This window comes from Falco cherrug, chromosome 7, assembly GCF_023634085.1.
Source record: "Falco cherrug isolate bFalChe1 chromosome 7, bFalChe1.pri, whole genome shotgun sequence".
In the NCBI taxonomy this organism is placed as follows: Eukaryota; Metazoa; Chordata; class Aves; order Falconiformes; family Falconidae; genus Falco; species Falco cherrug.
In genome coordinates, this window is record NC_073703.1 from 59528117 (window position 1) to 59960843 (window position 432727).

Sequence of the window (432727 nt, forward strand, 5' to 3'; positions counted from 1 at the left end):
CTACTCAGGCACTGAGCCTGTAAAGAAGTAATGCATGCTTAAATGTAATGGATTTTATCTCCAGTGAATTCCAAAACATTAAAGTTTTTCATGTTGTAAAGTTTGCATGTTTCATGTGGTTGTTCTGCTATTGCAGAAGAACTGGTGTTTGTGGTCTGAGAATCACCTGTTCCTCCTGAAAATCAAATTTTTGAGCACTTATAATGTATGACCACTTATGAATTGATAGCATTCTTGTTACCGTGATGGCTTGTCAGTTACTTTCTTTTTGAAGTCTAATATATCTTCCAAGTTATCACTGAGGAAATTGTTTAGTATTCCTCTTCCATTATTGCTCTAGGCAGGTTTCCTGAAGGATAATGCTTTTGTTACTGCTTACTACCCTTTTCTCAAGAACATACTGAAATTTGATAACAAAGTGTATGTTCTCCTTCCTATAAATCTGAAAATTATTGATTCTGATGAAATATTGTGAAATATATTGCAATAGTTCAGCAGAGGGTTGGGGACAATTAAGAGGTAGCAAAGTCTGTAACTAAGACAGATAATCTCCCTGCATACGAAATTCTTCATCGTCTTTCTAGCTATATGCTCAGACTTTCCAGTCAGTAAGAGGCAGTGCAGGACAGGGAGTATGCACGTGTGAGGTGTAAGGGTATGGTGAGATGTGGACTTTTGAATAAAGGAAGGTGAGTTTTCAATCGAAGGAAAAGCTTTGATCTTGGAAGGGGATGTAGGAAATGAAAGAGAGTAGTATCCTGAGCCTCGAAGTGTCAGTGGTGGAAGTCTCAGTGCTGAAGTGTTGATCCTGAGCGCAAAATGATCAAAGAGGAGGAAGAGGAAATTATAACATGAAAAAAAGGGAGTATTTCTGAAGAGAGAGCTCAAGTTTTCCTAGAGATCTTAAGTTAATGACTTGAAAATGATGGGAGATTCTGAGCTAAGAATGGTTGAATTGCATTGTTGAAACTGAGTGCACAAAAAGTAAAATAAACCATGTATAGAATTGGTGGTGTACATGTTGATATAAGGGGGCATGACTTGAGCTAGATTTGAATGAATGAAACTCAGAGTGGAGACAGGGAAGGGGTGACACAGTGATAAAAATTTATCCCAACCTGTCCTTACTACAAAGTGTCCCAGTTTTCTATTTTAGCTCTGAAAGTGAGATGAAGAGTGATGAAGAGTGCCTCCCCTCCCCCCGCCTTTTTTTTCTCCTGGATTCCTGGCCAGCTTCCCTTTTCCTGTGCCAGAATGTTTCCTTGAGAACCCCTGAACACAACACCCCAGTTTTTCACTTTAAAAATATGATCAGTCTGCAAGGAGATAGAAAGAATCTGCAGATTGCTACTGACTTACCAGCTATTTTGGCATCATTTTCCACATGACCTATCTTGGGAGATACTTTAACTCACACTGTGAGGGATGCTTCGGAATGGAAACCTCAATCTTTAATGGTTGATTTTGCAGCACCAGCCAGTCTCATAATTTTGATCTGAGTAACATCTTGGTCCAATGCTTTTCATATTTGCTATCTTTGCTTTCAGCTACACCAGTGTAAATATGCTAGTATTCAGTTAAGCGTCTCAGTTTACAATTTATTCTGAATTTCGGTCTACAGTATATCATGAGGTACAATAGAGGTTCAAAATACACACTGACTTTCTAGAATGTGGTTACTTTTTTGGTAACCATTCACCTTCATTTGCTGAATGGATATTCAGTATCCTATCTGACAAATAATTACTGATTTTCAGGCAAAGTCATTCCAAATACCTGTCATCACAGCTAGAAATCTAGAATCTCACCAAAAATCCCTGGATATAAATGTAGATTTGATGCTTTAAAGATAGAAGAGTTTGGTCAGAGAAGGAAATAAAACAATTGATCTTTGACAGAAAAGATAAAGTAGATTCTGATTTCCTCTTCCCTACTTATCTGGGAATTACTGGGAAATTCCCTGTCAGCCTAGGTCCAGTAAGAAGGAAATAACACAATCTGCATTCTCCTGGATCCTCAAACATTTGCCATCTTACTGGGATGATGGTGCTTCTCCCTCTTTTTGGCAACAGAGGAAAAGGAAAATAACTTTCTTCATCCATTTGTGTCAGAGAATATATTCCACTACCATGTAAAATGCCATTTTCCCCCATAATGAGTAAGCCATAGTATTTAGCTTCCTAAAACAGCCTCTGGATGGAAGTGCAATGTGTTCCAATACAGTTTGCTTTCACATGTGCAATTTGTTTGTGACTCATGAATCCCCATCAATATGCCTTCTGTAGAAGACGCTATAAATGCCATCAATCCTTTATTTGTATTTGAATCACATGTATAAGGCACTAAGATTTCATAAGATACCAAGCAGATTTTGAGGGGACAGCAGTTTTCACCTCCAGAACACACAAAAAAAATAGTCATTTATATGCAAGATTTTAGTGAAAAGTCAATGTGAAAGAGCAACAGAAATTCCTGACAAAGCCTCCCTCCCTTCAATCCCTCCCACTGCCTCTCCGTTGTCATCCTTAAGTATCACCTCTCCTTTCCATCAGGACTGGCACTCAAGAATACCAGATGGCAGCCTCAAGATTGTAGCACCCTTTAATGTCTGCCCTTTACTGTCTGGCAAAAGTGTTGACATTTCTGCCTTGAATGAGAACTGAAAACATTTAAAAATATATTCAACATGAACAGTCAGTGTCTAAGATGTTGTTTACACACTGCTAATGGGCTTTGACTTTAATAGAATGATCCTTAGGTCTGCAGAACCCACAGTCAGGTGTGAACTGGGTATTTTCTTCTGTTATTTCCATTACATAAGAGAAATAAACAGCCTTGCTGCCCATGGGCTGAGGAGCTGCGCATGCTATTTCTGTCAGCAAATACGAAGGCACTGTTACGGGTTTTCTTGCAAGCATCAACCAGGCTATGGGATTACAACCTCCTCACACAGCCTCCAGGAAGCTCTGCCTCCTCCTCTGGGAGGGGATGGTACAGGCTTAGGGTCAGGAAGAGATCAGGCTGGTAAGTTTAAGGGACAGAAATAAGTTCATGTGCTATTAAACACTTGAGTCTTGAGCAGTCACTGGATTTCAGTACTCACCGTCACACGCCTTTGTCTTTAGTTGTGCACTCGTGTTCAGGAGGTAAGTTGTACAAACGCCTCTTCCTCACTGAAAGTAAAATTAATTTATTTGACCAGCTGAGCACAGAAAGAATGGAGTGCATTGTTCATTTCTAAAAGTAAGCTTCAGGGAAATCTCCAGTGTTCTTTTTTTCTGAAGGACTCAAAATAGGGACCTGGACCCATAAGACCGGTATTTTCAATAAAACTTTAAACAGTCTCAACTGTACAGCACAGCAGAGTTCAGGAAGCTCTCCCTATGTCATGGTATGGGGCACTGGCTGAGCGCACCCCTGACACTTCTGAAGAAAGCACTGCAACTCATTTATAGCACAGTCTTATATCTGATGGACATTTAAAAACCTGTTTGTGTCCTCTTCATCATAAGGGAGTTATTACTATAAAGTTTTTGAGACAGCATTTCATCTTTAACAGGGTTGCAGTTTTCTTTTTTGTTGTTGCTACTTTGTCTTTAAATTATTCCCTGTTGTTAACAGGCAGAAATTTCCCATTAACAATATATATGACCCTTTAATCCTCAAATATGTGGAACAATCCAAGACATATGGGTGACAGAATATAGGACATAATTTACCAGCAAATCCCTCGGATTAATGTATACTGCTTAAAGATTTAGCACAGAAGGGCTACACATGTCTGGGAAATGAATACTACTCTCTGCTTGCAAACCCTGTATTTTGACAGACCATATTGTCTTGAGATAGAACATCAGAAAGAGAATGAATAATTTAATCAGAAATAGATGAGACAAATAGTGTAAGGGACAGTACATGGATTTCCTTCTTGAAAGCTGAAGTCTACCCATGCTTCACATGACTGGCCAACCATTCCACACTAAATGGTGAGCTGATCGGGAGCAGGTTTCTTCCTGTTACTTTCTAAACCGAATAAATAAAACATTGAGCTTGCTAGCAGATGCAGTGAGTTGTTCTGTGGATTTAAGGAGGCACATAGCTTTTACTGCCCTTGTTAAAAGTCTGTAGGGTAAGTTTAAGATTAAAACTACTCCCTATGATCTGACATTTTTTTCATCAGTTTTTTATTCAACAAAACAATGAAATCAGCAGGGTCCATTTCCATAAATATATTATGTAATTTACCTCTTGCATCCCAGCTTTTATCTGAAATAATATTCTGTATGATTTGTTTATTTGAAAAAAATGGAATACTGTTGTACTTCACTAAACATCTCCCTTCTCTTCCTCAGTGGCATGAAGAACTGTAGGACAGAGTTATTTTTAGATGGATTGAGCAGAATGAGAAAACCTGTGTTTTATTTAGGAAAAAATACGTATATTAAGAACTAAATATGAATGGTCTCTTTCGATAAAAAGAGATGGAATAAGCATGTGGGACACAAGTGGCATATGTCAAAGCGTGTTGTTCCTGCATCTCCTTACTGTTCTTTCATATTTTAAACGCTGTTTTATTTCATCTTCACATTAGAGCATGTTGAGTGATAGGGTTAGAGAGATCGAGTGGTTTTAAATTTGAAGTCTAAACCCTGTTTATTGGTATTTTGGTGACATCTAGTGGTGTTAAAGCCGCTAGACACTTTTATGTCCTATGCTGATGTAGCAGGATCGTCACATCATGAAGAATGTCTGTGACTGTGGGTGCAAGGCCGGCATCTCGTAAACTGCAGAAGAAAAGGCTCAGCAACAGTTCTCTCCTCTTTTTTCACTGCCTAATCATAGGGAACTGCGAATTGCTGGGACTTTCAAATATAAAGGAACTGTTGTTCTTGTAGATTATTTTAAGATTTGCGTCAGATTCCGCTGATATTGTCAAGAGGAGTGGTAGCGAAAGAGAAGACCAGAACCGGGGTTAGATGATCCCATACTGAAACCCTGGTAGCCAGCCTGTGCTTCAGTTTGTTCCCCCCCACCGCCAACAAGATAAAAATATTGTGTACAAATTGTAAGCGTTTGTATGTCATAAAGCAATACCTGGTGCTGACAGAAAGCTGCAGAAAACATGGTGGGTTTAGATTTGTCTAAATGAAAGAGAATGAATCTCAGCTGCCCTCGTTGTGACTATCAAACCAGTTTTACATATGTGAGATGGTTGCCTTTGTTAGAATTCACATCCCTATCAGCAAAATCAGTCTCAGGCCCAGTGCATGCAATAAAGTAAAAAAAGAAATCAAGCTGTGAGAATTCTCTTTTCTCTCCCTCAGAGAATTAGTGTTGAATAGAGATACTTTGGTTGAACAGCACTATTTTCTACAACAGAAACATTTCATTTTTATGAGGAGTTGGCAAGGGAGGAAGAGGTTATATTTTGTTGATTAGAAAACACAGTGGCTCAATAAATGATGTCAAGCTACTGGCTTTTCTGCTTTTGTTTCAATAGTATGAATATGTAGCGAGAGAGAGGGAGTGTGCATGTGTGTGCATGTGTTTGAAAGAGAGAAAGAGTGTGTGAGACAGGTGGCAGTGGGGTTGCTATAGCAATTACTTGTCACTAATGATAGGAGGGTAATTACTGCAGCAAATTCCCACATAGCTATTCAGCACACAAGTTAGACTATTTCCTATCCTAAAATATTCTTTCTGTATTTGCAAGTTTACCTTTTTTACCAGATGGCTACAGGCTACACTTCTAAAATTTACAATAGTAAACCCATAAGTTCATTAATTACGGTGTCACTGGAATCAGAATTTAGTCACCCCATCAATTTTGATGGAGACAGTAAAGTTCTGTCTTTTGGGATCTACTTTTCTTGAGACACAATGCAAAATTTTGTTTTTCAGCATGCTTTTTGTAAGTTCAATGTCAAAAACATACTGAGGTCACCTTCAATGTTGCATTCAAGTAATCGAGATTAGTATGTGATTGAGTCTGACTCATCACTTAATTGCAGAAGATGTAAATCAGGTTTTTCTGCAGTGAACTAATAAAATTAAACTATTAATAACTGTGCAAACAACTACAAATCAGGCCATGTTTGGAGGAAAATAGACTTAGGCATTGAAAGAGTCATAGAGAGAGCTTCATTGCAACATGTTCATTAGTATATTCTTCCTCTCTTTCCATTATTTGTAGCTCAATAGCAGCTTACCACCTCATGCAAATCAGAAAAAAATCTACATTGCATTTCATCTTTAGGCTGGTTCATTCTGAAGTGTGTAAAACATTTCTAAAGGAATAAATATATATGCAACTTCTTTGCTAGCATATATAATGAAAATCTTCGTTTTGTGTAATCATCACTAATAAAATGGTCTCAAAAGGTGTGTATCTCATTTCCACAAAAACATGGTGTTACCTTGGCTACAGTATTTCTTATTATTCTCTTTTCCTTAATGACTCTCTTTATCCTTTTACCTGCCTTTTACTAATGAAAATATGGATTACAGACATTACCTTTTAATTAACTGGTGACAAATATGTGGAGTTACAAGCTGTTCTAGAGAGTTGATTTTTTTCCCCCCAGCTGCCTGGACTGTGATGATTTGAGGGAATACACAATATTTTCTGTCCTGTCAAGAAAACCAAGTAATGGATTTCATAACTATGGGCTGGAAAGATAGCACCTAGGTCTCCTACGCGGATGAGATTGTCTATTGTGCCGTAATTAACAAATGTTTGATGCACTCCAATTTAAATGAATTTCTTTCTGACTCACTTGTAAAATTTAAAACTGTGCATCTCTCTGGTTACAGATATTAAAAATAGTGCACATCTGCTTACCTAGGCTTATTTCACTTTCCATCCTTCAGGCAATTTACCGATAAATTAATTTCTCCCACTTTTGTTTCTCCAACGTTGCGTTTTATTAACGTAAGGGAAGAAAAAAAAAAAAAAGATAACCGCTCTTTGGTGTACTAATATTGCTAAAAGCACCCCTTATAAAATGCAACTGTTGGAGTTATTTTTTTAGTACAACTGAGTTATTTCAAATCATAGATAAAAACAGGTTAACATGCTGGAAGTTAAAATCCACTTGCCAGCTGGTGACCTTGTACAGTAATTAAAATAATACTTGCTATAACAACATGAATAATTGTATGTTTAAATGCGGATTTTCACTATTTCCTTTCTTTTGTTTATACCTCAGGTAAACATTTCATAAATGTGAAGGTTCATTTATAATCTGCTTCTGATGTGTGAATCAGTAAATCTTATGAATCAGTTTCTCTTCAAAGACAGCACTTGAATTCCCAAGGATTTAATGAAAAGCACTTCCCATTTTTCTCACTAAAAATATATAGCTTGATGCCAATTAAAATTCAGTGCACAGTGTATCCAGTAACCCTGATGATCAGTAAAAACATGTCAGAGAGCAAGATGGTTTCTCCAACTGAATGGAAATCTCAACAAGCAGTTAACCTACAATAGGAAGAAACTCATTACTGGGATAGCTTGCTGCCTTACAGCACTTGAAAAGCTGATTAAAGAAATAATGACGGAAAACCATATAAAATCCTGGCAGAAGCAGTAGGAAGGATAATGACAGATATTTCAGTTTGCACCGATACTTATTTTGGCACAGAACAGCAACAAAAAATAGTGATCAGACCACTACATGTTAGGTTAATGTACAAGAATGACAATTTCTCCCCCAAAACCCCACATTATTTTGATCGTTTCAGCTCTTTGACTCTTGATGACTTGAGCTCAAGTCCCCAAGGGAACGGAGGTCTGATCAGCAGGGTAGCTGATTTCAGAATAAAGAGAGAGAGAAAATGTGTAAACTTGGTGAAGTGCTCCACAAGCTCCAGCTTGCAAACCTCACAGACATTGCAGCCCATCCAGCTCGCAAACTCGCACCTAATACAACATGCTGTAAGTTGTGAAGAAATGTGTTTAAGTATAAATAGTCTCTACTGGCTTCAGGAAGTAAAACTGTTCCCTTAGTTTAGTCAACACATTGCTTGCTGGGGAAGCTGAGAGGCCAATGTCCCAGGCTCACCAGTGATTCCTCTCTGTAAAATGAAAGCTAGCAATAATTGTGTGTATAATATTGTCTATTAGGTGGTGCATAAAGGCTTGCATTGTATGTACATACTGTAGTTGTATAGAAAACATTACAGAGTGAGCCTGCTTTTAGCCTGATGCCTCATACAGTGGTAATTAAGGAGAACAGTCTTTTGATTTGCTACTATTTGCAGTTCTGCAGGAAAAACTGAGTTTAGGCTATCTTGTGCTGTGCATTGTTGCCGTGTTTAATCTTCTAAGTCGCTAGGAACAATTACATACGACACCTATGGGGAATTTAATTGCTTAGCTCCTGCCTCTATGGCAATTGTAATTATGGTGCAGTACTATCTGGGGGCAAGAAAAAAAAAAAGACAAAAAAAAGAAAAAAGTGTGGTGTTTTTCAGAACATAGCACTGAATAATACTAAGGTTAGATCTATACAACAGCGTAGCTCCAAGAATTAGCTTCCAGAATTAACCCTGTTTTTCTTTTGATGAGATGCCAGACAAAATAAAGCATTGGATATCGTAAATATCCTCATGTAAAGCTTTCCATTCAAGCCTATCAAATGCATCTATCCTCCCAATGTATGTGGGAGTTAGCACAGCTTCTTTTTTTTCCCCTTCATTCTCCAGCTGAGGAAACTAAGGTACAGAAATGTGCTGCCTGATTTGTCTTTATGAAAAATCCAAAGGAGAGCAAATTAGTCTGTGAGAAATTTTGAATTTCTAGCATTTCCAAGCTCCTTTGACTTTTCATGGATGCAGCTTTGAAAGAAACATAATGGGCAAAACACATGCCCTTTTAAGCTATAAGAACTTTTAAAATTCTGTAAAATGGAACATAATAAATAAATGAATAAATGTTGCTGCGCACTATTCTGCTGATAATTCCTGTTGAGCAGAATTGAAGATGTCATTGTCTGAATCATCCTGCACAATCCCAACCAAAGGAAGTTGTAGACAGGATTATCCTATTGCATTCTGAAGGAAATTTTAAAAAGAATCCAAAGAGCACTGCTGTATTAGAATTTCTTTTATTCCTTATAGAAAAGAAAGAATCATCACTGCTTCATTTGCAGTAAGGCATTTTTATTTCTTTCATCATCTAGATGATTTTCAGAACTGATCTTGATGGCAATTCAGTTTGAAATTAAACTCTCATTGGGAAGCCCTCCAGTGGCTTCATGATTTAACACTCTTAGAAGTGGTGTACAGATCAAAATCAGGACAATACTCCACAGAATAGAGCCCATTCTGGCTGAAGAACTCATGACATTTAATAATAATACGGAGGTTTATTTGTCTCAAGGGAACCCTAATGATACAGAAGAGAAATTCACGTTTTCCCGCAAGTTACCTGTTCACCTTCAACATCTGCCATAGTCCCCTTTAAATGATATACAACATGGCCAAACACGTGACCTATAGATAACACTTCTTTGGTACAATTATACTGTACAAGAAATACATGTTTAAGATAGCTACTAGGTTTTTCTTTTTGCAGCCTATCAAGCGTAAGTTGAGTCATGCCAGAGAAGGTGTAATGCTGTAATTGCCTGAATGAATCTTGGTAGCATTTAGACAATGTGCTGCAAAGGTGAAGGTGCATGGTACATACCCCTGCGGATCTGCTGCTGTGATTAACCTGAGAAATTCTGTAGGAGAAAGAAAGTAACTAAGAGAAATGTGTTTTCTTCAGATAATTATTAACTTCTTTTGATACTGACATCAATAGAACTGACAAGATCTCTTTGAAAGTCAAGATTGCCTTTCTGGAAGTTTTGTATTCTTTGTCATTAAAAGAAAAAATACCTACATTGACATTTTAAGTTTTCCCCAGGTTTCATATTAAAAAAGCAAAGGAGTTGAAGGAAGACCCTTTGAAGGCCACAGGGAACAAATTTCCTAAAAGAGACACTAGAATTTTTTTCCACACAGTATATGCTGCTTTTTTTTTTTTTTTCAGTTAGTATCTACACATAGTGATGACAATAGCTTGTCATTTCACTGAATTAGCAGTTCCATGTGTGAACTATCCATATCCATTCTCCCCACCTTTTAATACGTTCTAGAAGACTTCTTCTGGACTGGTATAAGACTGGTCAGTGCAAAAGACTCTGAACATAACTTGTGTGTTCAAAAGCCATGTGATAATCTCCCCGAGAAGTCACCACATAGGGACTGCCATTTGAAGACTTCTATTTTGCCCCCATCTGGCAAAACAACATTGCATAAGTCACTTGAAGTCTTTGTTCTTTGAATTTCTCATTTGTAAAGATATTATCAAGCAGTATTTGCAAATCGCTTTGTGCTTCTGTTGTAGGTTTAAAGTCGTTTTTGTCTTTACTGCACCTTAAAACCATGTTCTGACTTTGTTTCCTCCAAATTTACATATCGAACCCTCAACCAACCTCAAAGTGCATCCCTTGTTTTATAATGGGAACAGTGCAGGCATAGTACAGAAGACAAGAGACTCCAAACAGTGAATCTGAATGCACTTTTAAACATGCTTTTCCATTGCAGATATTTGCAAATGAAACCCTGTGATGCAGCATTTAATTCCCACGAGAAGTGCTATTCTCATTATATCTTCTGTCTGTATACAAGCTTCTGCTGTGTTACTTGTATTGCCATTTGCAGCAGGGACTCAGAAGAGAGAAAGGATAGAAACTCAGACAGAATTACTAAACTGTAACACAAAGATAATGAACTCTAATGCAACAGGACAGCAAATTAAAAGACTGGGAAGTTGTTAGCCCTTGTAAAAATAGGAAGAAAAAGAGCTTTATTCCATACTTTTGAAGCATTCTTCAAAGCTCAGAGAGCCTACTAAACGAAGCAGTCCAGTTAATCTGCCTAGAGCTCCTCAGTTCAGCTCTCTTCACAAAAGAAATCCAACCAGACATTTTTAAGAGCAATTATTTTTTTATGAAAAGGAAATAACTAAGACCTAGAAAGACACATTAGGGGCTAGAAGACACACCAGTCAGGAAATGGTTTAAGATCCCCATTCAGCTCAATTTGTTTTAAAGTTTTTCAAACCCTCTGAATACAGCAAATTCTACAAATAGCCAAGTGGCTGGGAGACACAGTGCATATTGCCAAACAGATTTAAATGCGAAACCAAGACTCTTGTTTCCCAAAGCTGTGGAGAGCGATTACAACCCTGTCTAGTCTTAAGGCAAAGTTAGTCACTGCTGGGTTTATGTATTTCCCTACCAGAGTCCTAATGTTCCCCTTCTGTGCAAATATACCTACAGAAGAACAAACCCATACAGAAATTTGGTAGCTCCAAAACCAGCATGGATTTGGCAAAATCCTGCCCTGGTTCACAACATTATCAACCACAAGCATTCAAGCATCACGGAACACTCCCTGCCCTTTGCTTTGGGACCAAAATAATAATGATTTAAAAATATTAACTTAATAATACGTTTTAGAATTGTATTCACTTCTCATTTTTAAAACTCTTGTGAAAATCTAAATCGTATGTTAACTTTTTCTTTTTTTTTTTTGAGAAACATGAAGTCTAGGAATTTATGTGTTTATTAAAGCAAATCCTCAGATTCCCATCTATCCAAATAATTTTAGCAGTTGAAACATACAGAAATGCACCACATACCACAAGACTGTGATAAAATCTGAACGATGACAATGTTGGATCCACGGGCTGCAGTTTAGTTTTATTGCTTCAGAAGTTTATGGGTACTGTCATGTGAAAGGGCACAAACCTGTTGTAATTCTGTCCCTTTCAAGGAACCAGCATTCTGTAAATGTTCTGACACTTCTGATTTATGGGATTGAGTGAATTTTCTTTTTTTTCTGGAAAAAATAAGCCATCTGAATCTCTTATCTGGATAGGAACCTGAGAATTGAAAGAAATTAATGAAATGTTTCCAGATTTTTGTGGAGAAAAGGGCTACCACCAGGAAATCAGATACTCAGCTGTGCCTGCAAGTTACGGAACGCTACAACATAATCTTTCGGCAAAATGAGAGAGACTTGCAGAGTTTTTTGCAAGGCCTGCAAGACAGAATAATTCAGAATATTTCTAACAAGACTATTGATTGCAAAAGCACATTTTCTTTCCACTTACCCACATTTCTGATTTTAAAACCCTGCACAATAATGGTGAAGTATATGGAGCTGAAAAAAACAGTAAAAGCTGCATGCAGAATCCCTGATATGTGATCAAAGACAAGCTATTTGAGAAATTTCATAAGCAACCACAACTATCTGAAGGATAAATTAAAACCATCTGCTGAAAGATAATATGTGAAATAATGTCTGTTAAATAAAAAGCACTAAATGGGCATTAAAACAAAATATGAATATAGGCAAATGGCAGATTTGTTCCTAATTTCAGAGATTTTCAGCAAAGCAATGTGTCAGACATGCAGTGAAAGCAGTCAGTTTTCATGCTTCAGCACAAGTTGCACCACACAATGCAAAGAAATGCAGAAGTGTGTTAATAAGCACGTAACTAGAAGACAAAGCTGTTGTAACAACCAGTCATACAGAAGAAGATTCATTCTTGGATCTCATGTAAATGTACAAGACAAAAGTTTTTTTCAGATAACATAGTTGTGATATTAGAAACAAATTAAAATTAAAGAAGGATTAGGAATGATGATGACTTGGTGGAAAAAAGCATGAATTATGCCTCTCATGCATCGGTGCAAGTTGCAAATGCACAGTGGCATATTTCTGGAACACTAGCCATCCTTCAGACTGTTAGACAAAAGTTTCCAAATGCAAAACCCAAAGGTGGGCTCACATTATCTGAAGAAAAAGGTGGGAAAAAATCAACTTAACTTAATGACTTCCAAAAGTCATGACATATCATAGGTATAACACTGAAGACCCTGTGAAATGCGTGTATTAAATTTAAGATCTCATAACCATGCAGACTAAGTAAAAGCTGACTGTGACTGAATTCTCCATCATGTGACTGGAATATCAGTGTTTACCACAATAAAATAAAACTATTTAAGAAGTGTTAAAGAATAAGAGCTTTAAGTAGGTGAACACAATTCCTTTCGACAAAAGCACTGCTATTAAAGATACGAGAATAAGCCTTCCACCCCAACAGGCAGAACAGAAGTGTAAGACACTGGTGTGAAAACAGAACTACAGCAAGAATGACAATTGCATGTAGAAGAGATGTTGTGACTTCAACCTTTCGAAGTAATGGTTAAGTGATTCATTCCATGGTCATGACAGCTATTCTTTCAGATCAGTCTGGTCATGCTCATTCCTGAGGATCAGTCCTACAAAAAGCACCAAAGATAAAGAAAACTAAGGCTAATGCAGCTTTTCAGTTCTTTCAGGACACTCAAAATACTACTGCCAAGGCTCCTTCACTGACAAATTCTTAACTATTCACAAACAGTGGAAGTCATTGCACACACAGCAAACAAACACTACAATCGAAACCTAGCTGAATTAATTGTTTGGATAATAAACCCCTGGGATTCAATATTTAAACCCTATAAGCAAACGTCCAGTGAGACACAGAATCACACTGGCTAAAAATTGTCTGTCTCCTGGAGCATGCTATTAAGTGATTTTATCGGGCATTTGTTGCTATTTTTATTTGGCATTATGTTTTGTTTTCATTTGCATTAAATGGCAAATAAAATCAAGTCCCAATTTCAATTTTCAATTAGTTGTATTGAAGCATTAAAATAATTAACTGTTTCACAAAATCTAGTTTCATCTGAGCCAGGTTTTGTATCCTTTTTGTCATTATCTTTTCCTATCCTTCAAAGAATGTTACAAGAAAAATGTTTATTAAAACCTCTTTTTGTTCTGCTAACCCTGCAAACTAAACATGTTCCATTTATTTTTAAATTAAGTGAAAATTAGCCAGGTGTGATAGATAAGCTTTCTATACACAGGTCTAAATATTGACAAAAGGAGACGTGTCACTGGAAAAATCATCAGTCTAGCAATTATCACGTTAGCATGTTAAGTGGAAAAAGATGTGAAACTTCCAAATGTGTCAATACAGATTATTTCATTTCCACCAGCTATCAGCTATACTGTGAACATCAGTGCCTTAATGTCTGCTCAGCAGCAGGTCGGCTTTTGCAAGCAAATACCTTAATGTGGCATCCAGAATTGTCAGATCTGTAGCAAAATCATGTAGATCTCCTTCAGAAATGGGTTGCCAACCAAATACTGTACATTTCTAGAAGGCCAGACAGCATCGGGATAGAGCCAGAGCACAGGGACAGGAACGAGCAGTCAGCCAGGACTGTGTCTCTCACAGATGTGGCAGTGGCTTTCAGTTCCAGATCTGGACGGACAGGGAACAGGGGAGAAGGAGCTGGTCACCATTTCCCCAGAGAGGAAGTAACAGCAGACATCAAAGCATGTTAAAACCCTTTTAAATAGTGGGTCCAGAAACCAGCTGTGATTTTAACAGCTGGTTCTGTCAGACTAAATCCAATCTCCTTCAGTACAGTCCTGATCCTTTTACAATCCCCTACCCAAAACTGAAACAGGACTGGTAGCTGAAAAAGAAAGCCTTTTCCTCACTTTCTTCCAACCTCTGCTACTCATTTCAGACCCCTACAGATCAATAATTTCTCAGCTGAGGAATGTATTTGCCATTTTCATGAACTAGTCAATGGCACAGTACTTGCAAGTCAGTTTAACGTTTTCTATTGATTCTGTCCATCAAAGAATTTTTCAAGAATTTAAATTAAGGTGTCTTCGTTAATGAGTAGCAGACAAAGTGAGGAAGGCAGAATAATGATCTGTGTAGTTGAACAGAGTACATTAAAAATATATATTTCTCTTTACAATGTAAATAATTTAATTCATTCCAAGAGCCCTGAGTGGACTGGTGCTTACACTAGGTTTGAAGTTGAAACTCTCTCTGGTGAATAACAGCACTGGCAATTTTGTGGCAGCTAATGAAAGCCAGAATCATAGGATAATAGCTCTCAGGATACATTGTTTTGGAGGGGGAACTCATAGGAAGTTCTCACTCCAGTGTGACCTGCCAGCATGAGATAAATATCCTTGAGACCAATTAAACTTTCTTTCAAGGATCTCATAAAATCTAGTATTTTTTAATATGATTTACAAAAAAAAAAAAAACAAAAAAAAAAAAAAACAACTTTTCAAAAACCAGTGGTACATGATTTGTGCTCAAAGCATGAGACATTTTTGGTAATGATTAATCTGATATGTACCAATATAGGGTTAGCAACATGGGCAGTACCTCCAACAAAGCATGGGGACACCTACAGAGGCAATACCACCGATTTCAGTGACCTTGGATCAGACAATTAATGAATTACTCCAGGTCACATTGTGCAATTTGTATGGGTAGTTTTGTTAAGATCTGCTTTACTATTGTGTTCCTGCTGAATTGTGTCCCACCTTTGCAGACTCCTCCAGGAAGCACTGTAGAATGCATGTGGGTGAGATAGAACTTACGATGCAGCTTGATGACAGAAATGCAGTTACTGACATGCTGAACTTGTTTATAACAGCATTCATTGTACCATAGTTTAATGGATCTTTTTAGGTGAAAATGAACAAAATCTTCTTAATTTTATTTCCACTGATTTTTCCTTAGAAGCATCCTCATTTGATATTTTAAGCCTCTTTTGCCTCAGAAGTGCAAGCTGCTGGTGGGATAGTGCAAACGTTTTTCAAAGCTTGAAACTACTTTCCCACAGAAACAAACCTGCATATGCTAATTTTTAATAAGTACTGGCAGATTTTTACGATGTAATACCTTCCCATCTATTTTGTTCAACAATTTTACTATTCTTTGACTTCTAGGCAAGAACTCCCAAGCGCATAAAATGTGACAAAAAGATGACATTCAGATAAATACAACCATTTCTGTGTAAAATGCTTCTATGAACAATTAGAGTTTTGTTACTTTTTGTTGCAATTAGTTTGCACAGTATTAAATTTAAGATATTGCAAGCATCCCATTCATCCCTTTTTCAATGTTCTCGGGAGTCCAGGGCTTGCAATCTCTGAAACAAATAAAAAGTATTTCAAGATAAAATTTCAAAAGCTAATGAGAAAGATATTTTAAGATTTCCTTTATGTCTTTTTTTTTACTCTCCCTTGGTGTTCAGCATCATGCAAGATTTGGCCCCAAGTCATGGAGATTTTAGGCAATAGTTTCCCCATGCTTAAATTTTAAAAGTAGTTGCCATAGCAACTGCCAGACACAGCATATGGTGTGTCTGTTACCTCCAAGATAACAGAGCAATTTCTAAAGAATTTTCTTTACAATATGTTACGAACCTTTGTACTTTTTACAATTTTTCAGAGTGCAGTATAAGGTACTGTTGTTCCCTGACATTCTCTTCAAGATGAATGCTCATTTTGTAACTCCCTCTTTCATATTAGGCAAATATTTCCCTCTCCTCCTTGTCTTTTTATTCACCCAAGATTCAGCAAATCATGAAAGAAAACAGTGGGGAAAAGGAAACATCTATTAAGTTTTATCTAAAGATTTTACTTAGTTTTGCTGCAGTTACCTTTCCTTCACAGTGACAATCCAAAAGGCAAAAATACAGAAGAAGACAGAGTACAGAAAAAGACAGAAATTTTATTAGAACCTCTTTAATATATAGGTGCTGGGCAGTCAGACATTCTGCAGAACTACATGTAGCCTTCAACCCTTTGGCTCCCATACTCTCCCACATTCTCATCTCCAGCAAAGAATTAATATCTGTGCAAAGTGGCCTCAAACAAAAGGAACTCAGAAACACATCTGTCACCTCTTGTTTGGTAGGTAGTACATTCTCCTTGAATAGCAGACCTATGTTGCAGACCCTCTTCCAAAATGGCTTGACTCTACTGTGTGTAGTTCCTGAAAAGAAACCCCCTAGGACAGCCTGTGAGTAGGATGATGCTACCTACCTTCCTCCAAACATCTGAGAAGATCCCACTGTCCAGCAGAGCTCACAAGAGTTAAGCATTTCAGTGCTTGCCTTGTTTTGTAGAAAAACATACAGATTCGGGAGATAAGGGCAATAGGCCTTTATTCCTCCTTTTGCCCCTTTGTGGTTGCATAGGCTGAGACAGGATTAAAAGAATTGTTATTAGGATACGTAATAACATTCTGCTCTGTAATTCTCTGTCCCCTGAGTCTTCATTCTGACAACTTTCTGCAGTTAAGGTACCTTCTGCATAGATCTTCTAAAAATTAAAAAATAAAACCTCACCAAAACAGGATGTGTGAGTGCATGTTTAATTCTCCCCCTGAGGAGAAGCTAAGAAAGAGAATGAAGAACTCATTATACACTTAGCTTAATGCACAGCTACAAGGTGCTGACACTACCCTGATGAAGATAGAAGATAGTATAACAGAATAAAATAATTTTAAAGGGGGCTTTGCATGCCTGGGTTGGTTTTTTTTTTCCTTTATTTACTCTCCATTTACTATGGTTGCTTCTCAGGGAGGGGGTAATCATTCTGTAATTGGAATTGCATGTGATTATCTTCAAGAAATACTTGGCCAAATGTTTTGCAAAGAAGTGCCTATATTTAACAAGTTGCATGGTTCATTGCAGCAAATTATAGTGTAGACATATATTTTCTAAATCCTCCTTTGCTGCCTGGGCAAGGGGAGAAAGAGACCAAAGAGCATAGCAGCAGGTACTATTGCTGGGCAAGTGCAGCTTTCAGTAAAGCTGAACGACTGTGCTGTGGGGAAAACGTAGAGAAATTTTTGCTGCTAAAAAGGGACTACTGACAGAGGGTTTTTTCCTAGTAATAGCGATTGAAGTTAACTAATGACCATAGTTATAGGAAAAGGAATGGTAGTAATTTCAGGTTTTAGCCACTAAATGGCATATAACAGAAAGAGAAGGAGGGTCATGTGGGAGTTTCACCTCATCTCAGTCATGCAGGATCAGTTTATTAGTCCAGGGCATTTAGCAGAAGAAAATTACTTGTGATGTCCTGGATGATGGAAGGCTGGTGAGAAAACACAGTAAATATGTTAAACTAATAAAAAAAAACATTATATTTTTTTTATATAATGTAGATGTTGAGATGAAATGAAAATTCTATAATGTAGGGAGATATAGCTGTCATACACCGTGCCTCACTTCTATTTATGCCATAGATAATATCATAGTACACAGGTAGATCATGCGTTAAGGTCATTTCAATATCCATGAAGGTAGTGTTTCTCTTAAATTGAAATTTCGTAGGTTCTTATGGCTTGGCTTAGTTTTCCTTGCCAGCTCATGGGTGGCATTATCTATTGCATTAGACATACACTTGACACTAGGGCCTTTATAGTCCCTAAAGGAACATTTGATCTCTCTCCTACTTATCACTTCCTTCTTCTAAAACAACCTCTTTCTACTTAATTCTGAGTCTTTCTAGTTCTGCTCTTAGCAATCAACCACAATCTCCATGGACACTGGCTGGCTGGTACGCCAGGCCACATGGCATACAAGAAGGGGCTGAAAGAATTGGGCTCATTCAGTCTTAAAGAGAATAAGCAGAGGGGAGATCTTACTGGTCTTATTGCTGTCTTCAGCTACCTGCTAGGAGTAGGTATGGAAGCTACCTGCTAGGAGGGTATGGAAGAACAGAGCCAAACTCCTTTTAGGGTGCACAGTGATAGGATGAGAGGTACTGGACACAAATAGCAACATGGGAAATTCCAGTTAGGTGTTAGAAAAAATATTTTCACCATAGTCAAAGAGTAGACCAGGTTTCCCAATGAAGTTGCGCCATCACCACCACACAAAACTCAATCAGGCAAGGTACTGAGTAACCTATTTAAGTTGGACTTGCTTTGAGTGTGGCCAGGTGAGCTCAAAAGGTCTCTTCCAACTTAAATTATGTGGTGCTTCTGTGAATCGATTCAACTCCAGTTCAGGAGAACTCAACAGACAGTGTTTGCCGTTGAAGAAACTATGCTAATTAAAAATCTGTGTATGCCTGACAGAATAGGTCCCTCTTGTAAGCGAAAGGGTGTGATTTCTCCAAAAGTAGTTCGTGCCACAGAGGGAGAGGTTGGTATTGTTTGCTTCTGCATATATTTTTTTCTATATTGGCATAGAGCATGTTGAATTTAGTAGAGTTATTCCCGATGAAAATATAAATAGCACAGAATCAACTCCTAAATACAAATGCACCAAAAATAAAATAACTGATAAGTTTCCTTTCAGTATGGCTTATTTTATTTCAGGAAACATAGAACCCAATGAGTTCTATTCAAAGCCCCTCTATAATTAAGTGTAAGTGAAGTATATTGCTATGGCGTATTAAAGACTCCATGTAAACATATTTTCCTCCTGAATAGTTATAAACAGGCACACCATAACCTCATTTTTAGCTTTTTTCCACATTATAAATTCATTTTTTGCTTTGCAAAATGTCACTTTCTTTCCAGCAGGTTAATCCCAGGAGGTCTGGTAACTACAATTACTCCATTTAAATATTCCACATATCTGTCAAGACTCAAAAGAATTCTGTAGTGTCAGTTTAAATATAAATATATATAATTCTAGTTAATAATCGTCACTTCAAGTCTGTTATGAAAACTGTATTACTCATTCAGAGTGTGTGTGATGTTGTGTACATATACAGCATTTGTTGCAGCATTTTCATTGATTTATTGGTTAAAAAACCAGCCATACTAACTGCAACACATCAATGATCTCATGCAGAAAACACTGCTCTTCAAAGGTAAACTTGTCTATAAGCTTTTATTCTAATAACTTAATGAAACAGCAGCAGAAAGTTCCTAGCTTTTTATAGAGAGAAAGCTGAAAACTTATATAATACTGTAAAAGCAAACATATTTGATGCTTTTCATTTCTGTATCATTTCCATCTAAAGAAAATATTTTAATTTACCACTGACCAGAGCTTTATTTTTTTCTTGGTAGGAGACAGGAAGGTTTGGGGGAGTTGACAATTTTCTGCCACCTTATAAATAGCCTGAAACACTACACAGTTGAAATACTGTGTAGTGTTAGAGGCTTAGAAACTAAAATGTTGATCAAAAATAGATCACAGTTTATTTTCCTGAAGTTGAATGCGCTCATCAGGTCTTTATTTACTTAGCCTGATAAAATAGCCTCTGCAACACAGGTAAAACTGTAACTGTTTTTGCAATGGAAGTTTCATACTATGAAATAGAACGAATATCCTTATGCCCAGCAAACACAACTAATACCAATGAATAGCATTTTAAAGCTTTTAATCTCCATGACAACCCACCTCAGATTCTTCAATAAAATGCCACTTTACATGCACACAAACATACTCATTTATGCATACCTACCATGTGTTCATAAATACCACCAGTGCTGTGCATCTTAAAACTATATATAATACCATTGATGTCTTTCTCTTGGAAAACTAATCCATCTGCACTCCAGCTAAAAACTTAATTTGTATCCTTCTGCTTATATTAATTGTCGAATAAACAAAAGGCAGAGAGATACGCACAAAATGTGACTCAAATGTTTAAGGACATACCTTCAGTTTTTGCAAGCCTGATATATAAATAAATGGGAAGAATTACTTCAAAGAATTACTTCAAAGACCTACACAACAGCATCACAAATTGCACAGCAGAATTATTCACACTACTTTCTCTGTCTCAGAAAGGAAATAGTTGACTTAAATATTATAGGCAGAGCACTCACTAAGCTGTGTGAGTAAGGATCTAATTATTGATATGAGTCATATGCTGATGTAAACGTGGCTTACACCTAATACTGGAAAAATCACAACAAATGTTTAAGAAACTGTCCCAGGACCAAGGTCCAATGTAAGCCACTCGAGGAAATGGGACGTTACAGAGATCTTGCCCACATAAGGGACACAGGTACCTGCTGCCATTGGCCCAGCTTGCGATTTTGCACTCACAAAATCCACTAATTACAGTCCATGACCTCGCCTGTTTGGTGGTTTTAGGGCTGGTTTCCTGGACTACGGATGCTGCCACAGCTGTAACTTACCCGCTGGGGGATGCACGGCATGAGTGCAGAATGTAGTATTGTCACAAATGGAAGAAAAATGCCTGCTCAGATTAGGGATGGGTCTGCTAAGCTCCCACATGCGTGACCTGCATGGATCATTGTAGTGGCAACCCATACCCTTCTCCAGTCCACGGCTTCAAAAGGCAGCATGGCCCCTGCCCCCAACCCTTGGAGCTTCTGCTCCAGCAAACCGCTCTAGCATTTCTACATCATGTATTTTAACAACCTCTCATATTTAACACCCCTACCCAATCACAACAGACTTTATTAGGGTTAATTGCACATCTTTCAAGTACAATTTGTACCTGTTAAGCTACTCTGCAAGTAAATGGATGAGGAGCTGAGCAGATCTTTTTTTCTTGCCTCCTCCCAGGGTGTGTCACAGGGTAGCCTAGCCATCAGTATCAGTTTTGGGACAAGCACTTTTCTCCACACAGGCAAAAAGAGAAGAAAAAGCCAGAAGCAGCTTTCAGCTGTGGGAATAGCCTTCTCTTCAGCATCCCGGGCCATCCCTCACTTTGCCATCAGTCTGCTCGTCACAAGACCATTTATCCCAATTAGTATGGTTAGTGCACAGCAGATGACATAAAACTCCTGCAAATCTCCCTGAAAGCGCAGGTGAAAAACTCAGCAGAGAGAACTCTGAAATACCGCCAGGTACCTTTTGTGACAGATAGGAACAGAAATTCTCAGCATTCTTCTTCTCTGTTCCTTTCTGCAATCCCTGCAGCAACCTCTGCTACAGAACAGCAGGATACAGGGATTTACAGAGGAACTAAGGCCACTTCAGTGTATCTGCATTTGCACAGTATGTCCCAGGCAGTAGTCCCAGGTCCCAGGACCTTAAGGGCTTAAGAAGGGCTCGAGGGCATGTTGAAGACCTTCAGTGTGCATATGAACGGCTTGGCCCTTGGAAGAGGCTGAGAAGGAGTTGTGGATGCAGGCTAGTTGGCTCATACTTTGCTAAAAGACAAGTAAGAGAACTGTGTTTCTGGAAACATGATGGGGCAGGGCAAGGAGGGCATTTGGATGTCTTGAAGTAACCAGTGCTACACTCTCTGGCTAGTCTGCAGGCATGCTTAAGCCATAATCTATCAGGTATCTTAACTCTGCCTATTTATTTAACATTAGCTGTGAAGTGTGGAATAAAAGTGCCGGTTTTAATATCAGCACTAACTTTTGCTGTTGCCTTAGGTGTCCAGCGAAAAACCCAAGCTTCCTGCAGTCCAAGTAACTCTCCCAAAATGTATCAATACTAATAATCCTGCCTGAACCAAAAGGCTCCAGTGTGGCCACCCCGCTTCCTATGATTCTATCCATAGTGAAGACATATTGTGCATTCTAAAATGGCATCACATTATACAATGAATTAAAGGTAACTTGCTTAAGTTTCATGGATAGATGCCAAATTAAGGGTTTTTTGCAAACTTCAGTACATGAAGTCTACAAGCCAACAAAATGAGTCTGTCAAGATGTATTCCTCAAAATGTTTTGCTCTGCCCTGTAACTTCTTCATGAAATACGTTCCCTGCTTGAGAAACTTCAATAGGAACTCTTACTGAGACAGAAACTCACCTGCCTTTTAATTAGACATTTATGCTCATCCTAAATCTGGCAAAAGGACAGAAGGTCTAAAAGGCCACAATTGAGTTCTTTCACTAAAGAAGACTTAAAATCTTTTCTTGTAGTAAAAAAGTAGAGTTGCAGGGTGACAGTTATATGCAAGAGTTTACAAGGCAAAATGAAACTTTTCTGAAAAAAAAGCCTTGAGATGCTTCCTCTTCTGGCCTTTCTCCATTGAAGGCCACTTGCATCACTTCTAAGTTTTCATTATCCTCCCTCCATTAAAATGACGACCTAAGTTACTAGAAGTCATTGTATAATATATGTAATCTCCTTTCATGCATGTTGAATGCCACATGCAGCCTCAAAATACTAATGCTTGATTATACTGTCTAGGCTGAATATTTAAATTTCATATCTAAAGCTTCCCTGAAATGCTTTGTTTTGCAAGCTGGTGTTGATGGTGCCAAAAAGAGCCCAGCTACACTATTTAGGTGCTCATTACTCAAACACAACAAAAGGTAGGAGTTACCTTTTCTCTGCATTTCTGAGATGCAGAGAGCCTGAGGTTGGCCTGTCCCAACTCTAGAGCACAAATCATTGCAGAATATAAACCTGTAGAGATTAACCTTATTGTTTCCTCATTGTTTCTTTAAGACACTGTTCAAATCAAATCAGAAAGAGAGTGGGTTGGACTTTTCATGGTGCCTGGATATAGTTCAGAGTACATTAAGAAAGTCCCAGGTTCAGAGATACTAATTTGTATTAATCACAATGGATTTTTTTTTACACTACAGCTACCACATTGGTAACTACTTCATTTCAGATAAAGAACCCTGTGAACAGGTAGCAAAAAAATTTTTGTTGCCTCCTGTGTTTCCAATGGAAACCCAATATAGGGACCAGAGGTTTTACATGGAATCAGCAGAGCTTTTGAGCTGTCGGGACCCCATGCCGGTTATTAGAAGATCTGGCCATGCAACTCATAGTAAGAATAAGCACCTTCTTCCTACTGAATGAGTTTAAGTGTTAAACCAATGCTTCACTTTTTTTAAAAAATGGTTTATATGTTCATTTTATAACTACTGCATCATACAGTTAATTCTCAAGTCAAAAACATTGTTTGTCTAGGATCCTAACGACATTTACAGGGCCTACAATTAAATAAACAAAAGATACTTTACCACCTCTCAGTCTTGTCCCTGTAAAAATTACATACTGTACTTCTACAGAAACATATCTTTTCTTCTGTTTAGTTTATTACTTACAGAGAAGAAGTTTTAGGTATCTTTTTATGTCTTGTAGCTGTAGTCTCTAAACTATATGTAATTACTTTCAATGAAAAAAGAAAACTATAATGGGAATAGCTTTATTGTCATATTTTTACTAGTGGGTGTGAGAAGTGATTTAACTTACAGGTACTGATTATTTAATTGTATTGATATAGAGCATACAGCCTACCATGACTAGTGAATCATTCAGACTGACAAGAGGAGGTGTAAAAACTCTTCTTGCTTCTATTATGCCACATCCATCCAGTTTTACAAAGGAAAAAGCTTTATTCATAGGTGGGGGTTAGTAAGCCATTAAAGTTCTTGATAACAGCTACAAATGCATAAATCAAACACGTCAAATCCATACGGTATAATTCTGAAATTAATTGGGTAATGAAACACACTATTCCAAGAGATGACTATACCATCAGACGCACAATATAGCTGACTCTGAGCCTACCATGGTTTAAAGGAATCTTTGTAAACTTTACAAAATTAGGCTTATACATAAATAGCTTATGCTAACGTGTTCCATTTAATTTGTTAAAGTGTGACCTTTATTCAACACAATCGTTGCATAAACCCATTTACTGGTTTAGAAGTGAAAAGACACCACAAACTATTAAAGTCTTAGCTACATCATTATGTATGAAATAGTACTGTGTATTGTTAAACCTATGGCCCTTTAATCAAGCAGTAGTTGATTAAACGAACATGAGTTTGGTCTCCAAAATAATTGTGCTTTGGACAATACTTGGCCAAAAATCATTAGCAGAATTTAGACAAATTCTTGGTCTGGCTTTCAGCAGCCTGGATACAAAAAGCTACCTATAGATATGTTCGAATATGACTGAGTTCTACAGTAATATTATACAGGAATAACAGGGCTCAGATTTGACACATATAACAAAGCACAAGCTTTTGGCTCTAAAAAAACCTGCTTTTCTTTCCTTCCTCATCAGTTTTGTTTATGTTTTTCACTAAACACAAGATGACAAAAAGCAAGCAAGAGATTCACATAAATGTCTTTAATTTCTTTTCAGTATCACTTTTTGATGAGGATAATTAAAATAAGATGAAAGTCATCTGTTTTCTTTAAACAGTTATAATTTTTTATAGTTAAAGCCAACAGACTCTAAAGTTATATTTTTCTCATTCTTTTTCCTTTAGTATTTAAACAATATATACCCTTCTGGTTGTGTGGGGTTTTTTTCACTATGTAGTATACGTATCCAAAATTGTTATCTTATGTTTTCAGTATCATTAATAATTCCTTTTAAGTACAAATGAATATTCTAAGATGCTGAATAAAAGTAATATCCTGAAAGCATTAACTAATTTGTCTAGTAACAGAAACATTAAGTGTAAGATGAGATTTTTCTTTTAATTACTTTTTTTCTTTTTTACAAAATAAGGGAAGAGCCGTGTTAGATCCAGTACTGGTAGAAGAGTTCTGAAATGGTGATTATATTCACTAAATAGTGAAAGAGTTCCTTTTAAGTACTGCCACGTGCTTGTTTTTCCAGAAACGAAGTGGGTTTCTTCAACAAATTACTAAAAATCTGCCTGGTACTTGTAGTCCAAGATGTTGAAGGGAAATCTTTTCTCCTGGTTTTGTTTTGTACAAAAGACAGCCACAATGGGTCTGCCTGGGGACAAAAATCTGAGAAAATGAAGAAGTTGGGAACAGTTGTCTATGCTGCACAACTTCAGAAGTGACACATTAGTCATGACCCATAGGGAGAAAGCTGGCACATCTGAACAACTCTGGTGAAAACAAGTTATATTTTATGGAATAGAAATGAATCAAATTTTTGGCTGGCTAGCTACCTTCACATAAGGAAGCTAGATGATACTAAGTAATGCAACATGAAAAAATTACTACAATTTCATTTGGGTGACACCTGAAGTTAAAATAATCTGGGTTTAAGGTGAAGTTCGCAGATCCTGACAGAAGAATCTTTGTGCTTGTAAATTTAGCACAGCTTACTTCTAACAGCTAGGATTTCATGACCGCTGATAATTCCCCATTTGCTTTTCAGAACAGTGCATAACAGTATTTTTATTTAAACATGAACTAAAAATTGTGTGGCAATTCACCCTATTTATCAATTTATAGTTACTAAAAATGATGAAACCACTAGAATTGAACTTACCCTTTGAAATGATGGGACTGAAGAGAATCATAAGAACAACTCTGAGACCTGAATAGGGAATGTAAGCGTTGATACAAGATGTTTTACGTCTGATAAAGAATTACATTAAAATATTGTTATTCAGCATCAAATTGTAAAAAATATTTTTAGATGAGGTGAAAAATCATAAAATTGTAAAGCTTAAAGAATAGATAATGCAATTATAACAAGAAACAGGTGAGCTACTTAAATTATCATATTCCACTTAACAACTCAGTGATCATAATCATTTTGCAACTCTATTATAGCGAGCTATGAAGAACAATTTAGAAAACCATTGACTCCATCTAGTGGTGATTTTCTCTAATTTTCACTTGCAACTCTGCTTCAGTAGGCAACTCTGTTCCAAGCTTTGATTTTAAATTGTTACGCTTCCAGAAACAACAGATAACAACAACAATCCCCTTGATTGATATATAAACACTTTTAGGCTTTTTATAATATTGAAGTAAAATCAGTTTCTAAACCTATGCTTAAGGGAATAAATTTTAATCTTGGGAAAATCAGTTGGTAGTTATGTCCCCATTGCTTCCAAGAATGGTGCTTAAAATATCGGGCAGAGAAAGTCAACATCATTTTTCATACACTACAGTTTGGGAAGTGAGACAGGGGAAAATGAGACAGATTCGGTCACTGCCAGAATGTGGAAAGGAGCCCCAGCCTCCCCGGCTGCTTGGCCCAGGGTGTCCCACAGAGGACCAGGAGGAAGGAGGCAGGCTTCTCCCTGGAAGTCTTTGTCTCAGATCCACACCAGGCTAATGATGACTGGTACTCTGTCATGACATATGAAATGAAATGGTATTTTTTCCTTTCATAACTTAAGTGGAGGGAGCCATATCACAGCAGCCACCACGGCTGTTACAAGTAACCACACTTGCAGCCTGCTGAGACAATATAAAGACTCAGACTTCAGAATGCGATCTGCTTACTCAGTGCCCACAAGTGTAGAATTGAATCAAAGTGGCAGCATAGCATGAAGAAATTTACGCTGCCACTCCCCAGTGATCTACCTTATTCCATAGAAAAAAAACAACCCAGGTCAAGTCCCCAGGGCAATAACTTTCATTTTTTAAAAGCATTTAATACAGATGAAGTAATTTTGGATATTCTTGTTTATATAACAGCTAACACGTAAGTCTGCTTGTGAGGTTTGAGAGACTTGGAAAGCAGCATGCACCAGGCTGCCATGTGTTTATTCAGGGTCATTGAAAGGAAAACTAAGAACATAGCGATCAGATCAGAATCAAAGGAACTAAAGACAAAAATGATTTTCATATTGTGAAGGTTTGGGGCTTTAGGGGAGTGTGGACATCAAACAAGGTTAATTTACATTTATATTTTTACAATACTGTTCAAGTAATATGGTGGACCTCAGGAAGGAGGCCCAGTATTCACCTCCAGAGTTTCTATTGCAAGGCAACAAAAATGTCCCAAATACTGTTCTATTCTGTGTAAAGTCAAATAGATAACACTTCCCAATTAGTAACTTGGAAAGCTATCAATAAATCATAAAGTGGTCCACAGCTATGAGAAAAAATATCAATTACTGATAGAAGCAAACATCATTCCATACGCAGGATGATTGGAGTTCAACTCTAGTTTGATCTACACCTAGGACATAAATATACCTAGGACATACCTAAATACCTAGGACACTGAGTGAAGGATTAGCACTACGGTGAACTGTGCTTTCAGAGGTAAAATTTGAATGTTGAAAGCATTCACTGGTGAAATTATCCAAAGATTTTTTTAAGTGAGTAAACTGGCAAACAGAGTGCTCTCCTAAAAGAGTATAAACAGTATATGTCAATAAAGAAGCTCACTTACCCTCTGCTGGTTTTAATTAACCACAGTCGATTCACAGAATTTGTATAGCTAAGCCCTCTCCCACTCAAACCTATCTTCCTTTAACAAGAGTACTAATGAAAATTCATTGGATTGAAAGAATTCCTAGCTACTAGCACTCATTCTCCCAAGTCATTACATGTATTCAGTACACTGCTTCCAAGACAAAGCAGTATTCTACATGCTGTCCTTGCCAACACCTGTGAATGAATAGAGCATCTTTAAATAATTAGCTAGACAACTGAGAGTGACTCTGCGGCTAAACAATCAAAAAATGCTGGAATTTCACAGGACGCTTATCTCTCAGACACAATTACCAAAACAAAAATCAGAGGAAAAGTTCCTCTTTTCCAATTTGCCAGCGATGTAAATACAAGGTGACTTCATGGCTTCATATATGAGCCAACTGCAGCCTAGCAAAAGGTCAGTCATTCAGGATATCTTACATCCTCTACAGCATCTAACTGATAATTTGGTCTGAGTAGTTTGATACGGGTGAGAGTCTGCTTCCCTTCTGACTGATCGCAGATACGATGTAGATCAATACAATACATGCAGAACTTGAAACAAAAACAGTACTACGTTTCTCATGGTAAGTGATGCAACAGAGTTGTAAGAAACACAGCTTTATTAATGTATTTGAAAAAAAAAAACACAAAAACTCGTGTCAGGTACAGGCACTTTTCTATCTGCCTTTTTATTTATACTACAGAGCTGGTCCCCAGTGCACAGCTCTGATACTGTGGTCTCAGCTGTACATGAGAACCACCTTCTTGTCCTGGTTTTGCATGGGAGAGAGTTTTTCTTAGTGTGAGAATAACGTAGATGTTTTAGTTGTTGCTAAACAGTGCTTACCGTAAGTCAAGGACTTTTCAGTTCCCCGTGCCCTGCCAGCGAGCAGGTGCACCAGAAGCCGGGAGGGAGCCGAGCCAGGGCAGGTGACCCGAACGAGCCAAAGGGATATTCCGTACCATGGAACGTCACGCTCAGTATATAAACTGGGGGGAGCTGGCCGGGAGGGGCCGATCGCTGCTTGGGGGCTGGCTGGGCATCGGTCAGCGGGTGGTGAGCAATTGTATTGTGCATCACTTGCTATTTTTCCCTTGGCTTTTACTCCTCCCTTTCCATTACAATTATTGTTGTTGTTATTATTATTTTATTTCAATTAATAAACTGTTAAACTGTTCTTATCTCAGCCCCTGTGTTTCCCCTTTTTCCAATTCTCCTTCCCATCCCACCGGGGTGGGGGGAGCAGGGGGGAGTGAGCAAATGGCTGCATGGCACTTAGTTGCCAGCTGGGGTTAAAACGCGAGACACAACTCAGAGAAAGGACAAATGCCTAAACAGAGGAACGGACTTTTTAATAGGAGTAAATTTCTATGCTTCCAGTTTAAAAACTATCAATTTTATAATAAAATTATTTATTTGTAACTATTTTCATATTTGAAAAGAAAAAAGGCTGTACTCCCTTGATAGTGATCCAATAGAACAATGTATCCAAATAATCTCCTGCTATTTTTAATCTTTTTGTCTAGCCAATTTTCAGATCTTGGGCAATTTGCAGAATGTGAGAAATATGGATAATCATAGATTGTGGTAGTGAGTTTCAGCTCTAAAGTTCTGCAATAACACTCAACCAAATTTATTTGTGTTCTCCAAAGGTCTGCCTCAGTAGAATAGGAGGATAGTGAATTAAACACGGAATATTTATGTGAGGGTACCACAGCTGAATTCAGGTGCAGAATATATGCTAATCATTAAAACAATCAAGATTTCAGGTTGTCCAGCCATTTCAGAGCTGAGAATTTAACCTCATCTCAGTGCTTGAGAAGAAAGATTGCTGAATTTTAAGGTCAAATTTCCTTTCTCTGTAAATACAAAAGAAATCATCGGTAACAAATGCAAAAATCAAGACTTATACTTATTTGTCACCAGTGAATAATATTTCCTTGGCTAGTGTTAGCTGATCTGGTATTTTCCTTACGTCTATTCACAAACTCCACGAACGCATTGCCTAGGCCCTTCCCTTGCAGACTCTTTACTGTGGCAAACAAAATGTAGATATCAGAGCACCACCACCACCACCACCACCACGATCCCCACCCCCCCTCCAATATCTCCCCGCTTTTTACTTAAATGAAGTACATCAGCAGAGAGTTCACTCCAGCCATCAGCATTTTTCTTCTGCTTTTGTCAGACTGCAGAACTAATTGTTCATGGTGAAATTCCTACATTAGCATCTAAATCTTTTGAAAAGGACTGAAGTGTTACAAACCAACAAAACTGCAAGAGGCAGTCTGGATCTTGGAGCTGGGTTGACATTCATATGTAATTCAAAGACATTTGTGCAGCACAGGACTATTAGGTATCATGCTGGTTTCACATGGGAAGGATTTGCGTTTTTTTCTTGTCTGGGCCTGATGAAAATGAAATGATGATGCACTGAAGGATGATCTACCATTGTCTGGGAAGCCAAAATTAGTATCTTGATGGTTTGTCTAGATGCTTGAGAAATTTCTGCTTCTGCATCCACTAACTGCTCCCTCATCTGAGTGCTCTTGGATGGCTTAAGGTTAACCCGTTTCAGTGGACTTGTTTGGTCACGAGTCGGTAAGTAAGCTGAAATACTGACTGAAATACTTTGGTTCAAAAGATTTCAGCTAAGTTTGCTTACTTCTGCTTATCTATAAAAAGTTTAAGATTTCCATAGTAAACCAAACAGAAAAAAACAGCCCTTAAAGGAACAACCCCTGCCCATCTTCAAAATAAGTATGTTATTTAAATGCTCAAAGAAAATGTTTTATATTTTACATAACCTTTACAGATAAGACACTTTCTTGAGGTGGTTTAGGAATTTCATAAGCAAGGCTACCTATCTCCCAAGCTATGCAAAATATTTGCTCAAATGAACATCTCAAGAAACCTTAACCTGTTTTAAAGATTTAAAAAAATACTGAAAGACTTCAACTTTTGAAGAACTAAGTAGCAGTAGAATATCAAAACATTTTCCCAACTACCTATTTTCCTTAAAGCTATTTACTATACAAAAAAGAGACAGTTTTCTTTTGGAATATTTTTTGAGTCTCTGAAGCAAAAGTATTTGTTTACAGAAATGAATTAAGAACACTGAAGAAGCTATATAAGACCACATCTCTTTAAGAGTGTTGTCCTGTCCTTTAAAAGTCTTACCCTTTGAAAAGATATTGTGGCTGGCTGTTTGCATCTTAATCAAGTACTTCACCAAGTATCATCAGCATCACCCACAAACTGCAATTAATGACTACAACGTGCTTTCTGCAAGGCAAGTACTAACCAACATTTAAATATAACTTTCAAACATAAAACAAACCATAAACTATTCAAGCAAAATAGTACATTTACAGCTACAGGCTAGAGTCTGCTCATTTGGAGTGGGAAATTAAAAGTGGAAGTCCTCCAGCCTCTTATTTACAGGACAAAAAAAGGAAAAACTTCTTTAATCAACCTAAAAATCTCCATGAACAAGCAAGTAAAAAAACATGGCTATATAAACTACAACTGGTGATCACATGTAGAAAGGTAATTTTAAGTGTTTTTTCAACTTCAGGAAGGGTAACTGATGGTGTAATCAATGCAACTGCCCCAGGCAGAGTGCCCGGCCTGCATCCCAGTGCTCAGGCACATCAGAAGAGAAGGAGCATTCAAACTTTTAGCTTGGGAAGGAAAAATTTTAAGCGATTTATCTTATGTCCTGTCTGAAAGGCCAAGGAGTGGCACAGAGTGGTAGTGCATTTATATAGAGGCATTAAGCTCCTGACCCGGAATGAACACAGCTCAAGCAGGAGCAGTGTCAACCCAGCCACTGCTGCTCACCTACCTGCTCATGAGCTAAGCAACCCGGTACAGGAGACCCGAAATTGCTGCCTTGTGAGGAAATTCCTGCTGCCAAGAGATGGGATGTTTGAGTTCAAAAGACACGAGAACAGTCAGAAGTGATTTCAGACAAAAATATTCAAACAAGGACCAGAAAAGATAATAGGGGAGAACTAGGGGAAAAAAACCTTGTGCTTTGTGGTGAACAGTGAGCTAATACTTTTCAAAGTGTTATGTGAAAACAAAGGAACCAAAAAGTCCATGATTAATTTTTTGGTTTTTTAAAAAAGCTAAGATAGTCACCTTTCTCCTAAAAACAATTAAATCAAAGAATAAGGCCCCGATTAGTTATTCCATTAATTTTATTAATATATAACTGAGTAAACTGAGTATAAAATGCTGCCATCATGGTTAGGTCCTAAAAACTTCACAAGCTATGCCACGACTGAGCAATTCCAATGTGATTTTGGAGTTCTAGACAGTCTACTACCTTACCCCAGATGTTTAGAGGAGGATCCTATTGCTTGGCAGTGTTTCACATAAATACAGGGAAATGTTTGAGGCCATCTGGTGTTAAATAAAATCCACAAAAACCAGCAGAACACACAGACACATTCAAATGTTAATCTTTCCTTCAGAGCTTTTTCTCCCTTCTGGGTAGGACTACCTGAATGACTGATAAACTGAAAGAAAACAAAAATGTTCAGGCTTTTTCTGATCATAATAATGATTTAAAGAAACCTAATGGAACACATAATCTGATCCGAAATGGAATATTATGTATTTGAAAATTATCAGCATACAGCAAAAGAAATAATGGCATACGCTACGAAAGATGGAGGTAGTATAATAACAAAACCATAACTTCTTTACTCAGTAGAACATTACTTGGGACATTTATCCAGAATGTGGCAGCCTGGGGTTTAGCCCCTGACTCTTAAAAGGCAACATTAAAGCTCATCATTCCCATTGGCAGTGTGACACTTTTAAGTATTAATCAGCAAGCCAGACAAGAATGGTACTCTACACTTCTTGAAAATGTGAATTCAAATCCATGTAGGAGGATGGAATCTACTCTAGATTTTTCATATAGGAGGTAGGTGCTCAGTTATCGGATAAAATGGGATACCCACCATACTGAGGCACATTTAGGAAAACCAATGTAATTTGTTAAAAACAACTTTTTTTTTTTTTTTAAGAAAACCAATAATTACCTATGATTGCCTGTCTCTACCTTTTGCCCTATTTCACATCCAGAGACACCCTACTTTTTTCAGAAGTAGACACTGTAAGGATATGTGGAATTTTAATTTTTTTTTAAAACGTAAATAATTTTTTTCTGAGGATATCTGACTGACAGGTGTTTAACATGCAAGACTAGGACAACAGGCAGAATTAAGCCCCATCTGCAGGCTTATCACAGACCCAGGAGACAATGCCAAAGACCAGAAATCTCAGGCCAGCGATGGGCCATTAAAGGAACCACTCAAAGCCTTGAGGAGATTCAACTAGAATTTTCTAACTGATTAGGGGGATGGTTATCACAAGTCACTCAGGGAAAAACAAACTTATGGGATATTTCAGGGCATTTGTATGATTGTGCAAAATACATCATGGGATTTTTAGGGGAAAGGCCAAAGATGGGGAAAAGGTGGGATGAAGGTACATTGAGGACAAACAAGGGCAGGAAAACAGAGGGGCAGTGGGGCAGCGGTGGGCAGCTGTGCGAAAACAAGCTTATGGGCAACACATCTGCCAATCCAAGTCCTATCTTGTTCCCCGGTAAGCTGTCTGTTCTGTCTGTGTGTGCTGCTAGCAAACTTTAAGCCAGGGTAGCTAGCGAACAGGATAAGTGGTCTGTGACTTACCTACTGGAGAGAGCTGGGGTCTGGCCTCAGGTACTGCAGAGACTCCAGATTTGCCAGGCAAGTTCTGGGAGTGGGGGGAACACAGGTCTGGACCAGGTACTGGAGAGACCTGCCAGGTTATGACAAACAGCCGAAGGAGCAATGTGAAATAATCCAAGGAACTGATAAGGCCAACAGAACACAGACATAACTGACCCTGAAGAGTCTAAGAGAACACAGACACAGTGACCCTGAAGAGTCAATGCTGTGGAACTAGGGTAAGAACAACATTTGCAGAGGCACCAAGTGCTGAGACTACTTGAAAGTAGTCTATCCTCATTATATTATAATAGGAAAAGTAACTCCCCTAGAAGCAGAAACTTTGAACAGGTAGCCCCCCCACCACCACCACCTCTGGAGTGTGCATATCATATATAGTATCACGTAAAGAGTTATCGCCAATCATGTTGTATGACGACTAACATCTCTGTTTGTTAGACTATATAAACCTCCTAAAGCCAGGAAACGGTGTGCTAGCTGTGTGGGCTTCCCACCCAGCACCCACCTCTGCGCAGACATGAAACTAACCAGCATCTCACCTCTGTGTCCATCGGCTTTCGCACACCAGGGGAAGAACCCTGGTTTGGGGACAACGGTTACGGGGTGGTGAGGTGGGATATCTGCTGCTGACACTGCCTGGCAGGTGGGTGTTGTACGGACACCGGCCCGGCGTTCCCACCAGGCCGAGGGACTGCAGCCCAGCCAGAGCAGACGGGGAAGGTGCTCGCCCATGTCCCAGGCCCACCGCAATAAGCGTCCCCTTGACACAGCCCACCATTACAGCGGCCTTCAGATAGCATGAACGTCGCATATAGAGCGGTAGCTGGGGAACGCTGTGTCACTGTAGCAAATGTCCCTGTGGCCCAGTGGGTTTCCCATCAGCTATGGGAAAAACCCGGCAGCACCGCAGCCTCACGGGGGGCAGCTTGGGACCCTCGAGAACAAGCTGCAAAGGATAGTCATTTAAAACAAAACAAAATGGATTCCTCAGAAAAAAACTTTATTGTTTCCTTAGGCAAGTACTATCTGGAAAAGACTGCCTGGTCTTAGGGGTCTGCAGGAGGGAACAGTTTGCAGAGGCCCTGCACCTCGTCGGGACAAGATGATGGGGTCAGGCCAAGCTCCCACACGTTACCCTGTTTGCAGGGCTCTGCTTCTGGGCGGCGGCGCCCGTCCCCCCGGCGTTCCCAAAAGCCAGGCAGCCCCGTAAAACACCGGCACCGGGGCCCCTCCCGCGGTCCCCCGGGCCCTGCCGGTCCCGCCCGCCGGTCCCGCCGGCACAGCGCCGCCCTCGGAGCTGCCACCCCAACCGCCGCCGGGCCCTCCAGTCGAGCACCGATCTCCGGGATCGCACGTCTCCCCCCAGCGAGCCGGCGCGCCCGGCGAGAGTAGCCGAGCGCCGATGGCGCGGATGGAGCACGCGGCGGGGGGCGGGGCGAGGGCTGGCTTCCCGCTTCCGGGAGGACGGCGGATGTTGGTGTTTGAATTTTCTGTCAGTTAGCGTGGGCGGCTCGGCGTGGGGCGGCCGTCAGAGCGCGGTGTTGACGGGGCCGCTTACGGGGTGATTAACGCCTTCAGCAAGGCTGCCTCTCGCTCCGGGGTTGGCTGAGGCCGGGGGTAAGGAGGCGAGTGCCGCCTTTCGGAGGACGAGGCGCGGCGGGTGGGGCGCTGAGCCGTCGCCTGGGCAGCGTGAGGCGCCGCGGCAGGGGAGCGGGAGCCCGGCTGCTCCGTGAGGGGGCCGAGCAACGCGCAGCGGCTTCCCAGTCGATGTCTGCGGAGCAAGCCTGGCTCCCGCCGCCTGTCTTGGGGCAGGGAGTAACTGATCTGAGAGCTCTCTTCACCTTGCTTCTGGGAGGAAAGCTGGCGAGGGGCGAGCGGCGTCCCGCTGCAGCCGCGGGAGCGAAGCCGGCTGGGGGCCGCTTTCTCCTCAGGAGCTGCCGTGGCCTGTTGCGTCGTTTAAAAAGGCGCCGATCAAGTTTCGTGGTTGGAACCCCTGTGAGACTCGGAACAGTAAGGGGACGCCGGCACCTTGGCTCGGGGCGGGCTCCCGGGCAGCGGCGGGGGTCCCGCTGCTCCCGCCCCGCGGACGGGGACGGGGGCGTCGCGTTATGGGCGGCGAGAGGCACTGCCGGCACAGCGCGGATGGATGGGTCTGGGAGGGCTGCTTCGCCTGCGTGCTGGAGAACACGTGTGCCCGAAACCTTCCCTCCTGGGGTGGTGTTTTGTTTTTTCTTTTCCCATTCTCGGGTTAAAAATAACAGTTAAAACTACCTTTTGTTCTGGAGTAGTAAAGAGCTGTAGAACTTAGCAAAACCCAAGTATTCACTCTGAGGATTTTCTTAGCCTATTTAAGCAAAGTAGGTAAATTCCGGTTTATGTTTCGTTTTTTGTAAACGCTGGGTGATCATGTGCGCCTGTTTTGCCTGTAGACTGATTAGGAATTGCTTTGTTCCTGTTGAGAGCCCTGTAGGAGTCATGTATAGAGCTCCAGTGGCTGTTCTCACTTATCTTTTGACATGCAAGTTTAAACTCTGGGCTCACCTTCCTGAAAGAGTTTAAAGGAAAAGTAGAAGAAATTGGGCGGGGTGGGGGCGGAGCGATCTGGCGATCTGTTTTGTTTTGTTTGGGCCAGGGAAAAGAAGGAAGGTGCTTTTCTTGTTTCTAGGCGCATGCATGCTTTCCCCTACCTGGTAGGGCTTTTTAGAACACACCAAAGTGAAAATCTGGTCTTGTGTGGTTATATATGGATTGGGTTTTTTTTGTTGTATTACCGTCGTACATTCAGGACTCTGGAACTGGCAGTGACCATTCTTGGGGAAATCTCGAAGAGAAGGGAATGTTTGTGAGCTGGGTGCTTCTCTTTTGCTCCCCCTGTACCTGATTATGTTTATTTTTTGTAGTTTAGGAAGAGGCAAGTGTGTTTCTGGGAAAACTGGAACCAGTTATGTAATCTGTGTGTCGGTGCTGCATGGTTCTTCACAGCCTCTTGACCTAATTTGGTTGCAGTGCCGTGTGTTTTCTGTTCGTTTTCCTTTGAGACCATTTTCTGGCAACGGTCTTTTGTGCACAAACTTCCTCGGCTGTCTAAAAAAGTGCAGCGGCGCAGAGCTGTTGCTTTATGCCTGGGACTGCTGCCTCCATTCAACTCCTTTCTTAAAGCTCCAGTAAAATGGCTGCAGTACTTTATTTGCAATAGGTTGGATTAGCCTGAGGTTTGCTTGAAGCCTGTACCTGGCAGTCACCTAAACTGCAAGTAGCAAAACTCCCATAGCTCTGAGTCTGTCAGGCTGCTGCGTAGGGGCTGGGTTTCTTGCCGGCTGCCTGCTCGCTCAACCGTATGTGGGAAATTGTCCACCTGCCTGTGAGATCAAGCGTGGACCTGCAGGCAATCGCCCGGGATTCTTGTTTTGCAAAACTTTAACGCAATGCTTTCTTCAGCTTCCTAAGTGAAAGCAAGGCAAAGATCTACAGGTGTGTTCCTAAAGGCGCTCTCCTTTGCGCTAGAGGAAGAATAATCACCTTAGTGCTGGGGTGAAAAAACGTATCTTCTTTTTTCCAAGGTGGGCAAGGTTGCATGGTGTAACCCACGGTAAAAGGCCAGCTCCTGGTATATCGCTGTTGGGGATATAATTTTTAGGAGTATGTGATATTCGAAAGAAATGCGGGTTTGGTCAATGTCTCTAAATTACTCTCTGCTTCAGAATGTAAAATACTTAGTTCTAAATAGTGTAAGTACCACTGGATGCATGGCCCAGTTTTGGATTCCTCACTTTTTTTTTTGTTTGTCTTGGATCAGGATTTCTTTGACTAGGCCTGCTTTTTCTCCAAACAGTGGAGATTGTCTTCATAGTTATGTCACTATCCTACCTAGTGAACTTTTTATTTCGGTGTTAATACAACTTTTATTTGAAAAGGTGTCGCTGACACTTCTTTAGTCATCCTTGGATCGATGTTTTTGATGTTTAAAAGACACACAAATTCTTCTGTACGCTTAAATCTATACATAACTAGCTGTTGCACTGGACTTTATTTTCTCTTTTGAAAATAAAGTATCATGGTAGTTTGGGGGAATAGTTAAGAGTTTCTACTTGTTGCATTGGTCTGGGAATATTTTTTCTGAATATTTGCATCCTGCTTTCCAAACCCCTGTGTCTCACAGTGACAGCGGAATTATGATATTCTTTTCTTCTTGATCCCATTTTTTTTTTACTGTGTTGGGTTTTTTTTCAGTTTAGAATTAAATGTTAAACTAGTAGGTAATAGTGGTTGTTAATGTACTAGATATATTTAACACCTCATGTTTTTTTCATGACAGCCAGCCAGAAGAACTCAGGATGAGTAAAACCAAACTTTTTGACGTTCAAAGTCCATGTAAGTAAGGTTTTTATTAAATAGTTACAGAAATCTTTAATCTGCATATATACCACCAAATATAACTTGCTTTATTTGGGTTCAAAGGGCAGGTGGATTTTCAGTAATGAAATTGTGTTGGAACCACTTGTCTTGGGGAATGAAAAAGAAATTACTTGTAAACTTCCTTGGATTTGTCTGCTGTAATTGGAATATTTAAAAATAGTCCCTTCCACAGATGTTTTAAGAGCGTAACCTTGGGAATTCAGCTGCCAAATCACACACAACTGTGTTTGCAGTGTATGATTCCAGACTTTCGTAGGCTGAAGCAGTACTTCTATTCTCATCACTACTATGGTTGTTCTTGATGTTAGAATATTGAAATGTATCTTTTGAGAACTGAAGGGAAGAAATGGCTGTGGAAGTATGTTAGTGGGCTAGGAACTACAGAAATGGGGAAATCCTCCAAGGTTTTAGTTGACTCCAATGTTGTCTCAAATCCTTGAATTTTGAAACTAGCATATTTTTTAAAAGCACTGGTGGTATACATATGGCTTGATGTAGTCAGGATACCATTCATACACCTTGTACAAAGGTTATCACACATAGTTACACAAAGAAACGGTTCAGTTTCTTCATGGATTCTGCTGTAGTGATGCCTTTATGTACAATACTGAAAAAAATTAGATGACCTATTTAACATGCATCTGGACATTGTTGGCCATTCGATAATTATCTTTGGGTGTTTTGAGAAGAATGTTTCAGTTAGCTCAGTCGGCTTGTGAATTTAGCTTGGGTGATGGCTCTCTCCTGAATCAGCAGACGGGTGGAACTGATGAAGTATTTTCTTTTTAGTAACTAGAGAAGGAACAAATACTACCATTTTCTGTATTTACTATGGAATTCTATTCTGAGAGGGGTATCTACTGTCCCATAGCCAATAGTTCACTACAAGATGCATATGATTAAAAGAGATGAAAGTTACTGCTCTACAGTTGATCCTTAATAATTCCAGTACATTCACTGTGATTGTAAATATGGTCCTATATTTTAGTCTGTGTGCTCTGTGGACGACCAGATGACTGCCCTAAAAAGTATGGAGAAAAAAAGACCTATGCGGAATATAATCTCACTGTTCATAATTACTGTTTGGTAAGTATGTGGTATTGATCTTGGAGCTAGTCTGTTTTAACTGAAAAGAAAATAAAAATAAAGGCAGCAAACATTAAATAGTAATTACTTGTCCAAATAAATAAATTCCAACAAGCCTTTATTGAAAGCTAAATTCTGTTCGTGATCCATTTATGAATTACTTTGTTAGTTCTCACAACCTATCATAGCAACGAAGGTACATGTTAAGAGAAAGGGAACAGATTGCACCTACATATTCGCTTCTGTAAGAGAAGCGTAGTTTCAAAATTCGGAATGTGAAAATTCCACCCATTTGTGGAAAAAGTAGAGAAAAGTCGTCTTTTCCTTGTTTCTCATTAGTTCTTGTTTGGGTCCGAGTTACTCTTACACTACCTAGGACATTGTAACATTTAAGAAATAGTCTTACTTTTCAGTTCAGTAATATGCAACTTACTGATCTTACACAGCTACAGTATCACTTTTTAGTAGAAGCTTTTAATTTTAGCAGAGCTATGGATGTAGATGACAGCTGAGTATCTTTTGTTATCACACTTGGCACTTTCCAAGATTCATATTCTTAAAGGTATACTTAAACTGCCTTTCGAACTCCAATTTTTTGCAAGTCTTTAAAATAATATGACTACTTAAAAAAAAAAGTCAGTTTTTTTTGTTTAATTAATACAGTTTGAATTTTCCCCCCAAGTTTATAAAAACAGTCTTGAAAATATCAGGAACAATTTGGGGTTTTTTCTCAACCAGTTCTTTAAATATTTTGTTGATTGCAGATGGCTTAATAGATTGAATATTGAATCCTTTAAAGTGTAGGCCGAGCAATGGTTTTCTGAAGTTACTTTTTTTTATTCTTAAATAAATTTTAAGCATCTGGAAGGAGGTGTAGGTCTGTTCATCATAGTTTTGTCGCATACATAAGGCTGGATGAAGTGATAGGAAAATGTCCTTTCCTGATGGAGCTAGGAAAGGGCATGCTTGCAACACTGAGCCTTATGATTTCTAAGATACTTTACTGTAAGTCCTCTTGTAGATTTTGGTCCCTGCTTCTTTCTTAAAAAACAACCAAAATCCCATGATTTCACTTAAATATGGTAAGTATTATATAAGAAAGGGGTTCTTCTAGAAGGAAGCCAGTTACTGGTGCAGTTTTGTTTTTTCTTCCAAATGTCTCATGCATGGAAAAAATATATTTTTAATTGGGTTTGGTATGAAATTTTACATTTAGTTGACTAAAATACTGATAAAGCTCTAGTTAGAAAATGGTGCTCGTTGAAATTAAAAGGAGAATAGTAAAACGGTATTGTAAAGAATATATGAGGCATCAAGTTTTAAAACTAGTTATTTGAAGTTTGTGATGTAACTGCCTTGCTTAGTAACTTAATCAAAGTTATCATCAGGCTCTTCTGACTTGCCGAGTTACTTGATTCTGGTTTTTATTTTAATCCTCTTTGAAAGTGAATTACTTCTCCTCTTAGGTTGCACTTCAGTACAGATACTTCCTACTGTGCCTCACTATCTCTGCAGCACAATTGTCATTCGCATTAACTAAACTAACTTAATTTTATTTTCTCTGAAGCTCTGTATGCTTATGCTGTAAATAATTGATAATTATCTGAATATACTTCAAAAAGGAAGGTAAAATACACCACCTTTGGCTCTACAGCATTACATAAGACTTTGTTATGAAATACTTATTTTTCATGTTACTGTGTCATATCAGACAAAAATATAGAAATGCTTTGGATCAGTTTTTTAAAATGTTTGCACACAAGCTTTGTTAGACTGATGCAGTGTAGGTAATCAAATCTTTAGGCAGGTGAATGTTTTAAAATACTTAACTGTTTTCATAGCTGATGTCAAGTGGCATTTGGCAGAGAGGGGAAGAAGATGAAGGTGTAGATGGATTCTTAATTGCAGATATTAGAAAAGAAGTGACTAGAGCTGCAAAACTGGTAAGAATGAAGTCTGGTATTTACAAGGGGGAAAAAAGTAAGTGCACTTAGTATTGTCTTTGGGGGTTGTTTTGGTTTTTTTTCTGTAATGGGAAGTGTGCAGAGCCCATTCAAGAATGTGAATTTTACATTTAAGTAACAAGTATATTGGATTATTGGAAGCCACAAGGGACAATAAAACCTGCTGAAGTTTCCTAATATTTTTATTTCCTGGGTATGTTGCAGATAAATGAATAAGGGGAAAATACATATGCATAGTACCTCATGATGTTATGCTGAGCCTCAAGCTGACCCTGTATCATTTCACAGATGCAACTAAACTATGGGTGCTGGTAAAATAGCTTGTAGTTTGGCTTACATATCACAAGTCACATGCATGTAAAACAATGCATAATCAAGTCTGTGAAATAACTATATTTGAAATATATATATATTTCATATCGGGTCTTTGAAATAGAGCTAAAACACAGTAGTCTTGTCACAGTTACAATCTATTGGCTGATATTTTTTTACACACTATGTAATTTTTTCTCTTGGCTTAATTCCTGTAATTTTATTTGGACTTTATAGATATTAATGTTCTGTTATTTCTAAAACAAATTATTTCTAGAAATGTAATATCTGTAGGAAAAAGGGTGCTTCAATTGGATGTGTAGCTCCCAAATGCAAACGAAGTTACCATTTTCCTTGTGGGTTAGAAAAGGAATGTATTTTCCAGTTCATGGAAAACTTCAGGTGAGTTCTGGGATTTTGTTACTTTCTTACTTTCAATTCATTATATATATATACAGGAATTAATTTGTTTTTTCATGGGTTGTCATTATATAGGCTATTAATTATAAGTGATGTCATGAGAAAAAATACCTGATTTGTGGAAAACATGAAGGCCAAGCAGTTATATTGCATACTTAGGACCTATAAACTAAAATCTCAACACTTCTAAAGATATAATTTAATGCTTCTAGAAGTAGTCAAACATTAAATTCTAAACTCTAAACTGCAAAATGGTTGGCTTTGGTTTTTTTATTTACCTACCTCCTGTGCTGCTGTTGAAAGGGCAGTGGTTTGACTGCTGTTCTCTCTCAGCTTTCAGAACAGACTGTGCCATTCTGTTGTGTTTCAAAGCACAAGACTTCTAGATCTGCTTATTAGCGATGGACTTAAGGAGACGTGGGTTTAATATCAAATGTCTCAAATGTTTTATTTTCTTTCATATCATCTGTCCAGCATCTTGGCTGTAGTCAAAATACTTCCAAGTGCGTTTGATCATAGCTTTATTCTGCCTATTGTAAGCTGAGTTTGTAAGGTGGGTGGGTTGGAGTCTGACAGGCACTTAAACTTCTTAAATAAACTAACTGTATTAAGTCAAGCACATGTAAAACCAATACATTTTCAGGAAGGCTTTTTAGACCTGCGTTTCTTGGCTGTCTTAGGTCTTTGAAAGTGTGCTAAAAATTTATCAAGCTACCTATACTCTGCAGAATCAATATGCAAACTCAAAATTGCTCCTTTAATGACATGATAACATTAAAAATATAGGAAGAACTTGAGGTTCTGAGGACAGGGAACATGTTAATAGGACTAAAAGAAGTTTTGAGCAAAAAGGGGGTATATGAGCTCTGTAATTTACAGAGTATCAGTTGGTAATATGCTTCTTCCTTACTATTCTGTTGATTTGCTCTGTTAGATACATAATTTGTTTACATGTGTATTGTGGTTTAATCCTGGTAGGCAGCAGGGTACCCCACAGCCACTTGCTCACTACCCACAGCTGGATGGGGAGTGAGTTGGAAGGGTAAAAGTGAGAAAACACATGGGTTGAGATAAAGACAGTTTAATAGGTAAAGCAACAGCTGCATGTGCAAGTAAAGCAAGGAATGAATTTACTTCCCATGAGCAGGCAGATGTTTAGCTGTTTCCAGGCAGGGCTTCGTCATGTTTAAGTTACTTGGGAAGGCACATGCCCTAATGCTGACTGTGTCACCCTGCCTCCTTTTTCCCCTAGTTCTATTGCTGAGCTTCATGTCATATATTCTTTTGATCATTTGGAGTCTGCTCTCTGGGCTGTGTTCCCTCCCAGCTTCCTGTGCACTCCCAGTCTGGTTGCTGGCGGGGCAGTGGGAGAAACAGAAAAGGCCTTGATGTTGTCTAAGCACTGCCCAGCAATAACTAAAACACCCTTGTGTTACCAACACTGTTTTCATCACAGATCCAAAACACAGCACCATACAAGCTCCTATGAAGAAAATTAATTCTGTCCCAGCCAAAACCAGTGCATGTCTGCCTTTTTAGCTTGTTGCCAAGCATTTATTAATGGGAAATTAATTTTACTATTCTCAAACTTTATTACGAAGGTTCTTAAAATGTTTTGATAAGGGAACCTTCAATTATTATTTTTAGATCCTACTGTTGGGAACATAAACCAGTCCAAAAGCTTCTGAATAAAGAATCTGGAGGAACTTCACAGTGTACAATATGCCTGGATTTAGTTGAACAGCTTCCAGCGTACACTGTACTGAAAAGCCCTTGCTGTAAAAATGCTTGGTTTCATCGAGAATGCTTGCAGGTAACACAGATTCACCTTTTTTCTTTGCACCCACAGAGATAACTCTTCTGTTTTGTTTAAAAGCAATGGAATGGTTGCTTAAAATTGGGTAAAATTGCTTAGTGTTAATATAGGCAGTAGGTATGGAAATACGCTAGGTTTGAAGGGCAATGCTATAATTGTGTTTTGGAGACTAGTGTCCTAAGAAAAGGATTTTTTTATGCTATTAATTTTCTGCCGCCCACCCCGTTTCTACATTTGTGATACACTTCATACTTTTAGCTATTTTTAGAAACTGAAGCCTAACCTAGGTAGTTGCCTTCTTGCAAGTCATTATTAAATGCTAAAAATGTAATTTATCAATTGTCACTTCTCTTTGCCTAAGTCCAGAGCTTGAAACAGTTATAAGGTTCTCTTTGTAAACTCATTCTAGATCTGAAGAGGTTGACTGAAAAGGATTGTGCTTTTGTTTATGAACCTAATGGTAGCATGTGAGCTCTCCTTTAAAAGAAGAGAACATGCTCACCATTTGCTTCAATGTCAAGTGACATCCATATCAGCTTAACATCCACGCCAGGACAGTATCCATGAATATTATAGATATTACGGTATTATTTATTGGTATCTGAAGGATGGTTGTAATTCAATAACTGGTTTGGTGTGTTCTTGTGTTTTTTTCTTGACCACAGTATCAAGCTTTGAGTGCTGGGATATTTTTCTTTAGGTGCACAGTATGTAACAACAAGGACAAATTTCAGAAAGAAATGTTGAGAATGGGCATACACATTCCAGAAAAGTAAGTGATTTACTAAATGATCACTTCTCTATAAAAACTCTGACGGGGTGTAAAAAAACACTTTTAACATATTCTCTAGAACTGTATCTGTTAATATGTGAAACCTTAATTCTACCTTCAGTAGTAGGGTATTTTGGTTTGATAAGGAGTAACGTGTTTCCTTTTAGTTATGCATCAGAATTTCAAAGGCCAAATAAGTAATCTCAAACATAAAGCAGGAAGCTCTGAAAAGACATTTTTAATGCCATTTAAAAGATCAAAACACTTCTTAAATACAGTTTCAAATTAACTTGAAGGTTGCTGGTAAGTGTGTTTTCTGTTCCCAGGTTCTTAAATAATGTGAATTTCTGTCCAGGCAGTATTATAGTTGACTGATTTGCTCAGCCATACAGCTTCCGTCTTCTCCCAAAGGATTGTTAAAGATATGTTTAGCATGAAAAACAGCTCAGAATTTTAGAAGCAGTTAAAGTTTGCACCATTTTTGGTGGGGCTCAAAATAGGATGAAGTGATCAGAATGATGTTTCTTTGTTATAAGTATTATTCTTTAATAACTATTAGTCTTTTCAGAGACTACCATTAATTCTCTCTGGAGACAGAAGCTCAGGATTTTGGAGAGGAAGAAGAGTCAGAATACTTGATGAACTTTGCCATATTAGTCTGGAAAAATCTGAGTTACTTTTCATGAGACCATTTTCAGTGGTAACCTGAGTAGACTCCCAAAACAAACATCCATGTTTGCTGTGAGAGAGAAAAGCGGAATGATGTTAAATGGAGCAAACATGCACTGAGATCATCTGAAAAATAATAAATAATCACAAGAAAAAGCCGTGAGTTTTATAGAATTAGTCTTGTTCCTAGACTTTTTTTTCTTACCCCTAGCTGTTGCCTAGAACATTAAATGATTGAAATATCTTCATCTGGTTATTATATACGTCTATTCCAAAGATGGAGTAACCCATTTAAACAATTGGAAATACAGTTGTAATAACGGAATTTTTTTGCCTTGTTTATAGGGATGCATCTTGGGAACTTGAAGAGAATGCATATCAGGATCTACTGCAGTGTTATCAACACTGTGACAGTAGAAGATGTCTCTGCAAGAAAGGCAGAGACTATAATCAACCTGATAGGTATGCCACTTTTGCAGGAACATATAACCTAGGATGGATTAATTCTTTGGTGTTTTTTTATTTTGTAAACTTTATTTTATTTAAATGCTTTAAAACTTTTCAGCATCAGGTTTTAATGTCAAGCCAAGACGCAGTGTCTAAAGTTTGTTCTACTCCCCATAATCTTATTTCAATACTAATTTTCTCAAATCAGGTTATAAAAGTCAAGAAAACCAAACCAATTGATTATCAGTTACCTTGTCCTTGTTCTCATTTGATACAGAGCTTAAGCAGAATTTGTATATCCACATAACATGTGGAATAGCATGTCTAAACTAATATTGCGTATCTCTCATTTAAAGCTTAATTCAACAATGTAATAATTAGAATACTTACTACCTGTACAAGAAATTCACGGAAGTACTAGACTTAGCTGAAAATTAACTAGTTGTGTAAAAATCAATCTAGCTGTGAGCTATCCATTTCCATGCAAATGGCAGAATATTGCTGATAGCTTAATGAGAGGTTTAAGGAAAAATTAAGCAAGTAGTAGAGCAGAATAAAGCCTTTTACATGATCACTTAACTTGTTAATTTTCTGCGTTCTTTCTTTTTTTGTGTGCTTCTGAAATGTGTCTCTTGGCATGAGTGTGCTCAAAGCTGCAGAGCGTAGTCTTTGGAGACTTGTTTCTGTAGTACTGTTGTGATAGGTTACTCCCTGCGGGCGTCAGCTTTGCTTTGTGCAGATTTGACCAGACATTCCTTGGTTCATTCATGGTATGTGTGTACCTCAGGATTTACTTTGCCTTTAGGAGTTGTACCTTAGGCTTCCAGTATTTGAACTAATATCAGTCACATTGTTCCATTGTATGTTTAAGCAAAGAAATAAAAAAATTTATACAAGAACCTAACATATTTAAATGCTGTCGCTACTTAAGAGTCTTATTCAGAATGTGTGTTTAAAAAAAAAAAAGGCAAACAAAAAAAAAGATATGCTCTTTTCAAAAATTTACTGTTTGGCAAAGCTGAATGGTGGATACCATGAAATACTAAGGACATTGCTAGCTAGCAACATGAAGGGAAAACAGGGTCTGCAAAGCTGTTGGCTTAGAAGCAGGGAAGCAACTAACTTCAGCCTGTTTAAATACAAGGTGCTGGAGCACAGGTAGCTCTTTTTCCTCTTATTGCAGCCAGGAATTGTGAGTACATCTTGTCTGAAGAAAGTTTGCCTTGATGATGTACAGTCCTACCAGACTGATAAAATTGTGCTTTATTCATTTAGTGTCTAGACTACGTTTACTGTTGAATGTACTTCGTTTTAACCAGCCTTGTTCTTCCATCTAATTCTAAATACATATGTTTTTAATTTTAGTAAATGGGAAATAAAGCGCTGTCAGTATTGTGGCTCTCGTGGAACTCATTTGGCCTGTTCAGCTGTGAAGTCATGGGAGCTAAACTGGGAATGCATGGAATGCAGAAGTATCATTTCAAAATCAGGTAAGTTACGGATGTGACAGTGGCTTCTTAAAACGATAAGATTTAATACTATGTATTTTACAGATAGAAGATTAATTAAATTAATGTAATTTAATCATACAGGGAACTATAGGAAACGGAAGAAGCATCCTTTGGCGACCTCTGAAAAGACAGATGGGACAAGTTGTTTGCTGGAAGAACCATCTCCAAAGTGCCCTCGGCAGTCAGCTGGGTCGCGACGCAGTTTTCTTCAGTGTGTAATTTTCTGTTTTCAAGCAGAAACTGATTATACCATAAAATACTATTTTAACATGAGTTGATGGCTTATTCCATAGGAGAAACTTCTTACACTAAATAGCAAATTGGTTAAAATTGGAGTAAAGTTTAGTGATCGAACTTCTGAATAAGCTGTGAATTCCATATTTTTTGCTATAGTTATTTGCATTTGATGGCATGTAATTCAGTTTTTACTTTGATGAAATTGGATCTGTGTAAAAGGACTCAACAATTTAGAGGTAACTTTGAATGTACAAATGGCAAAACTTGCTGATAAGCAACCTTAGCTTTATTTTTTTCCATGTTAATAGTGTACTAGAAATCTAGCTTACAGAGATTTTTATATAAATAACATTTTCCTTTGCTGTAATAACTTTTCAAGTCTGTAGAAATTAATACATTTAGGTTTTACTCATTGTATCAGTCAGGACTTGAATCTCATATATGGGATGCAACAAAAACAGGATCCTAAACCACAACATAATAAAATACTGAATTATTTTTACAATTCCAGCTCGAGCACTGGGCTTCATGTAAATGAACGTATAAGTGAGATTCAGTACTGAAATAGGAGGAAACTATATTGCTACCTTTAAATTAGAGATGTTTATGCATTCTTTCAATTGTATCTCCTCTTAAAATACTGTTTTGGTTTATAGATCACCAAAGATAACGTGCCGGAACAATTTGTCACCCTGCTCACACCTACAGCTTCCAGCATCCAACAGAGTGACGATGCCCTTATCTCCACTGATGTCAAACAGGAACTGGTCCCTGAGGAAAAAGTATTTTCTTCTATTTTTCTTAAACTGAAGAGTAATCTAGCACATGGCTTTATACCATATTTCCTACAGAACATGGGGGTGGGTGTACACATATACATACATATGTGTGTTTATATATATAGTGGCTATTTATATGTTTGTATGTGTATGTACATAGTCACTGGAGAAATCGAGTGAGTATACTGAAGAGCTGAAGTAATAAAGGTTTCTGCTGTTTATAAATGCTAGAGAGAGGTGAGGAGAAAAGAATGATACCTATTGAGAATTTTTAGGTTAGGTAGTGAGGGGATCAAATCCCAGGAACAAATTTGTCCTTACCAAAACATGGCTAGCTGTTCTTTAGAAAAGGGAGAATAAAAAGAATCCTAATTATTCTCTTCAAATTAGACATGTCCTGAATTTTCAATGTTTTTGCGTTTGTACCATAGGAATAGTTTGTGATTATGCTAAAATCAGTGGTAAAATAACATGTTTTAATACAGAAAGTTCAGTTTAAAGATGCAAATTTTTTTTGTCTTGTTGTGTATACTTAATTTATGAATTCTACCTGTAATGTCTGCTATAAATTCTGTTAAGGGAATTGGTTACTTCTAGTAGGTAGGGTATTTGAAATAGTTTTGATTGCACATTAGGAAACAAATAAGGGGTTTCCTTAGATGTCTTTTAAATGAGAGCTGCAACATATCTCCCTATTCAAATATATTTTTTATTATAGTGACAAAGAGTAAATATTAGTGAATAGTTGACAGTGTATTCTAATTCAGTTGCAAAACATCTCTAACATAACCATGGTAAACTCTTCAATTTCTTGCTTGTTTCACATTGTTCAAATGTAGAATGATGGTGTGAGTTGTTTGGTACTACATTGGTGTAACTGAATTAAGGAAATAACTGTTCATTTTACACCAAGGTAATTATTTCTACCTCTTGATTTTCCTAGTTCTTAGGGGTACTTTAAAATTTTAAAAAGTGCCAGTACAGAATTCAAACTTGAAGAATCTACACTAAATATGTCACTGATATAATTTAGGCAATATCTAAATGTACTGAAGTGTTTAAAGAGGTTTTTCCTAGTAGATTTTAACTGTTGCTAATTATGAGCAATAGACTTCATCTGAAAATAGATGCAATTTTCTTTTAGGCAATTAGGAAAGCAAAGAAGGCAAGTTTCTAGTATACTGAAGGAGTTAAAGCTACAAGTTAATACAAAAACTACAAGGCTTAACATCAATCCAGGAAATATCTGGAATAGTGCTTTAAAGGGATTTAGACAGCGCAACTTCAATCCTACAGAAACCATTGAAATAAAGTTCACAAACTGGAAAAACAGATTGAAGACAGATATTTCTGCATCAAAGCACCGTTTCTTCCAATTATTAATGCTTCACCTTGAGAATTCATCATTGTTTGAGGGCTCCTCTGCAAAGAACTTGTCCCTTGATTTTCAAGGTAATTAAGTGCTCTGTTCAAAAATACATTAGGAACTATGTAACTTGACAACCATGCTGCCTGAAGATTTAAAAACCTTTCAGTTCACAATTACAGCTCTGGTGAATAGAAATTTTTTTCAAATTTTTTTTGCTTTTCAATTCTACAGGGGGTGGGGTGCAGATCTGTCATAAAAACAACAAAAAATTGTTTAGTTGCAAAAGTTGATGACAACCAAGGGAAAAAATACGGGATGTAATTAGAACTTTTTCATTAAGGTATTTGTTCTCTACAAGTTAATTTCTTTGACCCACTTTCTCTGTCATTCATTTTTCTTTCCTCAAATTTTTAGAAGATTATCTCTGATAACATGCTCCCTAAAGACCCAAAGTTAGCTTCTTTGAGTTCTTATGTTTCAGCATTAAGTGTAACTTCTTCCACAGAGTTGAGTAGAAGAAAACTCTGCTCCTGTGTGTAAAAAAAAAAAAAAAAAAAAAAAAAAGAGAGAGAGAGATAAATACTGATATTATTGTTTCAACAGGCAGGAGATGACAAACCTCATTTGTTGCATCTCCTAAAGTAAGAAGGAATCGCATTATTTATCAGATTTTCTATGAAAAATAGAGGATTATTTTTATGCGTATATAATATTTTTATTTTTCATTTGCAGCTGTAAAAGAGAATCTTTATTTTGAAGCTGGTAAAATGATTGCAGTTTCTCTGGTTCATGGTGGCCCATCTCCTGGTTTCTTTTCCGAAACACTGTTCAATTGTCTGGTATATGGTCCAGAGAATGTGAAGCCAGCTTTGGAAGATGTTGCTGATGTTGATGTAGCAGAAACAATAAAAATGGTAAAGAAAACTAAACTACTTGGCAAATTCTTGTTCCAGACTATATTTGGAGATAAAGGGCTTACTGAATGTAACTTCAGTTCAAATGAAAAAGCTTTTTGTATCTATACATATATATATTTATACATGCATGCATGTAGTAAACAAATGCCTACCTTTTATCTTCTGATACAGATAAAACACGCAAACAGTCTGTCCAGCCTACAGTCTACAGTTCAAGACTGTTACAAATTCCTTGCTGCTGCTGGATGTTTAAGACCTGTAACAGCTTTGTGTGATAAGAATAAGCTGGTGGATGACCTGTTGATCCATCATGTAATCAAGAGAATTATTTCACCCCTAGAAAGGTTTGTTTTGTTTAAGTTTTTAGACTTCTTGGGGTTTTTTTCCTCATTGAAATACCAGATATGTTGCTAAAACTAACTTTCACGTGTTCTTACCTATTCTCTATTTAAACCAATGAAATGTACTGCAGTTTTCAGTGGATTAAGTAACACCTGTTAACTAGATAATTTCAGTCTTTCAGTTTAACTATTTCTCTACCTACCTGCTCTGTTCCATTTCTTGGTCATGTTCCTTTTTCAACCTTATGAAGAAAGCAGATACACAGCTGTAAACTGTAGCATGACAAAGACCTTTGTGCTGCATAATTTCTCTAGTTTGTTTGTTTTTAATTCAGAATTCCTCAAACTTATAAGTTTTAGGAGTGCTTAACATACATTTAGAGTTCAAATGAGTTTTCCAGAGTTCTAATCAGGGAGTTCGCATGTGCTGTTAGGAGGGTGATAATGGCCACAAGTGTAAGTTGGCCTACTTAGAATATAAGGAATGCATTGGTGTTTTTATTTGAGGTAGTGATGCCTTCAAATTGCTGGGAAAATTGCAGCTGTTGACTACTTCTTGATGGGTTTCTGACCTTACTTCCAATGTGCATTCTTCATCTGCTCACTAAAAAGTCATTGAACGTGAATTCTTCCAACAAGTATAGTTGGATTTGTACTTAACACATTTATGGTGTTCTTTGACAAGTCTGAATCAAGTGAATCTGCAAGAGCTATGAAAGCTAATTTTGAATGTGATGATTTTTAAACAAAGCTGTAAGTTTTCTTTCAGTCAGGGCCCTCTCTGGCATATTTGACCAATCCATGACATATTTTAAAACTAGTCAAAGTGAAAGGTAGTAAGTAGCCTGCTTGTTTGTGGGAAAATGTAGTTTTGTGCAATTTTGGAAATGAGTTTAAAATGTGCAAAATTGAGCGAAGCAAGAATTTGCTTGTTAATATCAAGAACTGAGTAAGTAGAGTTAGTCACTTCAGCTATTAATGTTCTACACCAGTGACTACACTTTCAATATCTGTTCTGAATTTTACTGATTCAGCCTATCAATATATAAGAAAATATGAGTTAACAGCTTAAGTAAAATTTTAATTATGATTTAATGTGGTGGTTAAATTGTAAAGCCAGTTGCTTGAAATGTTCTTATCCAGTACACAGTAACTAGTGAATTTTTTTCAACCCATAGCGCTGTTTAGAAAAAATAAAAATAGTTAAATCACAGAATCAGATTAGTGTAAATAAATAAATAAGTAAATGCTTCCTGATATTCAGACATAACCTGCTGTGTTTCAGCTTGTGCCCATTGCCTCTGGTCCTGTCACTGCTGAAAGGAGCCTGGCTCTGACTTCTTTACATGCTCCCTTCAGCTTTGCACACACCCTTCAGCTACTTCTATATGTTGATAATTCCACCTGTGCTTTTTCTTTCTCTAGGCTAACCAATTGCAGCTATCTCAGCCTTTCCTCACAGGGCTATGCTTCAGTCCTTGAATCACCCTGGTGACCACCCTACGTATCTCTTGAACTGGGGAGCCCAGCACCTAACACAGCATTCAAAGTGTGACTTTACCAGTGCTGAGGAGAGGGAGAGGATCATCTCCCTTAACCTGTTGGCACCATGATTCCTAATGCAGCCCTGGACACTGTTATCCACATTTGCCATAGGGAGAAATAATAGCATTTAAACACATGCAGAAGCCAAATGAAGGCTGTCTTTTAAGATGCCTCATTATGCCTAAGGACAAGGAATTTAAGCTGTTTTCTAAAGGGATATTTGTAAGAAAGAAATTCAGTATGTTCTTACGTAAAAATTAAACCATGCTCGTATAGATAACTACCAGAAAATACAGTTAATTTCTGCATATCACTGGTATTCCTTTCATCTGCCTGAAAAGCTTCACAGAAACACTTAGATTGTTAAAATGGGATTTAACACATTTTTCCAAGATGGAAATAAAATGGGACAACTATGTACACCTTATTGCAAGGCTTGGGAGACTGCAGATGTGAAAAATTATTATGTCCAGCCTTAGACCTTTACAAAATGCAGAATACAATTAGTTACCTACTGGCTTTCTGATGCATGCTTGGTGGTTCTTTTTTTCCTTCCCCCCAGTTTTAGGCAAGGTTTGGAAACCCTGGGTGTACTAGAGAAATTTCAAATGCATCCGGATGTGTTCTCTAGTATATTGTGCCACAAACCTGAAAGACTTTCAGCAGAAGTTCTTTGTGATCTCTTTACAATCCATTCCTCATCAGATGTAAATGAAGTTGAAGGTGTCGATTTTTGGATACATTATTTGCAAGATGTGGAAAGTAAGTCATTTTTTGTTCTTCTCCCCCTTGTTCAGGGTATTTAGCTGCTGGTATACATGCAGGGCTTGGTTTTTAAGAGTTCAGTGGGGTAAATAAATGAAGGTTTTAGAGGTTGCTGTCAGCTCCTAATTGTTCATTCTTCCCCTTCTTCCTTACTAATTATAATTTCTGAAACTGCCCAGTTGTAATGCAACTTGAGGGGGTAAATGTCTGAAAGCTTGGTACCACAACTCCTATGAGTTTTTTTGGTTTTGTTTAAAAACAAACAAAACCTGTCAACAACCTGAATGGTACAGAAAAATCCTTTAAATCCCCTCTCTTCAGCTTTGCTGTGAACTTACTCTTACTAGATAGCGTGTGTCTCAAAGATAGAGAACAGTGGTCTCTTCTTGTAGAAGAGGGTTTTTCCTATTAACTTAAGATTTTTCAGAGCTAATCTAAGTGGGTTTTTCTTGTTAACATTTTTCTTCTTTGGCCATATAACTGCATATCCATTCAGCATACTAATCTGGGGGTTCCTGATTTCAGGGTCGTATCTCTCCCCCCCCCCCCCCCCCCCCGACATAACATGCAGGATAATGGCTTCTGGGTAATAGGCAATAAATGACTTAATCTAATCCTATTTTTATTTTTTTTTTAGGTCGTGAGTCTGTAGTGACATTGGAGGATGTTTTGTTCTTTGCAACAGGCTCTTTTTCTGTACCACCTGTTGGTTTTGATCCTGAACCTGCTATTAAATTTTTGCATAGAAGGTATCCTGTTGGAAACAGACTCCTTAATTGCCTAGAGCTCCCTATAACACAGACGTATGAACAGTTTAAAAAGATAATGGAGCTCACAATCAGAAAAACACTAAGAGGTGGAAGTGAATAAATATTTTTTGCTCCTCAACTGGATGTTGGAAGCTTCAGTTTTCTACAGGAACATCTGCTTGCAAATGGCTACCGTATTTTTGGACAGTATGCTTAGTTTTTTCCCACTTTCCCCCCCAGAGATATGCTAGAAGTAGCAATCTTGTATTTCAATTTGAAAATTGTTTTCAATCATACTTTTATGTGGTGAATCATCTTCCTATTTGAAGGTGACATTGAGTCAGCAATTACTTGCAGAAGTTCTTCAAAATGTCTGCGTGTCTTTACTTTTGCTGTGGACACATTAAATGTTACCAAACTCTGTAACATTCTAGCTATTTCCCACAGGTAAGTATGTTGATTGTATTATATACTTCAGAAACTTAGTTATCAAAGTAAAATCGGGTACATTTTGAAGATAACTGCTGTAGAGCTTCCTCTCAAGTAAAACTGTGATGGAGTTCAGTTTTTCCATGTATAATTTTTCAGTAATTATTTTTATATTGATGATTCAGTTACATGTTGATAATTCATACAAACCTGTGAAAATTAAGAAACTTAAGTGTTTTACAGTCATTGTGATTAGTGTAGTAAAATATAATTAAGCTTTGGAGAAAAGCTAGGCAAAATAAGAAGGCACAAGAACAAAATCTGGTTGAACTTGAGTTTCTATTAAACAAAATCTTGGACATTTGCACACATTTCTGCATTCTACTGCTATACGTGATTTTTAAATTATCCATATAGCAAAAAATACTAAAAATTAGAAGTAAGTCTTGACAACAATAAGTGGTCTTTCAAAATGTAATAGAAGAGTTAATATTGTTGAGTATGAAAGTATAAGAATTTGTTGTTCATTAGAACACATTACTTTATGGAAGACAAAAGTTACTATTTTCCTAGGAATATGCACCAAAACTGTTTGGTGAACTAAAGGCAATCTACCATCGAGCTTGTCAATGCTTCACCCTTCTCTAGCTTTTAGCCTAAACATTTCCTGTTCAATTGTAGGTGCATTCTGAGGAATGCCAACTGTATAAAATACATTTCAGTTGTGCAGTATTTGTATAAATACCATTAAGACATAAAAAGAGGAGTGAAATTCCTACACAGTAACTTACCAATATTAGTAATACTAAAACTATGAAACTAAAAGGACATTTAAGTACACTTTTTTAATGTATACAAGTCTCTTTTTTGAAATTACTACCCCCCCTGTCAGTTTGGCCACCTATGCTATGTCCCAAACATGGGATGTGCTATAGATGTATATAGATAGGTATCTATATGTATATACCCACATTCTTCAAAATACTGCAAAGTAATCATATATTTTTTGTTGTTAATATAGCTTGGATTTAATTGAAAACACAAGCAGGATTGCTTGACTTTTGAATGCCATGGCAAGAAAGTACATCCACAGTAAACTATAAACGGACAGGTGCTTCTAAAAAAAGCAAACTGATCTGGTTTCAGGTTCTCGTTTATGGTTCATTGCAAGTATTCCTCTAACAAATTGTATTATGAAATGCTAACTATATAGCAGCATGCTGCAACTCACCTTTAGTAGCAGTCAAGACTCAGAAATTTGAGACCATGCTATAAATGGTTATATACAGAGGGAGATGTGTATTTAAATTACACAGTTAATTTAACAATAGGTAGGTATTTTGAATTCTTTCTTAAACTGCTACACTTTCTCTTTCTTTCTTGCTCTTGGGAAAGGTGCTAATCTTTTTTTTTATACAGACCTATTTCCATCTCTGGGTAACAAAAAATGCATGGCATTTTAATTTTTTTTATTATTATTATTTCAAAGTCTCTAAATTATTTTAAGGCTTGGATGAGATTGGACTTAGCAGATTTGAAAATAATGAAAAATGCCTGATCTAAGTCCTGTCACTAGAAACTTAAGAATATTTGGAATTAAGGCACAGCTAGTAGTGTTTTTCTGGTTCTGAGCCAAAGGCATATTAAAGTCTCCTTTAAAATAAATGTATGAGCTCTTGGTGAATGTAACTTGACTTGTTTAGATACTAAGCATTTTCTCATTCTCTTCTGACATTTTTTCCTCCAATAATATTCCATGTTTGTAATCTGCATAATCTTTGAATGTCACGCTGCCAATGACTTCTTTATATTGGTACCCTTCAGAATGGTCTATTATCATTGCAAGGAAGGTGGTTTGTTACAAATTTATTTGCATTATAAGGATTTGTGTTGTATGTTCATATTTTTAAAATATAGCAATAAGTCTCCTACAGATAGAGTTACTATACTCTAGAAACGAATGGTGTACCCAGTACAGTATTCCTTTTTCTTGCCTGGTTAGAGGTAAATGTCTTCTATAATATTATTTTCTTTTTCCGCATAGGAAGTACAGAACTTACAGAGGTAGCAAGCAGAGTGTTGATAATTTTAAGGGATAATTCTTGGACTTCTGGTACCTGCAGTGGCAAGGGAAATTTGTTTAGAATAGAACTTGGAACTAAATAAACAGCATTTTAAAACGTTTAGCGGAGAAAGAAGTAATGAATTAATGTGAATATAGGGCTTCAAGAACTGAGATAAAAATAAGCTTCACACCTTCTATTGCTTATTAGTTTTGAAATCAGCAGTTCATGGGCTTTAAAGAAAGGTAGAACTAACCTATCCATCAGCTCTAAGAACTGTTTTAAAACTATCTGCTATGCAGTGCTATATCGAACTTTGGACTTTGTACAACTTTGTAAAATCCTCTACTCTCTAACATTGAAAAGATTTTTCTTACACAGAACTTGTTCCCATTTTTTAATACTTATCTGTACACATTCAGGACAAGTTGTCTTTCTTGTCCGTTTGATCAGCTTTATCTAGACATCGTAATCTTTTGTTCAAGCTGTACTCATAAATGCTACTATGGAGAGGAACTTCCTCTATTCTGCTTAGTTTCAATGTTTATTTATATAGACCAATCCTAAATTTACTTGTAACTATTCATTAAATTTCCATTGAATAAGTGGATTTCCAATCCATCAAAACAGAAAGGTGCCTCTTGTCCGGAAACCATAAGAGCAATTTCTGTAGCTATAATGACAGTCAGCTTTTTAATTGCTGTAGGCAGGTCACTGAAGTGCAGTATTATTGGGTAGTTTTCATTTTACAGAAACTTAAACCTGAGGCACACCTGGAAATTAAGAAAGTTGCTTACTTTCAGTATTTCTGTAACAAAGGAAAATAACTGCATATACATTAGCTGTATTAAATATATTTTATAAAATTTGTCAGGGCCACAAGAGAACTATGGCAGACTGGTCTGTATCTGGCCAGAGAACTTCACCCCACAGTTACCAGATCAAACCCTAAGGTTCCATCTGGAATTAGCATGTCAAATAAGCTATTTATTTTCTAGAGCGATCGCTTTCTATAAACAATAGATGACTGTTAGTGGTTTTAGTATGGTCTCCCTAATAAATACTTTTTTAACAATTGTATTTTCTATCTGTTTGGGAAAAAAAAAAAGAAATTTTTTACTCGCTTTCACACATGCAAAGGATGTTTATTAGAAAAAGCTGTTAACATTTTTAACTGCTTTATGAGTGAAATGTACATAGTCAAGAGGAGAAGAAATTAATACCAGTTTATACTTAAGGTCTAAATCATCATGTGCTGCACCTTTGACTTTTTTCATTAAGATGTTCAGTCTTGGGATTGAAAGATGAGGATTTTGAGAGAGGTACGTTTAAAATGTAAAGCAGAGCTTTAGTCATTAATTCACACATTCTGTCTGCCTTTTGAAAATGGTATCAAAAATTTCTCATTGAAATACAAGGAAATGCAACTCCGGAGACTACAAAATATGCTTTTAAAGTTTATCTTGATTCTGTATTCTATAGTAAAGCATTTTAAAGCTCACGCTTTACTGTTAAGGAAGTGAATTGCTAGTTGGATAAAAGAAATCAAAATGCAAACATTTCTGAAATGTCGAACTACACGTATACAGAAAAGAATTGTCAAAATATTGTTTGAAGAAAACCAAACCTTCTGATTTTTTGTACTGCAAGCCAATGTTTTTTAAAGTTATGGTGATTAGAACATTTTGCAAGAAAGTATAATTCTGTAAATACTTCTAGCTCTAACTTGAACTGCAGGATCAGTGCATGAAAGGTTGCATCTTTGAGCAACGTTATACTTGACAGATGTAGCATCAGTGTTGAAATAAGTAATTGTGGGAAATCATTGCACTTTGAACATATCCATGACAGTAAAGTGTTAAATGTCTGCTTCAGTAAATATGTAACTTTGGAGTTTTCTTTCTGGTGATTTAATGGGTTTTAGCTCTAGGAGTGGTTCTGTAGCTCTATTTGGGTACTGTATATACTTGTATGTGTATATAGACGTATGTACATCTATAGCATGTATCCACACCTGAGGTGGGGTAAGTGGGGCAATTTCCCCGCCCCCCCCCCCCCCCCCTTCCCCGAGGGGCACGGCTGGGAGGACCAGGGGGAGCTGCACCTCGGGCTACCCGAGGCCGAGACAGCAGGCTCCGAACTGTCGGCTTTGTCAGTAGCTCTTGGAAGCTGCTGACGGCAGCGGCGGCCAGCTGCCTGCTTCTGAAGTGTCGGTCCTTCTTCCCGTAGTTCAACCGAGCCCCTCAGCGCTGCTCCGTGCCTGCCTTTCCGCTGTTGCCCTAAGGCGCGTTGCGGTTACCTCTGCTTGAAAATTCAGCCTGAGAGCAGAGCAAAAACTGTTAAAAGTGGGGTTTAGGTGTTAAAGGGAGCGGGGGTGGAAAAACACCACCTTTTGTCCGCAGCTGGGGAAAAGCACGGGCCAAATTTTAAATCGTAAGGTGCAGTTTCTCTTAAATTACAGCTCGCTCCGGAACAGGGGCCGGTGCTGGGGCCCGCGGGAGCTGCTGAGGGCGGGCGGAGCGAAGAGCGCGGCCACGGGCGAGCGTGCCGGCGTGGCGTACGGCGGCGCCTGGGCACCGGAGCAGGAGCAGGCGGGGCGGCCCGGACCCGCCTCCCGCCGCCGTAGTGGCGGCCACGTCGCCCGGCGGCTGCGTACGCGGCGGTGGGCGGTGCGCCGCGCCGCGGCCGGGCTGGCGGGGCAGGAAAATGGCGGCCGGCATCCGGGAGAAGCAGACAGGTAAGCGGCTTCCCGCCGTCTCCGCCGCGGCAGCTGCGCTTCCCGGGGCTCGGGGCAGGGAGGGAGCGAGGTCAGCCTCACGCTGCCGCTGGCGGCTCCTGCCCGTCGCCCCCCCGCCCTCTCCCCCGGCGGGGCCCCGGGGCGGGCTGTGGGCGTCTCCGCGCCGCCTCGCCTCCGCCGGGGGATTCGCGCCCTCTCACCCGGCTCGGGGCTGCGGCCAGCGGGACGGCGGCCTTCCCCCCCCGCCTGCCTCGGCCGTCCCTGCGGCGGAGGAGCTGGGGCGCCGCTCGGCTGCCTCTGCGGCCGTGGGCCTGGCCGAGCGGGGCTGCGGCGGCCTCTGGCCGCAGCTGCTGCTGACGGGGCTCGGCCCCGCTGTGGGGCACTGGGCCGCGGGTGCCCCCAGCCCGCTCGGCGGCGGGGCCAGCCCCGGGAACGTGCCCGCGGGAGCCGCCGCCGCCGTGTGGGATCGGCGCGGGAGGGTCTCGCCGGTGCCCGTCCCCCGCGGCCGTGGGGCGCAGGGTGCGCGCTCCCCCGTGCCAGCGGCCGTGCTCCCGTGGCGAGGGTGGCGGGGAATGCCCGTCGCGGGAGCAGAAATAACGCTGCAGGTGTGCCGCTCCTGTCAGGACGATACAGGGGCCTCGCAGTGTGCACTGACCCTCAGGGAAACGGAGAATGCGAGGTTTAACAGCTACCGCTAACTATGCGGGGGGGGGGTTCTGTGGATAAGGGGTTTGCTGTTGCCCCTCCTTGCACATTGCTGTGGGTCTGTAATTGACTCTTCTCTGTCTTGATGCTGCTTTGCGGAGCCTTGAGCCACCGGTTTGAATGTCCTCCCAAGGCACAGAGCGTGTGGGCTCCGTAGCCCTCTGCTACCCTTATTTTGCCAAAGTTTTCGTCAGTAGTTTCAGCTGTAGTCTCGCCACCTTTTCCTTGGTAACTGCAGTGTCTTTATGGTGGTGTAGAGGATTCTGGATGCATTTATTTAACATGAAATATTTGAAATCGTCTGCCTAAAAATCTCAGTCTGAGTCTCTGTGTGGACCTTAAATATTTACTAATATCCTCCATCTTTTTGGACCAGTCTACTTTCTGTAATCTCATTCCTGTGGCTGTCTGCCATTAATAGTACTATTTGATGTTCCTTTGCAATCCTGTACTTCTCTTTGCTACCTTCCTAATAAAGCTCATTGTCTTTGAGTTCTTATTTCATACAGCTTTATTATTCTCTGTTGTGCTTCACCTGGTTACTCGATTATTTCAGGCAACCTTTGCTACTGAACCCACATTGTCTTCCATCAGTGAGGTCATTTGCAAGGAGGTGGATTGAATAACTAAAAGATACTCAGAAAAAGGAAAAGATATATTATCATTTAGTGTTTGTATTACCATTTATGTGCACTGTCTGTTGTGACCTTTATCCTGGTTCATAACCAGTCAAAGCACATAATGGTGCAAGCACAGTAAAAACCTGATCCTTGCCCCGTAGAGCGTTCAGCCTAAATGTAAATGAAATGGCAATATAAATACAAGAAAGGAACCCAGAGACTTGCTGAGTGTTTGTCATGATTGTCACGGCACATCACTGGTCTGATTACTGTCTTCCTTAGAGAGCTTATGCCAAGCTTTAATTTAAATGGTAAACGCTAAAAAGCAGCTGCTTCAGATCCAGTAGTACCAAAATACATAGCCCTGCAGCTTATACAAAATTGCTCATATCACTGAAATGTATGGCAGTTGTCACTGGCGATGAGGGAGCCAAGGCTTCAGGAGCAGTCTGTAATCAACTTTCAGGACTGCTCCATGGTGTTTAAAAAAAGGAAAAACGTATTAAGCACGTGGTAGGGAAGGCTGGATTTTACGGAGACCCAGCACTCACTGCCAGGTTGGTTCCTCCCATGGTCAAGTTTCACTGCTGGTAACGTGATTTGAAAAGGCAGTACACAGGAGGAGAAAGCAGGGACAACTGCAAAGGAGGACATCAGAAACGTTACCCAGGCACGGATGGATGGTTTTAGGAAAGCCAATATTTGACTGAAGTTGAGACTTGTAGCGTATGTCAAAAGCAATGAGAAGAGCTTCTGCTGTGGCATTAGTAGCGGAAATATTAATAACTAAAAATGTTGGGTCATTGCTAAATGGAGCTGGTCATTTAGTGGTGATGGACACAGATAAGGCTGAGGTACCCAATGCCTTCTTTGCCTCGGTCTTCACCAACAAATTCTCCCAGGCCTTTGTGTCACTTCGAAGTCAATCATGGAGTGAATCCTCTTGGAAAATACTTCTCATCATGTGAAGGAGAAGGCACGCATGGATTTACGTATGGTAAATCACACCTGACCAGCCTGATTGCCTTCAGTGATAAAATATTTGGATGCGTAGGCAACGGGAGAGCAGAGTATGTAATTTACCTGGACTTCAGCAAGGCTTTTAACATTGTATTCTTGGATCCAAGTGAGGATGTTATGGGCTGGCTGGTGGGACAGCTGGATGCTTGAAAATACGGCTGGATGGTCAGGCTCAGAGGGTTGTGATCAGACATACATACCTGGAGGCAGGTAACGACTGGAGCACCACATGGGTCTATCCTATGACCTGTTCTGTTTAAAATCTCTATCAGTGACTGGGAGGCTGTGTCAAAGTGCACTCTCATTAAGTGTGCAGGTGACAGCAAACTAGGTGAATCTGTTAATACACCAGAGGGCAGAGCTGCCACTCAGAGGGACCTAGATGGGCAAGAGGAGTGGGCCAGCAGGGACCTTAGGAAATTCAACAGTGGCAACTTACATAAATGCCTGCACCTGGAAAGAAGGTGTGCAAGGGACTGGCAGACCAGAGAGCAGCTCTGCAGAAAAGGCCCACAGGGGTTGTCTGTGGCCAGCGAGCTGACAGTGAGCCCACAGTGTGCCCCCATGTAGCAGCATCCTGGTCCATATTCACAGGAGCACAGCCAGCAGATCGAGGGGAGTGATTATCCCCCCACTACTCAACCCAGGAGACCACATCAAGATGCCATGTCCGGTTTGTGGCTATCAGTACAGGAAAGATGTTCGTTCATCAGTTAGAGGGAGTTCAGCAAATGACTGCCAAGATGGTCAGGGGCTGGAGCACTGTGAAGTGAGGCTGCAGGACTAGGGCTTGTTCTGCCTGGAGGAAAGGTGGCTTCAGGGGGCACCTAACAACAGCTCTCCAGTACCTGTCAGGGGGACATTGAGAAGATGGAGCCAGGCTCCTTGTGGTGGTGTATGGCAGGAGAGGGACAACACGCATAAAATGAATTGAGGTGTTCAAACTGGATATAAGGAAAAACCTTTTCACCACAAGGACAGGTCACAGTGTGGTTGTGGCACCTCCGTCTTGGAGATCTGACTGGATGAAGCCCTGAGCAGCCTGGCCTGGCATCGCAGCTGACCCTGCTTAAGCAGGCGGTGGGACTGGAGATCTCCTGAGGTCCTTTCCAGCCTGAGCTGACCTATGATTCTGTAAACCCCAGGGACCTGCACTGAGTATGCTTACAGGATTCATTTAGCCGAAGACTCAGAAGTCAACCGTTTCTGCGGCTGTCCATTTGTGAGCAAAGTGGTATACATTGCCCTGATTTCTGCAAGTTTTGCCTCTGCAAAGCTTTGCACTTATTTTGTTTATGAGTTTGAAGAGAATAGCCACTAACTTTGATGCAAATAGTCTTTTACTGCTAGTCACAGATGGGGCAACAGCACTTAGTGTATTGTTTATTAAGGTAAATTATAAAACTCCTTGCTTAATAGATTTATAAGCTGGAGGTGGGTGAAGGAATTTGCTTTGGTTTTCTGTGTTGAATGGGAAGTTAGGTGAAAGCACATTCCTGCTTCAGAGAGTTTTCTTGCTGCAAGTTGGGGGTATTTTTGTGCCCCTTGAAGCAGCAATTTCTTCCTATGAGTTCTCAAAATGTTTCAAAATGTGTGTCAGTTTCAGTTAGGTGTAAAGGTATTTTTTTGTTTGTGTGAATAGTGTTGTTCCTGAGGGGTATGAAAAGCAGATCAGGGGAATAAATCAAACTAGTTGCTACTGTACAGAATGCACCTTCAGGAAGATACTGGAATTACTAAGGCAAGCTGCAACAGAATATAGCCAGTATAACTGCAGGGAGAGATTCTTTCTTCATGTTTTGGGACTCACTGCTTTTCCTTTTGCAGCGTCTTCCAGAGCCTGTAAATCCTAGCTGATGTGTGCCACTTGTCAGTCACAGCTGCATAAAAATAATGCAAATGTGATTTGTTGCATTTATATTTGATGATGGTTTTCCTCTCAAATGAAATGTGTAATAAAATCCTGCTAATGTGTTTAATCTCTGTTGGCAAAGTGGTAAAGAGACTAAAGCATTAATCTGCTATGTTTTCCAGTGGCTTTGAAACGTATGCTGAACTTCAATGTCCCTCCTGTTAAAAACAGCACAGGAGAACCAGTATGGAAGGTAAGAAGTATTTTAACAGGAATAAGAGAATTTATAGTGTTCAAAAAAGTTCAGAGTTTCAAATTTTAACCAACTCTAGTATCTTCTCTATTATTAACCTCTACAAAATAATTTTTCATGTGTTGTGAATATACAGAATATAGTATCGGAATTACTGAGCAAAATACATATGTGAGAAATGGGCTGCCTGAAGACCCAATGACTGATCCTTTTGCAGTATTTTAATGAGTAACTAAGTAGAACATTTTTAAGAAGTACTTAGGTCTCATTGGTACCTATTGGCAGAAACTTGCATGATACTTTACAGGTATCTGACCCACAGAGTCAGAAAGAAGCCCATAGAAAGGGAAGAGCTAGTGGTAGCTTTGAATTTAGAAGCAGCTGAGCTCAAGCTCCCTTTGTTAGCTTTAAAAAATAACTAACATGTAATTTGTGAGTTTTTGCTACCACAGAGCATATATTCTGTCTCTTCATCTACTCTGTTGCCTTTTTCCTCTCTGCTTCTCCCTGTTTCCTCTCAAATGCAATCAGAGAGGTTCTTCACTTACAATAACTAATTTCTGACAGCAGATTCCTGTTTGACTGACACATTTCAGGGGGTGGAAGTGGTTATTTTCCCCCTGCCTCTATCATTGGGTTTCTTTTCATTCTTTTTTAAAATGTATTTATTAGTAAGCACAAACGGAAGTCAATGACAAATTAATGATTTATTATACATTGATAAACGTTTAGCACTTTTCAGGTTAAGTAGTAGTTCCTTTAACCTGAATTCCTGTATCCACTGTATCCTGTATTCTACAGTGTTCACTTTTTACAGCTCTTTGTAAGAAGATGTGTATCTATTTCAGGTTCTCATTTATGACAGATTTGGCCAAGATATAATCTCACCTTTGCTGTCAGTGAAAGAGCTGAGAGATATGGGGATCACTTTGCATCTGTAAGTACTTTTAAAATATTGGGATTTTTTTTCCTAAAAAGACCTTTATTTAGTATTCCCCAAAATCATGAAGAAAACATTGAAAATCATTCAATAAATAACTACTAAAATAAAGGTTATACCCTGACTTGTTACTAAAACCAGATGGTATTACTCAGAATCAGGGACTGGAGAGAGAATTCCAAACACTGTACAGCAGGATTTCTAAGTACAGGAAGCCCCTGTTCAAAAATAAAAATTATCCAGTAGGTAGTTTTTTGGAGTCTGTCTGTACAAATCCCTCTGTATTTACATACGCTAAAATTATTTTGGCACAAGCTGTTTCATGGGACTGTGCATGTTCTTTGCTTGTCTGTTTACATGTAGAATTTAATTGTCTCATCAAACATGAAATCTTTAGGTATTATTTTAAGAGATTTCCCATTTCTCTTTCTCCAGATTGCATTTATTTAGTTCATTGTCATTCCTTAACTGTGATAATAGTTGTGGAGAAACTTTGAAGATACATTTATTTTTTCCAAAAGTTTATCAGCTTCTACTAAGTGAAGACTAGAAATGGAAACATAGTTTAACATGTTGACATATCAGCAGAAATGTGAGAAAAACTTGTAAGCACTTTGGCTTTAAACAGGAAAGGCAAGTTTAATAGTATGAGATATGCAGGTTTTTTTGTTATCATGTTAACAATTAATAATTGGTATATGAGCTTTGTAGATACAGTGTTTTACCTACCTCTGAATAGATTCAAAAATCTATTTTTGAAGATTTGTGAAGCCTTTTCTGAAGCATTGAATAAACATTGGAGACGTCTGTTAATATACTTAGCCAAAAATTACACAACTATGATTTTTCATGATTTTTTCATGTCTTGTTCTTGCTAAAAATGTAGCCGGATATAGGGAGAAATCATAGGAAATTAAATGTGTCTGTACAAATAAATAATTTCTTTAGCTTTTATCATTTTCCACAAATCAGTGGAGAAACACATTAGAGATGTATTTTTCCTCCTTTTAGGCTTTTGCATTCAGATCGGGATGCTATTCCAGATGTTCCAGCTGTTTACTTTGTAATGCCAACAGAAGAAAATATCGACAGAATGTGCCAGGTAGCTTGCATGCTTAATGTTTCAAATGAGTGGACACAACTGAGTGTGTGAAGCAATTCTGCACTCACCAGGGTGTGACTGTTCTATATTTAGTTCTTGTACGTGTCTGAACACCTTTGTTTATATTTTTTATATATTAGCACATATTTATAATAAAAATGTTACCCCACATTTTTACCTGCAAAGCTTCAATTTCCCAGAAAGTAGAAGGGTAAATATGTCTTCTCTGTTTTGGAGAGAGTGTTGGGAGTGAAAAGACAAGAGGCAGTCGGCACAAATCGAAATATAGGCAATTCGATTTAAACATAATATAAAAGCTGTTTTAATGAGGGTGGCTGAACACTGGAACAGATTGCCTGAAGAGTTCATGGAATCTCCGTCCTTGGAGGTGTTCAAAACTTGAGTGGACAGAACCCTGATCCACCTGCTCGGTTTGACTCTGCTTTGGGCTGGAGGGTTGGACTAGGCTAACCTCAGTTTTTCACATTCTCTGGGAGGAATTGGTGGAAGGTTGACATCTTCGCCAAAGGAAGGAGAAAAAGCAAAAGGTATTTTTGGTCAGTGGTAAGGTGTGCAATAGAAATTGCTGTCTGGTAGCTTAAATTTTGTTTCCTGTTTTTTGCAATTCTGTGTTAGGTTGTTTATATCTACTTACATAATCAAAACACTGCGTACGAGGCTGTATGAACAGACAGCTAAACACTTCCAAAAAGTTAGTTTGACTGTGGATAACTGGAACTTCACATCGTGAAAGTATGATTGTTTTTTAGTTAGTCAGAAATGTATTAGTTCTTCTTCAGGAAAAAGGTTGTGGTTTTCCTTCCTTTCAGGACCTTCGAAACCAGCTTTATGAATCTTACTATTTAAACTTTATTTCTGCCATTTCAAGAAGTAAACTGGAAGATATTGCAAATGCTGCCATAGGTGCTAATGCAGTAACCCAAGTGGCTAAGGTAAGAAAATCTCCTAGGGTCTAATGATAAAGATACTACCATTACAGGTGTTACTGCATTCTTACTTGGCCACTTGAGTGCCATACACAGCTTTTCTGACTGAATCACGAACAAAATAAATGTTTGGCTAGGTTCAATGGCACACATAGATTTAGTGGGGGGGAAAAAAGGAAATCTACAGTCGTCTCACTAATGCAGTTTAGTACCATTCTTCAGCTTAGTCAGGAGTCTAGGTGCTGCAAGACCTTTGTGCTAAATGATAAAAGGGGGAATACAGTGGTTTCAGAGAATTCCCGATCTCATCAGCTCAGTGAGTGCACCTGGTGCATATATGGTGGGGTGGGATTTTTAGCTCCTAACTACATGAAAAGTGTGGTATGAGTGCAGTTGTCATTTTAAATAGACATTATACTGTAGATGCTGTTATACAGTGTACTCCTATACCTTTATAATTTAAAGGCAGGTGTCAGGTACGTATCCTCTTAACTTTTGTTGAATGCCTGTACCAAAACCTGCAAATTACTAACTATAATTATTTTCACATATACTTAAATTCATTCACTACTTCTTACTCCTGGTAGGGAGTACTACTGGCATGAGAGAAAGAAACTGTTGTGAAATGAAATGAAAATTACGAGTATTGTTTAAGCCTTAGGTCTTCAGCAGGAGTAAATTGGTGCTGCACTGTGGTGCAGCACTGTGTTTACTTTGCTAAATCTGTTTTTCTGTTGTGATGTCCCATTAAAATTTTATGCTGTAGAGAGGTTTAATTTTTTTCCTGAATGTGTAGGTATGTACAATAAAACCAGAATTTGTCAGCTATAATTTCGGATTGTGTAGATATTGCCCTCTTTCCTGCCTGAGAGCTCAACACTGTTTATGTTGTAGTCCTTCATATTAATAAAAAATAAACCTATACTATTATAATGTCCTCCAGGTTACTTTTTTCAGTGATAACTGGCTACTAAAAATTTGTCCAGAAATAACTTGAACTGTTTTCTTTTAGCACTTTTTAGGTGCTGTGAGGTTTTGTGTTATCACTCAATTCTTACGCAGGCTTTTTAATTCATACATCGTATCTTGCGTTTCTTTTAATAGTAGTTCTGTGAAAGATTCAAAAAGTAGATGGGTTTGTTTATGCTTCACTCTGGACTGTTCTGACGATTATTCCTTGATTTCTAGGTGTTTGATCAATATCTTAATTTTATTACTTTAGAAGATGACATGTTCGTATTGTGTAACCAAAACAAAGAACTGGTTTCGTATCGTGGTAAGTAAAATTTGTATAAAAATTACACTGGAATGTCTAAAGTTGAGATTTACTTTTGAAGTTGCAGCTAATACCAAGCAATGATATTGTTTTGCTTTGATCTACTCAGAATTCAGGATAATCTTGTTAGCTGTGTAGTTTAAAGTCATGAAGGATACAGTCCTTAGATATTAATTTCAGCATCTTTACTACACAGCTATTGTAATATTGAAAAATAATTACGTATTTTTAAATAACAAGTTTAATAAAGCAAAACTGCAGTATAGACATATATGGACAGTAGGGCTTTTTATATTTGGAATCACATAGGAAAAATTTCGAATTGTTTACACATGTAGATACAGACATTGTGGGTGGCTGCTGCATTTAGGCAGCACTATCTAGTTATAATCCCTTCAGCAGTTCTGCAGGAATTCAGTATTTTGTTTCTGTGTGAATTGTCAGCTGGAGAGTTACTGTAAGGAATGCAAAGCAAGAAAAATGACTTCAACTGATAGAGTTTCTAGACAGTGACGAGTTGGTACCTACTTTTCTTATTCAAGACATGAAAATGGGGTGTGCAGGGGGAGGTAGATAGGATCAGGAGTTGGAGTAGCGCAAGGAAGAATCTGGGAAAGGGCACTCTGGAAAAGAAGAAATGCTGATTGCTTCTGCAAGCATGTGAGCCAAGCATATCAGCTTCTTCATAAAGTCTCAAAGTGGCAAGTGAAGTCAGCTTCATGAAACTTTTTTTTGTTTTGTTTTGGTTTTTTTTTTTTTCATTTCTTGGGACTTCTGTTGGATCTGTTTTGGAACCTAGCCGAAAAACTAAGTGGCTGCTTTTAGGTCAATTACCTCTACAGCTATGGTGCTAAGGCAGCTCAAGTCAACATATATACGAGCTCTCATAATTGTCCACATAGTTTTCCTTCCACCTTTGCTCTGATTTTTGTGCTCCCTGACCCATTCAGAATGCTAAATCAAGAGAGAACTGTACCTGTCCTGCCCCTCTTACTCAAATGGCTAGCTGTTATAGGGTGGGTTGTCTTGCTTCCCCTGCTGTAGTTTCCCTCATCTTCTCCTGCTTTTAAATCAGAACCAGTAATCTTGGAGCTGCAGAGTGTTTGTTCAATTGACTCATTCATAGAAAATACTAGCTCATTTGTGTGATCCACAAATCCAGTGCAAGGGAAGCAGCAGAAGTGTGTAAGTCAGAGACAAGATAGCCCTTTTTTAGCAACAGCTCCTCATTGCTGTAGCATGGTCCCAGTGTCACACAGTTAATTCCTGCTTTATTTGGATGCACAGAATACTCACTAGTGACCAGGTAGAGATGAGAAGTCTCCATATGCCTAACATTTATCAGTGAGATTTTTCTCCTCGCTGGTCCAATTTTGGAAGTCTGTACCTTTCTTTAATACCGGATCCATAATACTGAGTTCTGTCTCATGCTGGGGATTGATTCTGTTGTCAGAATGAAGGGCATTTTTGTTTGAAAAGCAGACTTTTTTTTTTTTTTTTAATGAAACCTGCTGTTAAGAGTTTTAGTAATAATTGTTTTGGGATGTGTTTGTGTGTAGGTAAAGATACTTGACTGAATCTCATAAGATTCCTGCTAGCTAACAAAATTTGAATTAAAATGACTGACAGTGTTTTGCACCCATCAGTTTCTGTGTGCTTTGCTTTCCTGTCTTGGGCTGCTAAAATTTGCTACACGACACGTGGTTTCACACACTGTTTAAACCAGTCTAGAAGTGGGCTGTTTCCAAAAGCTGACCGAACAGAAATCTGATCTCCCATAGAAGGTGATTAATTTTCCCGTAGAGTGCTGAGCCGATCCATCTCGCTGTGTGAGTTCTAGATCTGACATAGGCAGGCAGTAGGAGTGCAGAGGCAAAGAAGAGGTGGTCTGGGTTTGCCTTTGGAAAGTAACCCTAGCAGGAAACTGCCGGTTTGTATATAGTGTCATAATCTATATAAGTCAATGTAAATCTGATGGTGATGACAGGCAGCCTGCTGTTCTTGCAGCGGCAGTGCCATCTGTGGCCATGCATGTAGCCAAATGAGTGAACTAAGAATAAACATAACAAATAACAAAAAAGGTTAATTTTCAGTTTCCTGGCTGTATGGCTGTGTTTAGAGAGAGGTAATGTCACGACAAATAAGCCTGATAACAACACATTCTCTCTGTCCATGTAGTGATGGACAAGAAGTGGTGAGCTTAAACTGCAACAAGAAAGTTTCTGGTCAGATACTGGGAGCAATTTCTAACTTTAAAGATAGTGAAATATTAGAACAGATTACCTATAAATGTTAGGGCATTTTTATGACTGGGAGGCTTTGGAAATTGGTTTAGGCGGAGAAATAACATGGGCTTAACTCATCTTTGGGAAAGAGGACTGACTACATAATCCCTCAGGCTCCTTCTGGTTCTGTTTTTCTGTGAATTTGTAGAAGGAAGAGTAAATGCGTAATACTGCCATAAAGTCAATGTTTCTGCCATCCTGTTTGATGCTATTCGAATGCTTCTTTACCAAGTTTGGATCAGTTTTGTAAAACAACAAGAAAATGTGTAGGAGACACATTTCTGTATTTGAAATTCAGAAAGTGGTGAGAAGCTCACCACTTCTTGTCCATCACTACATGTAGCTTACTTTTCTTTAATAGATGCGTCCCCCCATAAGCTTGTTACAGTGGAGAGAGAGGATTATATAGAAAAGGTGATAGAACAGCTCACTGAAAGATTATTAATGGAGTTTTTCAAAGGTTGGCCTAAGAAGCAGTAATATTGAATATTTGTGTTGATGGCTATGGTACAAAAAAAAGAAATGTACTCATAAAATGTACATGTTACACAAAATTAGAAGGCACCAACAGTATGCAGATTACTGGAACATCATAAATGAGTATCTTAAATATAATAGTAGAGAGGGAATTAGATTTTAAAATTGAGAAAAGCAAGGGAGTAAAAATAAGATTATTTACCCCCTGTAAACTGGGAGACCATTAATTGGAGATTAACTACAGAATGATAACCCTAGTTAATTTCAAAGCTTTGTCATTACAGAAAAATACAGATATTGGAAACAGTCTGCCTGTCTTCGTGCTGGTATTTCAGAAATTTGAACTTGGAATAAAAAAAAATGCTGAGGGGGGTACTTCTATTGCTGCTCTCATCCTAGCAGCCTAGTAAAAAGTTTGACTTACTAACTATAGCTGCTGGTAGAAATTGCTAATATAATCCATCTCTCTAAAGTTCTTAAGAGTACAAAAACAGGGGAGAAAAAGCACCTTTAAAGTTGGAGAATGATTATGGCTGGCCATGCATATATCTGGAATGGGAGGCTTATTAATGTTCAGATCTTTGAAGTTCATTTTTGAAGAAAGAGTATAAGACAGGTAATTACGTGAGAAATGTTTAAAGGTAAAATAAACAAGGATGGGATTTATGGCGTGAGAAATGAGACAGTGCTTGACTTGACACCAGTGATAAGATTAGGTTTGATGTTTCCTTTTGGCGATTGTATTCTTGTCAGTGTTAATTATTTAATAGGAGTGTTGCTATGTGTCTCTTGTTCAGACCTAAATATGTGAGGGAAGTCTTTCCATCTATAGCGTGAAATGTTTTAGAACTTGGGAATTATCCCTAACCTAGAGACTGACAGTAAATTTATTTAAAATAAAAAGAAAAAAGAAAAATCTCCATTACAAGAAGAGGGATTTAGAATCTTTAAATATAAATAACTGCATAGTGTAATTCTCTTTAAATTACATAACTGATACTTGAAGATTTTATATCTGAAAAATCGTTTCCAAGTGGATGGCCTTTTCTCTTGCATAACATGGTTTTCTAGGAAGTTTTAAATAACACAATATTAACACAACCCAGAAGTTACAATATGCGTTGTCAGAGATAATTGGAAAAGATTGTATAGTGTTTGACCTTATACAATGAGCAATAATTGAGTTCTCCCAATTTTTTGATTAAAAATAGAAAAAAAGGAGAAGAAAACTAATGGATGTGCTAGGAGGGGCATTTCACAATAGGATCTGTTCTGCAACAAAAGCTATTGGCTATTAACAGCCATTAGGAAGAGGATTACTTTCTCAGTGTTGAAGTGGCATAAACTTCTTTACGCCTATTCTTAACTCTTTTCCACACCTTTCTAGCCATTAACCGACCAGATATAACGGACACAGAAATGGAAACTATAATGGACACTATTGTTGATAGTCTCTTCTGTTTTTTTGTTACACTAGGTAAGTTTTCAAATTCTAGCATATTTTCCATATGTTTTCCTTTTAGAAAAGATCCATATTCAATGGGATACCTAGAAGTTTAGTCATTTCCTATAGCAAATTAAAGGCAGAATTAGATCTGTGACGGAAATCTTAATAGTTCGCAGGGTTGGTTAATGTTCTTGCTCAAATTATTGCTGTGCTGAGAACACTGAAACGCAAAGATCCGAATTCACTGTTTTTACAAAATCCTAGTTTGCAATGAAGATCAATAGTGCTTTGAGTTTGAATTTGCAGTTCTCAAAAAAACAAACCAACCTTACAGAAAAAGAAGAAAAACCCCTCACACAAACCTGCAGGTTTTTTTATACACACACACAACTGAAATAAGCAATAGGAAGATATGTTAAATTTACTTTTTTTATTGTGTTTTCTTAATGCTTAGGTCATACGTTTTTCATAGTGATGGCATTTAATCTTAAATTCTCACTGAAATCAATCAGAGAGAGCATTCCTACAAGGGGAGCTGGGGATCGCTGTGGGGCAGTGTTCAAGAGATTCCCTTGGACCTATTGAGTTCTTTCAGGTGTTGGTGTGATACAAATTAACTCTCTTATACTTAGTCACTTCAGCTCTGTGGTATTGGAATTTTCATATTTATATAAGGAAGGGAGAGACAGTAGCTAAAGGTTTTGAAACCTGAAAGCCAGTGGAAAATGTGCCTTTGGAAATAGCATTAGTCTGCAGTGAGTTGTAACTGATACATTGTGGTGGTGTTATGGTACTTATTATTCTTGTTCTCAAGGGACTTATAACCTTTTGAAACGTAACTTTTGATGCTTCTATATGAGATAGTTTGTCCCCTCTATAGTATATTAGCTGTCTTTCTAGTGTACACTATACTTCTTGTAAATTCCTGTATGAGGTACTCACTTTTATTTAACATTTCTATATAGTACTTTTTGTTTCATAGATAAAGACTGAAAGAGATTAATACACATTTGTATTTTGCACTTGAAAAATTTCATCTCCAGAATGTTACTAAAATTTGTTTTATGAAAAGTACACTAAGTTGTAATTTAAAAATTGTAATGCAAGTAGGAGTCAATATATCTTTTATTAGGAGCTATTCCTATAATCAGATGCTCAAGAGGAACTGCAGCTGAAATGGTGGCAGTGGTAAGAAACTATTTTCTAAACAAGTATTATTGTTTTAAAACTTTCCTAACACCTTGTTTATTTTCTCAATACTAGGCAAAGATCAAATGTTACTGTATCCTTTTCCTTATGAAGGAAATAAAACTGGAAGGGAGATACACCAGTTTTCCTTTCTGGTTTCAATTCCATGGAACTTACCTGTAGAAATTTTAATATTATGGAATCACGATGATGTGAATGATCATTCTTAATCTAGAGTTTATCAAGATTTTCTGATGGGCATTATAGTTACAACCATTAAGCTGTGTCTACACAGTTTAAAAAGCTGCTGTCTGGCCTGGGTTTTCCTGTGTGCCTCACTTAGAAATTTTTATCTATCTTACTGGGAAACCCCATAAGTACAGGCATTTTTATTATATCAAATTAAACTGACACTGAACTTTATCATCAAGCAGGGATGAAATTACCAAACTAGATCACAATTAAAAATCTCTACAGCTGTCTTCATTAGGAGTCACTGTGCTTAGTATCTTCCATCTTCCTCACATCTTTCTTGGACAGTGAAGCCTTAATATTGGTTAAACTTAAGCATTCAGTGCGCATGCATTCCTATTAAGGGTAATCTCATTTTTATGGAAGGCTTAGTGTGGCAGTGTCTGACAGCCCCAATTTGCTGCTGCTGCTGTGGTTCCCTCTTGGTGCCTCCTGCAGGTGTTTTCTATCTGCATGTTTAGGAAGAGGGTTCTCATTGCCTGGGAGGACATTAGTGGATGTAAAGGAAGCATCTTCTTTGTGGTCCTAGATACAAATATAAATGCTGGAGGGAGAAAATAGAAGGAAGAGATTTCTTTCTTTCCCGTGACCTAGACTTCCTGCAGCTAAGACATTTATAAACTACAGAACCAGCACAATAAATCTTTAAATAAAGAGATTAGGAAACGATTGGTTTCTTAAAAGCTGTTTTGTTTTTTCCCCCTTCAGAAATTAGATAAGAAGCTCAGAGAGAACCTAAGAGATGCCAGAAACAGTCTTTTTACAGGTGACACACTTGGAGCTGGCCAGTTCAGGTATGGTGTTATAATAGCTGTGTATTTTTGTTATTTGTATTTTAGTTGTCTGAAACATCTCATTGGGATGTCACCACTATAATGAAAACTATATTTACAAGAGTTTGTTCAAATTCTATATTAAAAGAATGTGCATACTTCTAAGGTAGTTTTCCAATCTTTTAGCTTAACCTGTTTGAGAACTTTTATAGCTAGTAAATGTGCAGTCCTAGGGCAGTGAGACAAAGATTATTTAGTGAACCAGGTAATTTTGTTCACCCTCTAAACCCAGCAAGAACCAAACTCCTGCAAATACACTCAGTTTACAGGACCGTGATACGCAGTTGGATGTCTGAATGTGGCTGTTGGCAACCTTGAGCCTATTAAAAAGAAGGAAATGCCAGTTTTCTCACTTGTGAACACTGTTACCAGTTGTAGTTACATCAAGAGCAAGTGTTTCTCAGCTGATCCCTGTATCTATCAGAGAAGGACTGCTTAAGGACCACCACCTGGATAATTAGATAATTAAGGACTGTTAAGTCATGACGATTTGAATCCTTTGAGGGGAAAGAGTGGTGAGAAAAGACATTGTGATGCTTGTATGCTTCTGATAATGTGTTCTCGATAGCCTCCCCTGGGTAGCCTTGCCCCCAGATAGTTGAATACTCCACAAGCTGCCTTGGGAAAGTGTATTACAGTTTACACTGTATGAGAAAATAGGAGATGTATTGGGAGTACTGTAGCTGAAGGAGGCAGTTAGGATCTCCTAACTGGATATAAAAGTCATCATATTTTTATCTCAAATTGAGAGCGGAACCTGGATAAAAGACACAAAAAAAATCAAGAGTGGCAAAATGGAATGAGATTGAAAGGTATTAGGAGAGAAATAGCTGTGAAATACAGTTCCTTGGTTTTCAGGGGAACTGAATTGTAACCGCTGTCTTTTTTCATTCAGAGGGGTGGCTTGTTTTCCTGAGATGAGAAATGATGAGTATAGCATCATTACCTTCAGAAAATCAAAATACAAGGAATGGGAAATATGGGAACTTTTAACCAGTTAAATGGCTTCGGATGTTTAGTTTGGTTTTCAGACTCGTGACTAAGGCTCTTGAGATTATATATCTACGTGAAGATAGTTACTGCAAGGAAATTCAGAGCGTGGAATTAACGTGCTTTTATTTTGTTCAAGTAAACTGTAATTTAGCCATCACATTTACCATAGGTTAGTGTACTTAAGGGAAATGGTTGCAATACTGTTCTGTCAATTCACAGCCTTTCTGTCTTCACTATAAACGTTTCATGTAGCCGTAACCCAAAACATTTAGGCATCTCTGCATTCTTTTCCCACAAAATTGTGTATTGATGGAATTACCACAGTGCATCTCAGAAGATGATAATTTTTTCTTTATGGACTTGTATATACTAACAAAGAGGAAAATTAAATTAAAAACCCTTGGAAGAGAGATCTTATATTTGAGGTTTGTACTGGGGATTAAGGTCGAACATTAACCACTCAAACAGTTGTTTGGAACTCAAATGTGTATCCAAACAAAGATATACTAGTTAATACCTAAAAGGCTGGTTACTGTTTAGTGTTTTGACTTCATCTTAATATTTATTAATTGGTAATTTCACTTAGTACAAAATAAAATAATCTTTTTATCATGGGTAGGACAGTGGTTCATGGAATTTCTGGCAGTGATCAGCCCCAGATGCTTTGGGGGAGGCTGGAGGAACTCTGCAGTAGGCAGTTTGGCTTTTAACTTGAAATATGATGTAGAAGCTGGCTGATACCACTCAGGATGTTACTGGGGTGTTTTAAACATGTTTAAAGAAATACTAATACAGTGTCATCTTTTCAGCTTCCAAAGGCCCCTGTTAGTCCTTGTTGACAGAAACATAGATTTAGCAACTCCTCTACATCATACTTGGACATACCAAGCTTTAGTGCATGATGTTCTGGTAAGAATAAATCAGATTTTGTTACCAAAATTATTTTTTCACTCACTTTGTTATTACACTTAATACCAGATTCTCTCTTAATCCAAAATCTGTTTAGTCTGTTTTATTTGGAAGTTGTTTAACAAAATGCAATTTGGAAGATTTTCTCAAGAAGGTTTATTTAGCAATAACTTTTGAATAATTAAAAAGTTGAAATCTTCGTATTATCAAACGATTGGTAATTCAGCAATCCCAGCTTTTTCTTCAGTAGTTCATGAATCTTTTATGTTGTGTAAATGCTAAACTCCATTAAGCACAATTCAGTTTTGGCAAATAAATGCTTTTAATGAGTTTTTAAACCGATTTTATTATGTTTGAATTTCTGAAAATAAGTTTCTGGTTTTCTCCACAAGGTGGTGTAGGTGTTCAATACAGAGATACCAACTAGTATATGACTGCTGTGAGGACTCTACAATAGATTTAATAATTTTGGGGAAATTCGGATAGCCTTAAACAAGTTCCTCAAGTTCATTTTATAAAACCAGTAGTAGAAATGTACTTGAATGAAAACAAATGCTATTTACCGAAGATGTATGTGTTTCCTATATAGTTACAGAGTAAATAATAAAAGATAATATAAGTAAGAAGAATTACTATCTGGAGGCTTTTTTATACTGTAGAGTTAGTCATGCAAATCCTTTCAATATCTAGCTTTGAAAAATAATTTGATTTTATTATGGAGACTGTTAGAGGAATATGTAAAATACGCACATGCATCTATGTGTTTCTATACAAAGCTGGTTGTGAACTGTATAGTCATACATACAGTGTTGTCAGAAACTTGCATTGCTATCATGAAAGTATTTTAACATTAATGGGATGTTTTAGGACACTTTTAAATTCTGCTTTATGTAATTCATCCATTTTTCTTAAACTTAAGGGTGCTTTTTGCAAATAAACAATTTTTGGCTTGATTCTTTTAGGAAAGGTATATATGAAAAAAACACAGTTTGCACTGTTTTCTCCAGTAGCTCTTGAACTGGCTAGAGACTTGCAAATATAAGTACTGAATTGCTACAGGTTTCTTTTGAAAAATCAGTGAAAGAGTAGGGGATGAAAACCCGAATTAGAGTTTTTACAGGTGTAAAATGCTTTTGCACAAGGTCTACACTTATTTTGGGTTTGTTAGCTACCAGCCATTTAATCGGCAAATGTCTGCTTACTAGATAGTAAATCCACGCAAAGCTCTACGTAGTTGCCTCCTGCTCAGGTACCAGGTAGAGAAGGTAGTGTCGGGTGGCTTCAGGCATGTCTTGGGGTGGTGCTTCGGTGCATCGAGATGCACAGGTCAAAAAGGTAGTGGAAGCTGAGGACTAGTGCAACAAACATGGAGGGGGATTAGAATAACACTAGAAGAATGCTTTGAGGATCGTGGGACATTTATCTGGACTGTGTCAGACTTCTCTAGTTTCTCTGGAATAACTTGTTAAATGGTGCATGTTGCACCTAGTTTTTGACTGAGGTGATAGGATTATGAATTTGTCTAGTGAAATTGTAACCAAGTGGCCTGTGATTCCACGTCAAGGGCAAAAGTTTAATTTCAAAACCAGTAAAGTTATTCACCCTAAAGGCAAGCGTGCCAGGTTCTTCATGTACTGAGCATAGTATTTCATGAAATAACCACAGTAGCCTTTTGAAAGGCCATAAATTGTAACTGTGCAAGTGTTACCGAGGTGACAATTATGTAAACTGTACTTTGAAATAATTTTTTTCTCATTTAAGCTCTCTATTACAATAGTTCAGGAATTCTGTGGGGGATTGAGCTAAATGTTAACTCAACCACAGAGTTGTGTGCTGCATCCATTTAGATTATAATTGTGGTGTTTCTACACATAAACAGGCTTGTATGAAGAGATTCCCATTTCTGAATAAAAATCCTTTCAGGAGTGGACACAGAAAAATGGGAAGCATGGATATAAAGCCTTATAAAGACAAAATGGGGAGGTGAAAAGAGGAACACTAATCATTCAAAGAATCATTTTGGTAAAATTCCTTGTAAATGCCAAAACTAACTTGGAAACTCAGGTCACTGGTGAGTTAAGTTGAGCCAAATCATAGATCTCCATTAAAAATTGCAGCTGAATTCACAGTCAAATTATTTTTTTTCTTTAAGTTTTTATTGAACATATGTACTTAAAAAATACTCTTTTCACGGAAATGTTAAACACATCTTGTAAGATGAGGTTTGTGCTCGTTGACTGCATGTGCTTTCTTTGAGTAGCTACTTGATTTTGTTTCTATTCTGGCATGGATCGTTTATAGTATTTTTTTTAAGTGTGAACTCTGCCAAGGGATAACTAGAAACATTTAAAAATTTATTTCACAATTTCACTTACAATGATCTAGTTCTGTGCACTGTAATTAACATAATAAATTAACATAATACAGTGGAGTTTTATTTCTGGAAAAAAATATCTGTTCTAGAAGATTTGTGACAAATTCTGTTGAAGATTTTACTCTTTGTCATTTTTTGCCAAGTAAAGAGCACATTTGAAATTTTAAATGTTCTTGAAAAGGGTTGGAATAAAGTCAGCAAGTGGAGTACTTACTAATCTTTGTGGCAAACCAGAGGGCATATATATGCTGCAGGAAATACAGAGCTGTCCTTGGCAAAGAGAATGAGGGAAAGAACCAGAAGACATACAGGGAGCAGTGTGGGTGATATATTGTGTCATCTAGCAAAAAGATGTAGTGTCTATGTTCGTGCATCTGTGGAAGAAGAAAAGCTATATGGAGAAATAGCAGCTTTGTTGCAAACTGTTGCTTTATCATGCACTCACTATTTTACTAGTGTTTTAAAAAATACAGAAGGAGCTGTGAAGGTGTAGCTAAATAGTCCTCACAGTGGATATTCCGGTTGCTGATGCCATGAGCTTCTTTGTGGCTTTGACACGTTTGCTGTAGTTCTGTAAGTGAAATTCAGCCTTGGAGACCGTTTTTGTCTGCAACATTTATACTTTTTAGTTTTGGCCAGTTGTTAGAGCTCAGTTATTGCTAAATAATTTATTTTCTGTACAAAAAAAAGTGTTCAGAGTTCAGTGTCAGAAGATAGCTTGCATGTGAGGTGACCAGATGTCTTTGCTTGACCTTTATTGCTTTGTTTGATGCTTTTTCAGTAAGTGTGAGTGATTTTGGAGTTGTTACATTGTTGCTGTTATTACCTAGTTAGTAAACTGATTCCTGCCCTCTTATGAAATTCTAATAAATAGCTATGATAATATTTTTTAGAAAATGATTCTAGAAGATAATTGGCTAAGTATAAAAGATGATTAAATAAGGAAAAACTGTCAAATATTTACTTAAGATTTCTCTTCTTGCAGGATTTCCATTTGAATAGAGTTAACTTGGAAGAATCAACAGGAACGGAAAGTTCTCCAGCAGGTGCTAGACCTAAGAAAAAAAATAAGAAATCCTATGATTTAACTACATCTGATAAATTCTGGCAAAAGCATAAGGGCAGGTAAGCTGTGTAGGTACAGAGTTTACATGAATTTAGTCAATATAAATTCTAAGTATTCTTCATATTGTGGTAGTTCTATTTTTAAGATTCTTTGAAAATATTTTTGAAGTTTGTTTGGTTTTTTTAAGGTATATTGGGTCTAGCTGAGGTGGAGTTAATTTTCCCCACAGCAGCCCTCATAACGCTGTGCTTGTATTGGCAGCTAGAAGGCTAGTGATAACACACCAGTGCTTTGGCCGCTGCTGGGCAGCGCTCGCACAGCATCCAGGCTGGCTCTCCAACATCCCCCCCGCCACCTCCATCACCAGTAGGCTGGGGGTGGGCAAGATCTTGGGAGGGGACATAGCCAGGACAGCTGACCCAACCTGACCAAGGGGATATTCCATACCATATGATGCCTGCTCAGCAATAAAAGCTAAGAGAAGGGAGGAGGCGGGAGGGGCATTTGGGTTTTTTTCACAACGTTCGTTTTCTGGAGCAAGTGCTATGCATACTGACACCCTGCTTCCCAGGAAGTGGCTGGATATTGCTTGCTAATGGGAAGTAGAGAATAAAATCTTTTGCTTTGCTTTGCTTTCATGTGCAACCTTTGCTTTTTGCTTTATTAAATTGCCTTTATTTTGACCCATGAGTTTAGGTTTGGGTTTTTTTTTCTCCATCTTATTTTCTCCACCCCCTGTCCTGCTGAGGAGGGGAGTGATCGAGCAGCTTTGGTGGACACCTGCTGTCCAGCCAGAGTCTACCCACCACATAAGGAATGATCATTGTCAGTATTCGGTGTCCTTATTAATTGTGTGTTAGCTTTTTGTTACAAGAGCACAAAACTGTTCTTATCAAAATTATATACAAATATTGAAAGCAGTGAATCTGTCTTAGAAAGTTCAAGTAAACCTATAGCAAGATGTCATTATTTTCACTGATTTGATACTGCTGCATGATTTGTGTATTGATATTTCTGAAAACGTTTTCATGATCATCTTGATCATGCAGCCTGTCTGGTTCTAGTGTTTCAGTTTGTTGATTTAACTGAGCCTAATGCGGAGTATTGCATTAGTCCTTTTCCAGAGGTGGCTGAGTCTGTTCAGCAAGAACTGGAATCCTACAGAGCCCAAGAAGATGAAGTCAAAAGACTTAAAAGTATCATGGTAAGTTTTATCACCTGTATCTGCTTTATGTAAAGTGTAATAGGACTTGTGGAGATGCTCAGCCCACTCTGTCACCCCTCCAGAAAAAAAAAATTATCAGCTCATGCTGTATTTTAGGCATAGTACAATCTTAAAAGTAGAACTAGAAGTACCATATTTCATGAGAAGGTTCAATTTCTTGCATTTATTGGTGTTACATTTATATAACTCCCATCTTAACTGTAAAACACAATCCAGACATTAATACCGTTCTGAGAAAATAGGTCCTAAATGTGCTGACTGTATTTGCATGTGAGATCTTCATATTTATTATGACTATTGTTATTCCTCTTTCCAAACCCTTCCTCAAAACCCAGGGTATAGAAGGGGAGGATGAAGGAGCAATAAGTATGCTTTCTGATAATACAGCTAAGCTAACTTCAGCTGTCAGGTAAGGAATCAATAATGCATTATTGTTTAACTGGGAACCATTTCTAATTCTTTCTGTCATTTCACTTTTAATATTGTTTGAAATAAATAACTTTAAAAGTAGGCTACTTAGTTCAATAATAGAGTGTAAATGTTTTATAAATAATTCTGGTAAAATGCAATGCAATGTCCTAGACAAATACTTAACAGATGTGACTTCCACAGCATGTGTATGAGCCCTGTACACATGGCTTTGGAGTGTTTTCTCAGCAAATCTGAATAAGTGCATCATAGATTTGCTTACGCTTTTTCACCAGAAAAAAACAACTGCCTACTTCTGCATTCCTTTGTTAAAAAGATTGCTAGTGAAATCCACTTCTTGAAGGACCTGTTGCTTTGCACAGTGTGTAATTAATTACATTTTGATTAACATATTTACTGTAACATCTGTTGGCAAGATTATTGTCATTAAGAACTCTCCTGCTTTTGGAGACTTAGCCGCCACGGATGACACGGGAAGTCTGAGATCTAGACTTGTTCCTCATTGTAAATCTGTTTTTCATTCCACCGATGCCTTGGAGAAGGGAGATGTTCAATTCGCTGCCTTTCGCTAAGACCCCAGTTGGAAGAAGGAACAAAAATTATTCTGAGGATAAATGGGGTGATAGGCGCAGTGTCCTGTGAAATCCAGCATGTGCCTGCATTAGTTAGCTGTCTCTTTGTGAGTTTCAAACATTTTGTATGCTATGCCCTGGTTAGAATTTTATTGGAGTTACAAAGGATTTGGGATGGATCAGACCATTTCAAAAAAGTGAGCAGGTGTTTCCAAGCTCCATCTTATAAGGTTTTAAAGTTTTGTACTTCTCAGGATGCTGGTTTTCAGGTCAAGGCAGCAAGGTATGGAAGTGAAAAGGATCAAAAGCTTTAAAGTGATAGCAAGAAAAAAAAATCATATAAGTAAAGATTCTGAAGTTTTACTATTCCATTAACCTCTATGTAAGTTTTCTGTAATCTGGCATTATCAAGGAAAATTTTATTGCCCTTCAGAAAATAATGTAACACGGTAAACACTCCTATTGCCATGTTTCAGTTCTAATCCTTATGATTATGCCGAGAAGACCAAATACCATTGAGAACCTCCATTCAGGCATGTTTCTGTTGGAAAAATTAAAGTGTGCTTTGCTGTTTTGTTGTCCGTCATCTGAAGGGTATCTTCTTCCTGCTAGCAGATGATAAAACAACAAAACAGCAAAGCCTAGCTTAGGTCTTGGGCTTTACAATTTCTAGAAAACTTTGGAATATGTATTAGTAATTAAAAAAGAGACTTGAATGTAGGGGATATCCTGTCTTTTTTTCCTTCTTTTTATTAAATGCAGCCCTTTACAAAGGCAGAACTAATCACCTTGCAGCTGTAAGGTCATTAATGGCCAATCACTGTATGTAACATTGATTTTATAATTGCTTAAAGGAGGAAAGAAAGTGTGGTTACTTTAATTTGATGGTTCTTCAGGACATGCCGTCAGTGTCATCAAGTGCCTTCTCATCCGCTTATTATTAAACTAAGACACTTGCCTGTCTGGGTGCTTTTGGATGTGAAGGTGTATAGATCCTGAGCAGTCTTTTATACATGTGATGCCCAGGTGCGATGAGTGAAAATCACTGCTGATCAGTAGATCACAACGCCTTAAGTAACAATTTTTCGACAAAGTAAAATTAACCATTCAGTTTGCCATTGAACAAAAGATTTCTTTTGTCACGAAGCCTGCATAGCCATGTTCTGTGCAGAAGCGCCTGTGACAAATTCCAGCATGTGCAGAAGTTGTGTGTAATTGACAAATATTATTATTATTTAATATAATTTCTTAATTATTTGAAATTAATTGATATTGCTTGACAGATACTAGTATTTGACAGATATTGACACTTTTATATGTATCAAAGATTAACTAAATGTTGAGTATATAAGCCGTAATTCTAGTAGATTATTTGTTCAGGTAAGCAGGGCATATACCTGTTGTTGATCATAAGGTTTCAATAGGAATATTAAATTACCCACATTATCTGGCTTTTGCTAGGCAAGGTAAAAACCTGGTTTTATTACATGTGGATAATGTCCTTCTGTTCTGAGAATCATTACATCTATACTTCATGATTTTTAGTTCCAGTCCTACTGTGTTCTGTAATTTTTTTAGTTTAATAATCTTTAAAGGTCCCTTCGAACCCCAACTGTTCTATGATTCTATACATTTTTTTGTACCGACTGTACACAATACAGAATTCAACTAACAGTGCAACTCAGCAGGTTAGTTTGTATTTAATCTCTTCAGCTCTCTTCCAGAACTTCTGGAAAAGAAGAGGCTCATTGATCTTCATACAAATGTTGCAACAGCCGTTCTGGAGCACATAAAGGTATGAGTGCTCTCCAGCTTCAATTTTCTGTTAGGAGTGCTCCTTACTTGGAGAAATACATTTGAGCAGGTGAAGTAAGATGAGAAAGTGAGCCTTCTCAGTTGTGCTGCCTTTTACAGAAACCACTATATAACGTTACTTAGGGTGGGAAGGAATGAATTTTGAATACCTCTGCATGGAAAGTGAAGTAAACAGAGCAGTTTTTTTCTTCTCAGAATTTAATAGTATACCCTCTTTTTTTTTTTTTTTTTTAAAAAATGATGGCCACAACCTTTATTGTGGGTTGAAGTCTTTCTAAAATAAGTTTATGATTGAAGTGTTTCATTTACAAATGTGTCATAGCAAGTTATGACTTAAGTCTAAGAAATTTTCTGTTCTGTATGTGTTTATCAGAAGGGTACTGTGTACTGTTCACCAATAAAAATAATACCCAGAGGTGTGGCGATAATGATGCAAGTTACTAAACTGGTCTTTCCAGCAGGGTCTGTGTTAGATGTCTTGTGCATCATTTAAGCACTTCAGAAGGATGTTTGTCATCTTTTCTGTTTAAGTCTGCTGCTCTTGTATCAAGAGAACTTGCAGATGGTTTCAGTATCAAGTAAAGACCATGGTTACGACTAGAATAACTTGGAAGATGGATCTGTTTTCACAGTATGAGAACAGAAATTATAGATGAGGCTTTCAGAAACACTGAACTTCTGTTTTTGAAAGTGATTCAATCACCAAGTCTCACTGCAAATCAGTAGTTAGAAATTTTACCCTGTGCTATTTATAGCTTATTTAAGGTGAAGTGTTTTGAAGCTAACTTTAACATTTGTAAAGTGCTTAAGATCTGTCCTCAGTTATTACTGCTACTGAATGTTTTTAAACTAAGTACTATAAATGGACAAAGGATTAATTCTGATTTTTAATGATTATATTAATTTCAGATATTAATAAAATTGGGGAAGAAATGTAAACATGTTTCTGTGTTTGGCTTATGACTGTAGAGGCTAATTTATGTGCTTTTGCAGTATTAGGCACGCCAGTTTTCATACCTGGCAATTTAAAAGCAGTATGTTAATACTGTTGGAAAAAAATAGAAGTTGACAATGTTGATACTGTGTTTGATACCTTGTCTGTAAATTCACTTTTCTAAGAAAAGTACTGAGATGGTAAGTAATGGCAGGCCTACACCAGTAGTATTTTATGTATTGATTGTTGGACAGAAGTCAGGTTTCAGAGGAAGATTTGGAATCGCAGTAACATCAGTTTTGATCACCAGTGTCCTTTTGGACGTGAACAGGAGTCAGATGCTTGGTCATTGTCCACTGGGTGACAGTGACACATTTTTCTGTTACCTGGAGGTGGAAGGAATTCCCTTAGGGTCCCCCAGCTGTAGCACTCTGCTAGCCCTTAGGCTCTCTCCCCCGACAGGGAGCCTGCTATTAAGGGAGTTCCCACCATGTGGGGATCTTGTTTCTCCATGAATGGTTCTTAATTCTGGTATTGCGGAGTGCTCCGGCTCCTTACCTTCTTACGGTGTAGCTGTCAGAGAAGGCTGTGAGACAAGTGGACGTATGGTTTCTTCAATATGTCGATGATACGTGCATCTCTACCATCTCTTCGTTTTGAAGGCAGCGCTTCCTTCATCTCCAGATAGCTGGGAAACTACCTTAAACTCAAACTAATGGAGAAGCACATGGGGTTTTTTCTGTTGGAATTTAGCCACTCTACAGCCTTTTCACTGGATGAATGTTAAGTTTCTTCTGACTGCTTTGTCCTGTCCATATTCTCCCCTCTTTTCACTCTCCAGTGGTACAAGAAGTATCTTTCTGTCTTGAGCTGTGGAATTTTAACATGCAGGATGACATACTACCCAGTGGATCGCTCCAGTACTCTCAAAAAGGGCAGTATCTCAGCCAGTACTTTTAAAAGAAATTCTCATGGCACCTTGAGGCCGTGGTTAATAGGTTTTGTATACAGTTAAATAATTAAAGCAGAATAGGATAAGAGAATTTTTTTGGCAAGCGCTCAGGTCATGATGAGCTAGTGAGACACCATGCTCCTCTTCAGGTTACTATATTTTCACTTTTAAAATAATCTGGAAGCACATTCATATTTTAAAAGACTGTTTGCGTTATCGATTATGGGGTTTTTACTACATTAAGTATTTGAGCATTTTTCTTCACTACATATAGGAGAATCAGCACAAAGAATGCTACAAGACCTGCTTTAGATATACTAAGAATATAATTTTTCTTGTGGTCTTCTTTTAGTGTTCAGTTTACAGCTGCTTTCCACATTCACTTGGATCATTTTCTAAGACGCAGCAACAGGAAACCAGAAATTAATCAAATACTTTGTGGTCCTGGCAGTTTTCTGGCATATCTAGGTGTTTAGCAAAATAATGGAAAGAATGCATCGCTTTTTTCATAAGCTGAACCATCAAGAATTTATTGTCAGTGCTTAAATAAATGCATCCTTGTGTTGCATTGATGTTTTTTTCTCTGAAGAAGCTGGTGACTGAAGGACTGTATCGAGCAGATAACAGATTTAGGAGTAGATTTATGGGTATCTTTCTAGCTGCTTTAGTGTTAAGTAATGCTTATTATCTTTGCATGTTATTCTAATATGAATACTAGGATTACTAGTATGTTAAATCTTGTCACATGAAAAAGTGTACATGTACACTTTCCTAAAATTATTAGTTGCAGAGGGGGTAGTTTAGGTAACCTCTCGCTAAAATTCTATGCATGTGAATTTAAGTGGCAGGGTTTCATGTGAATTATCTGTCTTAGATTACTTACACTTGTTTGGTTTAAGTCAGGGGTCCTCAAACTACGGCCCGCGGGCTAGAAACGGCCCCCCAGGGTCCTCAATCCGGCCCCCGGTATTTACAGACACACACATCCCCCCCACCGGGGGCTGGGGGTGGAAACCAAGCAGCCGCAGATGGCTGCCTGCCACTGCATCCACGCACCGGCCCCCTGGTTAAACAGTTTGAGGACCTCTGGTTTAAGTCTTGGGGGTTTTATTTCTGCATAATTTTTTTATCATGTATCTCCAATTTTGCTTGATCTCAAGGCCTGATGCTTTGAATGACCCCGTTATTGGGTTAGCCAGTAGCCTTTCAAACGATCAAATCATATTTTGTAAAGGAATGCCATTATTTCAACTACTCTGTTTTAAATGAGGTCACATTTTTGTCTGGTATGCGTTTGTGAAATACATATGTCGCAGTGGTCCAGGCTGTTTTTCTGTAGTTCAGAACTGATAGAGTAACTTTGCAGTAAACGGGCTTTTTCTGAGATCAGTTAGTGACCTTTCCACAGCATCGTTCTGTGCAGTGCACTCGAAGGGAACCGGCTGCAGCTGCCACTTTCACCCTTCTCCCAGAGTTTCTCTTCCTCTTTCGTAGGAGCACAGTATAATTGCCTGACCAACCTCGCTCATTCTGGGGGCTGTTATTTCTGGTTGCTCTCCGTCAGAGAGATTACAGAGAGATTCCTCTCATTAATTTCTTAGAAAATGTCTCTTCTTTCTGTATGTTCTCTTTCTCTCTCTAAAAGGAAGAACGATTGTACTTAAAGAGGGTAGGAGAGCCTCCCACAAGGCCTTACAAAAATGGCCCTGTAAGAGATTTCATTGGGTCTTGCTTTCACTTCTCTGCTTAAAAAAGAAGGAATTTTCTGTTCTTTTTGGAGTACAGCGCTTAGGGAGAGAGTCCCATGCACTTATCTATAAAATAAATTTTGGCTTATGAACAGGCTGTTTCTAAAGGTGCTAAGTTGAAAGCTTTCACAAATATTTAACGAAACAAAAAAAAGAAAAAGACAAAAAAAAAGAAAAGATAAAGCAACCTCAAGTGTAGCACTTTGACTGCAACACTGATCCTGTCCCTGATTTGGCAGCCAAAAAGGTCTCCTGAATGAGGTTGGTGTGAAACAAGATGTCAGGAGACATCAGAAATCAAGAGCAGGAGGCAGAAAAGGAGTAACTGTAAATGTAAATGCATCTTCATTTTATTATTGGTTTTTTATTATTTTTCTTCACCTTGCTTGCCAGTTTGGCACCCATAAGAACCTCTTCTTTGCTGTCTTTTTTTTTTTTTTTTTTTATTGAACCTACAGGACTCTTTAGCTCCTGTTCCCAGCTTTTCCTCTTGGCATGTCTGTGAGTTTGCCATTGAGTGAGCAAAATTGCACTTAAATTAAAGGGGACATCTGCTTCTTATCAGCACTTCTTAGACAAGTTGGCTCTTCGGGAAGTAACTGTCTCATTGATGTGGCATATCTGGGAAATCTGTCAAAAGGTAACTAGTAGTGTTTAAGGCTATTCAGTAATCCATATTAAATTTGTTTAGGTGTCCTTCTAATCCCTAGCAAACCAGCATAACAAAAATACTGCCCTAATTAGCATCTTCCCTAGTAACCTCTCTTAGTTATCTAGTGAAGGAGCATCTGAATAGACTCACCACATTGATCCATCTCTTTAGTTAGTGCTTTTGTTGCATCAAAAAAAAGTCTCAATAATTTTATATTGCTGCTATATTGCTGCTTAGCTCTGATGTCTCTATTGCGGATAGAAATAAAGGACCTGAAGTTTTAGGATTTTCAGTTTGGGGTTTTTTGTGTTCCCCCAAAGAGTGCTAAGCTCACATTTCAAAAGTAATTGTGCAAAATTTTTCAAGAGAGTGGGTGTGCATGTACCATTAATGTTATAGCAAACACGCAGCCAGTGAGTTTTCTTTGCTGCGGTTATTCTGCTTTGTTTGACAGTCTTAGTCAAACAGTCACAAAGTTGCACAAGGTTGAGAAGAATTTAGTTTGTGCTCCAAGTAAGTTGACATACAAATAAAAGTCTCTCATGTTTGAATTACATAATTTTATTTAAAAGTTGGTCTGTAAACAAATATAGTGAATTAGTGAATTTTTTTTGTATGTTTTACATTTTTACATGCCATCTGAATAAATTTGTCTTAAGTAGATCACCAGCTAAGATAATAAGGGCATTGCCAAATTCAACAGTAGTATATTTATCTTAATAAGATTGTTTCCACATTTCAAGACAATTCTTTGTTTGGTGGATGCCTTTTGTCTGGGAAAAGTTTTTTAAACTTCAAAACATTGAATTTAGCTCCATGGAAGGAGATACAAATGCAGTTAAAACACGGAAAGCAAGTGAATGTATTGGAAGGACTAGAAAAACTGTAGTCACTTCTTTGCAATTATTTTGTTTTTCTAAATTTAAGGAAACTGTAACGCAAATAGTCTCTAAGATGCTGTGGAATTGAAGTCACAGAATGTATCTTGACATGCCAGATACCAAATTGCATCTGAAGGACTTGGAAAAAGGCTGGTAGTTCAGTTCTATGCAGACTTCATTAACCACTGATAATCACTTTAACTTTGGCTAAATACAGGATTAATCCAAGGTTTTACGGTAGCATAATTACCAAAATTTGTCTGTGGCTACTCTTTTAACATGAGTTCAAGGTAAATACAGCTTGAAAGACACTCTAGCTCTTTTTTTTGTTGTTTTTTTTGTCACTTCATTCACTTTATATGTAGTTATTGTCACTATGACAAAAAACAGAAGACATTCTTCTGCGCCTAAAAGTAGTGAATGGTCATTCTTTGAGCACTCTTCATGGTAATTTACTTTATAAGCTGTAATTACAAGCTTCCACAAAGGCTGTAAATTAAATTGCTGGTCTGCAAGTGACAGCTCTTCTCAATGAGTTTAGTAGATGATGAATGAGAAATATAACTAGTTTGTAGCTATCTGCATCATAAGCTGATTGGCAAAGGCTTTCAGAATTAAAATATTCTTGTGACTTACCCCTTATTTTGTATTCTCATCTCCAGCTCTTTTTTGATTAACTTAAAATAGTCAAAAGGTGAAATGTACTTAGGCTAGAGAAATGCCTCCCCCACCTCTTTTTTTCTTCCTTTTTTGGGGGGAGGTGGTGAAATAACTTTTTTTAAATTCCATTTCCTTATTTGTGATTTTAAGAATAATTTTAGTAGAATTCAAAAAGATGTGAAAACCATACTTCTAAAGTGTTTATGTTGCTGTCATTACAACAACCACTGCAGTGGGTGAGAAGGTGCTATAGCAGTTTTGCCTGTCTTGGCATTATCAGGCAAAATTTCCTTAATCTCTTAACCAAAGAAAAGCACCCGTGACTCTTGCCTCACTCTGGCAACATCATTTCAGTCTCCCAGTGGGCATGGTGTGGAGCTGTAACACTTCCAAGGCAATGAGATGGTGATCCACTCTGCCGGTCTCTTTGAGCCAATACATAGCTGAATGTGTCTGAACACCAGGGTGTAGTTAGTTACCAGACATCAAGGTTTTGTAAGCTGTGTACTTGTAACATTGTTGTGATGCTATATTGTAATCTTCAAACACAAATAATGCTCTGTGATGTAACGGGAATTTTTAAAATAAGTTTTGGAATGCATTTTTCTGTCTGCAGATGGTAAGTTCATCATATGGTGGTTGAGCAGTGCAAAGCTTGGCTGTTTGTGCAGTTGTATGGCAGTGCAGTCATTAGTGGCCTGGCCATGTGGTATCTTCCATAAAGCTTTTTCCTCATTAATTTTGTGCTATTGCTGTGCCATCCTCCCTAAAAAAAGGATTTTCACAACTTGATCTACATGTGTCATTGTATAATGAGAGACTTCTTTTCCAGAGTTAGCAAGATAATCTAATTATGAAGTCCTCCATCTTTACTGTGAATGAATTATTGCAAGCCTTTGATCTGAGGTAGTTACTTCGGTACCAGACCAAGCTGGCAGTTGCCACCTTTTCTCTGGGATGATGCCTTAAGATATTTAGGGATTTCCCACATTTATTTGCATTGAGTAATTCCTTGTTGACTGAGGCTTGAGGCTCAGCTTAAATTTGACATAATATTCACTTGACCATTATTTTTTCCTATAACAGCATAACACTAAGTACGATGGCATGTAGTTTTCAGCTGTGGCAAAACCATAGTTGAAAACAGAGCTCCTCTTGCAGTTTAATATTTGCATGTCAGACAACCCTTGCTTAACTTGTGTTTTCACTTTTAGTACGAGAATTGCATAAGTGCCAATTTTCTGAGAGTTAATGAAAACATATTACAATGCAAGCATTAGTTATTTTTACCGATTTTATTTTAAAATAAAGCTTTACAAGCAATCTTGATAACTAAAACTATATACACCTTTCTAAAGAGGAAATAAATATTCTTTCACAGTGTTAAGATGTTAACGCTAACACTTACTCTTTTAACAGAGTCGAAAGCTGGATGTGTATTTTGAATATGAGGAAAAAATAATGAGCAAATCCACTCTGGATAAATCTCTTCTGGACATGATTTCTGACCCAGATGGTAAGTACTGTAAATCTGAACTTAGTATGAAATTTGTTAAGGTGTACAATAAACCTGTACCTGTTGGGACTTCAGGATTGATGAAGAGCTTATGTGCAACCTGTGCAAGACTTGCAAAGAAAATGACTTTGAATTGATTTTTAGTAGCAGTCTAGAGAGCTTGGTACGTCAGTTGGGTAACAGCCAAAATATTGGCAACTTCTGCAGCCCCACTAAAATCCTTTCCTAACTCCTTGTTTCTGAAGGTCAAAGGATTTTAACTTTTGTGCTTCTCCAGTATTAGTACAGCATGGAGTCGTGTGGTCTGAACAGTACTGATTCTTTAAAATCCTGCTGCATGTTTTACAGCACATACGTACCTCACAAACAGAACGAGAAAGGGCATTTTGTAGAATTTGGTTAGATCAAAGTGTTTTACTGTAGGTAGCTTTTGCCTGTGTGAGGAAAAAGATGGATGGCAGGAGGTGAAGGGAAACAAGACATAAATTGGCCGGTCCACTGAGACTCACCTGAAGTTTTGCGTGCGTTAACCCAGCTGTGGCATGTCTGTTTTCATTGTCTGAGAGCAATGCTTCCCAGCTTCTGTTTCACACATGGTTCACACATAACAAAGCTTTATACACTGGGTGATACTCAAGATGTGCTATTAGCAGGAGTCACTAGGTCTGTCTGTAAAAGGTTGAGACTAGAACGGGTTCTGAACTTTTCATAGTATCATAACATCAACTCTTGTTTCAACCTCTCACAACCCGAAGTGTGTCACAACCCTCTGACCAATTTCAGTATGTTCTCATACCAGTTGCCTAGAACAAAATAACCTGCAGAGCAACACTGTAAAACTTAATGGCTTGTCTGTATATTGGCAAGTACATTGGCAAACCTTGAGTGTTTAGAGACCCAGGGTTCCTGCTCTTTTTCCAGTATGTTCTTTAAGAAAATGTTTCCTTACTGCATGTTTAATGTGTAGTCTTGTAGCTACATACTGGGCGTAATGTCTGCTTGGAGTTTGTGTAATGATTCATATTTATAGAAAGAGTATATATAAATCTGCTGACTTTTAAAAAAAATCTTTGATTAGTGTCTGTGGTATAGAATCAAAAGGCAGTAGAGGAAATAGTACACAGCTGGTAGAAATCTGAACTAAACTTTTACTGATCTTATATTGGATCAAGTCTAGAAACACTTTCAGAAAATCAGTCGTGCATCAGTCTGTATTTCGGTACAGACATTAATTGTTAATATGAAGCTAATAAGAATATGTGTAATCTCTGCTTTTCTTAAGCATCAGTACAAACTAGTCCTTTTCCATGTTCAGAATTAACTGTTCCTGTACTATTTCAGCTTTTATGTTTGCATGAACTTAGATATGGAAACAGAAATTATTATGCTTGCTAGTATTTCCTACTGGATCAATTACTTACATGAATCCACATTTTCTATGCTTTTTTGGATTGCAGTATAAAGCAAATTGTTTTCCAAGGCTGTTGTATCATAGCAACTTTTCTATTAGCGAAGTTCCTGGGTGTCATGCAAGAGAACAATTAAATTTCCAAGCTAGAGTTTTCCTTCTTAAGCCAAGTATTCAGGTGTTCCTAGTAGCACATTAGCATTTCATATGCATTGCCTAGGTTTAACGTAAGTTTATATAATAAAAGTATTTTAGTTAAATCACAGCAAATATTTCTGGGCATGCTGTCTTGTAAAACTGGCCAGCTTCCTGTGTGATTCACTGAGAAATACCAGCAGAAGACATTTTGAAGAAATAATGTGTCAAGTTGTGCAATGTTTTCAGTGTTGAACTACTTGTTTGCATTGTCTCTGGGGATACTTGTCCTGTGGACAATGATACCTGCAGAACTTTTCATAAAAGCACTTACGCTTGACCAGTTAACAGCTTCAGGTTTCAGCCTCCCATTTCTTGCTAGGTTGTACCGCTCGGGGCTGTTAGCTGCCTCCCAGTTCAGCGGATAGTATCGTGTCCTGGAGTAGCAATAAAACAGGAGTCTCTGGTTTTGCTTTGCTCTAGTGGTTAATCAGTAGCCCTAAAGGCTGTCTGCTGGCTTTTGAGTGGAAAATGAAATTGTCCTGTTCTAGGTTTACCAAGTTAAATTTTCTTCAGAACATTTAGCACCCCCCCTTTCCACGCAGTCACAGACCATAGCCTAGAAAAAATAGTGAACATTTTACAGGCAGCTGACCTGGGTCTCACAACCATTTATCATGGCTACGATTTACATCAGTAGTACATCAAGAGCAAAGTACTTTTGCCCAACAAGGTGGTTTTCCTAATATTTAGTGAAGTGTACACAGTACAATTGCAGACACTTTTTAAAAAATTTGTTATCTTTTATTAAGACAAAGTATCACTTACACTCATGTGTAAGCAAGACCATTTACACTACTGTGAGCACACACCTCGTAGGAGTTGTGTAGACATGGTAAATGGGCCCAGCAAGGAAAATGGTGGAAGAGCGCAACCGTATTCCAGTTGAAACTGAAACTTAGTGGTCAGCAAAGCAGGAAAACAAACTATAAACTGGCATGCTGGAAACCGAGTTTCCAAGTCGGTTACAGAAACCAAAATCAGTTACTGTACACTTAGAATGTTTAAGTGCTTTTTTTATTCAAGTGAACTCCAAGTGGATGTCTACCTTGAAAGCTGGCTTTTGGTTTAGGTAATTCAAAGTGTCTTCTGTTCTTGATCTTCTAGCTTACTGGTATTTGGTAAAAGTTAATAAAACTTACTTCCCAGAAAAAAATATACCGAGTCATGAATGTTCATTATGACAGAGTTTACTTTTTAACTTCTGCCAAACTAAATACATGCTCACATATAAACACAAGTTGCAGATTAGATGAGACAATCCCCTGCTGACATGATCCACATTCCATAGTGGGAAAAAACCCAAACCAAAAAAAACAGAAAAAATCTTTTTTGTTACCCACAGGTACAAGAAAATGTCTTTTTTTATAAAACATTGTTCTATATCTAAAGCTTCTAAAATGAAGTATCGGATTACAAATTTGAAGTGTGTGTTTTGAGAAGTACTTCTGAAATCTTAATTTGAAATTACGGTCTTACTAATAGTGATTCTCCTCTAGAAAAACGTAGATGGTGGTGAAAATCTGCTGTAGGAGCTTGTAGTCTGAGTAACACAGGAAGGACCACATCAAAATTCACCCCTGCCTGCTCAAAGTGCTGATTGCCATTGATAATGCTTCCCAGGGGTTTGTAGCAGTGTTTTTCTCCAACAAGTGGTGTGACAGAAGGTGATTCAGGAGGTAAACTCCTTCCTGAAGGCAGTTTGGAAGTTCAGGATTTTTTCCTGACCAAAAGTTCATGTAAGTGTTTTTGCAGCCCTCGAGTGTTTCAGTACAGTCAACCACAGAGCTGCATAAACAAATTGTAGAGCTAAAGAATAATGTTTTGTGGCTTTTATGATTCTTCTATAGTCTCCTCTTTCATGGATTTGCTCCCTGCTAATGCTTGCAGTCCCTGCATAAAATAAGACATAATGCCACTATGTAACTTACTTAGTATGTTATTCAAAAATAATATTCACTACAAGCAAAAGGGGAAGTGTAAGTAAACTTTCAGAAAAAGTGAGCCAGTCTAATCCAACTTTTAATAAAATTGCTATACACTGAACAAGGCTATGGTTGTAGATAACAACTATTATCATGAGAGGTCTGAATGTACATATATATATTGTTACTGAGGAACAAGTAACATAGCAGCATAGTTACAATTGTACTTTCTTGATTTTTTTTTTTTCCCCCACTTCAGCGGGAACTCCAGAAGACAAAATGCGATTATTTCTTATCTACTACATAAGCTCAGCTCAGGTACCTTCAGAGGTATGTATGTCCTTTACAGCTTCCAACACCAAATTCTGCCACACAGGATTTTTCTGTGTTGTTTCAACTCTAAATAGGTATATCCGCTTGTCTTTGAAGCGAAGTATGAAATGCCCAGGAAATACTAAAACTTCGAATAAATTTTGTAATATTATCAGGGAATCTGCTTACAAAGCTTTAGCCACCATTTCAAAGGATATGAATGACCAGTGAGAAGGAAGACTGTATTTTGAAATACTTAGTTCGGAGTTACTGCAAGACACCTCTTGGCATGCTTTCTATTACTCTGCTCCGCTGCTCAACAGAAGTAGATAAAACAAAATGTTAATATATGACTCTTTTCATTCTGCTCTTCTATATTCAAGAATAATTGGGTCAGTTGAATAGCAGATGAATAAAGGAGAAATGTTTCTTGTGCCAGTATCTGAATAATTTGGGAAACAATATCTTAATATTTCTTTTGAATTTCTGATGATTAATTTCAAGGAAGATTTTTATTATACTGTATAACTATTATGCAGTATAAAAAATATGTTGGGTTAAGCAAAGAGAAAGTATTCTTACAAATGTATATTAATTCCTCTTCATTTTTATTATTTGCTGTTGTGACGTTTTACAGAAAACAGTGTTCTGTTAGGTTTTTTTAAAAGATGCTGGTATAAAAGACTGTTCCCATATCTGAAAGTGTACAGGATTTAATTCCACAAATACTGTTAAGTTTACTGAGAGCTGCTCATAGCAAGTTGCATTTCAAGTATGAAATGGTAGGAGATTGGATCAAGGCTTATAATTACTTTTTAACTTTGGTTAATGTTACAGCTTTACACTGCTTATTTAATAGTTAGGTAAGGATATCTTGTCTTTCCAAATAAAGAGAGTTAAGAGTAGTTTCGACCTTTTGCAATTATCCATTTCATAATTTCAGATTGATTTGGAGCAGTATAAAAAAGCATTGATGGATGCAGGTTGCAATCTTGCTCCTTTGAGCTACATAAAACAATGGAAGTAAGTAATTTTTTTTTTTTCCTGCATGAGGCTGTAACTGGGTGATTTTATAGAACTCAGCATTGTTATCAAAGAATTGTGTGTTATTTGTCATACATAGTAAATAATCCTTTAACCTTCATTCTGACATAATTTTTTGCTGCCATTGTTATGATAAGTGCAAATCTGATTTTAAAGCTGAACTCCAGAAATGCCAGAACACTGTTGAACATGACCCATAGTAGTGTACTTAATGATCTGACAGAAACAACTTACTGAACTGAATGAAAAAAGCTGTGCTCGTTAAGAATCCACACTCTTTTGGTTCATACCAAAGGGCCATGCTGCCTATCAGTTATTCTAGTTTTACATGGTATCAAAATAAAGTCTTTGTCTTTTAAGTATAAAACCTAATTTCTTTCAGTTCCTCAACTACTGCATTTCTAGACAAGAGGGATGCATGTAATAAATAGGTACTTCCTGAAAGCGTTTGAGAAGTAGAAGTTTTTTTGCTTTCAGATGACCAGGGCGAACATTCTGCAGCGGTATGCGCCTTGAGATAAGCGGTTGATTTCTGTCCCTGCTTTCACAGGGCTTTCACCAAGATGGCGGCGGCTCCAGCCAGCTATGGAAGCACTACACCTAAACCTTTGGGGTATGCTTTTGATTAATTTGCTGTAAGGCTGTGGGTTCTTTCAGCTGATTTTAGCAGTACTGAATGTGTGTTTAGTGCTATACAAGGCCCAGAATAAACCATTCCCCCGTTTGTAAAAGTTGTACGTTACAGACAATTACAAGCACTTGTCTCCCCTTAACAGTGCATAGGACTTACACACAGGAGAATAAAAGGGTCTGTGACTAAAACCACCAAGTAACTTAATAAAGTGATATCTGCACCTGCACATTAAATGTGCTCTCGTAGGAGAAGAATTTGGCAGCAGGAGGTGGATCCATGACAGCCATCGTTTTGAGCCTTATTTAGTCAATGGCAGAAGATAAGTACGTTCCTGTGTATTTACAGCTGGTTCTCTCCGGGGCTTGGAGACACTCAGGGATTGAAGAACATGCTGCTTTTTCATTAGGATGCTCTGGACTGATTGTCGTGTCTTGCTTGTTGAAAGGTGTAGTTATTTATTTCAAGACATGAAAAGAAAAGATAACGACTGTGCTAGGGGTGCTCAGATCCCATAAGGATATGTCACTTGGGGATTTCCATGCTTGAGAGGATTTGAATCCTCATTGCCAACTTTACTTTCAGGAATGCACCGTCACTGTCATAAGCAAACTGTGGCGCAGTATGGTTAGAGAGAACTCCAGTGCTGTCTCACATGGAAAAATTACCGTTTGGTTGCTTGGAGACACTGAGCATCTCTGTTAACTCTGGTGATTAGGACACCCACTTGAAAGGAGCACTCAAACTGTTGCATTACTGAAGTGGTAAAATAAACTGTTCAACGGCTTAAAGACTAGAACTCAAGACTCCTATTGATAGGTGAGGATCCAACTGCTAGCTTACAGGTGTATTGCCATACACTCGACTGCCCTGTGCTTTGAAGAATATATTTCATGACAAATGGAATGACTTGGTACTTAAGTTCCATTGACTTTAGTGGGAATTGGGACGTCAGCATAAAGCTTAAGAATGCGTATTTAAAAAGGTGGTCTCACATCATCTCTGTTTTGGTTTTCAGCCTGTTTTCACGTGTTATGAATACAGGATCACAGTTTGTAATGGAAGGAGTGAAGAACTTGGTACTGAAGCAACAAGTAAGTTTAAAAACGAATTAAAAAAAATCTTATCATATGAGCATTGTGAACATTTAGAAAAACAACTTTCAATACCTCTATTGTATTAATAAAATCAGGTTTACAGTAAAAGAACGAACAGCCTCTGCTGGTGGATAGATCTACCACTTTGTAGCTTCCGGTTTTTAGACAAGTAGAAAATAATGTTCAAATTGTCTTTGAATACCTCCATTTGTAAGGGATTAGATTCTAGTATGTGCAATTAAGACTGATTGCAGTATTATAAAAAGAACAGCTGTGGAATACTCAAAATAGACTAGACTTTCATAAATAAAAAAAAAACCCTCCGTGTCTTTACTTAGAACAGCATGTATTAAATATGTATTCCAGAGTGACTGAAAAGCTGAAAGTGTTCGTTTTCTGTTCAGTTCCAGTTCAAGCATTTCTAGTTTTCCCATGTAAGTAATGTACAACAACCATAATCTTGAAATGTACTTGAAAAATCACAATATGTTTATAACAACATGGCCACCTTCAAATATTTACTTAACTTCAGAAAATGTTTCCGAGTATAACTTGGATGCAAATGTCAATGTACACCCTGCAAAAGAAAACAAACGACAAAAAAAAGACACTGATTGTATAACTCGTAGCTGAAATTTTGAATTGTGGTTCCCAGAAAACTACTTCCCTGTAGAGGACACATTATTTTCTTCAATATGCACTTTCATTAGATGGCAATAAACATTTACAGTTAACAGTCTTAATTCTGTAATATTTTGACATCCAGATTTCTAAGAAAAAGACCATTTGTCATACTGTAATTCGTAGTGGAAGAATCAGATTTTAAGTTAGAAATACAGCGTATCAGAACTAAACAAAATGAAATGTTACATCTAATGAAAGGTATGGCTTTTTGACTTCGTTAATCTTATAGTAGCCATTGTTTGTTTAGTCATCCTGTTATACACGTAATTTACGCATGAAAACTATCAGCTATCATGTACAAATTTAAAAAAAAATGGTGTCTGTGGCGTTTGTAGGGTAGTCAACAAAAATAATTCTGCAGGAATTTCACTATAACTACATACAATAAGTTGGATCACAGTTACAAGTCAGTGGTGTGTCACGAAATATGGTTGAGGAAATATATATGCGGCTTGATTGTATGTTATACAGATCTTCAGATAAACTGTTACTTGTAACAATAGATAATTATATTCTAGATGAGACTTCCTATTCTTGTATTAAACATTTTGTCATTTATTTTAACGTGTGGCTTTGAAAAGTTAGTATTACTCTTGACAAAATTACTTGCTTTCTTTTGAGTTCTGAGTAAAAAGTCACAATGCAGGTGTTTTCAGAATATTTTTTTTCTGGCTTTTAGTTCCTTCTCCAGGTGTTTTGGGGTAGCCAAACAAAATGCTGTTCTTCCTCATTTTTTTAAGTCTGATGTAGGTTTGTGGTATTCCTGTTAAAGTTAACTTTTTATTTCTCATTCAGTCATTCAGGGATTTACATTGGTTTTTTAACTAAGTGTTTTTCAGTGTTATGTGTAGATCATCCGTTGGAATGTCTTTTTTTGATATATTCTGTCAACAAAGCACATTTCCAATTCTGTTGCTATGTAAACTCTCCCTCAGTTTATTATAACTAAAGTGGTTTGGCTGTTTCATACTTGAGATCTTTTGTCGAAGCTAACATTTCCCGTCTTAAATAAGGAAAAGTCATCTTGAATCTCACCTCAGTTTATTCCTTTCCAGTTCATCCAAGCTTTTGTTGCCAGGATTGCAGTTTTTTACCCATTTCTTTGACAACAGTAGTTATTTTTAAGAATCATGCCCTTAATTCTCATCTTCAGCTTTACAATTCTTTCCTTAAATGGCAAAGTATTTTTTTTTAATAAAAATTCATACATTGTCACGTCTCCACATATTGGTAATGCCGAAATACAACTCTGTTCCTGTCTTCACACTTTTTTGCACTTCATCCCCTAGCTGGATGTTCCTCAGATGTTTGCATTTGCTGTACAGCAAGGTAATTTAGATGATGATAAAAATGGTCAACCTTTACAAAATATAAGAGGAAAAATGTTTAATGTAGTATTTCAAATGCTCTGTAAACATTCCATAAATAACAGTGGGGCTGTGAATAGTTCTTAGTAAGCATTTCAGCATTCCATTAATTTCACGTTATTTTTTACAGAATCTGCCAGTCACACGTATATTGGACAACCTTATGGAGATGAAGTCAAATCCTGTGAGTATAACTGCCTTCATATGGAAAGAGGTGGAACAAATGAAATGTTGAGGCTGTGATATGGAATATGCCATGGCTTTTTTTTTCTCATGATAACGCAGTTAAATCTAGTCATGCTGTACCTCAAGAATAGAACCGATTTTGTAATTACTTCGTAAGATTTTGTGCATAGGAATAATTTCTAAACAATGACAATTCATTGCGTCTCATTGGAACTAATGTTTGTGAGGTTTTTTCTATTCTGAGCTTCTGTTACACTTGTGCTGTACTGCGTTTCTGTTGCTTCTAAATTTCTAAAAGTTAAACTGTGGGCTGAAGTTTTCTTTGCGTCAAGGTGATTTTGGTTTTTTTTTTTAAGAGTGCAGTCTCAGAAGTAAAGTAGTTACAGAGAGGCATGTTAGAGAAAAATTAGTTTCCTGCATGTTCAGAGCTTTGCTGTTTAGAGGAAAATATTTTAGTACTCATGTAGTCGCAGTTTGCAAGCAGAGTTAGTTTTGTGTCAGAAAAGCCCCCTTTTTTCCCCTTGTTTCTGTGAAAATTTACTCAGACTTACGTAAGTTACAAACTTTTGAAACACTTAAATGTTAGCTAGATAGTCAAGATATTTGCTAGAATTTACAGCTAAAAATAGCCTGTAGTCTTTTTATGTGCATAGCCAAAGCAGTCTTTTTTTATGCTATGTATTCCATTCTTTCAGAACTCTTGCATTACTCTTTGCACAAACTTGTTCTGAAAAATTTACCTGTTAAAAGTCATTCAGAAAGCTTTCATATGTTTGCCATATCACATCAGTCTTGCTGTTTTAATGATATCTGTGTCAGACAGAGGCACACTTGCAGGATCTCACCCTGGTTAGTAGATTTAAAACATTTTTCTTAGTCCACTTTCACTTTCATGTATTAACAATATGTAAAGGGAGGTAAATAATGGTGAAATATGAGAATGATAAACACACAAATAATCCTGTCTTGTCTTAAACAGTGCTTGGTGCATAATATATATCATGATTGTCAGCAGAAGATCTGCTTTCTCTTAAAGAAATTGACAGTGTTTTCAGTGACAGTGCATTGTTGTTCTATTTACAAGACTCGGAAAAGATGTACAGGCTAATTTTATCTATTCCACCAGTAGAGGTCACTCAGAACACTTAATACAGAAAGCTGACGTTAAAAATTACAGATAATTTAAATGCAGGTAAAAAATGAAACAATTTTTTAAAAAGTAAACCTTTTTTTTTTTAAACAGTTTTAAAAGTAAAACCAAAAGGCTACAAGTTTAGGACTTGATGTGGAAAAGTTTACAAGCTGTACAGGGTTTTTTTGCTGACTTGATACTGTCACATTTCACTTACGCCACGATTACTTTGATAACTTGGAGAAAACATTGATCTTCTCACTTGAAAAAGGAGAGATTGACCCAGTCTGTAAGACTGTGGCTTCATGTTTCACTGCCGTGTCAGAGACTGGAATTCACTCCCCAAAGGCAGTCCTACTCCTCAAGCCATAGGAGATCAGGCAAGCCCTAAAGAATGATTCTCCTAACCTGCAGGAAAACTGACAGCAACTGTTTGAGTAAGTTTCAGCTAACAGAAGCACCCGCGAGTCATTGTGGAATATGTTTAGACGTGCTGTATCATCAACAGAAGGGAAATTCTATCTGGAAGAGGTCAATATGTAGAAATACACCACTGTGGCCTCTGTTCATCTTCTGATGTTTGAGGTCTTTTTTTATTCCCCAGAATAGGAAACTTGCACTGCAGGCAAAATACAAAGGGAGGGGGGAAAAAGCTTCAGGTTTCCGGGAATTTTTACAGCACAGAAAAAAAAAATCTCCTTTGTCGTTCATTGAATCTTACTAGCCACAGTGATCAGTGTATGAGACATACATACAGATAAAAGTTGTAATGCAAAATTAGAACAGATCGTTGAGAAGTCAAATCATTACTACAAAGCATGTAAATAATTTATTTTCTAAATATAAAAATGCAACAGTAAAGTAAATCTATGAAATGTACAACTTACACCACCGACATTCACAAGTAGTACTGTGAGTTGAAATTTTAAGCCTATTCAGAACCATATGGTGTGCAAAACTCTTGTAGGGTTGTCTGTAAATCATTTGTGTGTTACTTGTCCCTGATGCTTCTTTTGTGTCACAAGGACAGCTACCAGGGAGGACAAAGGAGTCCATACCTGTGCTTTCCAAGTTTTTCAGAAGCAGGAACAGATGGGACAGTTCTTACGGTCATAAATGCTATCCTGTAATTTTAAAAATTTGTCTAGATTGTTTTAACTATAGTTATACTTTTTCTTGAAATACTTATTCAGAAACATTCATTGATGGCTTTAAAGAAATCCACTACTTGGGGTATTTTTAATAGTAACATTTATTGGTCGAAGCAGGGTTTTAAGCAATTGCTTTTGGATAATGTTTTTGTAAGGAAATGTTCTGTTCATAAATCTAATAACATAGTTGCTTTATTTTGGTATTGCTAAATAGAGATTGATTAAAACCTTAAACGTTCCTAACACACAAAAAAAAATCATACTGTCAAGTACACACAAATTTTAACCCATAGATACGAAACTGACCACCAGTTTCTATAGAGTTTTGGAGTTTAAATATCTTCCTCAAAATGGTTTGAACCTTGAGTAAGGACAATCTTTGATAAGTAAACCTTTAATATTTTTATGGCAAAGTTCCAAAATACAGTATGTACATTTGTATTGGCTTAAGAGGTAGATAAATTGTATTTGTGATCTATATGAATGGAAATATATTTCTGTTAATATCATCCTTTTCAGTGAATATGGTATCTTGCAGGCCTAGGATGTATTGTATTATAACCTTTCATGCATTACAATGAAAAATTCTGAAAATGGGGTATTTCCTTAATCCAAACCAGTTATGTTAGCTTCTGCAGAAAAACAAATACAGACCCAAAATCAAGGATATTTCCATGGGTCTTTTTTCATTTTAAATTGAGGTCTTAAAAATTAAGTTTATACTTGCAAAAGTATGAATTTTATTCTTGAATTGCTTCAGGAAGTCACAAATTCAGTTGTGTGTAAGGAAACTGCTATACAGTTGCTTTTATTGGCAGACTACCTATTTCTTAATGCAAATAAAATCTAGTAGGGTTTCTTTCCCTGCACTCTGAGACCTGATTTTAGCAGGAATAGTATATTTAAACAACAACAAAAAACACCCCTGGCTTATCAAATTTCTATTACTTTACCTCCTTTTGTGTGTCTACTTACACAAGCCCACAGCGAAAAAACACAGCAGTAATACATTCAAGAGGAAATGTTTGTAATATTGGGGTAAAAACTGTGATTTTAGTTCTGGCATTAATCTGTAATTCATTCTAACAAGTAGGGAAGCTGCAGCTCTTTATCAGAGTTAAAAGGTTCTCAAATACCTCTCAGTTTTATTCTAGCAAGATCAGTCCATTCCCAGTTCTCTCATTACTTCAAAGTCGCTCTACCACCTTATGTACGAGAGTGCCAAAATCATGAATGCTGGCAGGCTTTACAAATGCAGTTGAAATTCCTGCTGGAGCATATAAAAGCATTTTACAGAGGTTCAAGGTGAAATCAGATCTAAATTAAATTTTTTAAAGAGCCAAACTTGAGTATAAGAGACTTATTTTATGTAATTACATAAAACTCCTTAATAGCAAATAGGTTTATTTTGTGTGTGTGTAACCACCACGTCTAGTAAATATTTTGTAGTATTAGAGATAGTTAAGCTTTGTAAGCTCTAATAAATTCTCCAGATAATCTGTCTACTACTCAAGAAGAATTATTTCTGCTCTACAGAATCATCAAAACACAGAGCTCTTGCATGTAAGCACCCAGATGAAATCAACTGTAGCCTGCATGCAGTTTATCCACAAACTAAACTTCACAGTACCTGGATGAAAATGCAGAATAGAAACAGAAGGAAGCCAAGTAGCTGTCAGAATGAGTTACTTAGAAGTTTTGTTTTTCATCTGTAATAATTGGCAAAAATCCTTATTGTTGCCAATAAAAATATTGGAAATGCCTCAGTGTTTTGTATGAAGAATTTTTTTTTTTTTTTTTATAGTTCAGTCAGACTTTTCAAATTCTTGTGGAACTCATTTCTTCTTCAGGAGCTTAATTTTGGTTTAATAGTAGTCATAAATCATGAAATGAAAAGGGTAAGTTATGTAACAGTAGCAGATTTTGATCTGTCTTGTATTTGGCATTTATTGCCATAGAAGCGTTTTGTTTTATAACATCAAATCAATAGTAGAACGCTGTAACCTGGAAAAAATTAGTATTTATAACTAACCATGTGATATTCTTCTAAAGCTGGTAACACCTTAATTTTTCTTTCTGCATACTGCCTTTCTGTTGGGATTTATTATGCAACCAATGTATTTTTTGGAATGTGTAAGTCGATTTTAGATGAACCAGAACGAAAAAGCTCAATAGGACCCTTCATAGCTCTCTCACTGTTGTTTATTCTGTACTAGCTCAGTTATGTACAAATACTATAAATATTAGTGGACATCACAATTAATTTTGAAAGATGTGACTGCTGAACGGGAAATGGCATTAGTTTGAATGATGTTTAATGTAATAGGTACAAGCAGAAATTCCAGTATTTTAAGATAAAAACATACTTTTTAATAGGAGACAGATGACTACCGGTATTTTGACCCCAAGATGCTACGAGGCAGTGACAGGTGAGTTTACTATGAGTTTTCCTTCTACCCTGTGAAAAGACTTAACAAAAATCTTGCAGACTACAAGTAATTAATTTTAATCATTAATTCTAAGTCAGGACAGTTGGTGTTGAAGGAATTCACAACAGGAACTTGGATCAACCAGATAAATTTTTGTTACTCTGCAAAAGAAATCTTTTGTTCCAGTGACTGAACACACTGCTAACATGTACATCAGTTCACGCACAGGAATGTGTACTCTTACTTAGCAATAATAAATGTTAGACCTCTTTATATTTTTACTTCTTAATTTCTTTTAAGCTTTCTGATTTTTCACTGTTAAAGAAATTTTGGTGCACTGTCCAACGACTTTTTAATTTATCATTTTTGAAAGAGTTAAAATTTTACTACAACCCTTCTTTAGTAATTTGTTGAAAACTTCTTAAAAATTATTAAAAACTGACTGCATTTGCTTTTGTATTAGGTAGGTTTTATATTTTTATATATAATATATACTGAAATATTTTATATTTCGTATTCATGTGCATGTGAAGGGGGAGTTAGATATGGTTTATTTTGCTAGTAAAAGAGAGGAAGAAGAATTACACTTGGAAGTTTATAGATTTATGTGGTTTGCTTTATATCTTTGACCAATAACTGTGGCTGCTAGAAACGGAGAACATACGTAAATTTAACATACCTTCTAAAAATAATTTTCATTGAACCTGTGGGAAAACAATCAACTCATTTAATTGCAGGGGTTTATTACAGGAGAATATGGATAAAGTAGGGCCAGATTTGGGTTTAGTTATTGGCATTAAAATCTGTACCCACTTCCTCTATTCTTGAAACATGGGAAGTTATTTCTGATAGCATAAATAGTAATAGGAAACAAATTTCAGATAATCATATATGTTTTACTGAAAAGTACTGTTAAAGACTACATAATTTCAAAGATAAGCGGATTTTGAAAGCATCAAAGAAAAGTGCCAGTATTTGATTTTTCATTTTAATTGCAGCTTTCACTGTTTTGTTAAGCTTTTATAGCATTTTTGGAGGATTTTGTGCAAAAGTGCAACGATTTGTTTTATTAAAGCCAAAGGGCTTTCCTCATGTAAATGTGCATTTTTACCCACTCTGTGGAGTTGTTATGTTGCTTTAACAATATAAAGATATACATTTATAGCAGTTCAGGAATGTGCCATTCTGTGTAGCTATAGAAGTCATCATAGTGAAAAAACCTTTAATTTCTGCTGGCGGTTTGTTTGGGTTTTCTACATAAACTCAAATTACATTATTTAAATCATACTTGAGCATGACAACAAAACTCTAGTATAGCCATATAGCAGTTTGTCTAATTCCACCTTAAAATATTTATATAGCTGATAATAAAATATAGGTTAGCTGGCTTGACAAAATATTACTAGCTTAAAATAACAATATCTAGTAGTATAATCAATGGAATGGTGTTAAAAAGTGACCAATGCTTTTTCTAACCTACTTCGGTTTTAAGAAATACTGGCATTTCTACCTATTATTTTTTAAATAGAGTAGGAACTGCATTACTGTAATTCAGTTTTAGCAAAACAGTATCTTTGTGTCCTGTGTAAAGCCCACATCAAGTATAACCAGGCCTTCCCCTCTGACACAAAATGTATGTAGATTTGTCTCACCATACTCGAACAACAAGAGAGATGGGCTAACTGTTCTGCTTCTGGGGTACCTGTAGTATTCGTGACAGATCAGAGCAACATATTAGAGATAGCCATTCCCTCCTAAAATCAGATTTTCTGATACACTGGAACCTGTGTTGAGTCAGTTGTTGTTGTCAGTCTCTCAGAGAAAACTTGAAATAAGTTGAAAGGAAAAAGGCAGTGCTTTTACTCTGTGTTAGGACGTAAGATGTATTTGACTGCCAGGGGCTGCAGGCCAGCACAGGGCAGTAAGGCAGCGGTGGTGTGTGAGCAAAGGGCAGGGAAGCAGAGGGACCCTTCAGAGCTTTCTCTTTGCTTCTTCCCTTTCTCCTGAAGGTGCGAGGTGATGCAGAAAAAGAGGGTTCTCCCCCTCTCCCTGCTACCTCCCTGTGCCTAGGACTGTGTATTCGGATGGAGAGGAAGAGTCTGCACCACCCAAAGTGTAACTTACCTCTTCCTCCTTAGATCATTTTAATCCTAATGTTCTTGCGTTCTGCTGTCAGATGTCACAGCATACCTGCTGCCTGTAGTAGCGTTTGAGATTTTGAAGCATCAGTGTGTACTGCAAACTGGCTGGCTTACCTAGTTAAGATTCCAATAGGCTGTGTTACCAAGCGTCATGAACTGTGCTGATGAAATTTTTTACTCACTGTATTTGTTCCTAGCTAGCAACGCTATAGTTAGAGCATTGTCATAAAGCTTATGATTCAAACAGCCACCTTAAAACTGAGGCAGTAAAACTCCTATCTACTCATGTATTCAGTCCTGTAGAATTTCAAACGTAGTTTTCCATAACAAATAATTCAAATAAAATACTTGGAGAATGAATGCAGAAAAGCAATTATTGTTCTATTTTATATCTTTGTCTAGTATTCCATAGTATTCCATAAACATGATGTGTACATGATACTTACTTTGCATATTTATATTAATGTCTAATCAAATTTAAGTTGTAATTTGTTTGTGTTTCTTTTTATAGCTCAGTTCCAAGAAACAAAAATCCATTCCAGGAGGTAAATCATGTAGAAATAATTTTCCTATGTTCATGAGTTAAAAAAATAAAATCCTGAAGCACCAGTCATTTTTGATGACAGTGATTAAGAAAACGGAGGTCTTGTTTGCAAAAACCACTTGGACTAATTATTTCTAGTATTAATTATAATTAGCTCTTATTCTGAAGAACTCTTTATCTTCAAAAGACTATGTAAGCATTGACTAATACTGGAGAAAAAAAATCCAGAAAATTCTTCTAGAGGTATATGCGGGGATTTACTAGTATCATAATTGGGGGTTTTAATTTGCTGAATATCCATTTTCATACCAGATCTTCAGAATACTTTCTAGATTTAATCTTCCATCTGGCCTTAAACAGCAGTGTTGACCACTGATATAAGTGACAGTATTTTAAAAAGTCTCTTTTTATACAAGTGCCAGTAACTTCCAGTATTTTTCAACATAAATATTTGCAAATAGTAAAAGTCTGTTACTTACCTGATCTTTCTACCAAGTTCTGTAAGCAAAATCTTTGACATGGCAATATACAAATGTCTCTGATTTCTTGTGAAATGTCCTAATTAACCTCCTGAACAAAAGAAATAGCACATGGTGTCATATATTTGGCCAGCACGTGGTCATAGTAAAAATGTCAGTAGTAACATAAATCTATAAATATAAATAGATATAATATATAAATCTATATAGAATTCATACAGGGTAGTCAAACAATTTTGGATAGTGAATGTTAAAAAAAAACCAAACAACTATTAAGTCTCCTTTTTCTATTCATTAATTATTCTCTGTTAAACATAGCCCAAGAAATACTGAAGGCCTTTATCTGAAATATTATTGATTATAACAGAAGTATTTTATTTGTGTCCCAAATTAATTCTTAAGCATCCGTAGAAATATTTTAACTGTTCCTATGGCCACTGGAGACATCTGTGCACAAAAAAGTTGAACGTGTTGAAACTGCGTATGTTTCAAATATTTCTTAGTAGAAGATAGGGACATGTTAAAAGCTCTCAGCTTGCTCTTCTGAATCCTACTAAAACTCTTCTGTCATCTTCTTTCAGGTTCAGGTAGGAAGCTAGTGGTTCTGTCCAGTTTTTACTAGACTGCAGTGTGATTAGGATGATTTTTCCTGTATATTTAATGATTTGGTATATATATTACTACTGAAATGTTAAGAATTTGAATGCATACCCTGATTATGTGTGTGTTGCCTTTCAGGCAATAGTGTTTGTGGTTGGAGGAGGCAACTATATTGAATATCAAAATCTTATTGACTACGTGAAGGTACGTGCAGTCCTGTTGGTTGTAGTTTATAACTGACTGATAGAAACCAGTTTTAGCAGGTTTTCTGTAACATTTAGTATTTAGAAGATTCAGTCTACGAAATTAGCCTTAACATCCTTACTATATACAGAGTCTGGGGAAAAAAAGTGTGTAAGAAATCTGTAGAAAATGTGGATTATTAAGTCAGACCAACAGCGTTACTGTTTCTGCTATTTTTGCCCATGTTGCACTTTCGAATTGAGTAAATAACGCAGAATGCAGTTTATTTATCTTCATACACACTAACATGGTTGAGAACTGTCAGCAGATATAGCTAACTGAATTAACCTGTCTTCTGTACTGATACCTCAAACACTGTCTGTTTGGCTGGCCATACTGTTTTGGAGTCCTGTCCTAGTGTTCATTTGCTAGTTCCATTTCATAGTTAAGTAAAGCAGCCACAGTACCATAGCCTTGAAAGTAAGGAGCTGCTCAGGATTCTCTAGTTCCTAAGCGTCACGAAAGAGATACTACAACACTTTTTCATCTGCAACTTAGCAATATGAAGTCAGTTCAAAACAAGATCTACAGATAACAGTATCTTATTTTACAACAATCTTACTTGAGCGTAACGTCTGTCATTTCAGAAGCCAACATAATGCAAATGCTATGCTACCTGTCAGAGCAAAGATCAGATTGGCATCAATATCTACGAATTTATTATTTACCCACATTTAGAAGTTTTCACTCACGAGTTAAAGGAAGCTCATTCTTGATATGCTGCATCATTTGAATCTGTGTAGAAATCATAAGAGGTGTCGTATGCACAAAGAAGGAAATACATAACTGACTCTGTAATGCTGGTATAACAGATTTAATTTCTCTGGTTCCAGCTGGCCAGCCTAGCAGAACACAGGTATACCAAAAATTAGTGGATGGAGAAAAGTAACTACATCATTACAGTTCTTGGGGAGCAGGGCTGAGATTCAAGCAATTTCCAGGAACAAAAAATACAAAAGGAATCTTGATTATTTATTACTCACTTTGAAATTTAAGAGCAGCAGCATACCATTCTTCCTGCCTGATCTTAACCTTGTTCACGGTACGATCACCTGTCCTGTGGCGGACTAGATTGAGGTTTTCCACACAAAAGAATAAATAGGGAGCATTAGTAACGGAAAAAACACTTCTTCCACAGAACTAGCACATGAAAGTGTTATGCCCAGGTAAATCTTGAAGAACATAAAGCCAGAAAGTGTGTGCCGAGTTGTTTTCCCCTCTAACTGGCAGCCATTTTCGAACGCAGCTGATCTGGATAGGGGAAAAGAAAGGAAGAGGAATTTAAGTTAGAGTAATCATTTAGGCTCAGCTTAGCACTTAAACACTATTATTGATAGCCAATTATAGCATTCAGTGGGGCATCTGCCTGTAGCAGAGTACATTGTCAAACCTTTGGCTTGCTCCTTAGCTTACCCAGAGCCACTCCAGGTGCCCTATCAATTCAAAAGATGCCCAGCAACATGTGTGTTTGTGATACATATTTGTTACTTCCTACTAAAATAAAACTCTGGAATCCCCTAGAGGCCAATGCACTTCTCTGATACACAGCTGCATACTGACGAGTGTTTGCTGTGTATGCATCCATGTATAGTGTGTATATACAGCACATTTGTATGACGACAAGTTAAACACTTGGCACTTCACACAGAGTGGCAGGAAGCTGAAGTTTCTGAGGAATAAGAGGGCAAACAGGAGGTCATTTGGTAAAAAAATGGAGAGGACAGAAGGAACTGAAAAATACAGGAATGGTAACATGAAACCTTACAGAGAGTCAGAAGTTGGATGTAGTTTTTCTTCTTCTGGAAGCCATGGACAGAGGTTTCTTCTTCATCAGTTGTCACAGCTGAAGGCTGCTCTGAGTTTCTCCAGACTGTGCGCTTGGTCAGCGGAAGATGACCTCCCAAGAGGGAAGATTCCCTCACCTTTATGCCACTTAGCTATTTGCTCTTGAAAAACCAAGAAAGGTTAATGAAAACCCTAATTCCACCTCCTGCCCTCTGAAGACTTGTCTGCCTCTCCCAGGTGACTCTTCCAGGCTTATCCAGTAAATTTTATTTTTCCCTGTGGTACACTTCCAGCATCTGTTGTTTCAACAGATGTAGCATATTAATTATTCTAATATTCAAGCAGTCTTTCTCCAGAATAAAAAGAGAGAAAAATCAACAGCTCTGTTCTTGCAAGCAGATACCACAAAGATTTTATTCACTGCTTTATTTTTCTAAGCACTATCTGTTTTGCCAGTTTGCCTCTGAAAGCACAGAGAAAGTATTTTAAGGCTTTCTAAAACAGGAAGTGATGTTCATGCAGCTTTTGATATTCTGGGATTTTTTTATAGGAGAATTAAGAGGAACCCTCAAGTCCAATTATTTGCAGTTCTGTGCTAGAATGGACTATCTCACATTGTCAAAAAGCAAATATTTATAATGTTAGTGAGGCAGATTATGCCTTAAGATAAATATATTGGCCAAGCCTCAGTTCAACATGCTGAAAACATGTCATCAAAATTGCAAGCTATTGGGAGCCTCCAAGTGGAGACTAGCACACTGCTTGTACAAAAGAACTGAGCATGTCCTTTAATTTCCTTTTGTAGATGGTTAGGAAGGTACTGCTTGGTAATCTGTTCCAGTCTACCTGTGACATACATTATCATTTATCACAAGAAATTTAAATCCAGCATAGTTTTTCAGTCGTGAAAACATACTGGACTTTGAAGGGTACTGAGATTATTTTTTAAATTTTTTTAGATATTATGCAGTTTCATCTTGGCTCCAATAATTATCTGGAGATAGTTAATTATTTATTCCATTCAAAGAGCTCTTTAAATAAAAGCATACATGTTTTAAAAATCATACTCTTAGAAGTGTATATATGACAGAAGTGTACATTAATGTGTTTTAGAGCTGCCTGGAAGGCAGCAGTCCCATTTCACAATTATTTGTATAGTTTAAATTATTTATTTTGGTAGTAGACAGAAACAAATGCTATCCAGTCATATTTGTGAAAGTGCAATTTGTCAAAAGCAAATCAATCCCAAACCTATTCAGGCATCAAGATTAAAAAAACCTGGCTTGAAATGTGGGAAGATGCAAGCTTAAGTTCCTGCTCAGTGACAACAGCTTATTACCACAAACCACTCAAAATCAGTACAGATGAGGACTTGAACCAGGATTACCATCTCCCTGCTTAGCGTGCAACCACCAGCTAGGGACTGTTCAAATCTGCTTCTGTTACCTTCTGCTGAAACAGCACACAATTGGTAATATATATGAAACAAGATCATTCTGACAAGGCTTATGTTCCTATTTTTCTCTTTAATAAGTAAGTTTTACCTAACTAATTACAGGCAAACGCAAAATAATTTTAACAGTGAAACAGATTTCTCAAGCCTGTGCTTGAACTTTGAAGAGCCATAGGATTATTAGCCCAGCACTGGAAATAAACTTAATCTCAAACTATGTATTACTTAAACCAGTTTTCATTTCCAAAATGCTAACGTAACACTTTGGTAGCCTTACTATCAAGTGAATACTGTTAAACTAGAAACTGGGTTTATTATGCATCCAATTAAAATCAAATATAATGTTGTATTTCAGAATCCCCTTACAAAAAGAGGGCTGGTTTTAACATTATCATATGGAAATGAATTACAGCTTGAAGTTTTTGGGCTCAAACATAAAAGAAACAGTAAATACATTGTTACTGTTCTTAGCGCAGGGTTGAGTTGTTTTCAGGGATAGGTTTTGCTCAAGTATAGGTACCTCAGAGAACGAAGCATTCTAATGCGTATAAATGTGTAAAATGCCCCATTTTTTCCACTTTCCTTCTGCCTCTGGTCTCTTTTCCACTTCAGTTTAATCACAGGGTTTTTCCCTATAGTGGAACAACTGTTCTTTTTCCAGCTGAAAGTGCAAGACTTCAACATCATCAAGTTTTGGTTTTGTTTTTTTTTTGTGGTATACAATTAGTTTAAGCCATTTCTGCTACTCTGTTAAACACCTGATTTCTTCCTGTCTTTTCTTTTCTTAGGGTAAACAAGGCAAACATGTCCTGTATGGCTGCAGTGAACTTTTTAATGCTACACAGTTTATAAAACAGGTAGGTACTTTTGATAGACTAATATTTATTACTGCTGTAACTGTGTGTTGACTTATTTACATCTCCCCATGGATTTTTACAAAAAAAAACAAGCTTAATTTGTGAAAGATTAATACATATTCCTGTTGTCTGTTTTCACTTGATTGAAATGGAGGTTAGGAGTCATTATTTTTAATCAACTTTTGAAGACCTGTATTGCCAATGTGAGTTCACAGGTAATACAGGTGAACCAGTTCATAATAATTGCCTTACCATAAATCCTAATGAAAAAAAATGACCCAGTTCTTTCACAAATAGCATGTCTTTCCAGGCTATTCTAGCAACTTTTTACAAGTTAAAAACAGCTGTTCCAACTGTGATCTTTTAATCTTTGTCCTAAATTCTGCTATTTATAAACGCTGGCCTAGTGGGAGCTTGACATAGTCCATACCTATACTAAAAATCAGTCTTTAACTGCACTAAAAAACATTATAATCGCCATTATTTCTCTATGCCTCATTCCAATACAAATGCAAAATAAAAATTATTCACAGTGGTCAGCAAATAGCAGCCCTTCAGTAGCTGTCACCACCTATGGTATTGCTTCCTACCAAGATGAGAATAAATTGTTATTTAAAACTACATTTTAAAGAACTAAATTAATTTTTGCTGCACTTGAAGGAGACAAATGGTACTTACCAGCATATAACTCCTCAGTCAGCTTAAGGCACTGTTTTGTTGACTTGACTGCAGATGCTGTACCTTTACCTCTGGATTTATTCAGATCTGAAGATGTGAAGCTCCGATCCTCTCCTGTGAGGGCAGGGATTAAATGTTCCATTACCAGCATATTTTTAGTTGTAAGAGACAAACAAAGCTTATAGGACAGAAATATTTACTGTGTGAACTAGCTATTAGTTTGACTGAAAGAATAAGATTAGCAACCTAATGGTTTTCTGTCTCTTCATCTTTAGCTGTCCCAACTTGGCCAGAAATGAGACTGAAACACCATTACCCGGATGGCAGCCTGACAACAGAGAATTGCTACGACTTTCAGATATCTTCATTATCTATAATTTTGTCATTATATTAAAACTTAAACCCATTTCATTAATACAATAACTTTTAAGAAAAAAGATCTGTAATTAATATGGTGTATATCAACATTTCGGAAATAAACCTTAAAACCTACTATATTTTTGGTGGGGGTCAGTTTCACATCATTAAATGCAATATTAGCGAAGTTACATGACAGTGCTGGCTGAAAAGCATAGCATTTTCAAGTTCTTGTATATAGTTTCTGTTACAGTTAACAAAGCAATAGCTTGAAGAAAAGGTCAAGTCTGTCTTTAGGAGATGTGTTCTTCTTGAAAGCCAGACTATCTTTATTTGGCAAAATTGAAAAGAACAAAACTGCCTTTTAGGACGACAGACAAACAGCCTTAGTGCAAGAGAACTACTACTTCTGGTTCTTACCCTTTTGTTTTACCGAAGTCGTCGTACTTAGATTTGTGCAGTCTTTGCTTGATGGTCCAAAGATGTACTTGAAGATACCTTCCATACAAGTTTCTGAAGCAGTAACTTTGCTTTTCTCTTAAGAGAAAATGGCTTGTCTACACAGTCACAGTTTCAAACTGTAAAACTGAAATCTTTAATAATTTTCTTCTGCACATTTTATTGTAACTGCTTTGACTGTTATGTTTGGGAAGAAACCAAGTCATACTCGACAGAACAGCTCTGAACTGTTTTACAAGCGCATATTTAAAATAGAGTTTTTAACAGTTGCATTAGGTAGGGGCGGTTTAGTAGTTTAAAGAATCTCATGATATAATTAAGTTTCGCCAGTAACGAGAGGTCTGGAGAGTGCATATGGGAACTGAGAGAAAGTCACAAAGTTTCTTTATAGATGTAGGTCTCTGCCTCTAGAAATGTTCTCTCTGGAAACAGCACTGCTACTGGTGAAGCAATACTATGTCTTCAAAATGAGGTCTAACACTCAAAAGGTGAAAAGAACACACTTGTGGGTTTATTAACAAACTGAGATTGTAAGAATTACTAGCTTACTGTAAATTTTTCAGCAGTTTTTTGTACTGTTCTTCAATGTTGAATGTTAATTTTGCTTTAAGGCAGTATTTTCCCCAGCTAGATTTTTTCAGAACATCTATACAAGAGATGCAGTTGATCTATTCCTTAAAAGTACCACAGTAAAAATATGTGTAATCTAGACCATGTTATCAAAAGGTAGTAACGTTATTCTAATATCTCAGCTGAGTGTTGTAAGCTACTCCAGACTACTGCTATAAACTTCGGATTTTGCCAAGTCAGTATATTGTGGCACTACTGACACAGCAAGGGCTCACTCTGCCAAATGCATTTTTTTATTCTAATTCCATATATATAACCACATTTGTTAGTAAAAACAAGGTCAAAGCACATTTGGAAAAGAAAATTACATTTACGTTGTTTGCTGCTTCCTGTGGGAGTTAGTTCCAGGAGCTTGAATAATGCATCCCCAAGCAAACTGTGCCTCCTATGTAAAGATCTTTAGCCTTGCAGCTGACAACCAACTTTGAAAAATCTGCCAATAGCTTTTTGTCCTGGTCTTGACCTTGCTTATTTGAAACAGGAGCACTCCTAAATCACAGCTTACAGAATCCGCTATTTCAGTGAACTGTAAAGATACCATAAATTGGTGTCTGTGTTCAAAAACTTGATTTGCAGCTTTTACACCGCCTCTGGAGACAGGTTTCATTTGTGCCCAGCTTTCTAGCTGGATCTTCAGGTCTGTTGCGTGAGCATGCACTGGTCAGTTCAGATTTTGGTTTTTTAAAAAATTAATAAATACAATCCAAACACACTTCTCTTTCCTCTCCAAGCTAGTTTTCTGGGTTTGTTGTATTTATAGCCCTAAAGCTCTCCGTTGCCATTAAAGTCTCACATTTACCACTTTCTGTAACAGCATATTCATCATCCTTCCTCCCTTCTGGCATGACCGCATTTATGGTGTGCTGGTTTTTGTTACCTGGCCCTTTTCCCTGAATACCTATGTGGAATCAGGAACGTGGAATGCTGTACAAGAAGTCTCCATGGTTCATCTGGAGGCAAACAACGCCAGAGGCACGCTGGCTCTTGGGCAAGCTTATTCAGTTCATAGCCAGTCACTATGCCCTTCACATCCTCAACGGTCCCTCAAAGGCCTGCGCTTAAAGGAGAGGTTATACCTGGCTCAGCAAGTCTTTTAATTAAAATAGTGCCAGCAGCATTCGTGTTGCTAATAAATATTTTAGGTCGCTGCATGGAGGGCCAGGGAGTTTTGGAACTCTCCGAGCCTCCCCTTTGTTAGCAGGCCTCAGGCAGGGCTGGCGGGCAGGGCAGCCCCAGTGTCACCCTCTAGCGCAGCAGCTCCAGCCTCCAGGTCTCAGGACCGGCGATTCCTCACCGGGATCTACCTGCCCGTTTAGGTAAGTAAAAGCAGCACAAGGCTGAGTGCCAAGTGCCACACTTGTTCTCGGGAAGAAGGGAAGCAGTCTGGTCTGCAGCTGTGGAAAAGTGGTATATCTGTCTTTCAGGAAGTATAGACAAACCTTACAAATGGTTGCATATACTTGGCACTTAAGAATTAATTCAGTTTGAAACAATAACCTTTCGCTTGGCTTTCTTGTTTTAAGTTGCAGATTTTAGAATATTTAGATGGCCATTTTGCAAATTAATGATTGGTTTAGTGCTTTTGGGGTTTCAGAATAAGACGCTTTTAAAGAAGAAAAATAATAAAAAAGAAACAATTAGAATGAGGAAAAGAAACCTCTGGAGACGACCACTTGATTTAAATGCTAGTTTAACACCAGTATAACATTATCTGATTCAAATCAATATTTCATCCCTACGTTAAAAACAAATTTTGCTAGGTTTGATGGTGTTTACATAGGTCTGAATGGAATGTAAAATAGCAGCTTTTTTCCCAAAACTCATAAGTACTTCAGATAATAGGAACACTGCTATCACTTGCAGTTACAGAGCCAATACTGCTATGCATACGAAGCTCCATGACTAGAGCTGAAAAAAGTACAGCACTCATCTTTTCAGTCAAACAATACAGTCCGAAATTGCTTAATTGTTAGGCCAGTGTGTTGACTGAAGCAATCCTAAACGGTTTATGAGTAAGTACATAGCAACTAACTCCAAAACTATCACAACCGAGTTCTTCAGATCTGAAATAAAAGATGTTGGGCCAAAACCTCCTATGCCTTGTTTACTGACAGTGGAAAGCTCTACTCGCTCTCTTTGGTTGGATGATTCGTTAGTTGTTACTCATTGCTGACAGATGGCTCTGGCTCCTAGAAAGGCAAGCTTGGTCAGTGTTCTAGCGTTACAGAAAAATTAGCCACAGTGACGATGATTTCTCTGTAACTTCAGAGATCAGAGAAGATGTTAATAATTTTCTTGCAGTGAATCAATAGATGATTTGACCCACTTCTGTTTTATCTGGAAATGGTTTAGTGATGCTACTCTGTGTAGAATTCTCAGTCATTTTCAGCAACATTCAAATATATTCTGCTCCTTAGTCATAGAATCATTTAGGTGGAAAAGATGCAGTCATATGCCACTGAGACATGCATGCCGTCCTTCAAAGTTGTCCAAAAATCTGCATCTTTAATCTACCAACGCATCATAATTTTCTTTCTAAAATTATAAACCCTTTGGTAGTTCAACTGCCACAAGAATTTGAAATTTAATTATAAACTTTGTAGCTTTCCCTTTATCTGCCAGTGTCTTTCCCCTTCTCAAAACCAAGCAGGACCAAATTTTACAGTTTTAATTTTTTTTTTTAATTTTAAAATACCTTAAACATATCCCAGCTCTTTCTCATAATTGCATAGGTTGGCTTTCTTCGTCTGGCAATGGAGGAGTGATCTTTATCCTGTGAAATGAGACACATCCCCAAAAGCCTCAAGTCTATCAGTCCCGAGTCCTCCCGTCTCACATGTCTGCTTTCCTATTTTTGGCAATCTAAGGGGTAGATCATGTGTATAATTTTCTTTAGAAGTGGTGTTTTTAAGGAATTTGGAACAGTAAATAATAGTTACCTTGCATGTCCACAGAGTTCCTATTTGTGTTATGTATCTATCATGATAATAAACGATGAAAATTAACCTGGATGGAAATGAAGTGCCAGAGAGTGTGTAGCTTCCATTAGCAAAAATTGGCGTGGATTCTTTCCGTATTTGCTGGGATATTTTGGTTTGGGTTTAGTAGTAATTACTTGATAGGAATAAAATTCTCCATCTTGTTTCCTATAGTTAAAACCATTCCCCCCCGCTTTTTTCTCCCTCTCCCCAAAAAATTAATGATACCTTCCCTCTTCATATTAGACCTTCAAATATTTTCAAATTATACTGAAGATTTAGTTTTAAAAAATAAAGGGGTTACTTCTACCTCTTTTGGGGGAGTAAAATTACTCGGGTCAACTCAAATAATTTTTGTGTGGTGGGCTTTATTAAGCCGTTTGATTTATTCCCTGAAATTAACTAGGACCAGTTGTACAGCCAGCTACAATGGCAAAGCCTTCCCAGTTCTTACTGCATCTTTTACAAGGAGAATAACTGCAGCACCTCGTATAAGGTGTCAAATTTGGCACCTTATACATGAATGACATCAGGAGCCCTGCTCTGAAACATTTATTACACGCAAGCATATGATTTAAAAATAGAATCCAAGCATTCCATCTCAAATATGCCTCTCAACAGACTTTTTAAACCATAAATTGACACAACACAGTTTTTATCAAACGCAAATAACTATGCTTAGACACTTTTTCAAGACCACAAATATGAACTGTATAAAATGGATTGAATAAGGGCAACATTTTCTTCCATCTATAAATCCCATATGATCAGTGTCTTCCTACTTGATTTAGTTTGTCCTTTTATGCAACAGTGGTTTCTACTATGTGTCTATAACAAAGACTATCCAATCAGGTCACAAAACCATACCAGAGAGAGGTAACAGCCGAAGATAATGGATTATGACACAAGATGTTTCACAGGCAGGCACACGATTTTTTGTCTTGAGCTTGTGTATTAACAAAGCTAGCTGTTGTATTGCCAGTTTTGCTAGCACTGAAATAAACCCTCTCTTTTTATAAATGAATGAAGTGAAACACTGCTGGTGCAGTATTTTCTTCAGATTCCCTCGCCAATATGTTCCAGTCCTCTCAGAGGATCTCTTCTGCTTCATTTTCCTGGGATTGTTGACAGCTAAACTACTGAGCTCCAGCTGGGATGTGAATTCACCCTTGAACTAGAACATCGATCCGTTTCCCATAGAGCCATCACCAGCCCCGGGCCCTGTCCATTCAGATATAGTTTGAACTGGTAACTCACAGTGAAAGACACCAACTCCTAAACATCACAGTCTGTCCAGCTGCAGTACTGAGGACATTATTTTTCCTTCCCAGTAAACAAAGCTTTGGTTAGCCAGCCTTCCCTCACAGTAACCACTCTCCGATGAGTTCTTTGAAAGCAAACGCCACGAAGATAAGCACTGCTACACAGGAAAGGTAACTATATAAACCTACCCTCTGCGGTTTTCGTATTTCCATCAGTCTGGAAGTAACCTTTATCAGAGGGGGGATACGTGGTAGTTGGCAGGAGAAGAGGGAGGAAAAACACACACATAAACTACTGGAATTCCTCTAGGAGTAAGTACCAAGGAAGACAGGCACTTGCTTTGTAGACCCTCACTGTATGTTGCAGGGCTGTTGTGCAACTCTTACTGGGAAATTGTACAAGTCTGCTTAGTCAAACCATCAGCAAAAACCTGATGAAAACTGATGTAGTTTTATAATTGCGGCAGTCAAACCATGAACACCAAATCCCTGATGTTTTCCAAATTCTTTTTCCTTCTCTAGGTGTCATTAATAATTTGTTTTGCTATTCTGCTGGCGTGGCCTCCCTATGTGCCGTCTCTATCTAGTCAAGATCTAGGCTGCAAGTGCCAAGCTCACTAGAATCCCAGCCAGGCTTTCTACAGGGCCTCAGAAGTTCCAGTGTCCCAGCAGAGACAAGGATTTAGCCCCAAAATGCTCGTATTGATACCTCAAAGGAAACAGCTAGTTCCCTTCCCAAACCCACAGAAATATTTGTACATCTAAAGTTCCTGAAGCAAAAACACATCAGGTTTAGAAGAATCTTTTGGCACAAGATGACTTTGCTTTCTGTTACCTATTTCTAATAAACACTCATTTCGGGAATGAAAACAGCGCTATGAAAATAAATGCAACTCTGGCTGACTTAGATCCAGAAAGGATGAAACCTGGACTGCATTCTTTGGAAATTTTTCACAGTAAGAAATCAAGGACAAATGTCTCTATCATTTAGTTACATATTTTGATGCTGTTCAGATATATATATGTATATACACATTTTCACAATGACAACAGAAAAGCTAAATTACCTCAAAAGGTATGCGCCAAAAGGCAGTCTTGCTCTAGCCGCCTCCTCCTTTTTACTGAAAAGTATTACATTAAAGGGATCTCATTTTATTCAAGTGGGTTTATTGTTTTGCTAAAATGTACCCTTTCTATACACAGTATTCCAATTTCTCTGATCGTGGCTAGTGCTCCTAAATGTAAGATTTCCACTTCTGCAGCTGCTCCCTGAAGAAGCCTGTAAGTGAGCAGCCACTATGTCCAGGTCCAACTGCTCAGACGGGTTTGTTGATTTTGGATTTTTTTTCCCTCCTCACAATGGAGGGATGGAGCGGGATGGCAGGACTGACTGCAATTTGCAGACGCATCTTGATAACCATCCTAGTTTCCCTTGCTTATTGGAGAACAATTCTGCCTGCGTCCACCAGCTCAGCGCACGGCCTGGATCTCAGCTTGCAGCACAGATTGTCTATGAGAAGGACCCCAGGGCCGCTCAAACTCCAGCGCACCTGAAGCTTGAGGAGCAGCATTCAGCAAGGCACAGCGCCGTGGCCAGAGCTCACAGAAAGCGTTGCTGCCTGGGTAAGGAACTGGAATCAGTGAGGGCCAGGAGGATCTATGAAAGAGGCAGGTCCAGATGAGCCACCTTCCTTCTCCCAACTGGACGCCCAGATCAGAAGGTGTTGCGGTAACACAAGCAGAAGGATAGGAGCCACCTCTTTCCCTTGCTCCTCTCTCCTACCAGAGGAAGATGGACAGGAGAAAAGCAGGGCACTGAGCCATGAACCTCTAGTGACCATCTATGCTTGGTAGCATCTGTCACCAAACAGAGCCAGGAGGGAGACTCTGGCATCCAAAAATCACATCCTGCTGAGCCAGGAACAAGACTGGGGACACACTGGCATTTGTCACTAGAAGAATCAGCTATCAGGGAACTGGTGAATAAATTCACATATTTAGGCACAGTACTGAATACCAGGAAAAATGAATGCTGCCTACCCAAAGAGTATTTGCAGATCTGTTGTCAACAGAAGCTACGAGCACAAAGAGAATGCGATTCAAATGACCGCAGGTGGCTCTGAGATCTGGCATGTTGTTTGGTGCCATTGTACAAAACTTTGCAAGAAGTATACAAAAGATTTAGCGGTTTGGCAATAGATCACCATTAAAAAAAAAAAAAAAGGTGAAGATTAAAACCTTTAGGTTGATCCTACTGTTCCTTTATTGGAAACCCTGGTTTGGAAAGGAAACAAAACCTTAACTGGTTCCACGTATCAGAAAGAAGCTAGCTATAAACTAAAATCAGCTTTTGCTACTGATACCAATACAGCTGTTTTGACAGGAAGCACAAGAAAAAAATCAGTTTATGCCACTGGGCAGTCCTGCAACGCATACAATCAGCTTCCCAAGTCTTTCGGAGAGGCTGGTACACCTACAAGAATATGCAACTCTACGTGAATCAAATGCTTGAAAAAACAATGAAACACAAACAATCAAGGAATATCTACCTGCAGCATCTTATACTGGTTCGTGTGTTCTTTTGTTCATCCCCAAATTCATCAAAACTCATCAGAAACATCAGTACTTTATGTGCTACAATGGCAGACATGCAACCTGTATTTCCATACACAGAAAGGCAGAAGCAAATTTCACAATTCACAAAAAACCCACAAACCACGGGTTTAGAAATTTGAAATTTTCCATATCAGTTATAATTAGATGAATGTTTTGCCTTCCTTGTTGCAAGTACTTTTATTGTGTTTGATACTTGAAAGGTCTGAACATGTCTGAATTTAAGGCGGCAGTAGGTCTGTTGTTTTGGAATGGGAAAAGAGTTGACACGATGATGTGAATGAAAATAAAATTGTTACTAATCAAATGACATAAAGTTCTTTTACACGCTATTGACGTTAAACCTGACTGGTAGGTGGGTATTATGAGCCATACTTAAAATGGAATGCAAGTCACTTGAAATAGATTTTTTGTGTAATTTTAATAAAAGTGTTTTTCATAACTCAGTGTTCCTTTTTCCTTTCCCTACTGTGATCAGAATTTAACTGCCTGAAAGTTCATCTGGCAACGGAAATGTTATTTCCAGTTTGCCTACAGATACAGTCATTTCTCAGGGGCCGGCTCATAGCAGACGCTTTTGTAGATAGTCTTTAAACTTTGCCATTTCAGAGGCAGTCACTCTTGATCAAAGGATGAATAAAAAGCAAGGCCTCAGGAGATTCCTTCTCCGCTGACTACCTCCAAAGGGTCCTCTCGGGTTACGAGCTCTCTGAATCTCAAAGCTACCTTTAGTTTCTATTTTTATCTTGTAAATTCCTAGACCTGTAGACCTAAAAGCAACTACAAAACTTACTCATAGAATAAATATCACCTTATTTCACACGCTGCTTCTAAGGAGCGAGGGAAGGGGAGCTGTGGATGGAAGCCAATGCCATAGCGTAAGCACCCAATTGATCTGGTCATCTTCTCCACAGGACAGTGTTGCTGCTTCCTGGACTGCAGAAGAGGGTGTATGTTTGTAGGACAAATACACGGTACTTGCTTTGAGGGCTGCGAATGAAGAACAGGACCTAGAGAGCAGCATTTAGAGTGACAGTACGAAGAGCAAAGAGAAAACGCACCACAGCCATGCATGTGAGCACCATCCTTTTTTAGAGAGTGAGGTGAGAGCATTGGTGCAACTGAAGGAATAGGAAAGAATTAGGGAGCCATATGCACAGTAGGAAAGAAATGGCTAAGAGGGGTAAACAGCCACCATTTGAGTCAGATTAGCTCTTAACTGGAGTCTCTTAAAAGATGTAAAAGAAAGTACAGGCACGCAGGCATACAGAACTATCCTTGTAGGAGGGAAGTTTTTGCTACTGCAAGAGAAAAGGGCCCTATTCTACTGAAATAAAGTACTGGCTATTTAACAAGACTTAACAAAAAAGAAAAAAGCATCTGAGAACAATGTATCTATTATAGCCTTGTTTTCCACAGATGTTTTGAGGTGACACAGAACAGCTTAGTAGCTGGGTGTTCTGTTTTAAAGACCATGCTGTGAGTCGTTCCGGAACAGAGCTATTTTGGCTATACAGGGCTTTTAAATTACCATTTTTGAAGTATACTTAAGCTGGTAAACTATGTGTAGCTAAAGACTTTTGTTTGAGGAAGAAGCGCGGGAGGCCAAGAAAGGTACCTCCAAAAGGAAAATGGGCTTTATTAAATCAAAGTGCACAAACAGTTCTAATCTTATCTGTTTTTCATGCATCACTGCAGCCTTAGTAAAATAACGTATTTCACTTTAATTCAAAACTAACATTTCTAGCACCTAGAAAAAGAGCCTTTGCTTTGCAAAAATATTTTTGCAACAATCAGGTGTCTGAATGCACTTCCCACAGAACAGGCACGAGGTGAATAATTATGCTATAAACTACATTTGACCTTTAAACAGCTTTCATTTTGAAATGGGCCTTTGCTGAAGCAATGGCACTATTCATAACGAAAAAATTAAGCGAAGTGTTTCAGCATTACCTTAGTTTCCAGAAGTTTGAACAAATGAACTGCTCTTTAAGTAGCAAGAAACACAAGAATTTCCCCAATCTCATTAGTTCTTTGTGTCTCACAGAAGGCCTGGGACCAGCCACGTGCCCGGTCTCCAGGTACCTCCGTGGCGCTCAGGCTGTAGGCGGTCAGCATCCTCCCTCGTACCCACAGCTTATGCAGATTTGTGGGCGGCAAAACACAACATTATTTTACTCATATCCCACCATAAAGGTATTGCTGCCAAGCCTCTGGGCTTGACCAGCAACTTTCACATAAATACAACTAAACTATTTCCAGTGTTTGTCTTACCCATTGCTGTCTGAAAGACCTTTGCCCAAAAAAACTCATCCTAATACTGCTCCACCATCAAAGCTTTTACAGGATGAAATTAAAATGGCATAACTTCAAATCTCTCCTCAGCACCAGTAAAATATTCAAATACATATGCTATAATGTAAAATGTAGATATGCATTTATGAAGAATATTGTTTGTGGCCAGCAGTATTTGCTGTCATACTACTATTTCTGCCCACAGTAAACACTCAGAAAAGAGCACTTTCATTCTGAGGTTGAACACACAAAACTATGTCACATTTAAGCAGTGCCTTTAAGAAAAGATGCCCATCCAGAAGTTGCAGAGCTACCTCTGAAGATGTTTAGTTTACCTGAACTCCTGAATTAATACCACAGGTGTTTGAATGTATTACATTTCTAGTAAAAATCCGAATGCTTGAGAATAATTGGCTGGGCTAAATTATTTTAAATCTCACAAATTAGAACCTCTATGCAAGTCACAGGAGATAGCTTTCCACAGCTCCTGTCTGAAGGCTGAAGCAGTCCTGACACAAACGGGATATTGCCCAGCTCCGCATCCCCGTGCAGTGCCCATGCCCCTGAGGAGATTCCATTTCCATCAGCCACTTTGGCAAGCACCCATGCACACACTGCAACAACCCGACACGCAGAGGGGACCACCATGTTCTGCCATTTAGTTGGCCAGAAACTACATGAGCACATGAACTGCTGCAGCTGCTAAAACTTTTGATGGCCAGTTTAATTATTTCCATCAATAACGAAGAAATCCCAGACACTACCACTGCCAAAAAAAACCCCAACTATAGCTATTGTTACAAATGGTTAACTAAGAAAGTTTTAGCAACCTTTAATGTTTAGTAATAACATGGGGCACTTAAAACTGTTTTTCAGCCAGGTCTCATGTGCTCTAAAGGCTTGTAAGTTGAGGTCAAAGTTAGAAATTTGCAAACTACTTTGATTTTACTAAAACATGCACACGCTCTATATAAAAAGACAGATTTTTCTAAAGCGCTCATTGTTATCTTAATTCTGCAGCAACTAAAGTCAGAAAAACAAGGGAAACGGCAACAGTCATACTAGCAAGACCAGGCAATCCAGCCAGTCTGGCACCTGACACAGAATCACAGAAGAGTCAGGGTTGGAAGGCACCTCTGGAGATCATCTAGCCCAGCCCCTGCTAAAGCAGGTGCACCCAGAGCAGGCTGCACAGAGTCACGTCCCAGCAGGTTTTGAATCTCCCCAGAGAAGGAGACCCCACAGCCTCTCTGGAAAGCCTGTCCCAGGGCTCGGTCACCCTCAAAGTAAAGCAGTTCTTCCTCAGTATTCAGATGGAATATTCCATATGGCAGTTTGTGCCCGTTGCCCCTTGTCCTGTCACTGGGGCACCACTGATAAGAGCCTGGCCCCGTCCTCTTGGCACTCGCCCTTAAGGTATTTGTGGACACTGAAAAAATCCCCTCTCAGTCTTCTCTTCTGCAGGCTGTACAGGCCCAGCTCTCTCAGTTTCCCTCATCAGGGAGATGCTCCAGTCCCCTCAGCATCTCTGCAGTCCTCTGCTGGACCCTCCCTAGTCTCTTGAACTGGGGAGCCCAGCACTGGACTTGCACCATAGTCAGTACCAGCACCCTCAGAGACAAAACATTTCTGCAGCCCTGAACTTGGTTCTGATGCAGATTTCTATCCACTGTTGGCTGGCAGCAACAAATTAGTCCAAGCTACCAATATTTTGTAAGCTACAATCAAAAGCCTTCTCATTGCAATTACTGTATTTGAGCATTTGATCTCATTAACACTTTGTAGATATGACATCTGTGTCCTAGCTTGCTTGATTTTTTAAAAACCATGAGTTTAATGGTAACAGCCCAACTTGAGCCCTTCTTGAAAATTGCTAATATACGCACATAAAATACACAAGCAATTTCTCCAAGTAAAACAACAATGTATTTTCAAACACTGAGGGCAGTACAATATGTTTCTATGTATAAGACAAGATAGTGGGAAACTGACATAACAAAATCCCAATCACCACTGTCGCTTCCTCACAGTTGAATAAAAGAGTAGAAATAATGAGTCTTCTAAAAAGATCAAGTAGTCTGACAGCTGTGGGAAACCAATCCAAAATTTAAAAGGACAGCTGCCACTGCTAATGAGTTCTTGAGGTATTGTTCACCACCACGACAGACACAAAAGATACACAATTTAAATGCAAGGAAATATTTAGTGTCTTTTTTTTTTTGAAAGAGCAAGCTGCATACGCTTGCTAATCCTAACTGTGGCTTTTATCATTTCAGCATTTATTATGCTACTTCTAGGAAACTAAACAGACGTGCTAAAATTATTTCACTATTAATACTAACGGTATCACCCACCGCTGACTCGCTAATTTTCTCCAGACAGGTGACTCTACCAAGTTCTCTTTTCCATTCTAATTTCTTTTCTCTGCTCACTCTCCAGACATTTTCACACGCAGGTTTTCTTTCTCACTTACAAATCTCCACTTGGCATTCACTAAAATACTACAGGACATAGTTAAAAACCAGAGGATTAAACTCCATTTAAACCAACTTGATAGAAAAGCAAGAACCTGGAGGGGTGCAGGAAGACACCAAACTATTTTCTACTGACCTAATGGCAAATGTCTCCCCTGAGAAGTCCCTACAGATTTCAGGTGGAAAATCCTCCCCCACCCTCCAAAAATCAGCCTTCATCCGACGGAATAGTTTAATTTAAATCTCTACTAGTATCTTAAACAATTCAATCTTATGAAATATGAACCATTAGACATGACAATCCTAAAATACACCCTCTGCCTTCAAATACATCTCTCAAGCAAGCACAGGTAACAATGCATTTTTCTCCATCTATTTCTTTGCACAGCCACTGAAAGAGATACCCCATCTGCTGTCACATAAAGGGACTGGTCTACACCACACGAGAAGAATCTGTTTCTATGAAATTTTCATTGAGGTTAAAACACAATTGCTTCGAGACCTCTGAAGTCAGGAGGACAAGGATCTTTGCACTTTCTGAAGCCTGAAAATCAGTAACATAATGAAGCCATAAAGGGGGAGAGGAGAAAGGAATACCTGAAATTTTTTTGCCTCTTCAAACCACTTAAATATTGAAAAGGCCAACTTCACTTTGAAGTTACACTTTAAAACCTTAAAAGTAAGAAAGTGGGCAAAGGTAAAATTCTAGTGGTAAAAACCTTTTTTTGCTGACCCTCACGTAATCCTGCTCTTTGCACTTGGTCAATAAGGCCGCCTGGGCTTTACAAACTGCATCCCTGGCAGCAACAGGTTGTGATGTGTCACAAAAATCAGTATTTACGCAAGGTGTAAATTGCCCTGCATGTTTGCTTCCTTTGTATGCAAAAGCTTATGGCACATCCAAAAACCTTAAAGGTTAATATTTGCAAATTTGAAATTTGAAGATAAAAGGTTCACAGTCTAAATTGAAAACTAATAATTTTAAAAAATCACACTGAAACAGAATTATTTGACATTTCTGCAGAATTTTCAGAATTCCTACATAGTGCCACAAAAATGAAAGTCAGATTAGTTACTGCCCATGGCTTTGTTTATGAGCCTTACAGAGCCTTTTACGTATGTGGAAACTGTTCTAACAGCAAAGTAATTTCAACCACAACTGCTTAACTATTATCAGTGGGAAGAAATCTACTCAACACTACCAATAGTTGCCAAAGCTAACAGATTAAGTCAATATACTCATCTGGAAGGTCTATATTGACCTATTTTGGAGGTATGACGAGCCAAGAGAGTTCGGAAAGTGTTCAAGTAGTGAGTTAATCTTATTTTTCTGAAGCAGAAAAATTTCCCAAATGCCTTTTCTAATTTGTCTTAATTTTCGTAAAATAAAATAAAATAAAAAGGAACCCTAGAGAAAGTTTACAGATGTACCACATTAATTATTTTGGTCATGGTGAGGTTAGTGAATATGAAAAGTGAAAGGCCAATTTTAATCATAGAGGTAAGGTCAGTCCCTGCAAAGTAAATGTGGAAGAAAAAAATACATTTATTTAGAAGCCTAAAATACTGTTCTACAGAAAAATTTCATGCCGACTACTACAAACCACAAGAGACAGAAAAGAAGATTAATTTCCTAGCAGGTAAGTAAGTAGAAATATTACAAGAATCGGGTACTCTCTCCCTCTTGTCTGCCAAAAGTTTGAGCTTACAGGAAATTCAGGCTGGGGAAAAGGGGACAAGTGAAAGGAATTCAGGTTTCAGGTGAAGGAAATAATCTCTTCTTCCAGAGGCATACAGCCTCTTGGCTTTTTTGTCTGGCCCTGTGGCAAGGAAGATTAAACCCAGAGTAAGCATAGAACAAATAATCCCGGAGCTGACAAAAAAGGAAAAGTAAAATTCAGTGGGTAGAATAAATCTGAGAAGAAAGGAGAAGAAAAGGGATGGATCCGGGCACCAAGGACCAAACTGAATTGTTCAGCTAATAATCAGGAAAAATCCTCTTCATAACACCTGACAAGGGTGTTAAACTGGGAAAAAATTATTACTAGTTGTTGTGCAAGCTAAATAGCACTTCTAAATCTTACTTGAAAATACTGAGTAGTTATTTATCACAAAGGAAAGAATTTTGCTCAGCTCTTGCTGGAGGGCCAGTTATTATTGAGACTGTCAGGTGAGAAGTATTCTCCACAACTTGTTTGAATAGGATAGCCTTTATCAGTAATTTTTAAACAATAATAATCTTGGACCAATGTAATTTAAAAATACAAACAAACTGTCACTGAGAAACGAGACAAAAATCAAATAAACAAACAGTGCAATGAAATAAGGACGGAAGGCCACCTACATTTTTCCTGAAACATGATGTTTTTTCAATGTCTAATTTTTTTCTCTCTGCTCATGAATTTGGAGTTACCCACATCCTAAAAATGCTCTGTTTTCTACTAAAACTTAGTGAACATAACAATAACAGAAAGGTTTTAATAACATGCACACTGAACACTGCACTCATGAACAATCAGCGAAGTTACTTGCCATTATGAGAGACATTAAAAGCAGAATATAAAAAATAACTTTATTTGCACAAACTGGTTTTCTTCCAATCCCACCTACACTTTTTCCATGAGCTAGTTGGGGGAGATAAGAGAAGAAAAGGGGATTTACATGACAACAATTCTACTGTTGTCAGAGGGCGATATTGGTATTAGTACACAGTAAAACCTAACGTTTTCGCAACATTTCTGTTTCCAGATAAACCCTGTTGCCACTGTTCTTCAATACACCCTGAAAAATGCTGTCCTTTTTCCTCCTCTAGCTTGTTTGTCGTTTTTCTCCTGTCCGATTTAACATTAAATTCTGTTAAAATGCGTACTTCCAGGCACTGCAAAGGATTTACCCTTTGCCACACTCTACATTGATTCTCTGTTCTACCATTGCTACAGCTGACAGCTACTCAGAAGACGGCTGGTGTCAACCAGGACTTAGACCCTGCAAAGGAAGTTTTGTGGGAAAAGAAAAAAAAAAAGCCAGAGCTGAGCTGATTTATGCAGGGCAAGGACATCTGCCTTCAGTGTCTAGGGTTAAGGAGAGACCAGTGATCCTGCACTCCACACCATCATTCACTTGGAGCCCTTTGCTCTACAGGGTGTCAGCAGCTCTGAGGGATGCTCCCCCATGCAATTCACACCACAGTAACAAGCTGCAGCAACAGCAGGATACAGCAAATGCAGCGTCTGGAAAGCTGTAAGGCTGAACCCCTTATGCCACACTCTGCAGTCACAGGGCACAAAAGAGGCAGGAAAGTGAATGTTAAGCAAGGCTTTGCTGTTAAGATGAGGGAGCTGTGGGACCTTGCACATTGTGGAGTCCTTCCATCAGCACTAAAAGCCTTTCCCAGAATGGTATCAGCTAATCCAAAGCGCTTACCTCAGAAACTGGAGCATTCTTCAAAGCACGTACCAAAACCCAACAAACTTCAGGGCTACCTCTGCATTAATCTGCATGGATCTGGTGACACGGTACACTAGAGAGATCCCTCCAGAAGACAATGCTCAGAGCCAAAGATCTGAAAGGACTTTGGCTTGGATTCAGCTCCTGGAACTCTGAAAACTGTAATTTTCATTTTTTCCTCTCCCTCAGTCCCACTAGTGTTAAGATTTATATTATGTTCCTATCTTTTTCACTCGAAGAGTAAGATTACCTCTATTAAGTATGTTAAGTAAATAGTTTGACTGAAGGATGTAATTGCAGTAAAATGCAACATATAACTAACAATGTCATAGCATAACCCGGACCAGTCTTGTGAAAAACCAAACAAGCATGCCTTTGCTTGAATTGCACAAAAAATTAATTCTGTTAAAATATGGTCTTTGTAATGGTTTTATTTTTATTTCAACATAATCACTTTCAAATAGGAAGCCCTGTGGATGTGTGTGGCTCAACAGCATTGTGACTGACAGCATGAAACCTGGTGATGATCTGAAGATGTTACTAATTGAAAAGCAGCTGGTAGATCACAAGTAAAGCTAATTTGTTACAGCTGGATCACTATTTGCCACATGATGCAGATTTTATCTTTCTAATCAGTGAAGACTTACACCTGCATGTCTCTCCCCCTCCTCCTTATCTCCAATCCATCTAAGCAAACTGTGGTATGCTAGCTCTGCCGAAATCTGGCTAGCTCCCAGTCAGGTAGATATAACCAGAGGTATACCAGGATACAGCACAGCTGGTGGAGCAATCATCCCCAGAGAAGTTAGAAACGTGGTTTTCATGGGTTTATAACAAGAACTTTACAAGGATCTCAAAAGCAATGGACCTGCTCTAACACTAAAAGGTACAGCATGTGTTGTTCCTTTTGCCTCCATGAAGACACACCAAGGCCCCCCAGAAAACACCTTTACAGTAAATTCCCTTTACCAAGGCTCACTCCTTTCCACGGTATACAACACGCTTACTACTACTTATTTTTCACTAGGACCTCCCTCACACTTGTAAACCTGCTGTTGAAATTCTCTATTGACTTTAAACAGCCTAGGCATCATAACAAAAAGAGCTGAAGACTGCGTGCTAGATGGATTTTCCAAAATTGGTACAGTTCTAATAAAATCCCTTTAATCTTCAAAATAACTCCAGAATGTTTCTTGGATCCTTCCCCAGCTTCTCCACAAAAAATGAAATAGCGCCATTTACAGCTTCTCCTTATTTACAAGCACCCCTTTCTCCACAGTGTTATTTATTCCTGTCTTCCCAGGTATCACAGCAAAAGAAGTTTCATCACATAAAATACTGTAGTCAATAATTATAGCTACTTCCTAGATCAAGTGCTAAGTTTGCACTAGAAACAAAGCCATATAGAAGAAAGTGTTTCACAGAAAACTACATTAGCACTTTGATAACTGAAATCAGCAAAACAAGTGACTGAAGCAGTGGTAAGCTCTGATCTCTTAACTTTTTGCACTGCTTTTTGTCCACCCTTCCTTATTATCCTGTCTCCTGCCATGTTACTCCTTCTCAATCCTTTTTCTAAAATATGTACATGTGTTTTTCCCAAGCATATGATTTCTAGCCTCCAATGGGCTGCAGCATTTGGGGGGAAGGAGATTAGCTATGGAAATTTTTAAGCACCAGAGGACCTGAAAATGCAGATAAACAGATCTGTCACAGTCATGAATGTCAGTTTTTCAAGTCAGAATCATTTTTTTTACCCAAGCTTAAGGATGCTGCAAAATTACCATTTGGAAAAAAAAAAAAAAAGACTTTTTTTTATCATATCTACCAAAATTAGCTTCCAATTATTTTAAGAATGTTACACGATTAAAAAGAAATAGCATGAATGTATACTACAGCTTTTCACCACATGGCCCAACAGGGAAAAAAACCCCAAACCCAAGCATCACTTATATTTATTTATTCTAGGTATACTATTTCACTGAAATTCACCCGAATACAAAAGAAGTTCTCATCCTTGACTACATGTTTTACACCTTCTGCTTGTGTAAAAAAGTGCATTTGGAATGACTAAATGTCAACAGATTTAGTGCAATATGGTATAAAACAAGTAAAACATTGACTTACTGTGAGGCGTTTACATCCAAATCGTCAGAATATTCTTAGATACAGCAGTTATTTCAACAGAGATTTAGCAGAAAAAAAGTCATTTGAGCCACAGGGTTTTAGCTTGAGCCTTGAGATTTTAACTTAGCTGAAAAGAAAAAGAAACTAATGAGCCAAACTACAGAAAGAGTTGTGGAACAAACCAGCAGACAAATGAGATCCTCAACTGAAAGTAAATTGCTAGAACGTCATTTATGTCAATCTACACCAGCTGAGGCTGTGTGCCCTGAGATCAAGTGGTCTGCAGCCCTTTCTGCTGGGCAAGGGTCAGCTACTGTGTTTGCGCAATGAGGTGCAAGAACTGAGTGGGGGAAAAAAAGCAGGGAGGGGGGTAGACAAATTCAAGTTCAGTAACAGCGAAGAGGTGAGGTAAGTCACAGCTATGACACCATTCTTGCTGGCTTATCTGTAAGTTAGGGCAGCTCCAGAGTGCACTTCTTGGTCCTGCAGGGAGGGGTGGGGTGGAGCACAGCCTAGCACCAGGGCAGGTGGGTTTCCACAGTCCTGGTTCACTGACTATCAAGGGGAATCAGTTAGGCAGGATTTTATCTTCCTCCAAGTGACACCCTTCTGCAGGAAAACAGAACAAGTGGTGGGATAGTGCACACGCTTGCAATTTGCTAGCAGGAGATGAACTCTGCAGTACAGATGCAGCTGATCTCTCCCCTGCAAAGCAGAAAGTATTTATGTTAGTACTTAAAAAGGTGGCAAAGTGTCATAGCTCTGCATGCGACACCATTTCAAGCACTAGTGACCTTTCATTTTCTAATGTGTTTTTAAACCAAGTTTTCCACACCCCTATTCATAACATTATATTCTTATGCTACCACACTAACATTTTAGATTTCTATAGTGTTTTCATCAGATAATCTTAATGTAGCATGAAGGTCAATTTGCGCTTCATTTCTGCTTATCTTGTACCCAGACTCCCAGACTTACTATAAGACTGATTGATTTAGAGTAGGAAGCAAAGTATATCTTGTGATAACTACTTATTTGACATAGGTGCATAAAAATTGTCAAAACCAAGTTAATAGTACCCAGTCCAGAACTGCAGAAGGAATCAAGAGAAGTGGCACACAATCTGCCAGCAGGTAGCACTGCTCTCAACAAGCTGGAATAGGCTGGCACCCAAGTGGTGGCACCCAGGTGGGAACACTTCCCTACACCAGCCAGAACAGAGGCTGGTCCGTGAAAGGAGAAAACAATCCTTTGGACCAGACAGATCTTGACCCACAGAAAAGTGTATATAAACATCAGTGATACACTGTGGAGCTTGGAAAAAGTCAAGCTTCCCTTGGGGGAAAAGCCCTTGAGCCTAGCCATCTTGGTCTCAGAGGGAAGAAACACCAAAGCCGTCAAAGCCAGTGATGTGGCATCAGACTCACAGCATCATATACATAAGGACTGAGTAATAAATTGATTAATGTCTGGGGTTTAGTAGTTAACAGAAAAATTAGTTATTATCTCAGCATAAATAAATGTCCGAAATTTTGAGGTTTTGCCTGGTCTCTAAGCCTCTCAGAGTACGCCCATCATGCTGGTCCCAAACTCACAAATAATAACAGCAGCAACATGTGCCTTACAGCAACTCTACCGTACAGAAAATTATTATTCCTTATTTAGATATGAGGACACTGAGGTATAGAGAGGTCATGTGATTTTTTTCCAAAACTAGCAAAGCTAGTGGCACAGCCCTGATCTCCCAGGAGCACGCTGTGTGGTTCAGCAGAGGACTGATGGCAAGCTTTGCAAGTGATCAAGGCCAACAGGACTAGAGGCCTCTATACTGCTGACGAGGATCTGCGCTCACAGTCCAGACCACAGCTCCATCTGGTCCTGTCAGAAATCATAGTTTGTCCTGATAATCAGAAAACCACAGAAACTAGTCATTTTCAGTATTCTTGCAAATAAATTGTTTCAGTTCTTACTCTGTACCTCTCACCAACACATGAGAAATGTAACCACTGACCTATCATGCTCTAATATTTGTGGATTATTTCTAATTTCTGTGGTAGAATATATCTACATTTCATAAATTTCTAAGTACTGCTTTTTTCCAGACCACAGCATAACATGATGGCAGAATGTTCTGTAAACCTATATATATGTGTGTGTGCGCGCGCGCGCGTGTGTGTGTGTATGTCTTGCTCTGCCAAGACATCTAACTGTTGGGTGAAGTTCTGGCAGTTTGGCAGACACTGGGCTCTAAGATTAGTTACAAGAGGACATTTGCATATAAATCTGTCTCTATTTATGAAGCCTAAGAAGAGAACTGTCATTGGGTTTTACTTATGAGAACAAAGTATGAAAATCTTCATAGAAGCTGAGAAAGTTAAACCTTTTTCTCTTAAGTTAAAAGTCTCTGTTAGGTTTGAGTTAGGCTTCTAGACATAGAGACTACAAGCCATATTTTTAATGACCCATGTTCATTCATATAGGTGCTCAGATTGTTTGTGTGGACAGGAACATAGCCATGTCTGCATACACTGTGAAGTTTACATTTGAACTAGACCCATTCTGTTCCCCTTCTTCCTTTTCCCCCAACGGATTTCACTGCTTACCGATCCAGCTGGCTTGCTTCAGGCTGCAAGTCAGCTTGCATGTAGCAGGTAGTTTGGATTTGACTACAAGTATCTAGATGCATGTATAGTCACCTATTTTTACATTTAGTCCCCTCTTTCCAGGAAGGAAACTAGGGCAAGAGAGGCACATGCAACTAAGGAAGATAGGCCACAGGTTTCAGCAAAGTATGGTGAAGTGTGATGTTGAAATTCAGAGTATAATTCATCGTGACAACGACCAGACCCGAGCTGCATTACAGTCAGTTTGCCTTATGTGACCAGAAACTCCACACCTCTGCTGAATCACCCCTACATCACTGCAGAGCTTTCTTCTGAGACGTTCTCAGGAATCAGGAATGTCATTTGTTAGAAAAAAAGCCAAATATTTTAAACTCCATATCATCTCCTACCATTGCAGTAAATAATCTCAGAACTCCAAAGCCGTTCCTGATCACCAGCACTCCTTTTGTGAAGTTTTCTTTTCTTAATGTTAAAGGCCAAATTCAAAGTTTCTTCTAAGTGATTCTCAATATCAGAATTGATCTCAGATGAGCTTAGCCTCTGCTGTTGTTTTGAATGAACAGATCAGTGTTAGAAATGTGTTTTTAGAAGCAGTACATTATAACTGCTTGTTGGCTTCTTTCTATTCATTTTTGTGAGTGCCTCTGAACAGAGAACAGATTATTTTTGCAGAGATGACTGGCACTGTAAAAGCCTCATCAAAATGGCAACATCGTAGACCTCTTTCTTTGACAATACTTGTAAGGCGCTTAACTTTCCACTTTTGGCCTATTATCCTCCTTTTTTAAAAAAAAAAAAACAAACACCATCCTTCTATTAATATATCCTTAAAAGTCTACGGAAATATAACTTCCTGTATCTCTGCTCCCTCCATGAAACAGCATCTGCACTAGGTAGCAAGCTCTCCCACTGCTGAAGCTGTATGTATCCTAGTACCAATAATGACAAAACAGTAAAATGAGCTCCATTTTTAATGGAATGTCAGTTAACATTTTTCCAAGTATAATAACACACATCAACAGCAACTTTAATAATTTTACCAGCAGTTTTTTGTTTGAATTTACTTTTAGTAAAGCTTTAAAATAATTTTCTGATTAAACATTGCTGAAATGCAATGGAAACACTGTAGAAATTATTTTGATACCCACACTGATACCCAGTCAGTTTGGCAGCATAAGCATCAAGTTTTCGATCAACATCTCAACTTTTCTCTGCACAACTTTGCAAACTGGTAACAGTTTGCATGGAGAACTTGACATCTGACAACCCATTTTACAATTTGCTCCCGTTATTCCTGAGCCAAATCCTGCAAAGTCTGCAAACTCCTACAGCACTTGATGGAGTGACAGGTGGTCAGAGGGTTAGAAATTCATCCCCATGTAGGTCGGCACCTATTAAACACAAGAGCTACTGGTTTTTAATCCCCAGGATCAGTTTCTGAAAGCTCTATACACATCATCAGGAGGATACAGCTGTTGCAGATCCGACAAAGCAAACACAAGCAACCTAATGCCAAAACGGGGAGACAAGGGAATTTGTCTCTCCATGGAGAAGGGGCTGCTGTGCAAAAAATGTGAAACAGGTCACGGAGGAGGCAGTTGATGCAACCACAAGGAGGAAATTTCATCTCTTTGGATCCAAGTGCTGGATGTGTCTGTGAACAACCATGCTCCTCCACAACAGCACATAAAGGGCAAAGAGTAGATGAAGGGTGTTGATATCAAAATGATTCAGGAGAATTTTATGATTTGAAGCTCAGAAATTAACACAGTTGAAGTCCAAAAGAGAGTGTAACCAGACATTGTAACTGCAAGACTATGAGACAAGGAAGACCTGGAAGTTATGGCAGTTCTTAATTTATAAGATTAATACAAGCAGTGTTTTCATACTAAATAACTGAGCAGGTAAAAATTAAAAGACTACGTATTTTTTAATATTCATAATTAAATTAGATACATCTCCCTCTGCTTCTTTTTCTTTGGCCCCAAATCCTTTGATTTGTACAGTGGTTTCTAAATCTGTCCGGCTGATCAGGTTGGTGGGTGGGCGGGTATTACTTACTAAGGGCCCACTCAAACAGGGTGAATTAGTGTTTCCTGTTCTCACACACCTTCACCAGCTTTCTATTTCCAGCCAAGTGGCCTATACATAAACATTTCCAGTTTTACTAGTATAAAAATATTCTGTCATGTGACACTTAAGTGACATGCTAGATACGAGTCCCAGCTCAAGAGAATAAACATTTCAAAAAAAAGATTCAGTTAATTTAAAAGTGACTGAGTGAATATGTGCAAAAGCTCTATTAAAATTTAAACTTTAAAAATTGTAAATTAAAAGCTGTTTTAAAAATAATTTCATAAATTATTTTTATCTAGTCAATTTTGTTATTCAGAAACAGAAAAAAAATTGTTGACATAGTAAATCCACTCAGCTGAGATTTCAACTATCTTAAACACATCCAAAAACTTGTATTAATCTTTAAAGACATTTGCTTTAGTAGTGCACTCAAATCAGAAGTGAATTTTGTGTTGGTTTATGGCAGAATATTCTCAGTTGCTAATTTTTGACTGCAGATTTCTAATTTTACATGGAAATATGCAATTGACACAAAGAGTCCAAATGCAAATATGGAAAAGAGAGGTTTATGTTAAATAGTTCCAGAACTATTAATTAGGAGAGATAAAGCAAAGTACTCTCAGAAGAAAAAATCCGACAAGAAATTACCTTCGCAGTTTTAGTGAGTTGAGGTGAGAAGACCACCTCCTTCATGGCCCTGCTTAACACCAGCAGAAAGAAGCCTGTTGTTTTCAGCAAGAACAGGATCAAACCCGTGGCTGTAAAGGTGTTAATGGCAGCAGAGTTCATCCTACATTTGAGACTGCCGGTGCTGGGCCATAAGACATTGGCATCAGCTGCTCCTTCCCACCTCCGGCTGCGTGGTCCTGCTCTTCTGCTGCAGCTTCCCTGTTCCGGCTATACCACAACAACTGCTTGTGGGAGCACAGGGTAAACAGGATTACTGAAAATAACCCTTTTGCAGAGTTATTTTTAACCTGGATCCCTTCAGATCATGTCAGGGCGGCCTCACAAGCCATTGTGCACCTGGGGTTCGTAGTAGTGCAGGAAAGCGAGCTGCTGATGGCACAGGGGACAGTGGGAATACAGAGGACCCTTTAATCTGGCTTTGCCCCTAGAGGCAGAGCATTGTGAAACTACATCTGTGTTTAACAACTCCGTGTACGATGTACACAGTCTTTCTGTCACACCCAGGAGAGAACAATGAGGTTGCAAAATGCTTAAAAATCATTAAAATACTTTTTCTTTCTTTTTGTGTCCCTATAGCTAAATATACACACAGAGAAGATCTCTTGCAATATTAAACAAATGTTTTCCTCACTTTCTTTATGCTCTCGGTGTAATTCAGTGCCTCTTCTAAAGGAGGCCATCAAAGCTAAGTCACAGGGTGTCAGAGACATTCACAAGAGGAATAATAATTATTATTATGCATATAAATGCATAAACCTGCAGCTAATAAACTGCATGGCAACTATCCACAGCAGAAGCAGTTACTTCCAGTGCTAGTAACACAGTACCTTCCAGACCATTTTTTTAATGACAATGACCTCACAGAGGGGAAATAGCAGTACCTCTCAGATAAAAGTGAAGAAAATATGTGCACACCAGAAAAAGAAGCCACTTTCCATCAGGAATGAAGACTGGCACTGCTCTGAAAAATGGGAGATTGGAGCTGTACTTGTGCCTTGTCAGTGCATCACCCACAGAGACTGAAAAAGTGTCTATGCACTTGCGCAATAAACACTGAATAAACACTGGAGAGAGGAAGATAAAACTCTTTCCTAAGCAGCTCTCTCCTTTATCTGTTGACAGATGAGTCCAATCTTTCCCATATCCTCATAGGTAAGCTCAGAAACTGTGGGTGAGATGGGTGGACAGTGAGGTGGATTGAGAACTGGCTGAATGGCAGAGCTCAGAGGGCTGCAGTCAATGGGGCAGAGTCCGGCTGGAGGCCTGTAGCTAGTGGCTTCCCCAGGGGTCAGTGCTGGGTCCAGTCTTGCCCAACTCACTCACCAGGGGCCTGGAGGAAGGGGCAGAGGGTGCCCTCAGCCAGTTTGCTGATGATACAGAACTGGGAGGAGCGGCTGGTACCCCAGAGGCTGCGCTGCCATTCAGCGAGACCTGGGCAGGCTGGAGAGCTGGGCGGAGAGGGACCTGATGGAGTTCAGCAGAGGCCAGTGCAGGGTCCTGCCCCTGGGGAGGGACAGCCCCGTGCACCAGTACGGGCTGGGGGGGACCTGCTGGGGGGCAGCTCTGCGGGGAAGCACCTGGGAGCTCTGGTGGGCAGCAAGTTGCCCACGACCCAGCAGTGTGGCCTGGTGGCCAAGAAGGCCAATGGGTCCCTGGGGGGCATTAGGAGGACCGTGGCCAGCAGGTCGAGGGAGGTGATCCTGCCCCTCTGCTCTGCCCTGGGGAGGTGCATCTGGAGTGCTGGGCCCAGTGCTGGGTTCCCAGTTCAAGAGAGACAGGGAGCTGTTGGGGTGGGTCCAGCAGAGGGCTATGAAGATGCTGAGGGGACTGGAGCATCTCCCTGATGAGGGAAACTGAGAGAGCTGGGCCTGTACAGCCTGCAGAAGAGAAGACCGAGAGGGGATCTTGTCAATGTCCACAAATATCTTAAGGGCAAGTGCCAAGAGGACGGGGCCAGGCTCTTATCAGTGGTGCCCCAGTGACAGGACAAGGGGCAACGGGCACAAACTGCCATATGGAATATTCCATCTGAATACTGAGGAAGAACTGCTTTACTTTGAGGGTGACCGAGCCCTGGGACAGGCTTTCCAGAGAGGCTGTGGGGTCTCCTTCTCTGGGGAGATTCAAAACCTGCTGGGACGTGACTCTGTGCAGCCTGCTCTGGGTGCACCTGCTTTAGCAGGGGCTGGCCTAGATGATCTCCAGAGGTGCCTTCCAACCCTGACTCTTCTGTGATTCTGCAGTTCTTTCTCAGAAGCTGCTCTCTTCTCCAGGCTTCTGGGAACTAGCTGCTGTGAGGAAGTTTTTGAATAAAAAAGTTTCCTAGCTCAGAGCAGCAGCAGCAAGGGAAAAGCCCACATCCTTGGGCTGGCTTTTCTTGCAGCTTTTCCATGTATTTTTCAAGAGTCACTTGGTCCCTGGCTGCCTGTTTGAAGGACTGGCTGCAAAAACAAACTGTAAAAACAAGCTGTTCAATTGGTGGCTCTGTACTTAAACAGGACATGAATATTAGCTATTTTAATCTTTTTTGGGGGATTATTTTTAATGCTTTCACAACTCTTACTCTCTGAGACTCATCTGGGATTGATATTGCAGCCAGAGAGGTTTTGGAGTTTTACTTCATACTGATACTTTGCCATGTAGCTAACAGGCTTTTGCCTTGTTAACAATATTATACTCCAGTTAAGTAAATAAATATTCACCATGTCTGCCTACTCCTTCTTGTAGCTCCTGGTTGGACAAGAGCCTCAACCATTTGAAAAGAGTAGAATAAGATCAATGCTTCAAATGATACATGGGCAAAATAAACAACAAATACAGCCTATCCAGCCAGTTCTCTTTTCCCTGCCTTTTCTCTCCTGTATCCCACTTGTCACCTTTTTTCAACACCTCATTCTCTGCCTCTTCCTTTTTCTGTGCTCTCCTCACTTGGTCTCACCATCATTGCCAACAGTTCACTGCTGCTCTTTCCAAACTCCAGGTGACATCTTGTTGCCGCAGCAATATCAGACATAAAAATTTACATCTGCAGCCAACTTCTGTTCCAGCCTGTAGCAATAGGCCTCATCTGCAATGCTAATACTTTTGAATTTGCCCCTAAAATTGTCAATTCTAACATTTTCACTGCATGCTATTTGCTCTGTTATACTTAACATGCAGAAACTTTTCTGCTAACCCATCATATTTTCCGTTGTGGGTTCCAGACTTTATAAATACGTCTATAAATTATATGTAGATAAATATATTTGTATAAATACATATATCAGTTTTTTAAACACCCCTACAAAAAAGCCAATGCATGTATAGAGGCTCACACTTACAGACTACTTCCTCCAATCTGCCATTACATGTATAACACCTGCAGATTCATCTCTAATCCTCCTGTTCCTCTACCCACTACCATCCAACCTACCGCTCGCATATGAAAACTGTCATCTGGCTGATGCTACGCCACCACTCTGATTTCAGCTTTCACATCATCTCACACATTCAACTGCCTGTTCCGTAACTCACATCCACAGCGGTATGTGGAATTCAGCTTTACATGCAATGGAAATCCATGCTTTGCTTTCTACCAGTTGTGGAGACAGGATATTCATGACCGGCCAGAATTCCTGGGTCACCTGGCATGGCAGAAAACAGCAAATGGGGTCACAGGCACAAGGCAACTAAAGGCACTTACTTATGGAAGAAAGGACTGCCACCTCCTACCAACCACACTAGCGAGGGGTTCCCAAGTTAAGAGAAAGGTAGGCTCCCTTGGTTCCCTCTGTTTTCAGTGAAGCACATCTGAGTGAAATTACTCCTTTGCCTTCTGTATTACCTGCAGAGAAAGACAAAGCTGATTAACTTCTGAATTATCAAATAAGTTTGCAGTCCAAAATCAGGTGGAAATGGATATTGGTGACTGATTCTTTAAATCATTACCCAGAGAATAATAGCCAGCACTCCCATTTTAATCATTAGAATTTCTACCTGTCAATGGCATGCATGTGCATCACATCTACCATGGCTTGGCTTTCATTAAGGGGCCATCTTTGAAGTACGTGGCAAAATATATACTATGAAATACACTACATATATTCTATTTTCTTCAAAACCGTACAAAATTATTACTGGTTTCCTAATGAGAAAATTAACTCGGCTAACTCAGTATTACATATGTCCTATGAAATTGTCCAGTTTAGATTCTGAATTTTTACTGACAGTTGAATTGTGAAGTTACAAATGAAAAACTTAACTGTCATTAAACTTGAATAGAGAATTTCAAATAACCTAGTAGTTGGGCATTATGAAAAAAAATACTTAAAATATGTATCTAATAATTATTCAAAATGTAAAGAAAGCATTACCTCCAACAACAAAGGACAAAACAAGGAAACCCGGCAAGGGAGGGACAGCAGCAGCACAATATATTTTTTGTAGCCATGGTTGTGAGGGAGGTTGTTTGGGTTTTTTGCATTTGGGCTTTTTAATCCTGGAAGCAAGGAAAAAAACGGTTAGATGTGGCTTTGCGTATGTCAGATGCGACAATGAGATCAAATCCCTTTCTGGGGAAAGAATTGCTTCACAGAGTGTTTGATTTTGAAAGAGCAAGAACTCATTGTCTCTAAATTTTGCTGGATACCAATAAATGCTGGCATTAGCGTGACATTTCCCTTTGAAAGCTGGAGTACAGAATTAACCCTAATGAACAGTGCAAATCTGCAGCCCTTGCTAAGGCAGAACAGTGCTTACTGTCACGGACTTCAGAACAGCTCACGTGAACATGACTATGGGTTACAGCCCCCAGGTCTTTTACTAACACTTTCATTTTCTACCTACCAGGTGGAAGTGTGGGGGGTTTCTTATGTTTGGGCTATATTTCAAGCACCTAATGCATTATTAAAATCTTCTGATGAAGTAAAGCATTCATAGTGGTAGCTTACTTAATCAGTTTAGCTTAGCAAATGTTTATAGCATTTGCTAAATGATTAAATATTTCTTCAGAAATGTACTACAAAGTAACATCATAAATTTAGATATATATTTCTTGTGTTCTAACAAATGCTTCACTTACAAAAATGTCTTCTTTAAAAAATATGTTCTTCTCCATGTGGCATAATAAGTTATTTTTTACCTTTCAGTCTGGACATGCCTGTAAAATACCAGTTTCTCTCCTGCAATATAGTAAATTACAATCCACAAATAAAACTGTCTAAACAACTCCGCAATGATTCTTTTTCAGGCACATGAAAGAAATATTCATGTGTGATCTGTTTCTTGGTGGTCTTCTTCAAACTGTTTTGCCTAGATTTTTCATACACATACATTTCATAGATGCATTTATATTGGCCTTAAGTTCCGCACATGTATCAGCCAACTTGTTTTGGTCTACATTGGCCTTATCCCAGGTCTTGTGGGCCTTAGTGAGGTGAAAAAATGTTTATAAAACTGAAGAATGGACCTCCTACTAATGTTCTTTTAAGAAATTGTCGGCGTTTGGATCAGAAACATTAAAAAAGTACATTTAAGAATTCCTTTAGCATCATTTCCTAGAAGAGATTCTTAATTTTAATTTAACAAATTAATGTTAATTAAATGGCTGCAGTACAAACAACGACAACAAAAATGTGAGGAATATAATCTTCCCCTGTAAAAGTTAAAAATGTGCACATTCACAAAAAATAAAAATAATCTTTCTCAGCAAGACGCACTTGCAATAAATCAACTTCTGAGGCTTGTAGCAGCTCTTTGTGTGATATTGTGTGACATAAACAGAAAATCTGAACATGAAGTACCGTTCTTGGGAAGAAATTTGACAAAGCTGTAATGTGGTCACCTCATTACAGAGAGATCAACCGCTGCTAATAAAAGCAGATAACTTGGACAGCCAAATCCGTAGAAAAAAATGTGAGCCCGACACGCCCGCCACTGGCAGCTGAAAAACAAGAAGTACTTGGCTTTGTGGACACTTGAGTCCCACAACTTTTAACTATAGAATAACCTATTTGTACTGCTGGTTGATTTGCCTGCTAAGTAAGGATCCAACCTTGCGCAAAGATCCCCTCGCCTTGAGCTCTGGCCTCTTTAAGTAACCAGGGTATCAGGGACCTGTTATCCTAATACCTGGCTAGAAGATGCTGTTCTCTATTCACCTCATCAAACATGGGCAGCTAAAACTTTTTCTTTCTACGCCCACTTTCCAGTGGAGAAGCAAAGTGGTTTCTCCAACATTGGTGTCACGATACAGCCTCCCTAACAGATCAAGCACACTCCTGAAAGTCCAAGCCCTCCCAGGAGCCTGACCTGCCTGTTGGGGTAGGGCTGTCAGGTGCCTGGGACCCTCTGTGGGATGCACAGCTACCCCAGCAAGTGTCCCCCCCTTGCATGGGGCCTCAGCTTGCTTGGAAAGGAAAAGTGAAGGGGCACCCACCAGAGAACCTTAAGTCTTCATCAGAGAATGGCCCTTTCCATTTATTGATTTATCTCTATGTCTTTCATATTTCATCCATGTTTTCTTGACTATCACATATTTTTTCTCCCTTTACCTTCATGGCTACAAGACCTTTAAGATATAAATAAAGCTTTTGATAATTTTCATGTTCCCATTAATTATTTCTCCACAGTTTGGAAAAACAAAATGTTCCTTAATGTTTTTTTTTTTTCATCTTGACAGATACTGACAGCTTCACACACACCAAGTTTGAAAATACAGTGTGCCTGTTTTACTTTGCATATTAGAATCATCTATCATATCAGGTGAGATATATATATATATATATAAAATTTTTACTGAACTTATTTCATAGATGTAAGCAAATGCATAAAACTGCAAAAACCACTGAGGTACTTTATTTTTTATGAATAATGAATTATTCAGAAAACAGAACTGCAAGGAGATGTTCTACAAAGTACAATTAAATCTGGTGAAAAGATGATTTTCTGTCTTTAATAGTAATATTAGGATATGTCAACATTTCATTTCAGAAATGCAGGGGGGGTTACTGATGCTTTAAAAATAAACCCGACTACATTTTCAAATCAAAATTCCATATTTTTTTTAGTTAAAACTTTGATGTGGAGAAAAAATAATAAAGTAAAAGAATTAATTTGGGATCAAATTGAAATAAAATGCTTTAAAATTTGGTTCAGATATAAATCAAAAATCTATTCTTTACTCTTCTAACAATAATCAATTTGTGTCATAGCTGTTACTACAAAAAGAAGTTAGCAGCATAAGTCATGATATATACAAATAAATGTGCAACTCAGAGATAGTTAATGCTAATAATACTTGAGGTAACAAAATAAGAACTTCAAATCCCATGCCACACTCACATTTTAAGAATTAACTGATCCCCCTGCCAAGCTGGAAGATACAAGAGAATACTTCCTCTCTTTTGATATCATGATCTGAGCAAGATTTTAAGAGCCAACATAGACAACAGCGTCAAAAGAAGGGAAATAAATATCAGTAAAACCAGAAGGAATTAAAACAAAAATCTGAGAACAAAGCGTACGAGTTTAAGGCCTTTAAATCCTTTACAGGGTGTGAGTCTCGGAGACATCAAGGTAAACACTGTCATCCTAAACCGTTCCAACAATTCTATCATAACCTGAGGTACTCTTCATATTTTTCAGGCAGTCCTGAACTTAGCAGTTCAGAAAGATCCTAGTCCTACAAAAATGCGCCATCTATATGTGAATAAAGTATCTTAAATTTTTATCACAAAGGATTACAGCAACACCTGTTTTAAAAAATTCAATTTGGAAAAAAATGCACAGCTATTGATTTCTGCACTGCTTATTATTTCAAAATATTTTGTATCACTTTCAGACTATTGCTAGCCGACAGGGGGAAAAAAAGTTTGCACCAAAGTGAAAATCTGTATTCATCATTCAGCATGACTTTTTAAAACAAAAGAAGCGTTGTTTTTTTCTATCTTTTAGTCTCTGCTGTTTTGGAGGGGGAAAATATTTCCTCTCTTTTGATTTCATGATCTGAGTAAGTTTTTAAGACCCATTTACCAAGACAGAATACACTGTTAAAAGAAGGAAAGAAAATCAATAAAAACAGATGGACCTAATCCAGAAATCTCTGGTGGCTCAAAAATACCATTAACTCACACAAGTTTTAAAGAAATTAATTATTCACTCCAACACTGTGCTGAATACATTTCTTATAATAAATCATCTCTCTGAATTGACTGGAACTGGCAGAGCCAGAGGCCTATATACTGTTTGCTTTCTCCTCTTGAGCTTGTGTTCTTTGCGAAGAAACCAGGCTTGGCTTTCCTTCTACCAACGCATACGCTCAAACAGCCCAGACAAAGAGCAGCTTCACAAAAGGTAAAACTGATGTGCTGTTAATGTGCCGCAAGAAAGACTGGTCACAGAGCACGAAACTTGAAGAGCCTGCAGTACGTCCTTAGAGGACCTTAAAAACATCTACCCTTCGTATTAAACATTCCTCTGAAAAGCAACGTTTCACCACCATGTATTTCACCAACAGAATCAGTCTGTGGCTATACAGAGCTATCCACCCTTACTTCAGGGAAACTATCACTTTACACATGCCTGTGTAGGTGGTATCTTTGCATTTGCCCTGTTATCCACGGCTGCCCTCAAGCCACCTGTCCCAGAAGAGCTGAGTGATGAAGCCAGCTAAGGATGGGTTTCTGAATACTTCTAGTTTTAAACAATCCTTTTTGTTACAAAGGATGTGCACTTGGTAAAGTCTTGCTTTTGGCTGATGCCAGAAAAGTTAAGCAGTCTTACCAAGCACACCTACACAAAACTAGATACCAGTCAAACCCGGGCATCCTCAGGCATCATTTCTTGATGCCACAAACTGTCCACAGCTCCTTTCCTCTGCAGGAGGAATAGAGACTGGCACTCACCATTGCCTTCAGGGAAGGAAAAATGTAAGCAGTTTACTTCATGCCCACCATTTCCACACCCTAGATGCAGTTACTGAAGCAGTCACGTTTTTAGCAGTGAATAGATTGGAGTTATGGGAAATCGCTGTTGTGGTAGGTACTTCCAGTGTCAAGAAAATGTATTCAAATATCTGCTGAAGGGAGAAAAAAAGAACAATGAAGGACTAACAGGGAGGAAAATGCTCACAGCTCCATCTTTTGCAAGACATGGGTAGCAATCCAACTACAAAAAAGGCAGAGGCCAGGTCTAGCATCAACTGCTTCAAGTTCTAGTTGAGATGCCAAAGGAGATGAATTTTGAAGTATGGATCAAATTTAAAGTGTAAAAAACAAGTGATTCAACAATATAAATGGTTAGATTTTTTTAAAATCAGAAAAATATAAACATATATATATTTTTTAAAAAAACACAAATGCTTAAGATAAATGCTGAAGTGAAATCTGAATTCAAATTTAATTACTGTAAGTGATAGACAATAGTAGCCTTGATTTAAAAAGAGAGGTTTAATCTCTAGAAGCTACAAGCTTCCCTGGATCAACTATTATTCTTCTGCAAGTCCCTATTGCACCGAACATAACAGGAACCCAATACCTTCTGAAACCTCTGAGTGTTATCAGAATCTCAATACTAAATAAAGATAAAATGGTACATAAATAGATGTAATAAATCTTAGTTATCTGTTATTAAAATTCTGCTACAAATATTCTACACAACAGATTCTATTAAGAGGTGTTTTAACAACAGTTCTTTCTAGAAATTGGTAAGTGGTTCTCTTCAACCAGCTGTACAGATGCTTAAATAATAGCAAAAGCATGGGGTTTTTCTTTCAATTAATAAACTACAACTAGGTTAGGCTTTCATTAGTTTATGATATCCAAAATCCCAGTGAAATATAAAAGAGTTACAATGGGTTTGCATTATTATGATTTTGGGCGACCCATCAGTGACACATTTCTGCTTGTCAAAATGGCCAGGCACTGGCTAGTTTTGGCAACATGAACTTTTCTGGGCTAGCAATAAGTGTGTGTTACAGAGGGTCTTGGCAGGTCATGCATGTTTAGAAATTATTTCTCACTCATTTCTTTTTTCTTCATGTATCACAGCAATCAAGGGAAAAGGTACCAATTCAAATTCTAACCCAGGGATATTGTTTGTCCAATTCTGCTCCATATATAAGGAGTTAAAGTGGATAAACTGAATTCACTGTACGTTCACTTTATAAATTTAATCAGAATTTTTTTTTCCATTTAGGAAGCCTTGCAAATATTGTGGACAAGTGTAAATGCACATGAAGGAAAGACAAAGAATTCATGTTTTTAAGAACGGCTACAGTGTGTGTGTGTGGTGCCCTGGATTACCCTTGAAATGTGCAGATGACCATTACCGAAGGAAGTGGAAGGAACAGCATGTTCACCAACTGCAGAGCCAGGAATAACAGAAGCCACACATTCAACAACAGCCATATGACTACAGGCAGGCTCTGAGCGGGCACTTCCCATTTAGAATGAACTAATATTTCTATGAAGCAGAAAAATGCACCTTGCTTACCCAAAGCTACATATTTCTCTAAGAAATGCATGCACCTGAAATAGGAAGCAGCACCTCTAGCCTCTTGACCAAACAGATGCGTGAGCCCCCAGACTACAAGTGCTAGCTACAGAAGCAGGATTTGAAATGGTCAGAAGTCAGCACACCTTGGGTTTCATCCCAGAGATCAGCATCCCTAGTTCTCAGTGTAAAAAAAAAAAAAGATGTTCTGACTGGCAGTTTGCTGCTGCGCACAACCTCATTGCTCCCCAAAGTGGAACAGAAGACCGAATGGGCAGCAGATGGAAGTGGGGCCCCATCCTTGTCACTATTAATCATTTACAGGTGTTTATTATTATTTATAACATTTGCACACAGAAAAACGTTTTTAAAATGCTAATAAAAATACACCTCTGGGCTAACCAAGGTCTTCATGATATCCCAAGCTAAGCATCCAAGAATGAATCCTGAGTCATTAATCACTTCTGAAATAATCACTACATGTGTTTTTCAATTCATATGTGAAGTAATTTTAATCTATTTGCTATTATCTTTATTATTTTGTCCCCAGACTTCATTTTTATCCTCATGTCAGTGACATATGTAAAGATAATTATCTGAGTTTATACAGTAATAGAATCCACAGTATCAAACATGCTTTAAATTTTCTCTTAAAAAAGGTAAGTCTCTTCAGAGATCATTGTAAGAACCAGCCTTCAGGTTACTGTGGAGAGCACACAACAGGACAGGGCAGAGGCAAACTTAGTACTGGTCATGTGTGAGAGGTGGCTGGTGCTTTGCCCGTTTGTGGGGAAAGCCCTGAGAGGAGGAGCGGAGACAGACTCACATCTGGTCCCTGCTCACAGAACTCTGCACTCACCATATAAAATAAATTGCTAATCTAAAACATATAAACTGCAGGCAGGTGAGGTTCTGCTGCTCACCAGGAACTGTATTCTAGCACTCATGCTTGAACTCTTAAAAGGAGAGACCTGTATGCAGCTCCTCGTCTTCCTCAGTGCTCGAGGCAGCCAGGCAAGGTGCCTGCTGCCTCTGCAGCCCCTGCTGAGGTGCCCCAGTGGGCCTTGGCCAGCTGCCGTGGTCTGCTGCACGTCCCTACCTGTGAGCACTCTGCCTCCAAAAGAAGGAGGCAAAGTAGTTCCCAGGCTGGAGCAACCGCCGCACCAAGCTCTGGCTGGGAGCCTGCCAGGTGACAGGGGCCAAAGGGCTGCCAAAGAGCATTTCAATAGTGCGACAGGAACGGTGGCAGAGCTCCCGTACTCCAGCCTGCACTCTGGTGCTGCTTAATACTGTGTGTATGTATACATGCACGTACATACACCTAAACAAGCATTTCCCCTGCCAGACACTGTGGCAAGGCTGTAGCCACTCAGCTCAAGGAGTATCAAGAAGTATGGGGTTACGCTTTCTTTGTTTAGGCACTGCTTTCACCATTCATTTGCTTCCTTCTGGCTCAAGTGTTTTTATTTATTCTGTGTGTTCTTCCTAAGTGGGTACGTTTCAGTATGATTTACTAACGAGCCAGTAATTTGGCAACAAAACAAAAACCACTGTTCATAGAGGAGCCTAACTAAGGTGATAGCGGTAAATAACAAACCAAGCCCAAGGGTGTCAGAAAACGGGCTGTGCCCACAGGCACTGCAAGGTTTGCCATGTCCCCTCTAAGGTGCCTTCAAATTGCCTGTCTCTACTAAGGCACCAACCAGCCTTGCTACAGGTGGCTGCCCAGAGCCAGGCACGCACGTTTGCTCCACCATCCCAGCACCAGTTTGCCTGCCTTATAGTGGCCTTCCTGGCAGTATCTTAATGCCCTTCCCAAGACAGCACAGTTTCAAATGGAAAAATCCCAGCAGAGCTCATTACCTCTTAAACATAAAATTGAAGGCGACGCACACAAGTCAATGCAAAACAGTTTTGGAAGACTAAGTAAGTAGCCTTTGGAAAGAAAGTGTATAGAAAAGCATTGTAGGTCTGAAAGGAATGCAGGCACAAGCCAGAAACACAAAATCCCAGAAGATGAAAGGGATCAGAGAAAAGAAAAATGTCAAGGGGAGGGAAAAGAGGACTGCAATGAGGATGGGTGTGCGCATTTTCCCAGTGAGTGATCTGCAAGGCGCGGGGCTCTCACTAAGGGTTTGTGGAGTTGAAAGTTTAATTACTAACTTTCTTCTGCCCTTTTTGGTCCTTGCACAAAGGCTTTCTTCACACAAAGGACAGAGAGGTTTCTGTGGGGTTGTAGGGTATGGCAGCCAGTGTCCCTTCGTTCAGGCATTTCCCGTGTTTCCTGTGATAAACGGAATGCCTCCCCCTGTTCCTCCTGCCTTTCCCTCAGTCTCCGGAGGAAAACATTCCGGGACATTTCACTGCGGCGAAATACATTAACACGTGTGAAAGCAGTTTCTCAGGCGCGTCGCTTTGCTCTCGCCACACCAGTTATCTGCGACACAAGCCCAGGACACGCCAACAGCCGCTCCCCCCCTCCCCGGGCAGGGCTTCGGCTCCGCGGTGCTGCCGGCCTCCCGAAGGCCGGCTATGGCAGGGGCAGCGGCAGGGAGCCGGCCAGGGGCAGCCCCCGGCCCCTTCCCCTCCCGAGCCGCGGGGAGGGCGAGGGCCCCGGGGAGGGAGCGGGGCGGCCGTGGGTTTACACCGCCGGCCCGGAGGTAACGGGGCAGACACGCCGCCGGCGCTGCCAGCCGCAAGGCAGGCACCCTCCCTAAGACGCCGTTTGGCTTCCCAGAATTTTTTCTTTAAAAAATAAAACTGAACCAAGCTCTCTTCTCTCTTAACTGCCGCAGCTCTAAGAAAACGGTGAACGGAGGGCTGTGAACCGTTTCTGGGAAGTGCCGAGCAGCCTCAGCACCTGCGGGACACGCGGGGCGAGGCGGGCTCCGGGACACAGGTTTCGGCGGCCCCTGCCAACTCGGTAATCGGTCACCGAAGCGGCAGGTGACCGACCCACTCGGGGGAGCCCTCGTTGAGGAGGGAGCCTGGACAAGCTCTCGGGATCCGGAGAAGCCGAGAGAAACGCCGGCAGAAGTTCCTGACATCTGCACCAACTGCCTTGAATAATTTTGCATTTGAGATGCTCCCGTAGGAGAAGAGCATGTCATGAGGGAAGCACCGCCACCTTCGTCCTGTGTGGGACGCATCAAAATGTGTTTCTGGGACGATTAAAGCCGGGAGTTCGGGGGTTGGGGATGTCGTGTTCTCACCGCTTTTGCGCTTAAAACTAAAACAAAACAAAACAAAACAAAACCACAAAAAAAACCCGACACCAAAAAAACCAAACCAAAAACCACCCTAAACAAACCACCCAAAAATTTACGAATAACTTACCCGGTCAGGTTTCCTATTTTGCTCTATGGGCGTGCGGCACGTCTCTGAACGGATAGCAGAGTTCTCAAATATATTTATTTTCAATTACACGAGGAGATATTTCACAATGCGCATTTTTATGCGACCAGCTATTAGGTAAAATAAAATAAAATAAAAAGCCCGAAAGCAAGTCGCATTGCTCAGCTGCCTCCCACAGACGGCTGCTGCCGTGCGCGCCCGCCGCCGGCGCTGACTGCAATACCGGCGCTTCATTTTCTGCCCCGGCAAACCCGTTAAAGTGCTGATTCCCGTGATTTCTGAAAGCTTATTTATATTTGAAAGTTTATTTCTGGGAACAACCATACCAGCAGAAGTTAAACAGCGGATGCCGGCTGCCACCAAAGACCACAATTTTAAGGCTTTCGTTGAAATCAGCGCACTCGGGCCTCGCTTCCCACCCCTCCACAAGTAACCTGGTCATTACACACCCGTGGCAGCTGATACTTTACGCCACATATGCTGGTATGCATTGAACTACGAAAACGAAGCAAGCTCTAAAGTGGAGGGGTTTGTTTCGTTGGTTTGGTTTGCTTTTGTTGGGATTTTTTTGGGGGGTGGTGGTGGCGTTTTCATTTAATTTAAGCAAAGTTTGGCTTAAACCAATAGCAAGTACCTGCAGTATTTACGCTAACATTTTAGCCCAAACAGAAACGTCACAATAATGCTGGTTAGGGTGCTTTGGTCTCTTTGAAAGGTTAAATTAGGTTTCAGTTCCCCGGGTTCGCCCTGCAGCCCAGCGGGACGCGCAGCCGCCGCCGCACGGCCCCAGCCCCGGGCAGCGCGCCCCGGGGTGCCGAGCCGGCGGGGGCCGGGCTGGGCTCGGGGCAGCTTTGCCCCTGCGTTCGCTTCCGAGCAAGGGCCGGACCTTGCGGCGAAGTGACTGACAGCGCGCTCGCATTGCTTACAGTATCTGGAATAAAGGTATCTGAAGTGAGGTATCCAGAAGCTGTAGGTGGAAGGAAAATAGAGGAGCGTGCGGGCAGATCTGGGAAGGCAAACGGCAAAGGCCGTCCTGGCCGGGCACGGGAAGGTCCTTGTGCCACCGCTGCCTGTCCGGAGCGGGGCTGCTCGACCCGGACCGCCTAAGGAAGCTCCGGGGCGCCGCTACCGCAGGGCCCGGGCCGCGCCCCGGTGGAAGGCGCAGGCGGGGGACGCGGCGGGGGAGGGAGGGCAGCACCTGCCGGGCCTTGCTCGGCGATGGAGCCGCCCAGCCCCACGTCCGCTCCCTCCTTCCCTCCCGCCCCGGCCACCCTCGCCCGCCCCAGTGCTCATGCGCCGCGGGAGAGGTTTAAAGCGGGCGCGGCAGCTGCCGCCGGCTGTGCGGCTTCGCGGCGGTGTCGGGGCAGCGCGGAGGGTCCGGCAGCCTGCGGTGGGGGCCCCGGTGGGAAGGCTGAGCTGCTCCGTGCCGCGCCGAGCTAGGCTGAGCCGTGCCGCGCCGCTCTCCCCTCGGCTCTGCTCTCGGCTCCCCCGAGGTGCGGGCGCGCCCCGCCACCATGTGGCTCGCCCCCCTTCTCCTCGGTGGGTACCGCGGGGGGCGGCTCGGGGCCGGCGGGGCGCGCAGCAGCGCCCCGACTCGCTCCCTGTCTGTTCGCAGGCGCCTTCCTGCTCTGCGGCCCCGTGCGCGGGAGCGACGGCTCGGGTGAGTTGGCCGCTTTCCTCCCTCCGCCTCCCCACGGGGGGTTTCCCCCTCGGATTGTCTCTGCCCGTCCCTCCCCGCCGGGAGGTGACGGTGGCCTGGCCGCGAGTGCCGGCTCGGCGCTTCCCCGGTTGCTGCCGCCTTTCGCCGGGCTGCGCTGAGGGTCCCCGACGGGGGCCGCCAGCCCGGAGCCCCGCAGTGCGCCCCCGGGGCCGGCCGGCCGGGCCCCGCCGTGTGAGGCCCCTCGAGCGGTGGCCCCGGGGGAGCCTGCGGAGGGGCACGCAGGATGCCCGGGAACGCTGCCAGACGGGGGGGACCCGCACCCCGCTGGCACGGGCTGGAGAGCTGGGGTGACGGGTGTCCCCGTCAAGGGGGGCGCTGGTAGCGCGTGCGAGTGGGAGCGTGTTTGTGTGTGTTACAAAGGCACTTGCGCAGTGCTTGGCGCGCTGAGGATCTCCGACGTGGTTCAGACCATGGAATCTATTACAAACTCTTATACCTGCCCTGCCGCTATTCTAACCTGGGAAGCAAAACAACACTTAAGATGCTAAGCAGGGCAGGGAATGCCTGTTGCACCGTGCCCTATTGGACTGCATCCCCCCTGCTGGAGAGGGGGCTCTCCTGGAGCCAGAGCCAACCCCTTAGGAACCAGGAGCCATAGCGAGCAGTTGAAGAAATAATGCACCAGAAGAACGCGGGCGGTTTGTCCGCACCTTCCAGCGGAGCCTTTCACCAAGGGAGGGCAAGACCCTCCAGAAGGATGCGCTTCCAGATGCAGACCTGGCCTGCAGAAGGTGAGTGACTTCAAGCTTTTCTGAATGGTTGTTCAGGATTTCAAAGTCATTAAGAAGCAGGATTTGCTGCTCATTTTGTGTTTAGGCAAGCACTTGGAAAATTCTGCTGTGCTGAAGTGATAATAGCTATATGTTATAGGAGTGCTATGGCTAAAAAAAGGGGAAAAATGCACAGCAATAAAAAAATATTCCAACTTAATTCCTTTCCTTCCTGTTTTACAGGTGCATTAGAGGTGAAGTGCTGACAGTCAGGAAAGAAGTGAAAAATTTTCTGATGCTTCTTCCCAGGGCTGGAGAAGAAGCGACTGTAACCTGAAGGTATCTGACACCAGCTAAAATAACATTAAGGGAATATTGGCAAAATGGAATATTGGTACCAGGATGTGCTTGTAGTATAAAACGTGAACAGTTGCTGTAAGATATTCTCTCTTACCATTATTCTGAGCCTAAATTCAGCGGCATTTGGTTACTGAGCTAGAAGCTTCCAGGAACTTTTATAAAAAGTGCTTAAATTCTGTTGTTCAGAGTAGCGTAAGAACATCAGTTTCCTCAAATTTTATTTAGGCTCATAACTACTTGGGGAGATCTTAAATGATCTTACATCTTTCCTTATACTCCCCCTGAAATGCATACGAATACTGCAGAGTTCAACAGGTCTAGTTACCATACATGATGCTGTGTGGGTGGGTGAATGTTGGCATGTGATGGTAAGTGACCTTAAGCTGATCAGAAAAAGGCAAGTCTCGGATCAAAGTGAAAGATTTAGCCCTGACCAGACTTTTTAAATCCCATTGTCTTTGTCCAGATCTTGTACTGGTGTACTTAAGATTACATGAACACAATCTGTGAACATGTTTTCCAAAATATAAACAGGTATAGCTCTACTAGTATGTCTTTTTTCTTTTCTTTCTAGTGTGGATAAGATTTGTGGGAGTGTTCCTTGCATAGGATATAAAAAACAGGCTTGTTTGAATACTAAAGGACTTCATATCTTCCTGTTTTGCAAAGATACAACACTAAATACTGAAAGGAAAAAAAAAAGCATTATAGGGATGTACTTCATCTTACAACTCATGAAGTTATCTTATTGTTATGAATTATTTTTTTTTGTAATGCACATAGAGATTATATTTTTTTTTCCTTTACATAAACTCTGCTGTTCCCAAAGCACTTCATGGAAACTTCAGGATTAGAAAAGCCCAGATTTTAGCTATGGATTTTATTTTCCTAGAGTCTTTTAAAGTAATGACTTCTGTCAAAAATGAAGTGAGAACTTTTATAGGTGGGTGTAAGAAACAGCTATTCAGGGCAAATCTGAGTACATGGGATGAAGTGCTAAAAAGATGGAAACTCATAGAATGAATTGAAAGCATGGTTATTGGGTGGATGTTTTAGGAGACTGAGCCTTTACTTTTTTCTTTTTTTAGGTCAACAGTGATGGAAGACATTCATCCCTACCTTTAAATATGGCTTAAATCAGGAAGAACTACAGTTTTTTTCTTTGTTTCTGTGGTGCACCCTGATGTGGTGTGTTTGTGGGGCTTAAAAAGCGTGTGCCTTGAGAGAATGGGATGATGGTCACTTTATTACAGTTCTGAAGGCCTAAGTTTGTATCGCATAATGTAGGTTTCTAGTCTTTATCCAGAATGGATAGAAGTCTAGGACTGAGTCCCTTCTTGTAAATTACAAGCTTATCTTTCTTCCTCCAAAAACATGTGAATTCAGAGTATGGATCTCATAAGTATCAGAGAAACGTCTCCACTGCTACTGCTCTTGAATTCTTAAATTACAGTGATTAAAACATACAGGTTTTCTCTCTGTTACTTAGATATGTATCTCTTGGGTGGTGTCAGCTGTGAAGTATCTTGGCCAGACTAACAAAACCAACCACCTTCAATTTTAATAGTAATATCACATGTGAAACTTTGGAGAATGATTATTATGCAAGCTGGCAAAGAATTATTTTCTAGTCTCTAGTATTCAGACCCGATTAATACATTTTCCTATTCACAAGGGACTACTTGTAGTTTTATGGGTTGGATAGCTGATGATACATTAAAATAGACAAACAAAGTCCACTGCAAAGTTGGTATTGTAAGAATTTCGGTACCTAGTACTACTCAGTTTGATACTGCACCTAACACCCCTAATATTGGTCTCAGCTATAGAATTATAGCTTACAGAAAACTAAAATGAAATGGTGGATTTTTAACGAACAGCATCATGTACCTCAAAGTGTGTGTTTTTACCTCTGTGCTTACTGTATGTTAGCTCTTAAGTCATGCAATGGCAACTTGCTCCCTTCCCTTGGAAGCCCTCCTCTGATGGTGTAGATGAGAATCATGACAAGTCTTTAGGCTGCCAGTACCTAAAAATCCCATGGCTAGGCTACAGTGGATTTCTGTGTTTCCATAGCCAGGGAAGACGCAGCAAGATTTCCCTGCCCCCAGCCTTCATCTTTTGTGCTGTGTAAAATGTTAGTCTGACATATGACTGTAATTAGTAAGTACCTGGTAGTCAGGCGAATACAGATCTCGAAGTGATAAAGGGCTCACTAACTAGACATGTCTAATTATTGTCTTTGTATGCACAGCCTGCCAAGGAATTCAGTCAAGTACAGTACATTAGAAATGACAGGTATTAAAGCTTCCTGTGGTGTCTTGCACTTCTAGAGCCTGGAAAAATGTTGCAGGGTGCATGGCACAAGCAGTACTGTGAGAGCAGAGATTACCTGTGATTGCAGTGATTCCTCCAAGGATATCCAGCTTTCCAGCTGCTGTTTTATCCTGATGGTCTTGCTAGTTGCCATTTGGTGGCTATTGATTAGTGCCCAGTAATCGGCTAACACACTTGTAGAACTTTCATGAAAGGATTAGGAGACTTGAACAGCAAAACAAATTGACTGTAGCCTAACACAATGATACAGCACTTTTGGTAATGAAAATACGGAGCTTCTAGGTTTAATCATGGTGATTCTGCTTGGTTTTTGGACTTGTGTTTTTAAGGCAAATATATAAGACTAAATGTGGAGAGGATGTAAGTAGTTAAGGCTAAGTCCTAAAAGAAACTTCTTTATTTCTTAGGGTACTTTAGAATCAAATGTCTGTACAGTGTTTTGCTAGGTAGACAGCTTTTGTTATCTTAAGAAGGGAAAGATTAAGAAGTGTTTACTGCTGCTTTTTTTTCTTTTTTTTTCTTTTGGGTTATATAGATGTATTTAGCATATTTAAGCACATTTGTGCTGACAAATAGCAAAGATTTTTCAGGAAGATGTGGTTAGGTAGCTTAATGTAACTTCAGTATAGCATTAATGAATGTTATGTATACTTACATGTAAAACTATACATGTGGTCTATGAACATATGACTTGAGCCAGAATTAACAGACACTTCCCTGTACACCTCTGGCTGTAACTGTCTTGCTTTTCAGTTCTAAAGTTTGTGAGATTAGCAGGAGGTATGATCTCTTCCATCCACTGATGAGGAACATGTATGCTCCAAATAATTTCAAATACAAGCTGCTTATGCTGGGGTCAGTAAACGCCTTAGGGTAAGAGTAGAAAGAGTGGGCAGGGAAAAAGGTGAGAGACAGATCCCAGATCCCTGAAACATACTCTCATTGGGATATAATGCAGTGGTGTATGCACTGATACATTGGCCAGCCTGTCAGCTCTCTTAATATTGTGAAGAAGTAACATTCCAAGTGCATGTAGAAATGGTTGTTGCACCTTCTAGTGCTCAGCAAGGGCAAGATGTGCTTTTAGGAAGTTCAGAATAAATACGCAGTCATGGGTTGAACTGACAATGCTGAGTTGATGGCAGTCTAGGCCAAAGTCCTAATCTGCTGTGCTGTCAGACCAGCTGAATGTGCTGTCCTGTGTAGCAGAAGGATGGTAGTAAGTATCCAAGATACGACCTCTTAAGGTTTTGAAAGAAAAAACATCAATTTGCCAAGCAAAATCATATACTGGTGTAAATCTGTTTCTGCTTACCTCCATTGCACGCATGCAAGCACAGTGAAAACTTAATGATGATAACCTGAGAAGCATGCTCTAAGAAAAAAGATAAAAAGAGAGTTCTATGTGAAAAATGAATGTGCCTCAGCTGAATAAATAACAACTTCTCACTGGGTGAATTTGACAGTCCTTTGCATAATGATAATATTGTAAACTTCGTTGATACGAATATTCTAGGTGTTAAGTTACTGGAGCAAGGAGATGAGTATTCCTTTTTTTATACTGGCCTTAGTAGGATTTCTTGCAGAGGCTAAGGGAAATGCTGCTGTCAGCCTGCTTCATTAATGGCACTCAAGGGAAGATTCTGAGTTTCCCAAGTGATTTGTAGATGTCCTGTGGCTGGACATTGCTGTGGGAATGTCAGTCTTTTAATTTCTCCCTTAAGAGTCTGCCCACTCCTGTGTTCCACAAGCCTTCAAAGGTCTCCCCCTTACCGTTCTGTCTTTGCAGTAAACTTAAGAGATGTGAATTGCTTTTTCTTCTGTAATATTTCTTGGATTTTTTTTTAATGTTTTAGTGTTGTTTGTGCACTTATTTTTACCCGTTCTACCTTTTTCGGATGTTCCTTTCCCTTAAATAACTTGTGTGTTCTTGTCATAACTATACATTTGTAAGCTCCAAAGATGTCTTTACAGATGTACTGCAGCGTAAGCTGAGACGCTCCCCAATTCCAAATTCAAACTTTGCTTTAAGCTTGGAAACAATGGAAAGATTAAAAAAAACCAACCCCAAAACAACAGACTCTTAAGATTTTCAGGTCACATTCTTCTTTTTCTTTAGCTTTCACTGCTATCACGTGCTTTACAAGAGGACTTGACCTTAGAAAGGGGACAGAAGATGTCCTTTGCCCAGCAAATTGTCCTCTATGGCAATTCTATGTCTTTGGAGATGGAGTTTATGCCTCTCTTTCCAGCATCTGTGGAGCTGCCATACACAGGTAAGTCAGGTGATTGCTAATCAACGTGTTAAGCAAGTTTATATAGTCTTGCCACACTTCTAATCTTAACCTTTTGATGCCATTGTTATAAAGATCTTTCTGGATTTCTGGAGTCATAACTCAATAGGAATGTCATTAGGAGAAAACAAGGAAGAAAATTTGCCAGCTGCCTAGCCATTATCTGAGTTGTGTTTAAGTGTTCCAGAAAACCACTTTAACTTTGTCTGAAACAGCACAACAGCAGGTGGACTTTCACTGTCAGATTACTTACGTGTCACTACTAGGCATGGAAAGATATAGTGTAAATAGTAACTAATTGGAGAATAAAAGCAGATTCACTTTCTGACTTCCATTTACATGACACTTTTTCTGAAACTGCTGAAATGAGTTTAACCTCCTATGCAAACGGACCTACCCATAATTTGGCTGAATGTGGTCCATAGACTATTACTTTTAATCAGTATTAGGGTTGGGTTTTTTTTCTCTTCTGACAATTGCTTGCTGGGTTTTAGTCTACTTAATGATATCTTAATTAGACCAGTATCTAGCTGAATTCACTTCTGTATCAAACAGAAAACTAAAGACTAAGAAAAATATCCAGATAACCCATGTTAAATAGAGGTTATTAAAAAAGCAGTAATTCCACAGGGGAAGGAAAGCAGGCTGGCAGATATCTGAGTTTGGGGTTGGGGTGGTGGTTTTGGTTGGGGTTTTTTTTTTGTTTTCGTTTTTTTTTTGAGGAAGGAAAAAGATTTAATTACTTAGTTGCCAGGTAAAATCTCTCATGGATCAATTTTTAATAAGGATACTTTGGACAAAACCAGCTCGAGACAGCAAGATACCTATTTCAGATGCCTGTGAAAGCCAGACTGATTCCTGACTGTCTGTCTACAGGGAGTTTCAGACTTTGATTTTAATACTTTGAGAAAGCTTTTGGTTATTTGGAGGATTTTTAGCTTCATTTATTAACTGGCTGTACAACACACAACTTGGTCACTGAGACCTTTCACGATATACTTACTATGACAAAATAGATTAAAAACTATGTAAGGTTTTATCACTCTTAAGATAGGACTGATGTTTCAGCAACAGAAACTTGTTTTAGATATGGAGAAAAGCCTAACAGTAAGGACAGAGACTAGATGACCTGCAATATTATAGGAACTACAATACAGTGCAGTTTCTAAAAACAGATAGACATATATCTACTGGAATAACTAGATAACTATAATTGATCCTGTTTTGAAACAAAAGTACAGATTAAACCATCCTGCCCAAATGTTTCCTCATTTCTGAGAGTTCTATAATTACATATTATTGATATCTTTAAAAGCAAGACTTCCATCATGCATATAATCTAGATTACTTACATTTGAAGAGGTACTCTTGGAAAAAACATATTGAGGTCTCATTATTAGAGACATTTTTTTACTCATTATTGGAGACCTTTTTTAATGTCTTACTCCTGTGAATGAGATTTCATTAGCATTTGTGGATTACATCATTAGCTATCCAGAATCCCTTTGAGCATCAGGAACTTCTTAAAACTAGTTTTATTTAGCTTCTAGGTACGTTCATGTTAAGATACACATAAACTACAGTTAAACAAAAAATCACAACATCTTCTTATATTTGTATATTCCAGATAAGACTACTGCTGCCCTTGCAGAAAGGCTGAAAGTATACTTAAAAGCTTAGGTGAAGCAAAGTGTTTAAAAAAAAAAAAAAAGGGGGGGGGGGGGAGAAACACAGTAGTTTCAATCCTTTTTTTTTATCCACAAGCAACAGAAAGAAATTTTCATAATACATTCATGTGATGCTGAAGTCTGCTATCAGAGTATTTTTATTTAAAAAAAAAACAAAAAAAAATTATAAAAATTACTAGAAGATAAAGGAGGAAAATGAAGGTGGGTTTGAATTAATATTAATTGCTTGATACTTTACATGCTGTAAAGTACAGACTAATCATCTGAAATAACATTTAGGGGGCTATCATTACTATCCAGGAACTTAATTAAAGTATGAATTAAAATCCTATAACTTTTAACAGTGCTTCCAAAATTCAGGCTAGTTTTGTTGTATTTGAACTCCAAAGAAAACTAAAACTAATTTTTTTTTTTTTAAAAAAATTGGATTTAAGGAGGGATTTTGAGTAGAAACGCTATCTGGAATTTCTTAAATGCTGTAAAGGAGACTTAAGAGCTAAGTACTATAGGGGCAGCTAGAAAGAACTTGGGAGGTATTCTGGGGCTCTGTGTGTATTTTTAAAGCTTAAAGAGTTTGTTTCAAAGATAATTGCATGTCTCTGTGTGTGTTATTGCTAGAACAGGCTTCCTTTTGGTCCTTCTGTAAAAAGAATGAATACTTCCATTCAGTGTGCTTTAAGCGTCTTCATGAGTGTTTTAAAAAAAAATGTTACTTCAGCTCTTCACTTTTCCCACTTTAGATATATGCAAAAACTTTGTGAGATAAAGTCTGCATCAAATGTGGTTTTTTTATAGAATGTTATATGGGAAGACATCTCAGTTTTCTTTTTTTTCCTAAGACAATGTTTGTATTTAGTGATGTAGCCATTTATTATAACATTCCATTTCCTTACGGGTTGCCAAAGATGTCTTTACTTAAAGAGGAAAAAAAAAAGCTCTTGCTATCAAGACTTTTTTTCCAAAGGGATTGGAGACTTGAGTGTTTTGAAAAGTCACAAAGGTTCCTAACCAGTTCAACTAGGCAGCAGTCTTCAACTTCCCATGCTGGTGGTGACAGTGATTGTTAGACAAGTCCCACCAAGAATGCTGGTGGGGCTCTGCTCTGTCACAGCTGGGGAATACTTTTATAAAAGGAGGTGGTACAAGAAATGGAAGATGCAGATTTCTTTTTATGTTTTGTATAGTTTTCTCCTAGATAATTAAGTACAGGCATTTAAACATTACTTAGCGCTTCAGTGAAGTCAGTACCTTGCAGACTATGTGTAAGATTGTTTTCCAACCCAGAAGCATAGGAGTACAGAAAACACCGTAATTTTCCATAGTAAGTGTCAATATAAATTATACTACAGGTGGCATGTGCACCCCTGTTTGTAAAACCTGCCTCTGACAGTCTGTCTCCAGACATTGTGAGGATGAGGGCTCTAACAGAAATGAAAGGATTAAAATATACTTACCCTTCTAATCTGTGCCTTCCAGTAAGGATGTATATTAACAATGTTCAAGTATTCTGTATACGACATGAACAGGACAGACGGTAGTAGAGCATTTTGAAAGAGCAGAATATAGGTGAAAATCTTCTGTTTGGGAGAACTGCTGGTTTTGAAGACTGCCTTTAAGTTAGGGGCTATTAGTCTTGGTCTTTCACAGTCAGAGCAGAATTTGCTGCATGAGAATGTTTTGTTGGTTTGGCTGTAACTGTTAGCAGCCAAAAATACTAGTCCTGGTAAAAAAGGATTGATGAACGGAGGAGAGGTGATAGCTGTTTAGCTCTCAGTTAATTTCAGTGCAGGCTACAAAATCCAACAAAAACATACAAAATAATGTGTTCCTTCTCACTGTGTTGCAATAGCTGAACTCCATATTGGTCTCGGAGGTAGTCCGAGAAGATATTGCTAATAGGTAATAGTAGTAAGTTATACTGATGTAACTAGGTATGTGCTTTGAGAATTTTGTGATTTTTTTCCAAAAAAACTGAAACAACCACATCTAGTTTAAAACCAGGTGTACCCTAAATCACATTGCATGGTGAGTGCAACATAGCTCTACACCTTAAGCACTGCTGAGTACCAGGCCTGTGCCACTACAATGACTGCTGCTGTTACTTGTAGAAAGCACAGACAGACAACTATTCGCCATTTCAAGAAGCATCAGCCTTGGGAGCAGTGCTTATATATGTTTTTCTTTTAAACTGGAAATGATTGAGCATGGGTCAGTTCCCCCCTCCACATACATCTCAGTTTGGACCCAGCACACGAACTGGAGTTTAATTCCTTCATTTTATATAAACCAAGTAATGCTTATTCCTATGAGCAGTTCCGTTACTGTGAGCTAATTATTACCACAAGAAAATACTATATAATGCATGTAAAGAATTTAGCAGAATTCATTACAAATATTTCTGTATTCTACAGATGAATAAGCTTTCTGCCTGTTTTAGTTTATTATATTTGGCTTTTTCTCTCCTTTTTTTTCTGTCCTTACTTTATGTGTAATTACTTTCAGGAAACAGAATATTTATTTAATATTGTTCTCTTTCTGGGCAGAAGAATAAAAGATTTATTTGTTGGGGGAAGAATGGAGAACCTCCTACCAGGCTGACACTATGCAGGCATGAAGAACTGTGTTAAATCTACCACTGAGTGATTAATTGGATTAATAGTTAGAAAGTCAAATGAAGGACTAGGTTCTCAGCTTGTGCAGTTCTGTTCTAGTGCCAGTTGCACTAAATGGAGACCTAGCCCAATGTGATAGTTTTTAGATGCTAAATAGGCATGTAAATTTTTGTCATAACCTTCCTAACTCATCACAGGGTGGAACCGTTTCTAATTAAACACTGGGGTCCCACTCAAGTGTAACAAAGGCATATCATGGCATTACCAAACTGGCCACAAAGTGAGCACAAACATGAATGGCCCCTGGGCCACTGTAGTGTTTGCTAGAGGAATATTGACAAAAAGGTTGTCCAGCCAGAGGGATTTCAGAGCAGCTGTAGATCCCCTGGGAAACTTTGGTATAATGCCTGCTTCTGCTGTAGAGCCGCCTTTGCTGCCAAAAGCAATAGGGGTGCAGACGAGGCAGAAGGAGCATAACCTAGGGGGCCAGAGAATGCTGGCATGAAACCCTGAGCAGCTCCTTATCAGTGAATGAAGACAATCAGGCAGCAGTAGGAGATTACATTTTGGAGGAGGACGCTTCTTGGAGCGATGGAAAAAGGTGGGTTATGTGGAATGAGCTTGCAGCTGCTGATAAGAAGGAAAGATGGGGATTCAGGTAATACATCTGTCTTGTCTTAAGCCCCTAAGGATAACTTTTTTTTACCCAAGGACCCTGTAGGAAATGCCAGCTGCTACTACAGCTAGCATTCTTAGCAACAGGAACTTTCAGGTCATAAATATGCTGTTGGGTAGTATGGCAGGCCTTCACCTTTCTGCCTTCCCTTCTGCGGAAGAAGCAGATGGTCTGCCTACATAATTAGCATAAAAACATACCATGTGAGTTTCTGAGCAAACATTTTGCTTCTGGACTGCAAGATTAAATCTGCTCAATATATTCTTTCAGCAGCCCAGCTGCAGTGCTGCTGCCCTTGGGCTTTGGACCTTTCCTTGGCATAGAACATTTAGTCTGTGTTCAAATCTATTTCTCTTCGCTCTAACACTTATACATGGGAAAAACAATTGTTGTCCATTCCACTGACAATGTTTTGTTACCTTTAAACAGTTTTATCTAGCTGATCCTTACTTACACTTGGAACTAAGCCCATTTAAGGGAATATCCAATTGGCTTCATCTCCAGCATTTTTGAACAAGTCAATAGTTCATAAGCATGCTGCAAAAAGTGTGCTCTCCATCAGCCAAATCTATCACTACTTACAAATTCTAAGAAGCAATGGAAAATTTACCCAGAGGAAAAAGACTTTCACCAGTTGAAAACCTTGTGTTTCCTCTTTCTTTAACGGGAGATAGTATTTCAGCTTTCTACTGCTGTGTCTAAGATTACTGACTGCAGTTACATCTATAAGGGTCACATCCCATGGCTGGAATAGTCTCTTTGTGGTCTAGGCATCAGGTCTAATGTGCAGGCTCCTTGAAAAACACATACAAAAATTGGTTAAGGCAAGCCAGCCCTGTACCTCTTTCTCAGAGAGGGCAGATAAACAGTTCTTGTGCTTACTTGGAGGTGCATGAGGCTCTAAAAAGCTTCAATTCCATCTGCTCATCTACTTCAATTCAGATTCTCAAGTATGTTTTAAATTGAATTCCTGTATTTCATAAGACCTTTCTGTATCTTCTGCTACCCTTGGCCAGTATGCTTTCTCCCATGTGCTATTGCAAAGTGCTGGATTGGTTCCTTGTGTATATGCTTTTCTGTTTAATTTATGTGCAATTTTGAGTGAAAAATACCATTGAAGTGTAAATTATGATTTGCTATTAACAGTGAAGCTAGGCAAGAGAATGGACTGACAGCTTTTATATAAAGTTGCCATAAAGCAGTGCGGGCAGTAGCATGAAACATAGCTGGTAAGGAAGTGAAAGTTGTTCCTGGAAAATCTGCAGAGTTCCAGTTTAATCAGAACAGCCATGGCATGCAAATCAATCACACAGGAGCAAAGAACAGTGGTGAAAATCAAAGCAGATTGTAGTGACATAAAATCATTCTGAGGAAATGCATAGGCACTTCTTCACTATTTAAATACCACTGCAGATTTACACAGGATGAATCTCACTTTAAGTCATTCATAAATGATTGCAAAAAGGAATTTGCCAGTCTGATTCAGAATACAAAGGCAGACTGACAGTATGGTTTATTCCACTTCAGCATATATGAGCATGCGCTCTGAGTAAACTGGCTGGAAGAAACATCCCTGGTAAAACTGACGAGACTGTAAAAGATGGCTTAAACAGTACAAAATGAAATGGCAAGAAAAGAGGAGTAACTTTCATAAAGCTGTAGTTCATGTTATATTTACATCTAATGTCAGCCCCCACACGCATTAAAAATAGCAGAGCTATTACATGGAAATAGCGTATCTTCAGAAGGCAGTCCAGAGCTTTATGGCTTGTGATGAAATACAGAATCAAATATTCTCAATAAATAGATAAGGAGCAAAGAAACGTACTCCAGTTTCAGTGGAAAGCTTGCGGCTTCAATGGAGACTATCTAGATGATAATTTTTTTTGTCCATAATGATCACATGGCAATCAAAATGAAAAGACAAAATGGATCAATATAGACAAAACTGGTCACACTGCCTAAAATAAGCTGACATCATTGCTTCTAAGAATAATTCTTAGGTTGAGCTTTCGGTATAAATGTTGTCTTGAGTTTTAATTCAGCCAGTGCTCAAAGTTGTGAATCCACAACAAAGGAAGCTGGAAGAGATACCAAGCTCTTCTTGGGAGCTAATGTGGGCATAGGGCAAGTTTGCTGATGTAAGCCCAAAGTAGCTTCGCTAAAACTGAAAATATAAACTTAAACTAGAAACTGTTCCAATTAAATACATATATTTTCTTTCTGACATGTACTTCCTTATGCATTAAGTCTTCACACCAGTGAAGGCTTGAATGCCAAAGAGAACCAGGTGCTAGAGAAGAAAATTGTTATAATTAGACTAAAATTTTCTAAATACATTAATGTGTTATTTTTCCCAAAGATAATTTTGACTTGCTGAATTTTCCTGTCATTTAAAAATAACCAGTTAGAAGCTCTGGTCTGATTTTTCTCTCACTGTTTTTTAAAGAACTGTTAAGTGCTGTTTGTATTTGCCAATTTTATAATCTGATTTTAAACTAATTCAGGGTAACTTTACTAAAACTCTTCTGACTATATACTGTACACAGTGTTCCCAGATGAGAAAATATCTGTATATTTTTAAACTGCTATCATAATCTTCTAAGCTGCAAGAATTCAATATGTATCACCACAGTTCAATTTAGAAATGCAAATCACATCTATGAAGGAGAAATGTATTTTAACAGCAGTCCACAAGGAGATTTATGTGGAAGTTACCTTTGCCACAGATACAGAGAGTTTGTGTTACCAGAAATATACGCAAGGTTTTCTAAACTTTGGTCTTGATTATTCTACTTTCACAATGTTTTAAATCAGATTAGGCTGGAACCTCTTTTCAAGCAGGAAGCCAAACGTAAGAAAAACAAACATAAAGGCGCACATTGCTGTGTTTACATAGTCTTGAAATGGTTGGTTTTGTCCCACAGTACTGTACCTGCCCAAGTTCTACAAAGTATCAGGCTTATAATCCGTCTTAGAGAAACTCAACATTGAATTTTGGCCTCTAAAAATAATAAACGTTCTTTCAGTAGCACATAAAAAGATCTGAACAGTTCTGATGCCTATTATTGTCAGTTAGGAATTGATACTGCCTTGAAACATCACTCTTCTGCATCAAGTTGAACATTGCCAGAATTTTAGAATTTCCTGACTTTTTTTTTTCCTAGGTCTGTGTGCTCTGCAGAATAGTTTCTTTGAAAAGTCTTTTCAGCAACTCATATCCTGAACACAACTGCCTTTTTCAGGAGGCTACTATCCAATATACTAATGATGGTATAATTGTATTGCATTTTCTTGTGATTAAAATGTCTGATTTCTAACAACTCTTTTTGTATCTCAGTGGGGTGATCACCAATGCAGGAGGAGCTGTAAGGGTACAGACTCTCCCAGGACAGGAAAACTACCCTGCTGTAAATGCCAATGGAATCCAGTCTCAGGTGCTCGCTAGATGGGCTTCATCCTTCTCAGTGACTCGTAGGTGGATCACACTACTTATTTTTCAAACTATATTTGAAATCGTAACAGAACTGTAGGAAACTTCTTCAATGCTCCTGTATGCATAAACAAATGTGATTGCTATCTGAAGTGTAATAACCGAAGTTTTTGCTTTTAATTCATTAATCCTCGTTTTTCCACAATTTCCTTAAAATACTACTCCAGCGAGACTAGCTAGTCTGTAGCAGAAGCTGAAACTTAAAAATGGATCACAGTTATTTAGAATATAATGACGTGATAGCAGGCGGTCGACAGTGCAGTTCCACAACAGTTTAAGCTGTGATCGAAGTCCGTACTTCGATCCTGCTACTGCAGTCCTGTCCTCCTACCGCTTCCAGCCATATAGTTTTATCCCTTCTGCCCCCCTGCCTGCCTTTGGGCAGGCAGTAGAACTGTCAGGTCCTTCAAAGAGCTTGTGTAGCGTTCCTTGCAAACAGAACACTGACCCTCCAAAAACGGGAATAATGTCAACTTAGATGTGATGTGGTCATTAAGCTACAGTGTGACACAGTGGTTTTTCAGAAGTTTTTTTGTCCTTGTAGTTGACATACTGTGCCCAATTGCAAACCATTATCATGCCCGGCCACTTGGTTGAGGTTAAACCACCCTCATAAAATTGTATAAAGAAGTCTATTGGTTATATATATTGTTTGGCTCCAAAATACTGAAGTGTATGTGTTTTCCGGTATATTCTTTCAGAGCTTGGGAAACAGAGCTCTTTAATGTGTTCTTATTGTTTACACAGCTAAAATTTAGCCTGCTATCTCTAAGACAGTAGTAATCCTCCATTAGTGTTTATTGCAAATTAATGGATAAGAATTTGGGATTACAGGTGCTTTTGGTGAGGGTGTAAATGAAATACACCTCCTCCAGATCGAGTCCTGAATTTATCTGCTAGAAACAATAGCTACTACAGCTCAAAACTTCTCATCAATTGATATGCTGTAATTACACGTCGGCTGCTGCCGTTTCAAATGCAGGAGCTCAGAGAGGTTCATTACCAGTGAAACAAGGAGTGCGATACTGGATTACACCAAATATCTGTCTAGGCCTGTGTCCTACTCCCAGAGTAGCTAATGGCAGATGATGAAGAAAGGTTATTGGAAATATAGTATTCTTCAAGCACTTGTAATTTCATCTAAATACACTAAAATAACATAAATTTATTCTTCCAATATTTTAGCAGGTACCAAGAACACAGCACTTGAAGCAGTTGGACGATCGGTATCAACAGCACGTCCTTCTACAGGTACAAGTTTTCTGCAACAAGGGAAGCTTCTTGTGATAGGATGTGCTGCAGTGCGTGAATCCCTGGCTAAAATGACGTTTCATATGATTTATTTATTTTTAAAGAAGAAAACATACACAATATCTGGTTTTGCAGTACAGCTATCATCAGCAAAAGAAGGAATTATTTGCAATTGGCAAGATTGATTCTAATTTTGTTAATCTTCATGCAAATTAAAAAGAAAGAATGAATTTGGAAGAATAATACAGATATCAAAGGAAGGAAAGAGTTCATGAGCTTCTGTGATATTCTTTGCTGTCAAGTGACAGAGAAGATAATTAATTTCTTCTTAGAGAACTAGTAAACAGCTGAGTGCTGTCAAAACTTGGAGAAATTTAGATGCTATGTGAATTTCTCCACAGAAAATGCTGCATTAAAAGTCTAAATCAGTTTTTGTGAAGCCTAGTGGTATGTAAATACTGGACTTGGATGTTGTATCTGAATAGAACATTTGCTTTACGGTTTAAGTCATAGTTTGCTTCCAAACCATTAAAACCGTGCACAGCACAGCAGGATTGCTAACTGAGAAATGGTAGCACTTGGGGGGGTGAGCTACAGCAACCCACCCAGGTTTCTACCTGTCAGTAGTCAGCTGGGCAGGTGTAAGAAAGGAAGGTTAAACTGTTTCATTTGAAAAAGAATATTCTCCAAGGAGCAAAGCAGTAGTAGTGCAAGTTTAAGAATTAAACTGATTGACAGTTCCTACTGCAGATAGACTGCAATGTAATTCTTGGAGTCTGAGCTTTTTCTGGTTTACTTTTGGCCATTCATCTTCTTGTTCTTAAATGATCCATCTTGTTTCCTTCACTGAAGGTAAAAGACCTAAGAAGCCACTTGATAAAAAGGCTGGAAACAAAGGTAAGAACCCACAGATTTAACTTTTGCAAAGAAAAATTCTAACGTTTATTTGGTGTTAAGTTTAAGTCTGATTATTTTGGATATTCACAGACTGTAAAGCTGATATTGCATTTCTCATTGATGGAAGTTACAACATCGGCCAACGTAGATTTAATTTGCAGAAAAACTTTGTTGGAAAAGTAGCTGTGATGCTGGGAATTGGCACAGAAGGGCCTCATGTTGGAGTTGTACAGGCCAGGTAAGAACAGGTCTAGACAAGGTATAACTGAGTGATTAATAAGAGAAGTCAATTAATATATCACTCCCTATTTTGCAGAACAGTATTCACTCAATAATGGCTGATGAATAGCAAGAGAAAGCAAACTCTTTTGAGCTGCAGTGTTGTGTAGCACTGCAAACTCTTTTGAGTGTTTGCTCTGTGCTATACTGAGATGTCCTTGTGAGGACATGACAGATTTTACCATCTTCTGCCCCTGTGATTCATGATCTTTGGATAGAGAGCAGCTGGACGTTTCATAGCCCCTCTGCTGCTGACAGTTTCATAGCTCATCTTAGTAAAACAGCAGAAAACACTCCACAAAGGAGAGATGGCTGGTTTTAAAAATTGTAGAGAGAGAATAGTCACAAATGGCTATATACAAGTACAAACCAGAAAACTGCTGTTGCCAACCTATAGGTTACTACAGCCAATATCTCCAAATTGTAAATGGTCAGGTTTTTATTTTAAGACTATTCATAGAATCATAGAATCATTTAGGTTGGACAAGACCCTTAAGATCATAGAGTCTAACCATTCACACTACCTTGTATGTTCACAGACTGCAAAACAGTCTCACAGCCACTGCAACATCCAGCATGTTGGTAGAAGGCTTATTTGAGCCACAGCTTAGTTTGCGAGCCCTCAGGAATAGCAGTTTTCCAGGTTTAACCACTTTGGCTATGGCTTCTCTGGAATAAAAGACGCACAAAGAAGTCTTTAATTCATTTATCACAAGACAATGAAACATCTGCTAGATTAACACAGTTTCTCTATTGCGTCTTTCATCATTAAAGTCTGTTCCTCTCCCCAGCCTTTAGGCGACTGTAGAGTAGGTGTCAGAGTCTGAGTTAATGACCTAGGCTTGCTCTTGTAATCACTAGAAAGACCACATTCCTGGCACAAACCATCTAAACTGCTTTGGATGCCTCTTTTAGGACATGATGAATTCCATCCTGAAAAAATCCAGTTTCTAGCTGCTTGTAGGCATCTAAAGCTAGGGTAAATGAACCCTGCTTTTCCTGTCCTGGGTTTAAATACTGTAAGGTGAGGAAAGATTTGTGGAGAAACTAAGTGATCGATTTAGCACCTTGAATGTTCAACTCCTCTTCATTAGAAATTAATCCTACAAGCAATAATCTTTATATCTCAAAACTTACCATTTTTAAGTTACTCTACCATAAGATTCAGCACTGCAGACCAACTCTCCTTGGCACGGGGGTTCATTCTAGTGATTCTGATGCAGGATTGGGCCGTTTATTCATAGCAAGAGCTTTCTGAGCTGCAGGTGTTTATCTGTCTATTCTTAGCATGGCAAAAATAACTTCATTTCTTTTTGTTTTCTACTGTAAATCAAAAGTGAAATCTGGTACTTAGCACAGCTAAAGTCTTTCATTTCTCACACAGAGTCAGTAGCTACTGTACCTTAAAACTTCTCAGATCAAAACACTCAAACTGCATTTCACAGAATGTTTTTATAAAGAAGGTATTTCTCATACAAATAGTAGAAGACCTACCAATTTTCAATTACACAAATGCATTTAGTTTAACATCTGGCATGTTCTTTTTTATTTTTGTGCATATATTTTTCAACCTAATGTTTTCAGCTATTAGATAAGCCTCAGAACCTGCCTGTTCTTAATTTACACACTCAGGTAAATAAGTCCTCCTACTAAGGATTGTGAGAATTATTAAGGAGCATACTTCCGGTTTAGTAATTAAAAATATAGGGAAGAATATATGTTACCAAGAACAAAATGATTCAAAGTGTATTTTAGCTTTCTAATGACTAGTGGTATGAAAAGTAAACTACGCACTTCATTATTCTTTTTTTTTTTTTTTTTTTTTTTCCCACAGCGAACATCCAAAAATTGAATTCTATCTGAAAAACTTCACTGCTGCGAAAGAAGTTTTGTTTGCCATAAAGGAATTAGGATTTCGAGGAGGCAATTCTAATACAGGTGAGTTCATAGGTCCATGCAAATAGAAATTACTTCTTTACATATGTTTATACATATAAATATATATATATAGCTAAACACACGTGTGTGTGTATATACTGAAGTTCTTATAATTCAGTTAGTTAAGAAAGTGTTTTAAACGCCACACTCATCTTAGTCGGGTTCAACATTTTTCAACTAGAACATTGCCACATCTTCCATTTCATTTCCAGAAGTTAGGGTTGCTTATTACACATTTTGTTAGAGTAGAAGTGCAAATATCACTTCCTGCCATGGACTTTTCACTAGTATCAGAGTGATATCTTGAGACAAACTCATATCAAAAAGGCTTAGCATTTCTTTCTTGCTGCGTGGCTAATTAAAGGGTTAGAATAAACTTGGAATAAGTAAGTGGTTGTGAAGAGATGGTTGCCAAATGAGGAAAACAAGCATTCCAAATACGTTGCGTTTGACAAACTAAATTTAGGTAGCTCCTCAACTTTTTTCCTTCTAATCCATTTGAAAGGTACTAATATATCTACTTCCTGGTACAAAACTAGACCTGTGGGCAAAAAAAAGTCAGTGATTTCTTCTTCAGCTTTATCTGTGAGGATTTTTTGTGGGGGTGGTCTGGTTTTGGGTTTTTGGGTCAGTATTTCTTTTTTTGCCTTTAACGTACGGATTGCTCGAGCTTTGTTATTACCAAATGTCCTGAGACACTATTTCACTTTTACACTGGGATAGACCTGTAATCATAATGGGAATCCCACACAATTTTGTGTAGGAAACTGGTACCAAAATGCACCATTATGATAGGCACTATTTCTTCATATTTTCTTTCTGTTCAAAACTAGGAAAAGCTTTGAAGCATACAGCTCAGAAGTTCTTCTCTTTGGAAAACGGAGCACGCAAAGGAATTCCCAAGATCATTGTAGTGTTTCTAGATGGCTGGCCCTCAGATGATATAGAAGAAGCTGGCATAGTGGCCAGAGAATTTGGAGTCAATGTATTCATTGTATCTGTAGCAAAACCCACAACAGAGGAGCTGGGAATGGTACAAGACATTGGTTTTGTTGACAAGGTAAGAGAGCATATCATTCTTTGTTTTTCATTCACGGGTATTATTCTGGAGAATTTACTTCACGGTAACATTCTAATGAACTAATAAATACACATCTATATAAACTTATATATATAAAAAATATTCTTGCAAAACAGCCAATGAAATTATTCCTGCTAATAAATGATTCAAAAGAATAGCACCAGGAAGGTTAAAGAAACACTGGGGTGTTTTTTCCCTGCTACAGGGGCTACACAAAGGTACCACTGTTCTCCCACTTCAGACTCTTGCCAAGTTGTAGCTCCTGGACTTTGTAGTTTCTCAGTGTAGGAGATTCCCCTATCTCAGGTATGGTTAGATGTGTCAAAGCAATGAAATGCAGATACGCTATCTCCTGTCCTGAAACAGCAGACAGGGAGGCATATCTTTCCATACTTGCTCTATGGATAATTATTTGCCTACTTTCACTACAAACAGGACAGGAAAGATACATCCTAGCAAGTTCATGTGCAAGACATTCACCTTAGATGAAAAGTTTTGGATCTTGTTCTGTATGAGTTAGAGTAGGAATCATATCAGAGATCACCTACTCTCACATGAGCTTTTTAATCACTAGTCTTTACTTTCTCTCCTGTGAGAGAACCTCTCATTTTCCACAGGGAGGTTTTAGGTGTCTTAATTTCAGAAGAAATTTCATGGTTCAGTGTGAACATAATGAAGCACTACAGCACTGCTGCTTCTAGGCACCAGATAGCTTGCTGCTGATTCCAGGGGTATTGCAGGCAGGTCCAACTCTTACATACTTGGAGGCACAGGAAGATGTGACTGAGGCTGTCCTTCTCCTGCATTTTGATCTTAGCCAGATTAGTTATCACCACCTTGGAGAGCTGATTTTAAATTTAACCCCCTTCTCAATCACCTTGTACTTTACACACATCTTATGGAACCTAGCAGAAAAAGAGATTTTACTTTGAATGACCTGGAGCTGTATTTTCTACCCAACTGTAAGTTTGTGTTTATGATGTGTTATACATCAAAAAAAATAAAGGCTTACTGAGTTCAAAGGGAAAACACAAAGACTAGTTTTCAGTGGGTAAGCAAAACTACAGAAGTTTGAATTGTTTGGATACTCAGTAACATGACTTAGTTTGCTTTCAAAAGCCATAGTTGTGTTTTCCAGTTGTTACAGTTCTTGTGAATAAAGTTAAATTATTTGAAATTTCCAGAGGCCAGGGTTGACTTTAATGGATAAAATAAGCTATATTGTAGCTTTCATTGAATCCAACTGCAGATGTTTATCTTCAGTTTCTTTAAAAACCAACAAGCAAAAGATCCTACCACAAAGTCCCACCATTAGGCTCCAGTTCTAACCTGTCTTTGAAAGAAAATCACACAGGTGTTCTGATGATTATCCATTCAGCTGCTGTGTCAGTATTCACCTGTTGACTTCTTGTTTCCAAACAGGCTGTCTGTCGAAACAATGGCTTCTTCTCTTACCAGATGCCCACCTGGTTTGGCACTACCAAATACGTAAAACCTCTTGTCCAAAAATTATGTTCACATGAGCAGATGTTGTGTAGCAAGACATGCTACAACTCCGTCAACATTGGTTTCTTGATAGATGGTTCCAGCAGCGTTGGAGACAGCAACTTCCGCCTTGTGCTTGAATTTGTCAGCACCGTTGCAAGGGCTTTTGAGATCTCTGACATTGGTTCCAAGATCGCAGCTGTGCAGTTCACATACGATCAGCGTACTGAGTTTAGCTTCACAGATTACATCACAAAAGAAAAGGTCCTCTCAGCTATCCGGAACATTCGCTACATGAGCGGTGGCACTGCTACTGGTGATGCCATTTCTTTCATAACCAGAAATGTCTTTGGACCAATGAAAGATGGACCTAACAAAAACTTCCTTGTTGTTTTGACTGATGGTCAGTCTTATGATGATGTTAGAGGACCTGCTGCTGCAGCACAAAAAGCAGGTAAATGATTTATCTTTGAAAGTGATGGAAGTTGATTTGTCCTATCTCTGCTGTATTGTGAATGTTAAGATTTTAAAGTGTGCAAACACAGCCCCAGTAAGCGAATCAAGTATCATACCTGTTTTAAATTTAGCAAAATGTAAGTCCCAAGGAACTGCTTTCCATTAGGATGAAAAAAATGATGTGCTATGGAGCCAGGTATGAGTAGACTCACTCATGGCAGCTTAGTGAAAAACAGGAGAGAAACTAGTAGTTTGAAAATACAGAGACAAGTAGTGAAGCTCCAGTGATGCCATCCACTCCTCTCAATCATCATCCAGGAAGGGAATTAGCAGTTTTGACTAAAAAAACTTAGGCTGCTGATGCTTGAAAGCACCAAACATACACAAAGGATCCAAACTAATTTTCAAAATCATTTTACAGTGTTACTTGGGTTTTAAGACTGACATTCTAACTGCTACATTCCTATGTGTCACTACACAACCAACTAAAACACTAGCTCTTAAGATGCCCCACATGTCCTTCAGGATTTTTACTGAAACAAATCATTTAATTCTTGCTATTTAGTGGCAAAGTGTAATCGTCTTTGCCAGACTGCAGCTATTGAATCTATACTTTTCCCATCCAGATTAATTCATGGATGTAGAAATGACTGTTATTCTTTTAATAGGCAAAATGGTCTTTATTTTTTTCTTATTGTAGGAATAACAATCTTCTCTGTTGGTGTTGCCTGGGCACCTCTGGATGACCTGAAAGACATGGCTTCTGAACCAAGAGAATCTCACACTTTCTTCACTAGGGAGTTCACAGGATTGGAGCAGATGGTTCCTGATATTATTAGAGGCATCTGTAAAGATTTTTTGGACTCTAAACAATAAAGCAAAAATCGCTGTTGGATATTACTACTTTGAAACTAAAAATCATGAAAATGAAATGGTCCCTCTAAAGTACAAATGTTTTATTCTTACATATACTGTCATAATGCAAGGGAAGAAGAAGGGCTACTTCTTGTTTCTGTAGTCGGTCAAGGATTCTTGTGAGCTTGTTAGAAGTTGTACTTCATACTGGAACGCAGAATTTGGCCAACAGCTCTTATTTTCAATACATATGTAGTAGCCCCAAGTTTAAAGCTATGCAGATTGTGCACTTAAGGCTATCAGGTATCAGCAGAGGAAACAATACAGCTCTGACATTCTTGCTGTCACTTGCTAATGTCTTCTTAAGAATTAGAAATAATTTCAAATACACAGTACTTCTATAAGCCTTCTGTAGCTTACGATTCTGTATCTTTTCAAGGAGTTCTGCTGATAGTATGAAGTGCTTCCAGTGCTTCAGTTGCACAACATCCATTATTGCCAGGCAATTTAAGAAAAGAGAGGACAGATTGTAGCTAAACAGTCTATTTGTACTAGTGAGGTTTTGCTATTGTGAATGATACTGCAGTCTCAGTTGGCAAGGTTCACATCAAAAGACATTTAAGTTCTACCCACAGATAGCTGCAGATCTATGTTCAGTTCTTTTGGCACAGATTTTGAAAGGTATTTAAGGCACAGGAGTTATTTTTGGATCCAGATCCTCAAACATATTAGTTGATCCTACTGTTTCCTACACCACTGAAGTCAAGAGTGATATTCCCGATATATCTGACAACCAGATTTGTTCCTGTCTGCTGCCTTCTACTGTCTTTATTTTAGAAAGTTATTATCGGGTGGGCAAAGAGATTAAATTAGACCATACACTGGGAACTGAAAGTGTTCAGATCCAAAGGTAGGTTTCAAAGTTTGAAACCTAACTGATTTGTATCAGATTATGTAGTTAGTGAAGACTGTAGGCAGACATATAAGTGGAATTCAGTAGCTTACAAATTAACAACTTTCTAATGCTAGTAGAAACATCTTTAAGGATATGTGAGGTTCGCTGAAGATGAAAGAATAGTTTTCTTTAAAAAAGGCTTTAATTTGATTACATACCTAGTAATGTGTTGATACATTTAGACCTAAAAGTGCGTAGTTAAAATGATGCAATATTCACTGAGTTATTCCAGATTCCTGGTGTGAATAAGATATTTCAAATATTCTTTAGAAATTACATTTTTTTTGCAAGTAAATTATATAACAGAAAAGAAAACAGGACTTTCCCATCAATCTAGGGTTTCCCTCCTCCCCCTGCTATTGATTATAAAAGTCATAGTACTTATGGAATGGCACAGAAGGGATTGTATTCATCAGGCTTTTGTTGTGCATTTTTTAATAACTTATAACTGGCTATATATTACACTAAACATGAATGGCAAAGAAGCCTTGTATTTTTCTATGGTTATGTGTTTATAGATACGAGTATTCAGCTATTGCTGTATAAATTCATATGCAATATCAACTTCGTGTAAAAGTTCAATTCATTCAGTTTATAAACTTTTTATAGAAATACATATTGCAAGAAAGCTGGGACTGCTGCTATCTGTTTTAATGTCCTGTAATATAAAAGTTTTTATGCTGAACCTCACATAGTATAGCTTAAGTTGCATGTGGTGCTTCCTAACTGTATGTACCATCTTAAATCCCAATTTGTAACAAAAAATCCCAAATCATCCTCAAAGAGCAAGGTTACTATTTATACAAATATTTTAATTTGAATGAGTCAGTATCAAAGTTTTAGTCGTTCGTACTAGGTATGATGCTAGTTGAATCTTCTGAATATTAATCACGTACCAGCTAGTAGAATCACATTTTCTGTCCCACCTTGTTTTTACTGTTGCAAAGGAGGCAGCTTTACTTATGTCATTCATTCATCAATGAAAAAGCAGGTCTGGATCTGTGGGAGACCGAAACCTGCAGAGCTAAAAGTCCAAATGTTTCACAGGAATGGTGATGCCACGTTACTTGCACCCTTCATACAGCCCAATTACATTGAGGGAGGAAGTATGTACAGAAAATACTTCTTGAAATACACAAACTTTGTGTGTGTCAGCATTTGTGAGCACAGTTTTGATCTGGAAAAAAGTCAGTGGAATACCGGTAAAAGGATTGAAACCTTGTGATACACAGAACCAGGGTGGAAAGGATGGGGCCTGTGCTGTAAGTGGAAGGTAAGCTGAGGAAGAACATCATATAGAGGGTAGCACGATGCGATGTGAAGCTTGGGTAAGAAGGTAGGTAAAGCCACGTGCAAACTCCATTTGGGAACTTTGCTGCAGGTATCTGTACTATCCATCAAAAGTATGGCCTGCAGGGGATCAGTTCTGTATTGTGACGCGACTGATGAAAACCATGCCAAGGGGGCTGGACTAAATGATCTTTAAAACATCCCTTCCAATCTAAACCATTCTGTGATTCCTTTCTGCCCTATCCCTGAATAGTACTTAAAAGGCTCAGGGAGGCTTAGATTTGCAACCCCACTGCTGACATGCACATAAAAAAATCTGAGATGCGTTCGCTCAGGAAAGAGTAGAGGATTCTGAACTTAGCTGTTTAAGTACTTACTGCAACTCCCAGGTCTGTTTCTGAATTTTACATTAAACAGTAGTTAACACAGTCCAAAATTCATCCTTCCCAGTGGAGCTCCCAAAGCAACCTAAATTTACAAAGTTCTACTGATTTGCCGTCCTAAATAAACCAAAATTACTTTTTCTAACATGATAACTTCCAGTAAGGGCTGCAACCTATAGCCATGCATATGCATTGGTTCATACATGCACCAGAGCACTGCAATCATTCACTGCTAGCAGACCAAGGAAGACACCAAATCTGTTTCTTACATTTGCTGGCTGAATTCTTTACTTATAGGCTATTTTATAACTGAAGGTAACGCACAACTTCCTCTGTCATTGCCAGTATGCCTTTCTCAGTCCTGAAAGGAAATTGAGGCCAGGGTGTCTGATTCTGCTTCCAAGGCACCTCAAATGCTACAGCTCACATAAATTTCAGGCACTTAGGTTCTCTCTGACCATGAATCACCTTGTACATCTTTTAATAGCATGATGCTTTCTAGCTATACACTTGTCTGACAAGTGCCATATACAGGAAAAGCGGGTAAACAACAGTGCCAGACCTGGAACGTGGTAGCAAAAGTCTTTTACATTACATCCTCAAGCAGGTATTGATATTGAACCAGCAAGGAACAAGGAAGTTCTGAAAGTAAGACCATCCTATCATTAATAGATAATAATAACTTCAAACAGTATTTACTTCGCCTTTCAAAATCCATGCAAATGAAGAGCAGCTATGTAGTAACCAGCCAAAAACATTTGCATCAGAAGCCAATGACTGTACTTCTCTACAACTTATAAAGTAATTTTGAGGCATGAAAAGAGAAGAAAGAAGGGGGGGGGTGTTTTTGGCACATATGAAGTAGTAGTTTCTCAGAACAGTCGTTTCTCCCATAAATGTTCTTAATTACATCTATTTACGTTTCATATTAGTGTTTGTCACATAAGCCTCCTCTTTTACTAATACAGATAATGTATTTTCATCTCCTTTGTTCCGAAGAAGAAAAGTGGTGACAACTTATGCCTTGCTTTCAAGCTGTTTCTAATGGGACAACTCTCAATATTACTACCTAGCTCCACCAGTTTTGTCGGCACTTTCCTTCCTTTCATTAGGCTGAAAGGTAAGTCAGCTCCAGAAAGCATCAAAGCCATAAAGAAATCACAGAACATTTCTCTGTTGCATGCAAGTGCCACAGAAGGCCTGAGCACATTGTCAAAGAAGATCAACCGGTATCTTAAACTGCCTGAAAACTGGAGGCTTAGATCCCCAGCCTAATAAAATCTATCCAAAAAAAATCTTACTGACTGGCTTTGGTTTGGACCTGGGACAGCAAACAAATGGTTTTCTTGAGAAGCTGAAGCAGAATGTGTTTGTTGGATAGCTTGTGATCAACAATCATCCAAATATAGACAGAAAATATATGGAAACTTCCACTGAACAATTTGTAATTTAAGTATGAGTAACTTTCAAGTTATATATGTCTATCAGCTGGAACACACATTCTTTTGCCCTCTGGCTTCAACAGGAATTTTGCCTCTGGCTTCAGCTGAAGGAAGAATAGATCCTGAAAATTTGCTGTCTCTGATTAAATCCAAGGTCTTAATCTCTGCTTTGAAGCAAGTGCCCACTTTAAATTTAATCTCATTAGGATCAAAATTTCCTTTCCTTTCAAACAATCAAGTTTGGTTAGTGAAGTATCCTTGACCATAAGCACTTTTCATTACCTGAAGGGTATTTACTGTTTTCTTACTCTAAATTTTTTTACGTTCATCTGTGTATATATACAAATGAATGCTGTGTCCTTACTATTTTTCTTTACATTCCACAAGCAGAGCAGTTGTCTGCAACAGTAGCAGGGTCAGCTGAACTCCAGCCATCCCAGGATAAGGAAGGGAAACAGCACTGCTTTGGCCAGCTTGTTTGCTACAGGCAAAGGGAGCAGGTAGCATCGCTTCCAGGCCGCCAAGCAGCCCAGCCTTACGCTGAGGGCACTCTCCTGGAAGCCAGGCACTGTTGGTTTGAATATACCCTCAGCCTCAGGGTATAACTGAACCTACAGCTGAACTTCATACTGGACCAGTTCCTAAGACACCGTCATGAGAATCCTGCATAACTGTTTTTGCTAGCAAATGCTAACAAAACTTTCCCAGTCTTCACTGAGGTCAGATACGGCCTTTACTACTTAAAGGCAATCAGAGTATGGTAGAATGTAAGCAAAGGGATAAGAACTATTTTTCTGCCCTGGTGTATGTGATCAGATTACAAATATGATAAACAATTCTCTGCCAAAGAACACAAGTTAGAGACAACAAGTCAAAAGACTGAGAAAAAGACTGGCAAGATTTAGGAAAATAATTTGAATTACATGGGAAAACAAAAATTACTAACTTAACATTACATTTAAATTTTTGGTAAGTTTCAAATCTAAAACTATATCATTAAAATAGTCTTTTTTTAAATCAAAACCAAATTCACAGTTATGTAGTTTCTGGAATTCTCTGACATTTACCCTTGGGTATTTTACTATTTTTTTCAGAAAAGGAAGATGGGGAGACAACAGCTTTCTCCCATCTAAATATTTTAAATAAAGTGAGGTGTGCAGCTTTGTCCTGTTGAACCAATTCTGGTGAGGACTAGGAGCCAGTTTAGAAACAAAACAGAACCTCTGGCACAGCACACTGATAGCAAATACATCAACAAGGACTTTAGCCCCCCAACCGTCTGATTTGCTCAAATCCAAACGGACGTTAACACCCACAGATCAGAGAAAGTGACCATGATCAGTTGCCTCTGTAAGCCCAAATACCTGCCAAAACCCCCCAATTTCTGATTGTAACGCATGTGTGCCACAGAAACCGTCAGGTATTAGATCACTCAAACTGGAAGAAATATTTCTGGCCTCTAAGAAATTCTGTACATCAGCTGTTAGCTAAACCATCTTAACAAAAATCCACGCTCATTAAGACTGGCAGAATCAGCCACTTGCGTTATCAAAGGCAAAAGAGTCAAAGCACTAACTGAGGAAGCTGAACTACAGTTTCTGTTTTGCAAACAACTACCCTAGTAATGAAGTGGTATTGAAAAAGCACTTTGCAAGATTTGCTGCCCTTAAGATACAATGCAATGGTATTTCTAAGTAACACAGAAAAACTCCAGTGAAAACCTCTGGCTACCAACTAGTCCACAAGGTACATAAAACAGAGCTACGACACAAGACTGCCACTGCGTGCAGGGAGTCTGCAGGACCTTCCAGGAGCTTCTGAGCTCCCGCCAGCAGCTGCGTCTCCCAGAGCCCAATGCTTCTCTCCCCACCCCCGCACAGGGCAGCTTCCCAAGGGAGCTGAAGGGTTTGGAGTTTGTTTTGCTCCCAGCCATGGCTGAGATTTCAGGGAAGGCAGACGTTACCTGTGCATCAAGCAGGAGCTCTTTATTCCCACTGAACTGTAAGTCTGACAAGAGCTGCAAGACAAGATGCCCCTAATCAAATGAGCAGCTTTTTCCTCAGAAAAGTTTTCTTTTTGGAAAGAAAACTGCCATACATTAATTGAAAAACAACAAGAAATCTGCCATTTCAAGGTACAAAAGAGCAACTAGAAAGACAACTGAAACAATAGAAAAGCGTCTGCTTAAAAAGGTCAACTAGGCCAGTCACCAGAAAGCCACCACCAGCGTAACAGGCCCTTGGGCCAGCTCTCCTTTCGTAAGAGACAAACATGTCCCCTTGGCCAGCCACCATTCATGAAGAAAAACACCCGCTCTCAGGCCTGGTCTGGGGAGCACCCAGTCGCCATCGGTCGGTCGCTCCCCACCCCCCCAGCCCCCAGACTCACCGGGATCACCCCAGGCTGGCAGCCAAGCAAGAACAACAGCTCCCAGCGGTCACATGGCAAGTCAAGCTGCAGGTGGAGGCAAGGGAGAAACCTCAGGAAACCCCTCAGGGGAATGCGACCAGCAGGGGTGGGGGGGCGGTGGGCAGTAGGATCAGCCCTCCCAGTCCTCCGCCATGGCTGCAGGCAGGGCAGGCCCCACGCTCCCGCCCTGCCCGCTCACAGCTGCTGGGCTCTGCCCTTGGGCCTCCTCCAGGTGAGCCCCATCAGCTCTGCCCCACCCACGGCAGGGGGGCCACAAGCCCCCGCACCCAGCCTGCGGAGTCATCCTCTTGAGTTCAAATGGACACAGGTTGCTGTAGGTCACACACACATCCACGACCTACCACGCATATGAGCAACTCTTCCCTCCTAGAGGTTTCTCAAAGCCTCAGGAGCTTTCCAGAAAAGCTGAGACACAAAAGCAGATGAGAGAAGTTAGCAAGCCAATGCGCACTAACAAATGCTTTAGAGTGAAAGGAATTAAAAGCTTTATAGTATTATCAAAAATGTTCAGCTGCAAAAAGCTTCAATGCAACTTGAAGAGGAAACTGCTTAAAATAATTGGCCACATAGCTGATGCTATTTGTTTTTTGTCAGAAAGGAACCGAGGACAGAGCTGCAAATCATTCCCTTTAGTGGTATATTCTCCCTTCAGTTAAAGGATCTCCAACACATCCAAGACAAAGACATCCCAGAAGCAAATACTCTTTGATCACCACATGAAGTATTTATTCTAAGGTGTCCAGTACTCTGAAGGAAAATGCAGCGTTTCACCTCAAGAGGTCTTAAATCTCATTCCCCATCTTTTGTGATAGAAATGAGTGGTTCTAGAAGCCACTCAAAAATTAACCTAGCATCATTTTTATTTGAAAGACCATCACTTTTCAAAGGTTTAATGCCATTTGTAAGGAATGGGGTAATATCAATACTTTTGAACTTCACTAAAACAGGTAACAGCTCCCAATAATACCTGGCGTAAAAGAGGCAGCCTTTAACCCACACAGCTAGTACAAGATCACTATTGAATTCCTACCTGTAGTCTCAGTTTTATAAATATATAAAATCACAGCACTGATCCATTAGCTTAGAAGATTTAAAATTTTGTAATAAATCCATTAATTCACATAGCTTTAAAATGAGAGCATCAAGTCTCACAGTGCTGGTAAGACTTAACAGAACATTGTAGACAGTCTCCACGTAACTGAAGACAAATGTGTATGTTGTTTGCATATGAAAATATTAAATGGTTAAGTAGCTATTTGCTATTTGTTAGAGGTTAACAGCTAACAACCATCAATAGCTTAGGTTCACAGAGACCATCAAGAGGAGCCATATGGTCGTAGGAATCAGTTCTCTCTCCTCCAGTTAAGACGGCATGCTACTCCGACAAGGTTATGTTATAGCACTACATATAATCAAAGCAAGAATTCTTCCACTGCCAGATTAAACACCCTGGCACTGCTGCTAGACACTGCTGGTGAACCAGGATGGCTAAGGGCTGGCCAACAGTTCACCTCCCCAGTGATTTTGCTTGAGGAAAACTAGATCAAATCAGCTGGAACACTAGACATGACCTTCCAGGAGGAAATACTAATCCCAAATTCAAGATGTAGGGAAATCAGTAATTAGAAAATTGATGATGTCCCAATAAAGTTCTAGACCACAAAAAAACAGGCCTCTCAGACATCTGTTGAGTGTGATGTGTCTCTGAAGAAAAGAAGACATAGCTACTGTTCAAGTACACAGCTACAGCTTCCAGTTTACAGTCTTCAGCATACTTTTACAGAAAACATACTCAGAGGTTCAGTGATTCTTGGGGCGGGGGGTGGGGTGGGTGGGTGTTAACCTTATGACCTAGGCTACCTTACATTGCCTCCTTTTCATTACTAGGGATTTCCGAGTTAAATTGAATATCCTTAAATTCTGTAAATATTCAAAAATAGAAGTATTTTGTTACTATACATGCACTTTTCAGAAAGTCAAGATGACTTCTTTTATGGGGGTGGGTCATGAAGATATCCAGGTAAAAGGGATGACTACAAAGCAAGCATGGTCTCCACTATCAAAGTCAGACAAAATCTGGTTCCATGTTAAAATTAAAAAACAAAGCAATGTACTTATGACATTTATAATGTTTTGTAGCTTGAACTCTTCATTAAAACAACCCAACTATTAATATAAGCCAATTAGTCTGCCTAAGACTCAAGGATGTGTATTTGCCAACATTCAACACAGCAAGTGTTAAATGGGGAATTTCAGTTCATGCTCACCTCAGATGTAGCATTTAAAAACCATTTTGGAGCCTTCTGGTTTTGTTAATTTTTTTAAAGTTCTTTTAAAAAGAACATAAATATGCATGTGTGTGTATGCATATATAGGCACTGAGAGACACATTGTAATGAAACCAAACACAACTAAAAGGTAAAGTCTGTCATATATCCATACCACGCACCTTTATCTGGGAGGAAATAAAGTTACACTCATTTTCCCAGCAGGATTTATGTAGACCACCTTACCTGTGTGTTTAGCCTCCCTGCAAAAATACCAGTTGTTCAGCTGGGATGCATTTGTTTGAGACAGCTTTTATGTGTTAAAAGGAGCAGCAGTCAGCACTGTGTGACCAAGAAGCTTTCCACTGATTTGCAATGGGTAGTGCTAGAGAAGCACGAAGTACTAGGAGTATGCCAGGACAGAGTGTGCTATCAGTTTTTCAATAAATGAATTAACATAGAATAGGCAAAATGAACAGCGCCTGATAAGGTTTTCCACTAGGAAAAATCTACCAATTGTCTCCTGGCAAATAAATACTTCCTTAGGATTTCTGAATTAGGGAAGGTTCTTGATTAGGGCTTGTTACACCCTTTTTCAGATGTGCTTGGTATTTATGTATACAAGATGCTGGACCGCTGTCACCACTCGTCTGCTTAGAACAGTTCCTACAATAAAAAGCAAGACGGGGTGTAAGTCTTAACATCAGTCATATCCTAAAATGCTAGAGGTACTATTCAACACATTTAGGTATCCTTCCATTCAGGTTCTGAGCCAAAGTCCTTTCGGTCTTTCTTACAAAAGAGAAGTAAATCAGTCCTCTCGTAAGTTAAGGTGTTTTTGCTAAATAAAAACATTTATTTCAGCACTATTGTTTTTCCCCATCACCAGTACTACAGCTCTTCTGTTCAAAAAAACCAAAAGCCAAATAAAGGTTTTAGCGTGTTACACCCCACAAAAAACAAAGACTGTATTAGAAATAATTGTCATTATTTAGTAAATGAAGCATTTGATCCACTATACGTTAGTGAACTAAGATGACCGTTAAGATTTCAATTAAGGAAAATAAGCAAATATTTTTTTTGTTTTACCATTTCAATTTTAATACAATTAAAAAAAAAAGATCAGTTATGCATGGCAATGTTTATTAAACAATCACATTTCATTTAAGCATTAAAATGCAGCAGTCTGAAAAGCTGCCAGAAACAATGTTTGGCTTCAGAAAAGGCGATTATGAAATTACTTTCAATAAAATTCAAATACTCTCTTGTCTGTTATTAGTTGAATGCTTTAGACTGGAAGGAACAAAAAGTGCAAGTCAGCTGAACGTCACTTTCAAAAGTAAAATCTTAGTGTCCTACAAGCAGTTACTGAAAGGCCTCACCTCAATCTTCAAGATAAAGGACAAAATTCTCCAATTTCTATACAATTATAATTTACTGTAACATTTCAAACAACGTAACATTATTACTAAAACAAAATTAAATTCAGAATATAACTGCAGTATTCTGCCTACCAGGAGCACCTTTTTTTCCCTTTTTTTTTTTCTTTCTTAATTCTAATTTGCTTGACATGAGATGGCATGAGATACATTCTCAGTGCAAAACTGGAAACTTACATGGAACAATACAGTTACAACCACTTACAGGAACATGTTCTAGCTTAAGGTAATTTATACCTAAACATACTACTTTCAAAATCTAGGATTCGTATTGTGGTAGTCTGTTTCTGCTGATACACTTTCAGGAAAGTGACTCATCACAGAGTAGCTAAATGTTGCAAAAGGCTAAGCTCCAGGTCAAAAAGACTGCCCTTTTGTGCATCATCTTTATTGGAGGACTTGTAAAGAAACGGACAAAGGTTAATAGATAACATTTGACATATGGGCAAATTTTAAGCATTTACAAAAGGATTTTTTATAATTTTCTTTTTAAATTTAACAGAATGATTCATTGGTAGTTTGAAATAAAAACAGAGGACCTTTCTGGCTCCTGAATCTCGAGACAGTGAAAACCAGCGTGATTATCATCTTAAAAAGGCTGTAACAATACACCAGCAATTTTCAATTTGTTCTTGTAAAAATCTCTAAAAATATTGTGAAAACATGTTCTTATAAGTGGGAACTGCTGCTTGAAACTGAACACTTGGTTGACATCCAGACAACTATTACAATTTTCCAAAAGCAAAGCAGCTTATAAGCATAATAAACAAATGGTCATTTTGCTAAAGTTTAGACCTAATTTAGTAATTTGTAGAATGACACTTTCAAACTGTGCAACATAAAATAATGTAGCCAACAGTAAGATACAGGTACACCATTTAATATTTATTATATGCATTTTATATACATTATTTTTCAACAGCTGTACTTTTGCTATGTGGTACAATCTTAAAAATTTGCTGATTCATAGTTTGTAAAACAGAAACCTTACAAAACTCATCAAAACTCGCAAACTGATCAGAAAAGTTTTGTGGAAGACTAGAAAAAATACTTTATTGTATTAATCATGCATTACACAAACAAAATCTTTAGTTACACCATAAACTGAAGCACATCTGAAAATAAAATAAAAGCAGGGAATAACTAGTCAAAACACAGCAGATTTATGAATCTTGAATCAACTACTTTTGTATTCTATTTGAAACGCAAATAAAAATAATTTTCACTCCAAAAGTTCTGAAACAAGATTGCTTTTTGGAATCAACTCCACTCCAGGTACTTAACCAGAAGAAAAAGACTTTCTTGGTTTGCAACTTTAGAATTATCAAATGTCCCATTTTCTCTTCTATTTTAGACTGTTCAAAGAGTGCCATAATAGATATACAGGGCCCTTTAACACACTACATAAAAGGATATAAAGACCAACAAAAAGTGAAATAAATAACAATAGGCCATTAGCAAGATGGGTAATCCTTGATAAATAAACTCGTAAATACAGTAAGATGTACAAAATATCACATAGTGATAGGATGCCAAGATTAATTTTTTTTTTTTTTAAAGAGTTCATTTGGGGGTGTTAACCCCTCTGTGTTTCATTTGAACACATTTTACAGTCCTTTATTTATGAAGACAGTTATGCGATGATGAAGAATTAGCATCCTTATGCAAGGACTTAGCTGAGCTGTATTAGGCAAAAGAAGGGAAGAGTGTGGTTACACGGCAGCGGGTCAGTGAGATCTCTGTGTTTTAGGGTTCTATAATGCAGAAAAACATTATCAATACAATCTTGAGCACTGTTGTGACAGGCTAAATATATAAAAAGACTTATAAAAACTAGAATTTTATCCAAACATTTTGTGCAACTAATGCTAAAATATTTTAAGTTAAATTTCCTTTCTTTAAAGCAAAATAAAAGTTTAAAAGGGGAATCTGTGGCATTCAACTGATAAACAGAAGATTACTAAGAGATGAAAAGAAAGCTACTCTTGGAGCTCACTTCCCCCCACAAGAGCACCACATTCCTAACCCTAAGGCAGCACACAGAGTCCAAAATAAGTCTTTTGTAAGATCAGACTCCACGTTTGCTTAAAGACACCTAAAGAACAGACATACGCTCAGTTCATATCCAGTCAAGGCTACAAATACTGGTTTTCTTTTTTGTATTTCTCCCCACCCCCCCAAATACAGTAATTACAGTTAAATGAATGAGCCTGACGTTGTTCAAGATGTGGTGATTTTTCACCAACTTATACCTGCCCCACATTAAGAGCCTTTACCCAGGCAGATCAGATGTAGTGTCTTACTGGTAACCTTATCATTGATGGCAGTGACGCATTCCCTCTTTTTTGTCCAAACAGACCTGCCGTTATGACGCAGGTTTGTTCTGCTATGTCACACAAATACTTTGGCAAGGGCATCAGCTCCTGCACTGGCAATATATGCTTTTGACGGATGAAATGCTACATCATAAATTGATTCATCCAGCTTTTTCCTATGAGCTGTTATTTCTTGCACACATGTCTTGCTGTCCAAATTCCATAACCTAATGGAACAATCATGGCCTGTTTAGGAAAAGAAAGAAAAAAGACAAGAGACAAAGTCAGGTTTGTTAGGCACTGGAGTGCATCAGAAATGCAAAATTTATAGATATACAGAATAAGAAAAGAATCCTTACTTCCAGACATTAAATAGATTCCATTAGGATCTACAGCTAGACTTGTGACAGCATCCAAATGAGCAACCATAGAATGGATCATTTTACCTAAAAAAAAACCCAACAAAACCAACAGTGAATTTCTGAATTATTCTTTTTTTAAAAAATAACATTCCCAATTAATGCAATATAGAACAACAGACTTACTTAGATCCCAACAATATCTGAATGATACAATTCTATTAGAAATCACTGTTTCAAATGCAGACTCTTGTATAAGTATATTGGTAAATGACACGCAATGCAAAAAAGCATTCCCATTATAGTGCTCTTTAGCCATCTGACAATTAAGACCAATCCTAAAATGACTGGGTGAGAACCTCAATTTTCAGTCCCTTAAAAGTCCTAATACCTACCCCAGTAGGACAGAGTATTGATGAAACTTTGTAAAAAGAGACTTAGTGAGTCATACCAGAGGTCCATCTATCTCTGTCATTGCTAAGAGAGAGGCTATTGGTGATAAACCAGGGAAGAAAATAAAAACAAGCCAACTGTAAGTGATACTTGCCCAGAATACTCTCCAGCTTCTAACAGTTAATTGTTCAGTTATGTCACAGACATGAGGTGTTATCTCTGCATTCAACTACGCTTAATGCATTTCTTGCCAGTGACCTCCATTCCTGGACTCTTAATAGCATCTTACGATGCTTTTTGGGAAGGAGTTCCAGAATATTTAACTGCACATAAGACCACCTCTTTCTGTTTTGAAGCAGTCACCCATTGGGGGTTATCAACTGGACCTTAGTTCATGTATTGGAAAAGACAGAAATAAATCCCTGTAAGACCATGACCAACATGAAGAAAGTATATCATCTTCACCAAGTCATCTGTCTTCCTGAAGAACCTCAGCCTGTTTAGTTACTAAGATTCTTCCTGAAGAAGCTAAAAAGCTACTGAAGATCTCCAATCATCTTTTAACCATTCTCTGAAACATTTTAATTTGGCTACATCCCTTTTGAGATAAGGAAGACCAGAGTAACACAAAGTACGCATGTGGATACACCAAGAATTCATACAAAGGCATTAACAGTGATTCTTTTTGTTGTTTATTCCTTTCCTTCCTCCTAACTTTCATTTTGCTGTTCTGACTGCCAAGAAAAGAACTGACATTTCCATCCAGCCTCTTCTTACAACTTTGTGGTTTTACCTTGAATAAGAACAGTCAGCTCAGTGATTATTATTTTATATTATAAAGTTTGTTTTTCCTTACATGCGTCATTTCACATTTATCCACATGGAATTTAATTTGCCTGCTCTTAAGTCTATTAAGATCTTTAGTTCCTCCTCGTCAGCCTTCATCTTTAATACCCTGAATTAATGAATGTCAGTTAACTGTCAACCTACTGTCCCTTGTCCAGATGATTCTTATTATGTTGAACTGCCGCTGATCCCTCCAGGACATGGTAATTTATGTCACAAACAGACCATCTACTTCAACTTTCTGCTTCCTGTTTTTGACTCAATTCTTTGTTCATGCAAGATTTTTCTCCTTATTCTACATCTTTGTTTCCTTGAAGTAATAAATTTTAATTTCAAGAACAATCATTGCAACACATTTAATCACCACAATTCAAATACATTCATGGCAGGTGAGAATGGGAAAAAAACATCTAGTTTTTTTCTTTGAAAACAAAAAACCCAAGAATACTGTCCCCCACTCCACCCAAAACAAACATACTTAAAACAGAGGTTTTGCACATGTGCTTACAAGTCAGCTTATGCTGATTTTTTTCATCTTCCAACTTTTGGTAGTACAACATGCAGGAAGTGACTGATAATTTGATAAATGGGAAGTTTATATTCATTCTTATAATTATTCCAAACTTTTTGTCATGACAGACTGTGCAGTTTTTTCCTATACCTTTCTTTCCCCTTTTTTCCAGATCCTTTTCTGCCTTACAAACTTCATCAGCAACTTAAGTGTAACACAGAATCCCATTACTACAGTGAATTTTGGGTTACTTCTAGTCTAATAGGTACTAAGTAGTGTTCTTTACTCTTCAGAGTTGAAAAACATAAAACTGATATACGCTTATGAGTTAAAAGCATGGAAATGATGAAGACAGGAAGAAAATGGTAGACATTCTATAAATTAGCAAAGTGCTAACTTTAGAGGACCTTCTCGTCCCTCACAACTATCTCTGTTTTGAGAGAGTAATTTCTGACTGCTGAAGTCACAATTGCAACAGGTATCACTATTTCATAGAAAAGGTACTGAAGAGGTTTAATCTTAAAAAACCCAGAGTTCTCTTTTTGTAAATCTGCATCACTAGTGAGTTTTCTACAAATGGATTATGTCCTATGCCCATCCAGATTTACTTTAAACATACTGATATATACAGATTAAGTTCCGTTTATCCTTACCCGTTTTGTTGTCAAAAAATTTGATGTGTCTATCTTCATGTGCTGTAATAGTTACAGGAAGTGTGGGATGACTTACTACCTTGTTAATATGATTATTTGATTGTACACCTGAAAATAAAACAAAAAAATATTCACCTGCCTTATAGGGTTAAAATTAAAACGAGATTATTTTAGCACTACACTTTATCTTACTATATTAACTAATATATAATAAGAGCATCAATATTATTTAGGAAGAACATCAATGAGTCTCGTAAGAAATAAGTTTCTTGCTTTACCGGATGGGGCTAAGACTCTAGCCAATGTACTGTCAGGCTAAAGCTGTGTAAGTGGTTTATACACATGAAGGGTTCTTGACTGAGGTAGCAAACAAAGCAAGGAAGTACTGCAGGGGCAGCACTAGCCAAGTAGAAACAAACTGTGGCATCTATAATATATGTTTAGCACACAGCTCTTATACATCCACATCAAAAAAGACTGGGGGGGTGGGCAGGGGAAGGATCCAAATAACTGAAGTCAACCCAATCTATTAAGGTTGCCAGATATGTATACGTCTTATTTCAAGTTAAAGAAACATGAATGGTTTAGAATGTCGTTAGAAGTTTTTAGAATACTCTTTAAAAAACATTTTCTTATCTTGATATGCCAGTGTTTCAAGGCTTGTTCCCTTCACTTCTGTGCTTAGTTTTTGTTGATTTCATTTAAGATTCTCTTCAAACTAGGAGAGGTATTTCTCCAATTTGTGATTTTCTTTCTCACTGTCAATGCCAATTTTTGCACGTTATTTAGAATATAGCTTTTACATGGTTTTATAACCGGTGGTGAAGTCTTTATATAACCTACTTAATACAGTAAGTAGTAAACTAGACTGCTTGGAGGGGAGAAGCAAATTCTCTCCCTATATTATTCTTTAGATCTCATTTCATAGAAAGGAATGACCAGAAACTGGCGTTTTTCCTTATGGAACACTTTCACAGGTTCAAGAAAAGAAGCTATCAATGCTCTTCTATCTATACAGTTTCATCAGATACACTGAATTCTCAGAGCTACATTTTTGTAGCACCTTATTTGTAGCAACAAAATTTCTAATACTAAAAGTTTCACAGGAGAGAGTGTTTCAGCACAACCTGTGTAGAATTCTGCACTGAACTAATATTCTGCTTAACTTATTTATTTATGTTAATATCCTCCATGTCAAGGGTATATAATGAAAAATGTGTTTTAATATGCAATTCAGACAACAGAATCTTGAGAACCCTTAGCTTGGAGAACAAAAAACCATGGCTTTCAAATCCTGCTAATCCACAATCTTTTCCATTGTTCCTCTTCCAAGCATCTAACCAACTTCCAAAATGCATGATGCAGGAGAGCAGCAAAACTTTTTCATTTACTTCACCATATAATAAAACTTTGAAAAAGGCACCTCATCCAAGATGGATAGTTAATACAAAACAGCTTTACTTACCAGATTCTATTTGTGATGAAAGCATTACCACTGACTGGGATGTTTCTAAATCATAGATGACTGTGCTGCCAGTGTTAAAAGATGCCACCATATGAGCAGGGTCACAACCTATAAAGTCAACTGATGTAGGTATTCCATGCTCTAGAAAGAGAGAAAAATGTCTTTTGAAAGAAACGCTTTAAAAATCCCTGACAGTTTAAACATTTAGTTTGTTTTATACTCATACTTCAAAGAAATTCACTCCCTCCTTTAAAATAGTGCTACAGCACCAGGATTACTTTATTAAAAGATTTTTCCCTTTAGTCCTAGTTTTGATAAATGGGGATAATGAGCCTGGATGCATCATCAGCTGCCTCATAACAGATTTTCAAAACCACTGCAAAAAAACCTTACCTTTTTCTCCATTGTAAGTGCAAATACAGGGCATTTTTTCTGGTGGGTTCCATAATCTAATAGTGCCATCTGCTGAACAAGATAGTAAGTGATTCTTTACACTGCTGTAAGCAAGACCCCAGACTGCATCTGTGTGAGCAATTAATGTGCCAGCTAGAACGTTTGGCTCTGAAAAAAAAACCACAAAAGTTCAGAAATGAAACCTTCTCAGTGAAGAAACATTAAATAAGTATTTTCTTGTACCTCAAGATAAATTAAATTCCACAAAAACCTGTCATATGGCCCCCCCCCGCCCCCAGCCTTTCCTGTTTAAGCAATAGCTAGAAAATTACACAGGAAGTAGTTTTGCACAACCATCGCCATAATTCTAAAAAAAAAACCCCAAACCAACCCCAAACAAACAAACAAAAAACCCAAACCACCAACACCCAAATAAAAAATTCCACCAAACCAACGAGCCAAAAATGCCCCCACAAACAACTAGGTCCCTTTTTCCAGAACAATTCATGCTTGTCATCACCTCTTCTCAGAGGCACTTGTTTCTTCCCTTCAAACTGAGCATCTTAAAGATGCTTGGTCACAGCCCTTGCTCTGTACAAGGTGCAAAAACATCTGACAGGATCAGCAAACACTGACAATGCTGTTTTTACTCTGCATACTCTGACAACACAGGAGCATGCTCTAAAACTCTCAAGCACTGTAATAATTAAACCAAGATTATTTCTGCTATGGAACAGGGAAACACATTCTTGTTTTCTTCTCTCTGATACCTCATAGTTATCTTTTATAGAGGGTTTCTTAATCTATTCTCTACCAGGCATTGAGTAGAGAAGTGAGACAAAAAGCTAAGAAAAAATAAGATAAGGAAAAGAATAAAGCCAGAATTTAATTTTGTAGAAAATTAAAGACAAGTTGGTCTTGCAATCCAAAACCCTGCTAACAAGCTTTAAGGAGGAAAAAACATCCTATTAAAGCTCTTTTTTAAAAAAATAACCATCACTTGAGTAGAGACAGTTTTGTCTGAGGCCCATGAAAATTATACCAGCAATCCTACCTTCACAAACAAATCAGACTAGTCTCAGTGATTAGACTCTACTGAATAAATTTTTAGCAGCGGGGCATCTATGTTTTAGGGGACAGGGTGCAGCAGTCTTCCTAAATTGGCGCAAGACAGTACTGCTTCCCATTCCTGCCCATCTCAGTGCCACAGATTACGCAGCCTGAGTGTTGTATTAGCTCACTCATTACATTGACAGAAGGGAGAAAGGAAGAATTCTTGACTTTGTCCCATTCAGGCTTCACTGAACCATGGAACTGCACCCTTAGAAATACACTAAACACAAAATGCTGATCACCAGCAACAGCAGGAGACTGATGCACAGTTTTCCAAGCAGTTATCAGCTCTTTAATTTTAGAGACATCGGTTATGGGAACAGAGATACAAATCAGAAACATGGGACACAGAATTTGAGTACACTCATCTTAGTTTTCTGAGAAATTCCTATCAGGAAAAATTAAATAAACATTCAAAAATCTGGAATTTTGGTTCAAATTCGTAAGCATAAACATGCTTCTTAAATAAGAGTTATGATAATTTTTTTTCTTTAAACCTCAGAAATTGCCAGTCTTCCTGTTTCAGTTCTGTACAAAGTAGATCACCAGTGCAAGCAGGAGTAATTAATGATTAACACATACAAAAAGTTGAAAATACACAATTTAGCTGATAAATGGCAATTACATTTCACAAAAGCTCTAGAAAACAGATTAGCATCAAGCAGAAAATTAAAGCTGAAGACAACAGTCATAAGTTGTGTCTTTTAAAAGGTACTTACCATAGGTATCATATGGATCCACATTAGGGCTAGGCATGTTCCACCACTGGATGGTTGCATCAATACCACCACTGAAACACTGCTCTCCATTGGAACTAATTGCCAATGACAATACAGGTCCACTATTGGGAGAGACAGAACAAGAGGTTTATTGATACTGCCTGGATAGAAATTAAAATCCGACTTAAAAAAACCTGGATCAGAAAGCAGTTTAAAAACATTCAAACTCCAAAGAAACAATTCTGTTAAAACCTTTAAGTCTCAAGTGATACCAACTTCTATTAAAATATTCGTAACAAATTCACTAAAACTATCCAAATTCAAGAAATTCAAACACCACCACCTTATTCCTCAGAAACAACAGTAACTACACCTACAAATGGTGCTTTTCCACAGTGCATCTAATGCCAATCTAATAGCTACTTATGCTGGAAGAGGTGGTTGCAGGAATTCAGAATCCTCCTAGTCACATGCTTGATCTCCTGATTTTTCACTCATTGAATCTGCATTCAACGGGGGTTTTTTTGGGTCCTGATGACTGCATCCATACTTTTAATTTCTCAGACCTGTATGTGAAGATACTAGGCAAGCCTAATAAATTCTAGCTTATTTATCTTCTTTATGTATATAAAATCCACAGTCCAAGACATGGGCATCACTCAGGTGATTTAATTATCGTGTTCTACAACCTCTCCTTTCCATTGCAACTAACCACATTTGCCACTTCCTGTGCTTGCGTTACCATGGTCTATGCCAGTTGTGACAGGGACTCAATTTTTACCTGTTTTCACAAAGTATAACAGACCTTGTCTATACGTTGTAAAAATAGAATATATATTTGTGGCTTTTACACTGAAGTGACCTATGAAACCATAAGATAATGACAATATATTTATCAAGCATTAATTATGTCAAACACTTACATATGAGCCCTAAATGTGTAGATGGGTTCTACATCTAAAGAGGCACTCCTAAAAGAGAAAGGAAGAGTTATTACACTACACGAAATTTCTACTGAAAAGCTCTGAGAACTTTTAAGAGTTTAATCAATTTCAAAGGCATTTAAAACACAACTGATGTTTTATAAAAACCCATATACTTGCTTTTTGGCAGGAACTGTTTTCTGCAAATTCCAAAGTTTTAGAGTATGGTCCTCAGAGGCTGTAACCAGCACAGGCTCTACAGGATGAAAAGCTAATGCCCGCACTCCATCAAAATGACTGCGTAGCGTATACTTAGGGTTCCATGTCTTTCGGAAGGCATCTTTATTAGCTGGCAGCTTAAAAAAAACAGAAAAGGAAAGGAGTAATAATTTTATCTTGGGTTCAAGAATACATATAATATGTATCTCCCTGTATTATAGGAAAACACGCTATTTTTGATTCAGCTAATGCATGTTCAATCTTAAACCTGCATTTATCTATTGATCTGTCTACATGCATCTCTAACTCCCTCTCTCACATGCAAGGTAGTCTGCAGATTTTTCTACTGTCATAGTTTCTTTTGTCCCAGAGTGGAATGGAGTACAATGCTGAATAAGCAACAGGAAGTCTTGATTTTCAAGAACTGGCTTTAACTCTTCTGTGCAGTGGTATTTTAATTCTTCTTCCCTGAACAAAGATAAAGGTTTCATTGCTTATCATGTGGTCTGCACCCAAGGAAGAGATTACAACTGCTGAAAGTTTATTATGTTTAAGTGATAAATGAAATGAGCTTCAGGTCCCTAGTGATTGACCTTCTTCAGATGAGTAACCTGACTGAGAATGACAGGAAACACATAATTCTTGAATACTTCTACACATGAAGGTATGTACACACAAATAGGTAATCCAAATTTCAATACATATTTGTCATAATTTCAAGCATAAGATTACATATAAGTATTTTTAAAGTCTTCAGTGAGTTTTAAATATATCTGTGAGACAGTAACTTAGTTACTATATGAAGCAATATATACAAACTTGACATTTATATATTGTGAACATCCAATTCATACTCTTAACCTATAGACTGTTAGGCTAAATTAAAAAAATTACAGCTGCTTGATATTAATTATAGGTAACACTGAGGAGTTACCAGAAAACCTCAAACTCATCTAGTGACTGCAAGAGACTACTTTACAGCTTTGAATACATTTTACATGATGCAGAGAGCAGACCCTGAAAAGACTACATCCCATTTGTCCAAAGTTTCCATGAGGAGAAATAAATGTGCAGATACTTCTCTCTGCCCCTCAAGTAATAAAAGGAGTTTAGAAAACTGACTTTAGTTAGATGACCAAAATTAGCACACTAAGAATGAACAGAAACTAGTCCTATCCTCTGCCTTGCACACTATCTATTCACCACATAATTGTTAAAATGTTTCTCAACTATAGGCCAGAATCTCTCAGTATCCCAAGATATTTTCACCAACACTATTAACAGACTAAAATCTCCCGTAGCTAAAAAAATCTTAGTAACTTATATGTGTCAGGACTAAAATAAAAATCAGATCATAACATAAAATATGCTGTACTAAGTACTCTTGGACCAAATCTATATCCTGGACTGAATTACCACTACTCACTCAAACTAAATTTGATTCTATCCAAGCAAAATAAATAGAAAGGCTCAGGCAATAAAATTTACTGTTCTGAGTTACAGATGTGCAGGCACTTACTTTTGCCTTATATTAACGTAAATTTCTGGCCTAAGCACAAAGTATGCCAAATTCAGCTCAAGCAACAGAAACTTGCTATACTGACATGTAATTTGTATTTTTAATACCATCTAAATACATATCACAACAAAGCATTTTGTTTTCAGACTTCCTACTTCAGAGTATATTGAATATCACAGTATTTTTATTGAGACTTAAATTATTTAGCACTACAGTGCATATTATATACAAACTCCTTAAAAAGAACAATCTTTGTTTCAGGAACAGAATGGAATTCTGGAGTTCTGCAATAAACTTGATAGATTTCAGCCCAAGCTGCATATTTATTCACCTCTCAATCTACAGTGGATAAGAGAAGGCGGGGGGGGGGAGGTTTTTGAAAAAGAAATTATGTTTTTCTAGCAGAGTCCCTCAATATTTTTAATCCTGATTACGTAATGTATTCATGCAGCTGGATAACTCATGTTGCCTCATGCATTTGTGGTTATCTGGGGCCTGGACAAACTAAAGGCAAAGATTTGAAACAGCAAAACATTTGGAATAGCAATGGTTAATTTTAGTGCACGTTATTATGTCTCAGATTAGACAGAAGACCTTGATTTTTATGTACAAAGTGCATACACACCACATGGATTTCTATTACAGTTGTGATGAAGAGTCATTCAAGAAAATCAGGACCGAATACAGTGGTCCTTATTTTTCAAAAAAAAGGAAAAAAATTCATTACATTTTTTAATGGCTGTTGCAATCATAATTTCATTCTCAGCAGTTCTGAGGAATCTGCTAAAATGTGAGGTACAGAATTTACAGAAGTTATGAAAAACAAGGTACATTTCCTATATTAAGTACAGCTTTTAAGCCTTAATTTTTTAAAACAGACTTGAACATCTTAGTTCTTTTAGAAGGCACCATGAACACCTTCCTAGAAATCTAGTTATATATAAGCGCATTTTTTCTTGTTTAATTCTTTTTCCCCCCCATCCAAGTTTCCACTGAATCTTGACATGCTTACTGCAAGAGTAACAGAACTGGCACATCTTTAAGAAGAGATCCTTGCAACCTCTAAGGCAAAACCTAACTACTAGTGCATTTTAAAAAAATATTACACCTCAGATAAACACAGTCAAGGGCTTGGAAAAGGGATTTGCTGATTACAAAGGATAAAACATGAGATACAAAATGGGCCAGAGATACAATGGAAAAGTAGTAAAATGGGACCCTGTAACAATGTTCTAAAGTATGACAAGCCTCTCAAAACAGAAGGTGGACACACTGCCCCATTGAGTCTTAAAGCTCTACTGTAAATGCCAGAAGATAAAGCCATGACAAGACAGGCTATGGAACCATACAGCTTCACTAGCTCTTTCTCCCTTTTCCCCTGAACTTTGGCGGGCTTTACTAAACAGGACCAAAAGGGGTCAGCTGAATCCTTGATCCTAGTCCCTAGTCAGCAAACAGCCACAGAATAGCTGATTAGAATAGCAGGTCTACCAAAACCAAGAGTTGTTCCCCTGCCCAAAACCACCAACCAACACCCAAACAAAAACTCTGCCTAGGTCAGGAGACAAAACTCTTTACATGTCCTAAAAAAATCTTTACCACAAAATCTCCTTAGAAAAATAGAAACCAGACAAACACCACAAGAAATTGCTAAACAGATCAGAGGAGCAATCAGAAATCAGAAATGCCTACTTTCTAATACTTGCTCAATTAAACTTAATCTCTTTTTGCCTTCATTTTGTCTGTATGGGAACACAGGCAAGCAACCTATCCGTTCTGCCTTGTAAACCAGTAGCAAATCAGACTGAAAGAAGCTACACCTCAGCTAAAGAAAAAAATAAAAACCAAAGACACCAGGGAAGGAAGATACTCCTTGCCCGTGTGTTCAACAGAATCCTTACAGCACAGTAAGGTGATGTGTATTTCCCTGTCTCAACCAACTACTCATCTACAGCAAACAGAGGAATTAAAAAGCAATACAGAAGAATCGGAAAGCCATAATTAGTAACTGTAGTCAGTGTCTTTCAATGTTTTAATGCTGTTTTTCCTTGATAATGTGACTGATTTGAGATTTCAAATTTAGATGCTCTGATAATTGCGGACTTTCCATTTCACAGCGAGTCCTACAACAGAAAACTACCACCATCCTGTGCAGGTATGAATCCAAGAATATACATTTTTCTTATTTGGTTAACAATATTACTCCCTCGGCATACAAATAATTACATACACTGAGGTAAATATAAAGAACTAGATATCAAAAAGACATGACTTGAGATGACTGTACTGTATTATAGATGGCTAGTCTTTTGGACAACTTGTGCACTAACACATTCACATACAGAAAAAGTTTCAGCTGTAGTTGAAATTCTTAAGGTTTAAAACTTGATCTCCATCTTGTCCACATATCCTTTCCTTTTCAAAACACCACCCTCATCAAGGAGTGATACGTGAAAACTAGTGAAAACCTGTTGTGGCTTAATTCATGCGCTATAATGGCTCACACAAGCCATCTGAACAGCATGGACCTATTGGGACCAAAATGGAAGAAGTAGGATTAAGTGGTTTGGGTTGTTGGTTTTTGTTACTGTTGTTTTACTTAAACTAATTTAGCTGAGCATTACCTGCTTATTCGGAGATTTACTAGAAAAGAAGGTGGACTCAGCTAAGCTCATAGGGGCATGAGATGAAGATGTCCTACAAGTACAAGGTAAGACATGGTCTTCTTGCACTGCAGATCAGTTACGTGGAACAACTTCAGAAATTAAGAACTATCAAGGAATTTTTAACCTGAAGGAACATTGTGATGGAGAACTAACAGCATCTGAATTTCAGTCTCTTCAGATTCATGACAGGATCTGGTAAAAAAAAAAAATTATTTCCATCTATGTTATCTGATACTTCAGGTTTTTATTTACTGACATAAAAAGACTTCAGAAGCCACCATACACTTTTCAGATATGCTTTAAAAGACAGCAGATATGCTAAAAGCACTGGGAAAGGAGGATTGGATAGGAAGGAGAGAAAACAAGTGATCATTACGGTCAATCACTTCTCATTCCTATTTGGTGAATGAAACAGGAAGAAAGCAAAAATTTACTTCATCTCTCATCTCCTGTATCAGCCAGATATTCAAGTATGAGATAACCTCTCCCCACACATCTCCTAAACCAAGCTGTAACTGAAAAGCCTCTAATGAAGGGTCTCAGTGAGAAAATTTTGAAAATCCAGCTACACTGAAGCAGTAACATCATCTTCATCTACAGGATCACTGACACCTTCAGCAAATTTGTGAGGTACTGCCTTCTGCTGCAAATTCTTTATCTCAGGCAGTATTTTATACTTGTGTATTTATCACCTCTATTCTCTGCTTTAAGTTTTTCAAGAGCAAAGGCAACTCCAAGTTCTATTCTGCATTGTGCTTTGCACAATAAAAAAGTATTGTCAGGTTTGTTGCAAGTACCACGAATTCTCCTGAAACAGTCTGATCAGTTGGTGTTGATTGTATTATTCACTGTAATGCTTCCTGAGTTTGTCTTGGCTCACCTGTCTATATTCCTCCTTCCTGGAATAAGAAAAATGGCTGCACACTTTTATGAAGAAGCTGTACTTCATAAAAGAGAACAATATATTGCAACGTTGCAATGTTGCAGTCAAGTATGACATTTTCCACAAAATCAATCTTGCTTCTGAAAGTCTCTCACAGGCCATCCTCTACAGGCCAACTTTCCCTACACTACTGGAGTTCTTGAAGGAGACATCAAAAATTCCTTCTTCTACATGAAAGACATTATTGTAATCTCTTTAGCATATAAAGAAGTATGGCGTATTCACTATTACGGCATCAGAACAAATTAATGACTGCATTAATTTGATCTAAGATGCTTTTAACTCAGCGTTGGCCTCTGACAGTACCTAAAAACCAAATATACTTTTAGAAAAAGTACAAGAATAGTGCTGCTGCTTCTCACTGTTCTTCCAGACTGCTATCATTTCAGCCCAGGAACTTGTTCCTTCTATGTATATAGTAATTCTCAATGGAGAGCTAATTGGAGAACAATGGATAATAATGACCTATAATAGAGATATGAAGTATTCTGCTAATACTGGAGTTGTAGAGAGATAGTGGGATCTATGCTATTAATTGTTACTGATAATCATTCCTATGACACTAAAAAAGCCAACCACAAATGAAGCCATGCAAGATACAGTATTACAGACCAACCCTAAGGCTCATCATACTAACTAGTCCATGCATTAATTGTCCAGCATACAGGTTGACTTGAGATTTTGGTGGGCACAAGAGGAAGAAAGAAGGGTGCTTAACAAATACATTAGATTTTTAGGAGAAAAAAGAAGCAGAAAATTCTGTGATCGTGAATGTGTGCCTTAAGAGCCACAAGTTATCACGTTACCTTCATAAGTTTAATGAAGGGCAAGTGCGATCCACCAGACCTTGATACTCCAAAGTTCTGAACTTGGAAATAGGACAGACACAGAATGCAATCCAATTGCAAAAACAATTTGTGATCTAATCTCACAACTGTAGCTGCCTCACTACTGAAAGTATACCATTTAGTTTTTTGATGCCTCACATTTACTGTCAGTAAAACAGAAATAACACTTAAAGAAAATAATCATCTGACAAGTTCAGATGCTTGATGAGAGATTCCAAAGTGCTTTAAAATAAGTACTTCTCCTCATGCAAGTTAGCATTAAACTAAACTTTTCTTAGCTCTTTGATGAAGATACAGACAGGAGCATTTAAAACTTACTCAACCAAGTAAATACAGTAGTATTTAAAACAAACTCCCAACTATTCAACTTCATAGTTCCCAGAGGAATTTACTACTAGATAAGAGTAGTGGTTAGGAACATCCAGGTCTGGATGTTTCAAATTTAAGCTGCCTTAAACCATTTACAATTGAAGCTTTTAAAAAACTTTTCTTTGAAGTCCACTTTTTCAAAGATTTCATTGAAACTTTTTTTAAAAAGTGGTAATTTTCAAAACAATTGTACATGACCCTCAAGTCAGACACATTTTACATGTGACTTACACTGGAGATTTAGTGAGACAGAATGCAAAATCCTGAGAAAGTTAAGATGCAAAGAGCTGAAACTGAACTCTGGTATTATGTTGTGTAATTTCCCAGAACTGTTATGTCATTTGAAATGAAAAAGAAAACATGAAAATCAATCTTTACTGTGAACAGGGCAATATATTAAACAAATTTAGAAAGTACTCCAAGTATTTGGAAAAGTTCTTTCATTTGTTTTATACAGTCCAGTAACAGAAGGACAGATAATTAACAGTTTCATCTGTTATTCAGGCAACAGAACTATGGAACATAACACTGCAATAACAGAGAAATGTAAGTATTTGCTCTTACTTCATTGCAGCAATTAATAATCCTACCAATTATAAATATTGAAAGACAACTATGACTAAAGAACAAGTATGTAGTCACACACAAGTATTTTCAAGACCCTGTAAAAAGCTATAAACAATTTATTTCTTCACTTCGCAGATTTTAAGCTTTCAATAAAATCCCTAAGAATGGTTTCCAGTACGAACACCATGTATCTAACTTGAAAAGTTACAGAAACAAGGGAGGTACCTCACGAACAACCGTATTAGTAAAAAAAACCCAACCAACAACCACAACCCAAACCCACAAGACACTAAGTACAATGTGTGAGACTTACCTGAACCTTAACGAGCCATCAAATGTTACTAGCCAATGAAAAATTCATATACCACTACTGGTAGTAGCTTAATGAATATGGTCAAAGGAATGTCAGAATACTCTGGATTATAATAAAAACACACCCTAAAAGCTTACATCTCAAATACACTACTATATATAGTCTATGCTGTTAACACTACATAAACATAAAGGGTAGAACAAAGAAAAAAGTTAATATTTGTGTTTTGTACATGCCATGTCTTTGCAATATTCCATCAGTACATAATTGCCATTTTTTTCAAATTCATGTTAAGACAACAATCTGTATTTTATGTCATAAAATCTGAATTAAATTATTTCAGTAGAAAACAAACAAGTCAACTCAATTTTTATTACCCAAATTACTTAACCCATTCACAAGGTGCTCCCTCCTCCTCCCAAGTAATACGCTTTTTCTAATGAAACCTCTGTTTTCTGCATCCGTAACGTTCAGGGTGAGGGAGAGGGGACCCAATTATTATTGATTAAACTGTATAAAGAATTTTAAAATAAAATTGCACTTACATCATAACTATAGTCTGCATCATTTGTTACTGTCAAGTCTGCAAGGTCTCCAAGGCCCAGTACACTTAACAACACATCATCAGAACCCATAATAAATGACTTGCCTCCTCCAGGTGGAAACGTTATTGGCTCAGCTACAAAGAACAAAACAGTTTCTTTAAGTCTCAATATAATTCAAACTGATTAAAAACTGCATTATTCATCACTTAAAACCAAAGCAGTTTAAACTGAACTTACATGTAGTACATACTGCCCCAACCAAAAAACAGAGAACATGAAGACACGCACACAAGTGCAAACACACATACATATATATTAAATACACAATTCTTATATCATGCTTTGTCATTTGATTTCAACTTACTTTACAGAGGTGTTCAACAGTACTGATGAGTGACTTGACTGACATTACTTTACATTGCAACATCAAATATATGTCCTAGGTCTCCAAATTCTTGGCTAAATATTTCATTCACTACATCATGCTAGCTGTCTTCTATCCACTTGCAAATAAGTCTCTGTGCTTTATTCTACTCAAATACCTCTACTTTCATGTATAAGCATTTTTCATCTCTCAGGCTAAAGGCCTCCTGCAAAATATCTCTTCTACTTTGATTCTTTTAGATGATTACAAAATGAAAACATCTTTTATTCATTATTTCCCTCACTTTCTCAGCATGATTCTGGCATCTAATTTAAAATACACTCAAATTATATTTATCTTAGCTAGCTATGACTTCCCCAAATTAAAATTCAACATCTCTGTTAATTATAATTTAGAATGAATACATGTTATATATAAACATTCATTCTGAATTCACATCTGAATAATAAAGCTTCAAATACTGACTCACATGCTTTATACTTTTCAGCAATTCTGTGTATCTCCTTCTACCCACAAATATCAATTTAGCAGTAAGGAACAGAACTAAAGGCTTACACATTGTAATACTTTAGCATATCTAAGAAGCTGCTTTAACATCAGTATTCCCCTCTGTGCAAAAATTAAGACACTTGTTAGGTAGCGTACTTTAGCTATATGTGAACTTCAGCTAAGTGCAAACATGTCAAATATGATTTAACATATTTTGCATATCTTTTAAAAATTAAACTTGCCTGACTTTTGGATTTCACTGATTTGGCAGAGTTAACAGTCTCATTTTAATGCCACCCCTTGATCCTAATCCTCTCAGAAAAACCTTGAAACTCAGAGAAAATAAAGTTTCCAGATCTAAAAAACATCCATATCCTGTTTTGTTTCACAAAAATAGCTCCAAACAAGAGGACTAATAATCAACACATTCCTGTTACCAACATGCATCTTTATTAGTCTGTTTCACCACTATCTGAATGGTAATCTAGTTATGTTCCACTCCAGCTGAAGAAAAGGAACTAAAATCAGGTATAGTTACAGATGTCTGGCATCACTGCTACGGCTACTCAAAGAGGACCAGCACAGCTAGATGCAAAAAATCACTCCAAGAATTAAACAAATTCTAATGCTTGAGAACTACAGTGCTACTAAAAAAAAGTAACATTACTAGCACAGGCAACACAACTGTATGTGAGAATCTAAGAATATAATCTATGTAAGAATGAAGACCATTGCTCCTACAATTGCATAAAAAGAGCAAACAGTATTCCAACTATGCACAACTGCCTCTTTTTAAAACATTCACAATCCCTACAAAGGTCTTGAATCACCAGAATGCTACATCAACAGCCAAAAAATAGCTTACCATGCCCTTACATGAATAAGCTTTTAATTTCCATTAATATTTTACCAAAACTCTCCATTTGACAGTCCTATTCCAAACCCCTCTTATTCCAGAAAAAGCCATATTCCTGGAAAATACTCATTTTCCACGTTCTCACCTATTCCCCTTATTAATGGGTTTGGGCTATTTTGAGGGGAGTGACGGGGTATCCAGTCATCCATGCTTATTAGATGAGATCAGAATTTCTAAGGATTGATTCCTTAGTGAAAGTGTCTGAGCTGAGCCTAAAAGGAGGTACAAACAATATGTTTGTTTGTATGAAGCTAGAAATAAAAATAACATCACAAACTATGTCTGGGTGAACCTAAATTGTGAAAGTCTCAAATTAATATCAATTGGCCCTGCAGTTACTTCACAGACCAAGCTCTTCCTGGTTCTTTTCTGACAGAAAAAGTGTGGGAGAAAAAAAATAAATTATAAAGGCTACAAAAGAAACAGAGAATGTTTTTTAGAGTTTTGTTGCTGTTATCAATGTCTGGTTGGTTTTGTGGTTTGTTTTTTTTTTCTTTTCTTTTTTACTCCCACAGGAAGACTCCAATACTTTTCTTTAGAATTTCCAAAAATGGCTCACCTCGACTGTCTTGGCAAGGTTCCAGCCGCCCAAATACAAGTAGCCGTTTACAGCCCAAACCTCCCAAGTCATTACAGAACAGAGCTGATGACGACTGGGGAAAGGAGGTAATATGTTCATTTTAAAATTGACAGCACTTTCCATTCCTGTTGTAATGCTGGGACTCCTGTCTGGTCTTTAGGACAGGCCCACACAAGGTTTAAGTATGCCCTTAACATGTCATACCAATTCTTTGTGAAAATAACGTCACCTGTCCTTAACAGATCCACTTTCATAAGCTTTATAGTAAAAATGAAGTGATACCACAAGAAAAACACTACCACATCAAGAGTCTACATGATAAATCTATCAAGCTTTATTTCCAGAGGTGAATATCCCTTTATTTAAAGCTTCAAAAGTAAATGTTATCCAAAATTTAGAAGCATATTTCACAATACTAAATGTGCCAATATCTATGTGTATGTTGTATAACTATATTTTATTTGCACATTTTATTACTTTAAAATAAGACATATTCAAAGTTTAAAAATGGTTGGCAAGCTGTTTTTATAAAAAGAAAAGGCAGGAAAGTAACACAATGAAAGATGATGTTATAGCTACTAAAAGACCCACGACTCTGCACATCAAAAACAATGCAGTTATATGAAATTGGTAATTTAATAATTTACTTGAATGCTTTCATCTTTAAAAAAATCAAGTATTTTTGTAATACACACAGTACAATATTATCCTCGTAGCATAGTAAGTTTAACTGAGATTGCAATCAATAATTATCAAGTAAAAATGTAAGTGATAGTGTAAGTTTCTTTGTAGGTGAAACCAGGCAAAAAAAATGCAGTTATTAAATATTTGGTCAGCCAATCCCAACCAGCTCTTCTTACCTCAAGTTCTTGACATCATACATAATAACTCAAAATCAAACAGTAATATTTGTACAGACTGAAACTGCTTTAATCTCTAATCAGAGATGTATCTTCATGTGCGCTGTTATTGTCTACTATACAACAGGGACATCTTAATCTTCTTTTCCAGAAAGTTCATATGTGGTACACCAAAAGCAGCTGTTAATGCCTGGGCAATTAATGTTACTGCTATTTTTTTGTCCATCTGTAGATGGACACCCCCACAATCAATAGATATTAAAAGAGACAAATAACGTCAATAATGATTCTCCATACAATACACTGGATGGAGAATCATGCTGCAGTTGATTCTGTTTCTGAAGGTCATGCCAGTATGGTGAAATAGAATCCCCAATTTCTTATGCCCAAAACTATCAAGTATAATTATGGCATAACAATTTTATAATCTTAATTTAACCAGGCATTTGAAAGTTAAAAAGAAAACCCCAGCAAACCAGAAACACATCTTCAGAGGTATAAGAGATACATTCCCAGCCAACTAGAACCATAGTTTACTTTCCTGCCTGAACCCTCTCCTCCCTTGAAGAAAAAAAGTTAGCTTAACAATACGTTGTTCTCTGTAAGAAAACAAAACTATCAACCACCATCTCAGAACTGTAACACTTCAGAGTCTGACATAAACCTTAGGTGCAGTCACAAGAACATTATTGCTTGGCAACATCCATCAGCAATAAGCCAGTGTGTCCCAGCAAGAAAGCCTAAAGTTATTGACAAAAAACTTAGCTTTTAAAACACAGCTGAGTAAATAATTGAGCAAAATCTGCATTTTATGATAACGAAGTATTTGGCCTTGTTAACAAGACAGACCTAGAAGGAATTCAAAGACAACACTAAGTCTGTCTGCTTGCAGCTTTGGACTATACAGTACAGACAAAACCTCAAAAAGCCACAGTTTTCAGGATAGACTTTTTGATTGAAAAGCAATTTGCACTCTAATATTTAATTTTAAAAGTTATGCAGAAACCACAATTAGCAGATCTGATTGTAGAGATATTCTACTACTACTCATAATGATCAATGCCCAGACTACACTGATAAGCTGAAAACATACAAACACATTAAGTATCATGAAAATAAAATTATGAAGGCAGATATTATTTGAAAATAGTGTGGACAATCTTTATTTGAAGTATAGCACAGTAACTGCGAGAGGAACCAGGCAATAGAAGTCCACCCATCAAGTTCAAATTTAGCATCTATTTCTTTAGAAAGATTTTGTCCAGTATTATTTTAGACATCAAGTCTCTAAAAGAGATAACTGCTATATGGCCGTCCTTAAAAATGAACATGTGTTACTTTGCCAAACATGTATGGCCTAAGAAAAACAACCTAAGACAGACTGAGGGAGCTGTAACTGTAGGGTCACATGCCCTTAATACCTTAACAAGGCTAAAAGGCAACCTAAAGCATGTAAATACTAAACCTAAATACAACCTAGATGTACGTGCACAAGTTTTATCACGTGAAACTTCACCACTAGGTTTTTCAATTGCTCTCCACAGGTGAATGTGATCCTGGTTCATCTTTAAGTCATAAATAAAAAAAAGATGAAAAGGAAGGCAGTAAAAGAGAAGGTGGGAAGACACACACTTTATTAAAGTAATAGTTTGGGAAAACAACAAGAAACTTCCCTGCAAAATTCTATTTTTCCACTTGCCTGATGGCAGGCATTTGTGGGGGCTGGGGTGAAAAAGAATAGGAGAACCAACAGATTATCAGGACCAGTAATAATGCAAATTCTTCCCACTTCTGCTACAACTGACAGCATGCCAGGACTTCCGGGTCAAAGATCATCAATGAGAATTCTGAATGAGTATGTTCTGAGTAGAGGACAGAATTTCCATAAAGGTATTCTAATCTCAAAGTTAATACAAGGAAAATCATTCCTTCAAAACCCAGAACTTTAAGCCAAATACATGATTCTGGACTATTTCGATAATAATTTGCCACTATCTTCCATTGCCTAAGATAATCCTGAAACTGAAACCAATACTTTGAAAAGAAATAATGTCTTTGTACATTTGTGTATACAGACAAAGAGAATTTTTTTTTTAAAATAACATTAAACTTGAGAAAGAGACAAGTCAGTCTCATAACTTAAATAAAAACTTTTAAATTTCACTTTAAAATGCAAACTATCAAATATTAATACTCACCTTTTTTTTTCCTCTCAATCAATAACACCCTATTTGTAAAACGTTTTGCTAATGGGGCAGGGTGGGGGTGTGTGCCTGCAAACAGGGATTTAATAGTAATAATAGTTCCAGAACACACTGCTGTACATGAAGTTGTTTTAAAATACTTATGAAATAATGGTGAGTTACAGTAAGCCACAGAATGTCAAGCCATATTCTTATGAAACCATTTGGGAAGAATTGCAAATAAAATAATAATGTGGCAATCTGCAATTGCATTAAGCTTTATAGAGGGGACAGTAAATTACAGTGTGTGCTTTCTAAAAGAAATCTCCTGAAATATAATAAGTAGCTGAATTTTTTGTACCTTCCTCTGCTCTTGCACCTTCATGATCAGTCATTCTAGAAGAGGGTGACCTAGATTGATTAATGATTCCTGAAGGGATGTGGGGTATCTCATCATCGCCCAGATCAGCTATCATGTCGTGAAGTTTTGTCCTGTTGACTCCTGTAAATTAACGTCAGCAGCAAAGATTCATTTGATTGCTACCGCTTGACTTGACTGAAGTCTAAAAATCCATTAAACTAATTAAACAAGAATAATTACTGACGGGACCTCCTTAAAATAAATACAATGCTTTGCTTTTGTCTTTGTATATTAATAAAAATTGATCTTTTGGAAATCAAAAGAAGGATACAATAAATCAAATCTAAAACTACATGCAAACAGTTTTAATTCACTAAATCAAAGAATAACTCCTTTGTGTTCTGTAGATCTACTCTACAATTTCCTGCAGGAGAGAAAAAAAAATATAATCTTACAGCCCTACTAAGAAGGCAAATGTCAAAAGAACATCAACTACTAAACAAAATACATACGAATTAAACATTTGCTATAGTATTATACTAAACAATTTAACACTGAAAACCAGAGTGCAAATAAAATATAAGCTTAAAAATGAGGGGAAAAGTACAGACAACTCATAATGGGGGTGCAACAAACAATTAACTTTCACCGCTTCTGAATGTTATTTAAATTGTATAAAGTGTTTATTAAACACAAAAGCAAGAATGCTTCTACCACTGTATGAAACTGCAGATGTGTATTACTTTTATTACACAAGTATGCCTCTAGAAACAAAGCATACTGCATTATATGTGCATTAAATTCATAATGTTGACATTAGCAAACAAGAATAGCATGTTAGAAATTTAAATTTTTTAAAATTAGTAATTCCTTCTTCCACCTTACAGCTTGCAGGTCAAAGTGAAGGCTCAACCATAAAGTGAATTTTCAGTAACAGAATTTCTTTAAAGAAAACAATCAACAACAATGCAAGACATTTAAAATAAAACCCCTACTGCCGTGCTGCCAAAAGCTATGCTTTTAAACTTGCTAAAACATAAGCGTTCACCATCTTTAAAAGGGCATATTAGAACTTAATTATTAAATATATCAATTTTTTAGTAAAGTAAACATTAGCAAACAATTTCTTATACCCTGAAGTGACATGTATCACTTTTATTAAAAAGGAATTAGAAACTTAAACAAAAGCTTTATCCTCAAAACAGTAAAACAAACACTAGCATTACAGACAACTTAGCAAAAGCAGAACCACTCACTTAAACAGTTAAACACTAAACCACACTTTCAAGTAATACCGGATCATTTCAATTTTTAGATCTCACTGACAAAAGGTTCAAATTGATGTGTCCAAAGACAAGTATCCACACCAATAATTGAATTCTCTGGAGATAACAGAAAATCCTCTGGGGAGAGGAATGGCAATGAAAAATATTTCTGGACGTAGAATCACACTACAAATATACCATGCATACCCCAAGAGGGATGCCATACAACTCTTTTCATTAATACTTGCATAACATTTTAATTTTGCCAAAAAATATAGAACTCTCATTTTCTGTTTTGTGCTTTTAGTATTTTTCTTTACTTTACAGAACACACTATTCCAATTGAATCTATGAAGGCTGCTACCCAGAAATCGTTTGAGAATACAAAAGGCTTCCAAAATTTTCCCTTATGCAACAAAACAGATTTCTTCAGTGGTTAAGTTTCATTTCACTCACATGTAGAAGTGAGTCTAGAAACTTGTGATCTCATCTGATGAAGCGAGTGTAAAACAATAAAAATGAGGAAAGTCTTTTTTGCACTAACATTTTTTTCTAATAGCCACTAGACTACTAGGATTTCAAGTGTACAATACTTAACTGCAGTCAGCAGGTGCAATCTCATATTTATATATATATATATAAAAAAAAATTTCTTAATATGGCCAGGTCTCTACCATGCTGACCACAAAGCTACCTTTTATCTATATTCCAGTTGGCTGTCAGCCAGCCACCTACAGCAAGCAGCAGCAGATACATTCTTGAAGATACTGTAGAGTAATCAATAAATGATGGGATAAAAGTCTGAGTGGTACCCTAAACTGTTTAATATACCCTTTGGTTGCCAGAAGAAAACATATTTTCTTCTCCATGACAGAATGCATGAACACATGGATGGAAAATGCCAAAGATGGCTTATGAACTCTTACTCACATCCAAACTGAAAGCATCTTTTGGAGGTGCTTTCACACCAAATGCATGGGTATGAGAAGTTTGTCTCAGAGCACACTCAGTAGTAACTAGACGCAGCTCCCCTGCTCTGCTACCTTGAAACTGCCAGTCATTTAGCATGTCACTGTTTAGGGGACTGATACTGATGCACTTGCCTTTTAATGTTTTTCAGTATGTTTAGTCATTTCTTGTCCTTCAGAGGCTTAACCTCTGAACAGCCCTCAACCCATAATACAATACAGACAAACTCCTTTCTGAAGTTTACAAAAGAGCAACTGTTGTTCCCAACAACAACTCTGTTATTTCATGCTGAAAGATGTCAATATTCAAGATTGTGCCACTATCGCAGAAAACTGCGGATTTCAAGTAAGTGCAAGTGTACCTTCATATAACTCTTGAAGTATTTTAAATATCAAAAGAGATTTTAAAGATAAGGATGTGTTGCCTCTGCATAAGCAGCTATGTTCAATTCTATGACTGTGTTTTGTCAAGAAAACACTAGAACAAAAATAAGTCGAGAAACATGAACCTGTTATGAACAAAAGCAAAACACATACAATCCCATCTCAGTGTATCCTCCTTTGGAGATCAAAAGTGAAAAAATTAGTTGAATATTCAGTGCTTAAAAATTGTAGCCTGAGAAGCTGTAAGCACGTTTCTTTTAGCTCCAAGATGTAATAGCCCAAGTCTGAATATAACACAGGGATCCTTGTATATCCTACAGGTGATGGTAATGAAGATGGCAAAATCCAAATCCGTTTTCATGCCTACTGACTTTTACGCTGTATTTCCAGAATCAAGGCTAGCAAAGTGAGTGGGACAGATAGTTTCATAAATACAGAAAAATTAGACTGAGGGGAAAGGGGCAAGAAAGTAAAAAAATTATTAATGTTTCCAAGGAAACTAAGGAAAAGCAGTAAAAGGATCTTCATTTTAACAGTGATGTACATACACAATGCAAGATGTGAAAACTATTTTTCAAACTGCTAAGAACAAATTACACTGACCTGATAGTACAAAATGAGATATGCATCATCATCACTACTACATTCTGAAAGTGTGACAGACTGTATCTGAAAAGCAGTCATCTGCTGATTTACCCACCAAAAAAGATCAAACTTGGGCAAGAAACTGGCCTTAAATTCAGCATATGACTATAAAAGGTAAGCCTGGTTTTGTAGACATCAAACCTAACTCCTTACCTATTTAGCACAATGAAGTCCAGGACAGGTTGTGGTTGGGGTTTTTTTGGTGTTATGGTTTATTTTTTTTAATATAAGAACTCTTCAATAAGCAGGTTTTGGGTTATTTTACAGTACAGCTGATGTTTTAAAGGCAATTAGAGTTCGGGGTGGTTTTTGGTTTGTTGTGAGGGTTTGGTTTTTTTTGTTTTAAAAAAGATCATAAGGAAATAGTATTTCTACCTAGATGGTGACTATTATCATGACAGAAAGCCTCCCTAGCGCCCCATGCCCCGCCCCCCCAAGTGTATTATATTATGAAAACGTATTGACAGAGTATGACCTACACTTAAGTGTTCCACCCAGAAAAACATACAAATGCAGATTACAGAAGTATCAAAATAGAATCCAACCTACTCCTGTTCACTTACTTATCTCTCATTTGGAATGAAAGTTACCATACCTGGGCCAGGGCTATGAAGACCCTGTTAAGAAGACGTCTATATACAGATTATGGCAGTTATCAGAAGCATATCCAACAAAAGAACCCACTAGAATGTCTGCCTGTTATGCTGTTCTCAAAGTATTGCAAGAGGTGATAGTCAAGGTACGTATATTTGATCTTCATGATGAGACATGTATTGCCATGCAGATAAATTCTGATACTGCTCAAAATACGTTCTGATAAAAGTCTGACAATATGCTGAAGAGTGAAGTAAGAGCCGAATATTCAGAATGATGTTCACGAATGATCAGACAAGAGAAGCAGGAATAAAGAAGCCTTCAACATTATTTTCAGTCTCAGAATATTAAAAAGCTGAGGGAAAAAGTCTACGAATCAAACAATTTAAACAAACCTGCCCAACCTTAAACATATACTTTTACTGTGTGTGGAGTTCTCATTCAATTAGCTTAGCGATTTAGAGGCCAATATTTAATCAGAAACTACTGTCATAAATGTGGCACGAGTGCAGAATCCCACAAAGCACCCTATGAGATTACCTATATGAGCTCAGAGTTTCTCAATGGAGAATTTGAATTTACAACCCAAAATTTTAAACAGTGACTTACGTGACCTCACAGCACTGTGATGCACAGCAGTGTCCTAAATATCCCCTCTACGTGAGCATTAGCAGGTTTCAAAATTACTTTAGGTTAAGAACATACTCCTTTTAAGCTTTGATAGCGGAACACACATTATCAAAAGACAACATACGTCAAACAATAACTGATGGCCATCATGTCATGCCATTCACGGTACAAAACATGTTATACCTTGCTGAATGGCAGGAAAGTGGACAGGAAAGAAAGTTTTGATAATAACATTGCACAGTTTTAAATTTTGCAACAGGACATTTTAGAGAGAATCATCATTATTTATTTTAAACAATGCTGACAACAAATTTAAGTCTGTAATGTATACCATTCAAATGCCAATTTTTGACAAATTAGCTATTTTTGATAGAGGAAAATTATGCTCCTCTTCTGGAAATTTTAAGATTTACAGATGGAAAACCAAAAGGTTACAGAAATTCTTGACTGCATAGCAACCAAGGAAGCCACAAGTGCAGCAAAGATGAAATCCTTTCTAGATGATCCAAAATAATGCCACTATAACAAATTTGGAGACCCGAGAAGAGTTTTTCCACACAATTTATAATCTTGGAACAGCATTACTTGATCCTGTTTTACAGCTGCTTTGCCTTGCATAAGCCAGAAAGTAGAAATTAATTGGTGTGATGGCTGTGAAAAGATTAGAATCAAACCAGAAGTACGGTTTCAAGAACTTTCTGTATGGGATAACCTAAAGGCACAATTTTTGAGAGAAGTATGAAAATCCCCCAAAGAATGACTTTCTTTTTTCCAGAACTCAAAACATTTGCTGTTATTCTGCACTTCCAGAATAACACTGGAATGTTATCTGGAATTCCACTGTGCTTCCAAGAGTCTAAATTGTGAAGTTTAATAAGAAAATTACAAACAGAAAGTCCCATTTTAGTATTAAAAGGAAATTTCTAACCCTACAAAATACTTTCTCTAAATGTTGTATCAACTGCTGATTTACATCCAGATTACTATTGTAAATTCTAATAAAACCAAAGACTAGGCAAAAATCTTTACTTCAAAGATTTTCTATTCAAATGTATGTGTGTACATGCAAATCATGCAAAATTGCTGACAAAACCAATCAACATGCGCTAACTGAATTTTAATTTATTAGATGTTACAAGTAAATTCAAATCTTGATAATTATAGAATTATTCTTCAAGTGTTATATTTTAATTATCATTTAATTTAGTTAGTACATATTCACACAATTTTTCAAATAGAGAGAAAAAAAATTTTACTAAATATTGCCAGAAACAGAAAAGTATGTTATAACATACTTTCAAAAAAAAAACTGCAATCAAGGCAGCTTCTCGAGAGTGATATTGAGTCCACCAAGAGCTTTGTGTAGTTGATGACATACAAAAGCACTTTTACCAGGTACTTCAATATCGAAGTTCAGTTCAACATACATAGTTCAAATAGGTCAACTGGTTTGAAAACCCTTTGAAAGTAAAGAAGTGCCAACCAAAATGTGGTAACTGCACAGAGAAGTGAAGGGCACCGTAAAATAAAGATTATATCCTAAAGAAAGCCACAAAAAAAGTTTGTATTTGCATTACAGGCATTTTTTAATTCGCATTGCCTTAAATTGTAAAAATAATTACAAGCCCATGAATACCAATTACAGCTTGATTCAAGCTCATGTTAAAAAACTAAATAACACCCCCCCACAGTACGACAGTACTATACTTTAAGAAGCAGATAAAGTTTACATCTTTCAGAAAACTCCTCAGAGTAGCAATATCCTCAAAATGCAAGTTGTTCATTATTTTTACACTCACATTTCAAAGCATTAAGCTCTTTACCCATTTAACCTTAAATTTTTATGTTTTCAACATTTCTCATCTATGAAATAGCTGTCAAAGGTTTTGACATATTCACATTCAGCAGCTAGAAAGTTAAAGTTGGTTGCCCCCATTACAGAAAACGATGCTTAATGAAAAACACAAAAACAGAACTTGTGAGAAAAAAATGTCCTCTATAGAGATAGGCAAAAAAGCGTTGCATTACAAGATTCAGAATCTGCACTTACTCTTTACCCCTTTCTTCCCCTTTCGTTCCTTCTTGTACTGTTCCTTCAGTTTACTTATTAGTCCCTGGTCTACATCCCAAACCTCAGCAGTTGGGGACAGGTCATCTTTGTCTACATGCAGCATATTGTTAAAAGAAAAAAAATCAGCAATTGGCAATGCAAGCTGTTGGCGATTTACTATTATAGCTGTATAAGAGCATTAATGAAAGTTCTTAAGAAATCTTTACTTTAAAGGTGCAGTCTCAGTTGTAAGTTTACAAAATACTAAGTTTCATTTCATACAGTTTTCCAAGGCACTGTATAGTATCAGTTACATATTTGAAAATTGTATGTTAATTTGTTACTAAGGAGCAAACAAATTAAGCTTCATAAGTAATTGTTTATGTTAAGATACTTCAAAATACACAAAAATTCATTTGTTTTCAGAAACAATTACTGCATCTTTAGAAAGACAATGTTAAGAAATTATTCAGCCAGTGTTGAATAAGCAAATAAAAGTATTCATGCTACATATCTCATGAAAATGCAAGCTGAGTAAGTCAGTGCCAGTTTATTCGTGAAGACCACCATGCATCCTCTCACACTCATTCTACATGCACAAGAAAGAAATTTTAGTCCTACACAGAACAAGGGAAACATGTCTATAGGTACAGGTTTTTACATAAAGATGAAGAAAAGTAATTTCATAGGTGAATAAAGTGTCATCTCACTGCATTCCAGCAATTAAATTACAATTAGCAGAAATACAACATTCCACAGTAGTTTCAGAAGACACATCTTTCTCTGTTTGACCAATATTGCAGAGTTAATTATTCTCCAAGAAAAGTCAAGCCTCCACTTCTCTAAACTATCCATCTCAAACATGTCTAGAAATATAGAATTAATAAAAGAATAAACTCGTTTCTATGACAAGATAAATGTAACATTTGCAGCAGCACTTTTGCTGGGCAACAGCTAAACTTGGTTTGTATGCCAGTTAAGCTTATGCTCGCAAATTCTTTAGGCATAAAATAATAAAACTAAGCTCCTCATTTGCCAACTTCCAATCATATCTACAATATCAGTGTTTCTATAAAATAGCACTTTTTGAAGTTATAACCATCACAGTCATGAAAGTGCACAAGCAGAGCCATACACAGTAGAAACAAACAAACATGAATTTAGGATGCAAACCAGTAGGCATTATTCCAAGTACATGTTTCATGACAAAACATGACAACAAATGAGGAGATATCCTAGGATACTGATGCATCTACCATCATTCAAAAAGGGCTGATCAATGACAAAGAGAAACAATCTTCAAAGAGGTGGAATACAGAAACAGCAAGGGTGGGAAAGGCGTGAAACGGGCACCATAAGGGCACAGTCCCCTAGCTGTCCACAAAGAACTGCGAAGAGGGGAATGGAGCAATGACATCCTACACCAAACTGCAGCTACAACTACCAAACTGCAGACACAAAGACCTCAGTATTTATGGTCGCAGGGCCAAAACACTGACAGAGAAGACTAGTGATTTGTCAGGTGATGCAAGAGGCACAGAAAGGTAAGTCAGAGGATATGCCCAACCAAAAGAGGAAGGAAATCAGGAAAGACAATTAAAAAAATCCAAACACCTAAAACCCAATGAAAGAAAATTAATTTAAGAACATGTTAAAATTAAAAAAAATCCAGAGCACCGTTAATAAAAGGAAAATAATCAGCCAGATTTGAGGATTGCAGAGAAGGATTCAAGAATTAAACTGGACTAGAAGCTGACCATATGTAACAGCAATGCAATGCTTGTTGTACAAAATAAAATACCCCACAACAAAACTGTCATTCTGGTACGTTTTTAAAAGTGTGGTGTATTAAACTAGGAGTAGTCTACATAATTCATCGATGGTCACAACAAAACTGAAGTAACACGTTCAGTCTGTGTTCTACACTAGAAGTTTAGAAAATTACTGTAGATGGCAAAACAAACAGGGCATTACCGATCAAGACAATGGATCTGAAGGAACCGGGAAAACAGGAAAAAACATAAGCCTGCAAACATGAATACTCAAAAACAACGCTATCAGCTGCTGAAACGTAGGTTGTAAATAGAGAACTAGACAAAACACTAACTGATTAAACACAGAGGCTGTGAAATTAATTTCAATTACGATTTTCAGAAACACCCAGCAGTGTTTCTCTCTGGTGCACCTAAATATATTCAGCTATATCAGAAAAGAGCCACGTAACCAGAAGAGCTCCACAATTCCCCCTTAGTCGAGAAATTCCTCAAACTGCCTGCAGTGTTTATAACCCACACTAAACTGGCATCAAGGATAGTGCAGAGGATCTACATTGTTCAACACCATTTAATGAAGAAATAATGAAAAAAATATTGTAAATAGATTTAACTTTAAAAGATGACCCAGAGGACCACTGGATTCTAGTCACACTGCCACCCAGAATTCTGGGCACAGTCAGTCATTCTCTGACTCATGGTCCATCTGTAAAAAGAACTTTTGTGTTTCATGGAGAGCAGAAATTAAGTGATGAACACGTAGTTAAGTGACTGAAATCATAAGCAGAATAAGAAGACTAGATAATATGTAATATCTGTAATATGTAACAATATGTATTTATTCCTGTTTGCTTAAACAGAGATTCTATATGCATCTTTTTCCTGGCAATGCTGTATCACAAGGCATTTATAAACTTTTAAATCTAAAAACATACATTCATTTTTTAAGTATGCTGCATACTTTAAATTCTTTATTTAACTGTTTGAATTTGCTCATCTTTTACTGTTTTGAAGATAAGCCATTCCTAAGTAAAGCATGACACATGAAAGAATTTTAGATCATAATGTTTGAAAATAATTTAAGATTGAAGTATATTAAATGAGTCACAAAAAAAGAACATGTACATAAAAAGCTGTACTATAGGAAGGGGAAAAAAGCAATCCAAACTTCCACACTCAGTGGCTGATTTGAAGAAATTTCCAATAGTGAAGATGTTAACTATCAAATTTGGTGATGAAGTATTTTAACATATCTGAAGTTAGACTTACAGATAACACTTTGATGATTAAGTATTGAAAGTAATAATAAAGCAAAACTAGGCTATAGGTTTTGAGCCTAAACATCACAAGTTTAGTTTCCAGATACTAAACAAAAGCATTATAAAGAAATACATAAGTAAACATTTACATTTTTTCAGAGAGCCCAAATCTTTGCAAGAGCAAGACGTGATAAAAGGATGCCAGTAACAGGAAAGCTAACACAGGAAGAAAGAAAAAAAAAAAAAAGCTAAGCAGATAACCCAACAGAACAGCTATTTACATTATGAAGAAAGTATCAGTTTTAACTGAAATTCTAAGGTTGATGATTGATGAAATGGTTTAGAAAATAATGGCAAGTATTCCTTTAAATGAAGTTCCCCCTCTAAATAAATAAATGGATGCACCTGAGATTTCAAGTAATAACAGTTCACTGAGTTCAAAAAAATGTCACAAGCTAAAATAAAATGGTTTAGGCAATATTTTAGTTTAGAAGGCATTTAAGTGGGACAGTATTTGAAATATTATTTTTGACACATAATAAAGAAACATTATCTTTAAATGTCAAACTTATACACTGATCTTTAAAAAACAACCCCAGGACTTGACAGATTGTATCCTTAAAATCTATTTAAAAGAACAGCTGTATTAAAATCAGTGACGTACTATTAAAAAAAAGCATTGCTACTACAGTTGGAAGTATGTCTTCTGACTCATTTAAATAGTAAGTTAGTACAAAATATGCAACTTATGAATATTGTCTTCATATGGCAAGACTTAGAACACATACTTCTTAAGATGAAAGTGAGTTTATGTTTATTCCTTCTTTGCCACTTCCTTGCCTCAGACATGAGTGTTTTGGCAGCAATGGAATTACTGCAGTTAAACCAGCTGTCACATAAAAGCAGTCACAAGTGTGTAAAAACCCCTAAAATGTTCTGCCTCACTTTTGCTATAGGTTCACTTAAACTGTAATAAAAGATATTCAAACTGCTTTCTGAAAAGTGTGGTGGGTCAATCCAATTTTTAAAGTAGATTTTTAAATTTTATTTTTAAGTTTGGGACTGTGCTGGTTTCAGCTGGGACAGAGTTGATTTTCTTCTCAGTAGCTGGTACAGTGCTGTGTTTTGGATTGGGTGTGAGAATAATGCTGATAGCAACAACTAAAACCATCAGTATGTTAAGTAATGTTTATACTAAGTCAAGGACTTCTCAGTTTCTCAGGCCCTGCCCGTGAGAGGGCTGGAGGGGCACAAGAAACTGGGAGGGGACAGAGCCAGGGCAGCTGATCCGAACTAGCCAAAGGAATATTCTGTATCATACTCAGTATATTAAGCTGGAGAAGAAGAAGGAAGGGGGGACACGACATGTTTGGAGTGATGGCATTTGTGTTCCCAAGTAACCATTATATATGTTGGAGATCTGCTTTCCTGGAGATGGCTTAACACCTGCCTGCTGATGGTAAGTGGTGAATTAATTCCCTGTTTTGCTTTGTTTGCATGCATGGCTTTTGCTCTGCATTTTTTAAACTGTCTTTATCTCAACCCACAAGTTTTCTCACTTCTGCTCTTCCAGTTCTCTCCCCCATCCTGATGCAGTGGGAGTGAGCACACAGCTGTGTGATGCTTAGCTGCCAGCTGGGGTTAAACCATGACAGCCAGCAAATGAATCGCTCAAAAACAAGTTTGAAAAAATTTAACTTGCAAAGACAGCATTGCAAATAAATCACAATACCCCCACCACTGTTGTGGTTTAACCGCAGTCAGCGAAGTACCACGCAGCCACTCACTCACTCACTCCCCCCACACCCTGGTGGGATGAGGAGAATTGGAAAAAGGTAAAACCCGTGGGTTGAGATAAGAACAAATTAATAATTGAAATAAAACACAGTATTATAATAACAACAGTAATGAGAAGGAAAGAATAAGAGAGGCATAAAACTCAAGTGAAAAAAAAAAACCTACGAGATGCACAATTGCTCACCACCCACTGATGCCCAGCCAGTCTCCAAACAGCAATAGCCTCCCGCCCGCCCCCGCCCCCCCCCCCCCCAACTCCCCCCAGTTTATATACTGAGCGTGACGTTCCATGGTACGGAATATCCCTTTGGCTCGTTCGGGTCACCTGCCCTGGCTCAGCTCCCTCCCGGCTTCTGGTGCACCTGCTCGCTGGCAGGGCACAGGGAACTCAAAGTCTTTGACTTAGAGTAAGCACCACTTAACAACAAGTGAAACATCAGTGTGTTATCTACATTATTCTCATCTTAAATCCAAAACAGCACTGTACCAGCTACTAAGAATAAAATTAACACTACTGCAGCTGAAACCAGGTTTCTTGGGTTTTATTCCACTCCCTGCCCCTCTCCTTTTCATTACGATTACTAGTATTATTGTTTTACTTTATTTCAGTTATTAAACTGTTCTTACCTCAACCCACAAATTTTACCTTCTTCCAATTCTTCTCCCCATCCCACCAGGCAGGAGGAGGGAAGCATGCAGTACTTAGTTCCCAGCTAGGGTTAAACCATGACAAAAAGCTAGTTCAGTCAATTTCAGCTGTCTGCTTTGAATAAAATCGATAAATCTTTGATTGTATGAATTGTAGTATAAAGCTATCTTTCCTTCTATATACAATAGTTATAAGACTGAAGCTAGAACCAGAACTTTCTGCATCACTAAGCTTGCAACATCCCTTCAAATGTAAAGTCAAAACCTTGACCTCGGGTCTTACGAGATGTCTTATACCAAGAGATCTGCTTGTTCAGCTAGATAAAAAGATGATCAAGAAACTAATCAAATAACATTGTCTTTGAAGGGGAACAACACCAAGCCACTAAAATGCTTCTAAAAATACATACGTATCACCAAAACTAGAAGGTAACAGTTTTTCTGGCTTTATCTTCCAACTAGAAATAAGACTGAGTTTTAAAAATAAAGGTAACGGACCCTTTGATACTAATTTCCAGGAAGGAATGCTTTCTAACCCTTGGTACCTTCAAAATCAAGACTTTTCTAGATTTTCCTGCAACACATGCCAGTATTTTGATTTCTGTAGACCCTTATATTCTTATTGCTCACTGAGGTGTTTATCCAAGTATGACAAATTGCCTCAATGACACAAAATGGTCAAACAAGGTGATCTAGTGGCACTTTTTGGCCTTACAATGAAAGGCTTAGAGTATGCAACCACAAAATTGCTTGTACCACAGTTCATAAACGAAGACAAGTCAATTTCTCATTTCAAGGCAGATGTGAAATTACTTAGTTCATATTCTTTCCCTACCCAAAATCTCTCCCTCTTGCAATTTCTTCTTTTGAAACAGGTAGGCTCCAGGAGTTTCTGATTTAGCATATTTTCTTTCACATTAGATTAGTAACCTACTTAATTTTATTATCTACTCTAAAATTAAAACAAATAAATAAAAAGTTGGGCCAGTACAAAAGTGCTTTATTGATTCTACTAATGCAAGCCACATTAGCAGTAACATCTAAAAATCTCAGCCAGAAGAACTAAATATACTAATTGCCCAGTTTAACAAGTACACCAAAAAAATTCATTTAACTTGAGCACAAAAAGTTTACAACTCCTGATCAGAAAAAAATAGGGGGGAAGATAATCTAGGTTTGAAAGCAAATTTAATTCAGGTATGAAAACTTTCAGAAGTCTAACCTTTCTTTTTCAAGAAAGAAAATATTCTCTTTTAGTTTTGGAATCAAAACTACAACCTGAAACAAATGTAACTACTAATTGTATTTGTGGCAAATACAACAGCATAGATATACATATATATATATACACGAAGCATCCAATACACTATGAAGTAAGCGTCAGTAATTTGATCATCACAATCATCCACACATCCATACCACCTTAGAAGGTACTGCAACTCTTATGTACTATCATGAACAAGTATTCCTTTCTTTTCTAAATGCTTTTGTTAGCATCTTACCCCACTCTGTTCCATCTCCTGAACTTCGAGCTTCTCCAGCTCCCTCACCATCTTCAGCTGTCACTAAAAAATCAAATTCTTTCAAAGCTTCTTCAGTATCTGGGTCATCTGTTAGGTCAGCAGCTAACCCTTCATTACCAATCTACAAGCAGATAAACATTTTTCAGCATTTGAATCATGAACAGATTTTCTACTGAAATATTTAGGTTAGAAGTGATATAGACTTACTCCGAGTACTTGGTTACAGAGGAAAACATTTTTCAACATGAAATGTAAAAAGACACGATATAATCAGATTTAGAGCTGCTTTTGATCAGTAGTCTAGTGATAATGAGGAAACTAAAAGAATACTGACACTAGGCTTCACAACAAAAGCAATCTTGTACATCCCGGTCTTAATTTTTAACGTAAAACATATCAGTTGGAAAGTTTTCTTATTTTTCTTGCAATATCAATAGTTCTGCACAGCAGCTTTACAAACAAGCTGTGTTTTCTACTGGTCCAGAAGCATTTTTTCTTTTTTGCTTTCCAGTTCTATTTCAGTGTTAACCGTAAGCATGGAAAATACAGTGGTTTCAGAAAAGTGTCTTTTTACTAGTTTTACCACACCTTCATCTTAAACAACCCTCCTCCCTACCAAGGCATCAGTAAAAAGCTTTCTTTTATTCTGCGGGTAGAGACTATTTCCACATAACATGGGGTTATGTTTCTATGACTTGTAGAATATTTTTAGTTTTGCAGAAAGAGACAATTTTTACAAAGGTAACTATATGCAATCCTTCTGTTTTCTATAAAAAGAACAAGCTTTGTCAAGAGTCAAAAAATTAGTGTAGTGTCTTCATACGTGCTTAAGAGATTTACTTATTAGACAATCTTTTTATCAGACTATCTACTGCCTCAGAACAAAAAAAGATTCAACTGATTGGTTGATTAATCTATTTCCCAGAAGTACAAGTTAATACCAAAGGTATGGTAGAAAACCATTCCTGACAAGTCAAGTTGGGAGATTAAGACTTGCATCAAGCCAAGCTAATGCTGCTAGCTATTTCAGGAAATTCAGTGCAGCCAGAGGGGTCATCAAGCTACAGAATACTCTACTGAGCAAAAAGCAATAAAACTGTCAGTATAATGTTTATAAATCAACATCTTTACATAAAGACGCCCCAATGACAGGAAGACTCTTCTAATACAGAAGAAAAAGAACTAAAAAGGGACGGGTAATACAGCCTATCCTACCCAGAAAGCTGCTCATGGAATGGAAAACTAAAGACGAAAATAAAACAGGGCAAAACTTAATTGAACCTTAAACACAAGGTCACCTGGAGACAACTATCTGCCAGGCTCTTAAAATATCACAGTAAAAAATATCACATGCATAAAAGGAAGAATTAAACACATATTTGACATGGAACTGGTTTTGCCCCATTACATAATTCAGCTTCCCCTAATGAGTTGTTCCTACCTTCTCCAAAATTCAGAAAGGGTGCAGATTCTAGTATCTTAAATTTGCCTCATTAAGGGACTCAAAATATGCAGAGAAGCCAAGATGAAAAAATCAATTATCACTTTAAGCAATTAATTCATATTTGCAAACAGGTTGGTTGGTTGATTTTAAGTTTTCAAGGTAATATGTTGAATAAACCACCAAATTCACCAGTAACACAACTGCTTACAATCCATTCAAATTACAAAGGGGCAACAACATTTTAACATGACACATTTATAATCATCTGGGCAAAAATAATTTCCATTTTTTAAAGGGGATTTCAGATCTGTATCAAAATTTTTTTAAAAAAAAATATTTTACTTTGTGTTTCTTATTTATCCGGTGCTTTTCTTTTCCTTCTGCAATATCTTCTATCATGTCACTCTCTTCTTCTTCATCACTATCATCTGCATTTTCTAAGAAGTTAAATGTTTCAAGAACATCACCAGAATTCCTACATAAATAAAAACATTAAGGCAGAATCCATTTTACTTGCTGAAGAGATTCTAGAAGATTAATCAGATTAAATGCAATAGCTACCTAACAGCTTAAGGGCTTTAAAATGAGCAGAACAAGAAATGGTTGTACGAAGAAGTTTCTACAGGTGTCTAATTCCTTATGATAAAAGAACTACTCATCAGAATCTTTCCTTAAAATAACAACTCCAAAGTGGTTATATGACAAATTCAACTTCAATACACTATATATTTTCATATATATAATATAAATAGAAGACATTTATGTAATATAGATACATGTGTTCCTATGTATAATCAATTTCAATTAAGTTCGTAATCATTTGTAGTCAGCTGCACTCATAGGCATTCATATACTCAAACTGACTAGTAGATATCAATGACTAAGTAAAACAAACTTTATGCATTACTTATCTTTTCACTTACCTTTTTATTTCCTGTCCCTTTTGTTTTGATGAAGGAGATTCACCCCCATTAAGGATCTGTTCTAAGTTCTTTGTCTCTACTGAACCGTTTGGTTCTGAATTGGAGAGCCCAAGCAAAGACCTTACCCGCTGGGAGCGTACATCCAATATTGTATCTGTATAACCTACTTCCTGAAGATACCTACATGCATTAAGAGAAAAAAAAAATTATATTTGAGGGAAAAATGAAAGAAATTAGTATTGACTGTTAAAAATTAATACCAGCATTATGTTTTTTATGGAAAAATAAGCTTCATCACTACCCATCTCATATGGAAAACCTTACCCTAAACTGCTTAAAGCTCAAGACTATGAAGTTGTGAAAAAGAAACCGCTATTTACTCACCTCAATTACCCTGTTTCATAGAGTAAGCATGTATACAGCTCCTCACACTTCAGGGAAAACTTTGAATAAACCAACATTCAACAAGGTTACTTACTGTCTCAGTAACTGTCTGCCTTGCTTCCAGGTCAATTGGCTATTTTGAGGTACTGCGGGAACCTCCATATCTTTGGTTTCTTCTGAAAGATACAGCATCACAGTTGGGTGGGGTTTTTTGTTTAGTGGGGTTTTTTGTTTTGTTGGTTTTTTTTAAAGATCAATTTACTTTTTACAAGATAGCAATGAAACTAAAAGCAAATCTTAAAAAAGCTTTAAATTAGATGCAGTCTTATGGAGCATTTCTTAATTTTTTTTATAATTCTTTGCTGAAGCATCAATTAAAAAATCCTTACCCTTTACATGCACAAAAGGAACTAGACAAAAAGATTTAACTTGTACACAAAAGAAAACCTTGGCCTGATCAGCTGAAGTGTTACTGTTAAGAAAACAGGCTTTATCTCTCACAAAACAGAGATGCTTGGAAAGCAACATGGGAAATAACGTTAACAGAAGCAGTGACATGTATCAGCATTTGGAGACCTAGTTAACACCTAACTTATACTGCTTATAAATACATACAAAAAATCCCATCAAACAAATATGAATCATTATTGCTAGTTTCAAGTGGATAGAAAAATACTCAAAATGTGGCACTTCTAAAGCAGAAGAGAAACCAACAGAATTTTAAAAAAGGGGGAATGAGGAATACAAATCTGTAAACCACAATTTTAAAGGTACACTACACAAACACAGGCCAACAATGTAACTTCCCAAAGACCTATATTTCAAGAGAAACCAGGTGCAGTTCTGCTCATTACATAGTCCACAGTTATGAAAAATGTTTTCCTCTCTCTGCAATATTGTGAAAAGTAAAACTGTTATTATCAACTTTTTATCTACATTGGATGCACTCCAGGGTACCAGTAAAGATAGCCTATTTTTTTTCCTCTTAGGACTTTTCTTCCTTGATTTAAGATAAAAACAGAAGCTCAACAAAATTTTTTCCAGTCAATGCAGTACAATACTTTTTCTTCCTCGTTCTTTAAAAACTAGCATCCCATAGAAGTACCAAAGCCTGATAGTATTTCTTATGTTTATTCTGAACTTACGCTTTCCTTCTGAATAGATGGCACAACGCAAATAAATATTAAATCCTTCAAGGGGTATTATGAGAAATAATGAGAAGCAGCAGCTAAATAAGGAATTGTGTAACCTTATTTAAAGCTTTCTTCAACATTCAGACCTCTTTCAAAAAAGGAGAGGTCAATTAATTTTGATTTTCAGATTAAATAGTATTTACCCAATACCAAGCCCTTCTTGGACATCTTCTCTGTAACACATCTAAGCGGGGGGGGGGGGGGGGGGGACACGACTGCAAGATGCAATAAATTTAACTGAGTAAATCTAGAACAGTATATAAGCAAATTATACTAAAACAGACTATTGTCAAAAAGTTACCTGATTCAAAAGTTGGCATTTTCAAGTCACCTTGGTTCAATTCTGTGCCATATTTCAACTTATGGTATTTTGCCCTGAAAAAGTATGCAAATGTTTTAACAAATTAGCATACAATGCTTTTATCAACTCTAAGCATTCTACTATTCCCATTTAAAACAACCATACTAACACAATACAATTTATCACAATAAAACTGTTGTGGCAATTACTGCATCATACAATTATTTCTAGTCTTTCAAGAACACAGTTGAGATAGTCTTTTTACAATTATTTACAATTAGCAAATAACTTACAAAGTTTAGAATGTTCACCAACAACGTGGGGTTTTTCATGTGTCAACTACTAAAAGAACCTTTCAAAAACCAGTAGGTTCAATTATTTAGCACAGGTTATTTTTTCAGTTGTAGCACTGTCACAGTCAGCCAATCATACTACAATGAATGAGCCTCCTATTTGAGATCCCTGCCTATTTGCCACCCAGAATTTCCACGTCAATTTCTCTCCTGCTCTGTCTTTCCTTATGAAAAGCATCTTTCCCTCTGAAGAAGCAACCACATTAGAGTGCTACTTTCCCTCATCACATGTATTCTCTTACTGATTTTCTCTTCCTCATTGACTGGAGGCTTAGCTTCCAATTCCTGCTCAGGCCACTTATGCAAACATGCCTCACTCCTTCCCATCCCCTGACCTCTCATTCTCCATCATTTTTTAAAAACTTTATCTTGATGATACTATTTCGATGCAAGTATGCACAAGCCTTCCAAATCCTATTCTCTACCCAAGCTGCCTATGAAAATGTCTTCATCTCCCTTTACCTCCAGGAATAGCACATGAACTACTTACACCTGTATCCTGGAATTCTCTAACTTTATCCTAGACTTTTCATAGTTTGGCTTTTACCTCAAAGATCCTTTGCAAAAATACTCAGAATCTCAGGGAAAAGAACTCTAAATATTCCATAGTAGAGCCCTGCAAGTTCTCCGTAAAAATGCTAGAAGCCACATTTTCTATAAAATACAGCCGTCTTCATAATTCCAAACCAAACATTTGACAAAAGTTTTAAGAACACCTTAACTGTATCTAGCTCCCACCAATTTTAAATACTATACCCAAACATGAAATTTCTCAAGGTAAGATACATAATAGAGCACATGCTGGACAAAATCAAGAATTTCTAACACATCTTCTCAAATAGCTGAGCCACTGCTGCAATTTTTTCCAAACTGAAGGTAAAAGTTAATCTCAAATGCTGCCTGATATATTTGATGGTATAGAACGTTTTCTGAACTACAGAAGTTTTGCTATAATTGCAATTAGGAACAGTCTCATTAACAAACTGTCAGTAGATGGCACTATTGACCCTTTACAGTAAGATAAAATCCTGCATTCCATAGCAATTACACTGTAATGCTAAAAAACATGAAAAACTGTAAGGCTCCTGAAGACTAAGTATTTGTGTGACCTGAATCTGACTCACTGCCAATTAAACACAATATTTTTTAAAATTATTTTTCAATAGTTCATATTTCATCCATGCACTACCAAGACTGCCTACCCTAGGTGTTCTCCTTAAAGTGAGAGGCAAATCTTTGTTCCATATTGTAAGAGGGCAGTGTTCCACCAAGCTTTCCAGATAAAAGTGCATACTATGACTTATATGCCCTATAAAGTACTGTACATTCGGGGCTAAAAAAAAACCCAAAACAACCACCCACCACAAAAAAAATAATTAAGAAACCGTGAAACTAAATAAAGCTGATGAAATGTTTTGGCTCAATTCATAAGCGAAACCAATAAAATCACTAATTGGAAAGCCAACTTAAAGCTGTTCAATTTAGAGCTGTGGCGAATACTATTTAGGAGCAGTTGTTCCATTCTAGAGCTACAATTTCAAAACAATTAAAATTCTGCTTTAATTGTTCATTAGAGAAGATAATGATGTTATATCTAATCTAAAATTATACCAATGACTAGTCACTACAAATAAGCCAAAATATTGCTGCATGTAACCAGGTCAGTTGTGTCTTTCACATCACATCTGATGCTCAACTTCAATTTCACAGCAAGAAATTAAATTTTTAAATTCCAATAAACTATATATTTGCACATGTATTCCTTTCCATAATTTCACACAAACAAGGGTAATTATTACAGATCTTAAAAATCACTAACTAGCTACAGTGTTGTTGACAAGTCAGGGATGTTACTCCCCCATATCACACAGTAACTGAATTCTACAAGAGGCATCTTTTGAATCCTTTGAGTATTGACTTGATATTCTTCTAAGGCTAAATTTCCATGAGTGAAAAAAAGAGGACAAACAGTGCCCTAAGTTGTTTTAACTGCTTGCTGCTATTTAACTGTTGAATCCCACCACTCAAGGATACAAGCCAGCTCCAGTCCAAACCACATGAAGTCAAAATATAGCCACAGTTTTATGATCTCAGCAAGCCTTATTAATTTAAACACAACCATGCTAATGAAGCTTGGAGCAGAGTGGCTCAGAGTACACAACAGAAGTGGTCTGACTGGTCTGCAGAGCACCATAAAGGAATATACACTAGCGACAAACAATCCTATACATACAACTACAGGCCTAATTTTATTACAGAAATTGATACAGAACTACCAAAATATTTAAGGATATTAAAATAATTAAAAATTACTTCTCTAAAACTTTATCACACATTGTACACAGACTTAGGGATAAATACCAGAAATATCAAGCTGTTTTGTAACTACTACTGGATTTTATTTAATCTTACATAATGATGTCCTGTTTCATACCCTTCTGAGAAATCACAACAGCTATCATTGCCTGAATGAGTTTGTTTCTGACTCCCTATAATCTGATATTTCACTGCATGAAACTTTTTGACAGCATCAGGGAGTCAGCAACAAGAGGAGGAAAAAGGACGTAGAGAAGAATCAGGTGCAACATTAAAAACTGTTGTCAAGAATTTTCAGACCTGAAATTCTCATGATTTCTTTTGCTTTAGACACTGGTTTTTCTTCATTAGTTATGATTCTTTACTCAGAGGAAGAATGGCAAAAAAATAACATCCATTGTCCTGAACTCTTCATTCAGTGCAACAACCAAGAAATTAACCTATTACATTCTTGGATGATTTACTGGCAAGTCAGTACCTACTTGCTTTCCTTACTCAATTGGTCATACTCTTGCAATTAGATCCCCTCAAACTACTGAGCATTTGTAGCAAAAAAAATAACAGAAAACTTCCTTGTTGCCTCCCACACATTCACCAATCAACCCCAGAGTTTCAGTTCCTGTTTTTAGCAATCTTCATGAGAATTCTGGCTGGGACTTAAGCAAGGATTTTCCTCTTGAAAAGTATGCAGTGTTGGCTTGTACCACTAGCCACAAGAACTAAAGCAAACTGCATGTTTCTGCTGTTCTGCTTCTTTTGTACATATGTTTACAAGTTTCTTGCCCATCAGATGAATTTTGGAATTTCATGGGAAGGCAAACTATGAAGGCAGCTGCATTTCAGGAGAAAGCAGGAGTGAGCTTTCACCAACACCACTCATCTTCTGCATTCTGTTATATGATGTCTTCACACTCCAGCTGTAATTAACTGCCTCTGATGTATTTCAATAAGTAGGCAATCCTCACAGCCTTATGGTATGCATTTGCAGAAAGCCTCTTGGTGCAGCACAGAGTTTATTACTGCCAAAAGAACCAAACTGGTCTCCAACTTCACAAAGTTACTTATACCCAAGACACTTGGGTCTGCTATAATAGCATATTATTCCTTTGATACATGCAGTGTTCTTTATAAGAGCACCCACACCCAAACACTTTGCATACTTTTCATCTGCCTTGAATCCAGCATGACTTGGACATTACCTATATGATGTAAGCACCTAACTTTCAGCCTTACACTGGTTGGAAACCTTGAGTTACTTTCCATTTTGAGGACAGGGCTGAATGAAGAAATAGATCCTTTCTGCCTATTACTTTACCAGAAAACACATGTGCTGATATTGCTTTCCACATGAACATATGCCCTTTTCTGAAGCACCTTTATACTGGAATGTTCACACAGAGGTATGTCCGCATCCTTGCCAAAACATTATTTTTAATATGAAACTAACTAATCAAAGTTATTTCTGTACTAGTCACTTACCCATACTACTAACTGAAAATTTAACATACATTTAGACATACACTTGGACAACTAACTTAATGTCCAGGTGAAGCCTCACAATACTCTGCTACAAATTTTTAAGATTGCTCTGGCAGAAATGTCCCCCTCAAATCAAAATGAACAACTAAAGCTATCTCTTTTGTTGTCTGATCCTCAAGATGTTTACACTGTTGAATTCAGCTACATTTTAAGAGCAAGATAAAATTAAATATAAGAATTGAGTCCACTACTGAAAATATAGGCAAATGACAAGATTATTTCCCTAGTGGTTTTGCAAAATCAAGTACTAATTTTGGTCAAACAAAATAACCAGACGACAGAAGAACACACAGGTTTGAAGGCCATTAGCCTGCATGGACTGAATGGAATTTTAATTTTTAAAGCATTAATTAATGCTACAGAAAACATACCCACTGAGACTAGAATAAAAACCCAATACTTCAAAATGTAATACTAACTTTTAAAGGATTCTGTTATGTCACAAAATATAGTTTCCATCGTGCAACACACACAAAGTAGTTGTAGGGAATCAAGAGAAAAGTATTTCTATTCCTTTCAAGTTTAATACCACTGAAGAGCAGATAAAGGCATAGTAATAAGGCAGAAACAGTTTTAGAATGTTTGTTCTTCCTTAATATACTATTCTCTAACTCATAAAAGAGAAACTGCAATTTGAACTTTGTGTGTTTAGGACACTAGCCCAAACAATTTGAAAATTATACTTTTTATTATAGCAGACACTAACATTTAGTCAGAAAACATAGTGTAAAAATGACCAACCATAAAGACAGTTTACATAAAGTAACATAGAATCACCTAGCAAAGATAGTTCACAATGTGATCGAATTCCTTCTAGTCTGTAAAGTCTTCCAGGTCAGATAAAAACGGAACAGTTTTTATACCTACCTTTCTTGTTTTAATGCATATTCTAACATTTTTATTCTTCTTACTAAATCTTTCTTCAAATTTTCTTGACCCTTTCTTTCCCCTTGTAAAAACGCTATCCGAGCCTGAAAACACACAAAAAAAAAAAAAAAGGATTTTATTCCATTCTGTTCCCAAATCAAAGCAATGAAGTCTGGCTTGGAAGGAAGGAAAAAAAAAAAAAAAAAAGACACAAAACACCAAAACCAAACTGTTTCACATTAATAATTTCAGTCAGTCATTAACAACAATATTTCTGCCCTAGAGACTAAGTATTATTTTCTGTTCATAAATGCTGGCAACTTTGCCTTGAAATAAAGGTATTAGTATAGTAACTCTAAAAGAAGGCATAAATAGCAGTCATGTTAAACATTTTAATATATGCACACATTTTCATCCTTATGGCATTGTTTGCATAAATTCTACTATATATTTTCTTCCAAACCCAAAGCCTTATTAAAATAGGTACACAGCATACTTTTAAGCATTTTAGGTTTTAATGCCAGTATATTGAACAGATTACATGAATGCAAATACAGGATTTATAAATCCATTATACAGGAAACAACTATTTTATGGATTCACATTTTACTTACTACTGAAGACAGCTGAAGGTCAGAGTATCACGGGAGAATTGATTTTTGTGTGAAGTTCTATATGGAGAAAAAGAATGCTTTTTTTTTTTTTTAAAGCATCAATCATATTACCCACCTAACTTACAAATAAGTAATGAAGCTTCCCACTTGCCTGCTTAGTAGATAACAATGAATACAGTAGAACATACAAGCTATCTTAACTAATGCAAAAGGTCTAGTGGAAAACTACAGTAGTTGAAAAATAAAGGTAGTAAAGTTTGTTGAGAAAGAATTAGTCTCTTCACTACAAAGTGAAAGGACTTATATTTTGTCATTTGCAAGCCAAAATCCTATGGAAGACAAGGGAATTTGCACATGTGAATACAGAATTTAAATAGTTAATGGTATTACTGGACTGGCCATCATTACAAGAAACCACAGACTCATTTGCCCTCATTATGACTTTAAATTGACTGAAGTCATTGGATAGCTAATTCAAGACAAGACTTAATACATATTTTTCTTGAAAGAGGGATTAGAAAAATAGAATATGGGGAGTAAAGCTGAGACCACTTTGTTCTACAGAGCTGAAGATGGACTAAGAAACAGCAGAGCTTTAATCAGCACCTAATCCATCCCCTTGAAGATTCTGTTAAAAGCAATGGTTGTACACTTTCATTACTTTCAGTGGTTAAGAGTCTGAAACAGTCTAACGAGGATAGCATTCTTGCATTGCTCCTTTCTCAAGAGTAAGTGATTAACATATAGAACTTCACACATCAGCCCTGATTTTAGCCCCCCTGGCCTTCTGCTTAATAATAAACCAAATTATAATGCGTTCTTTCACCTTGCATTAGCCAACTAATGATTTGATCAATTAAAATTTAAAATCCTAGTGAGAACAAGACAGTTACATTTCAGTTAAGAGTCTGTCATCAAAGCATTCTCAACTAACCACTGCCACTTGGTGAGAAAGAGTAATTCACCAAACAGTGCATGGCAATAGAGAAGGGGGTGGGGGGGAAAACCAACACCAGACTTAGTAAGGATTGCACAGGTACTTCAAGATAAAGTGTAGAGACCAAGATCCAGAATCAGCTGTTTTAAACAGTGGGCTCCCAATGGAAGGGGATGGAGAGAGTTGAACAAACCCAACAAATACATTCAACTGCAATTATGTTTCTTAGATTCTAAAAAATACCGTACCACTGCCTCTAATTCAAAAGAAAGCTAACAGCCTTCTGTAGAAAACTACAAGTATACATAATTTGCCCTCCTCTAGTACCTAAGGCAGCAAATGACCAGACAATTTCACAAGCCCAGCTTGTTACCCCAATTTTCACTAGCTGAGGATAAGACAACAAAAAAATAGTATCCTTATACATAAATACGGAAGTACACATAAAATAGATATAAAAGTGGCTTGTTTTTTTTTTTTTTTTTAATAATCACTTTACATGCATGCAATACCATACTTCAAACGTTTGGAAATTACTGTGTGCACACAGATCTTTTTTACAAAAAAACCCCCTGCATACTTTGATAATTATCACCTAAGAAAGGTTATGAAAGCTTTTATGCTCATGGACTTGAATGCAGTTCTCAACTCTTTCCAAAACTCTGCAGTTCTCAACTCTTTCCAAAACTCAAGTCACCTGTAAACGATGGTCTCCTTCCCTTCTATTAGTCTTCTTTCATTGGTCAGCACCTTTTCGTAAGTATTTGACAAATCTTAGTTGCCAGCTGCAGCTGCTGGGCCTTATTTAATCTTCAGTTTGCTGATAATGGAGAGGAAAATAATATAGCTGCAATCATACACAGAGGGAGCCATCTGCTCCTAAACGCTCACAGCCAAACTACTTCCTTCTTCTGGAAATACTTCTGCAGCACTTGACGAAATAGAATTAAGTCTCCATATTTACTAGATATTACCTAGATCTCGTATTTTTCAATTATACAGGTTAATGAGCTGAGTGATCCTACAAAGCAATATACTACAGAAATAATGTTACAAAAATAAACACAACCCAAAAATCCACCCTATGAAAAAAGCCCTCAAAAAATCTTTTATATACAATTGTATGCATAATAATCTTCAAAAGGTTGAACAGAAAGATTGCCACATATGAATGTACTTCATAGTCGGGTTTTTGACATTTTTGTCAATATTAGCAGACTTTTAGCATCACTTTCTGTAATTGCTTATATACATATTTGACTGATTTTAGGAATTATTTTTTTAAAACTTCATTTGTAACCATCACATGGTTAAAATGTAATAGAAGTCATCTATGCAGAAGTTAAGAGCTTTATCTTAGAAATACGAAAAAAATCAGTTTAGTCCTTAGGAACACTTAGTCATCAAGTCCCTCAATACAAAACCAATAATAAGATCACTGCAGATTTGCTGTATAAATTACATTAATCAACTTGCTTCCTTCAGTATTGCACTGAGAAATAAGAGGTGTCAAAACTATCACTTGACATGTTGCATGACAATGAGCCCTAAGAATGAACAGAGAATTTCCCAACACTGAATTTTCAGAAGAGCAGTAAATTTCAGGTTCAATAAAAACAAAAAGTAAACAGATCGGTCTCCCTCAAGGTTGCTGTACTCTTACATTCCACAGACAAACACTTAAGAAATGCACTCTATATAATACAACTTTCTCAATCCTTAGATATTCCCTTCCTTAGAAACAAATCTCAGGAGATCTACATTCAATATGATTTCTAACTACACTGATGATTAAAGATTGACTGGCACTAAAACTAGGAAACGAAATGGCACAGAACAATTTGGTACTCACCTTCCCTCCCTCACTCCCAGTTACAACATATTCTTCCCATTGTCTTAAACCAATCTGCAAGTCCCCAGGCTAATACTAACAGGAGCAATCCTCCTCCTATTTCTGTTCCTTTTACTGTGCTGACTTAGCTGCTTCTGCCACCACACATTAAGCCTACTGAGGAAATCATTCTATTTATTTTTTACTCAGTTCTGAATTACATCAGTTTCCTGATCCTACTCTGTATAGCCATGGGAGTACTTTGGCTGGCACAAGGGATGCAAACAGGATACTGAAGTAACAGCTCCTTTCAGTGACAACATGGTCTTAGATCAGCCTAAACTTACCATGATATCATAACCTGCATGTCCAGGGCATAAAAGTTGCAAAAACAAGAGTAGAGAGGCTAAGAAATTAAAATACAGGACAAGTCCTAACTCTTTTGAATTACAAATTCAATCAAAATGTATTTTAAAAAGTGTATTAGCAAGACCATTTCTTAAGGGGGAGAAAACATTATTTTACAGAACATGTATAAAACACTGGATCTGTAAGGAAAAACATAGCCTCCCATGGCTTTAAAGAAAATCCAGCTGAATTTAGCTGTGTACAGATTCTGTTGGATTTTTTTTTTTTCTTCAGATTCTTCAAACAAGCTCAACCAGGAGCCTCTTTTGCAGGGCAGATTCCTTCTCTTCTACCAGTCTGTCCCATTTTGATATTTACGGTAGTTTCACAGATCTCCAAGATCCACTATCTTTCTACAAAATTCAGTGACACTTGACAACTCTGGGCTCCCTCTGCACCTTCGCCCTCAGCTGTAAATAAGAGTACCACCACATGAACTTGCACGGTTTTATTATGAAAGTGAATTCAGGGAGCTCTGAGCAGCAGATAAGTGACAGACACTCTGTATTTGTGCAAGGATGCATGAAATATGCCTGAAACCAGGCAAGATGGAATACAAGGATAAAAAGAATTACTGAGCAGCTACTTGAATAGTACAGAACCCACAAAAAAGAACTGTCTGAGGTTAAACAACTACAGAATGCACATATAGCAGGGGACAAACAAAAAATCCAACACCTAATATTCTAGACTTTGTAAACTTAATATTGCTTTAAGGGCAGTTGCATTTCAGACATACATGCACTACATTTCGTATCTGGAAAGATTTTTATCTTTTAAGTAGAAAGTGTGACCATGGGGAAACCAGGCAATAGTCTTTCACACAACGAACTGCAAGACCTCAAACAAGAAAATGAAGTTTTCCTTGAACGGTAGGAAATAAGTAAATCACTGATTACACTGTTTGAGCAAAGTGTAATGGATGATTTAAAGTAGTTCACTAAAGAACTTCCATGTAACTTTAAATTATTAGAAGTACTGCATTTCACAGAGAAGCTGATAAATCAAAACGTAATAAAAAATGTTTTCTGGGAAGAAAATGAGCAATTCCTTTTCCTTCTTTTTAAAGAAGCTTGAAAGGTCCTCAAACTTAGAAATTAATGCTCTGCACTTCCTACAGCACTACCTATAATAGCAGCATTCATATTAAAACCGCATTTTATTGCCTCAACTGCACAGAAAAGCCCGATTTAAAGACAATCTTCACATGGATCAAACATATTCCTCTTAGTCATTTAACCACTGAGGACAAAGGACATAAGTTACTACAGCATTTTGGGCAGGTAAAATTGCATTTGCAACCTAAAGGGTGTATAACAACTACATACAGGATTTCATAGTCTTATTTAATTAATAAATCCCGATATGCAGTGTTTGAAATATTCAAACATCTCAAACCTGGCAAAACGTATCAAAAGAAAAAAAGGCATGAAACCTGAAGAGTAAAGGAGGTAAGACAGATTAAAGGACTTGCCTTACACTGTTTGTACAGGGAAGTGTTAGTGTTCCATTCAAACAATCAAATTCTAATGGATTTACCAATACAGGAAGGAATGCAATCAGTGAGTATACTTTCTTTCCAGTTGTAAACATTGTTAACTCTCAGACTCTAGAAGTGTTATTTTTAAAAAATTCAACTATATGTAAAGCAATGCCAGCTGCAATGCAATGCCTGTGTTTTCTTTTTCTAAAGTCTATTCAGACTTCTGGAAGGAAGGAAGGAAAGGCCTTCAGTATTTTTGAAAGAACTGCAACACACTGAAGCAGCTTGAATATACATACCCAGTGCACACACAAGTGTATGCTTATCCTACTAGGGTATGCCACAAAGCTCAAAACAATAGTAAAATATTTTTGTAAATATTTTGTTTTAATCACAAAATTATTGTCACACATAAAAACTAACTTCATCTTTATTTTTAAAAGTTTATTGTGCCAAAGATGAAGGAGAACACTGTTTTCAAAAACTAAAAAATACTATGGAGGTGAAAGATTTGACTCGTAACAGTAAGAGTCATAATAAACAATGGACACACCTGTGTAGCTACTGATGGTCTAGTTCCCATTCACAAAAGGAAAGCTGAACAGAAGAGAAGCCTTCACTTTCAGTTTTCGACACAGTTTAAAACCATCTCATTCAGAACACCTAAACATCACACGTGTAAGCGTTAAGCACTTCAAAGAGTTTTAGTGTATCCTTACGGACTTGATTATGTCTATACATTTATTACAATTAATCTTATACTGTCAACTGAGGACTGAAAGAAGATACCTTGACTATTTTAAATAAATTTATATAAAAAAATAAAAATCAATCTTTATTTTGCAAATTAAAGTCTCGGGCACAATTCTCTCCAGTAAGCTGTGCAGTGAGATGTCACTGGTCTTATCAAGATCATACATGTTTCAAAGATATACCACTTTTAAATATCCTGTAAAATGAACAGTAATTGAAAGACTTCAAATGAGAAACATTACCTCTCACATGTTAACAGAAAACCTTTATTTCATACCATAAGCCCAGGTTTAAGGTCCAGAAAAAAAAAAAATTTCAACGGCTAGTTAATACAAGTGTATATTTGAGCAACATTTGCAAATGAAGATCATTTTCTGCACAACCTTATGAACACTCAGTTAAATATCAGGTCAGTAACTACTGCATGCAAAGTAGCAATGGTATTAAGATGTCTCCTGAAGGTTCCCTTTTTTATGGATCTTTTCCATTTGCACCGATAATCATTTCTTACTCCTCAACCAGTACTTTTTCTAAAGACTCATCTGATCACTTTCTGATTGCTTTTCAAAAGCAATACTTAAGCACTAGGAAAGTGACATACTTGAGCAACTGTCCCACAAGAGTGGTAGACAGAAAACTCAGCTAGCTCTAAAGAGAAATTTGGCAGGTTAGTGACACAACTGACAGATACAAGAGAACTTACTCATCTCTAAGTCCCCTTCAGCCCTGCAATGCGTATGGCGAAGACCATGCTTCCAGAACTCCCTCCTTCCCTGAAGCTGTCCTTCCTCTTTACCACTACCACGGTATCACCCCCAGTCATTCAGTTTGCTTCTTTTCACTACAGGGCCAAATACTGTCAAGTTTCATCAGCTTCCTTGAACAATTTACAGAAAATCCAGCCTTCAAATTTGCCCTCTGCGCTAAGGTCAAACTTCTAAGCCACAACTTAAACTCAGTATGAGATTGCCTTCATTCTGTCACTATTCCTTACTAGAAATTTTCCATGGAATCATTTTTTCTTGTGCTAGGATTTTAATAGCCACTCTCCTAACCAACACAGTATTTATGAATACTGGAGTCACAAAACTCAGATTAACTTGTGGATGTGTTTTTAGAGACTAACACAGTCTAAATTTCATGGTCTGGGAACTAAGTAAATCAACTGTCAATAGATGCCTATCCAGCACACAGACACTAGCAGCGGGGGTGTGTGTGTAGTCACTTGAGACTATCAGGCCCCAAAAAAGTTAGAGGCCACTAAAACCTATGGATTCAAACTCTCTTACAACAAACATTCCTGTCAAAGACTATTTTTTTGGAATAACAAATATAAGTGCCTTGGAAGTTTACCATATTGACTGCTCTTGTTCTCAAGTGTTCTTCATGCAACAACAGACTTCCAAAATTTTGTTCCAGTTAAAAACTTACAAAATACTGAGCACAGTTTAATTTATAATAAGTTTTTCTTTTCCATTTTAGTCCCAGAGGCAATCCTTAAGAAAAGTAAGTTGCTGCCTAGGAATTTTTAAAAGAACTGTCATCTTCCTGGGAGAAGATTCTATTCTGTAACACTGAATTAGACATAGAAAAAATTAACTTCAGGAAAAGTGAAGTTAATCTGGTCATTATCATCAAGATACTGCAAGAGAACTACTACAGTGCTCCATGCCACAGTGTTAGAATATTAGCCCCTGTCTCTGTATGCCAGCTCTCCTCCCAACACACCTCAATTTCTGTAGGCATTTTATTTTAGCATCATTAAAGACTCGTCCACTAGCAAATTTTAATTTTCCTTTGCAAATCATCAAGAACATCAGCATCTAAGCAGACCCAAGATCCAGCAAATTTTAGCTGAAAGCTGTTCAAGAGCTGTAATAATTTCTTGAATCAACTGACAGTTAACAGGAATGCTTGCAGGTACTAGATTACCTAACCAGACACAAATGCTCATTTTGACCTCAAAAAACACTCACTCATTTTTACCTCCAAGTTATTCTATCTTCACCAATATCAATATAATTCTACTGAGATATTACAACCTTTCCATTCAAACATCAAATTGAATGCCATAACTCAAGACAATTAAGTAGCCAAGTAAAACATAAGCAGCAAAAGTTATTTCTTACTACTTACAAACACTGTTCTTTGAGGAGTCTGGATAGTGTACCTCAACTGCATTCCTTTAGCAGGTTGAATAATCTATGAAACATGTTTGGACACAAGCTCCCAAGACTCCAAGGCAGTTTTGCTTCTAATAATAACGTAAGAAAGCTCTGCAAATAAATGTAAATTAAACTAAGATCTCTTTACAATCAGAACTGTTTCAAAACATAAGTATCCTTCAAGAAAGTATGTACTTCCTGAACATCAAGTCATGTAAAAATGAAACTAGGAATCCTACATCTGTTCTCTTCATTGACTTGCTATGGGACTTTATTTTCCAATAAATAAGAATATTAGTGTTCACATGACTTTTACAGAAAAAAATTAATGGAGAATGTTAAATAGTTTTACATATCAACACACAGTCACTTTCAATGGGACTACAGAAAACTGTGAGAACTAGTTAGGCAGTTTAGTCTGCCAATACATAGTTTGGTCAACGCCAAAATGTAACACAAAACACATACTACATTCACCTTCAGTGTTTCTTTATGAAACTATCTAGCAGGTCTCTGCCACGATATTCACAATAGCACAAAGGTAGATCGTGTTAGTGTCCAAAACAGACTGCTGCCAAAAGCCTCTCACACGCATTACCAAATGAAGCAAGAGTATACACCACACCCACCCACCCCCCCAGAAAAAAAAAACCCCAAACAAAAAACCCAAAACCAAACCCTGCCAAATTTCTTCGTCATTTAACACATCGGAGCTTGAGAGCATCGTGTCTTTCATGCGCCTAGTACTTTCACTGTCTCAACAGTTTTTATAAAGTCAGGTACCTATTGCAAAATATTGGGAATAAACAGAGGACAAAATAAATGTCCTGTATTTTTCCAGGATCAATGCTACCTTCTTTCTTTGCCACATACAGCAGCCAAAAATTAGGGATTTTTCCACAGATTAAAATACATTTTTATTAGACTACCATTTGGTAAGATATCATTGAAGTTTTGCATTTTTAAAATAAAAGTCAGTCATGGTATTTTCTAAAGGTCTGTGCTGGAAAAAATCCACAACACAATTGCAACACCAGCATCAAAATCTGAACTCTTGCCAAAAATATCAGCTATCAACTGGAAATGTTCCCTCCCCCAATTAACAAGACTTTATACAGTATTTCCTATGTAAACTTTCTATTTTGGAACATTTTGTGTATTATTCCAGTACGAAATGCTTAAGGGAAGCAAAGCTTGTGAGCAGTGTCTTCTCTTTGGGCAAACTTATGAAAGCAGACACAGACAAGCTTGCGGACAAGTCAGAGTCCAATCACCAGCTTTGATAAGCAACAGCAAAATACACCGTAACCACAGATTAGATTGTTTTAACCACTTGAGAAATACTCTTGACCATCGCAGCTACGACACCACAGTACAGCAAGTACTTTGAAGACATTTAGCGTCATCATAAATGTCAGTTTATTCATTAAATAATGTTCTAAAGTAATGCTAAAATAATTCCTAAAAAATCTGCACTCTACTTTGAAGTCTCTGAAGCACTTTTCTGCCCAGACCAAAAACTCTCGATATATATTTACCCATACCAAAATAATCAAAGATTCAACAAAGCACAAACTGCTGAACATGTTTGTATCTTCTCTGTGTGCTACTGAAACACAGATATAAGCTGCTATAGACAGGTCTGCAATTCATACACAATACTATGTAATGGTTCTAATTTACAGCACAAACGGATTGCAAAACACAGACTGAAATGCAGTGCAACCAAAGCAATGGTAAGAGACCTTAAAGAAAGATCAGGATTATTTTGCAATCAGGAGTCTTAGAATTTACACTGCAAGGGTTCCTGTATGTTTTCTTCTGATTTTAATTCTTCAAGAACAGTTTATAGCCTGACAGGCATATTAAACAGCCCACCAACTACTAAACTACTGTACTTTGATACAGACTATTGGTAATCTGATAAGGTCTCTATTTTAGCTAATAAATGAAAAAAGTCATTGCCTTTCCTAGCAGAAACTAGCTATGTTGAGTACATTTCACCTATGACAGTACAGATAGCACTGGCTTCCTTTCCATTTAAGACAGCCATTCAATCCTGTGAATATGCAAGATTAATCTACAGTACTCTCATAATCAAATTCCTGCTTACCACTGCAGTCTTCTTCATAATTAGATTAGAACACACAAAGCCAAAGAAGTGATACTGAAAATAAGCAAACTATGCATTTGTGTGGCTGTATGTACTTATAAACACACATACATTTTACTGGAATTTGATTTGGAGAATATGCTTTTTCTATCCAAAGCAGGCAATATATAACACTTTTTATTTTCAATCATACACTTGAAGAGATTAATGCATGACTCCAAAGTCAAGGTGCTGGAGATTCAGCTTTTATAACACATTTATAAACTATCTATCTTCCAAGAGGAAAACAATAGTCCTCTAGGTTCTCTAACAGGATAACTGGAGTGGGAGAACCTAGGAAAGTATGTTTTCAAACTAACAATGATGCAAGTAAAATTGATTTAAAAGTCAAGAAGATCAATTAAAGTAGTTTGAAATTTAGACAGAATAGATACTTAATTCAGTTACCTTTGGACTGATTCAAATATGACTTGAGATTTAAATAGAATAAAAATACCCTGAAAAACCAAACCAACAAGAGAGAAAAAGAAATCCCCTAGTTCCCCCAGTAGCTTATTCCAAGGGTCCAGTTTTTCATTTAATTATGATGCCTTACAAAAAAGCATACAAAGAACTTATAAACTTAATAGCAGAAAATTAGACTACAGAGTAATAGATGGCTTATTTTGAATCCATTCATATTTCTTCTGTGCCTTCATGTAGAAAGGATTTGTAACTTTTAATTGTACAGAAATTATTTCAGTATTTTACACTTGTTGCCTGATTATTTCTTTGGCTGTTCTACCAAAAAAAAAAAAGCAGCAGCTACCCAACTTAACACATGTATCTGTCACATGATTTATACCCCTTCCTTAGGATAATTTTCCTTTTTTAAGGTGAAGTTTCCGTCTGCTGTGTCGTACCCCTGTAAACAATTTTCTACTTTAAATCAGAAAGCGTCTGAATATGTCTAAAACCCAGGGAGGCACCTAATGAGGCTGCCGCTCAAACTTCTTTTTGATTAGCCAACAGGACTGAATTCAATGGCTCTCTCTTCAAGAGAGGCTGTTATTTCCAGCCCTCAAATTTTTATGTTGAATTTTCAGCATTCTTTTCAAAATTACTACTGAAGAATGGGACATTATATTGCAATGTTGACCTTGCCAGTACTGCACAGATCACAAGACAAAAATCACTTCCCAATTTATAACTCCCACTTAGAAAGCCAGACATCATCAGGGGTTTTACAAATTTCTTTTAGCAGGAAACTCACAGCAGCCCTGGAAGAAAGCAACTCAGCGTATTTATTTCAGCACACAGTCACCCACTGATGCAGTTTCGCTTTCTGCCACTGCCATCTATATTTTCTACATTTCTCCTCAATGCATGAACCTTGCAAGTAGCATCTTTTAAAACCAAGAATAAGTTTCACACCTTGGCCCCATTTCTAACTAAAAATATTCATATACAGTCTTTTAAACTGTTGGGCATTTTTTGGAACACATCTAAGCTAGCAAAAAGTTTTCTTTCCAAGAAAGTCACCACTACAACCAGTAAGACTAATCATACACCATCAGCATCACTATAGTAGTGCATTACTCCATTAAGATGTAGTTATATTGTTGTTATATACAGCTAATAGTCAAGTGCCACAGAGTTTTGGTAGACACAATACTAAATAGAACTAGGCTCTTTATTATTACTAGTGGTTGTAGTACAAGAGCACACATGCCAGAGTGAAGCTGAACACTTTGTAGTGTGGCAGGTCCTTACAATCACTATAGTGGAAAGGGAAGGAAAAATCGCAGCATGGCAAATATCCTCAAGAACATACATTTCCTTTCCAGAACCGGCAACATTATTTATTATTTAGGAATACAGAAAGGGAAAGTATAACCTGCAGCACACTGCTAACACAGTGACCTGAACTGACCTAGACTGTTCTAGTGATGAACACTCATGTCAATGTTCATCAGCTGCAGGTCAGTAACACACATCCCCAAGGAACAGACAGAAGGAAAGTAGAAACTACTAGTGTTACAACGAGAATATAAGACGACATCTATATACACATAAAAAAATACAGTATTACAGCGCTAAATGAGCTTCGCATCATTAAGGTAGTGACAATGTTGACAGTAACAAAATCAAATACAATCAAGTTGACGGAAATAAAAGAAAAAACAAGAGAGTAAGACAGTTAAAATACAAGTGTGTAATTAAGTGTTTTAAGGGAAGCATCACAGAAAATTGATAAGGAATGGGTATTTTGCACCTCCTAAATGTTAATCTAGCCTCCTGGCACAGAACAGTGCCAGCACTCTCTTAACTTATACCACTCTATCAGAATTAACACAACCAGTAGTCCTGCCTTCTACCAATTCAACTGCACAAATCTTGCTAAAGCTATAAAACAGAATATGCCTCATAAAACTTGTAAAGGTGTTTACATGTTCTCCTTGAATACTTCTGAGAGTTGTTTGTCAGAATAGGATCTTTTTCTTTCCCAGTGTCTCAAAGCGTATCCCAGGATTCTGCTTCTGCACCCTGGGGCCCAGAAGTTAAAGCACCTTATCCTCAAACAATTTTAGTTTCATAACTCTTGAATTGCCAAGTGTTTTAAAGAGTTAAACTTTATACTTATTCCCTACTTTGACATACTGTGATACCTAAAATACAAGCAAATGTACTGAAGCTGTCTGCTGGTAAGCTTCGTATCAAGCAGACCATAGTATTCACCTTGAAAAATGTATTTTGAGATGAAAATTATTTTACACAGAAACAAACCACAGTTTCAAGTTAAATCCTAGAATCAAGCATTCTCCAGCTTCTTACAGTGGTCACTAATATAGAGCAATGGGTTGTGAGGGTTTTTTAGATATTTTTTTCTAGAAGGAGTATTATAGAACCAACCTCAAATTTGGTAGCAGTGGTTTGAGTGACCATATTTTGGGTAAAGAGAATCCAAGGTGAGCAAACGGAAGAAAATACACCAAACAATGTATTTAAGGGGGAGGAAAAAAAAAAAAAAAGATAATCAGAACTTCAGGCATCTGAAATTTCTTAAGTTCGTTCCCTGTTTCAGGATAATTTCAATCAGCATCCACAGAAGCACAGTTTTTCAGAAGGCTGTGGCCAAGACGCAGGATTTTTCAATACAAATATATATATAAACATATAGAGTACCTTCAAAAAGGCTAAGAATGCACTCCATCTTCCAGTTACATTGTTTGGAATTTACTGTGAACCCAGAAAAATTTGCTTTTACTCCTAATGGCTAACAGCAAGTTACGTCTATTTAGCCATTTTTATAAAAATCCTAGAGGCAGAAAAAACTACACACTACTTGAATTCATGCTGTCGGCTCAGGACTGATCCTGAAGAACAGACAACTTCATAATTAGCTCTTAATACCTGTTGGAGTTGCACAAATGAAGGCAGAAGATATCATTAAACTTAGTATCCTGCTGAGCCATTGCTCCGAATATTTCAAGAACAGTGTGAGTGACAAAAAATAACAATCAGATATGCAAACAAAGCTCTTGCAGGTCATTCTTTGTCCTGAAGATTCACTAAATCAGTGGAGGATCCAACTTCCCTAGCCAGCTCTTCATCAATTAGGAAAAAAGGAAATCATTATCACTTTCTCCAAAGTTCTTAAATGACAAAAAGATGAAGAACACTCACCACTATCTCAAAACCGATTTCCAGTAGGAAATAAATTATTATACCACCAGATACTGCACCCACCAAAAAAAAAAATCCCTCAAAGCGAGTTTTCTTAAAGAGCCATTAAATGCACATACATGTGATAGCAATGAAACTAAGACATAAAATACATGTCACAGTGGGTTTTTTTTTTAAAAAAAGGTAATTTTCATCAAGAAGTGTTACATAACATACTTTTAGGCTGTGCCTAAAAGAAAACCTCACCAGAGTAGCTGTTATCAAGTAACAGTTCTGTGCATTGCATTTAAGTAAGAGTGACTTTATTCCAAATAATTATTTATGAAAAGGCAGTTATTACACAGTAAAAACACTTTTGCGCCAAGTGTTGACAGCAGGGAGTTATTTAGGAACAATATTCCAGGACTGATTACTTAACTACTATGCTGATCAACATCTTCCTATACGTAAACCTCATAGCTATTCAGCTATTTCCTATTTGATTTCTACATGGATCTTTATGTGCCTCTGTGTCCTGCATTCTTTCACTGTCTTTTGCCTCTCTGAGGTGTGTACTGCAAGAAAATTATACAGAAATGTTAAAGATCTGAATCAACCGTTTAAAAAAGAAAACTGGCAGAACAAGGCATAAACAGAAAAGCAAACACACTGGGACTTTTTATGATGAACACTCTAATCCTTTAGAGCCACAAACAGTATCTCAATTTTATAGTGAAAGAAGTTAAATATTAACAAAGTACCTACCCTCTTTTTGCAGCAGAAAATCTTATTCCTATTTACCTTTAACTACATTGAGAAATCTCCTTAGTTCATGTAAGGAGAACTGCCTGTCTTTTAGTGTAAGGTCTGATATATAGCACTTGCCTTTTAATTTACAGTCAGGTCTTCTCTGTGGATGAATAATCCACAAAAAAAAACCCGAAAACAAACCAAAACAACAATAGCTCTGCACATTTTCAGTTTGGAACTGCTGCCAAGAAGCCTATGAGGAAGGCAGGATTCACATATACACACACAGGACAACACTTTCAGCCTTCAGTAAACAGGCACCTGAAGTTCTACCAGAGGCTATCTGCCTCTAATGCAGTTGACTAAACAGCTTACAGAAAGCCACAGTAGGGAAACCCTTGATTATGTCTAATTGCCCTCTACCCAAAATACACAGAACTCTCAATTCAGTGCTTTAAATTTCAAAAGGCACTTAACTCTACAAAATATGTAGCTGTTTTCACCATTAGCTTAGAAAAATTATTAATGAACAGAAGTTTCTGGGTTTTACTGTTAGACATTTGCCGTTTTGTACTGGAAAAAAGTTTCATTATAAAACAAAGGTATTAAATATGCAAATACTTTATAATGTAAATAAACATTATTCACTTGTACAGACAGTTACTTCTGCACCCCTGCTACAGCAAGCACCTTAACAGCTTGCACGAACTGAAGTTAGCCATTTCAGGTGCGTGTATTACCCACACACCTCATGGCATTTACAAGTATTGCAAATAAGAAAGTTGATCAACTTTTTACAACCTGCTTCATTTTGGTTTTGGTCAGTGCCGGTTAAGTGTCCTCTGTCATTTTTGTGGGTTTTTTTAAGGTCTGCTTTTGTAGTTAGTGATGCTTAATTTCATAATGAATACTGAAATACATCTCTAAGACCCAATGAAATAGCCATTTATCAATTATACATATTTTCTAACTTCAATGATCTAGAATACAATCAATAAACAATGCACATGGTTAAAATACACTGTGCATTTCACAGTTGCAGCATCTGCATTTTCTGACTGTAACCTTTGCATGTTCTATCACAGTTAATGCCCCTGACATCAATCAGGGTTGTTATTTAAGCAAAACAGTACCAAACCAGCACTATGTGTATTTTCAAACAATCAAACCAAAGCATTTCAAAGCTGCCTCATTGGTCATAAGACTAAGACTGGCTACGTCTGGTCAGACCAATAGACTACCAACGCCAGTATGCCACTTGAACTATGGGCAAACAGGTAGCTCCACAGGAGCAGCACAAAACCAGAATAAACCTCAGAAAATATTCCAGATCTCCAAAAACTTGTAAAGCAAAAGTATCCTGAGCCAGAAATAGTGTTTTAATTTAGACACCCCCAGGGACTTTTCTTCCACAAACTCATCCAAACACTTTTTGACCCAAGAGCATTTTAGTATCTACAATAGACCCCTGCAAAAAATTTCACTAATTCCTGAAAAGTCAGGGTGGTGGGTTTTTTTATATATTTTACTTCATGCTTCCTAGCTGCTGACTGAGACGCACCGATTCTTTCCTTAACTAATGACCATTAACCATAACTAACCTCTTCCACTTCAAATCATCAAAATTATTTGCTTACCAAAAGCAAGGCAAAATCTATACTATCAGTATTAATTGTTCCTCCAATTTTAAGGGAACATTCCCAGCATTATCCCCCCTTCAAATCTGCAACACATTAAAACAAATCAAATACTTCAGCAATTGATTCTTGCTACACTTTGTAAACACAGAAGCTCTGAGAAAGGTGGAACACTGCACACTATCTACACTCTGAACATCTTCTCATCTACTTCATGACATTAAGCCATTTACGTACTTACAATTACATGTAAAGTACCTAATTTAGATAATCACCTCGAATCTGAACTATTCCCATGAAGATGCACCTTTTGTTGTTTGGTTTTGTTTGTTGATTTTTTAAAGAACCACCTATTGGGATATAACTGCAATATTGATGAGGTTCCCAAAGTTCATAAAATTCCTTTAATAGCTGTTCTCCACACCCCAGGAGAAAGGGTGGAGGAAAGAGAAGCATACAAGTACCATTGGAAATCAGTAGGTTGTTTCGTTGTTTTTTTTTTAAACACTTACGTAAAAAATACAAAATGCTCCCACAATGTCAGTGAATAGTTGAGAAAAGAGCATTTGTAAAATTAAACTAGGAACTTCAGTTGTACGTCACTAAAGCTGTCTTTATATGATAGAAAATTTATTAACTGCCATATTAATCTTTATGCACATCTGAGTTAAAAGGATGCATACTGTTTATACTGGAATTGTATATACTTTTTTCTGAGTACTTACATTTCTTAATTATTCTTCCTATTCGTCAAAACATCTGGAAATAGCGTCTTCCGTTAATTATCTCTCAACACATTCTTGTGTGACTTTCAAGCATAAGACAGAGTAGTCAATCTCATTTTCACCTAGTTCAGGAAACGCGAGAAAACTGCACAACTGAGACCTTTGTACTAGCCAAGCATTATCAGCCTGCAAGCCCCATAAGAAAGTGGAATTCTTGATTTCCCCTCAAAAGTTGCAAGTCTTCCTATGACACTCTTTTCAACTTTATCTTCCTTCTCTAAGAGTTTCTGTAGTGCACCTCCACAGTGTTTTCCTATACATTTTTCTTTTAGGAGACTGCAGAGCCACTTACCTCCTAAAGGAAACAATTATTTCTAACAAATATGTAATATCCAACAATATGGGCTTGCTATAACTCCTCTAAAGCACACAAACATCTTCAAAAACACCGACTGAACTTATCTCAGTGTAACAGCTACCAACATCAAGGTCATTACACCGACAGATCAAAGTTACAGTTACAATCACAGAACACTGTTACAGTGAAAATGATTCTTTTAGTTAACAGACTAGGGAACAGACCCAGTCTATTACTTCAAGCAATCGACACAGTATGCAAGGCCATATCATTTCCTTTCAACACAGCAGTGAGTAAATGCTAAGAAAGCTACTGTGCTAGACAGCATTACAAGTGAAAGGGGAAAAAGTGTACTATGGTTCAAGTACTGCACTCCTGATACTTTACATTTCTGTACTTGACACAGATTTGTGCACACAGGTTTGGCAAATAGTTATGCTGCATCACTTATGCACACAAACAGAACAGCCATGCACCTGAACAGCTGGAAAAGGTAACGTAACATTATTAACATTTAAGATTTACAGTCCAATAGGAATGAGAACTTAAGTCCTCTAGTACAGGACTTCTAAGAGCCACAGGGTTGAGACGCTTTGTCAGTCATTATGGTTGTGGTACAAACCCCAAGAAAATGAACATGCACTGTAATTATAAAAATGTGTCCCATAAACAGGTAGAACAATAGAACAAGAAGTTGATGACAAGATCCGAGGAAGAATAAACTGTTAATGTAGATCATCCCTCCCTGCACCAACACCCCCATAAGCAAAGAACACTCTTACCAGGGGTGGGCAATTCTTCCAGTCACTTGAACTATACAGGAAAAAAAAAAAGGGGGGGGGGGGGGGGGGGGGGGAGGGAGGGATATCACTCACGAGTCCCATTAATTTCATACTACAGACGAGGAAGTATCTTATTCTTCCGAAGAATAAGTGTCAAATTCAGAAGGTAAATAAAATCATATATATTGCTAAGGCATTTGGTTTTCCACATACTTGTTATAAAGCATCGTTTGCAAAGTTATCAAGTTAACTTAGAAAGAACATGTAATTGCCAGCACCAAGAAACAATGTTTAGAGAGTTTACTGTCATGTTGAAAGAAGGAATAAATTACCTGCATGAGAAGACTTGCATCTAAATCATACAACTCTCATACTTCCATATTAATCAGCTGTTGTCATGCTGTGGAATTTTTTTTTCTTCTTTCAACCCAGGAGGCCTCAATCATCAAAAAGCTCACACTTGTACATAGTATCACAGATGATTAACACTCTCAGCAGGTTCAAGGGACAAAACTGTTGTCTGTGGTCCAAACTACTAAGGCTTTTTTAGTCTCAAAATGTACAGGGAATTTACAACTCAAGTTGTAGAACAACAGAAAAATGCAGCCCTGGTAAACATATCTCTTCCAAAAATATTTTCAGCCCACTCCTGTATCAGTCTTCACTACTATACAGGTTGACATTTAAAATCCAAAGGTAATGCCCTCCCTCCATTCTATCCTGGGCTTCCAAAGTCATAAAAATCCCCACCCTCGTGCATACGTACTGTGTAGTGACTATCCCTTCTCCGTCTCATGACCTGATGCACACATGAGGTAAAGTGAATCAACACATATATAGCCAGGGTCAGATCTGTATCGTACCTTCAGAAATAAGCAACTGAAACAGTATGGCCATGGATGGCAAATAGCAATGACAAACAAAAGCAGCAGACTTGGCAGGAACACATCACAGTGTCTAGAGGCCACATGAGTTCACAGCAGCGCTTTTTCAGTCAGACAGAGCTTTCAAAGTCTCCAAACTGAGCTTTACGTTAGAGTACAGAATGCAGTACTTTGTTTTAAAGTAAGAAGCCCATACATAAAAGAAATATTTCAAGATGGTTTTTGCTTGCTAGCGAAGGGTGCTAAGCAACTTATTTACAGAGAGCTATATTACTAAGACACTAGAGAAACCCAGCGAAATAGTCCGTTGTTCTCTGCTAAAACCACCCACCAATGTCCAACAAACTGATTTTAAAAGCAGCCGTTCCACAGGGCTTATAGTAAAACCAGCAGTAAGTGAAGGAAGCAGTGAAACCTCTTCACTTGCTTCCCTTGGTGTTTTCTAAAATTCCTTCATAATTACAGTTGTAACAAAAATAGTGCTGATTACGTGCTTATTATAGAGTTGAGAAGTCCTGAAAGAATTGCCCAGGCTCAGGTATAGTTCTTGGTTCTGAAATCTGAAAGTAAATACTTTGCAAATGTTGGCTGCTGATGCAGCATGCTATTAAAAACTAATTACAGTGCAATTTGATGGAATGCCGCTTCAAGACAGTAAATATTCACTCAATATAAAAATCACCAAAAATTCTTTGGAAGCAACAAAGTTTGTTTAACTGTTATTGTCTACCTGTCAGTCCAACGAAGGAATGACGACTTCTACATGGACATCTCACATTCAGTAGATTTTTTAACCTGTACATTAACCTGTAATAGTCTATGCACAGTTTTATTTTTATGTACAATAAGAATTAGTAGAAGTGCCCTTTAATAGAAAGCAACATCATTGGCAAGAGATCTATATTGGAATGCCAACACTCGCTTTCTACCAGGGAGTTGTTCGGTTTTGGTTCCTGAGATCAAGTTCACAGTTTTATAAATACTAAAACGACCATGCCGCAGACCCATCAACTCCTCGCTATTCTTCAGCGGTTGTTCCTCCATTAGGAAATCTCCAGAGAACTGAGACAGAAGGAAAGAGAGCATACACACGACCTGTCTCAGACCAACGTGCCCGGTCAAGTCCTTTACTTGAGATGTGCCCGGACACCCTTTCCCGTCCTCTCCCTGCTCGGGAGGCAGGCACTCCTGCCCCTACGCTGCTCCCTCTTCTGCCCCCAGAGCGACCGCTCGCCGAGCTTCGAGGAGGCGCCGGCCCCGCAGGCCCTCGCTCCCCATAACGCGCGCCCAGGGCTGCGGAGGCCGCCGGCCCGGAGGCCCCGGAGTCATTGTGCTGGGGTGATCCCAGCTGTCAAGGCGCAGCTCGCCCCGCCGCGGGCGGGCGGGGAGGAGGGCCAGCAGCCCCGCGCCGCGGCGGCGCCCGCCCGCCCTTCCCCAGCCGTCCTACGGGCCCCGCAAGGCGCGTACGGGCGAGCGGCCTGCGGAGCAGGGGCTGCCTCCGGAGCCAGGAGCCCAGGCGGGCGCCATGCTAAAAACCAAAATGGCTGCCCCAGGGAAAGGAGCCCAGCTAAGGCCGCGAGGGGCTGCGCCTCTGCCGGCCCCGCCGACCGGCGACGCCGCTTCGCCCGCCGGACCTCGCTGGGGTACCGGCCCCAAGCCACAGCGACCGGCTGGGCCCCAGGGGCCCAACGGGCTCCGCTCGCCCGGGCAGCTCTGCTCCCGCACCCCGAGCGCGGCCCGGGCCCCGAGCCCACCGGAGCCTGTCCCAGCCCGCGCCTCGCTCCGCACGGAGCCCGCCCTCGGCCCCCGTACCTGGAGCTCGGCCCGCTCCACCTCCCAGTGCGCCCTCTCCATCTCGAAGCGGGCCCACTCGTGCTGGATGTAGTGCAGGATCCCCGGAATCGTGTAGTGCTGGGGCCGGGACAGCTCGGCGGGGGCCCACCGCCTCCTGACCAGCCGGGGGCCGCGGGGCCCTGGGGCGGCTGCTGTTGCCCTCCTCCTCCTCCGCCGGCCCCGGCCCCCACGCAGCCCCCACCCGCCTGCAGGTTCATGTTCCCACCCGCCTGCGGCGGCGGCGGCTGCTGCGGTCTCGGGGCGGCCGCCATCCCACCGCCTCCTCCGGCTCCAGGGTGCTCGTCCATTGTCTGCGGGGAGCCCTCCTCCTCGTCCCGCGGCGGGGGCCTGGAGCAGGGGCCAGGGAGGGGGCGAGCGGAGCTGGCTGGGGCGGGGAGGAGGGGGGCGGGCCGGGCGCGGGGAGGGGGGTGCTGCGCCGAGCAGTATCCGGGTGTCAGAGCAGCGCCGAGCCGCCGCCAGCCGCCATTACAGCCGTCGGCCCGCCCACCCGCGGCCGGGCGGGGAGGGGAGAGGAGGGGGGAGCCACGCGGCGCATGCCGGGAAATCGCTCCCCTCGGCCGCCGACTTGCTCCGCCCGCACGGGCAAGGCGGCGGAGTGCGCATGCGCAGGAGGGAGGTGAGCGGCGTGCCCCGGGGGCGGGGGGCGGGCGGGGGAGCGGGAGCCCCCTCCCGGGGTTGGGATGGCGGCACGCTGCCCCGGGGCAGGGCAGCCGTCCTGCCGCCAGCTGTCTCCGTCACGGTGCCCTCCCCTCTCCGCCCCGGGGCAGCCCGCTGCCGGCAACCGCTGCCGCGAGGAGGGGGAAGGCCGCGCCCCGCCCGCGGCCCGGCCGCAGGTGGATCGGGGCCGGGGCCGGTGGGCCCGGGCGCGGCCGGGGAGCGCGGCTGGGCGGTTTCCGTCCGCTCTGAAGCGAAAAGGGGAAGCGGTGGCGTTCGGCTGAGGCGGCGGGGTTTGGCTGGCCGGTGCCGCGGCGGCTCCGCGCCTACGGAGTGTCAAACGCCCTCGGGGCAGCCGCCGGGCCGGCCTGTGCCTGGGGGCCTGTGCCCGCTCCCCAGACCGGCGTGCGAACGGCACAGCGGGGCTTGAACGCTTCAGCCTGTAAAACTCATGGCGGTGTAATGGTGCGCTGAATTTGCCCTGCAAGGAGGTGGTTTTGGAATAGATTACTTAAATTTATGATATGTCCCTGGAAGTTGGCTAATCTTTTAAATGAATGGTCATCTCCATGGTCTCTATGGTAAGGCATGTGTGTACTATATTTCCTCCTCAATGAGAAAGGGAAAGTGCGCAACGTTTGCCATTTAAAAGCCTTTTCCACGTGAGGAAGGTTTTGCCAGAAATGACTGGTTTATTTTATTTGGCCCAGTTTTATTTGTGATGGCAATGCTTTGTTTGATGCCATGGTTTGGATATGGTGAAATTACCTCAGCTGCAAAATACTGCTCTGAAACACAATATTTAAAAATGACCATCGCATCCTATTTGAAACTATCTGTAGGTCACCTGTTGTAAGGAACGTAGGAGTTTGGTTTTGCCTCCCTCCAAAATATTTACGTGCTGTACTCATTCTGTAAAAAAATGGGTAGTTTCCTAAAGAGGGCTTATTCTTGACAGGGTTGGAATTCCGTTCATCACTGAAAAAATAAATACCGCTTGCCTCAGTACAGGCGTTTCCTTTCTCTACTAATCTGTCCTCAGGTCTGTATTGATGTTTTAGTTGGTTTATCCAGTCCTTCCTTTCTTCTCCATTAAATCATTTCCTACTAAAATTTCATCCTACAGTCTTCCTGATTCCATACAGATTAGCCAATCTAAATCCAGCTCCTTTCCACCTCAGCTGATTTTTTTCATTGTCTACCAACAGTGTCAAATCATTACTAAAAATGAATACTGACCTCATAACCAGTTTAGCCTTTTGTTTAGCTCCAATCTTATGGGACATTCCTCATTCCTGAGTATATGGGAGTTACTGCAATTTAATTCCGTTACTATGTTCAGCCAGCATTTTGACAACTCAACAGCAAAGGAAAAACTTTTTTACTCTTTCCTTCCTCCCTGACTTCCCTAGATGAATAAGGTTACTTTTTTAAAATTCCTGATCCTGAAGTTGAACACAGTATCTTATTTTAAACCTTCATAGATAATAGTTGTTTCATCTTTGAGTGAATTACAATGTGCACAATAATAAGATCTAGAATACAAAAATTGCTTTTACTGATAAATATTATTAACACTGCATGTGATTTTTATTAAAGAGTTGTCCATGGTCAGAACAAAAATAGGAAGAGCAAGGGGTTTCAGTTATGTGAGCGATCTTCATTTGCTGCATACTTCTGTACAATAATTTCATAGCCAGAAAGCTTCAATAGACATATATCTTAAAAATATTTGTTCCAATGTTGACACCTGCTTGTGCCTCTGCCTCTACTTAGCCATTTTTCTTGTTTTCATTAATGCTTTAATTCCAGTTTAGCCCATTTTGTTCCACATTTAGTACACATATAAAGTGCCATTAGACCTCTGCATCCAGAAAACCAACTTGTTTAGAGATGGACAGTGCAGTAAATTATTTGCTTATAATTCTATCTAACATTTATTTTTAACTCTTGATGAAGCAATTCTGTAAAAATGTGTTCATACATTTCTTGTTTGTTAGATCCTATCTTACTTAACATTTTAGCTGAGAGCTCCAGAATGTTGCAAAACATTGTTATAGCAGAATAACTAAAATACTTCTAAATCTGTGGACATTGACTAGTGATTTTAGCTTGAGAGACACATCTGATTTGAATGATAATGTACTGCAAGAAGTTTCAAACTTAGGTTGTTTCTTTTTTTGTAATTTATGTGTCAGATTATGTATAAATATTGGAGAAATCTTGGACAAAATAAATGAATATTAAGTTCTTGTATCTACTGGAGGAGTATTAAAATTATGTTTACAATACGTTTTATATTACTGCACATAGAATCTGCTGGATTGGCCATGCTGGAGACTTAAGACATTTTTATCCGCAGAACAGGTATTGCAGGCTTTGCTTCTTAGAGGTCTCAACCGGTATCTGAAAAGACAGCGTTTAGGGGTGTGACTCAGACACAGGGATAACTTACTTTGAGGTGTCTCATGCGGTTATGTGGCCTACAGAGCTGGCATGTCCAGGAAGCAGTTCCTGCATGGCTTCTGTTTCAGCATCTTGAAGCAAACCAGGCAGGTCTCAGTTTACCTTGAAGTACAAGGCTGGAGTTACCTGTACAGGCAGAGGGCAGTGAGTCTGCCTAGGGGCAGTAAAATCAAGAAGCATCTCTCTTGGTGAGCCAGGGTCCTTAGTCTGCTGCATATGTGCTAGTTTAGAAGGAGTTTGAAGCCATCATATTGTAAGTCATCAATGGCTACATACTCCGTCAGTCTACCAGCGTGAGTTGTCCAAGCAAATCACAATACCAGTTTTCTCTCGTAGATATTTATCTGTGAGAGATACTTTAATGAGGGTGAGATCAAACGCAGTGAAACAGCGCATATTTAAATCACAGTAGTTAAACAGTATGTTGTTTGTGTGTGTGCCAAATAATCCTTGCAGAAGAAATATTTTGTAAAGGAAATGAGAGTGCTACTCAGTCACTCCAGAAAGTTCATTTCCTTTGAAGGAAAGTGCAGTTTCAAGACCTTTTACATCATCACCAAGTGATACCTTCTCAGGTTTTTGTTTCTAGGGAGTCTTCATTCTGTCACAGAGTTTCGTAGGTGTTTCATAGATCAGGTATGCATGAAGCATATACTGTATGCTTTTCTGGACAGTATTTCTAATGCATGGTTGACTGTGATGGGGCGAGCTGGACTTGACAGTCCCATCAGGTTCTCGACAGTCCCTTTCAGTCTTCGGTTCCTGAGTGCATTTGTGATGCAGATAGTTGTCCAGTGACCTGGAATGAGACAGCCTATTCATTTCTGACAAACAGCCTTCAGATAGTAGTGTCTTTTCATTACTAAAATGAGCAAAATAATAGCAGAGATATGAAAGGTTTGCATCTTGTCACCAATTCCCTTGAACCGTTTGATTCTGTGTGCATAAAAGCATTGTAATTTGTGTGTATGTGCATGGATACATACGGGCATGTGCGTGAGAATACACAGAAAAGCACGTAAGAGTTGTATCAGAACAAATGGAGCTATTTTCATAGCCAGACTACCAATTATTGATCATAAAAGGTAGCTTCTCAAATACATAGAACTTGAAGGGAGTTTCTCCACCCATCAACATGCACAGATATGTTTTGTTTGTTTATTATACTATACGTGTTTCTTTACATCTTAAATATGCAAAACTAATTCTACGATGTTGCCTGTGTCTGAAAGCCAAGATGAAAAGAGAAGAAATAAACTTTGTTTCTTAGAAACAAAACTCAGTAATTTCCTTTTTTGCCTAAATTGTGCAAGCAAATATTTTTATTTCTACAAGTGATTTTTTTTTTTTAGAATTATTTTTAAAGGAAATAGAAAAACCCTTAAGATGTTTTTAACACTGGCATTGCTCTCAAAGTCAGATTCCACAGCTATGCTTGCATGGTTTTTGTAAATAAAAAAAAAATATTGTTTGTACATGTAAATTTATTCCAGTGTTTCTACACAAACCTGTGTGCTTGTGCTGCCATTTATATGAGCAAAGTTCTGACTAACATTATGGAACCTGTCTTTGGGGCTCGTGGGAGAATACAGAAATGACTAGTGATACTAGTGGTCTTCTTTCCTACAGATGTTAATCACCGGTTCTAATACTGCAAATAATGTTTGTCTCATAAATTACAGATAACACATTTGGGTACTGCTGTGGCTCTACCTCCATTACAACATGATTCATTTTTTAATATATCTATTCTGGATAAGAGCATTTGTGAGGATTAAAAAACCAGAAAACATCTAGTCTGAAGTATTTTCATATGTAAAACAATCCAGGCCATTCATAAGAATACATGCAGATACAATAGTCACAACGTCAGAAAGGGATTAACCATGTAGAAAGATTAGGTTAATAGAGGAATAATTAGGATTAGGGACTGATCCTGCAATAGGATCCATACCTATCAATTCTTCGCATATTTTTTCTATTATGTATTGCTTAATAGTAACTCAAAGTAGAACAGCTCTGTCAGTGCTCCTGGGGTAGTTTTACTGTTTTCCCATTCTCAGATCCCACTTGAATATCTGCAGACATTCAAATCAAAAGCCTCAGCTTTTTACTTTTCTGGGATGTATTTGTGCAACTTGCTGATTTGTGGGAGCAGGACTTGTGCTCCTCAGTACCGGTTATAACTAAATTGTTAAAGTAGCTTGGAAACAACTTGTTCAAAACAGAGGACTGTTAATTCGTGCTTCAGCAGTACCAAACACAAAGATGAAGCATAGAACTAAGAAGAAAAAAGAAAAGCTGTCCATGTGGCTGTCATTTTCTGTTTAGCTTGAACAGACATGTTTTGCAGTTGGTAGGAACAACATGCTTAGCTTTTGGGCTCCTGTGTCTGAGCTTGCTATTTTTTTTCATTAAAACAGTGGGCAGCAGTTCTTAGGTTGTCTGTCTTTCAGACCATAACCCTTTTTAAAGTAGCTTTAAAGCTTCAGGTTTGTTTGGTTCGTGAGGTTGGCCCTTGCTAGAGTACCTCATTCTGAGCTGGAAGGAGTCATTCATTCTTATCCTTACTTCTTGGAAGGTGTGTATCAAAAAATGACTAAGACATCTCACTGGTTTACCTTTCTCTATGCCTCAAATAGTTAAGACATCTCTTTTTACTGCAACTCTAACTTCAAGCAGCAATACAAAATAGGACGCGTGTGTGTGTGTGAAGAGCTACTTAGGAAACACAGGACAGGTTGTATGGATGGTACTCTCCCGTTTAGTCATAAATGTCAGCCTAAGCTGCCATCTCACAGTGAAGATCCCATCATAAATTTCCACCTGGGCCCTTTTTTCTCTTAATTACCTGGTTCATACTTTCTCAGACCAATTTGTGGTGGTTCAGAAGCCCAAGGTGCAGTGGGCAGGCTGTGTGTACCACTGCAGCAGCACTGACCAGCATCCATGATTCTTCTGTTGGAGTGAATCAACAGAAGTGTGCTCCTGTTCTGGATGTGAAGAGACTTCACCGTGCTGGGCAGAGGTGAGAAAGTTCTGAGGCTGTCTTGATTCCAAACAGATTCTCTTGGTCTGAGGACTGATTCTGGACTCCTGTTCCCTGGAGGTGTCACTTAGTTGAGAAATGAATTCTCAGTAACAAGTCTCGTTGGTGAAGATATATTTGGTATGGAAACCTAAACTTCTTTGTTTTTGGAATCAATCACAGTACACTGAGGAAAACGGGATCGCTTTCTTGACATCCAAGTGATGAGAACAGAGGTGGCATTTCCTTCTGAAAAGAATTATGTGACCAGTATGAATCAGAAGTAAGCAGTCATTAGTGTCAGCACAATATATTGGGATTTTTTGTATCACTGTTCAAAGATTTAGATGTTATCACCCATGAATGGTACATAGGCAGTTTATTCAAGTTGCTAATAATATATGGCAGCACCGATGCAGCTTGCCTTGTTACAAAAAATCAGCGTATGTTTAAGTGTGTATGAAGTTGCTGCCTCAGAGACCTATTTTGGTTTTTGTATTTTTTTCCCCTCTTGCTTTTCTGCATTAAGTTACCCTGTTTTACACGAAGAGCTACACTGTATTGCTCTGTGGATTCCTGAAATGTTTTTATTCAGCTTGGACTTTCTGACAGGAGCTGTGAGACCTTAGGAGAGAATATTTGCACCAGGCAAGGAGTGACTCCTCAGAACTGGAGTAAAGAAATAGCTTTTGTGGTAGTTGTTGTATTTCCAGTGCACAAACCTCAAGAGCATTTGGGCCAGTAAATCTGTGGTCCAAATAGAGATTCAGATGGAAAACATTACAGTGACTGTTTTCTGGCATTAAAGAAAATAACCCAGAACTTGTACTTCAAAAAATTACATCTGCAGCTTACCCTTTTTTGCATGCTTTTCAAAACCTGAAAGATTTTAGTTGTTTAGCAAGCAGATTCTGATACATGCTGTGCTCTTTTTAATAGCCTTTTTCATTGTTTGCTGCATGTGGCATGTTTATACGCTACAACTATATTTTAGTGGCATTGTATGAATTAATATTTATTTAGATTGAGGTTAAGCTGTTTTGAGTAATTAACATGAACAAGTTTCTCCTTAGGTATCAAAGACACACACTTGGTTTTCATTAAGTGCAGAATCTACCTTGCATATCAGGGTGGGAAATGAGATGGGAGAAAACATTTTAGCAGCTCCTGGTCTGGCTCAAGATGTGTGTGTTGCTACTTCTGATACCCAAATATTTAGGAGGCTCTCATTCTGTGTTAAAGAAATGATCATGTGTTGTGGCTCATGCATTTCCCTTTGTCCTCTCTCCCTTCAGTCTGATGTCGGGATGGTACGAATGAAATTGTTGAATACAAGTTGGGAGCAAGGAGTGGTGAGGGTGCTCATAGGCCAATTTTGCTTTTATCAGCTGTGTTAATCTTATGTTTTGGTATTGGGCAAATTTCTGGTCATGTTCTCAAACAAGTTAGCATGCAGAAAGAAAATGGGGAGTAGATTTATGATTTTGAAGAAGTAACTGTTTAGTCTTCTAATTCCACAAATCCTACAAAGAAATTAAATTGCCTGATAATGTGAAAGCTCTTATTTATTAGATAGTTTGTGGTTATTTGGGGAGGGGGGGGGAAGAGTTTTGCTCAGGGGATGCATGCAAAAGATTAGAGATTTTTTTCTTATGTTCTGTATTTTGGCAATAAACTCAGTCTTAAATATATGCAAATCTGGGCTGGTTGGCTTTTAGGAAGTCTTTTATAAAACTCCTGATTCTACTACTTTTTTTTTTTTTTTTTCCCCTCACAGAAATACTCTTCTTGATTCCTGCACCCCATATTAAAATCTATTGCTGAGATCAACAAAAAAGAAATGATAAATTTTTTCCTTATGGTAAACAAACAAGGTCAGACAAGGCTCTCTAGGTATTACGAGCATGTAGAAATTAATAAACGGACAATGCTGGAAGCTGAAGTAATCAAAAAATGTCTCTCCCGTTCAAAGGATCAGGTAACACTTGTAGTTTTTCCCCTAGCCATTTTATTTTATTAACATCTCACATCTTTCATGTCGATAATTCTGAAAACACATCAGTTTCCATTGCAGGTCATTATTTCATTTGTACCCATGAAGAAAAAGATTGTGTTTCTGGATTATGGGTTCAGTCAGTTGAACTGATACTCTGCATTAATAAATATTTGTTCCTGAGGCTTACAGAGATTTTGGAGTTTTGTGTATCACTGTCACAAAGATTCCTTCTGTTTGTTTGAAGAAGCTCAGAAGTCCAGGAAGAATTTATTTTATCCTTTGATTGCTTGTCTGGTAGAGATCGGTAGAGTTGTTACTGCTGCTTTGCCAGAAGGTGGTAGGATTTAGCATTGGCAGCTCTAAGTTAAAAAAATTAGGAGAGAGGATTCCAAATTATGAAAATACAGTCTAAAACACAGGGGGTTTTGGAAACAGAATTTTTTAGGCTTCTGAATTAGGCATTTTTATGCAAAAAAAGTGTTCACGCTTTCTGCAAGAAAGAAAATTCAGAAGGTGGAAATTTTTTTAGATGAAAGTTGTTTTCATGGCTCACTTGATTAAACCATTGGTTCTTTTAAGAAAAGTACCAAACTGAGCACAACTTTTGAGCACATTACATTGGAGGAGAAATCTGTGACTTGGACCGTGAGTGTTTTTTGTTTCATGTTCAGAATTCAGCTTCTTTAGTTGTGTGTGCCCTTGAACTGCGATCCTCACAGTTCAGTCTGGACAGCTTGGGGGCGGGGGGGGAAACAGCAGTTCCTATAAAGTGCCTTAGTTCAGAGGCTTGACAGTGGCCGAAGACATGAACCCCCTCCACAGGGCTGTTGCGAGAGGCTGTCGGGACAGAAGCCCCCCCCCCCCAGGGCGCAGGGGTGCTGCGGTCCCGAGGGGCGCAGCGCGGGCGGGAGGCGGCCCCCGCAGCCGTGTGTAACAGCGCCATCTGCCGGCTCCGGCCCGCTAAAGGCACAGCGGCTCCCCCCGCCCCGCCGCGGGAGGGCTAATGCTCTTCATTTTTATATAAAAATACCCATCTTTTTTTAAACATGAAACTGACCTTAAGGTTATCTCTTTTGGAAGTGCTTCCAAATGAAAATTTAGGGAAAGTATTGACTGCTTTGTAACCGTGAACAAGTCGCTTCAGTTCTGTATGTTCCAGTTTTTCCATTTAAAAAGTGGTAGCGTGTTTTCCACCAGCAGGTGAAAAGTTTTGTGTAAAGTAGTTAACCCTACTACATTTCTTTCAAGTCAGAATTGTTTGGTGGCTCTTGGGAAATCCGTTGTTCTTTGTGGGCCTTAAGAACGTGAAAGCTTTGGGTCTTTTCAGCATTCTGTGCTTAATACTGTTTAATGCTTAAATGGCAGCTACTATATTTGACTTGTTTTACTTCTGCCTAGTGCTCTTTCATTGAGTATAAGGACTTTAAGCTGGTATATCGGCAGTATGCAGCCCTTTTCATAGTCGTCGGAATCAATGAGACAGAGGTAAGAAATTACATACCCTCTTGAAATGAAAGCTTGTGGTGATGATCATGGGCGAGAGCTCAGGTCCTCTTCCAGTATGGAATTTTGCAATAGCAATTAGAGAATTTCAAGAAGTCACTGCAAAAAACCCACCCATTTTCATTTCTGTGAAAGAAGAGTAGGTATAAAAGAAAATGTGGTATGTTTGACTTCAGTCTATAGCAGTATACTGAGCTGTTATCATGAGTCAGTCTTCCTGAGCCTTGTACTGATTCTGCTTTCTAAATTTATGTTTGATTAAACATAAATTTATGTGGGGTGGTGTTTCTCAACAAATGTTAAGCATTACAGCCAGAGCAGCTGTCTCATCTGTGGTGACTTTCCAACTGCCCACTGTTTTTAACCTCCTTGGGCAAAGAAAAAATTCCCATACTGTCAGCTAGAAAAATGCCAATTTATTGTATTTTTTAACAAAAGGGGTGGGGGAGGGGCGAAATAAGAGTTCTGAAGTTGACAATTACCATTATTTCATGCATTCAGGCTGAGCCTTCAAGGCTTTAGTGTTTACATTGATTCCTGGTTCTCAGAAATTAGTTAAAGCTCACTACTGGAGATCTGAACAGGCTGGTGTGGAAGGTAGCTGCTACCTACCACTGTCTTCAAGTCAGGGCTATAACAGCATGCCCCGTGGGGCAAAGTCTTGTGGCTTTGCTAGAAAAATCACCCACCTGTACTGCTGCAGCATAGCCCGGCCCTGTGCGGCAGCTGGCTGGCCTGACTTCAGCATGGGAAGGCAGAGCCTAGTTAGCTGTATCTATCTATGTATCTGACCTGGGTGACGGTGGAACGATGGGTGTGATGGGATGGCAGCAGCCCAGGCAACACGAATCCATTGGGTACCGCAGTGCTTACTTGTGTGGCTGGCCTGAAGCTTCTGCCCCTGAGCGCTGAACCACACCTCCTCTTGCTATGAGCTTGTGCGCTTTATTGTATTTTGTAGTTGCTTTTCATACACCACAAACTATACTATTACATTTTCTAGCTATTTCATTTAATATTCACTTGGGTTTAATTGAATTTCAGAATGAGATGGCAGTATATGAACTAATTCATAATTTTGTGGAAGTTTTGGACAAATACTTCAGCAGAGTGGTGAGTGAGACATTGACTCTAATATGAAATATTTCTTATTTTTCAAAGCTTTCGTACGTCAGTCATTTGAGGGAATAATCAAAGGGGAAATTCTTTTTTATATTAATTTAGAAATATGAATACTATCACTGTAATAAATAAAAAGAAAAAAAGAAGAAGTAGTAGCGGCTGATTTTTCAGAGAAGTAAAAGTATGCATGGGCTATAAATCATCAGACAAGGAATATCAGAAATATTTGTGTTAGAAAAGCATGTTTTTATATGCTTATGCTCTGGGGTTTCTTTAGGTCCTCTACTTGTAAATTAGCCACTGGCATTTTATACATTTTAAAGAAATAAAGAAGTTATTCTTTACAGTTCTTTTTTGCGGTTCTTAGCATGACATCCCCCAAATGAACTTCATTCATGACAAAGATGGTGTAAGCATTAAGCAGGGAGCTGACATCACTCTCACTGAACAAGATCAGAGGGATGGAGCAAATGAAACCTCAAAAACTAGTCTGCACTTGTGATCCCCACTTTGTTGTCATGCAACAGCTATTATATAGGCAGTAATTTTGTTAAAGATTCAACATCAAACATAGCTCCAGTTAAAATGACACTGATCCTGTTACTGAGTTTTTTTTGCTTGCTTGTTTTCACAAAGTTTGAAAATGCAGCAGTATAATCCTGGTTAGAACGTGCTGTTTAATACAGGGTTTGTAATAATCTTGTTATAGAGAAATTTGACTGAAAGCATACTTAGGCACAATTTCAGTTTGTTTATGCTGAAATGTGTTGGATATCCCTCTCAGAAAAGAGGACTGGATAGTTTCCTCTGTTGTCCATGTGCCTGAGGGTATTATGTTAGTAATTATACATAGAAGAGTTCAGCGTGCAGGATCTGTAACGAGTTTCCAGGTCCTGGTACCACAGCAGGAGTGGCAGAGCTCCCTCTGTGGATTCAAGAACATGCTTGAAGAAGTCATCTGGACCCTTCGCTATTTAGATGCCTGGCAACTGTTTTAAGCTATTATTTCAACTAACGTCGCATCAGCCTGTTGAAACTGCTGGTACTAAGTATACCACTTTCTGACAGTTCAGAATTTGTCTCTTAAAATTGTTATGATTGTAGTCCCAACCTAAGCAGTGATAACCAGGAATGGAATTTGATCCCAGCAGCACAAAGAATGCACGAGAAAATTTGGTGACTTCTTATTGATCTAATTGAGCTAATAGTTGCCAACACTTCTCTTTTTTTTTTCTTCACTTGAGGCCAGCAAAAATGCATGTAGTCCTTATACATGTAAATGCAGTACATATAAATTACTTGACCACATATGTAACCCAACCACTAATAGTTGTTAGAAATTTGCTGAATTCATCGTACCACAGTTTTGTGTATTTTCCATTGCATTTCAGGTTTGAAACTAGGGGAACCTAAAAGGGGTGGGTGGTTAAAGAAATCTCATGCCGTTCTGTGGTTCTATTTTTAATAGCATATAACATGATAAATGCCAGATCACTGAAGAAGAGGGCTATAATTCTAGCTGGGGTTTCTGGCAGAATCCACACAGCAAGAAAATATAAGTCTGTACTATTATGGATTAATGCTTAGGATTTGCAGAATTTTAGCAGAATCCAAAATTATGATGATGACAACGGAGACAGAACTCTGGGAAAGGAAAGAACATCTGTCCTGCTCTAGAAGGACATTTTGTCATCTATTATTTTTAGGCTTGTGAGCTTTAAACATTCTCACATACTCTATTCTTGTCTAATGGAGTTTACAGAGCTCAAATATCAGAATAAACATTAACAGAATTAGGGGGAAAGCTTTCAAAGTTGCTTGTGAGCTGTAATTCCGAGTCCCCTTCACTTTTATCTGGCTACCCAGATACTCTGGATACTGTTCAGAATACTTATTCCAGTGTTTTCAACTAACATCTTAATGCTGATGGAACTTAAACCGATCAGGCTCTTAAAATACAGTTCTTGTGATGCATAAAAGATTCCTAATTGAAGAACGGCAAGAGTCACTCAGCAGAGGCCTGTAGACTAGAATTAGTGCAGTTTGGAGGATCTTTAGCCTACAGAAGTAGTAGGAGTTTTGCCAGTGGGAACTCTGCCTAAATCCAGGGTTAGACTGGAAATGTTATGGAAACCATGTTAGCAAAGTAAATTCCCTTGGTAGCAGATAAAGATTCCCTCTTTCAGCAGGCTGGGGAAGCTCCACCCCAGCTGCGCAAGATCTTAACTGCTGAGGCTTTGATTAATAGTTTCTAAATGTAGACATTTAACTGAGGCAGCTGAGTTAGAAGTTTGGTCATCCTAAGCTTCCATTACTGGCGGTGGAGACCGATGAGTATCTCGAGGAAGTGAGTCATGCCTCAAGTGCGCCGAGTCAACTGTTGAAGGTACCCATCTCTTCTGTTGACTGCAGAGAGACCACAAGTGCTTCTAACTTAGAGTTTGGTTAAATGAATAAAACTACTTGGGGTAAATCCAGGCCAAGACTGGGAAGGAAATGATGACTATACAATGAATTGTGTTGCTGGGGCAGGGGAGTAGTTAGAAGTGCTAAGGGTCCAAAGCTTGGAGCTGCGTTCTCTCTCCTAATATATCCAGCCCAGCTACCACAGCCGTGGGTATATACAATGTCTAGATTTTGCTGTTCAAATTTTTTAACTGTGTTTTTGTATAAATTGTAAGGTTGGCATTAACATCCTATCTCTGCAGAAGGAGGAAGAGAGAATATAGGGATGGAGTTGCCACGTTTAGCGATGTTGGTTTTCCACCCACTCATTCAGATGGCACCGTCTATATTCAAATTGTGGCTTGTGGGTGACAAGGGATGTGTAATGTCTAATGACAATGAGATGAGAGATCAAACTGTAAATAATGGTTGTCTATCTCTTTTCTTTTCAGAGTGAATTAGATGTATCCTTTTCAGTATCAGAAATCCATTTATCCATGTCTTTTTGGTGTATGTTCCAGTTCATACTGTCTGCGTAGCACTGATTGTCAAATTTTGCACTTACAGTAAGTAGCACCATTTTGGCACCTTTCTGAAAGCGTGGCTGATGTTTATCAGGGTCACCTATTTAAATCCTTAGTCGTTAAGATAAGCCTGGTACCATTTAAAGACAGACAGGGAGAGCTTGTTTAGAACTAAGTACCATTAACACCTAGACATGAAAAGTTATATTAATGGGGGAACTTTCAGGCTTAACTAATTATTACTTCAGGGTTTTACTTTAAGTTTACAATAGAATAGATAATTGAAATGACTGCAGTAATAAGAACGTTACAGCTGTGTCTTGAGCCAAATAGCAGCAGCATCATTGTAGGATCAGGTTTTCACTTTGATCTTGCTTCATGGAAGTCTAGGTGAGTTTTACTTTCTGTATCAATGGAAAGAGAGAAAGGCCTGGGAGGAAGAAATTTAGGAAACTGTGCATCACCACAGGTACCTTTTTTGTTTCCTGCCCCTCCCCTTACACAGCTGTATCTTCATGTGTACGATTTGCAGGGCATTAACTAAAATAAAATTTTCAAAAATTAACTAAACCCAAATACAAACAAATACTAAAATATGGTCCTGAACAATTAAACACAAATAGCAAGTAAATAAAATACTGTATTCAAAGAAAATGAAGCCAGGAGAATGTAGTGCAAAGAGTCTTCCTCTTCTGTTCTTCCAGTCCTACTGCCCGCTCACTCTCCTCCAGCAATCCTTATGCCTGTGTTTGTTGCTGGTTAAATGCAGATCTACTGGTACAAAAGAGTCAATTATACACCGGAAATACAGTTGCTACCCTGGAATGAAATACTGTAATTTAATTTATTTACCTTATTTAAGAATTAGTACATAGGAAGAACATAGAAAAATTCTGTAATTTTTCTTGGAATTGTTCTTTACTGACAAAAAACCCCCAAAGGAAATAATTAATTTAACTTTTGTAAATATTTTAATTTTTGTTACATGCTGGTACTCCATCTTATTTACTGAACCTAAATATATATGTATGTGTATATATACTGTCTGTATTTCCTTCCTGAAATTCACAAAATGCTGTGGTATTAGTATAACACTCCTAAATTCACTTAGATTATGAAAGAGCAATAATGATATTTCAGCATGAAGTGACGTGTAAGGTCTCTGAGCGATTGTGTAACGACATTTTTTGGATTCAGTTACAGTTAAGGATTAGAACTATGTGTACTTGTGTATGAGCTTTGCTGAATTAGAGACTAACCTGATCGATTCATTAATTATACAAATAGTCCCCAGTCCCCTATGTTTCCACATGGTGTACTTTGAGTCTGCAGTTACCCGATTCTTTTATCTTAGATTGTTTAGAGTAGTGATGATTCGAAGTTCTGCCTGCCTCTGGTTGTTTCCATGCCAAGAGGCATTTCCTGTAGTTGCACACTTAGAGTTACCATCAGTAGCCCATTTATTCCTGTAGAAATTAATCTTCTACACAGGTCTCATCAGCATGAGGGTGTGAATCTAAATATTTGGAAAATAGGGGTGTGCATTATTATCTTATTTGATAATACTGGAAATAATATTGGAAAAGTTTGTGTCTGATCTGTGTCTCCTCAATATGTACATCTGAATGATGTACATATTTTTTCTACTCAGAAATGTACTTTTCTACATTATGTATTTCAGGAACAATTTTAAAATTAAACATTTCGCTTCTGTATACGTACAAAATAATTCTCTCATTTAGGAAGAAGAGCTTTTCGTAAGTTGAGAGGATACTTAAAATAGTTGAAATGAAGTGAGATACCTTCAACATTAAATGTAAAGCAGAGGTGTAACAATTAAGTAGGTTACTCAGGACTGTATTTATTTTTGACAGCAGCTTGAATAGCAGGCCCAGAAGAACAATGTAAGATTTGGACTACGAGTGTCTTAGATGTTAATGCAGTACAAGCAATAATCCATCAATATGCCTTTCACAGTATGTAAGATAATACCCCACCTGGGATTAAACCACTTCCATTGCCAAACAGTCTTACACTAACTCTTATATTCAGTACAGTTAGCTTGGATGCAAAATATCTGACAGAGGAAGTACTGTTGGAAGGTCTGCAGCAGCGAACACCAAGTAGTGTTTACAGAACCTTTGTATACAGAGGATCTGGTAGGAGACTGTCAGAATTTCCTGTCCCTATGTTATTATTTGTGTGTACGGATTCGTAGGAAGTTTATTTCAAAAGTAATAGTGGCTGTTCTATATAGAAAGTAGTGTTTACTAACAAGAAAAAAATAGTAGGAAATTACATGAAATCCAAAGCCGTGGAAAACAGATCATCATCATTAAAGGCTATTCACCCCCGCACAAAGCAAACTGCAGTTAAATCTAAAGGCTGAGCCCATCTCGCAGTTGCAGTGTTCCTGGAGCCCGGGCTAAGCCTGCAGCGTGTGCGCCGATTCTTAAAGCTGCCCCAGCCACGGTGCATTACCCCAGCGCGCCCGGCAGCGCAGCGCCTGCTGAGGCAGGATTCCAGCTTTTGTGTAGGTACAAACACCTGATTCACCCAGGGCACCTGCGCTGCAGCTCGCATGGGCCTGAGCCTGGCTGAGCTGTCAGGGAAGGGCACCCTGGGCACAAGGCAGAGGCTGGGTCCCGTCTGAACCCTGCCCAGGAGGATTCAAACGTGACGTTTGTATGTGTGTATGACACAGCTGCGTGTGATGCTAAACAATGGCGAAGTTACCTTATGCGTACTGCAAAAGTGAACACTGAGTAGCTGCTAGCCGACTAAGTAACTACTTTGGAGTAGCCGTGGTTTTTACAGAAGCTTTTACATGTGAATTGTAAAGCATTTAGCCATTGTTATGATTTCCACTTTCATTCTGAGTCAGGCACATGCTTAAGGGTACCTATGACGGAATGACATAACATTTCTAAAGCTGTTTGGTTTGGTTTTAAAATATCTGCAAGAAGTGTTATTGGGCCAGTTGAATGAACAAGTACGGAAATTGTCTGAGAGGCGTTGGATCCTGAGGTGTTAATAGCACTAGCTGAGCCTGACTTCTGTGGATTAAGTAAGTGGGTGGGATTTTCCGTAGCTCTAAAACTCCAGCTTGGATGGTGTAGGAGCTACTTTCTTGGTGTGACGGGACTACACAAACGCAAGCGTTACCGCAGCAGCTTTTGTAGGGAACAATATGCTGGTAAGCGTGAGAGTTTCTAAAACTGCAAAAAGTTGACTTTTCTGTTGCTTGAACTGGTGAGGCAAAGCTTACTTGAAGGCACGTTACTAATTTACGGAAGAAACAGATACTTATGTTCCCCTTGTGGGAGGGGAAGGGGAAGACAGGGTGCTCCAGGACCAAGCATTTGAAGAATGTCGTCTTGATCCAAAAAAAACATCACATTCCATTGCAACTAGCTGCTGCTGCTCCTGCAATAGATAAAAAGCTTTGATACAGGGAGTGCTTTGTACGAACCAACTGTATTCTTCAGCTCCCCCATGGAATAACGTGTTCAGAATACAGTGCATTTAAGTCGTAAGAAAATTGAATGCTTTATGTATTCTGAGAATTTATAAGGCTGCACTTCAGTTTGTACTGTAAAATAAGTAGATGAAACTGAAACCTACAAAAGGATTATCTTAAAACTGTTGTTCAAGAATAACACAGAACTTGAAGGCACCGTTTGTCTCCTATTTAGTGTCAGCATAGTCATTTGAAGAAGAAATGGTCAGAAAGCATCAAATGGGTGTCAGTGCCTAAAACCTGCCTTTAGATTTACCCATTAGATAGACTAGAAGTTAATTAAAGTAAATGTCAGCAAAGATAAAGTCAGAATGTGTGACTCTAGATTAAAAACCAGAAGCAACTCCAACTAATCTTTAGCTGAAGGTGAATGTCCAGGATGGAAATCCAGGCTTTGTAATGCTGGACATTCAGTAGCAAACCGTCGGCCCTAGCAGTAGCAGTGCTGTAATCTACACAGCTTCTGTTTGTGCTCCTGGGTGTGTTACCTGATCACCAGGTGTTGGCTGCAATTTATCATCTCTTAAGCCCAGACACACCCTTAATTACTTGCCCGGAAAATTCTGAGATATCTTAAAATGTCTCTATATGAAGAAGTTGGTTATCACATGCAAGCCCTAAACGTGCTTTTTTCCTTTCCTCCTCCCCTCCTTCCCCTCTCCCTGACTTAACTATCTGCCCATGTAACGTTCTGGGGAGGAGGCACAAGACTCACATTTACCTCCTCTTAGTATGTATGTGCCATAAAAACTGTGTTACAGTGGTAAGTACCATTAATGTTTGTCTTTAATAAGGGCAGCTCTTAAAGTTACCGGAAGCCAGTATAACATTTAAATACCAGTTGTAGTAGAGTAGCCACAACGGCATTGACTGAAATTTGTAAGGATGCTCAGGGCTCGCCTCTTTTCACCTAGGCTGACAACTTTTTAGCAGCATTTCCTAGCTGGGTGCTCTGAAAACTTTTATTACAGACTTTTATCTACAGACGCAGAGATTAAGGTCTGTTTTCTTCTGCACACTTTTTAAAAAATTTCTGTTAGCCTCTGCACAGATCTAGTGAAAGTCCCTTAATCCTCTTTTGTGGGCAGCCAGGATTCTTACTGGAAGCAGGACATTAAATGACAGCTCTGGGTGGAGCACACGCACCGAATATGGCTTTTTCCGGTTGCCAGTTGCTCAAACTGGTTTGCTGTGGTGCTTTGCAGCTGGGTGTGGATCTATGACTTCAGGGCTTTAAACCCTGAAATTTGGGGTCACTTGTCAAACAAGTGACAGGTGGGGAGAACGAGCCTTGCCGGGGATCAGAGATCCCTATCCCTCAGGGGGCAGGGCGTTCAGGCTGAATGGGTAAGCAGCGTGTGATGAGATGTAACCATAGACCAGTCGTGAGACTTGGAGGGAGGGGGAAAAAGCCAAAGCTGCTCCCTGTGCCATCTGACTGCCAAGAGCAGCCTGGTAAAGGGGGTGGGAAGGGAACAGAAAAAGGAAGCCGGTATGCGAGGCTGAGGGCAGAGGGTAAGGAATGCTTTGGGACCTGCCAAAATCAAGGTGCTAGAGCTTTCCAGAATGGTATTAGTATCCCCATTCAAACTGCAGGTGAAATCGCTGGTTCTGGAACAGTGACTGCGAGAATAACTGGTCACACAGATGGATGGAAATGTTACCGCTGTTTTCTGTAATGAGCAGACCAGTTTTGAAATAACCTGGAGTGGCCCTGCAGGGGAACTGCCATCTCATCGAACCATATTGGGTCTCAGTGGAACAGCTGAAAGATACTTACTGGTATGGGAGCAGTTTTCCTTTGGCACGCTATCAGCTCGTTAGGAAATGCAGTAGGGGAAGAAAGCAGTGTTAAGTGTGTTTTAAATGTTTTCTTAAAGTGATGCAGAAGAATAAGGTGGGAGCAGCACGCTGCTGCATCATCACAGATCCTGGTTGATCCAGTCGTCTGGGTTTTAGAGCCGTAGGACTCCCAAAGGAAGAGGAAGGCCTGGAGAGACGGGAGCTCTCGCTCCACCGTGGGAACTGGAGCACTGTGAATCAGTGGTAGTGTAAAAATTAAAAGCTGGGGAGGAGGAGCTGGCTTTATCGCTTGTTGAAACCTGAATGGAATGTTATCTGCCTTTGTTAACAGATCCTCCTGCCCTGTGTGCAGCAGTGCCAGAGCTGAACTAAGCAACAGCAGAGCTGTCGTCCTGAGTTTCTCATGTTACTGGGATAAAAAAATCCTAACTTCTCAGAGTAAAATATTTATGTAGAGAATGTTTACTTGAAAAGTATACCATAGGAAGAAATTTGTCTCTAGTCCTTAATCTGCCAAGCAAAGTAAAACTACTATCTTTGTCTCTGGAACCACAGAAACTGGGAGTGTTAAAAGTTTTAAGGGTAGTAGTGCTCGTCCGTATTGAAAGGCACGAGTCTGACTTCTAGAAGCAAGTTAGGCCTGCAGTCAGACCTGGGAAGAAGCCTGGTTATTTAAAATACAGCTCAGAATTAAATCAGGTGGTTAAGTTTAGGCCAGCAAATTGGAACCTATTTGATGAACCACGGATGTACAGAAGATCTTGTTGACAGCTACAGTTTCTCTTCCTCACTTAACAGTAACAAGTAGTAAAGTTATTTGGGGGCCTGAATTCCGTTACCTAGAGGTGCTGTGCTCTTGGTCAAGCAGAATGGATTTGTTGGAGCAGTGACACAATTTCTTACCCTTCTGCAGGAGTATATGGTAGCGCTCGCTGCAGCCCAAAGCGCTCACAGCAATTTGAAGCAGCAGAGGAAGGCAGCAGCCTGCCAGCTGGGTTCTCAGCGACGTGACCATACAGGTTCACCCTACAGCTTAGCCTGAACAAGTTCAAGCTTCTACTTCTCATCTCTTAGAAGGGTGGTCGCACGCAAGGCTGACGTGACTCTGTGCCCCTCTTCTTGCTTTAACAGAGATAGGGACAAAACCTGAACCTTCTCTCGTCGCAGGATAGACAGTCAGACTCCAGAACTTGCACGTAACAGCAGGAGAACCTTGAGTAGAAGGCAGGAGGTGCAGCTGCTACCAACGCAGCTAAACTTGCCCCTGGAGAAAGGGGGGTTTGGAATTCCCCAGGCTGAGGACAGGCTCAGCCTCTGCCCTCCATGGGATTCAGGCAGGCTGCACCTCTATACGTTTTAGAAGACACCAAGCCAGTTGTCATTACACAAAGTAATCACAGAAAACTCCCTCTCTGCATTCCCGGAGAGGTAATTCAGCCTTGGTTCCCTAGAATCTGTGAATTGTTTGATGGGTCCGTCTTTCACCACTCACTGCAGGGAAAATAAGGCACCTAACTGAGGTCAAGGAATTCCCTTCTCAAAGCCAGGTGCTGAAAAACGAGGCATGGAGACATTCAATGTTACTTAATTTAAATCCATTCCTTGCATTTAGACCCAAGACTGTTCACTTTCATGAGCTTACGTCGGTGCAGCTCTGGTGCTTTAAAGTGTCTCCCCAACCACTTGTATTTATTTGTTCCCCCTAGGGGGTAAATGCAAGTGTGTGGCTTCTCAGCTGCTCTGTACAGCTCGGCGCTCCCCCTGTTCCTGCTTCGGCAGAGCGCAGCAGTTCGCTCCACCAGAACTCGTGCTGCAGAGCAGTCCCCTTAAATGCCCCAGTCACGTTCAAAAAACGAGACTTAATCTTCGTCACGCTGAGCAGAGGAAAGCCTTGATGCCTTCTAAAACCTGCCTCTTGCTACTCTACTGATCAGAATGGATGTCCACAAACATAAATACAACGACTAGGGCAAAAGCAGGCTGGCCTCTGAGCTCAAACTTGTGTTGTTTCAGGTTATTTTCCTTTAGGTGAACATTTAGAGATAAGTATATTTTAGAAAGTATTTAAAATAGGAAGCATTTACTTCTGTTCTTCTTCCTGAGCTTTATTACTCGATCAACAACTCAACTTCACATATCGGCATATTCCTTTCAAGCAGATCAAACAGCGTTAGTAACTTAGGATAAGGACAATTTGAGAATCATATTTTAAGAATTTGGCTGACACTTTTTAAAGAAGAAATGCAGAATATTTACATCTTCGCACTCAAGGTTGTTATCCCTTGGTAACATTTTATATTCAAGCAATACATGGTACTCAGGCAAACAGTAAAATTAACCATCTACATATAAGCTAAAATTTACCTTGAGTTTACTACTATGTAGTAATCTTCCAGGATGAGATATACTGGGGCTTCAGCTTCTCTACTACAAACTTCTGACATCTCTCTGATCAGAAAAAAGTGTCAGTTGAACCATTTTCTTAGCTTTATTAAAATAAACACCCAAATAAACTACAAGAAATCCCTATTCTTGTAAACTTTGGTTAGACTAACGTGCCCAAGGTTTGCTCTGAATGTTGTTCAAAATACACTTAACTTGAAATGTTTCCAGATAATGTTCAATTTGGACAGAGTGCACATCATTTTGGATGAAATGGTGCTGAATGGTTGCATTGTGGAGACAAACAGGAACAGAATTCTTGCCCCTCTGTTTGTGCTTGACAAAGTGGCAGAAAACTAGGAAGATACAAGACTGAATAAAAGCATTTTACAAGAGATGGTGAAACCATCAAGAGCGTGCCAACAGCATTTTTCTGATGTTGTAAAACTGACTCATGCAATACTCAAATTAGTTGGAAAATATTTCCTGTTTCTCCTGTACCCTACGTACCTAATGGAAAGGTACAGCTAAACATCAAGTGGTGGAACCTTCAATTTCAGCTGCAGCTTTATTGACACAGCAGAAACCTTTCTAGAACTGTCAACATTTTTTAAACCGATGATAAAGTAATGGAAACTTACACATGACTGTCTAGGTATCACTCTGAATTACCTAGGAGAAGACATAAAATATGGAAATATAAATTCAAACTGAGTTTCAGTGCCTCCTTTAAGCACCGACTTGATTTTATTTTCATACAGATGTACTGTAAATTAAAATTCTGTAGCTTTTATGATGGCTTTTTAAAAAGCTGGTTTCCCTTTTCCATGCAAATAATGGTTACAAAACAAATTTTAATAGCAGTAGTACAGATGTATTTAGTATTCCTGCATACTGTGTAAGTTGCAACTATAAGTATCTGGCACTTAAATATTATAACATTAATAAAAGATAACTAAAATCAAGTGTTTGATATTTTTTATCCTTTTTTATCATGTTTGCTTTGTAAGTTACACAATTTTTTTCCTGTTTTGGCACATCAGTATATTTTCTTTTCGCTTGTACGTTCGATCCATGCGTCATGAATAAAACATTTACAAAAGATGAGTAATAAAAGGTACCTAAGTTTCTCAGTACCAGTAAGGTACCAAACCAGATCTCCCTTCTCGAGCAGGAGCACATAGCTACCCCAACTTGTATTCACAGGTACAGGGCACACTGATTAAGTCACTTAACAATAACAATCTGAGCTAACTTTCACTTACCTTTCCAGAATTAACGTGTCTGGCTGCTTCTTCATACCTTCCACACCAACACTTAGGCACACTGATACTGAAAGAACGTACACCGTACAAGTTTTATGTGTGAAAGCACGTAGCTGTCACGTCTAAATTGCACCTAGAAACCAGGGTCTAAGAAGCAAAAGAGGCAAGTGTTGTGCGAGAGAACAGTCCAGGCAGCTTTACAGTAACACCACAGTCAGCCAAACGGGTTGACATTGTATTCGGGGCAGATACTTTGTACGCAGGGCTTATGCGACTGTTTACTTGAAACACAATAGACGCAGGAGTCCGGGATGGAGGAGATGCCTCTCCAACGCCGCATTGGGGAAAACGTCAAACATGACGCCTGTAAAGTCCTGTGAATAATGCTATGAAAAGAAATCTGGCATCAACCTCATTTATATGTGTGAGGCAGAATCTTCTGGCAAGCCCTCCCTCAGCAGTGGTCCAAGAAAAGGCTGTTACCAAAGAGAACTGGCACAGAACAAAGCTTACCACACAGATTCAACTAGAATAATAATTTTTCTTTGCTGGTATCAAGTACGTAAGTATCTTTAAAGACATATTAGCACCACACTTTATCTTACTGTAAGCCACTTTTTACCAATAAAATACTGCACCACAGGCTGAAACCAAGAGAGGCACTCCACCTCCAGCGAAGCTGAATCAGCTGCATCATTTGACCCAGTTTTTATTCCAATATAATGAGGAACTATAACCTCAGGTCACATGGGCCCACGGCAGAGCACCAGAAACTGCCACATGCAGTGTTACCGCTGCCAGGCTAGTTCTTAAAAAGCTGCACTGTGTGATTTTGAGAAGATTTGAGCGCAGAGATAAAGTTTGTGAGATCAATTATCGCCACATAGTTCTTTTAAACCTTGAAAAAACTATGGCACATTATTCAGAACGTGTACAAACATCTAATAACGTATGAGTATTAACGAAGTATTCAGAGGAGACAGTTTGATATGTTGCAAACATTTTAATGATTACCTTTGAGCTTACACATTGGGTGGTTTCTTTTAAACTTCAAACTGCAACAAGTTAAATAAATGTTTATAATATACAAAGAAAGTACAACCAAAAGTAAAACTTGCTTTAAGTGTGCCTTGCACTAGGAACCAGTGTTTTTTTTTTTTTTAATAGCTTTATCGTTGAGCTGCACAAACACACTTAAGGATTTGATCTTTATAGCAGGGCATTTGAGAAATCAAAATATATTCCCACTTGAAAGAAGGGGGAAAAAAAAAAAGTTGTGCATGATTATATGCAAAAACCTGCTAAAATACTCCAATAGTGCAGGCACCATTAAAAAAAGAAAAGGCTGGAGATGCCCATTAACTCTAAGTTTTAAGGAAGCAAGTTTCTGACCAGTTAGCTTAAAGCCAGCAAAACAGGGATCAGTGATGGCAACTGTAGTGTACAAGGTATTAAATGACAAACTTTACACAAATACACTGTTAGAAATTTGTATCAGTGAACACTGAAAATCTGATGATCTGTTCTTTGGAACAGTCAAACAGACCCACCTTAATTCCCAGTTGTGCAAGCCCTTGAAGCATCACACAGTGTTCTGTGCCAATTTCTTGCTGGCTGTGTAGTTACAAGGATTTATTTTGTCATTAGCAGCTAACAAACTTATTCCACATGTTTCTAAAGCCTCACAGGTGAAAAAAAAGGCAAGTCTCATCAGAGCACAGCGTGGAGATCGTATTTTTTTTTTTGCACACAAACACAAGAGGCTTCACTAGTATCAAAAAACACCTTCTCACGTCCCATGTTGCAGTCAGCAGCTCAGTTGAGGTGGAAGCCTTTCTCCATGGTAGCAGCCAGCAGGCGCTCTCTCATGATCTCCTCGGAAGAATACTCGGGCAACTTCAGGTAATGCACACACGTATTCACGGATGGATAACTTGCATCTGTAGCATCAACCTGAGGAAAAGAAAGAATTTTTTTTACTGCGGTTGTTCACAGCGCTCGATATGGAAGTTGGAAGGCATTTACTGCGTACGTAACGCCAGCCGTCAAAACAGCACCGTCAGGAAAGCTACAGACCAACTTATAAATATATTTATTATACATAATAATATATATATTTATATTATAAATATGTCCGTTAATCTTTCATAAGCCAGTATGAAGTCAGAGAGCAGACCCAAAACAGAGGTCAGTACTGAAAGCTTAGCATGGTGTCATAAATTAAAAAACACCAAACGAACCCAAAAACCCAACCCAGTGTTATTTCTTACTGTTACAACTGTTACACTCAAAAGCCAAAATAGCTGGCTTGAAGGGCAACCTGGAGAAGCTGTACCTTGCGTACAACAGTGAGCCGGGGATGTAGGTTTGCCAGGCCTCCTGGTGGGAGTGTGGAACAACCAGTGGTGAACTGGAGAAAAGCTTTCCTTTCATCCGAAGACATACCGCATAAGACTCTCACAAATCGAAGGAATCCAGGGCTTAAAATAAATTAAAATAATTAGTTAGGATAACATTACAATAGAGTGGCTTTTTTCATGTCCCTTAACTTGAGACAGTACAATTACAATCTTTAGTCATGTCTAAGCAGGAAGATTCTAGTGCCTGTTCAGTATTGAGTTAATAGAACATCATAAAAGCCACAAAAATACTTCTGTAATCTCCTTGCTGAGTATTACACAGGAAAAATGTAGGTAAATAAGAACTTTTCTCCATACTTATCTTGGAGCGTTATTTGGGTACCTTGTATATGAACGGGTAGAGAAGCAGATATAGCTCAAACGTATTATATGGGAAAAATCCAACTGACTACAACCCAAGACTTTTCCTGTACTTCTGCAGTATACAGCCTCTTCAATTTATCTCTGATTTCAGTTATACGGTGTTAAAGACCCCGAGGTGAAAAAAAATCCAAAAAACCCCGTAACAGACTACAACAGACCTCCAGACACCACTGCTTTCATCCACATCAGCCCCGGGAACGGGGGGGATGAGAGCATGAAGCAAGCACAGCCTGCTGAAATACACCCTCGGGTATCAGGCACTGTTATCTCAGCTGCATCTCTGCATGCAGGGCAGGGTCAACAGAAGAATCGCACCACACAGCATCTCAGACTGATTAGGATACTTCAGCATGCTTCTACTAACGCAGCTCCAGAAGTAACTTGTGTTATTGCTACAAAACATGACGAGCAGCAGAAAACCCAAACCCAAGAAATTCCCAAAACGTCGAGACTACCTCCTGACAGCCAATCACCAGTATATTTGTTCCCTGCATAGTACGTTTTCTTTTTTAACTACACTTGAAAAGAAAGAAATAGGAAATAAGGGACAGGTAACAACTATACCCAACTGAACAGAAATTATAACCACCACCTAAGACAAAAGTAAAAACTCTGAAATGCTGTTCTCAATAGCCCGTATTAGCTGCCATTACGTTTCTACTAGTTGTTTTCATTTTAGTATCTTAACTTTTTTTATCCTCTCTGACCACAAAAACACTGAGTACCTTCTAACCTATATGTTGTAGCATACATTGTTATTTCATGTAGTTTTAGACAATCACTTGCCCTTCAGTGACCACCAATCCCATTCAATTTAGCATCTTCATCTAATGAACATTCTGGACATCTTGTCACTGAATGTATCTTTTAGATACTATTTAAAAATCACTCAGAATATAAGTACCTATCTCGTGTATATCCCAGTTTAGGTTCAGTATAATTGATTATATCCTCAGCTGCCCAAGAAGGTGATTGATTTCCACAAAGAATCATCTGAACTTCTTCATGGCTGAAGGAACTCAGCTTCTCCATTGGAAAGACTCTGTTGAAGCCATCTTTAATTTACACAAGATACAGTCATAAACATAAGTAAAAAATAACGTCAGCATTTCAATTGTATTTTAATCAAGCTAGAATCAATCAACAGTTTCTTAATTACGGTAAACAGAACTAACGCAAAGGTGTTAGGAAATTAATGTCTTACCTATTGCATTCAGTTTGTTTTTGAAAGCCATTGTATGCCACCACTTTAAACCAGCACACCCTGAACACCAATTAGTCCACCCACCTAACCACATATATATTCCTCCACATTTAAAATTACCTCTGAATGCCTCCATCTGTTTCTGTATACCAGTATGCATGCAGAAGTCAAACATGAGATCTACATATTCCTCTGCATTATCCATTGTTACAGTCTGCGAAGACAACAGATAAATACTGTAAGAGTTCACTTTGCTTTAGAGTTACTGCTGTTGAAGTTGTAGAAGTAGGTTGTTCCCTTACCTCATCTTCACCACCGGGCTTGAGATCCACAGCTGTAAACCCATACACTTTAGATGAAGGGCAAAACTGAAAATTTAGACTTCAAAATACAAAGACAGTTACTAATCGCAAACAAACCTGATACAGCTTTTGCAAACACACCAGATTTAAAAATGACACCCCACACACCCAAAAGCATTTCACTACATTTGAAAACCACTGTTTGTGAATCATTTTGTATATACATTAACAGTGGTACCACAGTGCAGAACTACAATTAGTAATGGACTACACAGATAATGCATCTTTCAAATCTATGGTATGTGCATGTGCGTATTCACCCACTATTTCTTTGGATTTGATGAAAACTTTCATAAAGTTTAATATCTTTAATGGTTATCAGCTTCAAAACTACTTCAAATTGTTTAAATTCAGTTCACAGACTCAAAAATTGCTTTATGTTGGTTTCCAGCACTAACAGTTATAGGGACACTTAACGTATTGGACATGGAGGCCCTTCAACGGTGCTACTCGCTTTCCCTCTCTAACAAGCCACAGTCAGTTCCGCAGGGCCATAAGCAATCACCAACCACGCAATCCTTGTGGCACAACATGATTTTAACAAATAATCCGTAACATTAATGGAAGAAGAACTACTGTTGTTTCAAAAGGAGCAACTCAAAATCACAAAGGTTGATACCCTGACACAAGTTTACACAGGTACGAGCGCTTTTATGTCTTTGACATTTGCTAAAGCTTAGCACACAAAATGTTCTGCTTAACATGGATTCAAACACTGGCCTGCATGTCTATTAACAGGATCTGAAATTTCATCTGTCCTCTTTAAAAAGTTCTCCAAAAATCTTGATAGATGTCAATAGTCATCACAGCAAAGAGATTACAGATTGACACTTTTCTAAAGGTCTTCACAAGTATTTGTGTGTTTCTAGAGTCACACAGCATTGCGGTGAAGCCACACTTGAGCTTAAACCTTAGGAAACTGAGCAAGCAAGAACAGAAAATCCTCAAACTAAGGAACAAGAACATAGCTACAGATGTCAAACTGGATCTCGCAGCATATTTCAGTGATTCTCCCTTGCAATGATACTATTTAAAATGAAGAAATCTTCATTTTTAATTATACACTTTGACAATTGTCTCTAAAGCAACGCTGCGTATTTATAAATACAAAAACTCTTACCCCAAATCCTCTATGCTAAGTGGAGGCCCCGAACCTGATGGATTTTTCAGCATTAATTCCTGTAGTTTTGTGTTCTTTTCATCTTCTGACAGACTTTTGTTGCTTAAAATTTGGCGCCTTTTAATTGCAAGGTCCTTTATTTCTTTTAGAAACCTAGCTCTATGTGGATTTACTAATTCAAAGTCTTCCCATGTTAAAATTCCATTAAACCAGGCAGGAGGTTTAGGTTTTGGTGGATCGAGAATAAATTCCGATTTGGAGTCTTCTTCCAAACTTCCTACTGACAAGGAATCATGCCCTTCTTCTGTAGAAGCCTCCGACTGACTTTCAGTACAGTGCAAGTCTCTGTCACCCCGTGACTCATAAATCAACTTACTCATGTTACTTTTGATGTCCCCCATACACATGAGTTTAAAAAAAGGCTTAGAAATCGGTAAATCCACAAGTCTATTGTCCTGAATGCATTTAGCCAAGAAAATTCCAAGGAAATGAAAGAGTTTGGTTATTCTTTCAAGTTCATCACTGTCTTGTGGGAATGGTGCTGTGAAGAGTCCACATGACCTCTGTACATAGTAGCCAGGGGGTTTCAATCCACCACCAATATCAACCTGATTTAGGAGACACACAGAAAAAAGTTGACATCGTTCAAGGTGAATTTAATCACCTGTCTGTGCTGTTTAAGTTACTACATTCTACTTCTCTGTTAAAAAGAGAACAGGTAAGCAAGCAAGCTGTGGAGCAGAGTGGTCATTCTTGACCACAATGAGTGGCTGCTCACTGATCATGCGTTCTTCCCTTCATGGACATCTAGCTCGTTTTTCTTTTAAACAAGTACTCAGTTTAAAATGCAAATTGAAATATACCTGACGAGACTCATCATCTGGAAAATCATCATCACAAAGCCAAGCTCCCAAATCTGTCCTCTGAAACTCCGCTGCCACCAATGCGTAAAATTCCAAGGTAGGACCCAGGCCTGTTCCTTCCTCCCCTAAAAACTCAACCTAGAAAAACATAAGGAATGTTAGTAATGAAAGGAATGAAAGGAAGTCCCAGTGAAACGGTCAGTGCTGGTTATGGAACAGGATATTCAATATCCCAGCCAGTTAGAAATAGCTATCTAACCTTGTTCTGCTAGGCAGATATGCTTTACCTCTAGAACAGATTTTCTGTCTGCATGAATCTGCATGACATTTTCTGCCCATTCCATCAAGGATTCACCTCGCGGAACTTTCACTCTTTCATGTTTGAGGCGTCCAACTCTGAATTCTCCTGGATCATCACGTCGCACTGTGCTTGTGGTCCTTGTCCGTTCAACAGTGGCTTCACGTCTGTTCTGTAGCCATACAATTGCTCTGGAAAAAAACGAAAACCATTTGTTTTAAAACTTCGATGTCCACCAGCACAAAAACTTGAAAGTAGCCACTACGAAAACATTACCTTGTTAAGTACTAGTTAAAAATAATAAATAAATCAGAAGGAGGTAAATCTACACACTGAAGTATTTCTCAGAAATATCTGAAATGCCCAAATACGGGCTGCTTTGTATTTTATGAGTTTAGAAAACTAAATAATTTTTAATTACTATGAAGAGCCAGCCATAAACTTCTGATGTAATGGATACCACCAATGAAAACATACAATTCTTGACCTGAATTACTACAGTTTTCAAATTACAGTGGAATGAACAGACAGCAGCATTTACTGTAGTACTTCTTCATCACAGATGCTCAAAACTGTTTATAGACGCTTGTTACAACTTCTGTTACATACTGCAAGGCAGTTGTACATCACCCCATTGATACCTACCAAGTTTTACAGCAAGTTTTACTTACATAAACACTTATTAGAGAAACACAGAAGCAAAGCTGAAGTGCAATCATACACATACAGACCCGTATCAGTGAAGGAAGAGCAGCCGCCTCTTAATAGCAGTACTTACATGAAGTCAAAAGTTCAAAATTCTTGTATGTGTTGTCAGCTACGCAGCAATAAACTACAAAGCTACCATCTGTTGGTTGTTTTGCCAGTATGGTCAAGTGTCCTGACACAGACTGAAAGTGTACACACCCAGGTGCCCACATGCATATACACACAGAGTTCATCTGGAGTCTATGAGTTTTAAGAACTATTTCCAGTATTTTAAGAGCTTAAGAAAGCTCTTTACTCAGCAAGTAAATACTACGCAATGTTTCCTGAAAGATCTCTTTAAAACACAGGTTTTTCTAAAACATTACCTTCTTTCAAAAGAAAAACAAGAAAGCAACACATGGTCCAGTTTTTTGGACTATTTTTCTGTAGAAGTTCAATTTTTCCATACTAAGATTTAAACCGATGCATTGCAAGACAATACCTTTTCTTCTCTTCAAATGCCTCATTTTACACTCTCCATGAGGCGTTTCTACTGCGTATTACACACAACAGCAATTTTTGCAGCTCACTGCCTACACTTCTTCCTCTTTGGAAAACAAAGAAGTGAACAAAAACTGCCAGGGAAACCCACAAAAACTAACCCTTCCTTCTCATTACATAAAATTAAACTTCCAAAAAGGTTTACGCTGTCTACATACTCTCAAGGTAATTGCTGCTGCAATCAAAATATTAAGGATTCCTAGGTAACAAAGCACTTCAGAGGTTATCCTTAAATATTTTAAGGCCTGGTTTTGTTATAGTTTCATTAAGCAGCTAATACAAACCTTTGAAACAGCATCCTTTTGTTAGATATTGTCTATTTTTTTAAGACTGTAGTGAATTAAAAATAAATGAACCAAAACAAGCAATCACCAAACCACTGTAGGCACTATAAAAATAAAACATATGTTCTTTGGTTACGTTTTCAAAAAACATTTAATTCACATTTATTTTCAGGATATTTTCTCTGTTGTTTCTTACTCCTTTATGCAATGAACTGCAACCCAGTTACTGCCTGATAGGACAACCCAGGTAGAGGTACACAAGCAAGTCTTCAGCTGAAGTTGAAAAATGTACTTTCTTCAAAGGAACTTCCTGAAGAGTATCAAACAGAGGACGGGCTACTCAGCATAAGCTTCTGTCATGGTTTAACCTGGCAGGCAGCTAAACACCACAATGCTGCTTGCTCACCCCCAACTGCCCCGTGGGACAGGGGAGAGAACTGGCGGAAAAAAGTAAAATCTTTGGGTTGCAATAAAGACATTTTAATAGGAGAGAAAAGAAGGAAATTAATACTAATAAATAAATGATAATCATGATAAAATAATTAGTGATCCACAATACAGCTGCTTACTACCTGCTGACCTATGTCCAGCCAGTTCTGAGCAGTTTTGGTATTTCCTAATATCCAATCTAAACCTCCCTGCTGCAACCTGAGGCCATCTCCTCTTGTCCTGTCACTAGTTACCTAAGAGAAGAGACCTACCTCCACCTGACTACAACCTCCTTTTGGGTAGGTGTAGAGAGCAATAATGTTCCCCCTGAGCCTCCTCTTCTCCAGACTAAACAATCCCAGTTCCCTCAGCTGTTCCTCAGCAGAGCCTGCAGCGCTACGTGGGGCTGGTGTGACCCAAGGGCAGGACCCGGCACTGAGCCTTGTTGAACCTCATACAACCGGCCTCGGCCCATGGGTCCAGCCTGCCCAGATCCCTCTGCAGAGCCTGCCTGCCCCCAGCAGATCAACACTTCCCCCCAGCTTGGTGTCATCTGCAAACTCACTGAGGGTGCAGTCGATCCCCTCATCCAGATCAACTGTAAAGATACTAAACAGACCTCGTGCCAATACTGAGCCCTGGGGAACACCACCTGTGACCAGCCACCAGCTGGGTTGTAACTCCATCCACCACCACTCCCTGGGCTCAGCTGTTCAACCGCGTAGAGTACACCCATCCAAGCCATTTCTTCCCTCATCTTCCCTTTTTTTCTAATATCCAAAATGCTTTACATTTGGCAAACAAAATCTTGTCTTGTTCTGTGAATCAGCAATTAAAAAAATTACTAATAAAAAGAAAGCATGTTTGGTTTTTTTTTGGTTTTTTTTTTTTTTTTTTTACCTTGATGCTCCAAATGCTGTGCATGTGAAGTACAACTGTCTTGTTTCAAATGGAATTAAGAAAGGACACTTGCTTGTTAGCTGCTCACACCAGTCTGGCAAAGCTCCACTTGCAAGAGCCAAGGGTTCCTGTAGTTTAATGCAAGGGAAAAAAATAAGTGTTTGTAATATTAGATTCATGTCATCCCAATAAATTTGTAACTAAGTACCTAGACACCCAATACACTCAAGTACGGAGTTTCCACCTGGGCTTGAGCAAGTTCCTCCTTTCTCAGCAACTGCCATTTATTTTATTTTTTTGAAATGCTATGAATAAGAAGATCACAAAGTTTCTAGGAGTCAAGAGTGAACACAAAGCACTTCGGAGCAAAGACACTACAAGCTGCAGTAAATCTCTGGGATCTGTACTACTCAAAAAACTGTGAGGAGATCTGAATATAGAATTAACTGGAAAGAATTGCTTCTGAGTTTTGCCCAAAAGTGATTAGATACTATGTCCTCAATGCAAGACGACACAAAAGAAACTTGGTAGTAGTAAAGTTGCTCCCCACTGAAATATTACTACAGTCCTTCCTAAAAAGTATAATAAAAAAAGACTGCAGAAATAATTACTACAAAGATATTTAAGAATACGAAAAACTGAACTTTGTTTTAGTGAATAATCAGAGCAACATCACATAATTAAAAAAAAAACTCAAAAAGTACGTAAGGGTGAAGCAAGTCAAGAATCTTCATCATCTTTAAGTATTTTTTCTAACAAAAAAGTAGTTCTACTGAGCATCTTAAAGTACTTGAACAACTACATCTTATGGTTTTTCTTTGAATGCATCTAACTGATCTGCTACCAATATGTTTTTTAAATGCCATTTTTGAAAGCTTTATGTGGAAAATATATGCAACAAAATGTTTGTGAACCCTAACACAATTAATTGCCTTTGATACAATATGATCAGACAGACATAGGTACACTACATTCTGTTTGGTGCAGAAAAAAAATTATTCTCTATAATCAAAAGATACAATTTGTTATTTTTTTCTTGGTGTGTTTTATTCAGACTAGTCTGTTTTTACAGAATTTACTCATACAAAATATAAGGAAGTAAGCGTCATATGAAGCAATTCAAAAGTCAAAATGGCAAAACCCCCTAACAATTCCAAAGAAAGTAAGGAATAAGAGTCTTAAAAACAATGTTACATATATACATTGTGCATTATACATTATGTAATACCTCAATCTGTTGCAGAATCTTCGTAGTAATTTTTTTGCTTGTGAATTCATCTGGTGGAAAGTTAAACTGAGGATGCTCATCCCCTTCTGAAAATAATCAAGAGAAAAATTTTCCTTTATTTTGTTTTCATTAAAACATTTAAGAAGCTCTGCTAGGTAACTAACTTACCTTCTTGAGCTGTTCGCGCTGTGTAAGGGTCACTAGCAACTATATACAAAATGCGAAGTAACTGCAGAACATCTTCTACTCCACAGGAGTTCTGCCCGCTGCCAGCTTTGGCCTGAGGTTGTTCCTTTGCCAAACTAAGGATATCAGAATTTTGAAGAGTAGAAATGGCCCCCTGACTTAATCCAGACTTTGATCCATGCTCACAAAAATCCTGTAGAAGAATTGTTAAGAATGGAAACTGTATGCATTACTGTATTTAGGATGGTGCACTCCAAGTTAATGATTTGAAAAATCAGGATGGTTACCATGTTCAACCTCAACACTTAGTTATATTGTGGATGGTTCAAATCATGATTCAAATGTATTTTAACATGACCAGAAGACAGAAAAAACAACGGTAGCAAAACCTAAACTTGATATTGGCACGTGAACATTCAACTTTCCTATCCCTGTCATATCCCTCCTCCACAAGAATCTTTAAAGCTGCAAAACAAAGCACACAGCCATTCATAATAAAAAAGTTTGGATGCAGACATATACCTTGTATGCAGCTATGAGCTGGGAACAATTTCTGTTTTTCCTAATACTTTTATTAGTGCCGGTTAATTTCCAGTGGCGCAGGAAAGCTGAGTCTGCATTCTTCTGCAGGTAGGTTATCAAGTCATTCTTTGGTAATTCGTCAGTGCCAAGGTACTGCTCCACATGCTCTACTGACCAGCAACCCTACAACAGGAACCACCAAATGTTGGCTTTTCCTGATTGTAAAGTCTTCAAGATTTCACATGCATTACACGCTGTCTTTTTTAAGGAGCATGCATTTACAAATATACTCACTCATATCCTTTCATCAGTAATCAAAAACTGTTAGTTTTTTTAATGTAGCATTTCAAAAACTGCAGTAAGATTTGTTTTGCTTTTGTCTGAACAGCCACAAAAACATACAAAGTCTTACCATTTTTCCACTTTCTTTCTCTTTATCAGAATCCTTCATTTCTCTGTACATGATTCTAGATACCAAAACAATGAGTTAATATTTCATACTCATAGCACATCCTCTAAATTCTGAAGTTTAAATGATTCTAGATACCAAAACAATGAGTTAATATTTCATACTCATAGCACATCCTCTAAACTCTCAAGTTATACATTGACTCGTTAGACATCGATGACATTTAGATAACATGATGTAAAACAGCAACAGCAGCTGTCCTTTGCTGCACAGAACATCTGGGATACCCTGACACAGCGAAGCTCTTAAACTCATATTTAATTTTCATGATGTCAATATTTATCTCGCAACACATTTAATTTAGGTTTCCTGAAGTAAGGTTTGAGTAATCAAACAACCTTGATGGTGCAAATTTCCCAAGCCAACTTTAGGTTCTTCACTACACGTGCATCACCTCTTTGAAATTTTGAAGTCCCAGGGTAGATTGCCATGTATTAACTTAGGAGATATTTACAACTATTTCTCATGTTTCATAACTAGAAAACAGTTTTGTTACAGCACACAATTGTTGACCCAAGGCAACTCAGAAAACAGGTGCAATGTGTAAGCACTGCTGAAATCTGAAATACGAGGTTAAAAAACTGCAACCAACTTATTGCAGTTTTTGCTTTTGTGTAAGTCAGTTTTCTCGTAGGAACAAAGTTACATTGGTGTAGCAAATGGAAAACACGCACAATCATGTAGTCTTACAATTTCTGTCTATTATTTTAAAGCTAGTAAGGTCAAATAAGGGTAGAGAGAACAGCAGAAGTTGGAAGGGACCTCTGGAGACCTAGTCCAATACCCTTGCTCAAATGGCATATTTAAATGGAATTTCCCCTGTTTCAATTTGAGACATTTTATTCTTGTCCTTTTCACTTGTCACAACAAAGAAGAGTCTTCCCTATTCCTCCCATCAGGTGTTCATACACATTGGCAAGATCCCACAAGCCTTTTTTTCTCCAGGCTGGACAGTCGCAGGATCTCTCAGACTCTGTGTGACAAATGCTCCAGAGCCTTTAACCACCACAGCAGCCCTCTGCTGGATTCACACCACTGCCCGTATCTCTCTGGTACCGAGAAGCCCTGAACTGGACATCGCACTCCAGATGTGTCCCACCAGTGCTGAACCGAGGGGGAAGGCTCACCTCCCTCAGCCCTCCTAATGCAGCCCAAGATGCTGCCAGGTCTATAGCTGACTCACATTCAATTTTATGCCCACCAGGACCCTCAGGACCTTTTCCGCCAAGCTGCTTCCCAGCCAGCTGGCCCCCAGCCCGGACCAGCACACGCAGTTATTTTTCCCCAGCTGCCAGATTTTGCATTTCCCTTTGCAGAACTTCATGAAGTTCCCGTGTCCCCCTTTCTGCAGCCTGATGAGGTCTCTCAGAACAGTAGCACAATCGTCTGGTGAAACAATGATTCCTCTCAGTTTCGCTTTGCCTGCAAGCTTGCCGAGGGTCTGCTCTGTCCCACCATGCAGCTCATTAATGCAGGAGTACCAACCCTTTGGGTACACCAGCTGGGCTCCATTGCCTGCAGGTCGATGGAGTCCATAACAACTGTCACAACCATCTAAGCTTGGCAGTTCAGGCAGTTTTCAGACACTATCTAGTCCATATTTTATTAGTTCACCAATGAGGGATAAAGTGTTGAAAGCCTTGCTGAAGCTGAGGAAAACAACATCTGCTGCCTTCTGCTCATCCACCGAGCTAGTCATCTTACTATCGAAGGCTACCAGGTTAAGTATCATTTCCTCTTCATAAATCCATGCTACCTACTTCCAGTCACCTTCTTGTCCTTCATTGTTTGAAAATGGTTTCCAGGGCTATTTTCATCACCTTTCCAAGGATGAAGGACAGCCTGACCAGTCCATAGTTCCCTAGATCTTTCTTGCCTTTGGGGAGACTGGAGTGACACTTGCTTTCCTCCAGCCCTCAGAAATGTCTCCCAGTCACCACGACCTTTCAAAGATAATCAGGAGTGGCCGGCTCCTGCAGGTGCATCCCACTGGGTCCCACAGACTCATGTTTCTTTAAGTGCTCCCTAACCTTTTGCCCTTCACATCTCCCACCAGATTCAACTCCAGATAGGCTTTGGCTTTCCTAACCCTGTATCTTCATGCTGGGACAATGACTCTATATTCCTCCTGGGTCACTTAACCCTTCTTCCACCTCTTGCACGCTTCCTTTTTATGTTTTGAGTTCTGCTGTGAGTTTCTTGTTCATCAATGCAGGTCTCCTACTGCCTCTGCCTGACATCCCACACACTGGGATGGATTGCACTTGGGTCTGGAGGAAGTGATCCTTGAAAAACCCATCACCTCTCCTGGACCTCCCTTCTGTCTAAGACGATATCCCCATGGGATTCTTTCACGCAGATCCCTAAACAGACCAAATTCTCCTCTCTTGGTCAATTGTTTTGACTTTTGAAATATTGTGAACAAGTCACAGCTGAGCATTAGACATTATGGTTTTTTTTGTTTTGTAGTCACAGCACTAGCTATACAACCAGTAAGAACAACCTGACATAAATGGAAGAAAAACTAACTCTAGCATTGCTTCCTACACAGGAGGAAGAAAAAACTAACATTGTTTCACACCTGTTTCCTAACCAGTCACCGTGTTCTTTACACAGAATAACAAACTTGTAAGCTTACGTGTATGTTGGCTCCCAAATACGTCTAAGTTTGTCAGATTTCACGTTGCCGTTACAGGAAAGCTGTAACAATTTCTGTACATAGTAAAAGATGGTAGACCGGAAGTTCGTTAGGGGCAATTCCACTTCTCGAGTTGTTCCGAGACCTGAAACTTTCAAGGTGAGTGCTAAACGTGGCGAAGGCATGCACTCAACCTCTTCCAAGAGTTCTGAATGAGGTGTACCTGCATGTAAAAAATCATTTGAGAAGCCATTAATACAGAAATATATAAAGCATGACAAGTTGGCTCAAACATTAGTAATAATAATAAACTAGCTCAATAAGGAAGCGTGAAGAGTTCCTGCACACATGCCAAAGAGATGATCCTCAGTTCTAACTAGGAACTATATTTAAGGGCTGTAACTGCAGTACTTCTTTATGCCAGTACAGCTACCAGGTATTTCTGAAATGCCTACTGATCCTTACATCTTCATAACATCCCCTTTAATATGACGACAGCACATGCATTCTTTTCATACACAGCATCCTCCTGTTGTATTGACCTTTCAGTTCACCAAAATCAACAGTGGCTTGTTTCCACATAAGCTCAACCTATGTATTCCTTTCTGTAATGAGTACTGACTTCACCCACACTGCTGACCAAGAATGAACTAAAGATCAAGATGACAGGCGCTACGCTGCTGGTCATACCAACTGCTCAATCACCGTGTCAGCTTCCCCCCCGCCTCTGCTCTGGACTCTTTCAACAAGCCCTCTCCAACCAAATCTATTTTGGGTAGCTCAACACACAGATTGCTCTCTGCAGCTGGAACCAGACATAGCAAGACATCTATCACTAGTCCAAGTGAAATTCATGAGTATGCTTGTTTCACACAACATTTAATTTACTTTTCCCTCAATAACACTTGAAGCTGCAGAGGTAGACAAAACTCTCATTCAAACAGAGAAAAGCCATGCAGCCACAAAAGCATGTTGTACTGGTCAATAGTAATAGGATCCCCAAAGCCCAATGGACCCTTAACAGAGAGTCTCCATCCCAAAACCAGACCAACGATCACAAATGCCTTGTCAGCATACCTGGTGGAGGGATTTCTAGGTCAGTTGTCTGTTGAACATTAGTACGACCAGGTCTTGGGTCAAAAGCAGGAACCAGAGCAGAAAACTGCCTTTTCAATACATAATCATCATCCCATGTTCTTCTGCGGCCTCCTTTGGTTTCATACTCCTCTTCTTCCTAAAAAAAAAAGTAGTAGTTTTTTAGATTCTACTACAAAGAATCATTTGATCAAATATTTAACAGTCAGTTAGGGAATATAGCAGTTATGTAAACTAAAACTCACACAAAAGATACCAAAGCTGGCACGTAACAGTATTATTTGCATCTAACTGGTCAAGCAGGAATCCAGAGAATTATCAAAACCACAGACATACAAAAATCCACATAAATGGGCTAACCTTACACCAGGTGTATCTACAGTTCTTGGAAAGAATGAAACTTTCCATGAAGCACCAAAGTATAGGGAAATACAGACTACTGTAGACCAGCAAACTTGGTGTAGGTGTAGATGTTTTGTGTATTCCACAAAGTCTGGAATATCAACGATTCAAATAAATCAATGGTGTCAAAATAAACATAGTTTTTTCTGAAAATAAGAAGTATTTTTTTGAATGTATACACATATATTGATATTTAATGTATACACATTTTACCCAGAGATTAAATCAAATCCCAAAATAATGGCACTATTATGGTGAGAAGAAATCTAATTTTCAATAAGCTGTAGCAAGTACTGCTTATGACTTTTCTACAACACGCTTTTAATCTGTTCAACTCCTCATCGATAAGAATTACATAGCGTATCCAAGGGAACAGAACTAGAACACAAGAAAGGAAAATTTTCTTTTCCAGATCCGATTCTTGCTGTGTAATCTTAAGTAAAGGCTAATTTAGCTATTTCTGCTTCTTCCTGTGAACAATAATAGTAACTCCATGTAATAATTTCTGAAAAGTGATCAACAATCTACAAACTAAGGTTATTTTTTGCATGTAGATCCACTTAAACAGTACTGGCTTTTCCATGCCTAACTTCACATCTTTATGCAGAAGGTGAAATAATGAAATATTCAGGAATATAACTGAATTTCTATTAAAAGCATAATCACCGTAGGTTAAAATGCTAATTTTTTGGTTCAAATGACTAAAAGTTTGCATAGTAATTACAAGAGTAAGTTTCTATAAGTCCATAAAACAATATTTACATCTATGTAATAAACACTAAATTATCATTAGTGAAGTCTTAAATTTTTTACTCTTAGACCTTGCAATATCCATTCTGATCACTTCAGTAGTGGTAGAAGACCAAGCATTATTCATACCACTAAAAAACAACCAAACGAAAAGCCAGAACTCACAATAATGTAGGCAACAGCCATGTGGACTAACCTGCTGGAGTCTGACTTGCCCTCCCCTTTTATTTTTTTAAGGGATAATTCCTCTGGCATATTTAATTATTACAGTTTACTTCACACAGCCCTACAGTTAAACATGCCCCAGAACTGTATCACCACAAAATTCAGCAGCCTACCCCCAAAGTTATACCATTTTATCAGCCAGTAAACTACTGATCCATCATTTCTAGTCTGTCAGCTTGTCCCCAGGTTGGTTTTAAGATGTTAATTCTGGCCTATAAGGTCTCAGGGTGTGCTGGTGTTCAAAAACACTTTTCTGCGGAATAAATGTTGAAGGTGTGCAATCAGACTTCTACAGAAAGGGGACTGCCCCGTAAGTTGTCCTATCTAGTGAGGCCTTGCAATTTTATCACACCCACTTCAGTGCATGAGAAAACAGCTTTCTTAATACTCAATTATATGCAAGAATGGGGAAAAGGGACAATGAACTGTCTTTGTAAAGTAGTATTCAGTTTGCAGCCCCCGAAAAGTGTAACATGATTCCAACTTTGGCATTTACAAGTCCTAATGGACAGGTACTCCAAACTAGTAGTCCAAAATCTAAATACATTTATTTTAATTAATGGGAAGACTATAGCTAGGACCCCGTATCGTCAAAAGAACCTGTGGATTTTTAATGCATCTGTTAGCCAATTAAGATACTATCTATGTTAACTATACTGTACCATAACTTCCTCATATTCTTGATCTTCTTGGTTATCATCTTCATTTTCGTCATCTTCTTCATCTGGTTCAGGTAGATCCTCATCATCATCTAACTCTGCCAACAGAGTACTAGCTCGGCAGCTATCAAGAAAATCTATAATACATATATATACACGTATTTACATACAGAACAAAAGCCAAAAATAACTTTTAAAGCAAAATTTTGAAAATTAAAGAACAGGAGCACTGGGAAGAGTGATAAAACAAATCTCACTTAAACAAGCAAAAGAGAGAACTAAAACACTGCTTATGGCATAATAAGATTAAAAGCTGTGATAAAAGCATACACCTGACAAAAAGTCCAGGGGTCTAGTCAATAGCATAACTAACAAAAGAAGCACTTAACATTTGTATAATTGAGAGTGATCAGCAAGTGATCGGTTTCTCATTCGCTTATATCAAATGTTTCATAATTACACTTATTATAAATTACAAAAGATGGCAAAAAATGGTACACAAATGTATACTGCTTCTATGTCTAATTAATTTAAGAACAGATTAGTGATGTAATTTCCACTGAGAATGTGTGGCTTAAGACCTCAAGTTACAATGTAAAGGACATCTAAAATAACCATTTAAAAGTGATAATTTTAAAGACTCAATTGCTAATTGATTAACAACAAGCTGAAGACAGATACAAAGTTCATTTTCACCCACCTAGTACTAACACTTCAAAACCAACCTCCCAAAACCAAAAAAGTTGACAGCCATCCAAGGTGGACTGAGATGTACCATTGAAGTTTTAAATTTTTCTGTACACATATAAACTATCTATACCACCCAAACACCCTTCAAATTGCTGTTAATGCCCCAACAGAAACTTTAAGGAAACTATTTGCCCCATTTTTTATGATGTATTTTAAGACTTGTCACATAATCAAACTATCAAATGAACCTTAATTAAAAGAGTAAGGGGAGATGGCATATGCATATATCTTCATCGACTGCCTCCAAGCAGCTCAATTCCAATATCCATTGAAATTACCAGATATTTTTCAAGCAATTTCAATAGGCAGCTAAATAGAACACAACCTTAATCCAATCAAATCCTAAAGAAATCAAGTATCTTTTCTTTCAAGAACATCTCACAATGCAATAAACTTCACATTAGGAAGTACTTTCCCATATCTAGCCCAGATTTTTCTTGACTTCATTTCATCAGCTTGATTCCTAGATATTATCAACCTAGTTACCTAAATCTTCTCTCACCGTGTTCATATCCTGCAAATAACTTCTGTCCCAACGTCTGTTTCTAGCTCAGAGTGTCCACCTAACAACTCTGAATTTTGTTCCTCAAATCACATAATTCCATTCTCTGTGTCATTTTCATTTCTGTCTTCTTTCCAATTATTTTTTCAATTACTATTATGCTACTGAGATACATGGAACCTTATACACTGTTTTAAGTGTATAATGCACCTAATGGCAGATGCTTTTCAATTACTGAGTAATACAAGGTACCTCAGACTGAGCATGTAACATGCCTATACAACGCAATGAGGAACAACATTTGGATTTTAATTAGAAGTTCATATGCAAACTACGTTAGATACTAAACTGACTTAAGGAAAAGGTTAAGTTCCTAAATAAAATATACCATAAATAACAATGTGGGATAGAAACTACTGAAAATAAAAGACCTGAAAACATAAGGAAATACTACTATTGGTTACAGTAATATAGTAAATAGTACTACTAAAAGTTAACATTATTTTACTTACTGCCTTACAGAACTAGTAAATATGACAAGCTCAACTTTCAAATACTTTTCAGTAAATAAGCTACTACAGGAGAAAATCACAGTAACAGAAAAAAAGGAAAAATCATTAATGGGAAGTCTGCTTATGTTCATTTAAAAATGAAACTTACCATATAAAGAATATTCTGCCTCCTGACCTGTATCGCTCTCACTAGATGTTGATGTTAGGCTAGTAGTTAGAGTATTACTAAGCGACTGACCAACAGATAAAACTGTAGTTGCTGTAGCTACATTGCTGCTGCTAGTAACACTGGATGTAGACATGGTCACTGTTGATGTGGTACCAGTTGTAGTCAGATTAGGAAAACTTTGGGCACCCATAAGAGGAGAAGCTATAGATAAAGATATGGTAAGATAAAATAAATGATTTGACGAAGAGTACAATTTACATGCATGATCCTGCGTTGAAAAATATATTTGGGGTCGAAAAATTATCAGATGTGTTATTTTACAATTAAGAACAACAAAATAAAGGGGAAGGGTTTCCCAGTGCAAAAGTGCACTCTACAATGCAGATGCCCACTTCTGAGCATATTCCTTTGCATACATTTAAAACAAATTTTATTAAATAAATCTCCAAATCCCACCATAAATCTGAAATCACTTAATTTCATTTTCAACATATGAGAAGTATTTCTGAAGTCTGTTATTCCAATACTGTGTCTGTCTTAAAGCCTAAAACATAATTTAACCTCTGAACAGCAAAATAATTAAAGTTATACAGGGAAAACAGTTTAACTATATATAAACAAACTGAGAACAGAACATAATAAGACAAACATAGAATTTGTGATTTTTGTGCATTTTTCCGAAGTTCTTAAAGCAGCTTGTTACCTTTCACATAACCATTAGCACAAATAGCAACAAGTTCAGGCAACAAGCCTTAGTTGGCAGTACTATGAAGCATGTGACTGAATATCTTACTTATGGTGGATGATTTATATTATTATTTTTCAGAATAAGCAAGCAACAGCTAAGAAGTTACCTTACTGCACATTCAAATAAAACACAGTAGATGCATTTTAGTTAGCAACTGAAACACAACTGAATTCACCGTAAACTCAACAGAAAGAATTTCAGATAGTGTACATAACTGAGTGTAAGTTATATCTATGTGCAACTACACATTTACATCCCAATCTTCCAAATATTTTCTTGCAGGCTTATCTGCAAACACAGGAAATTAATCACATTTGCATGTGCAAATTTGAGGGGTCACCTATACTTACATTTAAACCAATCTGCCTTTTCTAAAATTTATCAAATGCAAGTTTTGCAGTTTTCCAGTGAACATTTTCATTATTGTAGCTTATGAAAACTAAGGCAGTGCTTTCTTATAAAAAAAGAATAAATATCTAAATTCTGTATTTCAGACTATTATTACCAAGGTTTGCAAAGGCTACTACCCTTGAAAAAGGATAAAATATAACAGATTCTTCCCCTAAGTGCATTTGGTAGCTATTTGAGAAAAATTAGTATTACTGTTTCTGGGTTTGCTGTTTGTCAGTTACTCCCACACCAAGGAACCTAAGTAACAGTTTTTAAATAAAAATATAAAAATGCAAATAAAATCTCAGCAAAGGTGGCCCAAAGCAGGTACAGTGCTTGAAACTATTTCTATGCAGGAGAGAGTGAAGTTTAAATTTGGGGTTGTTAATAAGCCCATGCTTATCTCTATGAAAGCATGGAAATCTTCTAAACCAAAGGGTTTTTTTGTTGTTTAAGAACTTGAAAATAAGCTGTTCAGTATTCATATCTTCCACTCCAATTAATAATAGTAAACTCTTTGCTGCTACCATAAACAGAAAAAAAAAAAATCAAGTGTCAGCATTTCACTTGCTCAGACTTCAAAAGCAAATTGAAACTGCCTACTCTAGACACCACTTAACTCCTGGCAAATACTGACGTTTTAAAATGCAACCACTACAGCAAGTCCAGAAAGACTTACATCACTAACCATGATTTCAGGCTTCAGTTTTTTGTCGGGTTTTTTTTTGTTTGTTTTGGGTTTTTTGGTGTTTTGGTTTTTTTAAAAAGAAACTGGACAGACCAAAACAAATAAAAAAACAAACACCCAACCCCAAAACAAAAAATATCCAAGCATTTTACAGTATTCTAATAGAACTCTGGTCAGATTGCTCAAATTCAGTCTCTGATCTCTTTCTGGGGCACAAGTTTCTACTTGTATAAAATGTATAAACCAAAATAATTCCTACATGAGGGATAATTTTAAATATATCTTCTAATATTAAATCTAATGTTTAATTTGCCACATTCTTATTTCCAACTTCAGTACTGTATGATATCAAAAATTCATAAAATCTGTCAAATATACTGTTGAACTATCTTACTATGTTTTTCAAAGGTGCTGTCTCTCTCCTCCCAGCACAAAACTACCTCTAAAATCGAAGCACTGGCTATCTTCCTAAAAGGGGATCAGTTACTAGAAATCTTCCCTTGAGTTATCTTACATACATTTTTAATGCAGGCTGCAGATGTTCCCTCCCCCCTCCTCATCACCGTATGAATGTAAGAATACACTAAAAAAAAAAAGCCTTCCCAACAAAACAAGAAAACACTCACTATTAAAAAAAATATCTAGAAATGCTAAAAGCAAACACCACGTTTTTAAATACAAAAAGCACAAAAATCCTAGAAAGGCATGACAGCTTAACAAGAAACTGAGTGCTTCTTTCTGGCTTGGGTAATTTTTCTTTTTCTAACTTGCCTACCCTATGAAATGCAGCTCTCCAGTTAAAATACTATCACTGGCACTGAACAAAATACCTAACAAGGCTGGCTGAGTAACAGCTCTGATGGGAGCATGCTGAAAATTCACAAAAGTGAACCCACAACAAGCAGGTTTACAACTTACTTGCTAACACCTTAACCTTACATATAACCTGAGAACAGGCAGCTGTTAAAGCATGTATGTAATGCCATTTAAAGCACTGTTAACTACAAACTTCCTTGCACTTGATATGCCAAAGCTAAGCCTTAATGACCATACCATCTTTAGAAAACACACACAGTGTTAGAGTACATTAAGTTACTCTGCCTGACAGAATGCAGGAATCTACTAAAATCTCATCATACTGCAGTTCACTTTTTTCTTTTTACTGTGTTCATAGTTCCTAAACTCAGGGACTTCACAATACGCATAAACTGCCTTTCCTGAGGAAATAGAAACAGAAATGGCCTACATAAGGTGAGTATGCATAATCTACACAGAGCAGAATGCAAAAGTATCCCACATTAGCTACTGTTCTTCCAGCCTCATGATCTAAACCATACTCTCCCTCTTCCTAAACATGTAAAAGACATCAAATTCAAATTATTTTCTATTTGATGGGTACCACAGCGTAATCTGACATCACAGGGCAACGTAACACTTTGCAGCTGACAGGAACTCTCTGAGCTCTTCATGAGTTCCACAGGTACACACAAGGTCAATGCTGCTCTAATTTCATTCCTCTATCAGGCCAACAGTATCCAAACTTCATTAAGTCTAACGAAAGCCAAAGAAACAACAAAAGCATCAACTAAAAATAAACACAGTTCACTTACTTGCAGTACTCATGACATTTCTTCCCAAAGTATTAGTATTGTTATCACTGCTACTTCGGCTTAAATTCATATTGTTTGTGGCATTGGTACGTGCTATGTTTGCCACTCTTCGTACAAAGGACTCCAGGCTGGAAGTTTCTCGAGATGATAAGTTAGGAACGCTTGCACTGGAGCTCATCGGTGCCCCAGCAGCCAACAAAGAACTGACCGAGAGTCTGTTACTTGCTGAAGAGCTTAGAGGTCGCTGGGAAGCTGCTTCTTTGTTAGTCAGTTCAGAGACTGAACTCACGTCAGGAGAGCTTACGCTAACAATTCCCATGGATATAGCACTGGACTCCCCCGGAGTACGTATTGAGTTATCAGGACCTAACTTCCTCTCTGCATTTTCGTTTCCCATGTCCGCTGTTAAGGTGCTGGTGCTTGCACTGGAAGATGACCCTACTTCAGCCTGGGGTACACTATCAGCGGAAGACAGAACAACAATTGGTTCATGGACGTCAGTGCCTGAAACTATATTTTGCTCCATTACACTCTCTGATCTCCGCTCCATTTTGGTCGAACCCAAGCTGATGTCGCTGCTACTGGCCACGCTACACACAGAACTGCTGCTTCCTTTTCTACTTGAGGAGCCTGCAGCAGCAGTCGTCTTGTCTGGACAGTTGTTTTTCACCAAGCTGCTCCATGACTGCGTTGTGCCTGAAACAGTGGATGAAACAGGTTTGGGTGATGCCGCTGAATCAGGGTCGTACCCTGGTGCAAGCTTGAGGTCAAACTTTCCTTCTGCGCCCATACGGTAAGAGTTAGAGCCACCAGCATCCCAGGTGACATCAATCCAGCCTGGAAAGGGACAGGAGTTTGTGAGATCCAGCAGAAAGCAGACAGGAGCGTGTCAGACAGTAGCTCCACAATGTGGGATCAGCTTCTCATAAGGGGTGCATGCCTGGATTAATAAAGTCACTAAACAACCCTTAATGCCAATTCAAAATGAAGTGTTTAAACAATTTGGTATTTTAAAATGTTCTTTTACTTTAGACTGAGGCAGCAAGCATCATCCGCCTCTATCTTTAGGGGCCCAGAATCCAGCCAAAAGTAAGGCTTCCTTCAGGAAGGAACCTGAACTACTAAAATCTTCCAACATTTTATTATTAGATTCTCTAATAACAAAAATGTATCACCACAACTTTATTATATCTATCAAGCAACTGTTATTCTTGCAAGGACATTCTACAATGTTTTTCTTTGTTGGATACTTGTGGATAAGCATATTTACCTGACAGAACACATTTTATGAAACTGATTAGTTTGTGATTTCCTATTCTTGCCCTATAAAGTGAAAGAATTAATTCACTGATACTCAGCTTTTTAGTTCAATAATTTACACAGACTCAAACATTTCTTATTCATAGGAAAAAAGTCTTACAGCAGTCAGTTAAGGACCACTTCCAAGTAAGATTTCAGGGTTGCGGGAAGAGTAAGTTTCACAAAACAAAACTTTATACTGGGACCAAAACAACACTGAAAAGAGATCCTACTCTTAAATTCCTTTATTAAATTACTATTTGGAGTACTTTTTTTTTTTTTTTGAGTATAGTATTTTTTAACAGTTGAAGTGTAATAAATCTGCAATAATGAGGATAACATGCAAAATTTAGCTAACTAGGACAGAAACAGGGGCAAAACAATTTATTTTTGCTTGTCTGAGTATGTACAACAATCTCGGAGTCACCAAAAATAATTCCTTCTAGTATTTCTTATCGTACACTAACTGTAACAAAACAGTGTCACTATTTTAATTGATACACAGTTGCTTTAAAAATAAAATCTCTAAGCTCAGTCATCTTTTGTAACCTCAGAGAAATTCAAAACAAGATGTCGAGTCCAGATGTGCACACGTATTTTTCTTTAATAAAATAAAAGAGAGCTAATTTGAAGTAAAATGTTCTTTTAGTACTGTCGGGTTAACTTCTACCTTTTGACTACTCTAAAGTCATCACTTCGACACCAAAATAGAAGATCACAAGCAATTTTCTATTTAAAAATATCACTTTGGAGGTAAAGTATTTAAAAATGGATAAAGTTTTCAGATATGGTAGACATCTCACGCCCACATGAGCAGGTTTAGATTACATTACTCTTGTATGATTTTATTCTATCTTCATGAGCTATATCCGAGTAGCTTCATGTCACTAAACCTCTGAAGGTTGTGAAGCAAGTCTGAATTTTTTCTTTTTCACAGTTTATTCACCTTTCTTATTAAATACAAAAGGAAAAATGTAATTCCATACTGTAATTGAACAGTATAATTTTTTCCCTTTGTGAGTGTCTGAACAGAGTATTTTGTAAAAGGATAACTAAAAAACTGTTCTTTTTTTGTATAGTTCCTTTTTCTAAAATATTAATTACAAACAGTTTCAAATCTGCGCAATTTTTTTAATACTTAAGTGTGTACTTGGAGTCTTACTGCTGCACCACTACAGCCCTAAAACAACTTAAGATTTGTCAACACTTGTGAATAATGGCAAAAAAGTCACTGGGATACTATTTTCAAAATTCTTTTTGAAAGACAACTGTGGCAGAAGTAAGAGTATGCTAATACACATTTCACATTGTTTGGCATTACCATTTGATAAATTTCACTTATGCTTAAATGGGAAAGTTTTGCCGGAACATAGGAATGAAAACTGATTTAGTGGAATGCTACTCACCAATAATACCTAAAGTCTTCAAAGTGACAATGTAGCTATGGATACTGTTGCATCTGATAAGAACAATACACAGATGATGGAAGAATTCCCTACAAGCTATACTGAATGCCTTAAATACGATTCAAAGTTTCAAAACATTTTAATTTAGACATTGTACTTTGGCTCCTTCTCCATGTTTGAGAACTGACAACTCAACAAACTAGAAGAAATTTTAAAACCTAGCTAAGAACGAGCCAAAGAGTGGCTGAAGATGCTTCAGAAACAAAGCAAGTCTTCTACACCCCAAAACAGGGGGAAGAGAGGGAAAAAGGTAGAAAGCCTGTTCAGCTGACAAGATCACCTCCTCTTCTGGAGCCTCTTCAGTATCTTAGCTGCCTAAGCACTGACTTCCTTGGCTGTTGCAGGTTTTTATTTTGCTCCATACATGAATTACTTTTCATGCTTTTAATTAAAACAATAACAACTTGATCCCAATGAAGCTAGCAAGGTAGGAAAGGTACAGGACACAACAAAAGTCAAGAAAAATATTGCAAATGCTAAGCTAGAAGAAACGAAGAAGGTAATAATAGATTTTGCAGGCCCACAGCTTAATTACTTTGCATCAGTCACCTTTTTCTTCTTTATAACAAACATCTAAACAACTTGGTATTTTAATCAAAGCTCTACAGAAGTTTCATTTACAGCAAAATTATTTTTTTCATGCATTAAAACGGAATTTCACAAACGGACCACAACACTTGTAGTATTAGAGTTCCTTCTCCCCAAAATATTCACAATTTTATTAACTTCCACAACACACTACAAAGGAAATACTTTAACGCTACCCGTTCCACATGAACTAATCATGCCATGGACGTTTACAAATTCAGACAATTTGTGCTCACCATTATGCAACTCTCCTGTAACAGTGCCTTCACCCTGAGGGCTTCCATCCTGATCTCTCCATTTCCAGTCAATTCCTCTGATTACACGAGCTCCTGGAACCATATATTTCAACACCTGAGAACGGACCAGACGTCGCTGCCTTCGCAGATTTGCTTCAGCTTCTTTAGCAGCTTTTCCTACAAAAAATGTAAGTCTTTTCATTTCAATACACAAGTATCAAATGGGGAATAATTTCGAGCTTTTTTCTAAGCAAGTTCCAGTGCAAAAGTTAACCTGCTTTTTTGCACCAATTTTTGCATTGTATGTTCATTAGCATTTTAAAAGAACAAATAAGATGTGCATGTTCTTTTTCTTACCCAGCTGATCTTCACATACTCCATTCACAGTGCCATAAAGTTCAAATCCAGACAAGGAGAGGTAGTGTGTTTGCCCACTGGCATTCTTTCCCATCTGTTTTATTCTAACATGTCTCCAACCTTGTTTCTCATCTTTTGGAGGATCTAAAGGCCATGTTGCTGTAGACCTTTAAATTTATTAGAAAGGGGGCATGGTGGGGGACAAAAAAAAAAAAAACCAAAATAAAAAAAGCAAAACCAAAAATAACTTAGTACCAAAGCAAACAAAACCATAATGCTGATCATCTACGGATAAAATCAGAAAACTGCCAAGAATACAACCATTAACACTAAGGACAAACTCTGGGTAAGCACTGGCATTACTGTTTTCTCAGAAAAAAAAAAAAATCAAATGCAAAACTTACACTGATGGAAAAGCACAAACGCCATCATGTGAACCACACAGAAAACTTATGAATCACTTATTTTCTGTCTCATTCTTGATAATTTAGATCACCTACCATTTCTTTATAGAGTTACATTATTACACCTATAGTATACATTAGTCTACAGCCAGGTATATTTTTAACCGAGCTCAGTTTTATAAATAGTGGCAAAATCACTGACATACCCCGGTTCATTGAGACTGCAGTCATCAACATGAGTATATAAAGTAGTCCAGTTCTGACCATCCTTAGATACCTGGAATACCCAATTTCTGAGAGCAGATCGACCATAACCTCGAGCATGGCGTAACGTGTAAGCTGATGGTATAACCCAAAGGCCAAGATCTACGGCAAACCAAGCATTCTTATCGTCGTTAGTATGACAATTGAGAGCTGAACTGTCACGGCTTAGGATGTCTTCTAAACGGCCATAAGGCAGATTTCTTCCTTCTGATGATGTAACCACTACTAACCCATAGGCTGCTGGATTTACCCACTCATATGCAGTTCTATATTAAAAAGAGAAACGTACTGTTCAATTATGACTTACATTTAGCAAAACAGGTATCAGTGTATCTGATATGCGTATGTACCTTTCTGTATATGTAAAGTATTAATTTTATATTACAGCCGAGTTTATTACAAACCAAAATGATTAATAACATTTTAGATAATTAGTTAACTTTAGAGATGTTCCAAACATCACTTTACTACAGGGTTTTAAAAAATCCCAAAACTAAACCAAAAAAAATGCACAAAGCCAAAAAAACCCATAGCAAACAAAGACCCAAATTTCCCCACCCCTTAATTTCTTACGTAAGCACACAAATTCTCAACAGAACTTCAAGGATTCCTATTTTCCTATTACTTAGGTAGAACAAAAAGAAATGTAATTCTATTGATCAATATATAAGCAAAGATAAGTCCCACTCCTAAAAAAATTATAACACATTTCCTTTAATCATGAATTCTCTCTCCCCACCCCACGGATGACAGTTCATTGTGTTGACTTCAAAATAATTAGCTTTGAAGAAACTCACTTTGCGTTTGTCCCAATCCAGTAAATAATTCCATTTTCATCAAAATCATGTTGGTGCCTAAACACAAACGTTTGGCCTTCACGTAATTTTCGTACAAAAACAAACGAAGCTCTATCAAAGTCGTACCATTGCTTTGCCACCTACATACGAATGAGAGGTAGTCAAATATTAGAGATGCAAAATGCAACCCATTCCTTGTGAACCATGTGTGGGGTATGCTGCTCACCATTTTCAGAAGATACTGTTCTAGAGATTCAACAGTTGCCAACGGCTCCATCTTTAGCATTCTACCAGTTCGATCTATTAAAGATGTCTCCCCTGAGGCACGTTCCAAACGAAACCTCAAACGCCTTGTTAATATCTGAAAGAGTAGCCAAATATTAATATAGGCTTTTCTGTTTAGCTTTTGTAATTTTAAGAAAAGCAATGTACTTCACTATAACAATTTTAATGGCATATCGATTATTGTTGTGCAATTTAAACTATATTAGATTTCAATGCTTTAAAAAGTAATTCCCTATACTTGATTTTTTCAATTAACCCAACAATTCTTTAATATGACAGTCAATGTATAAGTCAATTACACATTCAGGCTAATATTTTCTCATTTTTCATGTATTTTCATAGCTTTTATTTCCAAATCTTGCAGATGAGCAACTGCAATAATACACAAACTGCAAAAGCTTTTTCAAAATATTCAATAGCAGCAGCGTATCTATGAATTTTCTGCAACAATCTTCTAGTAATTTAACATCAAAACAGAAATACACTTCGCTGCCATCTCACAAAATCCTGAAGTATGCTTTCAAATGGAAAAAATACGACTCTGCAAAAATGGGAAAAAACAAAGTAATATTTTTAGCCTAATTGCAGCTTTCCTTTATAAAAAATTGCTGATCCTGCAGGTGTCTTGTATTACCAAATGAACACACAGCCCTAGAAGGGACTTTTAATAATTACAGCCCACCCCTAGTCATCACAAACAAACATGTCTTATAACTGTCTTCAACAAGATGCTCATTCAAGTAGTAAGGATACTTACTAGGGAGCATACTCCCACACAAAGAGAACAATACTTGAAGACAAAAGAAATAACAAACACATTGTCTCTTCAATCACAATTTACTTTCACTTCCGTGTAAAAATGACAGTAGAGAACACCCAAACACATAGGTTAAGTGTTAGAGGATACAGATGCCAAAAAGTTTGTTGTTCTTTATCTGATTTTATCTACTTTATGAGAATATTCTTCACACAGACTTAATGTGTGTAACTTTTCCTGAACTTCACATAAAACATGCAGTTGTGTATCACTCAGCATAATATATTGCTATCACTGTGTATTTACCTGAAGATTGTACGTAGATCCTGGTGTATCATACAAGTGAAGAGGTAGACGTTCAATAGATTCTAACACCGCTATCAGTTTCCGAATTAATGCAACTGCTGGACGACTGTGAAAGTGAACAGTTACTGTGTTACCACACACAAAGAGAAAAAAAGAATCTACAGTATCTCAGAGGATAGTACCCAGCTGTAGCAAATATCTCTGCGTGCTACTTCTGCTGATACCACATGCTCCAGTCACATGGTTACAGCACAGTAAGAAAAATATTGATCTGCAAGTGATGAACAGAAGTCACCTTTACATTTGTCAACAGAGGTACGTTCACTATAGCTGACTCTTACAGACATAAGTAATTCAGTAAAACTTTCAATTGCTACTTCAGTAGCAGGTGCTCTCTTTTAAGACCAATCCTACTCCAGAGAAAGATAAATTAAGATGGAAAGAACAGTTCCTTTGATTTAAATTACTTTAAAGGTATCATACGGCTTCACAGATGCGAAGTTTTTTTGCTTTGGTTTTTGTTTTTACCTTTCATCGTCTTCATTTTCACTGAACGCTGTTTTGAAAACATTTATTCTCTCTACCAGTTGACTACAGTCTTGTTTCACATCTAAATCAACATTCTAAGAGGAGGAAAAAAAAAAAACAAACCAAACCAGAACACGTTACTCCTAATACAAAGTAATATATTCATTCTTTATACTGGCAAAAATATCTTTTTAGTCTTACTGAATTTCCTATTCAAAATCTGCATGTCAAAAGCTAAATTATAGCAGCCATTAGAACTGACCAGTGTTGATTTCAAGATTTTTCATGGCTTACTTCAGTTGAAGTCATCTATTGTCATAGCATATATTCAACGGGTAGACCACTAACTGCAGCAGGTCTCCCTGATTTTCATCAAGATGGGAAAAAGCCACATTTATAATAGATTTTCTCAATTAAGACACATGCCTACATTGGTTTTTTTAAGAAAGTTTCTCTTCAGAGATTTATGTTCTATATACTCACATTATTTAAAACTGTAAGCAATGACTGAACTAAGCCACTACTGCACATCTCATACGGAGAAATAGTATTCTCATCCTTCAATAATACAATTAAGTTTTCCAGAGCAGTCTTCATTAAATCTCTCCAAGTATTTTCTCCCTCAATACACTGAAAGACAAAAAGGCAATTAAAGTGAAACAAGTTAACAGTTTTGCCACTTGCTTCATTTGAAACGTATTGTCCCAGTGAGGTACGTAACTAGGAATTACATGCATGAATACCCCCACATTTCTGACAGACATACTGCGACTTTCTATGACAGACTAGTCTGAACATTATGATGTCATTTCCAATGCCATCACACATTATAAATTAAAGGAGGTACACTCACCTGCCTGTTTGTATGAAGTTCCCATGCAGACTCTAACTGAGTTGCTATGTTCCTCAGTGTTACAACTACTCCTCGAGGCATGCTTTCAACAGCTTTAAAATGATCATCATATAAATCTCTCGCCATAGTGCGTACCTACAAATGGATTTTGATAATCAAAAGTCGTATCTTACTGTAATGAGCCTATTACTGTTCTCCAAGATGCTAGAAACTTGGTCATCTTTTTCAAGAAGTCCATCACAAAGCAAACAAATAGGGAAGAACAAAACCTATCACACATCACGAAAGGCAAAGGCTGTGAAAGGATGAGGAGATAAATGGAAATACACAGAATCTTTTTGAAACTTACAGTAACTACGCTTACCATCATATATTAAATTACAGCACGAAGGTAGGAGAAAAGACAGGACTCTCAATCTGTAAATCTATTTCTTGAGAACTGTATAATGGATCTAGTAATCTTTTTAGAAGTAAGATTAAGGGGGTTTATGCTATTTCTGAATGCTCTATTCTCATGTCTTAAACCAACTCGCACAAAAAGTCCTTATGTGACCTTATACTAAGAATTACTTTTTCTACAAAGCATGGATACACAAAGATACAGATTTGATAAAGTAAGTTCTTATTAAACAACATTTTGCTTACAAGAAATTTCCTCAAAATTCGTTCCTTTTCATTATCATCACATGTGCTACAATAATAAGTTTCACATGCTCCGGAGCTACACAATGCCATCCTAGATATGAAAGAACACTGCCTTCCTTTTATCATTCCACCTAGCCTCATTCCCACAGTATTTTAATACTCAATTTAGTGTTACACTTCCTCAGATACAAGTGTCCTTACATGCTGCAGATTTTTGGTGTTACAGAACATATCAGCTGCACTGTTAGAAACTGCAAGAGAAGTCAAGACTGAAGATTAGCCTGAGCTCTTGACATCAGCTGGCCAAAGAACATGCAGTTATTTTGTGGTTTTGTAAAAAGCTTAATACCTGATTTCTTAGTTCCTCTTTATTTTCCCCCCCTCAGTCTGAGAAAAGAAAGAATTTCAGAGAAGTCTAAAATGAAGGATTTACATGTTTTGCTTCACTACAACAGAACGCACCGTTCACTTCCACCCCCCTACCTGTCACAATATCCAGTCTAAAATTAATATCTGAATGTAGTGAATAGAAGTAACACATGTTTCTGACACAACCGTAGTATTGATCATAACATCTTTTCTTTCTGTATATAAAAAAGAAAAACCTACACAATTATACAAATACAGGTCAGGAGGCCTGGATTTCCTTACTTTTTTTTTTAAAAAAAACATGCACTGTCCTCCAGAAAAGCAGAGTTTTTACTGCTGTATAAAAGTACCTGAAGAAGTGCTTTGTCCTGAATGAAAATTTTCCCCTTCAAGTTTATCCTAAAATTGTGTCTAGTTGAAATCAGAGATTTTAATCCTCCAAGAGGAAACTACAACTTCATAAGAATATTACAAAATAAAACAAACTCATTTAAATTCTAAGTATACAATTCACAGGTGCTCACCAACCTTTTGCTTTGTCTTCTCCAGTTTAGATTTCAGCTTTCTTCCTCTTTTGCCTGTCCAGCCAGTCACAAATTCTGACCCTGCAACATATTTTTTAGAAAAGTCGCAATTTCTCACAGGTATGAAAAGCAACAAACAGAGTAACTACCTCACGTACACTTGCTCCTACCTGCACATAACACATACCTACATACTTACCCAAAGAGGTTTCAGCTGTAAACGAATGCTTTGTTCCCCTGTTAGACTCAAACACAAAGCCTGGCAGATCTTCTTTCAGTATTGTAGCTTGTTGACCATCAGAATTGTGAATAGCAATTTCTCCTTCTTTTAAACAGGTGAGTGACCAGTTTCCTACAGTAAGTTTAGTTGGCCCTGGCGCCGATAAAATTGGCTGGCTTGTGGTAGAAGGTTTTACTTGGCTTCGAGCTCTTTGCAACTTCTCAAGGAATTCACTCCTACTTTCTATTTTAAAAGAAACAAACATTTTTTTCTTTTCCAACAATTGATTCCACCATCATATCTCAAGCTTTTTTTTTTTGCAAAAGCAAAACAACTTAGTACATTCAATGCAAAATTAAGTTTGAAATTAAGGGTCTTGAAGTGTTCTGAATGTCTTCCCAGTACATTTCTGTACTTTTAACAGTGATTTATTCCACAATAGCTTCAAAGTGGACAATGCAACTCTTTCTGAATGGTGCTGTTGATGGATATATTAATTCATCCTTACAATTATAAGAAGATCAAAGAAATCCATTATAAACTTCTAGTCTTGCAGAAATAGTTTTTTTATTATGGCCAGTATGAAATATTGTCAAAAGTGAGTTTTCAGAAATAGGAAATTAAATTAATTTTCCAATAGGAAAACAGCAACTTCAAAACTTCAAGCAAGTGAGGAAAAGATGCTGAAGACCTAAAACCCAGAAAAGAATTCACAAAACTTTACAGATTCTGACAATCTGCATATGCTAAAAGCAAATTTGAGCTAATATTTATTTGCTCAGATTGTGCCACAAAGGCACCCAAAACAGATTTTTTTGTAAGCTATACTAAAACTTTTATTCATCTCCTATGTAGAACCTGTACATTCATCTCAGAGCAAGTAAGAAAGCCACGATTATGCTACTTACAGTGACATGCTAATTCCAAGTTATAATACAGATGTTCCTAGTTCTTATTAATTACACAAATTTTAAGGACCTCTATATCTCTGAGAAAAACATGAAGTAAAAGAAACTCTAAGAGCACCACAAAAGACTTGATTAAAAGCTGGTGTTTAGATGGAGACATTTAATACATGACAAACAGGATCATATCCTACTTTTAGGATATGTAGGTAATCTAGCCTGAAATTATTCCAAACAACTAAGTGAGTTTTTATGAGATATTTTGATATTGTAGTAATTAAAAGGCTGCACACATTACCTTTGAAATTAATCAGCATAATTCCAGAAAATTTAATTTCATATTTTTTTAAAAAATATTTTTAAAATTCCCATAAAAATTAAAATTGCAATAGCATCATTAATGTAAAGATTACATCTGAACTTCAAAGTTAACAAGAATCCTCATCTTTCAGCATACTGATTTAATAAATAAAATTTTGGTAGTTCATGAACTCGTAAAATTGCTGTTTTCCTTTTGCTGCAATAACTTATGTTCTAGGTTTTTAAAATTTGCCAGTATTATTGCCATATAATACAAAATAAATAATCTCTATACAAAAATAAATATGGACTCTTGAGGCATTACTAACTTTATTACTTAAAATTCATAGCATCCAGAGAAGACTTATTAAAAGACTTTTGAAATTTCGTAAGTAAAATTAAAATTCTGTTAATGAAAACCTTTCCAAATTTCCACTATTACATTTTAACAAATTTATTCTGTAGCATGTCACACTGACAGTGCAATGATTATATGTGGCTGGGAATAATTTTGGGTTCCCTTAGACAGAATTTTGAGACTCACTTAAAGCTTCAGAATTACCATTAAATTTCAATTTTTGCATTGAACTTTTATTTTTTCTACAATCTCAAACAAAACAAGTATTAAGCTAATGTGGAGAGGGGTGAGTACAGACCTTCCAAAAATGTTCGTTGTATACGTATTTCCTCCTCCCATCCCAACTTTCATCATGCAATACACACTAACAAATTCCGTTACTCAACCCTCTATATTCTTGCCAGTCAAGAAGTTACTAAAAAGTATACCATGAGATTACTCAGTCATGATTCAGGACAGCAGAACATATAGTATAGTTCAGGACTTAAAGATACTAAATCTACACTGCACTGCAGTAATTGTAGTTAACCAATACTCGCTTCTTATCTATTAAGTAAAAGGAGGCTGTTGCACACTCTTAGAGCTAATGGTTTAAGTTCAATCAAATTACGCTCCAAGATCAGCACTCTTAGTAGATGTCTAGTTGACAAAAAATTGCAAGAAGCCTCACATAATCCTCGTTTTAGCTCCTTCCCCTCCCTAAGATCCATGCTACGTATCTTGTTCAAATACTTGGGATTTATTCCATCTTTTTTAGAAGACTGATATGAAGAGACATCTTGAATTCTCAATCTGATTTCTTATGTTTTAAGTTCTCTTCACTCCATATTCATCTGAGTTGTCCCCATTCCACTCATCTTGTATAGAAATAGTGAGGTTTCATCTCCAAACCATATCATTTGGAAGGAAGAAAGCAAAACTGGCATCCAGCGGCTATAAGGATTTAAGAAGTTAACCTCATGGATCTTCTTAAAATTGTATCATAATATAAACAAGTATCTCAACAGAGGAATTGTTTACCTTTCAAGGTATGAGCCTTGTTAAAAAGAATGCAAGGATACATTTTCTGATAAAAATTTAAAAATCCTAGAAGTAGTTTCCAGCTGTGTTATAATCTAGAAACACATTACACCATTTTGTCTTCATGTCCCAAAACTGATGGATAGTCACTAGCACTTCATTTTTATCCTGAATCATAATATGTTCTGTTATTTCACTCAATGGCTTCTTTAAAACATAACAATATTGCAAAGCATTTTATGTCTGCAGGTTCATAAAGGCATGAACTGTTGCAAAAAAAAATAAATAATGAGACGATAAAGGAGGGTTGTTTCTGCATCCAGAACAAGTTGTGTATTCTGTACAGAAAATTAAAACCACCTGTGCATTGCCACTGCATAAGGTCTGTTCCCTTGTCCTCTCTCCAACAAACAATTAAGACACTGTAATTTGTTTCCCAATCTCGATGAGAAACTTTCCATTACTTTGTCTTCAAACACATGCAATTTCATTCTGCTAGCTAGAAGCAAACAACAAATCACCATTTCAACCTGCTTTTCCTGGGACGGCCACTACAAAGTGCTTTTAATGACTGGGGTGAAAAAATTAAGTATGCATGGAGAAGAATCAAAACAAAACAAAGTTAATACACTTTTACTGGCAAGATGTTTACTTAACACAATTCACCAAGGAAGTCAAGTTATGGTCACATGCTATCTGATAAAAAGCATCACAATTAACTGACCACCTTCCACCTGTTTACATCCTTTACTATTTAGTAAGCCAATTCCTGCAAAACAAAACAGCTCCAATCAAATGATATAAACAAATATAACCATTTCAAAACTTAACTTGGACTTGAATTGTAAAGAAACTACCTGAACTATCAGATCCTCCTTCAGGGCTGCCACTGGAATACATTGTGGCGAGTTTTCCATCCAAGATAAATCTGAACCATCCATTACTACCATTTGATAGCTCCAGGGCTGCAGCGTCGCTCCAGATATACAGACAGTCCCTTCCCCTAATGATTGACCAGTCTCTCCAGTGATATGGTTTACCCTGTTGCAGTTCTTTAGCATCTTCCTGTGGTTCATCCTCCTGTAATAGGTTTGTATTAAACAATCAAGAAAAAAAAAACCACAAACCCAAAGAAATCCAACCCATTAAAAAAACCCCCAAAACCAACAAAAAACCCAACAAAAAAAGACACTTTAAAAAAGCCTGAGGAGAAGAAGAATTACTCAAACCATAAGTATAGGAACTATACTACTTCTGTCTGTAACATGTGTCTTTAAAAGTATTCCTTAACAGAGTAAGATACTTTAAAGAAGTTTCCTTTCAGATACAAATGTATCTACTCAACAATTAACAACACCCTACTGATGGGCCATTCACCTCTGTTCAAAACTTGTCAGAAAAGAATCACAGAATGGTTGATGTTCGAAGGGACTCTCTGGAGGCCATCTAAATCCAGTTGCCCAGGACCATGTCAAGACAGCTTTTTAGTATCTAAACACTAAAAAAAAGAAGAAACCCCACCCACCCATGCCCCCCCAACCCCCACACTCCCCCACCCCCCAACCAATCCAAAACCCACAGAAAAAAAAGCTTAACTATACAGTTAAGGCTTAACTATAAATCTTAACTGAATGAATAACAGAAGTGGTCTATTACCCATTCTGTTGATCTGAGTGGTCAGTAACATGACTGCTGGAAATTGGTAACTTCAATATGCACTTAAGGTTTTCATTATGTAGAAAACTATTTTCTTTTTTGTATTTTTAATATATTCTGTAACAATGTTTAAAACATCTGCAATTATTTGATGCATGTACATTGGAAGAGATGTACTTTGTTTAGAAAGGATTAATTTTATTTAGCACTCATTTTCTAAACACTAGAAAAGTGTCAATCAACTTGACCATAAGTAGGAACAGGAAAACTCAGCAGATAATAATGTGCTAACAGAAAATGAAGTTACAGAAAGCAACAACAAAAACAATTAAAATAAGTGGTATACAATAAGCATTAATTTAATAACCTAACTACCTTGCCCTGGACATTATCACAACCGTGAAAATTGTACTAGAAGTGTTGGTTTTAAAGGAACAAATAAAGCTATCAATTCTGCATTTACCTTCTCAGGTTTAGACTCCTCTTCATTTTCATCATCAGATGACGGCCCCGCCAAAGTTGACACTTTACTAATTACACCAAGTCTAGCCAGCTGGTCTAGAAAAAGATCACCACCTTTATCCACCAAATCCCTTATGATTTGCAAGGCTAGCAAATGGCCATCATCATCATCCTGTAATACATTGGGATGAAAAGGACATAATAAAGGAGATCTCTTTAAAATATGTTTACATGCTGAACTTCACATGTGGTCACAGATGAATGCTATAAACACTTTAGGATTAGTTATTAACAAGTATGTGGAACCAATGAGCATCACCCCCCTTTTTGCCTTAGTTTCATAAAAGGACAGTATTTCCTTGCCTCCTACCTCTTGATCAAGAACTGTAGCTGTTATCTCAACCAGTATTGTGGGCAGATTATGGCCAGCATCAGAGTCGCAAACCTCTTTCAGCAGTGCCTCAGAACAAAAATGGATCATTTTTCTAATGAGGGCAAGACTTGCTTTCCTTTAAAAGAAATCATAGGAGGGGGAATTATTACAAAGATAAAGCAAGCAGTAATAAAACCAACAAGAAGGTTCAAGATAAAACTGCTTTTGCACTACATTTATACATGCTTTCAAAACAGAATAAAAATTAAATTACTTTCAGTTCTCGTTATTGGAACCAGAATTGGTTATTGGTAATAAATTCTAGATTATCTTTAACAATAATGCACTTGCTGTTCTTTTTTGATTCTACAGCACTATGAGTCTAACATATTTTTCCTTCCTCAGCCCTTCTCTAGGTATGTCGCAGCACTCTCCAAACTAGTCGGCTGCAACAAAGTCTTTTACCATCTCATACCAACACACCCTTCATGTCAGTCCCTCCGCTGCCTTCTCCTCGTCTCTCCTCACCCAGGGCACACACGCGCTCTCTCTCTCTTCTCTCTGCTTCTTCCTCGGCTGCCCAACCTCTTCACAGAACAGCCACAGCTGCACCTTGTCTACACCAGCCAACCCACCACCCCTGAAGCCAGCCCACAGCTGTATGTTATCAATGATAATTAACCCAGCTTCATTCCTCTACATAGGTAAACTATTCTACATTCTGTCTTTATTCACTCTTAGTGATGGCAATTCACTTCTGCGCACTTTGTCTTCATCATAGGTATCCAGCCTTCCATTTGTGTCACATACTTACCATGTTTTCCTGAGATCCCTGTCGTTTTAAAGTCTAAATTTACTATTAGATCACGCAGCTTTCCATATTAGAAGCTACAATTAATTTGGAAACCAATAACTTCTGTATGGTTAAAGCTGAATTTTTCATTTGACTAGCTTTTAAAATGATTTACTCGATTCATAAAGAAAACTTTAAAACTACAGAGAGACAACTGCTTCTTTCCACTATCTGCAACACCAGTTAATCATGCACAGATTATTAACATAGTTTCTTATATCCTTCATTTAAATGACCTAGTTTAAGCTCCTATCATCAGCTCATGTACAGTCTCCACTCAAGTCTCTCTTTATCTTGTATTTTCACCCCTCAAAGTACCTATAAACACTGGGAACACAAGAGATGGAGCAAATGCTATATTTTTAGTGTACAAGGCTGAGAGGTTATGGTCAGATGCAATTTATCACAACCATTATACCACCCACTGTATTCCTTTTAAAGTATTAAATTAGATTACATTCTTTTAATTCTCTCAGTAAGAGGCATCTTCTCTAGCTGATTAACACTTAAGCTGCTAAGAAGTCTTCTAAAACCTTCTAAAATAGCTTTTTCCAGCCTTTCCAGTTTTCCAGTGAATGTATGCTGATACCACTTTATCAGTTTTCCTCTCCCAAATTAGTACTTTCAATAGAGTGGCTACAAACAGCTGTTACTAAATACGCAGTCCATAAAAAGTACTATATGAACACAGCATTTTTTCATCATGCTACTATAGACAAGAGTATGCCTCACTCTCCCACTTCTAGTTAACCGTACTTTTTTCAAGACACCACTTCCCCAGAAAGGAAAAAATGCTACTTAAAATACTAAGTAAAAAATCAGACTTGCAAAACTTTTCAAACCATCACTTCTATTCAAACAGAAATATGTTTAACTTCACATTATTTAAAGTTTTAGATGTTGTAATTTTTAAATTAAAAAAAACCAACCACCTTGGCTTTTTAAACAGAGTGTATTAAGAAATCCAAAATATGCAGGGAAGTTGTCTACTAAGACAGTATTACCTTATTGAAGGCAACATAGTTTGTTGAAATGTTTGTGCAAACACAGGCAATAATCTTTTCAAGTATATAGGTGCCATTTCTGGATCTCCTTTGGGTTCGTTACATTCTTCCTCATCCTTGTTTGCATCTTTCTTTTTCTTCTCATCTCCTTTGTTAACAGGACACATCCAGTCCCCTGGAAAATATATTTCCCCAAAATGTTCAAAGACAAAAACCCAAACAAACAAATAAAAAACTCCTTCAGATAAACCTAAGAGTTTTCTTTACTAACACCTAAGTACCTGAAAGGGAATATGCATCCTAAAAATAAGAAATTTACACGTGCAAGACTTCCTGAAGAAAACCATTTGATAATAAGCAACACCAAAGACCGGTCACAGGAGAAGCTCAAGAGTCCTTAAAAGTGAACTAAATATGAACCCATAACAACCTGTGGCTCCAACACTACAAAAGTCTCACGAGCAGGTGAAGTGCAGTTCCCACGTAGAAAGAAAAGATGCCAAAGAAGCTACCAAAGCTGAAGCTGACATCCTCTGAACCCACAGCAAAATCCCAGTCTAGTCCCATTCCACAGCTGAAGAGCAGGACAACTGGCACTGCCTGTGCCCAGCCCCCAGTTTCTTCAGTAATCCCTGTCCCCTAAGAATATCCTAAATATTAAGATTTTTACATGTACTTTGCAGGTTAAGGAAGGCTGGTCACAAAATGTATTATTTTTCTTAAATGAACCTTGATATAGTAAAAACCTAATAATCAAATTAGTAGAAATGCTCAGATAGGTTAACTAAGAAGGGCATGGAACTAAGAACCGCACTCACCTGGAGACTGAAGAATAGCTACTACTTCACTATGCCCCCTTTCGCGAGCTTTGTCTAAAGGAGTTTTCCCATCTTCATCTCTCAAATCAGGGTTTGCACCATGTCGTAAGAGAGTCTGAGAATATTTTAAATATGAAATAAACATTAAGATTCCTTCTTCCAATGTAGTAAACATGTTTTTCATATATCTTTTCTACACTTCTCTCATGCTTCTAAGCAAAGTTAGACCATCACGTTGCTTTTTATATCCGGAGAGCCAACATAAAACTACTTTTATCCATATTACTGCCCTATCATAATGAAAAATTTTCATTGTGATAGACACTGTGAAAAACATGTAAATATATGACACTGCAAGTATTAAACATATTGCATCAAAGACATTTTGTACAGAATAAGGGAAAATCTCAGCATGTAAGGCTTTAAGTATCAGTTTAAATCATACCTTTGCTACCTGAGGTCTTCCAAAACATGCTGCATAATGTAATGAGGATGACCTCTGACCTCTGTTAACATCAGCACCCCTTTCACAGAGAAATTCTACCTGTTAAACAAGAAAAAGGAAACTAGGTCTTTTTCATCTCTTTCTTTACATAAATAACCTAAGTTTTTAAGATTCTATACAACTAATTTACCATTTCCTGAGTTCCAAAAGCTGAGGCCCAGTTTAAAAGAGTTTGTCCTACATCATCCATAAAATTTACTTCAAAAGCTGAAAGATAAAATTAAATTAAGTAGTTAAAGCTCCCAGAATCATAAATTAAACTTCAGCAATGTTCTTTAAATAAATGGCAGGTCTTAAGAAATATGAAGCATAATCAACAATTCTAGGGAAGCATTTATGCCCTTAACTGCAATTAAAAAAAAGTAAAGTAGCAGCATAGAAATTACTACTAACCAGATCTGTTGTGTATTTAACAAAGTGAACTCATATATAAAAATTTGCAAAGTACTACCTAAGCATTTGTTATGACACTGTAGATTACAAAACAAAAAAAGATTTATCTATCTCATTTTCAGAGTATTTCTGCTTACCTCCTGTGTCAATAGCATCTATTAGTGCATCAGTGTCCTTACTGCGGATGCAATCTATCAGCTGCCGATGAGAACGTTCCCCAGAACTATCCAGTCTTCGCAATCCTGGGATTCTGCCTGTAGATCCAGCACTGGATTTTGGCAGGGCTTTTCTCCCTTCGAACAGTAGCACCAAAAGAAGATCTACTAACCGCATGGTATCCAGTACACATCTCTCATCACCCTGCAACGCACTTTCTATAGAATCTGGAAGTTCAGATCTTAGGAGATCCTGGAAATAATTAAAAGTCTGAACAATAAAAAATATACAGGGCTTTAGAAAATACTATCAGAATTGGGTTTCATGTCCATATGAAATGTTTCCTTTTTTCCCCTCCTTATAAATAACCTATATATATGTGTGTGTATGTATGTATATAAAATCTGTACATCTATATATAAAATAGCAACACAAATCTTGCATATATTAAAGTACATGAAGGGAGAAACCCTATGAGAACAAAAAGCTGTAGCGTAAAAGGATTTCTTACGTGTGTCACTACTGGAGAGCCTCTACACAGGGTTGACAACAGGCTTACAATAGTTGACACCTGATTACTTAATTTAGAGTCTGCAGCTGTAGATGGTGCTCCAGTGCTACTCCGTCCAGGTTTGCAAGCTGAAGATGGTCCTGATGCTGTCCCACCAGCAGCTGCCATGCGAGATAACAACTCCTCAGTTAATCCATGCTTAGCTAACGGGGCTGGGTCAACTCCACGCCGTGTGAATCTGTCAGCTAATGAAGCAAAGCATCTCAGAGCTCCATCTGAAACCTAAGAAAGAAGTACATGAGAAATGATAAAAAATCTGTTACAAATAAGAAGATCCTAAGGGGGTAGTGATAAGAATACAGGGCCCATCGAAGAAGCTGATTTCCCTGGGTTCCCTTCAGTGAATGTGAATGGAGGAGACAAACTTTTTTTTTAAGCCAGAAACTTCAAGCTGGAACCCATCAGTGGCCTGAACTGCTCACTGAAGGATTGTATTATTGTTGGGTTCCTCCGTTCTTCCCCCCTTCTCTCTGTTGATGATATACAGTAATCAAGGAAATGATTTTTCTTTGTCTCAAGGTCAGTACTGTGAGCATCTCCTTAACTACATGAGCAAAATCCCACATCAATCTAAAACAACACATTTAACAACCAAATTAATAGATATTGGAAGCACATTTTTAAAAGTTTTTCGTTACAGATGTTGTTCTTAAAGAAAACTATTTATAATCCCCCACCCACTAGCAATTGTCCGTTCTGACAACACAGTTTGGGGAAAAAAAAAAAAAAAAAAAAAGACAACAAAACAAACCCACAGCTTGGTATTGAAATATGGAATGCTTAAACTTCTGGTTGTTCTGATGCTAGAAACTGTTAAAGCAGTCTTCTAATAATAAAACTTAAAAACCCACACAAAAACCAAAGCACCACGAAAACACACTATGAGCTTTTACTTCCAAACATGTACTGTATTTCAGATCTGTTTCTCAAAGAGCAATGAAGACAAAAAATTCTTTACAGTTTTACCTTCCGTAAGTATCGAATACAAAATATTCTGTTATAATTATATTATAATTCATAGTTAACATTATGTTAATTTTACAATGTTATATTAATTTGGTGCTTTCTATTAAAAGAAATGCTTTCAAAGAAGCCATTAGCTAAGGCACCAACTCAGAACTCCTGAAGTATTAAACTGACAGTGAAGTTATAGTTGTATTTAAAGGTCTACATACTTCTCTTAAGTAAAAGAATTTGTTCAACCGGACCAAGCCTAAATATAGGACAAATTGGGAAAAGCAGATTTTACCTTTAGATAACCCAGATTGTCCACTGACCACCTGACCCAGGAATACACGAGCATTTTTGTGACAATAAAATTTTAACTTCCAAATTTAGGTTTCTCACAAAAAAAACCCAAAACAAACCACCAACAGCGACACTGTGGAAACAAGGCTTATTGATGACCCTCTTAATCTGGCAAAACAGTACTGCTGGCCAACCACCCAGGAAAGGATCTGGCTTCTTTTCATGTCAGTATTGAAAAGAAAGGGAGGTTATGCCTTTAACGTCTCTTTCATTACACATGAAAAGCGTCTCCATCTTTCAAATCAAGAGGCTCGCACAGGCATATGACAACAAGCTGCTTACGGCACATTTGCCATCATAGATGTGCAGCAGCAAACCAAACTGATGTCAAGAAATAATTTTACAAAAATCAACCACAAATCAAAAACCCAACAGTATCTATTATTTACCAACCTCTACATTATTACAGTTCTTACTCCCTAAAACGTCATAAACTTCTGGTGTAGCCCATTTTCAAAATGATTGTCAGCTATCACATAGCATAGGCTTAAAAACAGCTACTCATCAACACACAGAACAAGATTAGAGTATCAGCCACACTTCATGAAGTTAAAATCTTAAATCTCCATTAAGTTTGCAAGGACTTGAAAAACAAAATTTCTCCTGAATACATGCAAAGCATGCTAAACTGCTGGCAACATCCCTGCATGCCAAGCATTCTGATTAATCAGTATTTTTTTGCAAGGGATATTTTCTTTAACTTGTAATGGTCACTGCTCGTGTCCTTTGGTATTTTGCTCCAGATCTTTGACAGCTCAATGGATAAACAATTCTGCCAATCTTTATGTAATCCGTATATATTTTATGGGTATTTACCAGAACAGCTCTGTCAGAAATACACAAGAAAGGTTCAGTTTATTTAACATACCGCATTAGCGGCATCAGTTTACAAAGCAAGAGAGAGTACTGTGGAAGTATTTACATTGCTTCTCACAAACTGCAAGTTTAGTAGAAAGGTTAAAAAAGCAACTTTATAAATAAGCTGCTCCTGGGGCTACATTCATATGGCCTGAACTCTTTCCTCAAGTGATGTTACTAACTGGCAGCCCACACAAAAAGTGACTGAATCCAACGATGAGGATGAGGGGGGAACAACAGAACTTTACAAAGGAAGTTACTGGGCAAATCTGTAACACACATCAACATTCACTGTAAATCCTGAGGTTTGTTTCACACAAAAGAGGTATCTCAAGGAAACAGTACAGATTTACTTATCTTCATCTGGGTTGCTCCAATCTTAAGCACACTTATCTTAAAGCTAAACTGCTAAAAGATTAGGTTAATTTGAGCTCTCATGCAGATTCCCAACAGCCATTCAGATCCCCAATTGCTTTTTTCAAACACATTATAAATTGTGAAACAGTTAAAATACTACAGATTTAGTCTAAATTCAGGATTAGCTTGCCTGAGATGATCAGTGCATTAATAAAGTTATGTAATGTCTAAAAAGCATGGTAGCTTGTACTGAAATAGTGTGACAGTCCCCTGCCAAGTGGGTCTTCCAAAAAGATCTAAAAATATATTTAAAACAATTTAGCTCACAGGCAAGAAGGCAAGAAGATTTAGTCTCCCAAATACGATGCGCTTAATAAACCAGACTCAGAGGGTAAGAAATGTAGAGAAAAGAATGAGGACAGAGGTAGGGGTGAAACCGTGACCGAGTATGATATGGCCAAGAAGCCTGGCCAGACTACAGCAAGAATTTGGCTAAATAGCTATTGTGAAGCTTTAGTGTAACATTCACGCAAGGATTCTACTAGTAGGAAGAAAATTCCTCTAGGATTCATTTCTCTAGATTTTACAAGGACTACTTCATCTCCAGTTAATAAAACTGCAATAAAGTGGTGTTGCATTACAGCAGTACCACTTCAGCTGGCTTCCAATGTAATATTTTAGCATTGATTACGGATGGTTTTATTGCTTCTCTTAGTTTGGCAAAAGAAAAACAAACCAAATTGATTTTTGTCTCTTACTTACGCTCAATTTAATAGTGACTGTGGTGCAGTCATAGAACAATATTTACTTCAGAAAGTATTTTAAAATGCACTGATAAGTTACAGGATATTTTCCAGTAAAGTTTTCAGAGGTTAAATAAGATCATATTCACACAATAGTTCTTGGAGTCAAAACACTAAGCAGTATTTTTATCCTTGTCATGACAACTGTAAAAGGAAACTATCATAATATCCAAATATAACAACTACTACGTAAACCGTATAATTGTGGAGGCTATATAAAAATACCTAGCCATTCATTTATTAAACATAACAGACACTCAGTTCACAGCATATTGAGACAACTATTACATTACCTGATGGTCTTCGTGTTTTAATAAACTAGACAGTGATTCCACACAAATCTCTAATGAAGAATCCTGAGGCTCCATTTTGCCACAGAGTCTGGATACTACAGCCATAGCTGAATGCAAAGTATCTTTATGAACAAGGTGTCCACTGTCACGAATGAATGTCAGAACACAATTCAACCCTCCAGCTTCAAACACAGCTCCCGACTCACGCGTACAGATTAATTCTAACACCTATGACAACATAAAATTTAATTAGAATGAGGTAAACATAAGAAGTCAGTTATTTGTTTATATCCATCTACAGCACTGGTTAAGAAAATGAAACTACAGAACAAAAACCCCAAACTCCTCAACACCCAGAAAGGGCCACAGCCTCCAGTAATCTAGTAGTTACAGCGTTCTTCAAAAATACACAAGCAAATACAAGAACATTTCCCAACAGCATGGTCTTAACAGGTGTTCATGAGAGACGGCTAGATAACAGCATCTCTTCCTGGGATAATTAAGCCTTTGGATAACCCACAACCAAAAGCGTTACACTTCCAAGAGCACTGTTACTCCAGTGCTTCAGTGTAGTGCTTTTGAGTAGACTAAAACTAGTAAATAGGAAATACATGCATAGAGTCTGATGCCATGGTAATCAAGGACTCTATATGCTATCACGTGCCATGAGTTATGCTTTAAACAGGAAGTTTTGAAGGTCTTGTAAATTTTTCTGAAAACTTCACATAGGTGCAGAGGAGCTGTGTCTAGTGCTAGTGAAGAGACAACAGACAATTGTTCTACAGCAGGTAATGTAACTGTATGTGGAGCAATTCTTTGTTCCCTTTTTAGCGTAAAATTAGCCCTTAGCATTCTAACCATGTGAGATGAACAGGAAAACTTTCTTCTGGGTTTTTTTTGTTTCTTTTTCTATGTGTTGTTTTTTGTTTGTTTGTTTTTTAAAGGGATCTCAGCTTTGAAGAGCACCAGACTGACCGTAAAGATAAGCAGCATTGCTGGCAGGTACACTTCTATCATACTCTGTGTTTTCACTTCACATTTTAATAAACTAAATAGGATTAGAATATGAGGAAGCTTTTAATAACAGCAAATTTTCTACCTCCTTCTTAAAAGCAGAAGGTTCTGTTAAAAACACGTACCTTCACACACTGCTCAGCCAAATCTCTGCTTGTTCTGTTGTTAAGTTCAACAACTACTAAACGATTACAAAGTGCCTTGATAGCTCCATCCACTCCCACAATCCTACGGGTGCATTCGGCTGATACATCCAGATAATACGTTATGGCACGAGCTGTTACTTCTAATACATTGTCTGGAGCACTTTCATCAAGAAAAATTTTGCACAGTGCTGGTAAAAAAGTTCGAGGAGGGCATCTGCAGGAAAAAAAAACACAACACAACAACACATTACTAAGTTGTGCAAGTTTCTCTACATCACCTAATTTCGTACAGTTTCACATTAACAGATTAAGGCTTTTCATGATTTACTCTATTGGTTTATAGTTGGTTCAGAGTATTCATTTAGAATGCTAGGATGCAGGCATCTCATACACTCCCCAAAATTCAAATCAGTTACCTGAAAAGATGCTGTATTAAAGGAGGAAACCAGCAGAAAAAACCCTATTCTTGGAATTTTACAATCATACAGGAAAAATTTATCCTCTTGGGAAATCATTTCAGGAATTAACCTCACATCACTAAATGAAATCTATTTTTTCTTAACAGAGCTTCAAGGTTCATGATGATAAATAGCTACTTAATCATGAAATAGTGGGTTTGATACAAAGACTAAAGGTTTGGGTTTTGTCACACAATTTAATTCTCTGAGTGGTCATTCTTCCCTATGTTATATTCTCACTTGTCTTTTTATCCTGTTTTACCTTACCCCATTCTTTTTCCCCTAACCACACTGAGAATATATTTATATTCATTTTGCTTGCTTCTATTGCATTTTTTCCTCATATTCATGCCTTGGTAGCCTTTGGCTCTCCTCTTTATTGTTAGCCTCATTTCCATATGCAAGGACAGTCAAGAACACTCCCACAACTTCAAAACAAAATAAGCAAGCTGCAACAGTCCTCCTATCCCTCTGACCTAACAGTATACAAACTAAAATGTTTGGTCCTAACCATGCTTTTCACTCTGTGGTTAAGACCGATTTGGATCAAAAGTTCTAAACCATGGAGCTATACTTTCAGATAATTTATCTTCCAATAGCATACTTACTTAGCAATAAATAACAATGATTGCTCACCACAGTGGTAGAGTACTTCCAAGGTGGCGTTGGGGAATTAAAGGAAGGGGATGTACACTGTGACAGTAGTCAAAAAACCTGGATACCTCATCCCCAGATGCAGGAGATCAGACTAAATCTACAGGAAGCAAATATTGCAACTTTTCCTTAAACTCGGCTTTTGGCCTGCAAAAGAAGGCCTAAAACTTTTTTAAAGCCAAAAAAGAACAAAAATAATAGCATGCTTTTTGGTCTGGAAGACTCATTTATGAATCACTCCGTGGAATAACCCAGAGGTCATTCAGTATCCCATCTGGTATGCACAGTGACTCATACAAAGGCACCAAATACTGGGACAGCAAAATGCCAATAGTTTCCTTGAAGATCTAGCCACGCTTTATGAAGTAATTATATTTATTTGTCAGTCATTATTATTTATTACCCAATGATCCTTAATGACACATTTAGTAGTTATATTGGCCTATCCAGCCTATACTGTCTGTTAACTCTTTAAAAATTTGCTGTTGAACTCCACTTTTTTAAGACGAGTTTAACAGTAACACTGCATTTAAAATACATTATCCTCTTGAAAAAGAAGCCTGAAATCTGTACTCATTGTTAGAGGACTACCATACAATGACATAACGAGCGTTTCATGACACAAGATTCAGAGCAGACAGTGCTACCTGTTCAAGTGTTTTGCTGTTGGATCTTTTACACTGCATTTTATGCAACAGCAGACAGATCACTAAAACATTACTATGAACAGTTTTCTTCAAGCATTATATTGCAAAAGACTACCAATAAAGACAAATCCTAAAAAAAAATAAATATCCAAACCCATACACATATAACTAAGTGGAAGGTAAGCAACTCCACTGTCTCCACTGTAATTCTAGCAAGTAGTAGTAAACATTTTTCTTAGGTTTCCAAAGACAGCAGCAGAAAAAACCCTCTAGATTTTTGCAGGGAGTTAAAAGCAACACTTGGCAAATCTAACATTAAAATTTTTCCTATGATTTAACAGTTTATAAAAAGACATAGTACAAATGGCACTTGGCTGTATTTTCTGAAAATATAAATTTAAAAATTTTAAGAAACCCATTCCTGTCCTTAAAACACCTGTCTACAAGAGCCAATTACCCAGCAGATACAGCAAAAATATAAATTTACTAAGAGCCTATCATTTATATTGAATCCTTTGTCAGCACATAAACGCCAGTGCACAGTATCAGCAACACTCTTCTTACAACAGCACAGCTCGCTGGCAAAGCTTAAGGGTTTGGTTTTTTTCTAAAATGACTTTTTGGCAGAGCCTCTAGCTACATTAGTCAGAGACCATACTTTTTCAATTAGGAGGCAAATAACAACCTCCCCTTGCTGTCAGGACATTTGTTTTCTAACTTAGAGGAATGATTTCCAGTCCTCCAATAAGGAAACTAAGTTGTATCATAAGGTTTCAGGAAGAACCTGTAGATACGTCACACACAACCTGTGGGAACTGCCCAGTTCTCAAAATAAAAAGCAACCCAGACTTCGACTAATTTTCTCGACTATGGTAAGGCACGTTGAATTCCTATAAAAGCAGCAATAATAACTTCACTTGTTCTGAAAAAATTAAACTATTCATCCTTTCTGAAAATAGCAGCTGATCTAATTTTAATAAAGAGCTTTCACAGAAAATTCTTTGAAGCTACTTCAACCTCCAAGCTCTATGTACTTGATGCTTGTTTCTTTTAACAGTTTGGATTTTGGTTTTTTTATTTTGGTTTCAGGGGTTCTTGGGATTTTTTGGAGGGTTTTTTGTAGCATTGTTGGATATTCCTAGTAACCAGGAAGTAGAGAACTCGACCACACCACGTAGAAAAGGCAGCAGAAACGTTTTATAAAGATTTATTAAAAGACAATAATGAAGACTAAAGAGGAAAAAAAAAAAGGAGGAAAAAAGGTCATACTGCAGCTTGAAGTGCTTTCTCCTCCTTTTTCCTGCAGTAAATCAAGAAACAACACACATGAAATCACAGGCTTGAAAGTAAAACAGAACAAAACACACCAGCTTTGTGGCACAAGATTTTATGGACTATCCACTCCAGTACATACTAATTTACTGCAAACTAAGCATCTGCGATGTGTATTATCTTTAATATTTTTTTCTTTTAAAAAGTTAATTCATTGTATTTCAATGCAGAACTCATTCAATAATTTCAAACAATTGCCTGTTACCTAACAATGAAGAAAGTCTAGCCTTCTAATTGAATGCCCTGGTCCAACTATAAACTAATCTAACAAACCATATAATCAATGTGTAACAGAAAAATGCATAGTAAAAAAGGTGAAAACCAGTATCGTGTATGAAGAAGTATCAGCCAAAATGATGCATATAAAGATAACTTAAAGCTTGATTGTTATTACAGTTCACACAGATTTAGAAGTGATAGAAGTGTAAACTTCATTTTTCTCAGCCATTGTTGGGGGGGGGGGAGGGGGCGGGGGAGGGGCGGGCCACAGATCAAACCAGACTTTTTCCTTAAGTCTCCAAAACAGAAAATGAGCTGCTGTTTCTTACTGTAGCACACTGTGTTGTCAAGATGACACCAATGACACCACTGTGTCATCTTCCCCCTCATGCTTCTCCTAACTCAAACAATTTGGTTCAAGTTCTACACAGTAATACAAATCAAGTTGCTACCCCTAAAATCACAGCAGGTAATGAAATGCATACAAAGTGACAAGTATTTCTGAGGAAAGCGAAACAGACAAACCTGGATTCTATCAGCCCTGAGTCTCTAAAAAAAAAAAGTACTTTTATTATTGTTTTACAAACACTGCCTTAACAATCTATTATATACAGCTACTATTTTTTCCAAGAGGTCATAGCTGGCAAGAAGTCCAACTCATGCCCCAAACGATGATAGTAACGTTGACATTGACTTTGAAAATAAAGCCATCAGTTAGATTCTCAGATACAAGAGAGACATTTAGCCAAAGCAGTCCACAACGCACCAGTTTGCCTAGACAGGACCTCTACGCTATCTTGCCCATTGCTCTGTAATATTATTTCAGGCCAACACATTGCTGTACCTCATTCTAAGCAGCACACCCTGCAAGCTTAAAATGCCACCTTCTTCCCACCTGCACTTTATTGCAGTCTTGTGATCATTAGACACATTAGTTCAAGACAGAGCCCCGTTCATTAGTAGCTCTGAACCTCTCGCTGCATTGTCTTCTATCCAGAAAAGTGGCTATTAATATTTAGCCCCTCCTTCTCCTCATCTGTTGCCCGTGACATAGAAGTCATTAGTATTTGTCATACTGGGGCATCCAAGGGCTCTTGTGACAGATCAGGACCTCCCTGCAGTACCAGGGCAAACCAACAGATTCCATCCTAGAAAACCTGAAGTATCATTGTACAATAGGACAGATACAGACAAAAGAATGCAAACATATCACCCCACACTATTACATCTTACCTTGATATGTCAGCAGTTTTAACAACTGCTATTTACTGTTCAGCATATTGCATCGTTACATTGGGTTTCCTTATTCCACTTCCTCACAGCTTTTTAAAGGATGTTACTACTAGTTTACTGTCAGCTAACCCATTACCAGCATTTACTGCTATTTTAATAGAGAGGTTCTAGGGAAGGCAATTTGTTATTCTGGCTCCTCCAAAAGCTATCGAAGGACTGAATTGCACTGCTTTCATTAAAACCCACATTTGCCACCCAAACTGCTGTTCTGAACACGTGTGCAAAATGATCAGGTAAGAATGACGCTCTACTTTGCTTTACTTGGAGCAGCAATATTCAGAACAAGAGGAAGATATACAACCTACACATGAAGTGCTACTTCTACTGAAGGTAGCAAAAAAACCTTTGACCTTGGTTCTCTAATAATTACTTATATTCTTTGCAAAATATTTAGTCCAGGCATTAGAAAATTTGGTAGAATCAAAAGCAGCAGCTGAATAAAGGGAGAGCAAATTTACTACACAACTAGATAAACCACATGGACTGCTGAGAGTTTTCTAAAGGGATTAACACACTTACGGAACATCCTCAATACAAAGCAACAAAACCAAACAAATGTCAATATTCTGTAGTAAAACATCACTGTATTTATTTCATAGTGAACACTACAAACTAGTGTTCTAGTAGACAAAAGATGGTTAGTTACAAAGGAACTCTTAAAAGATGCACACAGATTACATTCATAAGCAGGCACATGCCATAGAGAGAAATTCAGATTCTTTTTGCCTACTGGAGTACACTCAGACCTTGGCAGTCACCGAAGCTCTTGCTAGCACAGGAACAGAACAGTTCTGTCATTCAACAGTCTAGATCAATGGTTGAGCCTGTAATAGCAGAGAAGGGCACACCAACACATCCCCAGTGCTCCAGCTACAGTCTTCTCCCACAGGCAGCTAGAATAATTACAGCATAAAATTGTACAGCTGTCATTCTGAAGAACTTCAGTCATTATGCTGCAGATAACTTTTCTATCAATAGCTGTGTCACAAACAGAAGCACACAGGTCAGCTTTATAGAGATCACCCTCTAATCCCCAAATCCGCACTAAGCTATTACATGGGTCTCTCATGGTTGAAACTCTCAGCATCTGCTCTACGTGTCTCAGGGACAAGAACATGCATGTGTGAGTAGTGTCCGAGAAGGAACTGGAAGGGGTAGATGGCAACACCAGCACGCGATGGAAGATGGGATCAAGACTGTCATCGCCATATAGCAAGTGTCCAAAGTATGCCCCTCCCTTCTGTCACACAGCCCCACTGTAGATTTCTCTGTGCTAGCATGTGACCCCTAAAAAAAGGGAAAGTTTTGCCCTTACTCAGTGGATGGTCTTTACACCTCAAAACTGTGCAAATGGGCTTTCGGAGTAATCCTTGAGTTTTCACTCAATCCAATCCTGAGCAAAGTCACCTTGTTACTAAAGTGTAAGCAAAGGCAGCACAGGGAAGAGAAATCCACTGCTCACCTGGAAGCAATTCTAGCAACCAGGTTCTGAGAAGAGCACTTTCTAAAGACCAGCCTCTCTTTTTAATGAAGCACCAGGTAAGCAAATACAATCAATACTGGTAGGAACCAAGGAATGAGTCAGACAAGCCATGTTACATATGTGTCACTATTAACAACTTGATTCCAAGGTAAATCTCGACTGACTTTCTTAAGCAGGCCAAAATGGATCAAAGAAACCTAAAACTGTCTCAAATACTTGCTGTAGGTTAGGTCCCATCAGTAATATAGACCCAAATACTGTGCCAATTAAGGCTATGCTCAGAACTAAAACGTACTTTGACAGGTAGTGAAGCGAAGCATTTCAGGAGTGTCTGTACCACAGTGGCTGCACGCTGGACTCACCTTTTGAAAACCATCTACGTGAGAAAAACAAGGCTGCCAAAATTTCCTGGGACAGCAGGGAGACTGAGGGCAGAACGATGGCTCTGAACAAACTGATGTGACAGGACAGCAACTGCTGTCCAGCTTTTAGTATGTTTCCATCTACTGACAGACAATGCTTTTGATTTCCAAGAGAAAACACCACAAATAAACCTTTCATCACTGCAGGCTTCAGCTCCCACTGAGGGAAAAAAAAGTGAAGTGCATAATTTCTAAACTTAAAACATCCCAATATCAAAACCAGTTTCACCATGTTGCTTTTACCTAGACCACGTATTAACTAAAAGTAGTAATGTACCTCAGAAAAAAAGAAATTGTGACCAAAAAAAAATTGCTTTATCCTCAAAGTCGGTGATGGGAGGGGAGAACCGTTCACAATGACCTATCTGCAGTGGAATGAACAAAAAGATAATGGTGAATTTGTGCTAATAGAGAAAAATGTATCTATTTTTTAATGGTTTTTCTTCTTTCAAATTAGAAAATAATGGCCAATAGGCGTTAATAGTTACCTCCAAAGTTTAGGTTTCTATTTAGGCACCTGTCCTACTGAATATGAAAATTAAAGGACAATCTTTTTAGGTTTTCATTTCTAAGAAGCTATATTAACATCATATCGGGCACTTCCTCAAGTACTTTAGAAGAGTATTCAGAAGAGCGATTAGGGACCGACTCAGTGAGTTAATGAGGTTACTCTGCAACCAATGCTACAAGCTCTTGCTGATAATACTGTAAGTCTCTCTGGATGTCCACCCAACTTCATTCCTGTACTCCTAGGATAAGAGCTTCTGCTACTTATCATCTTGCAAGTCTTCCGCTTGCCATGTCTCAAAGGCCTTGCTGGAAGACAGGTTTGTAAATAATTTTTTACAAGTCTGAAATAAGTACTATTCACTATCAATATTTACCCTTCATATTCTAATCAATTCAGATTAGTGTAGTAGAGCATTCTCTGTTCCCTGTACTAACAGCAAGAAAAGAACTAAACCACATTAAAAAAAAAATAATCAATGATTCTGCACAACTTCTATTAAAAAATATATTCATGCTTTCCGTGTTAAAATGAGTTTATTAGATTGTAAAGACCATGATATGCAAATTCTTTAATATACAGTCTTCCTTTGCAGAAAATGTAATTGATCTAAAAACATTTGCCAAATATCACAATTGAATTGACAAGGTGTCAGGAAAGGCTAAGGGAATTTATTAATATATTGCTACAGCACTTACAGCATTATAATCAGCACATGCCATATACTGACACACTTCTGAATCCTTTCCTACACCCCCCCCCCCCCCCCCCATCTCATCCCCTCTTTAGGAACAGGAGTGTCCATAGGGATGTAGAATTCTTAAATAGCGACAGCAATAAGCTCCTGCCAGTGCTAAGCTCTTAAACTCAAATGAAGTGACTCAGCCGATTTTACAGCTTGAAGTAAAAAGTAAAAAAGTAAAAAAGTAAAAGGAAGTAAAAACAGGCACTGTAAACCCATTTCTGTACTTACACTTCATATGTCAAATGCACTTCAAAGCCTTAGCTAAAACAGCAATAACGGTAAAGCCTACTGTTGTGTTTAAACAAAACCCAAAAGAAGGAAAAAAAAAAAGACAACCCCACTTCATCCCCCAAATGGTTAACGCAACTACTGCTGGCATGAGGGTGTGTTACTCAGTTCCAGAGTAACCGCTGGATGCAGTTGACACAGGGCCCCTGGCATGTGACGCAGCCCTGGCTTCAGGCCCCTGCTCCAAGACATGTGACTTGTGGCAGAAACCCAAGCTCATCTGCCTGCCAGCACTTGTGCTGGATCTTTAATTCATATCATCTGCTAAGACCAGTTAAAAGTGGGAAAACAAGGAATTATATGTGCCTACACTATTTAATAATTATTCAATATTTAATAATTTTATATAACTAGAATCGGAAATATTGAAACCTCATTAGTAAGGTTTTTTGAGGGAAAATATACCAGTTAAATATTTACAACAACGTGTCATGCAACTGTAAAGTTTCAAAGAACAGATACCCTGCAGAACTGATTTGTTCTTAAAGCAACAGTAATTCCAACTTATTTTTGGGTAACTAATGTTCTTCCTTTCTACAGTCTCTACTCTTCTGTGGGTGGAGATCTCAGACTTTCCCCTATTGTTTCTTTTGCTGAAATACCATTTTGTTTCCACATATAAACCAAAAACATCAGCAGAGTAATCAAGATCATCCACATGAGAATTGCCCACACCCCTGCACTGCCTTTATGCATTCTTTTGGAGCCACTTCCAAAACATTGTACACTCTTTTCTTACAATCCTGTTACAGAACAAATAAAGGCCAAACCACATCCACTTATACGCAAGACTTTAGAAATACCACACTATATCTTAAAGGTACGAGGAAGAAGCAACTAAAAATGAACTGCTAATTTAGGAACCTTTACAATTATAAAATATTAAAAATTTTTACAACTCTGAATCTCTACTCAACTGCAATCATAGCTCACGCCAACAAAATAAAGGTAGAGAATAAACAACTCCATCCTTTATCTGTTCCAGCAGAAACTGCATTATTAGAAAAAGAAATTAATTTAGAAATCAGATTTGACATTTAGCAGCACTTTCAAACTTCCTTTTACCTAAATAAAGGACAGACAGCTGAACCCTCTTCTGAGAGTTCACTATTAAGAGAGAACACATCATTTGAGTATTCAACCACACATACAATAAATATCAGTTGTGTAAAATGAAAGAAAAAGCGCACAAGAAACAGCTTCTGCAGAATAGGTAATTTCTCCATTTCTAAATAAATTATGGTTAGCTCTGCTCTTCAATTTACAAAGGATGTGCTGGGATGCCTTCTTCATTTTTCAGTATCTTATAAAAGATATGTCATGCCTCAGGGTAGTAATTCTACATATGTTTGTTCCGTCTCCAGGATTTTGTAAACATTTTGCAGAAACTTGGTCCATGATAGCTAAATAAATTGAAGAACTTGAAACTACAGATATTTCTGCCTATGATTTCCATTAGTAGCAACCTCAAGTGTGCAAACATAATGATTTGAGCACATATTAAGTTTGTTAAAGTTTCAAAATGAAATAAGCAATTATAACAAAAGTATGGTTTTGTGAGATTACCTAAATACAAACATCTCCTCAGTAGCTTTGGCTGGATTTCCAGGTGCTCAAAAAGAGAACCAACTTAAACAAGAAAACTTCCACTTCCCCATTACCAATCTACCGAACATCTACACTGTCTATGCCTCTTATATAGCCTCTTCATAAGAGGCCAATATTTAAAATAATTTGACTAGCACAGTTATTCAAGAAAGGAAGCCTGCCTGTTATTTGAAATTCCTGTAACATCTATTTTATTGCTCTCACCCAGTCTATAAGGAGATGGAATCTTGCAAAAGGTCATTAACTCGCTGCCTTAAAATTCTGCACCTATCTTTTGCCTAGTACTTGCAAGAATCCCTTCAATTTTATCTCACACACAAAACCCTGAACAGATCAAAGGCTACTTGATGATACTCTACTGGAAAAAAAAAATGGAAAAAACCAACATGCAGACTAGTAAATAGTGACAAAGAGTGTGATGAGTTACACAGAACTGTCTGGACTACTCAGAGGCATAAGCTCATTTAAACAAAATGTGTTTTAACACACACAAATGCCAAGTTACAGATCTTAGCCTATGTAATACATCAAGCCATACACAAGAAGCATGCAATCATATCTTGGAAAGCAACTCTGAGGATAAATAACTAAAACCACACTTCCTGCACAATGTTTTGGAAACATCTAACTAAATTTGGGATGTATAACTAAGAGTAAGTTATGCTACTATAAACAGCATGGATGAAAGCAAACTGGAAAATATTTCCGAAAAACTCTGAAACTGAAGAACTGGAGAGGGGGAGGAAGATCAAGAGCTGGTCCTTGTGTGGAGTATGTTCACAGCAAGAGCAGTATTGACTTTTAATCCAATAAGAAAGGTTGGACTGACCACCCACCACAAAACGTGGCAGTCCAGCCAATTCATATGGAAAAGGACAAGCCAATTTCAAGACGACAACTAGGCAGCAGACTAAATAGCAAAACGGGGTAAAATTAGGCAAGATGCCCTATTGGAGGCATTAGTTATTATTAGTTAGTATCAAACAAGACACTCAATTCAGTAACAACAGAGTAAAATATGAGGGCCTATGACAGAAGAGAAGATGTTAATTTAGATGACCTAATCTTCCCTTCCGGTCTTTGCAACCATTAGGATTCTCAAAATGACCAGACAAGGCTAATTAATCTCCGTAATACCCGTGACAATGAGGCCATAATTCCAATTTTACAAAGAGCAACCAGAAAGACGTGTTAAAACTCTTACCACTGCAAAACCACTACCCAACAACAAAAAATAACCTTAACAATCAGAAATAGTTCTAAACAATATCCTGTAACAAGATAGTTCCCTGAAAAATACAGCACACACCCTTACTTCCATCTCATAAAAGCTCTCTATACGACGCTGAAGACCCTACTATACTGGAGTCCACAGACTCAATAACTTCAGTGCTGGCATTTCCCTGCTGCCACACTCTCCGACCTCATTTAAAAGACAAAAAATGTCTTTCAAATCACATGAGTCTTGCCATTGTAAAGCTTTCAAAATTTCATTTATTGAGATGTCTGTATTAGTCCAAACCAATAATTCATTAAGAACGTATGCTTTGCATGGTTAATAATAACGAAAACTCTAGTCTATTGTTGACAGCAATACTCACCCTAGTTTACTCATGGCTGCACTCCAGCACAAAACTGTAATAATGGCCTGACTTCTCCCCCCTTAAAATAACAAAACAAGCAAATCTGTAGGCCACACAACATGAAATCACCTTGATACCGACAGAGCTGCCCTCTCAGCCGGTCAGTTTTGCCACAATTGTCATATCTGTTACATGGTGCTTTACCACTGTCTGAATTACAAAGATGATTTTAAAGCCAGCCCAAACTTTAAAAACAGGCCTGAAAAACACCACTTCAGATTCCCATCCCTACCTCTACAATAAAAACTGTTTTTCTATATATATCTAAGTTTGATTTATTGGAGTAATGCAATCCTGATAAATACAAGAGCCTGTAGTTTTAAACAATCAGGTGGAGATAAAGTTAAACTGCTCCACATTATCCTACCATGGTCTCACTAGCTCACATCAACACAATCCCTGGTTCATCAGAGTTATCTTCTTACACTTGTTATGACATATTAGCGAGTACAAGGTAAAGATATACCTTTTCCCTAGTAAATATATCCTTAGGAAAGGACAAGCTTTAATTAAAATAAATCTGATTTTAAAAAAAAAAAAATAAACTGAAAGAGTTTCTATTTTACACATTAGCACCCTAAACTCCAATCCTTTATATAATTTTGGGGTTTATTTGTCGAATAAGCTGGTAACTCTTGATAATTCTATGCTGATCAAATCTGTTAATGCTAAATACACAGAGGCGACTTAGGGCACCGCCAATGGGGAAGATATAATTTATCTTTCTGAGCATTAGTAAAGCCTATTTCATTTGTTCAGCATAGACATGGTTTTACTCAGGTTTTACTTTACTTGTAATACTACTGCCTTGTAGAACAATTTTTCTTTGTAATAATGAAAAATGATTAAATAACACCTTCCTTGCTAAACACTTTTACTCTGGCAGATAGGGAATGAAAATAGCAACACAAAACCCAGATTTGAGGAGTTTTCATTTATTTCAGCATAAGTAAACAATCAGACAGGGCAAAAAAAAGATAAATTGAAACACCTATGTGGAAAAGGGCTATATTGAAACAAACAATCTCTACATTGTCTTTGAAATTACCTGTAACCATCTAAACACTGAAAATATGATTTCAATTATGTTTATATAAAAGGCTTACTTAAAAATCCTGTTAAAGCTGACTTAATAGCACACAGTTTAACTCAAATTTGGGACCAATACTTATAATCTCGAGTTTAGGTGGTTTACTCCAAGTCAACTGCTTAACAGAACCATTTCTATTTACTCATTAAGTTTCTGTAATTTAAGCTACTGGCTTTTGCTGCTGGTAAAATGTTAGCCATTCTTCATGCTATGTGACTAACAGTGTCTGTGACTCATTATCACCAGAAGATGAATATGCTGCTGATTTTTGTAATGCTAACATGAGTAACACTAAAAATAATCAGTTATAATATGTAAATCTGGGGAGAAGTAAAGAAACGTCAATTATTTGGCACCACTACCTGTTACTGGCTACATACCCCGCAATCTGTTGTGGTATCGTTAGAACTTTGCCAGAAGGCTACAAAATACACCACCATACATTTGTACCTACTTCCGTTTTTCTAATTTAATCTGAAACACTTGTTTCGTTTCAATATCCATTATTCTTGTATGGAAACAAATTAATAGCTTTAAAATACACTATTTCCTTCAGAATATATCTGTGAAGTAACCCTACTCCTTTACTGCAAAATGAAGTACAACATTTTGCATCTATCATTTCAATACCTTTTTTTTCTCCTCCAAGTTTGTGATCTTTTTTTGTTAAGTAAGACTGTGCATTACCCTTAACTACCTAAGAAATCAGTCTGGAAACAGTGTTGCGCTATTCACCCATAGCATTCGAGTTAGTATTTTTCATAGCTTTACTTCATAGCTTTGCCAGTCCTCACCATATGCAGCTTTTAAACACTAGGTGTACTTCACTAAAATGATTTTCTTCTTAGCTTACATAACAGCAAACAATTTCTTACGTAAAAGTGGACTAATACTTAATATTTAGTCACTGATCCCTAAAACACATCACATTTCATTCTCCAAGAAATTGACTGTTTTAAGATTCCACCTTCCAGTCGCTGAATTCCACAGATGAAAAGTTTTCTTAGTCAACATAATTACTAGTAATTAACAATTCCAAGATCAGCATACAAAAAAATTTGGGACTGTTCTTCTTGCTTAATAGAAAAAAAAAAAATTGTGAGGTCTAGAGGCTGGTTTTCTTACCAACAGAAAAATATGTCCACATTATAAATCAGGCATACACTGAAACCATTTTCAAAATTAGTTCCTGAAAAATGTGTTTGGCAACCCTTCTGTCACACAGTAAATCTCCTATTCAGACCAGCAATAATTCCTTTAAAAACGTTCCTGAAAAGCAACTTTAAAATATTATCAAGGATTAATTTAGTTATACTTTCTCAGCACATTACAGCTTTGGCTACTTGAACTGTCATTTGGAAAGATTTTAAAAATACTTCAAGACATCACCTATTTCTTACAGAGAGTTTCAAAATAAAGTCACCTTGAGATGCAGGCTGCGATACCACAGGCACCCAAGACAATCCCCTGAGAAGGTCTCCTATACAGAAGCGTGTATACCTTTCTCTGCTTCCCCTGTATTTCCAGTTACACAGTTCCACCTCTGGTGCTCATCAGACACTTCTATGATCTGCTTGTAATTCATTGTAACAGCAGAAAACCAGCCATCTTCTTTAGTGGGTTTAAAGAGTAGCTTGCTTTTTTAGTGAACTAGAAAGCCCTGACACTGGCATGAAACAAGAAAATGGTTGGGTGAAATAAAAACACTAAGTGAAAAATGGGAAGCAGCAGCTCTCCCTTTAGAAGGTAATGACCTACCATGTCCGCTCACCAAATACCATGGAACCATATCTTTAGTATACTCATGCTGACAATCAAAAATAGCAGTTTTAACTTTACTGTACAATCACTTCAACGGGCAGGGAACCTTGATAACTTTTTCCCAATTTGCAGTTTATTCTCTTCTGTTTAAGGGAAGCTTACAACATTAGAGATCAACAACTTAGAAGGCCAGTAAAATTAAATCATACCAAGGCTGAAAACAAAAGTTAAAATGCCAAATGGTATTTTAATGTTTCTTCTTTCAGACATAAGAACTTATTTTAAAACCACAACACTGCAATAACAGAGCAGTTATTATCTATATTTTAAGAAAAAAAGCCCTTGGACTATTTAATTCATTTATATCGAGATGAAAGTCTGTTCTAAATAAAATGTCTAAAAGCCACAACTAGTTTATACTTTAAAAGTTGACATTTCATTCCTGATTCTCAAATACCCAGAAGATATCCTTACAAACTAATTCTTCTGTTCTATACTGAACACACTGAAGCAGGAAGTTCACCTAGATTAGTCATAAAAACTCACTCTCAACTACCAAATTCTTTTCTATAGCATCAAATTAAGAAGTTGGTAAATCAGCTTTTCTGAGGCTGAAAATGTAGTACTCCACCAATACCAGTACTATGAGCGACAAACAGGGAAGCCAAATGTATCTCCCTACAATAAGTCTCTTCCAAGCCAAAATTTTACCTGTAAGCTTGTCAAGGCCAAGATCAGGAAATTTCAGATTCTAAAGCAGTGTACTAAACTGTGCTCACTGTTACATAACTACTACAAATCCAAGTTTTAGAGAATTTTACACTTCCTGTGATAAAAGCAGTTGTGAAAGATGAAAAAGATAACCCCAGAAAATGTTCTCTTCTTTGGTGCTATAAAATTATACACTGTAACAAACAGCCACTTTCTTAAATGCTTCTAAACCCACACTAAGAAGTAGAATGTATCAGAAAGATACTCGCCATACTCTGAGATGCAAAAGAAAGAGAAGTGAGAGTAACCAAAAAAAGAGATGGAAAAGAGGAGTGATGCAACAGCATCAAAATCCGAACTGGGGAAACAAACTAAAAAAAAAACAAACAAACAAACAAAAAAAACAACCACCAAAAAAAATATTTCCAATTTATAAGTTGTGATTCTTTATACTTTTGCTACCTCCTTTCCATTACTACTGGTGGGCCCTCACAGGAAGTAGTGTAACACATGCACAGCAACATTATTAAGTAATAGAAGTGGTTACATCAGCATCTTCTCCTGTAAGAAATATAAACACAGGTGACAGCAGGGGCTATATGAACTGTACAAATGCAGTTGAGGAGAGTGGCATCACCTGCAACATTCTTCAAAGATGGGGCAAAATATGTGTGTGAATTGGGGTTAACATCAGCGGGGTTTTTTTGTATTTACAGAGCTCAGAAAAAGCTACTACATGTCTTGAGAAAAGTGTTGCAAGAGTATCAATGCCTAAATATCTAATTGATCATGATAGTTTTAATGCAAAAAAAAAGATTCTATCATTAAAAACAAAACAAAAAACCCCAACACTTCCACATTGCAACTCTGGATACATTTCTTGAAACAATCAGATCATGTGTCAGAAGGCACTGCAGGTAATCACAGGACACTACATTTTTCATCAGACAACATCATCAGAAACTCTTCATTTCAGTGATCTACACTCAAGTTCAGTCTGTGAAAACATTTTTGAGGCTAAAAGTTTCTAGGAATGTTAAATGTTATATACAGCTACCAAAAGAGGAAAATAACATTCCATAAATGAAAGCCAAAACTACTTACGTTTCAAAACAGCGATCCACATTGTCTGACATCAGAAGTAGCATGCACAGCTGTTCCAGTGCTATTAGCTGCATATCCCTTTCATCTCCCTGCCCCATCTGCAGCCATTCCAGCAACGTGTCTGGGTCCACATCTGCCATGTTGGTTTTTTAAATTATAAAAAAAAAAAGCTGCCTCCACGTAATTTAAAAAGTACCAAAAATATTCTTTAAATTGTTCAAGCCAGCCTAACTTAAGCACAATTAGTATCTCTCTTCAGCCAGCCCCAAGCTTTCGTAGTTTTCACCTAGAAAGAAAATGTAAAAATAAATAAATAAATATCATTATCATCACAGTCTTGTCTTTACACTTTTTGGATCTCCTCCTTTCTAAATCATATGGCACATTTTTGAGTTGACATTAAGTTCTGCATATTGGATCAGCAATTTTTTTTTTCAAGCTTCATACGTGAGCAAACAGTAATGAGTTTGTTCTGCTTCACTGCAAATAAATCTCTAGTTCTAGCTGACAATCAAGCAAGACTTAGAGCCTACTCTTGTTTACAGGATAACTCAAAATTTAAACTTAAGTAGAAAAACTGCGCTTAACAACCCTCTGTATATTCTAAAAGTTAATATAAAGACCAACTGTGCTGCCCTGCCTACCCCCTTTCTTTTAGTATCACTTTATAGGCATCCAACTTTCTGAAAGATGGATTACCTCCTCACTAAAGTATTCAAATACAGAAAGACATCAAATGCCACATTTTAAATACAAGCCTACTAAACAAAAAAATTGAGACTTGCAGAATCTTTGCGAAAGTTGTATTAATCTTTCATCTTTTAAACAGCATTCAAACACATGGACAGTAAGCTTTTTAGGTCAAAAGATAAAGACAATTTAAGTCTCATTTGCATTTTCAAGAATTAGGGGGTTGTTGGGTTATTTCAGAAAAAAATATATCTAACCCATAGCTTTTAAAAAATGCAAGAATAACTCAAATAATTCATGTACATATAAGGAAAACAACATTATTTGTTGGCCCAGTGCCATAGTTGTACATGTAAGCTGAAGACCAAAAAAGTCCCTTTAGAATGTTAAAGAGATATTTTTGACCTATGTGCTTGGTCTTTACTTTGTGTTTTACTAAGGCTCAAATTCACCTCCCACATCTATGAACACAGCAAACATGAGTGTTTTCATAGAAAAACTAAACTGTTACAAACCAATCTCCGCAACTAAATATACAAGAAAAAAATTGACTCTTTTTAAAATATAGCTTCCAAAAAAAGGAGGTTTACCAAACTCCTAGGTAAATATGAAAGACTGGACTGCCTCCCTACAAATTGAGGGGAGGCAGGAGGGAGAAGCTCGATCCGGGCAAAGTCTACCTACTTGTTTACTTGCTGCTAATGAGTTAATAGTTAAAAAATAACTCCATCAAGGGCACATCTACAAAGTGAATCAGAAATTGGTATTATATGGAGAAACGTACACTGAATCAGCAGTGCTGTTTCACAATAGCTTCGAACTTAGAGATGTGACAGAAGTACGACAGATACGATTTTTTTATAGTTTAGAACTGTAATGACACTACAGGTCACTCAATCGCTGCTTGCCAGTTCTGTATTTTGTTATTGCTGCAGTCTCGCTGTAAGAAGTTAATACAAATGCTACTAAATTCATTTTCTGTGCTTTAAACAATGCCTACGGTCCTCCCAGCTGTTTACAGACTGTATTTCCTGTTCCAAGACTGCACAAAACTACTTTCTGCCAGTACAAGTGGGATCGTATTTTAAGTATAGTACTTCTTAAGGAGACTAAATTATTAACCGGGGGGAGGGGGGGGGGGAGGGGGAGAGGAAAGCTACAGAAACAAGAAAATTAAGAGGTACAGCGAAAGTGGGGCAAGCTCAACACAGGCACCTGCTGTTCTTGCACCCCAGACGGGCTCTAACCAGACGGAAACGAACCACCGAGCAGAAAACAGAGCACGGCGAGAGGCCGGGGCTCCCAGGAGAGCCGCACCAGAAAAGGGGCCAGGCCGCAGCTCCACGCATCCCCCACCGCCCGGGCCTAGGCGCACACACACGCCCCAGCGAGGCCCCAGGCCAGCCGGCGGGGATGCGGGGCCCCCTCCCCACAGCCGGCCTCCCGGGAAGCGGAGCCCCCGCACCGCCGCCCCCGCACCGCCGAGCCGGCGGCGTGAGCGGCTCCCCGGCAGCGCCGCCCCGCTCTGTCCCGCAGCCCCCACGCAGAGATCTCCCGGCACCCGCCGCCTCCCCCGCCCAGCGCCCCGGCCCGCTCGCTCCGGGCCTGCCGACACCGACCCGCCAGGCCCGGACAGCGACGCTCGAGTTCCTGGCGAGCCGCAGGCCTCGCAGGGTGACCCGGCCTGGCGGCTCAGGAAAGGCGCCGTCTCCCCGGCGCCAGCAGAAGCGGCCCTGCGCCGCCCCCGCCGCTCACCTGAGCCTCCCGGAGCCTCGTCGCCGGAGCCGACCCCTCCTCAGCGCCGCGGGGAGACCGGGGGAGAAGGGAGGAGGCGGCGGCGACAACCCCAACCCCAGCCCCGCAGCAGGCGGCAGCCAGCGGCATCCATGGCGCTCCGCCCGGCACGGGATTGGGTGGGAGGAGGGGGAAGGGAGCCGCGCCGCCGCCTGGCGGGGAGGAGCTGGCGCGGCCGAGCGGCCGCTGGGGGCGCTGCGGGAGCGGAGCGGCCGCCTCCCTCCCCCACGCCGCGGGCCCGCCTCGCCACAGCGGGGGAGGCCGCCGGGCCCGCGCCTCCGCGGAGCTGCCGCCGCCGCCACCCGGCCTGCAGCTGCGGCGCGGCCAGGGCCCGGCGGCCTCCCGGGGCGAGGGGAGCCCGGCGGCCTCCCGGGCGCACTGTGCTCGCCCCGGCACAGCTCGCCCGCTCTGAGGGGTGCTTCGGACCCGGCTCCCCCGGCCCGGCGCCAGCCCTGGCAGCGGGGTCCCGGGGACCCCCCGGCCGCCCTCAGACGGCCGCGGCGGGGCCTGGGCCTGCCTGGGTGCCCGCCGGCCAGCGCCTTGGCTGGCCTTTCCCTGGCTGCGCGGGGATTTTTGTTTTTATGGTTACCGGTCATTTTGTTCCATGCCGTGTTCTGGTTATCTACTGCGTTCTAGTATACGGGGAGGGGGTCTCACACCTTGCAGGCCCCGCTTTTTGGCCCACCAGCGGCACCCCCGCTGAAGGGGCTGTGGTGAACGGATTTAAATGTTGCAGTCATGGGCCTTTCAGAGCAGATGTAACTTGCCCTTGTAGTGAATTTGAGATGCTGCAGCTCTGCTGTGTGCCCGAGTACGCATGTCGCCAGCTGCTGTGCCTATGATCACAAAAAAAACCCCAAATTGCTATAAATTTAGATCCAAGGGTTAAAAGGACTTAATAGCAAACTACTATAATTTAAAATGAAGGACTAAAAGCAAAGGATCTTCAAAATAATTTCCTTCTCTGTAGGGTGACACGCATTTTTCTAAGGAATTTAAGCTTATTAATGTAAGTACAGTAAATAAGATTATTGTACATTTGAATGTCACTCCTACCTACCTCATAGATGTTTCCTGTAATTAGAAGGCTAACACCACACACTGAACAAAAAGGCAATGGTACTCATGCTTGGTTAAAACTTACTGAATGCAGAAATTTTTATTGTTTGATGTTGTAGTAACACATCTAGAAAGTGCTGTCTTTACTGCTTCAGTTTCTTTCAGAATACAGGGACAGCAGTTCCTTTGTTTCTGATTCCTAAGGCAGCTTAGCCTTTCTGTCTTACCGTATTATGTCTCTCTTCACTGCCACTCATTCCAGCCCTGCCAGGATTTACGTGTGTATCCTTTGCCTATGCTTGTCCTTCAGAGGTCAGCAAGACTTCTTATATGCTTAAAGATAAGGACATGAGGCAGTAGGATGACTGAGTCTGCAGTCTTTAAATTTAGAAGCTTGATCTTTCACTTTCACTGTTGCAGAAGCAGCAGCAGAATTAGGCCAAATTTATGAGAACCGCATCTCCTAAGTGGCCTTGCTCCTGTTGCACAATGCTAGAACAGTTTCCTTTGCTTTTTATCGTGGAGAGAAGTTTCAATTAAAGCCACTTTATGGATTTCTTGTGGAGACCAAAAATAAATGCTAATTTTCAATTGTAGAGTCCAAAAACTTTGAAATCAAACAAATGTTTCACTCTTTTTCACATAGGCTGCAATTTCTGAATCATGGTTATCAAAATACAGATAGATTAAGGTACAAAGTTGAAAGTTTAAATATTGTACATGTAAAGATACAAATCATAGATTTTAAATACTGTTAAGGAGTGCAACACTTAAAAATACTGCACGTAGCTTTCAGTGCTGTACATGTTCATGTCTAAATGAATAAACATAAATGCTTCCATGTCCTGTTGCATTAATTGCCCAATTTGATACAGCTTTTTTTTATATTAAAAGAAGTGTATCAAGTAATGTATTACAGTTTTAGTCATGAATCAGGATTTTTTTTTCATTGTGATACATTTGTAGTATTTAAGTGTTCCTCAGTGATTTTTGTTCCTCATTATAAGCTTTCTTCTCCCCAGAATGAATCTGAAAAAGAAGAAATGATTTGCTGACTAGATAATCTCTGCTTTATATATGCTTACAATAAATATGTTCACAGTCTGATTAATACTTTTTCCACTTCATGTGCTGACTGGACATTCAAATTATTTCTGACAATTGTCAGAGAGTACCCCAGTGTGATATATCACAGCTATTGACACCCCTGAAGTTACTGTCTCAGACTCCCTTTGTGTACAGGACTGATACAGGCTGGTAGTACCTCTTCAAAAGTGACTGCTCTCTAACATTTAGTAAGAAGGAAATCACTAGCAAATTAAAGAGTACAGGCAGCAGATAAGAAAGGTGTAAGAACTGCATGAATCATTTATGCAGAATTATTTGCTTTCACTTGAATTTTCACACAAAGTTTTGTTCAGACCCCCAAATTCCCAGCCTGTGGCTCTCATGGGGTTAGTGCTAGGCCTAAGCATACGGTGGAAGAAGCACTTTGCATGGGTTAGTGCAGCCAGAAGGGGAAGGCCAGTAATGCCATATACTGAAATGACAAGTAATAGAGCTTGACTGCCAGTTGCTTTGAAGAAAATCATTCTGAGCATCACATGAAACTTGCAAAACCACCTACGGTTCCCCATACTTGTACAATGTACATATTATGCATTCAGTTAGAAAATTATCTAAATTCTAGCACCAGCTGACACACACTTCATGTATGACCTTGGCCTAATCCCTTAATCACTGCGTTTCCTCCTTTATAAAAAAAAACAATATAGTAATGCTGGAGTCAGAAATGTCTTCGCATTTGTGGAACTGTGAGTTGCTGAGTCATGTTACTACATTAAGTCTTAAATAATACTATAAACCAGAATTCCTCTTTATGACTACACTTGAGCAGATCACACATGTAGGTGACTGAGGATGCTTTTGGAAATTAGGTCACATAAGGTCAACATAGATTGACCCTTGTAGAGCATGACAGTGACCGATGACCAGCATTTTTGCTGCGTATTTAGCTGGAAATTAAATCTTGTTTTTAAAAGAGAAAACATCAGTACAATTACAGGCATAGTATTATATCAGGAACACATGAGCCACAGAGAAATGTGCCGTGGGGGGTAGCAAGGGGCAGGGGTTGGAGGGCTGTGGATGCAGAGAGCTTCTGAGGCATGTTATAAAGGAAACCCCACTTGAGACAGCTACTTGGTAAGAAGACACTGCAGGTGTTCTCAAGAGGATTTGATTTTGTCTAGAATTCTGCAGAATCTTCTTGGGATGGAAAAAAAAACCCAAATTTTTTTTTGCTTATAGCTCAAAGAAAAATCACATTTAGTACTGCTTTTATATGATATTCAGGCTGGTGTTTTCTGTATGGTTTTACCTGGTATCAGAAAGAAAAATCTGTTGGGGTACTTTTGGTGTCACGGTGTGATAGTAAGGATTGTAAACTTCAGATACGAATGATTGAGCTTTCGTTACAGCAAATACAAACTAGCCAAAAATCAAACTTAAATACACCTACAATTAAAACAAAACAAGAAGTCTCAGATTACACTGTATATTTTTAATTGATACGGAAGCTAGAACCTAGTATGATTGATATTTGTCTTAGCAATACTGCCCACATCTGTACACATGCCAAGTCGTGTACAAATACATTCCAAAAATATCACTCCTCTGGAGTAAATAGATCAGAGGGTGACATATGCAGGCCCTGAATACCTCCACAAATTTAATTGAGTGGTTTATGCTAAAGGCCAGTGCTGTGCCCAGCCAAATAAACCAGGATATTTACGGATTATTTATTCATTTGCTTTAACACTTTTTTCTCTGCCACCCACACAATACTGTAGTAGAAAACACTGAAAGTTCCTACTCCTCCAGAAACAAAATATGAATAATTTCATACACGTTTCATTTTTTTGATATTGTACTTGTAAAGAAAAAGTAAGTGTTGACTACACATTTCAAAGCAAGGAGGTCAGATATTACAGAAAGTTCCTTGCTGTTTTAGGCAAGGTTTAGTTTTACAGACTTTGGCTATTTAAACTTGTTCTTAAGCATATCATTATAAATAGTTTCTTCAAGAAAACCTTTTTTGTTTTCATGCATAAAATGCAGTTGGTAAAAGCTTTTTTTATTTAAATCCTCCTATGTTATCATGGTCTCTTCTTAGCCACTTCACTGTTGCACAAGCCTGGAGAGCACAAACACAGTGTCAGTGCCTTGACCCTGGGTTTTGCAGCCCTGGCAGTCGCCAAACAGTTCTGTGCCCACTGTGCAGCGCGGCATGTTTGCAATGCACGGCCTTACGCAACCTGCTGTGGCAGGCACTGTGTGAGAGGTTGCCTCTTGCCGAGTCCGAGTGTTGCAATGACACATGTTGATGTGGTGAGCGCATGACTTACGATGACGTGATAAATGTGTGAGTGACATGCAGGTGGCCTGTGTTTGTGGAGGTACAGGGCTGAGTCATTGCTCTTGTTAGGCTCCTCCTCAGCAGAGCGTCAGCTTCCCGGAAGGTTCTTATCCTCAGAGCTGAGTGAAAGAACGTGAACATGAGCAGAGGAGCATGATTTTCAGAAAACTGTAAATACTCCAGAATTTCTTCTTTCTGAAATTATTGTTCATCACCATATACATTATAGTGCTTCTTCCTAAGTAAACTCACCTATGTGGTTTGTTTTCTTTTCTTTTCTTTTCTTTTCTTTTCTTTTCCTTTCTTTTTGAACGATAAGTTTACTTTTTTGGTGTTCCAGGCTAGGGAATGAGAAGTGGGTAAACTTTATATCACTTAACTCCTTTTACCTCAGTTTACCTTCAGCTATATCACTTACTTGGACTTAAAATAGAAAATAACCTGCCCTCCCTCATGTCCCTTCCACCTCCGATTGCCAAAGGGAATTGGGCAGAAATTGGGGAACGGTTACCAATTTCAGGCTGTTAGCTGTACCCCATCCACCAGTAACACAGGCAACGGCAATAAATCTCAATCCAAGACAAGTGCAAGGACAGATCAGTGACTCAGGGCGCAGTATTCCTTTCTGTTTTTAATGGCACGGACTAGGTCATAACTTTCTGAATCAGAAGATTTGGGATTTGTTCCTCCTTCTGGTTTTACTCCTTGTTATGGGAGTAAAACACATGTAATCCTAGCAAGCACCTGATGTGGCTCCCTACATTTTGGTGCAGTATTATAAATGAATTTAAATGATCTGCGCTGATGAGAAGACTTACAATAAGAAGACAGTGTCTTCATCACCAAATGAGTCTATATTCTGGGGCTAAAGAAAGCCCAGCTACTTAGAGTTTTATTGGAAAGAGTAATTTTTACAGCGTTAAAAGCTTACTAATGCCTTTTACTATTCTTGTAATGAAATTATGCCCTGTTCACCGTTGTTGAATGTCTTGACATGCAAAAAGAAGAAACAGTCTCAAGCTCCTAAAACCTGAATTTCTGGATTAGTTGCTAGCTGGAAAGAGCTATATCCTTCACTGAAAACTGGGAAAAACCCACCAACAGAATATTATGGTGGAACATGGCAAAATTAAAGGCCAATGCTGTCCTAGGGCACATGAGACAGACAACAAAAAATTGTATCGTTTACTAATGAAACAGGAAAACTTTCTTGCCCCACTGATGGCTCTTAGGGAAAATGGGAAAGCACTGTACTTCACTATTGGTTTGTTCAATCAGGAAGATAATCTGTGCTCTTTGCAAGCTTGATTAAGCTTTGGACTGGGTGGTTTGTGGGAAACGTGCCACTCAAATCCTTGTCAGAAGTCATGAAATTACTTTTTTTAGAGTTGCAGTAGTGAGATGAAACCAGGTTTCTGCAGATCCTCAAGTCTATATTTCTGCAAGGGAAGAATACACATTCCTTAAGGAATATATTACAAGTAGTAAACTGTGTACCTGATTTTCTTTTAGTTAGTTCTTAACAATAAATGAAGATCACATTGTGCATGTATTGGGGTTTTTCCTTCACTGTAACATTTGGACTTATTCCCAGGCTGCAAACTGTATTAAATAGAACTGGCTGAAAATGGGAAAATGGTTTTGCAAAGAGAGATGAAGGACTTTTTGTTTTGACAAGATTGATTTTCATTCTTTGCCCATTGCTAGTGAATGCAGCAAACAATGCTGGGGGGATTCCTCCTGTCTTCTTAGCTTTACTTTTCCTTTTTTCAAAAAAAAAACCTTCAAGTTTTTTTGAACTTCCATAACAGAAGTATTTTAAAAAGAGCAAAAATAACCCCCAAAGCTGAGAGCTCTGAAATTCATTCTGTTATGTTGGATGTAAGAAAAAGGATGAGAAACACAATCCTTCCCAGGACATTAAAAACAAATTAATACATTCCTGTTTAGAAAATATCTTAGAAGAAACAGGTTTCGAGTTAAAAACTTGTATGTCTCAAATATTGGATTAAGCAGCACCTCTGGCAGAAGAAAAAAAGCGGATATACAGCAATGAAGACTCAAAGCATTACCCTTGCTCACTACATTTCAAATTGTGTCCCAGGCCAATTACAGAAAATCTTTTTAATCTGTTAGTAGGGAGCTTTGTGGCAGAGCTGCATGTTTGCAGGAGAATAAGTAGCCATGGGAGAAAATGAGTATAAATACAAAATTATTAGCCTAAGAGCTTTCAGTTAACTAACATAACCATAAGCAAAATTATACTTTCTTCTTAAGGCATATAAGGTATGGTTATTGACCTATTTTTGAAAGTTTCACCACCTGTGTTTTAACTCTGTAGAAGTTCAGAGAGCCACACGATGGGTGAGTGAGTAGCACAGGATAAATGATTCATACCCATTTTTCTTGTTGTAACCTACGTTTTGCCTTTTGGACATGCATTGACTTATGCTGTAAGATGGGATTTCCGTGAACAGGTCCCAGATTACTCCAGCTACTGCGCGAGATTCTGTATTTCAGTTCTTGTATACTTGGTATCAATACCTGACAAAATGAGGCTAGCTGTACAGTAATGATCTAATCCCAGCCCAGGCTGCTGTGGCTGGGCTTTTAATATCGGTGTCCTGTTTGCATTGACTCGTAGTTGTATATGGTAAGACACCAGCAGTAGTTTGTTATGCAAGCATGTTGTACATGTTTTTACTATCAGTTGTGTTATAGGGTTATATTTTTACACCGTAAAACATCAGCTCATAGGGGTTTTGCTGTCTGTATAAATGTCTGTGTAAACACTGATCTGAGTGGACACAGGTAACTTATTAATGTGACTAAGTATTGTGTGCCTGAGCCTGCATCAAAGCAAGAATGTACTCTACCCAGTTTTTTCACACAGTGCCAGCCTTAAAATCAGGAGGCCAAATTATCTTTGTGAAGAAATGCCGTTCTGCTGAAGTCAATAGGGCCTCACTAGTCTGGGCCAGCGTGCAGTTTGGCTCAAACACTAACGCCTGTTGTAAGAGTTTAGCTGAATGGAGTCTCCAGGAATATGAAGTTTTGTATGGGATTCTTAGCAGCCTTGACATTTTAAGGTCAGACCCAGACACTGAAGCACTTGAACTAGACATTTTGTTTCTAATCTATTTCCAACAAAAGATTAATCCACCAGAGTCCATGTCATACAATAACTCTTGAATCAATAACACAGTTCCCTGGTATAGAATTAAGCTCAACAGATCCAGTGGCAGATCTCATCTGTTCATTTAAGGAGCAGCACGTTGCAAAGGGTACAAGTAGTTTAAAGAGTACAAAGAGCTGACAGTGCATTTGTAGACTTTCTGCTTGTATTTCAGTGAGAAGCATTGTGATTGCCTCTTTCAAGCCAGTTTTTAGGGAATGTCAGAGTTATTTTGATAGAGAAATGTTACCTGCTTAGAATGTGTTCTCATAGTAAGTGGTATGCTGGATTGATGATGTCAGCAGTTATTGTTGGTGGAAATACTTGTCTACGTCATTTTTGCAATGTCATTTCATGTAAATTATGTTTGTATGTAATTACAGCTCCTTGACTACAACAATTAGTCCATGTCCCAGTCCCTGCTCTGATGAGAGAAGGAATAGCCTGCGGCTGCTGAATCTTATGTTAGTGATTCCCAAGTATTTCATAGTGGAGGATCAGTGTCATTGGTAGGAATTTTTAATACTGAAATATTGAAAGGCTCCAACTGAGATTCAGGCACACATGTGTGATAAGACACCTCCACCCCAGAGTTTACAGCAAACAGAAAATTCAAAGACTACAGAGCAGATCAGAGAGTAACGTAGTCCATACTGATAAGCTGCTTAACTCTGAAGTCCCACACCCCCATTTCTACACGTTAGTGGTCTCCAAGCTGTACTGAGCTAATGCTTTTTTTCCTTATGCAAAGAAAGCCAAGAAGTTCTTTGTCAAGAGAAGCATCTGCACTCCATATGGATTGTGCCTGTAAACTAGCCTGCATCTCCTGGCCCAGGGGTAACCACTGAGACAAGGAAAAGACACCCAGAGGAAAGGATTCTGTCCCAGCACTGAAAAGAAAGGGAGCACAGCTGGAAGGGAGCTGCCCTTCCCAGCATCACACCAGCTCAGAGCTTCTTTCCCTATTGGGAAACCTAGATAACAAATCAAAGCCAGAATCCAGTCCTGTCTCACAGGCAGGGCTGGTACCTCTGCATAGTAAGACGGGCCAACATTTAGCGTTGCTAGCAATTCAATGGGAAAGTACTAAGCAATGCTTTGAGAAAAACAGCTGATTACTGGCCACAGAAGTCATATGCAAATATACTTGCAAGTTATCTCAAGCACGTAAGCTCAGAAGGAAGAGTTAAGACAGAGCTTTAGAGGTAAACTCTGCCCTCCATCACAATATTGTGCCCCACCAATGTACGAAATTCAAGATGAAATCAGTAGGTGTTTGTGCATGTAGCTGTGGGCAGAAATCAGCCCAAAAGCACATTTGAAAGTCAGAGACTTCCTCCCGTGGTGCTAGGCAAGAAAGATGAGACTTCTGTGTTCAGGGTCAGGCACCTAATGTGTACTTTAGCAAGAACTATGCTGTAGCAACAGGATATCCTGTTTTAAATAATAAAGATGATGAAAGACTTCAAGATTGTAGCCCCATCTGCTCTTCTTCTTTACCTTGATTAACAGTTATGGTAGGCAAGAAGATCCTAAGACTGATACCCTGATGTCTCCTAAAACAGTTACAAGAGGCAAGTATCAAAACATTCTTAGCTGTAAAGTAGTACACAACTCTGTCTCTCCTATAAGCTGAATGTCTGACTCGTTACTGTTTTCCAGTGCTAACCCATAGCTCCTGTAGGATAATTTGCTCTGACACAGCAGTTTTAGACACCCCATATGGCTGCTTTAGTTATGCAGCAGAATTTGGAATATAAGGAGTCTGTGTAGTTATCAAATCTAATCTGTAAATCACAGCTATTGTAGGGACATTCCAAAACAACAGAATTTGAAAATGCCATCACCATTGCCATGCATCGGCATTCATCTCTTTTAATGAAAAGGTAGCTCATTAGAATTGTACCATGAGGTACATTCCACATTTATCTTAAAAAAAAAAATATAAAAAATGGCACCCTAGGTTAGTATGATATTAATATAGCTGAATTCTATATAAGGTGGTGCTGACTCTTGTTAACTTTGGGTTTGTTTCATTCCCCACCCCCTTCTGTAGCAAATTTAAGCAGCTTTTTGCAACTTTTTGCACAGTGCTGGTGCATACCGACACTTCCTGGTTTAGCTCAGTGATGCTTGATGTTTTATGCTGCTAGAGTAAGAAGCACTAATCACAGATGAGGTCTGAAAGCAAACCTAATAATTAATATTAAAAGCAATTCTGTCAGTATGAGTTGTGATTTATAACAACATAGAACAGCAGACTAAAATCATGCAAAACTTGATAGATCTTGGACTGCTGATCTTGCAATATGTAGTTGCGTTAGAGAAGGACATTGAGGATTCTCGTCTGGTGGCTCTAGACATTGATAAGACTGGCAAATGAATTTAAATGTTTGATTTAATTTTATTAGTAGAAATTATGTAAATAAAAATGATCCTTCCAGTGTCACTTCACAGTGCTGCTGCTGGGTTTCCTTTCAGGTAAGCCTCTGCCAGTAGAGCCATTGGGCACAGCCACTCTTAAGACCAATCCTGACTGATAAAATGTCGTTTTTCCTCTGGCCTTTTCCTGTCAGGAGCGGAGCGTGTCTGGGACGGCAGCAACACCTACCCCACTACTCCCTTGCCAGAGCTTCCCATTCCCTTCGCTCGTACCCGACACCACTAACATCAGCTCTCTCTGTGGGGCAGTTTTCATGGGAGTTTAAAGGATTTTTAAGGAAACACATTTTTGCCTCTGCAGTGCCTTAAATAGCTCTTCTCCAAAATTATGACTTACAGGGAGAAAATAGTTCGTTGGGTTTTCCATCCTTCAAACATACCTCTCCCGCATCGTCCTTCAAATGACAGGCACATCCCACATGGAAACTTCTTTTATTAAGATCAAGCAGAACTGAGGGGAGGAAGCCAGGAGCACAGAGTACCCCCCCCCACCTCACAGGCATCTGAACCCAAGGACGGGTTTTCCTCTGCCACAACCCCACAGGCTGCTGCTTCCCCTCCTCTCCCAGCAGGACGATCGCTCGGTGGGTCTGTGCGGTACCTTCGGGCCCGGGCGGGCTGTGTCTACCTGGTAGGCTACTGCAAACACTTCTCCAAAAAAACTAAGCCATTGAATACCAATGATATAACATTTCTGAAAATTAGCCCCCTCGACTACTTTTTTTTTTCTTCCCAGAAACCATGCCGTGTCTGAGTCCCTTTTGCAGTAAGTTCAGAATTTTCCTTTGCAGTCTGTCCAATCTCTTCTCCTCCCTTTCTCCCATTTCCACTCCAGACTAAGGCTTACATGCAAAGTAACTGTCAATTCCAGCAAATTCTAGTATTTTAAATGGAGGTTTGGCTACCAAAATGTTCAGATGTAATTTAAATCACGCTGAAGTGTTGCTCAGGGTGTCGCTTTCAGAGCCATTGGGTCAGAGTGCCCTTCGGGGGATAAGCTGCTGCTCAGCCTCATGGCAGCCTTCAGGTCAGACCAGATGTCTGAAGCGAGCAGTAAGTGGTGGACCTGAATGAGGAAAAATAATAACACATTTTTGTCTGCTTCAACACTTCAACCACTTCCACAAACTTCAGCTTGAAAACCAAAGAATATCAGTGACCTGAGTAAACGTAAGAAGATAAAGGTGGTCTCATTCCCACCCCATCATGGAACTGTCCCATCTGTCTCTTTGATTCTAATCTCTCCTGAACAAGGAGTAGTGTGATTTTAGACCAAAAAAAACCCCAGGAAAAAACCTTCCCTACACTTCCCTTATGTAAACACTTTACCATATAGTGATAAACAGTCAAATTTCTCAAACTGACAAGGAACGTCAAATTGTTATTAATTTTTTGGAGGTTTCCAGTGACCCTTTTGTTTTCAGAATGCTGTCGTCTTTGTTGCAATGTTAATTACTGAGAACTTGTTCACCAGCGCTAGTGATCTGGTGATTAGGAGTCATCAGTGACTGAATTGTAGTTCAGCTAAGTAATGGGATAAACTTGGATTTATAAATGGGAAAAGTTTAAAAGCTCAACGGCTTCATAATTATCATTCTGCAGTGGAACGACTCTGTTATCAAGGTCAATTGATCAGCATTGGTGTAGCTGTGAATGGATTCAGGGGCTTTGATTTCTAGAGCATTTGCTAAGGAGCAACTGTTAGGACGAGCAACTGTTAGGACTTCTTGGATAGCCTGTGCAACAAATATCTTTGCATGACAGTAACTGGCGAGGCCTGCCTATATGTCTATATAGGTGGATAAAGCGGGCACTTTGCGAGCAATTAGACCTTCTCTCAGGTGGGGCTGGGATGGGGGGACAAGCGATGGCACAGCGATGTTCATCTCAGCAGGATGTTTTCTCTGGCACCTCCATGATTCGTCTCCATTTTCCCTCTCCCCCCAAAAGGGTGACAAACATGCTCCTTTGTGCCTTGGAAAATCAGTTCCCTCCTCAGGCCCTGCTGCGTGCAGACTGTGCTATCAGCAGCTTCCATTTCTTCAGAACCGGGGAGCAAGAACAAGTTCTAATTAAAGGCTGAGGCATTTAACCTCTCTTCCCTGCCCTGAAGGAACGAAGCTGTTGCCAGCAATTACAGGCAGCTGGCAGTTCCCTGGATCCCAGTAAGCAGGAACCAGTAAGCAGCTCCGGTGCCATGTACCTGCTCCGGGAAAGCGGTGGTGACAGACACCTCCCGCCTCCTCCATGTTCCTTCTGGCCTCTGAATGGTCTTCAGTTCCAAAGGCTGCTGGCCAGTTCAGGTCAAAATCCTCACCTAAGAACAGTGGTGAAAAATTTGCGATTCAAGTAATGCCTTATAAGTTATTTCAGAATCTTTTAATGAAAAAATACCAAGTGTGTCCGTACGGATACTGTAACCAACGCTGAAAAGGCGAGGGGAGCTGGGGTATGCGCCCGCTGTTGCGGCTAGCGAGTTACTTCACTTCAAACTTGTCTTCCTACTTTGCATAGTATTTAATCTTTGCGTGTGTGTGTAACCAACAGTGCTTTCTGATGCACTTTCTGTCACGACGGTGACTGTTTTCGTGGTTTACTTAGAGACCATATAGAATGTGATCCAGTCGTGGCCGCTTTGCATATTTTGTTAACGGGTACAGATTCCCAGTACTGCATGCAAGCAACCTTGTATTACTTTTCATAGTAATGTCATTAACTTGTCTCATCCTTTGCTGCTAGTACAAAGTATTTTGCTTTGATTTACATGGATGGTTGGCAGTTTCTTTTTTCCCTGATGATAAATAATGGGCAAAACAAAACAGAACGAGCAAAGCTAATGTATCATAAAACTGTGTGAGCTTTACAAATCAGAGTAGTTTAATTTGTAAAATTTTATAGGATTTCAGTCAACCATTAAGCTATGATATCTCACACAGGCCATTTTGAAGCAATAAATCAATCAGTAACTGATTTAACTATTATTTTTCCTTCCTTCTTTTACTACCCATGCCCATGCCTCTTGTTCTGCTTCCCCCTTCCTTCCTCTCTGTCCTGTTCTAACCCTTCAGCATTTGTTTGCTTTGAAAAATAATCTCTCAAGAATAGCTATGCTTCCTCTGCAGCCTTTGTATTTGCTCCTTCGCTGCTGCTTTTTCCCTCCGGCCTGCCCCATCTTCACAGCCATCTCCCTTGCTTCGCTGTCTGGGGCATATTGCCCTCCAGCACTTGCCCCCAGCAGTCACTCAGCAAGTCGTGGCTGGGTGTTGGCTTCCTGAACGTTAAGGAACACAACCAAAAAGATCTCTAACAGTGGGTTGCACTTAGTTCTGGGATATTAGCATGAATGGGAACTGGATTTTAAATACTTGCTTATCTGCCTCAGTTCTTGCACTTACTAGAAAAACACAGATACAAAAAAAAAAAAAAAAAAAAAAAAAAAAGGTTTAGCTGTTTTGGAGGCATCCTGTGTTGTCCAGGTACAGCTTCACAAACCTGGAGTCAGGAGAGAATCTCTGACAGTTAATATATTCATTACCTCCTGAAGGAGAAAATTACAGCACTGAAATGTATTCCTGTAGTTCGTGCCCAGCCCAAGCCAGTGCAGAATACAGTTTCAGCTGCGGACCACCAGCTGTGCAGTTGACCCCCGCAAGAGGCATGGCCGGCTGGAACAGCCAGCTTCCACGCAGCAGCGAGTACTTCATGAGCTGCTATGTCCCCTCTCGTTAACATACCAAAGTCACTGGCAGGTTTTGGTAAATTACACAGAATGAGTAAAGTTCTCTTGTAACTACACAAAGGTGATCTGTCATAAGCAGAGGTGTTGCAGCCACGGTGGTCACTTCAGGCTTGACAAACAGGTAAGTCCCTGCTCCCTCTTCCCTTTTCCTGCAGTAGTCGCCTCATCTTCCCAACCTGCTTCCATGGTCTCAGCACCCTGTAGCCAGTACATCCGACAGCCTTTCCTCTTCTGCCATTGTCAGAAAAGCTCCCGGAGTCTTTATGAATGACCGCGGCTTATCCTAAACCCTTGCAGTACATGGCTCTGAACATTGCTGCAAGTGCACAGCGCTGAGCAGGACACTGTGTGGATAGATCTGTGTGCAATGGCGGGCTGCAGCACCTGCTGCTCTGGAGGACATCAAGGAGAGACATACTTTCCTCATGGCACAGACCAATGTGAAGAACAGCTCGCTTCCAGGTATCCTTTGGATTTATCCACAAAGTCTAGTTGCATTTGACTATGAACAGCCTCAGCATGGACCCAGGCCACTGGCAGCTACTGAGCAACACGCATACACCCAGCCTGGTGATCCTCAGCAGTGGTAGCCACATGGTCCAGGACAGGTGCCTGTGTGAGCAGGTACCTCAAGAAACCTACCCGTAAGGTAGGAAATTGCCCACTTGGAAAAGAAGGTGTTCACTCACAGCTTCCCTGGGTTCGGCTGCCCTCAGCCAGAGAAAACCTCTTTGGTAGTTCACACCATGCCCACCTGGCTGTCTTTCCTCCCTGTAGCTACAGGGTAGGGGTACGGACTTTGCTGCACCCACAAGACTATGTGGGAAAACCAGGACAGAAGGCTGCAAGCCTTTAAGCCCCAGAGTCCGCACATATCTACATTTACTGCATGGTTTAGAGGGTGCCCAGAACTCCAGACGCGTTGTGGCTCCACCTCAAGACCGCTCGTTCTTGAGTACTTCTCTCCAGCTAGCTCAAGAATTCTCATCTTACCAAAGTAAATTATTCACAGATTTGTTGGCCTCAGAAGGCAACGAGGAGGAATACGGGCTAAAAAAAGCCTGTCTACCCTCCCCCCCTCCCCCGACCACATTACTGCATCTCTTGACTCCCTGATAGCTACACATGAGGTTGCACTGTGCCTCAGATCAGAGGTAAAAAACCATTTACTCGGCTTGTCTCTTCTATTACCCCTCCTCATCCCATCCTTGCTCATTTAATAAATACAGCTGATGAAGCATTGCAAAAGAAAACCTGATTTTTTCCTATAGGCAAATTCTTTTATTCCTCTAACTGAATTTCAGGTAAATTCGGTGGCAACAGCTTGAACCAGTTATCCTTGTATCTGTGTTTCCTGCAGAACATGCAGACATCTGCGACAGTTTTTCCTTGGTGTTTGCCATGAACCTTACAAGAGAGAAGATGAGGTTAAGAGCATTTGCTTTCATAATGATAGGTTGTATATTCAAATTGCATAATATTTCTATTTTTAGATACAAATCAAAATTGTTTCCAGAATCCTTGAGGCCTGTACTTCCACTGAAAATGTGTCTCATACAAAACCACCTCCTTTTTTTGCAGAAAACGATACTGAGAACTGAGGCACTAAGCAGAAAAAAACATGCTTGCAAAATTACCATAACTGAATTCTTACCCAGAGAAGGTTATAATAAAAAAAAAAAAAAACCCCAAACCAAGCCCACTAGAAGAAACAGGGAATCTCAGCAATTCCATATTACATTTCATTGGCAGTGAGATAATCAACATAAATTTCAATATATGAATATTAACATCGGTTTTAAAAAATCCAATTTGAAGCTCGACAATTGCAATCCATAAACTTGTAGCTTAGAATAAGATTTCACCAATCTTTGCCATTACTAAATTTAGCTTCTTACCAGCAACTTTTAGAAACAGACTTTCCTCATCTGCAAACTTCTTTATATACATAAACAATACATTTTTCTTCCACTAACTAGACAAATTGGCACACACCCTGATAGGCGTGCTGAGAGCAGCTCTGTTGTGGTGGGTGCTCACCCTCCCAGCTGGTTTTCTCCTGCAAGTGCCGCCATACGGCAGCTGGAGTGCAAGCACACGGGAAGGGGATTTCATCCCACATTCCACCTTCTAGATTCTGATTCTATACTTCATGTGACTGGGATTGTGGAAGTGGGGATAGGATCACAGAGCAAAATTGGTATTTGGCTGCCGAGTGAGTGAATTTGGGTTAAAAAGCCTGCTTTTACTTTGACTTGTTTCTCAGACAAAATCTTCAGCTCCACTTTCGCTATATTTAGATGTCACTTCCCCTTTCGTTATTGTATGTCATAAATCATTTATTCTCCAGAGAATCCAGATTTCAATTTTTTTTTTCCCCCTAAAATGTTAAATCTACTGTCGTGGTTTAACCCGAGCTGGCGACTAAGCCCCACGCAGCTGCTTGCTCACTCCCCCCACAGTGGGATGGGGAGAGGATCGGAAAAGTAAAAGTGAGAGAAGTCATGGGTTGAGATAAAGACAGTTTAATGGGTAAAGCAAAATCCATGCAGACAAGGCAAAGCAAAGCAGGGAATTCATTCATTCACCACTTCCCACCGGCGGGCAGGTGCTCAGCCATCCCCAGGAGAGCCGGGGCTCCAGCACACCTAACAGTTACTTGGGAAGACAAACGCCATCACTCTGAATGTCCCACCTTCCTTCTTCTTCCCCCACTTATATATACTCAGCATGACGCCATACGGTATGGAATATCCCTTTGGCTAGTTCAGGTAGCTGTCCCGGCTGTGTCACCTCCCAGTTTCCAGTGCCCCTCCAGCCTTCTTGCTGGCAAGGCCTGAGGAACCCAGAAATCCTGGGTTTACTACAAACATCACCCAGCAACAACTAGAAACATCGGTGACCTATCAACACCGTTCTCACATTAGAGCCAAAACACAGCACTGCACCAGCTGCTAAGAAGAAAATTAACTCTGTCCCAGCTGAAACCAGCTGAAGAAGTTTATAACTCGACATATGTTTGGCTAAACATAAGAGCCTGAATGCCAAGCAATGCCTAAAACAGGAGAGTGGAATTAAAACCAAAACTGCTCTGTGGAAAAATGAAATCTATGCAAGTTCCTTGAAAATAAACAATACTGCATCAAAGACATCTGGTATCTAAAAAAAAATTCTTTTTATAACAAGTTTGTATCTGTAAGGTTCATTTATAAAAACTTAAATGATAGGGTTATTCACCTGATCTAACTTGCTGTTTTAAGTGTACATAATAAAGCAGAACTCTGAGCACTGGTATTTTTACTACATCAACAAATTCGTTATCTGGATAAATTAAGCTCGCATTTATGTCCTAATTTACAGAAGACATTAATAATTAGCAATGGTTATCCTTATTGAATCATTTTGCTTCTGCATTTAGAATACACAGATATGCTAAAAATGGCCCTTTTCCACACATGGATACAAAACTTGACCAAGAAATGTCAAATCCCATAATTATGCACTTCTCAGTGACTCAGTTGTGAGCCACCACAATGAGACCCTCCAAGAAATCTAGGACTAAGCTCTTCTAAACAACTGTAATTTTTTGCTTTTAACAGCTTTACTTGGTGCTCCTACAACTTGAGCATGCTTCTTAAAAGTTGTTGAGCAAAGTAGGATTTAATCAGATTGTATTATCAACATTAAAAAATGTTAGTGAAAAAAAGGTTATGCTGTTCTTATACGTTACAGAAAATGAAAAAAATCATGACATACAGCTGTTGTAGCAACTTTCTCAGCAATAATTTGGCCACTTCAATAGTAAACATGACATGAGTTTAATTTAAAAGTTTCAAGTCCCGTAAGAATTACGATGATTTCCCAGAAGCAGCCTTGGGGCTGGGGAGAGAAAGAAAAAAAAAAATACACCCAGTAAACTCTGAAGGGAAAAATAATGAGATAAGAAATTATTAATGAGATACAGATGAGCAACTGCCAAATTCAATGTAACTCCCTTTCAACACAGCCAAAGACTACAGATTTGACTGCAACATAGAGGCGGAACAAAGAATTCCTGGTTCTTCAGGGAAAGATGGAAACCATCTGAACCACCGTCCCACAGTTTGCACGTTTCAGCACTTGGCACGAACAGGTATTTACGCACACACGGTCTATCCCCCTGGTTCCACTTACCCACTGTGCTGTACCGAACAAAGGAAGACCTGCAATGTCAACTCACAGACCACAGTGCATCCAGCCCCAACATTTCTTATTAGTTTCCTCGTGGCAGCATGCAAACATTTTCTTTCTGTTACAGAAGTCCTTGGAGCCCCTCTGCTATTGGGCAAAATGACTACTAAGACAAATCTTAAGTGAAGAAAATTAGCTTTATTTATGTAAATTAGAAAAATGAATTGTTAGAACTTTGGTCAAATGGTTAATTCTGTACAATTTACAATTATATTTATATACAAAACTTATAATAAAATACAGTACATCACACTTTTCCTGAGTCACAGTGTGTTTCTCAGTTCTGTAAATTTTTTATTTCCTTCTTTCTTTTAAAGTAATTAGATATAAGAAGGAAATACTATCCTCAGTTTGACAGTGTTTGGTTTAGATAATACTGGTATTAAGAAAGGAGTCAATACACTGTATGTAGAAAATACTTTATAGCCATTGCAATTCCGATAAGTTATTTTTCTATATTAAAATATGCTCCTTGATAAAAACGTTAATTAAATACTCCTTAGTATGAGTTTGTTGCACTTTATTTGACACAAGACAAGCTGACTTCAAATATGTCCATCTCTCATTGCAGAGAAACAAAAATTTAGGTGAGTTACATGTATATATAACCGATCATTTAAAGATCAGGAAACACACATCCAGATAGAGCAGATGTCTGAATCGAGGCACAGTATTTTAAAATTGCTGTCCTATCCTGGACAAGATACGTAAGCTCCAATTGCCTGGCTAGCCTAATACAAAATTAACACAAGTATACAACCTGGAAAGTGAGACTATGTCAAGCAGCAGGGCACCAAGCCTGCAAATACTTACGTAGGGTAACAGTCCCACTGTGTAAAGCACTACGGAGTCCTCAGCGAAGAAGCGCTGCAGAGCTGTATTCAACAGCATTTCTTAAATCTCAGCCAGCTTGAGGAATTATTAGGATTAAAGCTATCGATATTACCTTTATTGAGGTGAATTTTTTGAGATCAGTGATAACCTGTTGTAAGGTGTACAAGGATATTTAATCTGTTTACTTAATGACGCAGTGTGTTAAATAAGTAATTAAGATAGATTACAAACTGCAAGTAAATTTATGACCCAGTTAAATCCATAAAACCAATCAGGGTAATTTATTTTTGACAAACATTGATTTAAAACAAAATTAGTTTTACTTAATGGCCAAGTGTGGGCTGCTCCTAAATATACGTATGCTAAAGTTCACTATATATTTTTTTAATATAGTCATTTGCATCTCTGGCATTTTAGTCCAAAATAATCCAAAAATACAGATTAGGTGACCTCTGATAGATTTATTCATAGTGTTTAGAGGTGGTTAAGAAGTTTTACGCTAACAGAAAGTTATGTAGAGATTTGCTTTCTCTTAAAAACTTTCCGTAATACTTCAGCGCAAACTGAAATACATGAGATCAACTCATAGTGATCCTACTCTGAATGGAAACTAAAAGGGACATTTTTACCGTTGGTATCAAAAGTGCATAAAATGACAATATAAGACTTTAAAGAAAATTGGTCTTTAGCTGAATGCTTGAACTTTTCCCAGGATTCTTTGCATGTTTAGCAGTCTTCACTTTCATGCTTTCTTGATTGCCTTTTACAGCTGACTCAAGCCTGGCTTTCATAGTGGGAGAGGAAGCCATTAGTTTTTTAAAAACTGATGAGTACTGTGGACCAATCTGCATCAGATTTTGCAAAGCAAACTCATGTAGATTTTTTGCCGAGTTTGTAGCAGAAACCAGAGCATTTTCATCCAAAAGAAAGGAAATCAGGAGGGGAAGAAGGCAGGCCACCAAATGAGCACCTATAAACATTGAGAACACAACTTAAACACACACTTTTGAAAAAAACCTTCAAATTCTAACCAGAACTACTCTCAGAGTTAGCATTTAACACAAACTGTAAAGCTGCAGATGTTATTTGAACTGTATGGTAGAAAGAACCAACATTCTTGTTAGCAATTTTGTTAGCAATTAATGTTCAGAACTGGATTCCTAGTGGTCACTTTGTTTTAATTTGTTACTTATGGCAACTTTCAGCGTGTCTAATGCTTTGAATACTAGTAATGGAAGTAACTTACGGTGCTTTTCCTCAGCAGTGGCTGTAAGAGCTGTAATCACCTTTATTCCTTCCTGAATGACCTGAAGTTCAGCAGCATTTTCAGGTTTTGCTTTTTCTGTTTCCTGCAGTTTTCTCACAATGGATGGTGCTAAAGAATGAATATAAGGATATGACACAGTTTTGTTTGGAAGCTGAAAGATGGAGTGCAGCAGCTGGTAGCACTTATACTGTACCTAAAGGGAAAAATCAAATTTGCAGTTACAAAGTGTAATACTTAAAAATACATGTCAGAGTGTTTTAAAACTCACAGCTTGTCAGATAAAAGGGGAATATTTAGGGAGGAGGAAAAACGTGCCTCAGCCTGAAAATTCATCAGGTTGCAGGCTGCTAATGCATAATACATTACAGGCGCATTATAACTTGTAATCAAATTATTAAGAGAAACTAGATCATGCTCCCTGTTTCTTTCCACTGAGTCCTACATCTTCCTACAGTTTTGACTTAAGGAAAAAATATTATTTTTGTGAAGACTATGTCCTAGCACTGTTTTGAAAATATACTATTTTTTGCAAAAACACATCTGACTGGAAAGAGGTACTTAAAACGTAAGCACTACCTCTGTCAAACTGTAGGCACAATTTTAAAAAGTCTCAAATGGCACAGTAGCTTGCATGTCACTGGAAGTCAACAGGACTGGAACTGTCAAGTTCCTACATAATTTCTGAAAGCCTCAGATGCCTAAAAACTTTGATAAAATTTTCAAATACATACTACCACTTTACTGGGCATCCCCAGTTTCCTATCAGTGGAAACCGATGTTTATAATACTAGAGATGTATTAATATATTAAAAAAAAAATATACAGCTTTCTTACAGCTGTAATTCTTACAGCTATTTTTCAAGTAAAGGTAACTGTTTAATTTTTTGTTACTACATGAATGTGCACACAGAAGATGCAAGAAAACCAGTTTACAGTGAATCCTCCCAATCAAACATGAAATCTAATGCATATTATTTTCTGAACTGGACTTTCAGTGTGAGGAAGTCCCAGCTCTTGGAAAAGCCATTTGTATTTGCAATGATAATAAATACAATTGTTTTTTTCCAGAAACATTGGTTTTTTACACGAAGAATAGTAACATATGAACTGTGGTACTACAATCTAAATCAACCATGTAAAAATATTTACACTAGGTCAGAAAAAAGCATTAATCTAGTTCAATATGCTGCCTCCAGCAGTGGCCAGGAGCTGATGCCTATGGGACAGTAAAAGTTAGGTAAAGGTACTTGCCCCAGCTCCCAAAGACCCACAGCTGAGGAATTTCCTGTGCAAAAGATAGTCGTTGTATACTGAAGATAAAATGAACAAATAAAATTAAACAGGTGCCTGAAAAACTACATAACTGTACCATGTACTTATTCAGTGTTTATAGCTCTGAGTCTGATGCAATAAAAAAAATAAATCATAGGAATACAGAATTGCATACAGAATAAAAAAATGATAAAATGCAGTGCTGGACATGTTCTTGCTAACTTGCTCAAACTATTTTTTAAAATACAACAGATATAATCAAGACAGAATTAACTGGAACCAACACACGGGGCAAGTGAAACAACTGAACAGAAAATAAGCTAAAATTAATTTAATATGATACTGATATTCTTATAACTTCACCAGTACTTACAAGAGGATCTTTTGAGTCAAGCGTTATTTTAAACTTCTCAATACAACGCTTTTGAAGGCACTCTATGGTAGTAACTTCTGGACTGGCAGACATAACAAATACTGTAATAGCAGTAAGCAGACTAACTTCATCCCGTTCTTGGAGAAGCCCATCTACTATCAATAAAGTAATCAGTCTGTTAGATTTGCATTAAAAAGTAATTCTATAAATTTAAGTGTTACAAAGAGGTAAAATAGAAATAGCAACATCTAAGTTTCTGTAGGGATGTCTTTTTTCAAATACATGACATACTCTGATGCACTGATATGGACTTCTACTGTAACAAAAGCCAAGGCCAAAACGGCAATTCAGGGGTGGCTATATGCATATTTAGAAGTAACAGCATACTCCTATTCCATTGTTCCTCTGTATAAAATACAAGGAATATCTTTGAAGAGCTGGTATGACATATTAAGCTACAACCTATTTTAAGAATAATATAAAACTTGCATTAAGAACATATATTCTTTTGCTATAACTTAAAAAAACCCAGCACTATAAACAGAAGTTCCAACAACAAATAAAAACTTAAGAGATTAAACATAAAGAATGATAAAAATACTACAGACTTGGGAAGCTGAAGAAGCAGCACATAGAAAACTAAGACAAAAATATTTTTTCTTGAACGACTGCTTTAATACCCTTTGCTTCAGTACAAACACTAATTCTTTGTGGAGAACCTGCATGCAGCACAGCTGTCTTTTATGCTCAACTGTACACTGAAACCGTAACTCCTGTTTATTCCATCCTACCATGTCCCTACATTGTGGCACTACCTAATACAGGGGTAAGGCTGCAAACCCACATTTACACCGTTAACAGATGGTGACTTCACATAACTGTAGGGACAAAACTGCACTATAGTTTCAACAGTACTTGGTAGCCAACTCATTTTCCTGTGACTAAGATCTCGTAATCTTTTTTAAAGATATGCATGAATTTAATTTAAATGAAACCAAACAACCTTTCACTCAAACATTTGTTTTGTTTTGTTTTTGTAAACACACAAACACAGAATTCATCCTTACTTTGATCCCAACAGTCAAGCACTGTGACCAAAGCACTCCGCAGAAGATCAGTCCAAGCAGTCCGACTCTTCTCTGCTCGAGCCATTGGAGAAGACAAGAGTCCTTTAAGTGCTTGTAGAGATGCAGCAACTGTCAAAGGTAACCGCCCATCTTGCAATTTCACAGCAGTTTCTTTAAGTACTCCAATAATTAAGTACAAGATAGTAGGAAGAACTGAAATACTTCCTGTAAAACAAAGCAAATCAATTTCACAGAAGTTAAAAAAAAAATCAGGTACCTTTTACATTTTTAAAAAAACCCTGAAGCCGTTTTCTTGGATTATCTTTTTTTACTTATTTATCATCTACCATAATCACATATGTGAATGAAGGCACTGGTAATTTGAAGAAAGATTTGAAATATCAAGTGACTTGCTATAGCAAAAATGGAGTCAGACTGCTTAAGTGAAGTTTTCCCCTCTTAAATTAGCATTGTATATCTATTCCTTGATGATTTTATTATATGAAGTGAGGAATTATGTCATGTTCAGAGAAAAGGAAGAAGAGAAAGATCAGAGCCACTGAGGAGCAGAAGAAGAGAAGCTATAGAAGTATACAAAGTACTGAATAGTAGAAAGCAATTTATGAGCATCTAAGCATATTTTTCAATGAAAATAATACAGTAAAGGAAATTAACAGGGGGTAATTTCAAAACTAGTTAAAAGCAAATACTTCTAGCAGATGTATAGTCAGCCAAGGATGTCACTGCTCCAGAAAATCACTAACGTCAAGAATTTAGTAAGATTAAGAAGAAGAGGATCCCAGACTAAAAATGCATAACAAAAATTCCTAGAATTATAATGAAAAACTCTAATAAATATTTTGGAAAAGAGGAGACCTAAGGAGAGAAGCAGATTGCCCCACAGCCTACTGAACAGATCTTCAGCTCTCCCTGAGAATCTGATAGTTGATCTGTCAGAATAAAAGACTATTAAAAAAAATATATTAAAAAAAAATCACAGGAATAGCTTGGCATAGCAGTTTTACATATTCTTATATCTTTGAATCTAATACAGAATTCTGCACATATTGGAGACAATCTAGATACCTGCATATTTACCTATTGCTCCTATCTTAAGTTCTGATTCAGCAAAGCACAGAGTTAAACATACGGCTTAATATGCTTATGTCCTCCTCTAATCAGCAAAATGCTTATGTTCTTAAGATTTTAATATACTGAAGTTCATGAGAGACCTGTTGAATAATGAGGATCTCTGACATATCCGTAAGTCTTTTCTGAACCTGAGGACACCTACCGTCTATTTTTAAACAGCCTAGTCTCTGAAAATCGACTATTGGAATTCAGTAGGAAATGGAGTTCATGAGCATCATTTATTTGAAAATTTTACTAGGCCTACACATCATGAGAGGTGCCTGAAGTAAGAGACATGGTAGTCATAGGACTATAACTGCAGTTACCTACTAAAGGGGAAAAATGATGCAATTCCACATAGGAATTATCTTCTCTTTGATTATGAGAGTTAGCTTGGAGATGCTTCCTTATTCAACTGACAGCATAAGCAAGCCTAAACGCCTCATTTTAGCCACCTGACTTAAATGCTTTGGTTCCCTAGTGTAAACATCCCATCTGGTCTGATCCTGCAAGCTGTTAGTTTGTAGAGTAACTTGAACAGCTGAAGACAATAACAACTACAGGGAGAAAAGAAAAATCACAGATTATTTTTTATACAAGACAGTTGCCCTTAGATTTAAGTGATGTTGTTTGTTCCCTTTTGCTTTGAACTGAAAAATAATGAGCTGCAGATGGAAAAGAGAAATCATATCACCACCCTACAATGATAGCAAGAACTACCTACTATTCCATTAAAGGATGCTACCCCCCGAAGAAGAATCTTGTAACAAAGAACAAATTAAGAAAAACGAAGAAATTTCCAGGGCTGGTAAATGCAAAAATTTGCATGAGGCGTAACACAGTTACCTAAGGTGGGAACAGAGGAGCAGGGTGGAAATAGTTTATAGGTGTGGCTGTAACAGCACTGAAAGATCGTATGTATGAATATGGTATTGGGGGGTGGGGAACCATCTTAAAGTTTGGAGTGAATCAAAAATGAATCATGGGTAAAAGTCAACTATTCTGAGAAATCAACCCTAACTCCTTACAGTGGTTTCCTAATGTTCAATGACAGCTTTTAGTCAAAGCTAACATGACACATTTCCCTTTTAAATTTAATTTGTATCTGCATTATAAATTCCAGAACAGACAAGCCAAGTACAATATAATCATGTAGCTATTGTACACTTGCCTGTATAAAATGAATCTATTAATTGCGCTGCTGCATGTGGGAGGAAAAAAAAAACTACTCCTTTAATTGCTTCAGGTTTGTAACTTGTTTTGTAATCTGACAGTCAAAAAAATAATTAGAACCGGAAATTTGCACAAGCAAATCAACAAAACTTGCTGCCAGATTTATCTAGATCAAAAAATCAGGTAATAACAAGGGAGCTCGGAAGAGCCCAATATTCTTTCATTAATCTTTTCCTGTGATGAAACAGCATACCTTCAGGAGAGCAGATTGCAGGAACATCAGAGAGAATAACTAATGCTGCTGCTACTAGTCTACTTCCATCTTCTGACAATAGCAGATGTTTCCCAGATTGAACTGCAGGGCTACAAGTTAATTTAGGGTTGAGCTGGGGAAGCTGTCTGACAAGAATACAAACACACAACTCCAGTGTTGCGAAGACTAATGATTTCCCAGGCACCAGTCCTCCTGTGTCTTTGCCTTCTCCAAATTCTGGCAACGTTTCCTTTTCTGCAGCGCCATCATCAACTGAAACCAAAAGAAGAAATATGGCAGAAATCTGCATGCTGTACCTTGTTTCCAAAAAGTTTACTTCTTAAGACTGCTTCATCACGATGTGACAACCTTGATACATATATGTGCATGCATATGTATTCAAAGACCTGGCAAACGTCCACCCTTCTGAATAAACCAAGTACGCACTGACTGTCAAAAGGCAAAAACGTGTGCAGTAGATTTAGACATACAACATGCTGAGGCACCATGCCAGTGATGTCACCTGATCTAAGTGCTTTGATTCTACTCCCAGTTACTCTCTTTCAGAAAATGAACTTTAGGAAGTTACAATCAGAGTACCTAGTGGAGCCTGGCTTGTAACAGCTGTGTGGGCTGACTCTCTCCATTGCTCTACTGCAGCTGATCCCAGTTTTTCACTAAGACTCCTCCCTCCCTAACATCACATGGGACTATCCCAGCTGCAATTTCTCCAGTTTCCTTCCTCACTCATGCCCTCTAGTCAACACCAAAGCCACTGGCTACCCATCATACCACCCCGGTTTCTTTTGTCAGGCGTCTGGACTGACTTAAGTAAACCAGGATTAGTCATCAACTGTGAAACGCTTCAATTAAGATGCATCTTGGAAAATCACCTTCAGGAACCCAATTTTCCAAGAATTGCTTTAACCCTAATAACGCGTATTCAACATCTCATACATTACTGTACCTTCTGCACTTCTCCGCTTTTCCTTCACGTGTTCCTGAGCTGCAAAAAGAATCAGCTGAACCACTTCAAGGGCAGCTAGCTGAATATCAGGTGATTCTCTGGTCAGTATAAGTCGATGCAAAACGTTCAGCAGCTCTACACCCAACTCCTACAGTAAGAAAAATGCTCAATATATCCCCATTTTATGCAGGAATTTTAGAAACTTGTTAATACTTGTAAAAGCCAACAGTATTACTCTTATTAACATAAGAAACACAGTATAACTGATACAATCACAGGAGTTGGTGTTTTCTTCAACATGCAGCTCCTAGCTCCAAGTAGCAGCAGTCCTCCTCAACTCTTCCAACAGAATAGCAAACATGGTAATTTAGAGATAAGGCACTTAATACTACAAAAAAACCACCCCAAGTAATCTCTTATCTTATGGTTTTTCAACTCTTGAAGGTGGGGATGCTACATTGTTTCCCTCCTACAGTACATGCATTTCCTTGGAGAGATCACCAGGAGTCAGCAGAACTTTGGCATGTCCACAGGCACACAGCTCCTTTTGCTGTGTTAGACAATTGCATGGCACACAGAATAGTACAGAGTTTCAAGACAAAAAAAACCAAGGAAACATGGAAGTTACTACTTCTTTTTAGGATCACTGGTGTGTTGCAGGTTTTTTTTTTGTTTTGGTTGCAGGTTTTTTTTTTAGCTTTGCCTTTTTTTTTTTTTAAATACCACTGCTTTTGTCCAGTTTCCTTTTATCATCTTCAATATTTATAACAGAATTAAATGAACTGTCCCTTGGAAGAAAGAGTAAGAGAACTTGTTTTTCCTGGAATTCTGTCTTTACCCAGCTCTCACCCTACCCACCCAATTACTCCTTCCTCACAAGACGTCCTGAAGTTCTTTGCCCCTCATTGACTTCTTACAGGTTCCATGTTGTGATCTTTTTCTCTCCTCCCTCTACAGCTTTGGATTTTGGTAAAGCATATAATTCACCTACTATTTATGTGCTGAAGATTCCTGGATATACAACAGAGTAGAGATACTCTTCAAACTAAAATTATGCCTTAACTCTGGGGGCCTTTTGATCATTAAGACATTACCTGATCACCACCTATTTTAGACCTTGGCCAGGGAACATCGAAGAGTGCCTGCAGGGCATGTAAACAGGCAATAATGTTTTCCATTGCTGCATCTGACCGAGGAGAGCAGAGAAATTCCACGCTAATTCCTGTAAGCACCAGAAGAAAAAACCCACATGTGCTTGAAATTTTAAGAAGTAATTTTGTCAATTACTAAGTAGTCTAACAGCAAGTTTAGCAATCACAGAAATAGCATGTACATCTTATATTAAGTGAATTCATTTCCTGTTGCCAATATTGTGGGGCAAGAACTCTATTTCCCTCAAAACAATGAAAGAACTTGAGCTTCTAGACAGTATAAGACATGATTATACTGGCTATTAATATAAATAAATAAAAACAACCAGATCAATTTCTTGACAGAACACTGAATTCTTAGGTCCAATGGATAGGCAGACAATTCATAATGAGTATATAGCAGAATATTTGCCTAATCACACTGATTTATGTAATAGAAGGAAATAATGGAGAAGGTAGTAATAGTTCGTAAACTCAAAGACTTAGGTTTTATGTTCCTATTTTACAAAAATGCTGAAGATCACAGCTACCACAATAGGATCACCAGCAATAAGTATATTACATGAAGCCTAAGCTTGCAAATCCTAGGGCAGACAGAAACAATCACTTTTTTTCTCAGCTTTCAGGATTCTTCAGATGACATTTTATGACACTGGAGATAAACTCCATATAAACCATGACCCATAGTCTCATCCCAGTTGTACAGCTGTAATTCCAAAATGTGTGATGACTTGGGAAACTGATCAATGTACACTAAAGAACAGCGGTGCAACAGGAAGTGTCCATGCTTTAAAGTTTTTTCAGTTTCTTTGTAGGAAGTGAAAAGTTCTGAGCAAGTAGAATACGCTCAAAAGCAGAATAAACAAGCCAGGTGTCCATGGTAAAGCATATGAAATTTGAAGCACTAATCCAGTAGTATGAGAAGCAGGGGAAACGAGCAGCTTTGTATGAGAGGTCTCACTTTTAACTGAGGGAGCAACAGAGTTCAAAAGGAAGCTGGCTCTGTGCAGGAAGACTGGGATTTAAAAGAAGCCATACACATCTGGGTCATACAAACCCATTCCAAAAAGGGATTGCAAAAGAAGGATACAAAAGAGAGACCAAAGAAAAAAAATACAACCAGAAATGTCTAATTGTGTAAATTAAGAGAACTGGGACTGAATTCAACTGCCTGGTTAGCCTCTGCAGTATCAGAGGCTTTAACAGAGCTTTATGTTAACTTAAGGAAACACTTTTTTACCGTGAGGGTGACTGCACACTGGCACAGGTTGCCCAGAGAGGCTGTGGAGTCTCCATCCATGGAGATACTCAAAACCCTCTTGACATGGTCCTGGGCAACAGGCTTTAGATGGCCCTGCTTGAGCAAGGAGGGAGTGGACAGGATGACATCCACAAATCCCTTCCAACCTACACACTACTCTGTGATGTAAAACTGTGCTTCAGTGACGCTAAACCGTACACTGTAGTGCTACAACTGTGATAAAATCTACCCTTACACATGCATGTTTATGAGAAGAGCACTAAGCACTTGTTTAGGGCTTGTTAAGCTCACACTGAGTGTTTTTTCTGCCACATTGGGAAAATGCTCTACAATATTCTCACTAGGACTTAAAATTCTTCTGACTGTATATTTTATCAAGAGATGCAAAACTCAGCAGTGCAGTTAAATGTGAATAATATTCTGTTAAAAATGACATTCTGGGTTACAGCATCTAGACAGATTACGCACTCACTAACCCAAGAGAAGATGAAATCTGTCAGTATTCACATCCTCAGGAGATTTCACCAAGGGCCTGGTAGAAGAATCTTGACACATTGTAGTTGGGGTGACAGGTCTAGAAAGATTAGTAAGTCCTTCGTCTGGATCAACAACGATGAAACCTGTGCTAGTAAGCCACAATGCTGTAGCATAAAGTATCAGTGCCCAGGAGTTGTAGTAATGAGGTCTGGCATTTTCAATAGTCTCTGCTGTATAGAAAGTACCACCTACAAGAAGAGAAGTTACAGTTTTAAGGATATCATTTATTTTCAGTCTTTATCTTTAGATAGGTACACTGTAGAGGAATGAAGGCAGTGGGTTGGTTGGCATTGATGATGTGCACCTGTGGCCTTGCCTCAGCGGCAGTGAGTTGATTGACATGGACGATGTGCAGCTGTAGCTCATTCCCACTAAGTGGTTAAATAGCCCTGAGGATTGTGGGAGGGGTCAGATGAAGGAGGGACAGTGTGGTCTGACCTCTGGAGGAAAGAGAAACAGCACAGACAGTAGAATCTGGCTGATGGTAAAGCCTTGTTGCAGCCTACTAGTTTGTTTGTGCTGCAACAGTACGCAATTGTGCGTCTTCTCTATACAATTCAACTTTACTGTGATCTTAATACAAGTCAGCCAGGACATAGTGATGTGCACTTACAAGTAACTTATGAAAATACATTGATTTGCCTTCTTACCTTCAGTAGGTAGCTGCGATGCATACTCTGAAGGTAAAGTTAAGAGCGCAAAATCCTGAAGTGCAGCAAGCCAGAGCTTGCTCAGTGTTCCAAGATCTGCCTGTACCAGGTCCAGAAGTCCACCAGCTGAAGATGTTACATCTCTGTAGCTTTCTTCTGCAGAGTTTGCGACTTTTAAACAGTGACTGTGTGCATCACTTGGATTTTTCTGCTTTTCAACAGCAACTATGTAAACCTGTTCATATATTTGGAGAGAGTTTACAAATATTAATACTTGGAAAACTACTGTGATGATTAGCATGACTGCCTGTTGAGTGGGCATGAGGTTTCATAAAATCTATTCCTTTGTTAAGCCCAGCAGGCATGGGTGAACAAGCACTTATTTTCTAAACCTTCTGAATCCAGCCCCCCAGCTAATCTTGATACATGAGTCCCAATAAAGGGAAACCTACTAAAATTCCTAAACATCGCTACAGTTAACTTCCCTGCTCTTAAAAATTAATATATTACTTGTGCAGCTTCAGCTTCCAACCATCAAACACTGTTGCAGTTATAGCTACAAGACTGAAGAACTTATCAAATAATATACCTATAATCATGATCCTGAAACCATAGTCAAATCATTCCTAAATCTTCTTTTAACTGAAATGACATATTGCACTTGCAACCAACTTCTCAAAATTATGTATTGCCCTGTGGGCAGTAAAGGACAAAGTACAGTTTTGCACCATTTGCAAACTTTGGGTGTTACCATCAATAGGGTAGCTTCAACAGGACAAGGTTAATTTCCCCAGCTGCTTCTCTAGTTATCGAAAAAAGAAGGCTTGAGAATGTTGCAGACCAGCAGCCCTCTTTTGTCTCTCCAAAGCGTCCCTGGAGGAAGCTCTTCTCCTCAACCATAAAGGAGACATAGGAGCCCAGTTCAACTAATCTAAAGTGAGCTTTTGTGAGTATGTCTCCTGCAATTATGATTCCTGTTATCTTTTTTGAGTTTGCTAGTTGTACTGGGTTGACCCAGGCCAGCAACTAAGCACCCACCAAGTCCCTCTCTCACTCCTCCCTGCAACAGGATGGAAGAATTCCTTCGAATTCTGGAAAGAAGAAATAATTAAGATCTTAACTATGAAGGAACCATTTAGGGCTTAAGTGAAATATTTGTAAATTACAGGTCACAAGAACTTATTCCCAGTTTACTTTGTCATAGTTTCTCACATTTGAGGTCCAGTAGGAAGTTATATAGAATTTGCTTTGAAGACTGCTCTTAATTATAGACTGGAACAACCTACAGATCTTCACTTCTTATAGCTGAGCCTCATACCTCGTCTGAATTTTGTCTCAGCTTCTGGCCAGTGATAAGTTGTTACCATATGCCACTAAAAACCTTTTCTCCACACCATAATTTTAAACCGATCACAGCACCTTATCTTTTCCTGAATAAAGAGACTAATCTACCTAAATCTCTCAGTGTAAGCATGTTTTTGAGATTTTTATTCTGACTTGGTAGCTTTTCTGCAACGGCTTTCCTATTTTGCCAATATCCTTTCTCAAGTACAGACACCAGAGGTTGGTATGTTTTTCTAAAAATGTTCAAATAAAATCTGTTGCCTGCTTTCTCCTTCAAAAGAGCTCCCTGGATATACACAGAAATATCATATTAACTACACAACATGCTCATATTTAGCTGGTTATCGACCATCAGCATCCAAGGTCAATATCAGTGCTTTTTAAGGCACATCTTCTAGAGATTATGTACATTGTTCAAATTTTTGACTTTTTAATATCTAATCTTTTAGCTACATGTATTAAAACAGGCATTCATGTGCGTTGACTTTAAGACAGTTAGGCAATGCAGCACTGAACTGACATTGTTAACTTAAAAGAACTACCTGTAAGAAATGAAATGCAGATAGACAATAAGAAAAATTACACCTATTTAAAATGACACATTCAGTGGACCATCACCACAGCCATTTATACCATGGCAATTTAAAATGAATACTGAAATACTGAACATATTAAAAAAAATTGTATTTAAGTACTAGACATTTCTTAACGTATAGTGAAATACAAAGTTTAAGTAGCAGTGCTTTTGTCAAGTTTACAAAGTTTCATGTACTGTTTAGAGGCAGCGAAGTAAAGCAAAGGACCAGCAACTTCTATTTAACAAAGCATGTAAGAAATTCTTGAAATCATTCTGTCTGAAAGGTTCTAACCCACCTACCAGCTATCAAGACTATAATTACATAAACTAACTGTTACACTAACCTCTGCCCAAGCCTTAAGCACAGCCAGGATCTCCATAGTTGAGGTGCTTTCATTATATTGTTGACTTTGTGCTTCTTTACCAGCCTGCACTTTGATCAGAGAGGATACAAGCAACTGGTGAACCCTTCGAAGATCATTAAGATCACTCACTACACCACTTGCTATCCAGGCACTGCAGACCTAGTGTTGTAAAAAAGAAACAGTAAGAAACAAGAGCCAAACACCACTGGATACACTTTTCTTCCACCTGTAAAATTACGGAAACCAGATTTAATTTCTACTGACATACGGTTACTCTCAGATAATAATCAATGTCAACTGACATTAAAGTTGTACATAAGTAATAAAAGCCAAAAATATTAGAGGGATGTCATAAGTAACAGCCGAAGTATCAACTGCTACAAAGTTTCCTAAACAAAGTTTCCTAAAAGATTTTGAAGTACATAAAATCTTCAGTTGTTACAGTACAGAAGTAACATGGATGACATTATTTTGTGTGCACTGAGGATCTGAGGCTAGATGATTCGTTTCTTTTTTCTTGTGTGGCCTATCAAGCAAAAAGAAAATTTCAGAGTGTCTGTTACCTAAGACTTCTGACTTTTAACACTTGCCTGACATGCTTTTGCTGTGACATCAGGAGGAGTTTCGGGAGCAAAGGCAGGCCTAAGCGCTGCTCCAACCTAAAGAGAAGTTAAACAGTATTTAACACATATTAATACAATTAACTAAATGGTTATTTTTCATCAGCAGGCCTTGTTGCTGTTTTCCTTTATAAAGCAGTATCCTTTCATTTTTCCACAGACTGTTTCAGTGAGGTTAAAGAGCAGGGAGACAGCTGCAGTCACACTTCTATTGTTCTGTTTTGCTTACACTGAAGATGTGGTTCTCTTTGAGAGGGGTCTTCAAAGTTGATCCTATTCTTTGCACAGTCAAAAACTGAAAAAGAAACCTCTTCTTTCCTGAACTCTTGACTTGATGAGTAGCCCTCAAAAGAAAAAACAATGTTCCAAGCCATGGAAGACTTGTGTGACACCTAACGAATGCCATCTGTTTACTCAGAAACAAACAGCTGAAGTTGGTCAACTTTGCAAAGTGAAAGAAGGGGAGAGAACAAACCCCATTCACCTAATAAAGAACACACAAACATACACTTAGCAGGTTGCAGAGATTTTACCTACTTACACTGTTGAAAGCTATTTCACTAAAGGCTAATGAAAATTTCCCTTGCTGCTTTAGCTGGTATCAAAAAAACCCAGACTTAAGTTTGATGCTTTTTGGGATGAAAGTACAAAGTGTAGTACAAGTACTACAAATAAGTGAAAATGAGGTTGTTTTAATGACAAGTAAAGACCCCCTAAAGCTCAGACTTCATTAAAGGAACTTCTGAACAGGGTTTCAGGAAACCATTACTTAAGTCTGGAAAAATTTCTATCCATCTATTTCTGGTTATTGTTATGGAAAAAAAAATGGACAAGAAAAAGACTAGATATTTAACTGCTTCACATCTCTTCAACTTCTTTGCAACAGCTGATAAGATCTATGCATAGTATTACCAGAAACACTTTAAGAGCAGGAAAGGTTAAAAGAACTATTAGCTCTACTTGCGACCTGCTTGATGGTTTTGGACAGAAAGGACAGATGGTCTATTTTTTTTTCCCCTTAGTAGTTCCAGTCTAGATGTCCTTTCCTACAAAGAAGTGCCAGTAGAATAGAATTCTAATGGCAAAAGCAAGATCAAAGTGGGTTAGTATGTCTCCAAGGTCAGGGTCTCTTGATTTCTATGACAGAAAGTGATCTGACTTATTCAATGCCTGCTAGAAATCAAAGAATGGGAGCCAGATGAGGCTTAACACAGCTGCCTGTCATATTTAACACAAGTGCAGTCTGGAATGCAAAATGTTCAGAACATTGTTTCTCTAAGTTTCAACCAAGACTTAAATTAAATAAACCTTGTGAGCACAAGCCATGCTTTTACCTCCTCTAGCTTAGTTATTGACCAAGATCTCCTAGCGTGATCTCTGGTACACAAAGGCTACTTCCTTGTAAGCAGAGTTTTAAATCACAGCTGTCCCTAATATTTCTTGCAATACTTCCACACTTTGAAACCAATGCTTTAAAAAAACCCCCAATGTTCTGGTTTGGTTTTGCTGTATTTGAATAGGAAAGAGGAAAAACTGTTCAAAAAATGAAAAAAATCTGGGGCTAAAACATTACATGCCAATTGAAAAGATAACTTCCTTAGAAAGCAAATCCAAAGAAATTAGTAATAGTTTCAGTAACAAACTAATTGAAAGAAAACTCTATCACTAGGCACTGCAAAAAACAAATCTCTTTCAGTGATTAGCTGTAACTCTAAACATTTCTGTTATCAGCAATGGTGCTTACATTGGCTTGATATTGCTCCAGAATTACATGACCTGGAAACTCTGGTTCTGGAACAGCTGCAAACTTTCGAACAACAATTTGCAATGTTTGAAGCCCAGAAAGACGAAGCTGATCACTGTGATCTGTGGCAGCCATAAAAGCCATACGGATCAAGTCTGCTAAATGCAATACCAAAAAGTCATCTGAAGAGAAAACAGAAATTAAAAAATAAAATAGTTTTATTAAATTTAGATTTAAACATAATATATTTTATAAGACTGCTCCCAACATTTTCAAAACGCGTATTTTACATTTTTCCTTACCACATATATAGAATTCACTTAAGGCAGCTTACACATACAACAATCTTACTGGGACATCTTTTGTTAGCTGATCTGGACTCCCTTCCATTTGAACGTAAAAAAAAGGAAGTACTTAGAATAAAGCACAATTATCTTTATGTATAATGCTGATTTTAAAAAAAAATGTTTTGAGGAAAACACCTCCATACAAACACAGAGAGGTACTGGAAGTTGGCACTGTTTTTCTACTGGTAATTATGCAAATTGTGGAAACATAAAAAGTGGAGTTTTTAGTCAATCCTCCCAGATACCAAACTGTGATGTGATAGCTGGTGCCAACTATCACTTCTGATTGCCAGTGCTTAATACAGAAACAATAGCTTCCTATGCATATGCCATGGCACTACAATCAGGAAAGTGAGTGTAAATGCTGCAGTGATATGCCAATATTTTGGCAAATAAAAATTTATCTTCACCTTAATAAATACAGGCTTTAATCAGAGTAATGAAAGGTTTCAATGATTACAAACAACAAAGTTGTGATGAATTTCATTCCAATCCAAACAGCTAACATTTATTTTAAGCATACTTAGCATTCTGTGAAATTCTTTCAGTGCTTAACACATACCTCTTGAATCACGTTGTTTTCTTTCCTGAGCCAAAGTTACGTCAAAATGTGCACTGCCTGCATTTTCACACTGGCTTATAATTTTACAAACACACTCTGCAGCAAAAACTCTGGTAGACCATCGTGGGTTACTGAATGGATGGAACCTTTCATCGAGGTCAGATGTTAATACAGATGCATCGTCTGCTTTGGCAGCTTCCTCTTCTTGAGTGGTATCTACTGAAGCTACTGTATTGAAATCTGTATTTAGGACATGGGGGGGCAGAGGCGGGGGAGAAGAAATGTAATATTCTTTCTTAGTGTAACTGAAAACTACAGAAGAACTCATAAGGAAATCTCTTCAAAGTCCATCTCTAGCCTCCAACTCGCTATGAATCCCTCCAACCTTGGTGTCTTAAAAGTAAATGCCAGAACTGAAAATAAAATGTAACAAAACTATCTGCATTTGGCTGATATTACTTGCTGGAAGACAAAATCATTACCACAAAAGTAAATGAAGAACTGCAGTGGAAGAAAAAAACCCCTACTCTTCAAGTAAGTGTGACACATTAGAAACTGTTACCTTTCCAACTCAAAAAATCTAAATCCATAAAGTTTTCCTCCTGCGCTGCAGGCAGAAAAAGAAATTCTTCCCCTTCCCCCCCCCTCAAATACTTAGCACAGTAATTAATTTTCTCTGATCAGGATTTTCATTATGATATAGGAGGTCTGCATCATTCTGATTATTAATAGAAGAGAGGATCTGAATATTTTTCTTGTACATAACTGCACAGGACCCACAAGCTCAAATGTGTTCTGCATTTTCATTTCTGATATGGGAATAAGTTAACATTAGGATGAGAAATCAACAAGAATATGAACAGGCAAGACATACTAAAATGTTTACAAAAACTTGTTCAACAGCGAAAAGGCAATCAGAAGGGAGAAAGTCATATTCCTTCTGAAAGAACTAAATTAAAAAGGGTCCAATGTTTCAATAACAAGGACAACAATACAGTTCATAAATGTCAAACATTCAGGAAACAAGAATACTTTCCCGCAGTGACACACCGTACTGCTGCAGGCCTTATTGTCATCATGTTCTCAACTACAGCATATTAGGACTTACCAGCCGAGGCAGCAAGAACATCTTTACAAAGCTTCAACCAAAAAGAGAGCTTTTCAACTGCCATTGAAGTAAGCATGTGAGTCAGAATCTCTTTGATATCCTGGCACAATCTTTGATCCAATTCTTTGTCCAACAAGCCCAGCAATGCCCCCTCCAGGCCTATTTCTCTGATGTTAACATCTGCCAAGAACAAAGGTCCGTGAGCTGAACGCTGTACAGCACAGAACTGCAGGAATGACCACAGAAACCCCACTGAAGTTTGCACATGGAGTATCTTGTGAACAAACATTTAGCTCTGAAATACTTCTGAAATAATAGTATTAATAGCTTGAATACCATATCTAAGTCACCTGAGTACAAAATAAACAACAGGAAGTTACGCCAGGGGAAAAAAAGAAAAAAAAAAATCCTACTCTGAATTCCACAGCATCTGAGCTCCTGAAAAAAATTACTTGGACATCCAATTCTTCACACTGGCTCATAAGGTAGTTCTAAAGTTCTGTTTTATCTTGAAAGGGAAGTTAAAATTATTCCTCAACAAAGCTCAAAACCAAACACATGGAAATAATTTGTTAAATGAAAAATTTTTACTTGCCCAATATTAGCCATTATAAAAACCAGCCGTTTTACGAAATGGTGATAGCCCACCTTTTCTGAAAATTTCTAAATGAGCTTGAAAAGAAATCCAAAGTGAAATCATTTATTACAACTATCACCTCACAGGAAGGCACAAGAATATAAACTAGTAATCATACTCAGGCCTTTTAGCAAAAAATCCAAACCTTTAGTAAGTTAAAAATTCTAGGGACCCCAGCTAAGCATTACTTAACTAGTTCTCCAAAGAGGTTAACAGAAACTCTATTCAATAGATTGTGTACACCTTTCCTCAATGACAGATTTTTAGTTTAAGAAGAGATTTATGCGAGAAAATACAACTATGAATATGCATGTAAAATGCAGGGCTATAAAGCAGTTACTACAACAGCTACCGGCTAGATAGGCTTAGGTTTCTCTGGAACTCCACTTGCATTTTCTCATTTAGTGGCCGTTACTACCTACAGTATATGAAAAGCAGTAGTATCTTTATTTTATCACTAAGAAACAGTTTGGATGCTTCCATAATTTGGTACTACATAGAGAACTGAAGCAGAAAACCTTTTTGAGTGTCAAGAATATAGCAAAGTTTTCATAACCATAGCAGAGTATGTTTAAAATTCACTATCAGTGTATCGATCTCTTTGATCTCGAAACTTCAATACATTACCTGGAGTAAAATCTTCTCTGCTTTCTTTAACTAATGCAACAGCATATTCTGATACTTCAGCAGCTTCTCTTTGCACAAGCTGACGTAAGCAAGCTACCACTGCACGTCTCAACAGCAAGTACGAGCTGCAGAGATTCACCTGAAACACGTAAGAAGAAACAGTAAGATGGCTAACAAGCCTTACAGCAATGCCTCAGTAAGGCTGGTATTTCCTGAACAACTGCAGTTATGACAAATCTGTGAAGTTGCTAAGCATGTAATTGATGATTTTTTTGCTCAGCTTTTTTTTTGGTATTTGGGTTTTTTTGGTCTTTATATATATATATATAACCCCAGATGAAAGATTTTGTGACTCCTGTAATCAATTTTAACATATCAGTACTTTTAACATTTTTTTCTCCAAAGGTAACTTGTAAGACTGGTTTGGGGCTGGTTCCAACTCCTACCAATATCAGTAGCAAGACCCTATTAACTTCATGGACTACTGAACTGTGGTCTCCATGAACAATCACCTCCATTCTTTGACTACAGGGTATATATAATGGGCTTCAAATCTCAGTGTAAGAGAAGAATCTCTCAAATCATCCTCAGATGTAACTACAGAAATGCCAAATACAATAACCAAGGATGGGACAGTCAATCAGGCTTCAGTAAATTTGAACTCCATGCATGAAAGGAAGTTTATTAGAAAAGGCAAAGAGAACACTGTTGCGATTTCATCACAAAAAATACTATATACTCGGATTACATTAAAATACATTTTGGAGAAGGTGAGAGGAAGGGTGAGTTACTGGTGAACGTATCACACTGAGACAAGTCAGCTCTCCTGAGAAGTTGCTAGCAAAAAAAACTTCATAGCATCACCATATTTTAACACCACCATGCCAGTGTTTGGGTTTCATGCTGAAAAATACATGATTAACAGATTCATTACTACAGGAACAAGGAAAAACACTTAAAACACCCAAGACACAGCCTCAAGATTTTTTTATTAGTGAAGCTTTCTGATTTTTATTTGCTTGCTTTCAATTTTAAGAAAATTCTGAAAGGGATCCCAAAGATAGAATGAACCAGCTGTGTGGCCAAGCAACATGGCTACACCAATGTTTATGCAGCTTCTTTTAAATTAGGCTAAGATTATGATCAAAAAGGTTATTCTCTACAACTAAGCAATTGTGTACCCTTAGTTGTCACCATGCTTGGAATAGAAAGAGCTGAATGTCTGCTGCAGGGAAACCTTGCAGTAAGGTCATGCTCCTCATTTGCCAGCAACCGGTCAATATATGTTAGTCAAAATGACTAATGTATGTTAGTTAATATACAGTTAAAAAGAACAACTTAAGGACAGAAAAAGTAAGTGATACAGAATTTCAGCTTTGTTACGTTAACAAAACTAAGCTTTCTCTTCCGCATTTCTATGCATGCACATGAACCTACAATATCAGAATTACGTATTTAATATACACAAAGATACAGTCTCTACGTAATTCCTTGAAAAGAAACCTGACTCAATACGTATGTCTGCAAGATACCTTTAATTGAAAATTTAAAACCAAGTAAGGCTTTTAATGCAACATTTATGCAAGCAGGCTACACATTCTACTTCAAGTTGGACATGCAAAAATTCCGTGCTCATTTTTAACAGGGAAAAAGCAGAGGATCCAATTCAGGCTACTGAAAAATGCAAGACGCACATTTTTTCCTCTCTCTCATTCTCCCACATTCTAATCAGGGGACAGGACTAAATAACAGACACAAAATGCAAGCATCACATACAAACTGAAATGAACAAACAGTTCCCTTTCTGTGCTTAACACATTACAAACAAAATTAAGCCTCACTTAGCAGATAAATGAAAAGTATGTTTGCCATCTGCAGAAAGTTAGGAAGGGTCTGGTTAGGATGACAACCAAATGTGACTGGACATGCTAAAAGAAATTACATTAAGATGGTTAAAAGGAAAAGATAAAAGATGAAATAAAAAACACCACTGCAAACTTCGAAGGTTTAGCATTAACAAGGCACAGGGACCTACCAACACAGAATTATCCAACAAGATTTCCTGCACAAAAACAAATGACAAACCAGTCATGACAAAACCAAAATATAGATAGCACAGTGATACTAACCACACATGGAGACCGTTACATGTAAATTCAGCATATATTAAAATTCAGAACCTTATCTCAGACCTACCAAACCCCTAATTTGCTTAGTTCGTTTATCTTGTATTTAATGTTGAACAGACTTAAATTTCAAGCCAGCTGCACCTAAAATTAGTTCTTTAAGAGTACCAAGACAAAAGCACAGCAGTTATTGACATTGTATACTTACCATGTTTCATAGTATCTTTATCGTCTTGCAGCTGAAAACTGGCATTCACTACATAATAGGCTTACAGAGATAAGCTTTTAGAAGTCTGTGCTCACCTAAGTTAGCTTTAGTGCTAATGCCAAGAATTTAACTGACAGGATAAGCATTGCTGTTAGATGCAAAACCCCGTGAAAAAAAGATCAAATTGACAAACAAGGAATATTTTCAGAAGCTGAAGAAGAGAAGCTAGATAATGACAGACATATGTACACAAAAAAAAAAACCACAGCAACAAAGGAACAACCCAGTGAAGCTGCGTATCCACTGCCCGAGTCATGTTTTGTTGACAGTAGCATAGTGACAAACTGAACGGTCTAAACACTTTGGGGACCTGAACCATCTCATGCTCTAGAGGGTGGGATGACAGGTGAAGCCAGCTTGCAGCTGCTCACAGAAATTGTGCTGGCATGCCTAATGCTACATTTATTAGGAAAAGGAAAAGAAAATGTCTATTTTAGAATTTTAAAAAGGCAAGTCTGAAGACAGAAATTTTCTTTTTTTTTTGCCAAAGAAACCTTGGGCAAAAAGGGTACAGAGGGGAGTTGGTTTGCACATTTGTTTTCAGGATTTTATGAGTGAGAATTCATGTTTCTATGAACAGAAGGCGAAAAGGTCACTTATCTAACCCTGTTCTTTGCCTCTGCTGTTTTTCTGCCTTAAACAAAGAATGCAGTGGTGAATATCTGCAGTATCTAGTGCCCAGTTTTTATACTCTGCTCGCCCTTAGGACTTCAAAATGCACAGCAAAGAACAGTCACACCTTGTTCTCCACTTGCAGAAATTTAAACTCATGGAGAATGACTTGCTGAGGGTGACCTTGCAAGGCAACAACAGAGTGAAAAGCAGATTTCACGTACAACTCAATAGTTTATTCTGCTTCCCTAGCAAGATCGTGATTTAGTGGGTGGAAACTACACGGATGGATGGTGACTTTTACAAATGCAGAAGTCTGTTTGTGCAATGATCTTCTCACAGACCTGCAAAGCACATGCTCAAACCTTTCTTTATGACACTCTTGAGAAATGTATTGATGTTTACTGAATCATCAGTATCAGCAACACTGGCTGTAGTTCTGTAACAGGTTCCTGAGAATGACAAAAGTTCATTCATGTAAGGCCACTGACTTTGGTGGGCTCCCGCCCTGTGAAGCTCACAATTATTTCTGGCATACAGGTGAAGACACAAATGTGTACAGATGCACAAACACACACACACTCAAGCCATGAACCATGCTTCTTCTGAATTAAGTAGTTTGATATTATAAAGTTCATGAAGTACTGCATGAAGTACTTTGAGACAATTTGTAAGAACAATAAAAATCATTAATATCGTATAGACAACTTTATCACAACATCCTGTATTATTAGTAGGCACTTGCTGTTAGTTAAGAGACGTCATACTGTACATGGAAGCAGACTGTATGTGAACTTATATATGATCCCAAAGGCTAATACGTCCTCTGAGCAATGACTTCTTGTGATTTTATCAGTATAAGAAAAACTGTTTTACCCAGAGAAGTGAAAATCATAGCTACTATATGTTAAAAGAAAGAACACGTCGGACGAGTTCCAGTTCTACAACTAGTATATCCATGCCTAACACAACGTGGGACTGAAAAAGCTTCTCCTTCAATTTTTCCTGGCTCCCACAATCGTGTTTCTACTCAAACTGAATAAAGAGACATGGAAAGAATCTAAACTTTATACAAAATCAATATATAGTTACTATCAATATACAAGTGCTACCCAGGGGAAGATGTGAATGAGAACTGTTAAGACAGACAGGAGAGATTAACAAAAAAACCCACAACACTTTATTGTCTGTGGGTTGTTTCTCTCTTGTTTATGACAAGACTTGATGGTCTTTAAAAACAAAACCAACACCAAATCAACAAAATATCCCTAGCTAGCCGCTGAAAACCAGAAAAATATTTTTGCTTTCTTCATAGAACTAAGTACTTCAGAACAGCTGATATTCAAAGAAAGAGAGACTTTTGGGGGAAAAAAACAAACAAAAACTCCCAGCAAACAAACAACCCCCCATCTCTTTTGTAAAATAGAGCTGAAAAAGACTTTTATTTTTACTGAAGACCTAGTTTGACTGTTACTTATTTAAGTGTCAGAAGTTTTTATACTGACTGCCAAGAAGTCTGTACGCTGAAGCATTAGTGCTACAAGATTACAAAATAGATAATTTTACAATTTTTCGCCATCATGAAAAAACAAACCCCAACAAAACAATTCTCAGTAATTAGTACATACAGATTTTTTTTAATCAATCCTTCACATAAGACATAAAAAGCAGCAGAGGGGAAAAAACTGGTCAACATAAAATACCCGGTAAAAATCCAGCACAAAGTTCTAATGGATAGTATACCCTGCCAGACAACTGGCCTTAATAAGAGCAGCAGAATGTACCAGCAAGCAGCTCCAGAAGGCCAAGATTTCTACAGAATGTGCTCATCTTGTAAAGGGGAAGCAGAAACTGGGGAAAATACTGAAAAAAACCAGAGAATACTTGCCTGTAGGAGGATATGAAACACCTCACTCACCCCTATACAATAATCAGCTTTTCTGCTTAAAGACCTATCTGCATTTCTTAAGTGCTTCTGAACAAACTGTTTTAAAATACAAGGATATAGACAAATAAACATATACTCACACATAGGCAGCTTACAAGGCTAGACAAGTTGACATGTCGAGGAGCAAACATGTGAAGCTGCTGAAGGCAAGAGATGGCTTGAGCCTGAACAAGGCAGTCGGGATTATCCTGCATCACTGCACAGCCCAGGAGGCAGGAAGTTCTTAAGGCTGAAACTGATGTACTGCTGCCTATATTCAGAAGAAAAATGGTTTTTGTTTTCTGTTTTTAAGACATCATGTGTTTTTTTTCTCGAAACACGATAGCCTGTCTTTTTCTCAAGCCATCCATAACTCTCATTCTCTTGGATGAAAATTTCTGTATCTGTTATATTCTGGTATCAATGAGTAATGGTCACACTGCTCTCTGGAAATTTCAGTATCTAAAAGCTGATTTAGATGCAAATTTTAAATGTCTGCATCATAACTAAAACATAGACTCCTAACTCTTGAAATATGAATACTTCTGCTTTCATGCTAAATATAAGAATTTTCAGCCCAAGGCAAGGCTTGGAGAACCAGTTCAAACAAAGGAAAAGATGTCAAAAAGAGACACTATTTTTGGAAAACTAGCAGTCATGTCATCTTGACTGCATAAAGTCATGGCCTGTGAAATACTATCTTAAAACCAGGTGGGGCAAACTTAGCACGCACTTATTTGTTATAAAATTTTAATTACACATTCAAACAATGTTTAGCAGCTTTGTGGCTAAACCAAACCAAACTGACACTATTGTATGTTGCATACCTTGCAGCTCTGGGCCCAGTGTGGTAATAAGTGCATTTAAACAGCGACCAAGGCTTTGGTGAACTTCAGCATAAGCAGGAGGCACAGTCAACAACAACATGAGAACAAGAGATAAGGTAGGTTCCACATGCACATGATACAAGGGGCCAGCTAAATCTACTACCAGTGACAGAGAGTGTAGTGCCCATGCCTGTAAGTAAGAGAAGCATTCATGTAATGTCTATATGATAGAATAAACATCTTTTAAAAATTCGATAGTTTAAGTGAAATTCTAACTGTAACTAACTAACAAAAGTTGCAATTTCAGGTTCCAAAGGGACAAATGGAGAGGTTATAGAAAGAAACTTTAAGAACCTGATGCTTAATAAGCCATTTTGAATATTTTACAAGGAACTGTATGTTCTGCAAGAAAAGAACTATTTTACACTTGTCATTGTTAATTTAAAATAAATAATCTAATAATAAATCAATTTAATAGTGATTATTGTTCCTCAAATATATTCTACTCTTTGTAAAATTTCTTGTAATTCCATGTGCAGGAGCAAGAGAATTATGAAAAAACACAGTGGAGTTTCTGAAACAACTTATTGGTTTAGTCTCAGTTACTTTGCACCAATACCTACATCTGTTTCATGTCAACATACAGTTCTTCTCTCTGTAAAGACATTGCAGATAAAGCTTAGAAAATTTTTTTTAACTGAGATTTAGATAATTACATGGAATACACTCAATGTCTCTTAAAGCTATTCTGATAGATGAGAGTTTTAGTCACAGAGAAATAATTTGAATTAGTCTTCAAAACATCTTGCCTTAGTCAAGGAAGTATGTTGACCAAGTTCTACAGCATTCAGGCTACAAATCCCTGTTATTTACTAGATAACCCTTCAACAAAGAAATGCTGCGAGGTAAACATCATAGCAGGGACAAAAACTGACATGAACAAAAAAGCCTAGGTACTATCTAGTCAAGGTCAAGACACAGGTGAATGTGAAATGAATCAATTCCTAAAACATCAGATATTGTTTTTCAAGCCAGCATATCTTAGCCTTATCAGCCTAACTGATCATTAAATAAGAACCTCCCATATCTCATCATAGTTCTTGCTTGGAAGTGGATTACGAGCAGGGGCTATGGTTTTGATTGTCTTTCCCGCCCCAGCCATCACCTGGGAGGTAAGCCTAAGAGTTGTGAAGTGTTATTCTTACAAGAAAAACTTAAAACTCCAGAATATAAATCAGTTAATTTGTAACATTGTATTTTTTAGATAAGTGACAAGTACCTGTACATCAGGAGAAGTACTGTCCTGAGATAAAGTATAAAGGATTCCAACACATGCATTCAGGTGCTGAGTAGAACCTATTCCTCCTAGGTACCTATACAGACATCCCAGAGCCAAAGAATGACCTGTTCTTGATACCACATCCCTAGCAGATTTTAACCTATTAATTACAAGGAAAGAAAGCTGTTAGTGTAATCACCAAGACTAACACTATGTAAATAGGCACATCTAGAAATGGAATTATAATCAGAAAAATACTTCATTAGACTCTGTTAGACTGCCAGAAGTCTAAGTTCATTTATCATCTCTTATCTGAAGGAAGCACCAAAAATATTTTAGATAAAGATGTTGTTAGAACAGCAGACGATTTAATTTACTTGAAACTCTATATGCTTAGTCAAACAATCTTCTTAAACATTAGGAAAACAAGGAATACATGCAAAAGTCAGACAGTGCTTTTGCCTGTTGATTTCTGAAGTGACATCAAATCCATGAAGGAAACCAGCTTTTAAAAATTATTATCATAACAGGGGCCAGGCAGATTTCTCAAACATTTTTATAAACTCAACCAATAACTTACCACGCTTTTTTTGAACTTACTTGTCAAAACTGACTTGTGCTAATCCAGCAGTGAAGGCACTGTCAGAAACCACCTGTGCCAATCTGGCCAAACACTCTGCAGCAGCACATCTTAGGAGTGGGTTATTGCTTTCCAAGGCACCCATTACCAATGTCAGGGCAGACCTTCTAACTTCTTCTGGACCTAAATTTCCCTTGCAGTTAGCCAAGTGCTAAAAATAGATATTAAATATATTAAACAGCAAGACAGTATAGTCATCAGAAAGTGGTTTTCTGTCAGTCATGCAAAAATTACAAGACCTGCAGAAGTAATTTGATTTTCTTCCCCTTTTATCTGAGGAATTCCTCTATTTTTATTTGCTGCTAGAAGTCTAACGCCATGTAAGTGTATGTAATAGCGTAACATTATAATATCAACATTCTGATTTTAAGAAATATTGGATAGATTGCAGCAGAACCCAATAAACCAACACACTAGCACAAAATTCAGAAAATAATATCAAGAAGAAAACCAGTGAAAACAGAATAATGACACAAAGAAAAATCCCAGTCTGTAAAAAAGCTGAGTATGAGCAAAAGCTACAGCACTTATCTGGACTGCATAGTAAACATGCCCCAAATGCAAATATCGCACAATGAAAGGTCTTGCCTATTCTGCAAACATTTTGCCTTAGTTTGAAGAAAGCCTAAGAAAGGAAGAATGAAAACTGCATGTGAACAGAGGAAAACACAAATACAGCATCAGGGAAAAGCAACAGATGGCAGATAGTTACAAGATTACTTTACCAATCATAACTTTTTTATTTATACAGTAAGAAATATGAAAGAGACTATGATAGTGACAGAAATGACACAAATTTTTTCCATCTCTCTCCTGTTTGAATGACACTAGTATGGATGACAGTATACTACAGTGTACTAGAATGGGTTTCCCTAACCCTTTAACTTTACAAAAAGGGAAAAATGAAACTATGACTCTTCAGCACTTAAGAAACATGTGACATCATGAAACAGTATGTTTATCACAGAAAACAAGACTGATCTTCACCTTGACTATTAACCAAAACAAGAACTTCTGTTTAGACATATTTGGACCACCAGATGCCATGTTTTACAGTACAAGACAGAGAGGAAAACAAAGGAGAGAAACAAAAGGAAAGAGAGAGGAGAGAAACAAAAGGAGAGAGAGAGGAGAGAAACAAAAGGAGAGAGAGAGGAGAGAAACAAAAGGAGAGAGGAGATTTACCTTTAAAGAAATAGAAAAGGCTGACACAACATTTAGATGTACTATTTGTTGCCGTGATCCTTTTGTTTGCTTTATGGAATTCAACAACTGTTCTAACACCTGGAGCCTTAAACAAAAACAGAAAAGAAACCACAGAATTAAAAATTAAGGAAACAAATAATGACTTTTTATTTTATTCTAACACACACAACAAAGCCTATATATTATAGAAAGAGGTGGAACAAATCTATTATCCTTACTCGGGCATTTTCCTTCAATTGGTATCCCTGTCTCCTACAAAAATTTTTAGTTTTCCGTATTAGAATAGATAATTACTCTATGAACATGAATTTTTTGCCTTTGTTTCTTTATAACATATGTATTTACAGATAATCACACTGAATAATACTATTCAGATGTATATGAGAATGATGCATTTAGACTTACAATTGAGAAAGGAATTGGGAAAAGAAGAACAAAAGGAAAATGCAATTATCTGCAGCAATTAGTTCAAGTCTTGACAAACAGGGAAGAAAAACCTACCAGCAACCTGGTGACAGTAGGGGTAAAAAGCCCAGACAAACAGAAAAAAACCACCAAAAAAAAAAAGCAGTCACTGAAGACAGAATAAGGAAGTAAATGCAAGTCAGAAGAATGTATCACGAAGTGTATGGCAATTTTATTAGCAGGTATGCTCATATACAAACAGCTGCCTCAGAATTACACTAAATCCTGAGCATTCTCAGCAGTGAAGACATCAAGACTCAGGACTCGCATGCTAAGCACTTCTCCCTCACAAGAAATGACAAAACCATCACTGTCCATAATGATCATGATCTGAGGTCTAACTACAGTTGGCTTTGAAAATATTAAGCTGTTTAATTTTAAAATAATTGCTTTGCTCTAATGGTGCATTCAATAAAATGACCAGCAGCACACAGAATAAGCAACAGCATGCAAAAATATTGAGGAATTTAATGCCTCAACTATGCGTGTGCTTCTAAATGTGAAACAAACGAAAATGCCATGTGCACAGTAGGAAGTTACATATACATAAAACCAAGAGAAGTCTCTGATCCCTTTCAAGTATTCTTGTACCTCAAGAGAAATGTGCTGAGACACACACTCTTGTTTCTTACCATCCACTTTTTATAAAGAACGAGGCAGAATAACACTTGAATTTTACTGCAGCTTCCTATTCCTTTTGTCCCTCTTTGGTTCTAAGGCATTTAGTAATTATGCATTAAGCACTATAATAATTGTGTAATATCTCTTAAAATAGCTACTGTTTTGATCTAGTTATTGAAACAAAACATTAATTTTCTTTGTTAACAGCATTTATTATAATCACAGTAACCTCTTGCTGGATGTACCTTTTCATTGTAATTTTAAACAGAGTTGAGTACTGTTAGTCTGAATTGTATTATTCAGATGGTTTACAGAATCCACTTAAACAATTCGTTATTTTTTCAGAATTGTTTTCTTCTGTGTTCAGTCTCAAAGACTGTGAACATCTCTTTGCATCTCCCAAATTCCCCAGCAGTTATAGTTACTACTTTACCTGTGAGATTCTGCCACATGGGAAAAGATAACTCCAAAAAGACGAGTTGCTGCACTGATAACAGACAACACAGGAGGTAGTGGTTTAGGTACTGAATCACCTTTTGCCACTTTCTCATAAACTGAGTAAGGGTCATACTCCAGGCTGCCACCAGCTATGCTGTTACCTAAAAGAAGCTGCAAGAAGGAAAAAAGCGATAGCCATACTTCTGACCAAGTCAAAACCAGCACTGACCCAAATAATTAGAACTGTATGAAAATATAATACCATTATACTGGATCAAAAAGTACCTGCTCTTCGATAAATCGGTGGTCAGTCTCCTGCAGTAAGGGACCAAGTAAAAGGAGATCGTTCTCATGACAAAGGGGTGGAAGCAAGAATGTAGAGGCATCAATCTGGCTATCTGGGACAGTCAAATCAGCCACTAATTCCTTCAGAACAGCAGAGAAGCTTCCTTCAAATTAAAGGAAAAAAACACTCAACATTTTTGGTTAATTACTTGCCAAAAGCAACTGTGGGAACAAGTTATTTATACTCAAAGAGCAACATCCATCTAACATGTTTCTTAAATCTTTAAATGGTTAACTGCAGAACACTCTTGGTACAGGGGAAACAACAGAGCACCACCTAAGATAACAAGCACATACAGCAATCTAGAAGCTGAACAAAGAGCTCTACCTCTACAGAAGGCATAATGCCATACAGCTGCTATTCCAGTTAAGTTAGTTACATTTACAACTAAAGTACAGGAAAAAAGGCAGTTACAAGCACAGCCATATTTTCTTCTCTTTCCTGAAAATTAATGCTGTGGAATGCATTACGTAACCACGCAGGAATACTTGGATTTGGCAAGCAGATGTAATTTAAAATGTCCATAAGTTTGATAAATAACCAAAAGCTGCAGAACGTACTCCCCTATTTCAGGAGTTTGCATTCAAAAAGCAAAGCATGAGGAATTTACTCTAAGTTACATTATGATAATTTACACTGGTAGTTAAAACTTTCACATATTTTTTGTACATAAAATTTCAGGCAAGATTGCACATTATACATAAACAACATTAGGCATTCCGAGTCAGACTATTTCAGGTTATTAAAATAATCCCTGTTGTGAGAAAACATTTCCAGTCCTGAACCACAAGTGATGAGAAAGGTCTGGCTTATCTGGTAAGTTATATTGAAAAACACTGCAGAACTGATCTTGAAGAATGTACAGAGTCTTTATGCAAATATTTCACAAAAAATTACCTCCAGAGCATTAAGATTGCAAAGTCAAGTCTTCATGAACTGGGAAATACCAGCATTAAGCAGGGCTTGACTCCACATATCCAGTTCCTTGCATTCAGTTTTATTAGATGATCACACAATTACCTGTTTGCACTACAGATGCTTATAATTTTTCAACACGCTGAAGTTCCAAAAAGTGGGACAACACAGTTTTCAGCACCTCGTACGAGCACAAGCAGAACTGTTTGTCTAGTTGGAGCTGGTAGCTGCAAACAGCTATTTTATCCTTCCTGGATCTTGAGTTTGTTCTGAGAAAGCTCACTTCCCCGCCTCTATCCCCCCGACTCCTGCTCCCATCAGCTTCTCTCTCTTGCAGGCATCTTTTGCTTTGCCTGCCTCCCTGACTAATTAGCAAATATGTAATTTTTCCCGAAATGCTTAACTCGAACCTAAATGCAAAAGGTTGGCAGTATCGCATATATTCCAAGATGCACAGGTAGTGTGTGAAAGGGACATAAACTGAGCCTTTAAAAAAACCACAGTAATAAAATCCAACAACTAGAAACTGCTCTTTTGTTAATCATCATGGATGACAATTTAAAAAAAAAAAAAAAAAGAAAAAAAGAAAAAAAAAGCCCCTTCCTATGAAAACAACTGTTCAAATAAAATTTAATGGAGACACTCAGCAATTTTTAACCCAATTAACATTTATTTTAGTCCTAGAGACTTGGCCACTCTCAACATGCCAAATAATATTATCCCAATGTAAAGCAGTTAAAAATTTTGAGCCAGACTGCTGTTCCAGCATTCTAGCTATTCATCTTGTCCTATTAAGAAAGTGAATCCTTGTATTCAATTTTATGGTTTAGACAGTGGAACATAATAAGCACAAAAAGCTTAAAAATGATAAGAACCCTAATGAGTTCTCTGAAAAACACAGTAATTTCAGACCACAGAAAACATCAATAAATCTAATAATCAAAATTCAACCTACTGAAATTATTTGTGTGAAATTCTTAAATTGGACATTATAATAATTTTTATATTATCTCACAGGAAATAAACGTTTTAGCCTCAAAAACATGAGCACATTATAATCCAAAACTAATGACACATGAAAATGTTCACAAATATGAATCATCATCTTAGAAACAGAACCAGCTTTTTCCAGCTTAACAAGTTCACATTTTGGATCAGCTAAATTGCAAAGTCTTAAATGTTCAGAGATGATGGAAGGCAGCAACTAAAACACATTAAATGTCTTTCACTGATGTTCAATTTAACCTAATACATTCTCCTCCTATGTGTCACTGCTAAAATAACACAAAAAATCAGCTGCTACTCATCTATACTCACACTAAGCCTCCATAAAATTCTGCTCTTTGAGCAGATACTGATTTTCAGCGATAACGGAAAGCAGTAAGAGAAACGTGAGAGAGGCAGAAAGAGAGCAGGAAAGGATCAAGCAGAGCCTGAACAAGTCCCAGAAATTCAGGCCTCAGGAATCTAAAGGTTTGAATAGAGGAAGATGCTTGGAGCTATGAACAAAGAACCTATTTTCAACTGTTTATTTTGCTGAGTATTTTGTTTTGTTCCTCTTGTGCTAAAGAAAGCAAGCTTTACACATTATTTGCAAATACTAAAACCTTGAGTTACAACCCCTAGTGTATGTTCCATCACTACTCTTCTCAAAAAGAAATAACTTGCAGGTTTCTAGCCTCTGGCTCAGTACCTAGATCGAAGAAAATGAAAAGAAAAAATGAAACCATGAACTGGTTTAAGCTTCTCATTCAGTGTGTCGCTCTGAGCCGTGCAAGATGTGCCAGGCTGTGCAACACTCCTAATATTCTTCCTAATAATAAAACTAAAATTCCACAGCAAAAAAAGCATCCTAGGTTCCATAAATATATTCTTTTCCCCATTATTTTTTTTTTAAAATCCTAGTATATTTGCAAAGAGATACAGTTTCTGCATGGAACTGTCATACTGGAAACAATATGGGAAAAACAGTGTTTCAAGCTTTACCATAAAAAGTTGTTTTGGGTTTTTTTTGGTTTTTTGTTGTTGGTTTTTTTTCATTTTTAAAGTATGCATATTTAGATGCTAAAATATGTGACAGACCTTGAAAATAAGCTCTGGTAATACATGCATTTCCATTCTTCCCCCACTCTCATATTGCTGTATTACAAACAGGTGGACAATTCTGAGACTACATCTATCAAATTACTGTTTTGATTCTAAACCTATTTACAAAGATTTCAGAGGTGTGACCACATTTATAACAAATCTTTTAAGCTTTTTCTTTATGTATTGGCTCTAGAATGCAGCATCCTCAGCTAGGATGCTCTCTCATGGAAGTCAGGCTTTGCAGGCCACACTGTAAAACACTACTTATTTTTCAGTTATGTTAGACCATACGCAAAAATCCCAAATCCACCAAGAAACCGCCCAACCTACCCACACCCAAATATCTGTATTCTGTGAAACATTGTCTCTTTAATAAAAGAACAAAAGAAATAACTTGCTATAATGGATAGAGACATCACTTTCAGTCTTTAAGCCCAAGTCAGAAATGATTATACACTATGCTTCAAGAGTTACACACAGACTTGTAACACAACAACTGCTTTATGGAAAAGGTCAGGAGCTTGTTCTTATGAAGATTCACTTAGCAGTTACCACTAGATGGAGCATACTATTTGAGTAAGGATTCCCTCCATGATACAGAAGATAGAGGCAATTCAGTGCCCGGCTTGCCCATATTCTCTCTGTCCTGATGAAATACCCTGTACTTCTCTTTACAACTGTCAAAACCACTCCGATTCCTTATTTCAGTCCATACAGTACTCTATGGCAAACAATTTAAAGCAGACAAAGGTATTTAATGTTTTAGCTGAACTGTGAGACTTGTGTACCTACAGTGCATAGTTACTGGATTAGAGGATTAGATTTTAAATACTGCTAGTTATGTTCTGCTACAGGAAAGTAAGTCTATCCCCACATTTTGTTGCAATTTTACTTTTAAATACAAACTCATTACCCACAATCTGCACAGGAACAGATTACTACATCTGTAATATATAAGTCTACTTGAAGCAATTAAATTAAATTTTTTCAATGGACTATATGCAATTGGTTTATACTAAGATTACACCTTTGGGTTTGGGATTCAATGGAAAGCAAAACAGGCATCAAACAAAGCAAATTCTTCAAATAGCTTCAAATTGCAAGGTTGTCTGCCTTCAAGTTTCAACTAAACATAGTACAAAAATCTGTATTTGTAATAGGAGAGGGGGGAAAAAAAGATGATCATGAACACTAATTTTTCAAAACCACAGTGGTGAATTCACTACAATTTCATCATATTTAAACAGAAGGAATAAAATTTGTTTATTAGAAATGGTGGAACTAACTCTTGCTAGTGGAATATATGTTGAACAAAAACTTAAAACCAAGCCCATGTTATTTTTAATGCATTTCTCTTTGTAAGGAAATACATACCTTCATAGGTCTTTGGAGGCAATACTGCTAGTAATTCATAAAGTTTATGTCTGTAAACTGTTGATGGTGTTTTTAAAGAATTGCCATATGATTTGTATATTGAAGAAAGCCTTAAAATATAAAAAGCACATCAGAGATGTTAAAGACTTTAAGCATTATGCAACACTCTGGTTTAATTTGTACCACTCTACTGAATGCTTCTAAAATCATACATAAGTACAGTTTTGATTTGCATTACCAATAGTAAAAGCAAAACAATGTATTTCACATGTTCTGACAGAGTATCTGTTCTCCATTCCCAATCATTATTTTTATTTAACGCTAGAGAAATAAACAAGGTTTTCTATTTCCTTTGATTGTACCTAAATTTATTACAACTAACCTTTTTATAGATGTATCTCTATAAGTTAAAGAGTTTAGAACTCAAATACATTAAATCACTACATATTCTTAAGGCAAAAGTTTAAAAAGTATAAAATCCTTTTCCGCTTAGTTCTGAATCTAAATATAAAAAATGCCCATGTCTAGAACTTTTTGTCCAAGCGTATTCTTGAATTGTTTTTTCTTTTATAAAAAACTACCATGCGTAAACACAAATGTGTATGTTTGATTTAAAAAGCAGAATAAAACCACTAACTTAACAAAACCATACAATAATTTCTTCCCTAGCTTTTTTTTACACGATACTGGAATCTGTAAGATCCATTATTATGCCAGCTATAGTCTTCAGCTTTACAGCTAAATTCTGTAATTTTCGTGCCTTGAGAGGAAAGTTCTTTAGAAAGTGCACTAAAATTAAATACAAGAAGATTGCTCTGTAGCTTTTCAAAGCCAGAATCTCATTTAACAGTTTTATACACATACTTACTGCGTCAATAAATCAACAGCACTTGGGAGAGGAGGAAGAAGTCTCTGAACAACTTCATCCGTAAGAAGACCAGCACAGTGGGAAACAAAGCTTTTGATAGCTAGAAAAGGAATTGGATTTTAACTTACTTAGTGTGAGAGATCTAGAAGAAAAAAAATCACAATAGTGAAGTAATCACATTATTACCTCACTAATAACCTAGAAGCAGAAGAAAGCATGCAAAAAAATTCTAAAATATTTTCACCAATAATTTAAGAAACTGATAAAAATCTCAAATTAAAGGAGTTGTAATGACAGATACACTGTTTTGGTGTCTCAGCTTGGACATTCATATCTGGACTTTTAATTGCATATATAATGCAAGCATTTTTTGCTTTTTGTTATGAATTGAGTTATGGGATATAACTCAACCTCATGATGATAACAAAAAAAAATGGGAGAAGGATGATGATCAGATGATCTGCTGCTTACTCTGCCAGTTTTCTATTTAAATTCAGCTTAATTACTGTACTTTAGGAAACAACTTAAATGTGCAGTAGTATTTTTCATTATATTTACAGATGCACCTAGAGAATATACAGACTTCCAAAAGAAAAAAATAAATATTTAAATTGTTTAGGTTACTTAAAAAACGAAATTGCTATGGAATTCCATGCTTTCCAATAAATTTTAATAGTGAGTGAGAGGGATGATCACTATACTAGGGTTCACATATCTGCAATGCAAAGAACCCTTCAGTACTCTAGAGTACATAACTGAAACACATTAAGTGTTTGAAGATCACCAGAGTAATCTCTTGGAAACCCAAATTCATAGTATTTCATGACGAAAAAATGCAACCCACCAGACAGTAGCCAAATACACAGTACTCTTTACTGGCTGAGAATTTCAACTTCCTTACTGCAGTTTTTACTTCAGTCTTCCCACTCTCACAAATGTGTTTGACTGACTCACCAATTCTATTTTGCTTACAGAAAGTTACATGTTAGGAAACAGAACTGCTATTTACCAAATATAATAGACTGTACAAACAACAGAGCACATTCCTGATCTGGGTCTTCATTCATTACTGTGATATGTATGTTAAACAAGAGAAAAGAAGCAACCTTCCTGATATCATTTACTGCTTGGAAACCAGCTGATTAGAAGAAAAAGAGGAAAAACCCTCTTGGGTTATTTTTGTCTGTTTTTTACAAAAATGAAACACATGTATATTTTATATATATATATGTAGAAGCACGTATGTTGGGGAGTGAATACATCTCTTACCATCCAGTGAAACAAACAATATGCAGGATCCTTGTTCTTTCCAAAGGAAAAAATAAACAAACAGCCCAACTATAAATATGCAGATAAAGACACAGTAAATCCCACTTACCACAGAGAGCACCAGCACGACCTTCCAGTGTTACTTGCCAGGTAAATGAATCTCCTCGTGTCTTCTCTATTTCCAGGTCTTTAGGAGATGATGGAAAGATGCACTTCCACAGTAACAGCATTCGTGGCAGATGGTGCTGGACAACTGCAGGACCTGTAAATGTTGATGGTTGTCATGGCAATGTAAGGATTAATAAAATTAAATTTTCTCTTTGGTCCTTTTTTCTATATTCACAAAATCTTTACAGCTGTGAACAAAACTTTATGCTATTTTCTCAGCCTTCTCATATGTAATTTCTCAATGTCTACTGTCTTGGTACTCCATTTTCATACATAACTACATACTCACTGACACATTTACTAGTGTGTCACCGAGCCAACTATAGTCTCTGTTTTACAAAGTACAGACCCTGTGGATCACCATCATAAAAGAGATGTAATAAGCAACAGTGATATTCAGAAAAGCAAACTTTTGTAATAGGTTAATGCACAAGGTGTGTTTTCCCTAATCTAAGAAAAAACTGGAAGCTGTTGGGCACAAGTAAGCACTGAAAACATGAATGGTGCCTTAACAATGTGAACAAAACAGATAAAATACATTTTTCAATTAGTAATTTAGTGATCACAGCCAATAATGTGACCACTAATAAATATGAGAAATGCCTGACAAGAGGGAAATAAAAATGATTAGCTCATTTTCTGCTGAGATAGATGTTGAAAAGTATCAGTGTAATTCTTCATGACCACAAAGACATTTGGTTAGATTGACTTTGAAATTTATCTTCTGCATTTAATTAATAACAGGCCCTACTCAGTCACTTTTTCAGACATTGCTCCCAACGAATCAATAGCAAATTTGAAAGAAATTACATTTTTATTTTAGAAAGTTTTTCTAAAGATTCCAAACAATAATTTATTTTTTTAGAATTATTTTGCAGTGGTAAATTAAAAGAAACATTAAAAGAGCTAAAGTCAGAGACAGAACAGAGAACAAAATGTAGTTTAAGAAAAATTGTAGAAAGGTACTACCTAATGTCATGAGGGCAGATATCAACAGCCATCCAGCCTGCGTTCGCTGCAGTGAAATGCGACTGTTTTGAGAAGCAGAACACAACAAATCCTCTGCTACTGTCATGATTACCTTCAAAGTTAAAGAGAAAATCAGAGCATCAGCATCTTAGTAATAACCAGATATTCTTTCATTACTATTTGCTGTGATACTTAATCCTATTTCAGTGTCCCCAAATAGAATGCCATCTTCCCCTCACACTAAGGCAATAAACCGAGGCTCATGAAGATGCAATGACTGACTTCAGTGCTAGTCCTGGAGGGCTTCAATAGTTCTGTGGGGTACTAGGTAAGTTACTTTGTTACTTTGTTCCCCTTTCTTTTATCAGCAGTAAAACGATAGCTGATAATTCTCATAGGAATACACGCTGCAAGGATAGAAGTGTTCTGATACTCATTTATGCCACTGTATAGAAAAAGGATAGCATGAGGCCTGCAATTTAGAGCTCAGAAGAAGTGGTGAGAGGGGTAATGATCTTTTTATCCTTGTTTTAGAGTAAGGTCTATTACTCTCTGGCAGTTTTTAAATCAACAAATGGTATGACTAAACAAACAAGTTAGAATAGTATAGTTCGAATTCCTCCTAGCTTCTCTGCAAAAACTGCACATGCCTACTATTATGTCCTAAATGCAAGGTGACAATCTGCACTTATTACCAAAGCACAAGGTATCTAGAATTTACATGGAGGAACACATACTGTGTCCATGGACAATTACCACAGTACAGCTACAAATGCTAGAAGTATTCTGCAAGTGGTTTGCTTCGGTGACATTTCACATATGCCAAAAAGAATTTCTTATATCTTGCATTATGTCTTGTCACCAAAACAAAATGCTTATAAATTAGTATTACAAGTAAGAAGTGCCATTATCAATAAAATCATTAAAAGCCTCAGTATAGACAACATCCTTCTACAATTTTTTTGCATGCTATAATTTATTTGGACAGTATATTCCTTCTAAAATTTATCTACACACTTTAAAATGTCATGAAAGTTTGCACCTGAAAGTTTGCTTCATGAAAATTTGAAATCTGTATACTTCAAAACTTCATAAAATACCAAGTCTGAAAATACTAGTTTCCCCAATTCCATAATGCTATCAGGGAGCTGCAAATTATCTGTTTTATAGGTTCCTGATAGCATCGAAATACCCCATTCTACCATTAAAACAGTATCCTTGTTAAATAATACTACTAAGAATCACTAACAGCTTAGTATACTTAAATTACCTGTTAAACAAACACCCTAGAAAGAATTTCTTTAATGATTTCTGACAACTTTTCTCTCTGTGTACTAGGAGAAATGTCTTATTTTTGAACTGAAGTATAAGCACTAGTACAGAATGCTAAATATATACACACCCACTAATTATTTTGTTTTCTTGAATAGGTTCCACCTGCAACTCTAACTGCTTTCTCAGAGAAAAATGCATTAATATAAAACAGCTTCTGTCCAGGTCACTACTGTCTATGTTTGATATTTCCTTTTCAGAACTGCTCTATTTAACACTGGTCTCTTTCAGCTCCTCAGAAGAGCAGCTAGTCTGGAATCTGGCAGCATTCCTAGGAGAGAATGGAAAAGGGCTTTTGTCAGCTCCTCTGTTCTCCCCTCTGCCAGCTCAGTACAGAATACAGTGTTTCTCCCACACTTTTCTGTGACCTCCCATACCTCCTCCTGGCCCTATTTCATCTTACTCTGTTCCTCTAAAAGAAAGCTTTGTAAAGAATTACATTTCTCTGTTAAACAGAAATTTCAGCTCTGCTTAGGTGTGTAGTATTTGAATGGCAATTTTTATCTATATAACTGGGCAAACAATATTAATTTTGTTCTCTCCCTATGGTCTTTCAGTAATAACAAGGAAAAGTTTTTAAAAGCTAAGGCAAATTACTTTTTTTTTTTTGTTCATTTATAAATTGTTTCATCAGCATTTGGGACTTTGAATGTCAACAACGGTAGTTAGCAATGTCTGTTAAGGAGTGGCATGGAACTGTTAATACTCAACGACATGGAAAAGGTGGGCTAGAATAACTGCAAAGGACATTTTTCCTAGTGTACCAAAACATTCCTTTCATCTTATAGTGGTATAGTAACAAGAGAAAAACCACAACCCTCATGTAAAACTGCCACTCCTTCTCTAATGTCTGCTGGCTCCGAAACAGGTATTTTCAGAACTGAGAATGTAAGTTTCTACATTATGCAGAGAATTAGCAGGTACTGCTGACAGTGGTGTTGCACTGCAGTTTTCCAGCTATAACTCACTCCATGGATAAAGTTCTCATTGAGATGGAAACAGCTTCTTCTCTTGGTCTGTATTTCTATATCTGCACATCCCTAAAACTTCAGAGCACAGTATATTCTATCTGCTTTAGGGAAGGGGACTGGTACAAGCATCTTAAACTACGTTAATGCAAGAAACTGGTTTCTGTTAAATTCTGTTAAACAAAATGAAAGCATGTATCTGTTGGACTTAACTAAAAATTCTGTTGGACTTAGTCAAAGATTTTCAAGATAATACATAACTGCTGTTATTGGCGTAAGCACTGAGTAAACTGTACACTGGAGAGTCATTGATGGGCCTGGGAAATACTAATTTGACTTCATCTGTGGTTGGATGAGTTTCCTTCCAGGAAACTTATTTCTAACATCGCAACACGCAAAAGACCTGTATGTATACCTGCAATCATTTTTTAAAAAAGAAAGATCTCTTTCCTTTGGCAAAGTCTGATACACTTCAGCTGTATGTACTCTGAACTAGCCCTTTCTCACCATTAACACTGCTGAAATGACAGTTTTCTAATTTAAGTCAAACTGGGCCAGAATTGCAGATGGTCTGATCTTGCTGTAAAGAATTTAGTTTGAAATTCTGGAAATTGTAACTCTACTCAAGAAATATTTTCTCCAGGTAAACCTTTTCTTAGGCTGTTCGATTTAAGTCCTTACAGCTCCACAGAACTGCCCTCTGTCCCAAAACACCAAATTTCTCCCCTAACAAACTTCTACCTTAGAAAAAGGTAGCAGTACGAGTGGTTAATAAAGTCATTAGTGGAATTTCCTGAGAAATTCACAATCCTGACACAAGTGAGAAAAACACTTGCTTATTCAAGTTATGGTATGCTTCAAAATCCCCTTCTCGAGGAAAGAAAGTCTCTCATCAGTACACTGAGTTATGTGATCGTGTCATAAAGAATGCATGCAAATGCTACCACAAAAACAACAAAGAACTGCATATAAACAAAGTATTCCGACCATACCTTCCCTTTTCCATGTGGAATTCCTAAAGGACAGTATTTTACTGCACCCAGCAAAGCAGCAACAGCAAAACTGTAGCCAGTTATTGCTTCTGGGGAGGTTTTCAATGCACTAAGACGTTCAATGCAACGATCCAACAGTAGGGACACATAGGAGGGCAATGCTACTGCAATACAGCGCAAACACCAAGCTGCTGTTAGTCTAACTGAAATGCTGGGATGAAGAATGACCGAAATTACTGCTTCCAGAACTCCTGAAAAATAAAATGCATAAACACACTTAAGAAATATGGAAGCAGATTGTCAGACAAGCAAAAATGCAGAGAGAGTACTGGTGAATGTAGCACTACCCAGTCTGTGTACTTCTCTTTAAACAGTACTATTGATTTTTATTGTGAAATATTGCTTACAAAATTTAAATACTTAATACTTTTCAAAAAAGTTACGCTGAATGAAAAGTAATGATATGGAGAAAATCTAACACATTACACTGTTATTCACCAACATGCATAGAAAATATCTGTAAGTATTCTCAAGGAAGCAGAAATCCATGCAGTGGAAACAGATGTCTACTTGAACCCATTAAAAAAAAAAAAGCAGCTCAATGAAAACAAAGGCAGATGAAGGTACTCAGCTCAATCAAACTGATTTACTATAAACATTATGAAGTATTGGACATCAAATACAACCCTTAATGGAGATAAATTTGATAGTGTTCGTTGTTTTTTTTCAATTAACATACTAGTACAGGTTGGAGAAGATACAGAACTCTTTGAGCAATGCCTAAAGATTTCCTACACCGTGTAAGGTAGCCAACTCCCCCTCTTTTTTTTTTTTTTTTTTAAATTTAGTGGGAGAAAATAGAAAAGGATAGAACTAAGAAGGTCCAAGTGAGGAGCCTGCACACCAGAAAAAAGGTTGCTATAGTCAGTGCTAGACAAAGGATCCCAACGGATTTGAAGAATTGACAGTCGAGCCATCAAAGATCACAGTGAACAAAGGAATATATTTTGTACTCTGGCCACAAAACAATTCAGGGCCTGTACCTGTACTGGAATCTTGCAGTAGCGGTCCTGCTGTAGTTCCTAAGCCCTGGATGAGACTTCCAAGTTCCTGAAGTGCACAAACAAGCACATGTTGACTTGCTGTTACATCTGTTGTACTAATTCTTGTTTCCAGGTTACTGTCACTTATTGCAGCATCTGGTAACACAATATAGGAAAACCCCCATGAAATCATTACCAAAATGAAACAAACATCAGAAGAAGAATTTTGCTGTAGTAAGTTGTTTGTATTACCAAATGAGCTTTTACCGTTACCATTTATATTTACCAAACTGTTTTGCAAAGGTTGGCCTTCACTGAGCCAAGTACATTTCTATTACTCAAATGGATAGTGCAGTAACGTCTGTGAGGGTAGATAAAATGAACACTACCTAATTGCTTATCTTTAAGTGGTGGGGAACAGTGACTAGTAAGAAGCATGCTATTCTCAGCCTCACTAGTGACTTAAAGAGGTCATGCTTTGATGTAACTTGCCAGAATGTACTACATTGCAGGAAAAAAGAAAGGGAAGGAAAGAGTAAATTGAGCAAGAGCAAGCGAGTGAGAAGGTGGGGTAGGGAATGAAGAGGGAGGGAAAAATCTGGAGTTTTTTAAAAGTTCACCTTTTCAGACACAAATTATTATGCCAGTTTAGGCATCTAACATTTAAATAGGATACAATATGCTGCTGTACACCAGGGGATGACTGGTTATGCCCAACATTCTTTTCCCCTACAAGGACGATGGCGGAAGATCAGTAGCTTTTTTGGGAAGCTGTGTACAAGACTACCATGCAAGAGATCCGTTTTCTCCAGGAGAAATGCTCATTTTGTCAGTTAGGAACGCGTGTTTCTTTTTTGAACCATAAGTAGCGTCAGCTGCTCTGGACAGGAAGGCAGAATCTGTCTAGACATGTATTAACTACGAATTTAACTTATTTAACAATATCGTCTCTACTTTATTACTGTATATATTATTTTATTTCTAATTGTTAAAAACAGTATTTGCCAGGGGAAAAAAAATGTTATAAAAGATGTTTCCACTTGTGTGGGTACACACATGCAGAAACACAGACACATACACAAACAAATAACCAGCCAAGTTAAAAACAAAGCAGCCCATCGAAAGCCCCCTACATTATTATGGTAATAAATCAGCACTACATATTCTGTTTCTGCAGTCTCTGGATTAGGAAGTTGGACAATCACTTAAAAAAGGAAAAACAGAGGCCCAAATGGATAATCTTGTTAGACCCATACCCACAACTTTCTTCAGTTTCCAGATGGCCTGACAAATCTCCTTGGCAGCTGCAATTTGAGCTTTTTCCCCAAGAAGGCCTCCTACTGTAGCTCGAAGGATAAAGGAAACACAGCGGCGACAGCCGATAGCATCCATCTGACTCTGAATGGCCTTAGGGTGAGATGGAGACACAAGATCTAGAATATGGGAAAGGAAGGCAGAGAAGTTCCTTTCAAGCCATTGTGCTCCTAATGTAGAGACAAATACCACATATGCCTGAAAGAGATTTGAAAAGAAGCCATATTTTAGAGCAAAATCATCTGGAAAACCACTGCCAACTATCCCACATGTATTTTCTTCTTTTAAAAAAAATCCCTGCACACTGCCACAACTAGAACATCACTTATCTGAGATTACTTCTGAATTTACACATTCATAAATCACTTACGTTCTCACTTTCAGGTAGCTGCAAAATTTTTTTGACCTATTTTAATAATTTAAATTACTATCAAAACTGTACTAGCAATATTGCAGCCTGCTTTCACTGTAAATTAATTCAAGCTGCCTGCCCATGTTATTTCACTTCAGAGTGTGAGAAATGGCAGTTTACCCTGCACAGGCACTTGTTATGTAAAACATTGTGTTTGGTCTCACTGAACAACAGCTTCCAGCTATTTAACATTCTGCACATGGAACCCAAATTTAATGTATGAATGCATTTTAAGAACTACTATGTTACAAAACTATAACCCAGAACCCTGAGAGAATTTTGTTATTATAGGCTTTGAATTAGGGAATATTTGCAGCCCCCAAGCACTGCTCTTCATCTCAATTAATTTTAATTGTTTGCCTTGTAATGGAGGTACCATAAAAAGACTACGTTTGTCACAACAAAGAGAAAGAATGCAGAGTCACTTTACAAATCTAATCACCACAAGACCATTTGTTTTGCCACATAATACACTCCCTTACAAATGCCTTACATGTACATGTGTTGGGTTTTTTTAATGAATAGATGTGCTACCATCAAGAAAAGGGAATACAAAAAATGAGAATGTGCAAATGAACACACAAAATTCCTACAACTACTATCCATATCAATGAACTTCTATATTCACCTTGTACATACTTGTCTCATGTCTAGTATTAACAACAAAATTATTCACATTAAAAGAAGTACTGTAGATGGAGAAATTGTACTGTGAGATTGTGTTAGCACGTAACAGCTCTTAACAAATACTACTTAGGCTTCATAAAGTACCAGCACGTTACCCCTGTTTTATGGATTTGAAAACTGAGGAATTTAACAGGATAAATAGACTTGTGAAGAGTCATACTGCTATGGCTACATTTTGAATTACATCTTGAATCTGGCTGTGTCTTGAACAAATATTAATTCTTCTTCCATATGTAAGAAGTCATCTTCAGTGTTAATATCTTTTATAACTGCAAGTGCTTTCTACTCACAAGCACTGAAACACACAATTTCTCAAGTTTTTCTTATAGAAACATTGCACTATTTTGACTGTTCTGGTACAGTTAAGAGTGTACCATCTCTCACAAGTACTATTGTGTGAATGCAGACATGCATGAAAAAGGAGACAACCTCCAAAAAACAGTACAAACAGCCAAAACACTGTAACTATCTGTTCCTGGAAAACTAATAAAATCACCGTGTATACAGAACACCCTAGGAGTCTGGCATGCATTTTCCAAGCAAATAGCTGTCAAGGTATTATTGTTCCCCAGTCCTTCTATCTGTCTGCCAGAAGTTAATGTTTCTACCCAGCACAATCTGAGCATAGAAGACAATTTGTGAGCACCTTCTAGCCGTTTCAGTACAAAGTCTGGCTTCTATCAGTCAATCAAGCTAATTTACAGATTTTTTTGCACTGCAGGAGTTGAAATGCACTAAAAAAACTCCCTCACTGGCAAAGGGGATGTATCCAATAGCTGTGGGGACTGTAACATTAAAATAATCACAGCTGACTGATATGCAAATGTTCACCATGACCTTTAGTCTTGATTCACAGACTTAACATTTGAATATCTAGGTCTTAGCATGTAAATGTTGTTTAAGATAAAATTTACAGGAAGAAGCCAACCTGATATTATCTGAAAAATTTATACTGCTTTAACCAGCATGCACTATATGGTCTGACTTCAGTCCTGCTCAGTTAACAAGACTCTATGCTCTAATTGAGCATCCAGGAACACAGTAAAACAGTTATTTGTTTTTTTCCACTACATTTTGTTTTCCTTATTTTTCATGCACTTACTCCAAACAGAACGACTCTTTCAGAACAGGACTGGGAATGTCCCTGTATAGAAGGAAACTATTTCAAGTTCAAAGAATCCTTGTAACTTCTTTTCATTTTTAGACATAAGTTATTAATTTAAAAAATTTTAGGAAAGTACTTATTTATATCACTTACCTGAAATTTACATCATGTGAAGCTTTGACGAGTAATATATATTTAATTCTGAGAAGTTAAAACTATCAGGTAAACAATAAGCAACATCAGAAATCTTTTTTCTTTTCTTTCTAGCATAACTCAAGACGTAAATCACTATTTTAAAGTACATACATTTTGTCACAGATACAAACCAGAATGAAATAGGAGATATATGGAGAGCAAAACAGTGACTATAGGAATGTTTAGCAATCTCAGAAAATGATAACTAACGTAATCCAAACCTGGGTGACTCCAACTCTAACATCTCTGCTGACTGAACTGGTCCCTTTCAACATATCACCACTGGCTCGTAGAAATCCACAACTTCCACGCAGAAATCCAGTTCCCAATAGCTCCATCACTTCTTCCAAACAGATTCTGCGGAAGTTATGCCTGGTGGATGCTAAGAATAGTTGTAAATATTTAGAGGAACAGCTCTGTAAAACTTGTTACATTTTAGAAGAAAAGTTTCCACTCTAATGGCTGTATAAAAAAATATTTGCACGAATTCAGTAGCCCAATCAAATCCAAATACTGTTAGAACATAATTTCACAACAGAAACAAAAATGTTTTAGGACTCACTGCTCTAGCAAACCACAGGATTTCTCAAGTTCTTCTGCTTCAGCTACCTTTACATAGTTTAGGCCACCACCTAATATATATACATACATACACCCTCTGTCAGTATTTACCATCTAATCTAAGCTCTCTTTGCAAAAAGGTCAGCGTGGCCTACTCCTACCACCCAAAGCTGCATGAAAGCCCTGACTTAACTCATTGCAGCTTACCACCAAAGATAACTCTCTATTCTGAATTCCAGGCAAGGTGGATCATCTTTCTGCAGCCAGGTCAGGGCACAGCTACAGGTTCTCTTAGAAAAAAAAACGCATCTCACCTTAGTATTAAATTAGCTCCCCAAAGGAATGAAAATAATAGAATATGTTCACAAGCTTCTAGGAAAATTATTTTTCCCTAATTCCTATTCCATTGTTTTATCTCTTGATAGAAAGTTCATTTAAAATACATGCTGGGACATGTGTGTGCAAACTTAGCATGATGACAGCACACTGTGCAAACTAAGTGACCTAAAATTTTCACTACATTTTTCGTTGTCTTCCAAGTGTTGAAATGGGAAAAGGAATGATACAATATGAGATAGTCATGCCCCCCCCCCCAAATAAAAACCATAAACACAGTATCAGCAGGTTATCAGATACAATGCAGAAACCTCAGGACTATGCACTTCTTCACGTAATGCTCCCTCCACTTCTCCCCAGGCCCCTTCTAGCCCCCAACCAGCTTCTGTCTCACTTAGCTCTAACTTCTTTTTAACTAAAAATAACAAAAAGAAAGTAAAAACAACCAACCAAACAGTTGATAAGCTTCTTATATAACCTTATCTTAGCAGTTTAGAAATACAACCACACTGCTTACAAAGATCAAAGAAAACTACTGAGTCTATAAAGAGGTCAGAGTATTTCTTTCTTTTTTACTTTACTGGGAAAAGAGAAGTGCCCCTTGTTTTCTGTAACACTGTAACTCTCTCCAAAAGATTCTTAGAAAGATACTTTATAAATCAAGACTTCACAGACTCCAACACAAATACAGAGCCTCAAGAATTTTGAAAGGCAGTAGGCTGGGCTTAAAGCCATATAGTTTTGTCATCTGTTGCTCATTGCACTGAAGGTCTTTTCTGATGCCATTAAACGCAGAACACTCTGAATCACACTTACCTTGTGTGCTTTTATAAGCTCCTAAGATTGGACTAAAAACGCTCAGTCTGTATGACACCAAAGACTAAAGATATTAACTTTGTGCCAGGATACTTCAGTTAGATCAAGTACTGTCTGTCACCAAAAACTATTACATAGTCTGTTGAGTGAACAAAACGGCATGTTCATTCTGATCACATTTGTACTGCTAGACAATCTAGATGCGGCATGGACAGTTGCGGAAAACAGCCTGAAGGTATCTTAAAGTCTTTAGTTTGACAGAGACACTCTCTTGAGAATCTTAGTGCTTTCTACACTGCTTAAATTAATCGTGCCTTTAAATTCTTGAGGCTACCGATTTCTCTCCATACAATAACAGTCTTGTAACAGAGAAAATACCGAATTTTTTTCCTTGTATATTACTTCATAAATATATATCTATGCAGGTTAACACAACCAAAATCACAGTACTTCACAAGAAAAATGTTACAGAAAAGACTAAGCCAGAGATTGTACTTCAGGCTTCAAGAGAACTTGAGAATTTTTTATCATCTGACGTATTACACATGAGGAATCTGCAAACAAAATACATACTTTACCTGTTATCTGTTTGGATGTTAGAGCTCTAGCTAATACTGTGCCCAAAAGTTTTGAAACTGCTAATCGTACATCATAATTGGAACCTTCGAAGGACTTAAAACACAAGGTCACAACACTATCCAGATCTGTACTCCACATAAATACTGCTTCATTCTGAAGTTCAAGAAGACACTAGAGAAAAAAAGAGAAATAAAAATATTTTGACGTAGAAAAGCAGAGTTCTCCCTAACAAAATAAGCATGTTGCTTCATACTGAAGTCACTTGAAGTTTTGTTGCCAAGGCAATATCAAACAAATAAAGATAAGCAAAAGATGTATTTTCTGCTGTATTCATCATCCATTAAGAACGAACTGTATTTAGGGAGCTTACTTAATAAAAACAGCAATTAGAACACTTTACCTTTGCAGCAGCACAGCGGACTGCCATAGATCGATCTGTCAAACATGATCGGGCAGCTTTGTAAATATCCCTGTGACAGGGGATAGCAGCAGCTCCTAAACCATTTAATATATTTTGCAAACTAAGCATGATTTCATAACGACCTTGAGACTGAAAAAATGAAAAAGAGAAGTGTTAAGGTTTTGTAACCCTAAACTCCTTGGAAATACAAAATGCCAACTACTGGAGTAGGTAAACAATGGTTTGGGTCTTTTAGACTTTTGGAGATCTGTTTATGCTGAAGTGAGTTAAAGCAGGTAACTTGCTCTATAGGTCTACACGCAAGTGAGAATAGTAATTCTATGTTCTACTGGAAAGTAGTCACTAGCAGTTTAGAACTCAAAACATGAAGTACAAGCTGGAGCAAAATTTTCTCATTAATAAGGTAATCAAATTTTCTAGTTTATCAAGTTCTTTCATGAAATGAGATAGAGAATGGCTATGATTGATCCTTTCATAGTTATAATTCATTAACTCTCTAGTAATTCTTTGAAATTTAGACACTGATTTTTTTCCTATGACTTTCCACAATTTTTTCGTATTTTGGTATCATGCACTTTCTCCTATTCATTGGTTCAGCTACCAACAGTAAACATCCTATTATTTTTCCAATCATTTGTTAAACATGCTGTTCCAATACCTCTGCATTCTTCATTGCTTTAAGCACATTCCCAACGGTGTCAGTAAAACTGTTTCCCAAAATTCTTCCCAATTTTTTGTATAAATAGCCCAAGCATACCACCGCAGCACTAAAACAAAAGCAAATCCAAAGACGCGTGAAAATGGATGCAGTAATAGATGAAAGGGATTAAGACGACTAAGATAATCAATGGGCAAACAACAAAATAACTAAATATAATGTCCCAAAAATGTAAGTGGATTATCAAAAGGAAAAAAAAAAAAAAAAATGGCCTGTGTGTGGCACACATACTCACACTCTAGGAGAAATGCAGATACAAGGGTTGGGAAGGGAAAGTAACCTGGATAACACAGGAATACAGGGAATACAAACTTCCACTAATTTTACAACAGGAATACAATATTCATATCTACCTTTAAAATTTAACATTAATCTCTAACTAAGCATGACTTGCATCATGCAGTCTATGGCACTGTGCTATGGCAGATGCTGCTAGAAGTACCCAGGGACAGATTTATTTATAACTCGATGGTCAACAGTAGACTGCAAATGGTCTAGTAATTAAAATGTTGGCATTTATGTATAACAATACATAATAAGGAAACGCTTTGAAGAAAATTAAAGTATAAGCCCATGTCCTTTTCACTGCACACAGATTCTGAATTTAGTTTCCAGGTGAAATACCTGACAACTGGAGTCTCTGCACTCATTAGCATCTAAAAATTGCTAAAGATTGAGCAAAACAAACAAACAAACAAGCAGAAAGAACTAAATAGTTTTCCTTTTAATAATTAATTAACAAAAATATCTTGCTCTGTATTGACAGATCTATAATTAAACCAACTAATTCTATGAATACAAGGAAAAAGGAAATTATATCTTTAATTAGCTTTCAGCTCTTTGGCCAGACTTACTTAAATATGCAGTGACACTGCTCAGCACCCCCTTCAACAAAGCAACATTTTACTCATTCCCCAACCAAATCCATTTCCCATAAAGAATTTTAAAATCTCATATTGAACACATTCTTAATAAGAAAAATGCATTTAATATTAACAGTAATTCCCTAGATGACAAAGCACAGTAAAAAAACCAAAACTGATATTCTTTATCTTTTATCATACCAAAATCCTGTTTTCATTAAAGCAACATTTTTCATTATTGCTTTTATCCAGCTCAGTACACACCAACAGTTTGGTGTGTCTGGGCCTAAAATTACAAGTGCACCATCATATTACTAAATTGATCATCTGATGGTCACAGATCCTCTCTTTAATTAACTTCAAGATTAAATAATATATATTTCACATCATAATTCAAAGAAGGAATACTTAACAAACATTAAAAAAAAACCCAAACACAAAGCCTAACTACCCTTATTACATCAGGGTATTAACTGCAAACACTCTTCCATGGTTGGCTGTACTGCCATGTGTTTAGATGTTGTATGAAAGAGTCAATCAGCGTTAACAGTGAGTTCTAGCAACAAAGTGGCAGTATTTGTTGATGAGGAACATCTAGTCAGGCAAAGTGAGAGAATCCAGCTACTTCTGCACATCAGTATTGAAGTTTCTATAAAAGTTCAAAGCACAGGACTTCGGAAGCTCTTCGGGCTGCCCTCTAGGTCTGTATCATGACTCTATAGCTATTTTTCTCCCCCACAAATGTTTCTTCACAAGTCCAAACTGTATGAACTCTTGAGTCACTTTATTTGTCAAATCACAAGCAATAGCCAGAAGTTTCCAAGGAAGCCTGTAAATTTATACAAGTTTTGCAGGCAAAAGCCTCTTTGACTGTGTTTTTAATTCCCTGGCAGCCCACCTCCAAACTGCTATACAACTCCATATATAAGATCCATTTAAGCTGTTTTCTCTCAAATTTTCCCTTAAAAAATGATACTTGGGAGAGGTATCAACAAAAATGCAGAACTATGATACTTATACGTGTGGTAAAATAGCACTGAGATCAGCTATGAAAGTTTGCTGACCAGCCAAATGCTTTCAAAACGCTTATGGTTTAAAAGCAGTCCTAGCAAATATTCTAAAAACTGTAATTTACGGGAGTAAGCTGTGTTCACATCATATGACCTGTTTATCTGATACAGCATTTGCATCACAGTCCATCTTAGTAGAAGATAAGCACCTATGATTCTGTTTACAATGTCTGCATAAAACATTTCCATCTTCCACCTATACCAAACAAGAAAAAAGATAATTTATGAGGTAAGAGAACAATTCACTAGAAACTTTATTTAAAGGAGTTTCCAGGTGAATCAACATATTGTGAACAATGATGGCAAAGTGTTGCTACCAGACAGCATGGGCATGTATGCTCAGTAAGGACAGATGGCGAACAAGGACACCACTTTAATCAAGATTTTAAAAAAGAAAAGAAAAAAACAAAAAAGCAGCAGCAGTCTTTCTTCACTGAACACAAAGTATTCCATATACTTGCAGCCAAGAATGAAACATTTTACTCAATGAAGAGTTCTGTAGTTCCACTTATTTTTCTGCAGCCTGTTGTCTCAGTGTCAGTACCATGAGAAATCCCTTTTCCAAACCTTTTTTGAAGTAAACCATATTTTACTGCTACCTTTTTCTCCAATTCATGTCTTTATTTTCTCTCCTCACTACTGCCTACATACCTGGCAGGATTCTGACCACTGTTACCTGTCCCCCCCTAGCTACTTCTCTGCCTTCTGACTCCTGATACCTAACATTTTCCTTACTTACCATTTCTGCCTTACTGCCAATGGCCTGCATCATCCCTCCTCGCTATGCTGACATCATGCCACTTTGTCCAGTATGTCATCTTGCAGACGAAACAAAGACGACCCGCAGAGTTCAGCCCCCTACTACAACTCACCTATGACATTAATGCATCTCACTGTTCAGGAGCCAGTAGTATAGCAGTCATTTACTCTGCAGGACTAAGCCCCTTTATAGCAAATTTATTCTTAAAATACTACACAAGAGGTCAATTGCAACAAGAAGGAAACAAAAAAAATATTATGGTATTGGAAAATACAGCTGACTCCTTGCAAAAATCTATTTTCAGGAAACTTCACTTTGGGTTGTCAGAAACAGCATTAGCACAAGAAGCAAACGAGAAAGATAAATTCTGCTCTGCTCTATCATGTATCATTAATGCACAATGATGTTTTACTATCTCTACCTTTATTTTTAGTTTCCTTCACTATAGTGAAAGATGTGCATTGTTTCAGGAATGAAGGTTATTCACAGAATTTCTGCACCGTAAGATTTGGTTTCACATCCTGCAATAACTGTTCACACGTCTCTGTGTACTTGCCTTTCTTGCTGTTCTTCTCAGCACTGTTACTACCGTTTCTTTGGTTTTCAAACACCTGCCCCCTCATAACTCAATTATTCATCGCTGGTATTCTCTCTGGCCTGATTTTCAACTGCCTGGTTAGAGATCTGTCTTCTACAGTTTTGGTTCCTGATACTACCACATTCTTTGTTTTATTATGTATCCTCTGGTAGTTAACTCAGATGCTTCATATCAGCTAAATATTTTTTTCTTTTTTTAATTTGAAGTAAATTACTTATGAAAAGCTTTCTTCACCTTTTTTTTGTAACAAGCAGTGTTTGTCCAACTTGCTGCAAAGCATGGTTTATTCAATATGGCAATATGTATTACAAGCTGCTTTTGTCCCCTCACTGAACAAAAACATAAAAGCAGAAACTGGGCTCAGTTTACTCTATTACCTTAAAGCATACCACAGTCATTATGGTTCTGCACGGTAGCAACAAGTTTAGCATTCCTACACTCATAATCTTTCAATTTATCTTTCAAATCACTCAAGACATTTCTTTCCAGTGGATCCAGTAAACACTAGCTATCTAGGTTGGTCAAACTTTGTTCTAACATATGCAATCTACCCCAACTGCCAAGAGCCACCAAATTGCTTCTGTGTTAAACGCTTCAAAAGTAATGTGATTTTAAAGTATCTGAATGTGATTGATTTTATGTTATGTTTATGTGAATCGTAACAAGAAACTTCTAAACAAAGAAGAAAAATATATTTTCAGCTTATTGAACTTTCAAGGGCAATTTATGTTGTCAAGTACTGAAATTGTTTTTCCCCCCCAACACGTACCTAGAATTCTTATTCAAAACTTTCCAGTAAAGACACAGAAAGGGATATATAAAATGCTACACAAGTAGTTAACCACTCATAATTTTACCCTGAAGGCAGCATATACTAAATGATTAAAATAAAATTGTTGTAATACCTAGAGGGAAGAAAGCAATTTGAATTTGCTTTCAGGTTTCAGATGAATTCAGTTTCTCTTTGTAATACGCAAGTCTAAAAATTTTAGAGGTGTAATAAAAAAAATAATTACTTTTTACAGCTAGATACACCCACAATAATGATACTAATCATGGAGGCTCCCAAATTTTGTGTGTCATATGGTAAAAGCTCTACCAGACAAAAGGCAGAAATGAGGGAGCACACCTTCTCCAGCATTAACCTCTCACCATGTAAATCTGTCTCTCTTGTTACTACTGGATTTGAAGTTTGGGGTTAAAAAAAACCCAACTTACAGTTTCGTAGGCAGATAACTTGGTGAATCATCTTTACTCCGAATGAGTTCATTGCATTTATCAATTGTTTGGTAAACAGAAAAAGTGTCTCCAGTGCTATAAAGTACAGCTAAATTCTTGGCAACAAGCCGTCTGGTAGGAGGTCCTGGTGAATTGTTTAATAAAGAAGTCAATTGTTCAACCAGTTTCTTCTGGTTTTCCCTTATGTCAGCCTGGAAATAAAATCCGTAACCAGTTAAGTTTCAGTTCATTTTAAAAATTAGTTAAAAGACAATTAATGCTAGTTATATTTAATTTTTATTATTAACATTCTGATAATGTGACATTCTTAATTAAAAATGCAAATTTTATTGTTCCTTTCCACTTAAAGAAAAGCCATCTCAAATATATGACTATTTTATTAATCTTCTTAAAAAAAACCAAAATCACATTTTTCAGAGCATAATTCTTTCTAGCACCATTTCCAGTGTATCTTCCCTGTGGCATTTGTATAGTTATATCTTACTAAAACAAAACTGCCTTTTTTTCTTCTTTTATGCCTGTTTTAAAATAAAATAATTAATAGAAATATAGTAATTTAAGTAGTAAAAAAGAACATTAGCAGAATTTCAAGAAGTTGAACATTAGAAAGGTAAGAACTTCCATTAAAACAATCATCTATTTTTTAAATCTATTTTAAATGCTCGTTAAAAAATAAAAAAAAAAAATAGAAAGAGCCTGGCATTGTATTTTATTTCATATTTTAACACAAATAACTCCTAAACAGCATTATCTAGGTTGGTTTACTGTTATATATCCACATATCCTACTCACTGTACACTAAACACTGAGCCAATTGGAGAGCTGGCTGGAAATAGATCTTTTATCGTTTGATTAGGAAAATAAAAAACTAAGAGAAAGATGTTACGTTCTGGCTTGCTAGAGAACTACCAAATAATTGTGCCATGCTAGGTGGAAGCATGATGGCCATTCTTCATCATGGGGTTGCAAAATCTGGCAGTAATAATCCGAGTTAAAAAAAGAAAGCATTAGACATCCCTTTCACTGGACAAGTGGCTCCGTCACTTGAAGGGCTGTGATCAAATATTTCTAACACTTAAAAAGCTACTGCTAACCCTGAACATACTTTCATTGCATGTATATAAAAGACATGAAGCAAATGAAATGGAATACTGCTCTTGGTTTTTAAGCAAAATGACAAAAAAAAAAGACAGAGAAAAATAGCTCTGTAATGTGTTTTTCTTCTCAAGTGTCTTTATACTTACTCTGCTAGTCACTGGTAACAGTTTTTCCAAGAACTGCAACCATTCAAAAATGAACTCTGCTTTTTGAAATTCACCAAGCTGGTTATACGCTTCTTCATTTAGTAGTAAACTGTGAGCTAACTCCATTCCTTGCAATTTTCCTCAAATCTCTCCTCAAATACTGCAGAATACAAAAACCCCAAAAAACTACCAGAACGGTGTTACTCAGTCAGGCTTTCTCCCTCATTAATATCTGATGACTGAATCAGAAGTTTGAACACCTAAACAGAAAAAGAAAAAAATATTTACTAGAGTGTCAGCAATCATATTATATTCATGCTTGGCTTATTAAAACTAATTTTGCAAAGGAAAACTTAAAATAAATTAAACAAAACCCAGTAGTTTTATTTAGGTGGCTTCAGTAATGCTTAAATGTTTTTGGAAATGAGATCATATGCCAAAGTTAAATATACTTCAGAATATATCAGAGGGGTTCTCACACTATTTTTCCTTCCTCTTGTTTTGCATGAAGTGAGGTTTTCTAGTACCTGATCACACCTATACCTGAAAGTAATGACCAAGCAGCCCCAAGCTCAATGACTTTTGCTATCTAGAACTAAGTGAAGCAATGGCAGTAACCTACACCTAACAAACTTATTATTCAAACACTTCTTGTACTCTCAATGCACAGTAAAGCACAAAGAAAAAAAGAAAGCTTCACTGCTGAACAAACCTCTAACGCTGCCTTTTTTCAAACACCCTCCCTCAAAACAAGAATTTTTCAAAAATTCAAAGTTCAAAAGAAGCTATGTTTTACTTATATCTCTTGGACTGTTTTAGGAATTTACACATTGTAAATAAGCATAACTAGAAGTAAACCAAGATAAAAAATACTACTTTTATAGCCTTTGTTTTTCTTCCTCCACTATTCAAACAATGTGTAGCCTCAAACTACAAAATATAACATTCTGTAGACTTCGCAAACAAAAATAGTCAAGGAGATTCTGGTAGAATGTCAACTATATTTTAAACTCCCAGACAAATTATCCTTTCCAGAGGTCACCAAGACTGGTGAACACATATTTTTTCCCTATGCAGTATTATAGTGTAAAATAGTCCATTGAACAGTAAATAGCCAATACAAAGCAATGGTAAATAATTCAGTACTTGGGTTGTCATCAAATGCACAGCAAGCTATCTTTACTGCTTTCTACATATTTTTATGTAAAATTTACTCACAAAGGTAATCAGTCAGATCTGATTTACTATAATGAACTATCACTTCAAATTTACCTGAAATACCAGACAGCTTGACAAAGACCACACTGTAAAATGACAGGCAGAGATAAATACGCATAGCTCATTAAACCTACACGTATTTTATCTGCCTAGGTACAAAAACGTTCCCAATTTACCAGTTATCTCACTCCTAGAACACTCACAGAACTGAATTCTATCCTCAGTTTTTGCAACATACAAAAAAAGTAGGATTACACATCTCACTGAATATTTGAGTGGAGATTCATCACTGCTTAGCACAGAAATTACATGTAGAGGTCACAATCACTCCTTTTTTCCTCACCTAAGGCCTGTGCCAGTGTCTACTATCTCTGAATCACCTACTACCACAGAAACTGATTCAACTTACATATTCAGCTGAGGATTACAAGTCACAGCTGTTTTCCCCAACCAAACAGATCACAGATTGTTGCCATGCATTGGCAATTAACTTACCTAGCAGATAATTTCTCCTCATGGTAAAAAATGTGTCTCTCTTGCTCCAGATTCTTGAATAAAGGACGTCAAGAACTTGATTTTCTAGAGAAAGAATTAACATAAAGATCACCTTTAGGAAAGCACAAGATACAAGTGTCTGTTCTACAGAAAACAAGAAATTCTGAAGTCTTGCAATACTGACAATTTTTATTAAGTAATAGCTCACCAAACAGGCACTAGACTGGAGCTCCATAAATATTACTAGCTCTTTATATGTTACATTTAAATTGGGCAGGCACACCATATTTGGTTCATTTCACTATGGAAACCACCTTTTTTATTTCTGTTTTGTTAAATCAGTTCTAAATTCTAAACCAAAAAAAGTAAGCTCAGAGAGCTAAATATCAAAATTATTTTCTAGAAAGATGATCCCAGTGCCTTTGTAAGACCTATGTTACTTCAACACATCTGAAAATGCATAGGTGCAAAAAAATATATTATATTAGTCTGGAATGCTATCATAAATTTCCACATCCTTATCACTAAGTAATAAATAACCAGTCAGCATTCATGTCAAAATCGACAACCAGCAGAACGGGCAAAGGTAACTCAACTGTTCTGAAAAATTAATGTACAAGACTATGGATACAACAAGACATGAAGACTACCAATCCATTCTCCTAACTCCCAGATATAATTCTAATATTAGAATCACTGGGCAAAAACATTTGCTTTTAAACCTCACTCCACTTGAATTTAGTCTGGCAGGATATGAAATACAGATTGCATGCTACTTTAAAAGTAATTACTTTTCAATCAAGTCTTTAAAAGACTGAACACTGGTTCAATCTGGTAAAGAAAAGACTCCAGGGGACCTAACAGCAGCCTTTACAAGGGAAGGTTACCAAGAAGATGAAGACAGGTTCTTTACTGAGGTGTATGGGAGGGAATAATACAAGAAGTGTCATCAATTAAAACAAGGAGGGTTCCAACTTGATAGAAGAAAAGATCTTATCTGTAAGGATTATCAGCCACTGGGACTGGAGCAGAGAGGCTGCAGAACCTTCAACCGTAGCGGTTTCTAAGACTTGACTGGACAAAGCCCTAAGCAACCCCATCAATTTATTATTGTAACTTGTTTCTAAATAAGACACTTCTACTGTATAGCACACATTTGCAAAAATAATCTAGATTTGGGGGGGTGTCTAAGTTAAAAAAAAAAAATTATGGTGTAGTTGCTGATCTCTATAATGAAAACCTGCTAACATGGCTAGAAACACTAGCATTTCTCAAAGGAAAGACTATCAGTGTTGAATTATAGAGGCTGACTGTTTATTATGCAAGATTTAATTTTGTAGAAACTGAGAACTGCCCATGCAGCAAAAAATTCACAGACCTGATCTTTCCAGCACTGGTCAACGAGCAAACCTGGGTTCCATGAAGCTACATACAATGCAGTACACTCTCCACCCTATTCAAAAAACTTATCCCAAACACTTATTGAGACTCCCTTTAATAAGCTGTAAGCCTGCACACCAGGAGATACTTATGAAGCTTCAAAAATAGTAATAAAAAAGCGGCACAGGCATACAAACTTGAGAAGAAAGGCAAGAACGTAGGGAATCAAGTTTTTACTGCAGCATATCGGTTTTGCAATCAGAGTGGAGAAAAACACAAAAGGCACAGTGCTTACAATGCTATGTAAAACAGAACACAAGCACAGAATGTGGGGACAAGCTGCACTTGATTAATAGTAAATACATACATATTTAATAAAATATAATATTGTTTAAAATATACATTTTAATTGTATACAAGCTGTTACTAGGCAATTCCTAAGTGCAGAAGAAGACATCAGACCTAAACACATATCATCCAGACATGGGTGCAACTCTGCTGTAATTAGAGGCGTGGCACAGACACGTGGTGGGCTGCAAGTACGATGAAAGGCTGAAGGCTACACCAGCCACTGCAGGTATTACAGTTTCTTGAACATTATCGCACACTAGTAAATCGATGCAAGTACAACCTAAGCATGAAAAGATGCATCTATATTCACATGAAACCCATGTTTAAAAATGTTGAATTAGTTGATAGTCCCTTTCCCCTGGTACTATCATTTTGAAGCTTCTCAATCTGAAAAAGACATCTGGAAAAATAAATGTGACATATAATTGAATAAAACACGTACTATGCCATCAACAAAAATGAAAAGGCATACATGGCTGATAAAAAAAAATATCTTAATTTTCTAGCTAGGATGATGCACCATCCTTTTGGTTTTGTCTTTAGATAACTGAAGTAATAACAAGATTTACTTTCCCATCAGTGCTACAAAAGCAGATCAATCAGAAATACCTCTTTTTTCCTACGAGGTAAATTTATTTTAGATTTATACTATGCTACAAAACTGTCACAAAGATTTGCTGGACAAGGCAAAAGTTATTCCTACTTATTATTGATGAAAAATTTTTCATTTGCCTACTGCTGATTTGGCAAGCAGGATTCTTCAAGACTGATCGGAAAAGAGCTCAGAAAAGCTCTTAGTACCAGCACTAGATGGAATGCTGGCCTGTGAATTGAAAGGAATATAGCATGAATCAAGCATTAAAAGGCGACAGCAACTGAGTTTCTAAGTTCCTGACTAACCACAAAGAGAAAAAAGGGACTTGCAGTCTTCTTATAAAAAAAATAAATAATGGTAACTGAACCAGGGTGAGATCGATCTGAGTAGCTGTCTTTAGTAACTGCCTTTAAACTATGAGAACCAACACATCACCCCTGTTCTTAGATAAGTAATCTCCTCAGGCTTCAAAAGCTGAGGGAAGCAGTCCATAGACTGTTGCAGTTCTTTCACATGAAAGTCTAAGACAAAAATTAATACACAAAAAATGAAAAGCTATAAGCAATAGTGGCAACTTAATGAATTTTACTTTTCTCCTTCCTTCCACCTCACGGCACAGTTTGTGTCTCCATTAAGCAAAAAAAGCAATCTGCACTAAAACAGACTTCTAACTGATCTCTCACTGAAAAAACCCTTTAAACTATGACTCATTACTTCAAGGAAGACCAGCATAAGCAATGGAAACTACTCCACAAATCAAGTATGTACTTAGAAATTAAATTTCTTTAAAGATCACTCACATTTGATTTCGTGTTGTTCCAGCAGCTTGTCTCTCTTTGCCAGGAACACATGCTGCCCAAACAGAAATCAGATCAACCTCAGCTCTCTGAGCATGATACTTAGATGAGGATCTAGAATATAATCTAGATGAGGATCTAGGTCCTTTTAACTTATCTTAACAATTATTTATATTTTTCTACTATCACAAGTATTAAAATAATTCTGCATTAAATCTGATATAATAAAAATGTGGACTCAATTTTGTACCAAAGACTAGTCTAGCAGAGAAGTACAAATGACATTATTCTTCTAAGAAATGTTCACTATTACTCATTGCCAGTAATGAGTAATAGTAAAAAACGAGTAATGGGTAATAGTAACGAGTAAGATTTAAAAATGACCAGCAATAATTACCAGTGTTTTCATAACAGCTGCCATTGGGCTGACTACACAATCAATGCCATAACCATCACACTGCTGAAATACAGAGCTGAAGCATGTTCATTAGCTTCAAGCTGTCCATCACAGTGCTATTTTAACTGATTTCAAATTCATGTTTTTCTCCTCAGAAAGCAAGATCTATCATCCATCTAACAAGTGAAGCAATATATTTAAGAGAAAGCCTTCCAGCGTGACGCGTTTAGTTCTAGTCATTAGTAGTTTTCAGATCAATGTTACTCCTGCAGCAGTTTTAAAAGTTTAATGGGATGATCATTACCCATGCATCTGAGCTGACTGCATGGCAAGACCATCAATGCTCAGGCCTATGTTAAGCCCTAGCACATACCTGTTTAGAGTATCTCCCAAACAAACAAAACTCCTGCCCAGCTCCCTCGGGCTTACTTCTGACAAGAGAAACTGAGTATGATGCTCCTTTTGCCAGCTGGGCTGAAACACCACCTTAAAGCACCAGCCAAATTCAGCTATTAATGAATGAAACACTGACCAAAATTCAGTAGTTATAGTGTATTGTTTATGCTAGTAGGCAAACAGAAGGAGGCATGGAGGTGTGGAGGAGGTGAAAAGTGCAGGATCAAATTCCCAGCAACTTCAGACAGGAGACTTGATTGCCTGGGAAATGAAGGATTCCATTATCTTCAGCTGTAATCTATAGCATTTATATGTGTTTATAGCACACACAGAAATAATTTAAATAAACTAAAATGACAGAATCTTAACATCTTGATAAGAAACAAAGAAAGAACTACAACTCCAGCTCAGATGAGCTTGGAGTTTAGACACTGTAAATATACTGAACTGGGGATATGCAACAGCTAGAGAAAAGTATTAATTATTACGCAAAAGACAGGGCAGCCTTTGTTTACTTATTGACTTCTTCAGAGTACTACCAACTAACACAGAGAAGCAAAATCTGCCTCAAAATCTTCAGTAAGAGAAGGAAAAGCTAAATGAAAGTGTCAGCGTAAGTACATCAGTAGTCCAGTATCCTTTGTGTGGCAGGATCTTCAGCATTCAGCCAACTTGTGTCTTTTCTCTGTATACAGAACTCTGTAGTTTTTGCTCCGCAGAGCCACGTGAAGCAATGGCAGGTAACTGCTGGTCCCGAAAAAAAACACGTGCAGAGGGGTCAACGTGCTCAGCAGTGCCAATCACTCTTGGCCATGCATTCAACTGGAAAAAACCTGAGAATTTCATGTGTTCTTTCACTGCTTTCTCGTGTGTTGTTTCAGAGAAAACATACAAGCAAATTTAGGGCATTTCAGCACCAAGACAAGGGCAGGGGGAAGAAAGAGAACGATAACTTCCCTGAAGACTGTTTCTTTAGCAGATGCATTGGTATGTTGAATTGATTAAACCCTTGATGAGGAGGACTATGAAGAGGTTATTAAACCAGAGTCCAGTCTTTCAATGCATAGACACATGCTTGAATTTATCAGTGATCAGTTACAGCAATTTGGAGCAAATTACTCCTTGGCATCAGACAGACTTGATTCCTTTTCATCCCGAATTAATATACTACCATGAGAATGCCAGGCATATGGCAGTGTTACGTTACGCTGGTCAGCAGTAGGGAAATTTGAAGGCAAGCATGGAGAAAAGGAGAAAAGAAAACTAACAGTGATGTTCGACAGCAGTTTGCAAGAACAGGCCACAAGAGAAAGTCATCACAAGACAACAACCCAGAGCACGTGGAAAAAGAGTATCAAGCCACAGAGGAAAAGATGCAAAATTTTAAGACTTTTAACTCAAGCAGAACTGTAACTCTTTGTATCAGATTTTAAGTGCACCAGCATGTGAAAAACGCACCAGATAGTAAATCTCGCAGTTGAGTCTCATGCTTTATTGCATATTCTGTGTTATGAAGGGATTCAGTTCCACACTCACAAACGAAGCTATCTTCCTTTTTAAATAAAAATATGTACACATTTGCATCACGTGCTTGTCCCAAACAGCAAGAAGCAATGAACTATCTGTTTGACTAAGAGCCACAATAACAGATCATTACACAACCATCCGTTTCCTCTAACTACTGTTGAAGATTTCAGACTAGGACAACTTCCACTTACATTATCCAGCTTAAGAAACATGACTCTGAAATCACAGATGTTGAAACAACACCCTTTCTTTCAGGCTTTCTTCTGCTTAACAGTGTTCTGGATGAAGCAATTTGCCCCAGGAAAATTCTATCATTGAAAATTTGGTAGCATTTACCAAACGGGTACTCATTAAAGATGCATTCCAAGTGCATCTTCATATATTGCATCTTCCATGTAGGTCTTGCCGTGTTCACACAGCGTTTCACGCTGTGCTAAAGAACAAATAGCGCACAGCCCAAACAGAATTCTTCTTAAGTTTCTCAGCTACTTTCATCTGTGTTGCAAAACAAAAGTGGTGTATTTTGATGTTTTGTGAACAATGATGCTCATACAAAGTAGTTGTGTACTCCCACAGGAACAGTTCCAAACGACTGGTTTTCCTAGCTAAATGCTTATCAAACGTTATCGATTTCCAAGTTTCAGTAGAATCACCCTGTATCTGAAAAAGCAATAATGCGTAAGATCTAAGTGAAATCGATCAGAATCCTTGTTTTGGGCTTGCTGATTTAAAAAATATTAACACAAAGAATGTGACCACCCACAGCCCTCATACATAACGGTGACATTGGTAAGAACTACAACACAATATACATTTGCTGAAGTGTGAAAGAAATAACAAGACAATGTCTTCTAGGAATACTGAATGATTTCTGTGAAGTTTTGAGGACAAAGCTTGACATAATTAGAGAAAAAAATACCCTGAAAAAAAGTGCCTGGAAATGCAATAGCTGTTTCAGCAACAAAAAGCATCCAAGACATTTTTTAACACTCAAATTTTGGATGACATTCATTCATCATGTTAAACAGTACATATACTTTGCTTTCATGTTTCTTATCTTCGCTTTATCTCCACACAAGAATAACTATTCTAGAAAACCAAGAAACAGCTACAGTCAGTTACAGAGAAACATAAATCAACCATTTCCTGAGCTCCACAGCAGGCACTACTGCCACACTCTGTCCCCCCTAGCACTCACAACTCTTAAATATTATCTAGGTTCATTTCTGAAAGTTTCACTCAAAAGATAAAGTTGGCTCCGTTACAGAGATCTCAGAACATGATTTTATTTAAAGGCAACCTCGCAAACTGCATATAAAAAACTAACTAATGCTTCTAACAGTTTGAAAACCCGTGTCATATCTGTAAGTCAAGTGAGTTTAGAAGATTTTTTTTTTCCCCAAAATTTTACAAACCGAACTTTAAATAGCAGTAACTAGCTCCAGTCTGAATAAAAATGCATAGAATGCTTTGGTTTTATTTCTTTGCAGGTTTGAAGACCGGTGTGACAGCAAGGCAAGTGCATAAAAAACACAGAAGAATAAACACCCACCTAAATCTTAACAATATTTTCAATATATATCTGGACATAGCTTTATTCCTGACAATGTTGTAGGCAATACTGTTTATCGAATATGGACAAAATATATCAAACCAAGTATACTGACAGGGTGGGGTTTTTTGCCACAGTGACAGCAGCTACAGGAAATTAAGTTCTTGGATAAAATGTTAAATTTACTTACAGTAGGTAATAGATATGGATATAGATAATCCAAAATGCAGGCTGATTTTAGCTACCAATTTTCCATTAAGATAAACACTGAATCCAGTCTAGCCTAGCAGGAATTTTTTGATGAACATATCCCAAAATCCTGGAAAAGTATACTTATTTTTCCTGAAAATCATTACAGCTATCTATAGTATAGGTAAGCTAGTACTATACTATAAGCTAGTACTACTAAGCATAGTACTAGTTAAACTAGTGCTATGACTAGACTTCAACTGCACTGAAACACATCGACACAAATTCAGGAGCAGCAGAAGCCCTCACAGGTGCAGGCTCTGCAGGAGACTTGTTTGGCAGATCAGAGACCCCTATCCAGGCATAAATCACTGACATACCTCACTGCAATGGTTGATTCTTTAGATATTTTAAATGGCTGTTCCCCAAAGAAAACTCCAAATCAGCTCAAAAAATGTAACCACATAGAGATGTCAAGATTTTTTTGTTTGCAATGTAGATGTAGACATACTTCATGTCTTCTCTAACGTTCTGCTTCCTTAAAAAGAGTAGAAAATGTAATGGTAAAAACTGAATAGGACAAACATCCCACAAACTGAAGATATTTTTGTGAGAAGGTGTTTCTAACCTCCCACCTCATTAGGATGTTCTGAATTTTAAAACAGAAGATCATCCTGGATTGATTATCAAAGCTTTTGACACGTTCGTATGCAACATTATGAACTGATCAGTAATTCAGATTTTTTACTGACCATAAAAACAATCCTCTGTTCAAGAATAAAGCACAAAGCTTCAACCTATCGCTAGACTTAGTGTAACATTACACTGGCTTCCTCCCTTCCCCCCACACCTTCTCATTGTGTCAAACCACCAGGAAAAGGAAAAGAAACTCAAACTCCATTCAGCACACAACCAGATGTCATCTGTCTTCTGGGTCTCAATTGTTATTTCTTACGAGTTGAGATTATATACATCATGTAGCAAAACACCGAAGCATACACTATAGCTTGAGTATTTCTGAAGACAGGGAAAATATTTCTGACATATGAGGCTAAAAAAAAGCTTGGTACAATTCACAGCCAAAAGTATAAATATCTCATCTTACTAAGGCAACCCCCAAACTTAAACATTACAAATAATGAATCCAAACTTAGAAAAGTACCTAATTTCATTTACAGAAGCACAAAGCTGAACTCAACTTTATCTGCCTTCCTCCTCTCTTATCACCCTCCCACGCCTATCTCAATAAACTTTACTTACTTGAAGTAAATTTGCGATGTCTATTACTCTTTCTCTCACTCCAAAATGTCAACACTAATGCAACTTTACGGGTTTTAAGTCCCTGTGCAGTTTTTCACCAGCTATATTGTGTAGACCGGCTCACCGTGCTACCCTGACAGCCAGGAATCCAAGCTGCAGAAGCCTGCAGTAACATTCCTGCATACCAGAACGCGCAGCACCGCTACCCTTCCCCCAGAATATACTTAAGTACCAAGTTTTATAACAAAATAAAAAAACAGACCCGAAACCCATGCAACCCCACCGCAAGCGAGTGCCACATCCGTCCCTGCCGCCTCAGGATCTGCACCGGCCCGTACGAGGCCGGCGCCCGCCCTCGCCCCGTTCCCGCCTGCCCCGAGCAGGGGCACGGCCGCTCTCCCGCCCCCCCCCGTGGCACCCGTACCCGTGCGGCGCGGGGGGGCGACACTCGGCCGGCACCACGCCTGCGGCGGCTCCCCTCGCCCCCCGGCGGGACCCTGCTCCACGCCCCTCAGGAGGGTGAGACCTGCCCCGCAGCGCCGGGGCGGGACGGTGCGGGATGAGGGAGCCCGGGAGCCGTCCGGCTGCCGGCGGGAGAGCCGACGTGCCTGCCTCGCCCACCTACCCGCCCCGGCGGCTCCGGGGGTGATCGAGCACTTTCCAGACGCAGGCCGCGGGCAGCCGCAGCCCCTCAGCGAGCGCCCCGGCTGCCCCCGGCCCTTCAGTCCGCCTTCACGCAACTCCTCACCCCGCGCCGCGCCCCGCGCATCCCCTCCCTCCCACCCGGCGGGCGCCTGGCACCCCGCCGTTTTAGGGACACCCCGCTGTTTTAGCGGCGCCCCCGCCGGCTCCGTGGCCCCCGCCGGGCCTCCGAGCCCTCACCCAGGCGGCGGCCGGGGCTCCCCGCGCTCCCCACCTCAGCCCCTCGGGCGCCCGCTCCCCGCCTGCCCCGGCGGCTGAGGGGACAGAAGCGGCGCCCTCCGCCCCTCCCCTCCCGCCCGCGGTACCTGGCTGGCACGGCGTGGCTGGGCTCGCCCCGCCGCAAGGCTCCTGTGCCGCTGCGGGGCTCGGCTCCGTCCGCCCGCCCTCCTCCGGCGCGGGGGGGCGGCGGGGGCCTGCGCCCGGGCCGCCGCCGCCGCCGCCCGCCGGCGGGGGAGGGCGGGGAGTGGGGAGGGCGCCGCCGTTGCTCAGGGCTGTGCAATCGGGCCCGGAGCCATCGAGCGCCCGCGGGGGCCAGCGCGGGCCTGGGCGCTGCCAGGGGCGGGAGCGGCCCGGGGGAGCGCGGGGCCCGGGGCGGCGGCGGGCGGGAGCCGCGACGGGCCGGCGGGGCCGGGGTCGGCGCCCCGGGGGGCGGTCGGCGGCGCTGCAGGCCCCGGGGCGGGCGCAGCCCGGAGCTGGCGCGCTGCCACCGAAAGCAGCACCACAAAATCCCCTCGGGGCTTCTTTTTTTGAAGGTAACTGGGTCGGCACCGCCGAGGTTCGTCCCTGGCTCTGCTCAGCGCCTGCCCGCAGGCACCCACCTGTGCTTCCTGAGGGGCACGGAGCCCTGCGCCAGCACAGTGGCAGAAACACCCCGTTTATGCGCCCACTCATCTGTCAAACCCAACATCTGCAAAAGTTCTTGCACTTGGGTTTTACCGGTGTCAGTTTTGCACCCAAATGGAAATGGGATCCCAAATCAGGGAGTCGCTCTGTGTCTTACTGACAAGGTCAGGCACAGGGTCCCCCGGGATTTTCATCTGGTTTCTTCTGCTGCCTATGTGCTCCAAATGAAAGATATTGCTGCATCACTGGGAATAACTTCCACCCTTTGAAATTTTCATACAAGAATTCACTGGACATGAGAACATTTATTTTTGGGGTGATTTTCTTTTCTGAATTCTGTCATCAGAGTTTAAGTTCTGTCTTAAGGCGAAAATATGTCATAACCTTTTTTTTAGTTTAAAAATAAACAAACAATAATGTTGTTGCAGTTTGTAGCTGATGTCCACTCTCATCTGGACTGTTTTGCGTCCTGCTAACTACCTAGCAGAGCAAACTAGAAGACAAACATCAGGTCCAGTTTCTGCTGGCAACAAGTTAGTTTGGTGGGATTGAGCTGTTCTGTTTTAATTTAATATCTTTAATACCTTAGTTGCTGCTACAGAGTTGGTGAAGAAATAATGCCTTCTGGAATTGAAGACTGGTTTTGACTAGACAACAATCTTAAAGATAATCTTTTTTCTTTTTCTTCCCACAGTGTGACACTGGTTAAATCTCAGAATAGAAAACTAAAAATCCTCTCCACGAACTGGGTTCTCTGGGGCCGTCTTCTCTGAAGTGGTGCAAACCATCATGGGGAGGGAATAATGCCTGGGACATGTAAGCGCAGGAGCTGAAATCATGTCTAACCCTTACATAAGCTTGTAAATTCAGTTTCGAAAAAGTTCCGCATTTACATACAGTGTGATCCTCTGTGAACATCTGTATTCAGTCATGTAGATGATAACCACTGAGGAATATTTCACAGAGTGCATGCAGAACTGCCTGAGTGCATTTTGCTATAGGTGCCAAGAGCACCAGGCTGCATTACCATATATGGATACTGGTTTCATTTTTACTGAATCACCCGTGATAAAGAAACATGAGCATCGATGCAAAAAAATTCTGCCAATGGATGTGGTAATGAAGAATACATAAATGCCTCAAATGTGAAGCAGAAAACTATCTCCATAGCGTATTTCACAGAAATTGACTCTACAGACTCCTACTGGTGTGAAGGTGTTAACCCCTGCTATCGAAAATAACAAACCCCCAGGAAAGAGTTATTTGCTCAGTTAACCTCATTTTGATCAGAAGATGAGTTGCTGCTGCTCAGCATAAAGCAATCTGCCATTCAACTTGTGAGAAAGGTCAACTGAACTATTTATATTCAAAGAATGTTGGTGCTATGACGTTTCCCACAATGAACTCCAGAAAAACAAAGGCTGCTCTATTTGACAGTCCTGAGGTAACAGAAAGACCTGGTAATATTTGTGAAGAATTGATCATGTTTAGCTCAGAAACAAACAAAACCAAATCTGGAATAATTTTTAGGGTTGCTTTGTGCCAGCAGTGCTTACATGAGGGTAAGAATCCGTGTTTATTGGATTTATAGCTAACCTTGATTCTTTAATATGATTTTTTCCATAAATTGGTCAGCGAAGTCAATGGAGTGTTAACATGCACTGATTCAAATTAGCATCTACTTCAGCAGTTGACGCGTGACATTTTTATCTTTCCCCTTTTCAATCTGAAATAAAAAATATTGCCATAGAAGTTCATAGTATTCTGTTCCAAAACAGACAAAAATAGGACAATTAAATGTATTCACCATGTATTAATTCAATTTCCCCTTTCCCCATTAGTCCTGACTGAGCTTCAATAGCAAATTACTTAATAAAGTGAGCAACTGGCAAATAATTGCAATGCACAAACCTACAGATTAGTCTTCTCATTAGTTAGTCTGTTTCAGTAAAGTGGGCTGACCGATTTAGAGCATGAATCAGTTCTGCCATACAAATTCCAGTCGTAATAGAATATCTATATAGTCACATATGCCTCTGAGCAAAATATTTTCTTTCTTACAGCTTTATAACCCTCAGTGACTCTAGAGGAATAGAAAAGAATGTACTCCTCCTTTGAATTCAGTGGGACCATCTATATGCGAGTAAGAATCACATGACTAGGGGCCTGATTTTAAAGCAAATGAAACATCACCAAATAAATACATAGCAAACAAAACCAAATTCCATTATGTTTTTTAAATCCGTAACAAGTAATTTGATTTATTTAGATTAATTATAAGATCAAACATTTAGTTTTACTTACTTTTTGCAATTGTTATACAGTCAACACACCCATTTAAGTACAGACTCAGATTATTAAGGTCTTTTAGATTTGGCTTTTATCTAAGTAAGGTTATTAATCTGCCTACAAACATTATAACATGCTGATTTCTAGAACTGCTGCAGCCCTTAGCATCCATGGCTGTCCGTCAGTGTTCCCTCAGTAGAGACACTAACTACGCGTGTGTTTCTAATTCCAGAAGTGAAACATTCAGGTCTCTAGAGTAGCTGCCTTCTGGAGATATGTGGAATCCAATACAGTGTTCTGTCCTAGCTTTTGCAGAGCCTTAGTTACCAATCTTTCTCTTTTATACATTGAATATTGAAAATTGTATATTGTTTTATTTCATGCTTAAATACTGCTAGACTTCTCTCCATTCCCAACACAGTTGCTTTTTGTACTACTGCAAAATACAAGGCCTGAATTCCTGCCAAGCAATTACACAGTCCTGCTGTTATTTTTAATCCTAAAACATAAATAAAAGTATTATGCAGGCCTAGATAATGTTAGATACAACTACCAAAATGGAAGTGGGAAATAAGAAAGGGAAATGAGTCCTATCAAAACCACAACACATACATCTCATCAATCTTCTGTAGTAAAAATTAATAACATTTTTTTTAGAATTTTAATATTGAATTCCTGAAGAATCCTGGATAAAGTATTCTGACAAGAATTAGCTGAACATTAATGAGATCTAGGGGTGGACTGCCAACTGAGTATTAAGGCCTCCCAAGAACGTTTTGCTTTCACTGTCAATGCAAAACCTTCGTTGCAATCTCTTTTCTAATGGAGTGCATCTAAATAGCCTTAAGCTCCTTACTTGCACATTTTTAATACATACTGATGTAATAGGGCATATATTGTGGCACTTTCACAGGCAATAGAATGAAAGTGAATGGAAAGCAATGTTAAATTCAGAGTTACAGGATACCTAAATATATATATCAACAGTGGGACAGGAATACCATTTATTTGCTTTTCCATGCTGTCTGTGTCATTCCTTTTTTAGAAATAGCATGGGGTGTTGTTTGTAGTGATACTGCATCGTTCATTGAGGTACTCTGTGGACACGAACCTAAGTCACATTTGTGAGGCAGAGGCTGAAGTAGGAGGTAGTGAAAGGCAAATTCCTGTAGCTCCAACAAAGGTGAAGAGAGGTGAGTGCATACTGCCTTCTGACACAAGAAGAGGAATAGAGGTGATTTTTTGCCTTTAGTAAAAGAGGAAAAAATCAGTGGTTTTAAACCTCTTTTCCCCCCATTTTCACTCTTTCTTTGTCTCACACGTGGAAAAAGTGGAGCAGAAAATTGCTTTGCCCAAAGCCACACACTGGCAGTAATTGAACTAGTGGACAGCATTGGTTTAAATAGAAAATGGGCAATACATTCATCCTATTCAGGCTATTCTAACTGCTGTTTCTGTCTCTTGTCCACATATACCATTTACTTTTTAACTATAGCTGCACAGCACTTCTAGTAGCAGAATCTTGTAGGGATTCACAAATTTTGAGTTGCTGACAAAGAACTTCAAGAAAATAAGAAGGAATAGGAGATACCAAATTCACCAAATTCTTAAGAGACAGTCTCAAATTTTGGGTGCTGTTTTCCCAAGAAAGAGTTTAAGGAGACAGGTCTGAGTTCTCTTGTTGTCCAGCAGTTGTGACCCTGATTTCTGATATAAAGCAGCAGCTGATGGATCTCACAGAGAATCCAGCCTCACTGTAACGTGCAGTACACTAAACATGGTGATAGACATTATTTTGTTCAATGTAGTCTTAAGTAGCAACACACTGAAAAAACCTAAATAGCCATTTATTAGATGAGAACTGAGATGCAAAGAAGTTAAGCAATCAAGCCAGTCACATCGGGGTTTGGTGGCAGACCTCAGGTAATGCCTGTGGATTTCCGGAGACCACTCTAGCCCTCTGTGGCATACTGCCACTCCAGCTTCAGAAGAGAAACTTTATGTGTTTGAAGGAGGCCAGACAGATAGCAAAGTAGAAACTATTAAAGACTAAAGCAGAAAATAATGGAAGCTTAAAAGATTCATACCTCCTTCTCCAAAGAAGCTGTTTTTATGCCAGAGGTGAGATAGAGATTCACTAGATCGTACTTTTAAATCCAAGTAGATGCCTCAGACTGACGGAACTTTGTTCTTAAGGAGGGGCCAAAGAGCAGTGATTGCATTGAGTCACAATGAAGAAAGAAAGTGTCATGCAGCTTTTGTGGTAAATGAAATCAGACATCACAGCTGCATTAAAGGACCTGGTGAAAACCACCATAGATGCTGGCTAATATCTAGCAGCCCATCAAGTGGGTGCCATTTCAGCATGGGGAAGCAACTGCCTGCAGGAGCTGTTAGGTGCAGAATCTTGTTATGGGCAAAAAGAAACCCACCCTATGTGTAAAGTCTCATGAGATTTATTATTAATATAATTGTAACCTAAACAGTCAAATCAAAGAATTATTATTAGTCCAGATCTAATTATTGCAGAAAAAGAAAGGAAATAAAACCAAGGACATTTTATAGAAAGTCTCAATAATACTACTACAGTTAAAATCATTACGCGTGTGCTATCTAGTACCTATGCCTTCTGGTGTCATGCTTACCCTTTCATCTCCCTGTGGCTTCCAGCTGGTGGAGGGAGCACAGTGGATCAACAACATCCCAAGTCCTGTGCGTGTAGGAGTACGATGCTGGTGTTTATGGTTTCTTTTTCTTTCTCTCCCACCTGGGGCTATTTTTACGTGTTTTCTAATAGAAATGGCTTTTTCTTCACTAGTCTGCAACTATGTGTTTTGTATTTCATTTATCTTAAGACACTCATTCTTTCTTCTCTGTTTTACCCCCAAGACTAGTTTTGTCCAGCTTCAGGTCTGCATTTCTTTAACTGACTGTTGGCAAGTTGTTTATAGCCTTGGGGTTTGCAGTGCCAGTCTCTGCCCCATCTCTCATCACCCCGTGCCTCTACGTTACACCGCAGCTGGTGTCTTCACTTCTCAAGGTTGCTGCTGTTCCAACAGGCCTTTATTTCTGTACACTGTAACATATGTTAAAGTCATAAATACATCATTCTACAGAGAATAACTACTTATTATTAATATCTATATGAAAACTGTGGTTACACCATACAAAGCAAAAGTAAACCAAAATTAGCCACAGTCTCCGGTCATTAGAAAAGTTGTTGTTACAGCTAAATCAAGTAAAACCAAAGCTCCAAGATCAGGGAAAGTTCAGAAAAAGCACACATGATAAACCTCTGTCCTCAGGTCTTGTAAATTCAGGACAGAGCCTGTGGACAGTTACTAGCAATAGCAATACAGTTGCAGCATTGTTACTAGTATTACTGGACTACATGCTGTTTATTACCTTCCAGTTCTAGATTAATATTTGTACGTTGCATACTGTATGTAGCAGCAGAGGTGAGTACTTCCACAAAGGGCATGGGAAGGAAGCAAGAATACTGCTGACTAGAAAACAAGCCACTGCACCCGAACTCGTTAGTTTTATGGCACAGTTCATAGTCCACGCACTCTCAGCTTAGACACGCTGGGTGTGTACGCTGCAAACAAGGTTGCAGAAACCTCATGTAACAATTACTGTGTGACAGTTGAATTGGAGGCCACACTAGAATAGCATAATGATGACTCCTGATTTTATAGTTTATTTCAAGGAAGTGGGGAATATTAAGCATCTTCCAATAGCTATTCTTTAAATATAGAACAGGATAATTATTTGAGCTTTTGTCTAGTCATAGAACAGAAGTTATTTAAAGCAGTGTCAGGTCATCTGTTTAAAGCATATATTCATGGCAGAAAGGAATGAGCATTTGGCCTTGAAAAAATTTTAATCAATTTTTTCATCAGTACAGTCCATCGTGTTATTCAGAAATGGCTTCTTTCAGCAGATGGATTATGAATCAATACTAGATATAAATAAAGCAGTACAAAGGGCACAGCATTCAACAAACTGCCAATTATTAGAGCAGAAGACTGCAGAAATCAGTATTCCAAGATGGATACACAAGTAAATCAGAAACTGGCAGATAATTCACCAAGATCCCACCTTTTTACAGAAACTCCAGAATTCTGTCTGGTCCCAAAAGCCACTAAA

The 432727-nt window shown here is 38.1% G+C and overlaps 7 protein-coding genes and 4 long non-coding RNA genes across 44 annotated transcripts; 4 read left to right on the top strand and 7 right to left on the bottom strand.

The window, feature by feature from the left end:
* The first annotated feature begins 35164 nt into the window (after positions 1 to 35164).
* G2E3 (G2/M-phase specific E3 ubiquitin protein ligase) lies at positions 35165 to 58206 on the top strand. 2 transcript variants are annotated; one of them, XM_055716026.1, is made up of 16 exons: positions 35165 to 35335; positions 38026 to 38077; positions 39111 to 39208; positions 41050 to 41151; positions 41762 to 41886; positions 43552 to 43717; positions 44386 to 44492; positions 45507 to 45623; positions 46974 to 47098; positions 47201 to 47330; positions 48013 to 48138; positions 49280 to 49587; positions 50237 to 50418; positions 50593 to 50765; positions 52870 to 53069; positions 53710 to 58206. In XM_055716026.1, the coding sequence occupies exons 2-16, from the start codon at positions 38041 to 38043 to the stop codon at positions 53940 to 53942; spliced, it is 2229 nt and encodes a 742-aa protein (XP_055572001.1). In that variant the 5' UTR covers positions 35165 to 35335; positions 38026 to 38040; the 3' UTR covers positions 53943 to 58206. The 2 variants fall into 2 exon arrangements, with proteins under 2 accessions (XP_055572001.1, XP_055572000.1); XM_055716025.1 differs by having other exon boundaries at positions 35165 to 35323; positions 38022 to 38077.
* A 674-nt stretch (positions 58207 to 58880) lies between these two features.
* Positions 58881 to 113809, top strand: SCFD1 (sec1 family domain containing 1). Of its 2 annotated transcripts, XM_055717355.1 has the most exons (25): positions 58883 to 59050; positions 63430 to 63500; positions 64349 to 64437; positions 65452 to 65542; positions 66373 to 66495; positions 67678 to 67765; positions 71915 to 72004; positions 73107 to 73162; positions 74123 to 74208; positions 76050 to 76149; positions 79509 to 79648; positions 80703 to 80793; positions 81150 to 81223; positions 83529 to 83610; positions 90877 to 90973; positions 94761 to 94831; positions 95757 to 95836; positions 96408 to 96470; positions 97507 to 97582; positions 99767 to 99820; positions 104482 to 104534; positions 107187 to 107220; positions 108437 to 108502; positions 112568 to 112636; positions 113590 to 113809. In XM_055717355.1, exons 1-25 carry the CDS (start codon positions 59020 to 59022, stop codon positions 113611 to 113613), a joined length of 1899 nt encoding a protein of 632 aa, XP_055573330.1. In that variant the 5' UTR covers positions 58883 to 59019; the 3' UTR covers positions 113614 to 113809. The 2 variants fall into 2 exon arrangements, with proteins under 2 accessions (XP_055573331.1, XP_055573330.1); XM_055717356.1 differs by lacking the exon at positions 96408 to 96470 and having other exon boundaries at positions 58881 to 59050.
* On the bottom strand, positions 98087 to 104475 carry LOC129736575 (uncharacterized). The gene is made up of 3 exons (XR_008733367.1): positions 103242 to 104475; positions 100563 to 102078; positions 98087 to 99586 (listed from the first exon to the last, which is right to left on the bottom strand). It is a non-coding gene; the product is annotated as an uncharacterized LOC129736575 (long non-coding RNA).
* Positions 106719 to 152379, bottom strand: LOC114017256 (uncharacterized). 5 transcript variants are annotated; one of them, XR_008733362.1, is made up of 9 exons: positions 152097 to 152377; positions 141699 to 141823; positions 141029 to 141169; positions 131957 to 132083; positions 113315 to 113428; positions 109955 to 110487; positions 109234 to 109792; positions 107699 to 107789; positions 106719 to 106789 (listed from the first exon to the last, which is right to left on the bottom strand). It is a non-coding gene; the product is annotated as an uncharacterized LOC114017256 (long non-coding RNA). The 5 variants fall into 5 exon arrangements; XR_008733365.1 differs by lacking the exon at positions 106719 to 106789 and adding an exon at positions 151153 to 151280 and having other exon boundaries at positions 107232 to 107789; positions 152097 to 152379; XR_008733364.1 differs by lacking the exon at positions 106719 to 106789 and having other exon boundaries at positions 107232 to 107789; positions 109234 to 109383; positions 109525 to 109792.
* Positions 152380 to 152491: 112 nt separating this feature from the next.
* On the top strand, positions 152492 to 176892 carry COCH (cochlin). 2 transcript variants are annotated; one of them, XM_055717357.1, is made up of 11 exons: positions 152492 to 152709; positions 152786 to 152830; positions 158417 to 158573; positions 166908 to 167041; positions 168246 to 168311; positions 169164 to 169208; positions 169299 to 169446; positions 171322 to 171425; positions 172259 to 172485; positions 173929 to 174445; positions 175148 to 176892. In XM_055717357.1, the coding sequence occupies exons 1-11, from the start codon at positions 152685 to 152687 to the stop codon at positions 175321 to 175323; spliced, it is 1644 nt and encodes a 547-aa protein (XP_055573332.1). In that variant the 5' UTR covers positions 152492 to 152684; the 3' UTR covers positions 175324 to 176892. The 2 variants fall into 2 exon arrangements, with proteins under 2 accessions (XP_055573332.1, XP_055573333.1); XM_055717358.1 differs by having other exon boundaries at positions 168249 to 168311.
* A 9480-nt stretch (positions 176893 to 186372) lies between these two features.
* STRN3 (striatin 3) lies at positions 186373 to 253241 on the bottom strand. The gene is given in 19 exon segments (XM_055715893.1): positions 186373 to 188069; positions 188183 to 188269; positions 190586 to 190693; positions 192051 to 192191; positions 192444 to 192611; positions 194276 to 194397; positions 195199 to 195246; positions 195379 to 195554; positions 203188 to 203321; positions 208962 to 209102; positions 215498 to 215608; positions 222476 to 222617; positions 224283 to 224415; positions 224864 to 225043; positions 225342 to 225423; positions 226742 to 226815; positions 231817 to 231920; positions 252714 to 252830; positions 252833 to 253241. Coding segments are annotated over 19 exon segments (2448 nt in total). The 5' UTR covers positions 253043 to 253241; the 3' UTR covers positions 186373 to 187899.
* Positions 210066 to 215491, bottom strand: LOC129736478 (uncharacterized). Its single transcript, XR_008733126.1, has 2 exons — positions 211467 to 215491; positions 210066 to 211421 (listed from the first exon to the last, which is right to left on the bottom strand). It is a non-coding gene; the product is annotated as an uncharacterized LOC129736478 (long non-coding RNA).
* Positions 253242 to 253293: 52 nt separating the features above from the next.
* AP4S1 (adaptor related protein complex 4 subunit sigma 1) lies at positions 253294 to 275163 on the top strand. 11 transcript variants are annotated; one of them, XM_055715924.1, is made up of 7 exons: positions 253353 to 253371; positions 258746 to 258903; positions 260681 to 260881; positions 262298 to 262384; positions 263447 to 263515; positions 266422 to 266445; positions 274430 to 275163. In XM_055715924.1, exons 3-7 carry the CDS (start codon positions 260744 to 260746, stop codon positions 274556 to 274558), a joined length of 447 nt encoding a protein of 148 aa, XP_055571899.1. In that variant the 5' UTR covers positions 253353 to 253371; positions 258746 to 258903; positions 260681 to 260743; the 3' UTR covers positions 274559 to 275163. The 11 variants fall into 11 exon arrangements, 9 of the variants coding, with proteins under 9 accessions (XP_055571897.1, XP_055571899.1, XP_055571903.1 ...); XM_055715923.1 differs by lacking the exon at positions 253353 to 253371 and adding an exon at positions 254006 to 254451; XR_008733129.1 differs by lacking the exon at positions 253353 to 253371 and adding an exon at positions 268368 to 268473 and having other exon boundaries at positions 254464 to 258903; positions 266422 to 266535; positions 270928 to 275163.
* A 1283-nt stretch (positions 275164 to 276446) lies between these two features.
* On the bottom strand, positions 276447 to 341108 carry HECTD1 (HECT domain E3 ubiquitin protein ligase 1). 10 transcript variants are annotated; one of them, XM_055715896.1, is made up of 42 exons: positions 340960 to 341108; positions 338515 to 338800; positions 322528 to 322762; positions 321389 to 321616; positions 317710 to 317991; positions 317180 to 317450; positions 316780 to 316856; positions 316590 to 316688; positions 316145 to 316259; positions 315327 to 315501; positions 313467 to 313605; positions 313098 to 313268; positions 311836 to 312058; positions 308363 to 308638; positions 308180 to 308256; positions 306638 to 306772; positions 306268 to 306414; positions 305785 to 305879; positions 305257 to 305362; positions 304135 to 304269; positions 303909 to 304048; positions 303054 to 303377; positions 302444 to 302610; positions 302087 to 302263; positions 298498 to 299334; positions 295041 to 295262; positions 293132 to 293265; positions 291075 to 291231; positions 289998 to 290220; positions 287303 to 287357; positions 286891 to 287073; positions 286351 to 286561; positions 286183 to 286268; positions 284955 to 285082; positions 282083 to 282284; positions 281796 to 281933; positions 280933 to 281540; positions 279753 to 279831; positions 279571 to 279664; positions 279151 to 279301; positions 277799 to 277943; positions 276447 to 277416 (listed from the first exon to the last, which is right to left on the bottom strand). In XM_055715896.1, exons 2-42 carry the CDS (start codon positions 338652 to 338654, stop codon positions 277279 to 277281), a joined length of 7725 nt encoding a protein of 2574 aa, XP_055571871.1. In that variant the 5' UTR covers positions 338655 to 338800; positions 340960 to 341108; the 3' UTR covers positions 276447 to 277278. The 10 variants fall into 10 exon arrangements, with proteins under 10 accessions (XP_055571871.1, XP_055571870.1, XP_055571873.1 ...); XM_055715895.1 differs by having other exon boundaries at positions 308375 to 308638; positions 317180 to 317468; XM_055715898.1 differs by having other exon boundaries at positions 298498 to 299193; positions 317180 to 317468.
* A 10399-nt stretch (positions 341109 to 351507) lies between these two features.
* LOC129736479 (uncharacterized) lies at positions 351508 to 357194 on the bottom strand. The gene is made up of 2 exons (XR_008733131.1): positions 353296 to 357194; positions 351508 to 352158 (listed from the first exon to the last, which is right to left on the bottom strand). It is a non-coding gene; the product is annotated as an uncharacterized LOC129736479 (long non-coding RNA).
* A 1985-nt stretch (positions 357195 to 359179) lies between these two features.
* On the bottom strand, positions 359180 to 426051 carry HEATR5A (HEAT repeat containing 5A). 8 transcript variants are annotated; one of them, XM_055715908.1, is made up of 38 exons: positions 425752 to 426043; positions 416301 to 416384; positions 414588 to 414847; positions 413323 to 413534; positions 408754 to 408862; positions 408075 to 408224; positions 407674 to 407845; positions 405604 to 405764; positions 402926 to 403181; positions 401670 to 401825; positions 400627 to 400877; positions 397335 to 397446; positions 396307 to 396459; positions 394929 to 395028; positions 394061 to 394170; positions 389623 to 389786; positions 389333 to 389508; positions 387793 to 387898; positions 386568 to 386758; positions 385968 to 386127; positions 384689 to 384878; positions 383963 to 384132; positions 380964 to 380990; positions 378929 to 379067; positions 377665 to 377844; positions 376557 to 376796; positions 375648 to 375829; positions 373874 to 373942; positions 373263 to 373442; positions 370998 to 371232; positions 370287 to 370535; positions 368493 to 368620; positions 367399 to 367546; positions 366432 to 366704; positions 363875 to 364099; positions 362808 to 362959; positions 361142 to 361355; positions 359180 to 360865 (listed from the first exon to the last, which is right to left on the bottom strand). In XM_055715908.1, exons 3-38 carry the CDS (start codon positions 414711 to 414713, stop codon positions 360564 to 360566), a joined length of 6168 nt encoding a protein of 2055 aa, XP_055571883.1. In that variant the 5' UTR covers positions 414714 to 414847; positions 416301 to 416384; positions 425752 to 426043; the 3' UTR covers positions 359180 to 360563. The 8 variants fall into 8 exon arrangements, 7 of the variants coding, with proteins under 7 accessions (XP_055571883.1, XP_055571879.1, XP_055571882.1 ...); XM_055715904.1 differs by having other exon boundaries at positions 362808 to 362962; positions 425752 to 426039; XM_055715907.1 differs by lacking the exon at positions 425752 to 426043 and adding an exon at positions 425370 to 425388 and having other exon boundaries at positions 362808 to 362962.
* Between the last annotated feature and the right edge of the window lie 6676 nt (positions 426052 to 432727).

Excerpts from the sequence above, each read along its gene's own strand:
- AP4S1 (XM_055715922.1), top strand. The coding sequence starts at position 260,744 with ATGATAAATTTTTTCCTTATGGTAAACAAACAAGGTCAGACAAGGCTC. Across the intron at positions 263,516-266,421 it reads ACAAATACTTCAGCAGAGTG|AGTGAATTAGATGTATCCTT; the intron begins GTGAGTGAGACA and ends TTTTCTTTTCAG. Across the intron at positions 266,446-274,429 it reads AATTAGATGTATCCTTTTCA|ATAATGTTCAATTTGGACAG; the intron begins GTATCAGAAATC and ends AAATGTTTCCAG.
- SCFD1 (XM_055717355.1), top strand. The coding sequence starts at position 59,020 with ATGGCGGCCGGCATCCGGGAGAAGCAGACAG. Across the intron at positions 59,051-63,429 it reads CATCCGGGAGAAGCAGACAG|TGGCTTTGAAACGTATGCTG; the intron begins GTAAGCGGCTTC and ends TATGTTTTCCAG. Across the intron at positions 83,611-90,876 it reads CCGTTCTGGAGCACATAAAG|AGTCGAAAGCTGGATGTGTA; the intron begins GTATGAGTGCTC and ends CTCTTTTAACAG.
- HECTD1 (XM_055715894.1), bottom strand. The coding sequence starts at position 338,654 with ATGGCAGATGTGGACCCAGACACGTTGCTGGAATGGCTGCAGATGGGG. Across the intron at positions 281,934-282,082 it reads ACAGAAAATCTGTTCTAGAG|GTTGAGTTTTTAGGGGAGGA; the intron begins GTAAAGCATATC and ends ATGTTTTTCTAG. Across the intron at positions 279,302-279,570 it reads ACAGATGGAGGCATTCAGAG|ATGGCTTCAACAGAGTCTTT; the intron begins GTAATTTTAAAT and ends TGTAAATTAAAG.
- HEATR5A (XM_055715904.1), bottom strand. The coding sequence starts at position 414,713 with ATGGAGTTAGCTCACAGTTTACTACTAAATGAAGAAGCGTATAACCAG. Across the intron at positions 386,759-387,792 it reads CCTTTTCTATTTCTTTAAAG|CACTTGGCTAACTGCAAGGG; the intron begins GTAAATCTCCTC and ends ATCTATTTTTAG. Across the intron at positions 366,705-367,398 it reads AAAGCGGAGAAGTGCAGAAG|TTGATGATGGCGCTGCAGAA; the intron begins GTACAGTAATGT and ends TTTTGGTTTCAG.
- G2E3 (XM_055716026.1), top strand. The coding sequence starts at position 38,041 with ATGAGTAAAACCAAACTTTTTGACGTTCAAAGTCCAT. Across the intron at positions 41,887-43,551 it reads CAGTTCATGGAAAACTTCAG|ATCCTACTGTTGGGAACATA; the intron begins GTGAGTTCTGGG and ends TATTATTTTTAG. Across the intron at positions 47,099-47,200 it reads AAGTATCATTTCAAAATCAG|GGAACTATAGGAAACGGAAG; the intron begins GTAAGTTACGGA and ends TTAATCATACAG.
- COCH (XM_055717357.1), top strand. The coding sequence starts at position 152,685 with ATGTGGCTCGCCCCCCTTCTCCTCG. Across the intron at positions 168,312-169,163 it reads AACAGCACGTCCTTCTACAG|GTAAAAGACCTAAGAAGCCA; the intron begins GTACAAGTTTTC and ends CCTTCACTGAAG. Across the intron at positions 174,446-175,147 it reads TGCTGCAGCACAAAAAGCAG|GAATAACAATCTTCTCTGTT; the intron begins GTAAATGATTTA and ends TTCTTATTGTAG.